The following is a 408121-nucleotide window of genomic DNA, read 5'->3' as shown; positions in this document are numbered from 1 at the left end:
GCGATGGGCGGCGCCTTGCTGTGCTGGGCGCTGCCGGTCGCGCGGTGATGGCGGAGCGCGCGATGCTGGGTGGGGCCTTGCTGTGATGCGCGCGGCGAGAGCGGGGACGCGCGGCGATGAGCAGGGAGACTCTGCGACGGGCGGGGGGGGTGGTCTGAGGGCTAGAGGTTGAAGGTCAGGCGCGTGCGCATTAATCGTAGGGTGGTGCGCAGCCGTGGACTCGTCTCCTGGGGTAAACCTGTGGTGGCTGATGAGTTAATGGAGTCTGAGGCCGGATAGTGCAGCTGGAGTGGCGGAAGGCCGCGAAGCAAATCAGTCGCTGAGCTTGGGTGAGTCCGGCAGGCAGTGCGCTGCTGCGTGGGGCAGTGTGTGGCCAAAGGTCTCCTGACTGCGGAGCTGCAGTAGTTTCCTGAAGCTGTCAGCGCAACATCTAATCACACAGTTAATAAACCTTCAGCAACTGCAATATGCTGTTAGCACTAATAGTGAGTCCAGCCAGAAGCGGTGACCAGTTAACTAGTTATCTTAGTGTGGAAGTAACTAATTGCAGTTTAATTAAAGGATTCGGATTATATACATACATGTTGTGATATGTATATCATAATAGATATTGCAGTCTAATTGAGTGGTTCGGGTGGCCTTTTGAAACAGGAAATACGCACCCATTGAGAAATTCTTCAACCCTAACGGTCACGAGTTATAACTACTGTTTGGGAACAGAAAACTGCAGTTGATCTCTGAGAAAAATCAACCTGATTTATCACTGCCTTTTCTTGATTTGATTCTAGTTTTCAACAACACTCGAATTAAAATGATGCAGAAGTACTTCACTGAAGGGCAGGTATACACTATTCCGATTATCCAGCCTGACTTGCGACGAGAGGAAGCAATTCACCAGATCAGTGATGTCCTTCAGTATCTCCAGAAAATCTCCAATGATGTTTTCACTAGGTATGATCCATAAATGACATGGGTATTGAATAACTTTGGGCAAACAAACTTTTGTGGTGGCAGCACTGCTGCCTCACAACTCCAGGGACCTGAGTTTGATTCTGGCCTTGGGTGACTGTGCAGAGTTTGCAAGTTTTCCCTGTGTCTGTGGGTTTTCTCCGGATGCTCAGATTTCTTCCCATGGTCAAAAAAAAGCTGCAGTTGGATGGATTGGCCATGCTAAATTGCCCTTCAGTATCTCAAGATATATAGGTTAGGTGGATTAGTGGAGTAAATATGTAGGGTTATAGGGTAAACCTGGGTAAGAATTGATAAAAACTTGATGAGCTGAATGTTGTCCTCCTGTACTATAAAGAATCTGATTCTTTGATTTGTGATATTGAGCAAGGAGATTACTTCACTATTTATTTGTGTTTTTTGTTTCTTGAGGTGCTAAGTATTGTGTGTCACTTGCAGGAACAGGTTAATAAACTATCTTTGAGTTGAGAATTCAATTGGCTGTTTTCATTTGTCGGCTTTTGTGTTTCAAAAGCAAGAATGGAGAATACTTTGAAATGGAGAGTTGTTGCCTTTTATGCGATGACATGTCCCAAGACATTTTAATGAGGAAATTGAGTAGTAAACAGGAAATGATCAAAATGATGGATTTAAGGAGGGTTTTAAAGACCAAGGAGGGAGTGGAAAGTCAGATGGCTTTATAGAGGGAATTTCAAAGACTGGAGCAGAGTTTACTTTAGATTTACCTCTGCAAAGAGTGCCTGCTGTATGAAATTGATTGCCAAAGCAAACAGTTGAGCCTTGTTCTCTCAGGACACAAGAGAAAGGTTAAGAATTGGAGAAAATGTTTGTCGAGGTGTGATTCAGGTATGTATCTAGATACTGAGATTACTGCATTAGATTACAACGATCTTCATTACCTTCTGTGCCTGCTGGGCACCGCAGGGGCGAGGTGTGTTAAAGACCCCGACGATCACATTTTGATTTGATGTGTTTTAAGTTTCCTTTGTACTTTTGTTTTCGTTTGGGCTGTTCCCCTTCCTTTTGGGGAGCTGCCCCTTTTACTTTGTCCTAATGTAATTTTGAGTTTGTCTACTTGGTTTGACCTGAAAGACACCCCCCCGCCCCATTGCTGAGATAGAGGGATAAAGCCTTAGAGAATGAAGATTACTGGAACTTGATAGTTTGAGTTATAAGGAGAGGTTGGATAGACTGGGACTTTTTTCCCTGGAGCGTAGGAGACTTAAGGGTGAACTTAGAGGTCTATAAAATAATGAGGGGCATAGATCAGCTAGATAGTCAACAACTTTTCCTAAAGGTAGGAGAGCCTAAAACTAGAGGGCATAGATTTAAGGTGAGGTGGGGGGGGAGAGATACAAAAGGGTCCAGAGGAGCAATTTTTTCCACAGAAGGTAGTGAATGTCTGGAACGAGCTGCCAGAGGTGGTAGTAGAGGCGAGTACAATTTTGTCTCTTAAAAGCATTTAGACAGTTTTACATGGGTAAGATGGGTACAGAGGGATATGGCCCAAATGCAGACAATTGGGACTAGCTCAGTGGTTAAAAACTGGGAGGCATGGACAAGTTGGGCCTGTTTTTATGCTGTAAACATCTGACTATGATTAGTGAATCAGCTGTGTTGGGGAACAACGTACAAGTTGAGCACAGTAGGAAATATCAGTTCATGGCAAAATATGGTTTCATTTTAGGTTGTAAAATAAAATTGAGATCAAGAAGATAGCAAGTGGATGTTAAGTTAAATTTGGAGATAATAGAGCACAGATGAGTGTTTAATTGGGAGCAGTACGTAAGTGTGGGATTGGTTCTAATTCTTGATACATTGCCCAGTACCTGTACAATAGCATTATCAGATGCAGCAATATCATTCCCCACCTCTTACCTAAATTGAATAGTCATCTTGCTGTGCCAGTGCATCAAGCGTGCCTCTATTCCAAGTGTAACAAAAATGCATCAGCTTATTCTTGGTGGATTGTATTTGATTTTAGCCCATTTTTCTCATCTTATCAATATGCCTTTGCAGCTTCAATGTGCTGTTGTAGTCTCTTTACAATTTCATGTGGTCTCCTAAAGAATTAACAGTACTATCTATTTTTGTACAATTTGCTAATTCCAACTTTGTCCTTCAAATTGTGGATATACAGAGTGGCCTCTGTGGGATGCCTCTTACCACTTCTAACTCTCAGCCCTTGCTCTGTTTTTTTTCCTTCTAACTGAATATGAATCCAGTTTCTCTCCTCCATTTAATTCCATACATCTTGAGTAGTGGCAAATATATTTCTAAAGTGGTGTTTCATCATTTAGAATATATCTCAACAGCAGGATGTCTTGTTGCAGGGTTTCCCAGAACGTGGCAAGCAATCAAACTCGCTTGCAATCCATCAATGACCGGATCAATTTAGCACAAGCTAAGATCAAGAAAATCAAAGGCAGCAAGAAAGCTACTAAAGTAAGGGCTAATTTTTCTGTGGTTTTTTTTGGTGTGTTCAATTCTTCACTGCATTTCTGCAGTGAATTTGTAAATTCTGAAAAATATCCCTTTGTGTGTTGCTATCCCTCTTTGCACAATTTAAAGACATCCAGACTTGAAATATTGGCTCTATTCTTTGTTTACAGACACAGACCTGCTGAGATTTTCCAGCATCTTCTGCTTTTGTTTCAGGTTCCAGCATCCACAGTATTTTGATTTCCTCTTTTGGGAGTGAAATTATGAAATACTTCTACATGTAAGGTATGAATGAACTCCATATCCACCTTTCCCCATTTTCCCTTCCATAAATGGTGGCAGATCAATTAATCTTTAATCTAAGATTTGATAAATTTGTTAACCGAACATATGAAAGGAATTGGGGAAATAGTGTATGGAGTTAAGTGACAAATCAGCCATGAATAGTAGAAAAACCAAATGATCTACTCTTGTTCCTTTAAGGGAAATCTTAAGTTAACCTTCAGCACCCTAGACCATGAAGTGCCACATGTGGTTTACATTTTATGGTTCTTCGTGCGCCTAGTTTCCAGTTGCAGTTTTGGCAGATTGGTGATCATTGACAGTGTATCTCCTCAGGATGGTTAAGTGCATGACTGCAAAGTCGTCTTGGGCTATGAGGCAGTGTGATGTTACTTTGCTAATACTACCCTAATAGGTTTCATATGCCTTTTGTTCTATTGTGTTCTGTGCAGGTATTTTCTAGTGCAAAATACCCTGCACCTGATAGACTTCAGGATTATGTTTCCATTTTCACTGGGGTAGATGACCCTGCTTTGCAGAAGCGTCCACGCTACAAGATTCACAGCAAGTTGAAGCCACTGGATGAAAAGGCTATGCAGGTATATGGTAACCACAGGCCCTTAAGTCCACAGCAACTCCCCTGTGAATTATGACATTTTAATTAAACAAAGTATAAACAGCCAGTTGCCATTTTGATGATCCTATTGCAAGCTGTTTAAATATCAGAAGCTGTGCAAATAGATGTGAAAAACATACAAGATCAAAATACTGATTGATACACTACAAATATTAACCTGTATACACAGTAGATTATTTTAGTGTAAGGTGAGTCAGACAAGGAAATTAATAGAACAGTGCACAATACATTCCTTAATCCCCCAACTCCTAGATTTTGTCTTCAAAGTCTTCCAGAACAATCTTTACACTGGAATTCCATTCCTTTCCCTCACCAAGTATAGGAGTTATACACCTTGTTCCTACCTTATACCTTAAATGGAATCTGGTTTTGGACAGATGTTCTACACATTCTTCTTGAACAGAAGACATAGGAGGTGGTCACATATATTCACATTGTGTAAGAAAGTAATGTGAAGCATACATTCCACCACCTTTTGCTTCTGCTAAGTCCTTACATTTTATGTTGGAAATACAAGAAGTGCATACACAGACTACAGGAAGAGGTTGCTCATATTTTTTCCCTCTACATAAGCAAGCAATCATAAGCACGTGCCCATCTGTTCCTATATTCCTTTCCCTATATTGCTTTTCTCCCCTTTTGCTGCAATCGTTTATCTAATCAAACGTTGATATGGTCTGCATCAAACGCCAACTCCAGTACTGTATTTATGAGATGGTTGTTGTTATTTCTCATCTCAGCTGGGATGTCAGTGAGGTGTTTAATGAGTTAGAGTTGGGAAGGGGAAATACCGTGGGAGTTACTGACCACTGTCCAGTGCTTAGTGGATGAGGAATGATGTTGGGTGCATGGGTTGTGCTCTGATTTCCTTCCCACAGGTCTATCTGCTGAAATTAATTGGGCGGATTGGCCATGAAAACTAGGCAGGTTGCTCATTTATTTTCTTCGACGTAAAGGATGTGTCATCAGTCAACTAAAATAAACTTTTAGTTGCCAATCTAATTAGGGCAAGAAACATTTCCAGGACGTGATCTGCAGAGTGAGCTAATAGATATATATTTTATTTGTCTTCAGGACAAGACAAAGAACTATTATCATGTGTGTTTGAATATTAAATCACGGGAGGAGAATGAGACTGAGGAAGGGTTGGGAAGCCTTCCTCGAAATATCACCTCCATCAGTTCTCTGTTACTTTTCAACACCACTGAGAATCCGTAAGTGTTATTAATCTGATTAAGAGAAAGGAAATGTTATTAGTAATATATTTGTTCCATATGTGGGTTATATAGGCACATATGTACTGGACTGTCGTTTATAACATTAATGAAGATGACATTCACGGAAAACAATTAACTTGATTCATGGCAACACTTGCAGAATACAACCTGCAGTTTATTCTTAAAAAGAGCATTTCTGCTGTGTATTGTAGGTCTGTATGTGAATTATATTTTAAAAAATTACACAGGTTTAATTGTGATATTTTAAACAATAGAAAAATCATAAATATTCTAAGCATAGGTGTTGCTTGTCCTGGCCTGTCCAAGTCAGAATCAAAATTGGTAAATAAATTGAATCAAAAAAGAAACTGGAATTGCTTTTACATTGAAGGAATAAAGTAATTGTACTTTAATTTTGGTCAGTATGAAGGCAGTTATGGTTATGATTTTTCATGGTTTTTTAGAATTTAGAATCCCTACAATGCAAAAGAAGGTCATTCGGCCCATTTGTGCCTGTACCGACGACAATCCCACCCAGGCTGTATTCCTGTAACCCCACATATTTAGCCTGCTAATCCCCTGACACTAAGGGCAATTTAGCGTGCCCAACCTGCACGTCTTTGAACTATGGGAGGAAACTGGAGCACCTGGAGAAAACTCATGCAGACACGAGGATAATTTCCTCTGGACCCTCACCAGTGGTGACCAGCACTCTATGCTTAATCCTAACTGTGGTCTGAATAGTGTTGTGTATAGCTCAAGCAGAACATGCCCTGCTGTGAACTCTGTTCTATACATCGGCCAGTAAAAGAAAATATTCCGTCTGCATATTGAAACCATCTTATCAAACTGTCCTGTTACCTTCAGGAATCAGTGGACACTCACTCTAAGATCTCTCTATTCACACATGGGGAGATCATATTAGAGAGAGGAGGGGGAGTTGGTATGGGATATTAAAAGGCCCAATGTGTCATATGTTTCAATCTTGAATGGCCAATCAACTAACCCAAAGGTGGAAACTGGAGTGTCTGGAGGAAACCCCTGTAGACACGGGGAGAACGTGCAAACTCCACACAGTCATCCGAGGCCAGAATTGAACCTGGATCTTTGGCGCTGTGAGGCACTTGTGCTAACCACTATGCCACCAAGGTCCCACTGTTCCTGCTTCTCCTTCAGACTTCTCCCCCCACTTATTTTCGGCTCTCTCCATATTCTTCCTGCAAAGTGAATCACCTAAGAACATAAGAAATAGGAGCAGGAGTAGGCCATCTAGCACTTCGAGCCTGCCCCGCTATTCAATAAGATCATGGCTGATCTGAAGTGGATCAATTCCACTTTCCCGCTTTCTCCCCATAACCCTTAATTCCCCTGTCTATCAGAAACCTATCTACCTGTGACTTAAATATATTCAGCGAGGTAGCCTCCACCACTTCAACAGGCAGAGAATTCCAGAGATTCACCACTCTTTGAGTGAAGAAGTTCCTCTTCAACTCTGATCTAAACTGCCTCCCCCGCTCCCCCCCCCACCCCCAAGCTTATCTTGTGCCCTCTAGTCCTGCTATCCTTTCTAAGCAGGAAGAATCTCTCTACCTCTACCCTATCTATCCCCTTCATTATCTTATACGTCTCTATAAGATCCCCCTTCAGCCTTCTAAACTCCAAGTACAGATCCAATCTATTTAGTCTCTCTTCATAGGCTAACCCCCTCATCTCCGGTATCAGCCTAGTGAACCTTCTCTGCACTCCCTCCAAGGCCAATATATCCTTCCGCAAGTGTGGCGACCGAAACTGCACACAGTACTCCAGCCGCGGGCTCACCAGTACCCTGTACAGTTGCAGCAAGACCTCCCTACTTCTATATTCTATTCCCCTCGCTATAAAGGCCAACATTCCATTCACCTTGATCACCTGCAGACTGGGCTTTTGCGACTTGTGCACAAGGACCCCCCAGGTCCCTCTGCACCATAGCATGCTGCAGCTTTTTGCCTTTTAAATAATAATCTCTCCTACTATTATTTCTGCCAAAGTAGATAACCTCACACTTGCTAACATTGTACTCCATCTGCCAGGTCCTCGCCCACTCGCTCAGCCTTTCCAGATCTCTCTGCAGACTTTCCACACCCTCCACGCAATTTGGTCTTCTACTCATCTTCATGTCATCAGCAAATTTCGTCACCCTACACTCAGCCCCATCCTCCAGATCATCTATATAAATGTAAACAGTTGAGGCCCCGGCACCTATCCCTGCAGCACTCCACTAGTCACCAACTGCCAACCAGAATAGCACCCATTGATACCAACTCTCTGCTTCCTATTAGACAGCCAATCCTCTATCCGTGAACCCTAACCTTCTGTAGCAACCTTTTGTGAGGCACCTTATCTAATGCCTTTTAGAAATCTTGAAACACCACATCCACCGGTTCCCCTCTGTCTACCGAACTAGTCACATTCTCATAGAAATCCAATAAATTCGTCAAACACGACTTCCCCTTAACAAATCCATGCTGTGTCTGCTTGATCAAACCACTGTTTTCTAGGTGCCTCGCTATTTCTTCTTTGATGACGGATTCAAGCATTTTTCCAACTACAGACGTTAAACTGACCGGCCTATAATTCCCTGCCTTTTTTTCTGCTACCTTTTTTAAACAGCGGCGTAACATTAGCCGTTTTCCAATCTTCTGGCACTTCCCCAGAGTCCAGCGAATTTTGATAAATAATTACTAAGGCATCTGCTATCACCTCTGCCATTTCTTTCAGAACCCTGGGATACATTCCATCTGGTCCTGGGGACTTGTCCATCTTCAGTCCCATTAGTCTATCAAGTACTACCTCTCTAGTGATAGTAATCGCATTTAGGCCCTCATCTCTTACCATCCTTCTATCTTTAATACCTCCCACTTCTGCACCTTGAACTTCATCTTTCACTTTTCTGCCCAATCCACCAATATGTCAATCTCTGAACAGAGATTTTCGGAAAGATTTCAGCCACACACAAGATTAGGAAGCAAAATAAGAGCACGTGGCATTGGGTGGAATGTACTGACATGAATTGAGAAACGGTTAACGGACAGAAAACAGAGCTTAGGTACAAATGGGTCATTTTCAGGCTGGTAGGCTGTGACTATGGCTTATCACAAGGATCAGTACGTGGGAGCCTAGCTATTCACAACCCATCTAAAGAATGATGTATGAACTTCTGTGTTCACGTTTTGAGTGGGGAAACATTATGAAAATATTTTGATATTAGCAAATGATAAATTTTTAGGTTTTGAGGCGATAATAAGAAAGAGGAGCAGGAAAAGACCACACGTTGGAAAAATACTATAGTATCTTAAGAATATCCTGGAAGAGGTATTGTGCGCTGAACTTGTAGCTTGCTTTAAAGGTGTTTTGTTTTCTATTCTTTAGATTGAAGATTTAAGGTATTGAAGCAGATCTGTTTAGTCAGTGTATGATAGTGTTCTACTCTTTCGACCTACAGCTATAAGAAGTACGTTCTTTTGGATCCATTAGCCGGAGCTGTGACAAAAACTCACAATGCACTGGAGACTGAGAAAGACGAGAAACCATTTGATGCTCCACTCTCAATCACCAAGCGGGAACAACTTGAAAGACAGGTAATTCTGGAGGATTGCATTGCTGAAGTCCAGGGCATGCGTGTTCCCTCCACTCTGTTACATGATTTTTAAAAATGATGGAGATGCAAAATGCTATTATGGAAGTGTGCTGGGAACAGTTTTGTATTATAACCCCATAAAAGGTTGTTGTGCATTTACCTGCTGCCAGTCATCCTCTGCAGACTGTCCGCATGGGTATGGAGAGATGTCCATGTGTTTTAACCTGTGATTAACTAAAACTACACACTGCCTTATTCACTTGATAAAAGGGAATTAGAGTAACCTAGTTAATTTCTGCAAGGCTCATGCGATAGTCATGTTTTTTCAGAATTAAATGTTCCTGACTGTCCAATGCTGTACATATGTTTGCAATGTCAATGCATCCACCTTCTTAGCTTTGCATTGAAACTTGTCTTAGCTCTGTTGGCTTGTCACTGACAGATTTATTTCCTTGCACTTTAAAGGGTTTAAACAAGTAGTAACACAGTCACTTAGTGTTAATGGAGAAAACTGAAGTCTAATCTTTGGTCAATTTTGGAACTCTAGCTAAACCAGTTAGGTTCCCCTTTCAGTTTCATTGAAATGAACAGATTTGAAGGAAAGTACAATCTTAAATGCCTTTCTGGGATGTTAATCTGATCTGATATCAAACTGGCGTAGAGCCAGGTGATGCACTTCGTTAGCAAACTAATTCCAAGCAAGCTGAAGCTGAATAGGAAGAATATTCATACAATATTTGTTTACCACTATTGCTACAGTGTTTTATTTTGGGATATTCTGTATGGGCTTCTGAACATAGTAATCCTTTGTTATTTCAGACAACTGAAAATTATTTCTATGTACCAGACCTGGGACAGGTCCCAGAGATTGATGTCCCTTCCTACCTACCTGATCTGCCTGGCATTGCTGATGATCTCATGTACAGTGCTGATCTGGGTCCAGGCATTGCACCCTCTGTGCCAGGAAGTAATATGCCTGAACTGCCCAGTTTCAGTACAGAACCAGTTTACACAAATGGCCCAGGTACAGTACAATAGTCTGCATTTACTATTTTGTGGTTTGTATTCTTCAGTCTCACTCCCAGTATGTCCTCATTGTCTGACGGTTGCCATATCATTAAGGGGTAAGGCAAGGAGGAGGACCCCAAGAACTGCCTTGGCCAGAACAAGGGTTTAATCCATGCATGGGAAGGTAATCTGCACAGCTGGATCCATTTGATGATTCAGCTGCATTGTGATTGCCTTCATTTATCTTGTCTTTTTTTTTATATGCCATAATGGGGGCAGTATTGAGCTGTTGTTTTTCTATTCCAGTTAAAAGTCCTGATAAATCACATGTCAAATAAATTAGTGATTTTGAAAGATCAATTAAAACACATCAAGTCTGAAATGGTGTTATTCTGCACCACATTCTAGCCAACTGATCTCACTTCCCCTGTATTGTATCGCTAACTGGAAACAACAAACATGCACATACAGAAAATGATGGTGATGGTTATTTTTGTCTTTTTAGGCCCAACAGATGCACAGCGTAAGCACACCAGAATGACTAGCCCTCCCATTTATTACAATGTCTGGAACTTCATCTGTCCTTTTCCAACAACCCCTACCCTGCCTACTTTTCTTGTATGTTCCACACCTTCTTTGATCAAGGCAGTAAAGCAGAAGATTGGCAGTGGCCAAGAAACAATCTCTTAGCTTGCCATCAGACGGCACATTAGAACTGTGCCCAAATTAAGGAGAGAAAATTGAGAAAAATGTAAATGCATTCAAATTTTATCTTTTAAAATGAAGTCACTCTATAATTATGGGTTAGTATTGCTTAATTATGCGATATAACACAGTTCAGCAGGGAGGGAAAAGGAGAACCAGAAAAAGTGTGACCCGCATTGTACCTCAGCCTGGCAAATTTTAACAGCAAACCAGTTAACAATTACCAATAGAAATAGCTCAAGATCATAATGTTCCTTCTTTGTTAGGATAGTATTCTTCAGCTTGATGCAAATTGCAGGAAAATGTATTTGTGAAGCAGTAATTAATGCTCAATCTAACATTGTCTAATTTCAGTAGTGATTGTGGAATGGCTATTACTCAAAGTCTAAACTTTAATATTCTGCATTTCAGATCAACAGAATACTAATCTCCCACTGCCGCCTGTAGACCTCCCTCCTCCAGAACTACTGGCACCAGTGAGTGTGCCTCCTCCTCCTCCTCCGCCACCACCACCACCACCTCCACCTCCAGTTGAGCCACCTTTGCAAACTAATGTTGGCAACGGTGAACCACCAGGTTTGTTTGTAAATGTGTCTACTCTTAATTGTGTCAATCAACATAGGGCTGTTGCATAAAAATACAATGTGTGGAAAATACTCAGCAGGTCAGGCTGTGGGGAGGAAGAGTTAATGTTTCAGGTTGATGATCCTTCATCAGAATTGAGACTCCGTCCAAATGTAACTTGAGCTGCTGAGTATTTCTAGCGTTTTCTGTTTTTATTTCAGATTTCAGCCTCTGCAGTATTTTGCATTTGCATTAAAATATGATTCATTCATCTCTCCTATGATGGGCACGCTTAGAGTAAACAGATGTCCAACTCCAAACATGCTGCTGTTGGGGAGCTGCCTTATGGATCAGTGCTACCATCAGCAGGAACCTAGTGGGACTGCAGATCGTCACTGGGTGAGGCGTTCAGTGCACCAAGTACAAGGAGGTTTGCGCCCAAGTGCCTTGGCCAAATTCAAAATATGTTCTCTGTTTTTGTGAATTTAAGCCTCATGAATTTGAAGGAATACCAAGGTTTCTGATGAAACTGCTTTGTTCTAAAGTACTTTCTTTTGAAAAATAAGAATCCAGTTGATCCAAAGAGGTTGCTGACTTGATTATGACTACCTTTAAAATTGTTTTCGGTGCAGTTTTAATATTGGCAAGAGAATGGCAATTTCAAAAGGAAGTTAAATGAGCATCAACAGTTATTCCACAGCAGAAGCATCATAACTTTGCTCAATGATCTGCACAAACTCAAAACAGGAGCCCCAGCTGTCTTTTTTTATTCTCCTGTTCACCCAAGAGGTTTGAGCCAGTTTTAATACTGCTCAAATCACAGGCAATCATAATAAGGAATCTTATTCATTTGTGGTTCAAATTGCAGCATGTGATGTATTATCCAATCATCATGGATCACTGTTTCTTTAACATCTCAGGCTTAAAACCCTGGAATTCCTTGATTAGCATTGTGGGGAGCACCTTCATCTGTAATGGTCTTTAAGACTAACCACTATCTTGAGAGCAACATTGGTGAACGTTAAATTTAAGTAAATGTCCAGCTTTTTTAAAAAAAAATTCAGAGGATCTGTATGTTGTTTAAAAGCCTGCCTTCTTGCCTGTCACTCATTGTCTTTGCCAAGGTTGTGGTTGCCTACTGTTTAGTCACAGAATCCCTACAGTGCAGAAGAGCCTATCAATTCTGCACTGACTCTGACAGAGCATTTTACCCACCTGTTCCCTGTAACCCCAAACTTTTGATAGAATCCCTTCAGTACAGAAGGAGGCCATTCAGCCTGTCAAGACTGCACCGACAACAATCCCCCCCCCCCCCCCATCCCTGTAACTCCACGTATTTTCCCGCTGATCCCTTGAAACTAGGGTCAATTTAGTATGGCCAATTAACCTAATCTGCACATATTTGGATGGTGGGAGGAAACCAGAGCACCCAGAGGAAACTCATGTAGACGTGAGGAGAACGTGCAAACTCCACACATTGTGATCCAAGCTAGGAATTGAACCTGGGTCCCTGGTGCAGTGAGGCAGCAGTGCTAACCACTGCTGCCCCTGTCCCTCGGCTAATCCATCTAACCTGACGCATCTTTGGATTGCTTGCCTCATCGTTTCAGAGAAAGTACAGCTCTGGATCTGGAGTTACATAGGCCAGATTCCCTTTCCTAAAGGATGATGGTGAACCATATGGATTGTTACAACACTCTAGTTTAATGGCCAGCATTACTGATACTAGTGTTTTTATTCCAGAATATAATTTATTGCATCTTAAATTCCCATTTGTTATGATAGGATTTAAACTCATGTTTTTATTACTTAAGGCCTCTGGATTATTTGTCAAGAAAAGCAAACATTTTCTACTGCACTATTTTGTGGAATATGCTGTTCGTGAAATAATTGTCAGATAAATGGTTTCAAAAAGTAATCCATTGGATGTCAAGTGCTTTATGCTCCCCAAGTATTTTGGGGAGTAAAATGCAACTTCAACGAAGATGTAAAATGGACATAATAAATATTGGATAGGATAATTATCTGACAAAAATTTTGCAGAGTTATGAGGAGAGGCTGAGGAGTGGCACTAGGTAAATTGCTCATACAGAGAGAGAGCACTGACATGATTGGTCAAGTGGCCTCATTCTGTGCTGTAACTATTCTATGATTTTAACATCTGCTGATGTTCCCTTCCATTGGAGACTGTTTTTGTGCCCTTGGCAAATGTTAATTATATCACCCATAAAATTTCTCTCCCAAATCCAAGGTCTTTGTGAAAAGCTCCTTCGTTGATTCGTGTTTTCACTTATTGTCCTTCAGAAGGTGGCATAGTGCAGGGAGCACCTCAGGAGGTTGTGAAACCCTCAAATGGAAGAGCCAGCCTACTGGAGTCAATTCGCCAGGCTGGAGGAATTGGGAAAGCCAAACTGCGCAACGCAAAGGCCATTAAAATGGAAAAGAAAAAGCAAAAAGAACAGGAACAAGGTAATTCTCCATTTAATACTTTTGTGTTTAAAATAATTGACCAGAATTAAATGATGTTTCAGAAGCTGCATAAAACCACGTTACTTTTGTATGCGATTCTAGAAGCTTTTACAAGGGCCTTTATGGTCATCTTTTCACTTTATTCTAGATTCTGGCCTACAAAGGAATCCTTAATTGTCATTGTTAAATAATGATCCTAGGGAGGAAGCAGACACTCAAATTCAGGAACAATGAGCTGTTGCCAATCTGTGGCATCAGTTTGGAAAATGATTTTATCCAAATGAAAGTACTTTGCTAGCCCGCAGCTCTGATTTTAAAAAAAATCATTAACCTGAAACGTTAACTGTTTTTCTCTCCACTGTGCTGCTTGATCTGCTGAATTTTTCCAATGGTTTCTGTTTTCATTTCCCTCCTTTGTCCTGTAAACTTGTTGATGGAACTGTGAATGCAAATTTAGATTAAAAACCTATGTAAGTACCTTCTTTCTTGATGCAACTGTGCTAATAAAGCTTTCTTGAGATGTGGGAAGAGGAGGGAGTAAAGGCCTCGTTGATCTTGACCTGTTCTATGTCTTCTAGGTGGAACAATGAAAGGAGGTGGAGATCTGATGTCTGATCTCTTCAATAAGCTGGCAATGAGGAGAAAAGGTACAAAACCCACTGATGCAGCTTAACAATTAAACAGTGACTGTAGAGTCACTTGATAAATCATGAGTGACAAAATGTCAAAGACTGACAGATTGCATCTTCACTCAGTGTTACTTTTCTTCACCTTCTGTGTAGCATTTATTTTAATGGAGGATTAAGTTTCCTCTGCTTTGTCCTAATCAGTTGCCTTGGCCTGGCTACAGTAATAACGGATAAGGTTTAGCCAAGCACGTTCACCTCTGGCGCATATCCCATTATGGTTGCTGAGTCTCGCGAGAGAGCTATAAAGGAATTTGTGCCAGCGAGATCCCATTTTGCAATGTTTCCTCATCCTGCTGATGTGATCAGTGGGTGTGAATCTGATTTGCATGGATTTAAATTAACTTAAATATATTTAACAACTTTAAGCTGTAACATCTGGCCCCTTGGAATGCTATATTCCCCCTCCTCCTCCACCCCAACATCATGATTCACAACTGCTTTTTTGAAATTGAAAACCAGTCATGTTGACCATGTTGGAAGTGCCTGGAGGCCCTGGGGATTGAGAGCCAAGACTGGCCCTGATACAATGCTGAGGATGCTGTGTTGGGCACTGAAGGGAGGGTTACACTCCTGCCTCCTGGGGATTACCAGCATGCCACTGACTGTGGGTGGAGTGCTCCTGATACCTGTGTATGTGTGGGGGGAGGTGAAAGGAACTTTATTATTTTTACAGATTGGGGTACCCTTTAAAGATGAAGCCCTGATTTCTGTGGAACCAGTCTTGCTGGCTCCCTCAGGCTCTGCCCCACCACAGTGATGGCACAAACCACATCCCCATCCCTGACTGTTTTTGACAGTGTCAGATCAGGTCAGAAAAATTAGCTTTCTGTTGAAAAATACACCAGTTTTCAATTAAGAAACTGACAGTCTTTTTTTAAATTCTGCCCAACATTTCTGCTGTAGCCAATTCACAGGCCCTTGTGACATCAAATTTTAGTATCAACTTGTAGGCATGTTTATGCTAACTCAACCAACTGAACTGGTTTGAGAATTATCTAAAATTCACTTCACATAGGTCCTCTCGCATTCAACAGAAAAAACTTTACTCTGCTGTAGCTGACAACTCGATGTTGAAACTGCAGATTAGTGTCCTGTAACTTGAGCTATGCTATAATACTGTATAATTGACTGGACTAAAACTTGTACATCTGATTTACAGGCATCTCAGGTAAAGGTCCTCAACAAGGTGAAGGTGGCAGTGCTGGAGGAGTAGCTGGTGATGTTCCTGTATCAGGTGGTGCTTTTGCTCGCATGTCTGATGCTATTCCACCCCTCCCACCTCCACAGCAGCAAACCACTGAAGATGAGGATGAGTGGGACGCATGAGATTTGCTGCCTGATTTGGCGAAGATGTCTGCATTAATGTCTGAATCCTCTGAAACCTTGAACTTTTCTTTCAGTTGTGTTAAGCCTATCTGTCAATGCCAGCTCAAGCTTGGGATGTTCCAAACAAAAAGGGAGGGGAGAAGTTTGCTTTTGTATGTGACTTTTTCTACCCAATTGGTGTATGATAGGAATCAAATTGCCCAGTTCATGTAGATACAATACCAGAGCATTTCATCTTCCTGGCATCCTAATTTGCTACAGCACTAGGCAAAGACCTCCACAATTAAGCAGCAGAATTTCCATCACAATATTTATATTCCTTAAATGGCCTCAGCTGCAACACAAACACTTAAGTGTCCAGGACATGTGTGGTGTGAGCAGAAACACTGCCTACTAATAAAAACTACTATTAAACAACATTTTTCTCCAATATTTCCTTTTTTTTCATTTAAAAGGATGTTAAATTTACTGCTGTTGTCATCCTCTGGCTGGATGACCAATTGATTTCTAGGTTTCCTTCAATGCTGCTTCACCAGTCTCAGAAAACAAATGACAATGGCACAAATTTCCTCTCCATAGCAAGAATGAAGTGAGGAAAGATGTCAGTGTGTTCCCTACTCTGCTGGCAAGAGTATGCTGCATTGCTTTGAGACACAATGGAAAATTCCTCAAGGATTACAGTTTAGCAAAATACTGAGACTGTTGTTTCTGCTTACAATTAACAAAGCTTTATATATATATATAATTTTTGCATAATTATAGCAGACCAGTAAAAGTTTAGTTTGCTTGTTGAGTGGAAGAGGCAAAGTTTTAAACATAGCTGTGCCATAACTCAATGCTTGTGAGGTTTTAAGGACATCAGAAAGTGACACTAAAGTTTCCCTGTTGTATGTCACCAGTTGAATGGTGAGCCTATAAGGAAATATCTGATTGTTCAAATAAAGTGTGAGACATCATGAAGTGTGAAATTAATGTAGAATGATCAAATTTGCATTTTGTGTCAGCAAAGTGCTTTCCTTGAGTTGTATTTTTTTGGAATAAACAGGACATTTTAAAATTAGTCACTCTATAAAGGTGGGTTGGCAGATTGTGCATACAGTAAGGAAAATCCATTCCTGCTGTATTTTAATTCTAACATTCCCATAAACAGACTGACCATTTTGAAGAATTATTGTAATTTGGCTCCTGCCATGTGCTGATTTGCATGAAAAAATTCCCATTGGATAATTTCAAGAAATCACTACAATGAGCCACATGAACCGGAAAACAAAATGCCTCCAATTTTTGGACAGCCTTGCCGAGAAAATGGCAGTAAACTTTTAAATATAGTACATTTTTGAATAGCTTGTCAGATTGGGGTGTATATATTTTATTAAAGTATGGTTTGCAATTATAGATTGTGTATTATGATTAAACAAATCTTGATCCATTCAAATCTGTGCTCCCAAATGCAGAAATGCTGTCTGTTATTATCACATTAGCCATTTTATCTGCCAGAGCTCCATGCAGTCGCTTCATATATTTACCCAATCCATGTTGTAATTCCCCCACTCCACATTTATTAAATCAGTTGCACTTTACCAACAGGAAACTGATCAATGACCATGAGGAACAGTTAATATTTTGCCATGAGCCATGTAAAATTGTAAATCTAATATAAAAACTTTTACTACTTTCTGATGTTGAGTGGAATCTTTTCTGACCTCAGTAACTCAATAGTGGATATGTTATAAATCATTGTTTTTTTGCCTTTCAAAGCTTTTGATTGTTTTTCCCCCTTCTCTGCTCTGTAAAATTGGTCAGCCCTGCAGCAGAATCATTCCCTCCCCACTCCCTTAATTTTGATTATGCTCTCTTGTGTGTCATTCATGGCTCATTTAGTCACACACTTACCTTTCTTCAGAACTTGAACATAACAATCTGGTCCTGAGTATGATACATTGTCAGAAATGTAGGCTTTCAGATGTGGCTGTTTGGAGAGTACCAGAAATTATGTTAAACAGAAGTCCCATTTGCCCTTTCAGGTGTACATGAAATATCCTATGACACTGATTTGCAGAGGATCAGTGAGTTATCCCCAGTCACAGAGATCTGTTCACTATCACATTGCTCTTCTGGAAGTTTTGCTGTGTGCAAATTAACTGCCACATTTCCTAAATTGCAAGTGACTACTCTTTAGGACATGTTTTGATGGTCAACAGTGAGAGGAGTTTTTTGATCTAACATCAATTGTCATTTGCAGTCTTTCCTCATCCCAATATTGATGCCAACATCCCATGAAATGGAACATTATTCCCATACCATTTGTTTAGCCACATGCTCACTTACCTAATTTAGCTATGCCAATTTGCAGTGTGCAGGTAATAATAGAGATATTTAATTTAGCTCTTGGTTTCCAGTACTCTCCAAACAGGCCACTTCTCTATTCTGCCCTGTGTTCTTGGTCTTAACACAGATTACAATTGAATCATCATTTTCCATACGCGTTCAAGATGTTCTGCATCCAGGACCAGGCAGGCAACATATTGTCAAAGACACTCAATTATTTGTTACAAAAAAACCATCTGTTTAATTACTGTATCCCCTAAAATTCCCATCTTGTGCTGTGCAGGACTCAAAAGCTGAGTTGGTCTTTTCTTGTCACTCAGCTTTATGTGCTTGTATGAAAGCTCCAAAGACTATATTAAAGATTAGTCAAGTAATGGTGTGAACGAGGGAGGGAGGTGAGAAATACCAGAATTTAATCTGCTCTTGTCCTCATCCGAAATCCCCCTATGTACTTTCAAACATGGGTCACTGGCAATGTATCTAATGTGGAAACTCAGGTTTGTTCTACTATAACACAGGGTGCTTAGACTAATAGCACATCCACTGCTATCCTAAGCAAAGTGGCCATGTGTGAGAAAGCTGACCACCAAGAGGTAGCAAACTATGATGTGCTTTCCCCTTCCATTACAGCAGGTTAAATCAGATGCCAGGGAAAGATTCATAAACAGCAAAAGATTAACAGCAAACCAGAAAAGTTAAAAGCACTAATGTAATATGAAAATAAAGAGTCATCTATACCTGACAGGACCTGAGTTTTTCCAGCATCTACACTATTTTTGTTTCTGTATTGGTTAAAAGCATTTAACATCCTTTCTGCAGAAATTTGATATTCCACAAAAAGAAAATTAGCTTTCCAGGACAATGAGGATATTTAACAATAATTATGGAGAAATCCTTAAAAATACCAGTATTGCTCATTTAACAAGATACAACTTTAAGGATTTTTACAGCAAGACCAACTGCCTAAGAGTACAAATTCCAAATGATTTTAATTGATTGCAGTTCAGTGGTGCCTGAAAAACTTGCCTTCTGGGGATGTGTAGAATGACAACTTCTGAATTTCTGCAACATTCTGTACACATGGAGACTCTGAAGTTGCAGTCAATTTTGGTCAAGTAACAGTGTGTTGACAGCTTCAACATCATGACCACTGATTCAGACCAATGTTTATTTGCCATTGGCAGTTTGCAATGCATCATAAATACTTAAGTACATTGTACAGAATAGTCATCATTTTTTTGGTGGCGTTCTTACTAAAAAAGTTGTTCTTCTGATATTACTTAAGTTTACAAAAAAAAGGACAACATTTGACTCCACCATTTTATTGTACATTTATCCATTGCATTGTGGCTTTAAAAATCAAAACTTCCATTTTATCAAATTAAGGAGAAGCCTTCAGCAAAGTTGGCTGTAGGCGAAGTTGAACCAATATCACAACTTATTAGTTTGCTGAAATTTCAGAAATAAGTGGAACAATACTTACTTCACTATTTGTTGTGTTGTACAGTAAGCCTGAAAATCAAGATTTTTCACCAAATTGCTACATGAAATTCAATAAAAAGATAGTCCATTCAAAGCAATTTCCCTAATTAACCCATCATCAAAAAGTCTCCATCAGCCTTTTATAACTGCAATAGGTCGCAATTTAATAGCTTTTTTGCTGATCCCTGCATCATGACAAGTATTCACAACATCAGTTACGTTCTTGTAGGATTCGGGAGCCTAGAAGGAAAAAAATGTATTCTTTAGCAGCTGACCACAATTTTTACGTTTGCATGGCTTTTTGCAATATAAATCTGCGGCGGAATCTGGGTCCTAAATGCTTTGGGCAAATATACAACGATAATCGATTTAGTTATGAACAGAACTCAATCCCAATGATTTAAGAAAAACTGTCAATGCGAGGGTCTTCATTTCCTGTACGAAAATCAAAGAAACTAATTCCAAAATACATTTACCTTACTCTGTTACACAGAAATCAAACAATAGCCACCTTCAGAGAAAGGGGAGACATAGGTAGGCTTGTCAAGCAGTCTATCAAATCAGAATTAATAGGATGGTTAGAAAAATTGTTTTAATGGTAAATTTTATGGAATATGCAGGCACTTCTGCAGCAAGGAGGAACCAGTCAACCTAGAGTCCTTCAGTGTAGTAACACTGGTAGGTAATGTTGAGCAGATCTTCCATCAGACACCGTGACTTCAAAATATGCATATCGTATCAGAGAAGGAAAAATACAAATAGTTCTTCACAGTTTCAGTTGATCTCAGTAGCAGGAAAGCGACAATTGACCTCAGCAGCTGCAATTTGACTCAAGACTCAATCAGTAATGCTTTACCAAAATGCACGTGCAGATGTAGGATGAGGAATCAATTGTGATTGGTTACGATGCACCTCTTTCTAACAGTAACTAGCCTCAAACACAAACAACAGGTTTGCCCTCCAAGGCAAATACCCTTTTAACCATAGTAATTAAGATGAAAAGTATTTTTCCATTCGCTGTCAAGTGAAAAATAACGTCTCATGGACTGGGTCTTGTTTGTCACATTTATAAATCAAGTTTGAGCTTATTAGAAATATTACATTAGAATTCTCTATGTACGGAAATTGAAGTCAAATATACACAGGATTTCTACATTTTTCTCAAGGTCATCTAACATACATAGGAAAAAAATTAACAAAGCAACTTGCTCCCACAACATTTAACCAACTTCAAAAGAAATGTTAAATAAAGAAAAGTGATGTGCAGCTCTTACTTCTTCCATGACTAGCTTGGGTGAAGCAACACGAATAGCAATTCCCTTATCTGCTAATTTGTCCAACACATCCTGGAAATCAAGATTACGTCGTGATTTTGCACGTGATAGAGCTCGCCCCTAGAAAGAAAATTTTAAAATTATATTCTAATTCCTTAATTTATAGCAACCAAATCTAATCATGTTAAAAGATTGCAAGTGACAGCTCAAATATTAAGGCTAAAGTTAATAGGGCTCTATTTCATGTCCCATTTTCACACCCATAAAAAAAAGAACATGAAATAATTTGTTAGTAAGACAAACATAAATAGTACGTCGGATCCGACCAATTATTTAATTGCTTAAGAACAACAGCCAAATTTTAATGCGTAGGCTGTCCAACATTGTGCAGTGTTTCTACACAAGTCCATATTGAATAAGCTCACTTTGAACAGACAAGGTCTGATTTCTAAGTCTGCAACTCCACTCAGCTCAGCAATATAAAGACCACCAAATGAACAACTAGAGGTAAGTACATGCTGCCATTAGCACTCATCTCTGTAAATGGACAGTAGATCACTTAAAAGACAGTTATTGAGGCACAGGATGGGTATATGGTTTGGTGGGGATGTGCAACCAAAGAACTACCAGAAGGAGTGCATATTGGTTGTTCCAGGGTTATCACCAGCAGAACAATGGGGGCATGTGATGGAGGCATGGGGCGACACAGTAGCATAATGGTTAGCACCGCTGCTTCACAGCTTCAGGGACCTGGATTCAATTCCTGGCTTGGGTTACTGTCTGTATGGAGTCTGCACATTCTCCTCGTGTCTGCGTGGGTTTCCTCTGGTTTCCCCCCAGAGTCCAAAGATGTGCAGGTTAGGTTGATTGGCCATGCTAAAATTGCTTATTGTCCTGAGATGCAGAGGTTAATGGGATTAGTGGGTAAATATGTAGGGATAAGGGGATAAATATGTAGGGGTAATGGGGTAGAGCTTGGATTGGATTGTAGTCGGTGCAGACTCAATGGGCCAAATGGCCTCTTTCTGCACTGTAGGGTTTCTACGATTCTATGATAAAAATAAAGGCAGTATCAGGGAATAATTGAGGTGCAATCTATATATACAGTGTATGCAATGGGCTGTGCCTGAAAAATATTAAAACATTCAAGGAAGTCTATCCACGTAACTTAAAACCAGAAGACAATTCAGCAACTTATTGTACTGTGAAATCTACACAAATTATATAATTCTAGGAAGGGGAATCCTTGGAAATTTAACACTCCCAGTTAAATGCTCCACTTTGTAATTCCTTACCGCTCCATGGCAGGTGGTTCCAAAAGTTTCTGTCATGCCTTGTTCAGTGCCAGTAAGGACATAGCTGCAGGTTCCCATTGTTCCACCAATTAAAACAGGTTGTCCCGTCAACTACAAGTATTAAAAACAAAGGAATTTAAACAGAACACACACACAACCGCCACAGTTGCATGAACATTCATTAGAATATTTTCTGAATGGTAATCCATATCATTTCTTTTAATCATCTGTATGTCACTATTTTGGTACGGAAATCACATGGCCAAGCTCTGATTGATCACAAGTGCCTTCAGCACATGCTTAGTAACATTATGTTTTACTGATTATCCCCTGCTCCCAATACATTCCCTCCCAGATCTAACAGCCCACATTGTCTTTCTTCAGAAGCTTCAATATGAACCAGCTGCAGTGCCTCCAAAGATATTTACAAATAAATAAGGTGCTTTACAAAGTTGAACTAGATGGCAATTAAGTATCTATAAAATGGTGATAAAATCCAAAAGTAGGAAGCAAAATGTGTGTTGAAATATATTTAAACTGCAAGCTTAACGGCAGTTACATCCCTTGAACTGTTTGTGTTATATATTATTTTATCAGCATGAGAGTGTCTAATCCCAACTACTTAATATTCTGTCAGTTCTAAATGCCACTTCAGTTTACTACACTGTTTCCAAACTAAACAAAAGATGGGATGTGCTACAGAATCCCTCAAAAGTCCTGATGCACTGACTACATGGAAACTGCACCTGCAAAGTCTGGACTTTGAATGGGTAATTCCCATGTCTAGAACCCTCCAAGAAGATCTCTAATTCTGAGTCGGAGTCTTCAGAGGGTTCTGATATAGTTACTTGGATAGTTATTGAGGAATTGTTAGAAAAAAATAGTCCTAACTCATGGATAACCATAAAGTGTAAAATCATTTTGACTCCCAGCCCAACCCTTCCTCCTACTCCCAGCCCCTGCTCTGCCCGCCAACGATCACCTTAGCTCTACTTCCAACCACTCCTCAATCCAACTACCTGATTTGGACTCCCCCCCCACCACCCCCCCCCCCTCCCCAATCCAAACTCACCTCACACTATTCATTCTTCCACCTATCAACTAACTAGCTGGCACCCTATTCACTCTACACACTTACCTTACTCATGATCATTCACTAACACAAGTTCCAAAGCTTTTCAGTGTTACTGAATGAAGACTGACCAAATGCAGCAACAAGTGCCATTTAAAGAAGATGGGGAGTGACTGAAGGGGTTGGCTAAGCTTCCTGCAATGATCTTGCCCTACAAGGAAGGCCTCCCCAAGCATGTACCCTCCCCCCAATTCTGAAGAGGCCCAGGTTAGAAGTCTGGCCAGACATGTTTAGCTCCAACACAAGATTTAGAAAGTAGGAGCAGAGGGAGAAACTGATGGTGAATGCCACTCCTAGCCACATACTTAATAAAATGTTGTAGTTTTGTTGTGGCACACCAATACTGCTCCAGCTATTAGTACTTAATGTCCAATTTAAATGTTAAATAGTTAATTCAAACTGACTCCCAACAATCTTAACATCATGCAAGTTTCTACAGTTTAGCAAATAGCCTTGAGATAACCACAAAACCTCAGCAAGACCCTATGTTCAATTCCAATAGTTCCCATACCTGATAATCAACTGGTATAAGAGGGTGGTGTGGTGGGAAGGCCCTTGTGGAACCCTTCCTGTGGATTAGCAATGTCTTCTGTTTCCCATCCACCACATGCTCCTCCACTTTGGCTATGTTGTGAGACACATCATAAATCACATGCATATCCAGATCATCCGGAGTAGTGTTGAAAACTTTGGCAAATGCCTGAAAGAGTGTATGTGGGAGGAAGAAAAAAAAAGAATTAATGCACAAGAGATACAGAGCAACAAGAAGCGAGAAAGGTAGGCAAAAGCAATTTGGGAAATGATTGTAAGACAAAGAATAAAGTGAAATAAGGACCAATAAAAAACAGAAAAGTATAAATATGAGTAAAGAGAGAGCAGGTGCACACGATACATGTTTACTTATTGTATTTATTTATTAGCCATAAGTAGGCTTACATTAACCCTCCAATTAGGCTACTGTGAAAATCCCCTAGTAGCTACAGGTGCGCAGGTTTGAGTACATGGTGGTAGAATTTAGCATGGCCAATGCACCTAACCAGCACGTCCTTTGGACTCTGGGAGAAAACAGACATGGGGAGCATGTGCAGACTCTACACAGACAGTGACCTAAGCTGGGAATCGAACCCAGGTCCCTGGTGCCGTGAGGCAGCAGTGCTAACCACTGCGCCACCCATGGGAATAAACTGGCCATGAGATAAAGACTGCACAATATGGCAAAGGAATAGAAAGTGGAAGAGAACATAAATGAGCTGTAAGAAAGTAGGACAAAGACAGATGAAAGTGAGAAATGGAAAGAAAATGGAAGGTAAATCCATGAGCAAAATAAGGTAGAAAGAGGAAATAAACTTCAGTACAATGCCAGCTATACGCTTAAAATTCCACCTTTTTAATATCATATCTTTAAATCCTCAACACTTGGCACACCAGAGAACTAAAAAGACAATTCTCTAACTTTCATTCAATACATTGTTAAGAAATGCAAATACTTCTGTAATCACAATTCAGGAACTACAGTTCCCAGTGGACCTTAGGTCTCCTGTACAGGCAGGAAAAATGGTCACACATGCACCATTCAAGTCCTTTTCCATTTTGCGTCTTCTGTGTATGCTCCATAGAGTCTGCTTTGGTCACATCTGTCACTTGCTTTGTGCAGTGCAGTGTGTCTGACCATAGTGTGCCAGTTGGTTCATACTTATCCTGAATATTAGAGCACAAGGTTGACATGGTAAATTGTATTATCTTTCCAAATTTGCGAATCCAAATCTGTAAACAGGTAGCTGGGGTGAAAGTCTTGTGAATATTCAAATCATTTTCTTGTGCTCGTATTAAGATCTTTCCAACCTTTTTTAGCTACTGTAATTCAGTTCATTTTTCTTGTAAGTTTTTTTTGTCAAAAGCTCATTAGCAAACTCCCATGCACTTGTTCAACAGCAAACCTCCATGGCTTAAAAAAAAGTTAGGATCTATCAAGCCAAATTTCATTCTGGGATCTGATTTGTCCAGTAGTAACATCAGCTGGGATCATAATGTGTTAACCTTTCCTCTGAATAGATGAACCACACAGCAATAAATCCCACTGTGCAGGAGGTTCACACTCAGGTAGACAGGGAGATTACTTAATCCATGGCTGCTTGTAAGAATCTGATAAAGTGAGTTGCCTTCAATTTGCACCTCCCATAATTATTGGATGAGATCAGGTGCTCTCTGAGGAAATCATTTGGACAAATCCATTCTCTACTAATCTGTATGTTGACACAGTACCTCTAACAGTAGTTTTTTTTTTAAATTGCTCAAGGTATGTACTTAGCATAAAGAAAAAACCTTACGTGGAAAATAAACAAATTAAGTGGTAGTCAACACACCAAGTCTGCAATATTAGATGAAACGTACAGCTCAGTGTAATCTCTACCTGTCGTGTCAGAAAGGTCATAGAGGAGCGATTCACCCATGCATAGTTTCCAGCTGCTGCCATGCCTTTGAGATAGTCCTGACCTTCTTGGGAATGGATCCTGGCACATGCCAGCTGCCTGTCATTGACAATAATGTTATCTCTTTTCATGGCTTTCTCCATCGCCACAAGGGCATCTGAAAAACAAAGCAATGCTCTGCCTCAGCCAGCAAGCATACTGGGTATATTCTATACCATTGCAATAAAGTGAAAGCTAGATTTGTTAAATCTAATCAAAAGGCATATTGTACAACATGTATGCATTTTAAAACATGCATAAATTGCTCACACTTATAAAAATAATTTGTAACGTCAGGATGCCAAAAGATATCTGGAGTACTCTGTAGTCGGAATTGGTAATTTTGCAAAGAACAGATGAGAAATGATGCTTATATCGTGTCATTGATATTGTGCATTTTTAATTTCATTAAGTGACTTCAAAAGCCGCTTCATGCAATGTTTTCTTAACAGTAAGACAGGCTATTTCACGAGTAATTGTTGTGCTGCGAGAGGACAAATTTATCTGCTACAAAAACAGTGGTTAACACTGCTGCCTCACAGCGCCAGGGACCCAGGTTCAATTCCCAGCTTGGGTCACTGTCTGTGTGGAGTTTGCATATTCTCCTCATATCGGCGTGGGTCTCCTCCAGCTGCTCTGGTTTCTTGCCACAGTCCAAGGATGTGCAGATTAGGTGCACTGGCCATGTTAAATTGCCCCTTAATGTCAGGATGTTAGCAGGGTTATTAGGTAGGGTTATGGGGATAGGGGCTGGGTGGGATTTGATGGGCAATTTCTCTTTCTGCACTGTAGAGATTCTATGAAACCTCAAGGTTTGTTTTTCCACACATATTGAAGTACTCACTAAAAAACTATCCATTATTGGGCAAAAATAAAATTACATAAATTCATTTTAAACAGAAAAAATGTATTACAATTAAGAACACGCGAGGTTAAAAGTATTATTGTGCCTTATCTGGTAGTTATCCTTAATTGTTAGTCAAAATCTTGTTGTACAGAACCACAACAGAATTGAGAGACAACATTCACTGTATAATCGGGGGGCTTCTTCAAAGGGAAAGTACTGCAATATAACCATTTGAAACAGAATGAAACATATCACTATGCACTATTATCTCATTGATCTTTATCACTTTTGCCAGCATGTTGGAGGGACAAGGGTAAAGAGGGATAGCTCCAATTGTACACAGTTTTGCATGACGTGACTTTTGGTGAGACTCTGATTGATTGTTGACATTTGGAAGTAATGTCCTTTTCTATTGCTTAGTATTTTGTAAGACTCTACAGTGAACTTGTTTTTTCAGTAGCTCCGTGTGCGATAGATAGATAAAAGCCTTGGAATAATCTAAAATAACTAAATCTGTGGTGATGTGATTGTCAATGTTTGATTTATTATCGTCACGTTTGGGATGCAGTGAAAAATATAGTTTCTTGCACACTAGACAGACAAAACCATATTGTTCATAGAGTACTTAGGGGAAAAGAAAGGAGAGGGTGCAGAATATAGTGTTACAGTCACAGCCGGGGAGCAAAGGAAGATCAGTGTTAATGTATAGTAGGTCAATTTGATTGTCTGATGGCTGCATGGGCGACGCCGTGACGGCGGTGGATGACGACAAGGATGAGATGCTCGAGGTACATGGGGTCCTTGATTATGTTGGCTGCTTTTCCAAGGCAGCAGGAAGTGTAGATGGAGTCAATGGATGGGAGGCTGATTTGTGTCATGGACTGGACTACATTCACAACTTCTGTAGTTTCTTGCGATCATAGTTAGAGCAGGAGCCATACCAAGTTGTGATACAACCAGAAAGGATGCCTTCTATGGTGCATCTGTAAAAATTGGCAAGACATCACAACAGACATGCCAAATTTCCTTAGTCTCCTGAGAAAGTAGAGATGTTGGTGGGCTTTTTTAACTATAGCATCAGCATGGAAGGATCAGAACAGGTTGACGGTGATCCGAACACCTACAAACTTGAAGCTCTCGACCATTTCCACTTCTTCACCACTGTTGTAGACTGGGGCATGTCCTCCATTACACTGTCTGAGGTCGACGTTATTTCCGTCGTTTTATTTACATTCAGGGAGAAATATTGTTGTTGCACCATTTCACCAGATTCTCTATCTCTTTCCTGTACTTTGTCTCATCACTGTTTGAGATCCAAGCCACTACAGTGGTGTCATCAGCAAACTTGAAAATGGAGTTGCAGGGGAATTTGGCCACACAGTCATAGGTGTACAAGGAATAAAGGGGCTGAGGACACAGCGGGGTACCGGTGTTGAGGATGATCGCGGAGATGGTTTTTGTTGCCTATCCTTACTGATTGCGATCTGTAGGTTAAGAAGTCCAGTCGCAGAGGGATGAGCTGAGTCCTAGGTCAAGGAGTTTGAAGATGAGTTTTGTCAGGGTAAGGCTGAGCTATAGTCAATAATAGGAGTCTGATACAAGTGTCCTTATTATCCAGGTGTTCCAGGATTGAGTGTAGAGCCAGGGAGGTGATGTCTGCTGTTGGCTTGGTGCAGCCCTAGGCAAACTGTAATGGATCCAGGCAATCTGGGAGACCAGAGTTGATGTGTGCAATGATTAACCTTTCAAGCACTTCATCCAAAGATGTGCGGGTTAGGTTGGTTGGCCATGCTAAGAAATTGCCCCTTAGTGTCCAGGGATGTATAGGTTAGAGGGATTAGTGGGTATAATATGTAGGGATATGGGGTAGGGCCTGGGTGGAATTGTGGTTGGTGCAGAATCAATGGGCCAAAGGGCCTCTTTCTGCACTGTAGGGTTCTATGATTCTACGATCATAATGCATGTCAGAGCCACCAGACATTCAAGCACGCTGCTGGGCTTTTGCTTGGTACAGGGATGATAGTGATATTCTTGAGGCAGATTGTGGATAAAGATGCATTGTGATTTTGTTGATCTCACTTTCCGAAAGGTATGCTGTTAAGGGTATTTTGCCCTTCAAAATGTTTCATTAACTGGATATCACTGATATGTTCTAATAATTTACAACAGACACTAAAAATGGGTTATTAGCTTGCTTGAAAAGAAGGGGGCCCTTTCTTGTAAGTGGAGAAACTCTTTATCATAGTCAGTCAGCAGGTGGTCCACCTGTGCTTATGGACTGTTGAAAGATATTGTGGAGATGCCAGCGTTGGACTGGGGTAAACACAGTAAGAAGTCTGTCAATGCCAGATTTAAGTCCAAGTGCTTAATGCTCTTTCCACTCACATTGTCAGCATCTTTAAGACTTGAATAGCAAGTTAGTTGTAAAGACTCGCGTTCTAATCAGTAATCTGTAAACTGTCTGTGCTGTTATATGCTCTGTCTGATGCCAGAACTCTCCATTCACCTGATGAAGGGACAAACCCCAAAAGCTTGTGAGTTTACTATCAAATAAATCGGTTGGACTTAAACCTGGTGTTATGAAAGATATTGTAACAGAGATGTGAACGCACTTGTTGCAGTTTTAAGTGTACGATTTGGGACGTCATCAGACCACAAGCTTTAGATGGATCGAAGTGATGAAGGAGCTTTCCAACAATTTTTGTTGTAATCATAACATCAGGTATGCTTTAACAAGGCTGCCCCCTCATACTACAGATTCATACTCAGCTGCTTAGATCGATAGATTTGAATGTCAACACTGGCTCAAGTAACACAGTTCCTGTTTCTAATGTTCATAGATTGGAATACTGGTGTCTAGGTGAAGCTTTGCATTGAACCCAAGAGATGTGCCATTAGAAGTAGAGACAGGAAAAGTATCTCACCTGTTGCAACCTGGTGTCCAAAGCCTCTGCTCCCACTGTGGATCATGACACACACCTGGCCCTTGTGGTCAATGCCCATTTTACGTGCGGCATAATCATTAAAGATCTCATCAACCACTTGAATCTCGGCATAATGGTTTCCGGCACCCAAAGTTCCCAGCTACAAAAAACGTATACACATTAGAATGCAACTTCTGGTGTCAATTCAATTCCAAGCAAACATTTCCTAATATTCACATTGTAACCCGTATTCATCTTTCTAAAATAATTTCCAAAGTTAACTTTGCAAACCTGAAAATGATACCCAACTGCACATCAGAAAAACAAAATAGAAAGTAAGTTTGTCCATCATTTTTCCTATCATAATGAACTTTGTGACCGAGAAAGATGAACATTGTCCACGTAAAAAAAAATCACAATATGGCTTGCATGCAAACAGCAATAATATCCATTCAAAAACTGTGAACAATGAAGTTAATAGTTATGAATCTTCATGCAAGTTCATCTTGGATAAAACTGACATGGCAGTGATGCAAGTTACTGCAGACTGCTCCTGCATGTGTTTATAGCCCAGTCACTGAGCAGATCTCATAGCTACTTTCAGTCAGGGAGGATGCATGGCACAAAAAAATTACCTGAGGCAACCCTCTCTTTTTGGCCTTTGCTGAAACCTTGGAAGGATCAGCTTGCAACATTCTGCCATATTCTTCACAGTGCTCCTTATCCTCAGCCCAGGCATAGCCTTCCCTCAGAGACCAATCCACGCCCATCTCCAAAGCTTCTTCTAAGTCTCTGCAAATAAATGTCAACAAGGTAGCAAAAGGATCAATTAAAGAAAAATTGATATAGCAAAGCAAAGATCATATACAAATAGCATTTCTTTAACAACTGGTTTTGAAATGTGTCTTCAGCTCACGTAGCAAGTATGAAGGTACGTTTAACATTGATATTTGTGAGGTTGGGCATGACTATGTTGACTGCAAAGTACTCTCAACTTTCTGCTCCTTTTAACGTGCCAGCTCGTATTCCAACAATGCTTCATATAAGCAACAGTAGTTTCATCTACAGTTAACTACTTGGATATTTCCTTCAAGCATAAAATAAATATTAGATATAGAAATATTATTCTAACAAAAATGAAGCAAGTTTGTCTTATGATCTAATATTGCTATCTTTGTTATTTTAAAAGCATTTAAAAAGACTACAATCACAGAAAGTATGGCCTAGTTTAGCCCAATACAATCTTACAGCAACAATCTGTTCAGTCTCAGGCACTTTGTTTGAAAGAGAAGCCAAGTTATGCAATTCAAATACTGAGAGATTTGTTCAAATACTACCAACATTGGCAGCTTTATGAATTTACCAGATAATAACTTTAGGTTTTTTTTTCCAAGCAGTATTAGTTTGTGCTTTTCAAACTGAGTTTGATCAGCTAGTTTTGAAAAAAGATCTGACTGCAAACACCAAGGGAACTATGCCAGATAATTTAAATAAAACAATGACATTAATATACTTATAGCACAAAACTTAGGAACTATTTAATATCCATTATAAATGAGTCCCTACAAAGTTTAACTACTATTTACTGCTACTTTTTTTGTTACTGCATAAACTTAAAGCCTAATAAAATCTATTGCAAGTGTTATTCAATCATTTTTAAAGACAGAAAGGCCTTGTGAATTACAGGATAGATCCAGTAGCTAAAGCAATCCCAAAAGAAAAAGAGTAAATTTATTATTTGGCATGGAAAGATTTGTTTGTTTATATATATAAAAGCTAGAAAATGAAACCACACTCGAGGTGGGGGGGGGGGGGGGGGGGGGGAGAGGGGGGAGGGTGGGGAGACAGAGATTCATCGATGAAAGTAGTTTGTAATATGTCATGAGAACAAGGGCCAATAAAATCACTTCTGAATAATTGCAACACTGCATTCTGTCAAACTAAACATTACCATCCAATTACCAAGTATTTCAAATAGAAATTGTTCAAATAGCTACCAACAGTAACAGCTTTATGAATTTACCAGCTAGTTGTTTCTCCCCCAGGCAATATTAGCTTGTCTCTTTTAAACCAAGTTTAATCAGCTGTTCTATACATTTAGACATTGAGAGCACAATTTCTCATCTTTTTCCTCAACATATAATTTTCTAAGTCAGAATTGATATAGTAGCATCAACACCAAACCCTCTGCGCCTCCATTAAAAAATTACATTCACATGGTGATCAATGCTAAATCACATAATTTGTAACAAAACTTCTAAGATTACCCTCTCCTGCTTCTTGCCACTAAACATAAAACTTCTACATTCCTTTTTTCCAAGTCCTTATGCAGCATCCTTACTTGGCACCCATAGGAATGACTCCCTTTGATCCAACTCCTACAGGAATGTGATCAAACATGGCCTGAGCCAACTGTTCCTTTACTGGCTGCACATCCCCTTCATCGAGATTGGTACGTAGCAAACGCACTCCACAGTTGATGTCAAAACCCACACCACCTGCAAAAGCAAAATATACTCACATAAATACATTAATTTCTTACCTCCACAATGCATCCCACCCTCGCCTCCCCCCAATTCAGGTATCTGAATGAATGCACACATTGCTCAATCCACAGAAGCCTTCATGAATGCAGAAAGGTTCTTTGCGGCAACACCAAGAAAAATGGAATTCTGACTTAGCTTTCCTATTGCAGAGATGTCCAAATGTTTGGATATGGAAAACAAAAACAGTAATTGTGCACAATCAATAATCTGAGCCCCTATAAACAAAAGATAAAACTCCTACTCAGAAAAAAAGGACCACCCCCTCTAAATTCATAAATAGCATGACAGGGGGAAGCACGGCAGCAAATGGTTAGCACTGCTGCCTCACAGCGCCAGGAACCTGGACTGGGCCACAGTCTGTATAGTTTGCACATTCTCCCCACATCTGCGTGGATTTCTTCCAGATACTCCAGTTTCCTCCCAGTCTGAAAGACATGCTGGTCAGGCACAGTGACCCAAACAAGCTCCAGAGTGTGGTGACTAGGGGAATTTCACAGTAACTTCATTGCAGTGTTAATGTAAGCGTTTCTTGTGACTAATAAATAAACTTTACGTTTAGCTCCATGCCCAAACCTGCTTAATTCCCTTCACCAAAGCCCAGAATCTTGGAAGCTTTAGCTCTTTAGAAATTCCAGATTTGGTTAAAATTCGTCAATTGAAAGACAGTCTTTTGTGTCCTGAGAATGATAAAAAGTCAAGTCCAAAGCTACTAGAGCTTGTTTTGCACATACAAGGAACAAGAACTTTGTGGGCCTGATCAAAGGTGCTCTTGGGCTGCATTTAGACACACCTTCCCTCGTGCAATATTATGGCCCTACCACAAACATGCCATCCTTTGTAAAGAAATAACTGTTATAATAACAAGGATGGTTATATTTGTGTTTTTCTTATCTAATGTAACAGAATAATACGTGAACCACTAAGAAAAAAAACTCCAGATCTTCAACTTGTCAAGTGCTCCACAACCAAATGTCGACACCAGCCCAGTCTAGCTAGTGAAAGTTTTTTTTTTTACCTGGAGATACTACAGCCTGAGGATCATTCATATCAAAGGCAGCCATGTTTCCAATTGCAAACCCATAGCCTGAATGGACATCAGGAAGACCAATGGATTTCTTTAAAAAAGTTAATAAAAACAATGTTTTAGGAACCAGAAATGATGGCTGAAACATCCACATCAAAATGTACAAGCACAAAATACCAAATCTACCAAATTCCTAAACTCGCTACCTGCAACTTTTTATATGCAACATTAAGTTCCTAAAATATGCTCTTCTGGCTGCACACAACATATACTTGCTAAATATTAATTGTGAAGAGTTTAAGTTTAAACAAGTGATCTTACATTAATGCATCATTACACAGACATTCTGTATCTGCAAATATCTAAAACTTTTGTCAAGTTTTGACGACTCATGTAGGCAGAGACCTCTGGAGGCTGGTTGCTTGGAAGGACGTTGGAAGAGACAAGCAAAAGCAAAATGAAGACCCAGAGAAAATAGAGGCAAGCGAATGTTGCACCTATCAACCTACTGCCTCCTTCTGCAGCAAATGAGCAGAGATTGCCACGCCAGAATAGGGTTCAGTCCCACCAGGCAATGCTGAATACAGTTTGGATCGTAACGGTGCAAAAGGCTGTTGCTGAAATTGCCAAGTTTCGGGCCAGGAGACAACTTTGTTGTCATGTCTGTTGTGGGTCAAGAATGCTTCAAAGTATTATTAGATCAATACTCTTCACACTATCAACATGCAACCAGCAATAACAAAAGGACCCTATATAAGGTTGTCTTTTAGTTAACTACTTATTTCTCTTCCATAATTCCCACCAGAATTGACTTTTATATTTTTTAGTTACATTTCAATCTCTGAATTCAACGTGCTATCAAATTATCTTCTCCCAAAAATCTTAGTGAACACCCCAAATCATTTGGAGGGTATATGAATACGATGGCTTTCCTAAGCATAAAACTCTAGATCATTTAATTTTTAAAAAGCAAATTCCACAGAGCAGCAATTCTTAAATGAACACTAACTCACATGAACAATCCCAGGCAATGCTGCCACATTTCCAATCTGCTTCATGGCTGGCATGAAGCCACCCACACCTAGAACAAGACAAGGATTAATTTATTTAGTTTTCATTAATTGTAAGTAATGGAATGACAAAGGAAAGAGGAACATAGCTAAATTCAGAGATAGTCCATTGATACATACATCATGCTCTAAACCACCTCTCTGACAAGACCTACATTTTAACCGAATTTGTAAATGCAGTCACAAAACATAAAGGCTACGCAACTTATCTCGGTTCAAGATAGAATCATGTAATTTCTTCCTTACATCTGGACAGCATGCACAAGTGGACTGATGATATTAAGCTGTGTCCGAATTTAAGGGCAGCACAGTGGTTAGCACTGCTGCTTCACAGTGCCAGGGGCCCAGATTCAATTCTGGTCTCAGGTGACTGATCTGTGTGGTTTGCATGTTCTCCATGTGTCTACGTGAGTTTCCACTGGTGCTCGAGTTTCCTCTCACACTCCAAAGATGTGCGGGTTAGGCAGTCGGCCATGCAAGATTGCCCCTTAGTATCAGGGGAATTAGCAGGGTAAATATGTGGGGTATGGGATAGGGCCTGGGTGGGACTGTTGTCGGTGCAGGTTTGATAGGCCGAATGACAACCTTCTGCACCACAGGACTGCTATGATTGTATGAATGCAAAGATGATCAAGCAAGCAAATTTGGATATGACAAGGGAATGGACTAATTTCTGGATGCCTTTTAAGAGCAATATAAATGTGATGTTTGATGTCTGACTGCATTGGGCAATGCCACCTACAGCACTGTACATCATTCACAGTTGTGTATTTGAGGCAACCGAAGATAATCATCAAGGCCTATAGATAAGTTGTTGAACATACACCACCAGTACTTATGAGGCTGTTACAAAGGTGAACCTAGTTTAGGGTACACAGTTAGGTCACAGAATGCAAGGCAAACTCAGGGCTAACTTGGTCTATAATATTATGCACAATCTTAGTCATTTCACTTATCAAGCTTTAGAAAAACTAATGAGAATTAAGGCTGACAAGTCCCTTGGACCTGCATGCTTTGGTGTGAAAGGAAGTGGCTGCAGAGGTGGTGAATGCATTGGTTGTAATCTTCCAAAATTTCCTAGATTTTGGAGGAGTCCCAGCGGATTGGAAAGTTGCAGATGTAACACCACTATTCAAGAATAAAAGGAGGCAAAGTAGGAAACACCAGACTAATTAGTCTAAATCTTGTCATTGAAAAAATGCTAGAAACCATTATTAAGAAAGTAGAAGCAAGACATTTAGAAAATCATAATACAATCAGACAGAAGAATGAAGGGAAATCACACTTGACAAATTTATTAGACTTCTCTGAGGATAGGGCAAGCAGGGTGGATAAAGGGGAAGAGATGTAGCATATTTAGATTTCAAAAAGGCATTTAATGAAGTGCCACATGCAAAGTGACTACACAAGATTAAGGCCCGTGTCGTTGGGGCTCTAACAATCTGACACTTACATGGTCACCCATATTGACACTAACTTTATATTTTAGATTTATGCAATCAACTGAATTTAGTACCCAGCTGCTTTGATGGGATTTGAACTCAGGTCTACAGATTATTAGTCCAGGCGTTTGCACTAACAGCCTAGTGGCATTACTGGTATACCGTCATACCTTTACAGCTTTGTCAGTGTGTATAGTCTCAAAAGCCATCATTGATCTATACTGCTATGTGAACAAGATGGCACATCTCCATTCCCTAGGCTAAATTATGACATCAGATATAACAAATGCACAAATGCTAGTTTGAGACTCGAAACTTTTAAATCTACAACTACTTAAAATCTGAGTCTTGTACTCAATTTGCATATTATAAACATCTTGCAATTTGTTCTTACCTCCCCCACGGCATGAATTTCGCAGTTCTTCAAACATCAATTTCTCCAGGGTATCATTCACGTAAAACACCCCTTCCACCTAGAATACATGAATATCAGGTCAGTCTTTGAGTTAGATCCAACAATGGTGATGGTGGTGTGGGGAGGGGGGGAGGGGGATTGGGGGGAACTGGGAGGAGGGGGATTGGGGGGAACTGGGGGCAGGGGGATTGGGGGGAACTGGGGGCAGGGGGATTGGGGGGAACTGGGGGGAGGGGGATTGGGGGGAACTGGGGGGAGGTGGATTGGGGGGAACTGGGGGGAGGTGGATTGGGGGGAACTGGGGGGAGGTGGATTGGGGGGAACTGGGGGGAGGTGGATTGGGGGGAACTGGGGGGAGGTGGATTGGGGGGAACTGGGGGGAGGTGGATTGGGGGGAACTGGGGGGAGGTGGATTGGGGGGAACTGGGGGAGGGGGATTGGGGGGAGGTGGAGGCTGCCAAGGTGGCTGCAGCTTCGGGTTTTGCTCGAAGTACTGGCCGCTCCAATCACCTGCATATTGGGCACAAAGCCCTTTTTGATCCTCCAGCAGTTCTTGTGGATTTTATCGAGGAAACCCAACTCATCATTGTAACTTCGACTCATGGCGGACACTTAGACTGTAACTGCGTATTGCCTCCGCACAGGCTCAGGCTCCAACTGTGTATGACCGCCGCACCGGCCCAGACTCCAACTGCGCATGACCGCCGCACCGGCCCAGACTCCAACTGCGCATGATCGCCGCACCGGCCCAGACTCCAACTGCGCATGACCGCAGCAGCTACGGCTCCTGGTTCGGTTCAAACAGTAAAAAGTCTCACAACACCAGTTCAACAGGTTTATTTGTAGCAAAGCCATTAGCTTTCGGAGCACTGCTCCTTTGTCAGGTGAGTGGGAGTCGAGTTCACAAATAGGGCATATAAAGATACAAACTCAATTTACAAAATAGTGATTGGAATGTGAGTCTTTACAGCTAATCAAGTCTTAAAGATACAGACAGTGTGAGTGAATAGAGCGTTAAGCACAGGTTAAAGAGATGTGTATTGTCTCCAGACAGAACAGTTAGTGAGATTTTGCAAGCACAGGCAAGTCACGGGGGTTACAGATAGTGTGACATGAACCCAAGATCCCGGCTGAGGCCGTTCTCATATGCGGAACGTGGCTATCAGTTTCTGTTCAGTGACTCTGCACTGTCGTGTGTCGTGAAGGCCGCCTTGGAGAACGCTTACCTAAAGATCAGAGGCCGAATGCCCATGCCCATGAAGCGTTCCCCAACAGGCAGAGAACACTGCTGCCTGGTGATTTTCAAGCAGTGTTCATTCATCCGTTGTCATAGCGTCTGTATGTTCTCCCCAATGTACCATGCCTCGAGACCTCCTTTCCTGTAGTGTATCAGGTAGACAACATTGGCCATGTACCTGATGGATGGTGTTCTCACATGAGATGATGGCATCTGTGTCGATGATCCGGCACGTCTTGCAGAGGTTGCTGTGGTAGGGTTGTGTGCTGTCGTGATCACTGTTCTCCTGAAGGCTAGGTAGTTTGCTGTGGACAATGGTCTGTTTGAAGGCTAGAAGTAGAGGTCTGGGGATAGCCTTGCTGAGATGTTCGTCTTCATCAATGACATGTTGAAAGCTCTGGAGAAGATGTTGTAACTTCTCCACTCCAGGGAAATACTGGACAACGAAGGGTACTCTGTCCGCCATGTCTCATTATGCCTTCTGAGAAGGTTGGTGCAGTTTTCTGCTGTGGCACATTGGAACTGTCAATCAATGAGTCAAGCGCCATATGCTATTCTTATGAGGGCATCTTTCAGCATCTGCAGGTGTCTGTTGCGATCTTCCTCATCTGAGCAGATCCTGTGTATACAGATGGCATGTGTGTAGGGGATTACTTCTTTATCGTGTTTAGGGTGGAAGGTGGAGAAGTGGAGCATCGTGAAGTTATCTGTGGGCCTGCGGTACAGTGAAGTGCTGAGGTAACCATCCTTGGTGGAGATATGTGTGTCCAAGAATGCAATTGATTCCGGAGAGTAATCCATGGTGAGCCTGATGGTGGGATGGAATTGGTTGATGTTATCATATAGTTGTTCCAGTGATTGTTCACCATGAGTCCAAAGGAAGAAAATGTCATCGATGTATCTAGTGTATAGCATTGGTTGAAGCTCCTGTGTGGTGAAGGGGTCTTTTTCGAACCTGTGCGTGAAGATGTTGGCATATTGAAGTGCGAATTTCGTCCCCATAATTGTTCCGTTTGTCTGGATGAAGAACTGATTGTTGAAGGTGAAGACATTGTAGTCCAGGATGAAGCGGATGAGTTGTAAAATTGCACCTGGGGATTGGCAGTTGGCAGCGTTGAATACCGAGGCAGTTACAGCAATGTCATCGTTGTGGGGAATGCTGGCGTAGAGCGCCGAGACATCCATTGTGATGAGGAGTGTCCCTGGTTCAACTGCTCCATGTGTGCTGAGTTTTTGTAGGAAGTCCGTAGTGTTGCAACAAAAGCTCGGGGTTCTTTCTACAATGGGTTTCAGGATGCCCATGATGTAGCTGGAGAGGTTCTCACACAGGGTCCCATTGCCTGATATGATGGGACGACCGGGTGTGTTGGCCTTGTATATCTTTGGGATAAATAGGCGGCTGCTAAACAAGGCGATTCTCTGTCTGAACCTTTCAAAACAGTGAGCAGGGCTAGAACAGGATGGTCTAACTACAAACAAAGGACAAATCTCCCATCCCCCATGAAAACACCCCAAATTGACACTTAAATAAATCTATTTAAACACGGCACTTTTAAAAAGCAAACATAATAAGAACATAAGAAATAGGAGCAGGAGTAGGCCATCTAGCCCTTCGAGCCTGCCCTGCCATTCAACAAGATCATGGCTGATCTGAAGTGGATCAGTTCCACTTTCCCACTCTCTCCCCATAACCCTTAATTCCCTTGTCTATCAAAAACCTATCTACCCGTGACTTAAATATATTTAGCGAGGTAGCCTCCACCACTTCAACGGGCAGAGAATTCCAGAGATTCACCACCCTTTGAGTGAAGAAGTTCCTCCTCAACTCCGATCTAAACTGCACCCCCCCTTATCTTGAGGCTGTGCCCTCTAGTTCTGCTATCCTTTCTAAGCGGGAAGAATCTCTCTACCTCTACCCTATCCATCCCTTTCATTACCTTATGCGTCTCTATAAGATCCCCCCTCATCCTTCTAAACTCCAACGAGTACAGACCCAGTCTGTTTAGTCTCTCTTTATAGTCCAACTCCCTCAACTCCAGTATCAGCCTAGTGAACCTCCTCTGCACTCCCTCCAAGGCCAATATATCCTTCCGCAAGTGCGGCGACCAAAACTGCACACAGTACTCCAGCTGCGGCCTCACCAATACCCTGTACAGTTGCAGCAAGACTTCCCTACTTTTATATTCTAACCCCCTCGCTATAAAGGCCAATATTCCATTTGCCTTCTTGATCACCTGCTGCACCTGCAGACTGGGTTTTTGTGACTCGTGCACAAGGACCCCCAGGTCCCTCTGCACCGTAGCATGCTGCAGCTTTTCGCGTTTTAAATAATAATCCCTCCTACTATTATTTCTGCCAAAGTGGATAACCTCACACTTGCCAACATTATGACAGGGAAGTTGAAGTGCAAATAGGAAAACAGATTCTGGAGAGATGTTTTAACAACAGAGTTGTCGTGATGGGAGACTTCAATTTCCCAAACATCGACTGGAATATCCCTAGGGTAAGGGGTTTGGATGGGGAGGAGTTTGTTAGGTGTGTTCAGGAAGGTTTCCTGACACAGTATGTGGATAAGCCTACGAGGGGAGAGGCTGTACTTGACCTGGTACTGGCGAATGAACCAGGGCAGGTGATGGATCTTTCGGTAGGAGAGCATCTTGGAAATGGTGACCATAATTCTATCTCCTTCACAATTGCGTTGGAACGAGATAGGATCAGGCAGGCTAGGAAGGTGTTTGTCTGGGGTAAGGGGAGATACGAAGAAGTCAGGAAGTTACTTGGACAAATAAACTGGAAGGAGGCGTTCTTAGGGAAAAGTACTGAAGGAAGGTGGCAGATATTCAAGGAATGTGTGTCTGGAGCTCTGAATGACAACGTTCCGATGAGACAAGGGGGTTTTGGTAGGTCGAGGGAACCGTGGTGCACAAAGGCTGTGTTGAACCTAGTCAGGAGGAAAAGGAAGGTGTACAAGAGGTTCAGGGAATTAGGAGAGGTTAAAGATCTTGAGGAGTATAAGGACTGTAGGAAGGAACTTAAAAGGGAAATTAGGAGAGCCAGAAGGGGTCATGAGAAGACCTTGGCGGGTAAGATTAAGGAGAATCCCAAGGCCTTCTATAAATATGTGAAAGGTAAAAGGATAAGAAGAGAAGGGATAGGACCTATAAAAGGTGAGGGGGGAAAGGTTTGTGTGGAACCAGAAGAAATGGCAGAGGTGCTTAATGAGTACTTCGCCTCAGTATTCACAGTGGAAGCCGATCTGGGAGATTTTGTTATGGATTTCCAGCAGATGGAAAGGATTGAGTACGTGAATATTAAGGAGGAGGATGTGTTGGAACTTTTGAATTCCATCAAGGTAGATAAGTCGCCGGGACCAGATGGGATGTACCCCAGGATACTGTGGGAGGCGAGGGAAGAGATTGCAGAGCCCCTGGCGATGATCTTTGCGTCGTCAATGGAGACAGGAGAGGTTCCGGAGGATTGGAGGATTGCGGATGTAGTTCCTATTTTCAAGAAAGGGAACAGAGATAGCCCGGGAAATTACCGACCGGTGAGTCTAACCTCAGTGGTTGGTAAGCTGATGGAGAGGCTTCTGAGGGACAAGATTTACGAACATTTGGAGAGGTTTGACATGATCAGGAATAGTCAGCATGGATTTGTCAAGGGCAGGTCGTGCCTTACGAGCCTAGTTGAGTTCTTCGATAATGTGACTGAACACATTGACGAAGGAAGTGCCGTGGACGTAGTGTACATGGACTTCAGCAAGGCGTTTGATAAGGTCCCCCATGCAAGACTTCTTGAGAAGGTGAGAGGCCATGGGATCCAAGGGCCTTTGGCCTTGTGGATCCAGAACTGGCTTGCCTGCAGAAGGCAGAGAGTGGTTGTGGATGGGGCTTTTTCTGAATGGAGGTCAGTCACCAGCGGAGTGCCTCAAGGATCTGTTCTGGGACCCTTGTTGTTTGTCATTTTCATAAATGACCTGGATGAGGAAGTGGAGGGATGGGTAAGTAAGTTCGCTGATGACACGAAGGTTGGTCGTGTTGTGGATGGTCTGGAAGGATGGCAAAAGTTGCAGCAGGACATAGATAGGATGCAGGACTGGGCGGAGAAGTGGCAGATGGACTTCAACGCAGATAAATGTGTAGTCGTCCATTTTGGCAGAACCAACGGGATGAACGAGTACACTATCAAGGGCAGAAGTCTGAGTAGTGTTGAAGAGCAGAAGGATCTTGGGGTCCGGGTCCACAGGACTCTTAAATCGGCCTCGCAGGTGGAGGAGGTGGTCAAGAAGGCGTATGGTGTACTGGCCTTCATTAATCGAGGGATTGAGTTTAGGAGTCGGGAGGTAATGCTGCAACTTTATAAGACCCTTGTCAGGCCTCATTTAGAGTATTGTGCGCAGTTCTGGTCGCCTCACTATAGGAAAGATGTAGAAGCTATTGAGAGGGTACAGAGGAGATTTACAAGGATGTTGCCTGGACTGGGAGGCATGCCTTATGAAGTTAGGTTGAGGGAGCTGGGACTCTTTTCCCTGGAGAGACGAAGGTTGAGAGGCGACCTGATAGAAGTTTACAAAATGTTGAGAGGAATAGATAGGGTGGACTCTCAGAGGCTATTTCCCCAGGTTGAAATGGTTGCTACGAGAGGACACAGATTTAAGGTGCGGGGAGGGAGGTTCAGAAGTGATGTTAGGGGTAAGTTTTTCACTCAGAGGGTGGTGAGTGAATGGAATCGGCTGCCGTCAGTGGTGGTGGAGGCGAACTCGCTGGGGTCTTTTAAAAGACTTCTGGATGAGTATATGGGGTTTAATGAGATTGAGGGTTATAGATAGGTCTGTAGGTTGGTAGGTGCTGATGTGATCGGCACAACTCGTGGGCCGAAGGGCCTGTTTGTGCTGTAGTGTTCTATGTTCTATGTTCTATTATACTCCATCTGCCAGGTCCTCACCCACTCGCTCAGCCATCCAGATCCCTCTGCAGACTTTCCACACCCTCCACGCAATTTGCTTTTCCACTCATATTCATGTCATCAGCAAATTTGTCACCCTACACTCAGCCCCCTCCTCCAGATTGTCTATATAAATGGTAAATAGCTGAGGCCCCAGCACCGATCCCTGTGGCACTCCACTAGTCACCAACTGCCAATCAGAATAGCACCCATTGATACCAACTCTCTGCTTCCTATTAGACAGCCAATCCTCTATCCATGCTAACACCTTACCCCCAACTCCGTGCACCCTAATCTTTTGTAGCAACCTTTTATGAGGCACCTTATCACCTTGGAAATCTAAAAACACCACATCCACCGGTTCCCCTCTATCTACCACACTAGTCACATCCTCATAGAAATCCAATAAATTTGTCAAACACGACTTCCCCTTAACGAATCTGTGCTGCATCTGCTCTATCAAACCATTCTTTCCTAGGTCCCTCGCTATTTATTCTTTAATGACGGATTCAAGCATTTTTCCAACTACAGACGTTAAACTAACCGGCCTATAATTCCCTGCCTTTTGTCTGCTACCTTTTTTAAACAGTGGCGTAACATTAGCCATTTTCCAATCTTCCGGCACTTCCCCGGAATCCAGCGCATTTTGGTAAATAATTACTAAAGCATCCACTATCACCTCTGCCATTTCTTTCAGAACCCTGGGATGCATTCCATCTGGTCCTGGGGACTTGTCCACCTTCAGTCCCATTAGTCTGTCGAGCACTACCTCTCTAGTGACAGTAATCGCATTCAGGCCCTCAACTCCTACCATCCTTCTATCTTTAAGATCCGGCAAACTATTTGTGTCCTCCTCTGTGAAGACCGAGGCAAAAAACTTATTTAAAGCCTCAGCCATTTCCTCATCTCCCACCGCTAAATCCCCCCTCTCATCCTCTAAGGGTCCAACATTCACTCTAGCCAGCCTCCTCTTTATATATTTGTAAAAACTTTTACTGTCCTTTTTTATATTTAGTGCTAGTTTAGCTTCATAGTCTATCTTTCCTTTCCTTATCACCTTCTTAGTCATTCTTTGTTGATTTTTAAAATTTTCTCAATCTTCTAATCGCCCACTACTTTTAGCCATTTTGAACGCATCAGCTTTTAATTTAATACTCTTCTTTATTTCCTTAGTTAACCATGGCTGGTTATCCCTTCTCCTACATTCCTTCTTTACCATCGTAATATATTTCTGCTGAGTACTGAAAAAGATCTCCTTAAAAATCCTCCACTGTTCCTCAGCCGTCCTACCAACCAATCTGCACCTTTTTAACAAACAGTTAAAATAGGTTCTATTGGTAAATTTGAAAGTGTCAAACATGGCAGTTTTTCTTCAACTGCTGTCATGTAATGTTTTATATAGAGAGTGACGCATTCTAGAGGGCCTTAGATGACTATTTGAATAGAAATAACATACAGGGTATGACGAAAAGGCAGGGGAACGAAACTAAGTCAAGATGCTCCTTTGGAGAACTGGTACAACATGATGGGCCAAATGGACTCCTTGTGCACTTTAACAGTTGTGTGAACATTAGGACCATTCTGGCCAACCGCCTGAAGTACCAACTCTTTTTCTCTCCACAGATAAAAACAAATTACTGCAGATGCTGGAATCTGAAACCAAAAAAGAAAACGCTAGAAAATCTCAGCAGATCTGGTTGCATCTATAAGGAGAGAAAAGGGCTGACATTTTGGTTCAAAACATCAGCTCTTTTCTCTCCTTAGAGATGCTGCCAAACCTGCCAAGATTTTCCAGCATTTTCTCTTTTCGTTCCTCTCCACTGATGTTGCCTTATTGCTGAGCATTTCCACTTTTTACTTACCTGCTTTTGAATTTGCAAGATTAAAGTTGATTTATTAAGTCATAAGTAGGCTTACATTAACACTGCAATGAAGTTACTGTGAAAGCATTCGGACGCCTATTTGAGTACACTGAGGGAGAATTTAGCATGGCCAATTCACCTAACCTGCACATCTTTGGACTGTGGGAGGAAACTGGAGCACCCAGAAACCCACACGGAGAGGGAGAATGTGTAAACTCCACACAGACAGTGATGCAAGCCAGGAATCAAACCCAGGTTCCTGGCACTGTGAGGCAGCAGTGCTAACCACTATGCCACTGTGCCCCCGTGCAGTGGGAAGCATTCAAGTGCAGCAGGCAGTAAAAAAGGCAAATGGCATGTTGGAATTCATTGCGAGAGGTGTCTAGTACAGGAGCAGGGATGTGCTATTATACAGGGCCTTGGTGAGGCCTCACCTAGAGTATTATGTGCAGTTTTGGTCTTCTTTTCTGAGGAAGGATGCTCTCGAGGAAGTGCTGCGAAGATTTACCAAACTGATTCCGGGGGTGGCAGGACTGATATATGAGGAGAGATTGACTAGGCCAGGATTGTTTTCGCTGAAGTTCCAACTAATAAAGATCACTCCTCAGCCTTCTACGCTCTAGAGAAAAAAGTCCTAGTCTTTCCCACCTCTCCTTCTAACTCAAACCATCAAATCCCGGTAGCATCCTAGTAAATCTTTTCTGTACCCTTTCTAGTTTAATAATACATTTTCTATAATAGGGTGACCAGAACTGTACACATTATTCCAAGTGTGGCCTTACCAATGCCTCGTACAACTTCAACTAGATGTCCTAACTCCTGTATTCAATGTTCTGACCAATGAAACCAAGTACGCCAAATGCCTTCTTCACCCCTCTGTCCACCTATGACTCCACTTCCAAGGAGCTATGAATCTGTACCCCTAGATCTCTTTGCTCTGTAACTCTCCACAATGCCCTACCATTAACTGAATAAGTCCTTGCCTGGTTCAATCTACCAAAATGCATCATCTCGCATCTAAATTAAACTCCATCTGCCATCCGTCAGCCCACTGACCCAATTGATCATGATCCCATTGCAGTCTGAGATAACCTTCTTCACTGTCCACTGTGGCACCAGTTGTGATGTCATCTGCAAACTTACTGACCAAGCTTTCTATATTCTCATCCAAATCATTAATATAAATGACAAATAACAGTGGACCCAGCACTGGAGGAGTACTGGCAATGAAGGCTCCAACATCAATTCATCACAGATAGCTCTGAGCATGCGCAAGCTGCAGGCACTCGGCTTGCCAGGCACTAGCGGATTGGCCAGTGTGGGCGCAGGCGCAGTCGATGGAGCAGATGGCCTTGCCCCGCCCCCTGCGGGCCGGGGGGCGGGGCTTGTGCTGTTGTCTGTTTGCGGGGGGGAAGTGGGCGGATAGTAACAATCACCATAGTGACCGGGACAGACTGACAGGAGGCGGTGGCGGAGGAGCAGGCATAGGCCTGGGCGCAGCGCTGCCCCTACCCTTCCCGAGAACGGTAAGTAACTCGAGTGCGGGCATTGACTAGAGCCAGGCACTGTGACCCAGCCGGGATCACGGCAGCATCAAGGCTGGCGGCCTGTGCAGTCTCCGTCCCTGGGTCTCTGCAGACTACGCAACCTCTGTGCGGATCACTACAGCCTATGCAGCCCTCCTCCCGGCTCCAGCGGCCTGTGCAGCCTCCCTCTCTGGGTCTCTGCGGTCAATGCAGCCTACCTGAACGGATCTCTGCGGCCTATGCAACCCCCCACTCCCGGCTCCAGCAGCCTGTGCAGCTTCCTTTCCTCTGGCTCGTTATGGCCTGTGAATGCGGAGAGGTTTGAGAGGGGAGCTGGCTGTGTGCAAGATTATGGGGAATAAGTCATGTAAGTGGGACGGGGAGAGCTATGACAGATTGGATGGACCGAATGGCCTCCTCCTGCACTGTAACGATCCTGTGTTCACATCTGTAACTTCAGAATCGAAAGTAAAACTGTTCACAAGAGGTTCCAGTAAATCAGGATGCTGCCCTTCTTTATGCAATGTCATTTTGTGTTGTTTCCCCCACTTGTGGATTATTATTTTTCTTCCAGCTGATTTCCATCTGATTTTGTCATCCTTGCTTAATATTTCACTCATCTCTTTTAATACCTTTTTTTATTATAATCTGGATTGCAACTGAACATGGTATTTCTGACTTTGGGGAAAATAAGTAATTTCTTAGTATGCATTCCTTCTGCTGCTACCAAAATCCAGTTCAGCAAGTCTCCCCAAGGGTGGTTGGATCCCCCAAATCACATCACAAAAATCGATTATCTGGTCATTGTCACAGAGCAGTTTGCAGGAGTTGGCTGCCATATTTCCTACATCCCAACAGCAAGTACACCTCCAAAAGATACTCCATAGGCTGCAAGATAGGTCAAAATGTTTGGAAGCAAATAGAAGACTGTTGTGCTACATGCAAAAATACTTGCATCTGTATAGCACTTTATAGGACATTTTGATAGGTCAAAAGGTTTGGAAGCAAATAGAATACTGTTGTGCTACATGCAAAAATACTTGCATCTGTATAGCACTTTATAGGACATTTTGACCTATCTTGCAGCCTATGGGGTATCTTTTGGAGGTGTACTTGCTGTTGGGATGTAGGAAATATGGCAGCCAACTCTTGCAAACTGCTCTGTGACAATGACCAGATAATCAATTTTTGTGATGTGACTTGAGGGATCGATAGTGACCAAGACGCAGGGGCTAACTCCATTGCTGTTCAAGATAGAGCAATGGGATATTTTACATTCACCTGTAAAGTAGTCAGGGCTCAGTTTAACATCTTAATTGAAAGATGGCACCTCTGACAGTACAGCGCTCCCTCTGATTTTTGGAAGCTGAATCCACAAAACACCGGAAAACTACCAACTGAGCCACAACAGAAGGTAATGACCATTGTCACTCGCTTCTTGGCTCTAGCCTAGATGTTTGCTCTTGTTCTGGGTGCCTGAGATGCATTAACTCAGGAACTGTGAATAGATCTGAACATTATAGAACCATTTTGATCCTAAAGTGTCAATGTTTTTCAAGCAAATGAAGATAGTTGAGTTAAGGACATTGTACTGAGAAACTCCGGCAGTGATGTCCTGAGATATTAACTGGTCTTCAACTGTAACTTTGCATCAAGTATGATTCCAGTCATTGAACATTTTTCTCCATGACTTGGAGCAATTGGAAATATGTTTGCTTGCGTTCTTCCTCTTTGCAGCCAAAGGTTTTTGCTGAGCTGATTCCAAAGTGCAGTCTGGAAGAAAAGCTTTAAAATCCAAATCAGCATTGATTCTTGGCTTGAATGCAATCTACAGAATAGCTTATAGACTGCTGGCGCTCCTTGGATGATAAATTGTAAACTGCTGTTGTTTGCAGCTAAAATCTTGACTTTTTATAATGAGGATAATTGGAAGATTGTGAATATTCAGCTTTCTTTTGGAGAAAGAACATTAAGGATGACTGTTGATGAAAGCAGTGAGTGGTGTCCTGACTGAGGGGCTGACTTTTAGATGAAATGTTATGATGAGTCCCTGTCTATTTGTTCAAATGAATTAAAGAAAAGGTACTAGTCAAGCTAGAGCACACTTTAGACCTCTGGAATGCAAACAGCAGGGATGTACTTCTGAGGCTGTATAAGGCTCTGGTCTGATCCCATTTGGAGTATTGAGAGCAGTTTTGGGCTCCGTATGTAAGGAAGGATGTGTTGGCCTTGAAAAGGGTCCCAAGGAGGTTCCCTGGAATGAAAGCTTGTCGCTTGGGGAATAGTTGAGGACTCTGGGTCTGTATTCATTAGAATTTAGAAGGATTGGGGGGGGGGGGGTTCTTATTGAAACTTACAGGATATTGAGAGGCTTGGAAAGAGTGGACATGGAGAGGATGTTTCCACTAGTGGGGAAAAACTAGAACCAGAAGGCACAACCTCAGGCTAAAGGGACGATCCTTTAAAACAGATGTGGAGGAATTTCTTCTGCCAGAGAGTAGTCTGTGGAACTCTTTGCTGCAAAGGCTGTCAAGGCCAGGTCATTGAGTGTCAGAGATAGATAGGTTCTTGATTAATAAGAGGATCAGGGGTTATGGGGAAAAGGCAGGAGAATGGGGATGAGAAAAATATCAGCCATGATTGAATGATGGAGCAGATTTGATGGACTGAGTGGCCTAATTCTGCTCTTATGTCTTAGAGTCGAACACCACCGCCTATACAGATTGACTAGTTATTTACCTCATTACTGTCTGTGGGACCTTGCTGTCTAATTTCATTAAAGAAGATAATTTTATTTGCAGAGAGAATTGGATCATGTTTAGGCTGCGAAAGAGGCAATTTAAATGAATGTCTTTTTTCGTAAGATAGTGGAATGTAAGAAAATGAGTGTTTCTCCAAAATTATTGGAGATCACCATTTTTCTGTGAATGGGATAGAAATCGTTCACACTTTCCAGTGACTGTGCTCCTGATTAATACATGATTTAAGAATTAATATTCCCTCTTGTGACATATTCAGAAGTCCCTTTTCTGGCTGAAAGAGGAGAGAAAGGAAACTGGCTCTCTATTCTCCTGTGTAATTGTGGCAGAAATGACCAGTCTCCATTCGCCCTGGGTGATTTCTGACCTTCTGTTTGGTACCATTCCACAGTGACATGACTAATTCAAGGAAACTGAATGTGTCAATTTTTATCAAAAGGGTCTATGAATATATGCCAAAATAATTAACCTGCCCTTCAGTTAAATTTGATCCTTTGTTGAGTATAACACTAATTTTTTCTCTAGCTCCTTTTGCACCTGCAGAAATAGCAACAGCAGTTAACAACTTCATGTTGAACCAGCTACAATGAAACTGCGTGTGCGAGTTCAAAGACAGAGGGGCTGGGTGGAGTTGGAGCAGAATGAGCCCACGCTCACTGACCTCCGTAATAAGATTACTACCTCTCTTCTCCCATCCTTAGGATACAGGTAAGTGAAGTAAAGTCGCTGCTTCTCTGATTAGCTAGTTTGATCATTTGTGCTGCTAATATGCTTTGAAATGGAACATGCTTATGGTGTGAAATTATTCATTTTACCGTATCAAAACTTTTTTAGTGCTCAGATAGAAAATTATCAACATTCTTGATAATTTTAGAACATAGACATATTTTTGGTCTGTCCTGTAACTTTTATGCTGTGTGCAGCATTCCAGAATAACTTTACACTACTAACTAGAATGGAATGTTACACATCAATGCTTTCAAAGTGTGGTTTGAACACAATAATAGAATTCACGTCTCGTTGATAGTGTTATCCAGTGCTAGGTTTTAAACACCAGAATTTAATTTTGATGTCATAGAAATCATAACTTATATCTTGTAATTTTTACTGGAAATTGTGCTTCCGCTCAGCCCATGAGAAAGCTTAGGCTGTTCTTTGAGAAGGGATATTATGCTGTGCCAAATTTCTGTTGTATTACTACTGTGTCACATGTTTGCTTTTATTATTGTCGCATGTATTAGTATACAGTGAAAAGTATTGTTTCTTGCGCACTATATAGACAAAGCATACTGTTCATAGAGATGGAAAGGAGACAGTGCAGAATGTAGTGTTACAGTCACAGCTAGGGTGTGGAGAAAAATCAACTTAATGCATGATAGGTCCTTCAAAAGTCAGGCAGCAGGGAAGAAGCTGCTGTTGAGTCAGTTATTGCGTAACCTCAGACTTTTGTATCTCCTTCCCGAAGGAAGAAGAGAGAATATCCGAGGTGCATGGAGCCCTTAATTATGTTAACTGCTTTACTGAGGCAGTGGGAAGTGTAGAGGGAGTCAATGGATGGGAGGCTGGTTTGCATGATGGATTGGGCTACATTCATGACCTTTTGTAGTTTCTTGTGGTCTTGGGCAGAGCAGGAGTCATACCAAGCTGTGATACAACCAGAAAGAGTGCTTTCTATGGTGCATTTGTAAAAGTTGGTGAAAGTCCTAGCTGACATGTCAAATTACCTTAGTCTTCTGAGAAAGTAGAGGCATTGGTGGGCTATTTTAACTATAGTGTCAGCATGGGAGTACCAGGACAGATTGTTGGTGACCTGGATACCTAAAAGCTTGAAACTTTCGACCATTTCTACTTCATCCCTGTTGATGTAGACAGGGATAGGAGCATGTTCTCCACTATGCTTCCTGAAATCGATGACAATCTCCTTTGTTCCCAAGTCTTCAGTGTGTTCCTACTGATGGATGTCAAGATTGTAGGCTATGTTATTGGCAGATTTTATCATGGAAGCTACCAACTTGCTATTTCTGTTTATCTCTTATCTGGTGTAACTCTTAGTGGTTTATTTGAAGTTGGCGATAGCCTTACAGTAGTGACACAGTGTGAATCTGTAGATGTACAAAGAATTGCAAGGAAGCTACAACATAGAACAGGCTATTTATTTTTTAAATTGCATGCTGTTAAGGTCATGGCTATTAGCAAATGCTAAGCTGTTCAGATCCCAGAAGGGAAACTTGAAACAACTAACCTCGTATTTGCAATTTCTGTGGTATGAAAAGAGGTTTTGAAATCCAGAAATGATGTCCCTGGCTGCTTGTGATGATTTTATAGCAAAGTAAATGTTTATTAAAACAATAAAAATATAAGTATTCACCGAACAGAATCCCCGCAGTGCAGAAAGAGGTCATTCGGCCCATTGAGCCAGCACTGACTCTCCTACAGAACATCTTACCCAAGACCCTCCTATCCCCTTAACGCTCATATTAACCCCACTAATCCCCCTACCCTATACATCTTGGGACACTCACCTGCACATCTAAGGATAAGTTATCTTCTGTATTGGTGACTGTTGACACTTGTCTGACATTCAGACACAGATGCAGAGGGATGCTACAACCAGAGACATCTACTAACATGAACCCACTTAACATCTTGAAGATGCGCTTCCATTGCCTTCGCCATTTGGTCGTACCCTCCAGAACAAGCCAGCTGGGGTGTATCATTGAGCAGCATGCAGCAGACCACCACAATGTGACAATACCAAAAGAATTGAACCTAGATTAAGAGGAGGACCCTGTACATCATTCTTCTGGGAGGATGATGAAGCGGACATGGCGGGCAAAGCATTGGAGGAAGAGGGTGAGACTTTCCCAGGCCTCTTGGTAATTGGCAAGCTGGCATGGCCGCAAGGACCATGTTAATTCAGCAACACTTTGCTTGAGTGCCTCTTAGCCCTGTGGTCTGCAGCTCAACTTCCATCAGGTAAATTATCCAGTGCACGCACAGCAGAATAATCCCATTGATAGCCAAAGACAGCGATTGAAGCTTCCATTACCATTGCTCATGTCACAGATCATCTGACCACACTAAACCCTGGCCTTGTCCACTCCCCTATTTAATTTTTCACAAATTTTAAAAAACCAGTCTAATCAAAATTTATCATTTATAGCAAAATAAACCAATGGTGAAACCGATAAAAAACCTGCTGTAGAAAGATAGAAAGGACTACTATAAGATTGATGTGGAGATGCCAACGTTGGACTGGGATAAGCACAGTAAGAAGTTTCACAACACCAGGTTAAAGTCCAACAGGTTTATTTGGTAGCACAAGCTTTTGGAGTGTCGCTCCTTCTTCGTGAGTGAGGAGTTGTGTTTACAAACAGGGCATATATACACACACAAACTCAAATTTACAAGATAATGGTTGGAATGTGAGTCTTTACAGGTAATCAAGTCTTAAACGTACAGATAATGTGAGTGATTAGAGGGTTAAGCACAAGTTAAAGAGATCTGTATTGTCTCCAGCCAGGACTGTGAGTGAGATTTAGCAAGCCCAGGCAAGTCGTGCGGGTTACAGATAGTGCAACATGAACCCAAGATCCCTGTTGAGGCTGTCTCGTGTGTGGAACTTGGCTATCAGTTTCTACTCAGTGATTCTGTGTCGTGTGTCATAAAGCAGCTTTAGAGAACGCTTATCTGAAAATCAGAGACCGAATGACTGACTGCTGAAGTGTTCCCTGACAGGAAGACAACACTCCTGCCTGGTGATTGCCAAGCGTCGTTCATTCATCCATTGTCGTAGCGTCTGCATGGTCTCCGCAATGTACCATGCCATTTATATATGTACCAATTTCCTAAACTAGCGTTGTGCATTCTGTAACTTTTACTAAACATCTCATTTTAGTTGTCAGACGTTGTGAAATGAGTACAGTAGACACATAACGATATGACTGAGCTGGGATTTATAGATGCACTGAATTGTACCAGGTTCTGTAATATTATTTTGAGAGGCATAAGAAATATGTTCTTTAATCTGGCAAAACAAATTGCAGTTGAATTTTGTGCATCTTTTTATTTACGCAGTTTTACAACTTTCTGCTTTGAATTTTTAAGTTCTTACCTGCTTCTGTTTTACAGTTCTGATACCAAATTCAACATCAGTTTAAATGGGAAAGATGTTCTAACCGAAGATGAGCAAACCATAAAGTCCATAGGAATAGTCTCTGGAGATTTGATCTGCTTAATGCTGCCAGATTGCTCTTCTGCCTCTGGATCATTGTCAGACTTAAGTGTTAAGGAGGAACCATCATGCTCAAATACTGCTGAGAATGGTGGGAATAGACTAGAGTCTGGTCACAAGAATGACTCTGTTGCATATCAGCAGTCTGAAGCAAATGTCCAAAATTCTTCATCTGACGAGATGTCCATGGTATTTGACGAAAACGCAGCGAGACGTCCATATGAGCCAATGCTGTGCAGTGAAGCAGTTGATGGAACTGTGCCTCATTCATTAGAAATATTGTATCGCTCTGCTGAGTGCGCCAACCCGAAGGATGCTCTGATTGTAGTGCTTCACCTCCTTATGCTGGAGGCAGGATACATTCCACAGGTAAACAATCTTGAGTAAAATGAAATTCAGTACGTGATCATACGTGCAGTGCAAAATTACAGCATTGGTACCTAAACCTCCGGAGCAGCCGATCCAATTAGAACGAGTTTGCTTTCTAATGAACAGAATCATGATTAATCCTTCCTTGTCTCTTGCCCACTCTGTTCTGTACATCTTACAGTTGTAATTTTCTTCTCTCCGCCTCGTTTTCGTTTGAATTTACCTTGTTTTGTCTCTTTTAAAATGAATCTCTGCTTTTGAGTGAGCAAATGTGAACGATATCGATGTTATTTTCTAGCAGTGTGTTTAGTCCACAAGAGGTCGAAAACTATTCTTTCGTTTTCCTTCGTTTTAAGCCAACGTAAAAGTTACAACTTCGTAATAGTCTTGTAAAAGACCCATCAGCACAATTGAAAGAGTGGGAGGATTCTCCCAGTGGCCTGGTTAACATTTATTCCAAGATTGAGACCCTCAAAAATAGCTGAATTCATCATTTATATTTTTGCTATTTGTAAATTGGCTGTCCACTTGTCTGAAACAACAGTAAATGCACTTACAGAAGCAATTAATTGGCTGAAAGTGCCTCAGGATGTTGTGAGAACATGGAAAGTGCTTTGTGATATATATTTGTTCTCTATATTTCCAGGTAAGAAATCTTTAATATAAAGAGTGATTTATCTGAGAGGCGCCATGACTGTTGATAAAACATTTAATCTTTTCTGTACTAACAACACTTCACAAACAACTGGTCAACACGGTGGCACAGTGGTTAGCACTGCTGCCTCATAGTGCCAGGGACCTGGGTTCAATCCCGGTCTCGGGTCACTGCCTGTGTGGAGTTTGCACGTTCTCCCGTGTCAGCATGGCTTTCCTCCCAGAGTCCAAAGATGAGCGGGTTAGGTGGATTGACCATGCTAAATTGACCCTGGTTTCAGGGAGATTAGTAGGGTAAATATATGGGAATAGGGCCTAGGTGGGATTGTGGGTGGGATGGGCCAAATGGCCCATCTTCTGTACTGTAGGGATGCTATGATTTTATGATTCTTTGACTAGACGAAAGCTCAATTGAGTTTACTTTTGGTGACATTAATTGTGGGAAGAATGTTGACCAGGAGATAAAAAATTCTTGCTGCTCCTGTTCAGATTTTGTGTCACTAAGTGCCCAGTGGCACAGTTAGCACAGCTGCCCTCATGGCACCAGTGACCCAAGTTTTAATTCCCGGCCTGGGTCACTGTGCGGAGTCTGCATATCCTCCCCATGGCAGTTAGAGAATTTTCACAGTAACTTCATTGCAGTGTTAATGTAAACCTACTTGTGACACTAATAAAATAGACTTAAAATTTAAACTATTGGGAGATGCAGACAGGGCAACACTGTTGACCTACTTGCAGGGCAACAATTCCAACTCTGCAGACTCTCTTCTATTGCATTTCATGCTTGGTCTAGATTGGAAACTTAAGTTTACAAGCTTCTTGTCCAATTGAACAGAGAACAACAGTCTATATACTCTAATCTTTGAAGGTAGCCAAACAAGTTGAGAAAGAACCCGAGAAAAGCAGACTAGAAAAACAAGTGTCAAGGCCTTTGAAGAAGGTGCAGAAGAACTTTATGCGTGATGAAAGAGTTCCATTATGTGCAGGGACTGAAGAGGCCTGGGTTCTCCTCCTTAGAACAGTTTTTTAAACTTGGTAAACTAGTTTTTAAACTAATAGCTAGGGAAACAGTTATAGTTTGTTGTTGAAATTAACAATCCATCTGGCAGCTTCAGCTGATGTCACCATGATTGGATCTCTCCCTCAAGCTCAGTATTTGGACGATGGCCTGAATGGGATGGCCACAGTCACGATATGAGCTGTTCTACTTATTTTCCCTGCCCTGTCCTTAAGTGGCTGAAGGTTATCCAGATTTCCCATTGAAGGTTGAAACCTAGAACTTCAACATTCAGGTCAGTTATTAGGTTGTAGTTGAGAGTGGGGAGAGGGAAGGGAGGGGATGTGAGCTGGAGGAGGAAGTAGCTGTTTAAAAAATGCACATGTGCAATAACCATGCTGAAACAGAAATGCACTAAAAAGGCCTGGGTTGCCCTCCTTAGAACAAGTTTAGTATGTTGACTCGAACAGGTCCCGGAGTGTGGCAACTATGGGAATTTCACAGTCACCTCACTGCAGTGTTAATGTAAGCCTTACTTGTGACTAATAAATAAACTTTAAACTTTTTGTTTTACAAGTAATTTATAACTCATTACCAGGTTGAAGTTGGTAATGTTTGCAGTCAACCTGGAGATGTGCTATCAAGAAATGGGGCTGTTTGTCCCATTTGTAGGATGCTCCAGTAGGAACTGTGGGATTTTGGATGAATGTGTGGAGTTTTGTTTGAGGTCCAGTGTTAATGAGAGTGCTCTGTTGCTGTCAGCCAGTGGTGGTTGTGGAAGATGTTTTCCCTGCAGATACCAGAACGTTGAATAAACATTACACAGGAAGCCACTCAAATGTCCCAGAAATAATCCTCATGACTTCCTGGAGATGGAGTCTATCATGTTTTTGTGGTGGCTTCTGAGCCAGGTTGAGCAGCAGAATTAAAAGAAGATTTGGTCGAGATGTTCAAAGTTATCAAAGGTTTTGTTTGAGTAAATAAAGAGAAACTGGTTTTAGTAGACACAGAGGCAACCGTTTTTATACAGCAAGTTGTAATCTGGAATACCGTGCCTGAATGTGGTGGAAGCAGATTTAATATAGAAGTTTCCTGTTGTATAACATGTCCTAATGGTGTTTTCATTTTAGCATGATTTGTAAATTAGGCATATTCCAGACGAACATTGCCTCCGTTTCTGTTTAAGGATGGTTACTGCACTTGCTCATTTTTTTTAAACAGCTACTTCCTCCTCTAGCTCCCATCTTCTCTCTTCTCTCTCCCCGCTCTCCTCTTCTTGCTGTTTCCCTCTCTAACTCCATCCCAAACCTCCCCTCATCGATTCCAACCCTGAGCTCCACTTGCAACTTCCTTCTCCAAAACCCTTACTTTTTCCCTTGCTATGCTTGCTTTTTCTCATCTGAGTCCTCACTGAAACTGAGGCAAAGGTGACTGGTAGGAGACTATAAGAATTTGAGAAATATTTTTTTCAAAGGCTTTTTTTAATTTAATCCAATCAAGTCCAATTCAGAGTCTCAACAAGTGAGACATTCCAGATCCAAGCTGACAAGATAGGGCTCTCACCTCCTGTCTTGGGCTTGATCTACATGATCCAAGCTGATTGGAGTAGGCATTAGCACCTCCTCCAAGGCTTGATCTCATTTGCATCTTAGCCAAAAGGCCGAGTTGCCGCTTTTAAAAATGGCTTCATGTGAAGCTAGAATATTACCTAATGACTTCAACCAAGTACAGCATGCCGATAGTACACTTGATCTTAGCCAAAAGACCAAAACCTGTTTTGAGTCACAAACGAGCAACTTGACTGCAGAATGTCCAAAGCTTGTCCACTAGGTGGAGCCATTGACTACAAAAGGTTTACTCTGATCCTTTAAAACAATCCTTTTAGTCCAGTGCAGAATTCAAACAAAGTACTATCAGTTAGTTAAATATATTTAAATTAAAATCAATCCTATATTTTTTCCACACTAGATTCAGTTTTAAGAAAATAACCCAAAAAAGAAACACAAACTTACTTATCACATCTAACAGATCTTCATGACTTTCGATGGGTTGATTAGTTCCATAAAAACATTTATTCTCTGTTCAAACAATTATCCTCAGTTAAAACATGGCTAGTTAGTGGAGTCTCCTTTGAGTTCTAAACTCTTGAGAAGCTCCAGAACATGCCCTTCCATGTGTTCATCGGCTGACATTCTTCAATTCAGCTTAATTGGTCTTGACCTTTGTGCTAATTGAATCTTGATAATGGAGAAATGGTCTGTTCAGTGTGTTTTCTTAGTCTGATTTTAGACATGTTCTTGTATAATTTGTTTTAACCTTTGGTTTTGAAGCTGGTCACTGTCCTATCTAATTATGTTACAATTTAATGCATTCTTTGCAACCATTTTGCATTTGGATTTTAACAAAGTATGTAAGAAGTCTTTGCGCTAATCTTTATCATAAAATCCCTTTAGGAACATCCTAGTAGCAACTTATGTAAATCTAATTCTGTATTAAATAAGACAGTATATAAAAGGGTTGCTTTCAGGAGACCACATCTTGACTTCTAAGGTGGCTTCCTTTGTCCGTGTTGGCTTATTGAATAAGCTTAATCTGAGATTGATTTTGGTTTCACTAAAAACAGAATCACAATTTAAGCTTGCTTATAGAGGGAAGCTGGGTGGTCAGGCAAGGGAGCGGCAAGTAGGTGGGCTGGGTGGAAAGTGGTGATTGGGAGGTGGGAATCGGAGAGCAGGATGCAAGTAGAAAGGAATAAGTAAAGAGTTAGTGAGTTACTAAGAGGAATTTTGAGACAGTTATATTCAAAGCAGTTGGTAGATTTTTAATATAAAAGTTATAGATCAAGAATGTGACACCCTCGTTTACATATTCTGTAGTAAAGTGATTTTTGTATAACACCATTTTTTTAGGAACACACTGAGAGTGCTAGTGGATGGATAGATGTAGTAATGTTCAGAAGAGAATTGGATAAATACATGAAATGAAATAAATTACAGGCGATAAGGAAAAAGCAGCAAAGATTAATTGAATAGCTCTACCAAAGCAGCACGGTGGCACAATGGTTAGCACTGCTGCCTCACAGCACCAAGGACCCAGGTTTGATTCCCGGTCGCTGACTGTGTGGAATCTGCACATTCTCCGCATGTCTATATGCGTTTCCTCTGAGTGCTCCAATTTCTTCCCACAGTCTGAAAGACATGCTGGTTAAGTGCATTGGCCATGCTAAATTCTCCCTCAGTGTTCCTGAACAGGAGCCAGAGTGTGGTGACTAGGGGATTTTCACAGTAACTTCATTGCAGTATTAATGTAAACCTACTTTTTAAAAACTTATTATTGTGACAATTTTTAAAAAAAAGTTTGGGCTTGATGGGCTGAATGGCCACTTTCCATGTTGTATCATATTCTAATAATTGTGCAATCTGACAAAATAATTTTGCTCCCTCTTTATTTTTGATGGAAACCATTGGTCTCTGTTTATCACATGTACCTTTAATATATTAAATGAGCACAGCCATGGTTCTACAGAATCTGGTTAGTTCCCAACTCATTTCCATCCTTAAGTGTTGGCTGGCTCAGGGCTTCGTGGAGGATAACTTACCCATGACCAACATAAAGGCTTTAAGGTACCCATTACAATGGGCCATTCACTACTGAGTAGTGCTTCTAGTTGTCTTTGGAATGGTAATATGTGGTGCAGCCACTGTTTGATATATTGCCAGTCCCCTGTCTTGAATATAATGTAAATGAAGATGTCAAAAGGAAACCAAGCCCTTATCTTAAGGAAGATTCACACAGGTTAGCCTCGCATGCTTCCCTGCTATACCGGATGAGGCCTCGGCGTACGTCACGTGCTAACGAGCTTAGCTAGAACGCTTTACTAGGGACTCAGAAGGGAATGAAATAACTTGCAAAAAAAATTATCCTTATGTATTTTTGTAGGGCATCCATCTGAAGGGTTCCCAAATGCCTGAGAAATGGAAGAACGAAGGTCTCTATAGACTACAATACGATCATTTTCTGTGTGAAGATGGGTCTGCTACACTCTCTTGCATCCCAATGGGAAATCTGGTTGTCGTCAATGGTAATGCATGATGGCTCTTTGGAAAGAGTAAATGTCATTCATTTGCCAGGAGTCATGTATTGTTTTATCTTATATGACCTTTAGATTGGAATATACATGTTTAGATGATCAAAATCTTGTTCTCTTTTGTTGCCAATTAGTATCCTCTTTGCTCCTTATTTAAACTATTTGCTATGAAACATTACATCTTGCTCCTTGATTCTGGTCTTGCATTTCACAACTGTTATATGCTTCAGTAAAGGCCTCTGCCCAGAGTGAGAACAGTGTGATACTGAGGAAACTGGGGTAGTTGCTCCTCCGACACACACAGCCCCTCCCAGACATTAGAATTATGTGACAGAAAGGAAGAAATGGGAGCAGAAGACATTTGGCTCATTGAGCCTGCTCCACAATTTAGTATGATCCTGGGCTTCAACTTCACTTTCCAGCCCATTTCCCATATCCCTCAATTCCCCGAAAGACCAAAAGTCTGCTATCTCCTCTTAAATATATTCAGTAACAGTGGATCTTCTGAGGTAGAGAATTCCAAAGTTTCACAGACCTCTGAGTGAAGACATTTCTCCTCATCTCAGTCCTAAATGATCAACCCTTATTCTGAAACTGTGGCCCCTTGTTCTAGATTTCCCAGCCAGGAGAAACAACATCCCAATATCCAGCCTGTCGAGCCTCTTCATAATCATGAATATTTCAATGAAATCATCCCTCATTCTTTCAAACTCTGGAGAACAGAAATTCATTTTACTCAATTGCTCAACATGGGACAACCCTCTCATCCCAGGGACCAACCTGATGAACCTTTGCTGTATCACTCCCAATGCAAGCATCTCCTTTCTTAAATATGGAGACCAACATTGTACATTATTTCCAGGCATGGTTTCACAATGGTAGCAAAATTGCTTGCTGTATTTGCATGCTAACTTTTAGATTCCTTTTTGAGTACACCCAAGTCTCTCAACATTTATAAGTTTTACGCCTTTTAAAAAAAAATCTGCTTTTCTACTCCTACAACCAAAATAAATAATCTCACTTGTCTCCATATACACCTCCATCTGCCACTTTGTTGCCCGTTCACTTAACTTATCTATATTTCTTTGAAACTTCTTTGTATCCTCCTCATGACTTGCATTCACACCTAGCTTTGAATCCTCAAAGTTTTGTCAGAGTTTCCCTTTTGTGAAGGCTTGACTTGACGTTGACTTATTCCAGTCATACTATGCTTTTCAGAGTGCACCTTTCCCAATGACTGGTGCCAGGCTAACTTGTCTGTAATTCCCCAATTTATCTCAGCCTCCTTTCTTGTATAGTGGTGTTAAATTTATTGACTTCCAATCTGCTGGAACTGTTCCATAATGAAGCAATTTTGGAAAATCATAACAAGCACATCCACTTTCTCTATAGCTATCCCTTCTAGAACTCTAGGATGTAGGCCATCAGGCTCTAATGATTTTGATGGATTTTATTCCCCTGAGTTTTTTTCATACCTTTTCTCTGCTGGTATCAATTCCTTAATTTCCTCCATCTTATTTGCCCTAAGTTACCCTTTATTTCTGATACGTAACTTGTCTTCTGTGAAGACAAGACACAAAATATTTGTTCAATGTCTCTGCAATTTCTTCATTACCATGATGATTTCTTCTGTCTATTTCTAAGCGACCTTTAGCCACTCTATTTTACAATCTGTTTTTATGATCTTGGCCACTTTACTCACATTCCATCTATCACTTTTTTAACAACTTTTGGTAGCTTTTTCCTGGTTTCTAAAACACTCCAAATCTTCAGAATTACTACTATTCTTTAACATTATAAGCGTCTTCTTTTAATCTAACGCTATCCTTAACCACTTTCAGTAAGACACAGATGACTCTTCAGATTTTTTGTTTTTCGATGGAATTATTTTTGTGAAACATTTTGAATTGTTTCTTCAAGTATTTCTGACTACTTATTTGCGTCCATATCTTTTAGACTATTATAATAATGCATGCTACAGACTTCATTAGAAACACAAAGGGTTTATTAAATTTATTAACAAGGAAATACTGTACAGAGGTTTACAGCCACAGCGGCTGCTCCAGTCCCTACGTGTCTTCTACATGCTTTCTCTATGTCTTCTGAGTGAGGGCTCCACCCCCTGGGGTGATTATCCACTCTCAATCCCGATTGGTTCCTCAAGCCATGTGACCCTTTTCTGTTATGCTGCTCTTAAAGGGACAATCACCATCACATCTATTTACTCAATCTCCCCTTGTACCTGTGTAATTGGCTTTATTTATGTTTACAATTCTTGTACAGAGATGATACCACAACATTTTATACATTAGGAAAGATTGGGTAGGTTCTGCAAAGCTAGGGCAGCAAAGCATTTTCTTTTTACAAGGAAGAACCTGTTGTAAATGGAACATCGTGAGGATTTGAGAAGTCCATATAAATACAAGTGAATTTGTGAACACTGACACAGCCAGTAACCGGCATGGAGGTCATTAACCAGTTAACCTGTTTTGACATTGTTATCTAAGGGAGAAATGTTAGACAAATCATTGGGAGAATGTTTTGTTTTGACTAGTCAAATGAAACCTTCATATACTTGAGGTCTTAGTTTGTCATTTCTGAAAACTGCACCTCCAACAATGCAGCACTCCCACTGCTGCACTGAAATGTCAGATGTGTTTAAATGTATAATAGATATAAGAAGGAAGCAGTCATTTTAATTTTTAAAATGGGATATTAACTGACCAAATGCTCAATGACCATTATATTAGTACTCCAGTATGTTGCTCTTTAAGCTTCTTGCGTAGGAGTTCTCCATCATAGTCGGCTAGTGCCAGATCTCTGTAATATACTTCAGTTTAGCAGTGAATGGAGTAACATACACTGAATGCATTGAATGTTTTCCCTTTTTCTAACAGCCACATTGAAGATAAATGAGAATGTCAAAAGTGTAAAGAAAGTACAATTGTCTCCTGCATCCTATGTTTATTTCGACAAACTGGGTAAGTTTGGTGTGGAATTTTAAACTAGGCTTTTGAATGTACCAGTCTTTATTGATAGTTATAGTAAATAATCACAGGTATGTACATCTCACGAGAATAAGCTATGTATGCACATACAAATGAGGAATAAGCCACTTGGCTCTTCAAGCCTATTCTGTCATTTATCATGGCTGATCTGACTGTAACCTAAATGCTGCATTCCCATCTACTCCCTTTTGCTTATCAAGAATCTATCTACTTTAAAATATTTAAAGACTCTGGAACTGTCTTCCTCAAAGGGCAGTGGAAGCAAGACTCATGACCCTCTGAGAGACCCTCTTGTCACTGTCTTAAAAGGGAGTCTCTTTTTTTTAATAATGACCCTAGTTGTAGATTCTCCCTTAAGAGGAAACATCCTTTCTACGTCCATCCTGTTAAGATCCTTCAGGATCTTGTATATTTCAATTGTTTATTTCGCTAAGGCAAAAATTTGAAATGAACATCCACAAGACCAGTAGCAGTGCCGGGTTGTAGAGCAGGATTTGCCATTTTGGTACTCAGTGGCAGATTTTACCATTCTTGTTTCTATCAGAACATATAGAATTTTCATGTTCTGCTAAATCAAAGTATTTTATACTCTGAATTTGCATTCATTAGGACTTGCCAAATTCAATACCAGTATGATTTAGACATCAGAGGTGAAAGGGAGTAATTGAAGCACCTAATCCCATATATATCCTTCCATGTTGGCTGGTTTGAGTGTTTCATCACTTAATCAGTTGGATTATCTGGTTCAGAAAACAATTTGCATGACCAGAAAGAAAAAGTTATTTTCATTCCACTATGGAGCTCCATTGCAGCTGTCTGACTAGCATGCGTGTTTCTGATGCTTTCGGCAGTTGTGTTATTGGCATTATCTCCTCCATGTGTGTGATATGAACGTGTATGTTTGTGATGTTCTGACCCTTTGTTCTGTGTTGTGGGAGTGTAACTATAATAGTATAATAGCACTACCTCATCAAAGTATCCGCTTCAATTAATTGAGTGGAGTAAATCAAATATGAAGGTAACTATATTTTAAGTTCTGAAATATAAAAACTAAAGAAAATTGAAATTTCCCTGCCAAACTGTATGGCAATGCACGTTTCAAAAGAAACCCTTCACCAGAACAAGTTATGTAACTTTACAAAAAGCACATTAGCAGCCTATGTCTGTTTCAGTGTGTTTGAGGTTACCTATTCTCCTTTTAGCAAGTAAAATTCTCCCCTTAATATGGGAAAATTCATCTGTACTGGGAAGATATATTTTTAAACCTCTTTGAAAAATGACTTTGTGCATAAGTAGTGTTGTCTAACCAGTTTTTTTTGAGCGATAAAGTTGTGAAAAGTTATCCATAGAGCTATAGGAATGATATGACACAGAAAGAGGTCATTGAGCCCGTCGAGTCTGTGCCGGCCAAAGTAGAGAAAAAAATACTAGTCGCTCATTTTAATTCCATTTTCCAGCACCTGGCCTGTAGCCTTGCAGGCTGCAGCACTTCAGATGCTTGTCCAGGGCCCTTTTTAAATGAATTGAGCGTTTCAACATCAACCATTAATTTAGACAATGAATTCCAAACAGCCACCACAGTCTGGGTAAAATAGTTCTACCCCATGTCTCCTTTAATCTTCCCACCAATCACCTTAAATCTATGACCCGGCTAGGGAAACAAGTCTTCCCTGTCGGCTGTCATAATTTCGTGCACACCAATTGGGTCACCCTTCAGCCTCCCCTATTCTAAGGGAAACAACCCCAGCCTAACCAATCATTCCTCATAGCTGCAATTTTCAAGTCTTGCAGCATTCTTATAATCTCTGCACTCTCCTCAGAGCAATTATGTCCTTCCTGTAGTTGGGGCACCAGATTATACACACAATTCCAGCTGTGAACTAACCAATGTTTTATACAGTTCCATCATTTCATGCCTGACCAAGAAAGGAAAGCATTCTGAATGCATTTTTTACTACCTTGTCCACCTGTTCTGACACCTTCAAGGACCTTTAGACATGCACTGCAAGGTCTCTCACTTCCTGAATCCCTCTCAGCATCTTCCCATTTATTGAGTATTGCCTTTCCTTGCTTGCCCTCCTTAAGTGCATCACCTGATACTTTTCCAGATCTAATTCCATTTCTCTGCCCATTCAATCATTGATATAATTCTGGAGTCAACAGCTGTCCTCTTCAATGTCAACTAGACAGCCAATTTTTGTGTCATTTCTCTTCTAATTTAAAATTGAAGCTCACAAACATTTCTAATTGTTTCCAAAAATGTGCTTTATCTTTGCAAGGTGGGGATGCTGCAAATGTGTATAAAGATCTACAAAAGCTCTCCTGTATGTTCAAAGATCAGCTTGTGTATCCTCTGCTTGCCAATGCCAGACAAGGTAATAAGCTTCTTAGTTTCTTTCTGTCCTCTAGACGTATCAATATATTAAGGGGGAGAGGGCTGGCAAGAGAGAAGCAATTGAAAGCTAAATAGGTTTCCTGGGAAATTTATTTTCTGAAACTGAATTGTTGAATGAATGTTAATTTCAATGGCATATGTAACTTGATGTTTTCCAATAGACCAAGTATGCTCTGATTTGCTGTGCGAAGAATCTGCCTTGCATCTTCATCAATAAACCAACACAAACAGCAAGATACAGTGGCAGTTATTTATCAGTAAATCTGAAATAAATACAGCTATCCCTTGTTCAATAAACCGACAGAAACAGCAAGCTACAGTGGCAGTTATTTATCAGTATATCTGAAATAAACACAGCTATTCCTTGTCTGTTCATACAGTGTTCTGAGCGAAAATGTACTTAACAAAATCCATTTCCCATAAGAAAATATGTAATAAGCATGATGTCAGTTTTACATTAAAGTCCTAATGGGTGAAATGGCCCAAAGATCCTCTCCATGACTCTTTCTGCTCGCTGCTTTCCACTTCTAGTTTGTCATCTCACCCACTTGCTGCTTCCCCCACCCGACCTGCACCCTTCCTCATACTGACCGCTTCTTCTGCTCCCTAACTCACTTCCTGTCTTTCGCTGTACCTCTCCTGAGTTCTTGCTTGCAGCAAGAATTCAGGAGAGGGAACCAATAGAAAGTCAGGGGAAGGAGGTGACAGTGGGAAAGTAGGGAGAGGGGCGGTGAGTGATAGGAAGATGGAGTATGCTTAGTAACTATGTTAAAATAAAAATGGAGACAACACTATTTAGGGAACTTTCCTAATTTACAAAGCACAATGAAATGTCTTATAAGAATGCATTTTAAATGAGGCTTACCTGTATCCAGAAATATTAGTTTCATGCAGTAAATTTATCTACCGTCTTTCATTTTTCTTGAATGTTAATTATTGGATTTTTTATTAATGATTTTTTTTCAGCCATGCCTAAGAAATAACTTTCTAAAAATGAAATATTTTTAACCCCTTTCAGCTTTAAACCTCCCAGATGTGTTTGGTCTTGTGGTTCTCCCACTGGAACTCAAATTGCGAATTTTCAGACTGCTCGATGTATCCTCTATTTTATCTCTCTCGGCAGTGTGCCGGGATCTTTATACAGCTACTAATGACCAACTACTTTGGAGATTTCTGTACTTGAGGGACTTCAGAGGTGAGCTAACACTGTTGCAGTTCAGGAACCGTATCATAGCAACAATTGAGCTGATGTGTGCTGGCAGCAAATTGGCTGTGTCATATTAAATAATGAATGTAATATTTGCTGCACTATCAACTGTCTATCATATTGAATTGTGACCTATATATTTCATGGAAAAGAATTAATTCTTTTTTTATGTAATTTCTGTAAATGTATTAAGTTATTGGACGTCCTGAGGTTATGTAAGAAGCTACAAAAATGCAAGTCTTTCTTTGTATGTCAATTATAAATTAAATTCTAAAAAAGCCAGTACCCAAGATGTGAAGTCTTTAGTCAAACTTTGAAGTAGAAAACTTTCCAAGTGATGTATTGGCATTTATCTATTGGTCATTCGCAAATTTAAAGTTAAAGATATCCTAATTTCTTATTTTTAAACAGATTCGCGAGCCAGCAGCCATGACTGGAAGAAAGTAAGTACAGTTTTAAACAGAATTGGCTCTGTAACTCCACAAATGTCAACAATTTTAGGTATACATGTTTGGTCAAAGTGGATTGACTGAGTAGAATTCAAATGCTTGCATTATGCATGGACTAGAGGCGAGAGACAGCAATGCAGATTCCCACTGAACTCTCAGTGGGTGATGAGGGGAAGGCTGGATTGATCTCTGTTTCACATCTACACTGTCCGCTACTCTCAGCTGAACAGTCTTAACAGTTGCTGTTCACATGTTAAGAATGGCCAGTTAGGCAATGTGCGGAAAGACTGATTGTACCTGTTCATAGTATGAGACACCATCAGAAGGAGAGAAAATTGAAGCAGAGAGACTGCTGTGATGTGTCTAGAACATAAGAGTATGGTGGTATTCAGGTGATAGGTGAGGGTAATCTTGACCAGTCTCTCAAAATTATAGTTGGATCCAGATTTTGTGAAAAAATACTTTGTAAGTGATGCAGACAGTTCTGCTGCATTATTCCAATGAGCAGTAGCTTCTGATTAGTACCAGTAATTTCCTAATTTTAATCATAATATTGGGAAGATTTATCTAACTCTCTTCCCCTTTGCATTAAAGAAGGATTGTCACCCTCCACCAGCCCAACCTACTACCCACCCTGGGAGGAGAAAGCTGAGGAAGTAGGACAGGCCATAGCACAGCTCATGACTATAATATGATAATTCAATGGAGAACAGACAATTTAACATTTTTTGTATACTTACATTTGTACAAATGTTCTAACTTCAGCATAACCATTTGTTTTTAAAGCTCTACAAAGAAAAATATGTGTCGAGGAGAAAGACTCTGCACAGAATTCCTCTCTATTTGCCACCTGCTTTGCCCGTATTTCCAGGTCAGCCTGGCCCCTTCAATCCCTTCCCATTTGAACCTCGCCATTTTTACCCACCTGGGATTATTGGAGGAGAATATGATGAGCATCCTCAGCTGCCTTACAGAGGAGATCCTGTTAATCGCTTTTTACCCGGATCAGGACCGTTGCCAGGGACATTGCCTCCATTCAGGCCTCCATTTGACCCAACTAATTCTTTGCCAGGTCAGTCAACTGAAATGCCTGGATTTCATGCCATCAGATTTCCAGGGAGGTCTACTGGAGGCAGATCAGCAAACATTAGGCGTGGCATCATTTAAGAACTCAATGAAGCTTTAGGACTTTTCTTAGATTTAGTCCTTAAAGGATGCTGAGTTACTGCGTTTCTAGTCTTTGTTAATCTTTCTTAAAAAGTCTGAAAAGCTTGCTGCTGAAACATACACTAGTTTGTATGTTAATTTGCCAATCCAAGCCTGAAAAGTTAAATAAGGAATATAAGAAATGTGGGACAGAAGGACTTAAATGAACATTTGACTCACATGGTGGAATAATTGTTGTTCTTATTTCATGCAGCGCGATAAAAGTGGGCTTTAGAATATCACAGTACCCTTTCTGAATATGTTCATATTTTTGTCTGGAGTTCTTTTCATGTAAAATTTAAATACTTTATTTGGCTAAGTGGTTGTAATGTAGGCTGGAATTTTCCGGTTGTTCACACCGGTGGGATCTTGTGGCCCCACTGAGGGCACATCCTCACAAAATACTGCACAGTGGCGAGGGGTGCATTCAATGGCAAACCCGATTTAACTAAGGTGGTTCCGGAAGATCCTAGCCAATGGCGGGCTACCGCTGCCACCAGTTGCAAAGAAAATCCACGCCATAGATTTTTACAAGATGGATTCTACTTTATTGTAGATTTGTACAAGATTGCTTAAATTTGAGTATGATTCAAAGAATCAGTTGTTTGAGAATTATTACCCTGTATAGTAAGAATTTCAATCTTGCCTGTATTTTGCTTCTAGACATTGTATCAAATTGTGGTACATGCAAAGGAGTTGCTTGCTAAAGCAAAACTTGTTTATAATACTTACTGTATAATGCACAAATAAATTGTTTCAGATGACTTTGGAATGATTCTTTCTGAAAACCTTGTTGTAAAAGTCACCATTGATACAACTTTAATAATTGTAAAGGACCTTCTTGATCAGTGAATTTGAATTTGGGATGATTTCAGAGTTTGGACCAGTCCCTGATTTATTCAGATACTTGTGCTGTATATTTGTGAAGTGAGATTCTTTTATTTGGTTCTTTTAAATTCTTCCTCTTCCTTACCCCCATTTCAAATTAATGTGTTCCACCTTCCAGTGTTGTTGCTGACTCTGCAGATATAACAGGTTAATTCTTCAGTGACTTTCTCTGACTAATTCAAATCAGGAGCTTCCCCCTGCTGGGGAGCCCAGAGCATGAAGCTGCATCTCCACAGAGGCATAGCATGCACATTGATGTACATACATCATCTGACCAGAGTGAAACAGATACATTGCAGCATCACTGTTAATACAATAGGCTGGCTTATTGGACTATGACATTTTTTATTCAACTAAATATCTGAAATTAATAATGGTGCAAAAGTTAATGTTACAGTAGCAACTACACTTAGTGCTTTGCAGTCAGTTCAATAGTTTGAGATATCTGGTGAGTGTAAAAAGTCCTGTTTAAATGCAAGTCTTTAACAGATATTAAAATCAGCTGCCAAAAGCACATCATGGGGCGGCACAGTGGTTAGCACTGCTGTCCCACAGCGCCAGGGACCTGGGTTCGATTCCCGGCTTGGGTCACTGTGTGGAGTTTGCATGTTCTCCCCCCCATGTTTGCATGGGTTTCCTCCGGGTACTCCAGTTTCCTCCTACTTTGAAAGATGAGCTGGTTAGGTGCAGTGACCTGAACAGGCGCTGGAATGCGGTAACAAGGGGAATTTCACAGTAACTTCATTTTAGTGTTAATGTAAGTCTTACTTGTGACTAATAAAGTATTTTAACTGTAATATTTTAAAATTGTATTGATATTCTTCTGTGGTGTCAAAGAAAAATGTTTACATTCCTGGTGGGAGACTTTTCATTTCTTGCTTATCTGAAGTATAATAGAAAACTGGTCCAAATGCTGGAATTTGCAATATACATTGTCAGCAGACAATGGTGCTCAGCAGAAATTTATTCCGATGGTTTAAAAAGGATCGTAGGAGGAGAGATAATCAGCCGTGGATAACGAAGGAGGTAAAGGAAAGTGTTAAAAGCGGATGCGTTTAGAGTAGCTAAGAGTAGTGGGCGAGAAGAGGATTGGGAGAGGTTTAGATGTCAACAAAGAATGACAAAGAAGTTGATAAAGAAGGGTAGGATAAACTATGAAGCTGGGCTAGCACTTAATATAAAAAAGGATAGTAAGAGTTTATATGAATATATAAAAAGGAAGAGGCTGACTAGGGTGAATGTTGGACCCTTAGAGGATGAGAGGGGGGACTTAGTGGTAGGGGATGGGGAAATGGCTGAGGCTTTGAATAACTTTTTTGTTTCGGTCTTCACGGAGGACGTGAATAATTTGCCGGGTGTTAGCGATGGAAAGATGGTAGGAGTGGAGGGCCTGAATGACATTATTGTTACTAGAGAGGCAGTGCTCGACAGACTGGATTGTGGACAAGTCCCCAGGACCGGATGGAATGCATCCAAGGGTTCTGAAAGAAATGGCGGAGGTGATAGTGGATGCCTTGGTGATTATTTTCCAAACATCGCTGGATTCCGGGGAAGTGCCGGAAGATTGGAAAACAGCTAATGTTACGCCGTTGTTTAAGAAGCGTGGCAGGCAAAAGGCAGGGAATTATAGGCCGGTTAGTTTAATGTCTGTTGTAGGTAAAATGTTAGAATCCGTGAGCAAGGAGAAAATAGTGAGGCATCTTGAGGAGAATTGTTTGATAGAGCAGACGCAGCACGGTTTCGTTAAGGGGAAGTCGTGTCTGACGAATTTATTGGAGTTCTATGAGGATGTGTCTAGGGCGGTGGATAGAGGAGAGCCGGTGGATGTGGTGTTTCTTGATTTTCAGAAGGCGTTTGATAAGGTGCCGCACAAGAGGTTATTAAAGAAGGTCAGGGGGCATGGAGTTGGGGGTAGGGTGTTAGCATGGATAGGGGATTGGCTGTCAAATAGGAGGCAGAGAGTGGGGGTCAATGGGTGCTATTCGGATTGGCGGTTGGTGACTAGTGGAGTGCCCCAGGGGTCGGTGCTGGGGCCTCAGCTATTTACCATTTATATAGATGATCTGGAGGAGGGAACCGAGTGTATGGTGTCGAAATTTGCTGATGACACCAAGATTGGTGGAACGGCAAATTGTGCAGAGGGTGTGGAGAGTCTGCAGAAGGGGGCGAATGGGCCAGGAACTGGCAAATGGAATTTAATGTTGGCAAGGGTGAAGTTGTCCACTTTGGTAGGAATAATGGTAGGAAGGACTATTACTTACATGGCAAAAAACTGCAGCATGCAACGGTGCAAAGGGACCTCGGGGTCCTTGTGCATGAGTCGCAAAAACCCAGCCTGCAGGTGCAGCAGGTGGTCAGGAAGGCGAATGGGATGCTGGCCTTCATAGCGAGGGGGATTGAATATAAAAGTAGGGAGGTCTTGCTGCAACTGTACAGGGCACTGGTGAGGCCGCAGCTGGAGTACTGTGTGCAGTTTTGGTCGCTGCACTTATGCAAGGATATTTTGGCCTTGGAGGGAGTGCAGAGGAGGTTTACTAGGCTGATACCGGAGTTGAGGGGGTTGAACTATGAGGAGAGGCTGAATAAACTAGGCTTGTACTCGTTGGAGTTTAGAAGAATGAGGGGAGATCTCATTGAGACATATAAGATGATGAATGGGATGGATAGGATAGAGGTGGAGAGGCTCTTCCCGCTCAGAAAGGATAGTAGGACTAGAGGGCACAGCCTCAAGATAAAGGCCAGGGGGGTGGTTTAGAACAGAGTTGAGGAGGAACTTCTTCACTCAAAGGGTGGTGAATCTCTGGAATTCTCTGCCCGTTGAAGTGGTGGAGGCTGCCTCACAAATATATTTAAGACGTGGGTTGATAGGTTTTTGATAGGCCAGGGGATTAAGGGTTATGGGGAGAGGGCGGGAATGTGGAACTGAGACACGACATATCAGCCATGATCTTATTGAATGGCGGGACAGGCTTGAGGGGCTAGCTGGCCTACTCCTGCTCCTATTTCTTATGTTCTTATGTAGCTGTTAAAGCTCACCCAGACTGCAGTGTATCAGCCTTGAAAGCTCCCATATTAGTTGTAGAGCTACTTAAATGCTTGAGTGAGATTTATGGCATCAATTCCAACCTCCAGTATCCTGTGGATCTTGAGTTTAATTATTAGTTGTGGGTATTAATGATTTTGTGTTTTGGATTCAACCCTGTTGAAAACAAAATTGTTGTGCTTTCATGTTATCTGTCTGGCTTGAACGTGAAGATATGGTAACTCACTGTGCTCCCCTGGTTCCATAAATCTTTAAACAAAAGGACTTTAATCTTTGATTATAATTTGCAGCCAACTTCTGTTGCTTAATACTAGAAAGATCTCATCTTGACTTCCTACTATGTGATGAATTTAGCAAATTCAGCAAAGTTGAGCAAATTTGGCCTCAGTATCTCCGATTAGTTGGGGATGGTGCTTGTGCCCTTTTTAAGTGGGAATCACTAAATGGTTATATTTGAATAGCCACTTGATTAATGTGCTAGAGGTACATATTCCCCGACGGCTGTTCCTCAGCATAAGTTACATATCGTTTGAGGAAAGTAAATTCCTTCTGAAATTACACACTCGGTTTCTAAAATCTAAATGAAAGACTATTTCTAATAGAAATTTCAGCAATTCATTAGCTGTGATTTTCTGCAATAGGATGCTTTGTAACTTTCAATATTAAAAGTGTCATCCTGCAAGACAAATTCCAGGTTGTCTTTTTCTATTAGAGGAAGAGAATGGTGGCACAGCAGGGACCTGGATTTTATTCCTGGCTTGGGTCACTATCTGTTTGGAGTCTGCACGTTCTCTGCGTCTGTGTGGGATTCCTCCCACAGCCTGAAATGCATGCTGGTTTGGTGCATTGGCCATGCTAAATTCTCCCTCCGTATACCCAAACAGGTGCTGGAGCACATGACTTTTCACAGTAACTTTATTGCAGTATTAATGTAAGCCTACTTTGACACAAATAAATGTTATATTTTTCTGAAAGGTATATTCTGCTTTAATATTCTAAAATATTAGCAAAGTTCTTAAAATCCACATTGAAGGATGGATTTTAAAAGAAGCCAAAACCTCTCAAATACTCTCAATCTATATCCTAATCAACAATGAAGTATAAGTTTGCATTCAACTGACAATCAAGTAATAGGTTTTGGTAATACAGGGAATTCGCCAGTTCATTTTGGGGTTTGGTGCTGGATATTTTTTCAGCTCTCAGCAATCCTGATCATAAGCAGAGATCACATTACTAGAACCCAGAGTGTACCGTTTTTCAGTTAAATGATGGGAACATGCACAGATCATAACAGAAAACTATGTTGTGGACCATCTACTGAAATATATCCCTGTACACTTGCTAAAGTTGACAAGTTAACCCTGATTGCCTGAGGTATTGCCAAGCACAGCTCTTCTCATGTAATACAAATTGTCATGATTGTTTCAAATTTTGGTTTCTTGCATTTGCCCTGATGAGTGTAAGTCAAAAAGCATTCGCTTTTCAGCAGTATTCAAGTTTTGTACCACTGAGTGATTGTTTGAAACATATTAAGTACTGTCACATAATTCAGCAATCTGAAAGGGAGACTGCTTAGTAGGGAAAAATCAGGATTTTTAATTTAAATGTATTTTCAAATAAAAAGGAAACTGAACAAAAATAACAATAAATAACACCTCCACAATACATGAACATAAAATTATAAGACCCCCATTTGTGTCTCATCTAAATGTAGACTTTCAACAGAGCCTCAAATGAGTTTGTGAGGTTATTTTGTGAGGCTAACTGAAAACTTGTGATAACAGATGGATCTGTATGCTCATGAGTACATGACAAATGTTTTGTGAAATGGCCCAGCTTCCTGCCTGGACCTGGTAGTGGTGCATCATTATGCAGGTTGCAAGTAAAATGTTGTGACACCTGCAAGAAATGTTGAGCGCTTGTGTGAAATAGCCGTAAACTATCTCTGCCCTTGATCTGTTGTATCGTGGCTTCATTTTGCTCATGTATTTAGACTCTGGTATTCTGCTATTCTGTGGTTTCATAGTGGGGTCTCGATTATAGATGCAGAGTTCAGTCCACTTCTGTTACAAATCATCCACCCAATGTTTCCTGATAATTGGGTGGCATGATGTAGATGTCACAGTTGCTTTTGAGGGAAAGGCTACTGCCATATAGCATGATATTCCAGTGATCAAATTTTGCTTGGAAATTAACTGAGTATCAAATAAAGGTAAAAGCATTGCTATCTACAGATGCCCTTCATATCATGCCCATGGCCCATTACTGAAAGATAACGTAAAGCCAGCAGCAACTTAAAGTTGAATATTAATGGAATCAGTATTTTAGTTCGAGGTTTACAGCAGGAAACAGGTCCTTCAGCCCAACTTGTCCATGCCATCTTTTTTTAAAACCACTAAGTTAGTCCCAGTTTTGCATCTTCCTTGATAGCCATCTTATTCATATAACTGTCTAAACGTTTTTTTAAAAGATATATTGTACCCACCTCTACTACTACCTCTCTACACACCACCCTCTGAAAAAAAAATGCCCCTCTGGACCCTTTTGTATTTCTCCTTTCTCACCTTAAACCTATGCCCTCTAGTTTTAGACTCCCCTATCTTTGGGAAAATATGTTGCCTATCTAATTGATTTATGCTCCTCATTATTTTATAGACTTTTATAAGATCACCCCGAAGCCTCCTATACTCCAGTGAGACAAAAGTCCCAGTTTATCCAGCCTCTCGTAAATCAAACCAAGTCCTGGTAGCATCCTAGTAAATCTTTTCAGCACTCTTTCTAGTTTAATATCCTTTCTATAATAGTGACCAGAACTGTACACAGTATTCCAAGTGTAGCATTACCAATGTCTTGTATTACTTCCAACAAGATGACCCAACTCCTGTATTCAATGTTCTAATATCTGTTTATCAATGCTTGCTGAGTACTACCTGTAGCATATCCAGACTACAGTTTGCTTTCCTGACCCTCTGCAGTGAAGTACTCAGACCGTCACCTCTTGTTCTAGATCCCCCCTGCCCCAGCCAGAGGAAACAGCACTGAATGGGCCAGACCCGTCCATTATTAAATATAAAACTCTGCAATAAGTTTATTCTGTTTGTCTGCCTCCATTTTCCAGGAATGGAAAATGCTGTCAAAGTTGACATCTTCATTTACTGTGAAGTAGGATTTTATCCTCATATGCTCCAAATGGATAATTTGTAATCTGTTGCGAGTCTTGGATTTGTTCTAATTCATTAAACTGAAGCTATGCTCGCAATCAGTACTGGAGGCTGAAAAGATGGTATCAACTCAGCCAAATCTGTAAACTACATTTTCTGAATGTAAATCACCATATTGGCAAGTGTACAAATTGCATCTGCTTTGACTTTCTCTGTCAATATGTTAGTCTGCATACCGCTTGCAGATGCGATTTGTTAGTGTTAGATTCAAGGTATCTGCAAACACGTTTACTTACATTCTCAAATTTGGGACAAGCCAGTGCTTCGATATCCAATGTAGATTGTTCTTGCTCGTTTTCTAGAAGTCACGCATCTCTATCTTATAATGAAACAGGGGCTGGAATTAATTAAATAAAGGTGGTGGCCCCCAGCCACCTGCAGGAACGTTGAGTGGCTAACCTAGCTCAGGCAGTTAGTTGCTGAATTCGTAGCTCCCGTCCCTCTGAGGTAAGAAATCCTTCTCCAAGAGCTACCAGCCAATTAAAGAGCTGACTGGGAGCAGTGGCTAGTGCTGGGCCTTCAACCGGCTCAGACCAGGAGAGGAATTTATTTCCTTCTATATTGGATGTCACAGTAATCATATGTTTTGATCACAAGCTTAAAAGAATTGTATTATACTAATCATGATATTAAACCATACATGGCAGGAGGTGCTCAGAATTTCCCCTTCTGAATACTATTCTGTGAATATTGCTGGAAGTGGTTAAGGCCTGGCGTTGGATGACGACAGCATCAATCTAGGCTGTGTTATCCTCTATGATTGAACATCTATTTGCGCTCACTATCTAAACTCACACAACAAGCTATTACTTTAGCAATATCCATGTAACTAATTACTTTTGGCGTTCAATCATTGTTGGCTGATGGGGAAGGAGACAATTATAAACATGTGGTTAGGAGTAGGCTGGTCAGCCCCTAAGCTTGCTCTACTATTCAACTCCAGGTTTCATCAACACCCAATAATCTTTGACTCTCTTGTTGGTCAAGAATCGGTCTATCTCTGCCTTAAAAATATCCAGTGACCCTGCCTCCAGTGCTCTCAGGAAGCTTCACAACCTTCTGAAAGAGGAAAAAACTTCTCATCTCTGTGGTTAAAGGACAACTGTACCGAGCACAAAATATTAACTTTATTTTTAAAAGAAACAAGAATCACTCTTAATTCAACATGTTACACTTACATATAGGCCAATTATAACATTCTTCCTCATCACGATTAAATTACAGTTTCACTAAATAATAGTAGAAACATGACAAATAACACATTATTAATGTAAACCAGAATCTTCATCTCAATACCATCCACAATGGGTTAATGAGGGGGTAAAAGACAGTACAATAGCTTGCACACTGGTTGCAGTATAATGGGGCATGTACTGAAACCTTGATTTGAATTCTGGGAATATGTGGAACATTTATTAAAAATCACAATGGTATAACTATTGTAGGAAAACAATTTTAATATTCCTGTTGCTCTGGCCTGCTTCCAGTGGGCACCTTTACCAATTCTGGAAAGAAATGGCAACAGTCAGTTGTGACCCTCTGCCATCTCAAATTGCAGTTTCAGTATCTAAGCTCAGTCATGCCTCCGCAGGAGGAACTAGGAGCAGGATGTCTAGACATTTCCAGGATAGGGGATGGGAGATGTTGATAATTTTAAAAATGGCAAAATTGCAAAGTAAAAGTATAATTAAGATACAGAAAATAAGCAATACAATTTTAAAAATGATAACATTTTTGTGAGAGAAGAAGAAGCTGTACCAATTTGCCTTCCTCTTTTGAGCTGGTGATTTCCAGCTGGTGTAGTGATACAAACTCCAGTAACATGTACTTCTGGAGCTCTCATCACATAACCTGTCATCATCAACCATTCCCTCTCCTACCTTTGGTCACCCAACATGTTCACCTTTATGGAGCCTTCCCTTTTTGCTAATTGAAAAGTACATTAGACTCTTCATTACCTAATTGTATGATTTTTGACTTTCAATTAGCTCTTTTGCACCTAGCATGGCTCGTAAACAATGGTGTTCAAAGAAAATTCAGGGAGCAATTTTTAAAAATTGTTCGCTTCAAGTGTCCGAGAGGTTCGGTTTTAATTATGGGAAATGGCAGGCAGCCCTGGAGATGGTAGTCTTACTGGGGGTGGTTCCAAGAGTGCTGTTTTTTCTCCATCTGTGAGTCCAGTGAGGATGAATAAGGTATTCTGCTTAATTGACAATTGCTTCTTGTTTTGGGCTGGGGAAATTGCATATGAATTGAGTCAGATTTTTGTTATGCCTCATGTTTGAACAGTCTGCAAGTCTCATTTTGTTAATGCTCACACACATTGAATGATTACTCAGAATACTGAAATCTGCTAAATGTGATTGTGGGAGATAAAGATCTTAAAATAATGCATTAAAATAGAAACAAAGCAGCACTTTGTCAGATAATCATGCAGTTTTGGCTCACCAAATGATTGAGTCTTCTGTTGTTAAGATTTGGAGAAAGAGCTTTTCTTTTTATGTACATTAGCAAAATAACAAAAATAAATGCTTCAGATGGTCCTCCGGTAGCCAAATATTGTTAATGGATCTGTGAGGCATGCTACAATAAGAAGTGCCAAATCGTATGAGAATCCCTTATGTGTTGCACAATACCTTTTTACTAACTTGGATTACTCATTGAACAAAGCCAATATTTTATGGCTTTATGTTCCACATGTGCCTATTATTATGGTTAACCTTATGCTAGAAGTTGGAAATGTTGAGCTATTTAATATCAATATATTTAGAAGGAGAAAAAGAATGAACCCACATGACAAAAAAAAGCAGGGTCTTCATACAGTCTGCCCCACAATGGCCCAGCACGATGAGAAAATTATTGTAAATCATTCTTCTAATAATTTAAGGTTAAAGATTTGGGCTGGAATTTTCCATCTGTTCTCGCTGGTGGAACTCTGCTATCCCATCGGCAGCAGATGCCTGCCCGCTGGTTTCCTGCTGGCATGGGGTGTCATCAATGGGAATTCCTACTGATGGCAACAGGGCCAGAGAATCCCGCCGCTAGCAAACAACGCTCCACCTCCCACTAGCGGGAAAGACGTGGCTGGGAAGCTGGAAAATCTCACCCTTTGAATTTTGTATTTTACTGGTTTGGGCCATTTGAAACTAATTTTCCAGGTTAAGTTCTCTTGCTCAGTGAGAACCAATGCATTTGGGACCCTGATATGGACTGTCCCTTGGTTATCTGCCCATTATTGTTAGACCTCAGGGCTGCCTCATTCTTTGTATCACAGTCCACATAAAAATGTTGCTTCCCAGGTCCACCATTGAAACAATGATAAGCATATTTAAAGCCATCTACATATGAACCTCCCCTACTTGCTTTTCTCAAGGCTTAATCAAGTCAATTGTCACCAGATAGTTAAGAATGAAGGCAGCCAATTTAAACATCTATATCCATTCATTTAGATAGTTCCTAATATCACCCACTGTAGCATTCACTTGTTTCTTAAATTATTCCAGTAATTTAGTTTCCATTAGATTTGGTGGTTTAGTTCAGAATTCAGTCACATCGTGTTAAAATTTTCTTTGTCAATCCTGTAGTAACCAGTTTATTAGGTTGAACACATTTCTCTAGACTACTCTCATCGTTTAAGTAAGACCCCGCGTTAAAATGTTTTCATGCCTTCAGTTATCCAAAAGATCAGCTCTGAAATGCTTCCTTTTTAGCCTGAACAGCCCAAGCTTCTACAGTATTTTGTCATGACTTGGACCTCCAAAATTAATACCAGTCTCATGGCACCCCCATCTGATTTCCCCTTGCTATTGAAATGTCCGGTTATAATCGGGGTTAGTCAGCAGACAAGAAAATCTGCTGGTAGTCCATTTTACAACATCACCAAATGTTAACATTAGCCCATCCAGAAAAGTGGTGTTCCATGTTATTCACAGTGTGTATCCAAATGGGAAAATGGTTTATTTCTTGTTTGAGCTGACAATCTTAGATGCTTTTTTGCACAACCTTCAAAAGAACTATGAATTTGCATGAACCAAAGGGTTTTACAGCACAAAAAGAGGCCCCATTATGTTCTCACTTGTCCTTTATTGGATTAGTCCAAAACAATCCTAGTGGGCCGATTTCTGCTCAATTCCATGGCTTCATACATATGTCCAATTTTCCTTTAAATATTCAATAGATCCGTTTCACCTCCTTGTGCTAATATGATCTAACAATTCTCTGCACAAAGACATTTTTCCTATGCTCTCACTTTTGTAGTGACAATTTAAAATTGATGGTTCCAATCAAATCATAATCTTAAAAACAATCTGCATTAAATCTTCTTTTAGCCACTTATGTGCCAGTAGAAACAGTCCTAGTATTTCACCTTGCCTCATAACTATGGATTCCCAATCCTTGTATCAGCCTGTTGGAAGCTTACATTTGCAAATAGCTTCACAGTTTGTCTCTGGGCAGGGCATGCAAACTCAGGATTGTCTTTGACCTCAAACACAGGCACAAAAAAGGAGAACGTTTTGAAAGCTAAGTTCATGCAGTCCTACTGTTTATGTCAGTAACTGGGGCAATTATTTCGGACTGATGTGATCAGATGTGATGAACTGAGTAGCAGCATCTAACTGTAGTTAAATGTGGAATGCAACCCTCCTGGCATTTGCCAACTGCATTCACTCTCCGTCCAAAGCACCCTACTACCTTCTAGAGATGATGTCAGTTAGGAAAGAAGCCTACCCTAACTTGTAGAGTCTGTCACACTAACAAAGATAGGGAGGTGGTAATCATCCGCACATTTGTGGTCCAGATCAAGGAGTTCCTTATGTGCTGTTTTACTAATTGTGGAAAAACACTGGAGGTCAGTGTTTGCCTAAAACGGTACTGGGTCATAGAAGTAATGCTTCCCCTACTTTCGTCTCCTACTTGGAGCAAAATCATCAAGGATTAGAATGAGGAAAATAAAATATCTACGATTCATATTGGAACTGAATTAGGAGGGGAATACGGAAAGTGATTCTGAACTGGATTTAAACTATGCCTGAAACTGAAATGCATGAGAACATAGAACTGACCTAAATGGATGGGTGGATAGATCGATTGGTGCGGTGATCAGGGAAAAACAATCTGTCTATTTTACATAGTGTTCCTTTAAATCCAAATAAATGATGATTCTCTGATTAACAACAGCATTCCATACGACACCTAACAAGCTGCTTTGGGAGATAAAGTGCACAGTTATTCACATCACACACACTTAACATCTGCACACACACCTGGCACAGCAGGATTTTTTTTTGCCTCTTGTCCTAGTTGGAAAACAATACCTCATTTTACAGCTTGTTATCCATAAAGTGAACTGCACTGCCCATCGATCCGTGTAAGAGTGTTTACATTACAGAATCCAGATATTTCCATCTCCAATTCCCACCATCCTTTTGAGAACAGTCTGGTAGGTGCTGTGTGTTTCCACAGTTTATCGATTTCATTGACTCACACGTGAGAATACTGTAAAAGGTTAATCAGAAAAGAGGCTGGCAAAGGACTTCCTCAGGTTCCGAATTGTCTCCGCCTTTGCTTCATCTTCAGTGGCGCCAGTACGCTGAGGGGGCTCGGTAATACTGAAACTGTTTGTCAATGATTGTGATTTGCTGAAAGAGAAATTAAATGGGGAGAAGTTTCTGTCAGCTGTAATACTTGTTATGCTGAGTATCCAAAAGAAAAACCTATTGCCCATGAAATAAAACAGCCTTCATTTTTAAAATCATCCCTATTGTTTCAATTAGGAACATCATAAATTTGAACCATTGATGATTTTACTTGTGTTCATCAAAATGATGGCGATTAGTATTAGCAAGAGGAACACTTCTCATTTCAACCATCCAATAGGTTATCACTCAATGCATCTTGATTGATTTTTACATAATTAGATACAAAAATTCCCTCTAAGCTGGTCCAACAATTTAACTTAACCCTGATCTCTGAAATACGTGTTGACTGTACTATTGACATATTTTCACTCCCCCACTGCAGATATCTTCATATCTTCAAATGAGATACTTGAAGGGCAGGACTTTTCAGCCATGCTCTCCCCAAAACTGGAAAATCCCACCTGAGGTCAACGGACCTTTGCATAGCCTGCCCCCGCCCCTCCTCCCTGCCCGCTACAATTCCCATGGTGGGCGGAATGGGACAATTCCTGCTGCAGACTTTAAGAATCTATTTTCTAAATTAATATTCCCATTACAAAGCTTCACATCACATAAGGAATTCAGACAGGAGTTTAGAAAATCTGCCTATTAATTTGGAACTCAGTACAGACAATGCATACGGTCCTGCGTTATAATTTCTATAGTTTTTTTTGCAGTTAAAGCTTCACTAATTAGCAGATTTAATTGAATTAATTCAATTGGTGGACTGACCTTTTATCTTCGTTGTACAGTGTTCACAATAGAACAAAGGAAGATATGAATAATGTACCAGAAGTTTGGAGGGAAACAAGTTTTAGAAGCAGCTGAAGGAAGTCAGTATTTGTAGAGAAATAGCTTTGGGGAAATTGATGGGATTGAAGGTGCATGAATCTCCAGAGCCTGATAATCTTCATCCCAGGATAGTTAAGGAAGTGGCCCTGGAAATAATAGATCCATTGGTGGTACTTTCCAAAATTCTTTGGACTCTGGTCTGGTTCCTACAGGTTGGAGGGTAGTTAATGTAAGACTGCTATTCAAAAAGGGAGGTAGAGGGAAAACAGGGAACTATAGACCAATGAGCTTAATGTCAGTACTGGGGAAGTTGCTGGACTCCATTATCAAGGATTTAATAGCTCAGTATTTGGAAGGCAGTAGTATAATCAGACCAAGTCAGCATGGATTTACAAAAGGGAAATCAATGTTGATGAATCTATTGGAATTTTCTGAAGATGTAACTAGTGGGGTTGACTGGGGAGAACGAGTAGATATGGTCTATTTAGACTTTCGGAAGGCTTTTGAGAAAGGTCACACACAGCAGATTACTATATAAAGTAAAAGCACATGGGATTGCAGGTAATGCCTTGAGATGGATAGAAAGCTGTTTGCAGATAGGAAGCAAAGAGCTGGCATAGATGGGTCTTTTTCCGATTAGCAGTAGTGACCAGTACGATACCACACGGATTTGTGCTAGGACTGTTCACATTATGTGTTAATGATTCAACTATTCACATTATGGCTGGGATTCTCCCAAAAGAATTCTAAGTCCCAAATCTGTGTGAAAACTGGAGTAACTCGCACCAATTTTTTTTAAGCGGGATTACGAGAATGAATCTCTGATACACTGTGCATCACAGAGTGCCCTAGCGGGAGGAGTGGTGCCTATTCCCGGTGGAGAGGTCAGCTACATAGTGCTGATTGGGCTACTGCGCTTGCGCCAATCTGTTTGTGCGGAGATCAGAGCATGCACAGTGGCCCTGCATTTCTGACCTCCTGATCAGTGGCCAGCCCTGCAATCCCCCATCTCTCGATCACTGTCCTCCTGAGCCTCCCCAAGCCAGCCCCTATGTCCCAGTTCCCTGGCCAGCCACGATCACCCCAACCCCTTGGTGTCCTTATCTGAGGAAGGATTCCTTGCTATCAAGGGAGTGCAGCAAAGGTTTACCAGGCTGATTCCTGGGATGATAAGTCTATCATATGAGGAGAGATTAAATAGGTTAGGATTATATTCACTGGAGTTTGGAAGAGTGAGAGTGGATCTCATAGAAACTTACAAAACTCGAATAGGGTTAGACAGGGTAGATTCAGAAAGAATATTCCCGATGGTGGGGGAGTCCAGGAGTAAGGGTCATAATTTGAGGATAAGGAGTACATTAGACAGGGGTTGCGGGTAGAGAGGTGGACTGGTGGTGTTGAGATGGCGGCGCGGGCTCGTTGGGCCGAAGGGCCTGTTTCCCGGGCTGATTTTGTTCTTTTTGTTTTTTTTTAAACCTTTTAGAACTGAGGTGAGGAGAAATTTCTTCACTAGAGGGTGGTGAATGTGTGGAAATCATTACCACAGAATGTAGCTTAGACCAAATTTCAAGAAGAAATTAGATATAGCTATTGCGGCTAAAGGGATCAAGAGATGTGGGGAGAAGGTGGGGAGAGGGGAATCAGGTATTGAATTTGATGATCAGCCATCATCAAAATGAGTAGCGGAGCAGGTTCGAAGTATCAAATAGCCTACTCCTGCTAGAGTTCCTATGTTTCTATGAATCCACTGTTCTTTAAACTTACTTGTGCTCGCTTTTGCCAATTATGATGCCAGTCCTTATAGGGATCACAATTGTAAGGGGTAGATATCTATTATGCATGTGAAATATCTCCAGCAGTTTGAGAGGAAGAAAAAAGTGTGCACAAAGGTGGCTAAAGTTCTGTGGTGCAATATGCTGAATCTTTAATATTTACCGTTAAATTGCTTGAACATATCACTTTTTATATTTCTAACTTGCTGGATGAACATTGGATATAAATGACAAAAGTATGATATTGCTCTGACAATAAAAGATGTGCACAAAACACTAGGAGTGGTTATTGTGGAAGGTTCATAGTCTGGTATTGCCTTAGTTTGCTACAGCTGTGACGCTAATGGGAACTATCGTTTTAAACAGTTGGGTGACAGCGGTTGGATTTCTCCAGTCTTGCACAGTCAGCTACCACTACCAGCAAGAACAGAGAATTTGGCAATCAGCCAAATCTCCATTCAGTTCTGCAGGACTGGAGAATCCCAGCCACCAGTGAGGCCACAGAATTCTGGCCAGTGTGAAAACGCACTAATGTGACATACCACAGAGAACATGACATGAATTGATAGCTACTCCCTCGTCTCAATGCTCTTACGAGGGATCACAGTGTAAGGAATGTTGGATAGGCTACCCTGAACTGTTCTTGTGTAACTCACAGTTGCGTTTTAGACAGCTCAATTGACAGAAAACTGTTACAAATTCCTTTAGTCTCCAACTTGGCTGGGAAAGAATGTGAGGTGGGATGATTGGGAGGAAAATACTGTTCAAGATATTTAACATTTATCTTTTTAAAACTGTATCTTCAGACTACAGCATATCTTTATGTTCCTTTCTCCCTCATGTATGTGTCTAGCTTCCCCTTCAATGTATCCATGCTATACACCCCAACCACATTCTCATCACTCACTGGGTAAAGAGGTTTCTCCTGAAATCCCTATTGAATTATTGAACCCCTTCATAATCTTAAAGACTTCCAACACGTTTAAGTCTTGTCTTTTCTAGAGCTCCAGCCTTTCCTAAGGTTAAATGCTCCCAGTTCTGAGATTATTCTTGAGAATCTTTGGTGCCCCTTCTCCAACACCTTTATTTCTGGTTAGGTGCACTGGCCATGCTAAATTCTCCTTCGGTGTTACTGAACAGGCGCTGGAGTGTGGCAACTAGGGGATTTTCACAGTAACTTGACTGCAATGTTAATGTAAGCCAACTTGTGAACACTAATAAATAAACTTTTAAACGTTTTACTTACTTGAGCAGTGGCTGTGGTGTTGTGCTCTGCTGCTGTGGTGTTGCTACTCCAGATCTTGGCTGTGAAAGAGCCTGGCCCTGAGCAGGGGGCCTAGATGGCTGTGCAGCGAAGGCTCCAGGCTTGTATGACTGATTAGGGGAGGTACCTGCAGATTTGATCTGCTTTGGAGAAGCTGAACCTGGAGATTTCTCCTGCTGATTTGTACTGGGCTGAGGACTCTGGGGCTGCTGACCCTGTGGAGAAGGTCTTTGGTGAGGTACTGTGTTGGAACGTTGAATCTGAGGGCTTTGGGGCTGTCGTGGGCTTCCTGCATTGAAGAAAAATAATGTAAATTTAGCAAAATCTGATTTCTTTTTCTTTCTCATCCCTTCTACAGCATTTTCTCCTAAGTGATCTCCAAATGTTCTGTGGCTTGGAATGAAGCACCTGCAGGGATTTTGAAACTTTTTGTTCAAAGACTTTTCGAAGGCAGTACAAGGAAGAACAGTTCACCAGGCAGTGTTTGTCAATACATAAAGAGTCAATAAGTAGGTGAGAACCAGACTTTCCCTGGAGTTAAGGCAAGTGCTGCGACATTTTGTCAGTCTAGAAACAACATGCATGGTTTCTGCGCACACAGGATTCAGAACATTAGTTTATGTACTATCGGTGCAAGGTGACTAATAAACAAAAAGCAATCGGATGAAATGAACATAAGTCACTAAATCAGCTGACCTCTTTTGGTTTTGTGGACACCCATCACTACCTGAGCCGCTTAATTTCCTGTAGCATTCTTTTAGCAAAAATAGAACAAAAGTAGGAAGAGGCTCTTTTATTGGTGTGTGTGTGTGTGTGTGTGTGTGTGTGTGTGTGTGTGTGTGTGTGTGTGTGTGTGTGTGTGTGTGTGTGTGTGTACGGCGGGGGGAATAGAGTGTTTTTTTTATTGATTCGTGGAACATGGGCATCTCTAGCTGGCCAGCATTTATTGACCATCCCTGGTCACCCCTGAACTGAGTGGCTTGCTAGGCCATTTCATAGGGCAGTTGAGAGTCAATCACATTGCTGTCGCTCTGGAGGCCACATAGGGACAGTAGATTTCCTTCCCTAAAATGACATTAGTGAACCAGATGGGTTTTTCCGACAATGGACATTGGTTTCATAGTCATCAGTAGATTCTTAATTCCAGATTTTTAAAATTGAATTCAAATTCCACCATCTACCATGGCAGGATTCGAACCCAAGTCCCCAGAACATTCGCTGAGTTTCTAGACTAATAATTTAGCAATAATACCATTAGGCCATCGCCTCCCCAAAAAGTTATTTTTTAGTGGCACAGACCATTTTTAGTTGCTTCGGGACCTCCAGCACTCTGAAGCTCCAGGAAGCACAGAACAACAGACAAGAGTCACTTTCTCCTTGATTTGTTTTCATGCTCAGCAGCTAGCACAGTTGACACTTGCCCTGATAATTGTGATGTTGAGTCTGGGTCCTAAAATTCTATGATCTATAATATATAGGAATTTTGTGGTGGAGAAAAATGATAGGGAAAAGGAATCTGCAGTAATGGCCAGCATCAGTTTCAACATAATACTAATTGTATCTCTCAGATATTCATTCTTCAGGTAACTATTGTCCCTCCTCACTTCTCTCATATAAAATAGATGCATGACTCATCCATTGGTGTTACTTGATGCAGCTAACATTTTTAAGCCAGGTTCCTGGAGCAAAAATTGATACACTTGTGTATTTTCTCTTCCTCTCGTCAAAGCATTAACATTGATTTTCATTGTGTAACCTGCATTAATTATTGTTGCTCTGAAAGGTTCCAGTTCTACGTACGAGTATATCTGTTCCATGACTTTCCCTGGGCCTGGTTTACTTCCTGCTGCAATTGAAGTTTTAATAAACAAAATTTCTGTAGACAAGACAAAGCAGCCCACTTGCTTGGCACCTCATCCACAAACATTCAATCCCACCACCACCAATGCACAGTAGCAGCAGTGTGTTCCATCTACAAGATATACTGCAGGAACTCACCAAGGCTTATTAGGCAGCAACCTTCCAAATGCTACTACCCAGAAGGACAAAGGCAGCAGAATAATGGGAACCTGGAGGTTCCTCGCCAAGTCACTCACTATCGCTGGGTCAAAATCCTGGAACTCCTTCCCTAACAGCGTTGTGGGTGTCCCTACAGCACTTAGCAGCAGTTCAAGAAGGCAGCTCACCACCATCTTCTCAAGGGCAATAAATTCTGTCCAAGACAGAGGCCCACATCCCCTGAATGAATAATAAATAAATCTTTTGAGGATGAGGGCTGACCTTATGGAGATTTATAAAATCATAAGGGACATAGATCAGGTGAATAGCCAAGGTCTTCTTCCCAGGGTAGGGGAATCCAAAACTTGAGGGCATAGGTTTAAGGTGAGAGGGAGAAGATTTAAAAGTGATCTGAGGGGCAACATTTTCATGCTGAGGGTGGTGCGTATATGGAACGAGCTGCCAGAAGAGGTGGTAGAGGTGGGTACAATTATACCATTTAAAAGACATTACATGAATAGAAAAGGTTTAGAGGGATATGAGCCAAATACAGGCAAATGGGATTAGCTCAGTTTAGAAAACCTGGTCGGCATGAACAAGTTGGGCCACACGGCCTGTGTCTGTGCTGTATACCTCTAGGACTCTATGGACAGAATTTTCCAGCTGTGCCCGCCTGAAGGCCAGAAAATCCCACCCGAGGTCAATGGACCTTTGCATGGTTTGCTCCCATCCACTGTGATTCCCGTGGCTTGCAGGACGGAAAAATTCCACCTTACGGATAGGATTTTACAGCCTCGCTCATCCCGAAACCATAAAATCCTGCAGGAGGTCAACGAACATTTCCATTGTCTGCCCCTCGCTCGCTCAGATTCCATGGCAGGTGGGGCAGTAAAACCCTGGTCCATGACTCTACCGGCTGTCCTCAATCAGGATGGAGAACAGGTTTAAGTGCAGAGTGAGATAAGATCACGCCTCTATCAATAACCCAGGACCTGGTATTCACAGCCCCTCACACATTCCTGATCATATCAGAAGCTGCCTTCATTTAATTAGAGATGCTGCCATGGAACCACACACACCATAAGCTGCAGATAATCGACAGACAAGTTGTGGAAGTTGTCACAACTTTTTCCAACCCAACCTACTGATATGTAATCAAGGGGAAGTAATAAGCTGTGCTGCAAGCTTCATTCTAATTTTTAAACTTTGACTACAATGGGGAAAACCCTGCCAGCCTTGGCTTTTGAAAGGTACATGCCCTCCCATTCCACGCAGCCCCATGATTTCTTGTTTAAAGGAAGTGTTCAATTTCACTGAGTGACAAAGTTCTCTCCTTGTGCAAAACACAATAAATGGCTCCTTATATGGGCATCTAGGCTTTTTGTATCAATCCCATGACAGAAACTATTTGGGTCATCGGATCAGCTCTGCCCTCATACATGAAGGGCACTGTTTTTAGACTTTGTAAAGGTTGGAAATGGAGTTGGAAAGGGCCCAAAAATACAGGCACCAGTGGGTGATCTGGCCAAAGCAGGTTTGGGGCTGACAGAGCTGTCTGGCCCTCATAAGGTGGGCAGCCAATTAGACTCATTAAAAGCCTTGTTATGGGCTGATGATGGAGGCAGATTGGGATTTTTCTGCAAGAAGCCCTTCCTTCCAACCTGTCTGTTTGGGTGGGGATGCAGCCATTGGCTGCCCTGCCAAGAATTCTCTCCTCCTCCTCCTTCTCCTCCTGCTCCCCCCAACCCCCACTGACTTGCCAATTAGTGCTTCCTGGGGATGGGTTTAGGATCCAGAAACTCCTACTTTTCACCCTTAAAGTGAAGATTCATTCCTTTTTTTTGCTCAATCTTCAGCACTGAATTGAGTTGAAAGAGTTAGAGAGCGCTGTATTGTCTGCACTCATTTAGTGAACCAGTTGGGTTTTTCCAAAAATGGTTTCATGGTCATCGTTAGATTCTTAATTCCAGATTTTTTTTATTATTGAGTTCAAATTCCACCATCTGCCTTGGCGGGATTCAAACTCAGCTCTCCAGAACGTGAGTTTCTGGATTAATAGTCTGGCAATAATACCACGAGGCCATTGTCTCCCCAAACTTGATACTATGGGAGTGATTTGACTAATCTCAAACCTGTTAGCGTAACCCAGTTCATTCTGAAATCAGCAGATGTTCACTTGAAGCCCACACCCTAAATGGAGGATGGGTAGCTGTTTACTATTACCGGCAATCTAACTGAGAGTAAGGATTATTTTATCAGGGTTGAGGGCAGTTTCACTTAAACTGAAATCTTGGCTTCACCTATCATTTAACCATATATTGAAGGCATTGTCTTAGTTCCATGCAGAGAAAATGCTGAATTGCCTTATGACTAATCCAATCCCCCATGTACATACGGACGTTACACACCTTGAGGCGGTGGACGGGCTTGGGCTGGCTGGCCCCACTGGGAAGTGGCTCCTGGCAGAGGCTGCACCTGTGGTTTTGTTGACTGAGGTTGGATCTGTTGATATAAGAGATTAAGTTGAATATAGCAATGGTGCAGTGGGTGGGCAATAGTTTAAATTGCCATTGATACCGTTCATCATTCCCTGCAGACTAAAGGCTCCTGATCAGTTCAACAAACACTCTGGGTGGGATTTTCTGGCTGCACTCGCTCCAAAATGGGAAAATCCCACCAGAGGTCAATGGATCTTTGCACTGTCTGTCCCCGCTCGCTATGATTCCCATGGTGTGTGGGACGGTAAAATTCTGTCCCCAGAGTCCATTTGTTTCCTCCCAGTAAACCAGTGAAAACCAGTCTCTTTGTTCCCTCCTAATAAAGAAGTGAATTGAAATGGAATAAATATTTGAAAACATTTACAATATCATTGCAGGGAATTTTCTGGTTATTGGAATTTTTGATCTGGCATTTGGCTGGGGGTTCTTTATGATCAACAAGATACAACATAATCTTGCATTCACAATCTGCCATCAACAAAGGAAAGCTAAAGCATTTGAATGAGGTGCAGGAGAAATGGATGCAGAGCTGGGGAGCTGGAAAAGATTTGCAGGGATGGTGATGCCAGAGAAATTTCAACACAAACAAAATCACTGCAAGTTTGAAACTTAAGCCATTGCAGTCAGCAAGGATAGGGAATGATGGTTGAGCAGGACTTCATACAAGATAGCAAACAGGCTGCTTCTTCTTCCCAGGCAGTCCCTTGGAACCAAGGATGACTTTCTTTCATTTTGGGGTTGTGGGTCTTGATGTGACTGTAAAGTCCAATGCTGGATCTGCACTCTCTGCCATAGGCAGTGTTTGATGAAGTGGATAGGTGGGATTTTGGTGTGTTCCTCCTGCTGTTTGTGCAGCCAACAATTACGGAGTTTGTGACATTATAGAGAGTGGAGGTGAGGAAGCATGAATGAGGGTCTGAATAGCAGATAGGCTTGTTGTAGGAGTGGAAGAGGACAGTGGTGGAAGTAAGTGTTTGCTGTAATTAGAAATAGTGGAATTGGAAATTTGGCTCAGAATTGAACAGAGTGCCAACACTGTGAACAGTGGAGAGGGAAAGGGATGAAGTTCATGTTGAGAGCATAGCATTTATACTGAGGCCAAAGAGAATGGCTGCAACCTTCTCAATGCCTACCTGTCAGCTTATCCAAGACTAGGGGCAGAGTTTTTCCATCCCGCCCACCACAGGATTGTAGCAGGTGGGACACGGACCATGCAAAGTTCCATTGACTTCGGGCAGGATTTTTCGGCCTTGGGGTGAGGGCAGCCGGAAAATCCCGCCCTAGATATTGGCACTGGAGGTGTCCAGAAAGGGGATGGAGAGATAGAGCTCAGTGTCACAGAATTCGTGAGGAAGCCAATCCCAAATCAACATTATCACAGACATTCACTTTTGTTCTATTCCCACTATCCCCATTTCATCTAGTTAAGAATCTTTGCAAATTCTAATGAAAGGTCACAATCTGAATCATTAACTCTGTTCATCTCTCCACAGAAACTGCCAGACTTGCTGAGTACTTCCAGCGTTTTCAAGTTTATATTTGTTTTCCACCACTGCAGTATTTTGCTTTTGAAGTAATGATGATCCTTTATAAAACATGGTGTTACCAATGCAAGGTTTAATAAGATTATTATGTTTTGGGACTGTGTCCAAAAGGTTTTGATTCCATGAACAGGGAGCAGTAGGGAAACTTTGCACTCATTCAAATTTAAATGTTGATTTTGATTTGCTAAGGAATATTCACCGAGGAGTTGAAAAGTATTTTCCTTAATTTGAAGAAATTGCTACAAAGTTACAACAGCCCAGAGGAATTTGAACAATTTCATTACAAAGGGTTTTATTAGGGAAAGTGTTAGACGTTTACTTAACCCTTTTGGATGAACAGTTTTGCCAGAGTACAAGAGGGAGCTGAGAGATAAGTGGTAGACACACTATTGTTCACCACACAAGAATGTGGCTGGGAACCTGTACTCGGGCTGAAGAAACTGAGATCATGAAGATTAAATGAGAGTGGAAAATTTGCCTCACTTTAACTAGAAGGGGCAATCTCAGCTCTCACCAGTTCAGGGATCAGAAGTTACTTGGCTGGAAAAGAAAAATAGGGAAAGCAAGATCTTGGGAGCTTAGCATCACTTTAGACTTGTTCCAGGAGAAAAGAGTGTATTGAATCAGAATTCTCCAGTGCAGAAGGAGGCCATTCAGCCCATTGAGTCTGCACCGACCACGATTCCAGCCAGACCCTATCCCCATAACCCTATGCATTTACTATAGCTAGTCCCCCCAACACTGACGGGCGATTCAGCATGGCCAATCCACCTAACACACATCTTTGGACGACTTAAGGGAGGGAGTAAAGTATAACCATGGAGAAAGATCTTTAATCACATTAAAGCATTAACAAGGATTTTTTTCTGTAGCTTATAAATTGCCTGCAAAATAGTCTTTAGTTCAGTCTATTTCAGTGAAAGTCTAAAATGTGAAATTTTATGCAATTTGTTTAAGTTGGCTACTGGCAAGTCAAATTTCTTTTTTAAAGTTATCGATCTCCATGAGGACCGTAACATTTGGGCCTTAACTGGAGTATTGGACACCACACTTTAGGAAAGATGCGAAGGCCCCAGAGAAGGTGCAGAAAAACTTTGCAAAATGGTGTTAATGGTAGATTGGAAAAGCTGGGGTTTCTCTCCTTAGAGAAGATTGAGATGTTCAAAATAATGAGTGTAGACAGAGGGTAGATAGAGAAAAACTGATCCCATTGGCAGAAAGGTCAAGAACCAGAGGACCATGGTTTTAGGTGATTGGTCAAAGAACCACCTGCAACATGAGGAAACACATCTTCATGCACTGAATGGTTAGAATTTGGAAAGTTTAACTACTGGGAAGGCAAATTCAACATGACTTTCGAAAGGGAATTGGATAAACACTATATAGAAAATAATTGCAGGGCTATTGGGAAAGGATAAAAATGTGGGACTGGGCAACTTTCTCTTACATGGACACAATGGGATGAATGGTCTCTTTCCATGCTGAAATGTTTCCATGATTTTAAGAGACGACACCTGGCATCTTCCGTGGAACCATAAACCAGCAAAGAATCCACATCATCACAGGAGGAAGGAAATAAACAAAATAGAGAATGAAAACCTGCATGCTGGTGTGTACACTAACCTGGCTCAGCGTCATTCCAGCTCTCTGCTGGCTTGCTGCAGGATTGTCCGACAGAAGCTGGTTCATTTTCCCTATGACCAGCTCGGCTATTAATTGCCTATCTTCCTCAATGTATTCACCAATCAGTGGCATGGCACTGTCCATTACCTGCAATAGAAGGAAAGATATGTTGAGAGCAATCAGCTTAATAAACATTCCACACATCACTAGGAAGCGTAACCAAAACAAGAGAAGTTTAAAACAATTCCTAAATCCAATGTAATTTTAAATGTATGTGATTTTGTAGATAATGCACACCTTTCATATCATCCCACCCTCCATTGTCATTGGGAACCAAATAACAAGGCTCAGAATTTTACTTCCTTCTAATAGAGCTGCTAAACATGAGAACTTAGTGCATCAGTTTGTACATAAACTCCCACGTTTACCATTCTATCATCAATTAAAGGCTGAATTTCATGTGGGGAAGGACCCCTGACACTCCTGCATAAATGTCAGATGCAAGTCTTCCTATGCTTGGCCAGCTCACCCCAGAGCCATGTTTTGGCCATCAACTCTTTAATCAGCCTGATGCAGGACTTCTTCACTATCCAAGAGGAATCCCTGCTTCCAACAGCTGTGCCACTGGGAGTGGTGGCCATTGCTGGTACTACAGGGAACCCTCTGAAGAAGAGCAGGAACCTCAACTGGCCCATGGGTAAGTCAAGAGCTGAGTAGATTAAGCTAATATAGGGAAGGAGTAGGCCTTTCAGCATCTTATGCCAATCCCTATTTAATCAAACAATGGCTAATCTAAACCTCCACTCCATGCAACTGAGCTTGATTCATATCTCTCGATAGCCTTACTATCAGCAAGAATCTAACTCATCACCATATTGAAAATTTCACTTGATGTGATATCCACAAGAGGAATAAAGTCCCAGACTTCTCAGAGCTTCCTGATTTTACTTCTTAGTGGCCTGGCTTGAATTTTAAGATTGTGCCCGTTTACTTCAGATTGTCCCACAAGAGGAAATCACATGACTTTTTTCTAATTCCGTTCCAGATCCCCTGAGATAATGACTAACATTCCACAAGCCTTTCTGATGATATCTTTTGTACCCGTGCACCAGCTGTAACTAATTTCTGTACATGGAAATCTGAACCTCTTCACAATTTCTTGTCTCTTGCAATTTAGAACATCTTCTGATACGTCAGAATTGGATCCAATGTGAATGACCTCAGACGTCCTGACCTTGCATTCTATTTCTATTTGCCAAGGGCCATGTCCAATCACCTAATATGTCTGCATCCTTTTGTAAATTCCCTTTCCCTGTCTCCAAAACTTCATCGTTTGTATCTTGAAGAGGAAGTCATAGCAACATGTGGTTCAGAACAAAAATGTTACAGCAATCTATAAAAGGATTCTATAAAAAGGATTTATTACTTTGGGAACCCACAATCACTAAGGTTATCAGTGCAACTGTAAAATAGAAATACTGTACAACATAGTGTGTGTGAGTACTGCTGATTTTTGAGGAATGATTTCTTGCATATTTTTCCTGGGAATTTTTTTTTGCACAGTCATTTAACTTAAAGCAGATTCTAGGTAAATAGGGTGGCACAGTGGCACAATGGCTACTACTGCTGCCTCACAGCACCTGGGGCCTAGGTTCAATTCTCAGCTTGGATCACTGGCTGTGCAGAGTTTGCACATTCTCCCCGTGTCTGCATGGGTTTCCTCCAGGTGCTCCGGTTTCCTCCCACAGTCCAGACGAGTGCTGGTTAGGTGTATTGGCCATGCTAAATGCTCGTTCAGTGTACCCAAAGAGGTGCCAGAATGTGGCGACTAGGGGATTTTCACAGTAGCTTTATTGCAGTGTTAATGTAAGCCTATTGTGACATAATGAATAAAATTAAACCTTAAATTAAATTGTCTCTTCGTCTTTGGAATGTGACACCAAATCTTCAAGTGAAATACGATATAAATATAAAGGGAGGGAATCATAAGGCAATAATTTAATAAGCAAAGTCCATTTGGTATGCGTGACAAATCGCCTCTTGAAATTCCTCCTTCTCCTGGACATATCAAAGATGTTGAACAATATTCTACATGTGTTTGAAGAGATATGTTACAGGACCTCCCCCAAGCTACTAGACCCTGTAATATTGCCGGGTGAAACTGAACTCTGACTGTCTATCATTTTACCTATAAGCAGGTAGCAGCAGGGAGAGTTTTGTCCAGGTAAATTGCTTGGCCTTAATCTACACTGTATTACTGGAATATTGGAACATCTGTGTTTGTGCCTTCAAGACTAATTAAGTGTGCATGCGTAACAGAAACTAGCCAAAGGAATACACTTCCACCACATAATTGCTGCAGAGTGATTATGAGGCGGGAAAAGTAAAACTCAGCTATCTTTACCTCTCGATGTAAAACCTTCGCTGTGATGGAAACTGCAGATAAAGACTGAACTGAATTGAACATTTGAGTCATCAGACATGTTATATTCAATGCCCACAATAACTAGTTGATAACTATGTGGATAGACCGACCGCATTGTTGTCCATTCGTTTCTACTTTAAAAGTCCTATTGCTCCTGGACTCAAGTTTTGAATTAAGCATTCTAACACATTTGATTAATTTGGCGTTCTGTGTCCCAACATCAGGTGGTTTTGGCTTCTTTATCTTCTGCAAATTATCTAGTTGTGAATGTGGGGAGTATAGTCAGTAAGTGTGGTAAATAGTAAGGAGGAAAGTCTTAGATTACAGGATGATGTAGATGGGCTGATCAGATGGGCAGAGCAGTGGCAAATGGAATTTAACCCTGAAAAGTAAGAGGTGATGAATTTTGGGAGGACTAACAGGCAAGGGAATACACAATGAACAGAGGGACCTTGGGGTACATGTCCAAAGATCTCTAAAAGCTAGAACCTGTAATATTGTCGTGTGGAACTGAACTCAAGCAGTCTATCATTTTACCCTTGAACAGGTAGCAGCAGACAGAGTTCTGTTCAGGTAAATTGATTGGCCCTAATCTACACTTTGTATTACTGAAATATTGTAATGTCTGTCTCTGTGCCTTCAAGAGTAGTTAATCTCTGTGTACAAGGACAGGTAGATAAGGTGGTTAAGAAGGCAATGGGATCCTTGCCTTTATTAGCCAAGGCATGGAATATAAGTGCAGGGAGGTTATTATGGAGTTCAATAAAACATTCATCGGGTCATAATTAGAGTACTGTGTGAAGTTGTGGTCTCCACATTTTAAGAAAGTTTGAATGCACTAGAAAGGGCGCAAAGGGGATTCACCAAGGTATTGCCTGGGTTGGAGCGTTTCGGCTATGAAGAAAGGTTGGGTTGTCTTCCTTAGAAAAGAGAAGGCTGAGGGCGGGACCTGATTGAAATAAACAATATTATGAGGGATATAGATAGGAAAAAGTAGACTAATCAATGACCGGGGACAGGGATTAAGAGGGAATTTGCGGAAAAACATTTTCATCAAGAGGATGGTGGGAATCTGGAACTCACTGCCTGAAAGGTGGTAGAGATAGCAGCCCTCACAATATTAAGAAACATTTTGATCAGCACTTGAAACACCATAGCATACAAGGCTACGGACCAAGTGCTGGGAAATGGGATTAGAATAACAGTGCTTGATGGCCAGCGCAAAGGACAGCATGGTGGCACAGTGGTTAGTGCTGCTGCCTTATAGTGCTAGGGATTTGGGTTCAATTCTGGCCTCAGGTGACTGTATAGAGTTTGCACAATCTCCCTATGTCTGCATGGGTTTCCTCCAGGTGTTCCGATTTCCTTCCACAGTCCAAAGATGTGCAGGTTAGGTGGATTGGCCACACTAAATTGACCCTTAGTGTCAGGGATGAATACATGGGGTTATGGGGATAGACCTGGTGGGATTGTTGTCAGTGCAAACTTGATAGGCTGAATGGCCTCCTGCTGCACTGTAGGGTTTCTATGATTCTATGACACAATGGGCCAAAGAGCCCCTTGCTGGGATGTAAATCTCTATGACTCTAAGCTGACATCCTAGACCTTCCACCTCTCAATGCTGGTCTTTCAGTGGATCTGGCTGAGTGGAGGTGAAAACTAACTTAACATCAGAGTTCCATTTTTATACCAAGAGCTCAAGATATCAAAACAAATAGTTGCCCAGAGAAGCAGTGACGAACCTCCACATCATACAGTTTCTGATTCCTGCAAACCTCATTTTGAGGCAGTGTTATTACCAGAACGAATATTTCTTACACACACAAGTTCAGAAACTGTCGCCCACTACCTAATGAACAAAGATGTTGCAACATACTACCCAATGGCAAATTAGACGTAATATTAGTCCTTCACGATAGTTTCTTCTGTTCTTCCAACCACTGGAGACAAACTCTGGACACAATTGTTCCTGTTACAGTTATCACCAGCTGTGCTTTACTGTCACATAATATTTCAAACACTGTGAAGAGAAAAGCTCTGTTGTATAGTTAAGTGGTGTACTATTTGACTGTGTCTCTATTATTTCTGTACTTTTGCTAAACCTGCCATGAGATGGCAGACAAGTGCCACTGTTTCCTATGGGACACATGCTGCGCATCGCCATCACAGATTTGTTATTCGTAAACTCAAGTAAACTCCCTTTAGGCCCCATCAGAAAGATGTTAATTTAATCTGACACAGAACTTGTTGGCGGACAACATCATAGCCAAGAATCAATTCTGTCCTCATTTGACATTTACATGGATTTGAAAGGTGTTTTCATACACAAATGTGAGGAAGCATTAGGGATAAGCTGCCAGTGCTTTAGAGGTTTTTTTATTAGAAGTTTATTTATTAGTGTCACAAAGTGGCTTATTTTAACACTGCAATGAAGTTACTGTGAAAATCCCCTAGTCACCACACTCTAGTGCCTGTTTAGGTACACAGAATTTAGCATGGCCAATGCATCCAACCAGCAAGTCTTTCAGACTGTGGGAGGAAACCGGAGCACCCGGAAGAAACACATGCAGACATAGGAAGAATGTGAAGACTCTGCACAGATGGTGACCCTAGCCAAGAATCAAACACCAGTCCCTGGCGCTGTGAGGCAGCAGTGCTAACAACTGTGCCACCGGAGGTTAATGTGGTACCAGGAAACAATGATATAGTGTGAATATCTGAAACATTGCTAAATAGTGAGGATGGAAGCAAATAAATATCCAAGGATATTGTAGTATTTAGAAATGACAATAGACAAAGAAAGGAGAAGGGAATGGCATTGTGGTGGAGACACCTGTATTACAAACACAAGCATTGCTGAAGAAAAGGTTTTCATCTTGCACTCATCAGGACAGTTTGTAAGAATACCAATAACAGGGGAACAACAAATTATACTGCATGAGAAGACAGCATTGATTGGTTGGCAAGTAGATGTTTGGATTTGGGGTTGTTTTCGCTGGAAAGAAGGAGGCTAAGAGGGGATCTTATTGAAACATATAAGATGATTAGAGGTTTAGATAGGGTGGATAGTGATAGCCTTTTTCCTCGGATGGAGAATGCTAGCACGAGGGGGCATGGCTTTAAATTAAGGGGTGGTAGTTATAGGACGGATGTCAGGGGTAGGTTCTTTACCCAGAGGGTGGTGAGGGATTGGAATGCCCTGCCTGCTGCGGTTGTAAATGCGCCTAGTTTGGGGGCGTTTAAGAGATCTATGGATAGGTTTATGGACGAAAAGGGATTGGTTTAGATTAGTGGGTCAGTGTTTTTTTTTAAAAAAACTGGTCGGCGCAACATCGTGGGCCGAAGGGCCTGTTCTGCGCTGTAATGTTCTATGTTCTATGTTCTATGTTGATTGGTAGAGGCATTGCCATGGAAAATTCAACAGGAAACAGTTAACTGCCAAGCTTTTGTTCAAATTCACACCAGGCAGGTCTACTCTGATTAGCCGAAGCATGCTATGGGGAATGAGCTGGGGAATGCCCTTCCCCAAAGATTTTGTTTAGTTAAAAAGGTTCAATGATGCATGGACATGCTCCTTCTGTTTCCTCAGGACGGGGCCCTGCATGTGAAATATATGTAACTTCTGGCATGCATAAGTGAGAGACACTGCAAGCTCAACTGCTAATCTTAAATTGGTTTTCAGTGGAATTCCTAGCACAATCTCAGTTGTTTAGCAACTGTTGTCTAATCATTAAATCCAATTTTAGATGTGATTCAATATTTTGAGTTTTGTAAACAAGGTCTGGTTGGACACAATCTGGACATTGCAGTTGCAAACAGCCAACAGGACTAATACAGATATAATTCTGCAATTGGTTTGAATTTGAACAGAAGCTTGGCAGTTAACTTTTCCCTGGTGCATTTTCTATGGCCTCCACTAATCAAAGTCCACTTGCCAACCAATAAGCACTCTCCTCTCATTCAGTATAAATTGTTATTTCCTTTGCTACTGGAATTCTTGCAAACTATCTTGATGAGACAGAACGGTTTGACAGCACATCCATGTTTTCAGCAATACTCAAGTTCTGTATTTCCATCTATTCATATAGACATACTGAATCCTATGGAAAGGGAAATCCTATATAATGAAATAATTCCTAATGTAAAAGAATACCAAGCTATTAATTCAGATGTTCATGGATCTTCACAAAAGGCAAATCATTTGTTGCATCAAGGGATAGGAAGAATTTGTGAGAACAGAAAATTATTTTAATGGGAGATTTCAATATAAAAATTGGGAAAACTCAATTGCTTTAGAGTCTCAAAATGGAAAATGTGCTCCACAATAGTTATATTGTCCACTATGTCAAGGAAGCAACAACCTCACTTTGAACTGGAACAAAATATTCAGTGGAATGCAGCTCGCTAGTCTAGGAGGATTAGAAATAAAGTAGCTCCCATGCTAGACAGGGCGGTTGGGGGCATTGGGGGATTGTTAATGTTTTGCAGTGGCTCTGATTGTATTCCTCTGGGTTTCACCAAAAAGAAAGCATCTTTTGTTGTTTTCTGTACAGGTTCCAGCCACCCTTTAATAACAGCTGGTTAACCAGCTCACCGCAGATACAAACAGATAGTGCATGCAGCAAATTTGCAACCAAGGTCCTGTGAAAGTCATGGTACCCATAACTGTATTCCTAGAACAAAGCTGCTGCTTGCTTCAAGCAGTTGCCATTTTGCTGTGGCAGTATGAAGGACTGAGATGGAGACAGCACACTGATGTCAAAGTGAACTGAGTTAAAATTGGTGCCCAGAGTATACTTGATTAAATAGAAAACATGTGACCCTCTAAAGTCTGGATAGTAATATCATAGTAAACAAAATTAGAAATATTTTTAAAATAGTAATGAATTGTTATTTCTATTAATAGACCAAATATCTCACCCTATGATTTATGTGAAATAAGCCACTTGTGTTGCATCCACTGTAACTTATATATCCAATGTACCCTTTCGCAGTCAATCCTAAGATGGTAGTTCTTTTCCTGTAAACACTTCTTTGTTTAAATAATTTACATGTGAAATAGTTGATCTCCAGCCGGAAGATAGGCCCACACAAGTCTCTTCACTAAAATCAACAATCACAATGTAAAAATGCATCACAAATTGACACAGGGATCATCCAACTAACCTCAATTATATAATCCTTCCCGTCTTTCCCGTGTACAGCTTTTACTGCGCAGATGTCCAGGCCACCAAACATCTCAGAACAGGCATCCACCCACGTTCGATAGCTGCAAAAGTTTCCATTGAAATGTCAGCTCTAGTGAGATCCTAGAGTTTGTGCCCTACAATCTATTGTGCACACTGCCAGCACTATAAAACTTTAAAGGAAACTATTCATTCCAATTTGCACATGTCACACGTTTGGGACAAAGTCAGCACACTTTCTCATCTTTATCATCTCTTATGCCAATATTTTATGCTTTTCCTCAAAACTCACAGCTTGGGAAGAGATGTTTTGTGTAGCATTATCCCATTGTGATGCTTCTTTCAATGTGGATGATGAATTGTGGGTGGCAGACTCTAGATACAAGCTCAGTAAGACAAAATGCCATAATATCTTTACGTCACAACATTCCTGTCTATTTTCACATTTCCACAGGAATCGGCAAACCTCAAGGGTTGGGGCTTGGCAGGGGAGTGGGGGGAGGGTGATTTTTCCAGATATGTTGGGTGCTCCATTGTGGCCAAGCTGGTTTAGGCTGCATTTGGTACAAGATGCCATCTTGTACTAGACTGAACCACACAGAGGATCATTTAGGGGATGACTGTCACTTAAACTGCCTTCTGGCTCTCATTAGGAGGCTCCATAACATTTTGGTGGCCTGAAGCTCGCTCCTAAAAGTGACTAACTGGCTGAGACTCGACCCATTGTAGAAAAGGATTTTGAATGCTACTTAAAGGTATATCACCTTTTACTGTTCACTTGTTGATGGAGGTTTGAAAAACATTTTTGAAACTTTATGAGGCTTCCTGAGTACTTTATCAAAAATGTTACTAATGCTCAGTCCACACTAATTCTGGAAATTCTTTGCCTGCATCACATAAAACAAATTAGTGCTGCGTCACTCTGCCTCTTTGGGCACTTTATGGGAGTCACCAGGAGAAAGGGGGAGAGTTTGATTATCAGCATCTCGTTAGGAATTCACCTGGCCCTAAATAAGACACACCTCTTTAAAAGTCTTGTATTTTTGGTCCTAACTAATGATTATCAGAATTTGAATTTGCCCCAGATGCTAAAACAGAAAACTCCAGGTTTGGTTTTCAAACTAGATTAGAAGCTATTACATAGAGCAGTAGAGGTGGACTCCACCTCTACTGCTCTATGTAGAGGAAATGAGGTCAGCCAGTGGAAGGCAATATGAACTTCTTTCCCCTCAGAGTATAGGAAATGGCTCCTCTTCTGAACCTTCTCCACTAGGACCTTCGAAAACCTGTGAGCCCTCCCATTCAGTCATCCTGAAACCTGTCCCTGTGTCTCAGCCAGCTCACTCCACATATTCATTGGAAGTGGGTGAGTGGAGTCCACCTCTACTGCTCTATGTAATAGCTTCTAATCTAGTTTGAAAACCAAACCTGGAGTTTTCTGTTTTAACATCTGGGGCAAATTCAAATTCTGATAATCATGAGTTAGGACCAAAAATACAAGACTTTTAAAGAGGTATTTCTTATTTTCACAGCACTCATTTAGTGCTTCTCATAACCTTACTGAGGCTGATCTTCCACCACCAATCACCCTTTATATACGTTGCATTTGAAATGCTGTTCAGCAGCTACAGACTGCAGGTCAGCCCCGCGTCTATCCACTGTCAGCCTGAGTGGAGTCAGCTGGTTTTAAACCTTCCACTGCTCCTTCCCTACAGGGCAAGCCTCCACTCACCTAATGGGAAAGCTCATATTCTATGAGACCCATGGGAGGACCTATTGAAGATCCCCCACGGCCATCATAATAGTTCTCATTTTTATACCTGCTCATGAAGAAGTAAAACAGCTGCATTCATTCAAGAGACTTCTTGGACCCAATGAAAGCTTTTTTAAAAAAATCATTCATGGGATATAAGCACTGCTGGCTGGGCCAGCATTTAGTGCCCATCCCTAATTGCATTTGAATGGGGTGGTCATTTCAGAGGACAATTAAGCATCAACCACATTGCCATGGATCTGGAGTCACATAGAATCCCTACAGTGCAGAAAGAAGCCATTCAGCCCATTGAGCCTGCAGTGACAACAATCCCACCCAGGCCCTATCCCTGTAACAGTAAATATTTGTCCTGCTAGTCCCCCTGACACTAAGGGCCAATTTGTATGACCCCTGAACATCTTTGGAGTGTGGGGGGAAACCGGAGCACCCAAAGGAAACCCATGCAGACACAGCGAGAACATGCAAACTCCACATTGACAGTGACCTGAATCCAGAATTGAAATTGAGTCCCTGGCACTACATGTAGACCAGACCAGGTAAAGCAGATGACACAAAGATGAGTGGGAAAGCAAATTGCCTGGAGGATGCAGAAAGTCTGCAGAGGGATTTGGATAGGCTAAGTGATAGGCAAGGATCTGGCAGATGGAGTATAATGTTGGCAAGTGTGAGGTTATCCACTTTGGAAGGAATAATAGTAAAATGGACTATTATTTAAATGGTGAAAAATTATAACATGCTACTGTGCAGATGAACCTGGGGGTCCTTGTGCATGAATCACAAAATCTCAGTTTGCAGGTGCAGCAGGTGATCAAGAAGGCAAATGGAGTGTTGGCTTTTATCGCGAGGAAGATGGAATATAAAAGCAGGGAGGTCTTGCTGCAACTGTATGAGATACTGGTGAGGCCATAGCTAGAATTCGGTGTGCAATTTTGGTCCCCTTATTTGAGAAAGGATGTATTAGCTTTGGAGGGAGTGCAGAGAAGGTTCACCAGGTTGATTCCGGAGATGAGGGGGCTAGCTTATGAGGAGAGATTGAGTAGACTAGGCCTGTACTCATTGGAGTTTAGAAGGCTGAAGGGAGATGTTATAGAGACATATAAGATAATAAAGTGGCTAGACAGGGTAGAAGCAGAGAGATTATTTCCACTTAGAATGGAAACAAGAACTAGAGGGCACAGCCTCAAAATAAGGGGGAATCAATTTAGAACAGAGCTGAGGAGGAACTTCTCCCAGAGAGTAGTGAATCTTTGGAATTCTCTGCCCATTGAAGTAGTGGAGGCTACCTTGTTAAATATGTTTAAGTCACAGATAGATAGATTTTGGCCAATAGGGGAATTAAGGGTTATGGGGAGCAGGCGGGGAAGTGGAACTGAACTACTATCAGATCAGCTATGATCTTATTGAATGGCGGGGCCGGCTCGAGGGGCTAGATGGCCTATTCCTGCTCCTATTTCTTATGTTCTTAAAGGGGTATCAGCGAACCAGATGTTTTTTCTCAACAATTGACAATGATTTCATGGTCATCATATGGTGATTATCATCATCTATTAAAAGATCACTTTTAATTCCAGATTTTTATGGAATTCAAGTATCACCATCTGCTAGGTGGGATTCAAACCCAATTCTCCAGAGTATTACCCTGGGACTCTGGGTTACTAGTCCAGTGATAATATCATTATGCTACCTTTTCCAAGCTCTCAGCATTTGTATCATTTTTACCTCCGAGAGGTTATTTTGGGGCATTAGGTTATGCCTCTATATTAATTCTGGTGTTAATCTGCCAAAGTGATTTGTTACCATTACAAAACTGATCCCATGACTTCCTAATATAGCCATGATGCAATGTTCCCATAATAACCCGACAGTGGCAGCAGGAGGGAGGGCTCACCTTGGGGAGTGAGCAATGGTACCCATAACTCTCAAAATGTTTACACTGTTGCTAATGGCAATAGTCCCATTGCAAGTGGTAGGTTTAAGGTGAGATCTTTTTTTCAATTACATTATTTTGAAAGGATTTGAACAATGCCAGATGTAGAGATGAGAGGTCAGCGACCTGAAATGTTAACTTTCTCCCCAGATGGTGTTTGGGTATTGCCAGTATTTCCTGGTCCCATGAAAGAGATTGTAATGTTGGAGATTAGGAAGTTAAGAGAAAACTCTTCCTCCACTCTAAAATGAAAGAAATTCCAACTGCTTTTTCCCTCTGCGGCTTGCCCCATTTCCATTATGATTTTTTGGTTTGTAAACAGTTCTTCTAATTGTGATTTGTTTGTATGGTGATCAGTAGGGCCACGATATGAAAATGCCTTATGACAATGACAGCAAATAAATAGGAGAGGATGGAACCAGAAAAGACAGCACCGTTATAGGTTTGTTACCTGGCTAATCCTGGGAGCCAGTCATTGTTAAAAATCATGAAAGGAACTCTCAAAAGGTAAAAAACAAGGACTTTTAGAGGCTGATGGTGTCAGCCTTAATAAAGGGAGGCTACATGAAATAAAGAAATAAGGATGGAGAAAGAATCATTTGAATTTCCTCTTGTGGCTTTAATTCTTTGCTGACGGCAAAGTGGCTAGCACTGCTGCCTCACAGCGCCAGGGACTCGGGTTCGATTCCCAGCTTGGGTCACGGTCTGTGTGGAGTTTGCACTTTCTCCCCGTGTCCGTGTGGGTTTTCTCCGGGTGCTCCGGTTTCCTCCCACAGTCCAAAGATGTGCAGGTTAGGTTGATTGGCCATGCTAAATTGCCCCTTAGTGTCAGGAGGATTAGCTAGGATAAATGCATGGGTGCATTTGTGGTCAGTGCAGACTTGACGGGCCAAATGGCCTCCTTCTGCACTGTAGGATTTAACTTCTTCTAGATTTTGGAATCCTCCACTGGAAAGTTTTGTCTCCAGGCCCTGGTTTATGTGGTTTATGTACTCACCGTTCCGTCATGGCCACTTGTTCCAGCATGGCAGAGCCAGTGTTTGCTTTCCAGTTTCCTGAAATGGAAGTCCTCCTGAAAGGCAGAAGTGTACAATATTGCTGACAGGATAACACTGAACATCGTTTTACAAGACAGTGGTCACCTTTCAGAGGCAGAGGGAAAATGGCAACAAACATTTGGTTCATTGATAGATTTACTTCCCGTTTTCTCTACCCAGACTTTAAGAGGGGAGCAGAACATCAGGATGTGCGCAGAGTGAATCATCGGATATGAATAGGCTGTGGTCAGTCCAGGGGAAGAGGTAGTACAGGTGCAGCTCCCCTGAAAGGGAGGCTGCATTAGAGCTCTGCGTCAGAGGAGTTAGATGACAACTTTGAGGCAATGTATTGGAAAAGGCTGATGGGCAGACACAGAGAAAAGCTTGGTGCATGGTCAGGCCATCTACAGAATCCCTGTGGGGGAGCCGTAAACGAAAATAACAATTTACTGAATGATATCCAAAAGAAGAAATTACCAACAAGGTTTTACGTTTTGTAACTGTTACTTTAACATGAATCAGAACCAACACAAATCATACACAAATTCACAGGCAAATGATACTTAAAATAAACTATTAAAAGTCGACACAAAAATACGTCAGACATGACCACAAGCATTCGCAACATTCCCCACAGACATAACACTGAGCAACAGTTCTATAATATGCTGATTGTTATTCATGCAGGGCAGGTAAGGAGTCCTATCCAACAACAGATTTCATCTTTGAGTTTTACAGGTACAGTTATCCTCACTGAGGCACACCTCTACAAACCCATTCTCCCTTGGGGTACAACAGTTCATACAGGGTGACCAGCCATCCTGGATTTTCCAGGGTTGTTCTGTAATTTGACTTGATGTCCTATGTCTTAGACATGGGCTTCCTAGGATGCTTTTCGCTCCAAGTGTCCCCCCCTGTTGTAAGGGGAGACATCTGGCCATCACTCCCCGCACTGCACATCCCCCATATTAACCCTCCTCCATCCCCGGATCCTGCCACCCAAACGAGTTCATCATTTGACCTTTGTCAAACAGAAGGCATGCTGCCCCTCCCCTATGCCAGCCTGTTGCATCACCTGGCCTCCCAATTGCATTCAGACAAGTTAGCCTGACCCAGCTCCTGCTTACCGCTCAGGCCTTTGCCATTACACACCACCTCGCACTGCTCTTTGTAAAGGGTGAGTGAGGTACCTGCTCAGACTGTCTGTTCTTGTGTAGATTGATTCTGAAAGTCTGTCTGGCTGTCCAGTGGCAACACTTAGAGGTCCAGAGCTGTTGAGTGGGTGTCCAATCTGAAGGGGAGGGTAAGGGGAGGGGGGGGGGGGAGTGGTGCTGCAAATCAGTGCGAGGGGAGTCCAGGCAGACATCCAAAATGCATTACTTCATCCTTATCAGGATTAAATTCCACCTGCCATTGCTCTGCCCAATTTACCAGGTGATCAATATCAGTCTGTAGCCTAAGACTATCCTCCTCACTCTCAGCAATTTCCAAGTGTTGCAGAGGAACCTCTGACTGAGAACATGCAACCTCAGCTTGTGGCCGTGCAGGTTCAGACTGCTGCCAGCACCCAGTGCTTAAAGGGGTTTGCGGGCCCTTTTAGCGGTCCAGCAATCTATACTCCAGATTTTTAGGATTGCTGAAGGCTCGCACACCCCAGGGAAAGGGCAGTGTCACTGTGAGGCACGTACTTGCTGTAATCTCTCAGCTTGACAGCATTTGTACTTCCATTATTGCCACAGGCCATGTTGCTGCTGCCAGATTGAGGCGGTGCAGGAGGTGAGTTGCCTGGGCCCAGGGATGCTGGCAGATGTCCTGCAAGGCCATTTGCAGCTTCCCGCACTGAAAGCCAGCAGCCTTCCTATCACCCAGTGGGGGTGGCACTGTGTAGGAATACTGTGACAGACAGGCAAAGGTAAGACAGACAGAAAGGATATGCACAAAGGGTAATTAATTGAGTTTCGTACAGTATATTGAATATTTTGCTGGATAAAGTTGGCATGTAATGGTTGGTTTGTGTTGGCCGTACTTCTGAAATAAAAAGCCAAGAGAACACTGGCATTGGGATGGTAAAGTGTGGGACTGTTGCACAAGGCAGGTGTGGGTTGTATTTGCAGGAACCAGAGTCAAATTAGCTGCTCATGATCAGCCCCTTGAAAACGTGGGTGTGGAACAGCCCCCCCTTTTTGCTTCCTCCTCTTCCTGAGGTGATCATCTAATTCATGGTGGAAGGGCTGTATCTTCATGATAGTGGGTTGTTTTTGTCTCAGTACAAACCCCCCCAACTGGGGTTGTTCACTCAACAATATTTCTCACAGCAGCATAGCTCCCACTGTGGGTGTACAGCAGATAACCCTTGTTGCCCAACAAGCACCCATGGCTTGACCAAGAAGGTTAGTGGAGGAGCAGGCGCACAGAATGAACACATCATGACTGCTGCCAGGATAGCGGACACTTACCAGCATGAAGCACTGAACACGCAAACAAATGCACATTCTGGAAGTGGCTCAGCATTGAGTTGCGATGCCTGCAAAGTCATGTCCATGCAGTTAATGGCACCCTGCACTATAGGGAAGCCCTCTTTCCTGACAAAGCCATATGCCCATTCTGCCCACTTAGCTTTGTTTAGAGAGAACAATCCCACATATTTCTTCCACACATTACTGAACTCATGTTCAGGCTGTGAGTTGTTTAAGAGGGCCAAAATAGCAGCTCTGGCATCAAATCAATGTTAGATAGTGACTGTTGACACAATTTACCTTCTCCATGTACTTCCAGAGCAGCAGTTAGTGTCCAAACAAATGCCCTCACCATGTCGAAGTTCAGCATAGACCACAGTGAAAATGAGCGCAAGAGGCGTAGATACCGTGTTTTGTATTAAAACAGCGCCCTTATCTCCAAAACTGCTGGCACCAACCTAAATATTTTACGTGTGGAATAGGAGCACAAAATGGAAGAAATACCCAGCTGGTCTGACAGCACCTGTGGAAAAAGAAACAGAGTGAACACTTCAGGTCAATGACCTGGTTTGTCTCTCCACAGAAGCTGCCAGGCCTGTTGTGTATTCCCAGCATTGGCTGATTTTTTTATTATCCTGGATTTCCAGCAACCACATTCTTTTGTTTTTGTACTTAAAGTGCAGCACATGTTGTCTGATGTGTGGTTGACTAGTCAGACAGATTTGTTTTGATTTTAAATTCCTGCTGAGGACTCTAAATAGAAACCTGCAGAATGCATCAATATTTGACTTCTGGGCAGGATTTCCTGTGTCAGAACCCAAAATGATTTGAAGTGGCGGCTGATGTTCAGGCTCCAGTCAGGTGCACACTGTAATTCAAAGACCTAAAGCTGGCGCCAATCTCAAGCAGGGAAAGATTTTTCTGATACAAAGAGACTGTTTCTGTAAGTTCCCATGATTCAGTGACATTTTGGGAACTTTGGAAAACAGCAATCTTTAAACATTATTACATTTACCAGTCAGGTACTTGGAATTGTCTTTGGAAATACACAGAATGAGCACATATTGGCTGGGGGAGCATTGTCCCGTATGGAAAAGAGGGATTTTAGCCCTGAAAATCCATACACAAAAGAAATTTCTTTCATTCCCCTTTCCCTTTTTTCTCTGGGTGTCAGAAGCACCTGGATTTGTGCCCAGAGTCTGGCAAATTCATCAACCCTTCTTTGTCACCATGGGTACCTGCTGAACTTCCCCATTCTGTTTTGTGACTTGGGAGCTGATAAATTTAACCAAGATAAAATAACAGAAAAATGGTCAAGATAATTTTGCATCTCTTCAAACCGCACAGCACTGTTCTTTAAAAAGATAGGGTGAGACTGGGCTCCAAGAACAAGAGAGCTGTCTTTGTGACAAATCAATTTGATTACCCCTACTTGTAGGAGAAACCCGACCTAAAAATACCTCATAAGAGCACAAAGGTGACACAAGCTGAGGTTGAGTAAGAAATGTCACTTATAATTCTACCAATTGACATTTTCCCCTACCTTTAGGGAATCTCTGGGTTAAACTTATAAGTTTTGTTTTAGGTTTCTTTATTAGTGTCACAAGTAGGCTTACATTAACATCACAATGAAGTTGCTGTGAAAATCCCATAGTCGCCACACTCTGGCACCTGTTCGGGTATACTGAGGAAGAATTTAGCATGGCCAATGCACTTAACCAGCACGTCTTTCGGACTGTGGGAGGAAACCGGAGCAGCCGGAGGAAACCCACGCAGACGTGGGGAGGACGGTGCAGACAGTGACCTAAGCCAGGAATCAAACCTGAGTCCCTGGCGCTGTGAGACAGCAGTGCTAACCACTGTGCCACTGTGTTGCTGCTACTTGACATATCTCCACCAAACAATCAATACGAGTCATTTAAAATGTGACATGTACTGAACATAATACATCATTTTCTCTTTCACTTCTACACACTGAAACACCAATACACCGTGCTAAATGATGGTTAACAGAGATAAAACAGCTGTATTTACATGTAAGCTTTATAATTGCTCCCGATCTTCTGAATTCTGATGTCATATTTGGAGTCAATGTAAGGCTCTGTGGTTGCATACGTTTTTGCAAGGGCCACGACACTGGCTATATCCTGGAAGTCATAATGATTTTCAACTTTTACCTGCATTAGACAAGTCCAGGCCAGCAGGAGGAAGAATAGGAAAATCAAAACAGTTAGGAGCATTATTATTAAATCATACAAAGTATCTGAAAATCTCTTGCGACCAAAAGCATTACCAATACATATGCATCCATTCCCCTGGTTCTGCTGAGCTCTGAGATTTCACCCAGCGTCCAAATCCTCAATTTCCTTCACTATGTGAAGTGGAATGTGAAAGGGTGGGAGTTTCCTGCCACACTCACCCCAAAGCCAGAAAATCCCCACCCAAGGTTAACGGACCATTGCATGCTCCATGTCCTGCCCACTATGATTCCCCTGGCAGGCAGGGTGGGAAAATTCCGTCCGGTAGAGTTTGGAACACAGGAATCCTGTCTTGGCTTTTCCTCACTATCATAGACATCATCATCATTGTCGATGAGAAATAAATTTCTCTCTCTTCAACATCCTCTGCCTGATGGATCTACTGGAAAGGGCAGCATAAACTAAAAATGAGTGAGCATTACACCCTTAGGATTAAGACAGAAATTAAGAGGAAGCTTTGGGCAATGGGCTGTTTCACACTATTTGAAGCCAGTAAACTCTGACTGCACCTTCCCTCGGGTCTTCCCATCTTCCATAGCAAGATAAGACAGTGTTCCTCTTAGCACTATGGCCAGCTCCTCAGAGTGCCAGTTCTCCCATTTTGTAGACTTTTCCAGTTCTCTGCTTTTCACATGCACTGGGCTCTAGCTTAATCTTTGACAAAAGTTAATAAATTTGTTGGCATCACAAACTGATTTAATCAATTAGCTGGTATTAGATTGTTAAAAGTGAATGAGGGGTTTTGAAATTCTTCATGCAAATGATTCTTGTTACTAGAGATGGCAATACATATTCTGTCAGACAGATAATTAATTAAGTCTTAATCACAATGCCATTTAAAAGGTGAGATGTGCTGCTGTTAGGTTTACTGACCCAATGCTCAAGGAAGAAAAGGGAGATTTATGAATGTGCGCCTTGCTGGCTCCCACCAAGCTATTAAACAATTTTCAGCAATGGGGAGAGACAGTGGTATGCGCTAAGGTGAGAATTAGACCAGAATTCCCTTACTATTGGGAATAGTGCATCTTTCACTTCATTTACAGCTTAGTAGTAGTGTGTTAAGATTGTTGAATATTCTATCACAGTTTTATTATTTTAATTTCATAGATGAATGGCTGGGGAAAAAAACAAGATGCAAAACATTTCCCACGCACAGACAAATTCAATTTGTCCAATTACCAGGATCTTAGCACAAACTGAGCAATAATGTATTCCCATTAGAGTTTATACTGATTCAGAGAGTTTACAGGAATACCAGCTCAGCAGTCCAGCAAAATTCCAAGCTTGAGGGATAACTGCCTGTCTGAAAAAGGCAGCTGGCTTCCCTTCCATATAAGTCAGGGTTTTAATGATGATTCATTTGAAAATTCATCCTTGTTTGGCTGATCAAGGTGTCCAGTGTACGAGGTTCACAACCTCGCAATGAAAGGGTGCAACAGGGCCATTAGATAGGGACATTTTATAGCATTTCTTGTTTAAAAAGATAGCTAATTTAGTGCTTTTTTCTTAATAAAACCTGGGATCAGAAATATTTGAACCTTAAAATTGAAACCAGGGTTCTAACTACATTATTAGGACCCTGATTTAGATGCAACAGAAGACAACTGCTAATTTCAGACAGGCATTTTGACCCTCAATGGTGGGCTCGGGTGGAAGTTCTGTGAAACAGTCATCAGGGTTAATGACCTTAATTTTAGGCTATTAACCACCCCACTCATGCCAATAATTTTCCCAAGTGAAAATCGGCCCCACCTGTGTATATAATGTCTGTTTCTGGGAGCTGTCTCCCCCATGGGATCTGACATTTTGTTTGGGAGGGTCTGAGGTGGACCAAACCAAACAGGCTGCAGAAACCTACAATTCACCACACACTAATCATGGCTCTATATGTTCATACCCATGCTGGAGTTGCAGAAAAGATCTTGGAAATCTACATCCTGACACCAATGTTCCTTTGTCTGTTTACGAAAAAGCCAATTGGCAATAGGGTCATGAGAACATAAGGTGAGATAAGGAAGAAAGAAAAGCTATTAATTCCAGCAAAGTTCATCTCTCTAGTACTGAAGCTGAACACTGAGCTTTTGAATGGAGTTAAAATTTGATAATTTGCCTGCTAGAGAATTTCTGTTTCACATTTATTTCATGTTGCAAAGCTTCTGCGTAACCTCAATCATTTGGCTTGTCTGGTTTTCTATATCCCAGGATTTTGCTGTTTTCAATTGTCTCACCACATTGTCTAGATGTTGCTAGACATGAGCCCATTATTCCTCCCAAATCCCTTTCGGGATGATTTAGAATGATTATGTTGCATGTTACTTCATCCAGTGTGCAACACTTTGGACATCATTTAATTCTGCTCACCATGGCAGAAACATGGTGGCCAAGCCGAATAAACTGGACATGAGGCTGTGTGTCAATCTGCTGGTGTTGCACCATTTCCCGCACTGAGTTCAGAGACAGGAAGGGGCCAATACACACAACTCATCTGCTTAACACCGATATCTCAATTAGATTCAATGATGATCCACTTGACACCAATTTCAGCCTGGGCCCACCAGAAGTTAGTGGTGGTTCAGACTCTCTTGCGTCTGTCTGTGGCTGTGTGCACTTCCTTTCCATCGACTAACTTTGTATCCAGTCCAATACTTAACTTTGATCTCTAGATTAATTTATTTTCAAGGAATCTTATCAAAAGCCTTCTATAAGTTGAAATAATTTACGTGGTATCACACTACCTATTTTATCAGTTCCATTTTCAAAGAAATCGAGATGTTTATAGAAAATGTTGATTCTATTCACTTAATTATCACTTTTGTCCATGTCCTGCTCCTTCTTATTGAATAAAATGATTTAGGTTATTTTATCTGCTATGCCAGTTCGGTTAATGAGCCTGGATAGAATGGGGGCGATTCTCCCAGCCCGCCGATCTGCTCTGGCTGGGCACCACAGCCTCTGTGAGTCTCCCAGCTGAAGATTTTTGACATAATCAGCTCCACATCAGGGCAACACAGTGACGCAGTGGTTAGCACTGCTGCCTCACATATCCAAGGACCCAGGTTCAATTCTGGCCTTGGGTCACTGATTGTGTGGAGTCTGCACATTGTCCCCAAGTCTGCTCTGTTTCCTCCCTCAGCCAAAGCTGTGCAGATTAAGTGGATTGGCCATGGTAAATTGCCCTTTAGTGCCCCAAGATTTGTGGAATAACCATGTGTGGGGTAATAGGAATAGGATAGAGGAGAGAATTGGGGTAACGTCCTCTGTCAGAGAGTCGGTGCAGGCTTGATGGGCCGAATGGCTTACTTCTGCACTGCAGGGATTCTTTGAACCCAGGTGCCTGGAGCTGTGAAAGATTAATTGGGAATAAAAAATGTAATCGAGAGATTAATCTCAATTCCTTGACAGCCCTGAAATTGTTGTTTTTATGGATTCCAAAATGTTGGAAAAAGTACAAAATAGGTATAAAACATTATAGTTTGTTAGAGTGGAGGAAAGCACATCTCCAGATGCCACCAGAATATAAACCGTTTGCCCTTGGCATTTCTCAGCTCCTTCTGGCTTTTGCTCATTAATATTTGTTTTTCTTTCCAATGTAAGTGAGAAAAAACTGTGTCTGCTCCTTAATTTCCAACAAATATGTACCCCATTGCACTTTGTGAAATTATTTCTTTGCACTCGTTACGTAAAGGCTCATACTTAACACTGCTTTTGCATTGTTAACTTTTTTGAAATTTTTGGCTGGTTAGCTGCTAGTTTCTCGATTAGCATGTACGTCTCAACATGGTTGGGATTAATCTTCCTGCCCATACATCTTAACTGGATATAAAATAAACCTGCAGGGATAGACTTTAGCCTGTTCAACCTTGATGTAAACTAGTGCCTGGGTGGAGAGGTTGGATGCCAACCATAGAGTCCATTTGATTCTCATTAAGTTAGTATAAATTAAAATATTGAGTCAATGTTTAGGCTCAAATTTCTATTCACTTCCCAGGGATTGTGGCTCATCAAGTATTTATGTTAGGCAGCTGGGATGGACAGTTTCCATGCCTCGGCACTACTTACCTTGCCCATGCCTGCATGAGCATGTCCCATCTTCACAACCACGGGAAACTTCGGAATTGTGAGCTGAAACACAAAGAAAAGCAAACTGTAAGACCGCAAGTCTTGTTAATTTTCACCCGTTAATATGCACACAACATTCTGATATTCTACTCATTTTGTTTAAAACCAATGTTTCCTCTCAGTTTCCATTTCTTCCAAGTTTGATGTGTAGTTCATCTTGCCCATATTATCGAGGAGGGCTTTAATAATAGTTCTTTACCACTTTTGTTATGATAATGTCATAGGAGTAAAATCATATGCTGAAGATGCACAGTGCAATTTTACCCCATTTTTAGAAGTTGAATTTATTTGATATCTCGTTGAGAGTTTCCTCTTGTCAATCTAATCATCATTCCCAAACTGGTCACAAGGAAGTGATTAATTTCTTTACTTCGTTTTGGAAGTACAACCGACTGGTTAGAAGTTTTGGATGGCATGGCGTAGGATAGTGTGAGCTTGGGTGTAATTTCTCCATTTACTGCATTTAGGTAAGCCATAAGCATATTCTTTTTGAAAGGATTACCAAGTCGCCATGCATAACAATCAGAGCAATTCCTCCGGGGATAAGAAGACAACAAGCCACAATATAAGGGCAAGGCATCACAAGGAGCAACAAGGGTTGGGCGTGAGACAAACAAAAAGCAGCAGAGTATGAAGAAAAAGGGACATGTTTTCTCTCTGTCCAACCCCAAAAACCTAATCGAAAAGTATGGGTAAGAATTTGAGTATTACCACTCTATGGCACAACACATACATTCAATAAACTTGTACAAGATACTTAAGGAAGATAAGGAAAGAGGGCTGATTTGGGTTGGATCAGGCAGAGCATTATAACTCAGAGCAGATAATAAAAAGCAAAACTACATACAATTTGCCATCAGCTGTGATGCCAGCTGTCTCTGCCAGGCATGCCAGCTTGTGCCTTGCTTTGGTTCACTGGAAGCAGAATGGGTAAATTACTATGTTTATTATTAGATGCCTTTTGCCCTTCAGCTTTGCTGTGCAGCTGTGGTTTGCAGTCAGAAGTTCATGTCCTGAACACAAGTATTGGGATCACAATAACAGGACAAAGTATCCAGACATGAAATCCAATATTTCAGGCTACCTTTATAGCAATCTCTTTTTTATAAGTTTGTGATTTTTCTTTCAATGTTAAAGAATGCAAATAAACTTATGAGGAGACATGACTTGAGACATTTAATGAACCCAAACATACTTGGCAGTTGACCTTAAGGAACTGTTAAAACAAGACATTGGCCAAAGCATCGAGTTGATGAACACCTTCTGTGACTGTTGTCAAATCAGTTCTCTTCCAACCAGCACCTTACCTCACTGTTATTATAATGATACTGATGTTAATTCTTGATGCTACTGTGTTCATTGATGGTTACCATATGTCTCTGCTGGCCTTTATCTCCTCCAGTTAGTCTGACAGCCTTGTCCATCAGCTCTAGTTGCTTTAACATTTTTTTTATTGTGGAAGTTTGAATTAATGACCCACTGTTTCTTTTCCCTCCCTTCTATCAAAGTGCTCGGCTATTCTCAGCATCTCCACAAGGTGATACCATTGAGTTTCATAATTCTTTATTGAGATTGTTGTGAATACAAAGCCATGTCTAGATGATTAGTCTTCAATATGCAGCAGCTCTGAAATGAGAAGGGTTGAAACTGCAGCACTATGTACTGTCCACGTACAGTATGGTGGAGTCTGGCGTATAGAAAACTAAGTGAATTCCATGGCTTGGTTGGAAGTTTATGGCTTTTCTCAAAATGAGTTTGGAGGCAGGGGAGTATTTCATTGGACAGGAGTTGCTGGGTGGGAAATGCATCATTTCCTGTGATATCGATTTAAGGGCCCCGTCCTATGCCACCACTGATATTCAACGAGCGGTGAGCAAGGGAGTCACACGTGGAAAGCCCAAAATGTCAACCCTTATTGGGTTTGCTTGAGGGCTTCTGAGGGGTTGGGAGAGGGCCCTCAATATCCAGCCCTCAGTGCCTGATCAAGGGACCTGACACTGGGAAGTGAGGAACAAGAGATAGACAGCCCCAGCCCATGCTGCTGACTCCCCTCTCCCCCGACTCATCCTTGGCCCCAAGTCTCTCACTGATCCTGTGTTAAGGTCAATGCTAGCATACGATGGGGGAATAATACATCAACTCACCTTTTACCTCACAAGCGTTACAAACTCCTTATAATTCCAGCTATATATACTCTTTTGGAGCTTGAGTCAAAGATCATCTATCCTTAACAATGCAATTAGCTTAACAATGTAATTGCCAAACTAAGCAATTACTGACATGTTGGTATCCTGGGCCACTGGTAGGTACATTGCCAGCTGTTACCATTGTTCCCAATCTTGCTTCCAGCAATGGACAGCTGCCAGTCTCTGATTACCAGCAATTCTAAAGGGGCAGATCCCCTGCATGCGGTTACATGATCCCAGGGAAGGTCCACTGTTAGCCATTCAAGTGCCTGATTAGCAGTTAATAATAGTGGACATTCCCCAATGTAGGGTTCTTGCCAGCTCGCCAGCCAATGGGCAAGACCCCATTGCCTTGACTGAATTCCACATAGATTGAAACGTAGTGAGGTCCCCTCAGGACAGTCAGCGATTCCATGCAATGGAACGTAATGCCGTTTCTCAGGGCAGTATAATATGGAGGTGCACTTTAAAAAAAAATACAAATTTAATTCTCTTTTCTCTGGCTAGAATTTTGAAAAACAACAAACTGTAATTCTGTCAAGACAATAGTGGACTGCTGGCAGCAAGAATATAATTATTTGCATTCCACTCAAGTGAGAACAGATAGCCAAAGAGTATGGGAAAACTCCATTTCCTGTTGGCTTTCACACTATCTTGAAAGTCTTCAGAAGTTTCTGAGATGAGATATCAGAATGCAATTGCCTGTTTTACAAAACAATGACTAAAGGAGACAGATCCTGAATAGACTGGGACCTTTCTCTCTGTAGCGTGGCAGGCTGAGGGGTGACCTTATAGAGATCTATAAAATAATAGTGTAGACGAGATAGGTAGTCAGTATCTTTTCCCAAAAATAGGGGGGTCTAAAACTAGAGGGCATAGGTTTAAGGTGAGAGGGGAGATATATAAAAGTGTCTAGAGCAGGACGAGGGGGCACAGCCTCAAGATAAGGAGGGGGGCAGTTTAGAACAGAGTTGAGGAGGAACTTCTTCACTCAAAGCATGGTGAATCTCTGGAATTCTCTGCCCGTTGAAGTGGTGGAGGCTACCTCACTAAATATATTTAAGTCACGGATAGATAGGTTTTTGACAGACAAGGGAATTAAGGGTTATGGGGAGAAAGCGGGAAAGTGGAACTGATCCACTTCAGATCAGCCATGATCTTATTGAATGGCAGGGCAGGCTCGAAGGGCTAGATGGCCTACTCCTGCTCCTATTTCTTATGTTCTTATGTGTCCGGGGGGCAACTTTTTCACACAGAGGGTGGTGAGTGTCTGGAACAAGCTGCCAGAAGTAGTAGAGGTGGGTACAATTTTATCTTTTAAAAAGCATTTAGATGCTTACATTGGTACAAAGGGTATAGAGGGATATGGGCCAAATGCAGGCAATTGGGATTAGTTTAGGAGTTTTTTAAAAAAAAGGATGGCATGGACAAGTTGGGCTGAAGGGCCTGTTTCCATGCTGTAAACCACTATGACTCTATGACTCTATACACAGCAGAAGGGCATTAAGGAACTCTTCTATCAAAAAATCACAAGCAGTGATCAGAATGCTGTACTGAAAATCTCAAACACCAGGTTACAGTCCAACAGGTTTATTTGGAATCGCGAGCTTTCGGAACGCTGCACACCTGATGAAGGAGCACCGCTCTGAAAGCTTGTGATTCCAGATGAACCTACTAGACTTTAACCTGGTGTTGTGAGACTTCTTACTGTGCCCACCCTAGTCCAACAGCATCTCCACATCATGAAAATCTGCAAGGAAGCTGTCTTTCTTTCCTGCTCAAGTATTACACCTGGATTTGCAAAATAGCCATCCTGAGATGAGGAACTTCCTACACATCAAGATCTTTTGGGAATAAAACATGCAGATCTGCTCCATACAACTGTACCAAGGAAGATGATTGGACAAAATGGCCACAACATGGAATCACTGTATTGAGACCAGCCAAAGGACAGTTAACCATATAATCTCTTTGATTGTTTATCTTCTTCATAAACTGTAAAACCCCATCTCTTATTAGCTTTCAACACTACCTTGAAACTCATTAGTATGATACTGCCATTTATACCAATGCGTTTGTGAGCCCAAGGAACATGAGTGACGTATGAACATTGGTTGCAATTTACCCAATTTTTGGGGAAGTAGGAACAATAAACTTAACATGATATTAGGGTTCTGAAAGAAACGGTGGAGGTGATAGTGGATGCCTTGGTGGTTATTTTCCAGACGTCACTGGATTCCGGGGAAGTGCCGGAAGATTGGAAAACGGCTAATGTTACGCCGTTGTTTAAGAAGGGTGGCAGGCAAAAGGCAGGGAATTATAGGCCGGTTAGTTTAATGTCTGTTGTAGGTAAAATGTTAGAATCCGTCATCAAGGAGGAAAGAGCGAGGCAACTTGAAGGGAATTACTTGATAGAGCAGACGCAGCAGGTTTCGTTAGGGGGAAGTCGTGTCTGACAGATTTATTGGAGTTCTATGAGGATGTGTCTGGGGCGGTGGATGGAGGGGAGCCGGTGGATGTGGTCTTTCTTGATTTTCAGGGGGCATTTGACAGGGTGCCTCACAAGAGGTTATTGCAGAAGGTAAGGGGGCATGGAGTTGGGGGTGGGGTGTTGGCGTGGATAGAGGATTGGTTGTCAAATAGGAGACAGAGAGTGGGGGTTAATGGGTGCTATTCGGATTGGCGGTTGGTGACTAGTGGAGTGCCCCAGGGGTCGGTGCTGGGGCCTCAGCTATTTACCATTTATATAGATGATCTGGAGGAGGGAACCGAGTGTATGGTGTCGAAATTTGCTGATGACAACAAGATTGGAGGAACGGCAAATTGCGCGGAGGGTGTGGAGAGTCTGCAGAAGGATCTAGATAGGCTGGGCGAATGGGCCAGGAACTGGCAAATGGAATTTAATGTTGGCAAGTGCGAGGTGGTCCACTTTGGTAGGAATAATGGTAGGAAGGACTATTACTTATGTGGCGAAAAACTGCAGCAGGCAACGGTGCAGAGGGACCTCGGGGTCCTTGTGCATGAGTCGCAAAAACCCAGCCTGCAGGTGCAGCAGGTGGTCAGGAAGGCAAATGGGATGCTGGCCTTCATAGCGAGGGGGATTGAATATAAAAGTAGGGAGGTCTTGCTGCAGCTGTATAGGGCATTGGCGAGGACGCAGCTGGAGTACTGTGTGCAGTTTTGGTCGCCGCACTTACGCAAGGATATTTTGGCCTTGGAGGGAGTGCAGAGGAGGTTTACTAGGCTGATGCCGGAGTTGAGGGGGTTGAGCTATGAGGAGAGGCTGAATAAACTAGGCTTGTACTCGTTAGAGTTTAGAAGAATGAGGGGAGATCTCATTGAGACATATAAGATGATGAATGGGATGGATAGGATAGAGGTGGAGAGACTCTTCCCGCTCAGAAAGGACAGTAGGATTAGGGGGCACAGCCTCAAGATAAAGGGGGGGCGGTTTAGAACGGAGTTGAGGAGGAACTTCTTCACTCAAAGGGTGGTGAATCTCTGGAATTCTCTGCCCATTGAAGTGGTGGAGGCTGCCTCGCTAAATATTTTTAAGACACGGGTTGATGGGTTTTTGATAAGCGAGGGGATTAAGGGTTATGGGGACAGGGCGGAATGTGGAACTGAGCCACGACAGATCAGCCATGATCTTATTGAATGGCGGGGCAGGCTCGAAGGGCTAGATGGCCTACTCCTGCTCCTATTTCTCATGTTCTTATGTTCTTATATTTGTTTAAACTCAGAAAATCTGTCTGGTTAGTTCTTTACCATTTGAAAGTCTGCATAGTGTGACTCCTGCAGTATTCATAAAGCACATCCTCTCTAAATTCACAGAAAACCCTGCTTCGATCAGGCTTGGAATGGTATGATTGGGGAGCAATTCTTATCCCTGTTCATGTGGCCATAGCAGCCATCAATGGATCCATGGGATAGAACACAATGTAGTCCCCTCAGGAGAGTCAGTGGATCCAAGGGATGGATGTTTACAAATGCTTTGTGGTCTTACAATCTGCTGTTTGTTGACTTGGCATTCCCTGTCTCATAACATCCCACGGATTATAAATCTTCCATTATTTTGGCTACTGTTTGTCCCAAGAGAAAATGCACTGATTCACACGTGCAAAAATAACTGCTTGCATCCCTGTCAAGCCCTCAGTTTAAGGAGCTACGCATTTTTGACACAGTTTTTTGCAACATTCTTAAGCGTGGAAGTTCGAATCAATGTGAATGATTTTCTTAACCAGTTCCACACAGAACATTCCCCCCCAGAAAGATAAAAGCAGCCAATTCTCCTCAAGGCGGAACCACAAAGGCACAGGGACAGAGAATGCAGAATGGATCAAAAAAAACACATCATACAGAGTGCAAGCAATATACAAACATGGAATCCTACATCTATTCATTCCAAACATTAAGGGAGAATTTATTACTGTAAGTCTGGTGGAATTAACTTCTAAACACATTCCAAATGCAATTTCTGACTTTGTCATGTATTATACAAAGGAGATCTTTTCCCCAAAATTTGCTGTGTTTGACCAACTGTCCACAGGACAGTTCCCATCAATTGCGCCCAATTTTACGATTGTGTTGCACCTGTTTTCAGTCGCAAAAGTTTGGTAAAGTTGGGTGTGAGGTGAGTAATGCAATCCATCCCTGCCACCACACCGGTTCCCTCTTTATCAAGGTCCAAAAATGGCTGCATTCAGGACCGTGCCCGATGGCCATTTAAATGGATTTGCATGCATTTAAATTGACTTAATGGGTTGCACGCCCAACTTTACCGGCACTTCCCCCTTTACTAACACGTTCGCCCATCCAGAATCGGCATGAAAAGAACATGCTCCACAGAAGTCTGAGGTGGGCGTTCCAGTTAGTGAGGGGGTAGGTGCCGAATATCCGACGGTTCTCTGCTTGAGATCAGTGGAGGAGAAGGGGGGGATCTGCTGCCACTCTGCATGTGATCAGCGGGGAAGAAGGGGAGTCCGCTGCCACTCTGCCTCTGAATAGTGGGGAAAGGGGGATTGCTCTACCTGGGATCGGTGGAGGGGGCGAGGGGAGAGAGAGGCCTCGATTGGTCTGGCCGGTGAGGGAGTGGGGGGGGGGGTGTTAAGAGGGTCAGTAATGTTGTGAGGGTGGGACAATGTCTGTGGGGGCCAGGGGAGGCATTACCTGGCCCTAGAGGGATGTGGCAAGGGAACGGCATTCTATCTTTATTTTGTGCATGTGCAGTTGGAGGTGTTGATTGGAGCTGCAGAATTTTGAACGCATTAAGCCCTGGCCACAGGCTTCTACAAAGCAATTCAGAATCGCTGATATTTTTGCAGGCAGAGCGTGTATGGGGTGCCTGAGAAAGGGTCTAAAAGTCGGATCTGAAACACTCAGTTTCAAATCTGCTCAGCACTTAGACTCAAAATGGTAAAATAAGGCCCATTGTCTCAGAGAGCTATGTGATGTTAAGGACCTAGAGGAGTGTACGGGTAGTAGGAAGGAGCTTAGAAAGGAAATTAGGAGAGCCAGAAGGGGTCATGAGAAGGCCTTGGCGGGTAAGATTAAGGAGAACCCCAAGGCATTCTACAAATACGTGAAGAGTAAAAGGATGAGATGTGAAGGAATAGGACCTATAAAAGGTGAAGGGGGAAAGGTTTGTGTGGAACTGGTAGAAATGGCAGAGGTGCTTAATGAATACCTTACCTCTGTATTCACAGTGGAAAATGATCTGGGTGGTTGTACTACAGGTTTGCGATGGACTGAAAAGATTGAACATGTGGACATTAAGAAAGAGGATGTGCTGGAACTTTTGAATTGCATCAAGATAGATTAGTCGCCAGGGCCGGATGGGATGTACCCCAGGTTACTGTGGGAGGCAAGGGGAGAGATTGCAGAACCTCTGGCGATGATCTTTACGTCGTCGATGGAGACGGGAGAGGTTCCGGAGGATTGGGCAATTGTGGATGTGGTTCCTATATTCAAGAAAGGGAACAGGGATAGCCCAGGAAATTACCGACTGGTGAGTCTAACGTCAGTGGTTGGTAAGTTGATGGACAGGATCCTGAGGGACAGGATTTATGAACGTTTAGAGAAGTTTAGTATGATCAAAAGTAGTCAGCACGGCTTTGTCAAGGGCAGATCGTGCCTTACAAGCCTGGTTGAGTTCTTTGAAAATGTGACTGAACACATTGATGAAGGAAGAGCGATGGATGTGGTTTATATGGACTTCAGCAAGGCATTCGATAAGGTCCCCCATGCAAGGCTTCTTGAGAAAGTGAGAGGGCATGGGATCCAAGGGGCTATTGCCTTATGGATCCAGAACTGGCTTGCCTGCAGAAGGCAAAGAGTTGTTGTGGATGGATCTTTTTCTGCATGGAGGTTGGTCACCAGTAGAGTGCCCCAGGGATCTGTTCTGGGACCCTTGCTGTTTGTAATTTTCATAAATGACCTGGATGAGGAAGTGGAGGGATGGGCTGGTAAGTTTGCTGACGACACAAAGGTTGGTGGTATTACAGACAGTCTGAAGGGATGTCAGAAGTTGCAGCGAGACATAGATAGGATGCAAGACTGGGCGGAGAAGTGGCAGATGGACTTCAACCCAGATAAATGTGTAGTGGTCCATTTTGGGATGAAGGAGTATAATATCAAGGGTAGGACTCTTAGCAGTGTAGGGGATCAGAAGGACCTTGGGTTCGGGGTCCATAGGACACTTAAATCGGCCTCGCAGGTGGGGGATGTGGTCAAGAAAGCATATGGCGTACTAGTCTTCATTAATCGAGGGATTGAGTTTAGGAGTCGAGAGATAATGCTGCAGCTTTATAAGACCCTAATCAGACCCCACTTGGAGTATTGTGCACAGTTCTGGTCGCCTCATTACAAGAAAGATGTGGAAGCTATTGAAAGCGTGCAGAGGAGATATACAAGGATGTTGCCTGGATTGGGCAGCATGCGTTATGAGGATAGATTGAGGGAGCTAGGTCTTTTCTCCCTGGAGAGACAAAGGATGAGAGGTGACATGATAGAGGTTTATAAGATGTTGAGAGGAATAGATCGGGTGGATTCTCAGAGGCTATTTCCCAGGGCTGAAATGGTTGCTATAGAGGACACATGTTTAAGGTGCTGGGGAGTAGGTACAGAGGAGATGTCAGGAGTAAGTTTTTCACTCAGAGGGTGGTGGGTGAGTGGAATTGGCTGCCATTGGTGGTGGTGGAGGCGAACTCGCTGGGGTCTTTTAAGAGACTTCTGGATGAGTACATGGGATATAATGGGATTGAGGGTTATAGATAGGCCTAGTAGGTAGGGATATGATCAGTGCAACTTGTGGGCCGAAGGGCTGTTTGTGCTGTAGTGTTCTATGATCTATGTTCTAAACCCCCAAGAAAGTCAAAAGCAATAAATCTAGGGGAGCATCATCACATTTTCATCCACCTCAGAGACCATTCTGATTTGGACAAAGTGAGGTAAGAGGAGAGTGATACCTACATTCACTTTTACCCCGTTAATATGGGAGGGCTATTTTCCCATGGGATTAAATGGATTAAAATATCCTAATGACTCAGATGAATATCACATTGAACAAAACAGGTATGAGTTGTGAGTCTCCAGCCTTCATTCGAATTAAAATCAGACACAGATGATTAGAAGGGCAACATTCTCAGCCACTCATTTCATTTTCCTTATCTTGGCTATTGAAATGAATCATTTTCACTGTATCCTCCATCACTACACAGTCTATTACTTATTCCTGAAAGGAATGTTAACAAGTGAATAATTGACAAGAGCCTTTCTCATCATTGCTGCTTTGTTGTTCTCAGTGACACAATTGATTGCTATCGGAGGGTTGCTTTGGCTAACAGCTTGTGATGCCCGTCTCTATCACAGAGGCTCCAGGGTGTGCAGATATAGCAGACACTACCCACTACCTTACCCTTATCCTGTGCTGTAAACAGACAGTGTAAGTTAAACAAGAGCCACATCCATTAGAGTGAGGGAACAGATGTTGCATGCTGTGCCTCTTTGATCTGTACTGTAAGTTACAACAGGACACTGCTCACTCAATCCTAAACAAACAGCTTTTTACGTCGTCATCAGATAACAAAAGTCAAAGGAAGTAAAGACATTCTTTTCTAGAAACATCCATAAAGATAATTTTCCTCTTCGTAATGTCTGTGCGCCCACTGTCTGCAAAATATTTATTGTTCCACTGACTGAATCAACTAATTTCATCACTTGCGTAAGTTCCTCATTGTTTCAACACTTTGTCTAATTGCAAGAGTGCGTGAACACACATGGTAATGCTGAATTCTCCAATAAGTCCTGATTATTGTACAAAGAGATGTTGTTTCTCTAAGTCATTCCTTCATATTGTTGTTAGTAATTTCTCTTAAACTCCAACTATAGCCTCAATGGAAAAATCAGCAAAAGCCCTAATCAACTTCTCCAGAGTTTCTGATGATCTGCATTACAGCAGAGTGCGGTAGACATTATGCCTACAGGTTGCTGGCTACAGGTATTGGGAATGGGGAAGAGTTGCTCACAATCTTTTGGCTTTCTTAACATATGCCATCAGGCCGCACTGTCCATTTAATTTGTGCTCCAAGACTAATTTAATAACAGTTAGATTTTATGACATTTATGTTCATCAAGGTAAGGGATGGTTATACAGAAATTGAAATAATTTCCATTGTGAGCAAAAAAATATAAGCACACTTCCCAAGTCCTATATATTACAGTTAGACACAAATTCTCCCATCTGGGACTAAGTGCCGTAGCAGGAGCAGGAATAGCGACCATGTCCCTCTGCAGAGGCCGATGGGAAACCCGCCATATCTTCCACTTCAACTTCATTAACGACACACCCATGGTTTAGTGCCATATTCCATGGTAGGGCATGCATATTGACGCACATCCTACAATCTTATCTGGGTGCTATATTGAAAAGGCACCCAACATCACTGACCCATTATTAAAGGAAGAAGATGAACCACCTGAAAAAGTAGATCACCAGGAACACTCGATGGAAGGTGGACCTCCTCATGACACTGAATCTGGAAGGTCCACATGAAGCACCAGGCATTGTCTGGGTGAATCCTGACCTCTGCATATCATGTTGTTTAGACATGTTCGCGACCAGCATGTTTTCCTGTTGGCATCACATAGAATCAGGCAAAAGTGGAAGATTCCACCTGGGTCTTCAACTACATCCACCTCATTTGCTTCCACTGCATCATGGTGGGCACCTGTGGAGGATCCTGTGGGCAATTCACATTGATGTAAGAACAATTTTTGGATGACCTCCAATTTCTGGAGGTCAGTGATAGCCTTTTTCCTCGGATGGGGAAAGCTAGCACGAAGGGCATAGCTTTAAATTAAGGGGTGGTAGTTATAGGACGGATGTCAGGGGTAGGTTCTTTACCCAGAGGGTGGTGAGGGATTGGAATGCCCTGCCTGCTGCAGTTGTAAATGCGCCTAGTTTGGGGGCATTTAAGAAATCCGTGGATAGGTTTATGGATGGTAAGGGTTTGGTTTAGGTTAGAGGGTCATTGTTTTTTAACTGGTCGGCTCAACATTGTGGGCCGAAGGGCCTGTTCTGCGCTGTAATGTTCTATGTTCTATGTTCTGCCCCACCACCACTGAACCCACGACCGATGCCAAGGGAGGACTTTGACCAAAGTAAAAGCCCTATCTTCCTTCATATCTCCTTCCTCTGAGATACAACTTTTCTTAATTAGCCTGAAGTCAATCGTTGTCAAAACCTAGCAGGACTATATTGGTACTTTCTACAGTGTTGCTGACACTCTCCAGAGAGATTTGTTCAGTTGCAGGTTAGATATGTGCTATATTTATTCAAGAGCTTTTATTCATTCTAGGACTGTGGCCTCTGCAAACTAGGCCAGATTTTTTTTCCCAGCTTTAATTGCTCTTGAGATAGTGGTGGGGAGTTGCCTACTTGAATTGCTGGACTCTCTTTAATGTAGGTATATCCATAGGAGGGAGTTCCATGATTTTAACCCAGTGAAGATGAAGGAACACCAATATATCTCTAAGTCAGGATGGTGAGTGACTTGGAGGGGAACTTCCGTGTGGTGTTGTTCCCATGTGTCTGCTACCCTTGTCCTTCTAGATGATAGCAATTGTGGTTTCCGCCTAAGGAGCATTGGTAAATTCCTGCAGCACATCTTAGAGGTGGTACATACTGCAGCACTGTTTGTTGTTGGTGGAGGGGTTGATTGTGGATGGGGTATCAATCTTCTTGAATGGGCAGCACAGTGGTTAGCACTGCTGCCTCACAGCTCTAGGGACACAGCTTTGATTTCAGCCTTGAGTGTGACTGTTCCTGTAGAGTTTGCATGTTTTCTCTGCGTCTGCATTCATTTCTTCTGGATGCTCTGGTTTCTTCCCACAGTCAAAAGAAGTGCAGGTTAGGTGGATTGGCCATGTTAAATTGTCTTTTAGTATCCAAAGATGTGCAGCTTAGTTGGACAGGGTTATGGGGCTGGGGCAGTGGAATGTTCCTTCAGAGGATTAGTGCAGACTCAATGGGCTGAATGCCCTCCTCCTGCACGACAGGGATTCTATGACACTCGTAGATGCTATATTGTAATGTAGATGTGTTTTAATGCAACATTCCATCACAGGGCTCTATGCTGTAAAGCTAAGTTGACCATTACTTTAACCACCGTTGTGTTAATTGTTGACATGTATTACAGTACTTTTTCAATTGAAGAAAGTGCTAAAATACATTCAAAAATATAGAAAAATACATTGGCAAAACTTCTTTCCAATGTTCAGCACTAGGAATTAAATGTACCAACATCCCTAACTGAAAAAAACATTTCCTGCTTTTGAAAGAAATAAGGAATCTGAGCATCTGCGTCTTACCATTGATTGATGGCAATCAGCTTTGTAATGCAGAAAATACCACCTGTTCTTTCAATTTCAGGTTTGAAGTTGGAAAGCTAATGCTTTCATAACTGTGGCAATTGTTAATGCTGGGCTGAGTTCCAAAGGCCAATCATCTTTTGATACAGCTGGTCAGCAGAATGACTAACAGTTTTACAAGGTTGTAATGACATTTCTGCCTTTGATGTGGTTTTGGAGTACTTGGCTGTTTGATTCACACAAATTAATTGCCATTTAAATGATTAACCTGTTCCAGTGGAGAAATTTATTTTGCAGTATCAATAGTAATGTGCTTGGATGAGACTTTTACCAGATTGTCACAGATATATTTATTTTTTACATTTAAAATAATTCCCATTGTTTTGTATGGCTCCTGGGCAATGTACATAGTGGGTGCTGAGTGAGTGGCTATGGAGGTTACTTGAGGGGGCAAGGTCTCCCCATGACGAGGCATAGAAGATATGAGGGGTCACAGAGGATCTGCCAGGAATGGGAGTATTTGTGAGGTAGGTAGGGAGTGAGGAATGAGGGATGAGGTTTTGTGAGCCTTTCAATGATATTGGGAGCTGGGCTGCTGTCTCTGCCAGCTTGCCACCATACCTACATTCTTCGCATACTCCAGCAAGATTTGCAAAATATATTGCAAACCTAAATCCTGTGTGAAAAGACCAAAGCTGTGGGCAAGCGTGTCAGGTGTTTTTAGAAGGCAAAAAAGTGCACAGGCTGTCTTTACCTGAGCCAACATGCAAATCTGCCCCTGGTTAAGTCATGTCAAGTTTTGTTATGTGGGCTCCAACTGACTATAAACTGGACTGAAATTTCACTGGCACATTGAATTTAGGTACCTTACAACCACCAGAAACCATTATCCTATCACGCTCCTGATATGTAAAGGCTATATCTATTCCACTGAAACACACAGGGATAAATTTTCCCGTCCCGCCCACCACAGGAATCGTAGCGGGCAGTGGGCGGGACCATGCAAAGATCCATTCACTTTGTGTGGGGTTTCATGGTTTTGGGGCAGCCAGAAAATGTATTTTATTTATTGTTGTCACAAATAGGCTTACATTAACACTGCAATGAAGTTAATGTGAAAATCTCCTAGTCACCACACTCCAGTGCCTGTTCGGTTACACTGAGGGAGAATTTAGCATGGCCAATGCACCTAACCAGCACACCTTTCAGACTATGGGAAGAAACTGGAGCATCCAAAGGAAACCCAGGCAGATGCAGGGAGAATGTGCAGACTTCACACAGGCAATGGCCCAAGCTGGGGATTGGACCCGGGTCCCTGGTGTTGTGAGACAGCAGTGCTAACCACTGTGCCTCGTGCCACCCACAGTTTCCCAAAAGCAAAACTGTGAGGATTCATAATATTGAGATTTTCTTTCTCCTGGGCTATGCCTGGCCCTATCTTGTACAGCAGTGTTTATGGGGAGGAGGGAAGTTAGGGTTTAGGTTGCTGGGGGGAGGGTGGGGAGGATTCTCAACAGTTTATACAAAATCAAAAGGCATTTTGACATTGATTCTCCTAAGTACTGCCTCATTCCTGGTCTATCTGATCAAGACATTTCCATTGTCGAGGGGCCAAACAGTGTAGGGCTCCACCCAGATGTAACTATTTCCCCTGACTTCTTCCCGCCTCTGCAAAGAGATGCTGCAGCTTCTTTCCGCATGACTCAATTTGGGAGACAAGCAGAACAAAATCTGAATCCACATTCCTCCACGTCAATGATTTTTTGTGCTCTGAAGTTGAGTTGGAGGTTATATTACTGTTAGTTTTTCAAAGCTGGTGAATTTAATTCTGCAGAATCTGCCCAGCATCCTGCCACCACCATGTGATCCTCCACAAACAAACAGACTCATCTTAATTAAAATTGCATGCCGATCCTACACATTCCTCAGGCAGTTAGACATCAGAATTGTTGATAGGTTTTTCCAGTAATTCATCTATGAGTAAGTGCTGATGTATTCCACTAACACAGACCCAAGTCTGGGGGCTTCCTTTCCAATCAATTTTGTTTCTGCAAAGTAGGAATGAGCTGCTTGGCACTGAGTCAACTAAGGAAAGGAGGCTGGAGAGGGGGCTTGAAATAACTTGAACATCGAAAATGCTGCTTGTTAAAGAGAAAGAGCTAACCCATTACAAGCACTCTTAAAAGGAGCATTAAATTACACAGACTTTAGATTATTGCCCACATCATTTTTCACCACCTCCTGAGCATTTTTGAGAGAGTGAGAATAACAGACCCCATCAGGAAAACTGGTTGGGAGGATAAACTGAGTCCAACTGCATGAGAGACTAGAACTAACCTCGGGCACAAGTTAATTCAGCTCTCCACCAGATTAAAGCTACAATATTGACAACACGTCAGAAGTACTTCATTGGTTGCAAGATGCTTTAGGATGTTGTGAGTTCATGAAGGGCACTATATAAATGTAAGCATTCCTGTACCTTGAACTTAGCTTTCTCACACTTGGAAAAGCCACTCAGCAAATGCGCAGTGGCCCCCCTATTGCCAGCTTCCCAGTCGCTGGTCTCCAATTACTGGCTAGCCCCGCAACTCCACTGATCACTGGCCTCCTCCACCTCCACCAACATCACCAACCCCGCCCCCGTTCCAGTTGCTGGCATCCCAGACCTCCCTCAGTCAGCCCCAATGCCCCTCCCACTCTCTGGCCAGCTCCTATTTCCTGGCCCTTGCCAACCACTCACAACCCCCCTCAGCCTGACAGCCCTGAACTCCTCCCCCCCACCCCTACAGTCCTGACACACCCCCCACCCCCCCAATGACCAACCCTAACTCCCCTGGCAGCCCTGACTACCCACCCACCCTGTTGGCCAGCCCTGATAGCATTAATCCCTCCCTCTCCCACCAATCCTCTCAGAGCGGAAGCGCGATCCCCCCCGACACTAATTGCCCCTCAAGTAGGCCACCCCCAGTAGGCCCCACCCCCTTGGTACTGCCTGATGCCCAGTGGGCAGTTTCAAGGTGTATGGTGGGCAGTGCCTGATTGCCCCTTGTGGAGTGCCAAGGTGCCAGACTGGCATTGCCCAAAGGGCACCCTGCCACCTCCAACCTCCCTGGTGAGCTTCAATGGCCTCATTTCCCTCCAGCGTGGTTGGGCACACGTTCCCCATTAGTGGGGAACAGTCATAAACACTGCTGGAGAGAACTACTGCCAGCTGGAGGGAGAAATGTTAGGGGGCCCAGAGAATACCGTCCCAGGCCCGCTAATTACACTGAAATTCCAATTTCAGTATGCTAATCAGCTCTACGCCGATTTGCAATGCAGAGCTAATGACGCTAAAACACTTAGCCTAGGAGATTGCCGACGCCCAGGCCCCCAGCGTGAATCCCACGAAACGGCTTCCATTGGTGTCTCCTGGCCTGCTGCGTTATCGGGCAGCACAGTGGCTTGGGGGAATCCTGGCCATGATATCAAAGAGTCTTTGCAAAATTTGAAGTCAATAAAGTTCAGGTAGAAAACTCTGTACAAACTTAATTAGTAAATAGGATGTCAGTTGTTGTTGTTGGAAGTCAATCATCTCGGCCTCAGGACATTGCTACAGGAGTTCTTCAGAATAGTATCCCAGGCCCAACCATTTTCAGCTGCTTCATCAATGACTTTCCATCCATCATAACATCAGAATTGGGACTATTCACTCATGCCTGTGCAGTGTGCTGTTCCGTTTTCAATTCCTGAGATAACAAAGCAATCTGTGTCCACATGCAGCAAGACCTGGACAGTATTCAGTCTTGGGCTGAGTAAAGTAACTTTTGACCCACACAAGGACCAGGCCATCACAAACTGCAATAAGGGAGAGTCTATTCATCTCCCTTTGATAATCAACAGCATTACAACCAAAATCTTGGATTCATCATTTAACAAGATCAACTATTTAAATATTGTAGCGACCAAAGCATGTCAGAGGCTACGAATTCTGTGCTGATTAATTCACCTCCTGACTTCCCAAAGCCTGCTCACCATCCACAGAGCACAAGGCAGGAGTGAGATGGAATACTCTCTGCTTGTCTGGATGAGTGCATCTCCAACAACACTCAAGAAGCTCAACACCAACCAGGACAAAGCAGCCCACTTGACTCGCACCCTATCCACTGTCTTAAACATTCACTTCCTTATCACTGGTGCACAGAGGCAGCAGTGTACTATCTAGAAGATGCATTGCAATGCACCCAGGCTCCTCTGGCAGGCAGCTTCCAAACCTGTGTCCTGTATCACCTAGCATGAGGGAAGCATGCACAACCACCTGCATGTTCCCTTCCAAGCCATATGCCACTCCTGACTTGGAATTATATTGCTATTCCTTAACTGTCACAGGTCAAATTCCTGGAACTCCATTTTCAACGGTATTCAAGTTCTGCACTACCAAGTGAGAAACCAATTTCTGATCACATAAACCGAAGGCACTGATCTTTTAAAATGAGAGAATTCTGCCTCAATGCAGAATGGATCCAGCTCCGTCCTGCAACTCAGTCCCAAAATCCATTACTATCTGGCAAAAGCACTGTGGGTGTGTCTACACCATGCAGACTGCAGCAATTCAACATCACCACCTTCCCGAGGAAATTCGGGATGGGCCATAAATGCTGACCTTGCCAGTGAAGCCCACATTCTGTGAATGAATTTTTGCATAACATACATATGCACTTCCAGCTGTGACAATGGAATGCAATCTGGAGCAGAAATGTTGGCTTAATTTCCCTTGTTCCTAGCTCAGAGGCACTGAGTTCATTAGCTAAACTTGTGATCGCCCTGATCTGTATTGCCTCCGAGTTACAAAATTCAAATGAAACAAGCCACCAAATAAATAGAACACAAATAGGATTGAGGAATGCATGGGACTACAGGTTGGACATCTCTTCACCACAGGAGCAGTAGGAGGGGAAACTCTAAGGAAGTGTGATTGTACGGCATCCCTCCTATACTTCTAGGTAGCAGATACAATGTGGTATAGGTAAAGGAGTGGTAGGAGGTTGCCTGTTCAATCACCCCCTGCATTCAGTGTACACTGACAGGCTGAAGACAATGGGAGAAAATACAATCATAGAATAGGGTCATAGAATCCCTACAGTGCAAAGGAGGCCATTCAGATCATCGTGTTTGCACCTAATAACAATCCCACCCAGGCCCTGTTCCCATAATCCCACATATTTACCCTGTTAGTTCCCTGACACTAGGATGGCCAATCAACCTAACCCGCACACCTTTGGAGTGTGAGAGGAAACTGGAGCACCTGGAGGAAACCCACGCAAACATGGGGAGAACTTGCACACTCCAGAGTGCCAGTGACCCAAGGCTAGAATTGAACCAGGTTACTGGCCTGTGAGGCAGCAATGCTAACCACTGTGCTGATAATAGAATCTTTAGTTTATTTAAAATGTAAGCATAATGTATTGCAGAAGAAGATGGGATATTTGAAACATGTTAAATCTAACATTATTATTCATTATCAAATGTTGCTTTATCCTATACTTAATCATTTGTACTGTTGTCTCAAATACAGGATACCAAACTTCAGTGTGCTGCATACTCAGTGAGTATGTAGGGACAGTTAAGTAAGCAATTTGGGAAACATTCAAACTGATGCCCACATACATAGACACTTCTCAAAAAGCCAGGCTAGACATTGAAACTTCAGTCTCAGAATGAGACTATAGTGACGATTCATCTACATTCCCCAGTTAAAGACCACATGGACACCATATGACAAGACGTCAATGCTTTCAATTCCTGCTTTTCCTCCTTTAACTTTCCCAATTATTTCCCTCACAAAGTAGCTAATCCCACGCACAGAGGTATGTAAGATAATTAATCTGATGTGGAAAGAAAATCCAGAACATTTCACATTTAATGTGGCTGTATCAGTTTAAATGAGTGAAAATCAAGAATGCTTCAATGAATTATTTCAAACCATTGACTTTGAGAAATGGTATGAAATGGGAAATATTCAAGAGAATTTTAACTCCCCCCAAAAAATGGGTAAGTTGGGGATGTTAAAATTTAGAATAGTTAAAATCCAAACCCTAGTAGCCCATTTCCTTATTTTAACAGAGGCAGGGTAACTTGATCATTTAAATATTAGAACCAGATGCTTAGATCAGAATCACAATTTCAAATTTAACTTGGGTCACCGGGTAAGCAGAACTCAGGAAACCTGGCACATAAAGGGAGATAAAGACTACTGGATCCAACAGCCTTTTTACTTATTTGCCAGATAAAGTTTACATACTTCACGCAGCTTCTGCAATTGGATATTCCACAGTCCCCCGCCTCTTAACCTTTTTGATCTCCTCTGTCACCCTTCTGATCTTTTTCCTGTCCTAATTTCCCCACTGCTCTGGACCCCAATTTCTCCCCTCCAATCTCCAATCTCCTCTCTGGCCTTCAATCTTCTCCTCATCGTTCCAATCACTGGCTACAGCCTGGTACTGAAACCTTACCTGCTCAAAAGCCAACTAGTCTCCCAGACTGGCTGGCTGCAACTAGGAAACAAAGATAGAAATTGCTAACTAGGTTGGTAGGATCTAAGGGAAACCAATTCTCTAGGATTTCTGATGGCAAGATTGCTTCTTTCTCTTCATCCATGCCACTCAAATAAGATTGGGGTCATTGAATCAGTCACCAGATTTTCCTTTTTAATGGGAGCAATAGAACAAAACACTGGACATGATATATAATGGATGGCCAATTCAATATTGTCACCATCTGCTGAAGTCAGAAGTACTACCAGGAGTGATCAACATTTGGAATGGATTTCTAAAACAAAATGCCTGCAACCAATTAAAAGCCAATTGGACTCTGTGATAAGGATGTCGGAGTCCCTGTGTGGACAATTATTATGGGCTAAAAGACCTTCTTTATCCATATCTCTCTGTGATCTAACATCTTATTCAGACAGTGGGCGGAATTTCCCCTGATATTATCATCCTGCTTTCAGTGAGGATTCGGAAAATTTCGGAATGGAAATTATCATATAAAATATTTGCTGAACTGTTTGCTGTGCTGGCAAAGACAGATTTACTCACCTGCTATTAAAATCAAACTATTAAGATTTATCTTTGAAGGATGGCTGTCTGTGCATTGATGCTGCCATAAAAATGGGGAATTTCTCAATAAATCTATCATGTTGTAGGCACAGTCTCTGACCAAAAGGGCTTGTAATCTGTCCACAATCTTTGGCTGGTCTTTTTCTGTCCATGGGGAAGATTGCTGGTTTGGCCTGGCTGTCTTTATGTTAAAAGGGGAAAAAAATTTCATCAAACACACTCAATGGTTTAGCAGTTAAAAGTACAATGTAGTACGTGGTATATTAACCATACATTCAGGAGGGTCCCAGTTTAGTTGCTGCTTTGTGCTGATTTAGATGGCTTTAGTATAGTTGGGTGCTGGCAGGGGGACAACAGTTGATCACAGCACTCCTGGGTTACAGAGGTGATTGGATTTCCCCTCTCCTGATTCCCCTCTCCTCCTTTATTCTGGAAAATGCTAAGGTATGGACTTCAGCCATGATCATAATGAATGTGGAGCAGGCTCAAAGGACTGAATGGTCTCCTCCTGCTCCTATTTTCTGTATCTGTATATTTCAAGTGAGGACAGGATCAGATCTAATTGGGAAGTACTCAGCAGTCTATCAGTGTTTATTGTTCTAGCTCTCATTTGGAAAATGGATATTTATCAAATCACAGGGATCTATAGAACTATAACTCAACGTCAACCCATACACTGAGGAGGAGGGAGAAGAAGGATAAACTCCCTATAGCTACTGATTCCATGGCCCATGCCTTCCTCCATGAGACAACTGAATTCTGAAAGAAACAATGTTTGAATTGTTTTATCTCTGCTTTCTGATAGTTACTGAAGGGCAATGATCTCTGAAAGGATTCAGGAAACCATCTTGCAGTGACAGGCTGGAAAGACTGAACTTCATTTCTCATCTTAACATTACATGCTGCTCTTGGAACTCAATGGTTGTAAGCCTGGGCACTAATTCTGAAAAAGGCAGTTAAAAAATATGTTGAACTCGTAATTTATTTTTCAAAACCGCATAGTTATGTTTCTTTCTTCCATGTAATACTCATAGGCCACACTCAGCCTCCCCACCTAAATTGTAGGTCGACTTTCCTAATTCACTCACTGAATGATGGGTGTAACCTTTTTAAAAATAAAGCCTGATGTAATTAATCTGAAAAATGTATACTTTAACACTCCTTCTCAATATTTCCTCCGCTCCTCCGAACATACTGTCACACTGGGCACATTTCCACAGAAGGAGCAATCCTTGGATATCTCCTCCAAGTGGTTAACCTCAATGTGTCACTGGAGAATAAGGCTATTCAACTACGAGGGAGGATCAAATGACAGCACAGAAAACTCTAATCCTGTCCTCATCTGACACCCACACCCACATAAGTGCCCTTTCTGACAGGGGTGACTGCTTAGTGTTCAGGAATAGGAATTCCCGTTGTTTTTAATTGTGTAACCATCCCAAAGGCACTAGGACTCATTGCTGTGACTAACTGCTACCCCAGCTGTGATCACAAAACTCAACACAGACCAGGGAGCGAACGTGGGACCTTTCTGGTTTGTGACCCTCAGTAATACATCAAGCAGTGCATTCATCAACACTGTCATCAGGAGAGACCAGAAAAGAAGCTTAAGGATTGCAACAGCCTTTTCACATTGATGAGGAACTGAACTTTCTGTGGGCTTGGGAAGGCTTACCTGCACATTTTCGTGGCTCGCAAGGTGTCCACACCCATGTGTGACTTTGAGGAATTGTTGTCATTTCAAGCAGGGGTTGGCTTCACAGAACGTTTTGTCAGCCATGATGGGGTACCTGACGGGTGGCCAGTTAGAAGTTCTGCTTCAATTCTACAACAACTCAGCTCAGCAGCCATAAAAGGCCCCCTGAGCCACACATTTCACTCCTGAATCCTCTACCCACTCTCAATGCCACTCCATGCCCCCTTCCCACATTATCTTTGCCAATCCATGCCACTTCACATCCCGTATGCTACTCTATGCTTCTGTGCCTCGATGCCTCCCCTTGTCACCTCACTCCCTCCTTGGCACTTCTCTGCCCCCATGCATCCTCTATAATTAATCACCCAGTACAATTTATGTACAGTTCTCAGGAATCATGCAATAGGAATGGGAAATATTTTAAAATCATTGGAAAACCATTAAACCTCTAAAAATCTAAGAAACATTAATTTAAATTTGCTGTCATGAATATGCCATTAAAAAATACAAGGAGAAAAATATTGCGATCTGTTAGGTGTCTATTAGGTTTGTAAACAAACAAGAAACCATATAACAGGTATTTTTCATTATTATAGGCTCAACAAAGTTTCAATATTTCTTGGATTCACAATACCACATGAGCTGAGCTGAAGCGTTTGAAACACAGCCAGGCATTCATAATAGAGCAGCAGTCTTAATCAGTCAAAATCAGCAGTCAAAATCATGGGACTTACTTTGTAACAGCAGCACTGTGGGTATACCTACAACAAATGGACTTTAGCAGTTCAAGAAGGCAGCTCACCATCAACCTCTCAAGTGCAATTAGGGATGGGCAATAAATGTTGGCCTCACCAGTGATACCCATATCCCATGAACAAATAAAAAAAAGTACTGATAGAAAAGATAAAGGAAATGATACTAGGGAAATTGTTAAAGCTGTGGGCCAATAGGTCCCTGGTGTTATGAACAAATGATAAGAAAGAAACTGGCTCCCCCTCTGTTCCTATTCCCTTGGTTGGTCACAAAAATCCTTTCCCCATGGAAACCTTTTCCCAATCCAGAAGTATTTTTATAAGGAACCAATTTAACCAGGCTTTCTTGACTCAAAGAAAGAGTGAGTTTATTAGTATCTAAAACATGAGGAAAAATAAGAAAATCACAATATACACCCACACATTCAGATCAGAGAGGAGAATGTGAGTCCATATAAAAGTTTAGAAAATATATATAAATCATTCTGTGAGGCATAGATGGTGTACGTTGCATTAAGTTGAGTGAGTTTGGTAACAATTTGGCAGATTTGCAATCTGTTGGGGACACTTATTGGCTTGTCTATGGGAAGAGGTGACCTGGTTGTCTCCGCAGGGTTATCTGAAGAAGTTGTGATGTTTCTACCCACTTGATGACTGTCTCTGCTAAAACACAATTGCCTTCAGCAAATGAGAGAGAGAGAGAGAGCAGTCCTTCTTGCTTCTTTGCTCTACTGCTTCTCATTGTTCATTAGCCAGGGCAGTCCAGTTTGTGGGTTTTGGGAAGGAGTTAGAAGCAAGTTGTATGGGGTTGGGGGACTATGAGGTTAGACGCTGTGGAGGGAAGGTCCCCAGAGGCGATGAGGTCAATGACAGTCCTGGAATCAATGGCTTGATGTTTGGTGGTGAGGCATAACACTTCTTCCTATCTCCCCCGGATCTTGACTCCATCTTAACTTTAGTTAGCCACGGTTTCTTGTTAGGGTTTTTGAGACTTAGAGGAATGTATATCTGTTATAGATTATGTAATACTTCTTTAAATATCTTGCCACAATTCGTAAATGAAGAACAATCAGTATAAATTGCTATTAAAGGGTGTGATCCATTGGAGTTGTGTGTGTGAATGAGATGCATATTTGGAGGGACAGGTCCTGTTAGTTTTCCCTACTCTTGGGTTCTTGTAAATCTCCAGTCAGTGCCTGCTGTGCAAATATACAGCAGTTAGAATAATAAAGTTATTCAGGGAAATAGCTTGTCACAAAATAACTCTAGGGTGATGATGGAAAGATGAAATTATCAAACTTCTGGGGCACATTTTGAATACATCTTACTAGTGTCAGCATTTGGACTATTTATCTAGAACCAGCTGCTCCCAGGTCAAAAGTTCAAATAAGCCACTGAACTTGACTTGTGGGTTACAAATAAACCAGGAACAAATAGCTCACCATACCGCCTGGCTGCGGTATCAGATAAAGATTTTGCTCAGTCACCTGACACCATGGCTGGAATTCTCCAGCCATTTATCCGGCGGAATCTTCCAGTCCCACCAACGTGAACGGAGGTTTCAATGGCTCGTCAGGCCCACCGTGGAGAGCCCTGGTAGCAGTGCTGGAAAATTCCGGCGTATTTGTCCAACACATTAGTCTTTTCACTCTACGTTAATATAGACAGGGACAGATTTGATTGCTTGAGACATACTACATTTTTGTGAAAGGCTATCATTCCATTAAATGCCTCCATCATTGAGGAACGCATGCAATATAAGATTTTCTCAAGAGGTGGAGAAATTGACATGGGAGCATTTATTGCCCTTTTGTAGTTTTATATTGAAGATGATCATAGGAATTCTTGTGCATCCGCGTAATCCTTGTTGTGATGGAACTCCCATGATGAGAATTCCAGGACATCTATCAAGCAAAGACCTGATGAGTAATACTGATGCATGTTCAAATCAGGATTGTATGCAGCTTAGATTTGAACTCAAGAGGTGAAAATGAACGAATGGGATTGCTGCTTGTACTTTTCAGAGGTGCAGGTCATAGAGGAGGGAGGTATTGAAGTAACTCTGGTCAGTTGATACATACTCTTTATGTCGCACATAGTGCAGCAGCACTGCATCAGAAATGGAAGTATACAGCATGTAGGACGTACAGACTTGCAAATCTCAGCAAAGTATGAGTCCAATGTATGTAAATAACAGGGAGACAACTGAAGGGAAGAAGTCCTTGGACTTCTTTGGTGTGCTTTAGGCCATCACTACAAATCTGTTTTATCATTATGTTATACCAAATAATCCCATGGGGTGGCAGTAACAGGGATATTGGAAGGGAAATGAGATAGGAGGCTATCCTACCTCACCACCCTTACATTCACATGCTACCAGTGGGAAGGGGCAGCCATTGGATGGATAGAGAATTAAAATTGAAGCCAGGGCAAGATGGCATTAAAACCTTGGATACTATCTTGGCTGGTTTCAGGTGCGATAATGGAGGAAAGTCCATTACATCGTTTCTCTGCCCTGCCACGAGTTTGCCAAAAGATATTTTGGATTTTGTTTTAAATTGCCTCGACTGACACTGGAAAAATATCCTCGTCAATAATTAAATTCAGATCACAGCTTCATTAAGTGCAAAAGCTTGTCATTTTTTTCAATACTTTGCTTTCTGGCCAGCAAATCAGGCAGCTAAATAGTTCTGAGTGCTGCGCTTCATACCTTACAGCCATGTGTTGGATTAATTAAATCCTGACTGGCAACAAGCTGCTTTTCTGTGTAATTGTTCCCAGGTTAAGCAATTGCATTATTTTTCCCCACACGATTCTCCTGGCGGTTGAACAGCACTGCGAACTGCCCTGTTTAGTGAAATAATGTCGGTCACAAACATGACGAGCCAAACCCTAAGGTTCAGAGGGAAAACAAATGCTTCACTTGTTTTTTTCTCTCTCTCTGGGAGCACTAACCTGTTTCCTTTTTCTTCCTAAAATGGAACTCTCTGATACAAAATTGCTGCTGAGTATGTGAAGGGACCTGGAATCCTGCCCAACAACTCGCGCTGATCAGAGTCTGAGCACCAACAGCTATTAACAGACAGCGTTCAGCAAGGATTCCGAGCTTCTTGCTCTGAAAGGGCCCCCAAAGGGTCTCATCCTTCTGTGGCCAGCTGCCCTAAAGAAGAACAAAAATCTCACTTTTGCAGCAAAGGATTCTCATTTGCATTATCCTTCGGTTTTATTTCTGTTTTAGCAAAGTTTGAAGACTGAGAGGGAGACCCGATTGAGGTGTACAAGAATATGAGGGACATGGACAGAGTGGATAAGGAGAAGCTGTTCCCCTTAGCAAAGGTCAGTCACGAAGGGACATAAGTTCAAGGTGAGGGCCAGGAAGTTCAGAGGGGATGTGAGGAAAAATATTTTTACCAACAGGGTGGTGACAGTCTGGAATGCATTGGCAGAGAGAGTGGTAGAGGCAGATTGTCTCACATCCTTTGAAAAGTACCTGGATGAGCACTTGGCACACCATAACATTCAGCGCTATGGCTAAGTGCTGGCAGATGAAATTAGGTGGGAGTTCAGGTATTTCTAATGTGTCGGTGCAGACTTGATGGGCCAATGGGCTTCTTTTGCACTGTATGATTCTATGATTCTAACAGTAGTTTAAGAGACAGTGAGAGGATGTGCCAGAATGGGGGTGACTAAGCCCCTTTTCTGTGTAGATTCATCTGAGATAATGTTGACTGACCTCTATCTGAACCCTCTGAATACATGCCAGGCTCTCACCAACTCTCTGACTCTTTCTGTTTAGTCTCCCATATGGCCTTATCTCCTAATTTGCTGGCTGCTACAAAAATGTCTTGGTCACAAGGACTCCTTCCATTATTTTGTTGGGATGGTATTGCTTTATCCATTATACTGTCATCCAGTCTCACTGTAACTGACCTGCTCGCTTCTTAAAACCTTTCTGGCTACCATTGTTAGATCCCCTATATACCCAATCTGAGGCCCTTTCCACCATTTTTGAATGTTTCCTCAGCTGGAACTCAATGCCCAACCCATTAGTGAAACTTGAGCTGTCCTTTCTCATTTTCCTCACTGTCCCACACCATTCACCTAATCCAAGCTCCTCACTCCTTGTCCACCATCCAGGACGTTCAGCTAAATAGTCATCCAGACTCGGTGGGCGGAATTTTATCAGCACGTCTGCCCGAGGTTTGCACAATCCTGTCCAAGGCCACCAGAGAATGCCATCCTCGAGCCTAGCCTGCCCCTGGAATTGGGACGGGCATGCTGGTAAAATTCTCGCTGCTATCTCTGTTCTCTCTCCACAGTTGCTGTCAAGCCTGTTAGATTTTCCAGCACTTTTTGTTTCTGTTTCAGATTCTAGCGTCCACAGTAATCTGTTTCTATCATGTTTTCCATGTAGTTTTTCCTGCCTGATCCACTATTGTTGCATCCCTCAAGTTACTTGATCCTTCTGGACGGTACGTATCCCAGGAACCCCCATTTTGGTTAGTTAGCCTCTAGATAAAGTAGCCCTTCAGTCCATTGCTTCAGCCTGTCTGAACCATGTGGTTCCTTTTCTATTCTCGCCGAATACTGGAGCCATGGGGTCATATCTCCTGAGCTGAATTATAGGTCACGACAGGTGAGGCAAGAGGAATTCTGTCCATGTAACCCCATTACACAAGGGGAGGCATGATGTGGAGATGCTGGTGTAGGACCAGATCAGCCCTGCTCATGCACCTTTCTGCTACAAGACTTTAATACAGAATCAGCTGTTAGATCAGTGTGCTTTCTAAATCTTGTGAATTCAGGCACCATGAAGCGGCAGAGAGAGTTAAAGATCTGAGGACAGAAAGCACAAAGCATTAGAGGACAGGTACATCAACTGCTAAGGCTTTTTGCAACATTTTGAGATCAAACGAGGAGCTGTGTAAATGTGAGTTCTTCTTTTCTCCTCAAACATGTGAGAAGTTGCAGACATGAACCACAAATAAAAAATTTCACTGTCAGTACCAAGTGTTCTGCTGTCCAGTTTGGAGAATCCGATCTTCGGAAAACTTTAAGAAGGCAAAGTAGGTGCAGGCAGGACATGAATCCAGGTATGCTTCATAGATAGTGGTATACGACCCCAGTCGCTGCATGCTTTGGTCAGCAAATGACAAGTGAATTCCAGTGCCCCTCTTAAAGATGATTGGCAGAGGGAGAGCTCTTCTTCAAGCCGCTTGAATGCATCTTGTACAGAGCAGCCCAGAGCACCACCAATGGACGTTTGAAAGTCTGTTACCTGGCAGCTTCCCAAGGGCAATTGGTGCATTACTTGGGAAGTCGGCAGCAGGAATTAATACAATTAAAAAATAATTTACTCATGATTTGAACTATTGCTAGCTGCTCCAAACTGATCCAACTGCACCATCTTCCTCGCAAATGAGGAGCAACATTCATCCCAGAAAAGAGAGAGTCCCAATTTCTTTGTGCAGTGTTGGCCTACAGTAATTAGTTCATACAAATTAATGATGCATGCTTAGACTCAGGCAAATGAAGTTTGACTGAGGATGTGTGTTCCTTAATTAGGGGCCTTAGCTTCTCTCTCTCTCTCTCTCTCTCCATGAAAGAAAAGCAAGTTGAGTAATATCATTAACATGCACACACGAGTGGGTTCTCTCTAAAGCCAGTGCCAGAAGAATTCCACATAACACACAGCTCTCATTCTCCCCCACCCCTCTCCACATGCACCATTCTCCATCCATTTTGTCTAATACTTAATTGACATTGTAACGAGAGATGCTGGATTTGCAACCAGTAACTATGGAAACAGACACATCCTAAACACACTGTGCAATCTCAACAAGAGACCAAGAGGCTCTGTGATTTTTATAAAGGGGCAGGATCTATGTTTTTAACCACGGAGAACAATGAGCTATTAAGGGCAGTTTAGGAGGGATGATGTAATGACCCTGTGATGATTTCAAGAAAAAGCTATTTAAAACACCAACTGCATCTTTTTCATTAATGGTATGTCTCAGAATTTTCTAACAGAGGGTGGACATATTACTAAAACAACAAGCATTAGCCTGAAGTGGTGCATTGGGAAATATGAATAATGGACCCAAATGCCAAGTCATGTTCTTTCCATTGAGTCAAGTGGTAAATGTCAGAAAAACAAACCACAGAATTGCCATTGGAAGTGTCCTATGTCATCCTGGATGACAGTGCTCTGTTTTTAAAAAATTATTCTTTCATGGGTTGTGGGTAAAACAAGCATTTGTTGCCCATCCCTAATTGCCCTTGAATAGACTGGCTTGCTAACCTATTTCTGAGGGGCAGTTAAGTCACATTGCTGTGGCTCTGGAGTCACATGTAGGCCAGACTACATAAGGATGGCAAATTTTCTTCCTGAACGGGCATTTGTGAACAAGATGGATTTTTTTTAATGACAATCGAGATGGTAATTTATGATTATCATTCTCCATTGCATAGGTTTTCTTCCAGGTGCTCTGGTTTCCTTGCAAGCTCCAAAGATGGAGAGGGTAAATGGATTAGCCATGCTAAATTGCCTCTTAGGGCCCGATTTTACCAAAAACTCATGCCCAAATCGCGGTAAATCCAGGCATCAGGCCTGTAATGTGATCTGCACCCGAAACCGAGCAGATTGCGCCTTTACCGACACCGGTGCGACGATTTAAATGTATTAGCATGCAGTTAAATTGACTTAATGGACCACATGCCCAACTTGACCGCTAAATCCCATTTTACTGTCTTTGAATCCAATTCGGATCCGTGCTGTTACCAACCCGCAGAATAAAAATCCGAAGCGGATTCCTATTCTGCAGGGGAGCTTCCGAAGACCATCCTCCTTGAACACCCTTTGCAGGCCCCCCCGCTAACCACCCCGGCAGACCTCCCCCCCCACCCCCGGAGGCAGACGCCCCCATCCCATGATAAGACCGTCCCCCCCGGGAGCAGGGCTGCCCTTCGGCAGAGCACACCCCCAACTGGATTGCTGCTCCCCTCCACCATCCTTCTGACCTGCACTCGTTGATGTGGAGATGTTGACTTGGGACTGGGGTAAACACAGTAAAAAGTCTCACAACACCAGGTTAAAGTCCTGTTGGAGTGGTGTTGTGAGACTTCTTACTGCACTCATTGGACAGCCTGCAGCACCTTGCTGGCCTTTCGCTGGTGTCTACCGGAGGAGCAGGACGGGCTTAGATGGATCTCTGGTTGGGGAGGGGGGCGGGCTCGGATAGATCTCTGGTTGGGAGTTGGTGGAGATTCTCCCAAGTCCATCCTCCCCCCATCCTCCACCATCCCCTCCCCAACAAGAGATCCATCTGAGCTCTCCCTTCCCCCCCCCTCAGCCAGAGATCCATCTGAACCACTCCCCTCCTCCGGCAGACGCCAGTGAAAGGCCAGAAAGGTGCTGCAGGCTCTCCAATGAGTGCAGTAAGTCTCACAACACCACTCCAACAGGACTTTAACCTGGCTTTACTGTGTTCACCCTAGTCCAACACAGCATCTCAACGAGTGCAAGTCAGAAGGATGGTGGAGGGAGAGCAGCAATCCAGGTAGGTTGGGGGTGTGCTCTGCCGAGGGGGAGGTCTGATCACGGGGGATGGCCTGCCTCCTGGGGCTGTCTGATTGCAGGAGGTGAGGCTTCCTCCTGGGACGGGGTGGGGGGCTGCCTCCCAGGGGGGTCCGATCGCGGCTCATCTGCCTCCCTCCCCCTGACCCCAGCTCTCTCTATTTTGTCTTTCGCGCCCAGGTGTGTTGTTTCAGATTTTTCGAACTGCGCATGCACAGTTCAGAGCTCCGATCATTCTGGCAGCGCTAAGCCTGAACCACAGCGCAGACCGGACTAGAGCCGTCAAAAAGCATCTGGGCAAACTGGAACGGGGATTCCGGGCTCGGATCCGTTTTACGTCCACATCCGGCACTTAGCATCCAAATGCTAAAATCTGGCCCTTAGTGTCGGGGGGATTAGCAGAGTAAATATTTGGGGTTATAGGTATTGAGCTTGGGTGGGATTGTTGTCAGTGCAGGCTTTATGGACCAAATGACCTATTTCTGTACTGTAGGGATTCTATGATTTCAATTCCAGATTTTATTAATTGAATTTAAATTCCAGCAGCTACCATATCTTTCAACTAAGCACTTGTGAGCCTTCCAAACTCAACATGGGGTTCAACAATTTGAAACCATAACCAGTACTTCTGGATAGCAGCTGGAGGTGATGATTTTAATATTGCCATATACCCCTTATTGGACCCACCTTGCTTTTCTTTTATTGTCCCATTATTATCTCCTTTTTTTGTCATTTAATTTCTCGTGCCTTTCACTTTATCACATAACTTGGGCGGAATTCTCCAGCTGCACTGGTCTAAAGGCCGGAAATTCTTCAATAGGGTTTCTGCAACCTGCCAGCTAAAATTCCAGTGGCAATTGGGATGGGAGAATTCTGGCCCTTTTTTATTCTTTTTCCCATTTTGTACTTGCTTAAAATTTGTTACCTCTCTAACTTTTTTCCCACTTTGATGAAGGCCATCAAGTTGAAATATTGAACTCTGTTTCTCCTTCACTGATTATACCTGACCTGCTGAGTATTTTCTAGTTTTATCACATGAGAGAGTAGTCTGCTGATTTGCTCCTGCCAACAGCTCTGGAATTGACTGACTTGTTCATAGAAAGAAAGTTTGTGGTGTTTTAATACTAATTGTTGGTAGATCTACAGAGGAAGAAGCTTGTTGAGGATGAGTTGGCAATTTGCAAAATACATGAGAGTGAATACCATCTCATCATTAGTGTGTCAAAGGCATTCTTCAGGAATGGATTATGAGGATCACCGCCACTCCAAGTTGCTTCCTGCCTGGATTCTAACACCTCATCAAGGTCACTATTACCTTCATACCCAATTATTCCAATGTTGCTCTGGTCCTCAAGTCATTCAACACCCTCTCTTAGCTTCAGATCCCTCAGATATTTGCTGGTCCCTCTGCTATCCAGCATGCAGTTCCACTTCATTCCTGTGCTCCCTGACCTACATTGGCTGCGGGTCCTCCAATATCTCAAACCTGTGTTGAAATCCTTTCCAGGCTTTGCTCCTCCTATTCTACGTAACCTTCTCAGAATACCGCAGAGCTCTCCATTCCATTAAATCCAGCAGTTCGTGCATCTTTAGCTTGTGGCAGGATCTTCTCCCCCTCTGCTGGGGAACATGTGGGCTGAGAGAGAGGGAGGATGTCTGCCGTTGACGAGACGGGAAGATCATGCTGGTGGGACAGGATGAGACATTTTGGTCTTCGTCTCAAAATGGGAGAATTCTGCCCAGCATGTGTACATTTATCATGCAAACTTGCTTATGTAAACTTGTCCTTCTGAAATCTTGCAATCTGTAGTTTTGGCCTTCCCCTGTAGAGACAGTGCAATACCAGCCTTGGCAGAAAGACGTAAATACAGTGTTATGAGTTAACCTTGGCTTTTCCATTATAAATGCAGATGTGAACTTATAATGGAACTATAAAAATAAAGGCAGAATGTGTCAGTTCAGGAAGGGCTTGAATTACTTCCAATTAGCCCTGTCCCCTTAACTCTGCTCCATATAACCATAGTTGGCCTCGACCCTCCTTGTGCAACACCATGGCCAAATAACTAGCAAAGAATGTCGAATAATAGTATTGTATAAAGATAATACTTCCACTGTAACCTGCAAATGTTTGAAAAAATACATATTTGCGAAACTGAACGTGGGAAACACTATAATCAATTGTAAAGTAAGCAACATTCCATTGTATCAAGCAATCATGATTTGTGTGATAATAGTCAGCTTTTTTTGCAATTTGTTACCAAAAGCAAAACAAAAAAAAAACCTGACAAAATTTGGATGTGTGGGCTCACTATTTTCAATCCTGTGGAGAAAACTGGGCCAAGGAAACTCTATAGTCATGTCGCTCTTAGAGGACATACAGACTTTGTGGACAATGACACACCGGTGGGAAATTGACTGTCTAAATGTATTAACCTCCAGAAATGTGTGCATACCACCTTTTTCTAATGAACTGCTTTACTTCCCACCCCCACCAAATGCTTGAAACAGACTAACAAAGTTCCAGCTAACATTCTCACACTCTGCTTTCTGTGGGACAGATGTCTCAGTGGGGATTAATCATCACCCACTCCTCAAATTTGCAAATATTTAATCTCATTCTTTCTGATCCCTGTTAACTTTGCTGGCTGACACAGGAGTTAAAGAGGAATGGAATGCTCCCCACCTTGCTTTCCCACCCTCAGCTTTGTCATGTACACAATGATGTCCCAAATTCCTCAGGTTAATCACAATCCGCTGAACTGAAAAGGAGTTATGGGGGCGGTGGGGGCATGTGGGTGGGTTGGTGCAATAGATGGTGGAACAACGTCGGGGCTGCTTTCAATGCCAGGGGTTTTATGCTTAATTTATTAACCATTTAGTTTAGCATTTAACACATTCTTCTCTTGCACTTGAGCTGGCTTCCTACAGATCTTTAGCTTTCACTAATACAGGGTAATTATTTTCTTTCCCTCCTTTGCTCCTAACAAGGCAGCTGTTTATCCCGGATCATTAACATCCCTTCTCCAGCCCAGATTCCCACTCCTATCACTCACTCCATTTTTGACATCACAGCCGTCTGCTACTTGTTAATTGGCTGCTACGTCGAAGGGGTGGGCAGAGCTATTATGTCACTTGTCTAATACATGGTAGGTAGTTATATTCTCTCATTCAGCAGGAGAGAGAGAGAGAGAGAGAAGAGAAAGAACAGACATCTCTAAAAATTCCCTGAAACATTAGAACAAAGTAGCATAGTTTTCTTTATTTCTGTTTGGTTTCCCCAAACTTTTGATTTGTCAAAACACCTCCTTCTCAGTTTTTTAAAAAAGAGCTTTTCAGTGAGAATGGCGATTTCTATCACAGCAGCTTTGAGCTTGCTGCTGGCTTTCAGCAGCATGCAACTCAATGAGCTATCGGAGGCATGCACTTGCATGCCAAACCATCCCCAGGACGCTTTCTGCAACTCTGACATAGGTAAGGAGCATCTCTTATTGACTTGCGGGGTGACGGTGAGTGTTGGGAGTGGAGAGCAATTGCACGGTAGGCGATCTTAAGAAAACCTCATTTTAACAGGAATGACTTTTTTTTAACCAGCACCTCAGAGAAGCATTAGCATCCCATGGCAGTTTTATGTTGGTCAGGTCAACTTAACTTTTGTCCTTTTTTTTCTTTTTTGTTATTATATTCTACCTTTATTAATGTTTCCTGTTTCAAATAAGCAGCCCTCAAGCTGTAGTTTTCTTAGATAAATTATAACTGTTATAAAATGTTCAGCATTTAATCCCAGATAGATAAAACATACAGCACTCCTGAATAGGCTGATGTTAGAAGTAAAGCAAAAAAGGTTAATTTTACTGTTCCTTACCCGATCATGTGTTGTGAGATTTCTCTTGTGTCAGCTTAACATGTAAAATTTGAGTTTAATACTTCAAACGCTCAGCAACTTTACAGCTGCACCATCTTAAACATCTACCACTCCAAAGCAGTCACTCTAACAACCTCTGCGCCAAACAGGTAAACAAATTCTCTTTAACATGGTTCAAGGGTTAAAGGATTTCCTTGCTTGCACATTGGGATTCAGTAGAGTGGAATGTTCTGGAACAATTATGCTCAACATACAAGCAATTTCTCTAATTGGCTCAATGGCCTCATGTTGACAATGTAATTGCGCACCTCTTTCCTGTTCTGTGTCAAATTAAAAGCTTTAGAAAGCAAGCAAACATACTTCAGTAAGGACTGAACATTCAGAAGCAGCACCGTGCCACACACTGAAGCAGTTTTTCAAAAAAGTAAAAACTCGTATTGTTCTCCCTTCATTACCGTCTTCCTGTCAGGTTTGCAAGCCAAGTATCTAATATTCATTGTACGGGTTTTACTTGAGTATGAAGCAGAACAAGAAAGGTACAGATATATAAATCAGAAAAAAAGATCCAAATCTGAATTTAGTAAAATATCAACAGTCTGTTCAAGAGGAGAGAGGGGTATTGGAATTTAGTTCCAACTGAAACAACAGTTCTTTAAGTCTAGAAGAATCAGGCGCAGGGTTAAGAGCTACTTAACTTCCAAAATACACAAGTGATTCCGACATGATACGATACAGAGAAGTTCCAATTGCCAGTGCTTAAGTCTCCCCTTTGTTGTTCAAAATGCAGGAAGACAATTAGTTAATCTGTCTGTTCCGGTGGTTGTGGCAGATGTTACAGAGCTTGGCCCTATGTGACGGACGGCAGGGAGTTCTCCTGGTATCTATCCAACATTCCTTCCTTGAACACCCCTAAAACAATATTAACTGACCAATCATCTCATTTGCAGTTCCTGGGATCTCACAGTTTGCAAACTGGCTTACAAAATATTAGCTTACAAAGTGATTCCACTTTTGAGGTGAGTCACAGGTTCTGGGGGTATGGTAGAACACTGTGTAAATTCAGGTTTTTCCTCCTAGTCCAGCGATCGAGAAAATCAAATATTTCAAAAATATTAAACTGTAGTATATTCTTTCTCATCCTGTTTAGCTTTATCTTGTCACACATCTGATAAAACTCAGAGAGCTGCTCATAAACTTCCATTAATTCTGTCCTTTGGAGTAGCCTCAAGACTTCTTTCGTGGCCATTTTTTGTTTCTCTTTTTAACTGCGGGAAAGCAGCTGACCTGCATTCAATTTTTCATACCAAAAACAAAATCTGAGAATGGGAACTTAAAGGAAACCTGCACCTATTCCTTCACCCAATGGCTCCATGTTGTAATGTTCCAACAGCTGCTACAAAACATTGGATATATTTTTATATGGATTGTTAAATCTCACCATCCCCAGCATAAGACCACCAGATGTAGGAGCAGAAGTAGGCCATTCGGTCCATTGAGTATGCTGGGTATTGAGTATTCAATGAGATAATGGCCGGATTTCCCCAACCTCACCCGTGACTGGGATTCTCCAGTCCCACTGCTGTGAATGGAGATCTGGTCGTGCACCAAATTCTCTGCGCTCACTGGCAGAGGTGGTGAGGCATATGACATGAGAGAATTCCGGCCATGATTGATCTGATAATCCTCAACTCCACATTTCTGCTTTATCCCCATAACCTTGATTCCCGTACTGATTAAAAACCTGTCTATCTCAGCCTTGAACATACTTAATCATTCAGTTTCTGCAGCACTCTGTGGTAAAGAATTCTTCAGATTCATTACCCTCTGAGAAAAGAAATTTCTCCTCCTCCTTGTCTTAAATGGGTGACCCCGTACTCTGAGATTCTGCCTTCTGGGCCTCGACTCTCCCACAAGGGGAAACAGCCTCTCAACCTCTCAATAAGGTCACCTCTCATTCTTCTAAACTCCAATGACTACAGGCCCAACCTACTCAACCATTCCTCATAAGAAAATCCCTCCATACCCGGGATCAACCTAGTGAACCTTCTCTAGATTGTATCCAATCCCAGAACATCTTTCCTTAGATAAGGGGACCAATACTGATCACAGTATTCCAAGTGTTTTAGCAAGACGTGCCTATTTTTATACCCCATTTCCCTTGAAATAAAGGCTAACAATCCATTTTCCTTCCCTATTACCTGCTGAACTTGCAGCATTGAGTGATGGAGCAAAGCTCAGGAAGCTTATTCCCATCATTGAGAATTGTGAAAGACCCTAATTTATAGACCTGGTTCTGATGAAAAAGACACTCTGATAGTTTAATACTGTGGCTCAGATGGAATCTGAGCAATATCTGGAACTACAAATCTGCTGATGACCATGAAACCATTGTTGGTTGTTGGAAAAACCCATCTGGTTCACTAATGTCCTTTAGTGAAGGAAATCTGCTGTCCTTTCCTGGTCTGACCCACATGTGACAGCAATATAATTGACTCTTAACTGCCTCTTGACAAGGGCATATAGGGATGGACAATAAATGCTGGGCAGCCAGCGATGCCCAAGTCCCACGAATGAATATAAAAAAACATGGTTTTTGTGTGTCATGCTATCCCATCATCAGCCCTCTGCCAATCTCCCATTCCTACCCTTTGATTCTTGCACCATTCATTCCCTGATCGGGCAGCGTGCAAAGAAATGTAAATGAGGCCCAGAAATTAAAATGGGCTGAGACTTTTAACACAAGGTGTTACCCTCCCATAACATCATGAACACTATTCATCCCAAATTAAAACTGGAACTCATTGATGAGAGGAATTTTTCTCTGCTGTTGATGAGAACAGTACAGTGTTGAGGGATCTTCAGTAATGTAAAACTTTCTTAGAAAGATCACCGCACATTGTTATTTGATCTGGTGATAAAGTCATTGTGATGAATGACAATTCTTCTTGTCCCTTTCTTTCTCAAAACAGGAACAATTCTTTTCAAATTATTTGAATACATTTTGTCCATTACTTTTTGGCATACCATTCACGGAGAAGGAAAGGAGAGATTGCAGAATGTAGTGTTACAGTCAAAGCTAAGATGTAGAGAAAGATCAACTTAATGCGAGGTGGGCCTATCCAAAAGTCTGACGGCAGCGGGGCAGAAACTGTTCTTGAGTTGGCTAGTACATGACCTCAGACTTATGTATCCTTTTCCTAATGAAAGAAGGTGGAAGAAAGAATGTCTGGGGTGTGTGGGGTATAGACGAATGGTATAGCAAAGTCACAATACTTCCTTGTTGATGGCAGAAGTGGAAAGGTATTATCATGGATACAGGTTCTCCTGGAGACACTGTGACCACTGAGGTTCTCCACCTATCACTGGGAAGCATTGGCCTTTGCTGACTGCCTGAGCAGCTGCAGCAGTGTAGCTGATCTAAGCTCTCTATGAACTTGCGGACTTGAGACACAAGTCTTAATACCCTCAAAGTCATGAGTTGATGCTCCATTTATTTTTTTTTAATTCAGTTAGTCGTAGAGACATTTCCAAAGAGCAGGAAATAAATTACACGTGCATTGGATATTTATGCCCTTCTGTGTACAGTCTGTGCTCAGAGGGAACAGACAAAGTAAGACTTCAAAATATAAATCCAGTCATACAAAGGGCCCCTTTTCAAAATGGAATCTAAGTTTATGTTACCAAATGGTTAACAATCGTAGTAACATATTATTTGTGATGTTTGTTTATTCAATATCAGTCTGCTGCCCCTTAACATTTTACATTCAAACCTCCCATGGCACAAACTCATGAACAAGGATAAAAAGTTAAGAAAAGATCAAGCTGTTCAGTGATAAATTATGCAGCAGTTACAGAAAAGCGTGAAAGTATTTCTCCCACAGACCTCCCAGTTCTGCTGTTGATGTTAACAGTCTACAAATGCCCCATATCCCACCCAGGAAACTAAAACAATTTAAATGACCCCTATCAGCATTAAAGTAGGTCAGGCTCCTAAACTCCCACTAACTTACCCGTGGATGAAATCTGTGAAGGCTCAGGGGGAGGGAATGGATTAGACGGGTTTGTGGACAGAAAAAAACAGCTTGTGGCAGATTGCAGGATTTGATGGCTAAGAGTTTGGAGCATGTATTTTGTACTCCTACATAAAGACAGACAGACAGACAGACAGGTAGGCAAGCATGACAAGATTTGGCAAGCCATACAATAGTCTGCTTTAACTGTTATGTAACTGTTCAGAGCTTCTACACAATGACCAAGAGTCATCAATTTCAAAACATCTTAATTATATTTGCTGTGAAAGTCGACATTTGACTGTCCATTTCTCTGCTCCAGAAAGCAAAATCAGGAGGTATCTGACTGAATTCTTTTCATGCCCATTTAGATTCGCGTACAGGATTTATAAATTAATGGCTGTCACAAGGGAGAAGTATGCACCACAAACTTTGTATGTTTCATGTTGTCTTGCACACTACAATTCATAATCCATTGTATTATTTGCAAAGCTGATCGCTTCTAGGAAATAATTCTGAAAACATTTCGCATGGAACACCAGAGGTTGAGTGCATTTCATAGCTGCAACACCACTCAAGAGTTAAGATGGCATTAACAAATTCAAGCTGTGTTCTCATAATTTACAATATTCCTCAACGTCGTATATTACTGTTACGCATCACATTTGCAACACATTATTGCCTGGGAACATGATTTGGCTTGTCTTACCCTCTGTGTTACAGGTGCACCCCATGCTCTCTTGTGATATACAAACACTCCGACTCCACATTGTTATTCTAGCTGTGTTTCACATCAAAATATTAGCAAAAAAATTCCATTGCACATATCGAATCCCTCTTTCCAAGGCAAAATATAAATAAAATTGCTGAATATTCTTAACAAAATAACAAGTGAAACCATTGCGGTTCAACAAGAAAGGCTGGAGAGCGAACCAACTGTTACAGTAAGCTCAGAAACTAATGTCTAACTCAGAATTTCTTCTAGTTCAGTATTGCCAAACAAGATTAATTGGCTTCGTCGGAGGTTGTGGATTTCCAAGTCAAATGACGATGTCACTTTAAAAAGTTTTTAAAGTAGTTTTCCAATCACCCTTTGGTGTTAGTTCATGTTCCCATTGGCAGAAGCCCAAAGTGTTAGAATAATCCATGTCATTTCATTCAAAATAATACTTATTGTTTGAAGGTTGGAGTACGCAATATGACTGAAAGTGAGGAAAGCTGGAGTTAGTTCTTTTTTTACAAAAAAATCTCTAATCAGCTATATGCCACGTACATTCTATGGTAGCAGCTTTGAAAAGCTACCTCTCCTGGCCCACGACTCGGGTAATCAAATCTCCAGAGTGAACCTGAGATCGATCAGCAGGCAAAATGAATAAGAACTGAATAATGGGAGAAAAGACTAGGATCAAGCAAAAAGAAACCAGCAATCAGAGATCAAAGAAAATCAAAATCAGAGCCACTTCACAAGAGACAGGAACTGAAGGAGGCAGACCAGAGCTGGATAACATTAAATCCGTTATTTTAGTTTTGGATTTCAGAAGATTGTTGTCCATCGACCTAAGTTTACTTTACTAAATCGACTTCTTATTCCAATGATGGACTGCTACATCAATAGGATTACATCTCTAACACAGCAGAATTTTTTCTTATTGACGAAGAATGCTGCTGAGCGTGACGTTTTGTCCACACAACAGTTAGAATCATACATAGAAGAGCAGGCAGAAGCCACTTGGCCCTTTGAGCCTGCTCCGCCATTCATTACGGTCATGGCTGACCGTCCAACTCAATAGCTTAATCCTGCTTTCTCCCCGTAACCTTTGATCCCATTCGCCCAAAGTGCTATATCTAGCTACCTCTTGAATACATTCAGTGTTTCAGTGCAGAAGAGGCCCTTCGGCCCATTGAGTTCATGACAACTACTCAGATGTAGGAACTCTGTCTCAGGTTAAAGTAACATTGTTGAAAATGGGAATAATTGCTTCATTCCAACTCCGATGCATTAATCAGACCTTCAAAAATTGAAACATTGTAAAAGAAGTTCAGTGAAAACTACCAGGAAACAGGTAATGGAGTTAAGTAATTGGTGCATAGAGAGAAGTGAGGAAGATCTTTGAAATGTCATATTCTTTTTGAATATGTAGTGCAGGTGAATACTTTAGCTCACTCATGAGACAGTTAGTTAAGGAACATAGAACATAGAACAGTACAGGCCCTTCGGCCCTCGATGTTGTGCCGAGCTACGTCCAAATCCAAGATCAAGCTATCCCACTCCCTATCATTCTGGTGTGCTCCATGTGCCTATCCAAGAACCGCTTGAAAGCTCCTAAAGTGTCCGACTCCATATCACAGCAGGCAGTGCGTTCCATGCCCCAACCACTCTCTGAGTGAAGAATCTAGCTTGGACATCCCTCCTATTTTCCACCATGAACCACATAGTTGTGTCCCCTAGTAACAGCTACATCCACCCGAGGAAATAGTCTCTGAATTATAAATTTTTAAAAAATTCTGAAGTAAGATGGGCCAAACAGCATCCCTTATTTGACTCCATTTTGTGATCACAGCCTGAGGGAGAACGTGTTCTGAGGAAGGTGGAGTTGCTGTATGTCATCCAACTGCACTTGCTGGTGAATTTCATTTCACCCATAAGCTGAACACCAAAATGCAATAGTCCTGCATTATGTGCTGATTTCAGTTCTTGGTGATGTAAGAGCTTGTAGTGTGGGGGGAAGCATTAATATGGATAGAACAGAGATTCCCAACCGTGTGCGTGAAGACTTCCCAAGTTTGCCATGAAGAAAGATTCAAAATGATTCAACATTCATGTAATTAAATTAAAACTAAACTTTGCCTTTAGCTCTGTGATTGGCATCTCCAAGACCTGACAAATCTTGGCCTTCCATGCATGTACTGGCTGGCAAAGAGCCGCACATGCACAGACTAGATTTTTTTAATGTTGGTCAGACCCATGAACATGACCAATGGAACTTGGAGCTGAAGACAAAGGTCCCATGAACAAAAACCGAAAACTCAAAAATGGCGCAAAGACCTGGTATAAAGGGGGGAGACAGGGTGAGGTTAAAAAGAAACAGGAAAGCAGATAGGGAAAAGGTAAAAATGAATTTTGAGTGAGGGGAAAAAGACAAAGAAAATAGGACATGTGCCTCAAACTGCTTTTATAGTATAGAGGTGTGCCATAACATGGAAAAGATTGGGAACCACTGGGACAGAGGATTGGTTAGCTAACAGCAAGCAGAGAACATAGGGAAGGATAAATAGTTCATTTTCAGGATGGAAAACCAGTGGAGTGCCACAGGGATTAATGTTGGAGCTTCAACTATTTACAATTTGCTTTAATGAACTGGATGAAAGAACAGATTGTATGGTTGTTCAATTTGCTATTGACACAGAGATAAGTGGGAAAGTAAATTCTGAAGAGGATGTAAGGAGTCTGTAAGTGAGTGGGCAAAGATTTGGCAGATGGAGATTAAGTGGGAAAATGTGAACTTGCTCACTTTGACAGGAAGAATGGAAAAGCAGCCTACAATTTAAATGAAGAGAAATTGCAGAATTCAGTGATATAGAGGGATCTGGGTATCCTGGTATGTGAATAGCAAATGATTAGGAAGACAAAGGGGGCTTTTATTGCAAAGAGAATGAAATATAAAAGTAGGAAAGTTTTTTTTGTACAGGGCATTGATGAGACCACGTCTGGAAAACCATGCACAAACTTTGTCTCTTGTATTAAAAGAAGCTCAAAGAAGGTTCATTTGACTGATTCCTGCTTTGAAGGGGTTACCTTACGAAGAAAGATTGAACAGATTGGGCTTATTTCCATTGGAGTTTAGATGAATAAAAGGTGATCTTATTGAAACATAGAAGATTCTGAAGGGGCTTGACAGGGTGGATGCCTGGAAAATCTTTCCCGTTATATGAGATACAAGAAATAGGGGGCGCTGTTTAAAAATGAGGAGTCTTCCATTTAAGACTGAGATGTGGAGAGATATTTTCTCCCAAAACATAGAAACAAAGGAACAGGAGGAGGCCATTCAGCCCATCGAGCCTGCCCTGCCATTCAAATAAATTATGGCTGATCATTTCCAGCAACACCACTTTCTCGTGCTATTTCCATGTCCTTTGGTCTTGAGAAGGTTGCAAGTCTGGAATTCTCTTCCCCAGAAGCAGTGAAGGCTGGGTCTCTGAATATTTTTAAGCTGAGTAGATAGATTCTTGATTAACCTGGGAGTCAAAGGATATAAGGGACAGACAGGAAAGTTGAGTTGAGGCTGATCAGATCAGCCATGATTTTAGCAAATGGTGCAGCGGGCTTGCAAGTTTGAAGGCTTCCAACTCGCATGGACGTAGTACATGTGTTCTGCAGCCCTGTACTATCCTGCACACAAATCTGTCCTTGTGCTGGGCCTTTTATGAAATCCTGATAGTGACTAAAAATTATGTTGCTGCTGCATGGTTATTTTGCCTGTATGTCTCACTGGAAGCATCATCAAATCTGCTCATTAACTCACCCATTCCCCACCTATTCCTTCCCATAAGTACTAATCCTTCCAAACAGTTTAGCTGATTAATTCGGCCTGCCAACTCATTTGCCGCGTGCAGTAACTTTTGTGATAGAAATGGTAGGAGAAGCAGGACTGGCAGATGCGAAGAGATATCACAGGACAGGAGGGAAAGCTAAAGGAAATGGAACCTCAACTGTGCATTCATAACCACTGGTTGTAGAACAGGATGGGTGTGAATGGTAACTTGCCCCTTCTCAATCACACAGTGAAGCCTTCCAATACTTTGTGGAGCTGGAGAGAGCATCTAGCTGATAGTGTCTGATACCCTGTGGTTTCAGTGACTCTCCACAAATCTCATTGCTTGCACTGGTACTGTAATTCCTGATAAAAAATAAGTTGTGAATTATATTGAAAATCTAATGAACTCTGAATTTAAGATACAGCAAATGAGCATTCACATGAGAGATGTTTCTGTTTTATCCATGACATTTAGAGTGTTTAAATCTTGTCAATAGTTCAGAATATCTCCATGAGAGTGTGGGTTTGTGTGATTCTCTACCTCAAGGGCTCAAAGGACAGAGTCACTACTGATTCGAGGGTCTGAGTGCTAACCCCAATACTAAGTGTCTGCAAAGACTTCACGTAAATCACCCCACTGTCCAATCTGTCCAAAACAATGACTGAGAGAGAGCAAGTGCTAATTGAAGGCAGTCAACATTAACTCCCAGCAACCTTTGGGCAAGGTCTGTACGAAATGCATCCACAGGTTCAGATTTCAAACTTGGGCCATTTTAACTCCAGTTAGCTGCTTGGCTGAAGTAGATGAAGGCAGTTAGAAGCAGCCAGTTCATGCAAAGGCTAAGGGCCATCTTAAGTATCTGGACGAGGGAAGAGTATGGACCAAGGGAAGCCTGGACTGCCTTTGAGACCTAGCTGTGCTCTCCTGGTCCCACAAAGGAAAGATTTCGACATGGAGAAACCTCTTGGTCCTTGTGAGATCTTCTGGCCTGTCTTTAACTGGCAGGACACTCACAGTGACTGCTCCTCTCAGGCCTGTCTCACATTCATCTTAGACGATGTAAAAGGATCATGGCTTAGATAAATTTGAGGCTTCTTGTAGCAGGTGCTTGCACCACGGAGCTGCAGTCAGCTGTTGAAATAGCGGTCAGTGAGATTTCAGCGGGGAGTAAGTTGAGTATTCCAATTTAAGTGGACCCTTGCTTCATTCCCAATGAGGGAGGTTAAAATCCACCTTCCTCACCCCAAATCTCACCAATTCCACACTACAAACCAATAAGGATTTAATGAAATTCAATTTTTCTCTTCCATCCTCTTTCCACGGGGAATGTGCCTTTTGTCCTTTGTTGCACTGCTACACTGTCAGTGGGCAGGGAATTGTAACACTATGAACCAGCACTCTCACACGTTGGATAGTATGGGCTTGACTACCATATAAAATTGAGAAAACTCCAATCTAACTTCACTATAATGAATGGAAAGGGTTGGTGAGCCAAGCCTGGGCTGCCTGGATAGGTGTGTGTGTGAGTATGGTCTCATCCTACACTTCAATCCAATTTGCTGAAGTTCAAGGTTGTTCAGGTGACTGAAATGGAGACATTAACATTCTGGCACATGGCCCTCTGTAACTTGTTTATTTGCCTAGTCTAAATGAGCCATGGGAAGCCAGGGCACTAAATATGAAGAATGCCCCACAGCAGGAAATGCCACACTAATCTCTCCATCCCTCTTACAGATGAGATCACTGTAACTATGCATTTTGAAATCCAGCCAGGCAGGTGGCTAGTGTAGTGCCAAATCTCTACAACTTTTTATCAGTTTAAAGAAAATACAGTGGCCGACCATAATGGTGCATCAGCTGAAGTGTGCTGAGTGCGCACCTCAAAGTTGATTACCCCACACACATGGGCATGAGGTGGGCAAAGCAAATACCAAGCACACCAGGGTGATTGCAAGAACTGCGTGTTCCTCATATTGGCAGGAACACCACTATTTCTTCAGCTTTTCTGTTTGACGCAGCAGCTGTTTAAATAGTGCTTACTTTTTGATGATGTGGAAAGATAAGACACCTACTCTATTCTGTCAAAAGATAACTGGGGTGAGTGGCATAGGTTGTTGTTGCAGCATGAATGCAAGTTCAGTTCCACACCCACCTCCACCCACTGCTTGAAACTGACCATTCCCACCACATTGCTGCATTAAGGAAAAAAGGCACATCTATCATGATCTTAAGCTTGCCAAGGCAGCAGCTGGTGAAGCCGAAGATTTGACTAAAGAAGGAGAAAAAAGATATTATTAGGTGAATTCTCAGGCCTCTTGCCTGGCTGAGATATGGGAAGCATTGCCCAAAAATGGTGGGCAATGAACTCCTGCCATATTGCAGCTGTAGCTGTGCTAACCACAACACTGCCCCTATCCCTATTGTTGGGCAAGTGGGGTGGCTCAGTCACTCAGGCACCAAGGCAACCTAGGCTAGTGAGTGGTCCTCCTTTCACTCAGTGGGCTACAAGATTGAAATCGGGCTTGCTTACTAACCATGATCCAATGAATATGATTAAATACACGCCAAATATTTCATCATGCTTTCTAAAAAAAAGCTTAATCATTTATGTGTTAATTTATCTATCAATTTCAAATGGTTTAAAAAAAAATTTACACTCTGGACACAGCTCATGGCTCTCACAGTCAATGTTGTGTGCAATCAACACTAAACTTGGCTTTTCTTTACATTCGTATCACTTCGGTCATACTGATCGGAACAAGAAATGCAGAGAAAATCAGTGGAATTCAGCAACCCTGTGCATGGGCATTGGTCAACAAAATGTTTCGAGGGCTCCACTCAGAACCCAGATTGGTCACGTGCAATCCATGGGCTGCAGGATGCCCACCACTGCGTTAGATCCATTTATAATACTAATCAGTGTACTCTGATATAGATGGGGTGCACATTGCCATTTTTAGGCTGAACTGAATAATGCATCTGCCATGTGCTGTGAGCAGGCTATGAGGCCCTAAAAAAATCAATTTCACATTGGTCTAGAACTTCCAATCTCCGGAGCATTGTAGCCCAGAGGTATTCCGGAAGATACACGGGGGGACCCTGTGGAATCTTCCATGCAAAGACTGCATGGAAATTGCCCATGAAGTTTAAACTTCCAATAGGCTTTTACCCTTCACTGGGAACCATCCGACTGAATTCGGACATTTCAGATGGTTCCAACTCTTTTCGCAAAATAGTTATTCCTGGGCAGCTATACTGTTGTCACCACCCACCTGATGCACACAGAGCACCTCCCAAAAGATGTACCATCCCTTCCTTCCCACTTTTTCACCTCAGGTGGCGGAAAAGCAGACTTGCCACTGTCACCCGCCTGCCCATGCATTATGGAGTGGGGAGCACAATATTCAGGTCAGTTGTCTTGTTAACAAACTCGATTGCCATAATTTTTTTCAAAATGACAGATGGACTTGTTGCACCTGCACACCTACTGCACTGTGGGAAACTAATGTTGACATCAGGTTTGTAACGCAATATCATCATTCAGGACTTTATCTCTGCGCAGGACGGCAGCAGTCCAGATTTGTAAATGTAAAATCCCTACCATTATTTCTTTGGGAAAGCTCTTTGTTGTCTTTGGGCCTCTGCACTGGACTTAAGCACCTCTGCTGCTAGTCATACCAACATGATAAACTTTGGATCAAAGCTAAAATAATCTCCCCACCCACACAGCTCAGGGAGGACAATAAGTTGATCCTCTGTCCACTGGAAGCTCACCTCAGCTAGGGTGGCAATACAGGTGCCACAACAGACTGCAACAAGTTCAAAGAAAATCATCCAAGCTGTTACTGAGCCATCCCTGCTGGAAATATTCCTGTGCTAATGTTAGGTGAGAACACGACCCAACTGTGATGCCCACCATTGGCAATTAAGGTACCAACAATTACTGAGACTCATGCATGAATGAAGTCTCTAAAGATCAGGGTGTTGGGAGTCCGCTCAGCGGCTGTAAAACAACAGCCAAGCAAATAGTCAATACCTTCAGGAGGGGCGAACGGGGAAAATTAGAGTGGGAAAAAGGTTTCAGCTGGCTTTCTAGCCACAAAGAAGTTTTATCCTGTGGCTATTCCAGGAGCTGAACCTGTTCCAAACTCCAAGGTGGCCGTGATGTCTATTTAATCATTCCCGGTTCTAAAAGCAGATCAAAGCATTAAATGGAGACTGTATTCAGGGAGGCAGCTGTCACCTGTCATGTACAGTACTGATCTGAAGAGTTAGCACTTAGTCTAATATATTCTATCATGTAGAGCAGTGCATCCGTTTCAGAATGAGATTGAAGGTTATCAACATCAGAGAAAAATAATTAAATGTGCAGAATCCTAAACTGTGGAAACTATGAAAATACCACACAAAACAATTGACAAACATCCATCAGGAAAGGGAGTGTGCCATCCCACCTGGTCAGTAACATAGTATTGATCATTAATTCCCCCTTAACTCCCCCTGCCGCAGTATGGAATGTTTGTTGTAAAACAAACAAAGCAAAATATCGTGCAGGCCTATTGGCAATGACCCAGGCATAGATTAGGACAAAACCCAGGCAATTTCAGCCCAGTCAGCTTTGTAAATTCCTCTTCATTAACATCTGTTGTGCAAGTTAACAGAGCTTCCTATAAACCCCTGAAGCAATATCAATAGCTGTATGTATAGCATTTATATCTGAGGTTCCGTCCATCTGTCCCATTCCATCTGTAGGACAGACCCATAAGTAATGGAGGCCTAATTGGACTTGACGCACAAAGTTCTCAACATTGACTCCAGACCCCATTTAATTTTATGGTTCCAGGTCAAGCAAGGTCGAGGAAACCACCTGCTGCTCATTACCTACAACCTTCCATTCCCTTCACCCTTAGCTGACAATCCACGACTTCTCCCATAAATGAACATCACTTGGAGGGAATACTGAGGGAAGCAAAGGCACAGAATGTACTCTTGTGGGTATTTCATGATCCACAGCCTGGATTGGCTTCCGATGGCCAAAGTCTGAAGGACTAAGCTGCCAGATTGAGTCTGTGTCACGTGGCAAGTTAACCAAAATATATTTGACTTCATCCTCATCAACCAATCTGTCTCACATGTCTCTCCACTATCGTGTTAGGAGAAGGTAGTACCTTGTCCCGGTAAGATACATATTCAGGTAAAGCTCTTTATTCAAGCAAGTTACATAAAATTAATCTTCAGCAGTAGCATAAATCAAAGTGATAGCCCATGCCCAAATTTCATTTTACATTAGATAAGAAAGCCAGGTGAATTGCAAAACGTGCTAATTTGCTATCAGCAGTTGATGCAATCATCCATGCCTGCTTCCATTTGTGAGTCAGTAGCTCTTTTACATACCTAACAAGTAAATGAACTCAAATTAACTTAGGGACAAATTAAGAGGGGCAGCCCCCTAAAAAGGAAGGGGGGACAGCCCAAACAGAAACCAAAGTCCAAAGGAAACTTAAAACATTAAATCAAAATGTGATTGTAAGGGTCTATAACACACCCCAGTCCCTGCGGTGCCCAGTGGGAGTGGAAATTTGTGAGTCAGTAACTCGAAGGAAAGCTTAAGATCATCATTGATAGAGTGCAGGGAGAGGTTAGGTTTTTTTTCTAAACGGAGAGAGTCATTAGGACATTTATGGAATTTTCTATCAGAAATCATGGAGGAAGCAAAATCCTCAATAGCTTTCCAAAGGGATGTGAGAATATTTTTGAAAAAAGAAAAATATTAAAGGGTATGGGAAAGGGCAGGGAAATGGCTCTTGCTTTCACAAGACTGCTTGTAAAGTGCTTCAACTAAATGATTAGTTACAATCTGAAAGGCCTGGAGGGGACAAGCTGCAGTGTGTATGTGCACATTTGGAGATTAATAGTATAGTATAGTATTCCTGACATAAAGTCAGTAATAAACACGCCCACAGATTACTTCATTTTTAATTTTAAGAAAAGGTTTCCATTGTAGTATGATAGAATTATTCTATTAAACGTTTAATGGACTGTGTTGCCTTCTCAACTGTTAATATCACTGAGATTGACTGTTGAGACAAAAGATTTTTGCAAGTGAACAAAACAGTTTTACTTTCTTTCACTGTTAGTTGTACATGAACTCGAGGCTATTTTTGAAGCGGCCAATCACAAACAAACAGGCCTCTCAATTCAAAAACATTGTCCATAATCAAGGCACTCGGGACTTGGGCTTCCTTGCTTGTCACCAGTGAGGACTATATCAAAATAATGAACATGGAGTTAGTGCTTCATAGGAACACTGCAGCACAAGAAAGCCCATTGCCAGTTGGCAGTGGGAGTGTGGGTACAGCAGTTATAATTGCATTACCATTTCCCACAAAAAAATACTTTACAATTCAAATTAAATCTTGTGTATATATACCAAGAGGAAAGCTTTGCCATTAATGAAACAAAGGGTTGTCAGTCCAACTTCAAGATACAATATAACTTTAAAGAGGAAACCAAGATCTCCTCCCTACCTGGATGCTAATCCTATACAGCTCACCAGAAGCACACAGTAGCCATCCAACCCCAGGAGTTACCTGCATTTCCTGTCCTATGTTATTTTAAGGGCCAAATAGAACAAGGACTACCGCTAGCATTACAGCTGAGAAAATCAGGCCTACAGCAGCTCTCTGTCCCTGCTAACTTAGGTTCAAACTTTCTAGGAGGGACCTAAAGCTCCAAAAACTACCCAAATTTATTTGAGACTGTATTAGGGTATCCAGGAGAGTGGCATTAACTGCAAAATGATGCAGGAATTCAGAATGCATCCTTCATCTTTAAGTCTTAGCAAGTCTGCCTCTCCCAGGGGAGTGCTAAAAGTGCAGTGTGCCTGGCTTTTGCACCTAGGAACATTAGATGCCTGTGGGACAAGGGCCAAGCTAATTGATCATTAACTTACTACTTGTAATTGAAACTGCCATCCATGTAAACTTCATGCAGAGGAACTTCTGACACACTGCTCAAAATCTTCAGCACTCCCTCTCTTTACATTAAGTTGCATGTGTTTGCAATTTACACTCATTCCTAAGTTTAAAGTAAAATGACTTGAGGTAGATGATTAGATTGATATATGAAGCTCAGACGCATCCAGCAGTTAACTGCTGCTAATTTGATTTAATACTTTGCTACCAAAACTGCAGGGCTTTGAATGCAAGCATGGAGATCCTTTCTCATGCTGGCATGGAAATGAAAATAAGATCAAGTGATCGACGTAGTTAAACTGTTTATTGCTGTAAACGTTCCAAATTCACCATTTATCTGGAGTCAGTCACCAGCTAATGGAATTGGTTCAAAATGATTTAAAATGTAGCTTTAGCAAAGGGCAGTGTGCTTACACACCTTTACCATATATAGTCTGTCAGAAGGAGCAAGGGAGGGAGCGAGAGAGCACAAGCACACAGAAGGTGCCTATAAAGGCAGATTACAGATTGGGTAAATAGCAGACGTGCTTCCAGTGGGGAGCTAATAGCACTGTGACCTGGTAACTAAATGAACCACAGGGAATCTTGCTTATTAGCAAAGAGGATGTAAATAAGCCTCAAAGCACTTCTGAAATTTTGTTCAACACCACTTACCGACATGAGGTTATGAAGCTTATTAGCCTTTGAAAGAAATGAATTTAGTGGCGAGGCACTTGGCTCAGTTTCAACCTCTCAGAGGAACGAACAATGCAAATTTCACCCTGTACCAAAAAGGCAGCGTTGTTCCAGCTTGCTTGCTTCAGACATTAGAGCTCTGTAGCTGCCATACACTATTCTCCGTTTTGTACAAGTGACAGGGACATTTGTATTTTCTATTTACTGGCCATTCCCCTTGTCATTCCTCACAAGGAGTTGGGGCTATGCTGTTGCAAAGGGGATGGACTATTGGAACAAAGTGCACATTTCGGATGAAACTGCTTGAAAAATATGTTTGAGTGAACTGTACTCAGAAACAGTGCAGCAAGTGTTTTTTGACCAGAGAAAAATAAGCAAATGAATAAATAAAGTTTTTCCTTGCCCAACAAAGTAATTCATTAGTTTTGTAGATGCATAAGTAAATAAGTTGGAATGTCACATGGTTGGGAAGGGTAATTCAGTGGCACCGACCCAAAAGGGAGACAGCAGCTGTGTCTGAAGTTACAATGGGCATTCTTCTGAGAGATGTCCTGGCTTCATCACCAACTACGTCCTCTGTTTTGTCCAAGTTCTTCTATGATTTTATATCAGTGCAGGAATTAGCTCACAGGATCAGCTTTAAGTATGAAATGATATTGATTCTTTTGGAATCAGCTCAGCTGAAACATAATGAGGTGAAACACTGGCATATAGACTTTCCGACAAATCAACCTTGATCAGTTTGTAACACTCTCACCTGAGTCACAAGGTGGCGTGTTCAACTCTCACCTCTTGGGCTTAAATACCCTAACCTTGAGGTCCATGGTCAGAAGATGGGATGTTAAAGATAGGTCATGCCTGCCCTCTCAGGTGGGTGTAAAAGATCCCTTGTACTATACCAAAGAAGAATGGAATTGTCCCCAGCATCCTGCCAATATTTATCCCTCAACCAGCATCACGAAAAGCAGATGTTATGTCCATTGTGTTTGCTATCCATACATTGGCTGTCATGTTTCCTACATCGGAACAGTGATTCCATTTCAAAAGTATTTCCTCGACTGGAAAGCACTTTGGAGAAGCTAGAAGTGGTAAAAGCTGCTATGTAAAATGCAAGTCTTTTTTTAAAATTCTCTGAATTTGCCCAGCTCTTAGGACAGCGGTTCCCAAACTGTGGGTCGCAATGCTTGGTGGGGTCGCATGGGGTCCTGTTTAGTGTTGTTAGATCCTTCTCCTCCAAGAGACAATGGTGGATTGGAGGTACCCAGTGCAGAGGAACTGAGGGCGGGCGGGCGGCAGGGGAGGTGGTGGTGGTGTGTGTGTGGGGTGGACAGCCCTGGGCTCACTAGATCAATTCCACTCAACAGCATAGGGTAGACTGTGAGTCCAAGTGCTCCTTAACATTTTAGCAATGAATGCTGAGTAGGCCAGGTTATTCTTGTGCAGACTTGGTGCAGAGGCCAACAGAGTGTTACTGTGTCCAGAATGCATGAAAAACTGGGATGTCAGACAGCTGAGCTGAAAAGATGAGTGGCAGCTCTGTTTCGACTCCTCTCTCTCTATTGCAGAGATTCCTTGGGGTCCGGTTTTCCAGCCGCACCCTGAAACCGGAAAATCCTGCCCAAAGTCAACGGACCTTTCCATGGTCCGCCCCTCACCTGCTACGATTCATGTAGTAGGCGGGATGGTAAAATTCACCCCCTTATCCCAGGATAGCGACTCTGCTTCAGCAATTAGACTCAAAGGACAGAAGAGGAGAGGGAATGGTGAGTGAGTGCAAGTGGAGGAAAGTTCCTAAGAAAATTAGTGTCATCGTGTGGGATTGGTATGTAGTGGGGAATGAGGGAATTTGTGACTAATGTCTGAAACAGGCACAAAGTCAGTGGAGTGAACATGCCTGTTGCTATCAATGTGAGGCCTGAGCCATTTGAGGTTTAGGCTTCATTAGCCTCTCATTGGTGAGCTGTAGGGTCCAAACAAATTGGCTGCTTCGACTGACTGGCTCATCAGGGTTGGGGAAGGTGGTCCTCAAGGAGGGATTCTGAATGGTCTGGTAGTGGGCTGGAGTCAGGGGATTAGGAGCAGCATCATTTAAATGGAAAGGTTATCCGGGCTGATGTTTTTAAGTGGCCATGTTCGGTCTTTTAGGGGGCTCACAATGCCATTTTGTATATTTGAACAGGTTTTCCAGGCAGGCAGACTCTTTGCCCATTTATAGGCTTGTTTGCAAGTTGTATCAGGCAGGTTTATGGATGGCTTGGGGCCTTTGAGATTTCTAATCACTGAGCACCCATTTGTAGGTGGAAAATGGGCACCCAGTAGTTAACAATCGCTCTCCCTACATCTGGTATCTCAGCTGATTTGTGTTTTTCGGAACATAAAGATCAACAGAGAGCTGGACTTCGACTAGATTACTATTCTGAAATAGAAATGTAATTCTCTGAGACTTTGGCAAGTGAAATTTGTCCAATTTATGTTATCAACAGATTCTACAAACAAGAAATAAATTTAAACAGATAGTGTTGTGTATGTGTGGCATTCGTTGCTGGGTCATGTTCTGGTTCTGCTCAATGCAGAGAAGTGTGAAGTGATTCATCTTGGTGGGAAGAATAAGGAAAGGCAATATAAAGGGTACAATTCTTATGAGGCTGTATAAACAGAGAGATCTATGTGCACAAATGACTGGCAGTGGTAGAGCAGGTTGAGAAAGTAGCTATATGGGATCCTGAATTTTATAAATAGAGGCACAGAGTTCAAAAGTGAAGAATTTATAGAATCATAGAATCCCTACAGTGCAGAATAAGGCCATTCAGCCCATCAAGTCTGCACCGACCACAATCCCATGCAGGCCCTATCCCCATAACTCCACCTATTTACCATAGCTAGTCCCCCTGACACTAAGAGGCAACTTGGCATGCCCAATCAACCTAGTCCTGCACATCTCTGGACCGTGGCAGGAAACCGGAATACCCAAAGGAAACCCACACAGACATTAGGAGAACGTACAAACTACACGCAGATAGTCACCTGAGGCCAGAATTGAACCCGGGTCCCTGGTGCTGTGAGGAAGCAGTGCTAGCCACTTTGCCACCCTTTTTTTAAAAATAATGAATGTTCATCAAACAACTGGAGAATTATTTACAATTCTGGGAACCATACTTAAGAAAGGACATGAGTGTTCAGAAAAGATTTACAAGAATTGCTCTGAGGATGAGAAGGTTCAGTTATGCATGCGAATGGATTGGTGAAGCTTGGATTGTTCTCCTTGGAGAAAGTTGAGAGAGAGAGTTTGGATAGAGACATTCAAAATCATGAGGTTTTTTCACTCATTCATGGGATGCCAGCTTTGCTGGCTAGGCCAGCATTCATTGCCCATCCCTAATTGCCCTTGAGAAGATAGTGAACAGCCTTCTTGTACTACTGTGGTCCATGTGATGTAGATAAACCAATAGTGCTATTAGGGAAGGAGTTCCAGGATTTTGACCCAGCAACAATCCCCAGTGAAGGAATGGTGATATATCTCCAAGTCAGAATGGTGAGTGAGTTGGAGGGGAAGTTCCAGGTGGTGGTGTTCCCATATGTCTGCTGCCCTTGTTTTTCTAAATGGTAGCAGTCGTGTGTTCTGCCAAAGGTGTCTTGTTCCTGCATGCCATCTTGTAGATCGCACACAAAACTGCAACAGTTCATCGGTGGTGGAGGAAATGAATATTGGTGGATGGAGTGCCAATCAAATGGGACATTTTGTCCTGGATGGTGCCAAGCTTCTTGTGTTGTTGGAGCAAGGGGAGAATATTCTATCACACTCCTAGCTTGTGCCACATAAATGGTGGACAGGTTCTGGGGAGTAATTAGGAGAGTTACTTGTCGCAGGATTCCTAATCTCTAACCTGCTCTTGTATCCACAGTATTTATATGGCTAGTGTAGTCCAGGTTCTGGTCAATGGCAACTCCAGGATGTTGACAGTGATGGACTTAGCTACGGCAGTGCCATTGACTGTCAATAGGTAATGGTTTGATCCTCTCTTGTTGGGGACGGTCATTGCCTGGCACCTGTGTGGCTAGGATGTTACTTGTCAGCCCGAGTCTGGATATTGCCCAGTTCTTGCTAAGTTTGGATTTGGACTGCTTCAGTATCTGAGGAATCACAGAACGTTGTGCAATCATTAGTGAACATCCCCACTTCTGACCTTGTAATGAGGTCAGGTGCTGAGTGGCCTCAGAACTCAGGACCACTCAGTGAGTAAGTTACTGCTGAGCAAGTAACTTATTGTTGACTGCACTGTTGATAACTCTTTCCATCACGCTAGAGAGTAGATAGAGAGAAACTTCCCATTAGCTGTAGGATTGAGAACCAGAGGGTACAAGGTTTAAAGTGATGGGCTAAAGAGCCAGGGGAGACAAAAGGAATCTTTTTTTTTCCACATGACAATTGGTAAGACGTGGAAAGCACTGCCCAAATGTGTGGTGGAGGATGGTAGAAGCAATGCTTTCATCAGAGAATTAGATGATTATCTGAAGGGAAAAGATCTGCAGGGCTGTGCAAAGAAGGCAGGTGAGACTAACTAGCTGAGTTGTACTGTCAGAACTGGCATGCTTACAATGGGTTAAATGGCCTCATTCTGCACTATCGCCATTCTCTCGTTCTATGAAACTGTATGTTCAGTCACACTAAAGTCGGGAACATTTATATTTGCTGCTAACAAGTAACATTGATCCTTGAAGAGCAGGGAAACCCTATCTGGAGCTGGGTCTCTGGTCCCTGTCACAGCATTGGACTACAAAATAAATTGCCAGAAATATGCATTATTTAGCACCATAGCATTGCTGAATGGTGCTGAAGCAGGTTTCAGTACCAGCCGTCTCCACATAGTGACCTTGTCAGATCAGCTATGCAATCAGACTTTGTTTCCTTTAGTCACCTTTATAATTCTTCTCAATAAAAGAAATAGCTCTGCAAGCTAAGCCAAATCCAACAAGATGAGAAACAATGTGAATTGCTGCTGGTGTTTTTCCACATTCTTACTCCATCTGGTGTACCGACCCTAGCTCTGTTATGCTACTATTATGCTTGATTGCAGGTTGGCTGGCATGGAACAACTGTCTGTTTGTGTTTGAGGGTGGGGCAGAGGTCTGCAGACTAAATACTGGGACGCTCCAGTGGAAATCACACCTCTTTCCTTGAAACAGAATGTACAGCCGAACTAACGAACTCAAGGAACAAAGCTGCTGTTAAATTGGGCTGTTTATAACGTCATCACATATTGACTTGAGGAATCGTTAGTTTCCAGGACTTCGAATTACAGGAAAGCAAAGAGACGAAGAATAAACAAAGACTAAATCAAATAGCCCAAAGGAAAGAGAGAAACAAGTGCAACAATTGCACAGTTGGAGATTTTCAATGAGGAACATGTCCTCATTTTACAGTTGCTCTTCCAACATCATGAAGTAGCTTTGTAGGTGCCTCACTGACAATTGATGGAGAGGTCGATTTTCCAGCCCCATGCATCCTGTGCAAATCATGTTATGGATAAGGAATCTCACAAGAGAGGCCACTACGTGATTTGCACTGGGGAGAACCTCTTTTGGGATTCTCCCAACGAGAAGCCGGTTGGAATCATTGCTGGTGTCCACAAACAGGGACAAAGCTTGATGGCTATGCCAGAATGGGGGGCAGGGGGGGATACTTGCAGGCCATTGGCATCCCCAGGCAGTCAGGAACATGGCTGGGCACTGGTGGTGGTGGGGGGTGGGGGGGGGCTGCTGTGATACAGGCGACTAAGGGTGGTGGGGTGGGTTTTTGATACTGGCTACTTGTGAGAGGCCTTGAAGGTTAATCGGACATCAAAGGGCACCCCAATGTCTAAGGAAAAGGCTTTGGTGGCATCTTTCAGCCCCACCTCTCTCACTCACAGCGCAAATCACACCTTTCCTCCAAAAAATGACTAAGTGGGGGAAGAATTGTGATCGGGGGTCACACTGACCAACCACCACATTTCCCACTGGAGATTTTAGTCATTTTATTGGAGAATTGTGCCAGGTGACTTTGTAATAATCTGTCAATAAGAAGTTTGAGATGTCCATCCTTTATTACCTGTTCACACAATTTATTGTTTATTCCTTTCAAGAGACAATTCCGCATTCCAAACATGAGAAGTAGGTCACCGAGCCCTTTGGGCTTGCTCTGCCATCCAATAAGATCATGATTGGTCTTCCATTACAATTCCATGTACCCACACTAATATGAATAGTAGCTTTGCTAACAGAAGCTGTTGATGTGCTTCTTCCTCTCAGCGAGTGCAGCACTTCGCACAGGTGGTGAAATTGATGAGTCTCTCTACAGGGAGTTGCCTTTCCCAGTTTTCTCTCCTCTCCTGAAGGCATGGGCTTTTGGGGTTGATTTCTACAGGTGCAGATCTCACCCACATGGCCATTCTTCCAGTCCAAGCTTACAGTCAACGTTTTATATTCTATTTGGCCAACAGGAGATTAATAGTTGTCCTGGTGTCCTATTCTCATTTCTGCATATTAAAAAGGGATCAGGAATGGAAATCCTATTTGATTTCCCCACCTCTCTAGTACTATGACCTATTTCCATACCATATTACTGCCCTGATTGAGATCACTTAACTAGACACCTTCCCAGTGAGTTTCACACTGGACTCATCAAAAAACCTAATATGTATATTTTTAATATAAATTATATATTGTATATTACATCTGTTTTCCACTTGCAAGCAATTTAAAGCAGCTAGGCTTGGCCAACATTTCTATTAATTGCTCCAATTGTACATTATAACTGAATGACTAACAATTCATTCTTTACCTTGCAGTTATCCGGGCAAAAGTAGTTGGGAAGAAGCTACTAAAGGATGGACCTTTTGGTACAATGCGCTACACCATTAAACAAATGAAGGCAAGTTACAACACAACTTAATTTGCTTAAATATCATAAAGAATCAGTGGTGTGTTGCTTTTTCACCTGTGGGAACTGAACGTGAATGTGGTACTGAGTGATAGAATAAAAGATTCCTCTTCCTTTCCACTGATTGAGACCAAAATCTGGAGAAGTCTTAAAGACTGAAAATTCACAATACAAGACAATCTGTACATTTGATGTACCAACTCACCATCACTTTCTCAAGGGCAGTTAGGTATGGGCAATAAATGCTGACCTAGCCAACAATACACACATCCCATAAATAAAAAAAAGCTCCAGCACTAATTGGCCACCTCGCTGAAACATATCACAATGATATAGAAAATAGAAGTCTCACATTTACCTGCGCTGACTTTAAGGGAAACTAATGAAGCAGGGCAGAGGTAGATTTACTCTTACCTAACCCAAGAATACTTGATATTGATACTTGGTGTGTAGACAATAAAATGTTCATTTCCTACCACAAATATACCAGTCACCTTGAAGAGAAAAGGATCATTTTTCTTTCAAAAATGTTTTTTTGAAAGGATGACAATGCTGGTTTTCATCATCCTGTGGCAGTAACGCGAGCCAATTATTTCCATTGTGAGGGTAAACCTCCCTGATAGTCAGCTGGTCTTGGCTAATGTTACACATTAAACATCTGGGGAATTATACAGAAGTTAGCTTGCATCTTATATGACAGGACATACAATACAGTAATAATCTGTGCCTCAGTCTTATTGAATAACCATGAACTTGGATGCGGGGGTGGGGAGGTGAATTGAAAAGCATTGCTGTGGGGAAGGGAAGCAAAGTAGAAAAAGAATACACAAACCACAAGACTGTAACATGTTAATGAAGAGAAGTAAATAGTTTTCCAACAATAGCTGGCAGGGCCACTTGCACAGCCAATGCTATTCTATAATCAGTCTCCAGAAACTATATGCAATGGAGCCCTGACTTCCATTCCCTCGTGTGTCAACTTCTATTTACTACATCAAGTAACGCTGAAGTCAAACCTGGGAACGCAACCTGAATGGAACCATAGTCATTGAACAGAGTCCCTAGGCACTCTGTAGCATTGCAGATTGATATCATTGTGGCACAGCCCATTCTCCTCATTTTAAGATATTAGGATTACAATTTCTCTTTTGTCCATGTCTGGATTAATGCTACGGTCAGATGCAAATCCTAATGATTCTGGTGGAACCCAAACTAAGTCCATTAGGTTACTGGTCAGTCGGTGTCCCTTAGCTGGACTATTAATGACTTCTCCCATGACTTAACTGATGCTCAGAGGAAGGTGGATTTATCTGGTCTTTTGTGGATAGGACATGGGACAGTTTCAACATTGTCAGGTAGAAGCAGAATCTAAAAAAGATAGAAAGCAAGAATCATGAGCTGTATGATATGGGTATGGTATGGGGATAGGGCCTGGTTGGGATTGTCAGTACAGACTTGATGGACCAAATGACCTCCTTCTGCATTGTAGCAATTCTATGACATGAGGGTGAATTATTCCTTTGCGTTTGGCAGATGCTGTACAGGTGTGAGGACTTTCATTGCACAAGCTGCAAAATGCTAGAATTGTTCTCTTTAACCTAGTACTGGAGGTTCTCTTTAACTTAGTACAGGAGGTGATCATCCTTAGAAATGGATCAGGAGCATCTGGTTATAAGCAAGCCTCATTCCTTGACAGATGGGAGACACACATGGGGACAGTCAGGCTGACAGCAGCATTGTGGTAAGAATAAATGGATGGCCTGTCCTGCTGCCCTCTCCTGCTGCCCTCTCATCTGTTAACATTGTCAACGGGCAGGTGTACACTCAGCTTCACCATGTATTGAGGGTGGAAATGAAATAGCTCCAGGGATTAGTCTTCCATGCAAAAAAGATCTTTGAAAAAAAAAGTTCAAGTGAAAAGAACTGCCTTAACTCAAATGATTAAATTTGATGCCTTCAGGAAATTTTACTGTCAATTTGTCTGACAGAAGCTGACACCATTTCTGAGCAGGTAGTGTCCTTGGATTTATTAACACCAAATTCTGAAATGTTGCAATAGGATGCAATTTCAAAATCATCACCAAGGCATTGGCATGTTATGTCCAGGCTTATTTCCTCCAGAAAACTGCCATTAACATCTCGGTATGAGTTTTGCACTGACTCTCACTACAGTTGTGATGTATTATTTGTGATATCGGCTGCATCATAAACCACTGCCAAGTATACGATCTTTTTATTTCTCTCAAATGAAGTCTAAATTGTGTAGCAAGTTTTAAATACAGAAGCACATTTTTAGCAACAGATCATATCCATACCATAAGCATTTCTCCATTTTATAAGCCTGATAGTGTGGCTTATTGCCAGGCCTATGAAGACATTAAGAAGCTGCTGAAAACAAACTGCCTCTCATTTTGTGTCCTCCAGGCTTATTCTGTCCCTCCAATTAAAGTTTTAGTTTAGCCTTTTCTGATATGTGGAAATCTGAAGAAAAATATATCAAAATTTAGCTATTTCATATCATCTTTCATCACTAAACTCAACTCTCCTATTTCTCATCCACATGTTGGCCTTTAGCAACATTTCTAAAAGCACACCATTACTCTGAGCTCAGTGTTATCATTTACCCTGATAACAACAAGCTTTACTTTGCCACCACTTCTGTCAACTCCTCCTGAATTATCAAACTGTTTATTGGATATCCAGACTGAAGGAGCAGAAATTTCCTCCAATTATATATTAGGAAGACTGAAGCCATTATTTTTGTTCCTTGCCCCAAACTCCATTTCCTAGCTATCAACTCCCTGCGACAGTCTGAGATTCAGTCAGTGGGACAGTTCACAACTTTGGTGTCACATTTGATGCTGAGATGAGTTTCTGAATTCGCACTCACTCCCATCAATAAAGGTCATCTATTTTAACTTTAATAACGTGGCATAACTTTGCCCCATCTCAGTGGCCCCATCTGCTCATCCACTGCTGAAAACCTCATCTATGACTTTGTTACCTCTAACTTGACTATTCCCAAGTATACCTGCCTAGTCCCCCACACTCAGTCCTCTGTAAACTTGAGTCATTTAAAACTCTGCCCATGTCTTAGCTCACAATAAGTCCCATTCTCCTCTCACTGCAGTGCTCATTGACTTGCACTGACTCCCAGTCAAGCAATGGACAAGATTCTCTGCCTCACCTCAGCCGTTTTTCTCAGCAGTGGGAGGCGATGTGCCATTTGCTGGCAGCGTGATCTTCTAATCCTGCTGCAGTCAATGGGAAATTCCGTTAAAGACACCCCACACTGCCTGGAAGCCCATAGCAGGGGGTGCATCGCCGGCAGGACAGAGAATCCTGTTGGCATGAATGGCCAGAGAATTCTAGCCAATGCCTTGGTTTTAAAACTCGTAGCCAAGTTTTCAAATCCCTCCATATCACTGCAAACTCCTCCAAGATTTCTTGCCTCCGCTGCATTCACAATTGGTGACTGTATGTTCAGTTGCTGAGGCCCCAGGTCTGGAATTTCCTTTCAGCACCCTTCCGAGCCTCCAACCTGCTTTCCACCTTTAAGGCACTTCTTTAAAACCTACTTCTTTGACCAGGCTTTTGGTCACCTGACCCAGTATCTCATAGCAGTGTTCAGTATAACCTTTTGTTTTCTCATTCTCCTGTGACGCAGCTTGGGATGTTCCATTACGGTAAAAGTGCTGCATAAATGTATTGTTGCAACTCTGAGATTGCACATAAATGCAACTCTGAGATTTGAACTCATAATCAGGTGAATTAAAAGCAAAGTAACAAACTACTTTAGCTGCCTGGATTCTGGCCCAGTTGTATCTTAAAAATAAATGGGTAATAAAGTTTCCAGTTTATCACATTTGCATTCTTTAGCTGCCTATAAATGTACCGTTGCACTTTGCTGAATAAACCATTCTACCATCAATAATAGGAATTCAGTTGAGTGAGGCCAGAATCTGTATGCTCCCATTCCAAACACAGTGCCATTTTATCATTCTTCATCCTGCTTTTATCTCAGTTTAGAATTATTTAAGGTAAATGAATCTCCTGGCAAAGAATCACCTGTATTCAAGCTTTATAACCAGTTTTAAGCTCTGTAAACAGCAAACCAGCAGTTTTTTTAAAAAAATTACAGTCATATGTATTGGAATATAGAGAAAAGTATTGTTTCTTGTGCACTATACATACAAAGCATACTGTTCAGAGCACAAAGGGGAGAAGGAAAGAGGAGAGTTCAGAATTTAGCGTTATGTCATAGCTAGGATGTAGAGAAAGATTAGGCTAATAGAAGGTAGATCCATTCAAAAGTCTGATGGCAGTAGGGAAGAAACTGTTCTCGAGTCAGTTAGTACGTGACCTCAGACTTTTGTATCTTTTTTCTGATGGAAGAAGCTGGAAGAGCTTATGCCCGGGGGTGGGTGGGGTTGCTTTTCCGAGGCAGTGGGTAGTGTAGGTGGAGTCAGTGGATGAAAGGTTGGTTTGCGTGATGGACTGAGCTATGTTCTCAACCCTTTGCAGTTTCTTGTGGTCATGGTCAGAGCAGGAGTCGTCATATCAAGCTGTGATATATCTGGAAAGACTGAATTAAATCTCTGTCCTTCTCTTGCGAAGCTTTTTGTCCTGTGTTAGGTGTCATTACTGAGATTGGCACCTCACTGTTTGGATGTAATCACTAATCCCAGGTCTTGCTTCTCTATAATGTAAATGCGATATATATGTATGCTCCTTTAAGGTAACTGATTATATTGCTATTTACAATGATTTCACTCTTCCCTAGATGTATCGAGGTTTCAACAAAATGCAACAGGTTCAGTATATCTATACAGAAGCTGCCGAGAGCCTGTGTGGTGTCCGGCTGCAGGTGAACAAATTCCAGTATCTGATCACAGGTAAGTGGTAATATTTGACAACGTTTTCACAGTATGTAACCACACAGCAGAGGATATATTTTGATTTCCAAAGCAATGTTTGAAATATATTCTTTCATAAATTGGGAAAATGTTTTGCGTTTAACTGCCATCTGGGGAGCCGTGTATTGGAGGATACAGCAGTTTGTACCAGCAAGTTATACAGGAGGTAGTGGGAAAGCAACTAACCAAGAGGTTCTTCACTGGGAAATCTCAAGTCCAGTTTGACTTCCAGGAGCCTGGTAATGTGCTCAGTGATTCAAAGTAGGAAAGATCTTGACCAGCTTTATTAATATATTTACCAAGTACAACAATGGTATGAGCACATACCTATTGATGGTGCTGTAGACCTACACATTCATATCTTAACATCAACCTGGCATCCAACCTGTGTCCTGTTGTATGACAGAAGACAGTCCCCTTGGAATAACTAAAGTAGCGAAACCACGAAAATTTCCCAACAAGGCACTGAAACTTTACGGTTAAACGGCCCAAGAACATGGAACCAAAACTAATTAGACAGATCTTTCAGAGGCTAGCATGATCATGATGGGCCAACTGGCCTCCTTCAGTGCCGAATGATTCTGTGAAATATTTTTCTTTTTATTTTACTGGCGAGGCCAATATTAATTGTCAATCCCTAATTGCCCTCTAAGGCACTGGTGAGCCCTCTCCTGTAGCTGCTGTAGCACAACCATAGTGCTGATTTTGACCCCGCAACAATGAGGATGGCAATTCCAAGCTCCGAGTCAGGATGGTGTGTGAGTTGGAGGAGAGCTTCCAAGTTGTGGTGTTCCCTTGTGTCTGCTGCCCTTTCCTTTGAGGTGGTAGAAGTCACGTGTTTGGAAGGAACCTTACTGATCTGCTTTGGTGCATCTTGATCAGGGTTTTTCCAAAGTGGGGGGGTCTCGACCCATGCGCAGGTCACCAGGTATCCTGTTTTCAAAATAAAATGTGGAATGTTCTGTGATCCTGTTCAAAAGAAAGACTGATGTTTTGTTTATGGCGTACGTTTTGTAGAAGGCAGTATGATGAGGATTTCTTGACTCAGACAATGACGTAGCCAGCATAAAGAGACAGAAATTGTATTTTTACATGTGTAGTAAATCCCATTTTGACTGCAACTGTAGCAGCAATATTACCGCCTGCCTGGTCAGTGGGTCATGAGGAGCCACCATTTTGTAAATTATGGGTTGCTGGAAATAAAGTTTGAAAAGGACTGTTATAGATGGTACTCTCTGCTACACTGTGCATCAGTGGAGGACAGAAGGAATGTTTAAGGTGGTGCATGGATGGGTGCCGATCAAGGGAGCTGCTTTGTCCTGAGTGGTGTCAAGTTTGTTGTAGGATCTGCATTTATTCAGGGAAGTGGAGAATATTCTATCACACTCCTGACGTGTGCCTTGTAGATTACAGACAGGCTTTGAGCAGTGGGGAGATAAGTTACTAGCCACAGAATTCCCAGCTTCTGACCTGCTCTTGTAGCCATAGTATTTAGGTGGCTGGCCCAGTTCAGTTTTTGGTCAATGGTAACCCCAGCATATTGATAACGCAGTTCCAGCACATACTCTGCCCTTGGAAAAATACAGAGCTGATCGTTAAAGATGATTCCAAGTATTAGGAATTTAAGCTATGTGGAAAGTCTGTGGAAAAATATTCTTGTTCTCTGAGGTGACTTAATGTTTACAAGATTAGAAAGGAAATTAATGCAGTTGATGCAAGTAGATTATTCACTTAGGGTTCAAATGTCACACAATGCAAGTTAAACATTAAAGAGTTGATTAAGAAGAGAAATCAAGCAGAATGTTTTCACCCAAAAACTGTGAACCAGTTACCAGAAAAAGCTACTGAAGCAGAAAGTATAACTGGGTTCATGAAATAATGATGGGAATTGTAGATCTGAGCTGAGAAGAGATTTGGGGGATAAAGTGAGAAGGGCAGTAAGTGAAAGTAAATTATCAACAAGGGCTGTATTTATTGTTCTTTCTCTTTGATTTGTTCCTTTGGAGGATTTGGTTCCCAGGTATCCTGCTGGATCTCTCTCCAGGACAATCCACTGGTTCCCTGCATCATGTTTTCCATAACTATCATCATAAGATGCCAGAAACACTTGTATCCAACAGACACTGAGCGTTGCCAGGACAAGCAATGTCCTTTAGAAAATGCAAAGGTCTACACCAGAGAGTACAATTTATTATGGGCTGATCAAATTTGGGTTATGTATTAATCCTTCTCACAGCAAGTTAGAGAAGTCACACAATGCTTTTTCACATCACTGCCAGTTGTTAGAATCCTGCAATTACAGTAAATTCATTCCACAAACCACCCCGCCCCAAATCACAGCACAGCTCATTAGAGAAGCAGGGAATCACCCAAGACTATTAACCCTGGGATATTCTCTGGAACCATCAATGCAGGTGAGGCAGGTGGAAATTGCCACCTCCTGTCCTACATTGATAGTTACACAAAACAAAATCTTTAACTATCTCCACCTGCTGTTTATCCATCCACCTTTTACAGAGGTTATGTATATTCTACTGTATTCACTTTAAATGTAGCATGAAGGGAAGATGGTGCTGTTAACACATGCTATTAATTTTTTTCATTCATGTACAGGAAGAGTTTATGATGGGAAAGTCTACACTGGCGTGTGTAACTTCATTGTGCCATGGGAGAGATTGACCCTGTCACAACGCAAAGGTCTTAATCATCGCTACCAGCATGGCTGTAACTGCAAGGTACATACATCCTCATGAATGTACACATTTTGTGCTCCTTAACTATTCCCATCCAGTACAGTGTAGTTATGACTGTACCTGTGTCAATTGTGAGAGAATGGATATAGGAAAGAAACAATCACTCATACAGAGTGACATATGGGAGCAATTCATTCATGCGGGAGAGGCGATGGGCTAGTGGTATTATCGCTGGACTATTAATCCAGGAAACTCAGCTAGTGTTCTGGGGATCCAGGTTCAAATCCCACCACGGCCGATGGTGGAATATGAATTCAATATTAAAAAAATGTCTGGAATTAAGAATATACTGATGAACATGAAACCATTGTTGGAAAAACCCATCTGGTTCACTAATGTACTTTAGGGAAGGAAATCTGTCATCCATAACTAGTCTGGCCTTTGATTCCAGAGCCACAGCAATATGACTGTCAACTGCCCTCCAAGGGCAACTAAGGATAGGCAATAAATGATGGCCAGCGAGCAGCACCCATGTCTCATGAATTAATACAAAAAAAAAGTTAGCTGGTTTATGATCAGTAAAGAATACTGAGGTAATACAAGCAACACCCAGTTTTATTGACTGTACCTTATCTGATATAATGCAATGTTTCCATATTATTTGGATAAGTAATGCTTCCAACTAGTGTCATGTATTAATGTTCAATGTAAGGATTTTAGAAAAACAGTTCTGTGGACTATGTGATCTCTTTGAGAAATGTATTTAATATTTCTCCATCTCATTCATATCTCCGCAGATCAAGCCTTGTTATTACCTGCCATGTTTTGTGACAGCAAAGAACGAGTGTCTCTGGACCGATATGTTGTCTGACCAGGGATACATGGGGCATCAGGCTAAGCACTATGTCTGCATCCGGCAGAAGGAAGGTTACTGCAGTTGGTACAGAGGTGCAGCGCCCCCAGACAAAACCAGGATCAATGCAACAGACCCCTGAATGGGACCTTCCTCTGTAAATAAAAATGCTGGCCAGCAAGGGCAGCCATCTTGTGTGACACAGCCATGATTTAATGCCCGTCTCCCAGCATTAGCACATCAAACACAGACTTCTAGGCCGTTTTCTTGTTTTCTAAGAATTATTCTTAAACTGCCCAGTGCTTGGGCCATTTGACTCCATGCCAATCAATGTTGCTTCAGACTTGCTCCTTGCAGTAATAAATATATTACTGAGCTTTATATATATTTTAATATTGCAGTGTCTTGTGCCATATGTAACTGCTACTGCCCTTTATGAATGTGGCACATTGGTGGGTGCCTTATCCCAAAGGTTTCAGGCAAAGATATTTTGGATCATTTTTATTATTTAAAAAAATGCTCAAATTCCTAAAACCATATGTCTGTTGTGAAAGATATCATTTATTTGGCATCAGAATGCATTTTTTAGAAAATACATAACCAAATATATTCCACGACACAACCCTGTAATCTATCTGGTGGGTGTCTGAAAGACATTTTAATCTTTCTGCTTGACATGATTTCAGATTTGGAGAAATTGCAGAAATGTGCTGCTCCACTGTCTTTTAGCCTGGATAGCCACTCTCAACGTCACTCAGCTCCTTGGATAGTAACCTCATGGGACTGGCTTGCTGCATTGACAGATCTGAAACCAGCTCCTTAATCCTAACAGCAGAATGACACTGTCCACACATTCACGGCTCTGCACTGCCAGTGGGATGAAGGGATATTGTCACTGGCTTGTTTGTGAACAATCAGTAGAAGGAAATCATCTGCCAGTGGCTGTACTCATACAGTGTCCAAATACATTTTAGAGGAGGTTTTTTTTATTAAAAGCTTACATAATTGTGATGCCCAAAACACTAGTTAAAATCTCCTTTCTGTAAAATAAAAAATAGTATTTGATGTAATGGGGGCATTCTCTTTTCTTACATTCCACTCAACACATGATGGATGGATATTTCTGTGGAGAATGTTGGAAAACCCAACACTACTGCTCTGTGGTTTCCCACCCCTTTACCAGGATCACCACCTCCCACTCTTTTCTCACTTGTTGCACCTAAATGCCAGGAGGGGAGTAGGGTCTGGGGTCCCAAAGAATTTACTGTCTTTCCACTTCTAGATTGGCAGTAAATATTGAAGAAGATGGCAAAGGTGTTTGTTAAGAAAAAAAAAGTCTCCATCCAAATTTACGTAGCGCCATTACTGTAACGTTGAAGTAAGGTGCTTCTGAGGCTGAGCAAACAAAGTAAGGGCTATAAAGGTTTCAAAGTACAAACAGCACCTGCAGAACTTCATGGAGCTGCTACCTGATCACAAAGCATGTCCTGTGCCTAAGACAATAGGAAAAGTTGTTCACACATCTGCAGAACATTTGTAATAAATTATTTGTACCACCAGTTAGAAAGCAAAGCAGCACCTTCTGATGTGAGCTAATTAGGATGTCAAATAACTATTTTGTGTCATGCAATATAAATAACTGTTATCTGGCTTTGCAGCCTCTCCACCCCCCACTCCCCCTTTACCAGAGATTAAAATTCTCAAATAGCTCCCCATATTTTCACACCAGTGACAACAGACATTCTGAAAAGAAACACCTAGAAAATTGTAGCAAAAATAAAACACCTATCTATATACAATTATTTTAAAATATGATTAACATAAGCTATATTTTATACAGTACACTTCTGTACAAGTGGGCATTTCATCCTCATGGTTAGCATATTTTATAGTTTGAAAAGTATTGTCGTGTCTGGAGTTTGGGCTCCTCAAAGCTGAATAGATAACAGAATATTGATGGGGAATAAACGAATTAAAAGCTCTTCTTTACAATTATTTCATTTGATTTATCTTTGTAAGATCAGTTGTTTCTTTTTCTGATAGTTTGCTTGGTCTGGTTAGTGGTTTGTTTAAAATGCTTGCAATGTGTCCAAGCACAGAGCAGGACTGTTGTTTGTGTTTGTGTGTGTTTATGTGTGCTTGTGAATGTTTATCTGTCCAGTAAAGACCATGGATTTAGTAGGGGAGGCAGAGAAGGGATCTGGGAAGAGAGGACAAAAACGATTAGATGAAATAAAGCTTTCTTGAAGGAATGTACTTGTCATTAAACTTACAGCATTGTTTGCAGATTTCTCTGCAGTATTTATGAATTTTATATTCCATGAATGTAAATTCTTTTCAAAAAAATAACTTTCCAGTGTCACTTTTGCGGTGTTCTCTAAATAGTAAAATTACATTATTTCTATCACAGTAACATGGTCTCCGTCTCTCTTTTTCTCATCTTTGTTGACAACTGCTTCATTTCACATCTTAACCATTCAAGAGGATCCTAAGAGACTCATGGAAAGTGAATGATTACAATGCATTCACACCCCCGCTCCCTAAAAAAAGGCGAAGGTTATGTGTACATGTGACGTTGGGGAGTGCAGGGGAGGCAATGACAATGAAATCCTGTGAGTGGTTCACGAGATGAAATTAGTCAAGGAGTATGATGCAGATTCACCTGGGGAAGAAAGGAAATAGCAGCATTCTCACCATAAATAATTATTCTGAACTTCTATACTGGGGAGGAAAAAGTCTAATCAAATGTGGAAGATTCTGATATTCATAGGAATTTCACAGTAACTTCATTGCATCATTACATACTTCATTGTATGTGTCACAGGCCTAATTGTGACACTTAATTAAGCTAAACTAAAACAAATACACATCAATGTTTTTCTTCAATGTTGACTGATGTCAGAACTACCAGCAGTTGAAAGTTATTGGTATTTATTTACTTAACCAAAGATGGCCTTCCTCATTGTGTAGAAAAGGTTCATGTTCCACATATAAACTGGAGTTACAATCATTATTCAGAGGTAGGGACAGAAATCACCTTTGTCCCTGTGAAAATGGCCACCCCTCACCATTGGCATGACTTTGAGCTGTGCATTACTGTCTGATGGGGAGTCGACAGATGAGCTGAGCAATGTAATACAAACCTGTACCAAACCTAAGCAACTTCAGCAATCACAGGTCAGGGAGAGAGTGAATATGAAGAATAAGGAGCAAAAACTAGGAGCTCCATATCCATTCCTGTAGTAATTAATTCAGTTTCTCATTCATTGAACCCAATAAGAAAAAATGGATTCAGGCTAGGTGATGCAGAGAGGTTCCTACAGAGCCACAAGTTCAGATCCAGGTTGAAGTATTTCAGCACTGAAGTGTATAGGAGTAGTTAACGAGGATTTCTGCCTTACTTTGTCTAAGGGAATGGAAGTTACTACTGCTCTTATCTTTCATATAGTGTCTAAGCAAACCCTCTAAGTTCTGCTTTTTGGAATGGCAGTAGCATATATAGATATACAGTCATTATAAGTAAAATGGGCTTTGGCTTAAAGCCTCCTCACCACTGAGACACACAGGCCTCCCAATATCCAGCCCTGTAACTTTTGCTTTGCAATAGCTTTTTCTAAAGGACTCTTCATACATGAAATAAATAATAGCCTGAACTGGCAAATGGTCTGGGATCAGCCTGTGCACAGTGCTGAACTAGATAATATGGCCTTCTGATAGGCACAATGTGCAGTGTCATTTTAATAATAAAAAAACACTCTTGTAGGGAACTAAAAACTGCAAGTTCAATCCCTGGTCTGTGGAATGCTCTAATCTTAACCAGCCAAGGTGCACTGACATTAGGAAATGGAAAAATCAGCTCTGAACAGTTTTCACTGGGTCTTAAATGCATGAGACCAGGGAAAAGGACAAGCTCCGATGCTCCTTGTGGATGTGTCAACATGTATGGAACTGGATGATTTAATGCATGTTGAATAGTAGAAAAAAACTGAACCAATAAAGTGAGTCAAAAATGATAATTTCAGAGTGAATAGACAGATATCTGAAATCGCCCCGAGGAAGCAACCGAGACTCATCAAAAGAGAAATGAAATATCACGTGCCTTTTAAATACAGTCAAGTACTGAAGTAAGCAAAGATGACATTGGGTGTGCTTTGAAAAATCTGAACAAAATCAAGATTTGGACTGAACACGTAGAAAATGACTCCCTGTTCAGGATATTTAAATGAAAGAGAAAGCTCCCCTCATCCTTCTTTATCACACACAAATACAGCTACCGCAATATTTTAAAGTCTGGAAAGCCAGCTTGGGTGATACTCACCATCTCTTTGTGGTTAGGGAAGAATGTCTGGTCGATGAGTGGGAACTTGGCTGGAGTCAAGGTTTGGGAGATCTTTATCAGCTGGGAAAACTGTAAGAGAAAAGTGTAAACAAACTCATTGCAGTCCCCATCACCTGTTCACTGTAGCTGTCTCACATCCTGAGCAAAATCTATCTCCTTAACAAGACTTTCATCCAGTTGTTCATCTTCCTGACTCTAAGGGTCAATTTACCATGGCCAATCAACCTAACACGCACATCTTGGATTCTGGGTAGAAACCAGAGCACCCGGAGGAAATCCACATAGGTACAGGGAGAACGTGCAAACTTCACACAGTCACCCAAGGTCAGAATTGAATCTGAGTTCCTGATATTGTGAGGCAGCAGTGCTAACCACTGTGTCACCATACCACCCAATTGGAATACCAATGTGCAGCAAGCAGTGATGACACGATCCAGCTCTGTCATTGGTGGAGAGCTGCCAAGTGCAGCCCAAAGAGGAAGGGAACACCTTTTTTGGATCTCAGGTGTCTCTTCGGGGCTAGGATTCTAGCTTTGACAAAGGGTCATCTAGACTCGAAATGACAGTTCTTTTCTCTCCTTACAGATGCTGCCAGGCCTGCTGAGATTTTCCAGCATTTTTCTTCTGGTTTCAGATTCCAGCATCCACAGTCATTTGCTTTTAATTTTGAGAACAGGTTGAGACTATCTGCCAAATTTAGGTGGGCCAGCATAACCTCAGAACCTGCCTTTCCTGGTGAAAAAATTGATAATTAACACATCAGCATACCAATTAAAAATGACAAAAAAAAGTGACAGCACATGTTATGAGGACACAGATTTGCAATCTGCAGCAATCAGGTCTTTTCACAGTTCCTTTTGAAAGGAATACTGCCATAGATAGTTTGTAATGTTGGAGGAGAGAAACAAGACAAAAGTGGGCAAAAGCTCTTAGCACTGGGGTGCTGCTAATTATTTGAACTGTATTGACCCCTCGCACAGCTTCTCCCAAGAGTGCAGAGAACATCAGGTTCTCTGATTCAGCTCTAGAAAGGCTGCAGGAGGAAGTGAACCAGAGGAGGAAGGTTCTCTATCACATGAACCAGTACCAAGCACCAAGAGGGGACTCTCCAGGTAACAGTTAGCCAAGGAAATCAACACTAATATTACATTTGTAGCCTCATGTACATATAGATGTTATAATCTTATAAGGTCAGAAACTGGCCGTGTCTTCCAGGAGTACACAGGCTAAAACATGGCTGTCACCTACTTTCACATGCTGCTAAAGTGTTTGATTTGTTTACAGTCAATATCTAAGAAGTAGGTTTGTGCTTACTCCCCTAGCTTTTGCCTGAAAAATTTCCTTCATTTACAATTGCTCGGGCAATAAAATGCCTCGCATGGAATCCAATCGCCCATTGCCATCAATCCTAATATGGGTTAAATGCAAAGAAGTAGCTTTTTTTAGGAAAAATGCAGTAATTAAAATTATCAGCACATTCTCTACAAAGTGGCGTGGTGGGAGAACATGATGGTAAGCAGCCCTCAGGTTTTCATTAATTTATTATTATACTGAAGTTGTTGCGGGGGTTGCGCAGTTAGCTCAGCTGGCTAAACAGCTAGCATGTGGATCAGATTAGTGTCAATAATCCAGGGTTTGAATCCCCATTCTGACTGAAGTAGATTCAGGGCCTACCTCCTGAAAATCAGTTTGTTGTGGTTTAGCTGTTAATTGTGAAGCACCTGACTCTGGTGAAGAAGGAGGATGAAGCAGTTGTGTGTGGAAAGCTGCTTTCACCAGGACAACAAATCATCCTCCAAAGCAAAATATGTTCATCTTTGTCTGCAGATTTTCAGGTAAGTGTGGGTAGGCATTGAGCACCTTTTGTGTAGCCTAGCCGATCTCTTCATACTTAACAGAAAGAGAGTTCCCAGTGATTAGAGAGTTATCAGTAATGGTGCTGGGGCATAAAATAAATCTTTTACAATGAAGGCACCTGAGAATGAAGGCACCTAGATGCCAACAGGAAAAAAACATAATTAGTTGACTAAAGTGTTAATTTTACAGTCTCCTGCCCAGTTATTATGGATTTGCATTTAAAATAAGCGTACATGTGAAGGCCACACACCAGAACAATGGGAATTACATGCGGAATTATCCTGCTCCTAAATGTATGTTTTGCCTTGTTGAAGTGCTTCTGCAGATTGGTGGGAACCATCTCCAAACCATGTTGCATTGCCATCCATGCAATTAGTGCCACAATAGCCAGCAAACAGAGGGCAAGTGGAATTCTATTCAGTTGTTTGCTTCAACATTCAGCAAGATCTCCTAGAGTTACTTTAACCTTCAGAACACTAATTCCGAAAGCAACTGATTACTTTGATATTCGCAGCACCAAGCCATAATAACATCAATAGCAACAAGCACTTGTTATCATTTCTTCAACCTTCGCAACACTGACGCTACAGAAGCCCTGAATTACTTTTCTCATCAACTATTATCTTGCACCTCCTTTGCCTTCTCCCTACATAGGACCTTTAATTTATTTGAGAATATTTATAGCGAAAACACAGTAGAGGCTGGTGCACGATGAAAGATCGGAATGTCTCTGGTGGGTCTCCATAGTGGGAAACAAATGAGTCTCTAATCTTAATAAAGAAATTCTATAAATAATTAGATATGTGTGCTCCAGGGGAAATAAAACACGTTGATAGCAAAAATTAAAAATAAATCTGCCTCCTTTCCCTTCATTATTCCAGGGTAACCACCATTCAGTGCGGCAGCCAACATTTTGTACTCTAGTGAACCAGGCGTATACCAGAGGTGGGAGTTGGTAAACTGGGCATCATCAATTGTTTTTATACCACAACCAGCGCTCATCATTCCTCCTCAGTTAACAACAATTTCAGGTGAATTCTGGCAGATGATCCCTTCTTCCTTTTGATTACTAAAAGACACTAACTATCATTAAAAGGCTTCAAGCTCTGATTCCGGCCTTGGGTGACTGTCCATGTGGAGTTTCCACATTTTCCCAGTGTTTGCACGGATTTCCTCTGGGTGCTCCAGTTTCCTCCCACACTCCAAAGATGTACTTTTTAGGTTGATTGGCTGTGCTAAGTTGCCTCTTAGTGACAGGGGGGTTAGCAGGGTAAATATATGGGTTTTATGAGGATAGGGTTTGGGTGGAATTGTTGTTGTTGCAGGCTCAATGGGCCAAATGGTCTCCTTCTGCACTGCATGGATTCTATGAATTGAACATCGTGATCTTGCCCATAGTTAACAATGCTACAGACACATCATACACACAGGCTAGGGCATAGATACACACAGAAACACAGGCATAAAGTGATAGCTACACATCTGATCAATCGAAGGCCCTTAGATGCAGAACCTGGTGAACATACTGGAACACAAAATTGAAAAGAAGTAACTGAAAAAGAAATAAAATGCTTTGGTTTGTTATTAACTTCTTAAACATTCCAGTTTTGAAATGAGCGGATTAAGCAGCTGGCTCAGACTGGTGACAGATCCTCTTTCAGCAACAATCTTGCTAAAAGCTTTGGACACACAGCAGTTACTTTGAAGTGATTTCATTGCCGTCGCACAGAAGAGCTGCCTCAGATGCCAGCAGAGAAGTTAAGGGCCTGATTTATGCTATTTATGATGTCAGAAAGTCTATCTTCTTTTAATAAAAGTAAATCCTATCCATACTGTCCCTTTCATCTCAGGGACCCCAATTTAAATTCAGCCGAGACCAGCGGGATGTCAGTCTCCAACATCCAGTGGCTATAAAAGCCCCATGCAGAATGAGTCAGGAACATCTCAATTTGTATCCATGTAACAAAAAAATCCACTATCAATAACTCTCCAAATTAGAAGTATAATTCAAAGATGCTAAGGCAATAGATGGTGTGGGAAATGAGGTATCAAACTGGAATGAATCAATCCTTTTTTACTTGGTGCCTATTGTACTGGTACAAGAGCTAACATGCACACAAGTCACACAATGACAGGTGGTGGGCAATTGTTCATCAGGATAGAATAATTAAACCTTACAGATCAGAAGAAGATCTTTTAACCAATTGTGTCAGTGTTGAATCTTTGAAAGAGGTATCCAATTACTGCTACATCTCCACTCTTACACCATAAACCAGATATATTTCCCTTTTCAGGTATATGTATCCAATTCTGTTTTGAAAGTTATTATTGAATTTGCTTTCAGCATCTTTTCAGTCAGTGTAGCCCTGATCATAACAACTCCCTATGAAAAGCTGTGTTTAGAAGATCATTGCTTAAAATAAAAGTGGCTGGCTCGGAGTTTAACAAAAGAAAGATGAAAAGGTGGAAATTATTCTCCTGAGTTTTTTCTCAGTTTGAATTTTCCACTCCACCCCTCATCCACTTCACCTCCCCCCTCACCCCCGCCACTGAATCAGTCAGTAACCTTTTACTTCACTCTTCCTCTGTCCATCTTGTCCAATTGGAGATGGATAAGCAGCCCATTCCTTAGCTCTCTCAAACTCACTCACTATAACAATCTCACTCAAAGATAACAGGGGAACGATACAGAAAGCAGCCATCTCACAATTGTTGTTGGGTTTGAACTCAGCCTAACTCCACATCACCCTTTGCCCCAGTGACATTCTGCAGTCAGGAAGTGCCATATGTTCCCAATTTTAAAGGGAAGTTGGGGAGGGAACTAGAAATGTGCAAGAGGAGGGGTCTGACCGGAAATTTAACATTGCACGAGGATGACAGAATGGCACATTTAACTTGTGCAACTCCTGAGGCAAGGATAAACATTTTCTTTTCAAATTGTGCATGTTCAGTCAGAATTGAAACCATACTTCCCCTGAAAAGTGACAGGGCTCAGAAGATTAAAGTCGTTCAGCAGCAACATACAAAATACACCCAAAACTGTTTTCTTTAAATTGCAATTGAGATTGTATTCTCCCAGGCATTTCTAATGAAACTCACTGAAAGCCAATTACAAAGGGCATGTTCTTAAGATCCTAGATGCTACTCATGCAGAACTAACCCACTACTGACTTTGAAAATAATGCAGGGATCTGTTGGCAATTAAATTTCATTACCACATGCGTAATGAGCACAGAGAGGAAACCATTCCCTTTATCCATTAGTTTCTTGCACAAATGTCATTAAGAGGTTTGTCTGCGGATATTTTCTCCATTTGCTTTCTGGTATGGGCAGCCCCACGTTCAGGCTGTCCCAGGCATTTGTTCAAACTTTTGTTAAAAAGGCAAGAACTCAAGGTTCATATAATATCATGTACAAACTCAGGGGTTCTCAAAGTGCTTCATTGTCAACAAAATATTTTTGAAGTGTAGTTACTGTTGTAATGTAGTGAACAGTAGTAGCCAGGTTGCACACAAAACATTATCCCACAAACAGCATGGAGATAAATGACCAGATAATCCTTAAAGTTTATTTATTAGTGTCACAAGTAGGCTTACATTAACACTGCAATGAAATTACTGTGAAAATTCCCTAATGGCCACACTCTAGCACCTGTTCGGGTACACTGAGGGAGAATTTAGCATGGCCAAGCTACCTAACCAGCATGTTTCAGACTATGAGACAGATGATGTGGAGATGCCATCGTTGGACTGGGGTGGGCACAGTAAAAAGTCTCACAACACCAGGTTAAAGTCCAACTGGTGTTTTGGAATCATGATTCCAAATAAACCTGTTGCATTTTAACCTGATGTTGTGAAACTTCAGACTGTGGGAGGAAATCGGAGGAAGCCCATACAGATACAGGGAGAATGTGCAGTCTCCACATGGACAGTGACCCAAGCTGGGAATCAAACCCAGGTCCCTGGCACTGTGAAGTGGCAGTGGTAAGCACTGTGCCAACTTGCCACCCCCGAAAAGCAACCATCCTTTGTGAACTATTGATTTGCACACAGCATCTGTTAAACCATACCAGTCACAGGGGCATCTTACCACACTGTCAATATACTTGTGTAAATCATTTAGAAATGTTTAAACCAAAACAATATGGAGATGTGTAATTTAATGCAGCTTGGAGTCAAGTTGAAATTCAATAGATGAAAAATAATTCCCCTAAGATCACTGGAACTTTGCTTACCCTGGACTGAATTCCCTTTTTATTCCATCTGAACTCCAATGGAATATTATTTCCATCAACATTTTAAAATACTCAACTTCAGGTCAGAAGCTGGATTTAGCATCAATAGCTAGGCTAAGCCTTGTGGTATAACCTCTCTAATTTAAGGGTGAGATGATCTTCAAGATTGTGTTCCAGTGGATTGGATGTTGCAACCTCTTGGGATTCAAAATTTGAATGAAGGCCAGGCTGATTAAATAATAGTCTCCTTCAGGCCACAGTCCTCCCTGTAGCTCAATGTAATTTTACTGAACTAGAACTCCAAATACCCAAGCCTATGCTCTGGGGACACAGGTCCAAATAGCACCATGTCAGCTGGTAGTATTTAAATTCAGTAAATTAATAAATCTGGGATTAAAAACTAGGCTCAATAATTGTAAAATCTGAAAGGATTGGTGACCACCAAGTTTAGTAACTATACAAACTGTTTATTGTAACAAATAAAGGGGCGGCCTGGTGGCACAGTGGTTAGCGCTGCTACCTCAAAACTTCCAGGGACCCGGGTTCAATTCTGGCTTTGGGACACCATCTTATGGAGTTTACACATTCTCCCCATGTCTGTGTGAGTTTCCTCCAGGTGCTCCAAAGATGTGTAGGTTAGATGGTTTAGCCCCAAGAAATCTGCGGGGTTACAGGGTGGGGGAGAGAGCCTGGGTAAGCTACTCTGTCAGAGAGTTGGTGCAGACCCAATCACCCAAAGGGATTCAATGATTAACTACATACAGGGTGTGAGAAATGTGCTTCCAGTCTCAGACTGACTGGGAAAACCCTGCGCTCGGCCCCAGAATTCACGTGCTACGTCTCGATTGGGTCATATGGCCACCGAAACCTCATCCCTAAAATGGGGCTTGCCACTACAATAATGTTAACCACAAGACTATCAGATTGTTGTTCCAAACTCATCTTGCTCATTTATACTCCTCGGGGACGGAAGTCTACTGTCTGGCCCACATGTGACTGCAAACCCACACAATGGAATTGATTTTGAAATGTTCTCACATTCTGTTGTAGAAAATCACTTTAGTTAAGTACAAAAGGAATAAAACCAGACGGACCACCTGGCACCGGCCCAGGCACCGGAAAAGACAAAGGCAGACTCTGTCGCTGCTGCAAATCCCATCTGAGTACTTGTGCCAAATATTTGGAAGAGACTTGTCAAGCGACAGCCTGACATAGTCATGCTCACAAAATCATCATTTACAGTGTTCTAGACAGCAGCATCAGCACTGGCATGATCCACCCAGCACAGACAGGAACACTGTGATACATGATTGGAAAGGCATTGCCCTGGGAGTCCTCAACATTGACTCTGGACTCCATGAAGTCTCGAGGCATCAGATAAAGCAAGGAAACCTCGTGTTAATTACCACCTACTGTCATGATTGCCCATCATTGAATACCACTTGGGAGAAGCACTTGGTGTACCAAGGGCACAGAACGTTAATTGGTTGGGGGAGCTTCAATGCTCATCACCAAGCACTGATGATACCTGCCAGGCAAGAGAACCACCATAGAATCATACAGTGCAGAAGGAGGCCATTCGGCACATCAAGTCTGCATCGATCATAATCCCACCTAGGCCCTATCCCCATAACCCCATGGATTACCCTAGCTAGTACCGCTGACACTAAGGGGCAATTTAATGGCCAATACCCCTAACCTGCACATCTTCAGACTCTGGGAGGAAACCACAGCACCTGGATGAAACCCACGCAGACACAGGGAGAACGTGCAAACTTCACACAGACACTGATCAAACTGGGAATCAAACCTATGGTTCCTGGACCATGAGGCAGGAGACCGACCTGAGCTTGTGCGCCATCAACAACAGCAGAACTGTGTTCAACCACAAGCTGCAGCCTTATGGCCCAGTAGGGTAAATGCATGGGGTTATGGAGATAGGGCCTGGGTGGGATTGTGGTCAGTGCAGACTCGATGTGCTGAATGGCCTCCTTCTACATTAGAAGAGTCTATATCCTCCCACTCCACTATTACCATCAACCTGCAGGAGCCAACCCTGGTTCACTGAAGAGTGCAGGAGGGAATGCCAATAACAACAGCAGGCATACCTAAAAATGAGGTGACAAGTCAATGAAGCAACAACACAGAACTAACAATGCCAAACAACAGAAGCAGCATGTGATAGACAGAGCATCCTCCACAAATATCCCAATCCTCAATGATGACTCAACCCAGTGCAGTAGACCTCAGCAACCATTTTCAGCTAGAATGGCTGAGTGAATGATCCATCTCGGCCTCCTCCTGAGGTCCCCAGCATCACAGATGCTAGTCTTCAGTCATTTCAATTCGCTCCACATGATACCAAAGAACAGCTAAAGGCACTGGATACTGCAAAGGCTATGGATCCTGACAACATCCTGTGAATCTTACTGAAGACCTGTGCTCCAAAACCAGCCAAATTCCTCATCAAAGTGTTTCAGTACAGCTACAGCACTGGCATCTATCCAACAACGTGCAATATCACCCAGGTATGTCCCATCTACAAAAAGTAGGACCATTCCAATCCAACAAATTACAGCCCCTCAGTCTACTCTCGAACATAAGCAGTACGATGGAAAGTGTCACCGACGGTGCTATCAAGTGGCACTTGCTTAGCAATAACTTGTTTGCTGATGCACAGTTTGGGTTCCACCAGGGCCATTTGGCTCCTGACTTCATCACAGCCTTGGTTCAAACAAGGACAAAAGAGGTGAACACTAGAGGTGAGGTGAGAGTCCCTGCCTTTGATATCAAGGCACCATTTGACTGAATGTTCCATCAAGCAGCTCTCAGAAAACAGAAGTCAATGGAATTTAGGAGAAAAACTCTCCAATGGTTGGAGTCATATTAACACAAAAGAAGATGGATGTGGTTGTTGGAGATAATTAATCTCAGCCCCAGAACATCACTGCAGGAGTAACTCAGGATCGTACCCTAGGCCCAACCATCTTCAACTGCCTTAATCAATAACCTTCCCTCCATTGTACAGTCAAAACTGGGGTTGTTCACTGATGATTGCACTATGTTCAGAACCATTCACAATTCCTCACATATAGAAGCAGACTGTGCCCATATGCACTATTCAACATTCAAGTTTGCACAGATAGGTGACAAGTTACATTCATAGGAACATAGGGAATAGGAGCAGGAGTAGGCTACTTGGTTCCTTGAGCCTGCTGTATCTTTCAACCAGAATATATAACAGAATCACAAGGTCATTCGGCCCAATGTGCTACACCGACTTTCCAATTGAACATCATGACTTGGTGCCGTTCTCCTGCCTTTTCCCCATACCCCTACACAATGTTTCTACTCAAATAATCATCCAATGTCCTCTTGAGTGCCCCAAGTGAACCCTGCACTCACCACACTTCCAAGCAATGCTTTCTAGACCTGAGGCACTCATTGTGTGAAAAAGGGAAGGTGAATAAAACTGCACACAAGCAACACACAAGTGCTTGGCAAAGCCATCCCCAACAAGAGGGAATCTAACCATCACCCCTTGACATTCAATGGAATTACCATTGTTGAATCACTCACTATCAACATCCTGGAAGGTTAAAACTACTGGGCAGCCATATAGAAACTGTGGCTAGAAGAGCAGGCCAGAGGCTAGGAATTCTTCAGAGGGTAACTTAACTCCCCAAAGCCTTTCCACCATCTACAAATCGGAGAGTGTGGTGGAATACTCTCCTCTTGCCTGTATGAGTGCAGCTCCAACAACACTCAATAAATTTGATCCCATCCAGGACAAAGCAGCCTGCTTGATCAGCACCCCATTCACTAACTGTAACATTCACTCTGTCCACCACTGATGCATGGTGGCAGCAGTGAGCACAATAAATAAGATGTACTGTGGCAACTCACCAAGGCTACTTCAATAGAACATTACTGCAACCTCTATTATGTAGAATATCAAGGGCAGCAAACCTGCATGCCTGGAAATATCACCACCTGCAAGTTTCTGTTCAAGTCACCCACTGTCCTCAATCGGAACTATATCGCTGTTCCTTCCCTGTCACTGGATTAAAATTCTTCAACTCCTTTCCTAACAGTACTGTTGATGTACCTATGTTAAACGGGCTGCTGATGTTCAAGAAGGTGACTCACCATATCCTTCTCAATGGCAACTGGGGATCAGCAAGAAATGCTGGCCTTGTCAGTGGCACTCACTTCCTATAAATGAATTTTTTAAAAAGTCAGGTCTTGGGTATCGGACAACCTGCCCGTTCCTTGCAATGCTGTTGTTTTTCCACTCGATCTTCAATACTGTTCCCATTCTCAACCTCTATGCCAGTTTCCCAGGGCTAATTTGGTTATTTCTTAAAGTGCTTACTGTGCTAGGCTATTTGTAGCACAATAAGCATTTTAGAAAAACAAATAGTTGGCTTCCCAGCTTGGTGCTAGGGAACTGGCTTAAAAGAGAGCCTGACAGAATCACAGAATTGTTTTGGTACAAGAGAGACCATTTTGTCCATCATATCTGCACCAACTTTCCCAGTGGACAACTCAGCTAGTTCCATTCCCCCCGCTTTCTATCCAAAACCCTGCACATTCCTCCTTTTCAGATACCAGACTAATATCCTTCTGAACCTCGATCCTAACTTTTCCAATCTATCTTCACAACTAAAGTTCCTCATCCAATACAGCACAGGAACAGGCCCTTTGGCCCTCCAGGCCCATCAATCCATTCTACACCCTCTCCAATGCTTCACATCCTTCATGAAGAACCGGAGGCACTACTCCAGCAGAGGCCAAACCAATGACTTATACAAATTCAGCATAACTTCCCTGTTCTTGTATACTAATCCACTACTAATAAAGCCTAGGTTATGACTGCATGCTTTATTGACTGCTCTCAATACGTCCTATCACTTTCAATGATTCCTGACAGGAGGAAAAGGGGTGTGGGGACAGCAGCTGATAGGGGGAATGAGAAAAATGGTGAAAGGGAAGGATTTTTGGAGCAGATGTGAAAGAGAAGGGGTGGGAAACATGACGGCGGTTAATTGAAGAAATACAGGGGGATAGGTTGAAAAAGGCAGGATGGAAGGCAAGAAGTGAGAGGGAGAAGGAGAATGTGGGATGAAGGGATGCAGGAGAATGTGGCAGATGAAGGGATGGTGGAAAAGGGACGAGATAGATGCTTAGAAGTTGCTCTATCAAAAGATTAACAGCTGACAATAATAAAGAAATTGCAGCTGATCAAATCATTCAAAATACTTCTGAAAATCCTCACTAACTCCGAACATAGGAGGAAATAAAGTTGATGTTACAGATTCAGGTCTGCCTCCTCACCTTCTGTGGTTCAGTCGCATCAGTCAATTCCATAAATTGTCTGAGTCTGATTTTTAATTTTTTCACGGGATGTGGGCATCACTAACTAGATATAGTAAGAACCAGGTTAAAGTCCAACAGTTTATTTGTAGCAGGCGCCACTACCTTTCAGAACTGGCTGTTCCTTCGTCAGGTGGGTGGGAGTTCTGATCAAAACAGGGCATATAAAGACACAAACTCAATTTACATGAATAATGATTCCTTCAGGAGAACAGTGACCGCGACATCACACAACCCTGCCACAGCAATGTCCGCAAGGCGTACCGGATCATTGACATGGATGCCATATCTCACATGAGAACACCATCCACCAGGTACACGGTACATACTGTTGCAACTCAGCCAACATTGTCTACCTGATACGCTGCAGGAAAGGATATCCCAAGGCATGGTACATTGGGGAGGCCATGCAGACGCTACAACAATGGATGAATGAATACTGCTCGACAATCACCAGGCAAGACTGTTCTCTTCCTGTTGGGGAACACTTCAGCGGTCACGGGCATTCGGTCTGTGATCATTGGGTAAGTGTTCTCCAAGGCGGCCTTCATGACACATGACAGTGCAGAGTCGCTGAGCAGAGACTGATAGCCAAGTTCCGCAAACATGAGGACGGCCTCAACCAGGATCTTGGGTTCATGTCACACTATCTGTAACCCCCACAACTTGCCTGGACTTGCAAAATCTCACTAATTTTCCTATCTGGAAACAATACACATCTTTTTAATCTGTGCTTAATGCTCTCTCCAGTCACATTGTCTGAACTTTAAGACTTGATTAGCTGTAAAGACTCACATTCTAATCATTATCCATGTAAATTGAGTTTGTGTCTTTATGTGCCCCGTTTATGATCAGAATTCCCACCTGACAAAGGAACGGCCAGTTCCGAAAGCTAGTGGCGTTTGCTACAAATAAACCTGTTGGACTCTAACCTGGTGTTGTGAGACTTCTTACTGTGTTTACCCCAGTCCAACGCCAGCATCTCCACATCATTTATTGTCCATCCCTAATTGCTCTTGAGAAGTTACATTTCCAAATACTGATTCAGACAGCCCTATTATTGGTTTGCACAATGACCTGTATGGTGGTCTGTGAACTGAGCTGGATAAGAACATCTTTCCTACATGTCCTCCTTTAATCCTTTGGCAGTGTGGAACAAGCAAATATTTGGCAAGGTGGGGCTTTCAATGAAACAGTAATATGAACATAGAGGGCAATGGCTTTGAGCAGGCTCAGTTCATTCAATCACCACAACTTAATATCCACAATAACAATACAATAAAAAATACAGCAGGGTTCTTGACACAGTAAGTTTCAATGTAAAGGAAGATCATTCCGAACTATTCTCGTCTGGGCTCCAACCTGCTCACAGCCATTTCCTTCTTGACTATCCCACAGCATTCTGCAAACCCTGAGACTTGGCTATGTATCTCTATTCATCGCTGCTCACATGGAGGCAAAAGATTTTCAACTTTTTATGTGAGATTCTTTTTCTAAAAAGGTAGGATATCCGATTCAAAGATCCATTTGTGACAATTGGAAGATTTAAATAGTTACAAATTTCAAAACAAAATGTTTATATTATGTAGTATACTTTGAATACTTACAGGAAGTGTTTCTTTTAAACTTATCTACAGCGGGAAATCAAAAGCAATTATTCATATAAACAGATTTATTTATGGAGTATTTTGGCAGAATCTTCCATTCTTACCAGCAGTGAGAATTGTGGCGGGCGGGGGCACTTAATGTGGCGTGAGTCAAATAACCTGTTTCCCGACCGCAGGGAAACAATTTGGAATTGTGCTCTCCTGACTTCCAAAGCGGGTTAAAGATGCTTCCAGCTGCCCGATAAGCAATGTCGGGAACTCCATTTGCACTCATTAGCATTGCATGACTGCCCATTTAAAGATCAACTCACCACGATCACATTCCACTCCAAAAATAAGTTCCCCGCCAGCGAATAATTAGAACTTTCTGATTTACAACAGGACCTACATGGCAAGCATCTGGTGACCTTCACTTCATCCATGAATTTGAGGTCATTAGACGCTACTTTCATCTTTCTTTTAAACCTGCATTGGCCCAGATTAGGTGCCAGTAGTACAAGCTGCATCGAGCCAGGCATAGGAGGCACAACCAACAGCAGTGGGAGGTGAAATGGAGGCAGGCATTGGGGAGTCCATTACGGATCAGCAAGCACTGATGAGACAGAGCCAGGACTGAGGGATCCATTACAGATCAGCAGGTAAGGCTGAGATGGAGGCAGGAAGTGGGGGGTCTATTAAGGATCAGCAGGCAAGGGAGAGGCAGATGCAGGAATTTAGGGGGTCCATTAAGGACCGGCAGGCAAGGGTGAGATGGAGACAGGAATTGGGGGATCCATTACAGATCTGCAGGCAAGAGCGAGATGGAGAAAGGGCAGCGGGGAGAGGAGGAAAGGATGTGGCAGACATTCTGTGACAATCTGATAGTTATAAGATTCCAGGAGGCTTAACATGTTGACACATTCTCACACTTGTATTGTTTTGCCTTTTCTGATGGGCTCCAGCAGTGTTTTTTGTCAGAGAGAATTTCTCTCAAAAGTTCCATGCATTCTTAGAGATCAGGGAAATCTCAATAATCACCATCTTCCCTTACGTTGGGTTCATTATTGGAATGTTCTAAAGCACGGATAAATGCCTGTTCCTGGTGATACGTAGTTGCTGTAGAACCTAAACAGCACCCCTTCTCCCACGAGCCTAGACAACTTTAAAGTCAGTGTGCGTGCAACTTACAAGTGGCAGGAACTTTAGTTGGGGCTGCACATATGTCACCCCGACAACTGTTCAGTAAAATGGGCTGAGCAGACAGGCTATTCTTTCAAGCATAGCCAGATGGCTAGCTCAACAGAGAGAAACAGCAGGAGATCACGACAGGTCCCCTCGCCAACATTGCTCAATGCAGAATGATGAGGCGCCATCTTGCTAATGTCCTTTAATTGTCATTCACACATCATAACAGTGTCCTTACTGAGAATCATAAGAACATAAGAAATAGGAGCAGGAGTAGGCCACCTAGCCCTTCGAGACTGCCCCGCCATTCAACAAGATCATGGCTGATCTGAAGTGGATCAGTTCCACTTTCCCGCTTTCTCTTAATTCCCTTATCTATCAGAAACCTATCTACCCGTGACTTAAATATATTTAGCGAGGTAGCCTCCATCACTTCAATGGGCAGAGAATTCCAGAGACTCACCACCCTTTGAGTGAAGAAGTTCCTCCTCAACTCCAATCTAAACTGCCCCCCCCCGCCTTATTTTGAGGCTGTGTCCTCTAGTTCTGCTATCCCTTCTAAGCGGGAAGAATCTCTCTACCTCTACCCTATCTAGCCCCTTCATTATCTTATATGTCTCTATAAGATCCCCCCTCAGCCTTCTAAACTCCAATGAGTACAGACCCAGTCTATTTAGTCTCTCTTCATAGTCCAACCCCCTCATCTCCAGAATCAGCCTAAATCTCTCAGCTGGACTATGGTTTGCAGAGATGCAACCACTCAGGACTCTGCCATCGTTGGGGGCTGTAAAAGTCTCTGTCCCAGGGGCCTTTGCATTCAGGCGATACCCTTATAAACTCATTTTGGACACACCAGCCAAGGTGGCATTTTTTTGCCTTTGGGATGGAAGATATGGTGGTCGCATTCAACGCTGGATATCTTTTCTGAACTGTCATTTTCGGCAAACATGACTCTGAACTCAGCAAGATGGCATTGTTTCCTGAATGGACTAAGTAGAGGCCTTAGAGAGCGGACTATGTATCACAGCAGGAGTATCCCAGTCCTCACAACAGTATAGCACACCCTGTCGCTCTGTCCTAAGTCACTGAAAACTCAGTCATGCAGAGATTTCCAACTCAAATTGAGTGCAATCCCTTTACTCAAAAACTATGGCCATCCTTGCCATTCAGCTGTGCAATTCCAATAAAAAACTCCATGTGAGCTTCAGCAAGGTGAACCCACAAGGTCATGCATGCTAACCCTTTTTGCAGGCAAGGCTAAGGTGCCATTATATCCTTGTCCAGTTTAGTGGTCATGCTTGCAGCCTTAGAATGTTTTTGGGAAGGTACTGCCCTCGATCTTTCATCAACTCCTGTACATGCATTACCAACTGGGCAAAGCAAAATAACGCACCGCTGTCTATCAAGCACAAAAAAATGCAAAATACACCGGATGCAGGAAATCTGAAATAAAGATAGAAAATGCTGGAAAAGCTCAGCAGATTAAGAAGCATCTGTGGTGAGAGAAACAGAGTTAACGTTTCAAGTCTGTATGACTAAAGAGAGGGAGGAATACAGAAAAATTAGTCAGAAAACCACCCATGGGATCCTCTTAAGACCCTAAGGTTAAAATACCCTGAGCCTGTTTGGTTGGACAGCAAGTGAGTTTCAAACTCACCCCATTAATTGGCCACCCAAAATTAAAACGGGGGCCAATCTTCCATCCAACTTGTGGATGATGAACGCACAGTCTGAAGTCACTGGAGTAAATACACCAAAAAGTGATTGAGAATGCTGTTATGAAATTGTTGCCAGTATGAGCACACAGACCACTGCAGTATCTGCATAGCAGAGATAAGCAGCTAAACTCACCATCCAAGGCTTGTTGCAAAAGTTGTAGACAGATTGAAGGGAATTGAGAGAAGGCACTCTGCCATACTGCAAGCCAATGATGAGGTTACGGTAATCCTCGCCGTGGGCCATGTTATACACATGCTGCCGAATGACAACAAAGTCTGGTTTGAAGGACCTGTAACAAGATCAGAAAGAAGCTCAGTGAAATTCACACAAATATATACAAGCCTCTCTCAAACATAAAGCACAATGAGTTTGTTTCCAACAGGAAGAAACATTGTACAGAAGTGACAGACTAATGCTCGGAGTGCTTTGTTATCACCAAAGCATTAGGAGAGGAGATCCTGAAAGGGAGGGCAAAAATATTGCAGATCAGGTGACAGTGTGAACCATTCAGGCCAAACCAGGTTATTGTAATCCCACAATACAGTGAACAATTTCCTCTCCATTAAGCTTAAGTTCACATATTACAAGTAGACTTACATGAACATTGCAATGAAGTTACTGTGAAAATCACACTCTAGCACCTGTTCGGGTACACTGAGGAAGAATTGAGCATGGCCAATGCATCTAACCAACATGTCTTTTGGACTGTGGGAGGAAATCGAAGCAGCCAGAGGAAACCCACACAGCCACAGGGAGAACATGCAGAGTCTGCACAGACAGTGACCAAGCCGAGAATTGAACCCAGATCCCTAGGCTGTGAGGCAGCAGTGCTAACCACTGTGCCACCCTTACGCGCTGGGTAAATATTAAGTATTAAGGGAAGATCACTAAGCTTTTCCCCCAAGGGACTGATTATAAGAACGCAAGATAAAAAATAGGAGCAAGCATCCTGATCCACACCGTTCAGTACCATCATAGTTCACCTTCAGCCTCAACATCACTTTTCTGCCCACTCTCCATATCTCCTGATTTCCTGAGGAGAGATCAAAAACATATTGATCTCTGTCTTCAATATTCAATGATTAAGCGTCCACAACCCTTTAGGTCAACAATTCCAAAGATTCACAGCACTCTGACTGAAAACATTTTAGTCTGCAATGATCAATTTCTTATCCTGCGGCCATGTTTTGGATTCCCCAGCCAGTGGAAAGAACCTCCCAGGATTTACCCTGTCAAACACCTTCAGAATCTTATATATTTCAATGGGATTAGCACTCATTGTTCGAAACTCCAGAGAGTACAGGCCTTGTTTAGTCAGCCTCTCATCCCAGCACAATGCCTTCATCCCTAGAACAAATCTAGCAAACTCTTGCTGTACCACTTCCAAGGCAAGTACAGTATTGTATTGCATGACAGTCTTGCAATTTAAAGAGTTTTATTCCAAATTCTAGGCCTCATCAGACATTAAACCAGGCTCTCTCATGTGGAAAAGAATCCATGCTATTATGTGATAAAGAGCAGTTCTCTCTGTGTCCTGGCTAAAATTCATCCCTCAGCCAACATCAATAAATCACATCATCTGGTCATTATCGCATTGCTGTTTCTGAGACCTTCCGGAATGATAGAATGTTAGCTAGAACTATCCATTCCATTTCCCTGTCTGATCCCTATATCCTTACATGTTCTTCCTTCTTATCTAACTTAAAACCTAATTCACTTTTAGATGTGGGGCAGAATTGTAAAACGGGTGAGAAAACGGGAGGTTTTCTCATCCATTTTTTCAGCAAGGTAATAGTTTGGGACATTGTATAGTTGTGAAAGGACTGATATAAATGTAAGCCCTTTCACCAGCAGCTTTATATCAGAGGAGTCTGCTTCATTGAGAAAGGGATAAGGGAGCTCCTTTGTCTATTACACGAGGATCTGAAGCCACAGTCATCTACCTGCATTATTACTCTTGTGGCTAAGAAAGTAACCACGCTGTGCAGTTTTTATATTGCAGAATCGTTTTTGGCAGCCATGGAGTATCTCTATAATATCAGACAGAGTGCAGAGTTGGTAACTGGCACACTTCATAGGAAAGTTGGGTGTTCATCATCTTTGGCATCAGAGCAAGGCCACCACGAGAAAGGGTGATCCAGTTTCAAGGGAATACTGGCTTTCCTAAGGAGCATGATACAATGGAGGTACTTGTGTGGCTTTGAGAGATCCAATCTAAAACCCTCCCAATTTTCTTTCCCTGAAAGTGCAGCTTGCATGTGATAACAGACATGGGGAACTAAGCATTTCCGTGGTGTGTAGGAGGGCAATATCAAAGCCTATATAAAACTTAGCTGAGCCTTAGGTATCGATTGCTCTCTCTCATTGCCCATGGATTCTATTTACTGAAAAATTGCGGCTCTTCAGGAGGTCAGAGCCGGAGGAAGAACAGCTGTCACCCATCACATTTTGTAGCTATTACTTGACGCATAAATACCATGATGGAATTTCTGCCACTTGTTGATTTTATGTTTTAATTCCAAAGTTTTAACATCATTTACCAAACAGGAAGGTTTGCCAAATACTTTCTGAAAATGATACCCACCAACTAGCACAGCTTATACAGCCACCCTCTATTATTTCTCTAGACAGCTAAACTACAACCAATTAGCCCTAATAAGATGAAACTGTTTGGAACAGCTTTCATTACAACGGTTCAAGATTTTCTGGAGAGTTTCACCATGTACCGGAAAATCTATGATATAGGGGCCATTGAACAACATTAAAGAAAGAGGAAGTTGTTAAGTAAGTGAGTCATGCCATTAATTAGGCCACAGTATACTTTACTGTAGCTTACGTGCCATTCTGCATCACTGCAGGTACTTATCATAGCCCCGTCCTATTTAAATTAATTGTGATTGCAGGTTTTCTATATATATTCAATTTTCCATACCATAATCAAGTAGATTAAAAAGTAACAGTGCTGGTGGAGTGGCAATCATGCAAGGAACTTGAATACATTTTCTGATTTAAATAACGTGCTAATCTGTTTGTTCATCAGGACTTGTTAAAAGTCAGGTTCTCAAACCCAATGCACTGTTATGCCAATAAAATGATCCTTTTTAAAAGGTTTTTGCAAACCCTGGGTGGAATTGTCCCATTTTGACACAAAGTGCAATGACGGGTCAGAAATGTGGAGTGTTTCCCACTGCTGTGACTGATGGGAAAACATGCCAAATTTTCCGATCCTTGCCTTATTAGTTATGTACCTAGGTACCTGGTTTCATGCTGTATTCAGGCCTGGATGCCGTGTAGTCCAGGTGCTATATTGAAAAGGCACCCGACATCACTGGCTCACTATTGAAGAAAGGTGAGCCTCTTGAAAATGAAGAGAAATTTCCAAGAGTGTTCTGAGACCTGAAAATGGACCTCCTAAGAATGAAAGCAGATCTACAGGAACATCCTGAGGCTGGAAGGTGGAGCCCCTCCAGGACACTTAATCTGGAATGTCCATATGCAGATACTCCCCAGACTCACTGCTGTGGAGTCCCAATATCGAGGGTTTAGTCCACCTTCCAACCTGAACTCCAGAGGCAACTCCAGGCATTCTTCAGATGAGTCCTGACATCTGCTCGCCATGTTGTTCCGAAGGTGTTCCACACCAGCCTGGTTTCCCACCAGCACCATGGGGAGTCTGGGGTGGAGGGGTGGGGGAGGGGGGAGGATGCAGCTGTCAGGCCTTCATTTGATCAATCAACAGGATGTAAATGAGGTTCACGCCACACCTGGCGGATTTTACAACCCTCCATGGTGGGCAAGGGCAGAAGATCTCGCTGTAAATTCACGCTGGCATGAAACCAATTTCTGGAACTTCTGCCATACTTCCCCCCCCTCCCAACAAACACAGGGGCATTGGAGAATTCTGTCCATACTTATGGTTCCCATTTACTATTTAAGTGATGCTAATCTGCTGCTTCACAACTTTGTTTAGTTACAGTGTTCCTGAAAAATAAATAAATGTCTTCACACTCCACACATCTGCTTTCCATTCAATACCTCACCATTCTGTATTGGCTTCAGTTTCCTCTCAGCATTTTCACAATAAATAGAAAGCCCACACATCTGCACTCCATTGTACAGCTAACTACTCACTAACATTCAGCTCTGATCACTCTGCAGGATGGGACAAGACCACAGGTGAGACCGGGGAAAGACCAGCCAACATAATAAGAACTCTGAGTGGGGTCAGCAAGAACTGGAAATCAGGCCCTGCCTGAGCTGTGAGAATACAAAGCCTGTAGTTTTTCTGAACAGGGCCTCTGACAATTGTAACCCTGCCATAAATTTCTGTAAAATGCACAATAATCCATCAACCACCCTGTATGTAGGCATTCAGACCATTGCCACATCATTTTTCAACTTCCTGCTGCAGTCTAAGATAGACATATTAACATATGCCAATTTGGGACCTAATTCCTGAGGGACCCATCTGTAAACCACCTTCATGCTGAGCAGAGTTGATGCTGTGTCTGCCCCACTCGGCAGTCCCTTCATGTAGAGCCAGGAGAAGCAGGGTTACTCCTCCAACCTCACAGTTGGTGTTTTTGCCTTTCCCAGGACTTAAACCTGAGGCAAGTGCCCTGACATCTATCACTTATAAACGTGCAAGCTGCCTGTGGGGCCAGAGAAAGAAATACTTGAATTTATACAGCACCTTTCATGACCTCTGACTGTCCCAAAGCAAGTCATCGACAGAGGAGTAGCTTTAATTGCAGTTGCTGCCATGATGTTGGAAGTTTGGCAGCCAATTTGACAACAGCAAGGTCCACAAACAGCAATGTGATAATGAACAGGTAATCTGTCTGTGTGATGTTGACTGAGGTTAAATATCAACCAGTACATGATGGATTATTGTGCATTTTACAGAGCGGAGAGAACTCCTCCACTCTAATGCTGTGAGATCTTTTGCATCCAGCTGAGAATGCAGGCAGGGCTCCAATTTAACATCTCCTCCAAAGGACAGCATTGCCAACAGTGCAGCATTCCTGCAGTACTACATGGGAGTGTTAGCCAAGTCTCTGGATTGGGGCTTGAACGCACAAGCTTCTGACTTACAAGTATGATCACTGAGATACAGCTAACTCCCAAAGTCCCAACGGGTACTAGCAGCTTACCTTAAGTATTAATGAGGTCCACGTCCAATTTTGTAACCATCTCAGACTTCTTTCTTTAGTCTGCGTGGATCAAATCTCTAGAAACGGGTCCATGTTACTCCCTACCAAAGGAGTTTAAGATGGGGGAAGAGTCACTAGAAATCATGTTAGTGACCCATTGAAATGGTGAAGCAGAGCGTGTTTAATACCTCATATTGTTAGGAAAAAACAAGTACTGATTATAATGAGTGATTCCCATGCCATATGTTGCTCTAGAATGTTAAATTTGTATAAAATATAGCTGTTTAACGATTCATATTTTCCCTGCCCTTTTTTCATACCTAAGGGTCTGTGTGAAAGATGAAGTTATCTGCCTCAGGTCACACGTGTGACAATTCTGCGCTCTTAAGAAATATATTTTAGTCATGTTTCTTGTGCAGGATCTATTCTATGTATTCAGAGTCATTTTGTCTGGATCCAGCAGGACTGCACTGTTTCTGCAGCAGCATAATCTTAATCACTGATCTTAATTGCAGCCATCTTTGTTTTAATTTGAACTAATGCGGGGTTGTTGGTTTGAGTTTTCCCCTGGGATATTGCCGAGTAGGGACTTGATTAGTTCGATTGACAGTAAGGCACATGTCTGGGTACAGCTAGGCTTTCACAAGACTCAAGGCAACCTGTTTTTTGAGATCTTTAGAGTGAGGGTGTTTTCTCTGTATCTGTTGATCTGCTTGAAGTGGAGACTGGAATCTGCCAGGAATAAGCCTCTTCCTCTGACATTCTACTGTCTAGGTACGGAGCTTTCTCTGGAAGGTGCTGCATGAAAATTAGAAGATAAGTATCTATCTGGATATCTCTCCAGAGGTGCTAAAAGGCCAGAAGTTGAGTAGCCATATAAGCCTATTAGGTTTTCGTGCTAACTGGTTCTAAAGAAGGGATTTATGTCTACGTGGGGATACTGCTAAATTGGAACACTAAAGACAGCTAGTTGTTAAGAATTATACTTTGTTATGTTAAGTATTTTAATTGGTAGAAATTATGCTAATTCTTAGGGTCTAGACTAACTTCATAAAATATCATTGAGTTTCTGATCTGGTTCTTAACACATAGGATATTACTGATATATCCTTGGGTCACAATATCATCTGACTTAATCTCATTCTTACCACTGGTCAAATAAATTGTGGAATCTTTGCTGGGGGAAAAAGCATTATCAGAATGCAAAGACTTGGAAAACAGTCACTAGTACACTGAACGTGAAGATGACCCCAATTCTAGTTTTGTCCTCCCCAAATCTCCAATGTAACACGTTGTTAATGTACAATGTCTCATTTATACACTGTTGCTTCGCTCCTCAAATTCATGCAAGACTAATATTCTATTATCCTATATGTAAAATGCCCCTATACTTCCATTGCATTTTCCATATTTTTGGAAAACCTGAGCTAAATTATAGAATCCCTACAGTGCAGAAGGAGGCCATTCAGTCCATTTGACCACAATCACACCCAGGCCCTATTCCTGTAACCCCACTTATTTATCCTGCCAATCCTCCTGACAATAGAGGCAATGTAACATGACCAGTCCACCAAACCTACATATCTTTGGACTATGGGATGAAACCAGAGCGCCTGGTGGAAACCCACGCAGACGTAGGGAGTATGTGCAAACTTCACACTGACAGTGATCTGAGGCCGGAATTGAAATCGGGTCTGTGGTGCTATGAGGTAGCAGTGCTAACCATTATGCTGCCCTAAATGTGTGAAAAACAGGGGTGAAAGAGCAAGAATGACATCAAAGAGGGAATGAAACAGAATAACTGCAATGGAGAGTGATTACCATCTGCCAGTAATGCATGTGGATTGAGAAGGCCCTCGAAGCCTGGAGCCCAAGCCTCCTGTAACACAAGGTCCACACTTTCCTTTCTCTACAGCCCACCATTTGAAGTGAGAATCTTTTGTTTAATTCAGACTCAGTTGCAGAAAGCATGCTGTTTATTTAGAATCCAGGGTACATGTCAAGGCCTAATCCCTCAAAGCTTGGAGCTGAACTGTTATTTATCTACAAACTGTACAGAACTGTTATTTATCTACAAACTGACTCATGGATATTTGCAGTGTTTCTGAGCTGTTTTGTCTATTTTGTGATCAGCGTTGTGAGGGATATCAAACATGCACAAGGTCAAGTAGGAACATGGTGAAGTCAATACAATTCAGAAAATATGTTTTCAAAGAATGGATGCCTTAATCTGGGAGACATCTAAGTAGAGCAGTAACTGAAAAGACAACACATTCATTGTTCTTTCGAAGCTTTGTATCAAGAGGATCAGTATTTGACAGCGAGGCTCACCAGTGTTGAATGCATGTCCCAACCATCTAGTTTGTGGAATTCTTCGTCTTCACATTCCTGCGAAGTGAAACAAAGTCCAGCTGCATACCCTCACACCTTGTCCTCCCTCCTCCTGACTGCCAATCTCCACACAACAATGTTATTTTGTCTCTCCTTCTGAGACCAAAATTCAGACAGAGGCTCAGTTCCATTAATGCTGGCAGCATGATCCCCAGCCTCTCACAGCTTTGCCACACAGCAACGATCAGAAGAGACAAGCCACCCTGATTTTCCCCTCCTTAATCCAGAGACACTGGCCCCTGTTCAGGGCGCCGGGGAGGGAGCAGTGGTGCAAGTTTCCAGGGATCTGTTTGAGAAAACAAAGGCATCCTGAAAATGCTGACGGCCTCTCGAATTTAACAACAAGACATCATTGACATTCTTTTCTTCTCCTTCCTCTGTTCAGATCAACAGGCTAGTGGGCGGAAAAAGACAGCAGCAGATAGCCTCAACTGGGCAACCAGCTAATATCACTGGTGAAGGACGCATCAGCACTCAGGAAGTCTGGGTGAACTTTAAAAATTGTGGCACCGAATGGAATTGAGTTGCAGGTTTTGAGGTGAAGAAGGCGGATTTGCTTGAGGGGTTTCTTCGGGTTCAGAATCTGTAGTAGGAGCATTTACCTGCTCCCTGGGAAAACTGGCCTGCCAGCAGTAAATTTATAGTACGATCTCAACTGCTCATATTATAATGAGGTAAAGTCACTTCTTACACAGCATGTGAGTGACTCTATTAATATAGCAGTAGCTATGTAAGCAGTGTCTAACACCATTTTAAATTTTTAAACCAGGCCCTCCCTGACCTCTCAGGGTAGATGGGAGGGTGGAAATCAGGATAATACAAGAGATTACCGTTCCTAATTTAATCCTGTACGGAGTTGGTTGTACTCCATATTAGTCCCTTTATATTCTGTACAGAAGCCAATTTTATATAAATAGTTAAGAGAGATTCTACTAGAAGGTCATTAGAAAAGTTACATTGAAGATTTGCAACAATGCTAAGAGGAATTAAAAATTATAGTTTTGAAGAAAGGCTTGGAAAATTAAAGACATTTATTGCAAGAGAGAATGTTAAAGAGGTTACATTAGAATTTTGCAGGATTTTGAAGAACGTGAGCTAAACAGTGAAAGCTTGTTTCCACTTGTTGGAGAATTGATATCTGGGAGTGGAGATAAACAAGATTATTACTAGAAGAATGCAGGGGAGGAAAAATAACTTTCTCTCATACTGAGAGTGATGAACATGAAATTCCTAACAATAAATATCTATCGAAGTAGAGATAATTCCGTACAATTACATAGAATGTACAGCATAGAAGCAGGCCATTTAGCCCAGCTAACCTGTACTGATGATTTTGATTTGATTTATTATTGTCATATGTATTCGGATACGGTATTTCTTGCATGCTATATGGACAAAGTATATGGTACATAACGAAGGAAAGGAGGGAGTGCAGAATGTAGTGCTACAATCATAGATAGGGTGTAGAGAAAGATCAACTTAATGCAAGATAGGTCCATTTAAAAGTCTAATGGTAGCAGGGAAGAAGCTGATCTTGAGTTGGTTGTACTCCATATTAATCTCCTTATATCCCATTAAATTAATCTCTGCTTTAAATACATCTTTCAATTCCCATTTCTCTCGCTTACTTGTCCCTTTCCTTTAGAAAGCATCTATGCTTCTTGTCTCATCATTTTCAATGGGAGAGAGTTCCACATTCTAACCAGTCTCTGAGTAAAGAAATTTCTCCTCAGTTCCAAGTTGGATTTATTAGTCACTGTCTTGTATTTATGATCCATAATTTTTGATTTTTCCACCAGTGGAAACATCCTCCACACTTACCATGTCCAACCTGTCTATAACTGTAAAAACCTCTATTAGGTCATCTTGGAGTCTCTCTGAAAGGAAAAAAGTGCAACCTGTTGAATTGTTCCTCATGGCTGCAAACTCTCAATTCCACTACCATCCTTGTGAATCAGCTTCGAAATTTCTTCAGTGCTTCTGTGTCTTCTCCATGATACGGTTACCAAGAACTGTGCACAACACTGTAAGTGATAGCCTTGGAGAGGACATAATGGGCGGGATCTTACCGGCTCGCCATGCTGTCAACTGGCGTAGGGTGAGCCAGTAAGATAGAGCGTGGGGCAAAAAATCAGGCCGATTTCTGGCCACTTGCGATCTTGCTGACACTGTTCTGCCAGCGAAATCGGTCTCACACCCAGGAAGGGCATTATTGTCCAGGCTCACTTACCTTTGTCCCCTTGCCAATCAAGGTCCTCACCGGCAAGAATCACAGATGGTCCCCACCAATGGGGACTAAATGTGATGACCTCACTGGAGAGACCCAAAGCTATTGAAGCCCTCCCGGGTGGTCGAGGGCAGAGCCGGGACCCCTTGGTAAGTGCCAGCTTGGCACTCTGGCATTGTGTACCAGGCACCGGACAGTGCCAAGGAGGCAGGACCTGAAGGGACAGAGCCATGACAGGGGGAGGCAGGGATGGTAAACTCTGTAGGGGGGTGGGAATGGAGGGGGCATGGTTGCCTAGCTGAGCGTGTTCAGGAGATAGATGGGTGCTCCCGTCAATTGGACCAGGTAATGATGGGAGAGGTAGGCACATGGAACTACAATCAAGGAGGCAACCGGCCAGGGTAGAGATCAGTTTGGGGGGGGGGGGGGGGGGGGGTGGTGGGTAACTGTGTACACAGTATACTGGGAGATCGGTGTGCCTACGCAATGGCACCCCAAGAGCTTAGCGGCCAGCCTCACAGGCACACTGAGACTCTATCTACCCCGCTATTGGCGAGATTCATATGAGGGCCTCTGTATTGCACAGTAAATTACCATTACTTAGCTTACTTAAAAAACAGGTGAGAAAACTTCCTGTTTTCTTACTCATTTTATAATTCTACCCCACATCTAAAAGTGAATTAGGTTTTAAGTTATTTAAGAAAGAAGAACATGAAAGGATATGAGGGTCAAACAGGGAAATGGAATGGATAGTTCTAGCTACCATTCTATCACCAGCACTGAGGCAATTAATCTGAAAGTTCTGACTTGCTGGAAACTTGATTCAGACAGACTAGTTTGGCCCTTAATAGATTACCTACTTACCTTTTTCTATTCATTTGTGGGATATGAGTATCACTGGCTGGGCCATCATTTATTGCCCACTAGAGTTGCCCTTGAAACTGAGTGCTAGGCTATTTCTGTGGGCAGTTGAGAGTCAGCCATATTGCTGTGGCTCTGGGACCTCAGGTAGGCCAAACCAGGTAAGGGCAGCAGATTTTCTTCCCTAAAGATCATTGTTTATGGAGCAAATCCAGCACACATATTTTGATGAAGCTTTTCTCTATCTGATACTGGTAAGGATGTTTGTAGTGTTGAGTCAGGCAGTCTCTACTTAACTTCCAGTAGGCCTTGTATTTACATTACAAAATTAATGATAGAACTAAATTCTTGTGAATAATATTGATACATTGTATGAGACAACACCAAGGCTATCCTAATAGAGGTGCTGAACAGACAACACAATAAGGGCAAAAATATGCTAGAACATTGCGCACTAAAACCTTCAGGTAAAATTTCAGAATGCCTTCCTACCAATATTTTCAGTGAGAGTACATGAGGATAAGAGTTTGGAGAGAACATTAATGTGACCCTGAGAAATTAGCGAAATGACTCAAAATTTTTTTGTTAATTGATGGGATGCAAGCATTGCTGGCTAGACTACTATTTATTGCTAATCCCTAATTGCCCTTCAGAAGGTGGTGGTGAGCTCCCTTCTTGTACCACAATCCCTGTGACATTGATTCACTCACAGTGCTGTTACAGAGGGAGTTCCAGGATTTTGAGCTTAACTTTGAGCAGCTTAACTACATCTTTTGAAACAACTTATGGATTTCTATTTTATGATTAGAGTGCAGGAAAAGAAAGAACCACCATTTATGACCACTTTTGCAATGAGATGTCTTCACTGCTTTCCTCCCTCAGTCCCTTCACCAAGTGATTTCTCACCCTCAGTGACTTCAACCTCCATCTCAACTATCATAGAGTTCATGATTCTTGGAGTTCACTGTTGTCCTATTCTCCCTCAACGGAAACTCCCCAACCTATACTACTGGCTACCCTCTTGACCTTGTCATGGAATTCTACAGTGCAGAAGGAGGCCATTCAGCCCATCAAGTCTGCACCGACCACAATCCCATCCGACTCTATCCCCATAGCTCCATGCATTTACACTAGCTCGTCCCCCTGACACCAAGGGGCAATTTAGGATGGTCAATCCATCTAAGCCACACATCTTTGAACTGTGGGAGGAAACCAGAGCCCCCGGACACAGGAAGAATGTGCAAACTCCACACAGACAGTGACCCCAGGCTGGAATTGAACCCGGGTGCCTGGCGCTGTGAAGCGGCAGTGCTAACCACTTGTGCCATCATGCCGGCCCATCTTAAGCAACTTCATTACTCTCATTATATCAATCACAGACAAAGCCATCTGTGATCGCTTGTGCATACTGCTGTCCACCCACATTCCCCTTTCCCTTCTGTCTCTGCCCCTTCCAGTTGACTTATAACTGCTCTTTTAAATCCCAGCCATCTAGTCTTTGGTCTTCCTCTCACCATAACATTTCTGCAGCCTGCAATCAGCTCAGCCACAACTTCACCTCCACCTCTGATACCTTAAATCATACTTAAAATCCACCAAGTCCAAGGGATGCAAACTTGGAAACGTATGACAGACAATTGATTTAGCCTCAAACATTAGACCCTGCTGGATCACGCACATTAAGGACAATTGTATCAAACCTTCTTCTGTCAAAGCTGCTCATGATTTCAGTATTGTCCCAGTATCTAAAGAAAGCTGAAGCTTTTTTTCTCTATTACAGTCCATCTGCTTAAACTTCTTTCCCTGCTTCCTCCATCCTCATCTCTAACAATTTCAAGGTGGTCAAAATTCATTGTCACAAACATTGCAATGATACAATCTCTGCCACTTCTCTCCCTTCCTCAAAGAACCAGGCTAAATTCTCTCCAATTTTGCCCTGGTCCTGAATTTGCATCTTTTTCTACTTTCTCTCCGATCTCCCCATTGCCCTCTCCATATTGATCTTTTAAAGGAGACTCACCTCTCTCCCTTGACACTATTCCCATTAAACTACTGACTAGTGGTTAGCATTGTTGCCTCACAGCGCCAGGAACCCGGGTTCAATTCCAGCCTCGGGTGACCATCTGTGTGGAGTTAGCACATTTTCCTCGTGTCTATGTGGGTTTCCTCCAGGTGCTCTGGTTTTCTGCCACAGTCCAGAGCTATGCACATTAGGTGCATTGGCCATGCTAAATTGCCCCTTAGTGTCCAAAGATGTGTAGGTTAGGGAGATAGCGGGGTAAATGTGTGGGTTACGGGGATAGGGCGGAGGGGGATCTTGATAAGATGCTCTGTCAGAGAGTCAGAGCAGACTAGATGGGCCGAATGACCTCCTTCTGTTCTGTTGGGATTCTATAATTCTTGACCACCCAACATTCCTTGCCGGCCACATGTTAGTTGGTATTGTTCACAATCCACTCTCCTCAGTTATTGCTCTCGTCGCCTTTAAACCTGTCATCCTCAAAAAGAACCCTAGACTCTACCATCTTCCCAAACAGCTGCCTCACCACCAAACTTCCCTTCCTCTCCAAAGTTCTGAACAAGCTGTTGCCTCATAAATCCAAGCCTATTGTTCTAGGAACATTTATCTTCTACCCCTTCCCCAATTTGGCTCTTAGCAAGTTATTAATGATATTATGTATTGTCCCTCCTCCTCCTTCTCAACTGGTCTTCAGCCTTTGACGTGGTTGGCTACACCATCCTCCTCCAACTCCGCCTACCGCTTCTATTGTTCAGCTGGCTCAGGCTGCATGCTCATAATTCAATTCTAATCTATATCTTCATTGTCAGAGAATCTTCTGCAGTGATTTCTTTTCCTACTCTCGCACTATCACCTCAGTGATGGCCCCCTTCTATTTCTCATCTGCATGCTGCCCCTCACTTAACACTGGTCATGGTATGTTTCTTTGGTTGAGTAAATGTACACTTTAATCTGGAAACATTTTCGTATCGGACCCTTGTAGAGTCATTGGGGTTTACAGCATGGAAACAGGCCCTTCGATCCAATTTGTCCATGCCACCCAGTTTTTACCATTAAGTTAGTCCCAATTGAATCATAGAATCCCTACAGTACAGAACGAGACCATTCGGCCCATTGGGTCTGTACCGACCACAATCCCACAAGGCCCTATTCCTATAACCCGACGCATTTACCCTGCTAATGCCCCTGACACTAAAGGGCAATTTAGCATGGCCAATCAGCCTAACCCACACATCTTTGGTCTGTGGGAGGAAACCGGAGCACCTGGAGGGAACCCACGTAGACACAGGGAAAAAGTGTGAACTCCACATAGATAATGGCCCAAAGCTGGAATTGAACCCGGGTCCCTGGCACTGTGAGGCAGCAGTGCTAACTACTGTGCCACCGTGCTGCATCGAATTGCCTGCATTTGGCCCATATCCCTCTATTCCAGTCTTACCATTGTAAATGTCTAAATAGTAACCTATCAATCCTAATCTGGCTTCACTTACAGTCAGTGAATAAAAGTTGCTCTAACTCCCAGCATCACCCACACTTCATCTACTTTGAAACAGAGGACTTGGGATTCATACACACATCCAGCGGATTCTGATGTCTATTTTGTAATCTAATCACCTCCCTAAATCTAAGCTGGTATGGAGCCACCTGGGCATCAGAGTCCAGAAATCAGGACTAATTCTGAAACAGGAAAAGAAAATGGGTAAATAGATCGTCATCTTAGCTCTGCAGAGTTAAAAATAAATCGCTTCTATCAAGGGTCTCAGTTGAGGGTTGTGACTGAGCCATCATCACTCAGCCAATGGAGGTGTTCACGGTATCCAGCTTGCTGGTCAGGAATATAAAACCACGTTGCAGTAAAGATATTTCTCTCCATCTGATCCGCTTTAATGCTAGTAACTCCTCACATACATTTCTTACACAGCTCACAACAAACCTAAAGCAATATTTGCTAAGACAAGTCAGCAGGAAAACCCTGGGAAGCAGTCTCGATTTTTAGGAACCAGCTTAATCAAATCCAATGCCAGTAGATCGTGTTTACTGTCATACTAGAATATATACCCTATATCATGAAAATAAAAGTGTTGGGATGAAAACATTGAATTTTAATACAGCCGCCAAAACAACACAAAGCCATGAAACAAGATGACCACACGCAGAATGGAACCTGGACATCCAGCCACCAGCGAAAACCTACAATGGCATGAATTCTTTCTTTCACCGTCTCTCACCTGTACATTGCCATGACAACGGATCATAGCCCCGAATGACTTAAGATATATTGAACTTTTAAGCAAGATATTTGTTTTCTTTAAAAAAAAGGGCAAACAAGCAAAAACTGTCTGAGACGGCAAAGTAATCACTTGCTGGAAAATTCCATTGTGGATGTGGGCCAACAGGCCAGCGAGAACAGAATGTTACGCCTTTTTCCAGACAGAGATATTTCCAAGAGATGCAATGTGTGATGACACTGTGCTATTGACATAGTTTATGTTTCTGTAGAATGTTTAAATTTCAGTCTTTTCTACAGTGTTGTGCCGTCTGCACAGTCTGTTTTTAACCCTTATATGGTGGACAAAGAATTGCGAGTTGACTTCCTGTTAGTACATTAATATTTATTCATGCACATAATTGATCTTAATCACCACACAATCAACACTAAGTTATTTGACAGAATACTAAAGTTCAAGTTCAATACTAGACCTTGATTTAACTTTTGCGTGACTGGCATGTGCCCAGGCAGATATTGGTCTTTATCTGCATGTTGGTCTCCATAGTCCTCTGCATAGTCTAGTCATTTGGTCTGGTTTGATACTCTGGCTCTGGTCTTCCTTCCACCTTTTATGTGGTGGCTCTCCTCGTACTGGTCATTGCTGGTGATAGTCACTATTGTTGTTCGTGGCAGAAAGAGAGAGAGATTCTTCCACTGTGCAGCATATTTTATCCCTCATTGGTTTTTCACCCTTCTAGGTGGTCGCTTGATTATTGCTAATCAATCAATCAGGGTTTCATCACTCTGATCGATAAAAGTCCAATCAGGTACTGCTATGCTGATTTCTGCATGTGTACCCAACGGTCAAATCTGTAGGTGCTGGAGGCATGTAGGTCACATACCTCCCTTCCAAATAAGTGGTTAAGGCACCCCTGTGTCTGGTAAATAACTCTGTTTGACCAAAAAGTGTCCATTGTCTTTGAGGTGGCCTATGTCCTGTGTATTTGGTTGTCTGAGCTGCAGCCTGTTTTATCTCTGTCATTTAATTTGCAGCCTGTCTGTTTCTGTACTTGACCAATTATCCCAGCATGCTTTGTAAATTGTCATTTTAGGTGGCCCTTAGGCAATCAGTGTTTCTGAAAACATGTAGCTCAAATGCTGGGAAAGCAGAATAATTACTCATTTTAGCCATGTAGCATTTATTTAGGAAAGGCTAATGAACTGTTATTTATAAATGGAGATTTCCCCTGGAGTTTTTTGCTTAAAGAAATAGAAAGTGGGGTTTTTGTTTCGGTATATAGGATCATGTGATACTGTGGTTAATGGGAGAAGCTAGGTATGTAGCAGAGAGTGAAACAGCTTTCTGTTCCATGTCTGACTGGGGTTGTTTCACAACAGAAGTCTGCAAACTGCTCTGAAAATCAAAATTTCTCTAAGAGCTTCAAGGCTGTTAACCTAAATTAGAACAAGTGTATTATTGATTACTAGCTATATATAAAGTGGGGAATGGTTAAGTCTATAGGAAGAATGTTGCTTATTTGGATCTGAAATAGTTGTAGGATAGAAGTCAGATTTGTTTCTTTTCATGTTTAAAGATTATTCAACTGTTAAGAGGTAAAATGTTTCATTTTGTTAGAGCTATGCTTACCATGTTATGAATAAAGCTTCTTTTGACAAAAGACCCCTTTTCTATTGGAATCACTCCTGGAACATTTATGTTAAAATAGAAAATTTATTGGACTCTGGTCTGGCTTCATAACATACCTTGGGGTTCTGGTTCAGACCATAACAAAAGCAAAAACTAAACTGTAATCTACTGTGGTTGCAGAGATAATGGAGGCTGACTACCATCTCAGCAGAAACCATCTCCAGTTAGTTACATCCCAGGCTGTGGACATGATGTGAGTTGAAAGAATGCAGTTCTGGTTGAAAGACCTTTTTTTTTGTTTTTCCCTTTCCAGGAATACACAAGAAAATTATATTAAAAAAAACAACTCTGGCATTCTAGTTCCACTGTGCTAGTGTGTGTATGAGGAGCACAACTGAAGAATATCCACTAGGCATCTCTGAAGTTGCAGATACAAATGACTCTCCCTGATTGCTGTAAGCAAGTCACAAGTCAGCAAAGCAACAGTCGAAAAGGAAACAAGACAACACTTTTCAGTTAACCTACAAAACACAGAACTGCCAAAAGAACTGCTGAACTGCCAACATCAGTATTATTGGAATCACCCAACTTAATTGCCACAGCATTTCACCATCTACTCATCACAAACAAGTCAAAGACTGATTTATATATATTTTTTAACTTTTATTTTTGGACTCTTCATTTCTAATCTGCGTGTATGTGCATTGTGTTTTTATTGTTTTCTTCTTCCGTTTTAGTAACTAACAGACTCACTCTTTCTTTGATTCAAGAAATCTTGGTTAACTAGGCTCCTTTCAAAACATAAAATGCATTTGGATTAGGAAAAGATATCTCTGAGGGAAGGGATCCTTCTTAAATTAACCTTGTTGAGACCAACTGAGGGAGTTGAATAAAGGAGGGAGCCAGTTGATTTCTCCTCACCCAGGACACAACAATTCAGGGATATCTCATCCAGAATCACAGCAAATTGGGAGACCTCACCCGGGGACCATCATAACAACATCATATACCCATCTTCTGCTAACATGCTCAAAAAAAAACTACAGAGATGAACTAACAAACAAATGGCATCAAAGTGTATTCACAAGTGAACAAATAAGCAGCCAAAAGGCAACATCATATTAGAACCAAAACAACTTTGAGAAAGGCAGTCTACAGTGCAGAGGAGGTTTACTAGGCTGATACCGGAGTTGAGGGGGTTGAGCTATGAGGAGAGGCTGAATAAACTGGGCTTGTACTCGTTAGAGTTTAGAAGAATGAGGGGAGATCTCATTGAGACGTATAAGATGATGAATGGGATGGATAGGATAGAGGTGGAAAGACTCTTCCCGCTCAAAAAAGACAGTAGGACTAGGGGGCACAGCCTCAAGATAAAAGGGGGGCGGTTTAGAACGGAGTTGAGGAGGAACTTCTTCACTCAAAGGGTGGTGAATCTCTGGAATTCTCTGCCCGTTGAAGTGGTGGAGGCTGCCTCGCTAAATATTTTTAAGACACGGGTTGATGGGTTTTTGATAGGAGAGGGGATTAAGGGTTATGGGGAGAGGGCGGGAAAGTGGAACTGAGCAGCGACAGATCAGCCATGATCTTATTGAATGGCGGGGCAGGCTTGAAGGGCTGGATGGCCTACTCCTGCTCCTATTTCTTATGTTCTTATGTACATATGCATGGGAACAGCAATAAATGGCGTGTGAACTGGGCACACAGCACAGTGATGAATAATCCTGTAGCCATCGGAGGTTTATTCAGCATCCGAATACCAGCATCAATCCAGAAGTATGCAATCTGCTGGATGGTTTTCGAAATATCTCTGATGAGCCGAGCATCTTAACAGGCAGCAAGGAACAGGACAAGGATTGCAAATCGCATGGCCAGTTAGGTTTGCTGCAAGTTGGTACAGTGGGATTGAGAGCCAACGGCAAGGGATGCAAGACTCGAGTGGGAGATAAAGACCATGGTTCTGGATCAGTATCTCCACGTTGGGGGGAAAGCTCATGATTCATCTCAAAGGCAGTGGTTGTGACAGGACCACGGGGTCCACCATAGCAGTTTGCATGCTTGACCCATTAGCTGTCACATCTGACACCACTAAAGCTGTGGACGATGTACTTAACTCAACTGGTATCTCAGGGTTTGCAGGAACAGGCTGGACAAGAAAGGGGTGTTCACCACGGGTGGTGGTAGGACCATAGCCAGAAGTGGAGCAGGATGCAGACCCAATGCAGAAGGAAGCGATCTTGTAGCATTCAGAGCTCTTGACTTTCTCAGCTGCAGTGTGGAACTGGGAGCCATTGATTTTGTGAATCATTGACAGAGGTGGCCAAGTGACTTGTTGTGATGGGTGTGAAGGTAGACCAGACCACCAACATCAACCAAGGAGAGTTTTGGCCGCATTCCTAGGAGTCCATGAATTTCTGACTGTACCGGAGAATGACCTAATGTAGGTGATATTGACTTTTAATAACCCTTTCGTCAGACAGCTGATACACCCTTATCCAATCAGAATGAATTATCACTTAATAACATCAGCAGCAAGTGAAATGCCAACTACCTCTTGAAGACCACTCAAAGGCAGGGGGAATGACAGTGTGCAGGATCATTGAGCCCATAGAAGTACAACCAAGATGTATGTGGAGAGTAGTGATAATCCTTCCAGAACATCATTGGAATGATAGAATCATACAATCCCTACAGTGCAGAAGGAAGCCATTTGGCCCATCAAGTCTGCACCAACCACAATCCCACCCAGGCCCTATCACCATAACCCATACATTTACCCTTCCTAGTTTCCTGACACTAAGGGGCAATTTAGCATGGCCAATCCACCTAACCTGTGCACCTTTGGATAATACCATTCCTTACAGGGGCAAGGGGCTCATCACGCTGAATGATAAGCAAATAATCTCGCACAATAGTAGCAACCTGGAGTTAACTCAGTTAGTTGGCCGACTGGTTAGTGATGCAGACTGATGCCAACTGCATGGATTCAATTCCTGTACCAGCTGAGGTTATCCATGTAGACCTTGCCTTCTCAACCTTGCCCCTCACCTGAGGTTAAATCACCAAAAGTCAGTTCCCTCTTAAAACGGAAGAGCAGACTTGTGATCCTTTGGGACTATGGCAACTTTCATTATGATAGGCTCTGGATAGAGAAAAAAAATGTGGTTCATCAACCAGATGTAAAGGTGATGAACCACCAGCCTGGTGGGTGGATTGACTGGGAGACTGTTTCATTGCTGTGGAAGTACAAATTGTTGCCAATGGCTCCACTGTCAATTCACCCAGATAGAAGAATGTGTCTCAGTGGGATGACTGACACATCAGTTCACAGAGTGCGCATGATTCCAAAGAGATGTCAGAAAGTTACTCAGCCTATTCTTGAGATGAACATCCATGACACTATCGCTACCACCTCAAGAGCATTAGTCATGTATTGGCAGTCGTGATTTTGCAGAAAGTGACATTTACTGAGAAAATGCTTATCTGCTCAGCCTACTTGCTCACAAAATGGACAATCCACCAGCCAGTAGTGTGAGAGAGGGGAGTTATGGAGTCTGGTCTTGTTAGGCAAACGTGAAGTGGACTAGTGTTCCTGGAAAGAGGAAGCTGCAGTGTGCAGAACCTTGGCAAGAGCAGCTACATAAATCTCATCTGGCAGTGAGTCCAATGCTTGGGAGCTGTCTGCTCTGACAGGTGCCAGGACATGTGACGTGAGCTTGGTGCCACACCTCTGCTTCACTAGGTACATTAGAATAGGGTGAATAAATTACGCTCAATGTACATGTTGTAACTTGGCTCCATCAGTCATTAACAAAGGGTATTTATTCACAGTAACAACTATATATAGAGCAATGCAGATCTGATGCTTACAGTCATGCTGCCAGGATCTAACTGCTGGGACGAGTCCAGACAAGTTGGAGTGAAACCCCAACTCAGTTCCTAACTGGCCAGCCCAGGTCATGTCACCCTTTCAGAAGATGACCCGTTAAAGGGGCCAGACACCACAGTAGAAGCTCCAGTAAGGGTGACATCTCATCGAGTCAACTGAACCCCCCCACCCCCTTTTCAGCAAGAGGTTATCCTCAAAAAAAAGATTATCAGACATTGATATCAATCCTCATGCCTCTCATCTGACAGCAATCTGAAATCAACCAGGTCTAAGAGGTGAGCACCCATGACCTAGAAACCATAAAATTAGTTGCCGGATGGTCTGCCATATTAAAGCTAATGAAGTTAATGCTTTAACTATAGAATTGTAAGATATAACAGGGCAGTAATTCGCTATCTGCCCTTGTATCAGGTTGAATAAGTTCACTTTTTGATGGAGTGAATCATGGAGATGTCCATTCTGTATCTCAATCCAGGGATGGGTTCAGGGGCAGGGGGTTCTCTTTCACTATGTGAAAATGTCACCGAGGCAGGGGGCAAAATTAAAATCAAGTGTCAAAGTGCAAATTAGGTTCTGATGTCAATGCTCAAATAAATTGACTACCTCAATCTTTCTGAAGAACCACTGCTTCAGTGCTCAATGCATGGCTGCCCTGGGTTCCGCTGCCACCGTGCTATTGGGCAGTCTTAGATCGGTTTTAAATCTACCACCTCTCAACCTATACCTGTGATCTCTTGCTCTAGATTGCCCCATAAGAGAAAACATTTGGTCTACATTTACTTTATCAATAACTTTTAAATTTTTACATACCTCAATCAGATCCCCTCTCATCCTTCTAAACTCCAGCGAGTACAAGCCCAAACTGTTTAATTTCTCCTCATACATCAACCCTTCATCCCCAGAATCAATCTGGTGAATCTCCTCTGAACTGCCCCCAATGCCACCACATCCTTCCTCAAATAAGGAGACCAAAACTGGACACAACACCCTAGATGTGGCTTCACAAAAGCATATACAACTGCAACAAAACTTCTCTGCTTTTATACTCCAGTCCCTTTGCAATAAATGCCAGCGTCCCATTTGCCTTTTTTAGTCTTCTGGAAGCTGTTGGTTGCTTGTCCCTTTGTTCCAATTCCATTAAACCCAGGAAGTGGGATTGGGTTTCAGTGTTTTTAAATTTTAAAAATCCAGCCCATCCATTTTTGGGTGTTAATATTGACCCCAGCATGAAATCACAATAGGACAATGGCGGGCAAAGACTGACCACTAACCTCACTCTTCACCAAAAACAGTGAATCTGCTTCAACACCTGCACCTACTACAGCATCAGGCAGCCTCACCAGCGCCTCTACTTTCTCAGAAGACTAAGGAAATTTGGCACGTCAGCTACAATTCTCATCAACCTTTACAGATGCACCATAGAAAGCATTTTTTCTGGTTGTATCACAGCTTGGTATGGCTCCTGCTCTGCCCAAGATCGCAAGGAACTACAAAAGGTAGTGAACGTCACCCAATCCATCACGCAAACCAGCCTCCCATCCACTGACTCTGTCTACACTTCCTGCTGCCTCAGCAAAGCAGCCAGCATAATTAAGGACCCCATGCGCCCCTGACATTCTCCCTTCTACCTTCCTCGTTCAGGAAAAAGATACAAAAGTCTGAGGTCATATACCAACCAATTCAAGAACAGCTTCTTCCCTGCTGCTGAATGGATTTACCTTGCATTTATTTGATCTTTCTCTACACCTTAGCTATGACTGTAACGTTACATTCTGCACTGTCTCGTTTCCTTCTCTATGAACGGTATGCTTTGTCGGTCTAGCGCACAAGAAACAATACTTTTCACTGTATGATAATACATGTGACAATAATAAATCAAATCAAATCAGAGCGAGATTTGTGGACATTGGTTCCGATGGAACTCCTGTTTGATAACCCATTACTGTGTTTAGAAATGAACATCATAGATCACTGTGAAGGAGTCATATATTGACTGTGTCACTCTCCACTGATGCTGATAGACCTGCTGAGTTTTTCCAGTGTTTTCTGACTTTATCTCAGCATCAACAGAATTTTGCTTTTATTTTACTGAAGATTGCTTGCCAAGCAATCCCAATGAGCGGTTTAAGAGCACATAGCTACTCAATATAAGATACTTCCTTTATATATACTTGAACACACATAGATACACACAGCCACGCACACTTATAAGTGCACACACAGTCATTTCTTCTTGGGAAATTGCTGAATGATAGGTCAACAGGTCCCTTCCGCCAACCCTCAGGAATAGCTCAGAAAAACTTCCCATTTCTCTCAGACGATCAGAACTCAGAAATACGCCCCAATTAGCAAACATGGTCTGTTTTAGGGTCTACAATCTAGACACAATTGCTACACTCCTACTCTATACGCTGCAGAATAATTACAGCCAACTCCTTGTATGGATGGGAAGCATTGGCATAGGACATCCATGGGAAGGAAAAGCTCTCCTTCATTTAGGCTGTGTGTTTTTTTTGTTGTTTTGAAAAGCAGAGCTCAGTGTTAAAAAAAGGTTACAAAATATTTGGAGAGGCAGCAGGCCGGGAGATGAACAGCGACACCATTGTTAGTGTTGGGAATAGTTACAGAGGGAGCCTTGAACTGGGTATGAGATTGGAAAGAAGATGAAGGCCTTCTTGGCAAAGACAAGTGGTTTCCGTGCCAATGCAGGAAAGTGCTGCCACACACACCCTTCTGTTCAAGATTTAAATATACTTGCAGTTCTCCCCTCCCAACAACCATAACCAACAAACATCCCTGCATACTAATCTGCCGTATTCTGAATGCCACCAAGGATTTCTACCTCTTTGAACAGAAGAGCATTTAAACACGACACTTTCCCCAATTTTAGCACCAATGTCATGAAAATCCGTAGGAAGTGGCGAGCCAGCAAGATTCTACTGGAAAAGCTGCAATTAGACTGGGACTTGGAGGCACCAGGGTGAACAATGTGGGGTGGTTTGTTGGTAACAGAATCTCTGTCTGCCTGCCTCGAACATGGTCATTGCCAATAAATATGGATCAGATCAGGCAGCAACTTGCTAGATCAGGAACTTTTGCATCCCAGGCTATTAGTAGTGCTCAGTATAGTTGGTGGACGTACACCATGTCAGACCAAGTATAGCTCCCTAATAGCCAACAGAAGTGGAGTCTTGGTAGTTTCCAACTTAATATGCACTAACCCGATGGTCACACACCACTTGCATATTTAGGGAATGTTTACCTTTGGGGAGTCTGCCAATCTAAAGAATGTGGAGAGCTTTGTTATTAACCTTGGCTCTGTGGGAACATTCTCACCACTCGATCAGAAAATCATTGATTCAATCCCAAGTTAAGCACATAATCTAGGCTGACGTTTCAGCATCATGCCGAGGGAGCACTTCATTGGTAGAGGTGCTGCTTTTCAGATGAAATGTTAAACAGAGGTTTTATCTACTTTCCCAGGTGAATTTAAAAGATTGCAATATATTATCCAGAGAAGTACAGTGGTGTTCCCCTGGTAATCTGACTCATATTTTTCCCACAATCAGCTCCAATATTAATCTCATTGCTGTGTGAGGAGCCATACTGTTTGTAAATTGGCTGCTGAATTTTCACATTAGACAATAGCGATGACTATTCACACTCATTGGCTATGAAGCACTCTGCAGTGCCCAGAGTTCATGAATGTCACTATATAAATGCAAGTTCTCTCTTTCTTTCTTGTTGGCTGATAGGGAAGCTTAAAAAAAAGGAGTGAAAAGAGCACCTGTCATTTCTCTGTGCACATCTGTATGAAGCATGTTAAAAAGATCGGCAGCACCTGTTCTTTTAAGTTTAAAGTGTGAGGGGCAAGATTTAAAGGAGATGTAGGAGACAAGTTTTTTTTACACAGAGGGTAGCGGGTGCCTGGAACTCGCTGCTGGGGGAGGTAATGGAAGCAAATGCAATGGTGACTTTTAAGGGGTGTCTTGACAGATATATGAATAGGATGGGAACAGAGGGATATGGTCCCCGGAAGGGTAGAGGGTTTTAGTTCACACGGGCTGTATGGTCAATGCAGGCTTGGAGGGCTGAAGGGCCTGTTCCTGTGTTGTAATTTTCTTTGTTCTTTTGTTCTTCACCTCAAAACCAAAGTATAGACTGTCTGGACAATCTGACAACTGTTCGTAGTGCAATGGGTGTGTTGCACATGATGCACAGGTTACCTCACAACATGTGGCAGGGTTAGATGGTTTCTTAGAGTCTCTTAACATGCTGTCACAGCATTAGATGCAGTTAGGGCCATCAGGTTTCAAAGCTACCGAGAGTGGGCTATCGCAAAGTTATTTTCCTCCTGGCACCCCTGCTCATCATCCCCAAAAGATACAAGTGCATGAACAATTCCTAATGGGAATGTCCTCATTACCAGGACTGCAATAGATAAATAGGTCAACAGTAGCGTACAGGATACACCTTCAATAAAAAATGCATTTATATAGCACTTTTCACAACCTTAGGGCATCACCACAAATTAACTTTTTTTTCAAATGCGGGTAGTATTGTTTTATAAGCAAACATGTCAGATAATTTGCACAGGAAGGTCCTGTGAAGAACAATAAACTCAACAACCAGTTCCTCTATTTTTGATGGTGTTTTTTCAGGAGGTCAGCAAAATTAAAAATAAAATCTTAACGGTTCCCCTGCAAAGAGTTTCCAGCACTTTCTAAATTAAACTGGCTGGAATTTTACTGGCTTGTGCTACCATCGATGGGCAGAGTGAGCTGGTAAAATCACATGCGAAATCAGGATCATGCCCGATTTCTTGGCACTCGCAAGTTTATGAGAGCCGGATTTCTGGTGAGGTCAGCCTCTCACCGGAAATGGGTGAGAGGCTGAATAATCTATTTAATTGTATTTAAATGTCAATTGATATCTGTTGAGTGAGCCTGGCGCTGAATCGTCTGGGCTCGCTCACCTTTATGGCCTTGGCGGAAGAGGTTCTCTCCGGCAACACCTGCTCCCCATGAACGGAGAACAGTCGTGTTGGCCTCACTGGGGAAACCAGAAGCCACTGAGGGCCCCCAGGAGGCCGAGGGCAAGTTGGGGTGCCTCTTGGCACTGCCAGCCTGGCACCAGGATAATGCTCACCAGGCGTCTTGGCACCAGGGCCTATGGGAGTGGGGCAGGCCTGCTGCTACTCTGCAACACGATCAAATCGGGGGAGAAGGAAGCAATCAGTTTGAGCGGTGGGAGGGGTCGGTATCTTGGGCAGTGTGAGCTCGCAATTGGTCACGTGGCTTCATGATGGCGGTGGGAGGGGGAGGAGAGAGCTTGTAAGGCTGCCTGTAGCAGCAGGGGCCTGACAGCTCTCTGTCTCTCTGTTAAAATTGCGCATGTGCAATAAATTAAATAAATAAGAAGTCTGCATGTGCATAATACCTCCCTCTGCAGGCTGGCTGGTGAAATAAGCCCAGCCCACTGCCTGCAACAGCTAGAAATAGTAATTGAACATATGGGCGAGACTAAGTGCATAAGACCAGGTGTGAAAACTTATCCAAAAAACAGAACAGGAACTCGCATTTCACACTAGCTGAACACTTAGAATCAATCTCATAAAATTCCAGCCACTACATCTATTAGGAAGGAGTTGTGCATTGAGGCCTGTGCCACAAGAACAACAAAAGCCTGTTTAATACATTCAGGAAATTAACCTGTGCCACCTTTGAGTAAACTTAAGGAAGAGGTGGGAAGTTTTTTAATTAATAAGAGTTTGAAGGGCTATGTTAAACGGGCAGGAAAGTGGAGTTGAGGCTGAGATTAGATCAGCCATGATCGTATTGAATGATGGAATAGGCGCGAGGGGCTGAATTGTCCACTCCTGTTCCTAGTTCATAAGATTCCTATGATTCTTATGATATATAATAGTTAACTTGTCTCACAGTTTCTACTATGTCATTATTTAGTAATTTAAAAATTGAAGGCATCAAGCGTGTAAGAGCATTCATTCCCCCACAAACATTCATTCCTGGAGGGCATCAGAAGACATAGCAAAACCTTTTCCTCCCCTTTATTACAAATTATTCCAGAAAATTGGTAAAAGGAGATCAGACCTTGATAATGAGTGATTTCATTCACGTATGGAAAGATCTTTGATTTTGAGTTTCAGCAGAGTTCCCCTACATAACTAAGCTATTCCTTAAATTTTACCATTCTAAATCTACCTCTTTCCACAATTCCTTGGTCAGTAATAATTTGCCATGAGATTCTACTTCACATGCCGTGCTCTCCTGGCTATAATTTTCCATTCCTTTCCTTATTTTGGGCCAATAAAGGATTTCTCTCCAACTAAAGCGATCCCATTGCAGATTTGGACTTAAAATATTAAACTCTTTGCTTTTTCTTTTAAAGTCACTAACTCAAACCATCTGGTCATCAAATCATACTAGTCTGCACTGTCTTTGCAACATATTTGTTAACAGAGAAACATTGTAAAAATAACTTTACAATAAACACTGCAAAAGAAGCAGCCCGATTAATTATACAATCAAAGTCAAACATATCACAAAAGAAAAGCAGACTAAGTTTTGCCACGTTTTTTTCATTTATATTGAAAGCAGATGTGTTGATAGGAGGAGAGGTTTTTGAACTTCATGCTACTGTGGCCAGTTTTGTCAGAATAAATCTAGTTTCATTCCAATGTTGCCTCAGGGTGTGGTGCCTAGGCCGTATCTTTAATTTAATGCACAGCGTTCCTCTGTCAGAGCTTGCCATCTCCAACTGAGGGATCAGATGGACAGCTAACAGCCATGGCAGAAAGTATTAGGGGCAAACCTGCACTGATATTCTAACTGGATGCCATCTAAGTGTAACTTCAGACACATTCTACATCCCAGAATACTTAGGAAGTGGCTCTAGAGATAAAGGACACATAGCTGGTCATCTTCCAATTGGGGTGGTATGATGGCACAGTGGTTAGCACTGCTGCCTCACAGTGCCAGGGACTCGGGTTCAATTCCTGGCTTGGGAATCTGTGTGGAGTTTGCACATTCTCCCCGTGTCTGCATGGGTTTCCTCTGGGTGCTCTGGTTTCCTCCCACAGTCCAAAGATGTGCAGGTTAGATGGATTGGCCATGCTAAATTGCCCTGTAGCATCAGGGGATTAGTTAGGGTAAATGGGGATAGGGCCTGGGTGCGATTGTGGTCGGTGCAGACTCAATGGGCCGAATGGCCTCCTTCTGCATTGCAGGGATTCTACGATTCTAAGAGTCTATGGACTCTGGAACAGTTCCTATAGATTGGAGGATAGCTAATGTAACCCCACCATTTAAAAAGGGAGGTAGAGAGCAAACAGGAAACTATAGGCCAGTCAGCCTGACATCAATGATGGGTTAAATTCTAGAGCCCATTATAAAAGATTTAATAGCAGAGCACTTGGAAAACAGTGGCAGGATCAGACAGAGTCGGCATGGATTTACAAAAGGGAAATCATGCTTGACAAATCAGGTGGAATTATTTGAGGTGGTAACTAGTAGAACTAATGAGGGGGGGCCAGTGGATGTAGTGTAATTGGACTTTCAGAAGGCTTTCAACAAAGTCCCACATGAGAGATTAGTCTGTAAAATTAAAACACATGGGATTGGAGATAGTGTACTGAGATGGATAGAAAACTGGTTGGCAGACAGGAAACAAAGTGTAGAAATATACAGTGTTCTTTTCAAATGGCAGGCAGAGAGTCGTGGGGTATGGCAGGGACCCCAGCTATTCACAATATATATTAATGATTTAAATGAGGAAACAAAATGTAATGGACGGGATTGTATGGCCTTGCTCGTCCTAAAACTGTTAAATCCCGCCCGATGTCAACAGACATTTCCCTTGCCCACTCTGATTCAGTGGCATGCCAGGTGATAAATTTCAGGCCAATAGCTCCAAATTTGCAGCTGACACAATGCTGGGTGGGAGGATCAACTGTGAGGAGGGTGCAGAGATCCTTCAGTGTGATTTAGACAAGTTGAGTGAGTGAGCAAAAACATGAAGGTAGATTATTATCTCAATGCCGACAGATTAAGAGAGGGGAATATGCAATAAGACCTGGGTGTCCTTGTACACCAGTCACTGAAGATAAGCATGCAGGTGCAGCAGGCAGTAAAGAAGGCAAATGATAGCAAGAGGATTCAAGTACAGGAGCATGGACACTTTGCTGCAATTATACAGTTCCCTGGTGAGACCACACCTGGAATAGCGTGTGCAATTTTGGTCTCCTTATCTGAGGAAAGATGTTCTTCCTCTAGAGTGAGTGCAGAGAAGATTTATCAGATTGATTCCTGGGATGCTGGAATTGATGTATAAGAAGAGATTGATTCGGTTGGGATTATACTCACTGGAGTTCAGAAGAATGAGGAGGGATCTCATAGAAGACTATAAAATTCTAACAGGACTAGACAGGATAGGTGCAGGAAGGATATTCCCAATGGCAGGGGAGCCCAGGCATCATGGTCTAAGGATATAGGATAAACCATTTAAAACTGAGATGAGCAATTTCTTCACCCATAAAGCGGTGAGCCTGAGGAATTCTCTATCACAGAAAACATTTAAGGCCAAAACATTGTGGGTGGTATTTTACTGCCTCGCTTGAGCAAGACTGGGAATTCTTGCCTGAGGTATTTTCGTTATACACTTCTTGCCCACTCCAATTCGGGGCGATAGAACTCCAATGAGCATCCTTTCAGGAAAGAGTTCAATATAGCTCTTGGGGTGAAAGGGATCAAAGGATAATGGGGGAAGAGGGGGAACAGGTTACTGGAGTTGGATGATAAACCATGATCATAATGAATGACAGAACAGACTCGAAGGGCTGAATGGCCTACTCCTGCTCCTTTTTTCTGTTTCTATTTCAGCCACAATTCCCACAGTGCTGTTTCCAATGGTGTAGTAAATATTTAAGGGCATGAACTTAGTTAATGGATTTTAATATATACACAGTACAATGATGTGTAATATTGTAATATGTACAGTTAGTTAATGCACCTTAGTATATACACATTATCCTGACACTCAGCATTGCGCCACGTAGCTAGTGCTTAAAATGCCAAGTTCAATTTTTACCTCTGAATTGTAAAACTATTCTGGAACACACAAATAAACTGTGGCTTTTTTTAAAATAAGAATAATTATCTGTTTGCACTCCTCTAGACTTGTGCACTGTACACAGATCATAATCTGCAATGTTTCAGTAAAACACCTGGAGCTGGGAATAGTAATGGGTGCATATTAAAACCAGTGCTGTCAGCCAGTGTGCCAGTCCCCTGGCTCCATTTGCAGAGATAGGATCAGGGAGGGCGTAGCTGCACTCCCCACCTGCAGGCAATTGCTTTCTTAAGGGTCAGTTGAAGGAGACCAGTTGGGATTTTCCCACCATGTCCTTGCAGGTGGCGGGGCCCGTTTTAGCTGTCTGCAGGAGGCATCCTGGTAGCAAGTGGCCTGTCTGCAAGAACCATCTTTTACTCTAAATTCAACTATATTTACTCTAAATTCCGACTCAAGAACAGCTTCTTCCCTGCTGCCATCAGACTTTTGAATGGACCTACCTTGCATTAAGTTGAACTTTCTCTGCACCCTAGCTATGACTGTAATACCACATTCTGCATTCTCTCATTTCCTTCTCTGTGAACGGTATGCTTTATCTATATAGCATGCAAGAAACAATACTTTTCATTGTATGCTAATATATGTGACAATAATAAACAAATCAAATCAAACTCAAAATTCAAAAAGCTGGCAGGTTTGAAGATCCTTCCTATCTGCCTGAGAATAGGAGTCACTGCAGGCACCAGGTGGCCTGAGTGCAATTTGTATTCTAAATTCAAAAAGATTGGGGAGTGGAAACTCTCATATGGAAACACCTTTTCCATCATTTACCTGCCACCATAGCTTTCAAGCTAAGTCCAATTGGCCCTCCAAATTTGAAAGCCAACCTGTTATCTTTAATTGGACGTTGAGCCCACTATCTGCTAATGAACTGACTGACCTGGAGGAAATCATGTTGACCACTGAAAGGGTACAAGGTGAAAGGATTCTGGGGGAGTTTCAGCCCAACATTATTCGACTTGAACACTACACTGCCTATAATTTGGCTCCAATTTGTACTGGCATTCAGAGAAGCTACAAGAATTGTTGATGTGAGAAACAGAATGGCACATGGAATCATTAAAAGATGCTTTTTTGAAATGTAGGTCTAAAGCACCCCTGATTGTAGTGCTGTGAATTTTACTGAAAGCTCCAAACCAACTGCCACTTCCCCCAAATTGTAAAATCCCTACAGTGCAGGAGGAGGCCATTCGGCCCATCAAGCCTGCACAAGCAACAATCTCACCCAGATCCTATCCCCGTACCCCACATATCTACCCTGTTAGTCCCCTTGGCACTAATCTAGCATGGCCAATCAACCTAACCTGCACATCTTTGGACTGTGAGGAAACCGCAGTACCCAGAGGAAACCCACGCAGACACGGGGAGCACATGCAAACTCCACACCAACAGTGACCCAAGGCCGGAATTGAACCCGGGTCCCTGGCATTATGAGGCAGCAGTGCTAACCACTGTGCTTACTTAACCTTTCTGTTCCATTTTCAAACCTTCTTTAAATATTTACTATTAATGAAATTACACTTAAACTTAAAATTTCTCAAAGTCTTCCAGTTAAAAAGCACTTCAAGCATTTAGGCCAATCGTAAAAAGAAATAAATATTCATAAATATTTTAAGATTAAGTTGCTCAGTGGTTTCTCAAAATTGTAAAAGGTTTAGCATTTAAACCCACTATCATACAATTTCACATACTAGACCCTTCCTAGTAATAAACAGGATGACTTGCAGCAGGCAAGACACAAACATTATGTGTCGTCTTGTCGAGGTTTACATAGCTCTCCTGCTGAAGTTACCGATGCTAAGCAGGAAAACTGTACTAAATCCTTGACAATATCAGTTATCACAACAGCAGGGAAAGTAAATGGTTTTTACACTTTGTGGTACCATCTGCCCAGCAGCTTCTGTGAGGGTGGTTCCTCTGTTTTTTCACAAAATGAACTGAGTTCACTATGATTATAAGAAGAGAACATTGTCCTTTGGGTAGATTGAGTAGACTAGGGATTCTTTCTTCTTTGGAGTTGCGAAAATGAGAGATGAACTCATTAAACCGTAAGAAACTTATACAGGGCTTGACACGGAAGATGGTGGGAGGGTGCTTCAATGGATGGGGACTCTAGCAGTGACTCACAATCTTAGGATAAGGAATCAACAGTTTAAGATTAGGATAAGGAAAAATATCTTCAGAGAGAACTCTGAATTCTCAAATTCTTTATGCCAGAGGACTCAGTCACAGTGTATATAGAAGGTGGAGATTTATAGGTTTTAAGGAATCTAAGGATATGAGGACAGTGAGAGAGTGACTTTGCGGCAGAATATCAGCCATTAACTGATTTAACGGTGGACCAAATTCAAGAGACCACATGACCTGCTTCTATTCTTTATACCCCATGACAGAAATATCTGTCACAGCGTCTATGCCCGAGAGATTCCATGGTTAAATTGGATAGCCCCAGAAAATAAGTGGGAGGAATCATGATGCAAAATTAACCCTTGTCCATTTAATATAATGCAGGTGCCTTTCATTTTCATGCAGTCAGTGCTAATTGTGCTGTTCACTGGCTCCAGGCATCAGCAAGAAACCTCAAATCCTAATTACCTAAGGCCAACTTGCTTCATCTTAAAGAGGAGGCCCTAGCAGCTGTCTTGGACATGATTCTGATCTGGGAAACTGTGTCAAATAGCAGCACATGGGAGTGGGCAGACCCAAGGGTTTTGGACCTTGTACTGAAGCCCTTGGTGCAGGAAGTGGTTCGGAGGAGAGATTTCCAGTATTAGCAGAGGTCAGGAGAAATGTTTCCTCTGAGCTACAGAGGTGAATGGTCACACAGTAATTGGGAATGTGCATGCCAGGAACAAACTGGACACCTACATGCAATGCTCCCTTTAGGATGCAGGCACACATTACTGCAAGTCAATCTTAGAAGAAATGCGCAACGTAATGAGCCGGGGCCGCACAGAAAACAGAAGCAAGAGGGAACATTGCCCAGAAGGCCGTCCAGACACACATTCAGGCAGAGCTGTGGAGGTCAATAGCAGGAGTCAACCCCTAAGAACCTGGATGCAGCACTGCAAGAATTTCAATGATCTTGTGTGAATGGTTAAGGTCAGTGACTGCATTCTTAGATGCCACATCCTGATCCAACATAGCCTCACACACTGTTCAAATTGCCACATCCCCATCAACACTTGCTAAAAATTTTAACGATCAGAACACATAGCTAACATTCAAAAGCTTTACTTTATCCCCACACACTAAGCACTGTTGCTAACCTCACCCTCACATCTACACCTTGTACATACTGCCAACTATTCAACCATAACAGCAACATCAGCCAGATTACAGAGCACTCACTGACACACTGCCCTCTCTCAGACCAAGCTAGTGCACAATCTGTGGCAGCAAGAGAGGGAACCAGAGGGAGACAGGCACACCTGAATGCTCTAACCTCCATACAGGAGACAATGCTGCCTATTGGATGCTCACTGCAGAGACCTTGGTCAGTGGCAAGGCTGAGACCATCAAAAGAGGATTATGCCTAATCCTCCTTCTCCCTTATTCCACACTCCACTCTGGTGTGCAGTTTCAGATGGTGCAAGTATTTACCTCTTACTCTCCTTTACACCCACTCCTGCATCATCCTTGTGCTTTTTTCCTTTCATTCGTCCCAGTGCAACCTGGCCAAGCAGCGGAGGAAGACCAAGAGTGATAATATCACTCGATTTCACATCGCAGCTTCCAATTCAGATACTGAGAGTGTGCTTATCCAAGGAAAGGTTAAGAGGTGGGATCTGCATTTAGTGAGACACTGGGCAGTGACTGCAGCCAGGACAGGGAAGACGATAGTGCAGGTGCCAGCTCACCAGAGGGTGAGTTGGAACAAAAATTCCACAACAAAGGATTCTGATGAGTATTTTGAGGAGGCATGCTAAAAAACAACACTGATGGCTATCTGCAACCGAAATACTTGGTGCATTGGTAAGCCTGCCAGAAAGCTTGTGGTAAATGTCAAGGAGCACAAAGGAATCCAGCACCAACTTGGCACAGGACTTTGTGCGGAGCCTGAAGCCAGTTCTTTTTGGTATGGAGATGACAGCAAGCACTGTCTGCAGATTTGTGGACCCAACCATAATGGCCTGTGTCGTAACCTCCATTGCAGTCCAACCCTCATCCAGCTAACATCTGAGTGCCGCAGTTGGAGATCAAACTACTGCCGTCATGGTTGTGGGGGATTCGAGTGTGTAAAGAGGCTTCAGGGTGCAAGAGCAGTTCAGCCATCTCCCCTTCTACAGAATGCTAGGGTTACTGAGACATCACCCTGGGGAGTGGCACTGGCTCTATGGGGTCTGACCATTGCCCTTGCTGTTTGCTGTTGCCCAGCCAGCCCAGACCCTGGCCACCCATGCCAAGGTGACATATTCTGCAATGAACCCAATCAACCTACAGTTGCTCATCATCCAAGATCATCAATAACCTCCCCCAGTGAAAGTTATCAATGTTACACCACCCATGCACACCTGGACAGGTATAGGCACATGGAAGTTAGGCGCTAAGGAAATGCACAAGAATGTGATTAATTGACTTTTGCATGAAATGTGGTATATTATGAATCTGGTTTGGAATGTTTATTTTGTAGTGCTTTTATTTTTGCATTAAAGTCAAATGGACACAGTGATGATCAATGACAGAGGGCAGGTAAAATGTCAGACTGTTGGTGAATGGGGTTTTGGGGTTACAGTTACTTGTCCCATTTTTAGATGAGTTCTTCATAGAGAGCCTGGACAAAAACCAGCAACAGAGCAGTGTGCCTGCAGCCAATGACACCCCACACCAAAGTCTGCAATCAGAGTGAACCATGTATTAAAACTGCTTGCCTGTCTCTAGCAAGACAGAGTAGAATTCAACAACAAGACTCAGCAACCTCCATTGTGTGACGCTGGACAGCAAACTGCAAAATGCTGCGAACGGCTCCAGCTCCAGCCTGGGAAGAGCCAGATGGATAGAAAAGTTCATTGCCTTGATCACCTTCACAGTCACAGGCAATGTGGCCCTTGCCCTGCTCTGAGATCACAGTTCTGGCTGCAGAAGCTGACAGGTTCCAGTGAGGGCTTCCTTGTCACCTGCTGAGATCCCTTCTCTTCTTCCTCCTCCTTCCAGCTCTGCTTGGACTTTGTTCATTTTCCAAGTCATAATGAATTCCAAGGGGAATGCCTACTGGGCCATCCGTATAACAGAGCAACTGGTTTATACAGAGGCTGTAAAGCCAGCAAAACCCCTTCCACACCTGCACTCCCTGTAGACTTGAATCTATTTTAGAAAGCACTGTAGGATCAGACCAACAGCCAGAAGAATTCAATCAGCAACTAAGCTATAGTGATTGGACATTCCTTTGGTAATGGTATGGTCTTCCTGCTATTGAACATGTGTTCAGCTGTGTAAGTTTACTGGCTCACTGGCTAGAATGTTGAACTCCAAACTGGCAGCCAGTGATGCCTGCTGAATGATGCCATGATCTACCTGCCGGATGTTCGCTGGGCACTGGCTAATGCCTTCCCCAGTATGAAGTTTTGCAACACCAGGTTAAAGTCCAACAGGTTCATTTGGAAGCATTGCTCCTTCATCAAGTGTTGGGTACAAACGGTGCCATTAGTGTATGCGCTTGCTCCAAACATGAACTCAATATACACATCGTGATCTCAATGTTCACAGAATCCAGTCAACCACGCACAGGGAGTAACCTTTCATCTCTTCATTCAGGGCAGGATTTGAAACCAGGTCCCAAAGCTGGAAGTTCAATGCATCACCCAGTACTCTAACAAAAAGAGTTAGCTAGCTAAAAATGAGATCTCCGATAGGTGATACTATATAGGTCTCATACCACCATCCCATACAATCCTGCCTGACTAGATGATTAAATACAGTGAGTGGAGGCCAGGATTTTCCCAAAATAAAGCAGAGAAAGAGGGAACACTTGGGTGTGCGTGCACCTGCCACAGCTAGTCAATGAGCAGTATTAACACAGGCTTCTGAATAAGTTGCTTTCCTCCCCTCCTCAGGCAGCACATTGTGCAGGAAAGGACATCAACATGAACTGGAGGAAAAAAGTGCAACATAAAATTTAAAAATATTTCATACTGTGAATAGCCTAAAAGCAGTTTTCTCCCTAATTCCCCAATTTATTGTACTCCTCTTAAAAAAAATCTCCAGAATTAGTAATAATCTTCTTCATAACAAGAGCTTGTCTTTAATCTTTAAATGGTTTGCTTTTCTTGGCTTGATTTCAGCTTCAAATAATACAGGCTGTACTTTCCAAAGGCAATCACTCAATCCCCAAGCAGTTCCCGTAGTCTAATCCAAGCCCCAAGTTCACAACCTTCTCAATGCACATCCTGTGCTGCGAGTAACCCTGACTCTGCACAGTCTTTCACCCAGCAGAGAGCAGCCTCCCAGGCAATTCTCACCACTCTTTCACAGAATACAGCATTACATTCAAATCAGTAAGATACTAACTGCAGTTAGAGACATTTCCATATGAACAGGAATAAAGTGTCTTTTTTTAAAACCTGTCTTTTGTTTCTGCTTTTCTGGGATTCCCTGGTTAATAGAATGAGCAATAATTCCCGTGGCTAATGGAAACCGTATAGGAGAAAACCCTTACTGAATGATTTCTCCCCCTTTCTTGGGGAAGTGCTTGCTCCCTACCTGTTATCACTCCACAACGAACAAACAAATTAATTTCCATTTAGGTGGCACCTTCCAGGACCTTTTTGGGCCTGTTACTGTTCTGTACTTTTCTTTGTTCTTTCAGGTTCTTTTTAAGTTAGGGCATCATGATCAGCACAGGCTTGGGGGGCCAGAGGGCCTATTCCTGTGCTGTTCGTTTCTTTGTTCTCTGACTTCAGAATGTCCCAAAGCACTTACAACCAATTAAAGACCCTTGCTTTAAATATGATCTCACAAATAAAATGAATGCATCAGGTAACCTTTCTTGGTTATTTTGGTGAGCTGTTAATATTAACCAGGACACCAACAGGACACTCCTGGTCTTCTTTGGCTTGTATCATGGAATCTTTTAGATCCACCTGATAGTCCATGGTCTTACTGATTCAACTGAAAGACAGCAGGCAGGATTTTACAGCCTTGTTCGTCCCAAAACTGGAAAATCCCATCTGAGGTCAGCGGACCTTCCCATGTTCTGCCACTCACCCGCTCTGATTCCCGTGGCAGACAGGAAGTAAAATTCCGGCCAGCATGTCCAACAGTCCCTCAGTAATAAATCAGATTATCCACTCAATTCTCACACGTGGGGCTTGAACCAACAACCCTGACTCAGGAGTGAGAATGCTTCTGCTGAGCCAATGCTGATTTGTCCACAAGTTTCCTTAAACCTGTAGACCGATACATTATGACCTTTTAATATTGGAACAGAGGTAACAAACAGAATACTTAAATCCATGCTATTAAATTACTGGCCATAATAATTCTCCCTTGTGGAATTACCAGAGCTTTTTCATTCCACTGCAGATTGTGTTACAGATGCAAATTTCAAACTTTGAATACAGGATATCCTGGTGTTTTCTACCATGGCCCTCCAAGCAATTTGGACATGTATAGTTTTTGACTCCTATAATGAACGACTTGCCTATCCTACTTACAGTGATTGAACACCTATGCCAACAGCAATCATTCAACACTTTTTTAAAATTTTCCTTAACCACATTTAGATGCATCCCCGATATCTGCAGCAGAGGTGGAGGCAACTTGTTGATTATCATGCCTTGTTGTCTGTGACGCTTTGACAGGCATCCCTTGGAGAGCATTGGCTTGCTGTGGGTCTCCTGCTCAGGGACAGGTGCATCCTCCTCAGCCTCGACACACAGAGACTCCTGGATGGGTGTCTCCAGGTGTCCCTGAACTCCTCTTCCCTTGGGTGACCGAGAGTCCCTCTCTGACTCCTTGAGAAGGGGAACGTGGAGGGAGATCGCAATACCCCAACCTGCTCGCATTCTGTTGAACTAGGGTGTCCATGGTATCCACATCAATGTGCTCACATGTCAGTGCCACTACATCAGAGAGGATGTGCACAGACCCCTCTGCCTCACATGCTACTCTGTTAAGGGCTCAGACACATCGACCTAATGTTCACCTGCATCTCGCTGATACCCCATGAGAAGGGCAAGCACACACACCACTATCTGCAACTTTCCCTCCAAGTCAGACACCATGATAACTTGGAATTGCATTGTGACCCCTTCAAGCCTGCTCCGCTGTTCATCTTGATCATTGCTGATCATCGAATTCAATATCCTGATCCCTCCTTCTCCCCATATTCCTTCATCCCTTTAGCCCCAAGAGCCATATTTCATCTCTTTCTGAAATCACAACAAAGTTTTGGCCTCAACTATTGGCTGTGGTAGTAAATTCCACACATTCAGCACCCTCTGCGTCAAGATGTTTCTCCTCACCTCAGTTCTAAAACGTTTACCTGTTATCCTCAAACTATGACTCCCTAGTTCTGGACTGCCCCGTCATTGGGAACATTCTTTCTGCCCTGTCTAACCCTGTTAAAATTTTATAAGTTTCTGAGATCACTGCTCATTCTTCTAAACTCCAGTGAAAATAATCCTAACCAACTTAGTCTCTACTCGTATGATAGACTTGCCATCCCAGCCTGGTAAACCTTTGCTGTTCTCCCTCCTGATGGTGGGGTGGTTGACTTTCCACTCACCCTGCCACAGGATTTGACATGAACTATGTGGCTGGATAATTTAGGAGCTGAACATTGCACAATACAGCAGGTTTAGTCAGTACCCTCTGTGTCTGAGTCCCTCCAACATTCTATTCCCTCCCACCCGACTGTGGGACCTAGACCTGTAGCAGAAGATTCTACCCCAGCCTGATTCACCCAATGACAGGTGTTAGCCTCTCTCACATCCCACTACCCAGCATGCTTAGCAGATTCGCAGAAAATCTGAATAGAATTATACATATGTAAATTCTCCCTTTACCCATCCAGTCTGAGATATCATCAAAATGTCAGTCTGTTAAAAAATACAGATCTTCCTCTTAGAACCTCATCCTGGAAGAGTTTCTACGTCCTGGGACTAACAGAAATCAGGCTCACTGAAGGTCTTTCATTCCATTGGCAAAGACCGTATTGCCCACTTACATATTCCATGTAGGAGGTCTTGTGGCCAAGTGAGTAGAGTCCCAGCTCAGAGCCAGATGCTCCAGGTTCAAGTCCCACCCCAGGAAAATGTGTCTGTAACACAGGCAAACAGTTTGAGTATCAGCCTGCAAAATCCTTCCAACACGCGTCAGTGGCTAGCAGTAAGAGTGGAAGCGACTCATGGTCAGCCATGCTTGATGCAGAGTGGCACTCCTCAAGCTGTAAACCTCTAGTGACAGGCCAGTGACCTCTTCCAGGAAAAACCTCACTACGGGAACAGATGAAAGTCTGCCTTATGCACCACTAGGTGTGGGAAGAGAAACAACAACAAACAACATATTCCACATCATAACCTGTTCTGCTCATCTCTATTCCTTCAGACACATTCATGTATCTGCTCTGCTGAGCTTTAGCACCCTTTGCAATCCCCTCTCACTTTGCCAACCTGGGTCTATCATACTCACACTAAACCTTGCACATTGTTAACTCTCTCATCCCTTTCAGAAGGGATTCTGCCACACACTGCCTACCTCCACTGAACCATCTCCTCACTGCTGCTCAGTGCTTGTTATCAACTCTGATGTGGAATTTCCAGCATTGGACTAGGATAGGCAGAGTAAATAGTCTCACAACACCAGTTAAAAGTCCAACAGGTTTATTTGGTAGCACGAGCTTTCGGAGCATTGCCCCTTCATCGGGTCTTCAACATTATTGAGTGACTGTGATGACAGTAATCATCCAGTAATCATCCAATTGTTAGCATGTTTACCTTTCACTGTAAGTTATTCATTTCCTCACAATAATTATTCTATTGGACCTCTAACTTTGTGTGCTTTAGTAGCAAAAAAAGTTGAGAAAAAAAGGAATTATAATCCAAGTTCCCCATTATGAAATACTACCTTATACACTTCCCCATTCATGTCAAGGATTGTTTTAAAGAGCAGTTTTTTTATCCATGTGCCAACGTTATTAGCCTTGATGTGTTCTCAGATTTAATTATATTTAAATGTTACTGGAATGTACATTCAAAGGGAAAAACAAACACATACGGGAATTTTTATTTCTTCACGATGTCCAAAGCACTTTATGACCAAGAGAGTATCTTTGAAGTGTAGCCACAGTTACAATGTGATCAACCTTTTAATGTTTACCATCATTCTGCCACATAATGACTTAGACAATTACAATGATGGCAATGAAATAAATAAATAGAAAGCACAAATGAAGACACACAGCCTCCATAAAATGTGTCAGTGATCAGTTGCCCATCCTTTATCCCCTTTCCATTAAAACAGGAAGTGACTGGATTCAAGGCAGCTTAGATTCAGGTTTTTCAATTTTAACTTCCCACCCAACATAATAGCACTCATATTGGAGCATTCAAATTAATCCAAGACTATGTTTACATACAACCTCACTGCTGAAATCCTTCCCCAGTACACTGTACCTCACTGCCTAGAATCCTTTCCCAGTGAATGTACCTCACTGCATAGAATCCTCTCCTAGTCTACTGGATCTCACTGCATTGAGTCTTTTCCCAGTGGACTGTATATCTATGCATCAAATCCTTTCACAGTGGACTGTACCTCACTACCTAGGATCATTTCCCAGCGCACTGTATCTTACTGTATAGAATCCTTTCCCAGTGCAATGTATCTCACTGCATAGAATCCTTTCCCAGTGCACTGTATCTCACTGCATTGAATCCTTTGCCAGTGCACTGTATCTCACTGCATTGAATCCTTTCCCAGTGCACTGCATGTCACTGTATAGAATCCTTTCCCAGTGTGCGTACTTCACTGCATAGAATCCTTTCCTAGTCCACTGGATCTAAGTGTACTATATATCAATGTATAGAATCCTTTCCCTGTGGTCTGTACCTCATTGCCTACAATCATTTCCCAGTGCACTGTACACACTCCATAGAATCCTTTCCCAGTGCACTGCATCTCACTGCATAGGATCATTTCCCAGTGGACTGTAGCTCACTGCATAGAATCCTTTCCCAGTGCGCTGCATTCACTGCAAAGAATCCTTTCCCAGTGCACTGTACACACTGCATAGAATCTTTTCCCAGTGCACTGTACACACTGCATAGAATCCTTTCCCAGTGCACTGCATTCACTGCATAGAATTCTCTCCCAGTGCACTGTACTTGCTGCATAGAATCCCTTCCCAGTGAACTTACTCACTGCACAGATTCCTTTCCCAGTGGACTGTACTTCACTGCACAAAATCCTCTCCCAGTGCACTGTACCTCATTGCATAGAGTCCTTTCCCAGTGGACTGTATATCATTGCATAAAATCCTTTCTCAGTGCACTGTATCTCACTGCATCAAGTCCTTTCCCAGTGCACTGTACCTCACTGCCTAGGATCCTTTCCCAGTGCACTGTATCTCACTGCATCAAGTCCTTTCCCAGTGCACTGTATCTCACTGCCTAGAATCCTTTCCCAGTGCACTGTACCTCATTGTGTAGAATCCTTTCCCAGTGCACTGTACCTCATTGTGTAGAATCCTTTCCCAGTGCACTGCATCTCATTGCATAGAATCCTTTCCCAATGTACTATACCTCACTGTATAGAATCTTTTCCCAGTGCAGTGTATCTCACCGCATAGAATCCTTTCTCAATAGACTGCATCTCACGGCACAGAATCCTTTCCCAGCTCACTGTATCTCACTGCATAGAATCCTTTCCCCGTGCACTGTACTTCACTGCATAGAATCTTTTCCCAGTGCAGTGTATCTCACTGCATAGAATCCTTTTTCAATAGACTGCATCTCAGTGCACAGAATCCTTTCCCAGAGCACTGTATTTCACTGCCTAGCATCCTTTCCCAGTGAAAATATTTCACTGCATAGAATAATTTCCCAGTGTACTGTACGTCACTGCATAGAATCCTTTCCCAGAACACTATACCTCACTGCACAGAATCCTTTCCCAGCGCACTGTATCTCACTGCCTAGAATCCTTTCCCAGTGCACTGTACTTCATAGAATATTTTCCCAGTGCATTGTACCTCACCGTATAGAATCTTTTCCCAGTGCACTGTATCTCACTGCCTAGAATCCTTTCCCAGTGCAAAGTATCCTACTGCATAGAATCATTTCCCAGTGTCCTGTGCCTCACTGCATTTAATCCTTTCCCAGTGCACTGCAACTCACTGTACAGAGCACTGTAACTACCTGGACACTGTAACTACCCTAGTGCACTGTAACTGCCTGGACACAGCCCGTTCACAGTGTTCTGTAACTCACAGCATGGTGCACTATAATAGCACTCACTGCTATACTGGTAGCAATCAAAGCATATTTGAACCATTGAATCCAATTTATTCTTTCTAACCAAGTGAATGTAGGCCAACATCTGTCCACGTTATAATTTTGATGCAAATCAGTGCGCTGTTATTTGCTTTCACTTCAAAGCTCCGTCTCAGAACTTATCGCTTTTTTTGCTTTCACCACTTCATCTGTTTCATGAGTTTTGTAATGTTACCTTCGGCATGAGAAATTCACAAAGTAACATTTCAATTCTACTGAATTCCTCACACACAAAAAGTAGTTAAATTATTTGTAATGGGTGGTGGACAGAAACGGAATTAATACAATGCAGGAGAACAAGAGGGGAAGATAAACCTGGGGGAAATACAGTCAGGTAGAAACCTAATTCAACTTTTAAAACTATTTTGAGAGATGGAATAGATGGATTGAGGGAGGAAGCTTCAGAGAGAAGGGGCAGAGTAGTGGAAGAATGGCAACTAGTAGCAAACTGGTATTGCAGGAGTGAAGAATGCAGACGGGGGGTGGATACAAAAATTATGCTATTTCACACTGCCGAAAAGACATTTTATCATTTTCCTCAGCCGTATATTGGGAGTTTTCAAACATGCACTTGTTCCAAACTTTTTCAATCACCCAGCCAAGCCTGTGACAAAACATGGAATAAAATGTGTGTCTCACTCACCAAATGAATCATCAGACCATGTCTGGACTTCTAATTGAATAGTTTTCATTTTAAAGCCACATTGTTCTTTTACTTCAGAAAGACTGCTCTTGGTCCTGATGAACCACGACCTCAGCAAAACACATTGGGCAATTCTTTGTTCTAAATGAAGGTCTAGACTACATGTACTATTACCACTTTCACATTACGTGCAAGTGCCTTGGTTCCACATAATTCAGGTTAAAACATTACATGCTCCTAACCAAAACATGCCAAATACTGACAGCATTGTCCCCACAATAGTTTCCACTTGGTTCCACCACACTGAATGATTGGTCAATCATTATTACTAACAGCAATTATGTGCAATTAGGAATTGTGCAGAGTGAACCAAGTTTGACAAATGATTGTTTTCCTGAAAGAGTGACAGTAAAAAGAAATTGTTTTGCCATAATTTTATTAATATTGTTATTTTAGGCTCTCACTATCATTCAAAGGAGCAGCAGTCAAGGCAATGAAGAAAAATCAATTTAATTCCGTTAAATATTAGAAACCATCCCATCATATTTCACAAAAACCTGCGTCATGCAGTCAATCTTTTTGGAACCCTATTTTTAGGCTCTTCCCCTTTTCTAACGAGGTACTGTTCTCTCGGTTGTCAGGTTGTTGGTAGAACACTCGCAGCTTTAAAACAAGACTCAGAGAAATGAGTTTCCATCATCCTACCTGACGACTTTAGTTCCATTCCGTATCAGCTGCATGTCGATCATACATCCCCCATTCACATAGGCGGCCAAATTCAATTCTGAGAACTCAGCCTGTGTTAATATAAGAAATAGCAATGAGTTTTACTGCACACTTTTACCATACCTGCAGAACTAATATAGGACCCACAGCTTGAAAGCAAAACATTAATTGTTACATAAATAAATGGTAATGCCTTCTCAAGAGCAACTAGGTACAGGCAATAAGTGCTGGCACTTATTGGTAAAATCTGAAATTTGGATATGCAACCTCCTTTAGTATAGGAACTTTTAATCACAATACTACCATGACGGGAGACAATAAAGTGAAATAAAAAGCAAGATACTAGGATCGCTCTCCTGCACCCTCACAGCCAGTTCAAGAGGAATAATGGCAGGGCCTTGCATTAATGTATCAAGTTGTCCTGAAATACTCTGTGAACATGACAGGGAAAGCATGAACATTAGGAGAAGGAAAAAAAGACTTGTGATAGTTTTATTACCTCATTGGCAACAGGCAGCAAATCCCTCCTTGACATGAGACAGTTCACTGGTTATTTCATGCTCACATGAAGATTCCTGCAAACCACAGCAAGCTAGTGACAATCGTCCCCTATTTTTGATTTTTTTCACATTGCTGGAACTGTTGAGAGTTAGTTTTACCAGCCGGAATATAAAAAGGAGATTGAGCTTGACTGACCTGTAACTCTGACCTAGTCACTCTTCTAAATCTCTATGACTTCTCCCCAAAGGTACTATGTTTACCAGACGGCAGCAAATTTGAATCCGAAACTGCAGCCTGCTGAGTCTCAGGGCAAAAAGCAGCTGGAATTCAACATGAAGTATTTCAAGACTGCTTATAAACCAGAAGCAGTTGGGCACGTTCAATGCCATTGGTTTCTTCTTCATTTTCCCCAAATGTAGAGATCCCTCAGCATTCTGTCCCAATGGGACACTGTGAAAACCTTTTGTTTTCACTGTCTGCCTGGCTCTAGGCTACAGGTGGCTGCAGAGCCCATCTTTACAAAAGCAGCAAATATCAGGTGCCCTTTCTCATCTTAAAAAGGAGAAAGGACATCTTTAAAAAAACAGGGAGGTGGAATGAGTCAGATATAGCACGATTGCTAGTACACATTGACACACAAACTACTCTATGTTCCATTTCCTGTATTATAAATCCTGCTGAGTCCTGTTTGTGTCACTTCTTCACAAGGTAAATAAATCCAACACTTCCCCAAGCTACATGGGTTTCATTATACCATTCTGACAGACACAGACTCGACCACTCTCCTGTAATATGTATGGCATTGATTCTTTTTTCAAATGCATACAAGGTTATGATTGCACAATTATGTGCCATATTTCTGATATGCAATGAAATAAAACAATAGCTGAAGAGAGGCTGAATAGACTGGCATTGTTTTCAGACAGAGGCTGAGGGTAGGCCCAATAGAGGTCTACAAAATTATGAGAGATATAGACAGGATGGCTAGTCAAAGGCTTTTTCCCAGGGTGGAAGTGTAGCTTAGGCACAGATTCAAGGTGAGAGGGGGACAATTTAAGGGAGATGTGCAGGAAAAGTTTTTCGCACAGAGAGTGGTGGGTGCCTGGAAAGTACTGCCAAAGGAGGGGGTGGAAACAGGCACATTGGCAACATTTAAGAGGCATCTGAATGGGTATATGAATAGGGAGGGAATAGTGGGATACGGTCTGAAGAAGGGCAGAAGATTTTTAGAACATCGTAATCAGCATGGCTTGGAAGGCCGAAGAGCCTGTTCCTGTGCTGTACCTTTCCTTGTTCTTAGTTATATCTTTAGGTTAAAACTTCAGTGTCAAACATATGCCTTGCTGATATGGTCTGCCATGACACTTGCCTCCCAAGAAATAACTGAACTAAACCTAGGCACTATTCAAGGCTTAATTTACATGTTACCCCAGAATCTCACATACTTTGATCCATCAATATCCACTGTACGCCTGTAATGGTAGAGGCATCAGCACTTAACACATCCATTTTTGGTGATGATTGATAGAAAGAAATCAAACAGAGCACTGATGATTGTAATGATTATTAAGAAAAAAACTGCACAGGGACTAGTAGAATGGATGATGGTAGGTCCCGACATGTCTTCAGGCCCCAAAGAGGACTTCATGCCCTGGGGTGATTACCCACTCTCATTACCAACTGATCATCCAAGCCAAGTGACCCTCTTCTGCTGTGTTGCTCTTAAAGGGACAATCCCCACAATGATGGATGTGCTTGCATGCGTTTGGTTTAACACTACAAATTAATAAAACAAGTTAAAAGCTTTCCATATATTGGGCCATTTCTCCTTTTGTGCAGAATGTTCATTAATCGCAGTTGCAAGTCCTGGCAGAGAAAATGTCCCACACTTTGCAAAAACATGGGTGACATTTGGCATCTGCTTACCAGCTGCTTGGCACACTGCAATGGGCAGTCTTGTTCTGACCTCAGCAAGTGATGGAGCTGCATCACTACTGGCTGCCTTCCTAACAGAACACCCATGGACATGAAGAGAGAACATTTGACCAATCTGAGTGAGGTTCAATGAAAGCTTGTGTCTCATTAGTGCTAAATACTGGGCCTAAAGTGAGAATTCTGGCTCCCTACGATACACCATATAGCTACATGGTACTATTTTAGAAATAACAACACAGATACAGATTATTTTGCCCAACTAACCCATGTTGTTGCAATCCCCAAATCAAAACAATCAAATTTACTGAATGGCTCCCCAAGTGGAGAAATTACTTATAAGATTTCACTTTTAGTAGCTTTTCCTTCAGCAAGAATCAGAGCCCGTCCAAATTACAGATGGATTCACAGGCAAATGATACTTCAAATGAAAAGGGTAAATAGCACTTTAAATAATCATAGAATCCCTACAGTGCAAAAAGAGTCCATTCAGCCCATCGGGTCTGCACTGCCTCTTTGACAGAGCATCCTACCTAGGCCCTATCCTTGTAACCTCATTATTTACTCCACTAATCCCCCATCCTGGGACACTAAGGGGCAATTTAGCATGGCTAATCTGCCTAAGCTACACATCAGAGCATTTATAGAGGTGTACCCTGTCTGTGTTAACTGCAACTGGCGACCTCGGATGGAATACGGCTGCTGGTGAGTGTGACTTGAGGGCTGAATCAATTGAGTAGGATAATGAGAGATCCTACGTATCAGAGGCTGAGTTGGAAAGTTGATGAGATTGCACGTGGTGCTACATTTGTGTGTGGAGAGATGTGGACGCTTGTGGTTATCCAAAGATGTGGAGGGCACATGTCTATAAATGCTCTCTCACTCAGGTCATGTCAGTCCTGATGGCATTGCTTTCCAAAGTTCCTTTTCAACTGACCCACAGACCAACGATATCAGGTTGCTGATCTAGCCCTCTGAGACAAATACTCAGTTCATTCACATCCCTGAGCTTTTCACCTTGCTTTTATGATTGAATTAGCTTGATCAAACATCACTTCTTCAACAGCTTCTGGAATTTTATTTTTCTTCTCACTGCCAAACAGAAGATGGACCGTCTTGTAGAGTTCAGCTTGCTCCTGAACACACCAGGAGTTTGATAAGGGTGTTCTTCCCTGCTGCACCACTTCTTTGTGTCTGCATCTACAGACTAGTTGCCTTCTGCCTCCAGCTCTCCTTAGTGCTTGCACCTCTCCTCAGTTACTGCACCTCTACTCAGTGTCCGCACCTCTACTCAGTGACTGCATCTCTCCTCAGTGTCCAAGTTTCTGCACCTCTCCACAATGTCCGCACCTCTCCTCAGTTACTGCACCTCTCCTCAGTTATTGCATCTCTCCTCAGTGTCCAAGTTTCCACAGTTCTCTTTAGTGTCCGCAGCTCTCTTTAGTGTCCACAGCTCTCATTGTGCCTGCCAGATACATAGCTCCTGGTCTTAACTTCCTTCCAGTTGATACAGTTTCCAGGTTAAGGGTTGCCAGATTACAAGAATTTTGTGTTATCCCAAGAAAATTACAATGAATCCCTTTATGATTGATACAAACTCTTAAAAGTCCCTTTTAAACTTTCTTAAAAACAAGTACAGAATCATTAGAAATTTTAAAACAATTACACATTTTCCTTACTGTGCTGCTTCTGGGTCAAAGGTTGTCACGATGTAAGTAACTCTTTTTATCATGAGAATAAAGCAGGAAAGTTTGGTATAGTACTAATGTGTAAGATGATTATTACCTAATGGCCACATGATAATGGTGCATCCCCACATTTGTGGGAAGCATTTTGTTTCACTCGTTCTTGGGATGTAAGTGCCACTGGCGATAATAGCATTTATCACACATTCCTGAGGTGATGATAAGCCATTTTCTGAACTGATACAGTCTATCTAGTGTACATATTCCGACAGTGTTAGGAAGAAAGTTCCAGAATGTTAACCTAACATTACTGAATGAATGGCAATATAGTTCCAACTCAGAATTGCACAAGACTTGGAGGGGAGCCTGCAGATGGTGATGTTCCAATTCATCTCCTGCCCTTGTTCACCTAGGTGGTAGACGTTTTGGGTTTGGAAGATGCCATCAAAAGAAACTTGGAAGGTCACTACAATGCATCTTGTTGATGGTACACACTGCTGCCACTGTGCAGGTGCAAACAGTGACTGTTAAAAGTGGTGAGTGGGGTGAGAATCATGCTTTGTCCTGGATGGTGTCAAGCATCTTTAGTGTTCTTGGCATTGCATTCATCCAACAAATGGAACATATTTCATCATGCTCCTGATTTGTGCCTTATAGATGGTGGACAGGCTTTGGGGAGTCAAGAGGTCAGTGATCCATAGCAGATTATCATAGAAACTCTACAGTGCAGAAGTAGGCCATTCAGCCCATCGGATCTGCACAGACAACAATCCCACCCCAAGCCTTATTCCCTCATCCATGCACATTTACCCTACTAATCCCTCTAACATACACATCCTGGAACACTAAGGGGCAATTTAACGTATCTCGCACATCTTTGGACTGTGGGAGGAAACCGGAGCACAGAGCATCCAGAGGAAACCCTGAGGCAACAGTGCTAACCACTATGCCACCATGCTGCCCTGATAACTGAACTCATGACCCCTGGTTTACAAGTCCAATGCTCTAACCATTGAGATATGGAGCCTTAGTGATTGGTGCAGTTAAGTTTCTGGTTAATGCTAACTCCCAGAATATTGATGGTACTGAATTCAGCAATGAAAATGCCATTGAATGCCAAACACTCGTATGACATGAATATTACTTGTCACTTACCAGCTCAAGCCTGAAGGATGTCCAATTCTGGCAGTATGGGGGCACGGACAGCTTCAGTATCTGAGTCATCGCAAATTATATTGAACATTGTGCAAGCAAACATCATCGCTTCTGACTTACATTGAAAGGAAAGTTATTGATGAAGCAGCTGAAGATGGTTGCTTTGGCATAGCATCCTGAGAAACTCCTACAGCAATGTCCCAAAACTGAAGTGACTGGCCTCAAATGACCACAACCAGCTAGGTCCAGCTGAAACCAGTGCAGGTTTTCCTCTGATTTCCACTGACTTCAGGCTTTGCTCAGGCTTCATGATGCCACAAGCAGTCAAATGTAGCCTCAATATCAAGGATAGTCGCTCTTTCAGCGTTTTTGTCCCAGTTTGCACAAGTCTATGATGAGGTCAGGAGTTATGATGATCTGGCAGAACCAGATCATCTTAAGAAGGTGGATCTGGCGGAACCAGATCATCTTCTTGAGAAGGTGAGAGGGCATGGGATCCAAGGGGCTTTGGCCTTGTGGATCCAGAACTGGCTTGCCTGCAGAAGGCAGAGAGTGGTTGTGGATGGGTCTTTTACTTCATGGAGGTCAGTCACCAGTGGAGTGCCCCAGGGATCTGTTCTAGGACCCTTGCTGTTTGTCATTTTCATAAATGACCTAGATGAGGAAGTGGAGGGATGGATTAGTAAATTCGCCGATGACACGAAGGTCGGTGGTGTTGTGGATGGTCTGGAAGGATGTCAGAAGTTGCAGCAGGACATAAATAGGATGCAGGACTGGGCGGAGAAGTAGCAGATGGACTTCAACGCGGATAAATGTGTAGTCGTCCATTTTGGCAGGACCAATGGGATGAACGAGTACACTATCAAGGGCAGGAGTCTTAGTAGTGTTGAAGAGCAGAAGGATCTTGGGGTCCGGGTCCACAGGACTCTTAAATCGGCCTTGCAGGTGGAGGATGTGGTCAAGAAGGCGTATGATGTACTGGCCTTCATTAATCGAGGGCTTGAGTTTAGGAGTCGGGAGGTAATGCTGCAACTTTATCAGACCCTTGTCAGGCCTCACTTGGAGTACTGTGCGCAGTTCTGGTCGCCTCACTATAGGAAGGACGTAGAAGCTATTGAAAGGGTACAGAGGAGATTTACAAGGATGTTGCCTGGATTGGGAGGCATGCCTTATGAAGATAGGTTGAGGGAACTGGGACTCTTCTCCCTGGAGAGACGAAGGTTGAGAGGCGACCTGATAGAAGTTTATAAAATGTTGAGAGGAATAGATAGGGTGGATTCTCAGAGGCTATTTCCCCGGGTTGAAATGGTCGCTACGAGAGGACACAGATTTAAGGTGCGGGGAGGCAAGTACAGAAGTGATGTTAGGGGTAAGTTTTTCACTCAGAGGGTGGTGAGTGAATGGAATCAGCTGCTGTCAGTGGTGGTGGAGGCGAACTCGCTGGGGTCTTTTAAAAGACTTCTGGATGAGTATATGGGATTTAGTGGGATTGGGGGTTATAGATAGGTCTATGGATTGGTAGGTGTTGATGTGATCGGCGCAACACGTGGGCCGAAGGGCCTGTTTGTGCCGTAGTGTTCTATGTTCTATGAACCAAAACTGAGCATCAATGAGCAAGTTATTGCTGTGCAGTCATGGAATGGGAAGCACTTTGGAGCCGCTACCATCACTATCCACAGCCCCAGCATGCAAAAGTAGATGTTATCACCGCAACTCAAATGGAGTAAACAATCACAGATCACCACTAGCCTCATTGGTCATATTAAATTCTCCCTCAATGTACCCAATCAGGTGCTGGAGTGTGGCAAGTAACTTCATTGCAGTGTTAACATAAGCCTACTTGTGGCTAATAGATAAACTTTAACTACCCTTGTACCATTTATGCTAACTCAGCTATTCTATCTAATTTACCCAATTATCGATCTACTCAAGGTAACACACAACCACATTCACAGTTAAACAGCTTCTATGTTTTCTCAGGGAGGGAGGCAGCTGGTTCCAGAAAATTGCCCTCAGAAAGAAAGGAAAGTGAACCTAAACTTAACAAGGATCAGACAAGTTTATGTTGCAACTCCTTTTCCTGGTGAATGCTGTATTTATGGCCAAATTCTCATGCTCAAGGACTCGGGTAGCTTTGGTCTATTGGTATTACATCCTGTAACACATCAGACTATAAATCTCTAGTTCAATCTTTAGTACATTCCTGTCTGACATCCTCTGCACTGAATCCAGTTCCCAATTCAACTCTATCGCTTACATCTCAGCAAGATTAAAAATTGTGGCAAGGGCAGTTTGCCGCAAAGATATCAGGAAAAACAGATAAGCTTTGATGGAGGTCAGGATGAACAGAAATTCACTAAAAGTTCTATTACCTGCAACCTCACCATTACTAGGGAGGTGTATTTACTTGAACTATTTGAGAACTTTCTTAAGATCAAAGAGTTTTTTCACATATTTGTTTTTTTTTACCATTACCATGTACCATGCTGTCAAAAAGAAAAATAGCATAATAGCCTATCATTGTAAAGCCATGCTTTATTAAAAATGACTTCATGTATTTGCTAGTTGGAAAACATGGATTGAATTTTATAAAGGCCAAGGAAACATTCCAATGACTGGAAACCACAGATTCAAAATGGCTGAATATTTGCACTACTGTATATGACAAATTCCACAGCCATTAAATCTGACAATCTCAAGTTGAGACGCTTACCTTGAAGGAGTGTGTATGGGATCATCCCCGACCCATTCACAAAACATCCAGGTAATCACCAGAGTGGGGACATGGATTAGATGTAATCACCTCAGACAATGAACTCTGGCTGAGGAAGAAATTTACACAACTATAATCTAACTGAGACAAAACCATCTAGCTGGAAAACATTGACCATGAACATATTTAGGTAACTGGACAGTTGGTTAGAGAAGATCATGTGACAAACCAGTTAAGTCACTTTTATGTTTTAAGAAACTGTTTTCTTCATGAGAGACAGAAGCAGAAAACGCGTTGAAGTGGCAAGACCCCTTCCTGAGCATCCCTTTCTCTCCCCATCCATCTTACAAACTCGTGCTGTAAGCAGATATTTTTTCAAGGACTCAACCCAGCACCTGTTGCCTCCAGAAGAACTGATAAATCATCCTTCTACATCTTAAAACTGCATTGACAAAAAACCACAAGAGGTACTGAGCTTTGCCTGAATCCATACAAGTTGCACAATGGTTAGCACTGCTGCCTCACAGTGCCAGGGACCCGGGTTCGATTCCAGCCTTGGGTGACTGTGTGTGTGGAGTTTGCATATTCTCCCCATGTCTGCATAGGTTTCCTCTGGGTGCTTTGGTTTCCTCCCACAGTCCAAAGATGTGTAGGTTAGATGGTTTAGCCATGAGAAATGTGTGGGATTACAGTGATATGGTGGGAGAGAGAGGCTGGGGTAAGGTACTCTATCAGAGAGGCAGTGCAGACTCGATGGGCTGAATGGCCTCCTCTGCACTGTGGGGTTTCTGTACTTGCCCTGCCACTTTCAAAGTTATCAACCTATAAGAAATACATAATTTCAGCCTTTATTGGAATCTTGAGCTACCACTAAATCTATCCTCCCACTTTGTAAATTGTGAGTGTGTTTGCATGCAAAAGTTGGAATGTTTTTATATTCAACTTAGGCTGGGTTAAATATGATAAAAACTGCCCTCTTTTCTTGTTTAAAAAACACTTGAGGAAGCTGTGTCCTTTGCAGCCACAGCATGTAAGAGTTAAACACTCACTGAATTAGTAGGTAGAAATCCTGTTATGTCAATGTGTGGGAACAGAGGTCAGCCACCCTACTCTTCCTCACCTGATCTTAACAATGAATTACTGAAGCATGGACTTTCAAAAATCATTTTGACTATCTTGGATTAATCCATGACCTTCAAGATACATTCTTCCCACATAATTCAATTCCTGGCTTGGGTCACTGTCTGTGAGGAGTTTGCACATTCTCCCCATTTCTGCGTGGGTTTCCTCCCACAGTCTGAAAGATGTGCTGGTTAGTTGCACTGACTCAAACAGTCACTGAAGTGTGGTGACTAAGGGGATGTCACAGTAACTTCATTGCAGTGTTCCTGTAAGCCTTACTTGTGACTAATAAATAAACTTTAACCTCAGGCAGGATTTTCCAGTTTCAGGGCAGGCACAGCCAGTCAATCCCACCCTATGTATATAAAGACTGGGAAAGCCTTGTGTTGTCCTTTCCAAGGATATTCCAGGCTATGGCACCCGGGGGTTGGGGGGGAGGGAAGAAAAAGAGAGAGAGAGAGAAGTAGTTGAGGTTAAGGGACAGATCAGCCATGATCCAATTGAACAGTGAATAGGTTTGAGAGGCTCAATGGCTGATCCCTCCTCCCAGACCCATTTAAATAGTATGCTCGAGTCATCTGCCCACTAAGCATGTCTACAATTCCAAATTCACTCCTCTGTTAATCCAGCCGGTGCCATCCTCATATGCTGTGGCACTATGAATGAAAAGCTGAGGCTTGCTGTACCGGAATGTCACTGTGAATTTGGTCAGAAAAAAATGAGAGGTTCAATGAAGACATTTCATTAGTTATTTTAAACAGATGTCTTTAACCAGCATCGTAATACCACATAAAAGCATTTGCCATTCAAGATAATTGAAAGGTTATAAACCAACCCAGCACATATGAGCCTCAAAATGATTTACCAAAATGATGACCATGTTGGCCGTCTGAATTCTTTTATATATTTAGCCCCAGCCTTCCTTCCACAGTGTGTTGCAACGGCTCACTAACATATCACACAAATGGGTTGGATTCCGGAAAACCTCCTGATTAAGAGTGCTAATAAAATGAGTGTCTGGCGCTCATTTAGGAACATCAGACAGGGTGTTGGCCCCACCAGGATTCATTCAGAGGGCCAGATGTCCTACATTACCAATTAGACATCTTCAATTTCACTTAATTGAAGGTTCCATCCTTTCTACCTATTTAACAGGAAAGAAACAAGCCCTACACTCTCAAACACACATGCAGCCTGAAGTCATTTACACACCCCTAGTACTAGCTTTGTACGAGTGTAAATACTTTTTTATCTATCATATCGTTTGAGGCTTAATAATCTTTCTTTTCCTACATTTCATTGTAGTTTCACATCATTGTGAAGCTACTCAGTCCAACACTCCCTGTTTGGAATAACAAATGTGAAATATGTCAGGACAGGAAAAGGCCATTTCCTATTCTCCCCGCACTGCCTCCTCCTTTCTCCTACTCATCCCTGATTTCCTAAGTGCACTTGGTTTTGATTCAGTGCCCACCAACAACTTTTTTTGCATCTCCAATGAAGGACCAATGGTTCATGTACATTCTAGATAATCAGGCAGTCTGCAGGATTTTCAATCACATACTGGATCACTGTCAAGTCTGACTTTGTGTATGCTCAATGGTCGTATGCACATACTTTCCAGGCAAGTGTAGGATGTAGGGAGGAGGAACTATCACTATAATAGAAGCTATTATTCCTATCACTCACTCAAGGCTCTGAGACCAATCATTACAAAATTCCTGATCTGGTCGAGATCATTTTGCACAGCACAGGCCAGGGATTGAGCCTGGAACATTCTGTGCATGTGTGGTTCAGTATGAGTTTGTGCATGGCCTACTTGAGAAAATTTCATCTCGTCCCTGTCCAGCTGCCCACGACCCCCAGTTACATTTTTCTCAGTTCTCTTCCTTTTCATCACTGCTCCTTTTCAACAAGCTCTTTTAGCAACATTTTGTACCCCCGCCGAGTCCAATTTTGTTCCTGTTCGTGATCCACATTTTCTGCAGGGTCGCTGGTTAACAACCAGAAGCAAGGGTTGTTTTCCTCCCCGATTACCTGGATCTCCCATAATGGTTCACCACTTGTTCCATTTGAGAACAGCTAAGTTCACCAGTATAGGTTAGTACCTTGGGACCCTGGTACTGAACCACTTGGCAATTAAAAAAGCTAAAAGCCTGCTTTTCAATTTTCTTTTGATGACTGGTGCCTAGATACCCACTATCGGGCATTAGCAGTGTCCCCTCTAAGAAACTGCAACTCTACCCTTCAAAACTCAATGACCATCCTGTTCTGGCCCAAGGAGAAATGAAATCAATCAGTGGGTGGCAAATCAGCTTACTATTCAATACTGCTTACAAAAGGGCCAGTCAACTCACTGGGTGCAATATTCCGGGACTAAGTCCCATGGCAGGGGTAGGAATGGGGAGTGCTTCCCAGTGTGGAGATGTCTGGTTACTTGTGTATATCATGCCAAGCTGGCCTAATTAATAATGCAGTTGGGGGTTTCCTGACATTTAACAGGTGGGGCAGAATGCTTGACTCGCACCTCACTGTCTTACCCTAGCTGTCGAACTCACCATCATACCCTCGCAATCATATCCAGGCACCCAGACATCAAATGATCCAACATTGAAGTCAGAATATTCACCTTCTCAGAGGGTCCTGAAGTTCGAAGTTCCACATCATAGATGTTCAACATCCCCACTGCCCCACGTGATGTTCCATGGTCTGGTTGTTGGAGGTCTACATTTTTCCGGCTGATCTCCCTGAGTTGGCCCAGAACCTCTTATAGATAAATCCAATATTGGCATGCCATGTTGGTCCATTAATGGATACAAAACAGTTTCACGCCAACCTCTGGCGGGAACAGTGATCTGCCATGGTTGGTAGGAGCGTATGTTCCTGCCGTTATTTTACACTAGCGGGAAAGGACATTTTGCCTCCGGCAACATTGTCTCCCACCTTTAAAACCATTGCGGGGAAATGTGGAAAATTCAGCCCATTGTAACGCACTGCAGAGCTGACGAGCATTGTGCTGAGATCTTACTCACCATGTTACAATCACACTCTATTGCTTTTATTTTCACTCCTCAATATGTTATTAAAATTATTCTTGCCCTTCCTTGGATGGCCCAGTAATTGGTCATAATGAGAATTCCTTCGGAAAGGTAAGCAGTTTCCAATTCAAGCACAAAAGAAACACTGTTTCTGACTGAGACAGCAATCTCTTCCATCCCCAAACATGTGGCTGGAACAGTTTTACACTATTAGCGTATAAGCACAATAGTACAACTTGCTGGGATTGTATGGGAGGCAGACAATGCAGTGTACTGAGGATAGTGTGTGGGCTTCTTCCATTTACAAAAAGATTGCTATTCTATGAAACCAGTCATGTCAGACCATGTAACTAAAGCTTACTTATTAATATTCCTTTATTTGTTAATTAAGAGTTTTGCAGATTAAGTCTTGAGGATGTGGATGATAGAGTAAGAAAGAGAGAAAATTAAAAAGAAAGTGAGAAAAAAGAGTGAAAGGAAAAGTGTTCTTACCGGGTTATGGTCAATTAAATCTCACCATAGTGGATCACACTCACGATGTATGCCATGACCAGTAAGGATATCATATTCCTAACTTTCAAATATAGACTTCAGTCAATGTGGACTTTTTGTAATTCATTTCGAAAAGTGATCACAATGTTGCCCATTTCTGTCAGCTCCAGTATGAAGCCACCATCAAACACATCTTTCCTACCCTCCCCTTTCAGTATTCCAAAGGGACTCTTCCCTCCAAAACACCTTATTATACTCCTCAGTCGCCCCTAACATACCCTACCTTCCCTGCAGCATCAACTGCGCAAGCATTGAAGTTGCAACATCTGTTACGTTCACCGCTTTCTTTCTCATCTTCCAAGAACATTCCTTCCAAGCGAAACAGCCATTTACTTAATTATATCTACTGTATCTGCTGCTCATAATGCTGTTTCTTTCACAATGGGGAGACCAAACAGACTGGGTGACAACTTTGTGGAACATCTCCGTTCAGTCCATAAGCATTGACCCTGAGCTTCTGGCATCTTGGCATTCAAATCTCCACCTCTCTCCCACTCAGACCTTTCTGTCCATAGTTGGTTGCTGCAGTGTTCCAATGAGGTTCAACTCAAGCTTGAGAAAGAACACCTCATCTTTCATCTCACACCCAACAGTCTTCAGGACTCAACATTGAGCTCAATAACTTTAGATCATAATCTCTGCCTCCACCTTGTTTTAGATAGTTTTCCTTCTCTTTTGTTTTTTGTTTTGATGAGTCAGTCTTGTCTTGTTCTTTTCTTTATCTCTTTATGTTGCATTCAGATTTTTATATGAAGCAATTTATGCCTCATTTGAACACAACTTTTGTTTCTTCACTACAACCATTGCCACTTGCTTTAGCTGCTGCTATATATCTCCCTTGCCCTCCACACTTTCACAAACCTTCTTCTTTGTTCTTCTTGCCCCCTTCCCCTTTTCCACTGACTTGAAATCTTTATGTTTCTATCTTTCTTCATCTCTTATGAAAGGTTATTAGTCTGAAATGCTAACTCTGTTTCTCTCCACTGATGCTGTCTGACCTGCTGAGATTTTCCAGCAATTTTTGTTATTATTTCATATTTCCAGCATCTGTATTTCAGATTTCCAGCATCAGAAACACGCTCATCCTCTCATATCCCCAACCCTTTCTCATTAAAAAAGACTTAAGCACTTATAGTGTACTAACTCGTACACTAGGGGGCATGCACTTAAGGTGAGAGGGGGAAAGTTCAAAGGAGATGTGCTTTTTTTTACACAGAGAGTGATAGGTGTCTGGAATGTGCTGCCAGGGGTGGTGGTGCAGGGAGATACAATAGAGGCATATAAGGAGTTTTTAGATAAGTATGTGAATAAGCATGGTGGCACAGTGGGGGTTCTGGGTGGCACGGTGGCACAATGGTTAACACTGCTGCCTCACAGCTCCATGGACCTGGGTTCAATTTCCAACTTGGGTCACTCTCTGTGTGGAGTTTGCAAGTTCTCCCCGTGACTGCATAGGTTTCCTCTGGGTGTTCCGGTTTCCTCCCACAGTCCAAAGATATGCAGGTTAGGTGGATTAGCCATTCCAAAATGCTCCTTAATGTCCCAAGATGCGTAGGTTACAGGGATTCACAGGGTAAACATGTGGGGTTGCGGGGGTAGGGCCTAGGTGGGATTGTTGCCAGCGCAGACTCGATGGGCCGAATATCCTTCTTCTGCACTGCAGGGATTCTATGATTCTGTAATAATTTGCAAGGAATAGAGCAATATGTAACAGGGGCAGGCCGAAGGGATTACTTTAATTTTGGGCCTTGTTCGGTAAGACAACGTGGACCAAAGGGCCTATTCCTGTGCAGTACTGTTCTATGTTCTAGTAACTTAATTCATCTAGGTAAGACTTAAGTTCAAACCAATGTCTGGGGATCAGTAAGGTGGCAGACAGTATTGGTATGGATCTGAGACCAGTGCCCACAGGCCAAACCAGAGGGGTAAGCATTTTTATCCTTTTCTCTTTCCCCTTAAGGTTCCTCACTTTATCAGTGCCTCTGGAGGTGGACCTAGTGAAACTGAGAACATACAAAGTGGGAAAACTGACAGGTGTTAATCCTGCAGCCAACACTCGGTGATGTAGCATACTAGCACATCACTCAACTACCACTGGATTGCCCTTCTTTACACTAATTCAACAAAGTGTCAGTCACAAAGGTCCATATTAACTGAACTAGATGTGCATTGCCATTTTCCATCTGGGCAGAAGGACAAGGCAGTCACACCAACAGGTATCGCCAGTGAATTTAGTGAAAATTGCCTCAGTTCATTTCACTTACTATATAACTGGATGGAATAGCAATCCAGTTATAATAAAACCCTGATTGTTTCAAAATCGAAAGAGCTGTGATGGATTTAAAAATCTGGTACTTTCAGTTATAATTTGAGTCTTCCTGAATCTCTAACATACGCTTATGAAAATGCCACGAGGACTGATTTTAAGCTCCCCCGTTGGCATGTTTCAAGTTGGGAGGACCATAAAATCCTGTGGGTGAACTTCCCACAGCCCATCTGCCTGACTCAACCTGTCAGGGGACGTGGGAGTCAAAAGGCAGCCCACCCTTTTGGGTCTGTTGAGCCCCTTAAGTGTCCATTCCTCAAGTAGCCAATTACCAGGCACGTACTTAATAGTCTCATTCCAAACCCGCTGGAATTTTACCTGCAGCACAGGAAGGCTCACTCCATGCAGGAAGCCGGCAGCTTTCGCTACATGGCTGGTGTCGGGGAACCGGGGAAGACGGGAATGGCAAAGAAACCACAGTTGCATCCCTCCCCCAAGTCTTCCCCACTCTTATGCACCCCCCCCATCCCCCAGCCTCTAAAGCCCAGTCCCGATCCCCCATCCCCCTCACTGAGACCCTAACCCCAGACTTACCTAGGCTCCTCAGCATAGTGATATCTATGCCTTTAGTACCAGCTGTGGCCAGCACTCACAGCTGGCATTGGGGGGCTACAGAGCTGCCCACCACCCGATTGACTGGCAACTCTCTAAGGCTGCCCTGTGGCAATTATCACAGCTTCCAGTGTTAAAGAGGGTGGCATGGTGGCATAGTGGTTAGCAGTGCTGCCTCACAGAGCCAGGGACCCAGGTTCAATTCCGGCCTCAGGTCACTGTGTGCGGAGTTTGCACATTCTCACCATGTCTGTAGGGTTTCCTCCAGGTGCTGCAGTTTCCTCCCACACTCCAAAAGATGTGTAGGCTAGGTTGATTGGACATGCTAAATTGCCCCTTAGTTTCAGGCGATTGGCAGGGTAAATATGTGAGGTTACGGGAATAGGGCCTGGGTAGAATTGTGATCTGTGCAGACTCGATGGGCTGATTGGCCTTCTTCTGCACTGTAGTGATTCAATGAAATTGCTGCAGAGCGGCTGGTGAGAATATGGGTGGGCTCCCTCCCAATCTTTTCAGCCAAGAGGGACGCATGCGCCAAAAAATCCAGCCCTTAGTTCCAGTTCAGTTACTGGAAGCTAATCGTGTGTCAACGCTATGACAGCGTAGTCGAGCCAGCATCAGGACTTCAAAGAGCCTAAACTTAAAACATTTCTTGATTTACATTACCTACAAGTCAACAAGCCACCACTGAATGTGTCTCTGTGCTTGGAGGGAGTTGAGATGCGTTTGGTGTTCACACTTTCCTTTCCTTTCAGGTTTAATGCAGCAAACCGCTCCCCCCACACCCCCCTCCCCCGATGGTCTGGGAAGCCTGTCTGCCTGATGCCTCTTGATATAACAAAACCCTTAGAGGCAGACAATGAATATGCAAAGAACCACACAGAAACACAATAAACTAAGAAGCAAGGAAATGGGTCTTGTTAGAGATTTGTTGATAAGTAAGAATCAGTTTCCGACAAGAAACACGTACAACTCAAGCCTGAAAAGAGAAACAGTAAGCACTTTGTCAAAAAGTAATCCGCCTTGATTAGAATTCTACTAACCACAGATAAAAAAAAGCTTTGTACCATGACCCACTTAAAATATCCAGCTACCCAATTTAACCGAGCCAAGGCTTCTCAAAGATAGCTACTTAAAAGTTGGCAATTTGAATATCCTGTCTGTGATGGGTGACATTTTCACTGAGCAGGAAGCATTAGATAGCTACAGCATTTCAACTGGGACAAAGCTACTGGTGGATCTCCAAATCAGGCAGTGACTAATGTTTTCCATCCAGTTATTATCCGAAGTGGTAGAGGCGGGGCAAGGGGAGGGGGAGGAGAAAAGGAAGGAAGGAAGACAAAGATAACACAAGAAATAGGAGCAGGAGGGGACCGTACAGCCCATCGAACCTGCTCCGCCATCCAATGTGATCATGGCTGATATTGGGCTCCAGCTCCATTGCATTGCCTATTCCCTGTATCGCTCATTCCCCGAGAGACCAAAAACCTATTTATCTTCAATCTTCCACTCTTCCCGCCTATCAGGGGATGAGGTGGGAGGCCACTTCGGGAATTTCTTTCAGTTGGTTACAGCTCATGGCAACTGAGTCTACAAAAAGACCTTGGAACCATTAGCAGTGAGGGATTATAAATTCCAAATGAAAGCCTGAATCTCCAATGCCTACTGAATACCTGCAGCAGATGCACTTTCTCAGCCTCCTCTGTGCTATCAGAGTGACATGGCCACCGGTCAGACACTCTGGGGGCAATTTTCCCATCTTGACAAGAGACTTGATAACTGGGATCCCTATAATGGACTTAAAGTTTACCTGGCAGTCCCAGGAAGTGGTGAGAAGAGGGATGGGTACAGACCCACTCCTGTGAGTATTTACAATTACTGCGTGAGGAAGAAGCTGCTAGTCATTCAGGAGATTCAGGACACAGGAGCGAGCTAGTGGTTCTCACCATCCTACCGTGCCCCTTTTCCACGCAATAGTGCATTTAATGTAACAAAAATATCCCACGTGACTGCACAGAGATGAAAGGCAACACTAAACAGAGAGAATTATATGAGGTGGCCAAAGTGATGGTCAGAAAGTGAAGTTTTCAGGATTATTTTGAAGGCAGAGAGAGGTAACAAGGCTAAAAAGACAATGTGTGAGCCAAGACAGTCATAGAATCCCTACAGTGCAGAAGGAGGCCATTCAGTTCATCAATCCCCCAACAACAATCTCACCCAGGCTCTATCCCTGTAACCTCACATAATCTCCCTGACACTAAGGGACAATCCCACCCAGACCTGCTCCTGTAATGCCAAGTATTTGCCTTGCTAATCCCCCTAACCTACACATTTTGGGACACAAAAAAAAATCACTATTGAGCTCACTGTCAGGACGGGATGTCTGGTAGAGGTAAAGGTAGGAAAGGTCTTGGGAAGGGCGGTGCCAAACGGCATTGGAAAGTTCTCCGCGATAATATCCAGGGAATAACTAAACCTGCAATTCGTCGGCTCGCTCGGCGTGGGGGCGTTAAGCGTATTTCAAGCCTCATCTATGAAGAAACCCGCGGAGTCCTGAAAGTTTTCTTAGAGAACATCATTTGGGACTCGGTTACCTACACCAAACACACCAAACGCAAGACCGTTACTGTCATGGATGTTGTGTACGCCCTGAAATGCCAAGGATGACCCCTCTACGGTTTTGGTGGTTGAAAACTGAAGGGAAAATATTTCACCAGGGCAGCTGTGGTGGCAGTGAACATATGATCAGGTGGGGTGTTGTCTTCCCATCTCCACCCTGATTAAGTTCACAATGAAAGGCTCAAAGATAGTCACGTGCATAATTAATGCCCACTTCAGAACCTCATCCTGTTGCTGCTGGAGTCCACCCAGGGGGATGGGGGAACTCGCCATGTGGGAAGCCTGAGAATCAAATCCTGTCAATGTTGTTTTAGGGATTTAAAGAGCCCTTCGATCAAAGGCACTTAGTGCCTGATCGAGGGACCGAATATCAGGGGAGAGGGGGCAGATTCCCAATGTCCAATCTTATTCTTTCCAGTCTTTTAATCCACCTCCACCACAGTTGGTCTAGTGAACTGGCATTCACAGCCTGGGCTTGGCAAGATCCCTCAGCTGCTGTTGCTCCTCGTTAGTACAGGTTGGCAATGATGGGACTGAGAGCCAGCTCCCCCTGCCTCCATTACCTACCTCCTCTAACCCTCCCCACTTTGTGCCCTCACTGGTGAAGACCTCGCACCTCACAGTGCTACTCGCTGTGTCCTATCAGTAATCATTGAACTCACTTGTGGCCTTAAACTTATTTGTTCTTGTATCCTTTCAAAGATCAGCTCGGTGACATCTCACAAGTAACTCCATATTCTGCAGCTCATTGATGCCGTACTTATGAAAGTTAGACAATATATCCAACTCCAGCCAGGTGGGGCCTTACAGATACAAAGGGCAGTGATTTTGCCTCTGTCATTGCATTCCCTAGGCACAGAGCATTATCGAATATTTCCCTGTGACCATTCAGGCACCGAGTAATCAGCCAGTGAAAAACATCACGAACGGCCTTCAGCCCCACAAAATCTGCACCCACAACAAAAGCCTCCTGACACCTACATTCTCTTTCCTGACAATGACCAGGACTCTGTCAGCCTCCTCGCAGCCACAGATGAGGTGAAGGCAACCTGCTCATTTGCCTCTGCTTGCATATACAGTGATTGTCCTCGATGTGGAGTTCCCATTGGGTCATCTCCACAGGTTGCTGCATCATTGAGGAGGTCATCGCTTTCACTGGACCCTGCAGGATAGATGGCCCCTCAGACAGATGGACCAAAAGTCATTGACACGGTGGTGCCCTGTGATACTCTTATCACCCTCAGTGTTACAGGTGCCATAGGGGAATACCAGCTGGGATATGACTGGCATCCCCTACAACACCATCGACGCCACTGACAGGTCAAGGCCATACAGTATGGCATGCATTCTGTGGCTGTCAGTTCCTGTATTCACTGCTGCTATATTTGGCTCTCGGAGGTTGGCCACCCCCAATGGAAGAGCTCACGCACTAAAACCCTGAGCTATGATGGACTCCTCCATTCTCAGCCCATAGTATCGTACTGCCTCTGGGAACTGCCCCCGTTTCCAGCCTTTTGCCATTCATCTTCCAAATGTGCCGCTGCAGTTCAATGAGTTAACCCAGAGCCACAGTAATGGCTTGTTCAATTGTGGCCACGCTCTCTGTCCCATCTCTGTTCCCAGCCCCAACAGCTGCTAATTCCTGCCCAGCTCTCCCTCAGTCAATTGACAGCCTAGCCCTTTGAGAACCAAGCCTTGTGACTGTTTTCCCACACCACTATCACAATCTGCTTCTCCCCGTTCCATCCACTCCCCATCCCCACCCGCTCCCCAGCACCCAGGGGAATCAGGACCCCGAGTCCCATGTCAGTAAACAATGAATTCTATGTGACATTACTCATCTTAAGCAGCCCCTGAGCAGCAGGCTTGAAGCATAACAAATGGAAACAAAAGCAGGCTGAGACACATCAGTGATGTATCATCACCATCATCCTTCAGTGCAATTGAACTTCGAAAGAATACATCTCCCCTTTACAAAACCCAGAACCCAGTATTTATCATCACAGCTCATACATACAATGGAGTGAAAATCTGCTACAGAATTCTCCTTTTCACAAACTGCCTCAACTCCAGTGGTGACAGGAAGTCAGTTTTAATATGGTTTAGTAAATTTTAGCTCAGCAAAGACGAATTCCTCACAAACCTCTTGACGATTTAGTCAATGTTATAAATCGTGGGAAAAAGGAATGATGGCAGCCTGGGGTCTCTCCTCCATTCCTGGGTCATCCAGATTGGTTTCCCAGCTCATCCTGAGCCGCTTCACTGTACAACTTGTGATAGGTTGAATATTTTTATCAATGCAGTGAGTTCTCAACCAATGACACTTCCTGCAGCAAGGGCATTTTGAGATGTGTGCAAAAGACAAGGTTTTAGTTGCACACATAGAAAAGTAGTATCATACATACCTGTTCTAACCGGATCTCATAGTCATCTAGGACCTTCTTGCCACGGAAGTATTTGGACCTGGATAGAAAAATGAAAAGAAAGTCATGCACAAAAATCACAATCTCACACGTGGCAACGCTCTACAAATCTCCTGTAAATCGAATCCATCTTTACCTCATCTACGTGCACCTTTATGAAAAATACTGGCCCATGCACATATTCAATGGTAGCAATATGCAGAATTTCCACCCTTCCCTGCTCAATCTCTCACCAAGACCATCCTTGCCCAGCCAACAGCAGAAAATGCAAACCGTAAAATCAACAGCATCTTGCATTGATGTAGTGCCTTTAATATCCCAAGGTTTTTCACAGAATAGCATAGTTAACAACGACTGCAGGAAGGAAGTGAAGGATGCACAGGAGTTGAAAGAACACAGTTCTTGGAGAGTTCTAGGGTTATATGAAATTATGGCGATGAAGAGGGCTGAGGCATAAAGAGATTTAAACACAAAAATAAAAAAAACTACCTTGACTGGCAGCCCATCTCTGATCACCAGTATACAGTGACAGCTTTCTGGATGCTATTGACACCGAGGGATAGTGTGGAAAAGTGTCTTTGAGGTAGATGATCAGTCATGATCTTAGTGAATGGTGAAATAGGCTTGATAGGCTGAATGGCCTGCTCCTGCTCCTATATTCCTACAAAAGCAGCGGATGCATGGAAACACTGACAGCTGCAAGTTGCCCTCTAAGCCATGCACCATTCCTTCATCGTCATTTGCTTTGTCTTTGTTTCTGGAAGGATTTAAAGTGATTTATTGAGAAAAGATAAAACAACATCAGGTTCAACCTTTAAAATTATAATTATAATCCTGTTCATTCACCTCTTGCAGGAATTCAAGTGAAACAGAACAGATCCATTTTAAACATTATCATTTCTTCCAGAAATATTTTGAATATACCATGATGCCTAAGAAATATTAATATTTATTATGATATAATAAATCATCTGAAGCATCTTGATTAGGTTTCATTCTATTATTGGATGTATGTTTGATAATCGGTGTCCCCTCGGCATGTGACTAGGTGCTAGTGTCCTGGATTACTCTGTCTGAATCTTATTCTGTGATCGGTTTGTGGGGTGGGGGAACAGTTTCTGTGATGAGGCCAGTTGGCAGCATGAACTGAGGTGATTCTGTTCCCTCTGTGTGCATCAGGAAGTGTTTACACTCCTTCAACAGAAGCAGCATCCCAGCTGCGACAGTGGAGTGCCCTTTAACAGAAGCCAGGCTCCCAGCTCCCGAATTCACATGTTTGGGCTGCACTTGGATTAAAATTCTTGACAGGACTTCACCAGCAATGGAGGCAAACGTGCCAAGAATGAAGGAAAACACATTGGAATTCTGGGCATGTCCACTCTGAGCTTGTTTACCACAATGGCAGTGACAACAACAAAGGCAGTTACTTAGAATTGTAAGCATGCACAAGGCCTCTCTGTGACCAATGCTCAGTGCTCTGAAAGGATACGAGAACAGACATGTAAAATGAAGTCACCACGCAGCCGAGCAAGGCCTTTTTTTAAAAAATTATTTTTGGATCAATATTTGTGCTGATCAGGTTGGAGATCTCAATGGTAAGCAATTGAAAGCTTTATAATGATTTATCCCAAAGCCAGCATCAGGCATTCCCAGGTATGTACAGTACGGTCTGTGTACACAGTAGAACATCCTGTGCTCTGACAATAGGCAGAGGCACCCTCTCTGCCAACTCCCCATATATGCATATTTACTGCATATTTGAACCAAGAAATCGCCGTCTGTTCTCTGGTTTTATATCTCAGGGGTCAGGTAATTCAGAAATATCATCCTTTTGGATGATGCAGAAATCTGAGGTCACTAGGTGAATGTGAGTCCTCGATGGCTTGAAGTTGAAGAACAGGTACATTTCCCCAGACAACATTTCCCCCTTAATTCTAATCACCATGGGGAGATTAATTGTTGCAGCCTGTCCGACGTTTCTCTCAGAAAATACCTACAAAATAGTGCTTCTATTTTGAAACCATTCATCGTGCAGAAATTCTGAGATATTTCTGAGCCACACGATATGCATTTATCCAAGTGCCAGTTTTTATTTAAATATTGAGAGCAGTGGATCCTTACCCACCAGGAACTAGTTCGAATCTACTCAGGGCACAGGAAACTTTTTTCCGTCTAATTAGCCAGGCTGGATTTTGACCAAGATGCCAGAGGTGAAAGGTCAATGTCTAACCCACTGTGTTGCTCACAGTCTCCTTTCTATTCAGCATGCTTATGATCAATGTGACACTCATTGCACAGAATTCCCCCGAATTGTTGTGGTCATTGTGTTTCACGATTGCCTATTACTGGACATAAAGCAGTTAAAATGTCCTTGCATAGCTATTGCCAACAAATGACTTATTCAATTAAGAATATTATAGAGTAACTTTATAGACTAACATACCTCCACTTCAATGAATGTTCAAAATTTAGCTTTAATTTCTTCCCATCACTTCTAAGTTTAGTTTATTTATTTAGTGTCACAAATAGGCTTATATTAACACTGCAATGAAGTTACTGTGAAAATCCCCAAGTCGCCACACACCAGCACTTGTTCGGATACACTGAGGAAGAATTTAGCATGGCCAATGCACCTGATCAGCACGTCTTTCAGACTGTAGGAGGAAATCGGAGCACCCGGAGGAAATCTACGCAGACAGGGGGAGAATATGCAAACTCCACACAGACAGTGACCCAAGCCAGGAATTGAACCTGGGTCTCTGGCATTGTGAGGCAGCAGTGCTAATCACTCTGCCAACATTTTTAAATGATTTGTTTCTTCCCCCAGCCCCCAAAAAATTCAACTATTAAAATGATTAGAATCCTTGAGATAAGAAATGTATTTCAAATAAGAATTTTTAAATAACTTGAGTTCACCCGGCCTTATTCAATCTTCATTTGTTTTCTCCTCAGTTTCCCCACACCGTGTTAACTATTTCTCTGCCCCGTCCCACTGAATCTCAGCTTTTCTAACCTCTGCCCCACCATGCCTTCGCTACTCTGACCAACTGGCCTGAGCAACCCCTGCTAGCTGGAATGAGCATCCCCACCCTATTTCTAGCCTTGCTGAAAATCCCTTGTCCTTGGCAAGCTGCAGACTAATTCATACTTCAATGCCAGTTCAATTAGACAGTTTGTATTTCTGGCTGAATCTCTGGTTCAGAAAATAAATAGTGACACATATACAAAGGCTGACATACCAATCTGCATTAGTGATCCAGTGTATAATCCAGGCACCCTGCAGAACTGAAGGATTTTTATCCTGTCAGAAGTTACATTTTTCACACGTTGAACCGAGGGCCCCGATTTACCTCAGGTGAGAGCAAAAGACCACAGCAATTTTCAAAGAGAAGGAAGGGAGTTCTCCCTGGTGTCCTTGGCATTTCCATGAATTGGTACATGTCATAGAATCCCTGCAGTGCAGAAGGAGGCCATTTGGCCCATCAGGTACCGACCACGATCCGACCCTGGTTCTATTCCCTTAACGTCACACATTTATTCTGCTAATCCCCCTGGCAATAGGGTCAATTTAGCATGGCCAATCAACCTAACCCACATATCTTTGGGCTGTGGGAAGAAACGAGGGCACCTAGAGGAAATCCACGCAGACACAGGGAGAACGTGCAAACTCCACAGAGTGGGAAGAGTGACCTGAGGTTGGAATTGAACCTGGTCCCTGTGAGGCAGCAATGCTAACCGCTGTGCCACCGTGTCACCCAAAGTGAGAGGGAACATGTGTTCTATTCAAGTCCAATAAGGTAGCTTCTCTAATCCATATCACTCCTCCTTCACAATAGCTGGTGTTGGGGATGTTAGCTGGCTGATCATTCTGACTGAGATCCTACTGCTCAGCCAGCATGGAGGCCAATACAATTAATGGTTTGAGGAAAATATTTGTTGGGCAAGGTTGAATCCGGAACTTTACAAGGTGGTCAAAGAAATAGATACAGTGGCACTGCACTCCTTCTGAAGGGACAGTAGTAATCAGGGGTGGATTTACAATGAAACACACTGTGCATGGGCTTGGGGCCCTGCCCAACATGGTTTATCCCACTGCCGGCCAGCCGTCCTGTTGTACTGTAGGACCCGGTACCGGAACACTCAGAGTCAGCACATCAACATGGCCAGACAGTTAGCGGGACATCCAATCAAAGGCTGATTACTCCCTGCTTCTGATAGGCTCAAACTTGTGAGATTAGTAATCAGCCTGTAATTGGATGAAAACCAAAGAGCGGGAAGATAAGTAACGGTTGGCAGCAGGTGTGAGAGAGAGCACGAGGTGAGGCAGCCGGACACAAGGACACAGTGTGGTGTGGGGAAGGTAAGGACTGCGCCAGCAGCTGGGTGGATACTGTCACCCCACCCACCACATCACCTCTCCCACTGTCTCCACCCAGCGTGAGGTGCACAAGGCCCCGAGGCAAATGACAGGGACACAGTGTGGGGAAGATGAGGATGGCACCAACTGCAGAACCAAAATCTTCCCCTCAACAGCCCTTTCCAGGCCAGCAGCAGGTATGCAACTTCCTGTGGTGAGGGAGAGGCACAGCAGCCATGACAAGCACACAGTGTGGATGAGGCAAGCTGTCTCGAGGACCCCAAGCAAGTGAGGTGAGAATGGGAGGGGGTGAGGAGAGGGAAAGTGTCTCAGGGGAATGGATTACAGGGAGGAGAGCATGTGAAGGGATGCAGACGGGAAGTGTGTGTGAGGGGGTTGTGAGGAGAGACAGGATGTGTGAGGGGGTTGTGGGGAGAGAGAAGGTGTGTGAGGTGGTGTGGGGAGAGAGAAAGTGTGTGAGGGGGCATGGGGAGGGGGAGAGTGTGTGTGTGAGGGTGTTTGGGAAGGGGAAGGGTGTGTGAGGGTGTGTGGGGAGGGGGAGTGTGTGTGAGGAAGGTGTATTGAGAGGGAGAGTGAGAGTGTGTGAGGGGGCATGGGGAGAGGGAGTGCGTGTGGGTAGAGTGTGTGAGGGGGTGTGGTGAGGGGGAGTGTGTGTGAGGGGGTTTGTGGGGATAGGGAGGGTGTGTGAGGGGGCATGGGGAGGCGGAGTGTGTTTGTGTGTGAGCAGGCGTGGGGAGGGGGAGTGTGTGTGTGGAAGGAGTGTGAGGAGAGGGAGGGTTTATGAGCAAAGAATGGGGAGGGGCAGTGTGTGAGGGGGCAATGGAGAGGGGAAGTATGTGTGAGGAGGGAATGGGGAGAAGGAGTGTGTGAGGGGACAATGGAGAGGGGAAGTATGTGTGAGGAGGGAATGGGGAGAAGGAGTGTGTGAGGGGACAATGGAGAGGGGAAGTATGTGTATGGGGGGAATGGGGAAGGGCAGTGTGTGTGAGGGGATGTGTTGGCAGGGGGAGTGTATGTGAGGGGGGAATGGGGAGGGAGAGCAGAATAAGTGTTGCTTGTCACTGACAAGAGGTAAGCTTGGATTTCAGCAAACCAATTATTCATACAGGTATGCTTTTACAATGGAAAAGCAGTGATCGATTTGTGTATTTTTGTGCCTTCCAGCTTTGTGTTCTACTCCATTCTTCAAGATACAAAGCCAATGTTCAGAATGGACCAGGCAAACCCAAATCCATTCCGTTCTTGCTTCAAAAACCAAATTCCAATTCCAATTGGATTCAATTCATGGTCTCCAGAAGGGAAACAAACAAGATCCAAGCTACAGGGCAAAGGTGACGGGGGACGGGTGAGGTTGGGTGTGGGGGGAAAGGCTGAGGCAGGGGGTTGTGGGGGTGAGGTTGGGGGAATGGGGAGTGAAGTTCCAGTGGAGGGGTGGGGGTGTGGTTGCAGTTCGGGGGTGGGTTTGAGGTTGATGGGAGAGGTGAAGTTTGTGGGGGTGTGAAGGTGAGGTTTGTGGGGGTGTGAGGGTGAGGTTGCAGTGGGGGATTGGGGTGAGGTTGCAGTGAGGGGGTGAGGGTAAGGTTTTGGGGGGCATGGGGGTAAGGTTGGGGCAGTGTAGGGGTGAGGTTTGGGATGGGGGAAAGGTTGAGGTTGGGGGAGTGGAGGGGTGAGGTTGGGGGGGGTGGTTGGGGGTATGGTTTGGAGCGATGTGAGGGTGAGGTTTGGGGGGTAAGGTTTGGGGGGTGGCGGTGAGGTATGAGGACGTGGGGTGAGGTTTTGGAGGGATGTGGGTGAGGTTTGGGGGGGGTGAGATTTGTGCAGTTTGGGGGTGAGATTGCAGCCTGGGATGAGGAGTGTGGTTTGGAGGGTGTGGGGGTGAGGTTTGCGGGGTGAGGGTGTTAGGTTTGGGGGATGAGGTTTGAGGGGTGTGGGGGTGAGGTTTGGGGGGTGTGGGAGGTGAGGTGTAGGGAGTGAGGTTTGGGGGAGTGTGAGGATGAGGTTGCAGCCCAGGATGTGGGAGGATGTGAGGGTGAGGTTTGGGGGTTGTGGGGGTGAGATTTGGGCGGTGTGGGGGTGAGGTTTGGGCGGTGGATGTGAGCATGAGATTGGAGGGGGTGGGGTGAGGTCTGGGGAAGTGTGAGGGCAGTAAAAAGTCTGACAACACCAGGTTTTAGTCCAACCTATTTATTTGATAATGTACTCACAAGCTTTCGGGGTTAACCCCTTCGTCAGGTGAATGGAGAGTTCTGGCCTCAGACAGAGCATATAATGCACAGACAGTTTAGAGATTACTGATTAGAATGCGAATCCTTACACCTAACCTGCTGTTCAAGACCTGAAGTGGCTGATAATGTGAGTGGAAGGAGCACTGATCACAGTTTAAAGAGATGTGTATTGTCTCCAAACAGTACAGTAAGTGAGGTTTTGCAAACCCAGGCAAGTCAGTCTGAGGGTGCAGTTTGGGCGGTGTGGGGATGAGATTGCGGCCCGGGGTGTGTGGGGTGGGTATTGCGGGGGGTACAGAATCGAAGGAGAGCTCAGGGCTCCACTGACTGTAAATCTGCCTGCCGCTGATAGTGAGATGGGCTCACACTCCAGTGAAATGTTTGCGTACAGTGATCACAAATCATTTATACAGTGTAGTAAGGCCATCTGTTGGCACAAACAAAGTACTACATGAACAAGTTCAATGAATTGATTCTCACCTGCTATGCTTGCAAAGTAACAGATCAGACAATTTATTTATCCATAAGATATATGAGACCACGCTGGGAGTGAAGGGAGAGGTGCCCCTTCAGTGGTTTAGTCAGTCTATCATATAGCCATTTGGGACAAGTGTATCGTTCTGCATTCTTGTTAAGATAGCATCTCTGCAGCCTTCCCATGGTGTTCCGCTTCCCACAGGAAAAGCAGGTGAAGGCTAACCCGAGGCAGGCAGGGACCCAAATCAAATAGCATTATATTCAAGTTCAGTGAACTATATAAACAACAGATAATTCTGAACCCTGGGAAGATTTGGTTTCATCCTTCAAATAAGCAGACATGCAAGTCAGCCTTTGAAACCCGATGAAAACTAAAACTTATTTTTATAAAGCACAAGAAAAGCTTTCAACTTCCTAACTCAATTATTTGATAATTAAAATTAGGGATGGTGAGGCCATTCTGCATTCAATGCAATAAAGTTGCCATTTTTATAAATAGTTAATTCATGGTCCAAGTTTACTCCAAACCAAGATGAATAAGGTTAGTTATCATTTTGATGACAAGAGCATCGATGCATATTGGTCCTTAATGGTGATCCTCAGCCCAAGGAATGGTGACAGCACAATAAAGTGACCTAATAGGGTTGTTGCAATGGCAGGAATTGTGACTGAATGAGGTCAATCTGTAATTTCACCAGCAAACCAAATATACACTGAACGGTTTAAAAAGGACTTTAGAAAAACAGGTAAAGACACTGACTAAAGATGGCTGCCACAAGTCACAATACAAACACTGCAATGTGAACCCAGTTAACTTTTTAAAAAATGTACAGCCACATTCCAATGTAGTATGAAAAAAGAATCATTTTCTAATCCAGACAACTATCATTGTCTAAGAGAGTCATTAAAATACAAAATGCCCTGGATATTGAAACAATGGCTGCCACACACAGACCCACCCAAGCCCCCATGCAAATACACATTGGATGAGGTAAAACAGAGCAGATCCTGAAGGGAGACTTTTGCAACAGGCTTCACAAGAGGGAAAGGCTGAAGAATGCTCTCTCTCGGAACAAATTAATTAATGAGTTTGAGAAATTGAAATACCACAAATCTATCAACAAACCAAAATTCCGTAAGAATTATAACATCTTCTATCTACATCATGCATCTAAGAAACCAGATAACCAAAATCAGCCACAATGTTTAACAACCTATACCTGAAAGACAATCAAAGAGCACATCTGTAAATCCATTTACTTTTTTAGTGGACTCTAACTTCCTTATTTCTGACACCTGTGTGAGAGAGACATGGGGCAGGATTTTACAGCCTTGTTCGAGTGAGAGCAGAAATTCACACCTGAGGTCAATGGACATTTCCATTGTCCGCCCTCTCCAGCTCTGATTCTGTGTTGGGCAAGGCAGTGAAATTCCAGCGCTAATGTTTTTATTATTTTTCTCAGGTTTAGTGGCCAACAAATTTGTTCTTCCTTTACCTGAAGAAAACAAGCTATTAGGTTTATTAAGAGAAGATCAGCTGGTGTCATCAATTACTTCTGCAGGGGTGCAGAGGCGGCATTTCTTGTTAGCATGTACTGTTATGTGTTCCAGCATTTTCAAGGACAGAAATATCAAATATGGATGTGCTCAGCCAGTTAGCCTTGCCACAGACAGTAGCATCACCGCAGGCCCCATAAGAGATAGTGCTGGCACTGCACTCGATAGAGACTTGGTAAACAAACAAGAATGTGAACAGAAAGTGATCCAGTATTATTGCAAGTGAAGAAGATGATGGTGCAAGGGTGGCAATACAATATCTCAGAGCTACTTAAACCTTACCAACAAAGAAAAACGGAGATAACATGTAATAATAACAGGGCACTGTTGCAGAAAAGCCTATCGTGTACACCTCCAGGGCCCAATCAGAGTGAAGGTATTCTCAGATTGCGAAAGAAGAGTTGGCCGTCGTACTTTGTGTGAAAAAGTTCCATCTACGGTCAGTGTTTTTTAGTAGTTACTGACTATAAACCCTTACCAGGGCTTTTTAAAGAGGACAAGGCAATCCCCGCCATTGCTTCCGCTCTGTTAGGGCTGGGAACAGGGCCTGCGTTGAGATGCTCTGTCAGAGAGTTGGTGCAGATTCTTTGGGTTGGATGGCCTTCTTCTGCACTGTAAGCAATGGATATAGTGCTGAACATGTTATTAGTGGCCAAGGATATCCCCTGGAACAGCATCCTCAAACCCAGATAACTGATGCATTGAATCATCTTCCATTGCCTACAAGCCTGGCTCCTTCACCAGCATTGAAAGAGGCTGTGGTAACGCTGAACTGGTTGGAGACCTTGCCAGCATCAACTAGGCTGATTAAGGCCTGGACCCAAAATGATCCAACCTTATCCAAAATAAGGTACATGATACTATGTGGTGGATTCCAAGGATGACCTTCCAAAGAGATGAAACCCTACCTCATTAAGAATGCTGAACTTAGTGTCAAAGACAGGATCATTCATTTGGGGCTCCCAAATAATTGTTCTGCCCCCAGGACAACTTCTAATATTAGTGGAATTACATAATGATCATACAGGAGTATCAAAGATGAAAATGCTAGCTAGGAGTTACATCTGGTGGCCTGGACTTGACTCTGACATCACAGACTTGTTAAAGCGATGTGACCTGTGCCAGGAAGATCTAAAACTTCCACCTTCAGCTTGCCTACACCCATGGGAGTGACAGGCCATGGGTGCATGTACATGTGGACATTGCAGGCCCTTTATATGTTCCATCTTTTTAATCATGGTGGAAGCACACTCCAAGTGGTTGGAGGTGCACTGTATAGATTCCAAGACATCTCAGGCCACGATTGAGAAATTACAGCAAAGCTTCAGTACACATGGAATACTGGAATTCCCAGTTTCCAATAATGATAAGGCTTCTACTTGTGATGATTTCCAGATCTTTGTGTTCTTCAATGGAATTCGACACTTCCAAACAGCACCTTATCCCTTGTTCTCAAATGGACTGACAGAATGGGGGGTTTAATCCTTCATAGAACATAGAACACTACAGCACAAACAGGCCCTTTGGTCCACAAGTTGCGCCAATCATATCCATACCTACCAGGCCTATCTATAACTCTCAATCCCATTAAATACCATGTACTCATCCAGAAGTCTCTTAAAAGACCCCAACGAGTTCGCCTCTACCACCACTGACGGCAGCCGATTCCACTCACTCACCACCCTCTGAGTGAAAAACTTACCCCTGACATCTCCTCTGTACCTGCTCCCCAGCACCTTAAACCTGTGTCCTCTCGTAGCGACCATTTCAGCCATGGGAATTAGCCTCCGACAATCCTCCCTATCTATACCTCTCAACATCTTATAAACCTCTATCAGGTCACCTCTCAACCTTTGTCTCTCCAGGGAGAAAAGACCTAGCTCCCTCAACCTATCCTCATAAGGCATGCCATCCAATCCAGGCAACATCCTTGTAAATCTCCTCTGCACCCTTTCAATAGCTTCCACATCTTTCTTGTAGTGAGGTGACCAGAACTGCGCACAGTTCTTCAAATATAGTATGAAAAAACAACCAGCAACATCCATGGAGATTAAACTGGCAAGATTTCTGTTCGATTACAGGGCCATACCACACATAACAGGTGTTGCTCCTGTGCTATTAATGGGATAATGGCTTCGTAACAGAATAAGCCTGCTATTCCCAAAAGTGGCAGGGAGGATGGAGTGCCAACAAGAAAACCAAATAAGAAAATAACAATTCTGCAAATACAGAAAGAACTTTTGCAATAAGTGATCTGGCTCATGTTAGGTCCTTGAGATTGTTATGGAGAAAATGGAACCAGTATCTTACAAGGTCAAAGTTCAGGGTAAAACTTTAAGAGAAACACCTGGACCATCTCAGAGCCAGGGAATTAATGCCTGAGTGGGCCTCAACACTAGCCATGAGGATGGCAGCAGCCAGTGCCAGCCCTCAGCTCAAAGCTGACTCCACTTTAGCCCCTTGGATAGTGAAGGTTTGGACTCGGAGATGGAGACAGTAGAAGTGGGCCTCCAGGCTGAAGCAGAACCTGAGGATGGACCTGCAACAGTAACTCAGCAATGCTCCTCTGTTGAGTTTGTACCACCTGACCCAGCCCCCCTTAAACGTACCACAAACCAACAGCCATGTGACGGAAAGGACCTTCTTGCACTAGGGTTGCTGGGAGAGACACAGACCAAAGTGGGGGAGGAACGTTATGATGACTATGAAGGTTAAGGCAGATTATCAATAGACCTCCCCATAGGCTTCATGGAGTACTAGCTTGCTTACTGAATGAGTGAAGGTGCGCACAATGATAACGTTGTAGGTCCTGAGGTGTAGACTGTCTAGCTGTAAGCCATGGGTGCAGTTTTTCTCCTTGCTGCACAATAAACAGTGTTTGGTGACAGGAAACTGGCCTTTGCCTGAATTGCTATAATACAGAAAAACTACTTCCACTGGTGAGCAAATCCAGAATAAGGGGACATAACCTTAAATTGAACGCTGGGCCAGATAGGAGCACAATCAGGAAGCATTATTTTTTATACAAAGTGTGGTAGAAATCTGGAATTCTCCTCCAGTGTTGGGCGAGTTCAATTCTCAAGACAGATTTCAGTAAATTTTTGTTCAGAATGGGTATCAGGAATAAATAGAGTTAAGCTGCAGATCAGCTTTGCAGAATGGGTTTAAGGGAAAGAATGACCTATTCCTGTTTTTAAATTATGCTGGTAGCAGCTAATGGAAAGGTTCTGCTTTTTTATATGTCCATGCTTTACAACAGCACATGGAATACATACACTCCAGCCAGGATTTTTTGATTACAAGCACAGACTGCTCCATTAAACACGCAATAAATAGTTCCTTAAAGACCTACTTTGCTCCACACATGGATTCTTCCCTAGCTTTCTTTCAGCTCCTGAACAAAGTGATTATTTACTGTTAAAAGTATTTATTTTGTTCTATCATATAACTATGATTGTTTGAATAAGCTGCCTTCACCATCTGAGAGTCTTTGCTGCAGCTTTAAATAAACTTAAGTCTTGTATGGCTTAGAACAATTAAACAAGTCATTTTTGGGCAGATTCATTTCCTCTGATGGCTCATGCGACAGGGTCCACGGTGGCACAGTGTTTAGCACTGCTGCCTGACAGCTTCAGGGACTTGCGTTCAATTCCTGGGTCACTGTCTGTGCGGAGTTTGTATGTTCTCCCCATTTCTGCATGGGCTTCCTCCAGATACGCCAGTTTCCTCCCATAGTCCAAAGATGTGTGGGTTAGGTGGATTGGCCATGCTCAATTGCCCCTTAGTGTTCCAGGATGCACAGGTCAGAGGGATTAGTGGGGTAAATATGTGGGGTTACAGGATGGAGTTTAGGTGGGGTTGTTGGTGTGGACTCATTGGGCCAAATGGCCTCCTTCTGCACTGTAGGGTTTCTATGATCCCAGGAACTTGCCATGTGACCTTGGTATTAGGAATAGAATGAGAATATGATCCAGGTTCTAGGCACAGGACTGCTGCTTGTGCTCTGTAGCAGACTGAAAACATGCCTGGCAAACACATTAAGAACACCGCCACCTTCTGGCATTTTATTCCTGCAGTGAGATTTTTGTTAGGATTCAACTTCAGTTCCTGTACATGAGTGAATAAAGTGGAATTTGTGAAGAAAGTTTGCTCAGTTACTCATTAAATATGTGATTTGTAACTCTGAGCTTCAGCTTCAGTCTATTTAAGTGAATGTTAAAATTTCTGTCTACAGGCAAAAATAAGTTGCAACATTTTTAAAAGAACTCATAGCCTTTTAACTTATTTTAAATAGGGCATTTCATTCCTGGGCTGGGATCTTCGCTGCCCCACCCACCACCCCCCAACAGTAGATTTCCAATTTTTCAGTTCCGCCCAGGTCAATGGTCATTTGTGTTGCCCACCAGCTATGCCACTGGGGAAACCGTCACAGGACTAGATTCCACCGGTGGGAAGGGCTGGAAGACCAATTTGTTAAGAAAAAAATTCTTAAATTTTTAAGCAATCTGTTCTCACTAACAGTAGATATAACTGGAGAATATCTGCCTTGTATGTAAAGAGTTGTTACATGAAGAAATTGTGATAAATGTCAATATGTGATTTGAAATTCCACAGTACCAAAAGTGCTCTTATCAAAGTCACAAATGACATCTTCTCAATGACTATGACAAAGGTAAACTTTCCCTCTGTGTCCTTACTGAACTCTCTGTGCCCTTTGATACAGTTGACCATTCCATCCTCTTCCAACGTGTCTCTACCATCATCCGTTGGGTGGGACTGTTCTCACCTGGTTTCAGTGGTTTCTAACTAACCGGACCACTGCATTAATAATAACGGCTTCTCTTGCTGCTCCCGCACCATTCTCTCTGATGCGCCCCAATAACATATCCCTGATTTCTCCCTCACCAAGGCAGAGAATGGGGATGAAGCGGTCTTTCTCAGGATGGCAGCTGGTGACTAATACTGTGCCTCAGGGATCAGTGCTGGGACAAGAACTTTTCACGATACACAGTAACGATTTGGAGAAAGGAACTGAAGGCACTGTTGCTAAGTTTGCAGAAAATACAAAGATATGTAGAGGGACATATAGTATTAAGAAAGTGGAGGGGCGGGGCTGAAGAAGGACTTGGACAGGTTCGGAGAGTGGGCAAAGTGGCAGATGGAACACAATGTGGGAAAGTGTGAGATTATGCACTTTGGAAGGAGGAATGGAGGCTCTTAACTTACTTAACTGTCTTCTATGCAGAACCTTGTCAAAAGCCTGAAAATCTAAATAAATCACATCCACTGGTTCTCCTTTATCTAACTTCTTTGTTACCTCCTCAAAGAACTTTAACAGACTTGTCAGACATGACCTCCCCTTGACAAAGCCATGCTGACTCAGTCCTATTTATCATGCACTTCAGAGTACTCTGCGATTTCATCTTTAATAATGGACTTTAAAATCTTGCCAATGACCAAAGTCAGGCTAATTGGCCTATAATTTCCTGTCTGCTGCCTCTCTCCCTTGGTGACAATAAGACTATAAGACATAGGAGCAGAATTAGGCCACTCAACCCATTGAGTCTGCTCTGCCATTCAATCATGGCTGATATTTTTCTCATCCCCGTTCTCCTGCCTTTTCCCCATAACCCCGATCCCCTTATTAATCAAGAACCTATCAATCGCTGTCTTAAAGACACTCAATGGCCTGACCTCCACAGCCTTCTGCAGCAAAGAGTTCTACAGATTCACCACTCATAGGCTGAAGAAATTCCTCCTCATCTCTGTTTCAAATGGTCATCCCTTTAGCCTGAGGTTGTGCCCTCTGATTCTAGTTTTTCCTACTTCACGTCCACTCTATCCAGGCCTCACAGTATCATGTAAGTTTCAATAAGATCCTCTCTCATCCTTCCTAAACTCCAATGAGTACAGACACAGAGTCCTCAACCATTCCTCATATAACTAGCTCTTCATTCCAGGGATCATTCTTGTGTACCTCTTCTGGATCCTTTCCAAGACTAAAACATCCCTCCTTAGATAATGGGCCCAAAACAGCTCACAATACTCCAAATGGAGTTGGACCAGAGCCTTATACAGCCTCAGAAAAACATCCCTGTTTTTGTATTCTAGCCTTCTCTACATTAATGCTAACATTGCATTTGCCTTCCTAACCGCCGACTGAATCTGCGCGTTAACCTGAAGAGAATCTTGAACAATGACTCCCAAGTCCCTTTGTGTGTCTGATTTCCTAAGCATTTTCCCATTTAGAAAATAGTCTATGACTCCATTCCTCCTTCCAAAATGCATAATCTCACACTTTTCCATACTGTATTCCATTTGCCACTTCTTTACCCACTCTCCTAAGCTGTCCAAATCCTTCTGGAGCCTTCTTGCTTCCTCAATACTATCTGTCCCTCTATATATTTTTGTATCATCTGCAAACTTAGCAACAGTTCCTTCTGTTCCTTCCTCCAAATCATTAATGTGTATTGTGGAAAGTTGTGGTCCCAGCACTGATCACTGAGGCACACCATTAGTCACCAGCTGCCATCCTGAGAAAGACCCCTTTATCCCCACTCTCTGCCTTCTGCCAGTCAGCCAATCCTCTATCCATGCCAGGATCTTACTCTTAACACCCTGAGCTCCTAACTTACTTAACAGTCTTCTATGCGGAATCTTGTCAAAGGCCTTCTGGAAATTTAAATAAATCACGTCCACTGGTTCTCCTTTATCTAACTTCCTTGTTACCTCCTCAAAAGAACTCTAACAAATTTGTCAGACATGACTGCCCCTTGACAAAGCCGTGCTGACTCAGTCCTATTTTGTAATGCACTTCAGAGTACTCTGAGATCTCATCTTTAATAATGGACTCTAAAATCTTGCCAATGACCGAAGTCAGGCTAACTGGCCTATAATTTCCCATCTGCTGCCTTCCTTCCTTCTTAAACAGTGGTGTTATATTTGCTATTTTCCAGTCATCAAGCGCTCTCCCTGTCTCCAGTGATTCCTGAAAGATCATGACCAATGCCTCCACAATTTCCTCAGTTATCTCTTTTAGAACCTGGGGTGTAGTCCATCTAGTCCACGTGATTTGTCCACCTCCAAACCTTTCAGTTTCCCAGAGTTTCAGTGACATCATCTGAAAATGCGCATGTACTCTGTTAATGCCCAGCTCTATCTCACCACTATCTCTCCTGACTCCTCCACTTTTACCAATTAATCGGAGTGTTTATCCGACAGCCAGTACTGAAGAAGCATAAATTCCTCCAACTAAAGAAGAACTGTGAGGTGCAGAAGTTGAGAGAGGTAGTGTCATTATTGGCTAATGCAAGCACCTCCTTTGCTCTGCTGGTCAGCAGTGGATCTGGTTGCAGGAGGTAAACCTTTGTTGTCTCAGACACTACTCCTGGGTCGAGCTGGGTGTAGAAGTGCTTTCTGAATACCCTTAGTGGACTCAACTTCCATTAAGAGTTTGCCTCCTCATCCTGCTGCACATCGCTTCTTCTCTTTGTTGCCTGTGCTCTATGTTTGTACTGTGACGCTAGTGTGTCTTTAAGAAATGCTTTTTTTTAATCATGTTCTCTGTACATTGTAAGTATTTTTTCATTGTGGCATTAGTTGCCTGGTTAGAAGTCCTTTTTATTGCTGCTTCAATGGTTTAAATGAGGTTTTATTTATTTTTACTCTGGGCTTCATACAGTGTCAAGGATTTTATGACTTTTTTGAATTGTTAGGGGAAGATGACTGACAAGTCAAAGTCATGTGGTTCCTCCACAGAGGAATCCAAGGATTCACTTTCAGTTTTGGGTCAGAGTCAGCAACTGTCCTGGTTTTCAAGTTGCAGACAGATTTTCTCTCTCACTCTCCTGGTATTATAAATTCTGCTGGCTAGCTGGAAGCAAGTCGTCTTGCCTTCTTGGAGTGAAAATTATTCTGTTGGTGGTTTGCTAGCCAGTATCTATAGTGTCTCTGTCTCTTGAAGTGGTTTGCTGGGAAAACCTATTGATATTATCTCTACCTCAAAGTTTGCTGAAAGTTACAAGGCTGGGAAGTCAGTGTTTCAATTCTCCAACCAAAGGACCAAGTTCCAGCATGACACAAGCATCCTTATTTTCTATGCGAAACCTGTGGCAGGTGTTTGTTTACAGGGATGTTTGTTTGGTTGGAACATTTCATATAGCTTTATACAATATCATGGTTGTTTTGTTTCTTGTTTGTAATTGGCAAAAGTTATTTCTATTTGTTAACAGTATTCTTAAATAAATTTGGTTTGATAAAAGCTCCCGAGTGGGTCATTTGAATCATACCAGAAATGAAACATCTCATACTTATCCCTAGCCAAGCTCAAATTGCAAAACTTAAGATCCAGGCAGACTTCATAAAACACGTTGGAGTTTCTGACCTAGATTATAACAGTGCAGCAGGTCAAGAGGACAACAACCATAGCTCTAATAAATAAGCAAAAACTATTTGCTAGGTGTTCAAAAACCACTCAAATCAAAGGTCTGTTTTCTGATTCAAACCATTTTATGGACTCATCCAACAACATAGTGCTTCCACCAACTTTGTAACAGTTCCTCACTTAGAAGTTTCATAGAGGTCCATAAGAGCAATGGAGGCTGCTTGTGCAGCTATTGACATGGTCAGCTAGAGGTAATTAAGAGGCAGCGTTAACAGGACCTGTGAGATCCAGAATAGTCAATCTTGCGGCAATCAGCATTAGACGCTGACTAGTATCATGATCTGCCCATGCTGCAGGCGTCCTGGAAGTAAATTCAATTATAGCTTTCAGAAGAATATTGGATAATTATCTAAAGAGATAACATTTATTATAGGGCTGCAAGGAAAAGGCAGGGGAGTGAGGTGAGTTGGGTTCTTGCAGAGAGCCAGAACAGACACTATGAGCTGAATAGTCTCCTTCTGCACTGTACCCATTCTATGATTCTATATCAAAGACTGATATTTCTTTTGGCTTATGTCTCAACATGATATATCATTATTCATAAATACTGTAAAATCTAGACAAAGTGAGGGCTTCAGCCAAGCAGTGAGCTTTCCCTGGGTTACAGATGTGATAGGTAACAGATTGGTTCCATTTGGTAGGAATGTAGCAGGTCATTTATTTTCAAATTTTAATCAGGTTAATGCAAGCTTATATCGTTCTGAAATTCATGAAATGCATTTTTCAGAGGCCCATAAGGAATTGCCAGGAGTATGGTCTAAACAAGAAAAATTGTTTTAATATCTTCTGTCAGCTCTTGTTTCTATGGAAATCTGCATCCTGGGAACTGCAATATGGTAATCATCTGTGACTACAACTTCCAGTGTTTGTATAGCAGAGTTTCCAGAGAGAGCCCAGAGGAGCTCTGTGCAATCATACTGTTCCAACAGTAATTATCTTTGCAATAAATCACCGTCACATCATATTCAACTAATGGCTTCAAAACAAAAGTATCTCCACGAAGCACCAATAGGCGGTGGGGCTCTTGACATTGGTGGAGATACAGTGACTCCATAGGTAGCAGGCTGGGAAACGTTATCATCAGGAAAATTCAGTCCTGTTATTGATTTGAACTGTGGGGAAATATAACAGGTCAGTAGGGGAAGGCTATAAAGTCGGAATATGGTCACTGGACTAGCAGTTCAGAGTCCAGTAGTAAGAGGAGGGTGTGGTGTAATGTTATAGTCACTGGACTAACAGTCTTGTAGTCCTAGTGGACTGGTAGTGCAGTGAGCCACGGTAGTGCCCTGGGGACCTGGGTTCCCACCATGGCAGATAGTGAAATTTGAATTCAGTGAAAAATCTGAAATCGGAAGTCTAAGGGGGCAAGTCTTCCAGTCCACTGCAGTTCTTTAGTGGTGCAGCAGGGTCGGGTGACATTAGCGGTGGCCATTTTGAGGAATCACACAGAGCGTCACGGTCTCTGCATGTCTCCCAAGGTAAGTTTTTTGGCCTCATCATACTCCACTCTGGAAATTGACACGGATGTGATTATCATATGGAAACATCATTCTAATTGACATTTCCATATGATTAGTGGGTCCGGGATGGAACTCTCCAGGCCCGTTAGTGTCTCCACCCCACCACTTGAAGTAGTTCCCTCCAGCAGCATTTACGACTGCTCCCCACTAACAGGGAACAGGCACCCAACCCTGCTGGAGGAATCAGAGGCCATTAAGACCCCCCACCCTTCCAGGAGGTAGAAATAAGGTAGGTGCCCCTTAGGCAGTGCCAGAGTGGGGCAAACTGGCAATGTTCACTGGGCACCTTGGCACCGGGCACCAGGCACCAGGCAGTGCCAAGGGGGCAAGGCGATTAATGGTGGGAGGACTTGCTGCAACTCTGCAAGTGGGATCGCTGGGAGAGGGAGGGAGGGAGGGCTATCGAGGCTGGCCTGCAGGGGGTGAGGAGGGCGTGGAAAATCAATGCTGGCTGGGGCTGGTTGGGTTTTATGCAGATACCAATTCTAATTGTGGCAGTGCTACAATCATGGGAAAAAAACAATATATGGTGTAAACTACAAGTCGAACGGAGGAAACGTATCTTTAGTATTGGTTTAGTGCTGGCATAATTCATAACTGTCTACAGACAGCAGCTTCCGATTGACTTTGAGCACTTCAATGTGAAAATTTATAAGTACTTCCACATTTAGGCTGGTTGCATTGACTTCTGCAGATTTATTGATCTCGACTACCATACTCTAAATTGCTAGAATATGACCGCACACAATTCTCTTGGACCAATGCGGGACAGAACTCTGTTGATTTTGATGGACATATTTTCTCTCTCAAGACAAATGCTGACACTGCAAGACACTCTTGAAGAAGTCTTCAATGACCCTTGCATGAGACTCTAGTTTTCTTCTGCTATTAACCAACGGCTACCTTTCAGAAGATGGGAGAGCAATCAATAAAAACAACTCATTAGTGACAGAAGTTGCACTGACTGCATTTTCGTACCCTTCAGGATAATTTAGTAGAGAGGCACAGAGAAAGGTGTGTCACACCAGACACAAAGATCCTGCTGCACTCTTTCGTTGATATTGGGGAAATTAAGAAAGTAAATTTTATGATGCAGTCAAGCTTTTTGTTTTCAACATCTCTCAGTTTCTTGGCGTACTGGAAACCTGCCTTTGAATGCACAGAAGTTATCTAGTGGGCCTTGTTGAGAAGTATACTAGTGTGGGTATGTATAAAGCAGCCTTATCACTTGCTACACAAGGATTCACACCCTAAGTTTGGTGGACGAGAGTCACTGCTTTGATGAATGGGCAAATGCAAAGCCAATAATCTCCCTTCACATGTCTGGAACACTTAAAGCACATGTTTCTGAAAGGTGATGGAATGCTTTTCTTAAAGAGACAGACAAAAAGATAGTAGAATACTCGGATCATTTTGTGTTTGCTAAGCATCCTATTTTCTATTGAACAAGCCTTTTCAGTAATAAACACGGTTTGGCCAGTTCAAAAATAACACCTCAATGTTTCTATCCTGAAGGTTAATTTGTTTATGTAAGTGAATTTTGACCTGAACAGTACTGCATTATACAACAAGCTGACCCTTTGAAAAATTATCTCAAGCAAGAATATAGTCCACAAGAAACATTGCACTGTGAAGAACAGCAGAATAAAGACAGGCCAGGCACTTGTAAAGAGCAGTTACCACATTGGAGTCATTGATTATGCTTTAGAAAAATCTGTCTTTTTTCTTTTCTTCAGATATATATATAGTGCTTTCTCCTTTCAATAAAGTTATCTTTCTTCCTTTCAATGTATTTTTCACTTTTCTTATATTATCAATTATGATTATTATATTATTCATTTTCAATATTCAATTGAATTGGGAGTTAACGCAGTATTTGTCCCACTCACTCATTCCTGTTACGTCCAGAGTATGGCTCTGAACCAAAGTGAAACTCTGAAAGGAAATTTGATGACTCCTTAAATTCCCTGTCAGGGCACTGTTAAGAACTGAACAGCTGTTGAAGAACTGTCAAGGTATCAAAGTTATCCAGGAAGTGTCAAAGCTGTCAAGGAACTGTCTAAGGATAGTTGGTAAGTTGGCATGGAAGAAGTAAGAACAATGGATGGTGAGTGGGGGACATGGGTTGCCATAGTGGATATGGGGGCCAGCAGGATGAGTAAATTGGCATGGAGGTATAAGGGTCATAGGGTGGGTGAGTTGGCATAGGGCATAAGGGGGATCATAATTGTTGGCCATGGATAGGTTGGCATGGATAGGACAAAAGGGGTGTAGGGAGTGAGGGGTGAGCGATGGGGGAATGATTTTTGTTTTAAATACAGTTCTGGGGTACAGAGGCAGATCTTGCACCCAGCCCGCCTTCGCACCCAGTAGCCTGCACATTAGCTCTGAAGTCACCTCTTAAAAATTCCGACTGTGAGTGGACACTTTTAAAGGCCAGATTTGCTGGGATGGGAAATTTCCTGCCTCAGTTCACCCAACCTGGGCCAAAATTCTGGGCCATGGTCTCCTGAATGGCCACACACACACACACACACACACACACACACACACACACACACACACACACACACACCTGGAATTTTGCTGAGTTGAGCCAACTTAGCAACTGTTTAATAATGGCAGACAAGTTGGGATTCCAGTCTCCATTCCTATGTCCAGCATTTTTTTGTCACTGCAGGATAAGGGTGTGGGTAGTTCACCTGCATGCACACCTCCCACTCTTGCCTACTCTATATAGGGTGGGCAGTTAGATTTAGTAGAATCAGGCTCAGTCAGTATGTGGGCATGATTCATGGTCACTCAGAAGTGGTGTAAACCATGGGGGATTCCAGCCCCTGTGAGGGACCACAAAGAAAGGCAGCCACCTGTTCCTGGAATTCTTCTTTGAACTACAAAAAGTGATATGTTTGTACTGCAATGATCAGGATCTCTCTGTGATAAACTCAAATCATTTCAATGCCCAAAAAGAAGAAAGATCTTCAGCAGAATTCTGCTCAAGAAAAATATAGCCCCAACTGTTAGAAATCATAGAAGAATCACAGAAACCCTACAGTGCAGAAAGAGGCCATCTGGCCCATCGAGTCTGCACCGACCACAATCCCACCCATTCCCTACCTCCATACCCCTACACATTTACCCGCTAATCCCTCTGGCCTACACAGCTCAGAACACTAAGGGGCAATTTTAGCATGGCCAATCAACCTAACCCACACAACTTTGGACTGCTTTAATTGACCGGGCATCTGGTGTAGCTTAGAAAAAAAAGTCTGAACTTTACATTTCAAGAGATTCCATTGTTTACATTTCCCAGGGTTCGTTCTTATAGATACATCAGTTATGAATGCTTAAGTTTTTTTTAAAGTTTATTTATTAGTGTCACAAGTCGGTGAACATTAACACTGCAGTGAAGTTACTGCACAAATCCCCTACTCGACACACTCCAGCACCTATTTGGGTACACTAAGGGAGAATTTGCACCTAACCAACATGTTTTTCGGACTGTGGGAGGAAACTGGAGCACCCAGAGGAAACCCTTGCAGACATCGCGGCAGCGGGGGGGGGACATGCAGACTCCACACAGACAGTGACTCAAGCCAGGGATTGAACCTAGGTCCCTGGCATTGTGTGGTAGCAGTGCTAACCACTGTGCCTCCATGCCACTTTTAGCTTGGCTGAGTTTCATAAGGTCCAGAATCACTGAACTCAGAAGGGGCTCTGTTTGCATTTTTATTGGAGGTTTTAAGGGTGTATCATACAATTAGTAAAATAGATGTTCTTACCACAGATTGATCATTTGGGGGATTTCCATTTTAATGGCTTTATGATTAAGTTTTTTCAGTAGTGTGTTTGAGTGAGGGATCTACTAGACTGTTAAAGGTTCAATATTTTCCTCATCTCCATTTCAAATATATGGATCCTGAGGTATGCCCACAGTGAATAATGGGTAAGTGGGTTATCCAAGATATATGGAGGACATGGGGAATACGAGAGGTCATGGAGGAGGCATGGAGAGTAAGAGAGAGCATGCAAATCTATCAGTGAGCATGGGATGTATGAGGGAGCAGGTGAATATAAGGGAGCATGAAGAGGACAGGGGGAGCACATATGGGCACAGGAAATACGAGGAGCATGGGGCATATGAGAGGTCATGAGGAATTATAGGGGTGGATGGGCAGAGGGTTTAAAGGCCTAACATGCATCATTAAAACTAGGCCAATGTTTCAGATTTCCCTGCAAGCCTTGCCATCTGCTCGCCTCCATAGCTCCCTCAGGGCTGCCTCTGGAAGTACATAAGAACATCAGAACTAGGAGCAGGAGTAGGCCATCTGGATCTTTCAGCCTGTTCTGCCATTCAATAAGATCATGGCTGATCTGTTCATGGACTCAGCTCCACTTACCTGCCTGCTCACCATAACCCTTAATTCCTTTACAGTTCAAAGATTTATCTATCCTTGCCTTAAAACGTTCAATGAGGTATCCTCAACTGCTTCACTGGGCAGGGAATTCCGCAGATTCACAATACTTTGAGTGAAGAAGTTCCTCCTCAACTCAGTCCTAAACCTGTTCTCCCTTATTCTGAGGCCATGTCCTCTAGTTTTGGTTTCACCTGCCAGTGGAAACAACTCCCTGCTTCTATCTTATCTATTCCCTTCATCGTCTTATATGTTTCTATAAGGTCTCCCCTCATTCTTCTCAATTCCAGTGAGTATAGCCCCCGTCTACTCAGTCCCTCCTCTTAAGTCAACCCTCTCAACTCCGGAATCAACCTAGTGAATCTGCTCTGTGCCCCCTCCGGTGCCAGTATATCCTTTCTCAGGTAGCGGGCCTGACTTCATCTTCTTCCTCCCCCCTCCCCCACCCACCTCCATGAAGTGAAAATCCCCTTTTTAAAGCAGATGAGACTGCCAGGTCAGGATATTTCCTGACTTGACCTTCCAGTATCCTCTACGGAAATCCAATCAACACTCTGTCATACAATCAATGCTGCATTTTTGTCCCTGCTAAGTTAATGCTTTTACAGGTCTGGGCTCATGGGCAAGCATACATAACAAAAGATCATCGACCGGAAACATTAACTTTGTTTCTCTCCACAGATGCTGCTTAACCTGCTGGGGCTTTTGGGCATTTTCTGTTTTTATTTCACATTTCCAGCATTGACAGTATTTTGTTTTTGGACATAAAGTAACTCTGCTGAGATCCAATGAGCAAAAAAAAGGCAAACATGTAACACCACACAAAAGAGAAAATGTATTAACCTGTGAATAGAATGGGAGGTGCTCTTAAAGAGCAGAAATGCTTGTAAATTCCACCCAGAACGATACGTCTGAGATAATATGGCTTACTGGTCCAATTTCAATCACTTCCCCCACACCACCACCCCTCTATCATAAAATCAAACCCACAAATTCAGAATATTAAAAGATGGGATCTAACCCAGTGCCTGCAGTATCTCCCTTCCAGCCAAAACCTTTCTGTACCAATCACTAACCCAACAATGAACCATGCCAACAAACACCTACCAGTCAGTGTGTGGGTCGTCTATCACCAAGAGGATCTTCGGCTTGCGTACGACAGGGACAGTGGGTCCAGCCGGGGGTGCAGTGCCCGTTTGTTCCACTAGTCCGGCAGCTGCTGCCGTTGTCTGCTTGACCGCGTTGGAGATAGAGCTGAGGATAGCGGAGCCTGCAGAGGGAGCCGGCGGCTGGCGCCGCTCAGTGGCAGGGGACACCGGCGAACTGGTCGAACTGTCGGGACGCTGCAAGTCCATCATGTAACCGTTTGGTAAATTGGCCACAAAACTGCTGTCTGAGAGGCGTCTCCGTAAGTAATTCATCTTCCTGAGAAATGCAAAGAGTTTTCTGAGGATCTGGGTGAGAGGTCAAGAGTTCAATACGTCTACGATGGAAACCCAGCAGGTTTCAAACTCCGAAGTATCTTGGTGGTTGTTCTTGATTTCTTTATAGTTAGTTGGATACAGGGAAGTTGTAGCTAGCAGGTAGATGTCGGAACCTGAAGGCCCCTGAAGACAAACGGTCAGCTGTTGGATTGGAATCTTCTCTGTGACACTCCCAGGTATCTATCCTGTGGAGATCAAGACATTTCACGTCAATCAGTGAGACAGGATTTACTGGCACTGACGAACCAACCCAACAATGTTAACTGTTAATCAGTAATGTTGGCCCTAGCTCTGGATACAATGAAGTTCAAATTAACTATCAAGGGGAAATGTAATATTGCCAGATTCAACTAATATTGTAAAGACTGTCAATGCCATAACTACAAAAGGTACATGGCTACTACTACCATCATGGCGAATTGTTGACATCAAATATCCCATCATGACAATGTGGGGTCAGGCCAGAAAAAAATGAAACACCTTTCTCCCTCCCTGTGGCCCAAGTGGTGGGGTGAACCATAAGACCAGAAGACATTGGATCAGAATTAGGCCACTTGGCCCATCAAATCTGCTCCACCATTCAAACATGGCTGATATTCTTCTCATCCCCATTCTCCTGCCTTTTCCCCATAACCCCTGATCCCTTTATTAATCAAGAACCTATCTATCTCTGTCTTAAAGACACTCAATGACCTGGCCTCCACAGCCTTCTGCAGCATAGATTCACCGACCTCTGGCTGAAGAAATTCTTCCTCATCTCTGTTTTAAAGGATTATCTCTTTAGTTTGAGGTTGTGCCCTCGGGTTTTCCTACTAGTGGAAACATCCTCTCCACATCCACTCTATCCAGGCCTCACAGTATCCTGTAAGTTTCAATAAGATTCAGATGAAGACTGTCCCATCGGAACAGATCCTTTCTTCCCCAATACTGATGCCAGTGTCTATCCTCCCACCCCCTCTTCCGCTCATCATAACCCTTAATTCCTCTACTGTTCAAAAATTTATCTATTCTTGCCTTAAAAACATTCAATGAAGTAGCCTCAACTGCTTCACCGGGTAGGGAATTCCACTGATTCACAACCCTTTGTGTGAAGGAGTTCCTCCTCAACTCCGTTCTAAATCTGCTTTGCCTTATTTTGAGACTGTGCCCTCTAGTTATAGTTTCAACTAGAGGAACTATTCAGTTCCTCTGCCATTGTTTTGTTTCCTATTATTACTTCTCCAGCCTCACTTTTCAGTGGTCCAATGGTTATTTTTGCCTTTCTCTTACCATTTATATAATGAAAAAGCTCTTCCTATCTTCTTTTACATCACAAACTAGCTTACACTCATATTCCATCTTCTTCCCCCTTATTGCTCTTTTATTTATCCTCTGCTCATTTTTAAAGGCTTCCCACTAATCCTTGCCACTTTGTATGCTTTTTCTTTTGCTTTTATGCTGCCCTTGCCTTCCTTTGTCAGCCATGGATGCCTCGTCCTCCGCTTAGCATGTATCTAGGGACGAATTTCTGTTATGCCTCCCAAATAACTCTCAAAAACTCCTGCCACTGCTGTTCCACTATCTTCCCTGCTAGGCTTCCTTTCTAATTAACTCTGGCTAGCTCCTCCCTCATGCCTTTGTAGTTCCCTTTATTTAATTGTAATCCCGTTACATCCGATTCCAGCTTCTCCCTCTCAAACTGCAGGGTAAATTCTGTCATATTGTGGTCACTACTCCCTAAGGGTTCCTTCACCTTAAGTTCCCTAATCAAGTCTGCCTCATTACACATCACCAAATCCAGAATTTCCTGTTCCCTAATAAGCTGTCACAAGCTGCTCCAAAAAACCATCTGTTAGACATTCCACAAATTCCTTTTCTTGGGATCCATTACCTACCTGATTTTCCCAATGCACCTGCATGTTGAAGTCCCCCATGATTATTGTAATATTGCCTTTTTTATATGTCTTTTCTATCTCCTGATTTATTTCCTGCCCCACATCCTGCCTACTGCTAGCGGGCCTGTACACAACCCCCATCAGTGTCTTTTTGCCTTTGCAATTCCTCAACTCTATCCACAGAGATTCTATGCCTTCTGATCCTATTTCATTTCTTGCTATCAATTTAATCTCATTCCTTACTAACAATGCAACTCTGCAATCTTTGCCCATCTGCCTGTCCTTTCGATAGGACACATATCCTTGGATATTTAGATCTCAACCCCTGATCCCCTTGCAGTCATGTCTCTGTGATGCCCACAACATCATACTGGCCAATTTCAATAAGCGCAACAAGCTCATTTACCTTGTTTCGTTTACTGCGTGCATTTAGGAACAACACCCTCACTCTTGCATTAACCACCTCTCTTCTCAAACTTATCACATTTTTTGCTCTGTCTGTGGTTAGATTCCTGCCATCTTCTATACTCTCTGTTCTATTACGTGGTCTGGAATTTACTAACCTCTCCTGAGCCCTCAACTCCAATAACCTGCACTTCTACCCTCTCCTTTAACTTTGATCTTCTAGTGCTCCATACAAATGAATCCTCCCCCTCGTTATTTAGCTTAAAGCCCTAGTTATACGATTTGCCAGGACTCTGGTCCTAGCATGATTCAGATGAAGACTGTCCCATCGGAACAGATCCCTTCTTCCCCAATACTGGTGCCAGTGTCCCATGAATTCAAACCCATTCCTCCCACACCAATCTTTGAGCTACACATTTAGCTCTTTAATCTTATCAACCCTGTGCCAATTAGCTCATGGCTCAGGTAGTAATCCAGAGATTGCTACCTTTTTGGTTCTGCTTTTTAATTTAGCTCCTTGCTGTTCATACTCCCTTAGCAGAACCTTTGTCCCTGTTCTACCTAAGTCATTGGTACCTATGTGCATCAGTGACAACTGGGTCTTTATCCTCCCACTCCAAGTTCCTTTGCAGCCCAGATGAGATATCACGAACCCAAACACCAGGCAGGCAACACACCTTCGGGATTCTCAATCCTGGTAACAGAGAACAGTGTCAATGCCCCTAACTATCTATCCCCAATTAGGACTACATTTCTTTTTTCTCCCCCCACTCGAACGGGTCCCTGTACCATGGTGTCGTGGTGAGTTTGCTCATCCTCCCTGCGTTACCCATTCTCATCCACACAGGCAGCAAGAATCTCGAATCTGTTGTTCAAGTTCAGGGACTGAGCTCCTGCAAGCCTACTTCCTGGATCCCTCTACCTGCCTGGTGCTCTGAAACAAGCTTTCACTGTCTGGCCATTTGTCCAGGAAGCCAAGAAATACAAGGAGTGACTACTACAGGGAAAATAAATGAATGTGGTATTCATCCATTCAGCAGATGACTAGCATTCTGCTGTTTATTCTTACCACAGATACAGCATACATCTAGAGTATTCACTGCTTGAAGCTTGTGCCACTATGAGTGTATTTTGTACACCCAATAGAGTTGGGAGGTTGGTGGCAGAAGCAATGGAGGCCAGCTACTGCAATATGCTCTGGCAGCCCTACTAGCCAGCACTGGGAAGCAACTGTCTGGCTCCTTATAAAAGTGGATCAGTTCATTTACTGTGGCATCACTGACTTCAGGAGTTCAGGATAAGACACAAACACAAGTCTGTACATGAGCCCCATTTCAACACAACACCCCCTCTTCTGGCCTCTAAGTGAATCCCAAGGCAGATTTCAAGGATGCTCCTGACTTTGAAGCCTTCTGCCCTTGGCATTGTTTCTTTTAATGGAAGGGAAACTCACAATTGGGGCGGCCCAGTGGCACAGTGGTTAGCACTGCTGCCTCACAGCTCCAGGGACCCGGGTTCAATTCCCAACTTGGGTCACTGTCTGCGTGGAGTTTGCACATTCTTAAAACTGGGTTTCCTCCGGGTGCTCCAGTTTCCTCCCATAGTCCAAAGATGTGCAGGCTAGGTTGATTGGACATGTTAAATTAACCCTTAGTGTCCCGGGATTATTAGATAGGTTAGAGGGATTAGCAGGGTAACCAAGCAGGGATAGGACCTGGGTGGGATTTTTGTCAGTGCAGATTTGATGGGCCGAATGGCCTCCTCCTGCAATGTAGAGATTTTATCTGTGTTAAATTTGTATACAGTTCTGGCTTATTCTGTGAGCCGTCAGTGCACTGGCAGCCAATTCCTGACAGCAGGAGTGTGCCAGAATGCCTGTAGGATTTCGGAGAATGTGTGGCTTCTCCTCTGCAGGGATCTATCTGACTTACTCTTCTTGATGTGGTTATTTTCATGGCTCAAGCAACCACTCACTGCAGGCCTTCTGTCAGGGCCTCACACTGGGGCTGTCAGGCAGAAGTCACAGTGTAGCTACAGGTTTGAGAGCTGTCCAAAGAGGGAAATCTAAATTAAATAATCCCATTACATTAACTAAAGTTGGCAATGACATTATCGATTCACTTTCTTCATGAAACAATGTGCTGCATTTTACCTTCCCCCATTAGGTGTTTTCAGCGGGGGAGGGGGAGCACTTAAATAAGAACTCAAATAATAATATGCCAACCCCCTCCAGCATCCCACCCACCCTGAACTCATCGTCCACCATACTTAAATAAATAATTATGGGTCAACCGGACTTGTTCACAAGCCAACCGATCCCAATAATACATTGCCTGTGCCATCATATCATTGGCATGGATAGTCTGGTGAGATTAGATGGGTCACTTTGTAAAAATTTCTTCAAAAGGATGTGAGGAATGGGGGGGGGGTACTATTTTCTGGGGTGCCCTTTGTGGATTTGAGGGGCAGCAACATAATGCCCACTTGTTCCATAGAACACACCTCCACCCCATTGTGAATGGCATCCAAAGTCATCAGGTCCCATAATACACTGTGCAAAACAAAAATCAATCCCAATCACAGAGAAGGTTTTAGTCAGCCAATAGTCTGGACTTTAAAAATGTAGCTCAGATTGAAAAACAATTAATTCTGTTGGATGATTGGCCCAGGCATAAGTAACGGACATGACTGTCTGAGGGGGCCTTGCTGTTTGGAAATTGGCTGCCACACTTACCCACAGAACAATTCCAAATGGAATTGAAAAATGACTAAATGCCTGTAAAGTGCTTTGAGTGGCCTTGGATATATGCAAGGATCAATATAAATGAAAATCCTTTCTTTCTTTGGCTTGATTTCTCTGTTACTGAGAAGCTGCAAATGCAATACTCCATTCCCAATTATGTGGCTGAATGGTTCTGTAGTCAATAGAAACTTACGGTCAATAAAATTTATATTAAATGAAAAAACCCCAAGGATTTCATTAAACACTGCCAAATCATACCATTAACTGATTGCCAACTCCTTTTGTTCAAATGCATTATAAAAATGAAGGCAACTTAATGAAAGCACCTTCAGTGTTACTAAGCCTGATGCTGAACTCTTCATATTGATTCTATACATGGAAAATTGAGTGGAAGTTAGCTATAAAGTGCACAACTTAGTCAGACATAGAGAAAGTAATCATGCGTCCCAAATTAAAGGCCCTTTTATTTAGTTTTACATTCTGGGTTGAACCAGAGTTTTAGCGTGTGGATTCACTCAGGTTAAAGCAAGCAGGGTGAAACTTGGTATTTAAAAAAGACATTGCAACCTTTGAAGTGAAAATTATCACAGCAGAGAGTTTTGTTTATCAAATGGAAACTGATTAGCAGGCAAGGTCTTGACATTAACTTGGTTGTTTCAACCTAGAAAGAAGATGGAACATTTCAATAACGGCGAATGCAATAACTGTGTAACTGTAGAAGGCCAGCGGCTTCCCAATAAGTGATACTGTCCAGCTATATCACAACTTTGTTCCGGATTCTGTGTAACCTGTCCAAACTAATTCATGGGGGATGAGCCTGGAAACCCACCCTTTCTTAAACATTCGAAACCAATTTCAAACTGCTCTCTTATACAGTATTTTTTTTATTCATTCATGGGACTAGACCATTCATTTGTATCCCTCTATTCCCAGTCTGTTCATGTGGCTATCTAGATAAATCTTAAATGATCCCAGCGTGTCCACCTCGACCACTTTGCTTGGCAGTGCATTCCAGGCCCCCACCACCCTCTGTGTAAAATATGTCCCCCTGACATCTCTGTTGAACCTTGCCCCCCTCACCTTGAACTTGTGACCCCTTGTGTTTGTCACCTCCAACCTGGGAAAAAGCTTCCCACTGTTCACTCTATCTATGCCCTTCATAATTTTATACACCTCTATTAGGTCACCCCTCATCCTCTGTCTTTCCAGGGAGAACAACCCCAGTTTGCCCAATCTTTCCTCATAGCTAAGACCCTCCATACCAGGCAACATCCTGGTAAACCTTTTCTGTACTCTCTCCAAAGCCTCCATGTCCTTCTGGTAGTGTGGCGACCAGAACTGGACGCAGTATTCCAAATCTGGCCTAACCAACGTTCTATATAGCTGTAACATCACATGCCAACTTTTATACTCTATGTCCCGTCCAATAAAGGCAAGCATGCCATATGCTTTCTTCACCACCGTCTCCACCTGTGCTGCCACCTTTAGGGATCTGTGAACTTGCACTCCCAGGTCCCTCTGTGTGTCTATACTCCTGATGGTTCTGCCATTTATTGTATAGCTCCCCCCTACATTAGATCTACCGAAATGCATCACTTCGCATTCATCTGGATTAAATTCCATCTGCCATTTCTCCACCCAATTTTCCAGCCTATATCCTGCTGTATTCTCTGACAATGTTCATCACTATCCACAAGTCCAGCAATCTTTGTGTCGTCCACAAACTTACTTTCTTTAAAATCGTTAAATCGTTATTTGATCTTTAAATCGTCCATCAAATTTTCCATCCTGCTGGTAGCGATTCTCACTACAGACAGGGCAGGAAAATTTATCCTCAAGGAGGACACCTGATAAGTGAATGAGTAGGTGGTTCTCCTATTCTACCACTCTAGATATGACCATAATGTTTTTGTGAATTTAGAGAGAATGTCCTTTTAGCAATACTGCAGGAGTCTCATTATTTACAGTTTCAGATTGTAAACAATTAGACCGGTTTCCTTATGTTAAGCAAAGAACAAAGGTAAGTTTATTGAAACTATTTCGCTGAACTAAAAAAAAGAGGTAAATCGCAACCATATATGTCATATGCCTGGGCCTGCTCACGCACTAGTACAGATGATAGAAAAGGAAATGGCTTGAGGATGTTTTACAGTTTGTGAAGATAAATCAAAGGATTATACAGTTAGCTAATCTTTGGCTGCTCTTAATGCAGTGATTCCATGTTACAGACATTTTGTTCAGTTGGCTTCCCAAAAGATCAGTTTGTATTAGATTTCTCTTCTCAGAATGGTTACTTTGCAAACCCTGGCACAATATTTCAAAGAGAGAGAAAGGGGCAAGCAGCTTTTACAGTTATCAAAATCTTGCTGTCATTTACAATGGTGGGATCTTATGTTCCTGTCGAAAGTAGACGCCTGCCGTGGGTTTCCCAGTGGCAAGGGGTGCAGTCAATAGGAAACCCCATAGATGATGGCGGGACCATAAGATCCCAGTAAGTGGTGCATGACAAGTTAATCCCCAGTGGCATTAACACAGCATTCTGACCTCACCTTGTTTCATAACACAAACATGTAAAGTATTCTGATGGCTGCATATTCCAGAGACATTTGATCAGTTCATGCCTCTGCAGTCATTGTTTTAGAACAGGTAATTGCATTTTCATGTGTCATTCAGAAACATTTTCAAAGGATAGTGTAAAGCCAAAAGGAGGTGGATCTTTCACACTCTCCAGGGGATTATTTTTCTTTCCATCTCACTTGCTGGAATGCAAGCTGTATATTGTGGCTGCTCGGCCTTCAAAATGGAGAGTTTCCGTTTTTTTCAGAAATGGGCGGCATGGGGGCACAGTGGTTAACACTGCTACCTCACAGCTCCAGGGACCCAGGTTCATTTTCCAGTTTGAGTCACTGCCTGTGTGGAGTTTGTACATTTTCCCTGTGTCTGCATGAGTTTCCTCTGGGCACTCCGGTTTCTTCCCACAGTCCAGAGATGTGTGGGTTAGCTGCATTGGCCATGCTAAATTATTCCTTAGTGTCCCTGGATGCATAGGTAAGAGGGACTATCAGGCTAAGGATGTGGAGCTACAGGGAATAAACCTAGGTGGGATTGCTATTGGTTCAGCCTCATTCTGCTTTGTAGCTGTAGATTATAAAAGATCAGAAAAGGAAAAATTAGAAACTATCATTTTTTAAAATCCTCATGAAGAATTCTGAATTGTTCCTCGTTAACTGATGCTGATTATTGTAATATATTAATTCTCTTGTGTTTCAATAATACAACTCTTACTTAAATAGAGTTACATTGAACAGACTGTCTAAAGGGACTTCAAATATATTAGAAAGGTAATAGCTGAGTAACCATAGTAATGTCATCACTTGAATACATAAACAATATTCTGACTAAGCTGCATGGATACGACCACACACAGTCGAATGCTACCATACAGTCCTTGTCCTTTTAGAAATAAATGCTATGTGTGGCCACACACAATTTAATGGGACTGCATTCATTTAAAGACAGCACTGTACATAAACCAGGCTGCAGATTGACTTCAGATATATTTACATGGTTCTGCCACCCACCAAGTAGTATGAACGTTCATAGTCTCTCCGCCTTCTCCTCTCTTATATTATTATGCCGGAGAAACACACATAAAAATGAAGAAATCCAACAGTTACATTTTAGGATAAGATTTTTTCTGGGTACTATGTCCTAACTGGAGAGAAATGATGGCCTAAGACTGTCATTTCACCTGTATTTAAATACGGTAGCACTGCTGCTTCACAGCACTAGGGAGCTGAGTTCAATTCCTGGCTTGAGTCAGTCTCTGTAAGGAATCTGCATGTTCTCCCCATGTCTGCATGCGTTTCCTCCCATTGTCCAAAAGATGCGTTGATTAGGTGCATTGGCCATGTTAAATTCTCCCTCAGTGTATCCAAACAGGCGCCAGATTGTGGCGACTAGGTGATTTTCACAGTAACTTCATTGCTTGTTAATGTAAGCCTACTTGTGACTAATAAATAAATAAATATTGGTTAATAGCTTTGTTGCTAGGAAAGTTACATTTGAACTGCGAGTGAATATGGAGAGTTTCAATCCTGTTCTTCAAAAGGGAGAAGTCCAGACTAGAACAATGCTGCTAATAATCCAGAAATTAATGAGTAAACTACAGGTCACTGCTGTGATCATCCCAGAAGAAATATCAGAGGGGCAAAGGGTCTTTAAAAAAGCTCAGAGAGCACATTTGTTTGCTAGTCTTCCAAATATGGGACATGAGGAAAATTGGGTAGTGAAGAATTATTTTCCTTCTGGCACAGAGAGAGGCAGTGCCTCATGGACATGTCAGATAATCAATGATGAGAACATGGGGCAGGGCAGTGGAGACAGGCATTCATCTGGGAATTGGCAACCACACATGCAATTATAGACAAGTTATGTAGATGTTGTTTGAAATGACATCCACTGTGGGATGTGAAATATAAATATTTCATAAAGATTGCGTGGGTGATTTACAAGGAAGAAAAAGCTATGCCATCTTCCTAAGAGATTCATGAATTTGTTTTCAAGAGTTTTAATTGCCAAGTTTTTCAGACTGTAAATTTGCTGATCACACTCATATTCACTATAATGATGTGCTAGAATATGGGAATGTTTATACTCTATGGATCACACATCCTTCTCTGCATCCCCTGAATAATCCCTAGTACACTACACACTTAATACAATCTATCAGTGTGAATGATGGCAGGTCTGTGACAACGAGCAGCAATTAATCAGCAAGAGCAACAAGACAAAGATTTGTGTCTCTGTTCAGAGAAGGTTGCTTTGCTGTCCACCTATTTGATAGCCACGAGCACACGTTGAGCTATGGCTCAGTGTAAAACTCCCCAGCTAATTGCTCATAACATTGCAAAATTGCTTTGCCATCAACCAGATTACCTCACCCTCTCCACCCGCACTTTATTCCAGTCATTCTGAGTATTGAATCTTTGGTGCTGAAATAGAAGTTTTATTGCATTTAATAAATGCAGTGACAAGAGTGGGGAGGATTCACAGCAGCTATCCAGAAGGCAGCAGTCAGAATTATTTAAGATTTATCCTCAAGGTGTGGACGTGGGGAAGCAATGAGCGAGAGGGAAATTTTCCATCATATCGGCAAAGACTAAATTACAGATCAAAACCAAAATGTCACCAAAGCCCAGATCAAGCTATAAATTATCCATTTTGCATCAAAAGGGAGTACCATTCATGAGGAATGGGTGCCTGGAAAAAATTCCAACTTCCAATGGGATTTCTCTTTTATTGAATCAATGGATTAAATCTCATGGGCCCACCCCCAGTGATTTCACAAGGTGCATATCTTACAAGTGCCCTTCCCACTGGGGGCCGTCAGGCCAAAAATAACAATTATTTCATGGTCAGAATGTCTGAATCTTTTGTAACTCTGAGACAAGATTTTCCATTTTCAATCGGGTCCCTGGCAGTCGGGACCAAATCTTGGTCCCAATCCTGCAACATGCCGAGAGCAACATCCCAACATTTACTTTTGCAGAACTGGCCAATTATTGATCAGAAGACATTCTTGCTTACCCAAGTAAGGACAGCCAGTAGGCTCCTGGAGCAGGACAGCCAGTATAAGGTCCTTCAGCAATGACACTGTTAACCACCATCTGAGATCAAGAGAAAGAATCTCTCAGAATTGAGGCACTGAAGTAACTCCTCAGAGGCTGGTATCTCTTCCCCAGATTCCTTTTATTTCCAAACTAATCTCAACTCCTAAGAGTGCTTCAGATACAAAGTTAGAGTCTGGAGTGTCAGTAGCCCTGACAGTCCTCATATATATATATATATATATATATGTGTGTGTATATACATACACACACATGTATAATATATTTATGAGACTCTCTGATTGGGCAGTCAAACATTACCTCAATCGGGGAGCTCATACTCCAAGACTTCATTGAGGTCATCACAGGTTCGCCTAAATGTAACTTAAATAAGGCCAGAGCTGTCTGACTATGATTGTGGAGGGGCAAATCCATCCACTGGACAGACAACGGCTGTGACCTAATAGTGGTGATGGTTTTGGCTGTTATGTGGGAAATTCCTATTGGCACAACATAAGGGCCCCACCTGCTGGGCGCCATGGGGACTAGAGAGTATTATTAGCCCCTTTGATCACATTTTGATTTGATATTTTAAGTTTTCTTTCTAATTTGTCCTTTGTTTCCGGTGGTTCCCCTCCTTTTAGAAGTTGCCCCTTTTAATTTGTCCCTTCGTTATTTGATTTAGTTTATTTGTTTGGCCAAAAAGAGCGATAGGGATTCCCAATAGACCTCTTAATAGATCTCAAATGGCTACCCACCACTTGCGAGCAGACAGCCAATCCATCCCTGCCTACCTCCCTCAGTTCTCACTCCCATCGGCCTCCACAGTTTTAAAGGCTATTCTATTGCAAAGTAGTTAGGATGCACAGAAGGCCAGTAACTTCAAATCATCACTAAAAGGGTATGGAGAAAGGTTAAGTTCCATTGATTTTTGCAGAGGGCTGTTGTAACATGGGAAGTTTTATCACAGGAAATAGTTGAGGCAGAGACGAGAGCATCGGTTGAAGGAAATTTGAACAAGGTTTGAAGCAGAAGAAATTACAGCATAAATTGGAGACAACAGGGCTGTGAGTTGTTCTAACAAGGTTGACAGAATCTTGGCAGGACTGAATGACTTTGTTCTGAGCCAAAACCCTCTATGGTTCTCTATTTATCTTGTAGAGCATACTGACTCTAACAAAGATATTTTATTTCACCTGGTCATCCACATAGTGACACCTGTTAAAATTCATAATGGAACTCAATGGATAGTCAACATCTTTTTCCAAAGGTAGGGGAGTCTAAAACTAGAGGGCATAGGCTTAAGGTGAGAGGGAAGAGATACAAGAGGGGCCAGAGGGGCAATTTTCTCATTCAGAAGGTGTAAGTGCCTGGAACGAACTGCCAAAGGCAGCAGTAGAGGTGGGTACAGTGCCTTTTAAAAAACATTTGGACAGTTACATGGATAAGATGGGTATAGAGGGATATAGGCCAAATGTGGGCAATTAGGACTAGCTTAGTGGTAAAAACTGGGCAGCATGGGCAAGTTGGGCTGAAGGGCCTGTTTCCATGTTGCAAACCTCTATGGCTCCCAGTGCCTCTGAAACAAACCATCAAGAAATTCATACCAGTGGGATTTCTGTTTGCCTGATATGGAAATTGAACTTTCCCCATTGACGTACTTCCACTTGCACATGATCAGTGAATTTAGGCACAAAATGGCAAGAACTAATACATGAGTATTGCTGCAGTTTAATGAGCTGAAGCCACACTACTGCCCAATAGAGCATTACCAAGCTTCTTTTTTGCTTATGCAGTTCTCTAGTACCTCTGCTGTCAGGATACTGGTTTGCAGCCTCATATAGAACTAAGTCTAAAATCGGTGTTGTAACCCTTTCAACCTTTCCTGAAATCAGTACTCAAAACTACTCCCAACTATACAACTGCACTTGCTCCCGAAATTAGTATTACCCAGCTCAACTTTCCTTTATGGGCCTTTGAGATTTTGTTTCAAGTTTCAATTGCCAGGCGTGCCATTTTGAAGCAACTTTAAAAGGTTGGCAAAATGGTAACATTTGTGCCTTGAAGTCTGGGCTCAGAGGGCAGAATCTCACAGTAAGGGATCGCCATTTAATACAGAGATGAGGAGGAATTTCCTCTCTCAGAGGGGAGTGAATCTGTGGAATTTTTTTCTCCAAGAGACCTGTAGAGATTGGGTCGTTAAATATGTTCAAGGCTGAGATAGATTTTTAATCAGTAAGGTAATCAAGGGTTATGGGGGAATGATGGGAAAATGGAGTTGAGGCTAATCATTTCAGATCAGTCATGATCTCATTGAGTGACAGAGCAGATTCAAGGGGCTGAATGGCTCACTTCTGCTTCTCCGCCTTGAGATCTAAATCAGGAAGCCATGAGTTCAATCTGCTTTCCAGAGACTTAAGCACATAATCTAAATTGACATTTCAGCACAGTGCAAAGGAAGTGCACCATTCCAGCTTTGTCTTTCAGAAGCCAAATTAAACTGTCTGCCTCTTCAAGTGGCTGGAAAGAAATCCCATCATTCTATTTGAAGATAAAAAACACACACATGAATTCTCCCAATTCCTGGCTTACATTTGTCCAACAAACAACATTGTCACATCAGGCTAACTAGTCTTTCATTCATCTGCTATTTGTCAGATGCTGCTGTATGAATACTGACTGATTTCTGCTTTTGCCTGTATAATGAGCGACTGCTCTTCAAACTAATTTATTGGCTGTGAGGCACTTCAGTGTATCCCCAAGGTGTGAAAAGACATTTTGAAATGCAAGTTCTATCTTACCCTCCCCCTCGGAGGCTGGTTTCACAAACTGGCTCTTACATAACTGACAAATGAACTTCCTCTAGTTACACAGGAAGTATTGGAAGCCCCAGGTGAGCCGTGAAACACATCATAAACACATTGCCACTCTCCTCCTGGCCACAGTTTAGGTGTGCACCACACCGAATGTCTGCCAGCTACTTCCATAACCTTTCTTTTTGGAAAGTGGTCAGAAATAACATGTGACACAGGAATACACGTACATACTGTATATTCCACGGGTTACAAAAAAAGAGTAAAGAGGCATCTAACTAACTTTCTAACAGGCTCGCCTTCCCTAGTTCAATTAACCCTTCAAAACTGAACTGGTTGTAAGAGACAGTAAGAGCCAGTGCTTAGGATTTTGTGCAGATTGTTGTAATATACCTTTAAGAGATACCAGCATGACATCAGTAGAAGGGAAGTATGTCATGTGACCCAGTCTTGATTTCATTTTTGCTTTGGAGCAGAACACACCCACACGACTCTACTGGTAGCCTATTCCTGAATCCTAACTTTGCTTGGTGAAAGGAGCTGCAAGTGTCGACTATATTTTATTTAAAACCTGCCTTGGGACTCGGGCTGCAAGAGAGCCTATTGCTATCTGATTGAGGACTTGCTACTACTGGGGCTTGGAGCCTGCAAGGCCACCTGGGATGAAGGATCGCATGCAGCAATTCCATACAAACAAAGATTGCACCAGTTCATAAACTCCCAAGAAACCTGCCTTTTTTATGGTTTGGTGGGGTGTGTGGACCATGTTTTACACTACACTCCCTTTTTAGTTTATTAAAAAACCTTCTGTGACAGTTTTTATTTGCACTTGCCCCACTCTCCTGATCTAAAAGGCATCAAGTGTGGAGAGGTGCCAGGAATGAGGAGAACCTCCTCGTGAATTTGCTCCTGGGCCTGGCCAAGCTCATCATTAACAAGCCCAGGCAGCGGGCGGCCGAGGGGGTCATCCAACCTGACTGCCTACCCCTCTACAATAGGGAGGGAGCATGCGGTGTCCATGGGCACCACCGAGGCCTTCCACGCCCATTGGGCATCACAGGGAGCAGGGTGCATTATCAACCCTCTTAAATCACCTTTTAGCTTGATGTTTTAAGTTTCCTTTGTGACTTGTCTTTGTTTTGGGTGGATCTCTTTTAAGGGGCTTGCCCTTTTATTTTGTCCCTCAGTTTATTTCATTTCATTTCATTTGGTTTACTCAAGAGTAGGAGAGTAAGGTGTCAGGGCTGCCCCATGTCTGGCCATGTCCATCTTGTGGTACCGGCTCGTCACTTTGACTCTTCCTCCAGTGTGTGTCACAGAAGATGGTCATTGACCACATCACTGCTGAGGCTCCGAATCTTCCGCTTGCGAGTGGAATGCCTCTGCACCCAAACAAAAACATTCCACCTTCATATTCTGCAGTTTACCCGCCTTTTAGACAATGTGCCCTGGTGACATATTTCTTCTGCCAGATGCATAGCCTGAATTATGATGTGCAGCTCCTGTTAATAGACCGGAGGGGTCTTTGTAACACTTTACAACCATTACCCATCTTTTATCAGGATCTGATCAAACTCTGGCACACGATCTCCTCGCGCTGCAGTTCTGCCCAGCAGGAGTAGTGGCTGTAATCAGGGAGCTGCTGCTCGGGAATCTGCACCTACACCACTACATCTTCAGGTGGCTGCCAGAGTGGAGGCCTGTGGTTGCTGCAGTGACCAGAATCAGGAGATGCTGAGTGGCAGAGGAGTGGTGACTCCTTTTGAACTGACGCATTGAGCACCGATGGGCATCCAGCTCACAGCAATGCCATTCAATGCCTTAAAATGGTGCTGCTTAGCCCCAATGACACATGCGGTCTTGAGGATGCAACAGATTCCCGACGGATTTCTGAGAGGCAGAATGTCACATTGGCCCCCCCGGTCTAGAACGCTCCCTCGGGTGCTGGTGCCGCACAATCTGAGTTGTCTCATGGAAATGCCCTCCGTGACCTTTAACATGGCAGGGCAGGGCTTGCTGTACAAACTCCTGCTGCACACTTGTTACTTCCTTACTTTCACCTCCCCCTCCCAAACCCCACCCCTGAGCCAGGAGCCCCCTGGCCCTGGCCCCCAGTGAAAACCCAGCAGAAGGCTCCCTACACGGGAGTCCTCCCCTTACCATTGGGATTGACTGTCTGCCCCTCTTCCAATGACAAGCAGAGAGGGTGTAGCATGCAGCGTCCCCATAGACTGTTGATTCACAGGACTCAACATGCATGTGTCTTTTGCAGCCTTGCGGAGTCCGTGGACTACACATGAATTGTCCTAGGCTGCAGCCCCTTTTTAATTTTCTGAAGAATGTTATTTTCTTTTCAGCCCCACGCTCCCAGTTGCTGCTCCTGGGCCTAGCCAAGCTGGCCATTAACGGGTCCAAGAAGTGGATGATTAAGTGGATCATCTGTCTTGACTGTCTGCCCCTCTTCCAATGACTATGTTTGGCACCAGGTGTCCCTGGACAAGGAGCAAGCGGAATTTTGCAGCACTATTGAGGCATTCCACGCCCGATGGGCACAGCGGGGACTGGGGTTTTATCAATCCCTTCTATCACATTTTGTTTTTGCTGTTTTGAGTTTTGTTTGAGAATCCATTTACTTTGATATAGTATCCGTTTAAGGGCTGCATTTTAATTTACCCTTCCATTCATTGATTTTGTTTATCTGGCTAATTAAAAGAAGCACGACTCTGTCCTCAAGCTTCATATCGATATGTATAACTGTTCTCCTATGCCTCATCCTACTAAATGAACTCACATGTTTACCCAATCTTTAGCGCATAATTGATGCTATATCTTAATAATAACACAATTATTCCAGGATGATGATTCCTCCAATGTTCAATAACCAATAAAACAATCTTTTGTTGATTACCCCAAGAATTATCAATGAATAGGGACAGCTAGCTGACTCTGAAATCTTCCTGCTGTTTGTAGCTACAGTAACTCACATCAGTAAATAGTGGCATTGATGTCCAGAGTTTGTCTGTCATAATACCCACTGAGAAACCTGTTTCTGACAGTGTAGGGTTGTTGGAAATCAGAAATATCCAACTGAAACAAAATCCAATTTACCATGTTAGAGTAGGAGATTCTCCTCCCTGTCATCCAACCTAGGCCGTGGGGCGGCATGGTGGCACAGCGCAGGGACCCAGGTTCACTTCCTGCCTTGGGTCACTGTCTGTGTGGAGTTTGCATGTTCTCCCCATGTCTGAGTGGGTTTCCTCCGGTTTCCTCCGACAGTCTGAAAGACGTGCTGGTTAGGTGGATTGGCCATGCTAAATTCTCCCTCAGTGAACCTGAGTGTGTTAATGGAAGCCTACTTGGGACACTAATAAATAAACTTTAAAACAATCAGAATCAAGACATTTTCACTCTGTCTGCACAGCTTGACTTCAGCTGCCTGCTGACAAAACGTCATCAAAATAAATTTGGGATGTCACCAACCATACTCTTTGCTGGTAACAGGGAATGAAATGGGAATACCAAAGAAGGGAATAGAATAGAACATCTTCAGTCCACTTAACTCTCCCAATGATCCAGCTGGCAAAGCCAATGAATAATAGAGTACACCAGAACAGCAAGTTCCCAGATTTACTCCCTTGCCTATACTGAATTTGTCATCTCTGGAAGAATTATTGAAACAACATCAGGGAGCTTAATTAACAGACCCAATTATAATGATCAATAAGTCTTGTTTATCTTGATTCAGCATCCTTATACTGCCAGATGGAATAAGTCTTTTTATTGGATCATGCCAGCAGCCCACATGGTATAAACAAAACTGCTTCAAATGGACTAAACTGTCATTTGCAACCAATGGTTTTCTAAGACTGGTGATTTTCCAGTCAAAAAATACTTCATAACAATTTGGAAAAGCAAATACAACTAAAACATTTCCTTTCATTCGGAAATCTTGATAGGCGGCATGGTGGCACAGTAGTGCTGCATCACAACTCTAGGGACCCAAGTTTGGATGCCGGTCTATGTGGAGTTTGCTTGTTCTCCCAGTGTCTGCATGCGTTTCCTTCCACTGTCCAAAGACGTGTTGGCTCAGTGGATTGGCCATGGTAAATGTGTGGGGTCACGGGGATAGGGGATGGGAGTGAGCCTGGGTAGGATGTTATTTCAGAGAGTCGCTGCAGACTCAATGGGCCAAATGACCTCCTCCTGCACTGTAGGGATTCCATGAAAAGCGAGCAAAGATGAATCAGCAAGGAGTTCTGAAAATTAATTATCTACAATGAGGCCAAGAATGCAGAGTGTCCCTAGGACTTCTGAGTTCCAAGGTGTGAAAGATGATGCTGAGCCATTGTATTAAACCACAGCATTCTTATCGCATAGTACTAAATTACTGAGAGTTTTCTGGGGCTAAAGGATGGGTTAAATGGTGCCAGCAGCTTTGAAAGAGTCATGTGCCACTTTAAAGTTTTCCTGCTCATGAAGAGGTCGACAAGTTGCTCCTGGAAAGTGTCCCAGGACAGCATTGCAGGGGTTCCTAGACCCAACCATCTTTAGCTGTTTCATCAATGACCTTTCCTCAATCAAGTGGAGATGTTCACTGATAATTGCACAACATTAAGCACTATTCTCAACTCCTCAAATACTGAAAAAGTCCATACCCATATGCAACAAGGCTACACAATATTGGGGCTGACAAGTGACAAGGAATATTCGCACCAAGCAATGACCATCTCCAACAAGACAGAATCCAACATTTCCCTTTGACATTCAATGGCATTACCATCACTGAATCCTCCACTATAAACATTCTGGCGTGCACATTGACCAGAAACTGAACTGGGCCAGCCATATCAATACTTTGGCTGTCAGGGCAGGTCAGAGGCTGGGAATTCTGCAGAGAGTAATTCACCACCTGACTCCTCGGAGCCTGTCCACCATCTACAAGGCACGTCAGGAGTGTGATGGAAGACTCTCCACTTGCCTTGAAGGGTGCAGCTCCAACAACACTCAAGAAGCTTGACACCATCATAGACAAGAGGCCTGCTTGATAGGCACCTCATCCACCAGTGTCAATGTTCATTCCCACTGCTCCATGCACAGTGGCAGCAGTGTGTACCATCTACATGGTGCAGTACAGTAACTCACCAAGGCTCTTTCATCAGAACCTTCCAAACCCATGATCTCTACCACCTAGAAGGATAAGGGCAGCAGGTGCTTGTGAATCCCATCACCTGGAAGATGCCCTCCAAGCCACACACCATCCTGACTTGGAAGTATGTTGCCGTTCCTTCATACTAGGTCAAAATCCTGCAGTTCCCTCCCTAACAGTACTGTGAGTGTATGTGGACCACAGAGGCTCAAGGAGGCAGCTCATCACCAACTTTCAGGACAAATATAGATGGGTAATTGATGCTGGCATAGCCAGTGATGCTCACACCCTGTGAATGAATTAAAAACACAATCGGAGAATTCAATGAAACAACGTTGTAGGTACAGTTAGAAGTGACCCTCAAGAAAAAGGTAATCCTTTATAGATTGGAGGACCATCATCCAGGCATTTCTATGTTTTAGCAAAGCACTATGGCATGCTGTCATGGCGATGTGTTTTGCCTGTGGCTCACTAACTGTAGTAATAATCACCAAGCTTGCTGCAAGTACAGGGAGAGTACGTGCATGCTCTGTTCATCGGCTCAGGATGGCTGTCAACCTGGTGTTATAAACCCATGTTTTTAATCAGAAAATGACTTTATTTATTGAGTGGTCTGAAACCACAGGATAAAAAGACTGGCAGCAGCATTTTTTTTTACAGTGGCTGAAACAGCAGTCCTAAAATTGGCTGAAGATTTACATGATGTCACCTTGCGAACTGTAAAGCTTTCAGAACAAAGATGTGCTTTTAGAAGCGGACCACCAGAAGAATCAGTTTAAATGACTGCCAATGGCTCATCCCTTGAACTATTCCTGGATATCCAGACAGAACCTGTTTATTCAGGGGGGTGCGGACCAATCAGTTAAACTCAACCCTTTGGACAATGGATTCATTGAGAGGGAGAATCCATCAACCATTTAATCTGATCACTTCAGGCAATGGACCCCAGCTGAGGAGAGTCTCCACCCTGGGTCATTCAGAAATGACACTACAGTAAGTAGTTAATACATTAAACCAAAGAGATTCTGACTTTAGAGGAAACAGCAGAGATCATGAGGGGCTGCATAATAGCACAGTAATGAGCACTGCTGCTTCACAGCTTCAGGGACCTGGGTTCGATTCCTGGCTGTGTGGAGTTTGCACATTCCCCTCGTGTCTGCGTGGGTTTCCTCCCACAGTCCAAAAGATGTGCGGGTAGGTTGATTGGCCATGCTAAAATTGCCCTTAGTGTCCTGAGATGTGCAGATTAGAGGGATTAGTGGGTAAAGGTGTAGGGATGTGGACGTAGGGCCTGGGTGGGATGATAGTGGGTGCAGACTTGATGGGCCGAATGGCCTCTTTCTGTACTGTAGGGATTCTATGAATATCCTATGAATCATCCATCAAGACTTTAAATAATCTGTGCGCCAAATCCAGGAAAAATCACAGAGAAGAGCACGAGACCACCCAATATATCAAGCTACAGCATCCATCAAGACTTTCCTTTGGCACTCTTAAATAATTTAACCACTGCCCCCTTTGAATGTCTGTCTCTCCCCCTCTTCAATGCAATTCAATTTTTTAATCAGGAATTATTAAGAACTATAAATCCTACTTCCTTTCCTTTTAATACTTACAAGAAAACCTGCGTGTCTTTTGCAGTCATAGCACTGAAACAGTTAAATTCTTACTAAATTAACAAGCAAAATCTTTTAAAGCAGCAACTTCTACAATCAGAGTTGTGGAAAGAGAGGGGAGCCTTCTACCACTTCTCCACCTGGGCATAACACCAGGCAAAGGTGGCAAACTAACTTCCCTGCAACCCTTCATTTCTATCTGCCTGCAGGACAAAGGCCAGAAGAAAATAGATGCTAGCACATGCAGACTGGAGCAATATCGCCCAGCACTATAAACTTGACTTCTTCTAAGGAAAGGGCCCAATAGAATCTCCACCTCAGATAGATATTCAATTACCCCAGCTGGGCAGGTGTAGATGAATCTGTTCACAGTAAAGACTCACATCTAGATAATGGCCACCTTGACATGCATGTCAGAATGGATCCAGGGCTGTAAAACATTAAGTCCGTCATGAATAATGATAGTAAGAATTTTCACAACACCAGGTTGAAGTCCAACAGGTTTATTTGGTAGCACAAGCCACTGGCTTTCAGAGCTCTGCTCCTTCATCAGGTGAGTGGAAGTTCTGTTCACAAGCAGGGCATATAAAGACACAAACTCAATTTACAAAATAATGGTTGGAATGCAGTCTTTACAGCTTATCAAGTCTTAAAGGTACAGACAATGTGAGTGGAGAGAGGGTTAAGCACAGGTTAAAGAGATGTGTATTGTCTCCAGCCTGGACAGTTGGTGAGATTTTGCAAGCCCAGGCAAGTTGTGGGGGTTACAGATAGTGTGACATGAATCCAAGATCCCAGTTGAGGCCGTCCTCATGTGTGCAGAGCTTGGCTATCAGTCTCTGCTCAGCGACTCTGCGCTGTCATGTGTCGTGAAGGCTGCTTTGGAGAACGCTTACCCGAAGATCAGAGGCCGAATGCCTGTGACCGCTGAAGTGTACATTGGAGAGACCATGCAGATGCTATGACAACGGATGAATGAACACCGTTCGACAATCACCAGGCAAGAGTGTTCTCTTCCTGTTGGGGAACACTTCAGCGGTCATGGGCATTCGGTCTCTGATCTTCGGGTAAGCGTTCTCCAAGGCAGCCTTCAGAACACACGACAGCGCAGAGTCGCTAAGTAGAGACTGATAGCCACATTCCGCACACATAAGGATGGCCTCAACCAGGATCTTGGATTCATGTCACAGTATCTGTAACCCCCACAACTTGCCTAAGCTTGCAAAATCTCACCAACTGTCCTGTCTGGAGACAATATGTATCTTTTTAACGCATGCTTAACCCTCTCTCCATTCACATTGTCTGTACCTTTAAGACTTGATTACCTGTAAAGACTCACATTCCAACCATTATTTTGTAAATTGAGTTTGTGTCTTTATATGTCCTGTTTGTAAACACAACTCCCACTCACCTGATGAAGGGGCAGCGCTCCAAAAGCTAGTGGCTTGTGCTACCAAATAAACCTTTTGGGCTTTAACCTGGTGTTGTGAGAATTCTTACTGTGTTTACCCCAGTCCAACGCCGACATCTCCACATCACGAATAATGATCTCAGGGGAGGAAGGGAGAACACTGCTGATAAAAGGAGGAAGGAAAAACACTATCAATCCATTTAGAACCACTTGATTAATGCTGCAACATTCAAACAGTAGTTATTTACCTCACTGCCGCAACATTTTTCCTACTCAACGCATGACAAGTGCCTTGAGCAAAATTCACCAATAAAGCAGAAGGGGAAAAGTACTCATTGAAACAAAATGGGAGATTACTATCAAAGAATGTTTCAATAAAATCAAATAAGGCTCCGGGTGGAGTTCTCCCATCTGGGGACCAAGTCTCACGGCAGGTGCAGGAACGTGGTGTGTTTCACGCTGCGGAGGCTGGCAGGAAAACATGCCAAATCTTTCGGCTCCGACCTCATTAATTAGGTAACCAAATGCTTCACCAAATCCTTCATAGTGGGGCATGTCTGCTGGTGTGTTGTCTTCCCTCCTATCCAGGCGCCATATTGAAATGCCACCAACATCAGTGACGTACTAATACAGAAAGAAGGTTGACTTCCTGAAAATGAAAGTGGATCTCCAGGAAGATTCTGAGACTGGAAATAAACTCCTTCCAGAACACCAAACCAGGAAGATCCAGCCAAGGGCAATTCCCCCATCCATTGCTGTGCTGTTCTGAGGTCCAGGTTTTCAAGTGGCTTTCATCGTGACTCCAGAGGCAGCCCAGGAATTGTTCAGGCGAGTCCAAACATTTGCATGCTATGTGGTTTCAGATGTTTTGCACTGACGTGTTTACCCATAGGCGCCATGGAGAATTGCGCTTGGGTGGTTGAGCCTTCATCTGCATCAGCAGGATGGGAATGAGTTTCATGGCAGCCTCCATGGGTTTCCTGATCCGCTGTGCCAGGCACCAGCAGAAGATCCTGCAGGAAATTCACAGTCATGATAGTGATGTTTGGGTCTTGCATTGAACCCACTAGCAGGGGCTTGTGAGAATTCTACTTTCAATGGCCACTCATCAAGCAACAATTAAGTCATTTACTTGTCTTTTCCATTGCCACAGAGGAAAGAATATTTAAAGATAAATGTGGCCTCTATACATCCAATCCATCAAATAAAGGTACAATTTTTTATTACTCCCGTCCTAAACTTATCTTGCAACATAATCGACTAAAAACATTTCAATACATAACCATTCTTCATCATGGATCTTTGGCAAATGTTATTACTTATTCAGCACAAGGATGAATAGGCTGCTTCCTAACAATCCTGCATTTCCAACTTTAACTCCATTAGTCACTGGATAATTTATTCCTATCCACAGTGCATCTTGACAGCATAGTTAAAAGGATGAGTGGATAAAGCATTAATGTATTTAGCTACTGACTGTTACAGTAGTAAATCTACTAGTGTACTAAAAACCATTGTTCTATATCACCAAGAAAATATGATGCACAACCTTTTAGCCTCATTAGTAGTAGAATATTCGAATTATTTTAAAAATACTACAGTCCACACTGCAATGTGTGCAGTTCACTCAGGTTAGTTGCTTGTGCTGGTCTTTAAGGCACAGTGACGCAGTGGTTAACACTGCTGCCTCACAATGCCAGGGACCCGAGTTCGATTCCCGACTTGGTCACTGTCTGCGTGGAGTTCTCCCCATGTCTGTGTATGTTTCCTCTGGGTGCTCCGGTTTTCTCCCGCAGTCCGCAAGATGTGCTGATTAGGTACATTAGCCATGCTAAATTCTCCCTCAGTGTACCTGAACAGGCACCGGAATGTGGTAATTAGGGCATTTTCACAATAACTTCATTACTTGTGACACTATTAAATAAACTAAGTATATAATGTAACATACAGCCAAAGGTTTACTGCATGGAAGCAGGCCCTTTGGCCCAACTTGTCCATGCCGCCCAGATTTTGCCACTAAGCTAATTCCAATTGCCTGCGTTTGATTCATATCCCTCTATACAAATCTTTTCCATGTAACTGTCTAAATGTTTTTTAAGAGACAAAATTGTACCCGCCTCTACTACCACCTCTGGCAGCTTGTTCCAGACACTCACCAACCTTTGTGTGAACAAATTGCCTCTCTGGGCCCTTTTGTACGTCTTCCCTCTCACCTTAAATCTATGCCCTCTATTTTTAAACTCTAAGATTTTGACTATCTACCTTATCTATGCCCTTCATTATTTTATAGACCTCTATAAGATCACCCCTAAGTCTCCTATGCACCAGGAGAAAAAAGTGTCTATCTAGCCTCTCCTTAAAACTCAAACCATCAAGTCCTGGTAGCATCCTAGTAAATCTTTTCTGCACTCTTTCTAGTTTAATAATATCCTTTCTATAATAGGACGACCAGAACTGTATACAGTTTTCTAGGTGTGGTCTTACCAACACTTTGTACAACCTCAATGAGACGTCTCAACGCCAGTATTCAATGTTCTGACCAATGAAACCAACCATGTTGAATGCTTCTTCACCACTCTGTCCATCTATGACTCCACTTTCAGGCACTATGAGCCTATACCCCTAGATTTCCTTGTTGTATAACTCTCCCCAACGCCCTACCATTAACTGAACAAGTCCTGCCCTGGTTTGATCCACTAAAATGCATCACCTCGCACTTATCTAAATTAAACTCCATCTGCCATTCATCAGCCCACTGGCCCAATTGATCAAGATCCCATTGCAATCCAAGATAACTTCTTCATCAAATAGCTGGAGTTAGTCATGGAGTTTACTCATTAGGTTAGATCCAACTTGCCTCCTGCAACTTGGGAAATATGCGACTGAAAACAAAATCATTAACAAAATAAGAAAAAATGGTCTTGTAAAATGGGTACAACTTTATTCCAGTTCCACACACAATTTTACAAAATACATAAAAGGGAAAATCCTGAGGCATTTCAGAGGTTTAATTGAAAAACTGGTGGAAGAGATGGGTTTTAAAGGAATAAAAGAAATTGAGATGTTTGGGAGGAAGACAACAGTCCTCTCCAGATCGAGATTACCCTGAATAAGGAAAAAAATGTTCTCCGTCGCTATGAAGTGTAAAGCTCTTATTGAGTTAATTAATAACTAAACATTTAAAATTTTAGACATTCAAATGAGGTTAGCCCTGAAAATCTGCAGTCCTTCAGGTGCAGCCTTGCCATAAGTTGGTTAAGAAGCTGGTTGAAGAATCATAAGTAGGCTGGGGCTTGGTTATGTCAGGCTCCAGCTGACAGAACTGTCTGCATGTCAGCTGCTCAACTCACTGGAGATAAGGCAGCCACAAAACTAATGACTTGTTTGTCATCTCAGTCTGCCATGCGACGAAACAAAGAATGACTCATCCTAAAATAACACAGGAGCTCCGTGGCACTGGGTTACTTGTACTGCACTGCATAATTACCACACACCCACATGCTGCCAATACAGTGAGAGCCATATTGTGCTTTGCTTTTCTGCAGGACAGGCCATTATTTTCCTGATACGTTAGAGCTGTGGCCGCAGTCCTGAACCCTTCTGTGTCGTCATTGCACCAGGAAAGAGACATCACCACCCAAGTACACCGGTGCCAGAATATTCTAGAACAAGCCTATCAACAACTAGATCTGTGCTTTTACACATCAAAAACTTTCTTAACCTGCAAGATAAACATGAAGCAACAATCAATATTCTACAGAGTTGCATTGCAAGGGTTGGAAAGTGAACCAATGTCACTTACTCCCAATGTAAAAGTGAAGAAAATTAAATATATTGATTTAAGTCAGGATTTTCACTACAGAGAAGTTCTTTGTCATGGTGAAAATTGCAGAAAATCCCAAGTTCCACCCCTGAATCAGTATTTTCTATCTCCATGGGAGTGAGGACTGGAGTCGAGCTGGGATTCATGCATGTGTGGTTTAGGGGGGCAGTTGGAGATTTAAATGGGATTTTGATAGGCCAGGAGTATGAAACTCTTCATGTGCAGATTAAACCAAGTAAACGTTAGGCAGAAGTTATTGGATTTATTTGGATAGCCAGGGTACGCTTTTGGAGAGAAGACTTATTAGAATTTAGAAAATTAATTGGAACTGTCAAAGCTGTCAAGGGATCTAGCTCTGCTGGGCATTAAATTTTAAGAAGCGTGTCACTCTGTCTGTTGACCTCAGTCTGAGGTGTATCATTATAGGATTTGTGCTGCCTGACTAATTTTATAACCAAACATTATCACAGTGGGGTTGTTAGTAGTCTGATTGACAACTCCTGATAGTTATAGAATAGAAATGTTTGTTTTCAAAAGACATCAGCTGAAGGAATTTCAATGTATTGAAAAGTCTTTTTCTTAAATCAATGAGAGTATTTTTAAAAACGGTGACATCAACAGATACATAACTTTATTTTATGTCAGCGTGGCCCCTGAGGTTTGACCATGATGAATACTAGATGGATTAGCATGCAGGAGATAAAGGCAAAGGGTAGTGGGTGGGATCATGGGATGGCAAAAAATGGCAATAAGTCAGCATAGAAGCAATAAATGGCTCTGGGGATGAATGAAAGACGTGGTTTAGCATTTGGGGAAAAAGGAATCATGGATGTTGAGATGAGGGGTATAGAAGATCATAGGATGTGGATGGGCCCCTGAAGTGGCATGAATGGGGAAGGGGAGGAGGGGGTGTAATCGTTGCACAAGTGATGTTTGTTCATTTTTTAAATAAATCCAACATAGTGCCAGGACACCGAGGTAGGCTTGCAGCCCAGCCCACCCACCTCCACATATGGCATCCTCTGCACTCAGTAGAAACATAGGAATTTGGAACAGGAGGTGGCAAATACAGCCCTTCGAGCCTGCTGTGACATTCAATCAGATCATGGCTGATCTCTCCCTGGTCTCAAATCCACCTCCCTGCTTGTTTCCCATTTATTTTGTTAGAAAATAAAATTTCCTTTTTTGAAAAAAGGCACACAAACAATAAACATCCAAATTATCAGAAAAAAATGAAACTTCTCAAGTTAAGTAAGAATATTATATTCAATACTGATATTGTACTCCAGTCTCCACCACGAGACCTCGAGTACCAGTACCATTAAGTGCTTCTACTCCAGGGACAATCAGATGGAGACGTGGCACAGAATCAGCCAGAGTGAACATCCCACTGGCCACATTAAAGCAAGACATGTGGATGTGCCATGCCACCTTGACCAGGCTCAGGAGCCGATCCATTTATGGCATTTTTTGCCATCCTGTGACGCCACCCACTACCCTTTGCCTTTATCTCCTGCATACCAATTCATCTAGTATTCACCATGGACAAACCTCAGGGGCAATGCTGACATAAAATAAAGTTGTGTGTCTGTTGATGATGTCACCGTTTTTTAAAAATACTCTCATTGATTTTGGAAAAAGACTATTCAATACACTGAAATTCCTTCAACTGATGTCTTTTGAAAACCTAGCCCCAGCCTCCCTCCAACCCCTTCCCTCACCAGGGGACCAAAGAGCATGGACCAGGCGTCCTCTAAATGTTTAATTGTCCTCTTTGCCATTAGAATACACAGATGATCAGGAACCTCGAAAATACTGCAATGGCGGTTGCTATGACCCTCAGATGAACTATAAAAGCTCACAAGAAATATAATTGTCCAGAGCATGACTCGAGAATGATAGCTCGTGTCAGCTTACCTGTTCACAATCTGTTTTGTCCACAATCACTTTCAATGACTGAAAGCTGTTGTGCCTCAGCAACGTGACTATGTTTCGCAACTAGTTTGGTTCACTTTAAAAAGGTCATCCCTCGTGTCTGAACATTCACATTGATATCAGAAGAAGATGTGAAGTAAAGGGACACCAATTACGTGCACGAGGGCCTCCCTCATGAAAATTCACTCTGAACTGCTACTCAGAATACCCAGTAAATTAGCTGGAGCACTACGAGAGGGGTCCAAGTTTCACATCAGTAGATCCTCCTCCCTAGTTCCTGATGGACTATGGATTGGTGCAGCAAGAGAATAAATGACTTGACTAGTGGAGGGATGGAAAATACTCAACAGGCTGATTTGCTGATCGATTGTTCTGTTTCAGGCTCTATCATAAAGGGCATAAAGCATTAATAAATTGGTCTCAACATCAGCAACCTAATATGCATTAGCTTTTTAATGCAGCGTTTTACAGAAGCTGAAACGCAGCTCTCAGCAGTCATAAACTATGAAAGCCAGATGTGTCTGTTTACTCAGGAAGACACCTGGCAGCAAGCCTGTTGACAAACACCTTCAATCTCAGTTGCTCGGGGAGCCAGGCTTTTAAAGGTTGATCACCATTAAATCAGTCAGGCAGTAGCAAGCTTCAAATGGAAGGTGTTGGCTAATGAAGCCAATTCTGTGCCGGTAATGCTCACTCAAAGCAGCACAAGCCTCAATCAAACTGGCACAGCACCTGCAGCTCGCACATGCCGAGTGTTCTTTGCAATAACTGTTCTCTCTGCAAGGCAAATTGATACAAGTGAAAGATAATAGGTCAGAGGACCCTTTCCCAAGAAATCCCACAGGTACTTGGTAGTACAGGTGGCTCACCTGTGACAAGTCAAACTCAGTGGCATCAGCACATGGCAAGAAGGATTTTTATGATTTTTTTTTCCACGGCTGTAATCCAGCTTGAGACTGCATCCGAGGAAGTACATGCTGGGGCTTTCCATCCTACAAGGGAAATAGATAACGTGGGTAGGTGGAGAAGGTGGGAGATCCAAGCATTAGCAAGATTGAAGAGGCAGAGATGCCCCAATGGGAAGTGTGGTGAAGAGACCTGTTTGCGGAGTCCACCTTCAGTCAGGATAGTCCAAGTGGTGACAGGAATTAAAGGTTCATCCCTTGGACACCACTCTGAGCAACAGAAGTGAAAAGCATGGCAGAATTAAAACATGGTATGCTTTTTTAAGCATTGTCTTTTGAACACTTTTGCTTATTAGCCTTTAGGTTGAAGCTAGGACAAAATCTGGCTGGGTGTAAAGCTTGGAGCTAACTGGTCATGTAATGAAACCTCCAGAATAAGATCAGAGTTGGTAATGGTCATCCAGCTCCTTCAATTCCACGCTGGTTTCTTCTGCACATAAACTATTGCTTCACTTTCTAATTCAGTGTTACTATTCAGTTTAAAATGGAGAATTGCTGGTCTGAAGAAAAAATGTATTTATGTCAAATATATGTAAAATGTGCTTCTGGGCCTAGGTTCCTAATTCTAATACTTCCTACAATTCGATGCTTAACACTGGGTGACTGATATTGATCTTCTAGTCCATGGTAATATCCTTGTTACAGTTCACAAAGAAATAAAGTTTAAAGTTTATTTATTAGTCACAAGTAGGCTTACATTAACGCTGCAATGAAGTTACTGTGAAAATCGCTACACTCTGGCGCCTGTTCGGGTACTGAGGGAGAACTTAGCATGGCCAGTCTACCAAACCAACACGTCTTTCGGACTGTGGGAGGAAACCAGAGCACCTGGAGGAAATCCACGCAGACATAGGAAGAACATGCAAACGCCACATAGACAGTGACCCAAGCTGAGAATCGAACCTGGGTTCCTGGCACTGTGAGACAGCAGTGCTAAACACTGTGTCACCATGCCGTCCATATAATGTTCCATTGATAATATTAACATACTGCATGAACGATCATTCACCCGTTACTGTGCTGTTCAGCAGGGCTGCTTTATGTCGAGGACATTGCCATTTGTGTCTACCATTTTACAGTTCACACTCTTGTACTCTATTGATATTACATTGCCCATATGAATTCAGCTGTGGGCATTGATGGAACAAGGTGAAGTTGTTCTCTATGGAGGAGAGGTTTGGGAGGAAATTTAATGGAGGTGTTCAAAATCACCAGGTGTTTGGTCAGAGCTGATAGAGAGAAACTGTTCCCACTGCGAAGAAGTTCGAGAACCGGACGGCACAGATTGCAGATGAATAGAAAAAGTACTATCAAACATTTTAATACAGTGAGTACTGGGTGGCACAGTGGTTAGCACTACTGCCTCAGCACCAGGCATTCGGGTTTGATTCCTGGCTGGGGTGACTGTGTAGAGTTTGCCCGTGTCTGCATGGGTTTCCTCCCACAGTCCAAAAATGTGTGGGTTGAATGGCCATGCTAAGTTGCTTCTTAGTGTTAGCAGGATTAGTAGAGTAAATATGTGGGGTTATGGGGATAGGACTTGGATGGGATTGTTGTTGGTGCAGACTTGTTGGGCCAAATGGTCTCCTTCTGCACAGTAGGGATTCTATGATTTTTAGGATCTGAATTACACTGAGAGTGTGGCAAAATTCAATTATAGATTTCAAATTGGAATTGAATAATCACTGAAGAGAAAGAATTGCAAGATGACAGAGAAACAATGGCGAGGTGGGGTGAGCTAAGTTACTCTTAGCAGGCCAGCGTGGACAGGACAGGTTCAGCAGTCAGTGTGTTGTAACTATGCTACATCTACGAATACAGCACTGATTGTTGAATGAATGTATTTTTGATTACTTGTTGAATTCAGTTTTATTGTTGGTTATTGAATGAAAGATGAATTGTTTATCTTTGAAATGAGATTAACTCATCCATCCATCTCCTTGTCCCCTCCACTCAATAAGTCATGGTTGGTGGAACATCAGAGGGTAAAGAAATGACTGCTTCTCCAATGCTCAGAGATTAGCTGCTGGAATCTTTGCTGGGCATCATACAACAATTTGCACATGTCGCAGTGAAGCCTCTTTCCTTTGTTAACTATGACTAGATTTTCCTGTGGTACTTCAAGTCAGGTGAGATCTACTGAAGTGTGCCTGCCCCCTGGGAAAGCCTGCAAGGTTGTGGAAGGTGATGATTTTGCCCCAGTTGGTCATATTTGTCAATCTGATATGTCCTTCTGAACAGACCATCTGTCCCCTATAGACTACAGGCCCTCACAGCTACTGGCTGATATAGTAGCGAGCTCCAGTGAATGACTGGATAGAGAAAGCACTCACAGTAGTTGAGTGTCATGGTCATCTTTCATTCTACTGCTCAGAGATTGCAGGATGTAAACCACAACAACTTCTCTTCCTTCAGCATTTTGTACAGGTTACAAAAGCTTTTCTGGTGAAGTGGCATCTACTCTCATAGCTCCTCAGATAACTCTGGACAGCAATATTCAAGATGTTGTTAACAGAAGCTAAAAGAAATAGAGAAAGTAGTTCAAACTATAGAGAAGAAGTGCAAAGTTTAAATTGAAGAGAATCAATCATTCTAGTGCCATAAATTCCATTCCTACCAAAGCCCAATTTCACCTCATTTTCTTGTAACAGTGAATATGCAGAGTTAACCAGTAGCAATCCTGGACATTTGGAATTATGGCTATTTTGACTGAAGGCTGAGCTAAAATAACAAGTACTTTTGCAGGGCTGTGATGTAGCTGTTCAAAAATCCCAGGAAATTACAGAGTGCTTAGTGCTATAATTTCTTCAGCTTTTACACCAAAAACAGCCTTGAGATGAAATCACAAATGCTTTGGAGAATCAATACAACACAGCGTGAGGTTATTTGGCCTAACTTGCCTGGCTGGCAATTAGGTAGGGCTGTCCAAATAGTCCCATTTACTGCTCTTTTCCCCCACAGTCTGCCACTTTATTTCTCCAAGTATTTATCCAATTATTTTTTGAATCTTATTGTTGTATCTGCACTCTCTCGTTTCCTTCTCTACGAATGGTATGCTTTGTCTGTATAGCGGACAGGAAATAATATTTTCACTGTATGCTAATACGTGACAATAATAAATCAAAATCATTTCACTACTGCCGTGCTTGCTTTTTCCTATAATTTGCTCCTCCAGCTATCTCACTATTTTTTCTTTTTAGTCAGTCCCTCAGAATCAAGGATGACTTGTTCCCACGTTAATGATAAGTTCTCATATTCCTTGGAACAGAAACAAAATTCTCTTCTGCAGATATCAGGAATCCCTCACCACTTTCCCTTGCCTCAGTCAAAATTGAACTTCCCCATTTCAACAATGTCAACAAAACGAAGTAGATTGTCATCAACTTTGGGATGTGTAAAGGAGAATAAGCCCCTGTCTACATCAATAGGGACGAAGTAGAAAAGGATTGAGGCTTAGGTGTCCAGATTAGCAACAACCTGTCCTGGTCCCCCCATGCCGATACCTACTTTTCCAGAAGATTAAGGAAATTTGGCATGTCAGCTACGACTCTCACCAACTTTTACAGATGCACCATAGAAAGCATTCTTTCCAGTTGTAGCACAGCGTGGTATGTCTCCCACTCTGCCCAAGACTGCAAGGAACTACAAACGGTCATGAATGCAACCCAATCCATCACACAAACTAGCCTCCCATCCGTTAACAGTCTACACTTCCCACTGCCTCAGCAAAGCAGCCGGCATAATTAAGAACCCCATGCACCTGGACATTCTCTCTTCCACCTTCTTCCTTTGGGGAAGAAGATACAGAAGTCTGAGGTCATGTACCAACCAACTCAAGAACAGCTTCTTCCCTGCTGCTGTCAGACTTTTGAATGGACTTAACCTGCATTAAGTTGATTTTTCTCTATGCTTTAGCTATGACCATAAATTACATTCTGCACTGTCTCATTTCCTTCTCTATGAACGGTATGCTTTGTCTGTATTGCGCACAAGAAATAATACTTTTCACTGTATGTTAATACTTGACAATAATAAATCAAATCAAAATCATTTCACTACTGTCATGCTTGCTTTTTCCTGTAATTTGCTCCTCCAGCTATCTCACTATTTTTTCTTTTTATGCAGTCCCTCAGAATCGAGGATGACTTGTTCCCACATTAATGATGAGTTCTCAGGTGACTGAGGGGTCCAATGCACAGCCTACAGTCACTGTCACAGGTGAGGTAGACAGTGGTTGGAGGAGCAGGTTGGGTGGGATGCCCGGGTTACCACACACTCCTTTCACTATTGTGCTTAGCTTGAATTTGTTCTCAGTGATGAAACTCAAGGTGCTCAGTTTCTTGCCGGATGCTTTTCCTCCATTTTGGACAGCCTTGGGCCCGGGATTCTCAGGTGTCAGTGGAGATGTTGCACTTTTTGAAGATTTTGACAGTGTTTCCTGGAGCTCCGAGTAAAGCACTTATTTTGGGAATCTCGTGTCAGGGATGCTGGCAATGTGGCCCATCCAGTGGAGCTGATCGAGTGCGGTCAATACTTTTGTGCTGAGGATGTTGGCCTCAGCGACCACACTGACATTGCTGCACCTATACTGCCAATGGGTTTGCAGGATCTTGCAGAAGCAGGGCTGTTGGTACTTCTCCAGGATTTAAAGATATCTGTTGTACATTGTCCACTTCTCTGATCCACATAGGTGGTCAGATGTCACTACTACTTCAAACATTTTCTTCCACAGGTGGCCAAGGCAGTGCTGGCACACTGAAGGTAGTGTTGAACCTTGTCGTCAACGTCTTGTTGACAGGGGCCTCCCAAGGCATGGAAAATGGTCCACATTGCGGATTTTGAGAACCGGGGGTTGGGGAGTTTGTGTGTGTGTGCGCGCGCGCGTACACACACGCGCACGGTGGGGACAGAATTGTTAGTGGAAGCTGGTTGTTAGAGGGCCTTTGTTTTACAGATGTTCAGTTTAAGGCCCATGTTCTTGTAAGCCTCGTTAAAAAGTGTTGATGATAACTTGCAGTTCAGCCTTTGAATGTGCACAGATGCAAGCAATGTTTGCATAGGTGTTGTTCAATGACAGAGGATAGGATGACCTTGGATCTGGCCAGTAGGCATGGAGGTTGGACAGATTCCCGTTTGTTCTGTGGTTTAGCTCCATTCCAGCGAGGAGCTTGCTGAGGGGGAGATGGAGTCACTACAGCAAGGAAGAATGAGAACAACATCAGTGCGATTACACAACCTTGCCTGACCCCAGTCCAAATTGGGTCTGTGGTGCATCTATTGATCAGGATCACAGTTTGAGTGTCATTGCTTCTCGGTCCTTTGGCTAAGATCAAGCATCAGATTAAGTTTGAGATGGATTGCAATGCCTGACCTTGACAGCTTGGACCTTGTTTGTCTGTCTTGTGACAACCATGTATTGGTTCAATTTGAATTTGACTTTTGCAGCAAGCAAGGTGATGGATTCAGACTTGGACAGTCCACTGAGCATTGGCTTTGTAATTTTAAGAATGGAGTAAAAATTTAAAAACTAAAAAAAAATGTTTGTATGTCATTGTACAGCAGGTGAAGGGTGGTGACAAACTTCTGGGGCGACCAAAATGGAGGATGAGCTCCATAATCTCTCAGTTGACAGTGTCAAAGGCATGTGTGAGGTCAAAGAAGGCCATGTGTGAGGGTTGGTGTTGTTCCCTGTATTCCTCCTCATGTGGTTATTATGCAGTAGTGGGTTAGCACTGTTGCCTCACTGTGGCAGAGACCTGGGTTCAATTCAGGCCTTGGGTGACTGTGGAGTTTGCATATTCTCCGTGTCTGCATGCATTTCCTCCGGGTGCTCTGGTTTCTTCCTACAGTCCAAAGATGTGCAGGTTAGGTTAATTGGCCATGCTAAATTACCCCTTAATGTCCCAAGATGTATTGGTTAGGGGTATTAATGGAGTAATTATGTGGGGTTATAGGGATAGAGCTTGGGTGGGGTGCTCTTTCAGAACCAGTGCAGACTGAATGGGCCAAATGGCCTCCTTCTGCACTGTAGGGATTCTATAATTCTATATCCATTGTGTCCCTTAGTGAGCAGAATCTGCATTGGGAATCTGGGAGGAATTCTTCAGTCACAGAGCGAAGGTGATTAAGGGCTCTTGCAATGACCTTCCCTGTGGGAAATTCCTTTGTAGTTACTGCAGTCACAATAGTCACCTTTCTTGAAGATGGTCAAGATTACAGCATCTGAGATCCCCTGGCATGTTCTCCTTCTTCCAAGAAAGGGAAATGAGATCATGTATTCGCACCAATAGTACTGCACTGCCTGGTGCTTCAGCAGGGATTCCATCTGCTCCTGATGCCTTATTGCTTTTTGGCTGTCAGCCTTTTCTACCTCATGCTGGATTGGGGTTGTGCTGAGATGGTGGTGGATAATATGCTGTGGTAAGGAGTCGCAGACACTCATGAAGATGGAATCTTGGTTAAGGAGGAATTTGAGGTATTCCTTCCAGCAGGCACTGGCTGCCCTCCATTCTTGGCCAGCAATGAGGTGGTCCTAACTACACTAAAGAAATCTTGTCAATCATGGTTGTTGGCTAACTGTTAGGTCTCCTACACTTTCTCCACCCAGCACCTGTTTTGTTAGGTGGCAGGTTTTTTAATTGGATCTCTGCCTTCAGCTGTCTATAGATCTGCTGTTTGCTCTAGAGTTGGGTTGCTATTCCAGGTTCAGAACAGCCTCGCACTTATGGATTATCAACTGCTGGATCTCCTGGTCATTCCTGAAACTAGGTGTTTCCAGGTCGAGTGACTGGGTGTCTCTTTGCAGGTGCTGATTATAGAGGCCTTGAGGGCAGAGCAGGAGCTGTGACCACTGTGTCTCAGGGCGACTAGAAGACACCAGTTTGGCAGTGAGATGCTCCCTTAAGATCTTTGAGTGCCTCCATGTTGATTTTTCTGCAGCATTGTTTCTGTTGCTATTGATGCTTTACAGCTGTGTTGATATTGTTCATAGAGTGAATTGGATGCTGGTTCATCCAGCAGTCATCAGCTCCTGTCATGGGATGGGTCATACATACATCCTTATGGTCCTTTGCTGAGACACTGTCATAGTCTGGGGCAAGGGTGTTGCCATGAAGTCTTGTACTTATTTCTCTGACAGAGCAAGGAGTTGGTTATGAAAAGGCCATATTCGAGGTATTTTGTCAAGAGCAGGGTACCATTAGTATTGGATTTCCCTACCCCCCCTCACTGCCAATACATCTCTCCATCGATTTGTGTTCTTTCCACCTCTGGTGTTGAAGTCACCGAGGATGATCAGCTGGTTGTCCGTTCAAGACTGGAGTAAAATTCCTCTTTCAACTCATGTATAGTTGCCAGCGTTGGGGCATATGTGCTGAGGATTGTGGAGTACTGGTTCTGAGCTAGGGTGAGCTGAAGGGTCATGGGTATCACTATTTATATAGCAGGGATTCTCAACCAGGGGTTCAAAAGGCATTTCTCAGGTATCCAACAAAAATAAGATTCAGTCTGATACTGTTCCTTACCCAGTTCCACTTCACATCGCCGATTCTCAGTGACATCCTTTCTCCTCCTTTTCATTTCTCTCATTTTACTGGGGCCACCACAATGCTGGATAATCATCCACCTTCATGTCTCCCTTCAGTCATCCATTCCTCTGCCAATCCTGCTGTTAAGTCTCTCACTATCACATCTTCCATCTGCTATTAGGCCTCCTTCCTAGCATTCCCATCTCCATCACTCACTATACCTTATTTCCTCCCTTTCTCTCCACAACGTCTGACCACATCATTCAAATCTTTTCTCAGCTACTTTATTCATGCTTCTACAATTATCACTGACCCTTTGATGTACTGGTTCTTGATTTTGTCCTTTCTCGTTGTTCACAGAATTACTGAATTGTTACAGCACAGAAGGAGGCCATTCAGCCCATCATGTCACACTGGCTCTCCAAACAAGCACAATGACTTAGTGTCATTCTCCTGCTTTTTCCCCCCAACCCTGCACACTTCCAGTCAAATAACCTTCTAATTCCCTCTCGAATGCTTCGATTGAACTAGCTTACATCACACCTCTAAGCAGTACATTCCAGACCTGAATCACGCAGTGCATGAAAAAGGCTTCTTTTCACATCATATTTGCTTCTTTCACAAATCACTTTAAATCAGTGCCCTCTCACTCTTGATTTTACAGGCAGGAGCAGTTTCTCTTTATTTACTCTGCCTAGCCCCTCCCTCATGATTTTGAATATCTTTATCAAGTCTCCTTTTGCCTTCTTCTCTCCAAGGCGAACATTTCCAACCTATCATAACTGAAGTTTTTCATCCCTGGAACCATTCGTGTAAACCTCTTCTGCACTCACTTCAATGTTTCACATTCTTCCTCTAGTGTCCAACACCCAGAATTGTATTCTGACTGAGGTCTAATTAGTGTCTTGTATAAGTTCAGCATAACCTTCTTGCTCTTGTACTTTATCCCCCTATTAATGAAGCTTAGAATACACTTTATTAACTGCTCTCTCTACCTGTCAATTTCAATGATCTATGCATATAAACACTCAGGTCCCTCTGCTCCTGCATCTCCTTTAAGAATTTTACCCCTTATGTATCATCTCTCCATAGTCTTCCTATCAAAGTGCATCACCTCACTTCTCTACATTGAACTTCATTTGCCACATATCTGCCAAATCCATCAATTTGTCTATGTCCTTCTGAAGTTCTACACTGTCCTCCTCACAGTTTACAATACTTTCAGGTTTTGTCATCCGCAAACTTTGATGTTGTCCCCTGTTCACAAGATCTAAATCATTATTTCTTCATTTACACTTTGTTACCTCCTCAAAAAAATTCCAACAAGTTAGGTAAACATGATTTCTCTTTAGAATTCCATTCTGGCTCTTCTTAATCAAGCTACATTGTCCATGCAACTACCAATTCTATTCCAAATTGTTACTGAATTCTCCCCAACAGCAATGTTAAACTGATCAGGCTATAATTGCTGAGGCTATCATTGGATCCTTTTTTTTGGACATTTTGCAATTGTCCAATCCTTCAGCATCTTCCCCCAAGTTAGTCCACACATCCATCTCAGTATCCATATCTCACTCATATCTAGTCTTTGTTCCTCTCTTCTTGAAGTTTGCCAAGTTTCTGCACTATATAACAAGGCCAGTCCCACAACCATCTTGTGGATTCCTCCTTTCAGTTTCAGCAATACTTTCCTGCTCATTAACACTCCAGTCCAGCTATGTGCTTTGTGCCCTTATTTATAGTGGGAGGGTGGAACTGTGGGAAATGAGCTCAATGCAACCAATTAAGATTGAGGGTGAAGACAGTACAGCCTATTAGAAGTCATGAATGTCACAGCACACTGCAGTGTAGAGTGGTTAGTCCAGTTGGCTAGACAGCTGGTTTGTGACGCAGAGCGACCCTAACAGCAAGGGTTCAATTCCTCATGAGATTATTCATGAAGGCCTGACTTCACAGCTTTGCCCCTTGCCTGTGGTCATTTGGAAACATGGCAACATTACCTTTTACTGCAGTGTGACACGGACAAGCTCACATACCCAGACCCAGATTGCCTGCAGTGCATTTGCAACATGTCTGTGGACATGTGCAAGTGAATGGGACCTCTCATCCTAGACTGAGATGGGCAAGAAAAAAGGCAGCCATCTGCATCAAACATGGCAACCCGTACATATTGGATAAAATAATGACCCCAACCCAGATACTGACTTTCACAGGATATATTAAACCAAGGCCCTTGCTTCTTATGAAGTGGAAGCAAAAGATCCCATGCCACTATCTCAGAGGAGCAGAGGAGTTAGCCCCAGCATCCTGGCTAATATTATCCATCGATCAACATCATACAACTAGATTATGTGGTTATTATCTGTGCACAAATTGGCTGCCATGTTTTCTACATTACAATAGTGCATTTACTTCAATAATAATTCATTAGCTCAAAAGTGCTTGGCGATGTCCTGTCATTCACAGAAAGCACCGTATAAATGAATATGTTTCTTTGCAGCTAAGAGCTAAGCACAGGAACCATTACAGAGTCTGGCACAGGCAACAAGAGACAAAACAAGGATGAATTAATCTGTCTTTAAAGTACCCAGCAGAACGTATACAAATCGATGCAGCCGCTAGAAATACTGATGGGGAATTAAAGGATGATCTTTAAAATCAGTTCAACGTCTTTGTATCACTTTCATTTCCTGTTAATACCAAAATGATTTCAAATCAATGGCCATTGGAAAGTAAACTGAATAAATACTGAAATGTTTCAAATTGATTGAAGGAGCACAAAACTGGTTGCCAGCTTCATAAATCACGAAAGAGCTTCCTGTATGAGTCACTGTGACTGCTGGTTGTAACTGTACCAAAAGATTAAAAATCAACTATGTCCTGTGTGAATCTTGAAACCTTTTATTCTAACAGTTTTTTTTAAAAGTTATATTGAATAAGCCTTAATATCTTTATCAACATCTCTGCTTGGGTTGGGTTCTGAGCAGGTTTGGTAACATGCAGCTCTTTCTGTGATATGTTATCTATAATTTTATGATGAAAGCTGAGACAAATATCCCAGAACATTTTCCCACCATGCCACAAACTCAAATTTCCCAGTTGCAGTATGCCAGAATTTTTCTGCAATCCCTTCATTGGAACACCGTGGGACTAATCGAGTCTATTGAACTGATTTAGTGCTAATGATTGCACCCCTTGGACCCTTCCACAGGATCATGGTAATCACAAGATGAGATAGGCCATTTGGCCCAGCTTCATTCAACTGTCCAGAAAATAAAACAAAAGTACTTAATCCTTGTTTACTTGTACAACCAGAACTTAGACAGAAAAAGCACTTGCGTTATTTTGCAGGGGACCTGAGATATTTTCACAACACAGAAGAGAAGCCTTAGAAGCAAAATGGTTGCAAACCCCTGGCCTACACTATCCGCCCAGTAGCCTAGCAGCCTGTCAACTGTTACTTAATTATAAAGAAATAGATTCTCGTTTGACCCTTCATTCCTCTCCAGTGTTAGAATAATGTCTTTTGATCAATACTGTTATTCCCAAAGGTGATTCAGTTCCTAATTCTACCCTTCTTCAAGCCAAGTCTGTTATTGCCGCTGTAGTCATAATTCCATGTAACGTCTACTAGTAGTTCAACAATCTTATTTACTTTGCCACATGCACTCCAAATCCATTTTAGGCTGCCTCACATTTGTTTCCTATCTGAACTATACTCCAGTATAATTTCCCTTAGCAGGGTAAACAGGCAGGTTAACAGGAGTTACAGGCTGGGCCTGGGAGGGATCATTATCAATGAAGTCCTCCTTGCATCTTGTTTCGCCTCTCTAACCTTTTATCCTGGTGTCCTTGCTGTCAAATTATTTTAAACCCTTTCCACAACACTAACCTTCCCCAAGGATACCGGTGCCTGTTCAGTTGCAATGCTGTAATGATTTCAATGAGGCTTCTTGGAGTATGAGCTCCCTGATTGAGGAAATGATTGCTTGCCCAATCAGGGAGTCTTGCCAGTATATATATTGAGGAGCATCAGGGCTACTGACACCCCAGATTCTGACTTTGTACCTGATGCACTCTTAGGAGTTTGTAAATAAAGGGAATCTGGTGAAGGGAGTTATTTTAAGTGCAATCCATCCTACTTGGACAAATCACTCCTGCCACAGAATTGTCCCAAAGCTTTACATTGTTAGGCAATTCCTGCTCAGCTAATAAAATATAATTGAGAAATTACTCTTCCTTTCCTCTATTCTAAGCCTGTTAATCGTGTGAATAAACAAAATCACAGAATTTTACAGTGCATAAGAAGGCCACTGTGCCACCAGGGCAGCACGGTGTCACAGTGGTCAGTACTGCTTATAGTGCCAGGGACCCGGTTAGATTCCTGGCTTGGGTGATTGTCTGTGTGGCGCTTGCATGTTCTCCCTGTGTCTGCATGGGTTTCTCTGGGTGCCACAGTTTTCTCCCACACTCCAAAAATGTGCGAGTTAGGTGGATTGGCCATGGTAAACTGTCCATTAATATCAGGGGGATTAGCAGGGTAAATATACAGAGTTACAGGCTGGGCCTGGGTGGGATCATTATCAGTGAAGGCTCGATGGGCCGAATAGCCTCCTTCGGCACTGTAGTGATTCTAGAATTCTATGTGTCTGCACACTTTCTCCATCGAATATCATGGCTTAGTGCCATTCCTTTGCACAATGTTTCCATTCAAGTAATCATCTAATGCCCACTTGAATGTCTCAGTTGAATCTGCCTCCACTACATTTCCAGGCAGTGCATTCCAGACCCAAAGTACTCATGGTGTGAAACATTGCTCATCGCTTCACAATCTTTATTTTCTGCAAAAAATGCTTTATTCAGAGACGCTCCTCGTAAGTGAGAGCACCGAGTCCTGCTCCGTATCCTTGTGGCTCTGCTCTGCACCAACTCCAACATATCAGGTATTTTGAATGTAAAAATGTACAGAATATCCCTGACATTAACTATCTAATGTTCAGATAATAACATATTATCAGCTTAATCGATAATTATTGACTACTTCAAACTGACTGGATGCAGTATTTCACCCATTTATCGAGGATGGTGTCAAACAGAATCCATCCTTAAAATGAAATAAGCTTTTTTACTGTTTGAATTTAAAATTTATACCTAGTCTTAGGATGAGAGGTAGCAAATTTAGGAGTTATGGGGAAACTACTTCTCCCAAAGGGTTGTGAATCTGTGGAGTTCGCTAGCCAGAAAGTGAGGTGGATGCTAGGACAATGAGTAAGCTTAAGGAAAAGTTACATAGATTTTTAACTGCTAATGGTTTGAAGGGTGATGAGGCGAAGACAGGAAAATGGGGATGAGGAGCCCCATGATCGAATGGCGGAGCAGACTCGATGGACCAAATGGCCTAATTCTGCTTCTATATCTTATGAACTTATATCACTATCCTGAGTATCAAGTTGAACTTTGAAAAGCAGATCCTTTCAGTTGTTCAGGGTATAGGTTTGCACACTGCCAACTGTCATTGCTTTCTTCCTTGTTCATTTGTAATCGGATGAAAGGTTAAACTCACAGGGCGTCTAACTATTTTAATCTGTTCTGTTATAATGCACAGCAGTATATCAAACATATTTTGTAGCCACTCCTCTCTTCAAGGAGAGCTGAACCAAACTGAAAATATCACCTTAATTCCTTACTTACATATTTCACTGTTTGACAGTTCCTTATTGGTTGTGAATTCTGGAGCACTTGTTTCCACACTGATTTTTTTTAAACTACGCAGAAAAAAAATACACAATTCAAATTGCCAATGCAGATTTGATTTTTACAGGTGAATAATGAACATTTCAATTCTTCCGGGACCCATGATCAAGGAAAAAACAAAAAATGTTGGAACAACATAAGCATCAGTTAGCATCTATAAAGGTAAGATCCAGGATATGGCAAATGTATTATTTTAAAAGATGCCGATGATCTGCTGCATATTTGCTGTTAATTTTCCCCTTACATTTCTGATTTACTGCATTCAATTTTTGTTTTCAATTTTTGTCGTTATTTTCCTGTAAATGGTCAGCTTCCTTCATCCCCTCCCTTTGTCACTTGGGCTGCTGTAGGTGATCCTGCTGTGTGGTTTCTAACAGCTCGTAGGTGATTGCCATTAAAATGGGTCCAAGTGTTCAAGAAAGAAGAAAGCACCTGCCTTTATAAAGCATCTTTACATGCAAAAGTGCATTATAGGCAAATTGCAGTTTCCCTTGTAATAGGAAAATGTAGCAGCTGATTTATGAACAACCAGGTTCCTGACTGAGGTTAATAAACACATTTATTTTCAAATAGAGGGTCAATTATGGACAGCGAGTTTATCTTTTCTTCACTAGTGCAAAGGGATCATACACGCCAATCTAGAAATCTGACACAGCTCAACCAATAGCTTTAAAGCATACAAACATCCAAATTTGGAGGAGGAGTAGGCCACTCGGCCTCTCAAGCCTGCTTCACCACTCAATAAGATCATGGTTAAGCTGGTCGTGGCCTCAATTCCACATTCCTGAATGCCCCCTATAACCTTTGTTCCAGCTTCCAAAAAGCTGAATGCTCAAATACAGGCAAAAGCAAGCAGTTGCACATAATAACTTAAACATCAAGATGTACATGACTTTCCTTCACTTGTACTGGAGCAAAAAAAATAAGCACATGAAACATTGAAAGGACAAATTCAAATCTCAAAGAGGGGATAATATTGATGGGACATTCCTTGTAGATTTGAGAGTATAACCCTCCCGCAAAATATTCAGCTAAGTTTTCAGCATTTTAAGTCTATCTCTGTGTTGTCTATTCTCCACCTTCAGTCTTGCTGCTCTTCTTATTGAATCTCTGTCTCCTTTGGTTATCTATTCACTTTCTACTGTATTCTCTCTCAGTCCTGCTCAGGTCGAGTTGGCAAAGTACCAATTAGGCTCCCATTTAGAATCATAGAATCCCTATAATGCAGAAGGAGTCAATTCAGCCCATTGAGTTTGCATGGACCACAATCCCACACAGGCCCTATCCCTATAACCCCATGCATTTACTCTATTTAGTCCCCTGACACTAAAGGGCAACTTAGATGGCCAATCCACCTAACCCTCACATCTTTGGGCTGTGGGAGGAAACCGGAGCACCCGGAGGAAACCCGAACACACAGGGAGAATGTTGAAACTCCACACTGGAGTGACCCAAGCCGGGATTTGCACCTGGGTCTCTAATCCGCACCCCTGGTGTTGTGAGGCAGCAGTGATAACCACTGTGCTATCATGTCACCCACAAAGTTGATTTATTAGTGTCACAAGTAGGCTTACAATAATACAGCAAAAGTTACTTTGAAAATCTCTTAGTCGCCACACTCCAGCGCCTGTTCAGGTACACCTAGGGAGAATTTGCACCTAACCAGTACATCTTTCGGACTATGGGACGAAACTGGAGCACCCGGAGAAAGTCCACTCAGACAAAAACACATGCAAACTCCGCACAGACAGTGACCCAAGCCAGGAATCGAACCCAGGAATCTGGAGCCATGAGGCAGAGTGTTAACCACTGTGTCATCGGTATTTCTTCCATCCTGACTGAGCACTAATGGCTGTGATTGCCATCCTTATAAATGTTCATCAAAACTCTTTGTGTGAGTTTCTACCTACAGTTTACAGAGATAATCACCCTGGTCGACAGTGTGGAGGCAGGACCTGCTTGTGCTTGAGACTGGCAGAAGATGGGGGCTTAATTGTACTAACCAAGCTCCCAAGTGGCTGACTGTCAGCTTCAGGCACTAATGGTTGGCATGTATGTGAATTGCGATTAAATTCCTGGGTTTTTTTGATATGAAGAAAATAGACACCTCAAGTATTATCACATTTGTCACGTAAGGGAAAAAGCTCCACAATCCATTAAACCTCAGCACCACTTTTCTACCCCAGAGTCTCACCGCCTCATTTAACAACCACAAGTTAGGCAGACTTGCACGTTCTGAGTGAACAGCTCCCTATTGAAAATGTTGGCAAGCAGCTGGAAATCCCGTCCTACCCCAGCAGCAATGTGAAGCCTCGGAGTTCTTTCACCAGGTTTCTGGAGCAAGGCTGATGGGCCCGGCAGAAACGCGGTTTGGAATCTTTTACCTGCATTAATAGCACGAATGACATGTTCTCCAGTCAAAGCCGCCCAGGAACAAATTGCCACCACAAAGCACAGGGAATATCGATTCGGAATTCTCCGACTGACTTCATTTCCCCAAACGCTCTGCTTACTTGTTTTGAATTTTTTTGTAAAAGGCAATGTTGTTATGGTAACCTGCCTTGCACGATACAGCAGCACTCAAATAAAACAGAAGATGTTGCAACATCAACAACACCTAGTGGTACCAGTTTCTGTTTCCTCCTTCCGCACACACCCCTCCCCCGCACACGCTATTCCCCCACCTCTTAAAGTGCAGTGATTGTGCTAGAACAGTGATCTACAAGCCCAATCTTTGCAAATCTAGTGTGTTGAGACACTTTTAACAATGGAGGGAGGAAAGCAGCATGACCCAGTCCTCATCCGATGCCCACACAATAGTTATCAGTGTGAGTCACCGAATAATGGCCAAACATAGGATCATCCTCGTCCTTAACTGACAAGGTGAATTGTAAAATACCCCTATCGATGTCTCAACTGAGATTAACGAATTCAACAAAGCCTTCAGATGAAAATTACAATTGCACACAAATCACTCCCTTTGCGGCACCATCCAGAGAATAAGCTGCAAAGAGGGCCAAGCATAACCCCAGCAGAAACTAACTAGCTGTAAAGAATTAGACATAGTCTGCGAGGGTCCATAGGCATCTCTCCCTCTCTCAGATGGAGACAATTAGCTAGATAGTTTGAGGTGCATCACTCCACATCAAGCATGGGGCAAGCCAGGAGGCCGGTTCCATGTCTTCCCCAGCGGAAACAGAGGAACTGAACCCATGCTGTTGGCACTATTCTGAGCCACACAATAACCATTTAACCAACTGAGCTAACCTGCCCCGAACAAGGCATATGTTGTTTATTAAGTTTATTTATTAGTCACAAGTAAGGTTTACGTTAACACTGCAATAAAGTTACCGTGAAATTCCCCTAATCGCCACATTCCGTCGCCTGTTCGGGTCAATGCACGTCTTTAAGACTGTGGGAGGAAACCAGAGCACCCGGGGGTAACCCATGCAGACATGGGGAGAATGTGCAAACTCCACACAGACAGCAGCCCAAGCTGGGAATCAAACCCAGGTCCCCAGCGCTGTGAGACAGCAATGCTAAGCCACTGTGCCACCATGCCGCCCTACATAAAAGCCAAGACAACATGGGAAGAAAGCATCTAAAACGGCACAAGAAAAGAATATCAGAAATCAGCCTGTCATGCAGGTAGAGAATCTCTCATTTGCTCTGCTGCACAACTAAACAATATTCAAACATTTCTACCCACAACTGGTTGATTCTGTGCTCCTTGCTTTGCAGCACCATCCAGAGAATAAGCTGGTACAATGGGCCTGATGTACTGATATTACGTTGCACTTATTCATATCTGATCCAACTTCTCTGGAGAATGCGATCTCTGCCCAAATAAAATCTTTGACCATTTTAATGATAAAGTGTGCAACTGGTCACAATTACAATACAACCCCCATCACCATATTCCTCCTGCTAACTTGAAGCAAAAATTTGAAAAGAATCTATTGGGTCTACTGGTGATACCAGTCTATTCCCTATTACAGCAGCAAAGCCTGACTGACCACACCACCAGCTGTTTCACTGTGTAATCCCACCTCTGGCACCCAGATAAGTACAACTTCTAGCCACAAGTCACCCAATGTGTGAGAATGTTTTGCTTGTATTGTATAGACAATGTTTTCCTAATGTTTCCTGGCAATTTGTGTGTGCTGACATCACAAATGGGAAAATAGTGGGAGTGTTTAATACTGTGAGTGCGTACACTGAAAATTACCCATCTTTAAACAGAAATCAATTCTGAAGCATGCATTGCAGTATCAGAAATGTACTATATTCATGATACTGGAATCAACAGCGTACTTGAGTTTCTGCTGAACTTCGTGTGTTCAGTTGTGGACGCACTCATGGTTTGCCACTGCAGTAAGAACTTGGCACTACCATGGGAACTTGCTTCCTTTGATACCCTGACCTGCCACTTCTCCCGAGGAAAAGTAGGAAACTGACAGCATAAACTACTATCAGGTCTTTCTCATGTCCTTTCGGTGGCCAACCGAGGAAAACCATTTCCGGAGACTTGGGGCAGATTGTTTTCAGCCGCTCCTGCCGGTGGGATTTTCCGGTCCCACCGAAGTCAGTAGACTTTCGAACGGCTCGCCACATTTTCCGGCTTTCCGTCCCCGCAACCGCGACGGGGTTGTAAATTTCCACCCTTGGGAAATGGGCTTCCTGCCAGATCTCTATGCAAGGAGATTCCAGAGAGATTAGAGAAAATACATGCCGAATAAAAATGAAGTGGATGCGTCCTGAATAAAAATTGGATAATCGGAGGCTAAATCTCTGTGGGCTGTCTCTTTCTGTATGGGGACTGATAATGTGAAGTCAACATAGACTAGATTAATTTTTGAAAAATCATTTTGCCGGGATTACAATTTGATATGCACTGAAGTTTCCCTCATCTCACTGTAATAACAAGCATCCTGTAATATACCTGAACAACTGTAACAGGTTGGAGTACATGTGGCAAGAGCAGCTGAACAAAGACAAAATCCAAAGTGCAAACAGTCAGGAGTTCCTTCAAATCATTTGCTTTTTGTGTAATCCCCACAAAGAATACACTGTTCAAAAATAGAATATTATTAAAAAGAAATATTTTGGAGGGGGAGTACAGCCCATTCAGGAGGCGCTTCTCTCTCTCTGTTCCATCAACCTGTCTTAATTTCCTAAAGATGCCGTCAGCAGGACAATATTGCCGCATCTTATTAATCCCCATCAAGCTGTCATGTACAGTCTCGTATAGATTACAATGCTTATAAATGACAAGGAGACAGAAACAATGCAACCTCTCACCACCGCACTCACCCCCAGCCGCCCACACACATAGACACACAGACAGCAGCACATCGCTCACTCTCTCCTCTCCAAGCCATGGCTCTGAAATTGGACATTGAGCATCAATAAACGAGCTGGGGGAACCCAGCAGCAACGAGACAATCATATCTTCTCTCCCACCTCCCCAAATCATTTCAGAAATTAGACAGCTTCCTGCCACACCACTCCTAAAAACAAGCAGTGTTAATCTCTTCCAGCGAGTTCACCTCCATCCTCTCTTACGCATGCAATACAAACAAATCAATCCATAGCAAAGCAGAGAAACCCATTAAAATCAAACAGCCTCAGTGAAAACATTAGGTAACACGAAACCGCATGCTTCACGTAAACCCTTAAGAATATGTACAGTAAGGTTTAAAAAGAAAACCCTCCAAAGAAAATAAATTGGACTGATATGCAGCAGCAGGATACATAATAATCAAAGGAAGCCCTCGACTCATGACCTGTGATGCTGATGCTATTGTCTTCATACCTCACCTCTGCACTACAGTAGTCTCCCCGTGCCGGTCAATGAAATGAAAGGGATAATGTGCTGGGACCCTCCTCCTTGTGCACCTCTCTCTACAAGCTCTTACACACTGCTTGCTTGCTATCTCTCTCTCTCTCTCTATCCGTCCCCCGCCCCCAGTGCAAACTGGGAGCCTGCAGAGTGACTTCATTTCTTCCCCTCCCTTTCAATCTATTGACCAATTGCAACATGTACTGAATTAAATGATGCTTCCCTCCCTGTAGTCGCATTATGTACTAGACAAACATGTATTATTCAGAAAGACAACCTGGGCAATTTGCATGGGTCTCACTAGCAATCATTTAACTATCGGAAGAAAAACATGAAAGCATCACCTTCTTACTTGCTGTCCAGCAATGTTGACCTGACACCTGCAGCTGCCCTCATCCCAAGTCAGATTTGCTATCACTACAAATCGCTTTAAAATATAAAACACAAGGTCACAGATTTATTTCGGATTGTGTCCTCTGCTTTTCTTTTGGTGACTCATCCACTGTCCATCTCCCTCCGTTTACCCATTATTCTTCTCCTTTGAAATTTTGAACTGCTGCTCAGTACAGACAAGTTGTGTTTTGCCTCATTCTTCAACAAGGTTAGTTTCGTCTTTTCATGGCCATTTAAAGAATTGACCCTCTGCAGTTTGTTGTAACATGACATTTGGTGCTTCAGAATGCTTTGCTGTTCCATCATCTCCAATGATCAATTTATATCCTCCCATATTTGTATTTGTCCTCTGTCTCAAAGTTTTTCTGCCTCACCATATCCGACCCCCTATTTGCTCCTATGTACCAACCTGCCTAAAAACTCTGATTGCACTTCAAAACAATTTTTATCTGAAGCACTTTCTGATGTAAGCACCTTGAAGAAATGCACTTTCTTTCTTCATTGTCACCAGTTCATGCACCCCAATGGGTGACACAGTGGCGAAGTGGTTAGTACTGCTGCCTCACAGCACCAGGGACCGAGTTTCAATTCCGGTTCTTGGGTGAGTGCCTGTGTGAAGTATGCACATTCTCCCCGTGTCTGCATGGGTTTCCTCCGGGTGGTCCGCTTTCCTTCAAAGATGTGTGGATTAGGTTGATTGGCCATGCTAAATTAACCTTAGTGTCAGGAGGATGTGGAGTTACAGGAATAAGGGCCTGGGTGGGATTGTAGTCCATGCAGACTTGATGGGATGAATGGTCTCATTATGTACTGTAGGGATTTGATGAACTCAAATTTTTACTCTCTTGGAATAATACTACCACTATTTACAACTTATATTGTCACCACATTTTACATTCTAATGGTGCCAATTAATATTACCTATTGTTCAGAACTATTGCCACTTTTACATACTATTCACAGTCGTACCATTGGAACACTGTTTGCAGACTTGTAAATGCTGGAATTTTCCACCCCACTCCCTATGCCACCCTCATTCACATAGCTGCATGGAAGTCAATGGCAATATTTCATGGTTCGCCTGTCCCAACACCAAGCACTCACGCAGTGGGGATCAACTTTGACACCACTGGAAGATCCTCCTTGCAAGAAGGGCTGGAAAATCCCATTCAGATTCAGAATCCATGACAAATTTGAGCATAAGCTAAATTGACCTTTTAGTGTAGAATTGAGAGAATGCGGCATTTCAGACAAAACATTAAGTCAAAGACTTATATACCACTCAGGGGAAAGTAAAAGGTTCCACAGCACTACCTGAAAAAAACAGGGGAGTTCTCCTGGTCTTCTTGCCAACACCACTTAAGCAGGTCAACTTGTCATTTATCTCATTACTGCTTGTGAGACATTGTTGTTGGTGAACTGTGAACTCAGAGCGGGGAAGCAATGGGCTCATGGTCTTATTGTTGGACCATTAATCCAGAAACTCATCTAATGTTCTGGGGACCTGGATTCAAATCCCTACACGGCAGATGGTGGAATTTGAATTCAATCAAAAATATCTGGAACTAAGATTCCACTGTTGACCATGCAACCATTGTTGATTGTTGGAAAAACCACCCGGTTCAGTAATATCCTTTAGGAAAGGAAATCTGCCATCCTTATCTGATCTGGCCTACATGTGACTCCAGATCCATAGCAATGTGATTGACTCTCAACTGTCCTCTGAACAAGGGCAAAGAGGGATGGGCAATAGATGCTGGCCAGCCAGTGATGCCCATATCCCACAAATGAACAAAAAAAATTGTAGAATCTCTGCAGTGCAGAATGAGGTCATTTAGCCCATCAACTCTCCAAAAACCCATCTTATCCAGGCTTACCCCATATATCTCTGAACACTGAGAGCAATTTAGCATGGCCAATTCATCTAATCTGCACATCTTTGGACATGTTAAATGAAGAAGCTTGTTTCGCAGAATGGCAGTTGAAAATTTGGTGTATGTGGGAACTCGGTGCAGGGGGAGAAGATGGTGTTTGGTGCTTTAAGGCATGGAGTCAATACTAAATAGACAAATAATCAGAGTAAAAAAGAAGGAATTTGAGAAACAATGGGATAGTGAAACCCATCACCTCCAATTTCTGTGCCAGGTGGGAAACCCAGGATCTTTCATGTGCCCTGAATAATAGCAAATGCTGTATGCTCAGGGTTTACATGCAGCTGGAGTGGTTGAGTCAGACACTCATCACATTTAAAATTTACTTGGAAAACAGCATGCACTTGAAGTGTTGCAACCACATGGAGGAAAAGTAGGAAAGGCAGATTAAAGTTAGGAACTTCTTTTGGTTGATAACGACATAGTGAGCCAGTGACCTGTGACTATGTCATACCTTTTGTAATATGTACCCGAACTGTCTCCTCTTTGCAGGCCTCCCGTTGTTCACTTATTGCTTTAGCTGCAATCTTTAATTCCAATCCATCTAGCCCACAAGACTAAGATCCCTTTTTAACTCATTGAAATCAGCTCCTTCAGTTGAACATTTACACATCTGATTTTCATGTGATAGCATGTAGGTGAGAAAGGCAAAGGGGCCAAGGATAAATCTCTGGCAGGAGATTGCAGTTTCCAGAGATGGTGAACATGGGAAAAATGTTTGGAGACATACTGGGTGGGATTTTATAGCCTCGCTCATCCCAAAACTGTAAAAGCCCACCCAAGGTCAATGGACCTTCCCATTGACCGCCCCTCACTCGCTCTGATTCCCATGGCGGATGGGGGCAGTAAAATTTCAGTCACTGTCTGCATTTAGATAGTTGGGAAGGGAATCAAGCAAGCAGAGAATCACACAGTTGCACAATGGAGAAGAAGCACTGGAGATGAATGGCATGGACAGTCATATCAAACATTGCATAAAGATGGACAATGTGCAATAGCCACAGAGAACATCATCCCTGACATTGGCTGAGGCGGGTTTCATTATTTTGTAAAAGGCTGGAACTGGAATGGATGGATTGACACTTTACAACACTATTAATTCATGTTTCCTCATTCACTACAGCCAATTTGTACTTATCATATTTGTAGGTCTTACTGTCACTAAGACATACTACATGTTTTTATTTTCTACCTTCACAAATTCACACTACCCACGTTTGGCTGACTGAGCCAGCTGCTCTCGAAACTCACATTAATGCCCTTATTTTCCAAATTGTCACAAATTTTCTCTGCAGCAGTCACATTAACCGCTTCAGATTCGCTAAATTTTGAACCAAACGGATAAATTTATAGTCTCAGGAATGATCCACCATGTCAATGCATTAGCAAATAGCATCAATTCACCTACCTCAGTTTCTAAACCTGATAATGTACGTTGCAAGTTGTGTTACCATGACAACACCACACCTCCCAGAAGCTACAGACGACAGATTTGTAAAGCCAACGACTTCAACACTAAATTATTCAAAGCTATAATGCTTCAACAATATGGAGTGTGACTGACTCACCATTTAAACGCAAGTCTCACTGTATTACCATCAAGCAGCTCGAGCCTCATAAAAGGCAAGGCCAGTGGTCATAAGCTGTCTGGCAATTTTATCCCTGCGACATCCGTACTGAGCTTTGGTGAAAGCTGTACTATATTCACCATAGCACAAGCTAAATGAGGTCTTCACTTGGTTTATACATTCATGCAATATTACTTTTTTCATACAGATAACTAATAAAATTTTATTCTACCAGAGCAATGTCTTTTGATATTGTACATCTCTAAGCTAATTTGGAATTTCTGTCTCTTTTCACTTCACTATGAATCTGCAGAATCTAAGTGACTGAATTTCATAGTCACATTTGGTGATATCAGTATCTCAATTGGTTTCTAAATTAAAATTGTTTAATCCTCAAAGCCTTCCAGTTAGTTCTGAGCTACTAGGTAATTCTATGACATTTTATTATGTTTACTTGAACCAGGTATAGCATGGCACAATGGTCAGCACTGCTGCCTCACAGCACCAGGAACCTAGGTCTGTCTGTGTGGAGTTTGCACGTTCTCCCTGTGTCTGCATGAGAATTATCTGAGTACTCCAGTTTCCTCCCACAATCCAAAGACATGCAGGTTAGGATGATTGGCCATGCTAAATAGCCCCTTAGATATAGAGGTCAGGTGGATTAGCAGGTAAAAACATGGGATTACAGGGCAAGCCTGAGTAAGAATCGGTGCAGATTTGATGGGCCGAATGACCTTCTTCTGCATTGTTGAGATTCTATGATACTTCTATGATTTGTGACTTTTTTTGTCTAGACATGGTGGCACAGTGGTTAGCACTGCCACCTCACAGTGCCAGGGACCCGGGTTCAATTTCGGCCTCTGGTCACTATCTGTGTGGAGTTTGCACATTCTCCCTGTGTCTGCGTGGGTGGGTTTCCTCTGGGTTCTCTGATTTCCTTCCACAGTCCAAAGATGTGTGAGTTAGGTTGATTGGCTTTGCTAAATTGACCCTAGTGTCAGGGGATTAGCAAGGTAAATTTGTGAGGTTACGGGAATAGGGCCAGGGTCAGATTGTGGTCAGTGCAGACTTGATGGGCCGAATGGCCTCCTTCTACACTGTAGGATTCTATGATACTTTAATACTCCAGTGCATTATTTCTTCTTCTGAATCAGCAAAACCACTTGGTCATTTCACTTTCCCACCTTTACTAGCGATTCCTATCAATTCTGGTTGAAAATAATACCAACTCTTGTTTATATTTCAAGTGAACAGCTTAATTCTCTGTTTGATTAGCCCTATTCAAGTTCCACTTGTCCCAGGAGTATCCAGTTATCAACAAGGTCCAATCACCCTGTCTTAGCTTTCATGTCTATTTAGTATTGAAGTTATTTAAGTCTCCCCATCCATTCATTGCACTTAAATAACATTCAGCAAAATAAGCCTTTCTGATTTTGTCTCCTTCAGCTTCAAAAGACTCAAATCTCACTAATTTTAGCTATAGGCAAAGAACTAGCAGAGCACATACAAGTCAGGAGCGGAAGTAGGCTATTCAGTCCCTCGAGCCTGATCCACAATTTGATACGTTTATGGCTAATCTGATTGGCCTCAGCTCCACTTTCCTGCTACTCTTTGACTTCCTTGTCAATCAAAACTCTATCTAGTCAGCCTTAAAGAAAATCAATGATCCTACGTCCACTGCTCTCTGGAGAAGAGAATTATATAGACCAATGACTCTCAGTAAAATATTCTCTTTGTCCTCAGCTTAAACAGGAGACCCCTTATTTGTAAACGCTGTCCTTAGTTCTGATCTCTCCCACCAGGTGAAACATCCCCTCTGCACTCACCCTGTCAAGTACCCTCAGGGTCTTATATGCTTCAATAATATCACCTCTCATTCTTCTAAAGTCTAATGGACATGGGCCCAACTTTTCCGACCTTTCCTCATGAGATTTTTTCATAAAATAGGGCAGCACGGTGGCACAAGGATTAGCCCAGGGACCCGTGTTCAATTCTGGCTTTGGGTAACTGCCTGTTCTCCCCATGTCTGCAAGATTTCCCCCAGGTGCTCCAGTTTCCTCCCACAGCCCAAAGACATGCAGGTTAGGTGTCTTGGCTATGCTAAATTGCCCCACAGTATCCAAAGATACTGTGGGGCAATTTAGGGGAACTAGCAAGGTAAAAGTGGGGTTATAAGGAAATGGCCTGGGATCATTTGTTGGAGAGTTAATGCAAACTCATTGAGCTGAATGACCTCCTTCTGCAGTGTAGGGATTCTATGATTCTATGATATATCCCTTGCAATAAAGAATAACATTCCATTAGGCTTCCTAATCATGTGTTGTATCTGTATACAGATGTTTTGTGATTTATGTACTAGGCCAACCAGATCCCTCTGTCCCACAGTCTTCCTCCATTTAATTAATATACTGCTTTTCTATTCTTTCTGCCAAAGTGGACATCCCGCACCATACTTGGGGTTGGATCCCCAGGGTGGGTGAATTCTCTGCCCAGGTGCCCCTCTGCTGTTGCCAGACTGCACAGGAAGTGTTCTCCAAGGAACCCAAGGCCTGGAGGCAAGGAATTGACCCACGATGTGGCTTTGATTTGATTTATTATTGTTACATGTATTAGTATACAGTGGAAGGTATTGTTTCTTGCACACTATACAGACAAAGCATACTGTACATAGAGAAAGAGAGAGTGCAGAATGTAGTGTTACAGTCATAACTAGGGTGTAGAGAAAGATCAACTTAATGCGAGGGAGGTCCATTCAAAAGTCTGATGACAGCAGGAAAGAAGCTGTTCTTGAATTGGTTGGAATGCGTCTTCAGACTTTTGTATCTTTTTTCTGACAGAAGAAGGTGAAAGAGAGTGTGTTAGGAATGCGTGAGGTCCTTGATTATGCTGGCTGCTTTTCCACGACAGCAGGAAATGTGGACGGAGTCAATGGATGGGAGGCTGGTTTGAGTGATGGACTGGGCTTCATTCACGACCCTTTGTAGTTTCTTATGGTCTTGGACAGAGCAGGAGCCATACCAAGCTGTGATACAACCAGAAAGAATGTTTTCTATTGTGTATCTGTAAAAGTTGGTGAGGGTTGTAGCTGACATGCCAAATTTCCCTAGTCTTCTGAGAAAGTAAAGTAGAGACATTGGTGGGCTTTCTTAACTATAGTCTCAGCATGGGGGCATCAGGACAAGTTGTTGGTGATCTGGACACCTAAAATCTTGAAGCTCTCTTGTCAGAGAGCTTGAGGGGCTCTTGTGGATTGCTCTATAAGGGAGCACGTGGAGCTGTGAGCAGCATTGTACTTCTGCTCATCATGAATTTGAGGATGACACACCAGTGTCATCAGGCCAGTACATTAGTGGGTAGCCCTTATCCCCCAGCAACCATCCCAGCAGACCTTCTTGCCCCTCACAGATCCCAAGAAATTGGGAGTGACTGAGGATGTAAGAGTAATGCAACTCCCAAAATAACATGGACACATACGCAGGATGTGCTAGTGATGGTCACACATTGATTGTACATTGAAGAATGTTCACTTTTATGGTTTGTAAACAGTAGGGGCTGCTGCCAGGGAGACCATATAGCCAAATGGATGCAGTCTCTTTCACCTTCTTCTGGAGAAGCCTGAGATAATTGCAAAAGTGGTGAATCTTTGAGCCTGACTATTTTCATTCAGAGCAAACCTGACATAATGATGGGTCTTCATGTAAAGGGCGTCGGTCATTTCCTTTATGCAGCAATGCATTACAGACTGAGAGGTGCTGCACAGGTCCTCTGTTGATCATTGGAAATGCCCAGAGGCAAAGACATTGAGTGCTGCCTCACCTTCAAAGCCACTGACAGTGGGAAGCCTCCAACCCGATGTGGCATTAGGTCTTCATGATCCATGTGGCATATGTGATCTATGATGTTTCAGGACAATCGCAGGCAAGCCTATCATTCGTTTATAAATAGTAAATCACAGGCATGATAAGTAGCCTGCATTTTTTGGGTCTCTCTTCCTTATCTTCCTCCTCATGCTCTGGCTCTCCTTGGCCATCCTCCCCAGGTGGCACCTCCTGCTGGAGCTACATATGGTGATGCATCTCCCTCCTTTGCCTCCTCCATTGAAGGAGTACTCTGAGAAACACAGCATGCCCTGGACGCATTTATCCCTTTGCCTTCTCTCTGGAATGAAACCTCAAAGACAACAATGGGTTAAAGAGGCAGAAAGGCAAGCTCTGGTTCAGAAACAGATTTTGGTGCCTTGCATTGTGCCTGATACAGCCTTAACCCCAAGACATTAGCACACAGTGAGGTAAGTAATGCTCCAGTCTACAAGTGTGACATCGGGAGCCCTCCGTGGATGATAAGGTGGTATACCAATCAATGCACTGTCAGTTGTTCATGGTCAATGAGTGGAAGCCATTTGGCCAGTGACAAATGGCATTCATTGTGAACCCATGACTGCCCATTATTGATGAGATGCTAGATATGAAGCAGCTGTATCTTCACTGTTGCCTTCGTTCTCCAGGGCTACATTCCTACCCTATACTCTGCCAATATTGATATTTTGCAGTGAAGCTATTGAGTTCCATCTATAATTTTAACAGTGCTGAAGGATAGGATTGGCTTTCAGTTGCTTCCTGGGCTTTAAGGTCTCTCTCCTTTTTTGCTGATCTGGAGCCCTCCTTCCCCTTTGGGTCCTTTGAGGTTGTCCTTCCCCCTGCACTTGCACAACCCTCCTTTCCCAGGGCTTCATCAGCCCAACCATCACCTCGCACGCCACGCCTTGTCGAACTTTGAATCGGCTCAAATGGCAGTAGGTCCATGAGTCCCACAGCAGATTGCTGGCCAGCCAGGCAACGTTGGCATGGAGCCAGAGGGTGCAAACGACTATGCCCCAGCAATGTGATATTGAGCTCAGCAGGAGCAGTGCACCACTATGGCTAGAATGTTATTTATGTTGCACTCACTTTGAAGCATCAATCGAATGAGGTCTTATGCGTGCCATTCATATTCAAGTGGCTTTGAGCTTGACACGATTTCCTGTCGGAGTGATGCAAGATTGGAAGGTGTGGGGAGATTCCAGTAAGCAGCTGTTTTAATGAGTATACATGAGATGCACATAGATGCAAATTGTGTTCACATGAGCAGGGAATCGAAAGACCAGCCTGCTATTAACCCACCGCTGAGAGAATTGCAGCCCATTTTTAAACTGGCAGGTTTCCGACTCTTTCACTCCTGTGAGATTCTCCGCTTCCTCCTGTCACCCAGCCTGCCCTGGAGAGTGGGGAAGATGGGAGAATTCTACCAATAATAGTGAGATTTTGGAATCCCATTCTAAAAAAAGATATTGCAGAAGGGATAAAGGTGCAACATTGATTCACCAAAATGATTCCAGGGAAGAGATGATGAGGATTATAATGACAGATGTGAAATATTGAGTATTCATGGTATTTATTCGAGCAGAGTAGTTAAAAGAGGATCAATAAATGTGTTCAAGTTTTTAAAATGGTTTAAGGTAAATAGCACAAAATTATTTCCACTGATCAATAAATCATCATAAAGAATGTCTGACTTGAGAATTTAGGATTAGTTGTACAAGTATAAAAGAGGGGAGATTGTTTGCCATGTAGGCAGTTGTTAATAAATTTAAAATGCATTACCACAAGTGGATATTGAAGATAAGATTAGTGCAACATTTAAGGGAAGTTAAATAAAATCTAAAAGGGTCTGGGGAAAGAGTAGGGAAATCAGATTAGAGGACAGCTGATACTGCTACAGTTACAATAGACAAGCTCAGTTTGGCAATCACCTAGGCACGTCTTGGAGTCCCCAGGGATTTAAGATTAATCTCCTAGGCACAATGTGAGCAGCCTCGGAGAAAAATCATAAGAGGATTAAAAAAGGCTCTTCTCCCATTTTTCTTTATTAATTTCATTCATTGGTTACAAAAGTATCGAAGAGAGGAAAGAATCCATTTGATTGGGTGAGACCATTAGAGATTGAAGGACATTTGATGATGTCTCCTGAAACACATCCAACCACAGTCCACAACCCTGAGGTCAACAGCATTCTTCAACTAAGAGAAACTATAATTGTTTAAAATACCCTACATTACAGGTGAAGTATACATTATATCTCCAAAGGTCACCAAAACCTCTATTAATACCTGTAAATTGAACCATGGTTTATGTAGGAATAATAACAAGATTACATGAAAACTCAGTGGAAAGATATTCTTTCTTTATTATGGATGCTGATAAGGTTATTGTTTCTGTACTGCACCCTCAGGACAAAAGAATGTGGAGTTGTAACGCATTGGGTTGGATGCAAACAATAAAACAGGTTCACTGAATCTCTGTTAACAGTACAAAGGTTTGATTAGACTGAGGCAAACCCTGTGAGGCAGCCTGTGCCTCATGAACTATACATGTGACTAGGCTCTTAAAGTGACCACACAACAACCCCAAATATATAACAATTATGCCTTTAATATTTTGCAGGATAATAAAACCAACAAATTTATAACCTGCTGTGCTACTGTCTCATCTGGAAACCCATTCCTTCCACACTGCGAGAAACCCCCAACCCTAACTACTCTCCTTTCTCCTAGTTGATTAAGGGAAGCATATCTCTCCTCTACATATTTTGTTTCTCAGATACTTTCATTGCCAGATATTTATGGAAGGATCATCATTGTTCCCATACAATGGCGCAATCCACTCACTGACACACTTGATTTTGTTTTGGTAAATTCCCTGCCTAACACCCACTTTGGGACTACATCAAAAACATTACTTTGTATCCCCTGCTTTTCATTTCTCACTCGAATCATGTATCCTTACATTAGATCCAAGCACATAATATACCCCCTACATGGATAACCGCCCCCATTGGTCACTTCTGCTTGCTTCTAACCTCTCCTCAGTATGAATTTCTCTAGCTTGGTAGACTGCTCACTATCTTGTAGGAATTTGAACCATAGAGGTTCACAGCAGAGGAGGCTGTTCTATTTATGTTATTGTTACTTTGCTAGAGCAATCCAAAGCCAGCTACATTGCCTGGCTCCTTCACCATAGTCTCAGTTTTAAATGTTTTTCAAACCACAGGGAATGCAGTGGTTCAAGAAGGTGAGTCAATACCACCTTCTCAAGGGCAAATAGGGATAGGCAATAAAGTGCAGACCATTGATTACCACACCCTGTGAAACAGTTTAAAAAATAATCAATTCTACCTTATAAGGTGCAATAGAATCTACCTCACCCATTGTTCTTGTTCGTCCATCGTCATCGATGAGGACCTTGATACCATTAGTCATTTTGAGGCTGGTTGTGGTGTGTCCGAAGATGATTGATCAGGTCACTTCGGGCACGGAATGTCCTGCCACATATTGGACAGACTTGTGTCAACACTGTAGTTGTTGCGCTGGTGGCTCTGGACTTGCACAGCTTGCATTTAAGTTGTGCTTTAGCAATACACCTTGCTTCGTAAGCTTGACAGTTTTTGTGGATGAGGCAGCGCCAAGTAGAGTGGTTTTGTGCCAGCGTTTCCTAGGTGGTCGTGTCTATGTCAAGCGACTTCAGGGAGGCCTTGAGTGTGTCTTTGAAATGTTTCTTCTGCCCTCCATGTGAGTGTCTTCCAGCAGAGAGTTCCCCAAAAAGGAGCTGCTTGGGTATGCGCTCATCTGACATACGGATAACATGACCTGCCCATCAGGTCTGCGCTCTCATCAGCAGTGTGGACTGATGGTAGACTTTCTCTAGAGAGAACTTCAGTGTCTGGTACTTTGTCTTGCCATCTCACGCGCAATATTCTGCGAAGACAAGTCATGTGGAAATGACTGAGCTGGCTTGCATGCCTCCAATACACAGTCCACGTTTCACAGGCATACAGGAGGGTAGTGAGTACTGCGGTACTGTAGACCTTCAGTTTTGTTGCTGGACTGATTCCTCAACGCCCCCCCCATACAGTGGAGCGCAGTCTACTGAAAGCAGAACTTGCCTTTGCTATTTTGCAGTTAACTTCTGTATCAATAGTCACTGCTTGGGAGGGTGCTGCCAAGATAAGTGAACCGCCCACTGCCTGTAGTTTCAGCCCTTTGATTGTGATTATGGGTTCTGTGCACGGTGCAAGAGGAGCAGACTGGTGCATGACTTTGGTCTTTTTGATGTTGATGGTGAGTCCAAAGTTATCACAAGCCATGGAAAATTTGACCATACTGACTTGCATCTCTGGCTCTGAGCCAGTATGTGATGTGGAGATGCCGGCGTTGGACTGGGGTAAACACAGTAAGAAGTCTCACAACACCAGGTTAAAGTCCAACAAGTTTATTTGATAGTAAACCCACAAGCTTTTGGAACGTTGTTCCTCTGTCAGGTGTTTCTGATCAGAACTTTCCACTCACCTGACAAAGGAACAGTGTTCCGAAAGCTTGTGGGTTTATTATCAAATAAACTTGTTGGACTTTAACCTGGTGTTCTGAGCCAGTATACAGGGCACAGTCATTGGCAACGAGGAAGTCTCTCAGAACAGTCTCCTTCACTTCGGTAATAGTTTGAGGTCTCCTCAGGTTGAAGAGCTTCCCATCCACTCTGTACTTGAGGCTGATTCCAACAACACTGTCCTGGAAGGCATCATTCAGCATGGCAGCAAATATCATGCTGAGCAGTGTGGGTGCAAGCACACAGCCCTGTTTGATGCCATTGGTGACTGGGAATGCCTCAGAGGATTCTCTGCCATCCAGTACTCTGGCCATCATGCCATTATGGAATTGGCACACCATCTGAATGAATTTGGGGAGGGGGGCAGCCAAACTTTGATATGATCCTCCACAGGCCTTGTCGGCTTACACTGTTGAAGGCTTTCGCGAGGTCAGCAAAGGGGCCAAACCTCACCCATTCCCTACGGCAAAGCGTTCCACACTCTATGACTCTATGCATAAAGAATTGCAATTTAACCCCTTTCTCTTCCTTCTCCACAAATAATTTCAAATTTATGATCTCTTGACACAGGGAGCCAAAAGAATTGTTATTTATTCACTGCAAAAAAGTCTATCATGGTCTTACAAACCTCTATTAAATCCCATCTTAATCCTCTCTGTTCCCTTGGAAATAGTCAAAATATCTCAACTTGCTGCTCATAATACTAAAGGCTGGCAACATCTCCATGAACCTAAACTGGATGTTCTGAATGGTTTTAATGTTCTATCTGGGTGCCCTCTCCCTAACCTTTGGGGGAAGGCAGGATCAGGAGGTTGATTTTGATGATCAGTCATGATCAAAGTGAATGGCAGAGCAGCTTCAAAGGGCTAAAAGTAGATGTGGAGCGGATGCTTCTTCTTGTGAGGCATTCTAGGACAAGAAGTCATAGTCTTAGGATCAAGGGTAGCAAATTTAAAACAGAGTTGAGAAGAAACTGCTTCTCCCAAAGGTTCGTGAAGTGCGGTGGATGCTGGGACAATGAGTAAACTTAAGGGGGAATTGGACAGATTTTTAATTCGTAATGGATTGAAGGGTTATGGGGAGAGGACAGGAAAATGGAGATGAGGAGCATATCAACCATGATCAAATGACAGAGTGGACTTAATGGGCCAAATGGCCTAATTCTACTCCTATATGTTAAGAATGGCCTACTCCAGCCTCTAGCTTTTATGTTTCTATAATGGGATATCTGACATGGCACAAAGCACTCCAAAGTTTGCCTTCTGTGTAAATTCATTACTTATTCATTACTTATTCATTACTTATAGCGAGGGGGATTGAATATAAAAGTAGGGAGGTCTTGCTGCAGCTGTATAGGGCATTGGTGAGGCCGCAGCTGGAGTACTGTGTGCAGTTTTGGGCGCCGCACCTGCGCAAGGATATTTTGGCCCTGGAGGGAGTGCAGAGGAGGTTTACTAGGCTGATACCGGAGTTGAGGGGATTGAGCTATGAGGAGAGGCTGAATAAACTAGGCTTGTACTCGTTAGAGTTTAGAAGAATGAGGGGAGATCTCATTGAGACGTATAAGATGATGAATGGGATGGATAGGATAGAGGTGGAGAGACTCTTCCCGCTCAAAAAAGACAGTAGGACTAGGGGGCACAGCCTCAAGATAAAGGGGAGGCGGTTTAGAACGGAGTTGAGGAGGAACTTCTTCACTCAAAGGGTGGTGAATCTCTGGAATTCTCTGCCCGTTGAAGTGGTGGAGGCTGCCTCGCTAAATATTTTTAAGAAGCGGGTTGATGGGTTCTTGATAAGAGAGGGGATTAAGGGTTATGGGGAGAGGGCGGGAAAGTGGAACTGAGCCACAACAGATCAGCCATGATCTTATTGAATGGCGGGGCAGGCTCGAAGGGCTAGATGGCCTACTCCTGCTCCTATTTCTTATGTTCTTATGTTGATCTTTACTCTTATGCCCCTATTCATAAAACCTAAATTTCTATTGGATGTTTTGTGGCTTCTGTAATTTTCTGTAATTACACTTTAGAGAATTATAATTTGAACTGTCAGGTTTTGTTGTTCATCCACAGCCTTCAAATGTGTCACATTGAATATACACTCAGAATTGTTGCAGTTCTCCACATCTGTCTCACTGCACAGTTTGGTAGCTCGCAATGTACATCGCCACTCCTCTTGCCTGATGCTGCCCTATAGATGCTGTCTTAATGCGACCATGTTCCTGCCCCTACCCAGGACATAGGTGTTATATGCATGTGATAGAATCCAGCAGTGAGCTGTGTCCCCACCTCCTTATTCCCCATTCTGTCTCTCCAGCAAATTCTATAACCAGCAATATTAAGTATCGAATTCTATCCAAGTTTAAATCCATTAAAGTCACTAAATTATATTCTCTGTAATTAATCATGCTTAAAATTCTCAATTTTGTTTGGAATGGTTGTGCATGTTAACTTCAATTTTCTGCCTCATTGATCTAGCTGGTTTTCCTGGATCTCATTTACTTTTATGACTTCTTCCTCTTCTACAATAGTGGTTTTATTTCTTATTGACTTGTAGCCTGTTCTATTCCCTTTCCCCTTGCTAATTTTATCATTAAGTTCAGCTAAGCCTTCTGCTTCTACTCCTGAAGCTTTAACAACCCCACAAAGCTATTCCATCATACCTGCTGCATTGATTTAAATTCTCTCCCACTGCTCTCTGTATCTGCTCTGCAAAAATGTTGGTGCTATTCTAGCTTAGGTACAGGCTGTTTATTCTTCTCTTAGAATCACAGAATGATACAACACAGAGGAGGCCATTCAATCCCTTGTGCCTGTGTCAGCGGCATGGTGGCACAGTTGTTAGCACTGCTGCCTCACAGCACCAAGAACTGGGTTTGATTCCCAGCTTCAGTCATTGTCTATACAGAGTTTCTATGTTCTCCTTGTGTCTGCATGGGTTTCTTCCAGGTGATCCAGTTTCCTCCCACACTCCAAAGATGTGCTGGTTAGGTGCTTTGACCATGCTAAATTCTCTCTTAGCAGAGCCGAACAGGCACCGGAGTATGACGACTAGGGGATTTTCACAGTAACTTCATTGTACTGTTGATGTAAGCTGACTTGTGACTAATAAATAAACTTTATTTTTCTTTACTTTAGCTTTTGGTAGAACTATTCGATAAGTTCCCTGTTCTTTCCCCATAACTCTGTCATTTGTTTCCTTTGCAGCATTTATCCAACTCACTTCTGAACATTACCATTGAATCTGTCTACTCTCTCACAGTACGTTTTTGATCATAACAAGTCACTGCGTAAAACAATGTTTCCTTTATTCACATCTCTTTCTTTTACCTATCACCTTAAATCTGTCTCCTCTGGTTACCAGCTATTCCATCACAGGAAACAGTTTCCTCTTAGGTATTCTTATCAAAACCTTGAAGATACTCCTTATCCCTTAGTACCATTTCAATAAATCTCTTCTACAAATTATTCAGATTCCTTACATCCTTCCTGAAAGGTAATGCACAGAATTGAACACAATACTCTAGCTGATGAAGGCCTGAACAATTGTTATGAAGGCAAGATTTTGTAAGAACTGTGTCTTTAATTCACGATAGAATGGGCTAGTGAAGAGAGACATGTGGTGTGTTCCAAGTTCTACCCTGCAAAATCCTGGATGCCTTTGTTACCATGGGGACAAGGCCCCTTGGCTGAGACTGAGAGCAAGATACAAAATATTCACACCTATTTAAAAATTCTTTCGTGGCATGTGGGTGGCACTGGCAAGGCCAGCTTTGGCTTCCTATCCCTAGTTGCCTTTAAGAAGACAATCTTGCCTTTAAGAACCATTTTCTTGAATCACTGAAGTCCATTTGGTGTAGCTATGTCCTCAATATCGTTACAAAGGCAGTTCCACAATTTTGACCCAGTATCTGTGAAAGAACAACAATGTAGTTCCAAATTAGGATGTTGTGTAAGAACATTATAAGAACATAAGAACATAAGAAATAGGAGCAGGAGTAGGCCATCTAGCCCCTCGAGCCTGCCCCGCCATTCAATAAGATCATGGCTGATCTGTCGTGGCTCACTTGGAGGGTAACTCGCAGGTGGTGCCCTTGTCTTTCTAGGTGGTAAAAAACACGGGTTTGGAAGATGCTGTCAAAGGAACCTGAGTGAGTTGCTGCTATGCACCTAGTAGATAGTACATACTGCTGCCACTGTGTTTGACTGGTGGAGAAAGTGATAGGTGCTAATCAAGCGGCCTGCTATTTCACAAATGGTGTCAAGCTGCTTGACAGTTGTTCAAGCCACGCCAATCCAGAGAAATGGAGAATATTCATTAGAATGCTGACTTGTGCCTTGGAGATGGTAGACAGGTTTTCGGGAGTCAGGTGGTGAGTTACTTGCCTTAGAATTACCAGATTGTGATCTGCTACTTTAACCACAGCATTGATATGGCTAGTACAGTTCCGTTTCTGGCCAATGGTAATGCCTGGATGTTGAGAGTCAGGGATTCAGTGATGGAAATATTGTCAAATGTCAAGCGGAGTTGGTTTGATTCTCTCTTGTTGGATCTAATCATTGCCTGGCACTTGTGTGGCATAAATGTTTGGTGTTTTTTTATTAGCCTAAGCCTGAACACTGCTCTGGTCTTGCTGCATAAAGACAGGGCTATTTCAGCATCTAAAATGTTGTAAATGGTACTGAACATTTTGCAATCATAAGCAAACATCATTCATCAGACTTTATGATGGAGGGAAGGTCATTGATGAAATAGCTGAAGATGGTTGAGCCTAGAACACCACCCTGAGGGGCTCTTGCAGAGAAATCTCAACCATCTTCCTTTCTACTAGGTATGACTCCATGTTTGGATGATATATATCTGTAATGATGTCAGGAACTGAGTGACCCTGGTCTTACCCAAACTGTGCATCAGTAAGCAGGTTATTACTGAGTAAGTGCCCCTTGATAGTACTATTGATGACCCTTTCATCGTTTCACTGATGATTAAGAGTAGATTGATGAGGCAGTAATTGGCTGGGTTGGATTTGTCCTGTTTCTTGTGTGCAGTAAAAAGTCTGACAACACCAGGTTTTAGTCCAACTGATTTATTTGATAGTAAACGCACAAGCTTTCGGGTTAGTCCCTTCGTCAGGTGACGAAGGGACTAACCCGAAAGCTTGTGCATTTACTATCAAATAAATCAGTTGGACTAAAACCTGGTGTTGTCAGACTTTTTACTGTGTTTACCCCAGTCCAACGCCGGCACATCCACATCTTGTGTGTAGGACATACCTAGGCAATTTTCCACAGTGCTGGGTAGATGCCAGTGTTGTAGCTATACTGGAACAGCTTGGTTAGGGGCATGACAAGTTCTAGAACATAAGAACATAAGAAATAGGAGCAGGAGTAGGCCATCCAGCCCTTCGAGCCTGCCCCGCCATTCAATAAGATCATGGCTGATCTGAAGTGGATCAGTTCCACTTTCCCGCCCTCTCCCCATAACCCTTAATCCCCTCTCCTATCAAAAACCCATCAACCCGCGTCTTAAAAATATTTAGCGAGGCAGCCTCCACCACTTCAACGGGCAGAGAATTCCAGAGATTCACCACCCTTTGAGTGAAGAAGTTCCTCCTCAACTCCGTTCTAAACCACCCCCCTTTTATCTTGAGGCTGTGCCCCCTAGTCCTACTGTCTTTTTTGAGCGGGAAGAGTCTTTCCACCTCTATCCTATCCATCCCATTCATCATCTTATACGTCTCAAAGAGATCTCCCCTCATTCTTCTAAACTCTAACGAGTACAAGCCCAGTTTATTCAGCCTCTCCTCATAGCTCAACCCCCTCAACTCCGGTATCAGCCTAGTAAACCTCCTCTGCACTCCCTCCAAGGCCAAAATATCTTTGCGCAGGTGCGGCGCCCAAAACTGCACACAGTACTCCAGCTGCGGCCTCACCAATGCCCTATACAGCTGCAGCAAGACCTCCCTACTTTTATATTCAATCCCCCTCGCTATGAAGTTCTGGAGCATAAGTCTTCAGTACTATTGCTAGAATGTTGTCAGGGCTCAGAGCCTTTGCAGAATCCAGTGCCTTCAACTGTTTCTTAATATCATGTGGAATCAAATTAGCTGCAGACTGGCATCTGTGATTCTGGGGAACTCAGGAGGAGGCTGAGTTGGATCATCGACTTGGCACTTGTAGCTGAAGGTGGCTGCAAATGTTTCAGCCTTATCTTTTGCTTGATGTTATGCTGTTTGGCATGCAAGTGGTCGTGTGTTATAACTTGACCAAGTTGACACCTCATTTTTAGGTGTGTCTGGTATTGCTACTGGCATGCCCACCTGCACAGTTCATTGAAATAAGATTGATCCCTTTGGTGGCAACGGTAGCGTGGAGGTCATGCTGGGCCATGAGAATACAGATCGTGATTGGGTACAAGAATGTTGCAGCTCATGGCCCACAGCACCTCATGGTTGGCCAGTGTTGAGTTTATAGATCTGCTGAAAATCTATCTCATTTAGCAAAGCAGTAGTGCCACACAACACAATGGATGGTGTCCTCATGTGAAGATAGGATTCTGTTTCCACAAGGACTGTGCCGTGATCACTGTGAATGATACTGTCATGGACAGATGCGTTTGCGGTGAGGAAATTGGTGAGGACGAGATCAAGTAGGTTTTCCTGTTGTTGCTTCCATCACCACCTGTTGCAGGCCCAGTCTAGCAGTCATGCTCTTTAGGACATAACCACCACGTATGGCGCCATCCACCAAGGCCACTCCCAATCTCCTCTTCCTGTGATCCCTCAGCTACATCCCCACAGGTCGAGGAGAGTGGCACTGCCACACAGCAGGATCCAGAAGCGGGCTGGGGCCTCCAGCTCTCGGCTTTCCAAAGGACGCCCACCAAGGTCATCACTGACCACAGAACACAGCAGTCAGCAGGCCACCTCCACCTCCACTGTGGATGTCGAGGATGCACCAAGACATAGTGGCAGAGTGAGGAAAGTCAAGAAGATCAAGTTGCACAATGTGGGCATGGGTGCGATTCACTTGTGTGTAATGTTCACCAATGTAAATACACTCATAATCGTGTCTCCTTGTTATGATGAGATGTGTTTGTGCCACTCAGACGAGAAACCTTGGAACCTACACAAAGTATACAGCAAGTGACCCTCTGATGATGGGTGATTGTCCTGTCCCAAAATCATAGCCCAAATCAATGGTGCCTTTCATATTTATGTTCCAAGCATTCCCACTGGGACCAAAACCCACACTTAACTGGCCTCCTACATTCCTCCTGCCTTCTCAGATCCCAGGATTACCTTTACAACATGTATAATCGACTCTTCTCAGCAAAGTATTACCTTCAACTATAATCTCGCTGAACTGCAAACGACATCTTTGTCTAAATTGTTCCCTCTGTTTTCTCTCTGCTGTATTTTCTGGGATCTTATCCTGTTCCACAATGTTGCACAGTGTCTAGTATTTGTTCATTTATGTAATCTCTTGATTAGTTGCACAGGATGTTCCATTTCCTGGCTGCTTTTGGTGATATCCCATTGACTTGACTTTCCTCAGCACCTGTCACCATATCGTGATGATGCTTTTACCAATTGTCCTGCTTTTCAACTCCAATCCCTAAAGATTGGGGATGCATGTCTTGGGGTTGAATGATGATTAGCAGTTTTTATATCTCTTCATCCGTCGACTGTGGGGTTACGGGAATAGGACCTGGTTGGGAATGTGGCCGGTGCACATTCAATGGGCTGAATGCCCTCTTTCTGCACTATAGGAATTCTACAATTCTACTCTATCTGTCTGGTTTCTTGTGAAAATTACACAGCAAATACAACTCAAGATTTCCACTAGAGTTACATTTCCCTTGTCTTTTGTTCAATTTCTCCCAATTCCACTTCTAGTTTTATTTTTTTCTCATGCATTGCCTTTCTCGTTTAATTCTAATAGCTGTTTCTTGCCAGAGGGTTCACTTTTTAACAGATTTCTTCAGCTGGGTGTTGCCCTTTTTAACAGAGTTTTTTTGCGATTTTTTACTGCAATGCAAAAAATAAGTTTTGGAGCATACTGTTAGAAAGTTCTCATTTTTACGTTTTAATTCCAAGCATATTTTGATCTGAGAGCCTTGGTGTATAATATTAATACACCCCTGTAACTGTCATCAGGTCTCACAGTATCAAATTAGCTTGCAACAGCTGCTAACTTAGTTCTATTCAGTCAAACTAGCATTTCCAATGAAATTTTAATGTTCTGTCACAGCATATTGTGCAAATAGGATGGGTCACTACCTTTACCTTTTTCAACAAAACAATGTATTAGGGAACGTGTCAACCTTCTAATAAAATGCACACACTCTGTAATCAACAGGGCAGACATATGAAAAATATGACAAAAGTGTGAGTTTTAAGGGGAGTCTTGACAAATACATGAATAGGGTGGGAATAGAGGGATATGGTCCCTGGAAGAGTGGGAGGGTTTTAGTTCAGTCAGGCAGCATGGTTGGTGCAGGTTTGGAGGGCCATAGGACTTCTTCTTGTGCTGTAATAGTCTTTGTTCTTTGATGATGCTGCATTTACTTGGACCTGCAAGTTAACCATTTTACAATTAAATCAAAAAGACCCCATCCAAGACTTGGGTTCCATCCAAAGTTACTGTGGGATTCAAAAAATATCTTACCTCTACAATCTTTTTTGTTCTTATGAGGTTCCTGTAGTGATCCCCTTGTGTTTAAAGGATTTTTTTATTTATTGGTGTCACAGTCAGCTTACATTCACACTGCAATGAAATTATTGTGAAAATCCACTAGTTGCCACACGCCTGCACCTGTTTGGGTACACTGAGGAAGAATTTAGCATGGCCAATGCACCTGACCAGCACGTCTTTCAGACTATGGGAGGAAACTGGAGCATCCGGAGGAAACCCATGCAGACACAGAGAGAACATGCAGGCTCTGCATAGACAGTGACTCTAGTGGAAATCGAACCTGGGTCCCTGACACTGTGAGGCAGCAGTGCTGATCACTATGCTACCGTGCCGCCCCACAGTAAACAACATGTAAAACACATGTGGAACAACAGTTAAAACATTTTTAAAGAATGTCATTGTCTGTCCTTCAAAATAGGGAAATATGCATGACACCTCCTCTGGTCAGCAGTTTGAGGAAATCACAGTAGGGCAGTAGCTACCAGACTGATCTCTAGGTCAGAGTGTTGAGTTATGAGGAAATGTGGGAGAAACTTGGGATCTTTCTTGCTTTGAAAGGTAGAAAATGAGAGGTGACATGAAGTACTTCAGAGAGTAGACAGAGTGGAACAGGTGAATACAGAACATTACCATTAAAATTCAACCTTCCTCTCAATACTTCTAAATGTTTATACTAAAAGACAGTTTTTATAAGCAAACCTGTCTCTCCCAGGAGCATGAACATGTACTCATTAGATTTAATGGGACATTGTCACAGGTCTCATATCTATCCTATTTGCACAATTTAAAGTATTGGAGATGAAGAACAACATTCCTACAACACAGTGCTACTTTAAAGGCAGTGAATATCATAGAATCATAAGTACAGAAGGAGGCTATTCAGCCCATTGAGCCTGCACTAACAATCCCACCCAGGCGCTATCCCCGTGACTCCATGCACTTACCGTGTTAATCCCCCTGACCCTAAGAGGCAATTTATTATGGCCAATCCACCTAACCCATATATCTTTGGACTGTGGGAGGAAACTGGAACACCCAGAGGAAACCCACACAAACACAGGGAGAACGTGCAAACTTAACAGACAGTGACCCAAGCCGGGAATCGAACCCGGATCCCTGGAGCTGTGAGGCAGTACTGCTAACCATTGTGCCACCATGCCGCCCGAATACCACGCTGTCAGATAATTATGTTCAGGTGAAACTATCATGTATACTCACAGCATTGCATATGAAATGCAGGAACAAATCAGGCAGCAGTCGCTTGTAAACTAAAGCAGTAAACTCAACAGAAAACAAAATATTGTGTATTTCTTTGGTCCAAATGATCTTTATGTATCAGCAGCTTAAGTCAAAACTGTGGATTTTTTTGTTGTTGCTTGTTTTATGGTTTTATATTCTGATATCTTTCTACTGTCCCTCACAAAAATAAGTCTTATTCATTAATTGGCCCCCAATTAAAACATTGTAAACGCACTTTTAAAAAACACTCTAAGGGGGGTCATATGATGTGGACTAGCTGAGTTTTCGTGAGTTCTGGCGCCACTCACCTTTTAATCCTGATGCACAAGCTTTAATTAGTCGATCCATATAATACTGGAAGATCCTGATTCACTATTTTTATCAAATTAAGTTGAAGAAATCCTTGTTTGTGTGATACGGGTCAGAGATGATGTGGGTGGGGTCTGGTTCAACATCGCTGGTGAGCAGGTCCATTCTGGGATGTGCTACTGGTGGCTAGATGAAGACTGCTTTTATGAATGAAAACGTGGAAGACATATTCTGCTCCCTGGCACAGATTATGAGTGCTCACAATGACGAACTGTGAGATATCCTTCATAGAACAAATGGTTCAGAGATGATGATCTTTCAGTCCAGAGAGAGGTTTCCTTGGTGATGGCTCACCTCTGATCCTGGGAAATCCTGTTGCATGGTACACCCAACATCCTGTTTAAGGGAATATGGCTGGATGAGGACTGCCCATGAGCGAGTCATCACGGGAGGAGCTGCTGCGATGAGATACCCAGCTGATTTCAAGGGCTGACTGTCATGTTTTCACAATCTCACTTGGGGGGGGGGGGGTAGCAGCGGGCTGGCCATTTTGTTTCCTGGATGTTCTTTGGCAATTCAGTAATGGCTTCAGTAGTTGTTGGCTTGTGGTCCTACAGTTCATCCTTGATCCTGAGCTTTGTTCCCTTGTGATGTTGCTCTGAATGATGTGATGTTGTGTTTTGTGTCCTTGCTGGTGTGCTGTCTGGCCAGGAGGCAATCCTTTTTGTTTGTTGGGGAGTGCTCTGAGTGGGTTGTGTCTTTTGGGGTGGGTGGGGGGGCGCAGTCATGCAAATCATATTTGGTTGGATTGTTTTGCATGCTATAATCCTTGCAATGGCACAGAGGAGTACATTCTTTTGTAGTATCCTTTATTCTGGTTATAGTAACGATGAGTAGTGCCACATCAGGGTGGTAGGTGGACAGATAGATGTAGAAGAGGTTGGTAAGTCCTCATTTTAGGTGAGGAAAGCCCCCCATTTGGACAATTGGTGTTGCGTTTTTCTTTGTTTTTTTTGTTCGTTATTCTGTGTCTAAGAAATCCTGTGCTCATCCCAGGGTGGTGCAGACAGACTAAATATCCTGGAGTGGACTGGACTTACTTACATTGCCATTGGCGCTTCTGGTTGGTTGGAGTGTGGAGGAAGGTGTGTGGTGGTGCATGTCCAAGCACAGTTGATAGGTTGTTGAGTTTCTATTTTGTTGCCCTGTGAAAAATGGTGCACAATGTTTTTATGACCTTATCCTGTTGTCTTGTTTGTCCACACTCCTCCTATTATTCTTTCAATATCCGTAAATCAGGAGGCGCAGCCTGCAACAGTGGGGATTATGATGTCTGATTTTTAAAATTATTTGTATTGATTTTTGCTGCTCTTCTCCACGTATATATGTGAAACAATGATTGTGCTTTACTGTGCTGAATTCTGGGAATTTGTTGCGCGTCGTACTGAATATAAAGTTGAAAATTGTCAATAAAAACATTATTGAAAAAACACTTTAAAACTTTCTTGCCGTTTTCCTATTTCAAGAAGGGATTTTCTGGAAAATTATTGAGTGAATCTGCTTTTGTTACTTGAGACATAGGATTAAGAGTGTTGAAATTCAACACTGATATGGGGGGCAGAGGGGGAGCGATTCTCTCAGCCCACTGCGTTGCTCTAGCGGAGACTGTATAGCGGGCTTCCCGCTGGGCGTCATGGCCTCCGCGCGTCTCCAACTGCTGGATTTCCAGCGTCATCAGCTCCGCGCCAAAATTCAGCGCAAAGCTCCACAAATTATTTAAATCAGTATTTACATCTTATGGGCCGGCCCGGAGACTGTCTCTGAGCCCGCTAACATCTCATCCCCTCCCAACAGGAGTGTTTCACTCCAGCAGGGTGTACAAGAGCTGCCCACTGGAGGCCCAGCCCTACAGAGTGAAGGAGGGGCCATGGAGGCTCCCCCTAGAGATTAGGGGGGGTAAGGAGGGTGTCCCCTGGGTGCGATCATTGGAGGTGGGGAGAGTCCCATTGCCACTGTGCACTTCAGATTGGTGACAGAGGGAAGGTGAACAGCGATTGGGGCTGCCCATGGGAGTAGGGGGAGGGGATTGGTTGAAGCAGGCCAGGGGCGTGGTGGGGGTGGCCCGGATAAGTCTGGGAGGGCAGAGATCAGGTTTGGAGGGGGAGGGGGGGGGGCCAGTGTCATAGGACCAGTGATGCGAGGCTACTATGCATGTGCCGCTCTAGGCACTCACAGACCGATGCATGCACAGTGGCCCACTCAGTGCTATAGTGCCAGCCTCTCCAGCCCTGCCTGTGGATTTTCAGCACGATTCACACTAGGGCTCGCAGTAATGCACAGAGTGTGGGAGATTCATTTTGAAAGCCCTGCTCCAGTTTTTACACAAATTCGGCACTTAGAATTTTTCGGGGACAATTCCACCGAGGACTTTTTATTCCCTACTTTATGAAAACTGTCCATCTAAGGTCCCCATCCATAGTCTCTGAGATCCTCAGCTGTTCTGCTTGATGTTATGTGTGAGCAGGTCTGTATGGCTGGTGTTCTGATTTATCCATCACCCTTGTGCATAGAATGTTTACAGACGGTCAAGTTGTGTTAGCATCAAGCACTCACAAATCAGATCCAACTTGTCAGATGAATTGTAAACAAAAAATGCTCATCATGTCCTCAAGAGTGCATCACAGGAATGTTGCAATGTTGGTTTCTGACACTAGTCACAATTTGGGACTTCCACTGATAATAACCAATGTTGTAATTAGCAGGTGTCAGATTTTCTAATGACAAAGACAACAGTAAGGCTTTTCTACTCTCCCTGCACCTCCACGGTGGAATTTGTGGATGCAGAGGCGGAATGTTCCTGTTCTCTCAAAATCAATGGCCGTTTGCAATGTTCGTTGGACAGGTCACCAGAATACCTGCCATGAGGGAAGGGGGAGGGAATCCCAGCCAATGTCCCCATAGAATGCAGAAGGAGACTGTTCAGCCCTTCCTACCTGAGTCTGATGCATAGTATCATATTCATTCTGATAAGTTGGTTCAGTGCCGCTCACTGTGAAGTGTGTCTTTGCAAGAGACATTTAGATAGCCTAGTCACTCTCCCTGTTCCTTTACCGTGGGTTTATCTGTATACATTGGAATAGCAGAGGGAAAAAGAAAAAGATAACAACGAGCATCTGCATTTATATGTTGCTTTATCATCCTCACACACCAAATTAATTTCTGGAGTGTTATTTTTATAGACAATTAGAAAGTGGATCACACCACCAATAATCAGGAGTGGGTCAGGTGAACTGCAATTAAATAATGACCTTCTGCACTGTCACACTAAACAATGTTAAAAGGTTGCAGTTCTGAATACAAAACGTGTTGCCTGTAAAATGAACCTATTAAAATATTGATTAGCAGCTAAATTATACATTACAGCTGAACAGCTCTCCAATATTATGTCAACCCCTGCTTTCACATTTCATAAGAAGTTCATGATCTCCATTCATTGCAGATCTACAAGAGTGTTTGAATATCTGATAGGGTACAGTGGGAAATTAATTCATCAATGATGTACAAAAATATAGTCCATCATTCCCAATGGTTAACTATTGCCATACAATTAAGATTACCAACCTTTGTCTATCTATTCAAGATTGGGCATTTGGCATAAATAAAATGATGACTGATTGTGCATTCGCTTCGTTTTGTGAGAAATAATGGGGGGGGGGGAAAGCAAACTATTTAGATATCAAAGTTAATTATCTCAAAAGGAATCCAAATAGCTTTGTAATCATGGCTCGTTTTGTAGATTAGGCAAATGCTCTTGGCACAGAGAACAATTTGTATCTGAAAACTTCCTTCATGCAAGAAATATTACAGGGTTGTGTGATACGTCATTTTTATAGTTAAAGAAACATTACACTGGCCAGTATGCACATTAAAGACACAGTTCCTCAAATTACAGAGTTTCAATCCAAGCATTTTCTTGTTCTGGGGGATGTTATGTCTTGCCAGTCCTTCTCATTGTCAGACTGATAATTCCCAGTGGACTATGATTCTTCAGATATTTTCTGAAAGGATAATGCCTTCAGAATAGTCCACATCTTGACACTTCATCCCAATGCATTTTTAAAACAAAGTCATTAAGCTTATTAAAGAAAGCATGAAAAGGAAGGTCTATCAATTCGAGTTGTGCAAATTGGTTTCACCCTATTGGCACTTTAGCAGATCTGGCAAAAATCTGAAATGAACTGAGAACAAATGGCTCTTTCTGCACAAATGTATTCAAACTATGTCACTCTTCCTCAGTCCCATCCTTTATTTTCACATCTATATGTTTGTAGAATCTCCAAGCCTTCAGGTTGCATTTTTTCAATATGGTCCCAAGGTGCTTCCCCGGACCTACCTCATAAGTGTCTGGAAAGTCAGCTCCCTGTTCTCGTTCGTACATAGCGTGCATTGTTTGTTCCCATTTTACAGGCGATACCAGCTGTTTCACTAAGAGTTGCTGAATGTGCTTGCTGTTCATATATTTTTTGGCATCTACATTAGAGTAGACAGATATCAGTGGTTTCTCAATGCTGATTCTCTTCAAGACTTCCTGGAGCGGCTGACTTGCTGATGCCATAAGGCTCGTGTGAAAAGCACCGCTAACCGGCAGCAGTTTTGTCCGCAGAAAGTGAAACTTCCGGGAATTCTGTTGCAAATATTTGAGAGCCTGTGTCAAAATGAAAGCAGTTTTTGAATGTTGTCACTGCAAAGTACTTTCAGACTATTAATAACAGTCAAAATGATGATTTCAAAGATTAATATTATTGGAAGTTGGTAGGTCATCTGGTCTGAGTGGACTAGGCCAGGTTGTTGAAAGTAGCAAAGGTAGAAACAGCAGAGCCAATGGTTACAATCTTTCAATCCACTTTAGCTACAGTGTGGTGCAAAGGAGTGGAGCATTACTATTGTTAAATCACCATTCAAGAAAAGGGCAAAGGGAAAAATCAAAGGCTCACAGGCGAGTCAGCCAAACATTGGTGGTGGGAAGTTATTGGAAATTATCATGGACAAAATAAACTTTCAGTTGTGTAGGCATGGTTTATCAAGTAGAGCCTGGACTTATAAAGGACAAATTGTGTATGACTAACTTTATTGAATTCTTTTATGAAATTACAAGAGAAGGTTAATCAGGATTGTGTAGTCGGTGTTGTATATGTGGACTTTCAAAGGTATTCAACAAGGTGCCACATGATTGTTAAGAAGATGGAAGGATTAAGGGGAAAGTGGTGAACGTGGATTGGGTCAGGGAGCACAGGGTAGAGATGACTGGTTGCTTTGCAGACATAGAGATAGCTTGCAATTATGTTTCCAAAGGGTTAGTTTTGGGACCATTACTCTTTTTAATTTTTACAAAGAACATAGGGTGGAATTTTATGGTCTAATCGCAGCAGGGATGGGGCAGTAAAACGCGGCAAGCCATACAAACATATGTTAACTTCAGCAGAACTGGAAAATCTTATCTGAGAGAAGGGCTGTAAAACTCTGTCCACAGACTTGGACATGCAAACCAACATTAAACAAAAATGATACAAAATCTTGCAGCATGGTAAAGCATGACAAGGAAAGGCTTCAGAATGGTGAAATAGGGAGAAGCATGGGAATGCAATAAATGACACAGCTTTGAAATGTGCAGATGAGAAGAGTAACTTTGATGCCCATGAAGACAAATCCTTAAAGGTGGAAGGGCAAATTTGAGGATCACAAACAGAAGAGTAGAACACAAAAGCACATAGATCACATTAAAACTTTCTAAGCCAGTGGTTAGGTCTTAGCTGGAGTATTGCGGGCAATTCTAGGCATCACATTTCATTCCGATGGAAAGGCCTTAGATAGGGATGTAGCAAAGGCTTACCAGCCTGAGGAACTTCAATTCTGAGGACAGGTTGGAAAAATTAGGAGTGTTTTCCTTGGAATAGAGAAAGCTAGGAGGTGACCTAACATAGGTTTTCACAATGAGAGGTTTTGATGGGGTGCCCAGAGAAAAACACAATTATCTCCAGTGAATTGACCAGAGGTCATAGATTCCAAATCATTGGAATAGGATCAGAAGGAGAGCTGAGGAGAAGTGTTATTATTCAGACAATTGTCAGGATCTGGAATGCTGTACCTGAAAAGATGGAGACGCTGATTTCAGGAAGTTGGACAATGCTTGAAGATGAGAAATTTACAAGATTATGGAATCAAGGATGCGTGTGGGACTCAGAATGACTGCTCTTTCAAAGAGATAGCACAGGCTTGCTAGCTGAATGAACTCCTCCTATGCAATATGTTTATATGATAGTAAGCACCCATCTACACACTTATGGGCAATGCATTTAAATCCAGGGGGGTCATCCACCAATCCCCTCAAACTAGTAAATAGACGTATGAAGTTGTGCAGCAGAAGAGCAGAAATGGGCAATCAGAGCCGACCATTATCTTTTCTATATCTACTGTCCATGGTTAGTTTTAGGTCCGTTTACTCATTTTAAATTTTACAAAGAACATAGGGTGGAATTTTATGGCCTAATTGCAGCAGGGGCAGGGCTGTAAAATATGGCAAGCTGTACAAACATATGTTAACTTCAGCGATAGTAGAAAATCTTATCTGTGAGAAAACGTGCGCATTCCACTGGCAGCCATCAAATTCAGGAGCTGAGCCTAATGTTCCTTTTTCTCTCACCATGGTCAAGCTCAGCTAACTCAGCACTGGTCACAGTGAACATGGGAGTAGTCTGCTCTGCCTGTTTGTATTGCTCCCTACAAACTCAAGGTCACATTAAATGTATAATTCATCTCTATTATGCATTTTGAGTGAACAATGAAACTGAATAGATGAAGAGCAGTAGCATCAGGAAAGGAACTCCTGATTTTGATTCTGAAGATATCTGATCGTCCTGGTAAAATACAGGAACAATTATTCTACACTTAGAAACAGAGGGCTAAAATGGTATGGTCCTCTCTACGTCCTGAGTGGGCCACATTGTAAGCTCCCCTGCCAGTGGGTTTGAAGGCAGAGTGACTCCTAAAATGCAATTCACACTACCTACCTGACCACCCCTGGCCTGTCTGAAACTTCTAATAACCTAACAGAACGCTCACTTAAACACACATTACAGTGAAAAAACATACTCATTCAAAGAATCCATTCACAAAATTTCAAACAAATTCAATCAGAGGCAATTGCGTTTGTTGACTTCTCCCAGGGTTTCTTTGCTATATGGCAGGTGTCCTGCGTGAATATATAAAGGAGAAATGTGCATTTCCCTGGCGCCTGTCATGAGCTCAGGTCATTCCAGAGCAGTAAATGAGGAACTTTCCAAGTGCAACTATTGTTGTTGCTCTATCAAGCAGAGCCCTATGCTTTGAACAGATAAGACAAAATCAGGTCTCAACTCAGCTCAACTCCATGAAAATTCAGACCTCCCTTTGAACAAGACTAATACACTTGTTAAGAACAAAACATTATTAAGCCTTTTTGATTTTGCCAATGTATTTTTAAATTTATCTTTTTATGGTCATGTAGTGGAAATTTGTACGATAATACTTTTACAAACAATGGTGCCTTGGTTAACACCATTTTTACATTTCTTTGGACGGTATGAAATAATTTTGCTTCCATGTGTGTTATAATATAACCAATGGTAACATGATGTGAGGGTCAGCTGGCCAGTATAAATAGAAAGCAGATGGTGATTGGGGGGAGCTTTTGTGGCCCAGGGTGTGGCCCAAGTGGCGGTGCAATGAAGTTTCTTTATTAAACCTCTACTTTGATTTATTTTGGGAAGTTAGTTCTTTTATTGCTTGCTACTGGAGTATCCTTTTTTTGCCAGATAAACATGTAGACTGGTTGGATTTTTTAAATTTGTGGATGTGGATTTACTGGCAAGGCCATTACACATTACCATCTTCTCAGTTGGGAATGGGCAGTGAGCTACTTTCATGAACTGCTTCAGTCCATGTGCAGACACTCACTCACTGTAGGTACACCCACTGTACCTTTTCCTGCGGCAGTTTGATACAAATGAGTTCCTGTTTTAGTCATCTTAGAGGGTAGTTAAGAATCAACCACGTTACTGTGAACATGGAGTCATGTATAGGTGAGGCCAGTTAAGATTGGCAGATTTCCCTCCCTGATGGAAGGGCATTAGTGATCCAGATAGGTTGTTTTGCAATAACTGTTATTAATTAATTAAATTTTACTTTTACCCAGCTGCTGTGATGGAGTTTGAACTCATGTCCAGGCCTACTGTCTCCCTGATTGGGAAGGTCATTGTCCCTCTGCTAGATTAGTAAAGTTGGCCCACTCAGTAAGGAGAAAGTGTCTTGCCCCTGCACCATTCAAAGGCTGTAACTGATAAACTTTTGGTCTTAAACCTACACTGGCATTGGAGGAGAAAAGGCCTTTTGGGGCATGAATTCAGTATTGAATCAATTTAATTTCCACGAGATTCCTCAACAAGAAAGAATTTTCCCATCTTTCTATGGCTCACCTGTAAATGTCCGGCAATCACTCGCCCATTGGGAAAGAGATAGTTAGCCATTTCACACACAGGGTCCTCCACTCCCAATGACTTGCAATGTTCCTGAGCTTCCAGGCAAGCATGCTTGAATCTGGATTCTGCCTTCCCCACCACAGATAACATGCCAGTGGGAATGGATTCTGATGCCTCCTGCATTGCCTCTGCACGAACTTTCACTGCATACAGAGCTGTTGTGGAAAATTGCATCAGTGAATAGTGTTTAATCTCTGTAATCTTTCATTTTCATTTCAAGTATGTTATCTGGCTGATTTCAAAAGTACATTTAATCAATCTTCAACACAGAGGACTTTTGTAAAGTGGATCTAAATGCATCAGGAGTCGTAGAAGAGAACTGGTATTTCAAATATCGAAAGGAGCAGCAAAAAAAAATACAAAAATGGAATTGAGGGCCCCAAATATAATAAATGCAGTAAGGATAGAAAAAGGGAGATTGGAAAGATTAAAAGGGAGTGCCAGTGAGAAATGCCATTATTATAATCTTAAAATAGTGTCATGGACAGGATATAATCAGTGTGTTTTATATGCAAGAGAGCGTGGCTTTTTTTTAACCCTGGAACCTGTATTCCAATTACACAATTCAGCAGCAAGTTGCCGTGAATTTAAAGACAAAGATTATTTATCCTCACACACTTACCCCAAATTAATGCAGCATGACACACTCAGTTTCATGCATACACGCACGCAAAGATTGGATACAGATAAAGATAGTGTCCTTCTACAGATTACAGTTCATTCAGTCTTGGATTTAAAATTTCCTATCTTCCAAGCGCTGGCTTGTGCTTTCTTGATGATTTAAAGTTGAAATGACAGCCTTGTAAAGCAAAGGGGTCAAAGCAGGTATCATAGAATCCCTACAGTGCAAGTGCAGGCCACTCGGCCCATCGAGTCTGCACCAACTCTCCAAAAGAGCATCTCACACAGACCTGATCCCCATCACCCCACTTTTTTACCCCACTAATCCCCCAACCTATACATCTTACAGTGTATTATTAGTGTCACAAGTAGGCTTACATTAACACTGCAATGAAATTACTATGAAAATCCTCTAGTCGTCGCTTCCAGCGCCTATTCGGGCACACTGAGGGAGAATTTAGCATGGCCAAAGCACCTAACCAGCACATCTTTCGGACTGTGGAAGGAAACCGGAGCACCCTCAGGAAGCCCATGCAGACACGGGGAGAACATGCAGACTCCGCACAGACAGTGACCCAAGTCAGGAATTGAACCCAGGTCTCTGGTGCTATGAGGTAGCAATGCTAACCACTGTGTCACCGTGCTGGCCCAAGTTGTGAGATTCCTTATAATTAAATATTTAGGAGGCTGGTTTCTGGGTGAACTTGGAAACAGGGACAGTTTCACTATTTTGTCTACCTGATGATTTGCAGCTAGTTTCAGAGTCTGGTTCTCAGCTTTGATAATGATTGACAGTTCAGATGGATCTGCTGGGTCCTGTGCTAATATGGGTGCAGTCCTGAAACCAGCTTAAATCACTGGACCATTGAGTTAACACTTCTGAGGTTCACCAGTCCAGTTTGGATGGGGCGGGGGGCAGGGGAGGGGGGGGGGGGGGGGGGAGAGTCATTGTGATACAAGGGAAAATTGATAGTGGCCATTGAGTTTCCATCTTTCCTTTTTTGTGGTATGAAACATGGAGACAGGCAATCTGGAAATTCCAGTGATTAGCGGATAGCCCATTCTTAAACAACAGGAATGTGCATTCTACAGATGGCTGTGAGGTATCCTCACATCCAGGGTAGATTTGATACTCCCGTGATCCAAAAGCTATCTTAACGGCTTGCTTGTGTCCAATTTCTAAACTGGAAGTTCATAATATGATATGCCTGTACTAGTCATGACAGCAGTCAAAATCCAAGTAAGGCTATTTTTCAAGATATTAAATAAATCATTGCCTCAGATTTTAAAGGCGGTGAACCATCAAAAATGGACGCAAAACAAGTTGTGGAGACTAATACTTAAAGAGAACTGGTCATATTAAAATTACTCAAACTAAATGTTGCCAAATCAGACAGAGATAATAGTTTGTACCAAAGATCCTGATGTACCTCGGCGAACAATAGTGCGTGATCTAACAATTATGCTCCAAAATTCTAACCTTGAATCTACATAGTGTCTCTCGTGAACTCAGGATACCACAAAGCATATCATATTTGTGAAGGACTTGGTATGATGTAGTTATTGCTGCCATGTTGGTAAATGCAAGAGCCAATTTCTGCACAAAAAGGTCTCCAAAACATTAATTAGATAATTGCAGAATTAAAACATTGCTGGAGGGACAAAGATTAGCTAAAACACTGCCAGAGCCTCTTCATTCTTGATTAGTGTTATAGAATTTATTCACACACATCTGAAAGGGAAGGTGGCACCATTAAGCTATTATCCTAGTACTGCACTGGGGGATCAACATGGATTGTTTGCTCAATTGCTGAGGCAGGCCTTGAACTGACAAGCTCTGGACTCAAGAGGTGAACACGCTACCATGAAGCCAAAACATTGGACTATTTGTGGCAAATCTAATTTGTCTCTTCAAAATAAAATGACAACAATAAGATAGGAAATAAAAAGACTTGCATTTATAGAGCATCTTTAACAAGAACAGGAAGGCGCAAAGCAGTACAGAGCCAACAAGGTGCTTTTTGAAGTGCAGTCACTGTCATAATGTCAGAAATGCAGCAGCCAATTTGGTGCACAGCAAGTTCCCACAAGCAGCAATTGGTGATAATCTACTTTTGTGATATTGATTAAGGAATATTTTCTGCTCATCTTTGCAATAGTGTTATGGGATCTTTTAATTTAACTGAGAGGGCAGACAGGTTTAGGGTTTCATGCTAAAGAAGAGACCTCTGACAGTGCAGCACTCCCTCAGTACAGCACTGGAGTGGAGGCTTTGATCTTGGTGCTGGAAAGACTTGCACCACAACCTTCTGACTTAGAATTGAGAGTGTTACCAACTGAGGCATGGCTGACGATTTTCCCATCCCGCCCAGTGCTAGGCGGTAGTGGAGAATCCAGCGGAAGCCGAAATGTCAGAAACACTGCTGGCAAAAAAACAGTTTGCAATTCTCCCAATGGCAGTTAATGGTGGGTAGGTTTAAAGTTTAAAAGCTTCTAAAGTTTATTTATTAGTGTCACAAGTCGGCTTACATTAGCATCGCAATGAAGTTGCTGTGAAAATTGTGACTAGTACGGTAGACAGAGGGGAACCGGTGGATGTGGTGTTCTTAGATTTCCAAAAGGCGTTTGATAAGGTGCCTCATAAAAGGTCGCTACAGAAGGTTAGGGTGCACGGAGTTGGGGGTAAGGTGTTAGCATGGATAGAGGATTGGCTGTCTAATAGAAAGCAGAGAGTTGGTATCATTGGGTGCTATTCTGGTTGGCGGTTGGTGACTAGTGGAGTGCTGCAGGGATCAGTGCTGGGGCCTCAACTATTTACCATTTATATAGATGATCTAGAGGAGGGGGCTGAGTGTAGAGTGACGAAATTTGCTGATGACACGAAGATGAGTGGTAAAGCAAATTGTGTGGAGGGTGTGGAAAGTCTGCAGAGAGATCTGGAAAGGCTGAGCAAGTGGGCGAGGACCTGGCAGATGGAGTATAATGTTAGCAAGTGTGAGGTTATCCACTTTGGCAGAAATAATAGTAGGAGGGATTATTATTTAAAAGGCAAAAAGCTGCAGCATGCTATGGTGCAGAGGACACGGGGCTCCTTGTGCATGAGTCACAAAAACCCAGTCTGCAGGTGCAGCAGATCAAGAAGGCGAATGGAATGTTGGCCTTTATAGCGAGGGGGATAGAATATAAAAGCAGGGAGGTCTTGCTGCAACTGTACAGGGTACTGGTGAGGCCGCAGCTGGAGTACTGTGTACAGTTTTGGTCGCCGCACTTACGCAAGGATATTTCAGCCTTGGAGGAAGTGCAGAGGAGGTTCACTTGGCTGATACCAGAGATGAGGGGGTTGGACGATGAAGTGAGACTAAATAGACTAGGTCTGTACTCATTGGAGTTGAGAAGGATGAGGGGGGATCTTATAGAGACGTATAAGATAATGAAGGGGATGGATAGGGTAGAGGTAGAGAGATTCTTCCCGCTTAGAAAGGATAGCAGGACTAGAGGGCACAGCCTCAAGATAAGGGCGGGGGCAGGGTGGCGGTTTAGATCATAGTTGAGGAGGAACTTCTTCACTCAAAGGGTGGTGAATCTCTGGAATTCTCTGCCCGTTGAAGTGGTGGAGGCTACCTCACTAAAAATATTTAAGTCACGGGTAGATAGGTTTTTGATAGACAGGGGAATTAAGGGTTATGGGGAGAAAGTGGGAAAGTGGAACTGATCCACTTCAGATCAGCCATGATCTTATTGAATGGCGGGGCAGGCTCGAAGGGCTAGATAGCCAACTCCTGCTCCTATTTCTTATGTTCTTATGTAAAATTCTCTAGTTGCCACACTTGGCATCTGTTCAGATAAAGTAAGGGAGAATTTAGCGTGGCCAATGCACCTAACCACCTAACGTCTTTCAGTCTGTGGGAGGAAACCACAGCACCCAGAGGAAACCCACGCAGACACACGGAGAATGTGCAAACGCCACACAAATAGTGAACCAAGCCAGGAATCAAACCCAGTGCTAACCATTGTGTCACTATGCCAATCCAGTTCTCCCGCTGCCTGAAGGCATGAACACTATTTGTATTCACTTGCATCACACTAATGCTCATTAAAACAGCTGATTGTCTAACCCTTGTCAGGCCTTGCAATCTTGTGTCACAGCAACAGGAACTCATGTCGGTGTCAAACCTGTTTGAAAAAGAGCAACATGCACAGGATGGAGCTCAGTTCACTCGAGACTTCGAAAAGAGTGCAATACAGACTATCTGCCATTGCATTATGCCACTCCTGTTGCACTGAACACCACTCTGCTGGGTCAGACCAGTTTGTGCCCACTAGCTCCACGCCAAGCTGGTGCTTATGGACAGCACTGTGCTATGGGACCAATGGACCCTTCACTCCAATGATCCACAGTTTGGCCTGGAGTGGGGTATGAAGTGGCTGGCAGAGAGCTGATGGGGACAATGTGAAAGGGGAGGGGGGCTGTGCAAGAGTAGGGGTGGAAGGGCGAGAGGGCACAATAGCAGGCAGAGGGGCAAGGAGGTGGATGAAGATGACAGACAATGGAAGGCAAAGGAAAGACCGAGGGGCAGGAAGCTGGACCCCGACAAGGCTGCGTGAGACGCTCACAAACAAGGGAATCAAAGGGATACTGCATCATTTACTGGAAGGGGATATACAAGGATTCCAGATGCAGTGGGTAGGGTCCAAGTGGGGCATTGGCACAATTCAGGTGATGCGCTCGGGGAGAGAGTGACAGAATCAAGGTATGGACCTTCTTTTTGAGGCTGCTAGCCTTTTGTCTTTGGGTTGCAGACATCCTGCAGGCTGGTGGAGACAGGTGAGCTTGGGAGGGTGATACGAGTGCGCTGGACTGGTGTTTGAATATGGTGCCAAGACCTTCAAACCTACCAACTGAGGGTGGATGAACAAATCAGCTGCTGGCCCACAGATCAGGCGGGAACTCATTTGTGCATTATTAATGAGGTTACAAGGGCAGAATCCGATGTGGGATCCTACTATTCTGGCCAGCGGGAAAGGCACCGCGAGAGCCGCCCATCGCCGCACTTAGTCTCAAAACTAGAGAATTCTGCCCAATATCATAGGGTAATTCAGTAAAAATTCAGTAAACCAATACAGTCTATAACATAGAATAAAATTACTAGCCATTTGTAGAAATGAGAGCTGAACAGAGCTAGTTAGAGCAGACTTCTGAAAATAAAAAGGATTTAGCTTCACCAACCATAGAAATCCTTGAAGAAATTTAGAGTTAATAAACAAAATGCAATGGTTGTGGTTTATATAAGTTTTCAGAAACTTTGATAAGGCACTATATAAAAGATGTAGGCAAAAATCAAACACACAGAATCCTCCCACCCCCACCCCCCCTCCCCCGACACACCTCTGAATTATCCCTTGGTGTTGAAGGGCCTGGTATGCATCTCCAGCTTATCCATTTTCATATATATTTACAATATTTGCTGTATTAGATCGCATTTATAAAACATACCAAGAATCTTCTGGCAGATCCTCTCTTTAGAAATGCACCACGAACAGAGTTTTCATTCTATCTTTCTTAACCTCACCTTCAGCAAAGTCCATAGCTCCTGCAAAGACCAGGGCAGCAAACTCTCCCACACTGAATCCCGCAGCTCCAACACACTTCTCGATGGCCTATATACACACACAAAGCAAAAGGGTGGGAATCACTTAGCAACATTAAAAACAAGTCTTCTTAGTAGATGGTTTAGTGCGAGCTGCATAGCTACACAGTCTAAATTTAATGACTATTTCTTACATATTGCAAAGCGGGATGGTGATCGCTGTCAGTGGCAAGAGTTAACAAGTATTTGCTTTAAATAAGGGCACAAGTAATAAAATAGAAATAATCGTTAGGTAGTACAGAACTTTGAGTATTGCTCAAAAAGAAACATAGAAACGTAGAAACCCTGGAGTGCAGAAGGAGGCCATTTGGTCCATCTCAGACAGATATATCTGACCCAGGTCCTATGCCCTGCCTGTCCCTGAAACCCTGCATATTTACCATGGCTAATCCATCTAACATACACATCATGGGACACTAAGGACAATTTTAGCATGGCCAGTCCACCTGACCTGCACATCTTTGGACTATGGGAGGAAACTGGAGCAGACATGGAGAGAATGTGCAAACTCCACAATCACCCAAGGCTGGAATTGAACCTGGTGCTGTGAGGCAGCAGTGTTAACCACTGTGCCACATGTTGAAGCTTTCTGGCTTGCACTCATTAGGGCATTTTGCAAGAATGCCAGTGTAAGGGGAAAACAACAATTCATACTTTACGATATGATAATGCTGATTGATTGGCAAGATTGGTAGAGGGGTTGCCATGGAGAATGCATCAGTTGATGGTGATTGACAGATAACTGCCAAGCGTTGTTTGAAATTTACACCAGGCAGTTTGACTCTGAATGCTGGAGTCAATGCTCTGGGGAATGAACCACCAAACAGCTGTCACTACCCCTTTTATCGATATTCTTGCAAAACGTCCTGATGAGTATAAGATGAAAAGTTTTGTCATGTCTCTTTTTTAAATCAATATACTGTAAATTACTGCAAAACAAAAGGAAATAAATAAAAGTAAATTAATATTTTGATACACTCCTGTCCCTCCAGTGTCCACAGTAAGAAGTCTCACAACACCAGGTTAAAGTCCAACAGATTTATTTGGTAAGAAACGCCACTAGCTTTCAGGGCGCTGCACCTTTGTCAGGTAAGTGGGGAGTTCTGATCACAAACAGGGCATATAAAGGCACACACTCATTTGACAGAATATTGATTAGAATGCAAGTCTTCACAGCTAATCACATTTTAAAGGTGCAGACAATGTGAGTGGAGACAGAATTAAGCATAGGTTAAAGAAGTGTGTATTGTCTCCTGATAGGACAGTAAGTGAGATGTTGCAAGCCCAGGCAAGTCATGGGGGGGTAACAAATAGTGTGACATGAACCCAAGATCCCGGTTGAGGCCGTCCTCCTGTGTGCAGAATCTCTGCTCAGCGACTCTGCGCTGTCGTGTGCCGTGAAGGCCGACTTGGAGAACGTTTACCTGAAGACCAGAGGCTGAATGCCTGTGACTGCTGAAGAAGTGTTTGCCAACAGGAAGTGAACAGTCTTGCCTGGTGATTGTCGAGCGGTGTTCATTCATCCGTTGTTGTAGCATCTGCATGGTCTCCCCAATGTACCATGCCTCAGGACATCCTTTCCTGCAGCGTATTAGGTAGACAACGTTGGCTAAGTTGCAAGAGTACGTATTGCGTACTTGGTGGATGGTGTTCTCACGTGAGATGATGGCATCCATGTCAATGATCCGGCATGTCTTGCAGAGGTTGCTGTGGCAGGGTTGTAAGGTGTCATGTTTACTGTTCTCCTGAAGTCTGGGTAGTTTGCTGCCGACAATGATCTGTTTGAGATTGTGCGGTTGTTTGAAGGCAAGAAGTGGGGATGGCCTTTGCGAGATGTTCATCTTCATCAATGACATGTTGAAGACTCCGGAGAAGATGTTGTAGCTTCTCCGCTCCGGGGAAGTACTGGACAATGAAGGATACTCTGTCCGCCATATCCCGTGTTTGTCTTCTGAGGAGGTCAGTGCGGTTTTTCGTTGTGGCACGTTAGAACTGTCGACCGATGAGTCGAGCACCACATCCTGTTCTTATGAGGGCACCTTTCAGCGTCTGGAGGTGTCTATTGCGATCCTCCTCATCTGAGCAGATCCTGTGTATATGGAGGGCTTGTCCGTAGGGGATGGCTTTTTAACGTGGTTAGGGTGGAAGCTGAAGAAGTGGAGCATCGTGAGGTTATCCGTGGGCTTGTGGTACAATGAAGTGCTGAGGTGACCTTCCTTAATGGAGATGCATGTGTCCAAGAATGCAACCGATTCCGGAGAGCAGTCCATGGTGAGTCTGATGGTGGGATCGAACTTGTTGATGTCATCATATAGTTGTTTCAGTGATTGTTCACCATGAGTCCAAAGGAAGAAAATGTCATTGATGTACCTAGTGTATAGCATCGGTCGAAGGTCCTGTGCGATGAAGAAGTCTTGTTCGAGCCTTTGCATGAAGATGTTGGCATATTGAGCTGCGAATTTGGTCCCCATGACTGTTCTGTGTGTCTGGATGAAGAACTGGTTGTTCAAGGTGAAGACATTGTGGTCCAGGATGAAGTGGATGAGTTGTAAAATTGCATCTGGAAACTGGCAGTTGTCAGTGTTGAGCACTGAGGCAGTTGCAGCAATGCCGTCGTCATGAGGGATGCTGGTGTAGAGTGCCGAGACATCCAGTGTGACGAGGAGTGCTCCTGGTTCAACTGTTCCACATGTACTGAGTTTCTGTAGGAAGTCCGTAATGTCGCGACAAAAGTTGGGGATTCTTTGTACAATGGGTTTCAGGATGCTCTCGATGTAACCAAAGGGGTTCTCGCACAGGGTCCCATTGCTCAATATGATGGGACATTGTCTGCACCTTTAAGACTAGCTGTAAAGACTCGCATTCTAATCAGTATTCTGTAAACTGAAGATGTGCCTTTATATGCCGTTTGTGATCAGAACTCCCCACTCACCTGATGAAGGAGCAGCACTCTGGAAGCTAGTAGCATTTGTTACCAAATAAACCAGTTGGACTTTAACCTGGTGTTGTGAGACTTCTTACCGTGTTTACCCCAGTCCAACACCAGCATCTCCACATCATGACCTCCAGTGTCCACCAGACGTGGAAGATCTCAGGCATACCATCACTAAAATTAACCAGAAACAATCTCTCCCTCCAGTCAGAAGTCAACCCAAACTATTATCTGCTTAAGTAGCACTGAGTCGTATGGACCATCAACAACCCAGGATTAATCTTCAGTTCTGTGCTTCATTAACAATCTCAGCGAAGGCTGAAATATTACGACTGGCTACAGTGATTCACACTACGAGCTGGAGTTCATGCTTCTGATGGATCTCCAATAATCTTTGCTGAAAGGCAAACTTGTGGCACGAGTGTGGCTGGTCAGGCTTAGCTCTGATATTCGTCACCATCAAATAGTCTGGATGGTACTCACAATCTAGACTTGTATATGTACAGAGCCATTTCAACCAACACTTGAGGAACCATGTGGGATTATACCAGGTAGGGACTCTGCTGGCTGCCTGGGCAACAGATCAGAGAGCTGCAGCTAAGACCAGGGGAAGCCAAACATTCCTCTTCATCTGAAGACAGTGAGCTGCTGATCTCTGCCAGAATAGCATAATGTAGGAAAAGGGACAGCCATATGGTAGACTGAATACTGAGCGGCATTTTTAAAAATCCCAATGTCACCCATGCACATATTCATGCCACCATCGGAAAATATATCCCAATTGGACAGGAAGGATGAAGGCCACAATCTTGTATGTTCTGCCTCTAATATGCCTGCTCCTGACCTGAATCCTATTGCTGTACATCCATAACTTTTATTCATATTGCACCTTTATGTAATAAAACATTCTGAACAACGTTTTCACTGAGGTGTGTGGCTGCACAGCAATCTGGAATGTGTTGAAATAAGCAGACTACAAATATCAGCAAACTCAACTGAAGGACAAGGTTCAGCAGCAAATGCAAACCGCAAAAGAATGAAAGAGCAGAGGGGAAAGTACATCTGTGACTGGAAAGCAGCAAGTGTGAGGCAGAGGGAATCTGTGACTAGAGAGGCTGCAAGTGAGAGACAGAGGGAATTTGGAGAGGCAACAAGTGTGAGACAGAAGAAATCTGTCTGGAGGAGCAGTGAGCACAGGAGAGTGGGAATCTGTAACGGGATAGTTGAGAGCTTTGGAATGGGGAGGAGTTGCTGTGTCCAGAAGTAATAATGTGGGTATGCCGGCATTGGACTGGCGTAAACACAGTAAAAAGTCTGACAACACCAGGTTTTAGTCCAACCTATTTATTTGATAATATACTCACTAGCTTTCGGGGTTACCCCCTTCGTCAGGTGAATCCTGACGAATCACCTGACGAAGGGGGTAACCCCCGAAAGCTAGTGAGTATATTATCAAATAAATAGGTTGGACTAAAACCTGGTGTTGTCAGACTTTTTACTGTTTTCCAGAAGTAATATACATGCAGCCAAAACACTTCAGGTGAGGAGCCAGACAAGTCCTCAGAGCCCCGGGAATCACTGAGCTGCAGATCCCTTGAGGTTCATCATCCAACACCTATGGAAAGGGAAGATACTTCGGAAAATTTCTAGGTAGCCTGTTGACCCGCAAGAGTGGGTGGATTTAAGCTGAATGAAAGCAATGGTACCCGGTGTTTGGTTACCAGCTCTGAGTTAGAATGAGCTATGGGAGCACTCCCCATTGATCACGGGGCACAGCCTGAATCAAATGGCCAAAAAAAGCTCACAGCAACTAAATGTAATAAACCCAGTGGGCACAGCACATCACATCAAAGACACACTGGAGATTTATAAAGGGATTTAGTCTCTATGAACGGCTAATGCTTTCTGATGGGCAGCATTAGAATGCAGTTTGGATTATTGATCATTTATGTATGTAACAAGGTTAATGACAACTACCTTTACCACTGAGTGCACCACATAAACGAGCCTGGAAACTAGAATTTGCTCGGTTAATACAGAGGTGAAGCAGACAACCTTGCTGATGGAGCAAATCAGATGTTTGGCTCCAGATCAAGCAGATTGGCAGATTTGTAAATGATGTGGGCACCAAAGACAATGGGTGCCCACCACAAACTCTATTTCCAAGCAATCAACTTCATCCCTTTCCCTGCCCACTGTCTGAGGCTGAACCACATCATTTACAAATCTGCCCAAACACAATGGCTTCAGTTTTCCTAACATTTAACTGAAGGTTATTTCTGCTCATCCAAAACTTGAAGTCAGAAAAAAACTGATAAACAGCGTAACAGGTTAGATAGTGGAGGGGTTGAGAGAGGCAATGCTGAGGTCACCCACGATAACATGATTACTACCTTAAATTTATACATGGGCTGTAAGTGTCACCAAAAAGGCCAGCATTTGTTGCTCCAATTGTTCTTGTAAAAGTTTTTGTGAACTACTGCTTTTCTATGTGGTGTACATACATGTATGTACACCACAACTCCTTGGGAAGGGAGTTCTTTTAATCCGACTAAGTAATAATGAAATAACAGCGATATAGTTCCAAGTCAGGATGGTTTGGAGGGAAATTTACATGTGGAAGTGTTCCCATGCATCAGCTACTCTTATCCTTCTACATGTTAGAGGTTTAGGAAGGTGCTTTCAAAGGATTGGTGAGTTGTTGCAGTGCATCTGGTGAATTGTACACATTGCCATTGCTGTGTATCAGTAGTGGTGAGAGGGAATGTTTCTGATTCTTGATGTGGTTGGAACTGCACACATCCAGGCAAGTGGGGAATATTCCAGCACACTCCTGACTTGTGCCTTGTAGATGGTGGAGAGGTTCTGGGGAGTCAGGAGTTACTCTGCAGACCTGCTCTTGTAGTTATATGGCTAGTCCAGTTCAGTTTTTGATGGATGCCTTCCTGCAAATGTTACTTTGAGAGTGGAAAGGTACAATATCTGTGTGAAAATAAGGATGAAGTGTTTCTCTGGATTAGAAATGTGTGTTATTGGTTAAAGTTTATTTATTAGTGTCACAACGAGGCTTACGTTAATACTGCAATGAAGGTACTGTGAAAATCCCTGGTTTCTTTGTAAGGTGCAAGGAGTGGTTTAGGGTAAAGCAGAACAGGGATTTGAAAAAGACTAACACAGGTTGTACTTACTTCAGGGTTTTGATGTTGGAGCCTTTCCACCGCAGCCAAGGACATGACAAAGACTGCCGGCTGGCAGTGAATGGTTTTATTTAACTGTTCCTGCGGCCCATTCACACACAGAGACAGCAGATCATAGCCCAGGACCTGCTGGGCTGCTGCGAAGATTTGCCTGACTTTCTGGTATTTCTGGAGGCCTTTGCCCATCCCCACAAACTGGCTGCCCTGGCCGGGGAACAGGAGCAGGGAGCTGTCCCGGGGAGGCCTCCTCCTGCTCGGCTCTATCACCCGGGGAGTTTCACTTCTGTCCGCTAGGAGCTGCCCGATGTCCGGGGTAGGGCCGGGGGGTGCGTGCGGACAGCGCAGGGCGGAAAGCTGCCTGCAGCCAGCGGCATTCAGAGCCCGGGCTTGGAGCCAATGTGTCAGCCTGCAACCCGGCACAGCCAGGTTCATGGTGCCGGGGGATGAGGGAGCTGCTCTCTGCACCCACACCCAGGGACGGGGAGCTGCTCTCTGCACCCACCCTCGGGCACAGGGAGCCCCCTCTCTGCACCCACACCCAGGGACGGGGAGCTGCTCTCTGCACTCACCCTCGGGCACAGGGAGCCCCCTCTTTCTCAGCAGAGAAGTTGGGGGGGGGGTGGGGTGAGGAGGTGAGGATCCTGTCCTTGTCCTCAATCCTCAGACAGATAGGTAGAGTGACAGAGTGTCAGTCAGTGGGTCAGAGTCAGTCAGTCTGCCCCCAGACAATCACATCTGTTCACAGACACACCAACAACATGTTTCTGCCTGTAACTAACGAGTGTCACACTCCTGTGCACACAGGAAAGCCAAGGTTGCTGCAACTCAGTTCCTAGACACAAATACAGTTTTCAAAACATCAAAACTTGCAGAAGTTCCCAAACTTTAACATCCCGCCAATCCCTTTCATGAAAATGCCAAATTTCATGTGAACCCCGCTTATAAATAAATATTTTCCAGCAGTTGTCAGCATTATGAGAACCAATTATCAAATAATTGGCAATAATGTTTTTTCTTATGACACTATTGCACACTATTAATAATTGCTATTTTTAATTACTATTTATTATAACTTCACACCACACCACTGAGATTAATTTGTTGTCTATCCTTACACTTTTGTTCGTGGATGTATCATTTGCAATTTTCCAGTCCAATGGTACCACTCTTGTATGTAAGGATGATTGGAAGACTGTGGTCAGTGCCTCTGCAATTTTCAATCTTACATCCCTCAGTATCCTCAGATGTTTATCCATTCCTGGTAACTTATCAACTTGAAGTATAGCCAGTCTCTCTAATGCCTCTTAACTTTAGCTCATCCAGTATCTCAACCACCACCTCTTTCACTATGATTTTGGAGCATCTTCTTTTCGTAAAGGCAGATATAAAGGGATCTCTACTACTGTGTATAAATTCCCTTTTTAAAATCCCTAATCAGCCCCTTCTTTTATAATACATGCATTTTTATTTCTTGAGATGAGAGTTGCTGGCTGGATCAGTGTTTATTTTCCATTTTAATTGCCCTTAAAAAGGTGTAGTGGGCCTTCAGCAGTTCAGCAGGGATACCAGCATTTCCTGTAGCAGTCTGATATAACTGAGCGCTTGCCACACAATTTCAGAGAGCAATAGCCCTGTAGGCCTAGCATCTAGTGTAGGCCAGTCCAGGTAAGGATGGCATATTTTCTCTATACCAAAATTCCATACCCCATCATCACACCCCCCCCCACCATTCCATACGCCATTCCTGTACTTCCCCTGCCTCTTCACCCCACTCTAGCCCCAGAACCCCCTGCCCCAATCTTTACACATATCTAGTGGAGTCACTTTTGTGTCAGCTTTCAGTCTTTTCTTGTACTTCTTCATTGCTTCTCTTATTTCTTATGTCACTGCCATACTTCAGCTCCAAATTATCTGGAACAAATCCATTCTCACCTCACTGAAGTTGGTCTTTCCTAATTAAATATTTTTATTTGGCATCATTCCTAGTCCTTTTCCACTATGCTAAACCTTATACCATGATCAAAGTTCTCTCAAAATTCCCTGATACTCGATCCATTTGACCCAGAGCCAGATCCAGTAATGTCCCTCCTTCCTCACTGATCTAAAAATTTCTTCTGAACACAATTCAAAAACTTTTTTTCTCTCTTTAGCTTTTACACGATTACTAACCCAGTTTTATTTTAGATCATTAAAGTCTCCCAAAGTAACAGTTTTCATTCACGCTATTTTTTACATTTACTCCATTACACCTTTCTCACCAGTTGGGTAATGGACAGAATACACCAGTATCTAACCAAATAGACATGTCTTTGTATTTTCCAGATACTGGTTAACAATTCTAATTTTTCTTTTCATTACCAATTATTTTAACATTTAATCAGATTTCATGAAAATAGGCACTGAATAAGCACACATCAGCAAACTTTTAACATCGACAATTTTTACCAATCAAATAAGACTGCTTTCCCCCCAGCACTGAGGCTGCCTTTGGCACTGGGGACAATGTTATTTGTAACACTCTGCGTCCTCACTTCCGGAGGAAGTGGACCCTGGAAACCGCGTTCCATTCAGAGCAATCGGAGAGGGCGGGGCTGTCCATGGTGACTGACAGGTGGAGGGGGCGGAGCTGACATTGTGATTGGCAACAGTAGGGGGCGGAGCTGATCATGGTGATTGACAACTAGAGGAGGCGGTGTTGACTGTGGTGATTGGCAGGTGGAGGGGCGGAGCATATGGTGATTGACAGTCGCTGTGAGGCAGGGACTCGGTGCGGGATCAGAGCCCATAATTGGAGTTGTGGGGACTGCAGGAAGATCTTAGCAGCAGGGTGCAGGTGAAGGGCAATAGTGTTTCACATCTCCGGTAAGAGCACTGACACTGAAATCCTGCTTTTAGCCATTTATTCACTTGCTTAAACACATCACGTCTTATTTTACTCTTAAATTAAATCTGATTTAAATCAGTTTGTGTAAGTGGACCACAGAGTTCCCCCACTTCTCCAATGAGTAACAGAAGGTTAAAATGTTCCCTAATTCGCGCTATGTGGGAAATTAATTGATCTTTTGGATTCTTCGATTTTTTTGGACTTTTGCCCAATTGTTGAAGTTGCATAACTTTTCTCAGAGTGACCTGTGGTTGGTCAACAGCGGCTGTTTTGTAAGAGATTTGTTTGGACCTTTATAACTTATACAGGGAAAGTTTGCCCTTCACTGTCTGAATTGGAGTCACTTCAACCTGTGGGACAGAGAACTTACATGTTTGGGAATACTTCTGTGGTTTGGTGGAATAAGTATGAAATCAGTGTTATAACAGTATGAATTATTTCAGGCTGGGTGGTTTTGGTAATATTTCTAATTCTGCTATTGAATACATTCTAGTACAAGATTTCACAGCTGGAACACCAGTTCTGGAAGCTGGAATACCTGTCCTTCCTTAATTCTTTAAAGAAATTTTAAAAATCACACAAGGGACAGACTTTTAACATATGTTCCATGTCTTATAGTAACTATTCCTTGCCCCTCATTTTAATGGTTTCCCCTAGTTACACCAGATCCGTCATTAGAAATACTTCATTCACTCGTATCATTTAACTTTTGTAATTTAAAAAGAAATCTGAATCAGATGCTCCCTATATGTACACAAAATAAACTCCAGCACAGACCTGTTGAGCTGAATGGCTTTGTTCCTGCACCATGTCCAATGATCTCACCAGTGAACACAAAACCAAGGCATTACCTACTTCCACGGCTTACTGCACTCTTACTGGGTATCATTTTATTTGCCTTCCATCAGGGATAACAAGAAGGTTCTCAATGAGGGGCAGGAGACCCACTGCACAGTAATTAAGTAACATAATTCACTGAAAATTTGGAAAATTGTGCAAGTTACAAAGTTGCATAATGTTTCTCTGATCTGCGACTGAACTGCAACAATTCTATATGGTGGCATAATGCAGGATTAATTTGAGTGACAGATGTAAGAAGGAAGATCACAAGAGTGTATGTGCTGGTAGAATGAATCCAAACCATGCTTCACGTCCCCCTGCTGAAATCATGAAGATTGAAGCCTATGTAATTAGCTATTCAAGCAAATATTGCAGCTTCACTGAAAACATAAAAAACAAAAATTACAAATGTTTGGTTTTGAATTTAAGAAACCACAATGTTTGTAGAAAAGTCACTTGGTTGCTGAGGGAAGCAAAGGTGGAAATTGCTGAGGCTCTGTCCACTATCTTCCACACATCCTCAGAGGATTAAAGGTTTGCAAATGTTACATCCATGTTCAGAAAAGGGGAGCAGGGTAAACCTGGCAGCTACAGGCCTGATAGCCTAACTCTGACAGTGGGCAACATTTAGAGACATTAATGTGGAACAGAAATAACTGGGTTAGTAAATGAAAGCAAGCACAAATTTGTCAAATCATGCTTTTCCTCTGGAGAGAGAATAGTATATTAATTATTAGTATAATAATATATTAATTCCTCTGGAGAGAATAGTCAATGTTTCGAGTCTGGATGATCCTTTGTCAGAGCCTGGACATCCAGATTGGAAACATTGGCTGTAATCTCTCTCCACAGATACTGTCAGACCTGCTGAGGTTTTCCAGCATTTTCTGTTTTTGTTTCACGTTTGACTCAGCTGATTGATGGAGAAGGGTGATCAGAGTAGGGTGGTTGACGCTGTGTAAATGAGCTTTCAAAAGGTGGCTGATAATGTATCACATAATGCGCTGATACAAAAAAATGAAATTAATACATATGCAGAGTTTGGCAGAAATTGCTTCTAGTGGCAAAAGAGTTGGACACAGGTTTAAGGTAATCGGCAAAACATCAGAGGGTTATTATTTTCCGAGTGAGTTCTGATCTGGAATACATTGCTTGAAAATGTGGTGAAAGCAGATTCAAGAAGGACTTTCAAAAGAAAATTGGATAAATATTTGGTGATAAAAATTGCAGGGCCATGGGTGAAGAGCTGGGAGTGTGACTGAGTTAATAGCTCTTTCAGCAAATAGTGGCCTCCTATTCTCTGAAAGGTTTCGATTAAAGATGTGTGTGGTACTTTTTCACTTAGATTAACACGTTTAAAATATTCTGCCTGTTACTGGGAATTCCTCAGTGTGTCACTGTATCAATGGCTTAAAATGTTCACTTAATTCACACTAACTCAGTTATGCATTGACTGAAAATTGTGCAATTTATTATGTTACGTCGCTTCTTACAGAGTGATGTGATTGGTCATCATGAGCTGCACCTTTCCTGTTTTGGTAACATAGTTTAATTGCAATTCTGCTGTTTTATTTAACTGAAGTAATCAATTCAAAATACTATTTAACTGATTCAGTTTGATTGGTTTGGCTAGATATATTATTTACCCTTCTCTATCACACTGATAAGTGTGTATAGCCTGGGCCATAGCATTCAACACAGCAGCACTTTAGCCACTGAATGGGGACCTGTATTGGAGAGTTAAGTTAGCAAGTCCTTGATCTTGCAATATCAGAGTAACGTGAACATTTCCCATGGATCAACTTCTGGAAATGACAAAGGCACTTGATAATTTTGGGTCCTATTAAGAGTATTATACATCACTTATACTTACTATTATACTGTATTTCTTAAGATAAAGATTATTTCTTTCCCTTGCTCAACAGTAGCCTTCTCTTCTGAAGATTTCAGAACCTTGCTAAAGTTCAGTTCTGATATGACGGTTTCTCAGATTATCCCGCAAGGGTCAGTGCTACATCCACAACAGTCCACAATCTATATTAGTGATTTAAATGTTGTGGGGAATTTTCAAAAGTGGCCAATTTATGTCTAAAAGCTTAGATTCTATTCAAAAACTCACAAAAGGCAAAGTCTCTGTTCAAAAGATGTAACAAAATGTATTTAAAAACACAAAAAATCATAAAGGAACAAACAAAACATAAACATATGGCTGTTCCGGAGACCATCAAAGGTCAGCTCAGCTTCAGAGTTGTAAAACCTCTCCAAAGATCTGAGGTACTCAGCTAAAATACAGAACGATTATAGTTTTTTGTTGCCTGTAAATTACACACCTCATTAGCTTAGAATTGATTTTCAGTTAATAATCATTCATCAATACACACCTTCTCAATTCCTCTGGCCATTCACAATTTGCCACTCAGCATAATGCTTTTTACTAGTCTGTTTAATATGGATATCACCCTTTATTTTGGCAAATTTAACTTCCTGGTTGCTAGGCACCCACAGACGCTCTCCATGAGCCAACATTAACTTTCCCACCAGCACATTGCCAGATGAATAGATGCGTAAACCTTGGGCCTAGGTACCTATCCATTCTATGCCTAGACAGTGAATGCCATTATTCATAAAGTTACAACATTGTGTTCCACATATGCAAGATTGCTAATTCCTTTATCTGCTATCTAAGGGATATTCACCCAATGGTTCTAACCTTCTGACCTAAACCATTGCACATTGTGGTGTCTTGTTCCTGGCCAAAGTGAACAATATATTAAAATACATTCAATACTTTGATATCTATATTTTAAAGTCATATTCATTTGTTTTAATACTATTACTACATTCACACATAAGCAAACTGTTCATACTAACTTGTTATAAAGAATTATTTAACCCTTTTTCACTATCCTGTAGTCCTAGAAGACTACATCTGCCTGTGAATCCAATGAGCTGATTGAAATTCCCTTCTACGGGGATCTATAGTGGAGAGGTTAGTTAGCAAGTCCCTTGCCTCACAATGTCAAAGTAATGTGAACATTTCCCATTGAAAGTTGTGTCAATTTTCTAAGATCTTATTAAACTAGAAAGAGTGTAGAAAAGACCTACTGGGTGCTACTGTGACTTGATAAGTCATAAGGAGAGGCTGGATAGACTGGGACTTTTATCCCTGGAGTGTAGGAGGCTTAGGGGTAATTTTATAGAGGTCTGTAAAATATGAAGGGCATAGATAAGATAGACAGTCAACATCTTTTCCCAAAGTAGGGAAGACAAAAACTAGAGGGCATAAGTTTAAGGTGAGAGGGGAAAGATACAAAAGGGTCCAGAGGGGCAATTTTTTCACGCAGAGGGTGTTGTGTCTGGAACAAGCTGCCAGAGGTAGTATTAGAAGGCAAGTACAATTTTGTCTTTTAAAAAGCATTTAGAGTACATGGGTAAGATGGGTATAGAGGGGATATAGGCCAAAGGCAGGCAATTGGGACTAGCTTAATAGTTTAAAAAGGGTGACATGGACAAGTTGGACTGAAGGGCCTTTTTCCATGCTGTAAACTCTATGACTCTGATCGCTCTCTGGTGGCAAGGGGAAGGGGAGTGAGGCCAGATCGTTGTCTGGTGTGGGGGAGGGAGGAGAAGGCGAGTCAGATGTTCCGATGGGGGGGAAGGAGGGTAGTGAGGCCAGACCATTCTTGGGGGGAGGGGGGGAATGAGTGAGACCAGATTGTTATGGGGGGGGGAGGTGTGGAGGAGGAGGGAGAAGGGTAAGATGCATCTCAGGTGGGGAGGGCAGATGGGTCTCTGATGGGGGGGTTGATATATCTCTGGTTGGGGGGGATGCTGGGGGGTCTGTTGCCACTCTGCAGGCGATCGGTGGGGGGGAGGGGGCAGGGGTGGCGTAGATAAGAGGGACAGCGATGTGTGTGGGGCCCATCGCTCCCGCTTGTCGCCCTGAGCCGTTTTGTCTGCTTTCTGCAGCCCGGGAGTGATCTGACATGGGCACGCTTTCTCAAATTTTTTTCTAACTGCGCATGTGCAGTTCAGAGCTCCAATCATTTTGGCCATGCTAAACCCAGTCCACAGCGTGAATCGGACTGGAGATGGCTGAGTGTGTTATGGGGTGCCTGAAAGAGATTTCTAAATCAGATCTGCATTACGCCCAGATTCAGCACTTAGAATGAAGATGGTAAAATTCGGCCCAATGGGTGCAAAATATTAACAAAATAATTTTGATTAAGCATTAATGTAAATTCATCTGACGTTTAATCTTGCCTTTATGTCTCGTTTGCCCAGGATATCACCTGTGAAAATCGTTTTGTCCCGTTTAGACCAGCAATATGCCATCAACTTGGGTACACGCATTTGGTTTCACTCTATTGCCAAATGCAGGAGGAATTTTTGGTATTCGTACAACCCAGAAAGAAATCACTGGCTGGTATGCAACTCTCAAAAAGCCATCTTGGTGCCCGCCTGACTGGATGTTTGGTCCTGTGTGGACAACATTATACACTGGTATGGGGTAGGTAACTGTTCAATTCTGTGTTGTACCTGCTTCCAATACTCTTTTATAAAGTAAGTTCCGTTTAAAAATTGAGAAGTTTCTCCTATTGCCTGTTGCTGCATCTGATGTTCATGAGTAATAGTTAACTGAGCTGAAACTCGCAGTTCACAGAAATTCTACAGTGCAGAAGGAGGCCATTCAGCCCATCGAGTCTACATCGACAACAATCCCACCCAGGCCCTACCCCTGTCACCCCACATGTTTACCCCACTAATCCCTCTAACCGACACATCCCGGGACAGTAAGGAGCAACTTAGCATGGCCAGTCAACCGAACCTACACATCTTTGAGTGTTAACAGGAGCACCCGGAGGAAACCCAAGCAGGCACGGACAGAATGTGCAAACTCCGCACAGTCACCCAAGCTGGGAATAGAACCCAACTGTGAGGCAGCAGTGCTTGTCACTGTGCCACCCTAGTTTCTTATTGTAGTAAGAAAATGTATGGTGTGTGTTTGTGCTTTCCTTGTTAATGCTGATACATCTGTGGAATTAACTATCCCAGAGTATTGTGGCTGGCAGGCCTTTGAGTAAATTTAAGTAAAAGGTGGGCAGATTTTTAATTAGGAAGGGATTAAAGAGCTATGGTGAACGGTCAGGAAAGTGGAGTTGAAGCCGAGATGAGAGCAGCCATGATTGTATTGAATGGCAGAGCAGGCTCGAGAGGTTTAATTATGGCCCTGCTTTAAGTGCAGACATATTGAGAGTACTTGAATTTAACTTTCATTGGCAAAATAGGAGGCCACCTCGTGTCTAATTTACAGATTGCACTCACTGAGGGAACTCCAGGACACTAACTTTAAACTACTGACCTTTCAGTGCAGTTCAAAGTTACAAACGTGCATTCTTGTTAGTGATCTCTGACCACAATCTCTCACATTGTGTACGTATGATGTGCACACACAAACTTAGAAATATTATGAAACAGTCCAAACATGTGATTCTTCTTCCCAATCTAATTGATTTGTGAAAAGAACCCTTAGCTGCCTTAGCTAAATGGTAATATCCTCAGTCACAAAGTTATGGGTTCAAGCTCCTCTTCAGAGACTTGAGCACATCATCCAGAACTAGGAGCAGGAGTAGGCAATTCAGTCCCTCGAGCTTGCTCCGCCATTCAATGCAATCATGGCTGATCTAATCTTGGCCTCAACTCCATTTACCTACCCATTCACCATAGTCTTTCAAACGCTTTCCATCTTTTGTATGAGTCTTCCCTCTCAAGAGGACGTAAGAGATTTCAAGGCAGTATTTCAGAGAAGCACAGTGGAGTACTCTGTAATTGCTGGCCAATATTCACCCTTGGTGAACACCTAACACCAAATTATCTGATCATTGTCACATTGCTGCTTGTGGGGCTTTGTTGTATGCAGTGATGGTAGCACATTTCTGTAGAACCTTTAAAATAATAAAACATCCCAAGGAGCTTCACAGCGGTACGATCAGTCAAAATGTAACACTGAGCCACGTGACATATTAGGGCAGATGAAACTTCAAGATTGATCAAAGAGGTAGATTTTGAGGAGCATCCTAAATGGAAGGGAGAGATGTGAAGAGGTTTAAGGAAGGAATTACAGAGGTTAGGGCAGTGTGGTTAAGATCAGAATTGAACAAGAAGCCAGAATTGGAGGAGTGCAGGTATCCTGGAGAGTTGTAGGGGCTGGCAGAGGTTACAGAAATAGAGGGGCCATAGAAAGGTTTAAAAGAAAAGGATTAGAATCTTTAACATTTCCCTGCAGAACAACTTGATTGCAATTCCAAAGGACTTCAGTATCTGTGAAATGCTTTGGATATCCTGAAGTTGTCAAAGGCCCTATAAAAATCCAAATTCTTTCTTCCTGTCTGAAAGAGATGAAGACCTGTACCATTTCCCAGATTATTCATTTTTAAGAGCGTTGGCTGTTTGACTCTCACACAGGTTGGCAGATAGAGTATTTTAAAGAAGCAGATTTTATGGCCTGTGGAGATGAGGAAATGCTAACATCACCCAAGTCACAGCATTTAATTGCAGCCTACATGATGTACAATTCTGTAGGTCATCTTGTTCCTGGGAACAGAGGAAACAAATAAGCACCAAAGAAGGGGTGTATTTTTTCCATTCTGCTATGTAAAATGACTAATCTATTTGCAATGGTAGAGTTATTTACTTGAAGGATACTTCAATTTCAAATTCTAACGCTAAACATGTACTCTGAGGATCAGCAAAAGTGTCTGGCTGTAAAGTTATCAATGTACGTGAAATTATTTTGATGTATTGAATTTTTAGGTTAATACTGAATCTTGCATTGGTTTGCACCAGTCAGTTAAATCCTACAAGTCCCGTAATTGTAGTAGTTTCAGTATTGGATACATGGATGTGAAGTCCTTTGAACATTTTTCATTTCTTAGTAATATCGATCTGAGAAATTGTACAATTGGTGAGCATTTATTGAAAGGAAATAGGAACTGAGTAGGCCATTTAGCGCTTTGGGTCTTCTCTGCTATTCAGAGGTCATGGCTGATCTGATTGTGGTCTGAATTTTACTCTCCGGTCTCTCCCCCCCCCCCCCCCCCCCCCCCATCCCTAAACCATGCAACCCCTTTGCCCAACAAAAATCTGTCTAATTCGGTCATGGTTAAACCCTATGGCTCAGCCTTCGGTATTTTCTGGAGAGGAAAGTTCCACAGACTAATGACCCTCAGAAAAAAGTTGTCCTAATTTCCATCTTGAAAGGGTGCCTCTTATTTTTAAAGTATGTCCTGTATTTCTCATTCTCTCCACAAGAGGAAACATCCTGCCAAGTCCCCTCAGGACCTTGTATGGCTTCAGTAAGATTACCTTTCATTCTTCTTAACTCCAGTGGGTAATTACACCTAACCTGTACAACCCTTTATCCCAGGAATGAGTCAAGTGAACTTTCTATGAACTGCAATGATATCCTTCTTCAAATAAAGGAGACCAAAACTGTACACATTACTCACCAATGCCCTGAAAAACTACAGTAAAACTTGCCTACTTCTATATTAATATACTTTTATTGCAATAAACACCAGAATTTCATTTGCCTTCTATACCTGCATACTGACTTTTGTGATTTATGCACCAGGACATCCACATCCCTTTCTGCCACCAATTTCTCTGCATTTAAATACCATGCTGCTTTTCTATTCTTCCTGTTGAAGTGGTCACATTCCTATTTTCCCACTTTATACTCTAGCTGAATAACTTTACTCACTTAACCTATCGATATCTCTTTAGAGACTCTGTACCCCCTCTTGACAACTTCATTTCCTACCTATCTTGATGTTATTGGCAAATTTAGCTGCCGTACTTGCCTTCATCCACGTCATTGATACAGATCATGAATAGTTGTGGCTCCAGCACTGATGCTTGTGTCACTTCACCTGGTACATTTTTGCCAACCCAAAAAATGATTCCTTTTAGCAGTTTTTTTATATGTGCTAATGTGTTTTCCCCCATACCATGTGCATTCTGTATAAGAACTTTTGATGTGATACCTTATTAAAGGCAATGTGGAAATCCAAATACAGCATATTTTCAGGTATGTCCCTTATCTACCTTGTTTGTTACTTCCTTAACAAACTGTAATAAATTAGTTGAAGGTTTTCACAAAACAATGTTGACTCCAAGTATGATTTTTTTAAATGTATTCTGCTATAACTTCTTCAGATAAATTCTAGCAATTTCCTAATGACATCTGTTAGACTAACTAGTCTATTGTCTCCTGCTTTCTTTCTGCCTCCTTTCTTGAATAAAGATGTTACTTTTGCCATTTTCCAATCTGCTGGGATTCTTCCAGAATCTAAGGGATTCTGATATATTGCCACTGATCCCTCTGCTTTCTCTGTAGCCACTTCTTATAAGATTCTAGGATGCAGGTCATTACAGGGGATCCATCAGCCTTTTGGTCTAATAGTTTCCTCAGCACCTTTACTCTCGTCATGATGATTGTCTTAAGTTCTTCCCTCCCTTTCTCTTCTTCATTTTCAAGTATCTTCAGAAAGTTTGCTAAGTCTTCTACAATGCAGATAGACATAAGCACCTGAATTTTTTACCGCCTTGCCCATCACAGGAATCAGAGCAGGTGAGGGGCAGACAATGGAAAGATCTCAGGTGGGATTTTACGGTTTTGCTACAAGCAAGTCCACAAAACCCCGCACAGGATCTGTTTAACACTTTGTCATCTCTTTGTGTTTTCCATTATTAGTTCTCCAGACTCACTCTGTAAAGGATCGCTCACTTTACTTTTTACTTATACTTGTAAAAACTCCTTTTTCTCATACTCTTGATTTCTCCCTCTAAATTTTTTTTGTTATTCTTTGCTGGTTCTTAAAATCTTTCCAGTCTTCTAACCTACCAGTATTCTTCACAGAATTGTACAGTGTTTCTTTCAATTTGATGTGATCCTTACCTTCCTTATTCAGCCATGGATGATACACCCTTATTAAAGAGTCTTTCTTTCTCACTGGGATAGATAGATAAATCTTTGCTGAGGGTTATTAACTATCTTCTTAAAAGATCTGCCACTGTATTACTACAGGCTTGCCATTTAACCTAGTTTCCCAGTTCACTTTAATCAGTTCTGTTTCGTATGTTTATTTGAGTTTAAAACAATAGTCCTAGACTCACACTTCTCACCTTCAATCTGAATGTGAAATTTTATTACGTAATGATCGCTGTCATCTAGAGGCACCTTCACCAAGAGGTTATTGAACATTACCAGGTCTGGAACAGCCAGCTGCCTGGTTGGTGCTAGAACATATTGCTCTAAGAAATTGTCCTGAATACATTCCATATCACTTGGCCATTTAGCATAGGATCAAGCCCAAGATCAGGTGTAATGCCTGTTCTTACCAGCTTGGATCTAGTAGCTCTCTATTGTGGGACCATGAATTAGATTAAATTTGATTTGAATTGAAGGAAAAAGATGGATTAAGGCTTGCCCTGTCCACTCTGCAGATTGGCTTTGTAACTGAGAAATAAATTAATATTTGTTAAAAACGTTCGATTTACCTTAGTTGCTACTGTTTGCAGTAGGAAAACCAATAACTGATTGATATAAGGATGTGTAAATGTTCTGGACTGAATTAACCAATTGTTTTTAATCTCCTTATATCAGACAGGAAATATGTGGATTCACAAATTGTCAAAATGTTAATCTCAGTTCAACAATGGGTCAGCATAAACTTTTTTTTGCAAAAAAGTAGATTTTATTCACAGGTTATCTGAAAGAACATTACACAACATTCCAAAAAGGTCATCACAGACACTGCAGTAACAGTCAGGTCCTTTACATACATCACGTTGTACTCTGAGGTGCATCAATCCAGTCAAAGACATGTCACAGATATTTCAAAATGGTTCTTACAAATAATGCAAAAGTATTTAAAGGTTACCTATATAGAGCAATTTGCACTCCAAGGTGCTGCTGTACAACTGAGATTATGTATTATTCACTGTATCTATTCAGTGAGTCATTCAGCCTAAGGGTGTTCTGCTCCCCTCAGTTCACTGTGGTTGAAAGGCTTTAGACAGCGACCTTTTTCCTTTGCATCTCTGCAGCGGCTACCCCAAACTTTAGTGCATCCCTCAGCACATAGTCATAGGTTTTTTTAAATGGGCCAGTCTGCAACATTCAGTCAGAATAACTCTTTGTACTGGAAGATCAACAGGTTTTGGGCAGATGAAGGAGCATCTTAACAATAAGGCAATATGCTGTCACTGAATTGTCAGTTAAATGATGCACACTAATGAAACCCCTACCCTCTTTGGCTCAGACCTCAAGGTGAATGTATGCATCCTTTTGAAGGCTATTCCGCCAGAATAGATGCAGGGAGTCCTGGCTGACAGTAGAATGATTCAATCATAGGCCCTTTTTCCTTGGGAAAATGATATTGGACTGCATGACAATCCAGTCAACACGAGGCACAGCTAACATGCTGTTTGGCAGACCTGTCTAATGGACATTATCCTCCTCGGGGGAAATTCTCCCATCCCATCATGCTAATTTTTTAACACAGCGGGCAGGGAGAAGCGCATGTCAGCCGATTTACAGAACTTGCGCATGTGTTCCCGCTGGGCGCGCATCTTCCCGCGATGGATATTGTGCGCATCTGAGCTGCTCTGGAAACTGGCGGGAACACCAGGTAACTACTTTGCACCTGTTTTTGATCTTATTTTAATGTGATTAATGGTCCTGGGACTGAATGCTTCAGGCCCACTAGCATCTCCCAACCCGATTGGAGTATTTCACTTCAGCAGGGTTCAGACTAGCTCTCCATTTTTGGGGAACTAACAGGACGAGCCTGCTGAGTGAAGGGGGAACAAGTGGGGCCCTGAGAGGTCGGGTAGCGGTAGGTTGGTGCGCCTTTTGCATGGGCACCTGGCAGTGCCAGTCTATGCCCCTTGGCACTGCCCATACCCAGGGGCACCTTGGCACTGCCCATAGGGCAGGGCCTGGAGGCGATCAGTGAGGGTGGGGGTCCTGCTGCCACTCTGCCAGTGCTATCAACGTGGGCTGGGGATGGGGGAGTCTGCCTCCCAGGCAGGGGGGTGGGTGGAAGAGCAGCACTGCGAGGGTCTCGGGCTGGCCAGCGATTGAGTTGGCCAGTGAACTGCAAGCTGAGAGTTCAGGGGCACTGCACATGCGCAGAGTTCAAGAACTGTTAGACTCCGGCTTGAATAGGCCCCGCCCCCCCACGAGCTTTTAATGATATTCATGATTGTGACCAGTGCAGTGTACAGAATCTGGGAGATTATTATCTGAAAAACAAAACAGTGAGATTTACAACAGTTTTCCCACAAATTTGACACTTAGAACTTTTTTGGGAGAATCAGGGCCCTTGTTTCTGCAGTTTCTAACTGGGTTGTAATATGGCGCATTATGTTGTAATCAAGCAGATGACAACCTAATTGTTCAAAATCATTCATGATCCTGATCATTGTCATGTACCACCACTCTTATTTTGGACTAATTTTATTGTGTTCTATTGTCCTCAGCTATGGCTCCTACCTGGTGTGGAAGGAATTGGGTGGATTCACTGATAAAGCATTGATCCCACTTGGTTTGTATGGAACACAGCTTATTCTCAATTGGGCATGGACTCCTATTTTCTTTGGGGCACACAAGATTGGATTGGTAGGTATTATAGATGCTATAAGCAAGAAGCGATTGTGTAGTGAGCACTGTAATACTAGCAACTATTTAACTAGTTTTCCTTGTTAGCTTTCTTCTTTTTTGGAAGGTATTGACTTCCTGCCAGGGTTACAATCTCAATTGATGTGTTAACTGACAAGAAGATTTCAGAATGGAACAAGGCTCAAAAGACCACAGCTTTTACATTTTCATAAAAAGTGGTGGAATAGCCTCACGGGACCTAATTAGTTTTAACAACAAGGAAAAAGATATTTACTAAGCATGAAAAATATTGGAATATAATACAATGCTCCTTTACTCTCCCCTTAGCTTAACAATTGCACACAGATTACTAAGCATAAGACATTGGAGCAGAATCAGGCCACTTGGCCCAGCAAGTCTGTTCCACCATTCAATCGTGGCTGATATGTTTCTCATCCCCATTCTCCTGCCTTTTCCCCACAATCCCTGATCCCCTTATTAATCAGGAACCTATCTCTGTCTTAAAGACACTCAATATCTTAATTTACAGTGGTCTCAATAACGCAAAGTCCCTTTAAACACACAAAATAGCTGTAATCAAATACACTCTCCACTCTGAACCTTAGGTGAACATCTATGGAGTTTTCCTCAGAATCCCTCCAGAAGATAGTCTCATGAGAGTTTCCAAACACCATTCTGAAAAACACCTTTTAAAATCTTCTTTCACAATAATGGTTTCCACAAGTAATTTGCATTCTGAAATCTAGTCCAGGTTTTCCACTTGATTCTTTTAAAGAAAGCTTCTGTTTCACCTTTAGCAGTGATTAATAGGATTTCTTTGTCTATACAAACTGCCACATTTGCTTTAACTCGATTCCCAGACTCTATATTAAAATGGTATCAAACGTTTGATTTACCCCTGAAGTCTGTTTTCCTACTTTAAATCTGATTGTTGCAATAATCTCTAACTCAAAATATTTTGTTTACTTGTCCTTGAATTTGTCTGAACAATAACCTGTTCTCTATTCTCTTAACTTCAGTCATGTTAAGACATTCTATCTGTCTCAATTTCCCTGGTTATCTGAATTATAACTGGTTTTTTGGGAAGCCTGCCTCTTTGCAGCTCTCACCCTGGCCAGTCTTTCTTCTTGAGCTGAGAGATGTTCACTCCCTGGTGTCCTTCTTCAATTGCCAGCAAATTCGGAAAAATCCTTCCTACCTTAATGGGCCTCCATTTACTAAACAATGCCCTCATACTTCTTCTCACTTACTCTTCATATTGTAACCTTCTCCTAAGCACAATAGAAACATAGTTGGAACTTAGCCAGCACCCACACATACAAACACCTTTGTCCAGCATGAATCTAACTACAGGTCTTACCCTTCCATGGAAACAAGTTAAACACACTAAAAACGATATCTTATTTCTAATGTTCACAATACAAATATAAATCCCTTAAAACTACCTTTTTTCCCCTAACACCATGGACATTTTTCATACACTGATACCTTGCTCAGATCTGAATGTATTGCAGAGCTTTGATAGTGTTGGTAGGATATTTGATAGCTGGGAGCATCATAGTTAAACCCAAACTAGTTCATCTTAGGGACATAGAGGGTGATTGGAGCACCCACTACTCTCAACAGTTAACAGAGATTAGAGAATCTTCCTACTCTGTGTGATTGAGCACTATCAGTTAAGTTCTGAGATGCTTCTCCATATTTTACTTACTAAGAAACATGCATTGAATTAGTGACTGGTCTTTCATCCTCACGCTTCTGCCCCTATCAAGGATAGCTTGCAAGTTGTCACCATTTTTTTAATTGGCTGTAAGGCAACTGAAGTTAAGGGTAGTCTATGTTGTTGTATTATTTTAATCACAAATTAGAATTGTCACATTGTCATAGGGCTCACCGTCAACCCTCCCTCCAAACTGAACAAGAGTAAAAACCAAAGTAGTTTACTTGAACTCAGCTAATTGTCAGACGGAGACACACATGGATAACTGTGGGTATAATGTTATAGTTAACCCACTGTTGTGTAGCTTGTTAGAACAAAGGCCTGTACCACCATTACTGGCTTCAGCTTTTCAACTGCGCATTCTGCAAAGATGGAAAACAAACATGCTGCAAGTACCAAAGTTCAAGCTACACAAAATATTAAAAATAATAGAAACCCTACAGTGCAGAAAGAGGCCACTGGGCCCATCGAGTCTCCACCAACCACAATCCCACCCAGGCCCTACCCCCATATATTTACCAGCTGATCCCTCTAACAGACGCATCTCAGGACACTAAGGGGCAATTTTAGCATGGCCAATCAACTAACCCACACGTCTTTGGACTGTGGGAGGAAACTGGAGCACCCAGAGGAAACCCACGCAGACACGAGGAGAATGTGCAAACTCCACACAGACAGTGACCCAAACCGGGAATTGAACCCAGGTCCCTGGAGCTGTGAAGCAGCAGTGCTAACTACTGTGCTGCCCAGTCCCTGTACACCTAGCAATTGTAATATCAATAAACTGTTGTCATGAAATTTTCCTCAGATTTGAAAAAATCTGCTTTGTTTCCTGAGGTAAAAGGATACATACCAATTTTGTAAAAAATAACAAAACTTTGTTAGAAAACTTTATTGGCAGTCTAAGAATAAAACAAATATGCTTAAAATGGTGGCCAGTTAATCTTAAAAAAAACTATTGTTCTTGATGCTCCCGACTTTGAAAGTGGACCAGTGCTAATATTGGATTGCAGGCTTTGTGTCAAGACACTTCATTAAAATCTTCTGTCTCTCTGATGTTTTCCATCACTACTCCGAATGGATGGTACATCCACTTGGTACATTGGAGATGGTGGAGCAGTTTCGTGGAACTTGAGAGCAGACAAGATAGTTCAGTGGAACAGCGTGTGGTAGTTGTGAACTGTTTGTCTTTGTGTTGTATCATCCCATGTAATTTTACATCTGGAACTAAGTTACAAAGAATAGTTTGGTCTCAAAGCAATGCATTATATTGCTGCAGCCACTTTCTTGACCATATTGTTGTTGTTGCAGGCTTTTGCTGATGTACTGTGCATTTATGGCACAGCAGTAGCTACGGCTGTGACCTGGTATCCCATCAACAGAACAGCTGCTTATTTAATGGTGCCTTACATCGCCTGGTTGACTTTGGCTTCTGCTCTTAACTACCGCATTTGGAGGGACAACATGGTTAAGGAAGATTAGAGCTGCTCATTTCTCTGAAACATCTTGGATTCAGCCTGCCTAATCAATCATGTGCTCCCATTCCTAATATGTAGAGAATTCAAACTCCAAATTAAAACTTGTGGCTTATATCCATTTCTCATTTGTTTTGGTGTGTATGATAGCATCTCCCAAAAAGAAAATCATCAAATAACAGAAACTGCAACCGGAAGGGAGTCTTTAAACTTTGAGTTCTGAAAACCCTGGGCTAGATTTAATGTGGGCCATTGTGGTGGGAAACATGGTGGCTAGCACCACTGCATCATGGGAGAAGTACCACTTCAGTCTCTTGGCAGTGGTAAAACCTCCCCCAATTAAGTCAGTGGGTGGAAGGGGCTGAAATAGGAATACCGCTCACAGGCAGCATGTTAATTAAACTCATTAATTTGACACCCGTTATCCCAGAGACCAACACAGTTTGATTGTGGTTCAGGGATTAACTGCAAGCTGCATGACTTCCTCATGTCCTCAGAAGGCCACCCAGTTTGCCAGTGGCCTCCCAGAGGATCCCTTGTAGTCAGGTACTCTGATCAAGAAACCTGGCACTGAGCAAGGAGAACTGTAGAAGCCAACCCCTACCATTGCCTCTGCCCCCCCTTACTCCTTCATTCTCTCATGTTCCTCAACCCACCTTCACTCAGCTTTGGTCTGGGGAAATATGATAATCCTGACCCTCTGGATGGTGTAAATAATGATTTACTTAACTAAATTTGTTTGCAGAAGCTAATCATTTTAATTAACATATTGCATCCCTGAATGACATCTTTGGGCTTTCTGTATAAATGGTTGCACGCAATAGAGGCCTTGGATGACTAGCTTTCTGATTCAGGCTCATGGAATCAGTTGTTCCCCTGCTCTACTTCTGGCATACAGTGGTTATGTTGGCACCTCTTGAGTAACATTGTAGCTTTTAAATGTTTTAAATGTTACCTTAAAAGTTGTTCACACACAAACTAAAACAATGCTATTGTTTCTAAAAGGCTCAGATACTTTTCTGCCATTGTGTCGATGTTGAATCAGTCCTTCATTAACAGCAGGATAAGAGTCATTGCACTCCATATGTAATCAGAATGGTTCAGTGACACAATAGGATAAAGTGGAATAGTCATTGAATAGTGATTCAGTTTGCAACTAAAGACTGATTTTCATTTAGCCTAGGGCCAGAGTTTGAAGAGTTTTTAGATCTGCTCTCTTTTTCTTTGCCATCCACATCTCTCTGGGTCAGATCAGATCTTTGAATATAAATCACGAATCAGAGTTAGCTTTTATAGCTCAAAACCCCAACTTGCTTTTACATAACACCTTTAACACAGTAAAAAACCTCCCAAGACACTTCCCAGAAGTATCATCCGATAAAGCCACACAATGCGATATTATGCTGTGGCAGGGCTTTTGAATGTGCAGTTTATAACAACACAAAAATTAAAATGAAGAGCTAGAGGTGGATGTTTCATATAAGCAGATTATGGAAAGTGCAATACTGAGGTAAAATGGATTTTGTCTATTTATCACAATAAATATTTGTGTAGAAGTCAACCTCACAGCCTTGAGCCTAACAAAACCCACATCATTTCATATACCTCAATTAAAAGTTAATCTTAGTTTTTCAAGGGTTGAACTGTGTTGTGATTATTAATTTCTTGCCAGTAATTAGTACGGTTCACTCATTTAAAGGCACAACGTGAACCTTTAGATTTTCCTTCTGTCAATTCCAGCAGCAATCCTCCAGCCAATTAACAAAACTGATGTGTACTGCGTGGTCTATAATGGTGCTTTCAAAACAAAAAATATAAACACAGTTCAATTTAAAATGAAAGTTGTAGCATTCACTAAGAGACGTCTAATAATAGCACAGTAGATGAGGAAGATCCATATGGTGATATACAACCAGGCTATTGAGATGAATTGTTCAATAATTCAGATAGTGATTAGAGCGAGCTGAAGGAATGCAATGTTAAGTTTTATAGTTAATTCATTATGTATATATTGTAATACATTGGATAAATAACAATGTTATAAAATAATGTTAGATAATTCATGTTAATTATTTCTTTTTTACCTTATGCCATTGCAGTGGTCTTCTTTGGATTTCATTTGGCCCAAATCAAGCATGCATGTCAACCCTCAAAATCATTACCTGGGTAAAATGCATGCTTCTTAGTCTGAAAAATTGGCCACAAAAATTAGGCTTTTACGTGAGTACATATGTTAACATCACCTACATCCAGCATTGAAGTTCTGAATCAAATTCAACTGCAAAGTCTTGGATCAACAGCTGGGAGCACAGGATTGATATCAGAAATCTATGTTGTCTGCATTGGCTGCACTTTTTCCCAAATTGCGTTAGTGTTAGATGAAGGATGTTCTAATAAGTTACTCCTTACAATAATAGGGTTCACACCATTACAAGAAGATTTTCAAATCAATTAAACATATGACTATTATTGGCAATAATTAAACGTTTGGTTAGATACATGGAGGCAAAACCCTGCAAGTACACCAGAGAAGTAACACATATTAACACAGGGTGGCATGGTAGCACAGTGGTTAGCACTGCTGCCTCACAAAGCCAGGGACGTGGGCTTGATTCTGGCCTTGGGTCACTGTCTGTGTGGAGTTTGTACGTTCTCTCCTTGTCTGTATGGGTTTCCTCCCACAGTCCAAAGGTGTGCAGGTTAGCTTGATTGGCTGTGCTAAAATTTCCCCTTAGTGTCCAAAGATGACTGGATTAGGTGGATTGGCAATGCTAAATCACCCCTTAGTGTCAGGGAGACTCGCTAGGGTAAATGTATGTAGATATGGGGATAGGGCCTGGGTGGATTTGTGGACAGTGAAACTTAATGGACTGAATGGCCTCTTTCAGTACTGAAGGGATTCTATGATTTGAGTCTGTGGATTTTCAAGATTGGGAACACTGAGCACCTACTCTTTTATATATTTTATTTCAACAACACTTCATATCCCTTACCAACAACTTCAGTTTCACACATCCTAATTGATTTAGTGGTCAAATCTTTAGACTGAGGACAGTTACAGAAATTGGGGAACTTCTAGCCTTTGTAAAGCTGCTACTTTCCATCACCCTGGTCTGTATCCCTTTGACAGATATAACCTTCCAAGGTTGCCTTTATGTGCAGCTCTTCATGTCTGATCGATATAACTTTCTCCTACCACCCACATTTCACTACCATAAAAATGTCACAAATCTCCTTTGTCCCTCTGAGTCTGAAAGACAAATAACCTATAAAATGCCATGTTGTTCAGACACATATTCTCAGCGCTCACTCTGAAGGACCTGTTACCAGTTAGTCACAAGACCAGCTTACATCAAAATGACAAACCGCTGTTGAGATCAGCTACAATGGAAAGGTTATTGATACAGTTAACAAAGAAATTAGAGAGATATCAATTGCTGTTCCTTCTGACTAACCATCTCCTCATAGTATTACCTACCAGAGTTGAATATTATATATCTTATATAACCAAAGATGGTTAATGAAGTTTTATATCACCTCAATATCACAACAGTACAAACATAACTCAGAATCATGTTGCTTACAAGTCAGCCAGCAAGACAGCTGCTTCTAACCAGATGGTTGAGTGCAGCTCTCAGGGCACTCTGTCATTCCAATCTACCATCTACAGTTGGGATTGATTGCTCTCTGACCTTGCCTAAGTTGCATAGCAGCTGTGCATTCTGTCTTCGAGAGGAGAGTGAAAAAATAAAATCTTCACTGCTTGGTAACTCACCCATATCATTATAGGTCGAATTAATCACAGACAATTCCATACAACACTACCCAGTGCATTTACCCCAGAGGGAGGAACTATGGTCTGATCTCGTGTCACCTCGTGATTGGATTAGATTATCACCTAACAATCAATTTTATGTCAGTTGAGAGCTGTCTTAGAACACAGACATAGAACATAGGACAGTACAGCACAGGAACAGGCCTTTCAGCCCACAATGTTGTGCTGAACATGATACCAAATTAAACAAATCCCATCTGCCTGTGCTTGGTCGATATCCTTCAATAACTTTCATATTCATGTGCTTATTTAAATGCCCCTATCGCATCTGCCTGCATTACCATCCCTGGCAGCGTGTTCCCCTGACCACTCTCTGTGTAAAACAACTTGCCCTCACATCTTCTTTAAACTTTCCCCTTCTTACTTAAGTGCCTCCCTCCCTAGTATTTGACATTTCAACTCTGGGAAAAGGATTCTGACTGTCAATCTTAGCTACATCTCTCATAATTTTATAGACTTCTATCAGGTCTCCTCAGTGTCCAACCTCTCCTTATAATTCAAGCGCTCTGATCCAGGCAGCATTCTGGTAAACTTCTTCAGTTTTCTGGGTGCCTACATCTCTATCGTACTACCAGATAACACATCTGTTGTAACCAGAGATCACCTTGACAATAATGTAATGGATTATTGGGAAAGCGCATGTAAAAAGTGTCCAATCAGCCAAATCATATTGAATGGATGAGCTTAAAAGAAAGATTATACAGTTGGGATAGAAAGGGGAAAATAATTGGTAAATTAGTAAAATGGAAGAAGATGGGTCCCTAGGTAGAGTAGGTATGTGCTCACATATACTCAAGAGGGGTGGAAGTCACCTTGTTAGAAAGTTACATAGAGGGGATAATGTTCGAGATGGTTTGATCGAGGTCTTTAAAATGATAAATGGATTCGGCAGTGCAAAGGTGGAGAGAATATTTCCATTTGTGGGAAAATCAAATCTGGGGGCCATTAATACAAAGTAAGGCACAAATAAATCTGTTAGGGAAATAAGAAGACCTTTTCTTGCAAAAGAGTGCTTAGAATGTGGACCATACTGGTGCAAGAAATGGCTGAGGCTAATAGATTAGATAGGTGCCTGTAAATGGAAAATAGACAGGTACAAGAGTTAATGCAGGGTTACATCCTAGCTCTGACTGACTTTGTCATTCATCTGTTTCTGTGATTCATTTAAATTCCTTTCAATCCAAACTAATTTCTGTCCTAATAGCCTTTCAACATTCAGGAGTTTTAATAAGGGAATGAAAAAGATTCTGTTCTTTCAAAGTGAACCGACTGGCCACATCAAAAAAACATTTTTGGCATTTGTTTTTTTTAAACTAGCTATTTGGTGCAGAGAGTGGGGCTGAGGCAAGCTACGCAAAATAAATCCCATGATTCAATCAAACCTGATGGATTTTTCAAAGTAGACCATCTAGTTTACGTCAGGAATTTTGAGTTTGACCACTGTGGTTACCTGGGAGAATCGTAGTGAGAGGACCTGTGAGGGAGAGAAGCATGTGGTCCACATAGGAAGGGGAGAAACTGCAGCCCTGACAGCAAAACAAAAGGATCAGTGATTACTTCTATTGTTTCTTCATCAGAGCCTGAATTGAGCGAACTGATTGTTTTAGAAGAGGTCCCCTCTAGCTACTTCAGAGGAAGCTGGAGAACCTGTCTGCACTAACGCACCTTCTGAGATTTCTAAACATAGAAACTAGAAATAGGAGCCTGCTCTGCCATTCATTATGATCGTGGCTGATCATCAAATTCAATATCCTGATCCCACCTTCCTCCCATATCCCTTGATCCCTTTAGCCCCAAGAGCTGTATCTAATTTTGTTTTGAAATCACACAATATTTTGGCCTCAACTACTTCCTGTGGTAGTGAATTCTTTCTTGCTCTCTGGATGAAGAAATTTCTCCTCACTTCAGTTTTAAAAGGTTTACCCTTTATCCTCAAACTATGACCCTTAGGTCTGGACACCAACTCCTCCCCCTCATCACCCCATCGGTAACATTCTTTCTGAGCAACTATGTTAGGTTAATGTCACCACTACCCCACCAACGGTAGAACCTGTCAGAGAACTGAGGCATCCACAAGGCCTCAGAAGTCACCTGATGGACTGACTTTATAAAAGACCGTGCCATATCACCACCTCCCCCCCAACCCCCATTGTAGCTCAGCCCAGTTTTACTCACATCTGTTCAATAAATCACCTTAGTATTTTAAGCAGCCTCCTTTTGATACCTCATGCACTAGCCATCCAGAATGGCAGCAACAATGCACAATACAGTCTTCAATAGAAATGTTGCATTTGAAAGCACAGTAGTAAAACATAGATAATCTAATTTTTAAAAGAAAGATTTGCATTTATATAGTGTCTTTCAATCTCAGAGGATGGCACAAAGAACCTGACAATCAATTATATGCTTTTTTTGAGGGGTACTGTAAGGAACTGTGTCAGAATTATCTGTTATTATCCTGTTACATACAGAATATTGAGGGACTTAGGGGAGTGGCACGGGGAGGGGAGGGGTGGTTGGTAGCGTGGCCACTTTAAGGAGCAGTTGTTCATGGGTAACATGGTAGTAGGCCCCAGGCAGTCTATGTTAATGAAATATGTCAATTTGGCCAATGGGAGAAAGTGCCTGAAGGTCCGAGGTACCCTCAATTTGAGCTTGGAAGTCAAGAGTGAAGAAGGTCTGTGTTGTAGCTGTTGTGCCTGTATACAGTTTTACTCACATCTGTTCAATAAATCACCTTAATATTTTAAGCAGCCTCCTTTTGATACCTCATGCACTAGCCACCCAGAATGGCAGCAACAATGCACAATAGTCTTCAATAGAAATGTTGAATTTGAAAGCACAGTAGTAAAACATAGATAATCTAATTTTTAAAAGAAAGATTTGCATTTATATAGAGTCTTTCAATTTCAGGATGGCACAAAGAACCTGACAATCAATTATATGCTTTTTTTGAGGGGTACTGTGAGGAACTATGTCAGCCAATTTGCAAACAGTAAATCCCCACACTGCAATGTGATAATGAACAGATAATCTGTTTTTTGTGATCTTGACTGAGGGATAAAGATTTGCTGGGGCACAGCAGGTAACTCATCTTTGGATACCATTGGACCTTTACTTTCACCTGAGCGACACAGTGATTTGCACTGCTGCATCACAGTGCCAGGGATCTGGGTTCAATTCCAGCTTCAGATGATTCAGTTTGCATTTTTCTCCCTGTGTCGATGTGGGTTTCCTCTGGGTGCTCCAGTTTCCTCCCACAGTCCAAAGATGCAGGTGAGGTGGATTGGCCATGCTAAATACATGGGGTTATGGGGATGGCGTGGGAAGGAGAGCTGGGTAAAATGCTCTTTCAGAGAGGCAGTGCAGACTTGATGGGCCAAATAGCGTCCTTTGGCACTGTCAGGATTCTATGGAGAGAACAAATAGGGTTTAATATCTCATTTGGAAGATGGTATCGACCAACAATGCAACTTTCCCACAAATACTGCAGTTGGATGTCAGCCTTGATGTTTTGTGTGTAAGTTCTGAAATAGGACTAGAACCCATAGCTTTCTGACTCTGAGTTCTGAGTGCTACCAACAGAGCCACAGATGACAATAGACCATTAAATTATTACATACCACATCATTACTTTTCTTTCCTTCTCAGTATCCTCCCTCTCTCTTTCCTTAGAACCTCCTGTGCCATCCTCCATTTCCTAGCAGAAGGTATTATCAGGAAATTGGTTTGCCCGCCCCCGTTAATGTTATACAAGGAGACATTCGAGTATATCCGGAGGTGACTGTGTTCTAATCACTCCTCTGGGAAAGACAACGGCTTCAAGAATTCAACATATGGAGAATGTGACCCTTTGCCCTCAATCTTTGCCACTCTATGTTGAAATAAATTACTGGTTTTAAGAAGTAAACTGAAGGGTTTTAGTATAAGTGGCAAATACATAGCATTGTGTTCTATGCAAATCAATACTTGCCAATGGAACTTTAGACACATGCTGTGCGTCACTGGCTTGCCAACCTTACCATTGCTGTTATTCAAAGAAGTGCCATACATCAACAGGAGTGCCGTGACGTTATCCAACACTAGAATGAATTACTAGTCACTATTTCACACTGAGCCATGACCTCATATTAAGACCGGTATGTTTTATCTCTTGTTTTAACGGAAGAGACAGCTCGTGTTCTTAAATAACAAACAAATAAATGACAATGCATGATGTCAGACTGCAGTGTTAATTAATCACTATCAGCAGAAAATATATATGTCTTTGTTTCAGATTAACCATTTGATCAGTCAGTTTCTGATTCGTTTCTCCATCTACATTAACAAACACATTTTCTGTGCACGATTAACTATTACTTGGATATATTTGTAAATCAGCCGTTACTGTTTGTACCTTACAAACAGTGCTGGAAAAGGAAAGTGTTTACATTCAAAAGGAGCAGTGATCTTTTCACTCGTTCCATATGCTCCAGGCACATCTTGTATCCTGGAGAACCACATGTGAAACTGCAGGGGCTGAAGCTCCACGCCCCGGAGCAGCTGGTGTGGCTGTGCTGTATCCATGAAGCTGGGAGCCAAATGGGCTAGCCCATCTCTGGATGTCATCACCCCACAGCTTAAAGAAATACAGACAGAGGGGACACTATTCACCCACTGTGAGGAGCAGGCAGGTGGGAAGGAGATCCCTGAGTGCATCTCACTCTCCAGCCAGTTCTGAATACTGATGAACGTGAATGTTCCTCTGGGAAGTCACCACAGCTGGCTCTGCTGTACTGGCGACCAGGAGGGATAGGCAGCAGCGATTGAGGACTCTCTAATTTAGGTGAACAGAGGTGCTTCTGCAGCTGTAGAGGGCGTGACTCCAAGCTGGGATAGTACCTTCCTGGTGCTAGAGTCAAGGATACCACTGAGCAGGTGCAGTAAGCGCTGAATGGGGGACTGTGAATAGCCAGAGGTTGGGGTCCATATTTATACCAATAATAAAGGCTTAAAGAAATGTGAGATTTTAGAGAACGAGGAAGGGCAGCGTAGTGGCACTATGGTTAGCACTGCTGCCTCACAGTGCCAGGGATCCAGGTTCAATTCCAGCCTCGGGTCAGTGTCTGTGTGGAGTTTGCACATTCTCCCCGTGTCTGCGTGGGTTTCCTCCAGGTGCTCTGGTTTCCTCCCACAGTCCAAAGATGTGCAAATTAGATTGATTGGCCATGGGAAATTGACTCTAGTTTCAGGGGGATTAGCAGGGTAAATATGTGGGGTTAGTGGAATAGGGCCTGAATAGGATTGCAGTCAATGGAGACTTGATGGGCCGAATGGCTTCCTTCTGCATTGTAGGGATTCAATGAAAATTAGAAGCTGAACATCAAAGATAGGAATCCCTGGATTATTGAGTCACCCGAAGAATATAGAGATGGGAGAATTAAGCATGTGAATGCATAGCTGGAGTGATGGTGGACAGGGAGAGATTTAAATTCTTGGTACGTTGGCATGGTAGTGTGCACCTGTACTGCAGGATAGAGCTTGAATTTCTCCCCTCACTATCTGCATTCCTCTGCTTTACCTGGAGCATCACAATGCACCGCCTGTTGTTCTCTAGCTCCAACACACTAATGGAATCTATCACTCTGGTGGTGGACATTGACACCCCCTCTCCCCCTCCCTGCCACACTCCTCCCCCACCCTGCCACACCCCCCAAGCCCACTGTTTTGACATGGCATTATATAGGTGATCATTATATCATGAGGTTTAGATTAGATTGGAAAAAGACAAGGAACAACCTGGTATAAAAGACACTCACTAAGGGAGAATTTAGCGTGGGCAATGTACAAGAGGAGACAGTTCAAATTCATTTCAACAAGAAGGAAAGGTATACCAGACAGTGAGAGAGAGTGAGTGTGAGAAACTGTGAGTGAGAGAGAGTATGTGAGTGTAATACAATGTGAGTGCAAGCGTGAGAGAATGTGTATGTAACAGAATATGAGTGAGAGTTGTGTGAGTGTACAAGAATGTGTGAGAGGGTGTGAGAGTGTAACAGAATGTGAGTATGAGTGTAACAGAATGCGAGTGAGAGTTGTGTGAGTGTATCAGAATGTGTGAGAGAGTGTGAGAGTGTAACAGAATGTGAGTGTAAGAGAATGAGAGTGTAAGTGGGAGAGTGTGTGTGAATGTAACAGAATGTGAGTGTGTGAGTGAAACAATGTGAGTGCGAGAGTGTGTGAGTATAACAGAATGTGAGTGCGAGTGCGACAGTGTGTGAGTGTAACAGAATGTGAGTGTGAGAGACGTGTGAGTGTACCAGAATGTGTGAGAGAGTGTGACAGTGTAATAGAACGTGAGTGCGAGTGGATGTAACTGAACTTGAGTGCGAGAGTGTGTGAGTGTAACAGAATATGAGTGTAAGTGTGTGTGAGTGTGAACACCGAAGATGGAAGTGAACCGGATACACACACACCACACCAACAGGCTGGTCAGTGTGGATATACGCGCATATACACATGAACAGTAAATGGGGCAGATGATTGAGCGGGAGACTTTACACTGCTTTTCGCCGGTGGGTTTTCCCTGTTTAAAAATCAAGATCTCCGTTCACATCGATTTGAATATGCATATCATTATTCCCCCCGCCCCATGCTAAACTGTCCATTCTCATCAGTACACCCTCATGACAGGTTCATCACAATGTGCACCTGGAGATCTGCATCTTGCTTACCTTGCATTACGCATCGCTCATAGACATTAGTGCCAGGCTTTGCAAGCAGCATCACTGTCAGGGGCTGGTCATAGGCAAGTCTCTACTGAGAAGAGCAATGGTAGACAAGGTGGCTTTTCATGTGCTGTGGGGCTAGGGCTCAACTGGGGTAGGGGGTTACCCCATGTGTATTGGGGGTGGGGGCACATGATTAACTGTACAATTAACCTCAAGATGGGGCAGAGGGTGAGCCCTTGGTTCAACCCCTTGTTGCAGCACGGAACTTCCTCAGGACGATGGAGAACTCCAGACTAATAGGGAAACGACCAAGCTTCAGAAGTATCTTGCAATTGTGGTTCTGTATGGCCTTGGGCCCATCTTAAATAATCTAATTTCCTGACTAAACACTAACACTCATGTTTATTCCAAAGGGTGTGGCATTCGAGTGCAGTGAATGAGGATTGCAGCATCTGGGCTAAAAGCAGGAGGAAGGAGAAAATTGTATGGAGGCACCATGACAGCCAAAGGTAAGAGCAACATCGTCAGTGCCAAGGCCAGCAGGATGAAGAGATGTCATGCGTAGGTGCCTTGTGAGACCCAGAGTGTGTAAACATGTCCAAACTGCACATGAGTGAGAACAGTGTCGCTAATGTCTCCACATGCCCAGAGATCTGGTGACTTACGTCTGCTACATTAACCAGGTGCCACAAGGTCTGGGTGGGCATCCTCTGCTGGTGGCTGGGAAAGTAACAGCCAATCGTGCAGACAAGATGGGAGAACATCTCTGTCTCAATGTTACATACTCTACATTGAACATGACCTGACCTGCAAAGTATGTAAATGACGTGCCTTCCATTAACACACTGCAGACTTCTTTCTGCCTTGTAGATTGTGGACAGGTTTTGTGGAGTCAAGAGGCGAGTTACTCACTGTGGTTTCCTAGCCTCTGACCAGTTTTTGTAGCCACAGTACTTA

At 42.6% G+C, this 408121-nt stretch overlaps 7 protein-coding genes across 9 annotated transcripts; 4 read left to right on the top strand and 3 right to left on the bottom strand.

Moving 5' to 3' along the window:
* Window positions 1–224: 224 nt before the first annotated feature.
* Window positions 225–17601, top strand: wash1 (WAS protein family homolog 1). 2 transcript variants are annotated; one of them, XM_080190989.1, is made up of 11 exons: window positions 225–329; window positions 789–951; window positions 3303–3414; window positions 4146–4292; window positions 5405–5544; window positions 9029–9164; window positions 9983–10187; window positions 11288–11452; window positions 13745–13909; window positions 14488–14556; window positions 15758–17601. In XM_080190989.1, the coding sequence occupies exons 2-11, from the start codon at window positions 812–814 to the stop codon at window positions 15922–15924; spliced, it is 1446 nt and encodes a 481-aa protein (XP_080047115.1). In that variant the 5' UTR covers window positions 225–329; window positions 789–811; the 3' UTR covers window positions 15925–17601. The 2 variants fall into 2 exon arrangements, with proteins under 2 accessions (XP_080047115.1, XP_080047116.1); XM_080190990.1 differs by lacking the exon at window positions 225–329 and adding an exon at window positions 394–485.
* Window positions 17602–19558: 1957 nt separating this feature from the next.
* Window positions 19559–36786, bottom strand: rtcb (RNA 2',3'-cyclic phosphate and 5'-OH ligase). The gene is made up of 12 exons (XM_080190988.1): window positions 36682–36786; window positions 36151–36229; window positions 34258–34325; window positions 33236–33335; window positions 32016–32172; window positions 30310–30466; window positions 29675–29834; window positions 25846–26021; window positions 23947–24135; window positions 22304–22414; window positions 21009–21128; window positions 19559–19974 (listed from the first exon to the last, which is right to left on the bottom strand). Exons 1-12 carry the CDS (start codon window positions 36772–36774, stop codon window positions 19867–19869), a joined length of 1518 nt encoding a protein of 505 aa, XP_080047114.1. The 5' UTR covers window positions 36775–36786; the 3' UTR covers window positions 19559–19866.
* An 8853-nt stretch (window positions 36787–45639) lies between these two features.
* On the top strand, window positions 45640–67869 carry fbxo7 (F-box protein 7). The gene is made up of 9 exons (XM_080190987.1): window positions 45640–45740; window positions 49025–49207; window positions 52631–53102; window positions 58693–58834; window positions 61738–61821; window positions 64128–64223; window positions 65262–65438; window positions 65862–65893; window positions 66686–67869. The coding sequence occupies exons 2-9, from the start codon at window positions 49086–49088 to the stop codon at window positions 67064–67066; spliced, it is 1506 nt and encodes a 501-aa protein (XP_080047113.1). The 5' UTR covers window positions 45640–45740; window positions 49025–49085; the 3' UTR covers window positions 67067–67869.
* Window positions 67870–78392: 10523 nt separating this feature from the next.
* syn3 (synapsin III) lies at window positions 78393–334559 on the bottom strand. The gene is made up of 14 exons (XM_080190986.1): window positions 334475–334559; window positions 286658–287219; window positions 262518–262575; window positions 241897–241988; window positions 198651–198807; window positions 182541–182630; window positions 112549–112611; window positions 108266–108408; window positions 103736–103810; window positions 99018–99120; window positions 91427–91573; window positions 88170–88263; window positions 83746–84052; window positions 78393–79896 (listed from the first exon to the last, which is right to left on the bottom strand). Exons 2-14 carry the CDS (start codon window positions 286969–286971, stop codon window positions 79764–79766), a joined length of 1776 nt encoding a protein of 591 aa, XP_080047112.1. The 5' UTR covers window positions 286972–287219; window positions 334475–334559; the 3' UTR covers window positions 78393–79763.
* On the top strand, window positions 145943–179541 carry LOC145344122 (metalloproteinase inhibitor 3). Its single transcript, XM_080190984.1, has 5 exons — window positions 145943–146255; window positions 169669–169751; window positions 174544–174655; window positions 177290–177411; window positions 178167–179541. The coding sequence occupies exons 1-5, from the start codon at window positions 146126–146128 to the stop codon at window positions 178362–178364; spliced, it is 645 nt and encodes a 214-aa protein (XP_080047110.1). The 5' UTR covers window positions 145943–146125; the 3' UTR covers window positions 178365–179541.
* Window positions 334560–360226: 25667 nt separating the features above from the next.
* On the bottom strand, window positions 360227–378531 carry mcat (malonyl CoA:ACP acyltransferase (mitochondrial)). The gene is made up of 4 exons (XM_080191704.1): window positions 378009–378531; window positions 371811–371898; window positions 365557–365774; window positions 360227–361751 (listed from the first exon to the last, which is right to left on the bottom strand). Exons 1-4 carry the CDS (start codon window positions 378447–378449, stop codon window positions 361329–361331), a joined length of 1170 nt encoding a protein of 389 aa, XP_080047830.1. The 5' UTR covers window positions 378450–378531; the 3' UTR covers window positions 360227–361328.
* A 2215-nt stretch (window positions 378532–380746) lies between these two features.
* LOC145344121 (translocator protein-like) lies at window positions 380747–396743 on the top strand. Of its 2 annotated transcripts, none has more exons than XM_080190982.1 (4): window positions 380747–380879; window positions 386061–386251; window positions 393289–393427; window positions 396459–396743. In XM_080190982.1, the coding sequence occupies exons 2-4, from the start codon at window positions 386070–386072 to the stop codon at window positions 396627–396629; spliced, it is 492 nt and encodes a 163-aa protein (XP_080047108.1). In that variant the 5' UTR covers window positions 380747–380879; window positions 386061–386069; the 3' UTR covers window positions 396630–396743. The 2 variants fall into 2 exon arrangements, with proteins under 2 accessions (XP_080047108.1, XP_080047109.1); XM_080190983.1 differs by having other exon boundaries at window positions 386026–386251.
* The last annotated feature ends 11378 nt before the right edge of the window (window positions 396744–408121 follow it).

The sequence above is a fragment of the Carcharhinus amblyrhynchos genome, chromosome 6 (assembly GCF_965287045.1).
Source record: "Carcharhinus amblyrhynchos chromosome 6, sCarAmb.v2.hapA, whole genome shotgun sequence".
Classification (NCBI taxonomy): domain Eukaryota; kingdom Metazoa; phylum Chordata; class Chondrichthyes; order Carcharhiniformes; family Carcharhinidae; genus Carcharhinus; species Carcharhinus amblyrhynchos.
This window is presented reverse-complemented; position numbering and strand designations above follow the sequence as displayed.

Coding starts and splice junctions, on each gene's coding strand:
- LOC145344121 (XM_080190982.1), top strand. CDS start 386,070: ATGCCATCAACTTGGGTACACGCATTTGGTTTCACTCTATTGCCAAAT. Junction 386,252..393,288: donor ACATTATACACTGGTATGGG/GTAGGTAACTGT, acceptor TATTGTCCTCAG/CTATGGCTCCTACCTGGTGT. Junction 393,428..396,458: donor GGGCACACAAGATTGGATTG/GTAGGTATTATA, acceptor TTGTTGTTGCAG/GCTTTTGCTGATGTACTGTG.
- syn3 (XM_080190986.1), bottom strand. CDS start 286,971: ATGAATTACTTACGGAGACGCCTCTCAGACAGCAGTTTTGTGGCCAAT. Junction 99,121..103,735: donor CAAGTGGCCATGACGGAACG/GTGAGTACATAA, acceptor AAACTTTTGCAG/CTATCGAACGTGGGTGGATG. Junction 91,574..99,017: donor GGAAGGATTATATAATTGAG/GTTAGTTGGATG, acceptor CTTCTATTGCAG/GTAATGGACAGTGCCATGCC.
- wash1 (XM_080190989.1), top strand. CDS start 812: ATGATGCAGAAGTACTTCACTGAAGGGCAGGTATACACTATTCCGATT. Junction 3,415..4,145: donor GCAGCAAGAAAGCTACTAAA/GTAAGGGCTAAT, acceptor TGTTCTGTGCAG/GTATTTTCTAGTGCAAAATA. Junction 5,545..9,028: donor TTCAACACCACTGAGAATCC/GTAAGTGTTATT, acceptor TTCGACCTACAG/CTATAAGAAGTACGTTCTTT.
- mcat (XM_080191704.1), bottom strand. CDS start 378,449: ATGAACCTGGCTGTGCCGGGTTGCAGGCTGACACATTGGCTCCAAGCC. Junction 365,775..371,810: donor AGCTATGGACTTTGCTGAAG/GTGAGGTTAAGA, acceptor TTTCCACAACAG/CTCTGTATGCAGTGAAAGTT. Junction 361,752..365,556: donor TGATTGCCGGACATTTACAG/GTGAGCCATAGA, acceptor ATTTTGACACAG/GCTCTCAAATATTTGCAACA.
- LOC145344122 (XM_080190984.1), top strand. CDS start 146,126: ATGGCGATTTCTATCACAGCAGCTTTGAGCTTGCTGCTGGCTTTCAGC. Junction 169,752..174,543: donor ACACCATTAAACAAATGAAG/GCAAGTTACAAC, acceptor ACTCTTCCCTAG/ATGTATCGAGGTTTCAACAA. Junction 177,412..178,166: donor AGCATGGCTGTAACTGCAAG/GTACATACATCC, acceptor ATATCTCCGCAG/ATCAAGCCTTGTTATTACCT.
- fbxo7 (XM_080190987.1), top strand. CDS start 49,086: ATGAAACTGCGTGTGCGAGTTCAAAGACAGAGGGGCTGGGTGGAGTTG. Junction 61,822..64,127: donor TGTTTATTTCGACAAACTGG/GTAAGTTTGGTG, acceptor TATCTTTGCAAG/GTGGGGATGCTGCAAATGTG. Junction 65,439..65,861: donor GTACTTGAGGGACTTCAGAG/GTGAGCTAACAC, acceptor ATTTTTAAACAG/ATTCGCGAGCCAGCAGCCAT.
- rtcb (XM_080190988.1), bottom strand. CDS start 36,774: ATGAGTCGAAGTTACAATGATGAGTTGGGTTTCCTCGATAAAATCCAC. Junction 32,173..33,235: donor TCAGGCTGTAGTATCTCCAG/GTAAAAAAAAAA, acceptor TTGCTTTTGCAG/GTGGTGTGGGTTTTGACATC. Junction 29,835..30,309: donor AAAAGAGAGGGTTGCCTCAG/GTAATTTTTTTG, acceptor CGTTTTTTGTAG/CTGGGAACTTTGGGTGCCGG.